Source organism: Struthio camelus, chromosome 8, assembly GCF_040807025.1.
Source record: "Struthio camelus isolate bStrCam1 chromosome 8, bStrCam1.hap1, whole genome shotgun sequence".
Taxonomy (NCBI): Eukaryota; Metazoa; Chordata; class Aves; order Struthioniformes; family Struthionidae; genus Struthio; species Struthio camelus.
In genome coordinates, this window is record NC_090949.1 from 28,779,593 (window position 1) to 29,356,308 (window position 576,716).

The 576,716-nt window shown below is 42.3% G+C and overlaps 1 protein-coding gene and 1 long non-coding RNA gene across 2 annotated transcripts; one reads left to right on the plus strand and one right to left on the minus strand.

Moving 5' to 3' along the window:
- The first annotated feature begins 2,816 nt into the window (after positions 1-2,816).
- On the plus strand, positions 2,817-121,882 carry LOC104143600 (uncharacterized). Its single transcript, XR_011142602.1, has 6 exons — positions 2,817-2,960; positions 114,928-115,169; positions 115,910-116,796; positions 117,439-117,525; positions 117,673-117,819; positions 118,652-121,882. It is a non-coding gene; the product is annotated as an uncharacterized lncRNA (long non-coding RNA).
- Positions 121,883-138,520: 16,638 nt separating this feature from the next.
- TRABD2B (TraB domain containing 2B) lies at positions 138,521-453,929 on the minus strand. The gene is made up of 7 exons (XM_068953076.1): positions 453,618-453,929; positions 452,119-452,679; positions 286,897-287,043; positions 261,246-261,420; positions 191,752-191,842; positions 165,642-165,911; positions 138,521-143,766 (listed from the first exon to the last, which is right to left on the minus strand). The coding sequence occupies exons 1-7, from the start codon at positions 453,723-453,725 to the stop codon at positions 143,544-143,546; spliced, it is 1,575 nt and encodes a 524-aa protein (XP_068809177.1). The 5' UTR covers positions 453,726-453,929; the 3' UTR covers positions 138,521-143,543.
- Positions 453,930-576,716: the final 122,787 nt, after the last annotated feature.

The window sequence follows — 576,716 nt, forward strand, 5'->3', positions numbered from 1 at the left end:
GGGTGTGAATTAGCATCACCCTTTTTTTCTGTTCTACCTTCTAGAAGTGATTATATTCTCAGAAAAGGCTTTTCCACTTCCGGGATGTCTTTTATCACCTGCAGTTTACATATAAGGAAAATAACACCAATCAGAGGAAGAACCAGAGGACAGTGTAAGTTAGGCAATTGGAAAGAAACTTTGCTGCTTTGTTAAAGTAATTGCTTTGTGCCTGCAAAGGTGGAGCAGGGTTGGAGACCATAATATTCTTTAATGAAGCATGGAAATATATGGTGAAGTGCTTGCTTTTCTGCAGCACCTGTGATCTATAGAGTGAATAAAAAAATCTTTGTTAGCCATTTAAAACCAACTCATTATTTGAAAGAAACTCCTCTTTGTTTTTAGTAAGTGAGATAAATGCTTTTCTTGTTCAGACACATGGTAGAAATGATTCTTAGCAATCTTTTTTCCCCCCTTTTTTTCTAAAAATAAGCTGTGACTCTCAAATCATCTGCCCCCAATTTACTCCTTTGTGACCCTAAGACCCTGATCTGTCAGATCTGTCCACATCTGTGCCCACCACTGAAGAATGTGGCAGATTCAACACAACATATGGCTAGAGCTGTGCATATGATATTCATGGGAAATGGAAGAAGCATCACCATTTCCTTCGTACCAAACACCTCCTTGAGCTATTTGTGCCCTACACTCACAGAGATTCCAGGATTTCGCTCTGCCGTGAATTACGGTCAGCAGCAATTGAAGTTTCAGTGCAACTGTTTGCAGATGCCTTTCTAGGGATTTCGTTAAGACATACATTAGTTGCTGAGCTTTTCTAGTAAATAAATGAGCTTATAAAATAAGGCATGCTTTCAAGCCCTAGCACCATACTGAGGATGTGGCAAGACATCTCTGATTAAAGAATTAATTTTACATGCTACTAAGTTTATCCTATTTCCCTCTAAATATCCACTTTCTCTTCTATGCTTCTTAGGGGAAGGGGTGGGAAATCTTAGAGACTTAAGCTTTTGCAAGGCTGTAGATCAGGCCAGGATTGAAAAACAATTTGCAGTGTTACATATCTTAAGCTCAGTATTACCTGACCTGTGACACCACCTCTGGTTTTCAGAGCTTGGGAACACAAAAATGCCAGATGGCTTTAGAAGCTGTAGGAGCTGCTCTGCTCCCCAGAGTTGTCCTGGTTTGGGGTGTCTGAATATAGTCAAAATTGGGCCACCTTTTCTTAGGCTAGCACTATTTGGGGTGAGATGCACGGGCACATTAGCACTTCTTCACACCTTCCCACCTCTCCTCTGAGCCCAGGTAATTGTGAGCAGGGTCATAGCCCACCACAGACGCAAGCCAAACCGCAGCTGAAACCTCAGCAAAAGGAGTTCACAGTAAGTCATTTCAGCTCGTTTGTCTCATTTGAAGGACATACATGTTGCTGTTTATTGTCATTCAGCTGACGTGTGCTAATCTCTTAAAAAGTGATAATCCAAATGTGTTTTTAAACTTGGGATGTAAGGAAGTTTTATACTAGTTTCCCATATTAGCAGAAGAAGAGCTGTCATGGTATAATATAACTATATGCACACTTGGGATTGTTACTGTTAGAGTGGTATAGGCTAAAACAAAATCATCTCTCTAATGGAAGTAGGTACACTGTTACAGATGTGCATAGCCTAAACTCTAGAAAATAAGGCCCAGGAGCCTGCAATTCTATAACCCCAGGGCAGAGAATTGTTTTGCACTTTACTTAGGTAAATTTGGTGTGATTCATGCTTCTCCGCTATTCTCCCTCTGGGAAAAAAAACCTTGTGTAGTTACAACAAATGCCTTAAAATAGAAGGGCATGACTTAACAATGTATTTTTTCAGCTTTTTTTTAGTAAATGAAGAGAAAGGTAGTGCTGCCGGGAGAAGTGGAATGAAACAATGTCAAACCATTTTTGAGTTTTGCAAGCTCTCTCTTGCCCAGGAAGAATGTAAATTGCTGCTTAATTGTTGACAAAACAGATGGTTTTGGTAGATTTTAGGTGGGAAGGAATCTGTGACTCTAACTCTCTTTGTCTCTCTTGGAATATAAAGAGCTTATGGACCCCATGTTTGTAGAGGTACAGAGGCATGCTCAGGGTTGGAGGGCCCTAAAGTGATGGTGTTTTACTGGTAAAGGCGGACTCCGCCTGTGAGATGGGTGATTTGTACCATTTAAATGCGGATGTAGGTGTGGGTCTGGCTTGGAAGAGTCAGGACGGCTGATGCCTGCCCAGACAGAGAAACCTGGGGGTCAGCCCCAAGGGGCACAGTTCAGCCCTGCAGTGAGGGCTGACAGCTGTGACCACGTGAAGTTTCCAAGGCTTGAGCTCTCCTAGGAAGGCTTTGGACTAACATTTTAAGGAAGACTGAGATCGGGCCTTTGGGTGCAGGCATACCCTGCCCCAGGGCTTGCCGGCTTTGTTTGCATGCTGCTGTCTGAACAAAGATAATGGGACTGATCCGAAGCCAATGTGGAGGCAATCGCAAGTCTTTCCTTTGTCTTCAGTGGGGTTTGGATCAGGCCCAAAGCTCATAAGCAGTTTTCCACCAACAGTTCCCGGCACTTATGTCAGTCACTGGCAAAAAGGGAAGGGATAAATCCAGCATCGGCTGTTTCAGATGCCAGGCACATTCTGGGTGTGTGAGCGTGTGTGTGTGTGTCACAGTGGTATATATACTCACAGAGTCTGTCCTGGTTCCTCCTAAATTACATGACAGCTTGCAAAGGGCAGGCTCCTACCGGTCTGCCTCCAGGACCGACCTCAAAAGATTTCTCTCTGAAAGGAGCCGGGAGGATCTACACAATGCGTGAGAAAGGCTTTTTCAGGAGCAGCTGTCCTAGCACGAGAGAGGGGAAGGAGTTAGGGCGGCTGCCGCGTATCTGGGCTGGAACGCGAGGTTGAGTGTTTCATCAGCATCTGAGAATGTAGGGCAGCAGGGAAGGTAAGTCCAGGCGAGATGCTTCTCCTCCCAGGGGGCTAACTTCACTCTTTACTGCCTGTTTGCTTTGTCTGCAAGGCACTGGAGCAGCTTTCGCTCCCGGGGAGGGTGGTCTGCGAGAGGGATCCAAGCTCACACAGGTCAACGGCAGTCTCTCGACTGCCGTCAGTCACCTCTGGACGGAGCCCTGCCTGTGTTCGAAACATGGGCGTTCGTTTACCGCCAGCGTTAGCCAGTCCCAGCTGTGTGAAGGGGGAAGACCCACGGTGGGGGGGGGGCGTGAGGAGGGAAAGGGGAAGGTATTTTTATTAGGAAAAAGGCAAGCAGAAGGAGACACCCCTTGTCTTTTTTTTTTTTTTGGCATGCAAGGGAAGCTTTTTTGTGGACTGGAGGTCAGAGGAGAAAGATTTTAGGCTGGATCTTTAATTGTGTGTGTGTGTGTGGTTTTTTTGTAAGCCTGTTGTTTGGATCTGCTCTCTTCCCGCACCGAGAGGGGAGCCCTCCTGCCCCCCCCCCCCACACCTCGGCCATGCTGGAGTGAGGTGGAAGCTCCTCTTTCACCTGCAGAATGGTTCTCAGAGCAAGGTGCCGGCGGCTGGGATTTCCTGATGCAAAATGCAGCAGGAAAGCTGGGCTCCCCAGGCCAAGGAATTAATGACACTGTTAGGGGGGAATTTGAGTTTCCACATCAGTACGAAAAGGAACTGGATACCCGAGGCAATAGACCAAAGTCAAGCTATAAAGTAATTACATTTCTCCCTGTGTTTCATGTGTTTGTTTAATTTTAGTGTTTAAAGGGAAAGGTTTCCTGAGAGCGCTGTGCCAGCAACTCTAAAAAATAATTGTGTGTCTTTCTTTAACATATATTCTGGCAGGAATATTCTGCCTATATTTTTGGCAGAGGCTTTTGCTTTATCATTAGTCTTTAGATGATGGTTTTAAGTCTGACCCGAGGTCAGCAGGAGAGCAGAAGCACCACTCCTAGACTGTCACCTCTTTCTCTCGCCCTTCATCTGCAGCACACAGGGACAGCCTGGTAGCCCTTGCCAGGATAATCCCAGTTCCTGTATGCAGGAGGCAAGAGGAGTTTGCACAGCGATCTTTTGGCATGACCGCCCTCCTGGTTGCATTACTGTCAGTTTGGACCCAAGCGTGTAAAGCTGCAGACCTTTAAAGCGAAACAGGCTTAGGAAGACGTCAGGCCAGCTCTTTGCTTTCTGCCCTGCTCTCTTTCCGGGTTTCACTCCCTCGTGGCGTGCTGCACCTGCAGCTGGCTCTGGGGAGCCGGGGATGCTCTGTCTGGGGACTGGTCCCACACATGAACAGAGTGAGCCACTCTGCTCTCTAGATGAGCTCCCGGGCAGCAGCAGCTGCCGGCACCACTGCGTTGCTGCTGCCCAGGGTCTGCAAGGTGCCAAAGGGGAGAGCAAGTGCTGAGAGATGCTCAGGGCCTTTTGCCCTCCTCTGCACGCTCGCAGGAGCCTGAACTGGAAATTGGTCCTGTAAAACCACCTGGCTTCCCCTTTTCTGCTGCCTGCCCATGACAAGAGGCTGGGTATGCCCCATCTGCAGCTCCAGCTCCGGGCCAGTCATCCAAAACGCAGTGCGGTCCTTGAAGGGAGGCTGAGGAGATTTTCTCCAAGATTTGCATGTTTTACTGGTGCTGCTCTCTGCAAACGCTGGTTTTCAATGGTCTGCATGAGGCTGTGGCAGTGCGAGCACAGCCCATGGACATGCGGACACCATGCCGGAGCCTCCCTGCTCCCGTTGAAGTGCCACATTGCCATGACACTTCTTCCTCCCTTGCCGTGCTGGAGCGGAGCCGGCCTGTGGCTGTGTCCTCCGTTTCTAAGATTTATTTACTCTTCTGCTAAATATTTTATTAATCCTGTCGCTCTGCCTTTTGGCAGAGCTTCTTTCCACTGCCTCTTTGCGCGGTTGTGACAACTGCTGCCTGATGCTGGGCTCAGGGTTGTCAGGTGAACCACGGGAGATCGCCGTTTGTCAGCTGTCAAAGAAACCTCAGCCCCGATAGAGGGAAGAAAATGCGTGGCTGACACAAGCCGTAGGTGGAGAACTGGGGCAGGTCACCTCTCCCAGTGTAATAATTAGAAGCATATTGTTTGCATAGCTTGGAAGGCGAGCCATTCCTCTTCTCGTATGCAAAACCGTGCATAAACTCTAGCACACTGTAAATATACTGACATGCTGTGTGTGTTAACTCACCATTCAAGGATTTGAGTAGCACGGGAAAGAGAAAAGGCCAATAAGTGGGCAAAATAAAAAGAAAGTGGCAGGAAGAGCTTATCCCTTAATGCAAAAGTCAGTCATTTTCTAGATTAAAGGTATCCTTTATTTGGTGTAACAAATATTTGGTGTAGCAAAGCAGGAGAAAACATATGCAGGGGTAGAATGGAAAGGAACTGTTGCAAAAGCACGTGATTGAGTGGAGTGACATGGAGAAATGGCACAGCTGTTGTCATGTTTGCTGAAATAGTGTCTGGCTCGCAGTTAATATTTGTAAAGTAAGTTGAAGATGTGAGTTACTGTGCGGAGCCCTGTGCAGACAGAGATCCAGCCCGCTCCTTATTTACAGTCATCTAAATCTTCAGCTCACAGAAAGGAGAGAGCGCTTTCATTTCACGGTGAATTCAGAATGGGTGGAAAGGTTTGTACCAGCATCTCTGGAGGAAATGGAAATCCTTTATTCGTGGAACTGCGTGGTTACTAGAAGGGCAAGTTTCTCTGGCAGTATTCTAGCGGTATTCTCTAACCTCGCTCCACAAAGCTGCCCCTTCTGGGCACCAGCTGTAGTGGTGGCTTTTTAGATTCGCTCTGACTGAAATTGCAGTGCTTTTGAAAGGTATTTGGGGATATGAGGAAAACGCTTAATCCATGTGATTGAAATAATTTGATAAGATTTAGAGCCAGTCACTTATCACAGCTAAGCCTGCACATAAACAGCTCTGTGGGACCTCTGTGCAGCAGGGATATATGCAAAAGTTCCTGTCAGGAATGCGAAGTGCTTATCTAAGCCAGATCTGCATTTGTGCAATGCAAAACTGACTGTAACTCATGCTTTTCTATAGAATTGCAGATCATCTCTAAGTGTTATTGAGATAATTGGGATATTCTGAGCCAGAGTGTACTGCTAAAGGTGTGTCTTCATATTTCTGAAGCAGCTGCATATATCATTGTTAGGCAGTTCTGGAAACAAAGAAATGTGCAAGGTTTCCACAGTGTTCAACATATGCGAGAACAGGAACGCGGTATTAGTTAACCTTCTGCCAGCGAAAGAAACTGGAGATGCGTTTGTCCTATCAGATGGCTTTGCTGCTGTATACTGGCTTCAACGGAAGCTCCTCAAAGCAGAAAGATGTGAATTTTACTATTCTCTATGCCCTGCTCCAAGTACTGTGCTTTTTTACAAAAGAAGAACTTTAGAGATTTTCAAATACTGTTTACCTGAAAAGTGAAAAGGAAAAGCTGGTTAAATTGCCTGCTTGGCCTTTGTCAGCTGGGTCTGTTATAAAGCATGTCCTAATGGCTTTGAGATATGACCACAGGGGCAGGTGAGGAAAGGCATAAGGTAAAGGAGAGAAGATCAGAGACTCGCACAGATATTTTAACGTTATTACAAGTGTGTCCCATTGAAAGTAAGTGGTGGGAGAGTGAAGGGGCTCAGCTGTCTGCTGTGTTATGCCCAAAGAGCTTAGGAAGTGAAACTGGGTGATAAAGTCGTTATGGCATATAGTTTTGGAGATTACTGAAAAATTCTAATATCTTCCAGAGTTATTTTGGATGTTAAACCTTATCCCGCAAGAACTTAAGCATTCAGTAATGTAAGAGTTGTCCTCACAAAGCTAGCATGTTTGAAATCATGGTTCCCTCCATGGGAAAGCCCACGGTACGATTGTTTTTGTGTGATTGTCCTGGTACAGAAATTGGCTTCACCAGCTCCCTGGGTTTGATATGAGTAGGTAAAGATGAAAGTTTTCTGAAGCAGTTGAGAAGATGCAGGAACATTTTAATGCCTGTCATATTTTAAGATGTGCAGTTCTCTTGGATCATGTTTTCAGTTGTGACTAATGCAAATAGACACAAAGCAGGTGTCTCATGCACTTACAAGCCTGTTTCCTTTGGAAGTTTTGGCAGCAGGGACTAAATTTAATACAAAGCCTAGATCTTTCTTGTTAGAAAAGTGCAGAATTAGAAAGAAAACCTGCTGCAATGAATCCCTAGTAGTAGTAATAGTGAAATAGTATCATTTCCTCTTATTGCTATCATATACCTAAAAAGAAACTTCCTTTCTGTTAATAAGCCTCTCCTCCTGCTCCTCTCCACCTCCAGTCAATTATCACTGCTTGGAATTTAAGATTATTTCTGATCTCTTGTCTAGACAGTGGGTTTTAATTTTCTGATATGCAAGTTTTCTGGCTCTTCTGCTTGCTGTTTTGCCTGCAAAACAAGTTGTGCACAAGTTGTGTTATGTTCATGGGGGAAGTGCTTTGAGTTTGCAGCTGAAGTCTCTGAGGCTGTAGCTGTGCTGCTGGCTGATGCTGCAGAGGATACAGGGGCGGTCTGTACCACATTAGATATAATATATTCTCAGATCACAGACCTTAGCAGTTGAGAGGGGACTGTTTCAGGGGGGTTGTGGCTGTTCTTGCCTCATAGGCGGAAATCCTTGCAGAACCGTCAGTATTGGCCTGCGTGAGTTGTGATTCCCAAGAGCTAAGAGGCTGTGACTGGAGCTCAGCTGTGAGCAGCCTCTACAGGGAGGAGAGGAGTGGATGTGCGTAGAAAAACTGCCCTGATGCAGAATTATAGTTGGTGAGTCAGACCTCAAAGTCTACCTAGCCTGGACCCAGTGGCCAGCAGCGGTCTTTAGCACATCTGAGCGAACAAGGTGAATACAGTGTGATCTCTCCTCTGAAGCATCTTCCCAGCAATTGCTTGTGATGTGATTTCCAGAGCCAGAGCTTATGCCTGAACCATAGTATTTACTGTCTTATTTACTGTCTGTAGATGGAGCTGTCCTCTCCAAATGTGTCGCATCATGTCTTGACCTCATTTATGCTCCTGGACTCTACAGCATCCTCAGGAAAGAGTACCACTAGTTTACCAAATGTTGCTGATACTCACGCATCCAGAGTTTTTCCAGGTTGGATTTTTTCCTCAAAGTCTTAGCCTCTGAGCTGTGCGATCCAATGGGAAGGATGGTTTTCAGTAACAGAAAATAGAATTTCTATTGCTCAAAGTTGTAAAGAACTGTAATTCTTAAAGGTTAAAAACAACTTAGCAACAGTATTGCTAAAATCACATGAGTATTTATGTTATTCACATGATTTTGTGCAGAACTGATTTCCAGTCAGAGGTTTTTTGGATAACAACAACATGAAAGTTTTGAGAGCAGACTTTGAATTTACTATTGCAGTTCACTAGACCTTTTGCATATAGTTAGTATATTCAGAATCATGCTATTTTGTAGTCTGACTGTTATCTCTGCCCTCTTGTTGCATCTTCTTGTCTTGTTTTCTAAGCCTGTCAGCTATTTCCACAAGATAGTAAAATGCTTTGCTGTTTGAAGTCCTGGCCTGGAAATACTGGAATTAAAGCTATATCCATCACCTTCATCCACTTCCCTGTATCTTTGTTTTATCTGTGCTCTTACTATATTATTTCCACACTACTTTGCCTCATTTTTTCCTCCTGCTTCCAACTTGCTTACTGATACCAAGTACCAAGTGTCCTCTTGGACCCAAACTCTCCCCAGACGTTGTTCCTGACCTCTCCCTGGTCCTTCACTCATTTCTCCTGCTTCCCAGTTGTGTTTTTGTGCTTTTCTCTTTGTGTGACTTGGGCAGTGAGGCACTATGGAGAACCTAGAGGCCGAAATGACAGAGACGGCTTGCTGGCTCTCTCTTCCTGGGCCCAGAGCCGCAGCCGTGTCCAGTAGCCAAGAAGGGAGTCATAGCAAGGAAAGTCCTGAGCAAGCCTGAGAAGCCCTAAAATGGAGCAAGATCAAGGCAGGCAGAATCTGTAGAGGTTTCTCTCTGAAAGGCTAATAAATCTTTAGTGGGATGTTTTCAAAGGCTTTTTACTTTGCCAAATTTGGATGTGAAAGGCACATCCCTGTTCCCAGGATGACACCAAATTTCCAGTCCCCTTTCCAGAGCATGGAGGCGTGAGACAGTCTCCAAAAAATAATTGTTAGAATTTGTTTTTATGTCGACTAAGCACTTTTCTCTAATCTTATTTTGGAAAACTGCCAGACTTTCCCCTCTCCCACCCTCCTCATAGTTTCCTAGAAAATTCTGCTGTAGGCAGACACCTGGTAAAGGGGAATTTTAGCCCAAATAGTTTAAATGTGATGAATGTAACCAAGAACAGGGACTTCTGATGGCAAATGTTAGGATATCTCTATTGAGTACTAACAGCCTTCTGGTACTCCTGTACTGTGCTGTGCAGCGTATTCCATTCAGTTTGGAAGCAAGACCTTGTGCTATAAAATTCATTACTTGTCATTTTGAGCAGAAGTAATGGGAGGTATAAAACCATTTTGTGGAATTCAAGGAGCATCAGTCCTGAGCGCAAATTGAAGAACATGGCAAGCACTCCCCAGTTTGTGCTTCAAGGTAACCCAGGCAGTGGACGTCTCCTTCTTGCAAATGCCATATAGTATTTTTCACTCTCTGCTGGAATACAACACTGCCCTAAGAAAAGCAGAATGAGGGCTGATGTTTTGAAAGGTGTCCAAGAGTAACAAAACTCAACTCTCCAGGGTTGAGTTTCGCCTCTTGTGTTTCTCAACCAGGGTGGTTGAATGTGTTACAGACCTATCAGAAATTTTGCTAGAAATGCACAAATATTAATCTACAGCCATTTCCTTTGCTTTCTTAAACATGAATGAGGATTTTTGTCTCTTTCTCCCCCTATAAATTGTTCATGGTCAGAGGGGGCATGTTCCGTGTCAAAGTCTTGACCGCCAGGATCAAACAAAAAACCCTTGTGAACTCAAAAGTGGAGACAAATAAATGACTATTACTTTTTTTTTTCTTTTGCCTGGAGTTAAACCTTTTCTCTGTCAACAATATTGACTTTGTTCACTTGGAAGGAAACAGAGAGAGAGCGAGGGAGATTTCTCTAGATGCTGCACAGAAAAAAACATTTTGGAAGGAGGAATGAAAAAAGACAGAGGTTACAGGAAATGGTAGACATTTTTTGTTGAATTAAACCATTAGGACTGACCCAAAAACCAACGGGAAAGAAAGGAAACAACTGGATACATTTAGGTCACAAGAACCAGCCAAACGGGGAGCTGAAACCAATTATCATAAATGAATGTTTCTCTTTTATTCATGACCACCATGTATGCTCCCATGATGCTCTTTGTCTTATTATAAAAACAGATGAAACTATTTCGTTTTGTTCTTATACTTATTAGCTAATGTAACTTTTGGGCAATTTATCAAACACTAACACATGTTGTGATTAATAAGCGCAGAGAATTAATCACTGCTGAAGCCCCTTAAAAACAGAGGGCGTCAGGTCCTTCTTAAATACATGTTTGGGCAGGATTATGTAACTTAAGCAGTGACATCTAGTTATGATGCATATTCATGCATTTTACACACTGAAAGATCCTTGAAACCATATGTTCAGGCGAGCTGTAATTAGTTGCTTACATTTCTACAGGGCTTTGCCACACAGTGGGCAAAATAAGGTCTGCTGCCCTAGACGTGCATGCTGGGGAGCAGGAGGCAGTGGAGAGAGCCCTTTCCCCAGCTGCCGTCAGGATCGGGGAGCACTATTTTGGATTTGAACCGTTGCTGCTGGACTTGAGAGGGGAGGAATTGCCATTGCTGTGGGCCAGGGAAGAGGGCTGGCTGCTCCTTTTGGACTCTTTATCGAGCCTGCTGCCCGCTTGAATCTACAGGGCATCCCAGGGAAGCAAAATGGCATTAAACCTGGCCATAGCAGCTCTAAGCTACTTGCCCACTTCCACCAACCTAGCACAGCCTCTAATGAGCCATAACTGGCTCTTAAGTGCCCCTAACCACTTCACTGAGGTTAAAATCGATTTCTAAATGGAGAAGAGGGAAGACGAAGGCAGCCAACATATGCTGCAGCCTTGCTGAGGTGAAGAGGAGCCACATCCGTAGGGGAGGATGCAGCTGAGGGCTGGAGCAGTTGGGCATGCCCCGTTTGTGGCTCCAGCTCCACTACTGGTACAGTCTGGGAGTGGTGAGGCAAAGATTCAGTGCTTTCCTTTAGGGTGGTCTGCCCCACAGGGAGAAGGCCTCGGTTTGAAATAGAGGGAGTTGGGAGAATATGTTCCAGCAGAGCAGTTTAGTGTTGTGTAAGGAAACGGCACAGGATTTAGGAGTGCTCTTTGCTATGGGTAGTTTTGTGTCTCTGTGACTGGGAGGGGTGGTGGGAGGTGGTCACCAAGGCACAAGCTTCTCCTGGATTGCGTAGAAGTGTCTCACAACAGAAGTTGAATGGTAGCTTTGAAAGGACTTGCTCTGGCCTGACTGAGGCGCACTGTTAGAAGTGTGATATGAAATACTTGAGAACATTTATACTTTGTTAAAAAAATACATATATACAAATAAGATGACCCTTGCAGGTTTTGAATTTGCATCCCAGCTCCAGGCAAGACCAAATCTTAGTATCTTCGAACATCACATGGAAAGGAAAGTCCATTGTTTGATTGCTGTAAAAATGAATAAATGTATCCTCGATTTTAAGCTTCAAAGTACAATAATGCAATTCGCTCAGGCTCCCCTTTAGCAGTTTGTTCCACTCAGCAAGCCACTTGCTGTGTCAACATCCAGTTGACTTCAGCAGGAACAAAGTATGTGTTTAAGTGCCTTTATTGACTAGGGAGGGACTTAAGCATGTGTTTAAATGCTTTCTAGAACTGAGGCACAAATGCTTGATTCTCAAAGCCCAGCAAAATAATGGAGCTGGTCTTTAGTCAAGCATAAATTCTAGGGCTCGCTACAGGGGTAACAGAGTGAAATTCTATAGTATGTGTCAGATCAGATTTTCATAATGATCCTAAAACCTCTGTATCTCTCTGTAGACTTCAATGAGATTTAGATCTTGCCCTTTAAAAAAAAGGGGGGGATGGGGAGAGAAAAGAAAAGCCATTATCCTCTCTGGTCAAGGCAACTGAATAAACTGTTGCTTGCTCATGAATAGCTGGGGAATGGAATTCATGCAAGTTTATGCAGCTAATTTGTCAACCGTTCAACAAAATATGCAAAAGGATGCTGCCAGGACTGTGTGTGTGGAAATACTCTGGCATTTAAAAAGGAAAAAACATCCCTAGACAACACCTGCTGGCATTTTCCACAAGGACAAGATATTTTGCTATGCCTCTCACATGTCTGCAAATTAACATTTTCCTTCCCAAACTAATCCTAGTGAAGAGTATTTATTTTTTAAAATAGACACATGTCACCAAAATGTTTTTGAAGTGTGTGTGTGTGTGTGTGTGTGTGTGTGTGTTAAGAACAAGTTGGCCCTATAGACTACATTTCTTCTGGGGAAGATAGACCACCTTCCTTTATTTCGAGTTTCCAAGTGAGATAGCCAGAAAAAGAAAATTAAAAGGCAGGCTTTTCGTTTTCGTGTTTCGGCAACCCTGATGTGGTTGCCGAGGCATTGCTTAGAAACACAAACATTACAGCACATATGGAAGTCTACTGTCGAGTGGAACTGAGTCCTAAAGCAACATGTTAAGTCGGAAAAATTTATGTTCATGCTAAAGCAGCAGTGTAGTAATCGGTTTCAATGGAGGTAAGAGGAATGTATCAGAGATGGAAATGGCTCACTCCCTTGGATGCAAGTATAGGAATTCAAACCTACAGTTTGGACTAACTGCATGAAAAGGAAGTTGTTTTTATCTGTGGGAGCAAATCAGGCGTGCGGCAATTGTGTTCCTCCATGTGTGTGTGTTTGTGTAGACAGAGCTGTATTTGGTGTGCCCACTTATGCACATTCAAAATGCCAGTTATTTACCCTTTGGTTGGATATAAATTAGGTTGTATAAATGAGCCTTGTTTGAGGCTTCCCTAGGATGTGGGAGGTGTAAGATCAAATCCCCACTTTGCCAAGGGTAGCCGTTCGGCTTACTTTAGAGGACTTGTCAGGGTGGCTCGTTTAGGTTCCCTTTGTAATCAGGAAAACTGAGACAAGTTTGTCCAGGCTGTGGTTCATCCTACCTGTTTTAGGATGGTCTGAATCATATCATGAAGGTGCCTTCTTTAACCAATTCAAGAGAGCCTGGAAAACTCACTTAGACAATATATGTCACCTTAAAGTGAATGAAGCCACATTAGATGGTTCCTCCCTTTGCATTCCCATTTGCCCAAAGCTCTTGGACATCTGGATCACACAGCTAGTTCAGTATCTAAATACCTGAAAAGAACCTGAAACACTTCTTGTTCCTTATAATTATGTGCATCAGTTTCCCATCTGTGAACTAGAACCTCCTTATCCAATAAGAAAAATGTTAGAATAGGTTTTAGAATATGCATAGATAGATGAATAGATAGATCTACTTGCCTTGAAAATGTGTCATCGCTTTTCTCTACCCCTAGAGAAGGCAACCCATCCAAGGCTGTCATGTTTTGGAGTCCTGGAGGAAAGTTTGTGGGCTGTGTTTATTAAAAATGAACAGCTCAACCTGTCCCTTCTCCCTACAGCCCCATGTCCCATTTCCCTGCCCTCAGTGGAGATAAATGCTTGCAATACCTGGGTTGGATGTACAGCGTAGCCTGAGTCTGGCTCTGGGCCAGCGTATGTCAATGTGTGTGCACCACGCACCATTACAAAATCAGCTGTGGCCAACTGGCCTGAGATAGCACCAATTTTATGCATGTTTAAAGGCCAGGAGATAATTAGAACCAACCCCAAAAATGCAGGAAATGTTTTCTTTCTTTAAGCCTGGTGTTCGAAGGGCCCGAGAAGGGAAAAAGCAGTTATGAATCAGTTCCCAAGCCGATGTCGAAGGCAGCTGACACCGCAGCCCTGGTGGGCCAGCCGCGTGGGACCGCGACGGGCACCGCCGCTGAAAGCTCTGCACAGCGGGGCGACGGGACAGCAACGCCATGGCAGAGGCAGCGGGGGCGTCTTGTGGTGGAGCGGGAGGTTTGGGGGACCTAGTGCACAAATTCTTTGAATCCTAGTTTTGTCAGCTCCACTGCTCAGAGGGTAGCTTGCTTTTTAAGTTGCTTATTGTTTCGGCCTACAGCTAATCCTCTAAGAAAGTCATTTCTGTTGCTTGTGGCTAATACCCTGTCCTGCATTGAGAGTTGTATCGCAGCAGAATTGCTGCTTAGTCAGTGGCTGTTTTTCAGCCAAAGAAACATCACGGGTTCTGCATTTTTATGTGTTTTTTTTTTTTTTTTGCATTTCTTAAATCCAGGGGAATATTTAAATGTCATTTTCGATGTACAATTCCTTGATTTTGCCCAATTGAAAAAGCCACCTATTTATTTGAAAAATATTTTTGGAAGCCTGAAGATAACCACGTCGCTCCCATGGTTTAAATGTTTTATATAAAACTTGTTATTACCATAGATCAATGGGATATGTACAGAATATGTTACAATGGGGCCTGTGTTAAGGATTTGTCAAGATTTCCATTATAAACCTCTATTTTCAAGGGTTTATAACTGAGTCATAAAAATTCATTCCAAGCTAAAACTTGGCAAACAAAATGTCAACCCAGGAGAGATTTTCTTTTACCAGATTTGCTTTAATGCTTTAAACTGATTTGTCTATTTTAAAATTATACGAGTGCCCTGGTTTATAGACTTTCTGTGTATACAGGGTGCGCGTGTGCATGTGTGCTAATATAACATGCATACCAGGGCAGAAACAATGTTAAAAGCACATTAGTGCAGCAAAGCAGAGTTCCAAAAAACCACACAAGATTAGAACTGGGGTTGGATTTGCAATTTGTGGAATTTTAAACACTGGGACACCAACTTTGGGCCAAGTCTTCAACTGCTGACTTCAGCTGGTTGGCGCTCATCTACACCAGCTGAGCTACTGCCCCTTCATGACACGATCAAATGCATGACATCTCAGGGCACCTGAAAAGGTGTCTATTGAAAATCAATGTGAATCTTGTCACTAAGGTCAGGGACGGCTAGAGTAGATTGAACATCATGTCAGGGTGCCTGGTATGGCAAGGAGGAGACGATTACCTGGTCTACCGTCTGGTGATGCTAGCTCCTGGCTCCCCTGACTGTCAAGGGGGAGAGGCTGGTGTGGCCATTAGGTGCCTGTATTAGATGATTAAAGTACAGCCCTCGTCTCTTCCCTGTGATTAAGGAGCCAGGATCCGGCATCACTGCATGGTAGGTGGTCTGAGTCGCACATCACTCTTTTGAACAGAGATGTCATCACTGACACCTACATCAGTATTAGGTGCCATGGTAGGTAGTTCGACTATTCCTCCCCCAGTGCTCTGGCTTGGGCTATGATAGACATGATCTGGCTCATCTCCCTCACAACTTGAAGGCTGCAGTTGCAGTAGTGCCTGAGGGAGAAGAGGAGACGCAGCTAGGCTTGGAAACAACCAGCCAGTCCAAGCTGCTGGACAGTCAGTGAAGAGGCAGAAGCACCTCAAAAGATGGTTCAGGGGTGGTCTAAGGCCATAAGTCTGGCCCTGGAAGAGCTATTCCATCCACTGACCATAGTGGGAGTCTCAGGTGACCGTGCTCCTTGCCTGTGTGTCCCAGCATTGGAGGAGGCTTTCTGTAGGGCTGAGCTTTAGGCAAAAGTGCCAAACTGTTTTCTTTGTCTCTGGAGGGAAATGCATGAGCCTGGGGAACCTTCCTCCTGAAATGCTAGAGCATGAGTTCCTTCCCCCAGTACGACTGGGACGCTTGTCCTCCCCAAGCACCTCTGAGCCCTGCTACGCTCTTCTCCAGCAGCTCCCTCTGGGCTGTTGCATGGAGATTGCTGCTGAGTCCCGCTTGCTCACAGGGTTCCTTAATTGAGGGCAGAAGTGTGTTCCCCTTTCTGCCATAAATCCAGCATACACACAAACACACTTGTAAGATATTTAGAAAGGCTCTACTCTGTGTATCTTAAATGTATGTGGTGGGGGGAGTAAAGAAAAGCAATAAAGAGCCTACATTATACCACATGTGTGAGCAAAGGGCTGTGGTTAACTCCCTTCAGATACATTTCAACCAGGGCCCCTTTGTAACAGCCCCCAGAAGACTACTGAAAGGTCGGCATCCATAGTTTTAAATAGGTCCATTTAAAAAATAAATTGTATTAGGGCATTTTCCTCTCCCCTCTGAAAACCAGAGTGACACAAATACCCGAGCATACCCGAGTGACACAAATAAAGCAAGTTGCAGCTGGCCGTGGCTTGCGTTGGATGTCCAGCGTTGCCCCGTGTGCCAGGGATGTGATCATGTGGCAGGTCTCTTATGGTTAAGACGCATGTGAGAGGGTGGCCACAGGTATCTCTGCCTGCCTAGCAACTGAGCTGCACCTGGGGAAAAGAAGGGTGATTTTGTGTTCAATGCACTGGATGCAACAACATCGGGTAGGTCAGTGAAAGTGTCTTGACTGGGTTGGGTGCAAGTAAAATCTTGATCTAAGTAGGGGAAAAATGGGATTACAAGCTCTTAGCTGTTTTTCCTTCCAGAATATCTTCACCTGCCTTATCTTCCCACTGGTAGGAGAGATAGCAAACCACTACTTTCTCTGCCCCTGGTAGAAATGAGGATGGCATGGGCCTTTACCTTTACTTAGGATGTGTTTATTTAGCATCCAGCAGCGCATATCTCTGCTCAGGGCCTGGAGACCGCTGCAGCCCTGTTAGAAACAATATCACTGCAAAGCATTCAGTTCTGAGCACACAGAAGATTAATGAGAATCAGATTGAGAATAAAGTGAGCTGACAATTGGGTTTTGATTTTCCAAAGTGCTTTTTGGATGAAAAATGGTTTCTCTCTCCTCCCCCCCGCTTTTTTTTAAGCTGGATGAAATTTTACACAAAGAATGACACTATTTATTTGCATTGGCACCTTTTCCAGATCAGCCCCCAAAACATTTTAAGTCTAGGATTGTCGATTTTTCACTTGTCAAAAAAACAAAACAAACCAGAGTAGAAGTGATGGGTTTGGCTTTCGCTGTGTGTGTTGTGAAAAGCAAATAAACAAAACAAATATTTTTTCTAAGTTTTTAATGGAAAATCTAGTTCCTATTTTTACCACAGTCACTAATTAAGAAAGCTAAAAGAAGGACGCTTCACCCAGTGACACACAGCATTTCCTTCTTTCCTTATAGTTAGTCGGACTGTTTATGAGCATGAGAAACGTACCTTAAACTGTCTTCATGTTGTTTTATTTTTACTGAATGCCAGAGAATTAAACCATTAGATCAGCAGAGGCGAGATCTCACTTTTCTGCTGAACTCAAATGAAGTCAGAAGTAAAACAGCTTCTCAGAGAACAATATATCCACAGTGGAGGGAGCCGGGTCACCTTTTGGGGAATTTAAATGAGTTCTTATTGAAGGGGAATAAATTTTTCACACATTCCTTTGCATTAAAGAGGGGTCAGAGACTAGCATCAAGGTGAGCCTAACCTCGGGAAAGATACAAAGGGGATTTCTGAGCTGCTGGCAGAAACGTCTCTCCAGTCTGCCAGGAGCCAAAATGCTACTGCTGGAAAAACAGCAGGCAGGGCTGAAATCTGGGTCCAATGAAGGACCAGCAAGAGGAGGCTGCAGAGCAGGGTCATGCAGGGGGAAAGATAAACAGCATCCCCTGATCAGCGTGGTCAAGCCCATTACAGAAACAAGGCTGATGATGGGCATGAATAGACGCAGTCAGACAGTAGGGACAGGACAGTTCCCCCCTCACAGGACCATGGCAGTATCCAATCCATGATGTAAAGATCTGGTACTCTTGACCATGATTTGTTATGGTTTAGAAAACTATATGAGCTTGGCAAGTTACCAAGTCCTCTGTGTCTCAGTTTTCCCACCTGTAAAATGGGCTGTCACCCAAGGGAAAGTGCTGTGGGGATTAGAAATGGGGGAGGAGAGAGAGAGACGGCAGCTTGGCTTATCTGAGAGCTAATTTTGATTAGTCTCAGTCAGAAACCGCAAATACTAATGCAGTGGATTTTTTTGAATATACTGGGCATTGCTAAACTAACAACAGAGAGCCGTCATTTGTATAGTGCTTTTCTGATCTGCGTTGTTCCTCAGAGGTGTTGCCAGATGTATTTAAGCAATGAACTTGCAGAAATGGACTTCACAAGTATGGCTTTACTCATGCTAGAGGACTGGGGAATGACAGTTCTGGGGTCTCTCTGCTCCCCTCTGAGAGTGAAGGACTGAATTGTGATTTTGTGGGTGCCTGGGAGCTGATGCACTGCTGTCCACTCCCAATGTTGGACCCATGGCGTAAGGGTGTCCCCGCTTTGCTCAGCCTGAACCCAGCTCGGTTTGACCTGCCGTACCTCCAGGCACTGTGGGGGGAAGCTCGTCCCCTTTCCAGCCGTGTTCCCTCATGGTTGAGGGGTGTTCACTTCCCTGCCCACGGTGCAGAGGACAAGGGGTGGCAGGGCCATGGGCAGGAGGAGGTTGGCAACCCTGCTGAGGCTCTGGGGGGTGCAAGTGGGAGATAATGCATAGCAAGGCCTCTCCAGGAACAGGCCAAAGTGCCTTTTGGGCCTGGATTCATTTTACATCTCGTTCCTAAAATAGATACCTAATTACCTCAGGCTCTTCCTAGCATTAATGAGGGACAGGCACCTCCAGAGGGCAATTCAGACCTGAGCTAGCCTCCACTGGCTAGCAGAGAGTCCTAATTCCGTTCCTAATTTAGACACCGAAGTGGAGAGCCTCACATTTGGTGTGAAGACTCTCAGTCTTGGGATAAGCACAAAAAAAATGTTAAATCTTGCACATATCCTGCTTTGCCAATAGCACACAGAAAGGTTGACTTTTCTGGAGCAGGCACCAGTACCATACAAAGGACCTATCCTCTCCCTGCCTTGTTTAACACATCTTCTAGGATAAGTTGGGGGGTCCGTGGAGGCGAGTGGTGCTGATCCGAATTCCCCATCCAAGGATCTGGTTCCTTTTCTATTATAACATTATTTAAAAAGGGTGTGGGGGAGCAGTGGGGAGACAAGGAAAATATTTGTATAAGAAAACTACACTTTAAAAGATAGCTTAAAACTGGGATTAATAAGTCTGCTTTTATGGAAGCATTTCTACATGTTGTAAAACATTTTTAAAAACATTGTAAAAACTACAGAGTTTCACATTAAATATGGCTGATTTTCTTTATAGAGCTGACCTGCTTCCCAGAGGTGATGTATACACACCATATGACACAGGGGTTGCTAGGGTAGGCAGTGTTTTTACATTGATTACTGTAGTAAATAATAATGTAAAACCATGTATAAATAGGGAGTTCAATCCAGAGCTGCCCCTGGGGTCTGCTGTTCTTTACACATGGCCCATTTTTCATCACTTGTGTGATTATTTTATTTTATTTTTTTGGAGGAGGAGGGAAAGGGGGAGGGAATGTGCTGGGCTCATTTTTTTCTTTCAGCTCAGAAGAACATCTCCTCGCGGGTCAGTTGTTGAGCAGAGGCCAAAATACTGGTTAATGCTACAGGGAAATTGTTTCCTCAGTAGTTCGCAGAGGTATAGAGGAAAATGACAAGAAGGAGCTGAGGTTTAGAAAGGTGGAAGAGAGGCATGATTGGAAGAAGCATGCTCTGTAGTTTAGAGATTGAGGGAGACGCACAAATGTTCTTTAAATATCCCAAAGGAGCAGAAAGAAAGCAAATAGGCTGTGCTGCCTGCCTGCTGCAGGTAGCTGGGGAAGTGGCGAACTTCAATTGTGGAAAGGCAGTTTCATATTTTTCAGAAAAACTTTTTAACTGTGAGGACAGTGAAGCACTAGAAGTGGGTGCAGGTACCGCACCTTGCAGAGTTGAGCCCCATCGCCCCAATAAGCTCATTGCCAAGAGGAGCTCTGGGCAGGCAGAATGATTTCAGTTCCCGTTTGATGCAAACACAATTAACTGCTCCCTAAAAATACACTCTGACTGTATCGCTGACCTGAGGCAGGGCTTGTCCCAGCTGGAGGGCAGTGAAGTGGAGACCAGGACTTTCCCGGCTGGTCTAATAGCCTCCGTCCCCCGTGAAATTATTGGCCAGTACTTAGCGCAATTTGTTTCATTTTGCAATTATTCTTCAGGGGAATTTTTATAAGCTCCTGTAATAAGTCACTTCTACTGGGTTCCGGAGAGGAAGTGAACTCCATTAGAGGCAGAAAAATTACCCTAGCCTCCCCTCTAGGTTTGTTCAGGGTCTCAACAAAGTGCTTTCCCTAGTCCCGTGTAAGTATATATTTATGTGTGTGTGTGTATGCATGTGGAGGAAGACTGTATGGAAGGCCATGTGTGTGTTTGTGTATGCTTATATAGTCCCCCATATTTTTTAATATATGTATATGTGTATATATGACTTCTACTGAACTTCAGGTGGAAGATTGTCAGGTTTTGGGGCTGAGGAGCACAAACTACGGCTGAGCTCCCTAATGTTGCTGCTGCCAAGATGTGCCTTGAGCAACCAATTGCTCATGCTTGTTGGCTTTCCTTAAAGGTCCCATGGAGGGGACTTCTGACACCTCTGTGAAGATGCCAGACCTGAGTTCTTGTAGCAGCAGAGGTTACAACCCTTTTTTGCTCTGTGGTGTGTTCATCACCAGCCTCCTGCTTCCCCAGTCCAGCCCTGGGTCTGTGGCCCTGTGCTGCCTTTCTAGCCCATCCACACGGGCGCATAACCCAGGTCTGGGCCACGTGGCTTCTCCTTCATGCAGAGCGGTGGGGGGCTGCAGTGCAGGTGCGCAGGTTTCCAAATCGACGGCCATGGCTGTGCTCCCGCTCCACGGGTTTGCCGTCCGCCCTCCAAGCGCTGTGTTGTGAGCTGACCTTCCTGGGGGAGGTTTTCGAACTGTGGGATCCCCATGGGACTGATGAGGGTCATCAGATTTCATAGACGGCCGTTCTCTCGGGCTTTTCAATACAGATAAAAATGTCAGCTGCAGTCAGCGCTGTGAGGATGTAACGCGGGCACAAACAATTCGCGTGCTGCAAACAATGCACTGCGCCATTTCCACATAAGCGAAAACAACACGTGTGCACACACGCAATAAACATGTCACCCTGTTTCCATACAGACACACAATGCGCTGCACACAGGCACACGCACACACAGAGGCACACACACGCTCTTCTTCCAGATTCCAATAGAGCTGCAATTTTTAACTATCTAAATTAAAAACAGATATGATCCTCCGGTGGGGAGCTGCCAGCAACTTTCCCCCTAACTTTTCTTTCTCAAATGCATTGGGGAAAAATATGCAGTCCTCCAGAGGGGCAAATGGTTTCTCAGCGTGCAGTAGGGTTGGGGATGGGGGTGGGAGGAAGGCGGGGGGACACGGGGAGGAGAGGGAAGGGGAACGCGCAGAGTTGCTTTCTAGTGACAGAGGAATCAGCAGCTTAAGTTAATAAAGTCGAGACCAAAGAGAACTATTTGGCGAGTGTGGAGGAAGTCAGGGATTAGAGAAAAAATAGGAGCCCAGCAGCAGGAAATAGCATGGCAGCGCAGCGTCGCTGGAGGGAGAGCGGAGGACAGGCGGGCGGCAGGAGAGCCGGCCGGTGCGGAGCCGCGCCGCGGGGTGCAAGCGCCGCAGGGGAGGCCCCCGCGGCTCTAAATCACAGCTCTGCTGAAAGCGAGCCATCTCTTATTCATCAAAACCTGTCTCGGGAGCCAAAACGTCTTCCTAAAACGATGCGACCTATTTTAGGAGCCAGTTTACCAATGGGGATGTCGTCTGTGTTTTGAGGCATGTTCAGCAGAAATTTAAAAAAGGAAAAAAAAAAAAAAACAAGAAAGAGAGAAAAAGGAGTACTTGGAGGCGTGAAGGGCGGTGGGACCCTGGCCCGAGAGAGGGACCGCAGGGCAGTGGGGATGCGGAGCAGCGATTTCCCGCAGCCCCGGAGCCGCCTGCCCGCGCGCGCAGCCCCATCCGGCCGCGTTCCCGGCCGGCGGGAGCCCTGGGCAGCCCCTTTGAGTGACAGCCCGGGGCCCCGTGCGCGTTGCCGCCTTGATGACTTTTTGCAACTGTCGAAGAAGCTTAGCAGATAAGCGCACAACAGTTTTTATTATTCTAAGAGGCAGAAGCCTCGTCTTAGCGAGCAGTAACAAATACGGACATTCACGACCAGGATTAGAACTAACTGCACTGGTGGGCAAGGGCCAAAGGCAGCGCTGAACTGCAGTGTAACCCAAAACCTCCACAGCTGTTTTCATTTTCCTCCCTTCAACACAGTCCCTGTGTGGTACTTCGGGGAGAATTATGAAAGTGGCGTGTAATTCAGAGAAGTAATGTCTTTTTTTCTCTCTCTCTCTCTCTCTCTCTCTCTCTCTCTTTTTCTTGGAGTAATGAAAATTGCTGTGGTAGATCATTTTTGATTCAAGGGAAATATCGAATGCTATTTTCTGCGTGTGAGTTAGATAACAATAGTTTGGACCCAGCGCTGTGTTTGAGAGGGCCCTGCTGCGTTTGCGGCCCGCCGTCCCTCGCTCCAGCCCCTGCGCGGGGGCGGGTGGGGAGCGGAGCAGCGTTTTCCCCCCAATGCTCTAAATCCTATTACCAAAAAAAAAAAAAAGGGAGAGAGGCGGATAGCTTAAAAATCCTGTGCCTCGTGCAAATGAAGATAGTGACTTTAGGCTTTCACGGCCTGAACTGGACTTGCAGGTTTGATTTCAGTACAAAGCCTGGTTTGTAAAAAGCCCGGCTCCAAAGAAGGACTCTACTGCCACGAATCCCTGCTGGTTCCTACAGGCATTTGGATGGGAATCATTTAAAAAGCGTGAGGCCACATCCTCTGCTGTATCCTAGTGATTTACACCAGCCCAGAGGATGGGCTGCCTACAGGAAGGACAGATTGTTTTATTTCTGTCGGACAAATCCTCTCCTGATCTAATACCTTCCACTTTGCAAGAGTTATGCCAGCAGGGAATGTGACCATCTCTGTCTTTTTGACAGAAGTGACAAAACTGTGGTCCCTCTAACCTGTGAAAATTGCTGGGACAGTTTTCCAGAATGTTATATATTTTCTCACTGAAATCTCTTAACTTTGCATATCCTAAAAATCTAAAAAAAAGTCTTCTGTTCAAGTGAACTAAAATATTTTGTTTCAAGCATTTTGAGGCCTCTTCTTTCCATTTTAATGATTTCTTAAAACCAGGTATAACTTAATTTTAAATTAAGGATATTTTAAGCCAGAAAAAAATGCATCTTATCTGTCAAAATATTTTACTTCAACATTGCCAAAGTTTTTATTTAAAAAGAAAATCAGTACAGGTATTGAAAAATTTCATTTTCAACTTATCCTAATCTTATCCTGGAAAAAATATCCAAGTTAATACAGTAGCATTAAAAAAAAAAAAGAAAGAAAAGGCTGCCACATTTTCCCCCTTGGAAATATTTTATCTCTAGTGAATATTAGGAATAAGTGCTGAAAAGTTAAATTTCTTGCCTGAAATTGTTAGGATTGTTCAAAAACCTTAGATAGCTGTTGCATCTTGTTATCAAACTCTGTTGATCTTTTCTTTAATGGGTTTCACATTATTTTCGTTCAACAAAAAAATAACTCTGTGAATGACTGGAAACACTTACATGTGTACCCTGACACATCTGCACATACCATAATAGACACATGAATTTAATGCTCAGTTGATTCAGTGCGGAGAGTGGAATTCAGTGTCAAGTCAATTAAAATATCCTGTTCCCACCCCTTTTTTTCCCTTAAGTATTTCTCAGACCCGCTGCATGGGAGGTACGCAGCGTGGAAGTTGTGGGAGTCCTCAGCGCGCTCCGCTCGTGACGTCATGTGTGTGGAACATAGCAGTAAATGTATTCTTTTTGCTGTGGTAACCCTCATAAAAATTACCTCAACTATGCTAATGAAATGAGGTTTTGATATAGCTCTGCCGCGCTGCGGAAAAGAGCAATAGCCAGGACTGATAAAGCGCTGACCGCACGTCCCGGGCTCTGTGCTGTCCAGCTCGCTGTGCTTGGCCGGGAGACGCAGCGGCGGAGTTTGCTGTGCGTGCCCGCGGCAGATGTCTCCGCTGGAAACCCCTCGTCGTTTCCTTGTGCGAATCTGGAAGGCTACTGTAGCTAAACAAGAAAAGCATTATACAACAAACTGTTATGAACAGCAGATAAATGCAGCATGGTAAAGATGGACGGTTAGGCAGCAGGGGTGTAGAAACCGCTGCTTTTCATCCTGGTGGGAGTTGTTTTGTTTTTCCCATATGCTTATCCTTGGGTCCTTTTCCAGCCATTTAGGGTTTTATACCTGCATTGCAGGGACTTTGGGACAAGGGCTATGCATCTTTTAGTGCTGAAAAACTGCATAGCGCCTTCCGGGGGCTGGTAGGCACTTGGGCAATGAGAATAATGTATAGTATACGCAAATTTTATTTTTCACCAATAATAAGGAGGCTTAAAGCCAGAGTTTCTAAGAAGGCAATATTGTCACTGCAGTTATTTTAAGATTAGTTTGGGTTTCATCTTAGCGGAGTGGCAGGTCCGAGTTCCTAAGCTGCTACAAGATCGCCTTCAAGTCAATGGATTCTTTTTCTACAGATTCATGTGGATTTCAGGTACAGAAATGTATGGTTAAAATTTTCATCCAGCCCACCACAAAAAACATGGGGCAAAGTCTGCATACATTTGCAAGGCAAATGTGTTGGATACTTGCATCATTTTTTTTTAACCAAGAGGATAAAAAGTTGCAATATCTTCTATTGTTTTAATATCTCTTACCATGTAGGCAACCTTTTCAGAACAAGCACTCTTTGTAAACTAAGTCCTTCAACATGTGAATGTTTACATCTGTCCTTCATTGCTTAATTTGAAACAGGAGGAGCTTAAACCTTCTAGATAAGCATGCGTGCAAGGCTTTGCAGAATCGGACGTGGTACTGCGCTATGCCAGTGCAGTGCTCCCAACGCACCCAGCCGTCTGGTTCATGTTTTGGGCCAGCCCTGAAGTATATTTTATACAGGACATTTTATTAACTGGCAAATTTTCCTCTGAATCCGCCCCCTCAAATTCTCAGGACTGTAAGGAAGGAATTTTTTGTGCGGTGGCCTGTTCCCTCCTCTCATTGCCCATTTTTTATGACTGAGGAAACCTTTTATTGTATGTGAAATAAAAGCTTGATGTGGTCTGCCATTTTTTAATTTGCCGTGGTATTAAGTACAGAATGTATCCACTTACACAAGGTAGGTCGTGGATTGTGGTCTGGGGCTGATCCAGGGACTGTTGTGAACTGCATACAGGGGCACAGGAGGGAAGGCACGAGCTTCTCCGAAGTCCAAACAGAGGATTCACTGGGGAGAGAACAAAAGTCATTTCAAATCCTGCAACAGATAGAAATTGATGGGGTGAAGGTGTGAGAGTGCTTACTCATAGCCTGTTGCAGGGTTATCATCCTTAGTGTTTTTTCTTTCCCAATGTCTTCTGTGGCTTTTAGTGCTGTAAGACTAACGTGTTTCTCCTGGGCTGAGGATGAGAAAGTTGCACTGGGTATAAACAAGCAGTGAAACCGCCAAGTCAAATTGTGTCGTTCCAGCTGAACAAAACGCGAAAACCAAACGAGCTGCAGCAGTAGGTGGGGAGAAAATGCCATGGGCGCCTGTAGAAGGAGGTGGAATAATGGGCCCATTGCTGCTAAAGAAGGATGCAGTTCCTCAGAGGGAGGAAGGCTAGGCTAGCAGTTACGATGTGTGTGTGGGGTATGCGAAGATGCGGGCTCATTTTGACGCAGTACTCTTGTGCCTCTGTGTCTCATTTCCTCATTTGCTAAATGTCATGGGCTTGTGGTACTGTGCTAACGAAGATCGGATGAAGGGGTCTGGAGAGTCAGCATGCTAGTGGGTCTGTCTCCATAAAATTCTATAAATAACATTTGGTGCTTGGAGTACAAAGATCTCTGCCTCCAGAAAGCAGGATAAAAGACATGAAAGCATTTGAAGTGCAAAATATTAAGGCCTTCGCTTGAACGATGTTCCTTACTACTGATCTGTTTTCATGAAGAAAACCCTTTCTGACCGTGGTTAGACAGTATTTGAGATGGTGCAATTGCCTTTTCTGGGAAAAGGAAAAGTTTTAATGAAGACAGTTTTGGGCTGTTTCTGCTACTGTTGTTGCTGGAGTCCGATTCTGCTTTCTGGAAGGACAAAGCAAAACTAAGCCTCAAAGACATATGAAAAGGAAAGAGAAAAGAATAGCAAAGCTAGAAAACACAGCTTCTGAAGGTGAGTCATGCTACGGCCTCTGTGCTGGAGAGAGACAGTGTCTCTGCAGCTGTATCACAGTCAGGCTATTTAAGGCATTACCTTCTGTTGCCTTTTTGGTCACAGGCTCACAGGAATACAGTTAGATAAATAAATAGAATAAGTAATGTAATCTTGACTGGCTACATCAGGTTTTTTTTTTTTATATAGCAGACCAGAGAGAGAGAAGAAGTACATTATAGAAGGAACAAGAAATGTGGGAGAGAAAGGGGCAGCAGAAATATGAATGGGGGCAACATCTGGCTTGGGGATGAAGCTGTTGGAGGAGGCAATATCCTATGGTCCTTCTCTCCAGGGTGGGTCTGGTCAGTGCTCAGGACAGGGGACTGGAGTGTGGGGGAGATGCAGTGGGATCTCAGGAGGTCTCAGGAAGTCATTTTTGCTCTGGCGAGTCTGCAAGGTCTGCCTCATATCACTGTTGAATTATGGGTTCTGCAAAGTGGAGGGCAGGCAAAGTAGACTATTACCTCTTTACATTGCCCACAATTTAATCCTGATTATCCTAACTGATTTTATTTTTATCTAGCTCTGCCTTTAGTTATTTATTCCAGAATAAGATAATCCCACCTGAAGGTTTATATTAACATAATTGCTCTAAAATAACTAGTCCTCAGTCATGACTTTTATTAAGCTCCTATGAATGAGTAATCTTGAAAACAGATATTCTGGCAATGACATTGAAAATTAAGTCTCAAAAAAAATCTCAGCAGTCTTTTCTGAGTAGCTAAAAATGGGTTTCGGGCAACACAGGCAGTTTCTACTTCTGCCCAAGGAAAGTGCTCCAAAACTTTCACCAAGACATTGAGATAAATAGAAAGTGCTGAGGCCATCTCCTTTTTGCTGGAATACTTTGAAGCAACAATCAGGTAAAGAAGATCAAGCGTTGATGGGAAATAATTAGAAGCTGTTACGCTGGCTGTGTACCTGTGCCCATGGATGCTGTGCTGTTCATGTCATTTCACTTTGGAAGGTCAGACTCACCAAAATAATTGCAAGCCAATCTCAGTGGCAATTATTACCGTAACAAAATATCAGGCCTGCAATTTTCTCCACGGAGGGAAAGAAAAAATACCATTCTGACTTTTCACTGGTAACAGCACTTAATGGCACACAGGCAGTTTTTGAGGCAGTTTCTCCCCAGTTCCAATGCATATTGAAATCAAGATAAAGAAAGATCACTGCAGTTTTCCTCCCTTTGCCTCCAGTGTGAGCTGAGATTGCCTGCCCTGTGTTGGGGCTTGCATCCTTCGAAAGCCTGAATTATTGAGGGTCTAATTGTACTTGGAGAAGATAAGGTCATGGAGGCCTAGCGGATGTGAAAGTTTGCCTGTGGTGAGAGCTGGAGTCGATAGCTGTAGGGAGAAGGAGTTGAAAGTGAGGTGGCTGCTCCTGCTTCAACCTACCTGCACAGAGGCCAGTCCTAAAATTGAAATGTTCTGGCCATTAATTTAGATGTGAACCTTGCTTATACTGTGAGAGGAAGGTCTAAATGTCTATCTATCTAACTATCCATCCTCCACATTCTTCTGGCCGCAGCTTGGACTTCCTCATGCCTGTGGAGATGCTCGTGATGGTAACGCCTACGTGCAGCCAGCCAGGCAATGTCCCATTCCCCGGTGCATCTGGGGCAGGGGCTAGCTCCCTCTATTAAGCATGGGGCTGGCTGAGATGGGGCTCTGTGGTGCAGCTGTAGCACAGATGATGGTTCACACCCCATCCCAGATACCCTGGTGCCCCATCCTGAGCATCTCACCAGCACAGGGTTGCAAGCAGTGGGTTCAGGACACGGGAACAGCCGCTTTGTCAACATGACTATTGTGTCACGTTACCCGCAGCATGGAGACAGTTATAAGAAGTTAAGCATTCACTCTGCACATGCAGGAGCTGTTTCTCAAACATAAATAGCACAGCCATTAACCGAGGCTTTTCCTTTTTTGTTGTTGTTACTTAAGGACAATTCACATTATGTACTCAATGTTTTTCAAATTAAACCATTATTTATACAAAGGTAGCCAAAAACGTAGCTGAAAAACCACCTCTGATTATTTTTGACCTCTCTAAGGCTAATAATCTGCTAAAATGTCTTTAAACCATCTTAAAGAAAACAGAAACACCACTGCTGACAACTCACATACCTACTTTTTAATGCACTGTTATTTTAAATGGCTGCGTTTATAAACCTCTAAAGACTGAGGTTTGTAATAGAAATGCTGACAGATCCTTAACACTCCATCCCATAGTAACAAAGTTTGGGAAAAGAATGGGGATGTGGGCACAACTGCCCATGTTACCATGCTGAGAATTTCCTTCCCGTCGTTGATTTCACCTGCGTAGCCAGATAACTGGTTTTCCTGTGAATTCCGGGTGAGCACCGAACCAAGATGGCAGGACCAAGACGTTATTACGGGGTGGCTGAGAAACTCTGCTCTGCCAGATCTTGCCAGATCAAACAAGGTCTTCGGAAAGGGGGAAACATACTGGTTTTTTTTCTTTAACATCTCTGTTGCAAAAACACAAGCCATGGAGTGAGTCAAAACAATAGGCGGGCAAGTTGAGGGGGGTCTGCACAAGATGGACTACATTCCCAGCTGGTGCAGATCAACTTCCATGGCCTTCTGCCAGCTTGTACAGTGGGAGGGACTGGCACAGAGAGTTTAGGGAAAGGTAATAAGCATGCAAAATTGCACCGTCTATGAGGGATGGATGGCTTTTTAGCCTCACTACCCACATGAGAAGTTCCTTATGAACATCCAGGTGGATTCTTTTTTTTTCCTTGCTATCTGGCCTGTAAAACTCCCTGAAGGGGAAGAAATGCTAAGTAAGATTTATGCCCTCAGAAGTCAACGTGATAATTTGTGCTGTGCAGTGGAGAGGGGATGTTGCCATATCATCATTAAATTAAGATGTGCAGGCCAGATGTGAAATCTTGATAATAAGCTTTATAGTGCCACGCAGCTTGGCTTTTGATTAGCCTCACAGACAGAGCAACCAGAGCTGTGTGCGCTGCAGTCAGCACAAAATGCTTCTGTGTCGTCAAGTCATTATCTCTTTCTGATTGCGAACATGTTTGATCTTTGCACTGTGTGATCTAGCCCTTGCTCATCATGGTCTCCCATAAAGAGCACCCATGTACTGTGGAAAGTCCAGGCTATTTAGAAACAAATAGGGTGTGTTTTTGTCTATTCCACCATGGTCAGGCTGTTTCCTAGGACATTCCCTGGAAAGGGTATTTTTTTGAAGGATTTTTTTGAAGAAGAAGAAGTGGTGTGATTCTGCCTCTTTTTCTTCTGTTACATTGACACGGGTACTCTGGTTTTCTATTGGCTTTACTGTGGGACTTTGTGTCATAAGAAATAAAGGCAGTGGCTCAGTAAATGCAGATGGGTAGCTTTACAACTAGTCTGCCATCCCGAGGCATCAGTAAGTCGCTCTCAGACTTCTTCATAGGATAGACCACGCTCAGGAAGGAGAACGAGGTAATTGCAGCATGACACCTTTTCCATTTAAAACCCCAGGATTGGAAGGGGGAAGGTTTTGTGGGTGAGCTGCTGCCCCTGTCCTGCAGCTCCTGGAGCATGACCACACCATGGCTCAGGTCGGGGGATGGTCCCACGCCGGCTGTGCCCTACAGCTTTGGTCCCTGGTGTTCTCTGTGTTGGGGTCTAAGCCGTGTCTGTGTCTCCACCACGGACCTTTTGCTTCAGTCCGGTGTAAGCAAGGGGGTGGCACAGATCAGGAGAGGCTAAATGTTTTGAGGGGGTTTTACACCTTCGAAGTTCATAGCCTCGGTTTTTCAGGGGAAGCATAAAGCAGCTCTGAAGGCAGGGCCCTTGGGCTTGTTTGTTTTGGACTTTACAATGAAGGGAGTGGTAAAAGATAATGAATTAACTGTGGGAGGGGGGAAGAAAAAGAAAGAAAGAAAGAAAGAGGGTTTGCACACTAGAAGAGCTCATTCAGATGTTAACTTGTGTCATTCTCCTACCTACGAGAAAAACCCGTCATTATCTGACCTGCTTATTAAACACTGGGCCAAATTGGATATAAATCTATGCATCAACGCTATTTGAATGGTAGTATTTCCTTTACGCTAACCGCTAACCGTTTAAACACTGAAGAGCAGGGAGCCGCTTTTAGCTTGTTTTCCTGCAGAACAGCGTTATGATCATGGTAGCTGCTGCCTTCTAATGCCAAGCTCGTAATTTTAAGGGTCCTGTTTATAATTTTGTTAAGTTTTCAGCAGTAACGCTGTATTTCTGATTATGTCTTTGGCTTTGCTTGCCACATTCAACCAGCTGGGATCACTGCATATGTGTGTGTAGTCAAATTTACTGTGAACCGATTAGGATTTTAAACAAAATGAAATAAACATGTAAATCTTAAAAAAACCGTCCTGGAGCTGAGGTTTACTTCTACAGAAAGAATACAGATGGAAAAAGTAATATAAAATTAAAGACATTCCTAATAGTAGATAATAGTAGACTTTTTTTTTTTTGCTGCTATTTTATTTTCAAAGAAAATAAATAGAAATTGCACTTTTTATATAAAAGTTCTTGTGTCTCTAAGGCAAATGTTCCGTGGTGGAAATATTTGTTTTAAATAATTATATCATAGTATACATATTTGAGTTATCCTGCAAGCAATTGAATATATTTAGACAGGCAGAGAAAGAGAGAAGCTTTTATGGATTTTTTTCATCTTTTTGGTACTAAAATTCACCAGCTAGAGTCTCAGTTGGCCAGGAGCAAAAGAACCCCATAGATTTCAGCAGACTGACGGGGATCTGATATGATCCAAACTATTTGATCTATTGATGAGAAAAGCTTTTCGTTTCACGCCAGTTTGTTTGCTTAGCAAAAATGAGTCTCTAAGAATGGCAGAGACCACCAGGAATAACGGAAATATCCTTAGAAATTCAAGTTCAGCTTTCTTTGGCTCTCTTGGGTGGCCTGCTAATGATTCTGATATGATGGCGGCTTTGACTTTTGGTAGGATAGCTTTATCGGGATGTTAATTATTTGTGTCTCTAGGTGCTTTGTAGAGGACAGGTCTTTTGCCTTGCAAAAACTTGAAATTCAAAGCTTGGGTTTATTCTGTTTCTGCAAAAGAACTCCTCAACTTTCAAATTTCTCACTAAAGGACATTTCTAAATCCTTTCCCCTCTAGTTGCCACTCCTTGGCTTTTTGAAAATGTTTTTTAAAATAAAAATAAAATATGCAGTTTTGATTTTATCTTTTTTAAATTGTTCTGTGTATAACATATGACCTAATGAGTATATATATTTAAAAAGTAGATGTAGAGTTTCTCCCAAAAGAAAAATCGGATGATTTTATTTAAAAAATACTGAAACTAAGGGTTTTAATTTTATCAAGACTTTTCCTTTTTTTTGTTTTCTCCAGAATAAAATTCCAGAAAAACCATGACAATTTAGCTTGCATAGAACAATCTTGTCCTATGAATATAGTAGTGTCAGTTTTGTCTTTGACCATGTTCTAACAAACACTGATAGATTTTTTTTTTCCTTACACAGCTTTCTCTCAGCCTTTTAAGGAAAATCCTGTTTTGCTGCTTAACTGGTATCACCAATTTCTTGCTTTTCCATGGTGCATTGGCACATGTCACCTGCTGAGAACCTGTCCCAGGTGCCTTCACCTGGACAGTCAGAAGCAGCGGCTGTTCAGCAGCGAAGGCAGGTGACTCCTGAGTACCCCAAACCCGTGTCCAGCAGCAGGCAGATACTCTCCTCCTAGAAATTCCTGTATGTGCAGATTAAGATATTCAGGAATTTGATAAGGGTTGAACCTTTTTTTCTTGGTATTGTCTGTTTGCTATGTCCTTCAGGGATCTCATCTTTTCTTTCCAAGACTGTGTCTTTCCAAAGCCAAGCCAATGTTTTCTGTTCTCCCTTGATAGTGGATTTTCCCCGATTCCCTCTTCATACATCTTCCTTCAGTTGTATTACATTTTTACAAATTTCTGTCTCACTTCTTCTCCCTACTTTTCCTGCCAGAACTCCCACTTGCATCAGTACCTTATGAAAGCCTACTGTATTCTTTGTAAAATATGTCTCTAGGGTCTTTTGAATGAGATCTTTTGGCCTAGAAATGCCAGCGATGGGCTCAGAAGATGGCTTTGGGCCTGGTCTGTTGCTTTTTCTTCTCATCTCCATGGAAACCTATTCCTTATTTATTCCCACCCAATAAAAGTGGAGTTGCCTTTATTAATAAGAAAGTATGACAGAGTTAGACAAAATTAGACTAGTCTTGGCAAATATTGAATAACACCTTCAAATTTCCTAGATTTTTTAGGATAGAAGAAAGGATTAAATTGCTTCATTTTCCACCATTTTCAGTGAGTTGCCCTTAAAAACACCTGTAAGAGAAGTGCAGAAAATGGATGTTAGACTTCATCCTGCTGAAAACAGACTTTTTATGAATTGCTTTTTACACATCCGTTAGAATGAATCTATGGATCACCAGCTTCTAGTCTGCCTCCTGCTATGTTATTGCCGTGTAGTATATTTTATAGGTAGTTTTGTTCAAAAGCTCAACAATTTTGACAAATATGTGTTATTAAATCATTTATCCTAGATTTGCATTTTTTGGTGAATTAAATTTTTTTCCAAAATTTTCTCACAATTTTTGATACAGATTTTTAATGTGAGCACATTAAAAACGGAGACTATACAATTACTCTTGCTATTTTAGTCTGATGGAAAATAGCTTTGTGTGTCAAATATGTGTGTGAATTCTCTCTGAATAATCTTGGATCTCCAATCCAGCCTTTGGTGGTTTTTATGCCTTTCTCATTTTCTTTAAAAAAATATTTTAACACCTGACACTTCTCGTGCTTATTCATTGAGACTGCAGTAATTTTTGAACTTTTTGATATGCTAGACTGAGGGAATTTCTCAAGTTTTGTTAGTGTTCAAGTCATTTCATCACCATATCTGTCCATCCGAAAAAGATTTTAGGTCCCTGCTGTAGCAGTCAGGGAGTTCAGGAAAGAGAAGGAAGTAAAAAACTGCGCATAGATCATTATTATTATCACTGTGGTATTGATCCAGCCTCATTTCCGTAATGTCCTTCTCACATATACTTTTTAAATAGACTATTTTTAATATGAACATTTATATGTTTAGGTACTCTTCAGTAACACTTGTAAAACAAAAATTTGTAATAGCATTATATGGAGGAAGGACCAGATTTTTTCTAGTGAAAATTAGCTCCCCCTTTCTTCAATCTCAGGTATAAATTTTGCTATCATGCAACAATTTGGGGGTAATTTAAAATAGTCTTATTCAAATAATTTTTTGGTTTTGTTTTATTTCCTTTCCTTTAATAATGTCTGTGCTTCTTTCTTCTGTGAGAACTGATTAAGCTACAGTGACTTTTTCATGTAAAATCAAATACAAGCTTTAATGAGATAAAATGACAAAACAAGTTTTAACAAGGGAGGGAATCTCTTAGGGAACTTGATCTCCTGAAATTTCTAGGTTAAGCTGATCTGGATACATTTATGTAAGTATCCATCCATCTCTCCAATGAGTCACATCCCCTGGGGAAGTCTCAAGAACTGTAGCGCATACTCCACAAGCCATTTTTGCTAGAACCTGAAGCCCAGTGATGCTAGTTTAGGATTTTGTTACAAACTCCGGTGCAGATGCACAGGTCAGCAGATGCTGACAAATGAATTAATTTAACCTCGGTCAATGTTATGGTTTTTCATGGGAATGGAGCAAATAGAGCTCTACTGGCTGCGTATGGATTCAGTGCAAGACGTGGGAGATGAGGTTATTATGTCTAAAATCAGCTTTAAGATTTTAGACTGTGGGTGATTCAGGGCCATGTAAATCAAAAGTGGGGGATTTCTTCCCCAAGCACTGTGTCTGTGATCTGTGAATGCCCTGGTTTTGCACTTTTCTATCATGGATTCCTTGTTTATCATGCATTCATCAGTTCTGCTCTAGGAGAGAGATTAAAAAATAAGACCTTCAGATCATAAGCATCAAAGGTTTATTTTATTGGAATAAGCCAAGTGTTGTTTCCTCTCTGGTTGTGTTGATCAACAATGTATTTGGAATTCTCCATTACATATTCAGTGTCTAATGGGCCAGTTGGCTCCAGCAGGACTAGAGTTGAAATTAAATACTTGAAGATTTTCCAGTGGAATATATTAGATACCTAAACAACAATTCAATAATAGTAATTTCATGCAGAGGTGAGCCATGTCAGTCATTTCAGAGCTAGGTCCAAGGGGATCGTTTATTTTCTTTTGTTATTTCTCTCCCTTTCTACTCCACCCCCATCCCAGATTAGTGTCCTTGCAGAACATAATCCTATGATAAACAACAGACCTAAATACATATAAATATATATGTTTTCACCCCTGGAGAGAGCAGAATGTCTACTCTCACATAAAGTTCTATTTCCTTTTTTCTCTCCCCAGTTATCCATTCAGATAAATGGATGTGAAAGAACTTAAAATGATTTTATTGTTCTGCAGGAAATACTGAGCATTGTGAAAAACACTCTCCTTGTAATAAAAGATAATGCTTTTCTCAGCCATTTGAGTTATAAGCATATGAAAATATTTATTGGTTATTTTGGCAAAATGGATGAGCCAGTGCAGAGAATATAAATTCCCACTTCTGGAAATTCAGACTCAGTCTTGCTTGGTGTCCATCAGATTCCTTATAGGTTTGATCCACATTTATTAAAAAGTTTATTAATAACAATGGCAGCAGGTAATAAAGATAGCAGAAGTGAGATCACGTCTGCTTTCCCAGTTACCTTGTAGCACTTTTAACCCAGTAGGATGCCATATCATGCTCTACGTCAGCACATAAGCAAATCAGATCCTCAGCAAAGGAAAACAGGTCCTGAAAATACCTATCATATTGTTTTACTTTGTACCTTGTGACCTTGCCTAGTACAAGACTCCTACGGCCTCCATCGTCTCATTCTCCGTTTCCCATTGTTCTTTTGCAATCTGAGATAGTGCGCGCAGCATGGGTTGATACTATGCACTGCATGACATAATTTAGGTTATTCAGCATCAGTTACACCATCTGGAGGGGGAATAGCTCCTTAATACCTCATCAAGGGAGGTCTCAGCTCTTCACATAAATTGGTTTTTCTTTAGTAAGGTCTACCAGTGGCCCGGCAAATGTCTAACAGTAAGCCGATAGCAGTGCTTCAGGTTAGCTTTCTGGGTTTAGGAAAATCCAGAAGCCCCGGAGAAGCGCTGCCCCCAGTGGTGACCATCTTCTTCCCCTGGGCTTCATGTTTTGACTGTGCTACTCCTACTCTGCTTGATAGAGCCAAAACCTTTGTTTCTCTTCCCACCCTCCTTGCAGAATTTATTTGACAGTCCTTGTGTCACTTCGTTTCATTAGAAGATTGGGATGGAAAGTTTATAAGACAGCAATAAAGGCAAACAGATTATTACTTTCAGGCAAAACAGAACTTTAAATGATTTAGGTGAGAAGGGATCCAGGCCCTGGCTCATGCATATCATGCAGATGCTAAAATCATTATCACCATGTAAAAATATATCTATAAGTTTCCACTTTTGCATTTCCTCGCTGCAGTGTACTATGGGCTGTGATGCCGTTTTCCACTAGGAAGCCTAGCAGCTGTTTCATCTCGCCCCACACTCCCTCCTTAGTCCTTTCCATAGGTTTTTCTGCTGACTTGCACACTGCACACCGAGTGTATGTAGGAGGCCAGGGCTGGCCTTTTTCTCCATGGGTCTGGAGTTCTTTATCATGCTGTCTAGGGTTCAGTTGTCCTCATTGGTATAAACCCCACTCATCTCTGTTCTCCTCTCCCTAACTTTGTAATAGTCTCTTAGCAGTGTTGCTTAACTAAATTAGAGAGACTTGCCCAGCATAAGCTATGTTACCTTCATCTGTTATGGCTGCTGTGGTGTGGAAATGGCACATGAGGAGGAGAGGGTTGTTGCTCTGCTGCCTGGAGAAGACACAGCTCAGGGACTTGGGTGACTGATGAAGCCTTGAATAACTGATTGGAAAATGATGATGTTTTCTACAATTAATCTTTTCTTAAGATAGTTTTTTTGGCGATGGGATCCTGGAAATGTTAAAAATATTCTCCTGCTTCTCTTTCGGCTTTCCTTTCATTCTATCTCTGTATTTTGCTTCTAAAAAAAGGGATAGGAGATGGGAGAGAAAGAAAAAGCCCTCTTAATTCTTTCGCATCCTCTAAATTTTTTCATGTTGTTTCACCACCAAATGAAAATTGGAGAGAAAAGAAAAACTACTAAAAGACTGTTAAAAGAAGGAAGGGCCATTCAGTGGACAAAAAGTTGGAATGGGGAATTCAAGCAATTGGAGAGTTTAGTAGTAATGCTGGAACATTGCATTCCAGATTGCAATGCTATCTTTCTAGCTCCTATGGTGGTACTACCTTACGGTAGCTGCCGTAGCATGGTGGCAGCATCGCCATAGCACTAGTATGAATACTACTGCAGTATTACCGTCACAGCACTGCAGTGTTACTGCAGCGTCACTGTAGCATTAATGCAGCACTACAGCCCTGACTGAGGGCCCCTGCTGCTCATGTGCACTTTTGTCCGACATAGGCAGTAAATCTCTGTAAAGCTCTCCCAGACAGTGGAGCCAGGCCATAGCGTAGGAAACACTGTGAAAAATGAATTGTCCTGGATAGCTGACAGCTATATGTTACTTATATCTAACTGCAGCCTCAGTCAGGTGTTTTAAGCTGCCCCTCTGTCCTTCGCTACATTTTAAACTGTAATAGGCACCATTGTCTCTTGTTTCTGTGGTATCTTTTGGCTCTGGTGTCACAGTGCTGGGTAGGAATCAAAAATTCCATGCACTGCAGCAAATGGCTTTACATTATCGGTAAGATCACTGGAAGTCATTGCTCCTGTTTTACTCATAAAGTAATATATGCTGTTTGCCTTGTAAGATGCTTGGATCAGGCACAAGCTGGTGGTGTCCCTGGGGAGCTGAACTGTTTTAGGACTACTTTGAATTAGAAAAGATGTCAGTACTTGAAAAAGCTTTGTGTTAAAAAAAAAAAAAAAAAAAAATATATATATATAGAGCTCATTGCCTTGGAAAATTATCATATTTTACTGCTTTCTAATGATTCCTACTACCATAGATTGTAAAAATCAAGATTAAGGAAAAGGCACGTATAGATAGTTTAGCTTTCTAAAGATAGAAATGATTACAGGGAAGGAATCCTTCTACCACAATTTTAAAGATGATTATAATTATCTGAGGAACCATCCATTTAAAAGTAGTTAGTTTATTACCTAATAGTATCATTAAAGAAAATGATCAGTCACACATCTGCTAAGTTGCTGGTGAAACATCTTGCTAAGGACAGATTTGTGATTTGCGCTCATGCAGGATGCTGCAGGGATATACTGATATGAAGACATGAAGAAAACCAGGAGTAGTATATTATTATACACATTTGTGAGAGAAATATGATGTGCTGCTTTGCCATGCCTAAAATGGTACCTTTGGAGTTACTAAAATCAGATCAGCTTTTATTTTTCATTTACCAATCCTGTATTTCATTGAACAGAAGCTTTCTGTTAAACTAAAACAGATGATGTTTTAAACTAATACTAATTGATTCCATTCCTAGAGTTCACAGTGGTAGCAAGTAAAACAGCTCCCTGACCCTGCTGGTAAATTCAGATTTCAGACTGTGCAGTGCATTTTGACTTCTCCTTTTCTTCTGCAACATCCGCACAACCAGTGTTGGCTCGTAGCATCACTCACTGAAACACAGTGCTCTCGAATGCGAAGCAAGTTGGAGCAGGCTCAGGGGGTGCAATTTAGGTCTCAGCCCTGCGGGGCAGTCCTTAGGTGAGTTACTTCATCATACATAGCTTGCATTCCCCCTCTGCACAGTAAGGACAAATACTCATCGCCTCACATACTGGTAGGATAAAATCCACTGCTGATTATAAGGGGCTACAATGAGGCCTATGTAAGGGTCAGCTCATACATCTCATTAATAACGGAGGTTCCCTGTTCTATAAGGAAAGAAATCATTTCTCCGTTTCTCTGCTTCTGGTAATGTACCCAGGGGTCAACTATCAAAGCAAACACTCAAATCCTCTTCAAAAGTACAAGATTCAGGGATGTTTACCTTTTCCCCTTTGGGTAAAAAAAAAATAAAATTATTTAAGCCAACCATGTCATAAAACTGCAGGCAACAATGCTAGGAACTTGGGTTAAACTCTAGTCGCAGGCCTTGCCCTGTCCCAGCCTTTCCTCAGGCCTCTCTTGCTCCTGCACGAGGGTTGTGTGAGTGATGGAGGAGATACTACTGCAGTGACCATTATGTTACTTATTGCTTCCACATTCTGTCATAATATAAAGATGGGAGTGGAGGAGGCCTGTCTTGGTTTTTGTTTGTCAGTTTGCTCAAGCTCTGTTTGCTCCTGGGTCCATCCACAAGCAAGATGAGCTCACAAGCACTGCAGCCCTGTGTTAATGTAGCTACACAGCTCCCAGACCACTAGTGACTAGACCAAACATCTCTCCTCCGTCTTCTGTGAAAGGATAGCGTCAATGCAGCTACAGGTGAAAAACTGGGATTGTCTTGCCATCCTTCTGTTTGTGCAGCATCCTCCTCTCCCACCTGCTTTCTGTTCTTTAGGGCAAAATCCAGTCCAACCAGGTTAGCCTTTTGGATGGAACCAGATTAATTTTAGGATGGAAAGGTTTTCTCATTGTATTACTGGCTGTCTTTGCAGTCACTCAAAGCATGAGAGGATAGTGAGTGTTGCTGGTGCTGGTGGACCCTGTGGCAGAGGACAGTGCGAAGCAGAACCTCAGCCGTCCACACGCTTTTGGGATGAGTCATCCCTAAAAGACAGTTAAATTCCCCACTAGCAGCCTTCTTAAAGTAGCTGTTCCACTGAGGGTAACAGCTTACCGGGGCTACATCATGGAGATCTTGGTGGTCTAGGGATAGACCTCCATGCTAGGTTTTTGGGAGTTGTGGCCTTTTTTAACATTTATAAGGGAATAGTCCCACCAACTGAGTCTTGAAGGAAGGGCTCTGAACCCACCCCAGGTCTTTTCACTCTGTTATGGTAGCTCCTGCTCTTCGAAGAAACGAGCCATGATGAAGGAGCAAATATGGGACTTCACACTGCAGAGACTTTGTGGAGTAAAGCAGTATCCACAAGGCACAGAAACAACGACTGCATGCTGAGAAACAGCCCCTGCACATGCTCAGCTGCTCTTTTTCTAAAGAATAAAATTGTGTGGGTTATAGGGAAGTGAAGAGAACGTCACAGAGAGAACTGTTCATCTGGAAACAGCAAGCACTGTATTTTGAAGGACAAGTCTGCTTAAAGAACAAAGTCGATTAAAAAAATATTCAAAGTAGCAATAAGTATTCAAAGTGAAGTCCAAAACCTAGTGAATAAAAGAAGGTCTGAGGCTATAAATTTTTACAGCCTGGCTATATGTCTATCTATCCAGTCACTTACAACTGTATTGGGTACGCTGGCCCCACATTTCAGTCTGTATGTCCTTGTAAGGGTTGATCTATTCAGCTTTCCAAAACAAGATTCTGTAATGGAAATGCTTACAGGTTATACTAGCTGTCTGTCTGTCTGTCTGTCTGCCCATGCATCCCTGCATCTATGTGTGTACATCCAACCTGGCAGGAACATGTGTGCCTTCTATTGCAAGCCATATGTGCTTGAAATTGTTGATATGTCCAGCTCTCCAAATACGGTTCCTTAATGGAAATGCTAACAGATTACTAAGAGCTCTGATGTCAAAACATGTGTCTCTGCGATTGTGCTATACAATTTGTTTTAGCTATGCAGATTGAAACAGTTAAATCCTTGAATCAAACACCATTGGCTCTTTGTAACAAATACAAAGCAGACCTGAACCAAGCAGATATGTTCAAAAAGCCTCATTTTTGATAGAGTGTTACAGGTGAATCCTCATATTATTCCTCACTCCAAAAAGGGGCAGAAATGTCTTTCCTTCATGTCCCCAACTTAGCTCCTCTTCCACACACACTTTTTAACTCTGTGTCATAACCTCAGGATCTACTCAAGTTGATTTATACATCAAGGACTGAAGGTTTCAATTAGAGATGTTCCATGAAGAACAGAATAAAAAAGCCTGGCCTTTATTTAAGACAGGTTCGAAAGAGAGGCATGAAAATGTAGGACTGAGATAAGAGCATCTGTTTTTGCACGTATTATGTCTGTGGTGATTTCCTCTACCCAAGAAGCACATTGGGGCATGAAGGCATTTTGTCCCTTAGACATGAAATGTGGCTCATCTTTGCTTGTGACAGTCCAGAAGGGGTTGCATTCTATTCATTTAATGTACCAAATGCCTTTTCCAGGGGAAATAAGTGGCTTCTGCTGAACTTTGGACTGCCTTGCACAGAGGACAGCATGACTGATTGCTCAGCACCAAGGTGTCTCTTTGAGAGCCGATTTTTTTCTGGCGCTTACTCAGGTCTTGCTGGTATCTTGGAAGGAAAAATAATGTATAACACAGTAGTTTGGAAAGTAGAAGAGCAGGATGGGTTAGTACAGCTTTTTGCTGGACCCACAGGAAATGATAACAGCACATGAGGCATCTGCACCTTGCTAAAGCCATGCCCAACTTTAGGAGCTGTCCTGTCCCCATAAAGCACAGAGCAGTGGGGGTGTGGGTGAGGCTTAGATGGGAATACCGGCGGGATATGGTGAGAAAGCAGAGGGGCGTGCTGTCAGGGCACAGAAGTGCCTGGATTCACGGTACCCAACATGAGCCCCATGACTCAGGCACCGCCTTCAGCAACGTGGCGGCCTCGGCTCTCTCTGCAGTGAAGGGAAGAGCCTTTTTGCTGGCTAGTGAGGGAACTTGGGGTGACTACAACCCCACGGGTCATGCCGACTGCTGGGGGGGGGGGCACAAACCCTACTAGAAGTGTTTTAATTACGTTATAATATTAAAGGCAATTAACTTCCCCTTTCTGCACGCACAGATTTTGTTGATGAGCCATTTCTACTTCTTTGATGTTTTCTTAGCCCTTGCTTTTCTTCTCTTTCCAGGATGGGGTGAGGATCAGGCCCATTGTAAAGTAAATAGGTCTGGCTAGAAAATCTCCAAATAGATCAAAACAGTCATCATCACTGGAAAGTTTTTAACATGAACGTGGAGCTGAGTTTTATAGCGTACATGTGCGCCTGAAGTATTTCTTCTGCAGAACATTCAAATAGAGGGTTCATTTCACTTTAAGATCATAAAAAATGGAGTCATTTAATAGGGCCCTTGGTTGAGTAATTACGAAGCAAAGGAAAAGCAGACAATCCACCCAGGGGGTGTGTGTGTGATTTTTCAGTGGTGTTAAATACTATTTGGATTATTCACTGAATAAACATTAAATAATGTAGTTTGGAAACCAGGTCCCATTAGGGGTTTAAATGTGTAGTCTGTCACTGGTAAAAGATTAAGATATTAGTATATTAATGTAATATCAAAAGCTGCAGATTCCTTCTGTGTGGCTTATGCACTTTCTGATCAAATACGTTCAAATAGTTTTTTTTTAATAAATTGCTGTTTCATGCTGTCATGAAATAGTGGATAGATATAGCCCAGTATTTTAATTTTTTTCTCCTGCTTAGCATGAAACTGTACAAAACAGAGCCTGTAGGTCTAATCCACCGTACTCTGAAATTGGAGGAACTCAGCACATCCAGACCCTCACCTTTGTATGGAAAGAGCCCATTGCACTTTGGCATTGGAAAACTCCCTTTGCTGGTTGCCCTCCCTCTTGCTGTGTCTCTGTCCTCTGTTCCCACTCCTTTCCCCGCAGTGCCACATAAACACTGCTTTATGCTTTTGACATTTCTGCTACATTTCATCTTAGCAGTTTCTTTGGAGAAGATACTTCTACAAGGCACACACAATGAGTAGATATGGCTTTTCAGAGTTTCAAAGGCTTTTGAGTCTGACTCAATAATATATCGAGGCAGAGTTTGGAAGGGAAGCTGAGAAGCCCTGGATGACACTTCAGAAGTTTCAGGACCTTTTTCACCTACAAACCATTTTGGAAAAGCGTCTTATATGAGTTCAATATGTGAGGCTATTTCTACCCCTGCACAGAAGTATATGGCATGTTGACTGTGTTTATGCCTTTGTAAGTGGAAAATACAGCTCACTTTTCTAGCAAACCCCACTATTTACAGTCTGGAGAGTTTGCACACGTTGATTTCTATTGACCAGAACTGCTGGCACTTTACCAAGTCCTAGATGTCTGCAATAGGCTCATCAGAAACGTGCTGCTAAAAAACTGAGCTTCCATTTTAAAAAAAATGCTTCTTTCTGTTTATTATTGTTGTGTTTATTCAGCTCACCTGAAATGGGCATTGCTGTCTGCTATTAAAACACCAATAGAAGATTCCTTTGTAGAAGAGTTCAGAAGCAGGAGCAGGTCAAGTTCTTTTTAAGTAATCATTTAATGATTTGACCGTGTTGGACTCCTACTAAAGTGACGGTGAGATTACTGCTGAGGAAGCGTTCTCTGTGGGTAGACTGATGGGCTTTCACGTACTCAGGAATAGAGCCAAAGCGAGTATTAATGGGATAAGTATAAAGGATCATGTGAGAAGAGAAAATATAAAGCTATGCTCGAAGAAGGGTCAAGACATTGATATTATTGGCAACTCTAAATGACTTATGATGGTGATGCTTTACGAAGACTGAGAGAAGGCACTGGGAATTATTCAGCTCTGTTTTTAGTAAAGATAGCTAAGAACAAAATGATGTGTCCATCACAGAAGCATTTCCTCATGAAATTGCTTTTATGTTCTAAATTGAGTCCATCCTACTGGCTTCTGAAGAAATACAAGCCTTAAAATAAAATGTATGTGTTTGTTTAAGCTATGTCAGTGGTGAATCTGTCTTGACAGTTCATGCAAGACAAAATGTGTGCTCTGAATTGCTGACAATCGAGCATTTTATTTTTGATAACCAGTCACTGTTTATTGTAATATACAGTAATGTTTTAAAAGGAATAAGAATGTTCCTGCTCTCTGGGTCAATTCCAAGTACTGCATTTTAGTAAATGAAGCAGGAACTCAAGTTGATGAAATTTGCAAACAAATCCCCATGGAACCCTAGCCTTTAAAAATTAGCTCTGAATTAGATATTACAAACAGTACTGAAAAATAGTCTCTGTAGCTATTGTCTCAAAAGTCCTTGGTGTAATAAAAATTTCACATTTTCTATAAATGAGGGAGAAAAAAAACAGAGATGCTGGAAAACACTTCAGTTCACCTAATTGGAAAATATAATTCAAATATTCATAATGATTCCTCTTAAAAAATGGACAAAAAGAACATTCTTGAATATTATTTTGGAAGCAAGCCAAAATATGCACTTGTTGTTACTATGGCAATAAGCAAAAAGCAGAGGAAAAACCACCAAGAGCAAAAAAACCCAGATTTGAAAGCAACTTGTCGTGTATGAATTATTTTTATGATCATAAACCCCTTGCAGCAACCAATTTGCTGAGTATAAGTGATCTAATTGAGGGCAATCATTGTCAGAGGGACCAAAAATATTCTAGGCCTCCATTTTCATATTAAAATGCCATGCCTTGGTTTAACATTTCCAAGTGGTTATTTTAGTCCTTTTTTAAAAAACAAAAGCCTGTTGAGGATAGGGTAACTCTGTTGACCAGTATATTATTGAACTTGTTTATCTCTGGGAAATGGGACCACCTGATCTCAATAGAGTTTTTCTTTTTTTGTTTTTTTCTCCCTCCCCATTCCCCTTAACCCCCCTTCTCTCCTCCCCCCCTCCCCCAATTGCTTGAAACATTTCACAATTAAAGCAGAAGAGGCTTGTTCTGCGGTTCTCACCTTTTGTCCTGAAAAGCCTGGAAACAGAGGGACACTTTCCCCGTTGAAGTCTGGTGTAATTTCCCCTTGAATGGGCTCTCATGATAAGAACAGGGGTCACTGGATGGGATGGTATGCAATAAAGCTTGTGATTGCATGGTTCTTCATCATCACAAAACAGCCCAACACTCTGCTTTATGATAGCACAATTGGTGCACACAATGGCTTGGGTAGAAAGCTAGAGAAACAGAGAGACGGGTATAGATACTAAGATGGAGATATCAGTCAAGCGATTGTCCCTCTTGGTGTGTTTCAAGTGCTGAAATGTACAAGTGGCTGAGAACAGGGTCCCCAAACATTACACTGAAAAGCAGTGAATGAGTAAAAAGAGATGGCAGGAGTGGATGAATCTTGCCTATAGAATGCACCTTTGTGGTCAAATGTATAAGATAATATATAGCAGCTGTGTTATAAGCCAGCAAAGGGAATTGAACTTACAAAGCACAAACTTTCAATAGCTTTCCTTGTGGGAACACCAAAAGTTTAAGAGGTGGAGGAGGGCTTACTGCTGGCTAACGCCCACGCTTAATAATAGTTGTCTTGCATGCTGTGGAACCTATCCATTGGGCCAGTTCCTAAAGTCCTTATTTACTGCCCCTAAGTGGGAGCTTTGATTGAATAAAGAAGGAGTAAAACATGGATAAAGACGCGGGAATTGGCTGTATTTGAAGTCAGTTATAGCAAGCCAGCATTTAGAGGGTCCAGTCCTGGAAGGGCTTGTGGTTTCCGTGGACTTAAACAGGAGTTGCAAAGGCTTAGTGTTAGAGGTGGCTTTAACAAATACTGACATTTTTTAAAGTTAATACAAAAAAAAGTGGAAACAGTTGCACCCATGTCTTTTCTTCCAAGGTGTTTATTAAAAACAAACCAAAGCACCAAAGAGCAGGGCTTCAGTTTTTCAAGAAAAATCTCTACCTTCCTCCTTTCCCACCCTCACCCCATCCAGTTACATAAACCAATGATAAATGATTTTTGATCAGCTCAGTCAATTTTGTATCTGTCCTGGCCCCAGTAATAATCAGGAATTGCCATCTGGTAATGTAGAATGAAAATCTTACACCATTTTTTGCAAATTTCTGTTCTAACCTTCCTGGGACTCTTCTGTAGGTGGTGAGGGTGGGAGTGAGGTCAAGGAAAGGGTCTGTTAGAAGAGGAGTTACAATAACTCCTGAAGGGAGTTAAAATACTCTGCCTTTGAGTCAAATAGTTAGATATTCAAAAGGGACCAGCTGCTTTTCAAGATAAACAATAGATGAGAAAAAACAGCAATGAAGCATACTGCTTTCACACCCAAGGTCATTGACAAAAAGAGCTTTTAAAGTAAGTATGGTATATTGGCTTTTGTTACCAGCAGATTTGATTGCAACAGACTTCTACAAAGATTAGCTGAAAACTCTTTTCAATTTCAGAAGCGAGCAGAGAGAGTCTGTGCTAGACTAATTTCAAGAGCAAAGACAAGGCCTTGCAGACAAGCATAGAATAACAAAATTGGTGCATCATATTAGCAGCTCTCCATAAAAAGGTGTTGCAAATATTTAAAGATCTCTCCTTTATGCGCAGACATCTGGTCATATACTGGTAAAGCCATCCTGTGTTCAACAATCTACCAACCTACCAATATCTGCTGTACCTCACAATATGTCTTCCAGCATGGTAGTAGTATCTGTAGCTCTTTTACTTGTCTGAAAATGGATACAGACTATACCAATCTACTTCTAGTTTTTAGTCCTCCTTTAAGGCCATTCCAAAATGTCTTGCCTGGTATATGAATTATGGGCTGCTGTTTCTGTTTGCTTGCTAACATGATTTTTGACTGAGTGAAAATTTCATGCATGCACAGAAATTGTTGAAGGTTGGTTAGTTTAAAGAGATTGATTTCTCATTCTATTCTGTTGGTACTGAGGTCCTTTGGCAGTTTTTCTCTCTTGTGGAGAGGAATTTCATAGTCTATTAGCTGGATGTTAAAGATCTGTGTCCTTCTTGAATATTTTTGTTCTGGTCAACGCTTCCTTGCCTAGCTAACTTTGAGATGGCAACATGTCATGCTGGAGAAAATGCTGCCTCAAGTAGAAAAGAGTGGTTCCAATAAGAAATCATCAGCAGAGTGCCTGAAGTGACTTCTTTTGGGGTGGTATATCTACAACAAACTAGCCATACATTCCGAAATCTGCAGGAGATTTCACAGTAGAAGAGGTTAATTCTGTTCTTTACCATGTCCATAGCAGGTATTTCTTATGGTACAACTAATAGTTTGCAGTTATAGTGTAGGTTTTGGAGGATCCTTCCCAGGTATCGACAGCTCTTACACCCTGCTGAGCTGGTTAAGAGCTCTCCATGTCCCTCCTCAAGTCACTGTGGGAACCTGGTGAAGTAAAGGGGATTAGAAAAGAAAGGGTTGTTAATGGGACCCTACTGCAGGTCCCTAATGGGGAAAAATGTACGTTCCCTGGGCAATGTCCTCCTGCAGAGATTGCAGAAATATGTGGAAGATGCTAGGAAAGGGAAGATTTCCCTGTTCCCAGCATGCCAGGAGCTTCCAGAAGAATAGACATCAGGTTGGGGGAGTGCACGCTCCTGGGTTTATCACGCTTGGGCTTCAGCTTTCTCTGGGATACTGGAGAGCATGGTGATAGACTTTTTAAAGAGATGATCATGTGATCTCTGCAAGGATATTTCTTACCAATTTATTGAACCTTTTTACTATATAATCATAAATGGCCATATTAATTGCAACCCACATTTAGTGTGTGTTTGGATGTAGGTTAATGTACGTACATATATGATGGATATGTACTATAGCCTTGTTTAATCTAGAATAGATATCCCAATCTGGAATTTGTTATGAGGGTGACTGTTATAAAACAGAAAGACAGATTACATCTCTACTCTGCCATTTTCTATGATTATGTGACTAAAATAAGGGAAATAAGGACTTGAATGTGCATCAGTTCCAGTATTCTTACTTTTTCAGAAGACATCAAACAAAGGGAAATCAGCTGTGACATTAAGATTTGTGAAACTTCCTCTTGGAAGTGGTTCTGGCTATCAATTCAAAGGCGGATTTTCAGGGAAAGGCATGCATTTATGTCGATTTCTTCGGCTTTCCTTCCTTTCCTTAGACTGACCATTGTCATTTTCCTGCTGTTTTGTAGCTAGAGAAGAAAAAAATATTAAATTTCCCAGCAAAAGGAAGAGTATCTTTTAATTGCAGTGAGGAAGGTTACAGAAAACACTTTTTTAGTTCAGGGAGAAGTTTTATGTGATATGATATAACTGATTTCCTAGTGTACATTTCACTGGGAAGCAGTCATTAGTTGCTATTTTTTCTGCAGTCACTATTGATTTAACTAGATTCCTGAAAACAAACTCAGGTAAAAAGAAGCAATAACTTTCCACATCACAGGTACTGTCTTAGGGGTTGAAAAACATTGAAGCCTGGAAAACTCGTCCCAACTCCAACACCAGCTTGTATTTTTGCCTTGTTCCATGCATTTATTCTCTGTGGTCCTGGTCCAAAGCTGACTCTCACAGCCCGGGTTGTGTTCACAGCATCTTGTGAAGTCAGAGCACATTATACTGATCCCTGTACCTCAGAGGGGTGTTGTCAAAGTGAATTTCTACCACTGCAACACTCTGAAAAAAAACAGTTGCAAAAATTTTACTTTCTAAGCCAGTCTGGGGTCAACCCAAGCCAGAAAAGCTTCATCTCTCCTCAAAATAGTGAAGGACTTTGGACCTAAATCTGAGTATGATTCAGTGGAGAAACTGCTAGTGGATATGAGTTACTGCTCATTTGTATTTTCTAGAGACAAGCCTGAACTGTAAAAGGTGTCTTCAGACTTCAAGTCTTTCAAAAAAGGAGAGCATTTAGATCCAACACAAATCATTATCTTATTATTCTCTAGTTTTCTATCATTTTTATCAAGGTGGAAATTAACCAAGACAGGAGAATTTTGATCTTGTGGCAGACAATCCTTATAACACAATATCAACCCAATAATATATATAATTAATGGTTGGATTCATTGCACAGTCTATGGCCATGCTGTGAAATAATTGAATATACACACACATACACAAAGATAAATTATATATTTTGTTTCATGTATCATTCATTTTGTACTCAAAATATATATCCAAACATAAATCTTAAGTAACACAAAAAGACACAAAAATAAGTTCTACAAAGATATTTCATTTCAATTGAGTCATCTATCCAAACAATTAGGATAAGCAAAGAAAGAAGTACTTTGACCTTTGTGGACTGAATGCAAGAGGAACCGTTGTTGGAGAAACCAACTAGAGTGGAAGATTTTGGGGGATGATATAAAATAAGAGCAGAGGAAGAAAATACGGAATAAACCAAATAAAAACATCTGTTTAGGAGAGCAGGGAGCTGCCAGCAAGACCACGCTGCTGGCCAGACATCATCTTAAATAGATTATTCAAACAAATATTAATTTGAGTTGCTAGGATGGAATATCTGGTTTAACTGTTAGAGAATACTCTATTAATGTGCAAATCAGTGATTAATAACAAATGTACTTCCACGGTACAAAATGTAAAATGAAGGAATGTTGTGCAAAACACTTGCATGGAGTGAGATTTACTTCCTCCAAAGGGTTTCAAAGCCAGCCTAGCGCTCACACAGACTGTGTGGTCACATTGGGTTTGCCTTGGTGCTGGCAACCTGTCTGAGGCTGGGCCATCAAAATAGCCATTTTAATTGGCTCAGTGCTTAGGAAATCCAATCTTCTGCCTTCTACCTTGTTAGGCCCTCAGAATATGACACTGGCAGGGAGATAAAGGGAGTTAGTGAAAAAAAAGCAGTGGGGGGAGATATATGCCTCATGATAGAAGACAAGCGTAAAGGATAAAAAAAGTGTCCCTTTCCATCTAAACTTTCAGGCACTGGCTTTTGAACATTGGTTTATGGCCAGAGGATGCAAAACTCTAGCTTAAACCAAGAGACAAGATCAGACTATCAGTAACATCAGGGACTACATTCAACCCTTGCTCTTTAGGAGCTGAAACACCTAGATAGCCTACTTGAAGAGCCTAAGGTCTCCCGGGAGATGATGGATAGAAGTGAGCATTATGAGGAGCTAATTGAGTGAAGTTTAAGCATCCCTGTTCATCTCAGTTTTGCCACAGAAAGCTTGGTATCTGGCTGCTGCTACCTCGCACAGCACTTCCAAGTGTGCCAGGGCATCTCTGCTAGGCACCCTTGTGCTGTGGCACGGCGGCAGTGCCAGCAAGTTGTCCACAAGAGTGGAACAATGTGACGCCATCGATGTGTCAAACCCATTCTGAGCCTGAAGCACCCAAATCCACCAAGTCCCTAAGTTAGTGGAACGTATGCATTTGCAAAATACCTCTTTAGACCTTTTAATTCTCCTCTGTAAACCTTAAAGAGGCTTCACATGGTGGGTGCAGCGCTGCTGTAAACCTGCTGCACTCTCAGTACTGGTGCAGGCAGGCGAGGGGAGCCTTCTTCCAGATGCTGGGAGTTAGTCAGCAGCTAGCTAATCAGAGGACCTTCTTGGTCTCCCAAAGCCCAAACAGCCCAGCAGTGGTAGGGTACACTTGTTTTCCACCAAAGGACTGATGTTGCTAGTCTTGCATCTGCTTTTGACTCCCCAAACCAAACAACCAGGTATCCTGGAGGAGCGGAAAACCTACCATTGGCCTGTTCTGACCTAGTCCTGAAACCTGAGTGGAAGGATCTAGCAGTAAGTCGCCAAGTCCTTCCCTAGCCTTGCAATATGGATCTTTCTCTCTTCCTCTCCAGCCATGAAACATTGTGTGTATTTTGTAAGGGAGGCAGATGATTGTCTTTTCAACTAAGCGGTGCCATCGAGCAGGCTGGTCAGCACTGAGTCAAGAAAACATGAAGTAGCACCCAAACAACCAGATCTGTGTGTGCAACAACAAAGAAAACCCTTTTTCCACACTGAGGACCACTTTCAAAGCAAAATCCTTCAACAGAGGCATTCAGTAGGAAAACAGCATTTTAGGTAATGGTCCTTAGAGGGGAATGTCCCTGGTACAAAGTTAAGCGTCCCCCCTGGGGTTTCCTTATGCTTCCAATTTTTCTTCATCCCCGGTAAAAGATCTGAGCAGCCTCATATTTGAGCTTAAAAGAAGGTAGCTGATGGAATAAGCTCAGGAGACACCATGTCATTTTTCTGTGTGATGTTTTAGCTGAAGAGTCTAGAAAAGATGTCTAAATATTTATTTCTTTTTCTTGTTTTTTTTTTTTTAAGCTAGAAAGAAGCCTCAATTGTATTTCAGTTCCTTTAATTATTTTGTCCAGTGATGAGATCAAAGGCCTAGGTCTCAAAAGGAATCCCTTCTGGGCCAAGCACTCCAACGTGGGTGCTCCAAGTTCATCAAAAATTACCATATTTAGTCATCTAATTTAGTCTGCTATTCAGAAATGCTTGCACCCACTGTTCCCTAAGCAGACATTGTAAGTCATCCCAAGATCATCAGACGACATGCTGAATGAGTACCAAGTATTTATAAGTCTTTCTTCTGAAGGTTTATTTTGGGTAGTTCCAGATAAGCTTGTGGGGTTGCTGTTTTCTGTTTTTCAATATCAAAAGATCCCCTTATTTCTTCTTTTTCTAATCAGGTCTTTGTAGGGGTGGGTATGAGTGAAGGATTGGAGGGAAGGCAGGGAAAACAACAATTTCCTTGACTCCCACCCCCACCTTCAGTTTTGAAAAACTGGAGAAGGCCCCAGTCTTTACGGTAGAATAAGTTGATAGTGCTCCACTCGCTAAGGTGGGTCATGCAGTACTCAGATAATCCTTTTATCTGGCTTGCTTTTCCATATTTCTTCTGCCCTTGTGTTTGTTATATTTTGTGAGCATGAATAAACTGAGCCTCTGAAGTGAAATCATGGAAAGATATTAACATTAGTAACATTCTAGGAAGCTGAGGCCCACAGCCTGCAAGCCAGTTTTCCCAATTTACAATGTGAGCCTTACAGGTGATAGGAGGGATCTGTTGTGTGGCTGACCATGGGGTTATGTACCAAACTTCAGGCTGCCACGCTTGAAAAGCTGGGTCTGTATGACTCAGGTTATTCAAAAAGTTGATAGCAGAGCCAAGATGCAAGAACCCTGATCTCCAGACTTCCATTCCTGAAAAGTAGGCTCTATATCTAGTGCCAAAATCACCAACTTCCCTCACAAAGAGCTTATCTCTTGAGTTGCACAGGTTATGAGGAGAGCCGCCCTAGAAAGGAAACCAAGGAGGTAAACTCCTCTTATTTGTGACTGAGTATTTTTGTCTTCTCCCCGTCCCAGTTCTCTTCCAAGTGGCCTGGGTATTTCCCATCTCCCTAGTCTTTCTGTGGCAATTGCTGGCCTCAGTAATTTGCGTTTCATATTTGTCTCTCCTGGGTTGCTGCAAGTTCTGCAGCCCATACTGCTCCTTCACCGCATATTTCACATCAGGCTCCTTCTGGAAACTGCATTTGTTTCATGATACTTCGGCATCGGCAATCAGCCCACAATCTAATGAATCCCTTACAGCACTTCTTTCCCTAAGAATCTGTCTATAGATCCATCACATTTGGTCCATAATTTAAGACTTGATTTAAAGAGGAGGGAGGAAGGCTCTGCTTACACTGATAACGCCCAATAGGGCTGAGGAATCTCTTTGCATATCCTCTGTGGGCTTGTGGAGGTGAGGTCAAAAAAATGATGAGCCTAACTGTAAAAAAGCTCTCCACCAGGGAAGCTATTTTGGCTGCAGGGAGAGGAATCCTTCATCGTTCCCCACCTGCAGAGTTAATGTTGCCCTTACACTTAGGTCACAAAGAGCAAGAGGGGAAATGCGGCTCCGTGAGCTCCGAACATCACACTTTGCTCAGCTTCCTTCTTGTGTGCCTCAGAAGCCTTCAGGGTATGGGTATGGTTACCAGCATCTGGAAGATGCTGATGTCGATCTGTGGTGGAGCGAGGAGCTGTCAGCACTCTGGAAGGTGTTGAGGGTGCAGGTCCTCCCTGCTTTAGGTCGTTGTGGTAACAGAGGTGCTACTGCCCTTGCAGCTCAGGGCAGCAAATCCTTTCCCAGAGGCATCCTCCAGAAGATCCAACTGCTGCTTCAATTCACAGTATGACATATTAATTGAAACCAACACAGTTTAGGTTACAGTACCAAGCAGTGAGCTCCGATGGTGTAAAAGCAAACAGGTCTCCTGTCCATCCACCTCTGCTGGAGGGACCACAGCTTCCAGGGGAGGCTGTGGAGGTACCAAAGCCTATGACCTGCTTTAGAAGAAAGGTAAGAAGTCTTGGCTTAGATCCAAGAGATGCAGTTTTTGCAGGTGCATTTACCTCACGGTTTCAGTAAGAACATACACGTAGTCACTGACTGTGGTCCATTCTGGAGGTGGCTTGTTAAACCATGCCAATTAAATGCTATCCTAGCACTTATTAGCTACTGCACACTGTAACAATTCCCGGGGAGCACTTCCTTCTGAGAGATCATCCCTGCTACTCTCTGTGCCATCTGCAAAAGATGTTCTTGAAGTATTGCCTCCAGTCTGGGATTTTGGAGACCTGCTGTGTCTGTGTGACTTTGGGAAACATTTCCATACTGCCATGCTCTACTAGCTCAGTGCTCAAGTTTCTTAGCTTTCGGATTTTAAAATGGCATAATTACTTCTCTCCTATTTGGCTCATCCTACATGTTCCTGCATCTGTATAGTTTGCAAGCTGTTCAGGTCAGGATCTGCTTCTTGCTAAGACAGTGGTGCTCTGAGTTTGCCTGGGGCATCTTAGATCTCCTGTGTAACTCTGGATGATGATAGACTGGGTTTTGAAATATTTCTTGACACTGGGAATCTGTGATAATCCAGCTTCTGCGCTAAGCAACTATTTCCGTTCTGTGTTCTCTTGAGTGCAACAGTAAATTAGAAGTCCTCTGAAGCAAGGACAATCTTTCAAATAAGCATCAGGAAAATATCCAGCATGTGGGCCTCTGATGGACATTCATAGCCGTAATCTTTCTTTACCACAGAATATAAAAACTCAATCTGTTTTTCTGGGATAACTGTCCCCAGGGTTCCCCATGGCCAAGCTAAGACCCCTCTCGTTTCACTTAACAATATGAGTGAAGTATGGTCATGTGCATGTGACTCTTTTGGGGTCACTGTGATTGAGTACTTGTGCTATAACATGTAAGTAATGCAAGGAGAGTGGCATCTTTCTAGTTGCTCTTTTTCACATGCCTAGAGTTGAGATCTGTTTCTCAATTTAAGGCAGTGCTGTGGCTTATGTTATTGCCATGCCATTGTCCTGAGCTGTAACTCATTCCTAAACTTCTCAAGAAGGTCCTGGGCTAGACTTCCACTTGTTGTGTGTTTCAACCATAGCTTGCACAATGGTGGCCAGATCTATGACTGAAGCCCCTCACCACAAAAATAAATGTTGTAACTAACACAAAAGAAAGAAATTGCACCAATGAGGTCAGGAGCATTTATTGTAACCTGCAACATCCAAAGTCTAGTTATGTGGAAATGTGCTCTGGTCAGGTACTGGTACCTTCTGAACCATAAGATTGTGTGAGTGCCTCTGGGGGGATTGTTACCTAGTTAAGGGATATTACTCTAGTGCTTATGACTATAGTAAGAGTTTGAACCTTCAGTGTCTTCCAGAAAATGTTATTTCTCCCTATTTGCTATTTATGAACAATAGCAACCTAAGATTTCATGTTAATATAAGTTTAAGTGTTGTGCTTAAATATTTGGGGATGTCTTTTACTCCCTTTGGTTGCATTCTTGAGGGACCTTTAATAATCTCTTCTCTCTGCCTTCCCCTTCTTTTTGTGCCATTATTATTATTTAAATGTATCACTTGTTCCAAGTAAATAAATTCCTCTCAAGGTCCTGAGCTGCAATTTTCTCATGTGAAGGGCAATGGGTTTCCACATTTCTCGCTCAAAGTGGGAGTACTCTAGTTCAAGTCTGTAACGCTATATGTTCATTTTCCTTCAGCACCCAGTGACCGAGACTTGTTGAAATTAATTGTGCTGCACAGATTTCATGTCACTGAAAAATGAAGGAGAAATATTCATCAGTTTATTAAAAATCCGGCAAATGTCAGAGTATTACCAGCCCTAATTAATATGTGTTTAAATTCTCTGCCCTGGGCCCTCCAGTCTTTTATTTTGTTTAAACTGAAGCTTGACATTTTCAGTCAGCGCATTATTGTCTAACAGCGGGAGAGTGAAAGCTATACCCCTTTCCTTAAACACACCAGGCTGTGGAATGTGCTCTGTCTCGCTCCCGTTCCCCTTCCATTTGTTATACACTGGACACGAGACTCTGACTCTGTTTGAGAGATCTCTTTCCTTTGGGTTAAAAGGAAAGAGTCAGATCTCAGACCCTCCCTGTAGCCTGGGCCCAAAAGCTGTATTTCAGGGATTCAGGAACAGTGACAGGTAAAATCTTTTAGTGTTGTCAGGAAGGAATTTCTTTTCCCTGCCGAAACACCAATAAGATGTATTGGTTGTTTTTACTAAACTTACCCCATAAATCATAACTAAAAAAACTGAACAAAATTCCCAGGGAATAGCAACCGATATTTCTGTCAATGAAAAAGGACACTGCTTAGTAGGAATATTTTTATGTCATCCACAAAATAATTTTCCTAGGAAGAATTTGACCGTCTCTAAAATTTTCCCAACCACATCATTGTGTAGTCCTCACCAAGTGCCTCTATTATCATTTGCTTTCTTCTTTACTTCAATACTTTCAAATCATCTCAAAGTCTTGAGTTTTTGGCCTCAGTTCTAGCATGAGTCCTTCCAGAGACAAGGATGCCACTAGAGCTTCTTCGCTGTTCCTCATGAACTATTTCTTTCCTTTCCTCTCCCTTCCTTTTTCACCCATGAGGCTGTGAGGGATGTGGGGAGTGGGATCTGATCCTCACCACGGGGCTCTGGCTGTAGAAATCTGTAAGTGTCATGAGCCAAGATAGCTCTTGAAAATAGCACATAATCTCCTAAGGGAAACAGGTGCATTAAACGTTACCTAGTATTCCTCTCACTAGACCAGTCTTCATTTTCATCAGTGGTTTCCTTTACTCTCAGTAATTTGTCCACCTTCTTTTTCCCACAGGGAAAAAGGCTCACACACGTAAGAGCTTCTGGGTCGTGGAGGCTGGGTCAGTATGAGCTGTGCAGAGGCTGGACGCCACAATCTGTCGTCAATATGCAGCTCTTATCATGGTTAATTCCAGCTGGAACAGGCCTGAGTGTACAATTGGTGTTGGGGAGAACTGAGTTATGAGACAGACACTGCCCAGAGGTGTTTGGCAGGGTTAATCCGTGGGACTTCATCCCTTCCAGTGATGAGGAAGAGGCCATTACAGGAGCTGGTACAAACCTGAGGCTGGCATCTATGGTCTATACAAACCATATATGCAGCCAGTATATGTTCCCCAACACGCCTTCTTTCTTGATAAACCTGTCAGCTTTCCTTTCTCATCTTTCCAAACTTCCGTTTTTGAGTTGAGGCAGCTCCAGCTCTCCTTTTTTGATACCAGACATGACGGTTTGTACCCTCCTGTAGCAAACTGTCCCCACAGCTCACCGTGTCCTGTGACATGCTGTTAGTTCACTTCTTTAAATGTCTCTCATGCCAGGTAAAAGCTTGCTAAAAAGTGCAATTTTCATTTAAATTAGCAGGCCTGATCATTTTCTCTCTATTGGCTAAGTCAAAGGAAAAACTGATAATGTAACTCATAACTTTCCATTCATCATTTTGAGATTCTCACTTTTGGAGTTGCTTTGGCAGTAGTTTGGTCCTGTCTGGTCAAACAGGCTGCTAGGATTACAGCTTGCTCTCCAGGCAGTGGTTGCATCTGCCTCCTAAGCTCCCTGCTGCAATACCACCTATCTTTAGTTTGGCAAGTGTCCTCTCCCTCCTCCCCTCCACCTTTGCACACTCAGCCCCTGGAGATCCTGCTTCCATGAACTGTGCTGTTCTCCATCCTTACCCCCAAACTTCTTGTTTTCCTTGGCCTCCGTCCCTGCACTGGGAAAGAAGAGCTCTCCACTGTTTCCAGTTAGCTAACATGGTACTTGTAACCCCCTGAAAGGTATTCAAGCTTCTTCCTCTCCCAAGATGGGAATCTTTGATCCAGGGCTATTGCACAGCCTCAAATATTCTCCGGCTCTGCTCTAACTGCCTGTAATCCATCTCTTTTTTGTCTAACCTGGTTCTAATGCAGTGAAATCTGATGCTTTCTCTGTCTATCTGCCTGTCCATCTCCCCATGCATCGCACCTGCATGGCTCCCATCAGTATAGGACTGAGCTCCCGCATGCTCTTAATGCATTTTCATCACAGATGGGGGCTTGAGCTACAGCCACATTAAAGGACTTGCTTAAGATGAAGCAAAAATGTCATGGTGGAGACTGATTTTCTGGGTCGTGGGCGAATCATATAACCACAAAACCACCCTTCCTGACACTCTGCTTATTATCACACAGATGAGCGTAGTTCATATCCGCTGCAGCCCCTCACTGCTCTTTCTAGCGCACTCCACCCCACATCAAGGACTCTGTAGTGTCAGGGGGTGGCAGCAAAAAGAAAAAGAAGTCTGGACCATGTAGCAAACAGGCAGTCTGGTGAGCAGTGCAGCTTAAGAAATTGTATTTCCTGCAGCTTTGTGACTTGTAGATGGATTAACTGTTGTTCGAGGTTGGGGTACTACGGGCTTTTTCTGTGTGGATCGTTATGGCTGGCAGTGTGCTAGTTCTGCTCACAGGAAGACTTTTTCTGTAAAAGTGATTCTAAGAGTCTCTTTACCCAGGTGCTTAGTTTCCTACTTATAGAAGATTAATATCCCTAAAACCTTTATCCCTCTATCCTGTTTGGTCCAAAAGTTATTCTGAGAGAGACTGGCAGGCAGAGACACAACACACACATGCATGCAGATGGTTTCCTTAGCAAATCCAGCTAAACACTATCGTTTTCACCCATTAATACCACTCTCTTTGGTTTCTATTTTTGTAAATCCCTCCCAAAATTCAAAAGCCAGTGCTTCTAACTTAATTCACTAGACTCAGTGCCTTCATGTTGAATTCACTCACCCGTACCGGCCAATGGAAGAATGCACAGAAAAAACAGAAGTTGCGTTCAGTCCAGATGATCAGCCCATGAGGCTGATGTCATTTCTAAATTTACCTGAACTAGCAACCTAGCTTGCCAGTTTTGCAATATTGCAGTTTCTCCTGAAACTTGGTATTTTGGGGGATCAGACAGGCTGAAAATCTGAAATGTTAGAATAGCAGTCAGCTAAAAGGTTCGCTGCCCGTTTAAAGTACTGGAGATAGTTCCTTTCTTGTACTCAAACATCCTTGCCGATTTCTCATTTCAGAGAAAAAAGAGTATTTTTCTTATGCTAATAGTCTCATCTACATAGTTTACTTGTACTCTGTGGTTCCTGGAAGCTACATACCTTATTATGTTTCCCTAGCAATGTGAAGTACTGAATCCAAAAAGCCCAGAATCCAAAATCCCTGAATTTTGGGGGTGCTTGAAATCCAGATATGAATTTATAATCTTATGCTCCTTTCTAGGGAAAAACCACAACAGCTAAAAGCTATCTTCACTATTAAAGTCATCTCTTCCCTTGGTTCTGCCTTTGCATGTTGCTTCCTCAGATTGCTTGCTCTTTGAGGGGGACAAGAAATCGGCTTCTGTATTTATCCAGTACTCAGCAAAATAAGGCTCCCATCCTAAAAACAACCTCCAGCCCATCCAAAAAGAGAAATGCAATTTAAATGTTTCTCTTCCCTAGAGGGCTTGACTCAGCTCTGAATTAGTTCATATTCTGACTCTGTCAGGGGAAACCTAGCTTGTTCCCTTCTCCCTGGTAATGTTGGTTCGGGTTGTTCCCCATCCTTCTCTCTTCTCTCCTGGATGAGGAATGACCACCTGCCACCCAGAGCTTGTGATCACCCAGACCTTACTTTCCCAGTTGCTCTGAAAGGGCCCCGTAAAACTAGCCAAGCGCTGCTTCTTTCACAGCCTCACAGAGGAACAAAAAAGAAAGCTGTGAGTATCCAGCTGTCAATCTCACCTTCTCTGGCGGCCTGGATAATAAGTGTCCTCAGGAGAGACAGTGTCCTTGTTTAGATTGATCGCTATGCTGAGTACCTAGTCAGGGCTTACAAGTAAACATCACCAATGGTTTCCCTGCAAAAAAAATATTGAGAAGCCCGCTTTACATTCCATCAAACAGCAGAGACAAACTCACCCCATGCTTAGCTGAGAGATGAGTCACTTCCACCTCTGCCTGGGACAGACAGAGAGTTTACTTAGCGTAGCCCTATTTGATGGTTTTCTGCTTTGTGAGTCATCAGCGCTTTCTTTTCAGATGGTCACCCATGGAGAGTGGCTTTGCTGACAAGAGGACTGATAGAGGAAAGACTACCCTTGCCATGAGAGACTGGCATTCTCCTCTGCCCCCTTGAAGCTGGGAAGCCCGAGCTAGAAAGCACTGTGCAATAATCTTGTCACACATCTGGTGGTAGATGCGGGATTTATGGAGGGATGGCAACTTGCTTATTTGAGTTAACCACGGTTTTCAGACATGTAATCCCTCTGTGCTGTGATTGGTCTCTCTCCAGCTCCATCTGGTTCTCCAGTATGCAGACCTGAATGGCACATGGGAATAGCCTGCAAACCAGATGCTTAACATTTACTTTTAGTGATGAATAAACTTTGTAACCATCTCATTATATAGTCGCCTGGCCTAATTAGTAACATTCAAACATGCATTAATCTGCAAAAATGCTTAGTGGCTCTGTGACTGCTCAGTAGAACTCTTGGAAGACATCTTTGGGGAGGGAGGACATTAGTGCAAACGGATGAATGGTTGGGTTTCATAGGGTCTAAGTCAGGCATTCCAGGAGTTTTCAATTAAATTGGTCCTCCTAAGTGATTTAGATGCAACTCTTTGCTGAGCTATGTTGTATTCCAAGTGGATACCCTTAAAAAATGAATTTGATTTTGGCCTTATGATTTAGGTCCTTCTTCCCAAAAGAATAGATCGTTGAACAATTTACATTCATCTACAGTGATGTTCATCCTTACCCCTGCTGCTTTCATCCTGCTGCTCTGAAGGTGTGAACAGGGACTGGTAGACTGAATTGTCAGATCTTTAGGCTCTTGGCTCTTTAGTCCCAAGCTCAGCAAGCCACCCAGTCCCTCACATCTAGTTCTCACTGCATAATATCCTGCATCTGTGAATGAAACCTGGGTCCTATGAGGAGCTCCATGTTGGCATATCCCTGAAGCCACCACAGAAAGACTTTTTCAGGGTAGGGTCCCTCTTGAATATCCTCAGACTGAAAGTTTCCCATGCTGTTGGATAAAAGATGAATGCACTGTTATCTTTTGCTGGAGGAAAGCCTACATTACAGTAGATCCGCAGTCGCACAATATACACAGCCAGAGTTATTCTGAGAGGTAGAGCAATAACTCTAATGCAAGACAGAAGACATAACAAGCAAGTGGAAATTTTTACATAAAAGAAAATATCTGAGACTACAACAGATATTAATGAACTGAGAAAACAGACAGATGTACATTAGGGATTTGACTGATACCTGGGAGCATATTTTATTTTATTTTGTTCATATTTTTACATCTGGCACTTTCACCATATTAATGATTTAAGGAATAATTATTGTAAGGTTGAGTTTCCTTTTAAAAACTTTCAATGTTCCATCCTAGAATTCATTCCAGATGCTGGTAACTAAAACTGAAGAAACATGCTTCAAAATGATAGTCTTCTCCAAGTCAGGATGACAGCAAAATATGTAAACGACCAATGGCTCTTCTAGCCGCTTGGTTCTTTATGAGCTATCTGATTCCCTTCCAGTTTGTTTAAAATTTTTACCATGCAGATGTTCCTTCGGGTGACCAATTTTTATAGTTTTGAAAAGATTATATCAGTTTTCCGTGGTATTGTGTTACTGTATTTCTTGGATTTTTTTATAGCACTTGAAAGGCTAATTTCTTAATCAGACATTACTAGAGGAATGTAGAAAGAAAGGTTAAAAAGCCAAACTGGCAATGAGAATTAAACACAGGTTCGTAATAATATGAAAGGAAAACAAAAAGCATCAACTCAAGGATGTTGTTATTGAATGAAAGTTGAGAAAACTGCTAGGAACATGCATTTTTTATTATTATCAAAGGTGTTAAAATATATACATAGCATATGTTTGGCACTGAATTGTTGTTACACAGTTCTGTAGTATTCAGCTGTCTTGGATAAAAACTATCACTTTGATACTGGAAAATTATTATGAAAATGTTAGTTTTGGGCCTAGTAGTAAAAAGCAAAGATTGTCTTGCATGCCAGTAAGGTTTCAGTGGAGGGTTTGCGCTGTTTCCAGAAACCATCTTTGGCAGCCATTGAATTTCACCTCCGTCAACATGTCTGCATAACATTTTGTCCTTCTTTATCCTTGTCAGGAGAGCTGATGCAGAGACAAGAGATTCAAGTTGGCTTCACACACTGAAATTTAGAGACAGATTTCAAACACCACTTTAGGATTATAAGTAGCAGCTGAAATAGGATTTAAGATATGCTGGTACAAACTTTTAGAAGTACTCAGGAAGAAAGCACAAAAAAGTCCCACTGTATGGTTATTCTATTTCATTTCAAGCTCACAATAACTGCTGTTATATTGACACTCTGTTTAGGCAGACGCAAGGCTTCGGTTCAGTCCAGTGGACTGCTACCAGGATTCCAAATAGCAACATGCAGACCAGATGGAGGTTTGTTTTCAGCTGTTCCCAGACTCCAGGTTTCTTCAGATCTAGGTCTTGAGCTGGGCTCCTCACCCCAACAGGTAGACTATATCCAAATTCTAATGAGTGCTACCTCATTTCCGGAGGCTTAAGATTCAAAATGCGCTGCATATTTCCAGTGGAGTAGTTTCCATTGAGTCATATCAGGTTCGTGGGAACCAAAAACCAAACCAGGACTGTGTTAGTTTATAATATTGTGTAAATGTAACATAACTTGACTTCTGAGAGTTTTCTTTGCCTTCTTCTGGAGCACTGGAAATTGGCCGTGGCTTAGAGGCAGGACGCTGAGCTGGTTGTGTTGGCACTCCAACTGGTGTTAACAATTTCTCTGGAGCCTAGTCAGGGAGTCCTGCTCACATCACTGGTGCTAAATCACCAGGTTTAGGGTCAGGCGTAAGTTTTTCATGAGAAGACACAAGCAGGGACCTGTTACCTCCTCTGTGTCTTCAGCTGCCGCATAGAGTACAGCTCACTGCTGTACTCTATGCTAGATCATTTGGGAATCAGCACCTAGCAAATGCCTTTGCTATTTTCAGGACCTAAGACATCTCATTGCCTGTAATCTTTCCTGCTCTCTTCCTGGTGTACTGTGTAATTTGTGGCTTTTGATCTTTTCAGCAGCTTGCTTTAAGCTTGTTACAAGCTTTTCGGAAATGTTTTGCAGCTTACTTTCTGTGTATGAAAGGGGAAATAAGAGCAGAAGTTCCATATATCCTACATTTCCATCATTGTTTGCAATTGCAGGGGACTTGGTTCCTTTTTGCTCCTGTGTCCTTAGGCAGAGATGTAGTTTGCAGTAGGAAATGAAACAGTGCGATAGAGAAACATTGCTCTTTGCAGTGCTGGGATCTCAGTGCCTGACACACCGCATGTGAAGAACCACGTGCCCATTCTGTTTGTTGGATTAGGCACGAGAACAAGTCCTCAGGCATGATAGCTTTCCTAAGCTGTTAGGAAGCAGCTCTAACAACTTATTTCTCTTCTCTGTTCTTCAAACACTTCTTAGTATTCAGTAGTCTCTATTACTTATTTGTTCATTGCCCAGAGATCTCTGCCTGCAGTCTCGTGCACAGGATTTTGGAACAGAGGTGCTGTTTGGGGCTGAGGAGCCACGAGATTTCTGAGGGAGCATTTGCCCACAGCTGAGCTGGTACTAGCCAAGGTTACTAAGTGCCTCATTTCCACTGCTATGAAGTCCATGCACACAAAACACTCAAAGCCAAACCACAGGTTGCAAATCAGTTTTTCTTCTAAAGATTGTCAACAACCCAAGCTAGTGTTTTCTTTTCAATGTATTTTGTTTTTCAAACTCTTGGGAAGCTGGCTATCTGGACTTGAGCTCTGTAGCGTCTGGAGCAAGAGCAGCTGCCTGACCTCCGACGCACATCCCTAAGGCTGCAGAGACCTGCGCGTGGTGCAAGAGTGATGTTGAGAAGGCCATAAGAGCTGAACATTATCCAGTCCAATTATGAATAAACTCAAACACTTTTGAGCCTTCAAGAACTTCCAGCAAGCTTGACCATAACTTAATCCACCTCTTTCCTCAGCTGTTCTTTCATTCATTTTCCTCCCCCTTGGTCTGAATTACTTTCTCGTACATTTTCCATGCCACATGTAGCCTTTTGCTAGATTTACCGGGAACTGGCATGCGTAGTATAAAAAAATATTATTAATGTTATTATCAAATATTAAGTAAAAGAAATAGACTGTAAAGAGCTAAAAACTTGAGGCCTCTGCCACTGGAGGAAGAGGGGGCTCTGAACAGACATCCTGTAGTCCTAGTCTTGTCCATGCTCTGCACTGCCTTGTGCCTGTATATCGGGAGGTCGGTGAGGGAAGAAGGCTGCAAGGAGGTGGTTTCTCTATCCTTTGCCGACTTTGAGGGGTGAATTTTATCTAGATTGATTAGGGAAAGATCTAATTCTCTGAACCAAAATGGTATTTCTAGTTGTCGGGACAACGTTTTAGACCTGGAGCTTCTGTTTGTTCTCTGCTATTAAGATTCCCATGCTTTTATGCTGGAACAGAAATGACCTTTTGCTGTGCTCATCTATATGGCAAGCATGCCATTCTCCAAAATAAGAGAAACAGAGACACTTCAGATTTCCTACACAACATCCGTTTAAGTGAGAAATGAAGAAACTGACTTAAGAAATCACAGTGGAGAAAAATATGGGTATTGATATAAATGTAAAGTATCTCGCAAGAAAAAAAAGGAAATTAGTGCAATTTTCTTAAAAATCCAAAATAATTTGTATTGAAAAGGTTATTAGGGTTGAGAAAATAAACATTTCCTGTTGTGGTTTCTGCAAAATATCTCCAGTGGCAGTTGGGTATTACCTTAGAGTCATCTGTAATTTGTGTTCTCTGGGGAAATATTTCTGTGATTACATGTAGGGCTGGAAGTTGCGCTAAGTATATCTCTCCTGGATCAATACACCCTGGAAATCTTTATCTTCATTAACTGTAGCCTTCGTGATTCCAGTGCTCTGAAAAATATGTCTAAAGTATCAAGCATATTCATTATAATGCAATAGAAAGTCATCTAATAAATTATCTGTCCTGTTATTGTTTCTATGACAAATATTGGATGTAGGAGAGATTTATTAGGTGGATGTATTTGTGAATTTATCTTAAAAATTATTTTTTTGGGAAACTGGGTCTATTCTTAACATCAAAACCCCACAAGGATTTAATTACAGCCCCATTAGTCAAACTAATTCTCAACATGACATAGGTTTCTATTACACAAACATATTTGACTTTCCAAACATGTTTGGAAGATTTGGCATTTTACTGAGAGATGCCTATTGATAAACATAACCGGGAGATATTACTGAAAATATATGCTGACTTCCACTGAAAGTATAAATTGCCTATATTACTGTTGCATGAAAAAAAACCATATTTTGTAATAACCTACTACTATAAAATAATTTCTACTAAAATAGATGCAGAATCTTGGAAGTGACCCTTCATTTACAGGGCAAAAAGATAAGACTGTTTAACTACCCACACACACTTCAAAAAAGACCAAAATTTTGAAGATATATATAGGAGTGAAAAAAAAAGTCCATGCTGCAGTATAGTTAAAGCAAAGTGGTAAGTGAAGTCCTGAACTGCAGGCAGCATTTTAGGCCTGGGATTTGGGACATCTGGGCTCTCCTCTTCTCTCTGTCACAGATTTCCATATGACCTTGGAAAATAGTCCAAGATCCCATTTGGACACCCTATGAAAGGTACCTTGCTTAGGTGTTTGGGGTTACGTCTTTCCAGGGGCTCTAGGGGAGCCAGGCTTGGTCTGAATCTCTCATCTCTCTCTTAACTTTGGAATAGCAGTGATCGTGATACCTAAACAGGGCAACTGCAGAAACAGTTGTGTCTTTTCATGCTCATCTGTAGAACAGGTGTAATAATATTTTCCAGGTGCTTCTTTCTGCTTGATTTTGGGCACAGAGGCTAAGGTAAGGTAAAGTCATAATATGGTTTTGGTCTTAGTTTTGCTTCTGTACAAATAATAACAATATTGCATACAGTTAGGAATGAGTGACTTTGTATTGTGAATGAGCCCTTTGCTGGAAGTCAGATCAGGCAGAAGTTAATAGGAATAATTACAATCACAGCTCTTCTCCATTCAGTCCTTGTCAAAAGGGGGGATTTCTGAATCTGAGCAGCATAAGTAATTGCCAGCAAGACCCCATCTAGGTGATGAACCTAGACCATATTGGTGGGCAACACCTAACTGCAGCCCCAGTCCCTAACCGGAAAGTCATCCCTTACTGGGGAAGCCCAGTGGGATCACCGAGAACGTATCTACAAGTCCAGCGAGCTTCCTAGGATGCTGTGCATCTTGGGTCAGGTAGAGGTGGCTGCTTAACATTGGGCACACGAACAATTCTCTCCCAGAGGAGAGGATGAGAGGATCAGTCCTGCATGGTCTTAGCGAAGGCTGGAGTCCCTCTGAAGCCAGCGAGTCAAGGACGGGAGTTTGCCCTTCCTGGTCTTTCAGCAGCAGACCTTCTTCAAGGTTGGCCACCCCTAGCTCTTTGCACATGCACACCACAGCAGAGGTGCTTGTCCCCTCCTGGGACAGATTCAGCTGTTTGTGTGACTGTGATCTGAGGAATGTTCTGGTTTAAAACAAACTGACCCTCTCAAAAAATTACTGCTTAAAAGCAAAATCAAAACGGGATCTCCTAGTGCCCCGCTAAAGTCCAGATATGGCTGCAGTACCTACCATGTCCTAAATTAGTTGAGTGTTAATGGCTACTTCATTAATAAATTATTCCATCATTTATGGAAATATACTCAGTATGCCATTGTAAAAATGGCAAAATGGGCAAAATCCCATGCAGGTAGATGCAATGAGAGGTACCAGCTAATGGTGGTTTGTATAATGTGGCTGAACATCACTGAGCCTAGTTTAGGTCTAGATATAGCTGATCCATCTTGGGGTCTATCCCACTGCTGTTTCCTTTGAATCTATTAGGTGTTTTCACACTGAGATTTTACAGTGACTGCTGATGTATCGTATCTCAGCTAATTCAGCAGACACCTTGGTACAATTAGTAAGAAGATATTCCCCTGTCACATCTAAAATGAAGCTTATTTTACAGCTTCTTGGCACGGAAAGTATTTTGTTAACCTCTTATTCCAGAAACACAGAGGTAGAATTCATCAGATTAACATTTTAGCTCTGCGGCTTCATCAGATGGCTTGTTGCTCTGTGTGTTTCCCCAAAAGACAGTTGTCCTGTTCTAACACCAGTGGATTAGCTCTCAAACACATCTATCAAATTTTAAGGGCAGCCTTGCTTTTACCAGGACCATAAATCATGAAAAATTGTTGCATCAGTTCTCATACACAAACGGAGACCATAGTAGCTAGTTAGCTACTGTCTGTTTAAATCATTCTATTTTAATTTTGGTAGGAACTACGCAGACGGAAGAAACAAATCTTACCCCCTGTTACTGGAGCACAGATTACGCCAATGGTGGGTGAAGGTGCCACATGTGATCCAGGGTTTGGTTCAGTCCTGCCTTAGTCACAAACTACTTGTGGAAGAGAATGGCTCTGAGCCAGCATATTTGGCTGGATGGTTTTAAATGAAAACTTAGTTAGTAAAAAACCTTTCTGCAACAATTCTCAGTGTTCAGTAGAAAATGCAGCCTGATCTTTCAAAAGTTTATCTGAAGATAATTTAAAAAGTCAGATATTTTTATCCAAAAATTATTTTCCTGTATCAAAAGCCCCAATCTCAACGTCTATTGAATTTTGTATTAAGTTTCATTTTTTTGTATTGATGCCAGTGGGAACAGGACTGACCTTTAAAAAACAAAAAATATAGGCTCAACTCATGCCTGGGCTGCAGCAAAACCTGTCGGTGAGCCTCCGGGTTGGAAAGTGTATGGGAAGCAAAATGAAAATGGGGAAGAAGTGTAGTCACTTTAGGAAGCTACAGGGATGAATAAAGTGATTGATTATGGCCTTAGCCCTTAACTGGACATAATAATTCCAGTTAACGCCCCCGGTCAGAGCGGAGAGATTAACCTCATCTCCTTCAGTAGGGCAAAGCACAGGGAGCACACTGAAAATACAACTATCACGAGTAGCCTGGGTAGATGAAACAAAGTAATGTGAAGACCTAATGGGCCATTTATGCCCAGCAAGTGGGGACTTGGTGTCTTTTTAGGCTTGATTCAAGGCAGAGAAGAGAGGCAGAAGAGTTTGGCTCTTGTTCTGGCAGGCATGATGAAAGTGAACGATGTTTCAAGCTCTACAGTTCTGTGTGAGAAACGAGAGGAAATTTCTCTGGAGATTTTGATGGAAAATGTTCTCTGCCTCATTCTTGCTTAAAGCGGAAAATGTTTCTAAAAATCAAACTTCAATAGAAAACAGGATTTTTGAAACTTTGAACTCTTCTGTTTTCCAGGAAGTTCTTCTGTTAATAGCCAATGTTATTAAAGAGGGCAGACGAGTCATGTAAACCCCAAGACATTTTGAACATGAACTAGCACAAAGGAAAAAGTAAACAAAGTGTGTAAGAATTGATAGAACTTCTTTTTTTATCTGCTGTCTAAATGGCAGTGATATGGAAAATATAAACCAGTATAAGCCACCGCTTCCAACCCAGAAATGGAGACTAAATTCTCTCTGTAGCCCACTGGCTGACACTTCTTTGCTGAGCTGTGCCAGTTTACACCAGCTAACCATTTGGCCCTAAATCTCATGTTAACACGCTGTTTGATTTTAATCTCTCCCTGCACTCTGTCAAACTTTCTAGCAGGGTTTCAGGAGACCACAGGGATGCATTTCAGATCTCAAAATCCAGGCAAAATTCCTATCATGTGGTTGCAGTGTGACTTAACGTAGAGTGTACTGGGAAGAAAATCACAGCTCAGTAAAGCTAATAAAAGTAAAAGTGTTTATCCTATTTCTTTGATTTCACCTGGCTTCAGCTCAGGGACTAAATTCATTCATGGCAAATGGATACAAGTCTCAGACTTGACTACAATTCATCATCCTAATTTCCTTTCTGAAGGGTTGTGAAATCTTCAATGAAAAGCCTCTGAAGAGCACTAAATGTCGTTACAGTTGCAGTCTTAGGGGCTACTGTTGTGTCCATAAGTTGTCAGTTCTTCATCTCAAGACTTGTAGAGGTTAAGGTGCTTCTGCAACATGAAAGAGGTCTTCACACCAACAACACTGGATGCTCTTAATGATAAAAGAAATACACTGATTTCAGGAAGAGAGTCAAGCATCTTTAAGACCACAGTCATTTTTCATTTTAATGGTCTTGATTCCTTCTTAGGGATTGATTTTTGAGGTTAAAATATTTTTTCGTCCTTTGCCAGATATTCATGCCATAAATGAGCGATTTCTTCATCAATGTTTTGTTTCCTGGGAATAATCTGCCTGCGTCTAAAGGTTGTCTAGTGACTTCCACCGATCTTTCAGTGTCCTACTTTTCCTCCTTATTGTTGCTGTCACGGACACTGTCAATGACATTGTCTTTTCCTGCCACAGCTCAGGGTCTTGAGAGCAGCACAGTTGTAAGTCTGTGTCTAAGACTGACCGGAGTATCCTAGAGTAAGAATGTTCCTTCCAAACTCCTTTAGAAATATCAATCAATGTTGCCATCTGGAGGACACACAGCTTTACAGTAGACCCTGTTTCCTTTTTATACAGCTGCTGTGATATCCCCATCATGAAAGCCCAACTCACCACAAACAGTTGTTACTCTGCTTTTCATGTCCCAGATTTTCTTCAGGTCTTTCTGCAACTGATTATATTTCTTGGTCTTTTTTTTTTTGCATGTTCCATGAAGCCTATCATTATTGAATTACTTTTATATTTGAGAAACTATTACCATTATTATTATTAAATAATAACAACCATATCTGATATCTCAATTTGATAGAAGAAAACAACCCAAACCTTGCATTTCTTTTAACAAAGATTTCTAGTGTCTTTGAGTAAGCATCCCCCCCCCCCACCCAAAGCAAGGACAGTGCAGCGCTGCTAACTCAAAGAAGACAGAGCTCTAACTCTCTTTCTGTAGGAAAGCCTAGCAGCAGGGTTGCTCATGAAACTGCAACATTGATATAGAGCACTGATGTAGGAAGGGTTTTTTTTTACTGATCAATTTAAAACATTCATACAAAACTTCCCTAAGGGTTGGATGTCACCTCCCTTCAGATACCTAAATATTAGATCTGTAGCATCACCTTGACCCCTATAACCGATACAGAGAGCATGGTGTCTCCACAGGCTAGTTCATCCCACTCTGCCTTAGAAAGGAATGAAGAGTTCTCCAGAGAAGTGAGCCTCTCTCCACTGGCTTTAGAGGGGGGGTCTAGGGGAGTCTTTTCGAATAGGTTCTTCATTTTTAAATGGGTAAAGTTGAATGACGTGAATCCATACGGATGCCACAGTTTAGTTAGAATATTAGGTATACTGAAACACTGGCATTGCTAATGTAGACCAAGGGAGGTGCTCCCTCTTTACAGATGAGGTAGTAAATCCTCTGTAGTGCAAAGATAATACTAACCATTATACTTCTAGACCATCTGTAATTAGTTTTGTAATGGTTTTATAAATAGCCTCAACTATGAAACAGGTAACGCTGGCACGTTTTGGTTCCTATGTTTGGTGTGGTAGCCCTCTTTTGTTTTCTGAAGCAGTATCTATGAGCTTCTCTAGATCACTGATTATTTGATTCAAGGCCACATGTGGTCATGAGGCACGAAACAGTGACGCAGGGCAGTTTCCCGCTAACACAGCTGGCAAGATGTCTAATGGGACCATCCACCTGCTGGGAAGTATGAAGTGGAAAAATTCCTCACTGGGTCACATCACCAGGCCCATCTAACCTGCTGTTTCTTTCCTCAAAGAGATAGGGGGTTTGTGCTCTCAGGGGTGTCCATTTCGGCCCCTTGGGTCCAAATTAATTAACCCTGGACAGCATTTTGAGGAAGCACCTTTTTATGAAGGACACTCAGCCTAAAGCACTGCAGGATACTCAAGTATCATTAGGTACAGATAATAGTGCTGGAAATGACCATCAGAGGTCATCTTTGTCCACCCGCTGCCCCAAGGATGGACCAGCTCTGCCTAAACATCTTGGACAGATGTTTGTTTAACCTGTTCTTAATGGCCCTTACTTTCAGAGATCCCACTGCCTTCCCAGATAGCCTATTCCAGGCTGTAGCAATCCTTTCTGTCTAAAGGAGCTGTCCTTTTCCCCTGATTTTTTATCCAAACTCCTCTCCTCCACTATGAGCCTAACACTTCTCATCTTATCCTTCACTGACATAAAGTTAGAAAATGTGGAGTCAAGAAAACAAAGCAGTGATTTTTCCTTACCATTTGAGGCAGAGAAATCAAACACAGTTGTCAATGTCAATTTGAGCAGCACAGATGGCCCCTCTTCAAACACCAGACAGTCCGGAAAGTGATTGCTGGTTCTCAGTGGAAACAACATCCCCAAGTTGTCGTATCCTGTGAGCTCCCTGGGATAATAGCTTCCAGCAACATACACCATCATGTGCATACTTTAGTGTGCCAGAGCTCCCGTGACCTGAGAGTAATAACTCGAGTAGACAGTGGCAGAGGATGGATATTGCAAGGTTCAGCGGGAGTGGTCCTTGTAAAAATTAATTGATTTTAGAACAGATTGCATCCCAGAAGATCTTGACAGTAGGATCCCAGGAGGAAATGGGAAACCATCTATTCTGTAACCTCCACAGCTTTTGTCAGCCTGCAAGCCAAGTTTCCTATTCCATAGGGTATTTATAAATTGTGTGCAGGGGCCTATATGGACTCATATAGAGACATATGGAGACCTTGTGTTCCCAGGCCCAGGCTCTCCTATACTCCTTGTAATTTAAAAGAATGTCTCTGTTCCTGACTGGCCTTTTAAGTTGTTCATGGAGTATTCCTTCAGTATTCTTATTTTAAAATTGGAATGCAAGTTCAGTACGGAGAATTTTGTAAGCAGAATGACATTAATTTCACAGAGCTGAAGAATGCATTGTAAAGGCAATAGCATTTCTTACTTTTGAAGTCATTTCAAGTGGTCTTGTAAACAATTTAGTTCTCTACTTGATGTAGTGGGGTTGAGTGCAGTCCTAATCAAGTGCTTCAGTTTCTACTTTTAACTATTAATAATCTTACCAGTAACATTAATTGACAAATGGTGTGAAGTCAGAGGCTTTGGTATGCTCAGATACTTTCAGCCGCATTGTCATATACCGTCGCTTGTATTGTAAATGTCAAAACATGCTGTAAGAGGTGTTTCCAATTGCTCTCCTGAGAGCACTGATGGAAACTGAGGCACAGTGCAATGGAGAGACTTGATTAATGGAACTCTTTGAGCCATGGGAGAGCCAAGAACGCCCAGGAACCCCACTGCTGGCTGCCAAATCCTGCATTAAATTTGACTGAATTTTTCATGCCACAAAGGGCATGAAGAGGGCCCTCATCTACCCCTCTAGCCAGGTAGATGTCTGGACAGACTGACACACATCACAATCACATTAACAAAACCCTTGCTGAACCTATTTCCTGCTGCCTTAGAAACTACAGTGTTTAAGGAAATCATTTTGATTGCAGCACTGTTTTCTTTTGTTTCCCTCCCCTCCAAATGGAACAACATTCCCCCCAGAATGAAATGGCCTGTCACTTTCTGAGCAGCACATTTGACTCTTCTGTGTGACATTGCCATTTCTGTCCTGTTGGCTGCTGTGCATCTGAGCATGATGAATGATTGGAACGCAAAGTAAAAAAAGGCTGAAATCAAAATGTTTCAGCTTTGTTGAAAAAACACATTCCAGCTGAGTCAAAGTGAGTTTTTCAAGGAAGTTTCCTAATGGGGAAATTGTAATTGTGAGCAGGGGGAATTGTAAGCGGCTCCAGGGATCTAGTAAAAATATTTGTTTTTGCAAAGGATCTTGCAGAAACCTTTTCCATAAATGACCTCCAACAGAGATGCACTAACCATTCCCTTCAACCCTATGAGGGCGAGAACATTTCTAGAAACTTTTGAGATGTGGGTGTATTTGGGAGCCTTGGGAGAGGAGTGTGCAGTTCTCACTAGGCTCTACCACAATATAGTATATTTGTCCTATTTCAGTGCAGAAAACACAGCTTTAACTTCCAGTGAATGAAGATTTGGTTTCCAGTCCTGTCTCATTTTCACCATATATTTTCCAAACACGTTTTTTCTTTTTTCATTAATGTTCACCTTTAACCTATTGATTTGCTATAAAAACAAGCCCTTTTATAAAGGAAAGGTAAAAGGAAATGAGGGAAAACATAAACGCATTGCAAAAGTAAGGATTTCCCAGAATAAACCCACATATAACACAAATACATGATGTAGCTTCTTTTATAGCACTGTAAAAAAGAAGGGAGGGAAAAAAAGTGAAAATACATTAGGGATTTTAAAGCCAAGCAAATCAATTAGTCATTACTGACATAAATTTCCCTTTCTTGGGGACGTTCAACCTTCTCATATCCCGTGGATGAACTCTAAAGCACCTGTAGTAGATTTGTTTTCAGTAAAGAGATTTAAACTACTGTAGGTGTTTTTCCAAGGAAAATACAATGTTGACAGAATAATGCGTGGAAGAGGAGGCTACTAAGGCAGCTGCTATAAATTGCTAGCGTTGTAATCCCTCTTGCAACACGCCTAACTTTACAGGATGTGCATTTGTTGATGCTCTACATATGGTTTGGAGTAGAAGTAATTCCCCCCCCAAACATGATGAAAACTAAGCATGCCCTACAATTGAAAAGGGAGGCTCCTCCCCTCCCTTTCTTCCCCTTTCCAAACTGAAACAATGATGCTCATTTTGAAAGGCATCGTCACATTTTCACAAGTGTCTAAGTAATCGCACGCTGGGCAGATGGTGGCGGCGCTGGCGTGGGTTAAGCTGTGACTGCCCCCAGCTGTCCATGCCAGCCGGCCGCAACGCAGCAGCGGGAGACGCGTTCGGGCTCCGGACTGGCCCTGTCTGCTTGTGCTGCCGATGGAGGTAGCATCCTTCTTCGAAGTTGCAAGTTTAGCAGCTCAACCTCAAACATGAAGAGGCACTTGCAGAACCCTTTGGTGTAGTCAAAGCTAATTCCTGTGATCAGGACTTCTTTCTTTGCTGGGGGTCGGGGGTGAGAATCGCTAACTGAAGCATTCCCAGCCCTTCCTCATGCTGCTCATTCCCACGTGCACCCCTGCTCCCAGCAGATGCACTTGAGAAACTTGCTTGTTGTAGCTGGATTAGTTTTCTGCTGGATCAGTTCCCTACTCTGCTTCATGGTGCAAGTAGCACCGTGGCTGGCTCAGCACTGGAGCCTGACCGCTGCTGCTCAGGAAATTGCTGCCCGCGTCTTCCTGGTATGCGATGGTTTTTGCACCCGTTGGGAGTCTTCTGTGCATGCTGATCCCAAGTGCACGAGTGGTCTGGATCCCTGAGCTGACAAAAACAGTCCTGAAGTGGAACTGCAAAACAGGCAGTGTGCAGGACTTTTGTGACAGGGCCCATTCCCGCAGGTGGGCTCGGAGCCTGCCTAAAGCACAAGCACCGGTGCTGGGAGAGCTGGAGTGGGAAGGCGAGGAGACGAGAGCCGTTTTCTCCTTTCCCAACCGTTCTCCTTTGCATTTCTCTTTAAGCTACTTTCTCTGGCTCCTTCTCAGCTATGCTGGTGTCAGCTCCAAGGATCGTTTCTCCTATGGCTTTTTATCGATCCCTACTCTCGCTCTTCCGGCACGAGCACCTGGACCGCGAGGTCGGGTAGCAAAGAGGGGCTGCGAGGTTCTTGTGAGCAGCCTGAGAGCAGCGCCCAGGCCAATGCAGCTCAGCACGAGGGGCTGGGGTGGCCCACGGGGGCAGCCAAATCGCAGTTGCAGAGGAAGCGAGCCTGCAGGGGCTTGGCAGTGACAATGCCCGGCACCCGGGGACCCAGCTGCGTGCCAGCCCTGCCGTGCTGCTACGAGCAGCGGGGCTCCAGAGGAGAAGAATGAGACCAGGGAGGGATAAATAAACTACCACTCGCATGAGGCATCACAAGGGTTTCACCATTTGGCAGAAGAATTCACATTTTTTTAGCCTGGCAACCTTTTTCTTTTTTTCCTCCCCCTAAACAAATAAATTTCCTATAGAAAAGAAGACACATTTCTCATACGCACACACACGGGCGCACGCACGCACAAACAATTCAGTTAATGGGAATCCCAATTGTCTGAGGAAAAACAATTTAGACGGAGAGTCTCTGGCTGGCTGCAAGTAAGTCCCTAAGGCGATGATCTTGTCCTCCCCAACATGAAAGGCGCTCAGAAAGAAAAGGGCTCCCCTTTTTGTTTCTTTTCAGAGGTGCTGATGGCACTGTAGATGCCTTCCTAGGGGATGTGGGATGCCAGCGGTGGGAGGGACAAAAAGCTGGCAGGACCTGGGCACAGGGATTAAAGACGCAGATCCTCTTCAGATGGACAAATAACGTGGGGCCGGGTTGCACGTGGCCACGGGGCTCCCACTCAGCACTGTTTGGCCCCAGGTTGGATATTTACCAGTTCACACTTGCTGTATGGGTCTGTGACCTTTTTTTGAAACTTTTTCTTTACGAGTTTATTTTGGCTGGGCTCAGGCATTCATAAAATTCCTCGCGAACTGGAGGTTTGAAGCATGGCTTGTAAAAGGAGGAGAGGGGAGGTGGGAGAATGGACCGAGGAGAAGAGTTTTCCATTACCCTGTCATAGCCTCCCGAACGCGCGTCTTACGCCTCTGAGTTCCTGCCCGAAATTGCGAGCTTCCGAAAAGAGGAGAGAGTGAAAAGGAGTGGGGAAAGGTAGGGGGAAAAGGCTTGCAATGCCCTTCCTTCCTTGTTCGGTGGGGCAGGATCAGTCCTGAGGCAGATAGGTCTTTCTCTCGTTTCCCTTGTCAGTCATCCTTCTGCAGCTTTTGGTCTTCGCAGCAGGTCAGCAGAGCTGGCGAATAGCTCGGCAAGCACAAGGCATCTGAAACAAATTAGATCTCTTATAGCCACCCAGAGACTGATGATGGATGGAGGTCTGTATTTACAGCAAAACTAATTGGCAACATACACAGACATCCAAAAAAGTATATTATTTTGCCAGACTTTGGAGTCACTAGGCCTTTTTTTTTTTTTATTGTAGAACATTATACAGCTAGAGATAAAAAAGAACAGTGAAAGTTTTAAATCTAATAAAAGCATTTGACTGCAGAGTAAAAATAACATACACAGAGAAGTTTGATTTGGAATCGAATTTTATTAATAGTCTTTTCTGTGCAAAATGTTTCCAATTAAAAAACAATTCTGAAGTGATGCATTAATAAACTGCTTTCCCCCCTCCTTTGGAGGGACTAAGACTTTTAAAGGCTGAGGTGGATAAAAAAGTCAGTGGATGTTATTAAAACATAATTTAATATAATCTAAATATAGTGCTTGCATACCACAGAGAGAAAGTCGGCTGTATAACTGAATTCGAAACAATGGTAGAATGTTGACTTTTCAAAGAGAAATATTATCAGATTGTGAGCTGCTGTTCAAAAGACGGGTCTTCTTTAAACACCGAGGCATGTAAGAAGCAATAAAGAGCAAAATCAGACAGGTTCCTCTGGACAACATGTGGCAGATTTAGATTTCTCAAAGGCACGATTGGATGTGAAATTGGGAACATGCGGTAGATGAGCAGCCTGTATCCTAACAACTTGTTTGTTTGATTTTTAGATGAACAGCATCTTTGCTGGAAAAAAGTAGAGTGAAGGCAGAACAGACACAGATGAAATGGATAGTGCAAATCTCATCTCCAAGAAGTTTTTGACGAAATTGTGTATTTCTGTCGATAGATCTTGTTTGGCAGGCACTGGCTACAGAGTGATGTAAGCTTGTGTAAAGCGTTTTCCTTGAGCTGAGAGCTTTGTTCCCTGATACACATACTTGCATGATAAATAGGTGAGCTCTAGAAAAGGTCAAATGCATGATTGGAAGGGAGGGGGCCTTCTGGTGCAGAGGGAGTTCTGATTTCTGCGACCACATATGCTTTTACCCCCTTGCCGATTTGTGTTTGGAAACGGGGACAAGCAGAGACTGACCAGGCCATCTGTGTTAATGTCTTTCATTGCTAAAAGTCCGATATCCTCTTTGCTTGCTTGAAAAAAGAAAAAAAAAGTCCTGTGCCCTGCCCCGAGCGCCAGCGAGGCCGAGCCCTCCGTCACAGGGAATCCCTCGGAAATCGGAACACAGCCAGGGAGCGCGTAGGAGGGACAGGACTGGGAAGTCCTGGCCTCGCACCCGGCGGCACCTTTGCAGAGCCGGACGAAAGGGCCAGTTGTCACCCAGCCCAGGCGCTGTGCCCCTCGTGGGGTGGGCAAAGGGCTGCCTGCAGACAGCCCTGTGTTTGCATGCACTCGAATGCCCCTTTACCCCAGCAGGACTGTGTGAAGGGATCTCATTGCAAATAAGAATTAGACCCGCGCTCTTCCTCCGAAGGATTATCCCTGATCACCCATTATTACTATTATTACTGTGTTTGCCGGGGTGGATGTTCTCATTCCAAGCTTTTTTTTTTTTTTTTTTTTTTGTGGCTGCATCTGGGAAGCCGTCCTTTGTGTAAACAGCTATCAGAGTGAGCAGGGGTATGTGATCCATTAGCTCTGCTGAAAACACAATCATTGTGTTATTCCAAGCTGATGAAAATGTCCTCTGTAGTTTTCTCTCACAATGTCCACATGCCAATCAGCGTTTGTCACCGATATAATTTTCTCGCATAAACACATCCGTTGTGCAACTTCTACTCTGGGTAAATAGATATAATTCCAAAACCAAATAACACACTTGGAGGGGAACTGAAGATTAGACATACAAGGAGTTGGAGGGGGAGCAGAAGGCAGAAAAGCTGCAACAAGAGATCAGCTTTAATTGGAAGATGGAAAAGGAGGAAGATGGAAAATTCTCAGGAACAGGCAACATGGCTGGTTTATTTCTTCGTTCTGCAAAAAAGCCTGGGAAGGCGAATATTTGGGACTTTTTTTTTTTATTTTAACATTTGTGAACTAGGACCACCATGAATTGCTGAAAGAAGGGTTGCTGTTGTTTATGGAATTGGAAAAACATTTTTTTCCCCAATTTAAAACAGAATAGACAATATACTGTAAGTGGGGACGTGCCATTTCCTCTTTTTCACCAGAAGGCCTGCTTAGACATACTAGATTTTTTTTCTCCTTCTTCAAAGCCTACATAACCTCTGGGTAATTATATCTTTGAATCCAGTACAGCATACTTATGTGCAAGAATGTTTTCCATCTCATATGTTTCCAGTGTGTTTCTGTGTGAGGAAATTTGTAAAATAAATCAGTCCCCAAACATGGCAGAGCACGGATATTTCATGTGCATACATACAGTATTTCTCTGTGGCTACATGCAATGCATATTTAGATATATACCATGTACCCTGTGTGCACACACTATACAAAAGTCATGTGTGTACAGCAGGTAGTATTATATGAATATAGGAAATAGTACATTCATTTAGAGAAGTATCTTATATGTGATCCTACAGGTGAATTATCCCAGAAGATAGGCTGGTGCTGAAGGGCAGAAAACAAAATATATGTGTGTGTCTATGTACCCACACGTTGATACACACTTGTCTTTCTGTCCGGGTCACAGCTCTCACAGAACAGAAATTAAAAAGGGATCCTACAAGGGACAGGATCTTTCCCCTGTCTCAAGGCAGGATAAAACCTATCAACTGTTTCCCAGACCATTTCACAGTGCCTAAAACATGCTCCTCTATCCATGTTTGTGCAAGCCCCGTTCCCCAAATACATGAATTTTCAATGCCACAGCACCTTAGGAAACTACTCGGGGAGCGATTTGTGAGGAGGTGAAGCGGGCGCCAGCCCTGCGCCTCCCTGTCACGCCGGCGGAGTGCAGGGAGTGGGCCCCACGCGCCGGAGACGCTTCTTGCCCCTTTCCGCTTGCACGCCAGTCTCTCCTGCTGCAGGAACGGTGCTGCCTGTGCACGGGCCGGCTGCTGAGCACCGGGCACGCAGGTTGTGCTGGGCGCTGCAGCCGGGCTCTGCACACCTTCCCGCGTGGGAGAGGGCTGCCAGCGCGGCTTCAGGGGAAGAAGGGCTAGATGAGGATGAAAGTGAGATTTTTGCAAAGCTCCTCCTTTCGCCGGGAAGCAGAAACATCCCTAAATGCCTCCTTACTGCCACATTTCCAAGCACGATTATTGTTCCTGACGGCACCAATATTGGCCGTCACCCTTATTGCCGTGAGCACCCACCACCCCAAATGCACCCATGTCTCCCCATCGCCAGCACCTGCCCGCGGCCCCTCTGCCCTTGGGGCTGCCCGTCTGCGCTGCGTGGGGGGCTTGTGTATCATGTCCCCAGGAAACGATCTGGTTTCAAATACAGGTTGTGGCTCACCCGACTTGCACTTTTTCCCCGTTTGAGGGTCCTGGCTAGGCAAGGGAAGAACTGAAATCTTAAACTGCTTTGTGCTTGTTTATTTTATGATCTTGTTGGGTGCAGTGTTTACTCAAATCCAGCAAGCATCTGGATTAGATAATTTGCTGAAATTAGTGGTACTTGATGGTTATCGGCCCTTGCGTGATTAAAACCCAGTTGTCACTGTCGTGCCTGGGTTGCAGCAGACCAAGGGCACTATCTGTGTGAATATTCACACTCAGGGCTCTCAGAAATAATAGTAACTTTCGAAGGTTAGCATCACCCGGGCTGCGATCAGTCTGCAAGCCCCCTTCACTGATTTTGGACTGTTTCTAGCAGAGATGGAGGTACAAAACCCTGCTGAAAAAATCCTTTCAGCCCCCAAATGACAGCGCCAGGGAGGGATAGGAGTGCAGGGGGCTGGGAGTGGTTTCCCCTTTCCCAGGTGGTTCAGCCGCTTCTCTCAGGTCTGTGCTTTGCTCCTCGTATTTACAACGGATATGGGCACAGCAGGAAAACGGAGAAACTTTGCTCACTTTCCACGCTTTTCTTTTTATTTCCTGTATCCAGGTAAAGGCAGGGAAGAAGTTGGACATGCCTTCCACCCTCCCCCATCCAAGCACAACTAATTGCATTTTAATTAAGAGCATCCATCCTCTCTCCTCCTCTTCCCACTGCCCTCCACTTCAGGGTTAGACCTTACTCATTTTAAGCTGGTTGTAGTTTTAAGGCTTGGTTATATGGTGTTCAAACCCTGTGGGAAGGGTCACAGCATCACTGTCTTACTGACCACATTTCTTGCATGGCTTCACGAGGCAGTTCAGCAAAATGCTGGGGCACGGCAGAGGTTTTGCTTGTGATTGAGGGAGGAAAAGGTTTAAGGACGGTAGTTCATCCACTCATGTCCAGTGGGAGTCAGGGAGTGAAACGCCCCACTAGATTTGCAGAACACTGTCAGATGTGCATTTACAACCCATGCAAGAGAGAGCTAGCACTGCTCCCACCCAGGGCTCTCATAGCCCAACCACCCTGCCAGGGCAGCTAGAAGCATCCTGAATGTAATATTGTATCTGGTGTAATATTTGGCAGCAGTAGAAGCTAAGTGAAAGAGCTTAGGAAATTTGATAATTATCAAGTTACCCTTTCTTGGATACGCCAGGTAGATAAATGACTGAAGAACAAATTATATATGCATTTTGAAAGGTAGGAGGGTATGTGCGTGTAAAAATATGTGCTATGTATAACAGGGTTTTGATGTGCACTTATACATACACAGTCTCCCAAGAATTACTGTTTCCAGACACACATGTATAGATAGGTAACTTTGATGTACAGTATACAAGAACATAAGACTGGCTCTATATGTGTTGTCTGCATTTGAAGAAGGGAGTTAGATTACTGTAATCCAAGCTGTAATAGAGTGGCTTTGCCAGTATAAAAGTAATATGCTATACTACTTTTAAAGATCAGCTGTTTTCGGTACTCTGTCATAGTTATAGTAAATGAGCTGGGCTGAAAAATAAAGGATCTGTTGTTTTGCTTTTTTTTATAAAATGTAATGAGCTCTCTTGAGAAAGGACTCCAAATAATAAATGATCTCTGTGGTTAAGTTCTGAAAGCTTGTTTTCCATGTGAGTACACAGCTGTGTTCATGTCAGGGATACGAGAAGCGCACACCACTTTCCAAATGCCCTCTTATGATACTGACAACAGCATTCATTTATGACTTACCACCCTTTTTCACATGCCAGTATTTCAGTCTGGTACTATATTTTGCCAATAGATAGAACCAGCAGGTAAAAAAATCATAAAGAGACTTTTTAATGTTGGTGGGAAACTTTCTGTCTCTCCTTCCTGCATAGTCCCAAGGAAATATTTGCATTGAGATGAATTTTGAGTTCATGGGGCTTTAGCGTGGATCCTGGAGGAATGTTTTTGAAATCCTTGTGTGCTGTGCACATCCTGTGCAAACCTACACGATCTTCCTATCTCCACTGGAATTATTCACTGGCTTTGTGATACAGCAGTGTGGATGTATAAGAGAGATAGTCAGCATTGCTGTCCCTTAGATGAGCAAAACAAGATTTTGAGGTGACTGAGAGCCACAAGACTCAATCCGTAAACTCAGGAGAGTTAGATCAAGGTAGATATTCAGGGTGACTTGGAAGCAGGAGGTCAGTGAAGACTATTCTTCATTATGGCACACAGCCAGGCTCGTCTGGCTGGTCTGGCTGGTCGCACAGCTTGCTCCCACAGCTTGCTCCCAACAGCATCTCCTGTGGCAGTGCCTGCTAGCTCTGCCCTATATAAGCGAGGTTATAGGTTACCCAGCCATCTTTACACAGGCACAGTGGCACTGATCTGATATGGTAGTACTGTGGTGGGGGATCTATGCTTGCAAACCTTGTACGGACCTGCAGGCCTGTCTCACCTTGGGCTAAGTCTTGTCAAAGCAGGACCTCAGCATCACTCATGCACCAAGGTAAACCCAGATGGTGCTAGGCTATCATCTAGGGTTGGGCATTATTTTTTGTCCCCTCATTTTCAAACCATTGTGCATTTATGAGCTATACCAGCTAATTTTCGGCAGCCGGCTGTGAGATCTCCTGAGCCCGTGGACCAAACAGCACTTTTACAGACACATCTCCCCCACCTGGGTCTTTCTCCATATATTCCTCTGTGGGATGCCCATAGCTGGATTAGTCCCGTGTCACTATGTCAATGCAAGCCAATGCAAAGGCCTGCAGTACCTGTGTACAGGAGAGTTGGCGTACAGGGCAGCCCTAGACTAGACTTTGCCTTTGTGTGTTCTCTGTAGGCTCCTGGACTAGGTAAATTATCAAATCATCACCTTCTAAACTTTTCCAATCAATACCCGCCCAAAGCTTGATTTCTGGGCCCTTTAGATCTGTAGGCAAATTCACTGCCTTGCACTAATGAGTACCGCGCTCCGAGTGAAAACTCTATCTGCACATCTTTAAATTAAACCAAACCACACACATACACACACAAAAATCATTTCAATCTACCCAGTGGGTTTTTGCCTTGCTGCATGTGCACAATTTTTCATTGATGTGGGATCCATGCAGCAGAAGAAACTCCTTAAATTTGCATCAGGACTAGTAATTTTTCCCTGTCGCCTGCAGCATGGGTTCAGATGATATGATCATGAAAAAAGGAATGATTTCCTGCCCTGTGGAATTTCATTTTATGAATGGAGCCATGTAATACAGCATAGTAGCTTTAAAAAACACCATAAAAGACATGGCAGGAGAAACCAAGTTATACACTACTCTACTGTACAGAAAACAAAGCTAACTTATATGGTTTGGCTTCCTTGTTTGCTCTTTCATTGTTCCTTGATGGTAACTCTAGCGTTATGATTTTCAGAAGCACATAGCATAGAATAGTTTATGATGTTTACTCAGCATATAGGACAATAGATGGAAAAGTGCCATAATTTGTGATGCTGACTGCAAAATAAACCTATCATCTTTCACACAGAGCACCATTCCTTTGGATAAACAGCGATGTTGTTGGTTGGCAGGAACAACTGTTGCCTCCCGGGTCCTTGTTGGAGCTGCACATCTTTGGGCCTCACGCCACTGGTGCTTGAACAGAGCTGCCTTTTGACTCCAGTGGGGCAGTGTTGGCACTGCACAAGCTCTTTGTCCTTATTTAGATAAAATAAAGATCCCTGAAAAGCTTCTCGGCACAAAAAACCTCATGTGGCGCTTCACAATAGCTGCCGACATGGGAAAGTTCCAGGGAGGCCCCCCAACCAACAGCTCAGATGTAAACATCTTGGGACTGAGGACAAGACATATACTGAGCCAGACCTATGTTTGGCCCATAACTCTCCTAGGCCTTACTGGACCCCCAGCTATCAGCATGCCCATGTTTGACTTAGTAGGACAAGAAATCTACTCATTCCCAGTTTGATTTATGATGCCATCTTTCATGTGTCAAGGTGGGTTGGAGTCCAAAGTGACTGACCAGCCTGGTGCTTTTCCCATGAGACTTTGGGTGAGGCCCTCTGTGAAGACTGGAGGCTGCAGTTAACAAACTGAACCATGAGTTTGTCAGAGAGGGAGTCCAGCAAATTTTGACGCACTGAAATTACAAAATCCTGGAAGATAAAGAGTGGGAAGGGACCCTGAGAAGGTAGCAATTTTTTCTCCTGATCCAGGGCCTGAACAGTTAGACCTAACCTATTCCTGGAACACAAATTTTGAACCTCTTCTTAAAACTCTCTAATGATGGAGATACCACAACCTCCCTAGCAACCTCCTTCAGCACTCCCCATCTTCACCTTGAACAGTTTTCCCTGTAATGTCTAATATAATGCTCTCTTGCTGTAGTTTAAGTGCAAGATTCCTTATCTTCTTCCCATAGGAGACAGAGAGCTCTTCGCAACCTTCCCCCTTGCTTCTCTCACTATTGTGTCTATGGACTATTAGACTGCGTCCTCGCTGCCTTGTCTAGGCTGAACAAACCCAATTCTTTTCAGTCATTCCTCTTGTGCATCGTGTTTTCTAGACTGTGGACCCATTTTTTGTTGCTGTTTTTCTACTCTGGATTCTAGATAGTCCATTCCTTTCTTAAAGACCTCACTTCCCCACGACTTGCATCCGTGGACTTGCTCAGCTCTGATCAAAAGTTAATTAGGGAGTCCTCTTCATGGTCTTCAGTTGGATCGGACCCAAAACCAACAAATCCCATGGCACTTTTTCCTAATGGCAGAAGACACACACAGTGGAGGCCTTCCCATACCAAGGAGTATGACAAGCTTAGCTTAGGTGTCTTGTATAAGACACTGGTTTACTGATTTCAGTCTGATGCTGAGTTTTTCTCTTTTAGATACTGCCCTCTTTGATACACTGCCCTTTGATTAGCCAGGAACAGTCAAATACAAGACAGGGAGAGACTGTGTGACTAATTACTTTGCTTATAGCCTTACTGAAACACAGTCCTTCTGTTTTGCTTTGCCACGTGTCATCCAGCTCATTAACAGTCATTTGCCAGGCTCCAGATAGACCTTTACAAAACCCCATTCACTATGTTCCTTTTGACATGGGTCTACTGCTATCCACCCTGGGAGTGGTTTTATAACTGGTGGCAGTACAAATAATACAACAGATCACCAGTCAAACTGTTTGTACAGACATGGCTGATATGGCAAGCATGGATTTATCAAATTTCTTGTCAATCCAGTCTAAATTTTAATCCTGATAGGGTAGTAAGTTTTTGTGGAGAGTGAAGCTGTGGTTGAGGTCTTTTATCTGCACTTTAGCATCAGCCCATGTGGAGTTCCCATAAACTATAGTTTAGTCAATACTAGTTAGGCAGTACTGTTGCACTAGGTGAGGGGAGAAATGCCGCTAAGCTAACAACTTTATAAATCCCATTCTGTGAAAAACAGACACTGTTTGCCCTTTCCGGGCTTCTATTTTATTATTGTTATTCAGTGAAAGGGCTTGTCTTTTCAGAGTAGGAACTTTCTAGCTGCGCTTCAGTAAAAAACAGTAATAATAATAACACCTCTGAAAAAATAACCAGGAAAGTTTCCACTAAGAGCATGTCATTATGTCAACTCTGTTCAGCGGTGAAGCATTGCATTCAGTAAATATATATTCGGGAGCTACTTTATGATCATTGACATTTGACATTGTTCTTACATCTCTCCCTATTAGCATGTTTCTATTTGGAGTGTACTTGACCTATTTCAGAAATATTCCTCATCTTTTCACATTATTTACTGAGAAGCAATAACCCTGGAAAGAACTACTGCGTTTTACAGGCTGCAAAGCTTCATGCAAACAAGAGGATCCTCTTGTGTTGCTTAAGTATCTCATCTGTGAAGGTAAATATATTCCTGGATTTAATTAGGAGTTGCAGTATTAATATTTATGCAGATAAAACTGATTGGGGCAGGAGGAGAAAGGAGAGGGAGTAATGATGTATTTCATATTGCTGAAACAAACTGACCTATTCATTCTTCGAGAGGGACACTGCAGCCAAATATCTGTGATCTCTTGCACGGAGAGACTATTCAACTCCTTACATGTAACAGAGGGTTATGGCCGGTTCTTTCAGAAGAATCTAAGTCAGTTGTCCAAAGACACCTGACCTGCACACAAAACTTCATTTTGCTTCATATTTGAATGCTATTTTTCATGTAAAGCTAAATCTGAACGCCACATGACAGGGTTTTGAAAATAGACCCTATAGGGAGTATGGAAAAGGGAATCTCAGATCCTGGAGCAGCAGGAGACTTGTCCTGTCCTGTCCTGTCTTAGCCTAGCCTAGCCTATTCTATTCTATCCTATCCTGCACTGGATATGATTTTTATGTTCTACAATATTTTTCAGGATTTCAATGTGGTTTTGAGTCATGAATTGAGATGAAAAGTCAAAATCTTCCATTATTTTGCGACTGATAATGAAAAACAAAGTTTCAGCCATAATACTCAGTTTTAGGATTTTGAAACCTCTTTTGTGAGTTTTGATATGTATTATTTTAAGTACTTCCTCAGTACAGTTTTCAGCCTCCTTTTCACCTCCAAAGTGTTCACCTGGAACATTTTCTTTATTTTCAAGTTCTTACACAGAGAAAAACTAATTCAGTCTGGATCAGCCATCAAAACTCAGAGACAGTTCAGGTCCTGCTGACCTTGTGCTTTCAAACCCAGAACAAGTAATAGGAGCATCCTGGCTCAGACCTGATCCCCATCCTGTTTTATTCTTATATGATGATGCTCAGTGTGGAACCATCCTTTAAGAGAGGAGACCTACTGGGTTTTGTTCTCTGTTTCTACCAAGAGCAAAATGTCTGTGTGAATGTGCAGATGAGAGGATTTGAGGTGTTTTGTTTTGTTTTGTTTTGTTTCGTTAATAATGACCATGTCACTGTGTGTTTTTGTAAGACATGATAGACTTAAACTGGAAAGGAGGAAACTCTACGCTGGTTTAGGGCACTGGGTTACCATATGGCTGCTCTAACCTGTTGGAGCCCCCACAAAGGCTGTCCCATGCTTGTCCCAGGAATTAGGCTGTAGGACCCTTTCAGTTTATTCCCCATCCCTGATTTAGCTATTGCTCTGGGCAAAGAGATGTAACCTGTCCCGCAACACCACTGTGAATAGCTGCTGGCCTGGGGTGAGCAGAAAACTAATGATCCCAGTGGATAGGAATCACTTCTTTGTCTTTTCTAGTACATAGTATAGGGAAGCATGAAATGAAACAAATTGGCAGGTTCAAGACAAGTAAAAGGAAGAAGAAATTGGTTTAGGATCTTGGGTAAAGAGGCTGAAGTTGGAGGCCTGCTAGGCTCTAGTGTTTGAACTGTGTAATGTTCTGAAAAGGAGGAAGGAAACCCTGTGAAAGCAAAGGAAGAAGAAGGGAAAGGCTCCAGCACTCAGAAGAAATATTTGTGCCATTTTGAACACAGAGGCAAAGAGCCAGGGTCTGTCCACATCAGACTACACAGGTACCAAAAGGCTGAGAGCAAAATTGGTGTATCCTTTTAAATGTGCTATGGGATCAGTCATCATTGTGTGAAAGAGCCATGTAGCTTTGCTTGTGTGGGGTGATTAAGGGTAGGAAATGGAGGTATTAGATGTTAATGCATGTATCCTGAGCTCACAGGAAGACAGGAACACAGTGGAACAGGAAACAAAGATGACAATCCAATTCCCCACAATTTCTGTCTGACTCTCCTATTGCACTTTCCTGCAAAGTCATCACCTGGGGCTGGGGACCCACAGCAGCACAGTCTGGCCCTTGACAGACAGATTGCAAGAGCACATGGCGTACCAGGGAGCAGCCACGCTGTGCTCAACCCCGGCAAGGTACCAGTGTGAGACATTGTAGCGTGGATGACAGACTTGCATAACTGGTCTGACCTCGCATGGAAATGGCGTTCAAATCTTGCTTTGAGTCCTAGGGGAACTATGGCATGCATTTTGTCCACCTGTGTACAACTTCAGTGGGCAAAAAGAGAACCGTCCCTGTAAGCTCTGGAGTGTTTGGCTGTTATGGTGGAGAGAAAAGGAAAAGACTGTGTCTGTTCTTCTACCCCTCAACCAAGCGTTCCCACCTGAGCAGATCCTAGCCTTAATTTTCAGTGTGTTATATCTCCCTTAAAACAATAATGTTCATTCAGACTGAGGGAACTGAGGCAACAGGCAGTTATAGTTTCCTTGGAAGGAATAGTCATGTTCACAAAGGCTACACTGGTCCTGGCTCTGACCTTGCACCTCCAGCATGAAGCAGGAGGAACTCCATTGCAAAAGATTTATACATAAAACAAGGGAGCTCAGCATCCAGCCTCCGTGAGTGGTGTCATTGTGAGCCTAAATACAAACAGGAACAGTTCAAAGGTGGCACCTCCCATATTCATATAATGTGTGATGGAGAGTCCCGGAGCATCAGAAGTTAGGGATCTCTTGAGAACACAAAGCTGTGTCAAAGGCAACAAGGAAATTGTGCTCTTTCTCACTCAAGGAGCAGTTCACCTCTTTGTTCTCCCTTTTGTATCCAGGCTGCACCTGGCCCTCTTTGATTTTAATTATCAGGTACACTTCTCTGGGTCAGCTTTGGGCCAGCCGTGTTAGAAAGTATCACTTTCCCTTCAGGCACAGCTTCAGCTCTTTGTTCTGCTCTCGTGGGGTAATTGGATGCTAATAAATTAGCTCTCTGGTTCACAATATTTAAAATGCTTCCAGTGACTGAAAAAAATTATGCTCTGTCTCTTTATTTCCTTTCCTTGGTTTACTATGTGCTTTTCTTCCTTTCTTCCTGTTAAGACCAATACTCTGTTACCTCCATTCTGGTGATCAGCCTTTGCTCATGCACAACTGAGTTATTTTGTCAGACATAGATGGAGGAAGAGAAAGATTCTTTAGGCCCAGCCCTTAGGTTCTTCTTTCTTTCCTCCTGGCTCAACGCTGCAAAGTCGCCTGCTTCCAGCACAGCGCCGTGAGTCTTCCCAAATCCAAGGTCCTATGCGGCAGATGTAGGAAGCTGGAAACAACAGAGCAGCTCTGTGCAAGCCTGAAAGTGGTCCCATACCACATGCCTGCTGAGTGATGTGATGTAGGGGTGCCCTTCCATCACATGGCAGGACATGGGGCAGGTTATACAGTGGTTGGCCCCCTCCTACCCTCTGACTTAACGGGTTGCAGCCACTAAGTTACAATAGAAGAGATCCTAATCTCTTCCTACCACTCTGCAAAATCTGATGTCAATGGAGTTACCTACCTCTGGCAGTGACTATGGCTGGGAGGAACTAAGTTGAGTCCATCCTTAAGAACATACCAAGCCAGGATGACCCAGATCTCAGAGGGGGCAGCCTTGAAATCACGGGAAAGGCAGAATCCGGCCATAAATAGAGAGCACCACAAAGAAACACAGTAAAAAAACAACTCCCCCCCCAAAAACAAAAAAACCCCTTAGCAACAACAGCAATAGTTGCAGTTATTCTACCAAATGACAGTAATTTGTGCTGACCACACTGTGGTCTGCCTATACCTTGCCAAATTGTTCCTGCTCCAGCCATTAATATCAGTTTATTTTGCACACAAAGAAAATATTTTTCATTTAAATCTCTCTATGCGCTTAGTGAGTCATTAATAAAGTCTCATAATATCTATGACCTGAAAAGAGCACTATGAGCTACTTTTTCTTAAGCAAGAACCATGATTTGCTGGTTGTCTGAAGAACCCATTTATCACTTCTTGTCCTTTCATATTTGTGGCCTCGTTCTTTGGAATAATAAGAAATTGGCTTGAGAAATGGGCATGAAATGTGGTTACGTTTAAAATTTGTTTGTTTTCATTGTTTTTCTTTAGCTTTGTTCTTGGAGCTTGTACAATAAAGGCAAATAATTTAAAGGACACAGAGGGATGGAGTCTGGTTTTATACAGTGTGTGGGAGGTTGACAGAAAAGCTATAGCCAAGTGAGAGGACCATGTTCAGTAAGGCTGAGGTGAACTAAAGTATTTAAAGACTCTGGAGGACTTCAAGTTGGAATAACTTCCATCTTCCTTTTCAGCTTGTAACTCACACCCAGGCTGAACTCACACCCAACTACTAGCATGGAAGTTACACCTCTTAAGTCATCGGCTGCAAAACTGGCTCAAACAGCCAAAGTGCGTGCAGGTTGGACAAATTCACCTGCTGAATCATGCAGCCAGAAAGCAACAAGGAAGAGACACTAAGCCTCTATGAATTACTGCTAACCACTCTCTCACGCTAATTGACACATTCCTAAAATTCCTATAAAGCTTCTTGGCAGTCTGAGCTCCATCTCTTTCTTCAGCTGTCGGTGAAGTGGAAGGTACACAGTGTTGTTGGAAAGACTTCTTTCTTGTAAACAAAGAGACACGGGTGTTCCAAGGGTTGCACAGGAGTAGCCTTATCCCAAGTTATATTTGCGAGTCCTGGGGGTGCTCCTCTGCTCCCCCCAGCTGATGCTTCCCAGCCCATTTGCTTTACTTCCACTGTGGCTGCTTCAACACGCATAAACTCCCCAAATTCCCTTAGGAAGATCCCAGGGAAGCATTAGTTTATCTCACCGAGACAGCGCAACTAGGAAGGCACAGGATTTCCTTCGCATTATAAAACTGGTGCCCTAAAACCCAGAGACTTCTCGGGTGGCCTCCCACTGAATCCATGCTATAGTAACTCTACAGCTGGCTGCTCCCAAGCAGCTTATTACCATGGATTCGGTACTGTTATGTACAAGGCTGGCATTTCACCCAGCTCGTCTCACCTGTAGGGCTGGTTAAAGGAACAGTGACATTTAGGAAGTGCAAGGAGTGTTCTTCATTCAGGGTATATAGTGCAAAACCTCTGGTCACTGCATAACCAGAAGAGAAGAAGGATTCGTCTGTCTCCTGTGGTTCTCAGCACACAGCGTGAATATCCTCAGGAGCTACTTTGAGAGGCCTTCAAAAGCCACCAGGGAAAGCTAGTCCATCATCAGGAGGCTTGGAATGAGTGTGCTGGCAATCTGCAGGCTCAAAACAGATCAGAAACTGCTTGTTTAGTGCTAGGTAGTTTGACTCCCTCTAGAGTCAGTGAAGAGGGAGTTAGATCCTAGAGAAAGATGAGAGAGATGCTGACTAAGCACTTAGTTCCTGTGGTAGAGTCATAGAGAAGAGCCGGGTGTCAGTCTCCTCTGCAATGCAAAGTACATCTCAAAATAGTGTCCTCTTAACCAGCTAGCTGAGCAGGGAGCTGCCAAATGGAGCATGCAGACGATGCTGATGTTAGGGTTGTACCCCACAGCCTGAGCTGTTTTCTGCCTTGTAGCCTCACCCATTACTTCTAGGAGGGACATCCCTCTCGAAAACACAGTCCAAAACCTGCTTCTGAAGGTAAATAGTGATTAAACCTCTGCTTTCCTTGGCCCGGCAGAGAATCCCTCTTTACTTTTAAAACATATCCAGAAAATAAGGAGGAATCATATCTCCATCCTCTGTTTTTATGCAGTATCTTTATGGAGTATTTTTATGCAGTGACGGCATTCGCCAAGGACAGGAAAGACGGCTGCTTGAGTGTCCAAAGGGACAGCTCAAGCTGTGCAGCAGGGGATTTGGAGCGTGGGAGGCGCTCGGAGAACCACTAAAGCTGCGATGGCTTTGGTGGAAAACCTGCATCTTTGTCCTAGGTCCCTCCAGGACGGCTCTTGGTGCCAGCAGCTGTGTCTTCACTTCTGTGCTTATGATGACTTGTTTCTTCCAGTATTTTCTCTGATTGTTTTTTGAACTCCTCTACACATTTGTGTCAGTGAGTTCTACAGCTTAGCAGCGTGCCTTGTGAAAAGCTCTTGCTGTTTGTTTTAAACCTGTTGCTTCATTGTTTCTTTGGCTGGTCCCTAATTCTTGTCATTTGAGAAATGGAGTTCAGCGTTCCCTGTCCACCTTCTCTGTGCAGCCTGAGGAATTTTACCCATGTAAGCATACAGGCACAAAACTATTACTAATAGTTTTAAATTGGTATTCTTCTTTCTTTTCCACCGCACGTGCTCCCCATACACACACGCACACTCATGCGCACACACACACACACACACACACACACACACACACACACAGATAGATTGACCCTTTTCAGTCATTACTAGTTTATTATTTTACAAATATAAATAATAATTATTTATTATTATTTATATTATTATTTATATATTATCTTATTATGAAAAGATATACTATTGGTAGGAGGCAATGAATTAGGAGAGGCTGGGGAGGATCTAAGGAAGTTTTAAAGAAATTGTTGATTAAGTGTTATCTAGATATACTGTATGGGATGCAAACTGATCATAACTTGTGCAATAAACTGAAAAATAAGGTGATATCAAGTGTCTTCCTTTAAAGCAATGGACAAATCAAAGCTGATGCATCTAATCAGTTTTTCCTAAACACATATTTCTCTTAGTGAAACAATTGCTATGACTACATTTTAGCTGAATGAGTTCAGTACTATTCTTTTTAAAAAGCATTGAGCTCAGCACAAGGCACTGCAAAGTTACTTGGTTTGTTTTTGCTTAATTGCAGTTTAGACGTATGGCTAATCATGCCTGAAACACGTAATTGTATCCCGGGCAAAATTCATACCATTATACCGGGAGAGTTCAAGTGTTTCCCCATTATTTTGAAATAATTTAAAACCAGGATTACACTGTATTATGTTTCATTTGGACCTTAAATGTCTGTGTGCATTTATATCAGCCGTCTGGCCGTCATGTGCATACTTACTGCATCAATGAGTAACAGTGAAAGAAGCTAGCATATTTGCTCTGGGAAAAAAAGGGGTCTTTTTCTGTATAAGAAGATAGCTAGGACACAACTTAACGTTTAACTGCTCCCTGCTCTGCTTAACGGAAAACAAATCCAGGCTGCTGAAATTGTATAATACAAAAATACATCACACTCTCTTAATATAATTCTCACTGTAAATTTTGAGTCAAAATGTAATATTTAGAGTAGCATGTTAGTGTAATATTTTTACTATATGTAAAAGTAGCTCATTTGCAACAATAGTAAATAAATAGCCACACTGTATCCAGAATCAGTTGCACATTTTTGTGAATAAATTGTACATACATAATTATCTGAGTGTATGAAATGGACATCTAAACACATAGACGTATTTCATACTGCCAGGCACTGCATGATGTGCATATACATATTTTATATATTCAGCACTATTACTGTGCCCGTAAGCCCACCCTTCTCTCCAGGTACATGGAGATAAAATTACATAATTATCTGTAATGTGATGCCACGGTAGAGGTGTGAATTTTTTGGTCTAATTAACTGTGGGGAGAATTATATGCGTGTATCTCTGTAACACACATGCGTTTATGGATGGTGCATATGGCAGATTTGTGTGCTGTACTTTGCCCACACACACACCTACGCTGGCCAGGACTCATGCCCCAGGTACATCAATATCTGTATAATATACATATCAGTGCATTATGAGCAGCTCATTGAGCTTAGCGCAGTACTCCTTCTGCTTCTTTTGTGCGGTTCATTATAGAAACATACTTGAGTTTGCTCAGTTGCTTATCCCAAAGGCCAACTTTTGATCTTCTCTTGGGAACCTGTTGCACCGCCTTGGTTTCTAGGTACCACAGCCAATGTGTTTGCCAACTCTTTTTCTCTTTCTCGCCCTTTCTATTATGCGTCCCCTTTTTTCTGCCACACAAAGGCTCTGTGCGGTGCTTGTGTGTGGTCCCCCCCGAGATGCGGGCCAGGCGAGGAGCTGGGCTTCGGTGAGGCGCTGCGCTGGAGGATCTGTGAACCCGTGCAATTAGCGGTTTAGATCTGGGACCCCACGTGTGGGAGCGGGGCCTGCGGTTGTGCCGGAGCGGCGGGGACGGCCGCCCTCCGGGCGAGTGCACCGACCCCTGGCAGAAGGGTCAGGCTGCACCGCAGACAGCCCCCGAGCTCAGGAAAAAATCCAGAGATCAGAGCTGCAATCTGCAGCCGCCCCCCCTGCCCCTTGCCGCCCTGCGCACAACACATGGATTCAGAAAGGGATCATTTGGAAAGCATTTGCAAACATATGGGTCGTTTTTAAGTCAAGCCTTCTTTAATTCACTGTGTTTCCTCAGTTTTGGGGCGAGGAGGAGTTTAATTGAGGTTTTAGGGGAGTTGCTTTGCTTTGTTTTGTTTGGGGGGGGGTATAGTGTCTCGCCGCAGAAAGCGCGGCTGGAAAAAAAAAGAGGAGGGCTGAGCAGTGAAATAAAGCACGCAGCAGAGCTACCCCGGCGCAGCTTGCCCCCGACTCATGTCCCCTACACAGAGATTAGAAGAACAAACACTCCGCTCTTCTTAATGACGGCATTACCAAGTATAATTAATTAGAAGGGTAGCAAAAGGAATCAGATCCCTGATGCTAATTACTTTCCTAAAAGGATAATGCGCTCTTGTGTTACCAGTCTCGATCTGAAAGAAATATATCTATTACTGCTACCGCAGCTAATAATCTGGTGGTAAAGTAAAATACACAAGGGACATACGTGCCTGTGTTTATTTATATGCGTATATGTATACATTCACATGTATATAATGACATATTTTATGTATACACTGTGTATACATATACACATGTATTATCGCTGTGTGTTTATATATGTACATTTAGAGTGTTTCTTTAGACATATATGTTGATAGACTGCCAGGCAGAAAGACAAATATTTATAACAACACTTCTCCGCAGTGCTTCTGCTAAATGATGGGAGCAATAAACAAAGACTCCCCCACCTCTGTCACTCTTGGCCTGTGCAGTTAGGTCTGGGATAGGAGCAGGGCTGCGTTTTCCTTTTTTTTGGATGGAGAAGTGATGGCCCATTAGACTAAGAAGAACTAATGACTGGATGGCATTGATTTGGAGAGGAATTTCTAGCTGCAGAAAATTGTCAGCACCCTTCAGCCAAAGATGTCTTTGAGCAGGCTGTCCGTATTTAGCTTAGGGAGCTCTGGTTATTGGGTAGGATTGCTAAATAAATGATGGGTTAGCAGTTAAAATACATGGACTTTGGATTTTCAGTAGAAAGTGTGTGGCAGAAGTTTGTTATTATCATTATTTTAAGAAGTTGAAATGGATGTATAATGCAGCCTGGGTAAAATCCAGCCTCTAAAACAACTTTAGGAAGTCCAAGGGAATCATCATATATGTGTACAGTGCAGGGGGATATGGCTGCTATTGCAAGTGCGTCTTTCTGTCTATTTATCTGCATTTTTCCTCCTGCTCTCTTGTGTATATGCATACACAGAAATATGATAGACCTGTGGATGTGCATGTATGCATGTGGGTGCAAATACACATGTGTGTCCCGCTGTGCACACTTTTACCCACTGTACATATCTGTGTATGTGCAATACCTGTGAACATACGTGTGTTTCAGCCTGTGAGCAAATTTGTGCCCCAGGGGCATGTCTGTGTGCATACATACTTGTATGTAGGTATACGTGTTCCCACGCATTTTGTCAGTCTGGGTGTATGTAGCTCTGTGTGTGAGTATACCGGCGTGTGCCATGTGCATGAACATGGACTTAACATGTGATTTTCAGTCATCTCCCAACCTTTCAGACAGCTTCCCAAAATATCTCTCTTTTCTCCCATCCACCCACCCAGATCCTCCCGTTTCCCCAGCCTGTGTGTGAATTTTCTACAGGACTCAAGGCCTCTGCCCAGTGCTCCTCAGCGAGCAGAAAGCAGTAAGTGCATTTTAATGTATTATTTATGAGTGGTGGGAAAGTCTAAGGGGGTTTTAATCTCTGCTTCTCCACTTCCTTCCCAGCTGAAAACCATTTCACCTCCCTTCCCAGATATTCAGCTCCAGTGTGCTCCCCCGCCCCACTCCCATCTGCGCCTTATTTGTACAAATGTTCCCGTGTCTTTAGAAATCATCTTCAAAAAAAAAAAAAGAAGAAAAAAAGAGGAAAAAAAAGAAAAGAAAACCCCTCGCCAAACCCATATTGTACTTAAACATTTGTGAAGATTTTGTTTCTCTCAATATGGAAGCGAGAGGGGGCTCTGGGAGGGGCCTTCTCCGAGAAATGTCTCATTCAGTCTTCTGAGCCCCCTCCTTGAAGTTTCTTTTCAAGGCTGTTGGAAAGTTGGGCAAACTGAAAAGCAAAACAATAATTAGAGATAATTGCTTGTGTCCAAACACAGGCATCAAAGCCTCAGGGGTCTCATTTGTGATGGGCCTTGGTGTGTGATCCAAAAAAAAAAAAGTAAAAAAAAAAAAAGTGACCTTTATTTTATTTATTGAGTGGGGGAACAGAGAGAAAGTGCCAGATGGAAGGACCTCAGAGCAATCTCCAACGGCTCAGCCCTGCCTGCTTGGGCGAACAGGCACTGAGGCCAGGATAAAAGGGATAGAAAGCAGGGTCAGGAGAGGTTGCATAATTACTAGGGTGGGGGTAGAAGGGGTGAAGGGGGAGATAAGGGTTTCACTGGCCATACCATGGGGATCTGTGCAGCCCCCCAGCTCTGAGCAGCTGGAGACATCCCTCGTACCCAGGGGGCTGAGTAGGAACCAGGGATGCTGCAGGATACCACCTTTGGGGGCCCATGTGGGGAAACTCAGGGGTCATGCATTTTAGGGTGCTCAGTCACCCCCTCTCCCTCCCTTTGATCTGGATCCCCTGTGTGGATCCAAGAGGAACCAAAAGGAACCAAGACCCAAGAGGCTCTACCCCGAATTCCTCCCCAGCAGGAAGCACCACCAGCATGAGCATAGCAGCTTCCGAGGTTACCCGCAGCATCGGCCATGCTAATTCCCTGACAGGTTGGCAGAAAGCATATCATTAAGGGGAACTGAGAAAAGAAGTAAAGGGAAAAGGCTGTAAAGAAGGATGTTGGAAAAAAATAACAGTGTAAGACACTGGGCTCCTAGGACTGGCTGGGAAGATGCCTTAACTCATTTGCAATTGATGCCAGATGGGGCTGGGTGAGGATGGTGGGGTCAGATTTAAGGGGATGGGACCTGTTTTGAGGGAGACCCCAGGAAGCCAAAGGAAAGGAGGCTGCTCAGTAGACGGAGTGGAGAAGGGAACCTGAAAGGGGGAACATCCCTGTAGGAGAGGGATAACAGGAGATGCTCCAGGGCAGGCTATTCTTTGGCTTTCAAAGGCTCTGTTTCTGCGACAGTGTATTCCTAAGGCTTCTCCTTGTTCCACCTTCCCTCAGTAATGGGCTTGTAATGGCCTAAACGATTTGTTGATTAGAGACAATAAATCTGTCTTTCCATGAGAGGTGCCCCTCACGAAGGTGGCAGTGGAGAAGGCTGCTGTCCTTTCTTCCTGGAGCAGGAAGGAAACTATGTATTTATTCAGGTTGTTGGGAGTTTGGCTGCAGAGATTAATGTCAGCATCTGCCCCCTAACATGTCTTTCCAGATAGGTGATACCAGGGCTTGAACGTAGCTGGAGATGGCAAGGACCAACTGCTCAGGTGGATTTGGTGGCTTCTTTGATGGTGAGGGTGGAAATGTGTGGGGAGGCTTTGCTCGGCTCCCTCCTCCAGGGAGAGGTTAAAAAAACCAAAAAACAGGAAACAACTGTGAATAGCTGCAAACAGCAGTGCTGCTCCCTGACAGAAGGGGTGTGGGAGGGGGAAGACTCGAAACATTTGGGACTAGCAAGCATCTCGCGGCGTTGTCTTATCCTGCAACACTTGTTCAGACAAAACTGCTGGGTATCAGGAAGATTTTGCGCATCTTGAGAGAGACGGTCAAGAGCTTATTGTCCTCCTGGCCCCCTCTGCAGGTGCAAGAGGGAACCTGGCTCTCGAGCCATCACTGCAGTTTCGGGGGTTGGCAAGCCCAAAGTTTGGCAAGCCCAAGGCTGGCAAGGTGCCCAAGATGAAGTGGTTTCCTGGAGGGTGGCGTTGCCCTAACCTGCCTGCCGTGTGTTAAGGCACTTTTAATTAGCGAACAATTCAGACGTTGATAATTAGCAAGTAATAAAGCTTCCAGACAGGTAGATACCCTGCTCCGTTGTGTCCTTATCTGGGTGCCCCGAGCATCTCTGCAGGACTGAAGGTTTCTCAGCGAGGGTTTTGCCCTGCCTGTCCGCCCTGGGAACACCTCGGTCCGGATTGCGGAGGAGGTTTCCCGGCTATGGGATGCTCTTTGCCGCTTGGCACACAGCTGTATCACTCTCCCTCTTCCTCCTCTGTTTCCCCTCCTCCCTTTTTTTTGAGGGAGGCTGTAGCAGCGAAAATCTCCCTCTTTCACGTGCCGACCTTTTCCACCGCATAGCCTCTAATTGTTATTCTCGTAATTTGCCATCTTGTTTGCTATTCCGTTTTAGCATCTCTTAGCCTTCCTTCCTATTTCTCTTTAGCGCTCCCTTCCTCTTTCTAATTTTTCTAACCTCCTTCCACCCATTCCTCCTCTCTCACTCCTGCTGCTCCTGGTGCTTGTACAGGAAAGAGATGTAAATTTGTTCACGGGCTGGATCTCGAAAGGTCTTTTACACAACCACGTTGGCTAATCCAAAATAATTTTGCAGATATGCCGAAAACCCTTTGCCCTGCGTCAAACAAAATCGGTAATTTTGCTTTTTTGATTGATTTCTTTTACTGCGACCAACGAGCGAGCGGCTTTGGATCGGGCTATCTCCAGCAGGAGAGGCTGTCGGCTGCGCTGTGCTTTTTATTTTGCTTTTGTTTTATTTTTATTTCATTTCAGTTTCTTTGCAGAGATCTGTTCGCAGCCACAGGCGCTTGCTCCTGCCGGTACCGAGCATGGGCAAAGGCCGGGGCTGCCGGCTCGCAGCCGCCGCCGCCGCCACCTGTCCGGGGCGACGACACGGGAGGCGGGGAGGGGCGTGAGACCCCCCCCCCCCGGCAGCCCCGGGGGGACCGGCTCGGCGGCCCCTTGCTTTCGCAGTGACATTTCTCCCGGTGAGCCGAGCCAGGCTCTGAAACAAAACCAGCGTGTTTGTGTCCCTCAGGGTGGGTTGTCTTTGATAGATGGCTTTGCAGGCTTTTTGTTTGGTCCTTCGTCCTATACTTTCCGTAATTAATTTGTAAATTAAGCACATACACATGTATAATTGTACCTGTATATATATGACATAGGTATAAATCATATTCCATGCTACAGTTCTGAAACATGCGATGCTTGTATACGTGGCATAATATACACTCATTTTATATAGAAGTTGAAATTGTTTTGCATACTATTTTAAATACTATAGAAATAATTTAGAAGTGCGTTTATGTATATCTTCAATTCAAATGTGTCCCTAAGTTATCTTTAGCACCTATGTTTATATACAAATTCTATTCTTAAATGTGACAATTTTATAATTTATAATTCTAATTCTATAATTGTCACATTTATATATGATATACATAATCACATATACCTTCAAATGAACTTACAGCTCATATATATAAACTCACACACGAATATATAGGCGGACTATCAAATAAACGGCCGTTTATTTGTGTGTCCGTACGTTCATCCCGGTAGAAATGAGCTCCCAATCTATAGATATGTATAGCTATATCTCAAAACGACCGTCGAGCTGTACATAAGCACTGCAATGACCGTTATAGATACACATACGCGCACGTCCTGAACTGATCCGTCCGTAGGCGTGAGCGTGCACAGCGCGCACACGCATGCACGCCCGCCGCTTGTTCGCCGACCTCCCGCCGGGAAACGCGCCTCCTCTTCCTCCCCTCCCTCCTCTTCCTCCTCCTCGCCCGCCCGGGCGGGCGGCGTGCCGGGACGCCGCGGAGAGCAGCGGCTCGGCGGCCGGCGCTCGGGCTCCGTCCCGCTCCCGCAGCTGCCCCCGCCGGGCGCCTTTGGCTCAGCTGCGGTCCGGGGTGGGGGGCAGTCGGCTGCTGGAAAAAACGCTTTATGCGGTGGAAACAGCGGTGTCCCCGTCCCTGGGGGCTCCTGCTCCCCGGTGCGCCATAGCCCGGTGTCTCTTCCCGGTCCCCGCTGCCGCCTCTCTCCGGGGCGTCCGGGCCGCCGCGAGGCACGAAGCGGCCCCGTCCATGCAGCGGCGCCGGCGGGGCGCGTCCGTGCCGGCCCGGGGCGAGTCTGGCCCGGCCCGGCCCGGCCCGACCCGACCCGACCCCCGACGGAGCCGCGCTCCCGTGCGACGCCGGGCGCTATCCCTTGGCCGTGCCGGGGGAAGGAGGAGGGGGGAAAAGTGAATACAGCGAAGCTTTAAGGATAAATATAGCCGGCGATGCATGTTAAGCAAACGTTATTTTAGGAAGGGGGGGGGGTCGGCTCTAGACACGGTTTTGCCTTGTGTTTACTACGCGGCGACTAGAAATGCGAGGGCACCCATATGCACCAGGACCCGGGGTTGCTTCGTGTTTCCCAAAGCCCCTCACGGAAATCAGGAAGTCATCAGAAATCCCCAGCTGGTGCTTTTCTCCATCTCCAAGGACTTAAACGTAGAGCCAGTGATTTGTGCTGAATTCAGATGCGTCAGTGTAAAATAGTGATGCTGAAAGTTTTCAGCAACTGAGAAGTTGCTGGAAGATGCTGAAGGCAATGCTCAGCTGCAATCAGAGCTGACACATATATATGTGGTGTTGGTTTATGTGAAGGTGTATTTAATGGTCTATATCACATATAAATGTGCCAATGTTGGCAGTTTCCTAGGGCAGCCAATTTACTCGGGGGGGGGGGGGGTGGCAAAGCAGCTAAACTTCTGCTGCTAAACAGGCTTCATGTGGAGCCCTGAGAAGTCAGGCTGCGTGCTGCAGGAGAAGAGGTGTGAAGGTCTGTCCTGGCTGGGGCCTGGGCTGCCTCCCACAGCCACAGAGCAAGTCCTGCCCTTTGGCTTCCTCCTTGTCCCATGGCTGCCCATGGCATGGCTGGTCTGCAGGTCTTGGGCTCATGCATTTCATTTTTGCCTGCCTACCACCAAGGCACCTGGTATCTCTGCTCTAGAGGCCCAGGCACTATCTAGGGCAGAGGAGAGCTGAGAGTCAGTTTTAGGTTTTGTTTTACACCGTTGCTGGGTAAAATTCAGAAGGTTTGAAGCAACAGCTGGGTGTCTTCTAGCCAAGCAACCTAGCCAGCAAGCCACATCATCTTCCCCGCTTTCTCTTGTGTGGCTTAGACATGTGCTGACAGGCTGTTCTAAATAGGACAAATGGTCCTGAAGCAGCTCTGCAGGGCAGTGTTCCCCTGCACAGTGCTGTGCCAATAATGCCTGCTGGTGTTGCTGTACTGAGTTGCTTCTGGGCTTCCTGGTTCTCGTAGATATTTTATGGTTGTCATCGAGAAGGTTTAGCACCCAGTTCTTGCTTATGTGCAAGTATAAGTAATATGTAGTGTAAAATATGTCATACAATGTGTAATATATATGTAACGAATGATGCATAATATAAAACATGTACTATATTCCATATGATATTGAATCTGTGGTAATGGGAGCCATACAGTAATGTGTGATATTGCAAGATATTAACATTGTGTTTGTACCTTGTAGGTAAAGCTCATGCTTTAAGTTATTACCTTGTTTGGTAATCTTGAGATTATTCGTATTCGCTTAACCTTTGCAACCAAATTATTCCACGCTGCAGCTACCCTAGGTCAGTATCTGTAAAAACTTTCAGGCACAATGTACCAGTTTTTTCTGGGACTCAGACAAGGAAAAGTGCAGTGTCTTGTCCTCGATTTGTATATATGTGTGTGTCATATATGTGTGTGTATATATGTGTAGTCACCATATATGCATATAGTGATAATTTCTTTGCAAAGCTGGAACATCTGAAGGATTGCAAGGTCTCTTTGCTAGGTATGTGCATGATTGTGAAATATACCCGAAGTCGGCCAGGTTAGAAGCCCAGAAAGGAAAGGCGTAACGTGGAGGTAAGCTGCAGCCTAGCCTGAGAAAGACAGGCTAGCTGGCTGCGCTTCTGGGCACGATATCCTTGCTAGTTAGGCAAAAAGCTGGCAGCTTCGTTTTCCAGTTCCCTTAGTGACCTAGCCCTCATGGAGCAGAAAGCTATGGGAGTTAAGCCAGAGAAGAGAAGAGCTAGCGTGACTTTTTGTGTTGCTGAAGTGACTGTGATCTGGAGCCAGGGATGCACATTATAATGGTATTTAGGAGCTCGGTTTTCTCTGCTGTAACAACTGAAGACATCAGGGGGAAAATGAGGTCAGGGCTGTAGGAAGAGAAAGAGAAAGAAAAGTCTATTAACTAAGAAAATGGATTGCTGCCTTAGAGAACTGTATTTTCTCCTGGTTTCTGCTACCGTGTTTCTTATGTGATACGGGAGAAGTCATTTAAAGTAAAATTTTCCAAGAGGGATAGCAATACTCAGCATGTGTGTGTCTGCATGTGCACGTCTGTCAGTCACAGACAAACACCCACGCAGTACCCACAGCCGTCAATAGGAAGCACATGTACATCCACAGAAAATGAGTTTGTGTTTTCGGGGGGGGGGGGAGATAGCAACATATGAGAGAAATGTAGAAAAATAGATGAATAAGCAGGCACACAAACACATAAACCACTCACAGCTTAAAAAAAATTGGGAATACAGTAATGGGGATCTTTAGCAAAGGCTGATCTATGCAAATCAACTGCAAAACCTATTAATGGAATATTAAGCTATAAAAATACATGCAGAGTAGAGTTTGTTCTCTGCATTAGTTACACAGTGTGATCTTTTGATTTCAAATACTGTAATTATTTGCTTGCTAAAGACCTCTTTTTATTCTTTGGCCATTGCTGAGGGGTTGAATTATGATCTCTGGATGTCAGAAGCTCACAGTTCTCTTCTGATCACTGGTAATATTACATGCTTTTAAAAAGGTATTATTTTATATTTTTTTCTGCCTTCTCTTCTACATTTAAAAAGAGATTTGCACCTTTTGTGGTTAGCTTGTACTGAAAATGACTCATACTCATCAGACTGGGCCTGTTAATTTAGTTGAATTGTTATTTTTGAAAGAAAAGAAAAAGTTTCTCTAAAGTACCATCAAGTGTATTTCTTCTCCCCTCCCTAGTGAAATGAGACACATTTGTTTCCCTGTGAAGTGTGTGCAAAATAATCAGAAACAAACCAGGGGCGGGGTGGGGGGGGAGAAGGGAGGGAACAAGATAGTTGTTCCAACCTTTGACTTTGACTTGTTCCTCTTACAAAGAACGTTTGCAAGGGGGCTTGTGCAGTGCTTTGACTGTAAGTTCACAAACTTTCAATTGTTTTCTGCTGTGTAGTGATCTCCTAAGGAGCTACAGGTCAGCATGTGCTATAAAGTGTTCTACGTGTAGCTGACTGATGGGCTCAGAAAGGATGATAAATGCACTCGTTGAATTGCTACATTCCAGTCGTACATTAGCTGGATACCTCCTTTAAAGGCTTAAAGAGCAGGCTCATAAAGCCTGATTTATCCTCCTAACTGTTGTCTCCTAAGGATGCTTCTGAGCATGTGGAGATCTCTTTGCCAAGCACAGAACATGGTCTCTGTCTGCTCCTAGTGTCTAGCACCATGTAGTGGAGTAACTCTGCTATCCTGACTTTGAGCTTGATAGAGAAACTATCCTACTGTATTAATTGCCTCTCATTTCCCCACGCCCTTTTTTTTAAGGGGGAAAATACCGAGGGCCATGTACCAGCCACCATGAAAGAATAATTACTTGCATTCAGCCTGGGGCCTGGGGGCACGGGTGCTATCTGGAGAGGCTCAAGGTTTTACTTTGTGAAGGAGGGGAGTCTCTGTTGAGGCAAGATGACTTGGTGGCCACATTATAATAACATCATTAATATGCCGACATGTTATGGCCTCACCTCAGGCCAAAATATGGCTTTAACCCTTTTACCATCAGTTTTTATGATGCAAGTTAGTGACCCGGTTGGAGAGTGGAGACCTAATATGATTCATGATTCGTGATTTGCTGATATGACTAAAGCAAATCACACACAAGACAATGCCACAACATCTCATTTTCAAGAGCAGAAGAATCCTAAAGATTATTTGCTCCTTCATCTAAATACATTGCTAATTGAATGGGGAAGGAGGACTAACTCTGGACTGCTTTTACCACTGCCTTTCAGAAACATGCCATTAGAAATATCAGACTCCTGGGAAATCAAGGTAGTTTATGATATGGTACTAACTTGTTTGTGATACTATAGCCTTCTTTGGCTCAGAGTCCTAAAGAACTTACAGAAACTGCCCCAGAATATTATTTCAGATTGTCAGGGTTTAGCCCTACGAAGCTCACACAGCACTCATTGAAACTGGAGCCCATTAAAATAATAAGTTACTCCAGGAGCTAGAGAAATCTGGTTTCCTAGGAATTTATGTCCTTTCCCTCATAACTGCTGCTATCGTAACAACTGCAATGTCCTGCGTGACCTTCCCACACCCTACCTGGCAACAAAGAGCATGTGCCACAGTAAGGCTAGACCTACAAGAACAGATGATATATAGGAAAAGGAGGGAAGCAATTTGGTTTTGTAACTCATCTTCTTTAGGAAACTGGGGCAAAAATAGACTACAATTGGAAGACTTTGATTTGTGCCCTATCTGTGAGAATGCATACAAATAACTGCTCTCAAATAAGGCTCCTCTTGTGTTTGATGTTTGTTACTCTCTCCTCTTCTTTTGACTTTCTATTCCTCTACATCTTCCTTACCTTATTATTTGAGTCCACCACTCAGCAGCATCACAGGACTCAGAAATCCATTGTACCTCTTGAATAACAAAAGGTTTACAGTGAAAACTCATAGTCTGCTCTAAGTCTGGAATTGTTCAGCTGAACCATTCTGGGCATATTCACAAGTATTTGGAAAGTGTGTTTTGGTTTTTTTTTAGTTGCCAAAGTTTCAGCAGAAATTCTGACTGAAAACTGAGTGAGCAAAATATTCTTAGACCACTTCCATTTCCCAGTTCCCTGGAGAGACAGTTATTTTTTTATTTTGAAAAGTTTTTGGAGAGTTTTCATAGAAGCTATAAATTTCCAAACAAAATGTGAAAAACAAAATTTTGACTATATTTTCCTTGTTTCTCTCCAATCATATTTGATCAGCTCAGGGATGATACATTATGTGAAAAAAATTCATGGCCATCTTAGAAAGGATGGATGAAATCATGCAAAGACTGGCTGCATTGAGTGCAAACTGGCAAACATTGGGCCGTGAGTGTGGGATGGATTTTTGAGTCTTCATAGGTTTAAAATTGACTTCTTCATTTTCATCTATTTATATGAACAATCCGTTCAATGTAAAAGGTAGGGAACAGAAAACTAGGAAGGACTAGAAAGAACTTCAGATCAGCAACTTCAGTAGGTCTTACCACCTAGGCTTTACCATCATGCTCCATGGTCCTCTCCACAAATCAAGTGTATCCTATGTTCAAGCAAATTAGGATTTTTCTTCCATTGCTTCACCTGGAAGAGTTTTAGGTGCTAGAATGGGTACCTGGAGGAACTGTGGACTCCCTGTCCTTGGAAACATTCATGGTGCAACTGGGCAAGGCTCTGAGCAACCTGATCTGACTTTGACGTTAATCCTGCTTGGAAGAAGGAGTTGAACTGGAAACCCCCAGGCGACCCTTCCACCTGGAATTATTCTGTGGCCCTGTCCTTGCTCCCTCGTGGTTACGAGGCTCACTTTGCTTGCTAAGCAGCGTGGCCTCAATCTACCTGGATCATTTCTTTTCTCTCGTAGTGTCCTCTAGCTTCAGTACCTTTCCCTTCCAACTCTGCACTGCTCTGATGCACTCAGAGATCTGGCTCAAACCTTTTTTAGGCCTTTGGCTTGCTAGGTGGAAGCAGGGTTGGATCCCTGTGCTGTAAGGGATATTTAGAAACATTCTGACTCACACCAGGGCAGAATGAAATGCCCAGACCTGCTGGAAACAGAGCACAAAACCCCACTCCACTCCAAGGGAGCAGGATGGAGCTGGGGTCAATTTTGACACTGGAAACATGGTCAAAAGTTGTCAGAAGAACTTCACTTTCCCATATCAGGGCTTTGTTCAACAGCATTCATCACTGCTACAGGCCTGCCAGTACCACAAAAATATCCTCAGAGGCTGGGACTTCTCCTAAAGCAGTGACACTGTCCCCAGCTTGGAGTTTGACTCCTGTCTCCCCCCCACGCTAGCAACTTTGCCACTGAGCCTTATCTGGTATTGAAGTGCCACCGGCCAACCTCTTAGGCTGTTGCTAATTCCAGGGAAATGCCCTGCACCTCCACCCTGACTGCTTAATCCGGGCCTCTGCAGGCTTATTTCCTAGATCACAGCTAAATAGTGTGGCTGCATTAAGCAGCAGCTACTTACACAGCTGTTAGCTGAGTGGAGCTGCAGGGAAGCCAATAACGTGTTAGTGAGATCTGGACTTCTGGGCTTTGCTGTTCATTTCTCTGGGAAGTGGGTTTTATTTCAGCATCTGAAGCATGGCTTCCCTCAATCTTTTCTTTCTTTGAGGGTATCACTACTGGCAAAAGTGCAGTCAGTAAATGCATCTTCCCAGCACCAGCAGCTCCCAGCTCTGCTTCAGAGTAAGCACCCCCTTGAAATGTACTGCACAGAGTGTGTGCAACACAGTTTGGGAAGTCTCTGGTTTAAACCCTCCTCAGGCTTCCAGCAGAGTCACAAGAAAGTGTCCTGCTGACTTCAGTGAAAGGATGGGACTAGTTCCCTAGAGATTTAGGGATTTTGCACTGTGGGTTCTCAGTGGGATTTGAAACAATGACTGAAATTAGAAAGCTCCTTGGAGCGAGCTGGTTCCACTCCCACCCATCCCAATTTTAGATTTTCCTCTATAATACATAATCACAGTCTATTTGAGCTCTACTGCCAAAGAGCCATGGATGGAAATAACCAAATAACCTTATGTACCTCCTGCACACTATAGCGTGCAAACAGCACAAATACCCCAAATCTTTTGTTCTTTGATTTTGATTGACTTCGAAGAAATGTTAAGAATAATAATGAGAAGCTGATGACATCGCAGCCTGAGGAATGCACCACTGCTAGAGAACAGATGGCGCAAAGACGTTTTTTTGGAAACTTTTTAAAAATGAACTTGGCACCTGGGCCCTTTTTAGGCAAATACTTTAACTTGGAGCAGTTGCAGCACTTGGTGGTTGGGATCCATTGGAAACCAGCTGCAGAGGAATGCAGTTCTAGCAAGATATGGACCACTGAGTGTGATTCGGATTTCTTTCTGCGCGATAAGTAATGCTTCTTCTTTCAGGTTTGAGAGCGCTCATCCCCTTACCTGTGTTATAATAGGAAGGAAATTAACATAATTCAGTTTCACAGGTGTAAAACTAGTGTGAGTTCATGGACAACTGACCAGGGTTTAAAACAAGCTTAAAAAAATGAAGAGAAAAAATGATCATTAGTTTGACTATCAGTTCAGCATTTTATCAAGGTCGATGGTTTTTCTTTCTTTTTGTTTTTTGTTTTTATTTTCAAGTGGAAGTTTAATCAATCTGTAGTAAATTTAATTCTACTGACGATACATTGGCTTTTCTTAGTTTTAATTCATCGTCTCCTTACAAATAGTCATAGCCTCTTAGATGGCTGCAGGTTGAAATGACTGATATCATTACAGTTATACTGAACCCAACTGTTTTGTGAAGAAAAGCATCATGTCTTGATCTGAAGACATTCAAAGAAAGAGTCCACCACATCCTTTGATCAACAGTTCCATGTTAAAAAAATCTGAGCTTTATTGCTTTTTTAAATTTGTCTGACATTTACTTCCAAGCACCAAATCTCACTGAGCATTTCTCAGCTAGATTAAAGAACCATTCTGTACCTGGTATTTTCTTTTTACAGCTGAACTTGGACATCCTACTGAAGTCACGTTTTAATCTTCTTTGTGGTAGACTAATCAGACTGAGCTACACAAGGCTCTTACTAGAAGGCATTTTTTTTTTAGAGCCTTCAGATCATATGGATTTCCATATGACTTGACATTAGTGGAGATTTATGCTAGCTTGGAATTTGGCTGTATATTTCAATTACTGTGAACATTTTGTGGCCTGGGGTGGAACGCATCTAAGAGCATGACAAATTATTTATAACGTGCCTATCTCTTGAACTTGGTTTAGCAATCAAATGAGCTAAAATTCAGCTGCATACAGAGGATCAGCAGCAAGCCCATGTCCCATTAAACTGTTTTCATGGGTTTATATTCTTCCTAAGTGCAATTGAGGCTATGGGAGCAAAGATAAACATTAACCGTTGAGACAGATGCTTAACTTATGCACCTCATTTTTATGGCCTCAGTGGCCTCAGAGCTGCACTGATTTACACCAGCTGAAGACTTTGGCCTGCAGTAAGCAAGACAAATTGATATGAGAGTCTGATCCTCAGCCGGTCACTTATATGAGAGCTTGAACGCAACCTCAGCGATTAGTAATATCTAATTAGAGCCTGAGTAAATACAGCAAGGGGATATAGTTGTACTAGAGCAAAGCTGAGGGAACTTTAGAGAAGCCTAATTGCTATAGGGCTTCTCAGGTGAATCTCATCCGTTATTGTGATTATTAGCGATAGTTAGTAGTTTTCCCCTAAAAACTGATACAGAGAGAGGGCTAAGTGAGAGCCAAGTGTTCAGCTGATGGAAATTGTTTGGATCCCATCCAAATGCTTTCCCTTGGTTATGGAAGCAATCCAGCAAGATCCTGAGTGGTAATAGGGCTTGGTGGCATGCAACGGTGCCCTTTGCAGTCCCAATTTTCCACCTTGTATACAGTTTCAAACAAACATTTGGATACATATAAATGCATGTAGGCTTGTATGTATACATGCATGCACAAATCATACCCATTCATGTACATACGTGTTGTTAATATGTACATTTAGATATCAGAATGTATACATTTACATTTTAAGCAGAGAGCTGTAGATAGGACTGATACTATGGGCAGGAATGTGTTTATGTTTGCTAATGTCTGATTGTGTACACCACCGTGATAAAGAGAATGTGAATATAAGCCTGTGCGTTTATGTATGCATGTGGGTACTGGTGTGAGAAAGAGCCACTGGGAAATAAATGATATGAAACGTCTGTACATTCCAGGGAAATGTTAGGATCCCTGAGGTTAAGGGATATGCACTAGTCATAAAAATAAACACACTGATGTAGCATGCCATTGATATGTGGATAAACTCACTAAGGAGGGGTAAGGTTTCAGCTTTCACGTCCTTCTGATGGTGAACTGGCTGCTTCGCTTGCCGCCTCTTTTGATAGTTCAAAGTAAAATGACATTTGAAATAAGAGGTTAAAGAGCAGGGGGAAACAGAGGTTTTCTGCTTGAACCAGGGGAAGTTTGATAAGCCAGTGTTCCAGAGATGCCAGTGATTTCAAAAGTCTCCACTTCCTTTTGATAAGGTTTTTAGAGGGCAATTCAGAGTGGGATCTGTTAGCCAGAGCTCTTAGCTGCTAAAATGTCAGATTAGAGATAGAGCTTTTTCCCCAGGACTAACAATTAGATACTGCAATGTATAGCCTATTATATTAAGCCCTTTACAAAATATTTGTGCCTCCACGTCTGTCTTGCCTTTAAAATTGCACTTAAGTTTGCAAGAAGAATGATTAGAAGTTTTTAATTAAGCAAATGAAAATAGCTGAGACCTGAGGAAGGGATCATGTGCTTTAAAACTTGATCTACTTTTTCCAATTATGTGAGTACTAATAAAAGATATTCCCGCCTTGCACACGTTGCCTTATTCATACCCCTTGACCGAGACAGCTACAACACCACTCCCTGAGCATGCAGTTCAGCACACAAGCACCCAGAAACGTAGAGGGTAGAAATTCTGTCCTGGCTCTATTGACTGTATAGGAAGGAAATTCAGCTCCTGGATAACTGCCTGCCATTTATTAAGTTTCCACTGATAAAAGGGTTTAACTGGGAATAGGCAGATGCTATAATCTTGTTCAGGTAAAAGCAATGTGTTTTGTTAGTGGTTATAATCACATTAATAGGAAGGGCTATAGATTGTTAAATATGGTGAATATGGAAAGGGGATTAAATCCATCTTACGGTGTATGTGAAACAAGCCTGTTACACGTTTACACTAGTTCACACTAATGTATATCAACTCAAACTGCCTCTAAGCCCACTGCAAGGAAATTTCAATGGAATAGGACTGACTCACATTTGATTTCAGGTCTAGAGATGATGTAAACACAACAGGTTCAAGCCATTTTCTTCTGTGAACTGATTCCTATAGTTCAACCCCATGCAAGTGGTGTGGGCAGAGCTCCCGAATCCCAGATCAACAGGGGGCAAACTCTGATCTTCTATTCAGCTGCACCGTGGCTTCAAAACTGCCTTTCCATCACTTACATCACTTAGAAACTTGGCAGCATCTGGGAACTGATTAATCCTAAGTCACAAAGCCAAATTGTATAGCTAAATCCAAAATCATTTGGACTTTTTCCCTTGATCCTGAGATGTGTTAGTGAGGGCTTGTGGTCATATATCCACTTAGCTCTGAATCCTGAGGATAGAGGCTACTTTTTAATGATAACTCTGCAAGTCTACGAGGTCTGGGGAAAGTAGAGGTAGAAACAGAATCATGAATGGCCCTCTGCTGCATTGCTGGTAGGAATTGTTGGGACCAGTGTCCCAATATTACTCCACAGACCAATGGAGGTGGACATTGTTGCCATTAGGTGTCTACCATATAACCTTTTGGGCATAACTCCAGGCACACAGGAGGGTTCGGACTGTAGAGCTCCCTTTACTAGTCAATCTTGTGGATAGAGTGAAAGAACAAATGTGTTGGAAGTCCCTTTTGCTGATCTACTTTTGGTCTCCAGAAAAAAAGGACAGAAGTGAGAATTTGACCAGAATATGATTAAGTTAATGAATTACTGGCTCAGGCAGGCCATAGGTTTGGGGTAGGAGCAAAACTGAGCTTTCTCGTGTTGTGAGACTGACTAATTCCAGGTAACTGTTTTGTCAGTGTAAAAAGGAGCTTACATTACTATATGCTTCTATGCTCTTTCCCCAGAGAGCAGCAGGCAATAACAGGGTTGCCAGAGCACCCGTGGATTGTGTGCAGGGACAGGGCAACTCTGGTGTGGCTATAAGGCTGTGAGAGTCAAACTTTTGTCTAAGGTGGTCTATCTTACACTCTCCGAAGGCAGTAGAGGATCAGATACACCAAGCCCTCCTCTGTTAAGTGGCTGGATATGTGACCATCAGGTGAACAAAAGTCAGGCACTCCCCATGATCTGATGGGACTGGAAGAGATCCCCAGCAGATGATCTGTCCTGCCTGACATGCATGCTGATTTCCAGCTCCTGCCTGGGTTCGTGCATGACACATGAGGACGCGCAACTCCGTTTTGGCCAGCTGGTGGCCACGTGCTGAAGGAGGGAGTGCAGGGCCTTCAGGAGAGCCAGCAGCAGGGAGAGGCTGCCGGAGCACTCCTCCAAGCCGTGGGTCCAGCCTTGGCCAAACCCAAGGAGCTTCCTTGAAAGGCGCATCAGGGAGCAGCAACAGGCCAATGCCTGTCATAATGTTTTGGTTGACTAGACCTGGACTGTGGGGCAGAATTTGAATACCCCTGGTATGAGGGAAAGAGCTGGTTGTGGGGGATGGAAAATGCATGTCTTTTGCAGCTCTGTCCCAAGTTTCCAGTGTTATGCAAGCAGGCAACTTCACAGCCCTTTGACTCAGTTTCCCCTTGCATAAAAACAACCTTACTAAACCATTGCATGCTCCAATAGTGGCTGAAAAACTTAACTGATCTGAATATGTGTGAAAGGGGAGAAACTGTAACCAGAAGATCCAAAATGCTATGAGGAAAGAGTCAATCAAATATGCAGGAACAAAAAATGCCACGCAGAAAATACCAAACTGGTCCTTGGCTAGTGTGAATTACCAAAGACATTAAGAGGACTATGCTGATTTACATCAGCTGAGAGTCTGACCCACCAATCAGATGTATGGACTACGTGGAGTAAGAGAGATGCAGCTTATATAAATATATCGTATACCCACATATATGCGTGAGAGTAGTGCATACACATGGATAGATAGCTTAAGATTACATAGTGGATAGAAACACATATGTAGCTAGGTAAAAATGCAAGACATGTTTCAGTAACAGACTATAATGTGGGACACTCAGGATCCCTGTTACGGGTGTGATGTACAACAAAACCCTGATTGCCATTCAGGTTTTTGCAATCACTGCTATCTTAACTCCAAACCTCGTTAAATCAACCTCGCCTGAACTGTGGTACAATGTTACAGTGCAGATCCTCCCGCTCCCCAATGGGAAGCTAACTTGGACTCAGGAGCCATCATTTAACCTTGGAGTCTCTGAATCAACAAGGCAGTTTCTGTAGAGACACCTGGCAGCATGCGCATTTTATGCTTTAACATGGCTGGTAAATCCTGAGTGGTTAAGTAAACTTAACCTTCATTTATGAAACTTGCAAACCAAAGGGTAAAATGTGCCTTGTGCAAGTAATTACGTAAAGGTCTTAGAGAGTGGAGTTATCACTTAAAGACACCGGGCATTGCTAATGAGTTGACTGAGAATTGATCTCTCTGTAATTTAGTTATTTATATGCAGTTCCTGTTTTCCATGCTCAGCTATAGGTCAAGCCCACTTTGAACTGCTCAGAGACCCCCAAGTTTGTCAAGCAAAGTCCCAAAGCCATGGCACAATGATATTTTAGAAAGGTAAATATTGTCCTGAGGGGCTTTAAAAAGGAGGCAAAGCTGTTTGCTTTCTAGCTGGTTCTTTAAACTGGACAACTGCTTCCTGTTACTAAGGGGTCTCTCAGTAACGTGACTCTACTTCTGTTAAATAGAAAAGAGATCCAGGAAAAATGTCAGTACCACCTTCCAGGTATTTTCATATCCCAGTGAGCTAGGTAGGAACAGCCTTGGGTTTCTGAACAGAAATATGTTATGCATTATTGTGCAAGAGGTGTAGTACGGGGTATAATGGATCCTGGGCTGGGGGAAGGAATGAAATAACTCAGGCTGTTAAACATTACCCTCAGGGCTAATTTTGTGCCTAATGGCTTTGAGTAATGTTCAGAAGCTAGTTTGCTGCCCCATATATTCATGTCTGGGCATGTATCCCACACATCATTAGTCACGTGTGTTAGTGCATGTTCGCAGGCTCAAGTATGGGCTTGCTAGTACTATGGCTGAGAGGCTCATGTGGATGGGCTTTTATACTTGTGAGGGCATCTCATGGGGAGGAATAGGCTATATTTCTCTCTCTAAAGTTACATTTTTCTTGATATAGCTGGCATCAGCCACTTATGTCACCCAGCATTTCTACAAATGTCACACTCACTCCAGAGTGGGGTGGCTATAAGCATGCACTCACGCTCTACCCCTTCCTGCAGCAGGTTGTACAGTCTGGGCAGACTGAGCACATGTGAATTTGAGCATCACTGGGCCCAGGTAGCCAGCATCACCCAGAAAACAGGCTGAGCTGAGGTTTTCGAGCCCACCGTAGCCAAGAACTGTGGGATGCTGCTCATGCCTAACTGTGGCTGTTCAGGAGCGAAGCTTCTGGACACCTATGGCTAAAGTAAAGCCAGCAGTGCAGAGGGAAAGCTTGGAAATTAGAGGGCTGAGCTTGTCTGAGCCAACTGACAACATAGACACCTTGTAGAGGGGCTTTCTTCCTGCTCTGGAATTTGAGTTACTGAAAATATCAACACTTGTGGGTGAGGAGCTGTTTGTAACTAGATGAGGATATGTAGGAGACTCTGGCTACGATGGTGCAAAACTTGCCTTATAAACAGCGATGACTTTCAAGAGCAAGACATTCCCAGAAGCAGGCTATTGCTGAAAATGGGGCTGAAATTACCCTCCTGTAACTCGCTTTCATAGCTGCTGTGTTGGTTTATGACTCGCTAGTGCAGGAGAACCCTTTCAAAACAGTCTTGCTCAGCTCTCAGCTTCATTTAACTTGGGTGTTTTTGAGGGGAGAATGACACATTTGGCTTGTAACCAAGTATTCTAGACAGAGCATTGTCCTTTCCCCTTCTCACGCCTCCTTAGGTGTGGATGAGAGAATTAAGGTCCTATGGGCAGATGAGTCTCCCAGCCCAGCAAATCAGTGCAATTTGTTCAGCTTCAGTGTCCCCAGCTGATGTGAAAGGACTGAAATCAGGTTATGACATGCTCATGTTCTCCTGTCCCTGCCGTTGTAATCCTACGTTTGCCGAACACTCCTGGGGCAGGAGAGGAAGGACACTATGAAAGTGGTATGTTGCTTTGCTATGTGGCTCACAGCTCAGCCCAAGGCAGCAGCAGGGGCGTCACACGGAGACTTCTTGTGGCTGACCAACCTTGTGGTAGAGCATCTCTCTTAGCTAGCTGTCATCTCCAAAGGCTCATTTTTGCCTTTGGAGGCAGGACTCAGGAAGGCCTAATCACAAACTGACTGTCTGCATTACCTTGGGTCCTCTCTAGATAGGGATTTGAGGGGCATGTATGGGTCATGTAAACATGGTCCTGTTGGAGAGAAGAGAAAGAGTTTCCTGAAGGTTGCTACAGGCCCAGAGCCAGGAGGAAGTCTGGAGAAGAGACTCAGGGAGGTATCTTTCTCCTGGTCCTTGGTAGCTGGAGCCTGGTCTGAAGGTCCATTTTAAGCCAGGCAAAGAGGGAGGTCTTCAAACATAAGGCAGTATCTCTTTGAGGAGATGTCACTGTTTGAACCTGGGCAAATCTCCTCTTCCCCTTTGCCTTTAGCAGGCTCCAGATATTTCCCCTAAATCTTCCCTCATGGATCCAAGCCCTTTTCTCCAACCCCAGCAGCATCCCTGGTTGCTTCTGCAAGAGCTTTGCACAGGCAGCTGGCCTGCAGGGAGGAAGGCAACCTTCGCCATCTAGTGAGCAACGCACACCATCACGAGCAGCTGTGGCTTAAGAAAGGGCTGAATCCCTGTCTCTGATGGAAAATTCTTTTTCTCACCTCTGGAAGAACATACTAAAATACCAAGCTGAAATCTACATAGTAATCACCTACCAACCATCAATAGTATCTTACTGACAAGCTTTTGTAGACAGCAAATTTATCTCAGCTAGCATTTAAGCATTTCACCTCCTGGGAGGACCACTGCTGCTAAAGCATGTATTTTCTCCCCGACTCTGCTTGGTACTGAAGTGAGAGCAATGGCAGCACCAAGGGACTGGGGAGACAGATCGGTGTTACATGGTGGCTTAGCTAAATGTGTAATGCGAAGTCAGCAGGTGGCTGGTGGCCATGTTAAGAACAAAAGTGAAGTTTCCTGTGATATACAATACATGCACACAAAAGAAGTGTATTTTTTGTTGATTTTTTTTTTTCCTGAGATGCCCATAAATGTGCAGGGTTCAAATTCCCTCTATCTCAGTTTAAGAAAGGTATGATGAATGAATACTTCTTTGGAGGATTCCTAAAGGTTAGCTGACATCTGCCAAGAGATGCTAATGAGCAAGAAGCAGGACAGGAGTGGAGGGTCTATTGTTAGACCCATTTCTGCCTTCCTATCTGATTTTCTACTGCCTGTGCCCTATTTTTAGTCTAGTTTCCAAAAGGAAATAAGGGGCTGTGTGATTGCTCTGACCACTTCTATCAGTCCCTGCCTCAACTCCCTGCCCCACTCAAACAGCCAGGTTTCAGCAGGTTTGTGTATGGAGATGTCTAGTGCACCCCTTTGTGCTTTATGAAAACAGACAGCCAGGGGAGAGGGAAGGCCTGGCTAAAGGGAAAGTTGTTGAGTGAGCCCTGCGCTTTATCAAGTCATGGGAAGCTACTTGGGAAGAGCATTCAGGAAATGGGTCTTCATAAATTCAGTTATGAAGTTACTTGTCATTATCATGACTCATTAGCGTATTACATTTAATATATAAAACATTTCATATAATGCCATGTTATTAACTATGTTGCCACAACATGTAACAAACCATGGTTAGGAACAAGACTCACATGTCAGGTGCTGTACAAACATGTAACCCACAGATGTTCCCTGCCTTTCCAAATGCTCTCAGGACCATTTAACTCCTGATCAGTCAGATTTAGCTGTGGTGGATGATTTATTCCAGGCTCTGCCTCACCTTCATGCCTGTGACCACTGGCTCCGGAGCAAAGCAGGCAGCCTGGTGTCTCTTCGAGCATCACAAATCATAGCCTCTGTGTTTGTTTCAGACTGTCAAATTCAGGAGCTGGGAGCTCTTTCAGAAGGCCAGGGTGGAAAATAGGGAGGGGATCCTCTTCACTTTCTTATTAAATCTGAAGGATGAATTAGTGTCTGACAAGGGCTAGATAAAAGCTTATTTCATTTGGGGGTGATTATACTGATCCACCTATCTGTCACTCAGTGTCTCTGAGACGCTTCAGAAAGAGCTGTTGCACAGCAGAAGTCATATTGGGCTTAATCCTCCAACTGCTATAAAACATCTTTTAAACGTGTCACTGTGACCCTTTCCTGCATCTATCCAGTGATGTTCAGGTATCAGGGGAGAAGTCAAGGGTTGAACTTTAGGAGACATGCCCAGAGCCAAGGGGCATTCCCAAACAGCATCAGTATTTGGTCTTATACAGAAGATATGAGTGGAAGATAAGAGGGCTCTGAGACACGTTTCTGCTGGGAAGGTGAGGTGCTGGGCATGTTACTTCCTCACACTACTAGCAAGGAGGAGGATGAAGGTGAGGATGATGTGGCGGAGGAACACCTACAGTCCCACGTTGCAATGATAACACTGCTTTGTAGCTCATCGGTGTTTCTCTTTCCAGGTCATTTGGGGAAATAATGGAGGTGGAAGAGCCTCATCACTCCTTGAAGGAAGGAATAAGCAGCTTGGCTATGATCAAAGAACATGTCCTCATTCAAACCTAGAGTCCCTGAGCCTCAAACCTGAGGTCAATCCTCTGCCTCCCAGCTTATAAATGGGGGGCCCATATATCCAGCTGAAGAATGCAGTGCTCTTTGGAGGGCAGCATGGCAGCTGGTTCCCCATGTGCCCTTCAAAGCAGAGGTATGTAATGTTTTGGAATGTAATGGATGCTATATTCAGTGTACACTATAGATGAGGACTCATACCCCATGATTTGGGTAATCTTAGGCCTGTTGTCCTGAGAGCCAGAAGAAAGCTCAGAAGGCATTGGGGATAGGGTGTCGGGGCTGGTATGGACTCAGCGTAACCCTCAGTGGGACATGATAGGCCTTGTCACACTTTGAAAGGATCCTTCTGGCACCCTTGAACTGTGGGTTGATGGACGGACCTCGTACCATGGCTGTCTCATGGCTGGCAGAAGTGACTGGGCCATATGAAGCTACTGGGAAGCCTAGCTCCAAGCCTGAAGGGGCTTCTGGAAACAACATCTCTGGATGATACAGGGACCTGCCCACCACCTCGACCCAGGGGAACTGCTGCTGTGAATTGTTCATGGAGTCTCCCACCCTGTAGTCTCCAGGTTATGGGTTATATGCCTCACATACCCCAGCTCAACGAAGATGTTAGCATTTCTGGCCCGTGGTACTGTGCTAGATTATTAATAAGGGGTTAAAATCCTGATCAATCTTGACTCAAAGGGAGAAATCCTGTTTCGCTCTTTCTTACTTTATCCCCAGCAGACTCAATCAGATGCCTATTTAAATATCTATTACTACCTATGTAATTACAGTACGTATTGCCTACTTAAATGCCTTCTGTCATCTGATTTATATGGTTGAGCTATTCATTCTTCCTTTTCCACCTGTTCTTTTGCATTCCAGAGAACCACTAAGGAGGCTGGGAGAAATGGCTGCAGACCACTGCAAAACAGCCCCATGTCTGCAAGTGACAAGTGGTTTTAATGTGCTCGGTGGCCTACATTCAAATCTGGGCTTAAAAAGCCCAGCTTCTCCTGAAGCCAAAGTTCAGTGTAATGGAAAACTTTGCTAAGGTGTGTTGACAAAGGAATCCTGTCCCTGCACCTTGGCTGGGACTCAAGAGGCACTGAAGTCCAGTGGGCAATGGCATAATCTCTAGCACAAAGAAGCAAGCTGGCTGGAAAGCTCCTTTTACAGTCCAAACGGATGTTTCCCCAGGCTCGTAAAATACACAGTTTAAGTAGTAGCTATGTTTCTAAGGCTGGTCCCACACCTGCAACAACCTTGTAAATGGTGCTGGGATATATGGCTTTAAGACGCCTTGTAAAAAGTAAGATCAACATAAGATTTACACAGTTTTATGGAATTGTTTTATAAGCTATTTTGACAATGAATCCTGCTATCAAAATCACCTCTGGTGCTAATCATGGAGGAGGCATTTAGCAAGAGCTAACAAAGATTATTTTAAACCCCTTTCCAAATTAGCTGTGGAGCTGAGCTGGTTAGCCCCTGAGATTGGGGGCACCACTCATGCTGCAGCGAGTACAGGATTGTGGGTTGGTGGGGCAGAGTTTTAAATTGTGGGGGTGGATGTTTGTTGGAATATTTCACCCTGCTCAGCCAGGGATGGGGACTGGGTAGGAAATAGAGAGGTGAAGCCAGAGATCTTCCTTGGCCTCAGGATGCCCCTGCTCAGGGGTTGGGAGACTTCTGCATCTGAGCCTACGCAGGCAAGGGGACCAGGAGGGGATACTGCGTGGCAAGCCAAGACCTCACAGCATGTCTCTGGGGTAAGTGGGAATCAGTGCTGGGGAGCAGGGGCAGTTTTCATAGCTGATTCTGGAATCAGTGGTTTCAACGTTTCTTGCCGAGCTGGGCCAAATAACTGCTAACTCCCTCTGGTGAAAAGAGCGAATGTATTATATGCATCACCTTAGATCAGGAAAGTTTCCTGTACAGGTGTACCTTGTCAGTCAAATTCCTGTATGCTTGCATCCTACTAGCTACAGGAGGCAGTGGCCACGGCTGACACTGAAGAGACAGTCACTAGCCTGAAGCACTTATAGCCAAAATAACTAAGACACGGCGAGTGGGGTCACGCTCACTGGGGTTGCAGAGCTGAAGGGTTGAACAGGGTCTCCTGGGGTCTAACCTGCTCCTCCTGCTTCAGTTGATAATGTCGGCGCTCTTAAAATCTCACGTCGATCCCATCTTCAAGTGTGTCCTAGCACCAGCAGAAGCTGTTCCATGTTGCATGTACTCATTGGTTAAACAGCCATGGGAAGGGTGGAGGCATTTCAAACCTTCAAATCTCTTTTCCTTAGTGCTGGGCTTGGCATGGTGTATCCCCCTGATTTGAGCAGAAGATTGCTCAAGAAAATGGGAGAGAGTCAGAGGGGGGGCATAAATAAGACTTTTTCAATCTGTTTCAGACAAACATACGGCCCAATCAAGATGTGGTCTCTTTCCTCAGATGTTTCTAGCTGAAATCATCCTAGAAGTGCTCCACAAAGAGGCAGGTAGGAGTCTGAAGAAGTACTCCTAGCAAAAATAAGAGGAAATTTTAACTCTGTCACATTTTTCGTGTGATCAGTAGTCTTTGTTTCGTTGTTTTTAAGGGACAGGATCCCTGATATGTCTACACCAGGTATCTCTGGGTCTTGCAGGAGGCCAACACAATGATTTCTGCTGTTTTATCACAAGACGTCCCCTCTCTGCCTGAGGCTGGTGGTTCATTGAGGAGCTCCTTGTGCAGCCTGGACTTAGCGAGTTTGAGACACTGGCCTAAAGGTGCAGTTTCAGGAGTGGCTTAGGTGAGTCAAAGTCTGTGCTGCTGAAGGGCTCTGATGCTACCTTTCCATTTCCTCGCTGTTGTGGAGGAGCCAGGGATACATGGAAGGGAGATGTGTGTGGAGAGACAAGATCACTCAGGACCTGTAGAAAGCCCAAATCAAGACTGTTCCCCTTGCAGTGCCACAGTCTTTGTCCCTCTCTGTGACACCAAATGCCAGACCCTGCTGAGGGGACATGTGTGGGCCAGGCTGACTGGCTGCCCCTGCCACAGGGGCCACAGGGAGTCGGTGGCTGTGGCAGAGGTGGCCCCGGCAGCACCATGAGTCCCACTGCCACTGCTGATGGTCGGTAGCGTTTCGTTCTCTCTTCATGATTGCTGGGAGCTGTGAGGGGAAAGCCAGCAAGGAGTTACTTGTAGATAGGAAACCAGTAACACCGGCAGTGGGAAGAGGTGGAGCTGGCCTCTTCCCAGGGAGGTGGGAAGCTTGGCCCTTCCTAGGCACAGCAAGATCTCGGTCCTACACTAGGGAGAGCCTCTGAAATTTCCAGGTGCAGGATGCAGCCTGGCCTGGCCCCAGCAGCCAGCAGCACTCCTGTATGAAGCTATAGGAAATAGGATTTTTCATTAACAGCTATCACAAGCCACAGAGCAACTAGAGCCTCACCACTCACTGCCCATGATTTAAGGCATCTTCCCAGCTGGTCCAGGCAACCCCTTGGTTTACCTCTTTCAAGAGACTCTTCTCTCATTTCCCTTGAAAATCCTGGTGCTGAGCCTGAATTCATGCACATCAGCCAAGAGCTCTGACTCTTCTCTGTGTCCATGTCCTTACTCTTCACGTTCCCTTTCAGATCTCAAGGAGAAGAAGTCAGGATCAAATTGAGATTTGCTTCAAGCTCTCAGAACACTCCCGCTTTCCTTATAATTTGACATGTGAGTAGGCCAACAGCTGTGCTGGGTCAGACCCAGATCCAACAGTCCCGAAAGGAGATCTCCTACAGAAGCCACAGGCAGATGCCTCACAGAAAGCAACAGCAAGGCAAGCACATCATGTTTTCCCCAAGCACTTTCCCAGAATGACTGTCTGCAGCACAGGGGATTTCCTGACACTGCTGCTGAGCAGCCCCTGGTGGAGCTCTGTTTTCTAGGTGTTTGTACAATCTTTCCTTGGACCCAGGGATACTTTCAGCACCCCAATAGCCTCTACATAAGGTGCTCCATGGGTCATTTCTGCCCAGAAAGAGCCACCTGCACCTCCTCGTCAAACCTGGCTCCTGGCAGCTTCATTCGGTGGCTCTAACTCTTGCATTGGAAGAGAGCCGACAGCTGCTCCCTGTCAGATTTCTCCCAGTGACTCAAGATTTTGCAAACCTCTGCCACATCCCCCAAGCTATTTCTTTTCCACATACTTAGAAATCCAAACTAAATGCAGAGGGATATAATAGCTCATGTCTGTATTTCCAGTTGCTCTGTGCTCTGAAGGTGCCAGAAGAGGACGGCTGTGGGCTGAGTTAGGTGTGCAGTTTGTGTTTTGGCCTCCTCTCCTAAATTTGGCCCAGTGTTCCTCGTCTTTATACTCAGGCAGTTCTTGGGTCTCTGCACGCCTGGGATATTGAACACGTGGCATAACTGTGCAGCACTTTTTTGCAGTATATGATTTGGCCACGAGATGTCTCTTTAAGCCGTATGCAACTCCAGGCTAGTAAACACAGGGCCCAAGCTGGATCAAAAGCCATACAGAAGCTCTCGGGGCAAACCATTTGGAGTATCCCTGGTGAACACCCCCTACTGCGGTTAACAGGATTGTTGAGCAAAGCAGTAAGTGTAAGTAGAGGTGATACTGTTTATCAGACCGGTAGGTATAGGTGGGAGGGGAAATAAAAACAGCTAAGCTTTCAAGCACACAATACCTTCTTCACTCCAAAAATACAAGCTGCCATTCTCAAACTAAATCTTAGCTGTGAACAATCACCCTGAGTCTAGCTTGATTTTTGTTAATTATTTCAATTTATGGGAAGAAAAGGCTGATTGATGCCTGTGGAGAAAAGAAAATGGTGTTAGCAAGGAGAGAAGGCAATTGATAAGATTGTTGACTCCTGTAGCAAAGAAAGAGAAAGAGAGGAGAAAAGAGAGAGAGATGATTACTGACTGTGAGATAATGAAAGGTTTACTGTTGCTAGTTTTAGGAAAATATATGTGCTGTAAAATCTAGTGAGTTTGTCAGTTCCAGTATCCAGCAGATTTGGAAATGTAAGCTTATCTTTTAAAGCTATTTCATAAGTATCCCATGGGGCTTTGGACCAGAAAGTCAGAGATGGAGTGATTATTTTGTGAAAAATCACTCCTATTGGCAACCGAGTGCATCAGGTGCACTGTAATACCACGTAACATTAAAATAATTTCCAGGAGATTGTCTCTAGTATCATGAATTGATAACAAGTTCCTAGCACGAAATTGACCCTGACAAAAAACTTGCCTACCGCTCTGAACGTTATGAAATGACCATTTTATGGCAGAGAAAGTGCTGGTGGTGATACCAGGACAAAACACTCATCATCCAGTCCCTCTCCTTAGCTGGTAACTGTCCCAACGCAGGACGAGAACCATTTCTGCAAATAAGTGGCAAAATGTTTGTTTGATCCGCTAGCTGGAGCCCTTTGTTGGGAGCTCACAATGTGTGGAAAAAAGAGAAGAAAAGATCTGGCTGTAATGCAGCTGGAATGAATGCTTTCCTTGCTTGCCGATCAGAGCAGATTATAGTTCACCTGCTGTGAACTAATCTCCCAGGGAGAGGGTCGGTTGTTTGGATAGTGTTGCTAATGGAAGGCAAAACCTTTCTGCACGTTCCCTCCTTCAGCGCTCCGTCTGTTTAGAAGATGAGTCAGTCCTGGGTTATTCATCAACTTAGTTAGGAGCTATCCACCCAAGTTCACAAGTACCTCTAAAGCGCTTTACAATTACAGGAAATTATGCTTAGGAGCTAATGTTAAAACACAGCTATCTTCTCACTTCTCAGGCATGAGAGGGAGAATGTCAGATTCGTGGCCGCATTATTTCGTTGTGCTAGAGAGACTACGTGGGTGGAATTTATTCCCTACCTGAGCGCTTTGCTTTGTGGATCTGAGCTCTTCTCTAATACTGAGGGGGATATTTTCCTGGGGGAGGCTGGGAAGGAAGTGAGTCAGTGCCTTGGGAAGCCTTTCTGGTGATTTCAGCTAGCTTTGAACCAGGCCCTTGGCTTGTGGCAGAAGGCAAAATCAGAGCCCTGCTGTGGGCACGTGGCCTTACAGCCCATCTGGCTGACTGCGGTGTACTGGGATGTGTCTCACGGGCAGCCCCATGCCGCCAGAGAGGACAGTGACAGTCCCTCTCTGGATCTGTGGCCCTGGCTGCTGTACTTCACCCCCTTCCTCCATGTTGCTTATCCTCAGCCCTGAGTGTCTCCTCACCTCGGAGGAGACAGATGAGGGGAAGATGGGTACCTGCTTGTTGGTCTACTCACATTCTGCTCATGCAGGACTGATGAGTACACAGGATTCAACGCAGAGACTCACAGTGTCCAGGGCAGGAGGCTCTCTCCATGCTCCTTCAGTCACTTCGATCCATCTCCAGTTCACCCTCTGAACTCCCCTTGAGGGCCAGATCCTCAGCTCCACCTTTGATTGGATTTGGGGCAGATTGAGCCCTGAAAGTTTACTGACATTTGAGAATCATGCTCTGCGGATCACCCGTCTGCAAGCAGGGAAGTAGCATTTGGTTGGTTTCTTATTTTTGTATCATTTGCTATGGGGGTTATGGATCAAAGTCAACAAATGCACACATGAATGTTAGTGACTCACATTTTTGTCTCAGAGACAGACCCTCTGTTTAGACAGTGATTTTTAACCACACTTTAACCCACATAGTCCTTAGGAAATGGCAATTTGAAATCCTCTGTATGTGCTGTGTAACTGCTTAGTGGATGATTTGGGCTACCAAATTTCCATGAGATACATTTAGTAAAGGAGTATTCATGATGACTTGCAAGAAAAAGTTAAAATGGCAAAAATATTAAAAAATAAAATTTGTGATACTTTCCTTTTTAGCTCTCTTGTTTCCTTCTGCTGCTGGACTATGAAACACCAGTGTTACTAGCCGAGAGCTCTTGCAGGGGTGATTTGCCAGGATCACATCCCCTGACCTTCGACTGCTCAGCAGAAATGCTCTAGATGCCTATCTAAAGCTAGGTCCACTCAAGTTAGTCCTGGTCTCACAGTCAAAATCAGGCTGAAAAATCACATGTCCAGATGTTTTTACTACTTCCCTGTACACTCTGACCTACTGAGATATATGAAGATATTTAGTCACAGACTTTTTTTTAATTAGGCAAGAAACCATCTCTAGAAAAACGAATGTTTCCCCCTGCCTTACAAAACCAGATTGTCAGTGGGATTTTGTTGTTGTTGTAGTTGTCTTTTCTTTCCAAATGACTGAGAGTTATTTTCAATTCAAAAACCTTTTCTCTGAGAAATTTATGACCGTGGGTAACAATCTGTTCTTTTAAGGATGAATGAAAGATGTATATTTTGCTCTTGTGCAGCCACTGAGTGAGCTCTTTATTTTGTTGCCTTCCTTTTAATCTACCTTACTCCTTGAGACACATATCTGCAATGGATGGTAGTTGTTTGGTCATTTGGGACCACTGGCCTTGTGATGAATGTGTTTCAGTGCTAACAAGATGTTTATGAATTTTATCTCCTGTAACTTCTCTCTCCTTAACTTTGTAACGGTTTCATAATTTACCTTTTGACTCAGTAGCTCAATTTTGTCTGTAAATCTCTTCTCCTGGTAGTGTAAGAAAACGTCTTCTGTAAATCATCCATATGTGGAGAGACAGTTGCAGTAATTTTTTCATTAAAGTTATTCATTACTTTCATGACACTGCAAGCCATGGATAAGATCCTGATCAACCACAGAGATCTGAAGGCAAAAAAAGGAGATAAAGTGGAGGAGTCACCTGCCTGCATAGCAAACAGGGAAACTGAGGCACAAGTGCCCCAGGCCCTACACTGCCTGTGATACAGCTGGAAATTTGCAATTATACCTATAATATCTTCTCTACCAGGCTGGTGCTTTAAATGTCAGCATGTTATTTCCCCTACAAAGTGATTAAGTTTTTAATGTCTGACACCTTTGTGAAATCCCTTTATGGTCCTTCAAACTGTCACACCATTTTAATGCTTGCTGTTCTCATGGTTGTCACAGGAACATGATGATGCTGAAATATCAGAATATGTAGCAAGTGTTTGATCTCACTCTGTCTGCACTGGGGTTTAGGGAAAAAATAGTAATTCCAGTAATGTTATACCATTCTTTGGGCCTCGTTCGGGTGTTGCTGTCATCAGAGTCACACATACACATGCCCCAAATCCTTTGCTGCTGTGGGTGCCTTATTAGTGCTTTTATGTTAATTCTGAGCTAATAATGATGAGATCTACTTCCTGTGGAAGTAGGACAAAACTAATCCTGAAAGCATAGACTTAAACAGGTGTCTTTGCATTGGCTTCATTAGGGCTTTATATCAAACCACTGGAGCACAATGTTAAAGTTAGGGCTTCTGCCCTGGTAAACAGTAATCATTGCTGGAATATAGCCACATAAACCCTCACACAACACTACAAGCTGTCCTTTTCAACAACAAAAAGCTTTAATTTCTTTAACTGTCTCTAGATGGCGCTATGGCAGTAGAAGTTTTGCAAGGAGAAATGTTAAGGAAGCAGGCCAGGAGCCAGGAGGCTGCTGGGTTCTGCCCTCTGCTAGGCTTTCCCGGGAAGATCTGGGCTGAAAGGGAAAGAAATTGTATCATTTTTCCAGTGCTCCAGAAGATATCAATCACAGCAAGTCAACTCCTTTTTTCTCAGGAGATAAAACTAGTTTTATGATCCAGAGGAGATTCATTTCTCACAGCATCTCCGCGTACATGCGGTGCCCTGCTTTGTAGGTGGGATTAATGTGCAGATGGATCACTTACGCCCTCATCATCCTTTCAGAATTTTCCAGGGACATTTCCCAACTAGGAAGGGTTCATTTTTGTATGCTTCCCATAGCACATCACGTTTTCAGGTTTTATAGTTTTGGTGATATCTTCAGTCAGGTGCTCCTCTATGACTTTCCCACTTAAACCATCAGAGTGTAGAGATATCCATGAGGCTGGAATTCCCCATCTTTAAAAATTGACTTCACTAGGGTCTCTGATAGAAAAAAAAAATCTTCTTCAGGACGAAAAGATTGGTGGTAATCATGTTAATGGAGTATTTAAAAGCCTAAGAGACACAATACTACAAGGGCTAACAATAAGAGGATGGCAGTGTAACAGGGAGTGTACAAATATCGGGGTGGCATTGCATTTTCAGTTTCCATATTGTTTTATGTGATTGCAGTATTGTTATTGTATCTATCTGAAAAACACTTGTGCTCTTGCCAGAGCAATGCTAATGTTCTGTGAGTTCAAGCTAGCTTTATTGTCTTGCTTTTCAAATGCTATTTGATTTTCAGTAGTTAGGCTCAAGGGATACTTCCCTCCACCACCACCAGATGAATTGTTTTCTTTCTTTCCTAATAACTAAAAAAAAGGCAGTCTTAATTTATGGCTGTTCATTTCAACATTAGATGTAGCAAGAAGTCAAAGCACACCTCTGTCTTTGGCAGACAAGTGGCTCTGTCATGGTGTATTTGTTGTCTTGGGCCAGTGGCATAAGGTGCTTAATGGCTTCAGGGGTCTGCACTGCAACAGCAGAGCTGGGCTTAGCTTCAGCGGATCCTGCAACCCTGTGATGGGCTTTGGGGTGCTGAACTCCAAGGTCTTCACACAGCCCAGTTTTAGGAATCTAACTGAAGTACATCCATCAGTGTCCTCCTGTAATTAATGGAGACAAGTAGGTACTTCCAGACAGTGGGTAAACGCATCCAGATTAAGTGCTTTAAGGCAAAGATGTCTTGACCTCCTCCTTCGGTTTAGATCCTCCCAGATTACTTCAACGCCTCCTCTCCTTTGCCTTTCACTGGGAGTTAGGGATCTGCATCCATCAGAGGAGACAAGCCTAAGTCAGGGAGGGTTATGTCCATAAATTTAATTACAGCTGAGCCATCAAGCTGCCTTGCAAACACAAATACTGGATACTGAAGTTGATGTGAAACCTTTGACTAGTGGAGTGACGATGAAGGAACATTTCTTTATAGGTAATATTAAGGAAAGATATGAACTTGCTTAAATTTAGGAATTTTCTTTTCATAAAGTACTTGATTTTAGATTTGAAAAGGCATTTTCTTTCCATAGTGAAACACATGAAATCTTGCAGCTTCTCTTTGCAGGTGTGTTACTTGAATTTCCTGAGGAGAATGTGGTTCTCCCGCCCCTGTTTCAGCAGTATTGCACTCCCAATGGTCATTTGTCCCTTCAGAGGAACAGCACTTCTGCTACAAAGTGGAGAGCAGAGAAGAACTAAGAAGACATCCCCCAAACAATTGCAAAGCATGAGCATAACGTGTGGAAGTGGATGACATTGTGGGGAGTGCACCTTGAGAGCCCCTGCTAGGTCCCCACCGCTGCCCCACTCTGGATCCTGCCACGTGTCACCCCCTGGAGCTGTGCTGCAATTGTCTCTGCAGTATCTCTTTGTGCACAAGAGCTAAGATTTGGGGGTACCTCAAGCTTTGTTCTCATGGCGTGTCCTAGAGCCCCTCAAATGCCCTGCTCTCTCCCCAATTTACATTCGTCCTCTGACTGCTCCTGCTCCTCAGCCTCTGGAGGCCATCACCCCAGGGCAAGTCTCAGGCCCAGTGAAGGCATCCGCTTATCTTCACCCTTTCTGCAGCCTCAGTATAGCCATATTCTCCATGCCTAAAGCGAAACGTGTTATCCTTTGCAGAGCCAGCCTGCTAGAGCCAGCCACCAGATCCTGGGCAACACAAGTGCCTGCGCAAAGCAATAATGTCGTCGCTCAGAGGTTGCAGTGTGACTTCAGCCTCAGGTCATCTGTGGCAATGCCATGGAAAACTGCCATGAGATTCACTCTTCTTTAGCTAATCTCTGGGGAGCTGACAAACTGTGCCTTAATTCTTCAAAACAAGAGGGCACATGAACCAAGTGTCACACAAAAATTAATTGCACCTTCTTACTAAGGGCATTTTGAAATTGTCTGCACATTGTGAGTATGCAGTAGCTTCAGGCAGCCAGCCACAATGGTGTTGTTATTATTACTATTAGATGACTGTAGTTCTATAAGACAATCTGTTCTTCACTTGCACCGAGCAATTACTATTGGGGATGTAAGTAAGTAAAATGTTATGACGATCAATACATTAGGGGGTATTTCCATTAAGGGATGAGTGAAACCAAAGGTGAAAATTATGCTTTGTACTAAAAATCCATTTAGCCATTAGATCACAGTATCAAGAGCATAAAAGAAGGGTTATTTTAGCTTTTAGCTGACCAGAAAATGCCAGTCCGAAGACAACAGGAGGCTCCCTTTCACAGTCTAAGAGCCCTTTCTTCCCTGGATGAAGGGAGCATTTTTGACTCTGGCCTCCTGCTGCTCGTATGTGTTTCATTCTTATTACTCTGAACTGAAATTCCTCTGTCAAAAGGTCGAAAGCAAATCTAATTGCACATGAGATAAATAAAGTTTGACTGTACATCAGTGCAGTATTTACCTGGAATAGTTTTGCAGCACTCACTTTGCTGCTTTTGCTTTAACTTAAAGCAATTTCGTTTTATCACCTAAGTTCTGTCCTTACACAAAGCACCATTTATAGGGAAAATTAGTATCATGCCCATTGCTTATAGCCAAAAGGTGTAAAAAACTTGCCACAGGCCATTGTGCAAATCACATGTGAGCCTCACCTGCTCCAACCCCAGCTCAAGACACAAGCAAGCAGGAAGGGAAAAGCTGAAATATGTTGTCTGACTCCTGCTGCATTCTGCACTATTATAGTGCAAGTGAAAAATATGAGTGGCACGTGTTAAAGGCTACAGACAGGGCAGAGCACTGGAGATTCAAGCTTATTAACTGGGCCGATCATCCATGGGCTTTGCTGTCCCCATCTGCCCCCACCACTCGCTTTCTCCCACAGCCTAGGATCCAAATTACCCAGCAGCCCCTGGTACAACACCTCTCTTGCTCTTGCGCCACAGCCCTGCACAGGAACAGTTCTTGATCTGCGTTTGAGCAGTACTTTGTGTCTAAAGAGCAGTACTTTGACTACCCTTGTGTCGGGGTTAGCCCTGAAGATTACTATGGTTTTGTGGTGGAGAACCAATTTTCTATTATTTTTGCAAAGGACTGTGGGATTGGGATGGCTCTTCACACAGCCTTCAGCTGTAGACCTAGCATGAATGCCTCTCCAAGTCACTCCCCCCATATCCCCCCGCCCCGCACAAATCTCAAAATGCATTTAGGTGAGGTACTTTGTCTACAGCACAGAGCTGCACAGTGTAACCCTTAATCTAGAAGTAGGGTGATTTAACCAAGGACTAATTAAAGGTCTTTTTGGATGGCAATACCTGACAGCAAGTATGGATCCAATGTAGAACTTCTAAGCAAATGTTCTTAGGGATGTTGAAATATTTCCCAATGCATTTTTGAAATTGTCCTGTTCCTGATGGCTGTGTTTCTTGTGTGAGGTTTTCTTCACTTGCTCACCTTGTAATAACAGCACTCGCTTCCTGGCTTATGAGTCTTCCCTTAAAAAATCTAAAAGCTGATTGGAGTCAGCATGAGGATTTCAACGGGGGCTAAGAAGAATCATGTCCTAATCTGCTTTCAAGCTCTCTTAGTTGCTAACACATTTCACAACATAAAGATATTTCACATTAAGTACTCAGTATACACTGGTACCACTCGTTCTTGATTTAAACCGTAACCATTTCTGCTAAGTGGATCCCACTTTCTGCTTTATTGCCTCCGGTGTCTGTGGGGTAAAAGAAGGGACCATCTATTGTTCACAGGGAGCTGGCTGACATGCAGAAGTGAATCAGCAGATCCCAGGACACCCATTGTCATGTGCTTGAGATACTTCCAGACTCAGCAGGAGAGACCCACCAGGACCGGAGGTCCTCTCCATATTCTATGGAGTTTGCTATCCATCACCTCAGGAGCTCATCCCATTTCATACATTCACAAGAGCGCTCCTTTTCCATGGCAGTGTCACCAGGACTAACTGGGTAATGACATTGCTGGGGTGTATTTTCCTTCCCCCGATATAGTTAAACAATCATTACTTTTCATTTCCGTAGTCTGGAACCACCACCACATCCCTCCACTGACTGTGATTTTGGCAGTCGAGAGACTTTTCATTTGTTTTTAAATACACCACCTCTTTTTTTTTTCCTTACCTCTCTTCCATCGCCATGTTCTTGATGCCAGCATCAGTGAGATAATTTAAGGGGAGCCATTCAATTCAGAGTGAGAGATAGAGAGCTGTTTGCAAGTGAAGCTTTCAATCGTCATTCATGGCAAGGGAAGTATTCCCATGTCAGTGAAACACAAAAGCTTGGGGTCTGGCAAACTGACGGTGTAGACCCAGCCAGGGAACTTTTTTTTAATAAAAATTCCTTCTCTCCTTCTTGCATCTATCAAGAAGACGATAATCAGGTTTTGCAGCAAAACTTTCCCATCCTTTCTTGTCAGAATTTTAGGTGAGGAAGCAGTGCCCTAGAGCATCTGTGGAACCTTCTGCTACAAAACTGTCTGAACAAGATGTAAGATTTTCAGCCCTCCAAGTCCAATCTGGATGATTTTTGGCACTCTTTCAGCCTGTCCCTACTGGAATCAGGGTCAGCAGATATCATGAAGCAGATTTGAGCTGAGTCTGGTCACACTTCACTTTCACCTGCCCTAGAAGAGGTCTAACCCACCTTGGCTTTGCAAAAGATCCAGCTTTTTAAAGGAATCTGTTACCAATGAATTTATTCATCCCCCATAGAAATTACCTTGCAGAGCTATTATCTATCCTTTGAGCCCACCAGCAAAGAACATAGTCCCTCCCAAAGCAAACACATTCCAGTGTGGATACCAGCAGATGAAACAGCAGACTTTATTGGCATGGAAGAGGTTATTGCTTGAGAAAAGATTGCAGGATTGGACCCCTAAAGAGTGAAATCAGAGTAAAAGAGGAGGCTGACAGGATGTTATTTGTATTCTGAGATTCCACTGTGTCCACTACCTGCTACATGGCCTGCTTATATTTTGCCCTTGCTTTTTTATTAAACAATCCATGTGTTTTCAGCTCAGAAATAGGTTTCTTTTGAAGTTTAAAAGCGGTTATGTCATAATCGAAACAGCTGTTCAAGAACCACTCAGGCAAGAAACGATTTGCGGTGCTACATTTTCAGTGTTCCCAGAGGAGAGGGAATCAGCTCGTGGGGATACTGGGAGACCGATGCTTATGTGTGCATGTGTGTGCATGTGCGCGTGTATGTGTGCATGCGTGCTCTGTCCCAGCACGGTGAAGAAATGCTGGCTGAAATGCTGCTTCAGAGTGTGGCTATGCATGGCTATGGACCTGTCTGTGTTCGAACACCAAGTGGAGTGGATGCCGCCTCTGTGCTGCCCCATGGCGAGGAGATAGACACCAGACCACAAATCTGCCGGAGTATCTTAGTGGCCTCTTTCAGGATGGGAAGAACTGGCCCATTTAATCATTTTATAGACCTTACAACACTCTTTCAAGATAAGCGCACGCACCTAAAACCTCTACAGTCATGCCTAAGGGAATTTAAGGGGTAATCTTGAGCCAAAATCTTTTGCTTATCCAATTAAGTGAAGTCACTTCTGCTTCTCCTTCGTATGCCCACCTTGCTGTTTTGCTCCCACTGCTGGGCCAGGCTCTTGCTGTACGGTGTTAGCTTTGCTGGGATCTGAACCACCCTAATGGCTGCAGCCCTCTTTATCTTTTAGCATTGGATCTTGCTCATGATCCCTGTTTTTTAAAACAAACCACAAGCTGATGACCTCTGGCATTTGGTGTGTGTGCCACAAGATGTGAATAACAGCATAAACGCATTCCTGTCAGCCTGCTTATGTCCATTTCTCATAATGTCTTGGAACAGCACTGAAGACCACACTGAATACGAAATTTCCATGATTAACCAATGGTTTCCAGTGCTGTGATTATGGTTTAACCAAAGATTATTACTTTGTGCAGACTAGTACTTTGGCATCATCATCATCAAATTATCACATTGCAATGACATTTTGCGCCACACAGCAACTGCCTTCAAGACATTTGCTAACAGATGAGTTAAGATCTTCACCAATCTAAAATATGGACGCATTACAACAGGTTTGATTTTGGTAGAGCCCCTTCATTAACAATCTCAATAGCAGGATTTATCAGCTCGGAAGGAAGATGTACCTAAAAGACCCTTCTTATAGAGGTCTGTACAAAAGCTAAGTGAGACCCAATTCCTGTCTTCAGTGAACACAACAAACAGATGGATGAAGCTGCTAGGAGGGAGGAGAAATGCAAGACAACAACAAAGCAATACTATCAACAGCATAATATTTTCATCTAGAATAGAAATACTATTTTTTTCCATTCATTGACATTTAAGCATTTCTTCTATTTATTAATGAAAAGAGAAGAGATATTATTGCTTTAGCACTACAAAAGACCAAATAAAAACAATTACAATTAGGTTGTTTCACGTAAGATTATTTCCTTTGTGCAAAGCCAAACTTTTGTTGTTTCTTCCATTCAGCCCCCTAAATATAAAAATGCAGTGTAAATGACTAAAAAGTGTATTTGAAACAAAAAGTCATTCCTATTCAAAGTTAAAAAATTAAACTTTTCTGTCCCATAATGGACCACTTCAAGTTCTTCTTCTTCTTTTTTTTTTTTTAAATGTAAAAATGTGCCAAGTTTAGGGGCATTCAATGGATGTGTCAGCATCACTCAGTCATGCAATTATTTCCACTGAAATATTTTGTCGGGAAGATGATGCTGGAATCTAATTGCAGGCCATCGTCAGTCTTACCACGTCCAGCTCTGGGCAGATGCTGCAGTTAAGTGTTTTAGGAGGGGATTGCAGCTCATTTTACGCCTGGTCCACTGCCTACTTTGCCCAGCAAGTTCTGCTATAACACATCCCAGCCACATTAGACATATTTTGCATGGTCACCCTGAACAGTGGAGCTGCGGGAACATGGATTATGAGTCAGCCATGGTTGTTTTTGTTTTTTTAATGATTTTGAAGTTGGCCAGCCTGCATAAGAGGCAAGCAGTGAAATGTCTTTGCAAACATTACACATAAATGTATTCACAGAAGCTGTCTGGGACAAAGCACAGCAGCACCCTTTAAAAGGCATGACAACAAGCCACATAACCTAGAGCTACTGGACTAAGGGATAAATCAGTCTGGGGGCCCCATTTAGGGAAAGGATGCTTGGGTGATCAGCTTTCAGGCAGCAAATGTTTGGTGAACTGAATTCCACCTTGGGTGTTTTTGAAAAAGGAAAATGAGGAAGCAGTGGACTGCATGCAGGAGCTTCACGCTCTTCAAAGCATTTCGTCCCTTGGGGCTAGAGATGCCCATAAGCATGCAATGCTTGAGTGAAAGTTGCAACAGGAACCAGTCCCAGGTTGAACCACTTGGCTGATATTACAAAGAAAGACCAGTCTAGAGCTGAACTGTCACGTCAGCCTTGTTTGAGGTAAGATTTTTAGGGCATTTCTTTGTTCCAGTCCTCCAGGTTATTCCTAAATTTGTTTTTGGGGGCGATTTTCACATATTCTGCTGTTATTGAAATGGCTTCTTTAAACACTAAATAAAAATGATGCCCTTTGGCACTTTGAATTCACTGTCTTTGCAGCAATTGGTGCCAAAAAGGGAGCCAGGGGAGTCCTTACAAAGCGCTATTAATTGAAATAAATGAGCCATGCTTCTGAGAACAGTGTTACATAGAGGAAGGGCTGCCTTTTCAGTCTTGCTCCTGTAGCTGTCCCCTGTGATTTCAGGCATGTCATAAAATCCACTGTCCACCTCATTTTCCTACTTTATTAAGATGGGGGCTGAGGTGTTTCCTCACCTGACACCTCTGAGTGTTGCGACGAAGTCAGTGTTTCAGAAGTGCTTGGAAGAACCAGAATTTTATTTTTAAAGCTGGAACAAGCTATCGCCTTTCCCAAAGTGTCATTTATGAGCATACTTTCATTAGCCCCTTAGTTTGTTGTCCTTTGTTATGAGTCTGGAAAAAAATACGTTGAAAATCATTTCACTAGGACCTTTGGGAGGAATCAAAATTCTTGCAGAGTGGGAGCTTTGGGAGAGCACAAATCTGCCGGGTCAGCTCCCTGAACCCACGAGACAGCAGTGGAAAACTCCCATTGGCTTTAGGCTAGATTTAAATGCTCTTAAACTTAAGACTTACATTCCCAACTCTTTCATTTGTATCTCTATGCTCAGAGACAAGGGGGAGGTGAGAAAGGCACATAGAGAAAAACATGGCTGCTCCCTTCCTCCTCCCTTCTTTCCAAGGATGATTTCCATCTATCCAACTTTCTTCCCAGATACAGTATCATTTGCTTCTGTGACTAATCTCTGGGCAGGAGAGAAAACTTATTTTGAAAGTTCAAGAGAAACATAAACCAGCACATTTGTGAGTGTTTTTCTCCTCTTCCCTGCCTCTGAATGACTTGAGTTTTATTATCTCGCTTGACCGCATGCTGAGATAGGTACTTTCCTTTCAAGCACAGCCTGTTGCTGGCAGCATGCTGCAGAGGCCCCAAACCTGGTACACATTTTTGTCTTCATGTTTCAGTCTTCCATCAGCACCATTGCTTTAGCGTTTTTGCCCCCGCTCCCTTAGAATAACTGTTTTTTTGGATAGTGACAGCCCTGGAAGGTTGAGGCCTCAAGGAAAAGGTAAGTAAGCATTATGAAAAGAAACCAGCCAGCTTCCAGATTTTTCCTGTCCCCATGTGTGTCGTGATCTCACTTCATGTGTCTTTTTACTGGCTGGCTCAGCCACAGGGAGGGACCCAGCTGTTGGCATGTCACCATCAAATCCACAGTGATGGGGAATCAAGCCCCGCCTCTGAGCCCCAGGCTGTGCCTTTGCACCAGGGACAACATGTCTCTACCCCGATTCTGTCCTCCCTCATGGACTCAGCAGTGGAAGACCGGACTCAAAGCTTGGCCATAAGCAAGGCCAAGAAAACATGTTTGGCTCTTCACGCACTGTCTGCATTTCCCTTAGAGGAAAAGGCAGCAGGTGGGATAGAGTCATTGTGTGGGTTGGATCCTGCCCTCAGGGCCATGCTTGGCCCATGCATAGCCAAAAAACATAACCAGCATTTTCCATAGGACATCTATACAACTGTAACTATTGTGATTGCTGCGCGCACATTATCTGAACTAACGTCTCTTCAAGAGGATACTTCTGGTTGAGGAGTGGTGTCATAGACTGTCCATTTTTGGTCTGGACTATTACTAAGAGAAAAACCAATCCCTGACAAATTCTTTGATGTGCTTGCTTCCTACAATTTGAATTAAGACAATTTGTTCAAGAAAGATTGGTAGGTTTGTGTTTCTGTCTTTTCCCCTTTTGAGAGTCTTTTCTGTCAATGCAAAATAGAGGATAATAATGCTTCCATTAAAAATGAGGTGAATGCTCAGGCTAACTTGAGTGGGTGGAAAGGACTTCACACAGGATGAAGCTGGGGACGAACCTGCCCTTGCCAAGATAAACAGCTGCAGAGATCTCTGGAAAGAAAAAGGACCCTACTGTAATGCTGTTCAAATAATTCAGCCTCATACGAGCTAGTTTGAGCTGGGTATCCATCATGTTATAATTAAAACCAATGGATTGCATATGAAGAAAGAAAAGGTGTATCATAAGTCATGCAAAAGGACTGAAGCTCTCCATAACTGCTATCGTTAGGACAATAAATAGATATTCCTTAGGACAATAAAGATATTGGGCCTGTGTAAATCAAAGCAGAAAGCTCCTACTTTCCTTCCTACATCTGTCTTTGATTTGCTTTGCCTCTATCTGCCTGTTGTTGATGTTTTCTCACATTATCTTGGTCTCTTTGTTCAAACTGTGTTTCATTCCAAGAAGCCAGGGAACTCCAGGTGTGAATGAGGGCTGTTAGCATGAACTCACTCTCTCTGCTATTATTGTTATCATTCCTCTGAAAATCAGCTCGATGGTGGCTTGGCTCTGTGTAATTTGCGCTGCTGTTTTAATCTTATCCATATTAAATATGAAGATGGAATAAAGTGAAGCACTTTAGATGATGGCTTGCATCCGAAGATGCAAACTAACCTAACGGAGCTCTGGCATGCTTCAGAGGAAGGTGTTTGAGTCTTTGCAGGGTTGAGGCCACCACACAGGTGAGTTGGGTGTTCAGGATTTGCTGCAAAGCCCACTGCAGCCAGTGGAAGGCCTTCTACTGCCTGTTAGCTTAAACTCCAACCAAACCTGCACGCAGAGTACAGTTTACCAGGTGTTAAACCTGTAGAGATGGTAGAACAGTTTCTTAGGTAAACTTGGCCTCCAGGCCAAATTATGTGGGCATAGGTTAATTAAAGGGTGCACCTGCTAGGGATTTGAGTCCTTACTCCTTTCTTACATCCACAAAAGTATGATGGGGAATGCAAGGACTCTTGTCTTGAGGTCTGTCCCATCATCCTGCAGTCCTGGCATTTGGCTCTCACATTGCAGTGATCTCGAGGCACTCAAGCACCGACACAACATGATTTGTGGCATAAGCAGTTTGTGTAGGTATAACATGTGTGATAGCTAGACACCTTTCTGGTCCAGGGTGCAGGTGGGGCTGGGACTGCACGTTTGCATTACTTCAGTTGCCTGCCCTTCCAAAACCCACAGCCTGAGACTCACTCAGTAAATGTACAGGGAGATACTGAAAGGCTCCAATTTCTAGTGAGAGAAACTGTCTGTGAAAAAAAGTTAATACAGAATTTATAATGCTCAATAAAATGTTGTAGTGTTTTACATTTTAAGACCCCAGTGAAATTAAGTAATCATATTCCCACCATCCAGCTATTTAGTAATCTAAACATGTACTATTTTTTTCCATTACTATTGTTTCCACTACTGGCAGCAGACTTGCGGGTGTCTGGTTATTTTTGTCTTTGGATATCCTCTGTGATTTTTGGAGTTCCTCTGGCTCCATCTGAATGTCCAGCTGGGCACTGATCTTTAAATATATTTTCAAGCAATATATTTACAGCCTAGCCCCTGGATGTGCTACTAAATCCTTTTGTGTGGCTGGGTTAGCTGGGCATGTCTTTGGGAATCTCCTTGAGGAGGTCTGGAGCTAGAGGCACGGACTGTCATACCTTTAAGGTAAACCCTGGCTTTCCCCCAGCTTGGTATGACATGTTCAGTCCCTGCACAAATCAGGTGCACTAGAAACACGACTACCTTGATTTAGTAGTGATTAAATTCACAGTCAATGATGTGCTTTCCTTCAGATGTGCTGCCTTTAAATCATTTGTCCGTAAGTCATATTGTAGCCTCATTTCTAAAACAATGATAGTTAAGTGATCAGGGCATATTGCAACTGCCCCTTGGCTAGCAATTTTTGAAACTGCTCACATGCGGCTAGAGGCCTCAAAGATAATGACTTCTAGGTGTTTCATGAGAAGAGGCAACAGGGAAGCTCTATTAGTACCTCTGCTCAAAGAGATCGATCATTAATAAACACTGGCAAATCTTCAGTGGGGTGGAGGGATAAACAAGTGTAAAAAGAAGCAACTTCATTAGTTTGGCTGCTCACAGCACAACACGCTTAAAAAAAAAAAAAACCCACGAAATGAGATGTTGTGGCAAAAGAAGAAGACACACAGGCACCCTGTGCTTGAGGTCTCTGCTAGAAAATGACCCCCCAACACGGGAAAAGCTCCTCTGAGAATTTTTTTCCTCCATTTATGCACTCCTCAGGAAGAGAGAACCATGAAAGCGCTGAATTTTAATCTAAGCCCAAATGAGTCAAAAGAATAAAAAAACAGTGGTAGTAGACTTCAGCACAGGGTGTCTCTGCAGAAGCTGGACATCTTAACCTGGGCCAAGGGTGAATGCAGGACAGCACTGCACACCTTGGCTCAGGGGCATCTGCCTGTGGCCCCCAGGCCCTTGGGGACCCCCAGACTAATTGTAAGGTGTCTGCAGCAGTTGGGTACATGGCAACTCAACCTAGGGGTCTGCACCCTGAGTGGGAAATTACAAGAAGTTCCCAAACTGGAAAGACTGGAAACCACTGAGCAGAATGAAATGTAGAGTCAAAGAACACACTGAGGCTTTAATTAGCTAAATAGTCTTTCCAAAGCATTCAGCATGAGAAGCACTTCTGGGTGGCACTCAAGCTATCTGGGAACCAATGCGTCCTGGAAAGCACTGGTTCCAAAAAGGAGGCAGGCTGTTGGAAGGCAACGCAGATACTAAGCTATTCTACAGGAAACCCAAACTTCTCTCATGAACTTTTCTCATCACGGCTTCCTCTCTTTCCAGTGCAAATCTATAAACAGGAGAATCTCAAGCTACAGTGAAAGGCAATTACAGCCTAGGAGTACAGATAGAGGTCAAGGGAAGGAGAAGCTTAAGCAAACGGCACCTCTGAGCCAATATCTTGCTGCGCTGACTGAAGGTTTATACAGTCTTCAGACTTGGGGCTGAACAGGACCCTTAAGAGCAAAAGGACTTGGCAGACTGGGGCTGGTCAGGCATAGCTGGTAATGCGTGACTGGCCAGGGCAGGGTGCATGGGGGTATGGCTAGGACCACAGTTGGACCACATGGACTTGTGGGGGATTCCCTGGACTGGCTGTGAGTCCTGAGATGTACATCGTAAGCAGCTTTGACATGCTGGATGGCATTTCACAAGCTGGGCTATTTTTACCTTGCAGAGAGGTTTCTCTCTGTGTTTCAGCACAAATTGCTTCCTGTCCTAGGGTTAGCTCATTTCAAACTAGCTCAAGTAGTTGTACCTTGCACTGCATTTCCTATGGTGGCTATTTCTAAAACAGCCTTGCTGGTGGAGGCCTCTCACAATAGTGCGTTAAAGAGCAAATGATTTAGCACATAATTGAGAAGCAAACAATGATCCCCTGATCAGCAAGAGGTCTGCAATGTCAGCTAGAAGGCAGGATTTGGATGTGAGAAAGAGCAATATGCCAAGAAAAACGAGTAAATTGCTGAGTCTCTGTATCTTGGTGCAGAGAGGTAGCTTCTGCTCCATCCCCAAGGGAGCCACAGTTCCAGGGTTATTTGCCAGCTGTGAAAGAGCAGCAGCAGCAACAACAACAGCAGCTCAATAGACACCAACTGTTTGCAGTGGAGAGAAGTACTTTCCATTGCCACTAGGAGTGAATGTAGACTCTTCAGCTGGGCTTTTCCACATGCGCTAGCTAGTTCGAGACGAAGGGCAGGTTTCTGCAGCAGCCTTTGTGGGCTCTGAGTGCCCCTTGCCCCAAATAAGACCTTACTCCATGCTTCCCAGGGGCAGTGTGTGAGGATTAACAGCACTGACAGTAACTAATGTAGCTGGTATAACTCCATGGCTTGCAATGTTTTACAACCGTGAATATCCAGGCAAATGGATTTAGTATTGAGGGAAGGGACTCATTAAAAGGAAAGAGCTCGGCTCTGCTTTCACTCAGGCTGACAAAGATCCGTTGACTCTGCAGAAAATATCTGCATCTTGCAGAGATTGTCAGAGCTTTTCCTTGCTTGTTCCTTGCTGCCCAGAAGTGTGTGGGGGGGGGAAGTTGAATCAATCTGTGGCACAGAGCAGGCTACTGAAACTGGGGCCTGATTCAACGCTGTTAAGCTTTGCCAGGCCAGCACTGCCACTGCCCGCAGCCCTGTGGAGCACATCTCTGCTGTTCATGCCTTCCGCCTGCCTCATCCCCTAGCTGTGGTCTCACCATCACCACTTCCGGCCCAGAGGCATTACCTTTACCATGCCATTATGCTGGTGACAACACCATGCCATTACCACTGCATTACCCTAGGCAGACTATGAACAAGAGGACATTAAGAGTGACATACCCAAACCTTTCTCTCAGCCTCAGTTTCATCCATAAATGTGAATTTTCCCCCCAGAGTTCAGGTTCATGTCCTTCAGGAGCCCTGCTCTGGCACCCCCACCTCTCCTCCTCCTCCCCCCCCCCCCAAAAAAAAATCTTTTGTCTTTTTTGTGCTTTCCCATTGAGCCTTTGAAATGTTAGAGACAAGCACAGCTTGTCCTTTATTTTATTTTTTTAAAGCTGGTCCTTTATTATCCATTTGGAGCGTTTCCCCACCAAAACATACAATAATGTTAACCAGGTAGCTTTTCTCAAGTGGTTAATACCAGAGACCGAATCTGCTCCTGCCTGACTCATTACACACCAGATGTAGCAGTTTCACACAAATAGAAAGGTACTTAAAGAGCTTCTCCAAATCACCACAAGAACGGACTTGACAAAACCACATCATTTTACAGGGAACCTTGTCCCAGACTATGCATTTCCCCATCAGATGTTAGTCTTGAGAGAGCTGTATGCATAAGCTCTGCAAACTGAATGCTCCCTTTTTCAATGACTCCCTGGCTTCTACTGCAAAGGAAAGAACCTAGACACACAACATTTTTGTGCTATGGATTTATAATAACATTTTATTAATATATTATGCTACAAAAATATTTTGACAAAATAATATTAGAAAGCATCTTTTTATTACACTCTTCAAAACAGTTCACAAAAGCAGGAGGCGGAACAGGAAAAATATATGAAATACATTTGAATTGAAAACTGACAAACATGCAATTTAAAATTCAGTGTGAGTATGAATCTGCAGGCTGGTTAATCATTCCTGCACAAGGAAAGTATTGACTATCTTTCAGAAAGATCTCACTGGCTTTAGCTAGATTAAGGTGCCTCGTGAAAAGCTAGCCACAGGAATGGTTGCTTTTGGGTTGGGACAACGCGTGTGCGCGCGCGCGTGCACACAGACACACAGACACACACACACGTCTATGAGCTCAAAAACTGAAGCCGAAATCTAAAGCTGAAATCTAGCACATTCTACAGAACATTGACAACATCAGAGATATGACTCAAGCCCGTATGTTTTTTGTATATAGCATAGAAATATCCTGTGGTACTAAGCAAAGCTTGGAATGAAAACATTCGTGCTGAGATAATCACTTTGGCACTTTGGTTTCTTTAATATAAATATATGATGGGAAATTCCTCCCTAATTGCGGTGTATGGTAATAACTGATTGGGTCATATCATTTGACTAATCAATGCACTGAACATAGATTAAGTTCTCTCTCTCTCAGCAATTGTGCATCCAATAACTTGGATAAATATACAACTCCGCACCTTGGGTGTTCCTAAATTACACTGGAGTTTGGTAGAATGGGAAGGGAAGTGCAGCAAAGCAGATTTTGACATCTGTATAAAGCATAGTTATCATAAATCACGCTCATCATTTATTTCCAGAACAGGTATTGAATTATTCAAGAGCCCAAGGGATTGCAGAGAAACTATACCAGTCATAAAATATAATATACCTTGTGTATACCTTGTGTATACCTTTTATACCTTGTGTGTATGCCTTGCTTACTAACTGGTTCTCCAAGTGGCAATGCATATTAATACAGCATCCCCAGTTAAACACAGGCAAGACAAGCATGATAACCATGAAAGAGGTGGAAGTTAGTTCTGCTGGTGGTGGTAAAGGATATTTATTCTATCATCAGGGCAATAGCTTGGCAGGTAATTAGTATTTATTTATAATGCTATAGTTACTTATAATGTAAATTGTATCAGTGTTAAGTTGTAGCTGAGGTTTCAATTGCAAGAATGAATCATATGAACATTAAGCTTTGGGTTTAAGCATATCAAAATCATATCTTTGAGTGATAGACATTGTGCAAATCTGTTCATTGTGTGTGTTTCCCACAGGTAAATAGTATCACCAGTGTTTGCAACTTTCATGTGGGATTTACTGGTCATGAATTTTTTTTTTTTTTTAAACTGTCCTGCAACTGGAAACTTGTGATTACATGAGAATCTTAGCTTTCCTTAGGAAGAAAGAAAACAGTCAGTTCCCAAACAGCTTTGAGTGTTTAGTGTCTTAAAAAAACTGCAGAAAAAACTGAAGTCCCATGAAGTTGGTAGCTCATTTTACTTTAAAAGCATGTGTCACATCTGATAGACACTCTTCAAATTCAAGGGGAATATAATCATGTCATTGACCTGATCCACTTTAATGAAGATGCATAGATCTCTGCTAACTAGTATTAATGCATTTGAATTAATACTGGTCTGCCATGGCTGATTAATAAATATTCCATTTTATCTATCACAGTGAGGTCTCATTCTCTGGTATTGCTATGTTTACATACCATGGATTGAAAAAAGTTACCCTAAGTCATGTTTTAGGGTAAGACAATAGAATAAAAGAAATATCTGGTAGGAAAACTGTGCTGAAGTCACTCATGCAGGGTTCCCGAACTATGATCTACGGGAAGCTAGTTAAGCTTGTATTGTAATTCCTTCCTCCTTTATGACTTTCACATAACAGTCATTGTTGTTAGTACGAATTGGCCTTTAAAAGCATCTGTGTGTGTGTGTGTGTGTGTGTGTGTGTGCACGTGCGCGTCTTCTCCTCTGACCTGGAGGAAGCTCAGGTGATCTAACTTTCAGTCAAGCATGTTGACTCGAAACTCTGGAGACACCTTGCATTGATACCTGGATGACAATATGAAGAACACTGGGCACCAGTGCAAGGGTAAATTCAGTGAGCTCCAGAGACATTTCATTCATTTCACAGGAATTACAGACAAAATGCCTGAGAGTGCCAAACAAACTACAAGATACAGTAAAGCATGCTGCGATATCCAAGCTACTGGGTATTTAATATAGCTGTCCAGTGGAGGAGTGACTCAGAAAAACTCATCTGTAGGGCAGAGGTCTGTACAAGAAATAGCTAAGGGAAGTTCTCTCATAGTCAGATTTGCAGTATAATTTCAGAATGATGAACTGAGTGACTATGCTGTGTGGTATAATGATAGCTGTGAGAACAGAGATATCTATGTGTTCCTTATATTCAAAAGAGTCCTACAAGCCTATGGAGAAAGACCGGGAAAGAGTAGAATTAAGTTGCAGTCTTAGTCCTATTGGTGGTTTTCCTCATGATTTTGAACAAATTGTTTCTATTTTCTGCTCTTTTCTCTCTCTCTGACCTTTATGTGGTCTTCTGTACTTAGAGTGTAAGTATTCCAACACCTTGAAATATTTCTGGGATGGTACCACAGATTCATTTCTAGATTCTATCAGATTATAATGAATAAAATTCAATGGGTTTTGGTTCATTGGCTGTTCACTTTTATTATGTAACTTATCATCACCCTCAAGATTTGCCTACCTTATTTCTAGTTCAATTTTTGTGAATAATACATTATAATTCTATTATAATTCAGTTCTGATCTCTGTCTTGAATAAAGCAGGAAAGCCAATCTTTTTCAAATGCATTAAGGTTGAATTTGAAGGTCTGTTAAGCCATTATATTCAAATGAAGGCATTTCTAGAGTAATAGCTCAAATAAAACTGAAATGAAAGTTCTCCAAATATGTTTCCAATATCCAGCCCAGTGCAATAAATATTATGCAAGGTGAATGGCTTCTGTCCAAAACTAACATCTCTAATCTTCTGCTAGCCAAAATACACAACACAAAAGTATGCACAGGACGTGCTTGAAGCTTGCATCTGGGGTAAAGCTCAAAGTGTTCCATTCAGCCTTATCAACTGTTGTGCTCGAAAATATAGGGGTAGCTTATAGCACTGTCTACTGTGCCCACTTAAACTGACCACAAAATGTACACATCCTTTTGCTAAAAAAAGAGCAAAGGCTGGAGGTCATGTGTGCAGTAAGTCAAAAAGACGTTATACGTCTTCTCCCTGACCTTTTTAAAGCAATAGGTTAAGATGCATAATGAAAAAGCTCAATATTTCATCATGATTTCAAATAAAACCACGTCTTTTATATTCTGATTATTTCCTAATCTATTTTCCTGCATTAATTGGTATGGTGACAGAACAAACTACAAATCCTAAACCTTGACTCACCACATTCAGGCTTGAAGATTACATGGAACCATCTCCAGTCCTGGAGACCAAGCTTTAGGGCTGGTGGAAAAGTGACATGAAGGCTTTCAGTCAGACTTTTATCACTATTATTGTAATTGTCATCTGAGCTTTTCTCATTAAAAAAAAAAAAGAGTTTGCATAGTAGTTTTCTGTTTTCTGAATCTTCTTTTCAACCAATATGTTTTCATCAAATATTTTGGATTTTTGTTTTGTAGATGACTTAGAAAAAAGAGATTATTTCAACTGAAAACTATTTTTCCATTTAAATGTCTTGTATCAAAAGTCGTTTTTCATCAAACATGACCTGATGGGGAAGAAAAATCAACATGATATATTAAACACAGTAGCTTCTAAGGTGGACATGGGGTTTTCCCACAGGTGTTCTTCATCTCAGTCATGAAAAGTAGCTGCTTGGAGAGGAAAAAAAAGTTTCAGTGAGTGTAAGCTGTGATAACTTTTCCATCTAAATCAATAAAGGTACCAAGGTCTACAAATGGAGGAACTTTCTGTATGCCTCCATGATATATGGCTTAACTCAATACTTGCTGTCTTGAACAGATTTTGGACCAGCCATAATTCAGCACTGAGGTACCAGCTCTAAGCATCATAATAGCAAGATGAAGATGAATTTCTAGATATTTTCTGCCCTCCAGGTTGCCTATCTGTATTAATATAACTGGTATCAAGAAGCTTTATAGATTAGCAGGATACTGCATTTTTATACCCAGACTGTAGGGTTATGTTTATATAAGATGAAGGAGAGAGAAGAATTACTCCCGTAGAATTATTACAGAATTTTTTATTAAGAGAAAGGTTTCTTAATTTGAGTTAGCTAATTAATCCCAAGGCAAAGAGGGAAATTGGTAATTTTCAGATAAGTTAAGTAGTTGAGTTAAACACAACTGGCGAACTCAGAGTGTTATCTTGACTAATGACTTACTAAGTCACATAAAAATAACTGAGATTTTAGGTTGTCGTAGCTAATTTGAGATAAGAATTCACCTATTTTTCTAATGGGATTAGGCCACAGAGAGGATCTGTTTTATTCAGTATAAGTTAGGCTAATTAGAATTAAAAAAAACAACCAAGAAATTCAGCAGAAATGTACTTATTGGACAGCTGCTGTGGAAAGTAATGGTTAAAGAAATGAACAAGCCATTCATAGGGTGTCAGTTCAGACACTTGCAGAGTTGTCAGTTAGAAAACAAATATAGAAAATATTAATTTATCTGTTTCACCATCACTACTGATTAATAGGGATGTTATTAACATATACAACAAGAAAAAAATAAGTTTACCAGTCGAATAAATACATTTTTTCTTTTTCTTTTTTTTTCTTTATATGAACATGTATATTTTACAAAACCCCATAGCACTATGGGAAATAAAGATCCTTCTACAAAAAGAAGATGTAAGTCAGTGTTACAATAAAGCTTTAGAGTTTCAAAATGTATCTGGACAAAGAGACAAAATCAGCTAGAAGGCACTACTGATTCACTGAGAAGGTTCAGTTTGTAAATGTTGTTGTCATAACCTCCAATTCTTTCATAAATTATCTTTCTTCTCTATTCCAAGGGATTGCACATAATACTAATGTGGTCAGGAAGGTTGCAGTAGATTCAGAAGAAAAATAGCTATCGCCACACAGAAAGAAGAAGTTATTGATGGCCATAAAATGCTGGTTGAAGTTGAGCTTGTAGGCTGAGGCTGGGATGGGTGATCTGAACGCGGTCTCTGATCCAGCCGGTTTGAAATCCAAACGGGAGGTTTGACTGTGATGTAACCATTGGTTATCCTGATATAGGAAGGCAATGTGGTGGTGCTAAAAAAAAAAAAAAACACAAGAGAAAGAAATTAAAGAAGAAATTCCTTCGTCTCTAGTTTGTGACCTGTCATCCTACATGGCAGTAACAACACCAATGACAAACGTTGTTTATTACTACTTGCATACATTAGACATAGAAGGTAGATCTCCAGGGGCTAGTAAGCGTGATGTTCTGGAAGTAAGGCCTGGTTCAGGAAGTCCTTCAGCTTCTGACTGCTGTAGACTATAACCAAAGGAGGAATCAGTCCTGAAATACTTAATCTCCTATCCTCTTTTCTTAAGCATCCACCACTGGCCAGCATCAGAGACTGGGATACACAGATCTTTGTGCTGATCCAGGATGACCTACTTTTTGTACTCTTAACTACATTCTTGCCACCTCAGAATTTGTCACATCTCTCAGAAAGAAGAGCAACTGCCTGTTCTTATTGAGGTCCTTGGCAAAGGGAACCTACTGAGCTTGCAAGAGCGATAGGAGGGAAGCCTTGGGTGCTGCCTCTGATGACTGGATACAGGTTTGGATAAGGACAGAATGCTAGAGGACCTGAATGGATCCCTAATCTAGCCTCTTGCAGTCTTCCTTGCCATGGACTAGATGTTCAGTCCTGGAGGGGGCCACAAAACATGCACTTCCCCTACTTAGAACCCACAGAGAATTTCCCAGGATCCCCTTACAAAACTCACAACCTTGAGTGCAGAAGACCAATCAATCAGCTTCATTTTTTTTTTCCTGCCTTTAAGATATTTTGAATCAAATCACAATGCCAAAAACGGAGTCAGTGTGAATGTTCCCTGGCTATGGCTTTGGCTTAATAGTGCCTATTGATTGAGGCTTGAGTTTGAATGTGCAGGTAGGAATTCATCCCAAGCCTCATGACACTGAAGGTCAAAAAGGTCCATTTACACTTGGTTTGGAAGTTTTAAGTTGTAATCTCCATTTCATAAAATGTTTCCATTGTACTCAGTATTGGATAATCAGTAATCCACCCATTGTCACAGAGCAGCTTAATTGAGCATGTAGCATGTGTAAGGTGGATTTTGGACTTAAAAGCAAGGCATTCTGCTTGAGGGCAAGGAGAAAAATGACAAGCTCCCCTGAAAGCAAAACATGACACTCAGATCTGTAGATTCCCTGTATTACTATTAAAAAAATTCTTCCATAAAGTGGATTTGAGGGCACTGAAAATTATCCTTACATCATTTTTTGTGGGTTAAGAAGCAATGCAGTCCAATAAATATTTAGTTACAGTATTTGAGATCCTGACCTTGGAGGAAAAGGCCTACATCGTGCATAATATCAGATAAAAGGAACAATACCTGGCTCCAGATTCGTGCACAGAAACAGAATTTAGCAGAACTGAATGCTTTTGTCTTTTTCTGTCTAAGCAATAAGAAAATGACATATGGCAGCTGGTAATATTTAAGGTCATAGCTTTTAGTTCAGATGCTACAAAAGCGTAGAGTCAATCATAAATTGTCACAGGCACAAAACATGTGAACAGAGTGGCGTCCATCCAGAAAAGGGTACTGGTAAACACCCATGCAGGTCAACATCATAACCAACAGACAATCATTGTGCAGTAACTTCACCTCAGATTTTGGGATAATTCATTTCACTTCTTCCCTCATCCTTTAGACTGTCACCACATCTTCTGGGTGGTACAGTTGTTCTGTAGTTAGAAGTGATCTTAAATAATGTGCAGTAAATTATAGTAAAAAGAAAAGGCGGTCTTTAGAACTAAAGGCATGGGAATTGCTTCATGGGAGCAGATAATCCATCTGACTAGTATTATGTCTTTGACAATGAGAAGTGGTGCATGTTCCAGGGAAATAAACTGCTGTAAATTGAGAAATCTGAAATCAAGTGATGCCAGAGAAAGTTCTTATCTAAATTCCTATAGTGAGGGCTTGGTTTCGATCTTTAACTGGTAATATAAGATATTGAGCTTTAGAGCTTCTGCTATTGCATCAAGACCTCTGCAGTCACATAATACAAAGAGTTGATCTTGGATAAGCTAAGGCTGCTATTTCAAATTTGTCCAGTTTTTTCGAGCGGTTAATTTAGTGCTGGCAGGAATAATACCAGATTAGTTACTGTCTAGTCAAGCTCCTGTAATATATGGAATATCAAGTATGAACTGCCTTCCCACAGCCAATACAAAGCCATTATTAAAGCATACCTCTGACAAAAACTAGGTACTACATGCTGTGAGTAATTCAATAGAAATGAAGCCATGTGTCCACTTTTGATCCAGATCTGATTTATCCTGTTGAGTGATATGGTAGTGCACAAATCTGGCAATAATGACGGTCATATCGCAACTTGTTTTTATCCTGCACCAGTTTTCCATATGTAAGTGTGGGTAGACGCTTATGTAGCTCTGTAATATTTACTAATGATTACAATTTTTTGCTAACTGCTTTAAAGGCCATGCCTTGCTATACAGATCCACATCTATAATACAGTTGTTACTTTCGAGGGCATATATTAATAAAAATATATCAAAACAATGATCAATAATTTTTATATTAAGTCTGAAACAGGGCTTTTCAAAGTACTCCATGGGAGTTAGGAGCCAAATAGCATGTCTGCAGTATTTGGGTGCTTGAGTCTCCTAAACTTCTGCATCAGAATCACAGAGATTAATAGCACTCAGCTGAGATAAGAGTCAAAGTCCAGTTTTCAGAAATGTTTTAGGCTCAGGTCTCAACTTACAACAACTGTGATTGGAAAAATTTCCTATAGAGCGCTAGGAGCTGATACTGCTAAAAGATAATTCAAAAGGAAGAGAAGATTCCTTCATTTACCAATTTATTTTCAAATGGGTTGGCTCCTCAATCTAGTTCATAATGCAACTGCTCAGTGTAGACACATCCAGTGCATATGGACCCAGGACCATAACACTGTCAACTGGTTTTGCCACTTGGTGCTATCAAACCACAGCCTGAGATTTTCAGAAGCCTGTATATCAGGGAGACAAACTCCTACATATCCAAAAGCTAGATTTTTAAATATATGGAGGTGCTTTAAGAAGTTACATACATAGGTGTTTTTGTGTTCTTGTGACCTCTATGTGAATATTTGCCACTTTACAGAACTACACAATCTAGCCCTAAATTAAAGTTTAAACTGCAAGGAGGGTCTGGTTTTCAATTTCAGTTTAAAAAAATGTTGCCAAAATGCCCTGTAGGTCTTGCAGTTTGGATGTATCCTGCTCCTGACTCATTCTATGGGCTTGGTCCTCCAGTGAAACTAAAATATCCACTGCACAGCAAACTGTCCTTTTTTGCACCTCCCGGAGGTATTGTGTGAGATGTTCAACAGGCGATGAAGTCTGGCTGGGGAATGCATAAAAGGAGCATGAGGCCATTCATCAGCCAGTTACCTCTAAGGGATTCCAAAAGCAGCCCTAAATCAACACTTTACATTTCTGTATGATGTGTTTCCACTTTCTAGTCAACTGCCAGGAGGATTTTGTTGCTTTGTATTGATTTTTTTCTCCCTTGGAAAAGACATTTTTTTGAAAAAGAAAACAATTTACTTAAATTCCAGGGTTTCCTATCGACAAAAATGAGAAATTCTGACCACTCTTCTCCTCAGTCTGTGAGGTTATTTTGTGTTTTCATCCCAAAACATTACAATTCTATAAATGCTTCTTTGTTAAGGTAAATATTGTTGGGGGGGGGAGGGTTGTTTGTTTTGAAAAAATCTTGAAGTGCTTTATGAGAGAAGAACAGTGTATTTCTATTAATGTACTCAAGGCATGCTAATAGCAAATCAATCATATTTTGTCCATATAATGAATTTTCTTAAACGTAACTCTTACTTCTAGCACTTTAGCCTACTGCCAAGGCAGTTAGAAATATCTGAAGAGAATGATCTCTTTTACCAAATGCTACAAATTCAGTGTAAAAACTTTGGTCCAAGTTTGTAGCTAGGCTTTTCCTGCAGTGAATGGGGAGAGAAACTTCTCCAGAAGGTGGTTCATCTCATTCCAGCATAGGTATCTAAGTTGGTACTTACTGTCTCTGGGTGTCTTTTCCTTCCTACTGATTACAGAGGGAGCCTAGATAGCCAGCTACATTACAGTCTGATCTTACAGGTGGCCCAGATGAGAGGAGAGGACGTCCCTAAACTACCTCCAAGTGTGATTGCATAGGGACATAGGATCTCGCTGACCCTCAGACTTTCCCTAAGCCTGAAAGCAGAAGCAGAGTCCCCTGAACTCAACCAGAAACTTTCCATTGTCCTTAGGAAAGTTTTGGTCATTCCTGAAATGTACACAAATAATAACAAAAATGAATCACAGATCTCAGGGATAACAATCTCAATTATTATCATGCCTCCTCTTGCCAGCCCAGGATATTTCATGTTTGAGTCTTTTGTGTCTGATAAAAATACCTTTTAAAAAAAAAATTCCACATAATTTGTGATGAACAGGCAACCACTGGCTCCAATGCCTATTCTTTGCTTCTGTGTATGGGATTGCTTTAAACATTTGGAAGACTTCACGTATCTTTTAGCCAAATGACCTGCAGTATCATATTCATGAGCTTGTACTTTTGATCAGATAATAGGGCAGTTTTTCAAATCAGTGCATTAGTCATACATTGTCTTACCATCATTAGAACTTGTAAAACTCTCCCAAAAAACAGGGCCCCAGGCACATGCTTTGTGAACAGACCCTACCAACTCCAACTACGTGATGCAATTCCTCTACCCTGGGGGCACACTGAAGTACCTTGATGAATAGGGAGCATTTTAAAATTGAAAAATAAAACAATCACACTTGCAGTCCTTTGGAGGAATGCTGTTCTGATTTAGCTTGTGAGGACTTTGCAAGGAGTTTGCAAATAATTTTTGCTGTGACTCAGTTTATCCTTATAAGCAGGGGCACATTTGACCACATGTGACACCATGGCAGAATCACAGAAGATAAAGCCAGGAGGGACTTTCCAGCCCATCTATCCCAAAGACAGGAACAAGATCTAAACCCTTGCTGACGTATAGGTCTAATCTGTTCTTCAAAAAACCTACAATAATAGCAATTCCAGAGTCTCTGCAGACATCTAGTCCAGCATTTTACCATCCTTGACATCCAGAATTACTGCCTAATGTTTCACCAAATCTCCCTTGCTACAGTATAAGTTCGTGACTTCTCCTGTCTCCATGGACAGGTTTATTCCTTTCCTCTTCTCAGCAGCCTTTCACATATTTTGAAGACTTAACCATGTTTCACTACTCAGTCTTCTCTCATTTAAACAAACAGTACCCTCAGCCTTCCTCCACGAGTCCTCATATTCGTGCCCTCCATCCTCTTTGCTCTGTTCTCCTGAGCCTTTCTAGCTGCTCCGTGTCTTCTCTGAACTGCTGCCCAAACCCGGAAGCAGTAGGTCTAGCTGAGATATTATCAGCCCTATACTTTGCACAGTCTCTATCCCTGCCTCTCTATTTGTAAAGCAAAAGAAATCATATGAAAAGTTCCGACTCCGATTAGGAGTCACGTATCTCACGCGCCACCCCTCTGTGATCTCTAGGAAGATTCACTACTTTTTGCCCCTAAGTCTTTATGCCCCCACCAACTTTTCTGAAGTTGATGGAAAATTGAACGTGCACTGAGGAAATGAATACTGGATGAATTATGGTGATATTTTTATGCATTTTTAATCTGCTGCCATGTTTCAGTCCCAATATGGTTACTGTTCAGGGTGGAGGAACTGTTTTTTAAAGTACAACTTAAAAAGTGTTTGGGGGATTTTTTTTGGATCAAAGGAGCTATATAAACACATGACAATTATTTCTAATAAATGTAAACAAGTGTGGACTCAGTCAGCCTTTCTTACAACAGCATCAGATGAAAGAAGCTTATCAGAACGATGTGCCAGCCCAGACTGAACCTTGAAAAAAGGCATTTTTCAGTTGAAAACCTAAAAAGCTAGTAAACTGGAACAAAATTTTTGAGTAAATACAATAATGGCTGTTTTGCATTTGTGATTTGATGTTAACCGCATGATGGTTGGGTTTTTTTAAATGATATTAAGCATATGCTTCCTGTTTCTTTTCAAACAAATTTTACCCTATTTTTTTCCTTTCATTTAATGAACAGATGTGAAAGTGGTTGATCACGTTATTTTTCTGGTGATCAGAAATAATGTCCTGCCAGTGAAGACAATTATTCTTGGAACTAACCAGACCTATTTATGTCACCAAGACTTATTAGTCAAAATTTGAAAAAAACATCTGCTTAAAGCACTGGGACCAACCAGTTGCAGTACTTAAACTAGCTGGTTGGCAAGAAGTCTGACCACACTTCTGAAAGGAAAGAATAGGTAATGAACCTAGAAGAAAAAAGTGAAAGTTGGAAGTAAAAGAGAAGCACACTAGAAAAAAAATCACACTAGAAATAAGTTACTAAGATTTAACAGTGAAGATCATTAGAGTAACTTCTTAAAGGGAATGTAGTGTCTCCATCTCCTGAAATTTTCAGATTAGGATCTGATGCTTCTAGAAGGGATTCTTTCATTCAACACAGGTTGTAATTCCTCAAGATTTGCATCTATCTTCTCCACTGCATTTCTTATGAACACTGTTCTTGAAGCCTGGGGGATCAATCCTGTAAGGTGCTGAATCTCCTAGTCCTAAATGAGCAGGACACTAAGCACTGCAAGCACGTGAGTGGTCCCAGTGAGGGTAGTATTCGCATACCTACAACTCAGCACATGCTAAAACCCTTTGTGGGATTAAGGCCAAGAGGCTCATGCTTTCACAAGGTTCAGTTCATTAAAAAAAAAAAAAAAAAAAAAATCCAACCTGGATCTGATTAAGGAATCCAGTTTTGGTCCAGAGGAGGCCACTATTCATTTGCAGTAGTATAGTAACTGCCTTTGCATGTCTGAATGAGTAAGCAATATTGCTCACTGGTTTCTGGCCAACAGAGAAGACAGGGGATGTGCCAAGTAAGAGCCTTATCTCTATTATTTTCTATTTGCCTCAAGGGTTTTGGGAGCCCAGATCTCTGGCCATTTTCCACACTGCAAGAATCCCCACTCTCTGCAAGCAGCACTGTGTCAGACCGACGGAGCCGCAGTTGCAGCCACGCTATCGATAGAGGGTTCACGCAACAACACTGGGAGCCTTTCAACAACCTGTCGCTGTTGATAAGAGCTTTCCTTTCTACAAGACGCAAATTGGAACGACATTCCCACCTGAAAGGAACTTCAAGCTCTGATCCAGCTTTATTTCAGTGTCCTGGCTGCTCCAGAGACTGACAGTAAGCAATTCCTTTCCTTGAAGAGGGCACTTGTGAGCCTCCAACCTATAGGCAGAAGCAAAGGGCAGGAGGTGTCTGCTGATAGCAGTCTATTTATTCCCTCAGCCCTGCTCTTTGTTACAGCCATGTCTGCCACAGCTGATCTCCAAAAGAAGGAAGAGGGTACCGAAGGAAATGAGGGAAGGGGAAGCACAGATTCCACCAGGAAAGCTGCGAACAAACGTGCCAGGACTCTGAGTTGTTCTGCCAACATGTGCTTCACCCGTGGCAGAGTGCGGGACCAGTGGCAGGGTACACCTTGGGAGCCAGGCCCCAAGGCAGGGAGCAGGACACTGCACAAAACAAAGGGGCGCTTGGAGGCAAAGGGAAGCAACGTGAGGCATCTTCACCTCCCAGACAGGCAGGACCATGGCTGTTAGAAGCTGCAGAAGGTGCCACCGATGAGAATCATGCACTGTCCTTTAGAAGCCCTTGGCATTAATAGGGTTCAGAGGGTGGGGTTAATTGTAGCTATGTCAGATTCAGGCATATAGTCTGAGCTATTCATCTGTGTTAGCTCTATAGTTTTTGAAGAATTAGATGTCTCCAGAGGACAACCCATCCCTCCCAACGGCATGTCTCCAAGGTAGGTGAGATGAGCTGTTTTCTGAAGATTGCTATCTCTGGAATTCAGGTCTCCTGAATCCTGGCCAAGTTCCTATCCCAATCAGGGCTTTGACTGGTAAGGATGGGTTAACGCAGTCTTTCCTAAACTGGGATGGGGCTGCAGGTTGGGGAAGAGGAAACTGCTGATTCTATAGCGCATAAAGCAGTGTCTGGCTGAGGTGCAGCTGCCCAACCTGGTCCTGGGGGCCCACCTGCAACAGTCCCCTGACACAGCGCAGCAGGGGCATAGGTCTGCAAAGCTGGGGCATGTCCCACACTTCACGGCTCAGCCCTAGGGACCTCTGGGGTTTGACAAGAAGGAGGAGATGGTGGTTCATGTGGCCAAGTAGCTCCAGGGAGGCCACACTGGTTAAGCGGGAGGCAGATCAACTTTGAAATGCAGATCAAACTCCTCTGGCTCAGTTTCAGATCCCTCTCCAGATGGGCAATGGGCTGGGGGCTCAGAGACTTGCTTCTCATCCCTGTCACCCACGGATGAACTGCTGAAACCTGGTTAAATCACTTTGCTTCTGTTTCTCCCCCCACTTTGATATAAGTCAAGACCTTAAAGTGTTACCGTGACACCACCAACATTAACTGAATGTGAAGCATTTCACAGACTCTCTCCGAGATTTGCAGCTCCCAGTTGCCCACACTACCTGGAAAATACCTTCATGATGACAAATTCAGCCCTGGAGCCAAGCAACCAAGAGAAGAGAGTTACATTTACTTGCAGTACAGCTGAACGCTACAGAGAAATCCTAAAATGCAGAGCACCCTTCAGGCCACTCATGAGACATGTTGCTAAAGCTATGTGTCTCTGTGACATGGGGCCAGAAGAGAGGATGGGGCTGGGACAAGAAGGGCCTAGGCATCCATCACAGAGGTGGTGAGGACTGCTGTGACAGAGACTAGGGGAAGAAGGAAAGGAGCTTTCTGCCGTAGCCTGTGCATCTCCTGGGCATGGGGATGGAGCAGTTGGAAGTGGGCTGTGGGGATAGCAGGTAGGCTGGGAACAGGTTAGAAGCATGTCCCGCACCGCCCAAGGCCCCTTTTCTGAACTGAACTTCTGCATGTGGGGAAACTTCTTGCACCTCACGGTCAGGTTGAGCTTCCTGCATCCCAAGAGGAGACTCTATAGGTTCCTGTTCAACCCTCTGTCCTGAAATATTCCAGAAAAATCCTGCAAGCATCTCACCCCGAAATCCTGCACCCACATAGGTGGCAGTGGCACAATATGGCCCACTTCTCCTTTTCAAACAATTGTAGAACGGTGTAAAAACACAGAACGCTGTAAAAACCAATAACCTTTGAAGCACACCCTCTGAGTAATTACCCCATTCCCATCTAATGACTTAAAGATGTTATATTCCTCTCTGATTTGGCAACAACAAAGATTTCAACCTTATTAAAACCAGCCTGTCAGGAAACTACATGTCATCCTTAAAAAAAAAAAAAAAAAGAGAGAGAAAAAAGAAATGAAATTCTTTAAAATCCCTGTGAACAATAATTCAAGATACTGTAGCTGAAGAACCATGATTTGTTGTAGAGTGTCTGGGTGGTCCTGAGGCAGGAGACGACAACATTAGCTCTTTCTTTTGCCCTTTTAAGCAGTGCTTTGATGATTCTCTAATATCCTAAGAATATCCCCCTGTGATTCTGTCCTGGGACGATGCAATCACAGAGCCGGGATAATGCATCCCAGTTTTACCCAGGGCCTCGCCCTTGCTAACAGGGGATACTTCAGAGCCCTTTGTTTCGCCAATTCTGCACAGATATCTGAGCCAGGGTGTCTTTAAGAGAGTCTAAATAGTGATGTGGACTCAAAAACATCCACAAATTCGCCCTCACTCTCTGCACACATCTGGTTGTGTACCTGATTTGTATGTGCAATTACTGCACTCATAATCACGGAAATAATACTTATTTCACTGGTCACTGGAGAGATAATGATTGTAGTTATTACAGCCAAAGTAAGGAGCAACATCAAGGGTGCACATACAGATTAAGCTTAGTATTGAAAAAAATCTCACCTGTGATTCCATCCTTCAAAATTTTGGGGCAACCTGCTGGTATACAAAATGTAAAGGAAAATGTAGTGGGTTTTTCACTTGATGGGGCCTGCAGTCAGGTGGTTTTGAACCAAATCCCAAGCATGAGCCAAATATATGCCTTTTGTCCACATTTTGCAAACTGGCTGCTCTCACTAAAACAGCCCCTGCCTAAACAATTCACATTTTTCAGGTGGTCAAAATCATAATCCACATTTTATGTCTTGGGCTCAACCTTTCAATTAATTAGAAACAGAGTGACGAGGTCTGCCCTCTCCTTTGCACGCTCAAGTGTTTGTTTGGTATTGTGTGGGCCCTATGGCTCAAATATTTTTTGCAGATGCACAGAACTAACCATGCATGTTTAGATGTGCTTGGGGAACACATACATTCATAGAGATGTATATATTTGACCCTGTCACTTTCTTGTTAAACACTGTAAAAGATATCGACTTTCCCCTCCAGATTTTAAAATGATTTAGAATAGCCAGTACTGGGGAAATACCTAAAACATCCTGTCAAAGTAGGTATTTTCTCCAAGACTGTTCTCTAAGACACACAATTATTTCTGCAAAGAAGTTGCCTGTGCAATGTATTAAGGAACAGAACGAACAATCAAAATATAAACTGGCTTAAGTGGATGTCCAATGTATTGCATTTTTCCATTTGATTTTAATTTTCTCTTTCCTTCTCCCTGTTCTTTTTCCATCTCTGTGTAGCAGTTTTTCTCTCCGCTTAGTCTGTATCACATTTTTCTCTCTAATTCATTGGGCTCACTTTCCTACTCACGGCTTGCATTTTTCCAGAGTCTCTCTTAATAAGAATAATTAAGGTTGGGTCAGATCTCTGAACCTGTTATTCAGAGCAGTATTGAATTCAAGTTTGTTCCACTGAACAAAAGCACTGGCTTCTTTTTCTTTCCAATACACTCACTCTTGAAATAAAGAAGGTTCATAGGGCGTATCTACCAGGCAGAAATGTGAAGAACATTAAATTGCTGGATTGCCCACAAGGCTTATGCTTCTTTCTGCTTCCTATAAAGCAACTATGGTAATACCAGCCACACATAAACTCCTTCTCTCCAAACACTTACAAAGCAAAGTACCCCTTGGAAACCTGGAGATGCCACTGCTGACTCACAAAAAGCCCCTTGATGGCCTGCGGGGCTAGAGAGGCTGCAAAAGCTTTCCCTACCGGGTGTCGCAACTGGGACCTTAAAGTGTGTCCATAGGACCAAGTCAAAGAATTTGCGAGCACAAGTTGCACCTTTCTCTCCCTGATAGGGCCGCAATGCATCCTAGACGTTTATAAGCTCTCAAGGAACAGACTTGGCTCCCTCGCTTTCCAGTTTAAGGGGCTCATATCACAGGTATAATGCTCACTTTGTTCAGTTAAGTTATTCAGGAATTGTAAAGAGGAGATGTGAGTGAAATCGGAATTTGGCCTGGCATTTTCATAATTGCAGGAACCCGGCTTTTATAGCATTAAAATCATATGAATTTAAATAAATCCCACTTGTCCTTTCTCCCAGTGAGCAACTGGACTTAGACCACAGCTGCCCTTTGGGGTCTGGCTGGGTTTCAGCATGCCATGCAGCCCATGTTGCTGGCAGTATTGGGGAATCAGATTTTCTTTCCTGTTTCATTCTGCAATGAATCCGCCTTCTACAATAAAACCACTACCACGGTATAACCGTGGTTGAACCCAGTGTTATAAACTGACTTTCCACCACAACAGTAATGTCATCTTCCTCTCCGTCATACTTTTTTTCACTTAGTTTCACAGGGCTGGAAACTCACTACTCAGAAGAAGAATAGCAGAAGCAGAAATAAACCGCAGTTCCCTTGACTGCTTTATCTACAAGATCACAGGGCCTTGAAAACAGCAGCGTTTCTCCATCTTGGTTTGCTGTTTCCCATCTTTAAGGAAAAAAAAAACCCAACAACAACAACAACAACAACAAAACACCAGGATGATGTTGCAGACTGTGAATAAAAATTAGACTTTCATATACCATGAGTGGAGCACCTGAACATTTGTGCTCCTTCCTGCTCATTCAAAACCTTTTTCTTTTCCTTTGGGCTAGCTTTGACGGTTTTGCTAGTGCATTTCTACAGAGTTTTAAAGAGATTTCTTTTTGTTTATGGTAACCCAAGTGCCTTCACTGGGAAATGAAGTCCCCTCTAAGGAAGAGAGTAATACCAACATTTGGCCATCTGAACAGTACTGTGGGCTCTACATGGTGGGCACAAAGTTTGGATTCTAAATGTGGAGCTGATGCACCCCCTCCCACGCTCGTTAGGGAAAACACGCTTGCTAAAGGAGAATCTCCTTTTGTATCAAGAACTGGGATTTAGGGGGAGCAGGTGCTTTACTCTGCACTTTTGCATTTAAGAAACCCAGCTCACCCAGGGCATAAGCCCACTCAGCACTTCTTTAAGTGTCTGGAACTGCAGCCAGCCTTGCAAGTTTAACACATGCCAAGCTCTCTTCACCCAGCCCAAACAGCTGGGTAAAAGTGCTACTGTGCATTGAATTTTCTTTGCCTTTTACACGAGATAACTTATTTTTCAGCTGAGTGAATGTGAAGAGCTTTGTAGAGCTGTGTTAAAGTGCATTTCAGATTTAGAAGAATTCCATGTACTTAAGGGTATTGACTACATTTTCCCTTCTTATCTGCTTGATAGGAGACAGAAATATGGCTTTCTTTTTTTGTCTGTGATAGAGAATATGCCATGAAGAGTCACAACTAAAGTCTCCAAGAAGCCAAACCTCAGAACATCTGGCTAGTGAAAGCCCTGGATATGGAAAATATAAATGTCAAGGCTCATATTTATAAATCGGAAGGGCCATCACGACATCTGCTAACAAGCTTTCTTCCAGAGCCCATTTGCTGTACATGGTTATTCACAGGCAACAATAAACATGTGCATGGATCACATGCACGGTCTGCCCTTCCTTTCAGTCGCTGAAGGAACACACACTCCAATAACACACAAATGCTCTGTTCTCACAACACAGAAATACAAGTGTTTGCGAACCTCACAGCAAAGCCTCTTGCACATCAGACCACAGTGGGATACACTGCTGGAACAGACTAAAAAGAGCCTGAGAAAAAGGCTTGCATTAACACACAAGGCAGTCAAACTCATTTAGTGTTAACTCTTTCTGTGGTATAAGTCACTTCCCTTTTTTTGCCTCTCTCAACAGGAGACAGTTTGTGCTACAAGTGCAATCCTGAACCCTGATTTTTATTATTGTGTGGCTATGGATGGGACTCTCAGGACATAAATAGGGTCTAATTGATTCACTTGTGGTAGCGTAATTTCAACATTCAAACAAGCTGTAGGTAGAATAAACTTACTTCTGCATTTATACCCTCAGGCAACTTTTCTCCAGCTTGGTGCCAACTGTAAGTACATTTCTGACCCTTGAGAAATAAAAAATGGAATCCAATGCATAAGCATAAAGGTTTTGCTAATGACTTCATTATTGTAGGCGTCTAGACCACAGTTTGCAGGGGCAAAGGTTAAACCTACACTGCATAAAGAGTAGCCTTGAATTTGCTATATTGACCATATTGGCAACAGGACTTCAAAAAAGTCATGGCAAATGCAGGCCTCAAACACTCCTGGCATTGGCCACACTCACACAGAATGCCCAACAGGCAGCCAAGTTGTCAAGAGGAGGAAGAGCAGCATGAGAAAGAGCATGGATTTTTTATGATGATCTTGAATTTAGCAATGAATAAATATGGCCAATGCTGCCTGTCTTGTCCGTGCTTGGCTGCATTTGTAGCCATGTGAAAAAGGCAGGAAAAGCAAAGAAAAAGAAATAACATGGATAGGAGTTACCTCCTAGTTAGAAAAGATAAAAGAATGATGCTTAGCTACGCAAACTGATCACAGAGTAAAGTACAATTCTTGCAGGATCAGAGCCTCTTGTGGGGTGAGCGCAGAGAGGTGGAGGTAGGGCCCATGATGGAGAGATCTGGGGATGATGATGGTGGATATCATGGAGGCTGATGGCTGGCTTGAGGTGGGATACCATTTTATTGCTTAGTTCAGGGCCCACACCAACTGCATGCAGCCAGAGCTAAACAGGGCAGGTAGAAAAAGTGTAGGAGAAAAGAAGAAAATTTAAGAAGAAAACAGGGAATCATAGAACAGAAAAGTTAACAGGTTGCTCAAGATCAAGAGAAGTCCTAGCACTGGGTGAGAAAATGAGACCACACTGGCTGAGAAACAGTAGAATAAAAGGGGATGTGCATCACTGAGGAAGGGCTAGTGAGGAGATTATCATAACTCAGCAGCTGCTCGTTCTTGAAATTGAATCCTAAGCAAACATTTTATTTGTGGGACATCAAACAGATCTTAAGTGGCTTAACAACGCTTGTCAATGACGGAGCTATGTTCAGCCTAAGTCAGAAATACACCAAAACTGTGCAGATATAAATATATAATATGGATTGCCTTTATTCAACACGTGCCAGTTGAAAAGTAGAAAACAAGAAAGGAAGAGCTCTCTCTTAGTAGGTTCCATAAAACATCTTGCATTGTATTTTCAATCCTAACCAGCATTGAGGAGGAAGGAGCAGAAAGTGTTCTTGGATATCCAGTGCTGAAAAATACCTCATTGCTCAAAAATCTTAGCCTTTCCGTGCTCCAGTTTTATTACTTGCACTCATTCAAAAGTATGGATTTAACATTGACGGTTGATTCAAATTTCATGAAATTCATTAAAATAAAATATCTAATGCGTTACCAATAAAGACTTTAGTTTCATGAAAAAAACTGAAATCTATGTACAAATCACCTATTTCAAAGAGACCTCTCAGTGTTCTTTATCGAAAATGATTTTTTTCATTTATAACTTTCACTAAAATAGAGTGTATGTACTGCTTCATAGTATAGTCTATACTGACAGTGAGACACTTAAATGATAGTGAAGATAAACAGGCAAGGCTTTTGCTTATATTTTTTGGAAGTTCATCAGCCTGTGTTTCTCTCATCACCTCTTAATTGCACATTATAGAGAATAAGGAAAATTCAACTGTGTAAAACCAACAGCATGAAGAAAACAAATATATCTTTTTGTGACTCTAGCAGGTGAAAGTAATGCTGCACAACTTTTCTGCCCCATCTGGAGAATAACAAATTAACTCTTTGGTTTTACAAGGTGAAGAAAGTTATCATTTACGGCTAGCTGACAGGGAGAGTCTATTAGCATGGACAGATTAGAGTTCTGGACACAAATGACAAGATTTCCCACTCCCTATTGCGATGCATGAGAGAATTCTGTGCTGAGCACATGTTTCACAGCTTTAATTAATACATTCTGTGCACTTTGACCAATCTGTTAATCCAAGAAGCCTCAATAAAAACCATCTAGGGACAGATGATATGTCATCACTGTATCATATGTTAGAGTCAGGAGATTTACCTTTTATTTATATTACACTGAGTTATACTGTGCTGTCACTTTATTTCCACTGGAGGGCTTGTGTACTTAGGGCTGTGCAAAGGGCAGGAGGAGAGAGGTGCCAACACTGGTGCTTGTTTAAAGGAGGCATCAAGCCATGTGCTCATCTTAAAGGGAGATGAAATTGAAACAGTAAGAAACTAAGAAGGGAAAAATGCAACATTCCCCAAGCTCAGGAGGAGCTGAGGTCCCTTTCATAGAAGCAAGGTTGAAAGTTTGAGAGAAGTTTGCAGTGTGAGGAGAGAGGAGAAGGACCAACTGACATACTCCTTCAGCACCCCAAACGTCTTCATATGACCACCTGTATAAGCATCTGAGCTCGTGGAAAACTGGGTAAGCTAAGAGCAGATTTTAGGCCAGTTCAACAGCTTCCTCAGAGTAACTGAGAGGGAGAATTTGTCTGTGAGATCTTTTGAGACCACTCTGCATGGCAGAAGGTTCTTGTATCTGGGTTGTCAATCTCTGAGATTTTTTCTGATGAGTAGATGTTTCTATTCCATGCCCTGGAGATTTGAGGCAATCACTGACGGGTACTGTGATCAAGAAAGCATCTTGAGAAGAAAATCCTGCCAGGAGAACAGTGAAGGAAACAGTAGACTCAAGTGCTTGGAGAAAAGCCAAGGGGCACACAATACAGTTAAGCCCCAAACAGCAATGAGACACAGAGACACACCATCTCTCTGTGATCCAGGTGATATAAACCCCAGAGGATTTCCCCATCATGAAAGGAATATCCAGGCCAGGCAGAGTCAAAAGCTTAGCTCACCAGCCCTGCAGCCAGGGCAACAGGAGAGGCCAAGAGAGGCATGTCTTACAAAAGAGGTGTGACAGGGGAAAGAAGGTATGACTTCAATGTAGCTATGCTCCTGCTGTTGCTGGCTACTGGAATGGTCTCTCTGGGAGACAGGCACACCATAACAAGCTAGAAAGATCTCGAAGCTACTTTCTAATTCTTGGCCTTTAGATAAGGTTAGCCGGGATACTGGGCACACACAATGGTGGCTACTTTCTCTGCTGAGTGGAGTAGTGAGAAATTCCCCCTCCCCTGTGTGCAGCGGTAGGTAGGCAGTCTTTGAGCAGTATCCTTAGGCGAGAGGCGGTAGAGTACTTTAAACAAACAAGGCCCCAGTGACGGAAACTTCAATCTCAAAGCTACCATATGGAGGGAAATCATCTGACCACAATTTACCTGTTAGACTTCAAAAGTGTCTAGGTCTCCTCTAAAGAAAAGCAGTCTTTTCTTTAATGAAGTTAAGTACTGTATTTCAGCACCGTGTGTTGTGAAAAGGAAGCAATTTGGATTCATTTACTGAAATTTACCTTTCAGATGCAGTTAAGTGAAATTAAAAGTTTGCCTGAGTTGACAGAGTTCTGTTTTTCATCACTACATTGTCTTGAAAGAAAGGTTAACGGGCCAAGTGCTTAAATTCCATCCAAACTGATAAGGTTCACTCTATATCAGCACACTTTGTGTAGTTTATTACACATTGTCTCCCTTCATCCATCACTGGCAAAACTTTTTTGCCTAAAACAACTGTTGTTTCTAAAAGAAATCGATATTTGTGATGTTATTGCATTCATCTGAGGTTGAATAGTCAGCACCAGACTATCAGAGAAATGCCACTTCCAATTACTAGAGGAATTCATTTCATTTTCCAATAATGGTAGGCTTTGCACCGCCAAACTTAAATCTGGGATAGGAATCTCTTTTTCCCTCTCTGATCACAATTCTTCTCCTTGAACCTCTTTTCGACGCAAGTAAAGCTTCTGTGTGCCCTTAGTGCCTTCCAGGTTTGTCCCTTATGCCCTCTTTAATTCTTCCTTCTCACCACTTCATTTCTCTCTTTCACATCCCACAGAGGCCAAAGGTCCTTCCAAACCTCACCCATCCTGAAATACCCTCGCAACTACCAACTCCCCTCCCTCTTTTCCCAAGGAGCTTTTCCCCTGTCCCCTGCCGTAGAGCCCTTGGGAGCTCCAATGCTCCCATTCCATTTGGGAGAGGTTCTCTATTGTTTTGGATTATTTTTGCTTGTACCCTTAAACTGCTTGCCCAACAGAACTAAGATGTGATACAGATTTGGCCTTCACTCACTACTCTGAAATGTCATGGATATGTCTCCACTCTTACAATTTACTTAACAGCTCATCATAAAACTCCAGCGAATGATCTGTAATTAATTACATATATTACAAGGGGAAGCTTAGCTAACACAGTGTCAACAGGAACAGTAACACACTGTATTCCAGGCTGCAGCCTTCCGGCGCAAGGATTTTGCCTGCTCTCCCTTCTGCCCCAGCTGGCTTTAACTACAGGAGCTAGCTAGTGTTTTAGTTTTGTCTAAGTCCAAATTCCTCCCAGAGAAAGACTGCAGGTCTGAACATTTCTGCAAAATCAAATAGTTAAAAAAATGTCAAACTACTTGAAATCTCCATTTCATTTTTGACAAATAATTTCAAACACAAACTGTAGCCAGGCAGGACGTCTTTATGTTGTTTAGATTTTGGAAGGAGGAGGCAGAAGGGAGAGGAAACCACACATTTCATCAGCATTTTTTACCTTTTTAATAGCCTTCACTGAACTGTTCAGTGTAGCTGTTTACCCAGGAGATTAGCAAATCTTAGCACTGTCAGAGACAGGGAGAAGACAGAGCGGAAGCCTTATCCTCCACAGCGGTACTAACCTTCAAATACACAAGTCTAAACACGGTCCACCCAGGGGTGCCAACTCAAATGCCTCAGCTGTTAAGACAGAACAAAAAGGAAAGGACAATCTCCAAGGCATAACTGAAAGTAAATACTAATAATGATGTGTGACATTAAATGATGACTCATTTTTCATGAGACCATTTCAGATTGTAGCTATAACCTCAGAGCAGACCAGAAAGACTGTGTGAGCTGAAGTCTTAGTGGAACCATTAATTATGGATTTCCTGGCTTTTATAGGTTGGAGTCAAACCTTTGATGTTCCTTTAAGATTGTTCTCCTGTGTTCATTTCCTTTGTTTCTGTGCTGGTAGCTTAAAAAAACACCCTAAGATTTCCATGGGACTGTATGAGATAGCCTGGTAATCCACAGTCCATAAAAGCCTTGCAATTCATGGCTCCGAAAGTCCTCTAATCTATGGTCAACAAAGCTTTGGAAAAGAGCTATATGAACCACAGTGATTTCACAGTTCAATGAGGTTCATACAAGAATCAATAATCTGGTTTAAATTCGCCTGGATTTGTCCTCCACCTGTATATTTCTCTTTGACTTTCCAGGTTGAAAGGCAGCTGAAACAGCTGAATTTTGAAGATCTTGCATGGAAACAATGATTTTTATACAGCTTACACCAAAAATAACCCCATAACAATGATCCAAATCCCTCTACACTTAATACTCCACTCAATCTCAAACATGGACTAGTCAAGGTGAAAGCAGGTGACTTAGGAAACTTCTATGAATTTGAAGAACCCTTTCAGAATACTGGGACATAGCCCAAAATAGTACAATATCCATACAACTCAGCTCATCCAGCCTGTCTTTCCATACTGAACATGAAGGTCTCCAATTTGAACACGTGCAAATGCACAGTGGATTTGCAGGATAAGCCAGAGTGTGAATTTGAAGTGCATTGCTTAGCATCTGAGAATGATGTGTATTTACAGTCCCACCGTTGCGTACCCGCACACAGTATTGTGGGGTAGGCAATACAACGCGCGTTCACACGCTTCTCTCCTCCACAGGTAACTTACTCCTTTGTCCATATCATTAGTCAGCCCAGTTGTATCTTCCCAAGACTGATCATGCAACAAAGTCTGGTGACACGCACAGATCTCTGCTCTATCCTTGCCTGTCAGAAAGGAACCGGTTAGCGAGTAAACACAGTTTATTGCCTTGCGCAAGGTCCAGCTTGCAATTAATGCTGATGAAACCCAACTGCCAAAAGCACAATATGCAGCAGCTGCTTTATGAAAATTGAGACCCCTTCCAATTTGTGGGGAAACCAGAGCTGGTTGTGAGTCTCTGATTTTAGCTGAACAGTTTGTAATTTCTGTTTTGTTTAGCTTCCAGGAAAACAGCAGAAGTTACTCCAGAATTGTAGAAGCACTAAAACCATCCGAAAGCACTAGGGCAGATGTCCCTTCTTCCAGCCTTTCCTCTTTTCTAGGGCTCTGATCTCCCACTAATATCTCCCTGGGATCTTTCAGCAAGGCAAGTGACATTCAGAGTCTGGTTCATCACTAGTTTGGGGGGAGTGGGAACTGATGCTTCCCCACTCCAATCTCCATTCTTATTAATGGAAGTAAAGGGATAAAAGGTTTTCAGATGAGATTCCAAAGGAGTACAGATGAAAAATAATTTAAATCTAACCTGGGAACTATGCTTTTAAAGACTTTTCCTAGGAACATTTCATATTGAAATAAAAACAAAAGCCCAGAACACTACACAAGTACCATCTCTTTGAGCTCCCAACCGCGTCGTTGCATTACCATATTGGACCCTACCTCCTCTCTGGATAGATAAGATGGGAGCAGGAGGAATGTGGCCAACTGCCAGGCTCCCATCAGATCGGACTACTTAAGAGCCTTACTTGCATTACAAATACTGTGAGCTCGGCCAGACACTCTGGTGAAATGCTGGGACATCACGGGACACCATAATTTGGAAGCCCCCAGGTGGGAGAGAAACAGAAAAGTCCCTCATCTCTGAGGCAGTGAACTATGTAGGATGAAACACCTTTTAACTCATGCTTTTAGGTCCTCTCTGGAGAGGATCCAATCATGGAACAACATTTTAGAAGAGAACAGATGAATCCAGAATCAGATCCTTCTTACCAAAGGTGGCATTAATTTCAGAAAAAGCCTTACTATATTAAGATTAATATGCACCATTGTAATAATCCTTCCATCAAATGCACACCATAAAAAAGAATACAATAAACTACAACCCCAATGAAGCAACAGCCTCTTGGGAGAAAAAAAAAAAAAAAAAGAAAGAAAATCCCAGAACACAAATAAATACAAGAGTTCTTTCCATAGCAAAGGGCAAAGCCTTTGAGACTCTCGGACTCATTTTACTTGCAAGGCATTTGCATGCTATGGAACTGGGAGTAAGAATAAAGCCCAAAGAGAAATAATATTTACATGCGTAGGTAAATAGCAAGTTCCCAATCGATTATTTTCTTTCTTTCACTTGTTAGTAGACCTATAAACACCTTGGCTGTTTATCCTCCCTTGCCCATGACTTTGCCTGGATAAATGCATTTAGAGTTTACTCGATTTTAGAGACTGATAATAAAATACACAGAAATCCTAGAGGGACACATCAACAGCACTGGTCAAACATGAAGTCCTAGATTCATCTTCTTACTCTAAAACTAAATGGAAGTTTTTAACCTCAGAACAAGATCTGAATTGCCATGAAAATGTGTCTATTCCTGTTCTCTGCACATAGAGGCCTAAATTAAGTACTTCATTTTGGGCAGGATAAATTTGGTCTTTGGCAAATAGATGTCATATTGCTGCTACCTAGCTGATGTAGAGAAGAAAAATGAACAAACAGAATGGTGAGTTAGAGGGATTTTGCAAAACAGCTCTAATTGATACATACTCTATAATGTGACCTAATCTAAGGGTATAAGGGACAATCATTTTACGGTGTAGGAAGAAGATTAACATTCAGGGAAATAGGAGCTCAGTACTTGGTGATATCAAAAGTTTTATCCATGACCTTAGCTTTAATCTGCCTACGCCTCAGCTTCCCAAGTGTAACATACAGTATTGAGTATTTCCCTTCTCCAGGGTGTACTCTGATTCTTACATGTGACATGCCCTAATCCTGCTATAGCAAGATATAGATCTAGTTAGAGAGACAGACAGACAGACAGAAAGATATATATACACACACACAAATGTTATACTCAGAATGCCTCAATTTGACTGCTGTTTTCAAGGCACTGTGGCTGTCTGAGATGTTAGAAAATGTCAACGTCAGAATACAGGTAGGAAGATACAAGTCAGATATACCAGAATCTGAAGAACTCACAGAAGTATTCTAAATGGTTGGAAAAACAGGCCTTTGGCCTGAGGACTGACAGTAAAGATCAGAAAATAATTTTTGGAAGAAAGAAGGCAAACACGGAATATTTTCCCTTAGCATTTTTTCCTGTTTTCACTCTGCCACCTCCCTTCGTCTATATATTTTAAATATTCTCAGCATTAGCTTTCTTCCTCTTTTCTGTTGAGTCAGATTTGTCTAACAGGCTTCCTCCTAGTTCTTCCTTATAATCCAAAAACATTACCTCACTCCCTGTCTCTCCCATTCAGCCTTGCTCCAGCTTTCCTCCTCGTCTAATTAACAAGAGCTGGGAGCTGTAAAGAGCAACTAGTCATGAGATAGCAGGAAGAGGAGGAGAGAAGCCATGAAAATTATGACTCACCTGTGTTCTATCCGAACCCAGAGGTCATTGAACTGCCTCTGGCGATGGTGTTTGTGCTGCTTCTTGTGCCATTTCTTCTGCCTGCCAAACTCTTCCAGCTGGCTGATGCTGTCTGGTAGCAGAAGGTGAGGAGACAGGCTGTCTTCTTCATCCATCTGCAGGGGCTTCAGGGAAGGAGATGTGAGTGGGACCTGCTCAGAAAACTGGACAGCAGGTAGGGCGGTTGCAGAAGACCCCTCTAAGGCTGGGCTTATCTTTGCTGTCCTTGAACTGCAAAATACAACATTGAAAGATTTGATGTAGAAATGATCCATTGTGCTAAGAAAAGGTGGAAATAGAGGACTATGCTATTTGATGGGTGTTCCAAGCTTCTAAGAAGGCATATAAGGAGAAAGGCTTTGAGGGCAGTGACCAAACAACAGGGATGTTTTTTAGCAAACTATCAAGTGGACACTAAACTGAAAAAGGGTGAAGAGGCAGATGATACACTATTGCCCTAAATGCCCTGGCATTTTAGTTATTTCTCACAGGTCTTACAGCCTGCTGGTTGTGGTTAAAATCACCTCACATTTTGGGCTGAACGTTAAAAGGTAAAATCGGGTTTATCTCCAAGGAAAACAGATTATCAGCTAATGAATACCTTAACTGAAGATGAACATAAATTAATGGGATAACACAAGTTTCCTTTTTTTGTTTTTTATCTTTGGCTATCTTCTGTGGAAAACACATAATCTTCTTGACTGTAACAATAATTATGCTTGTTCATCTGAGTTAGGACTAGTGATGGGGATGGTCAGAATGATGACAGAAGAATAGTCTAATAGGTAGGATGCTGAGATGATATGTTTGAGACTCAAACTCCAGTAGTTTTGATTAATGGAGAAGTGAGGCAAAAAAGGGGGTAAATGACCTGCTCAGGGCCATCTTGAAACAATATTTCCAGAGCTCTTCACTCCTTCTGTTTGAAATACTACTATCTTCTCTTGCATCTGACTGGAACTCTGCAGAAAAAGGCCTTTTATTATTTTCATCTTCTAGAGTTTCACTAATTTTGGAAAAAGGCAATACAAACTCTCTCATTTGATATGTGGCCTTGTCACCTTACATTTGTGTGCTGAGATACCCCAAACAAAAATCTAATAAAACAGTGCTGACACAAAGTGACCTTTTTTCCCTAACTTTAGGATAAATTCCTGTTTGGTGTGACTTTGAATCTTATCTTAATTGCAAGAGAGGAACTTTTTCTGTCTCTGGAATGGCCCAATGAGTTGTAGGTAGAGCAAATGAAAGAAAATTAATAGTCAATGTAAAGCTGTGGTCTGCAAAACTATTTCTATTACATGGATGCTATGACTTTTATGACAGAAACAATTAAAGCCACGTGAAAAGTTTTGCCTCCTGAGTGAAACCAGTAAGACATTTTAATGAAAAAGTAATAAAAAATCCTAAACTTCATTGGTGACAATGTACAAAATGTGCTGCAAGTGAAACCACATGTTTCATTTATGGAACATTTTGTTCTCTTCCAAAAAAAGTCACATCTACTATTAATGGCAGCTTTTTTTCTTTTTGATTTTTTTGAAGTCCATTACAATAGTACTCAAGATGGTCATCTCTGTTTCCACTGCCTGATGTTTTACCTAAGGGTTCTTCCAGTAGCTACTGAGTATTAACTTATTAACTGTCACTACCATGAGACTCACTGGCAAAAACTACTGAAACGTTGCCCTAGCCAACACTAATTCAGAGATCATAAGACAGATACGAAAAGCAAAGACACTTGTTTAAACTAATTCTAAAATTCTCCAAGGTTGCTTTCATTAAAAAAAGAAAAAAGAATATTTTTCCTCTTTGCCCAAGCATCCAGACAGTCAGTGAGTCAGTTGCTAACACACATACTCTTTCCATGCTTTATTTCATACCACAGAGACCTACTGGTTCTAGATATTTTTTCTTAGTAAGACTTTGCTCCATCATTCATGCTAAGGATGAGTTTCATCAGTGCAGGAGCTTTCTTTGAGAGATCCTGGAGCTCTCCAAAGCTTTCAACAGTTCTTTGCAGGCTATGGGAGACAGAGGACAACCCCTCCGCTTATGGCTGAAGCAAAGCCATCTCCAGGCTCATGTACATGGAAAGGCTCTTGTGGATTTTCGATGAACAGGTCCCTGAGGCCACAATGGACAGCTGTTAATTTTCAGTCAGCCACGCTGGTAGATCAGTGAATTATCAATATGCAAATGTGGCCATTTAGTGGCCTGGCAGATACCACAGTGCAACCTTGGTTATGAAGGTTTAGGGAGACAGGAAGAAACCAGATCAACCCCCTACAAACGCAATGTAGGTAACTGTAATGGCAGCAAAAAAACCCTGGCCTTATCGCCTTCTGCACTTATGTCAAAGCAAGGGGAATACAGGCTGGATGCTACTGCCCAAAGACAGCTTACAGTGGCACTACTGCAGGTACTTCCGCACTTCGCTGCACTGTGTGGTGTGATCTTGCCCACATCTTCCTGGAACCTGGCTGTCCATCTGCACATCAGAGAGAACAGCCCTACCCCAGCCACAAGGCTACGGTCAGCAGAAGCACGTTAGGAAGGTGAGAGTAAAGAGCTGATGCAAGAATCTGAGGTTGACATGCAGCGTGATGCTCCCAACTGAAAATGCGCTGTTGCAAGATTTCTGTTTCCACTGAAATTTCTTCTCCATCTTGCCAGAATTGGGCCTTATGTTCTGACCACTCAGCAGAGGTGTTGTCTCAGTAATTCCCGAGACACTGAAGGTAGGAGTAGCCCCCATTTCAGTCCACATCTGCCAGCTCAAGGCTGGGGCTGCCACTTGGTTCCTTGAATGCTCTCAGAGACATCTGAACACGTAATTTCCACCTTTTAACACCTATTTTTTTGTTACACATGTTTACCTTGCTCTGAACTCCTAGTAAACTGGAACCAGTAGAGAGGTGATTTTATGGGCTGAGATTTTAGAAACCACTTAAGAGGACTGGCAGCTCATTTCTTATTAAAATTAATGAGCTTGGGCATCAAAATCCCAGTGGTAGCTTTGAAAGCTTCTGGCTTAATTGTTTCCACTACCATCACATGAGCCACAGGTTGTAAACTCAATATTTCAGAACATTCTTTGGGAAGAGAATAAATAAACACTGAAGAAATGTTAAAATGCTGTAACCTAAAGAGGGCTATAAACTAACCACTTGCACTTTAGAGTCTGGCACATAGGGAATTGCTCCATTGTGGCAGCTGTATATTACATACATACGTATTTATTATTTTTTGTATATTACATGTGGTACAAACACCTGTAGATTCAGTATCTTTTCCTAAGAAATGGAAACATAATCATGCACACAGTGTCCAGGAAGAAGAAAAAGGCCTAAAAAATCAGATATCACAACAGTAACAAAAAAACAGTCATCGAGTTTTAGAAATATGAGTGATTTTTTTTTTAAATTGAGGTAATAAAATAGAGATCTCATTGCTTCCAAATTTGATTATCATCCTTCAGATATCTACCAGAAACAAAAATAAAACTTTTAATTCAACAAATTATGGATATTTAATTGCAATACATTGTAAGAATGTTTAGAGCCATTTTAATTCAAAGCACAATAGACTTCATATCAGAAATAGATATGCATTTGCATATCAATAACATCAACATCAATACCAATACTGCAACTTTCCCAAAGGGCATGAATTTATTCATATTCTGTCAAAAGACAAAAAGACCCCATCAGTAATAGGATACCTGGACAACAGATCTCTTCCTCATTCAATGGGGATTTACCATTAGATTCAGGCATCATTTCATGGATTCTTTTGCATCTTTCCTATAACCTCAGACGCAATGAACTGTGTTAGCATAGCTACACTGTATGAAACCACATGAATATAACATGCTTCTTTTGACTCCTCCATTACTATTGAGACAGGTTTTCAAGACCTGAAAAAGCAGGGGTAGTTTTCAGTTTGTCAGGCCACAATGACTTTTCTCAAGAAAAAGTGAGAAAGCACCACCCAAATGTCTTGGTCTACACAAAGATCTCAGAGACTTTTCATGAATAACTTGATACAACTCCAGGCTTAGAGGTTCCACCCACTTTTAAATCTATAATTCCCACATGGGATGGTCTTTCAGAAATTAAAACTATTTCAGGCCATTTGGTGGGTTTTCCTTATATCTGACCTTAATTTCCTTCCCTAGGATGCAGAGCTTGCAAAGCAAGTCCTCTGAAATCATAAAGTCCAAATAAGAAAACCTGGGAGTCTGAGCAAATTCCCTAGGTAGCTTTGTCCTGAAGTATAGAAAATAGTGATTTTTGCAGGAAAACTTTTATTCTTACTAATTCTTCAAAATGCTTAATCCACAGACAAAGGCCCCTGTGGTTTTGTCCCACTTCTGGTAGATTTGCCATTCTTTTCTAATTCTTTTCAAGAATTAAAAAGAACAAAACAAAACATGCAAGTGGTTTACGCTCCATTACACTATCTCAGTATTTGCTCTCTTCCTTACAGTCTCTTGTGTCTCTACATGTTGGCACTAACAACAGAAATTTGAATCATCATCACCAGGATTTGCTAGGCTTATAGAGTGGTTCTGGTCAGAAAAAATCAAATTAACAATATGAAGGCCTGTAATAGCTTCTTCTGGTAATTCCCAGGCTTTAAATTGCTTGGATTGCACTTTCAGTCAACCCCAAACCACCTGGGAATCCAGCTGTGTCTCTCCCTGCCACTGGGCAAGCATTGCTACCCCTTAGAGCAGGTATTCAATTTCTGCAGCTCAGTGGGCTGTATCTGCCCTGGGGCTCTGGCAATGGATGGAGATGATGTCCTCCACAGGGCGAATTAGTGGCCTCATGCGTTATTCCTGCTGTGAATGGCCTTCACAAAGAGCCTGTCTCTCTCCACTGGCCGAGGCAGACATCTCTAGTTGAGTGGCGTTAACAATACACCTTGCACTACACCTTATCCACACCAATAAGGATTTTCACATTTATAAATTACTTGACAATTGTCTTAGGAGAGCATCAGGCAAAGCAGACTTCAGCTAACACACAACTGCCCGCTGATTCTTCTGGATTATCAAGAATGATGTTTGGGGTGAGTTCCACTCCCTTGGAGCTCATCAACAAATCTCCTCCCCCTGGCTTCAACAGGGCCAGGAATTTGCCCTTGCTTTAGCCTGTAAGAGAGGAAATGACATCCAAAGACTTGCACAGAAATATCCCCTCTTAAAACCAACTCAGTTCAACTGCTGTTAAACAACAACAGGGAACCTGTTCCACAAGACAATGCTTTTTAAGCACTTTGCTGGCTGTACATGCCTTCCACACAACTAAGTCGTCAACCTCTTTTTCAGCTGCTTTGCGGTAGCATTTTTGTTCCCTCAGATATGTGCAGAATCTTTTAAAATGCAAGTTTGCCAATTTCTTATTTGCATCTTGTGTTTGTAGTTTGAGCAATGGAAAAGTTTTTTTCACAAGACTACCATGTTTTCCATGTGCTCCCAAATACAGCAGGAGGGCTGAGGATTTTCCTTCACTCCTTATTTTAATTTTCAAAGCTATCAGACAAGGAAAGATTTTGTTTCCTCAAGAGACAAGCTGTGGTGATAGCAAGGAATGCGCGATGCGGCAGCTTTATCCTTATGCCACAGTTCTTGGGAAGCTCCAGGATCACAGCCAGACACTAAGTTAAGAGCATTTTATTATAGATGGATTCTCATAAATTCCTATTGGGAGTCTTTGTCAAGGCAAGAATTCTTCAGTCCCTCACATGCATCCTTCCTCCCCTTGCCACAGGCCACAGAGACATCTGCTTCATGCCTTTTTTTCCCTTATGCAGCTCTCAGAGCGAATAGTCATGCATACCCACAAGATGGGCACCAGAATGTCCTGTCCCAAAAAAGTTTCATATTTTTTTCTGTTCCATGCTAGGGTGAAACTCAGAGTTTTAAAGCTCTTGGGAAAGCAACAAAACAAAGGGAGAACAGAAAACCAGGCAGAAATCCTAACCCACTGCAGCATAGCTTTTAGGGCCTCTCACTAGTGATGTAAAGGACAGATTTAGACCATGGTCTCTCACACATCAGGCAACCCCAGTAAATACCACTGTGATGTTCATCTCTTTCAAGTTGAAAGCATATATTTTTGCTGCAAAACAGAATAACTCCAAAGAAGAAATCAGAGGGCTGGATTCTTCCCATACGATTTCAGGTGTTCATTCAAGTTGCTTAAAAGGGAGTCACCCTATGTTCCCTCCAGAGTCAAAGAAAAAAGATCAAAACCCAGATTGGTGACTTAGCCTGCTTACTAGCACCTCAACTCTTTGAAGACACCCACCACTTTCCTTCAGTGACCGTTCACTCCTAGCTTATCTGAGCTGCTTCAGTAAGTGCTATAAAAATTACTGAGGATGAAGTTAGGCTCAAAAGACAGCAAAGGAGAATACTTTTGAAATCACTGGTTATTCACTCACCCAAGAAGTCCTGATCAGCTCTAATCAGCATATGAGCTTATTTTATTCAGGACTGTTTGCCACAGCTAGAGCATTCACTTTTTTTTAAACAGAATCTAGAAACAAAGTTGTTTTTCATTTTTGTACCGGAGTCTACTATGTCCCATGAGCAGCTAAATTAGATTAAGCAGCTAAATTAGATTAAGATCCACACAGAACTTCGAAGGTATCTTTGGACTCAATATCCATGTCAGAGCATTGCTTTGCGAAGAACCATTACCGTTCAAGAACTGTGATCTTGGTTTGAAAGGGAATTTCGTCCTCAAAATACATATTTATATGCAAACCCTCAACTCTGTGCACAGAGTAAGTGAAAAGCTTGTGAGGTAGAGATAGTCCCTTGGATGGTGATGTTTTCCTTCCCAGGCAGAGAAACTATAAAATGGAAGCTAGAAATGAGTAAAATAGTTTTGTTGTCTATACTATTTGATTAAAAATGGGCTGATCTGGGGCACAGGAGAACAAATGTAATTTTTTTACAATGTAAATGGTTGAATTTGCTGAAGAAAGACAGCTGAAAAATTTGTAACTCGCCATTCCCACGTTTTGAAATGAACGTTCATTTCAGAAAAGCCAAAATGTTTCATTTCAGTACTTTCTGAACAAAGCTTTTGATTTTATTTTGTTGACTCTTCTGTTTTCAAAGACTTAAACGCCACAAAGTGGCTTTTTTGTTTAGAAATTGATCTTAATTAAAATGAAAAACTCAACTAATAAATATGACAAAGAAAACAACAAAATTTAACCCCTGCCTCCAAAAATATCCCCAAAGTGCTCCATTTCAGTTTGTTCTGAACTTATTTCCCTTTCTCGACTTCTTGATTCAGCTCCTGAACTGAATAAGCCTTTGCTCATCCATGTTTAGTGATAGCTGTAGAAGCTGCACATTCCAGCCTCTGAAGACAGGCTGTGCCCACAGAGGGAAGGATGGGCTGAAGCTCCAGTCTTCACTCCACCTCCCACATTAATTAGCAAATAAGATGATTCTCTGTTCTTGTGGCACATAGGAGGGCTCAGAGCTTCTCCTCAGACTCCATTTCCCTAAGTCTTCACCTTCCTATTATCACCACACCAGTTTATTGCTAAGCTATTTTCCATCTGAATAGTTTGGTTTAGCCAAAATATTCATAATGCAGCTCCCTTTGTTGCCTCCTGAGGTTGTATTTACAGCTCCTTGGCTAGAATACCTATCCCACAGTTCAAAGCAGTCTATTTTCTGATCAAGCATGCTGGTGCAACATGAGAGCTATGTAGGTACCTTGGGACATCCATTTTTTTTCTGGAAACCTTCTCTCACAAAAGAGAGAAATGGCTTGACATTCAGGTTACCACTCTTGTATGTCATGGTGCCATTGAAAGGCATTGCCATATAATGCTGAGCTGAAACGTTTCATCATTTTCTAATAAATTTTTGAGTGCTTTGTAATAAATTTTCAGTATTTCTGCTTTTCATCTCTGATTTTGGACAGGAACAAATGTTGGAGTATCAGCATTTCCTCTAGAGTGGAAATTCTGACTTCTGCCCAGATTTGCCAATAATATACAGGTTTTCTGAAGAATCTGAAGTGGTGTGATTACCCCACAAAAGAAGATTTTAGGCTTTCCTTTTTACTATACTGGAATATTTTCAAGCTTTATTCTGTACATTCTTTTCTGTCGCTGCTTGAAAACGATTAGTAACAAGAGTAAATATCCTGCTCTTTCCCCTTAACATAACATTTTAATAGATACATATATTACTTTAATAAAGAAGAATGGTGGACTTACTGGGCAATGTGATCTCTGCTTCCTCTTTATAAAATCTCAGAGCTTTCTGTGTTAGTTCGAGGTGATGTCATATTAATTACACACAACGGAATTACTCAGGTGCTGGCAATTAATTTCCATCATTAAATAGATTTTGAAAAACATAAAATTCTTATCCAGTTTGGCCCAATCTGCAACAATGAGTTTCTTCTGGTCTGAGTCTAACTCCAGCGTTTCCAAAGTTTTAGTTTGGGATTAGGTTTTGGGCCAGTTCTGATTCTATAGCCTATTTACAGCAGTTTAGGACATGTATGAGAAACTAGAAAATGGTGACCAAATGCCATCAGCTCATCTCAGTAGTTAGAATCTCAGACTCTGGAGGATGGAAAGCAGGACAAGGCCTAAACAAATCATTTTTTTTTCTCCTACTTCCACTTGAAGTCGATGGAGCTCCTAATATCTCTGGCCGTCTCCAGCCATAACTGCCCTTTGGGAATCTGAGCTACCCAGCCATGTGTAAGGCAGGTTTGCTACTCAGCTGCACAGCTATTCTTTTGTCTCATACTACATTGTTCCCAAACCATTCCTGACTTCTGTTGAAGCCTAAAAAAGGAAGTGTGGATGAATTTGTTCCATCCCAGTAATTATCATCACTGAGACAGATTTCAAGATTAAGAAACAGACTGACAAAAAACCCAGGCTGCTCACTTTTGATTCCTCTGTGGAGTTACTGGTAGTACACAACTGTTGTCTGTATTTTACTAGTTTGCAATCCAAATCGAATTCTGCTCCCAGATTTTCTCCTTTGGGAATTGGCTTCTCTTCTCTGCTGGATCCTCTGGAGCGAGAATCATCTGCAAGACCTCACATTTTCCATCACGTCTTAAAAATAAACTCTCTACAGAGAAATCATGGTACCAAATGCGTGGCTCAAACATTTTCATTGACTTCAGACTTAAACTAGAGGCAGATTATTCAACATATGCCTGGTGTCGTTTCCTATACTTTCCTCTGATGTTTTGAAGCTGGGCCTATCAGAGATGAGATACTGGACGGATGACAGATCTGTACAAGCATGGCAACTTGTCTTCCTTAAGTACCTTGTTGAATCCAGACTCTTACATTTGCAAGACAACTGATAAGGTAGACACATAAGCACCTGCTATCTCTGGAAGAAGAGAGACATGGACCACTTAGAGCGAGTAGCAGGCAGAAGTGTGGAACCTAATAGCCATAAGAAGATTATGCTTGTAAAAGATCCTGACATCTCTGTTACACTGAACCCACTTTTCCTCTCTGTAGCTGACACTGTAAAACATTTGATCTGCTCAGTCACTAATGGCTGCTGAGCTAAAAAAAGGAACACGGGGCTGGTCTGCCATTTCCTAAAATACTACTATAGCCCATCTGCATCTTTGTTATCACAAGGCCTGAGTGTTTCCAAGAAAAGAACAATACATTTGTCAGAAATCCTGTTCAGATAATCCTTCAGCCTGTCGGTAGGTATTTTTGCCCTGTGGTAGTCTACAGATCCCTGGAAACATGTGATGAAGACAGGACCGTTCCTCCTCTGCACTCCACTTGCTTTAATGCTTAATGCTGTTTTTATCAAATCTAATGTTAAATAATTTCATGTCAGTTCTTGCTATATATTAACCTGACTTTCCACTATTAAGTCATAGTGATGAAACTGCTTGCATCAGCATCCTTTCTCCATTAAAATTCTTTGTTAACGAAGCATGCACATTGCTGGTGAAGTCTTAGGGAAGAAAAGAAATGTGTTTATTCTCCTTTTTGGTTGTTAACAGAAACCTATGAGACTGGATCTTGAAATACAGTTTAAATATCTGCAAAGCATCTGAGGTTACAAACAGAATTGAAAGGAGGACTGATTTTTGATGAACCTGGGACATATATCACTGGCTAATTACAAGTAATAGGGCTCCCGCTAAACTAAGAAAACTCTCACTGTAGCTTGCCCAGCTGCTGCAAAGGACTGCAGTGTTACAATGCAATGCCTCTTCTGGGCTGCAATATCTCATCTGACAGCACAATTTCGGTGGGAGAGGATCTCCCCAGCATGCTGACAGGGGTGCTCACATTGCAAAAGAGTAGGACCCTTACAGGCATTTGTAAATGCTTTCACCAGAAGATGAAAGCAGAAAAGAAATCTTGTTGTGAGACACCTCTGAGATGTAGACAGATGAGGTATTCAGAGCTCAGTACAACTTCATATGGGATGAAGAATAAAAACAGAAGTCACCTCATTTATTCTTAAGCAAAAATGTCTCTCCCTCATTGCAACATCTGTTGTTATTACTGCTACATTTAGGAACCCCAGAAATTAACTATGCACACGTTCAGCAAACATTGCCCTGACACTCTAAGGGTAACACAGGATAACACATGGATACAGTGAGAGGATCATGAGCATACACTGACATAGTATTCACCAGTACAACAGTGAGAGCCTCTGTAGCCCCCGCCTATGACATGTGCTGTAGATCAGGAGCTTTGCGGGGTGGTGACGGGCTGTCAACCCCCTCTATAGAATAACCAACACAGCTGAAAACATAGCAGGAAGAGGATGAGGGTCTGATGAAGGCACTGCTCCCTTCCTCTTGGGTCTAACTGGTTAGCACTCACCACTAGGAGTCATGGAGATCCACCTAAGTACCCTACCAACCTCTCCTGAAAAAAGGGCAAGAGAGTGGAGGTCTTGGGGGCAATTATGGTGCCTTTCGTCTTTACATGGAGGAGCAGGAGGGAATTTCCATTCAAGGCTGCCAGGTGGCTTTCTGCTGGCCCATCAGAGGGATTAGGCCAACTGACTTCACCAGCAGGACTCCAGGAGAGGTATCAACACCCTCAGGTGCTTTTTGTGTAATTTCTGCAGATTTAACCTGTCAAGGAAAATAATTATTTAGAATGGAGATTGGCAGTGGTTGAAACCTTCACTGGAGTTGCTTTGTGAAGATGAATAACAAACGGCTCTTGTCACAAGCTTGAATAAACTTATCTTCTACATAAACTGTTTACACATGCACACACACGACCAGTAAGCAAGTCCAGCTCTCTTCCTGTGAAGAGAACCCCATATGGTAATAAGTGAAACATCAAGAAAATGAAAACCACTTGCTTTGTTGTTCCCCAGAGCACATTATGTCATTTAGGAAGCCTCCTCCCTTTATTGTATATGCGTGTGTGTTTTCTTACTCTGTGTTTATTCATTTGCTTATTTGTCTGGAAATATTTTATCTAAGTGCCAGTTGTTTGAGAGGGTATCACAGCCTATCATTTCTAGCACTACCTAGTTGCTGAAAAGCATGTAATATCACTTAGAACAAGTCTAACAGATGCCAGAGACTCTCATCAAAACTATGCCTGGCATTTGGCTAGGGTTCCAGCAGTCACGTTAGCATCTTATCGCTCTGGATGCAAAGCTGGAACATTCTGAGCGCAACCTAGCTAGGACTTCTTCTGAGGTGGTGCTGCGGTTGTGTTCACATTAGAGGACAGTTAATACTCCCTTACTGGTAGTTTGCTTTTCATCTCAAAATCACTCTTCAATTCTCAGAATATCTTGCTATTTTGAAGTTACTGGGTTTTCTGTCTATATTATTAAAGTGAACGGTCTTCTCTGTCCATGGACAATGCACCCTTCTGACAACCTGATGGGATCAGGTTATCTCTGCAACACAGGCCCTGCAATGGAATATATGCTTCATTTTCAAAGAGTCTGGAGAAGCAAGGGTTCAACTTTTATGCTTGCAACTATCATTCAACTTTTGTCACTGCTTCTTAACACACTGAATACCACTTTTCACTGCTTCTCCCACAAGGGACTTCATCTTTCACAGTAATATTTAATAACCAAGGAATCCTCTCTATCTCAGACCACCTTCCACTTTAAGTGCTGAATTCACAGCATAGGTCAGGGATGCTGCCCTGGCCAAAAGGGCCCCAAAGGAACTCCAGTTTCTTGTATGCTCTCTGCACAGTAGGGCTGAATTTATGATGGTGTCAAACATAGAAAGCCTGTGACTTTTTTTTCTGCTGTTGCTGTCTGCCCTGCCAGCTCAGATCAGTTCTGTATAGGCAGCTGTCCGAGTGTAACTGCTAAATTGATAGGTAAAAGTAAAGCCAGAAACAGGAAAGCCAGTATAAATCTCCTACTTTCACTAGAAGAGGCTCCACACAGGAAACATCTGTACAAGAAAATTCTGAGAGGAACTGATGAGTCTCAGGCACTGAATATGAAACTCAATTTACACCCGTGTCATACTCTGCAGTGACAGAGATGTGTCTCAAGTATTATAGTCAGAGCAGCACAGTGCTGCCAGCTCTCCTTGTAACTCTCCCTACAGTGCTGAGTGTGCTTGATCAAATCCCAATAGCAGAAGGATTGCCAGTGGCTAAAGCTGTGAGAAACTAGGGTTAAACTAGCTGTGCTGTCATAGTTTTCTTTGGGAAGCTAAGAACCCCTTTATGCCCCAGTTTCCCATCCATATAATGGGAATAACTCCCCTTCTCACAGGAAAATAATGAGAAGAAATATAGTACAGATTAAGATATAGTGCTGAAGGGGGCCGTATGAGCACTATGGACAGATACGTTCGGGCCAGACTACCAAACTGCTTCCTCATGTTGAGATGTTACCCATGTCAGAAATGTTAACGAAAACAGCAGAATGACTCATCTGACTCACATCTCTCCAATGAGAATAAATGGCTGGAGCTGCCTCACCAGGCCCTTGGAGCCAGAGAAGTTTATTCTTAAAGGAGACACAGGGCACTCAAGCAATGCTCTTTTTAGCTTTTTTAGCTTCCTAAGAAAGTGATCACACTCTGCAAAAACATCTGACTGTCTGTCTGTTTCTCTTGAATCTGACAGCCAATTTTAACCAAATTCTCCAAATAGCACAGACATCAGTAACACTATATGCCCTTATTTGCATGAAAATAAGCAGGAAGGAGAAAGACTTTATGAGGAAAGGCTTAGCTCATCCCCTTCTTAGATACCACAGACTCCAATAAGGAGAAATCCCACAGGACCCTTAAACTTCATTAGGGCTGTTATTCACAGACGGGCCACAGATTTCTTGGAAAGAAAGGGAAGAGAAAGAGGGAGGCAGGTGGGACAGTGTACACCAATAATTAAAGAAGAAACTAAAATTAGGCTTCTGCTCAATGACATGATTTTAAAAAGCTCTGATTGTCTGTGGGTATCAATTGCTAGTCCTTTACTGTTTTCTGTGGGAATTACTCACCATTCAGCAATGATTACTATCAGTGTAAATGCCTAAATACATAGGAATTGCCTTAAATTCATAGTCCTATTGGTGAAAAACCAACCAACCAACCAACACCCCTGTCACACTGCTTTTTTTTCAAGACAATATCCTTTCTTCTTGAGGGGGATGTATCCAAAATTGCCTCAGGGATTTAAACTCTCAATACCTCCTACATATCACTGGAAGTTCCACTTCCCAATTTATTTGTCATCTAAAATATAATCTACATAGAAGCTTGATACACATGCACAATTCTCATTTAACATTAGCATGAAATCAGATGCCTCTGTGGGAAGAAAGAGATTTGCAATGACACAAATACATATGCAAGGTTTGATGTGGCAAAATGGTTTAAAAAAAACCTATCTGTGGATCTACTGCATCTACTGACTGTAGTTGAATGAGTGGATTGACCACTGCTCCTGGGGTAAGGTCTTCAGCCTCTGCGGTACTGGGGAGGAAGGAAGGAGGCACCCAGCAAAACTGTGTGTGTGCCCAAGATGAAGGCACCACAAGGTGCTTCAGATCTGAATCTGCCTGGATGGAAGAAGTAGAGGAAAAGCCATCCAATGACTAGACCAAACCACCGCCACTATTACCCTGATACTAAACAGCCTTGATTCTTAGCACTGCTGATTTCAGACATCAGCCTGATCTCTCTGAAGTTCATGCAGTGACGTCTGGATCTTCTTCATGCTGAAATTTGATGCCTCCGTGGGTGCTGCGAGTAATTCCTTGAGCAATGATTCAAAATGCCGCAAATGCAGGCAATGTTACAATCTAAACCCACTACAGCATCAGAGGTTTACTGATCTCCTTGCACAGAGAACCATGTGAGTATATTTCAGTTAGGAATGTTTTCTTTTGCCTTCAGAAATCAGGAGGAGACAATACCACAAAAGTATTTGAGATCCATGTGAACCTTGTTTAGCCAGTGTGGATTGGGATTTACATTCCAAGGGTATAACGAACACAGAAACGCAAAGATGTGGGCACACAATGCTATTAAGCTCTTGAAGATTATCCCAGTCTCACTGAATAACTTAGCCTTTTCTTAATGATGTTGGCTGTATATGAACTATAGCCTTTAGCAAAGCTCAATGCTAACAGGAACCAGCAATATCACAGAGGCTGACTGGCAGCCCAACGTAGTCCCTTGTGTTAGAGCTCTGGACGGACTGTATCATTTTTCCTCAATGGAAGGGGAAAGTGTTTATCTGGGAAGCGTTTTACATCAAGGACAATAAGGAACTATTTAGCTTTCCTCAAATAGGCTAGCATGCAACTTCCGAGCAGTCTCCAAGGAAAACTCTGCAACACTGGCCATGCCTTTCCAGCAGGGATTTCATGTAAAGTTGTTAATGCCCCACACCCTTCATCCTGATTTATTCCTGCTTCATCTTTGTTTCAAAGTGCTGCACTCATTTCAAACACAACATGGGGCTCATCTCTCTGAATATGCACTTTGATCGCTGGGGACTTCAGATTCATATCGGCTGTTCAAACATAAACAGGGATGTGCTGTCTCGGCAGAGGTATTTCTGTGACTAGCTTTATTTTTGCAAGAGCAATTTGGAAATGCGAAGCTGGGGTCAAATGACCAAATTCAAATCTAGTGGCCAGACAGGGCACTGGATATCGAAACTCAATTGCTGTAGATCAGCAGGAAAATCTTAGTATCCTTGACTTGACACATTCCCGGGGAGTGCATGGAGAGAGGATTCAGTGTTATCTTGCTATAGACAAGAGCACCAAATTAGGTCCTAATTCTTCCACAAACTGCCACCAGTGGAGAGTGACACACACATAGATTTCAGCTGGTGTGAAAGCAGCTCTGCAGAGAAGGACCTGGGTGTCCCGGAGGATGACAAGTTGACCATGAGCCAGCAGTGTGCCCTTGTGGCCACAAGAAGGCCAATGGGATCCTGGGGCGCATTAGGCAGAGTGTTGCCAGCAGGTCGAGGGAGGTGATCCTGCCCCTCTACTCAGCCCTGGGGAGGCCTCCCCTGGAGTACTGTGTCCAGTTCTGGGCTCCCCAGTACAAGAGAGACATGGCCCTACTGGAGAGAGTCCAGCGGAGGGCTACCAAGATGATGAGGGGACTGGAGCATCTCTCCTATGAAGAAAGACTATGAGAGCTGGGCCTGTTCAGCCTGGAGAAGAGAAGACTGGGAGGCGATCTGATCAATGTGTACAAGTATCTGAAGGGGGGGTGTCGAGAGGATGAGGCCAGTCTCTTCTCCGTGGTGCCCAGTGACAGGACAAGAGGCAATGGGCAGAAACTGAACCACAGGAAGTTCCATCTGAACATGAGGAAGAACTTCTTCACTGTGAGGGTGACAGAGCATTGGAACAGGTTGCCCAGAGAGGTAGTGGAGCCTCCTTCCCTGGAGATATTCAAAACCCGTCTGGATGTGATCCTGGGCAATCTGCTCTAGAGGACCCTGCTTGAGCAGGGAGGTTGGACTAGATGATCTCCAGAGGTCCCTTCCAACCTCAACCATTCTGTGTGATTCTGTGTGTGAATTCCCATACTGCAGAAGAGTGGGGTAATATCCAAATACTAGCCACTACATCAACATCCATCTCCTGTGGGACTAACTGTTTTCTCTCTAAAGTCAATGGGAGTTATGACTGTGCTGGGTGTAAATTTAGGATAATTCTCAGTGCTAATGAAAAATCCTGCTCTAGAGAGAGGCTACAGATGAGGCAGGCAGCCAGCCTGCCAGGTCCACAGCAGTGTTGATGGGGTAAATCATCCTGTTGTTTCCACAAACTGGAGTCTCAGGCGTCTGTCACAGTGGCAAAGATCTAATTTACACAAGCACAAAACTACGGCCCACGGGACTACTGATGTGAACATGAGATCAAGGCCAGGGCCCAAGTGGATAATTCAGTTTCTCTCAGATATCCCCCATGCCTCAACCTTTCTCTGTAAATTTGCATTTGTCAATTCTAAAATTAGATTACTGCAGCAAGGCATTTTTAGTCAGAAAATCGTCTTCATCCTGGACAACCTTCTATCATATCAATTGACAGCTACTATGTTCACATCTATATACAGCATTTGATCCTTTTTCCCTCCTCCATCCAGTTTCTATTTACAGGTCCATTTTTCATTCTCCCTGGAATGTAGAGCATTTGGGGAGTGTAGGTGGAAAGCCAAAGTCTTTCAACACCCATTAATAGAAATTTGTTTTAATAATTAGGTTTGTGGGAAGAAAAAAAAAAACAAAAGAGCTGATTCCGTGCTCTGAAAGCATGAATCACTGCCATGCACATGAGAAGACATGCCCTCGGAGACACTAGAGGCTACTTCAGATAGAATAAGTGACTGAGTTGCTTTTTTGGGAAGTCCTGACTCATCAAACATAGCAGTTTAATCCCCAGGAAATAGGAAGCATATTGGCATGATATTCACTTGAATGGAACATGAGCTCCAGAGAAGGGTGAACCTCCAAATGTTCTGGAGATCAGCTTAGCTTGTGGAAGGATTTTAAAACTTGAAAGCTTCTCTGAAGTATCTGAACTGGAGCTGGCAAAGTATTCCCAGCAGATGATCTAGTGGATGAATTAAACTCTTTACATACTTTACAGATTATATGGGAATTTACTTTGACTACTAATAAAAATGATTCAGTGATTATGACATGAAAATGTATTCTGGCTTCTAAGTTATTTATTGTGACAACTGCTTCAAGTATGAACCATTCTTAATTTCCTAGTCCTGTCACAAGAACTTAACTTTTTAGAGTACTTATTCCTACTCTTAGCATTCACTAGGAAGAACAGTTGAGATGAATAATTAACCATATACATACTTGATAATCTGACCCTTAACCATGGTTCTCCCAAAGAGACACAGATGCAGTCATTTCAGACCCAAAACTGGATCACGGCAAAAGGTCACTCGAATGCCCTTCATCCACTGCACTGTGAAGCCACCTGGCTTGGCTGAGATACCACATGTTGTTAAAAGTGAGACTTTAAGTGAGACTTTATTTTGCACTGCAGTGGACAAGAAATGGCACAAGATTTCTGTAAGGGTGACCCTCTACTTGTGGGGCTATTCAGAAAGGTTTCAAATAGCAAATTTCACAAATTGCTACAACTAAATCCACAAGGGCTCATTTGGCTATGCCACCAGTTGCACAATGTTATTTTGGAGAGCTTCTAACCCCATCTGGAATGTGAAGCATACCCCTATAAACACCCGATCACTCATGAAAGATGGAAAACACATTTGTCACTGTATTCCTATGCTGAAAATTGTATCCTAAACTTTCTTTTTTTAAGAACTCTTCTTGAAGGAATTTTGAATGAACGTGTCCAAAGGAAAAGAACTCACTGACTCTCTTTCTTCCTGTTCCTTTCTTAAGAATTCATATATTAGTTAAAGAGCTCCCTGCATGCAGAATTGCTTGCAATTACACTCATGTTGAATTATATAGTCCTACTGATTGCAATACAACTCACAGACCTTCTGGCTGAAGGTAAAGAAGTCAGCTCTGGAAGCGGAAAAGCTATCAGGCCTAACGTGTGAGGTCTCTTTGCCTGACAACATGAGTGAAGGTAAGGAAAGTCGCCACTGCACAGACAAAGTGACAGCAAACAGACTGCAAACTTCCTTAGATAAACGACAGTCTTTCAAACCGCACGATACCACTTGATACCTTTGTGCCCCTTGAGCTGTTACAAAGTGCAGCTGTACTTCAGCCCAGATTGATATCACTTGGGAAGGGGGCCATCAATCCACAGGACAAGTGCAGGCTGAATACACAAACAGAAAATTCACATAATCTCACTGTTTCAATATAATGCTGGAGAGAAGATGGGATAATTTTTCCACAGGGTTAAATGAGTCTAACAGCATAATCTAACTTGAATCCAGGGCCAAAGTCCTTCAAATAAGAGAGGAATTCATCTCATGAAATCATTAGTCATCTAAAACTAGCCAGCTGTCTATTGCAAGAGAGCTGGGCAGGCTTTTCCCATAACTTGGGTGTCTAAGAAACCCATGAACCCTCCTCTGTAAAAGCCACTCATTTTCCATTGCATACACCCAACTATGTGAACACACTCTCAGTTTCCAACTGATTCTCTCACGGCTCCTCACAACCAAGACAAGGGATTAAATCCATGATTCTACTGTTCAGTTCCTTTTCAACAACAATCTCATGACGATCTTGCTTTAGAAGATACTGGCACTGATGGAAACCTTCCTGTTGACTTCAGTACAGTTTGGCATAAGTTTATTTCTAGTAACAGGGGACCAGAATTTTAGCCTTATTAGTATAAGGCCTAATATGACCTTAAGGTGAGAAGATATGAATTAGAGATGCCTGGAAGCAGCAACAAGATGAAAAATCAACTTCCCCTGTGGAAACTGTGGCTATGAAATAATCAAAATAGCAATTAGCTCTGATCTTTTGAAGTTTCCAATGCTCTATAAATTGACTATTAGCAGTTTACAAAGTATGAGATCCAGATCTCCTACAACTGATGAACTGCTAAAATCTTAGAAAACTTAGGGCTGTCCTCAGGACAGTTCAATGAGCAAACTGCCCTTGAGCAAAAAGAACCAAGTCCAGGATCCCCAGTGGCCCCCTGTGAAAGTTCCCAAGGAACAGAATCATATGAAATATGCAACAAAAGATAAAATCTGATTATAGAGAAAAGTGAATCTCCCCTTGGAAAAACCATTCAAATAAAATTCCTGAGAAGTTCTCTTCTGCATTCTTTCATCAACACCATGAATCATCCTGGTCTTTCATGGAACTTCTTGTAGCAAGTTGCTAAATTCTACTCTTTCAGAATAACTTTGCTTCTCTACTATGTCTTGGAGCTTTTCTTTGTTTTCTTTCCCCCTAACAGTTACTTTGATCAGCTCAGACACTATGCTTTGTGGCTGAAAAATAATTACAGATACAAAGGCAACTCAATCACAAAGGAGGATATTTTCAAGGCACATGGGAATCCCTTGAAAACGTAATGTGCATATTTTCAAGACTAAATATTTTAAGCATTAAGTAATTATATTCTCCAGTGTTAGATGAGGCAGTAAATTTGCCAATGCATGCAGATGAACCCTATTTAATCCCTATACGCCTTTACTGCAAATTATACTGTCAGAGAAAACCCCTAAATTATGGGTTTGCTTCTCTTCTGAGGGCAAGGGAGATAGTGAAGGAAGCATGATTTCAGGCTCATATCAAATAAAAGATCTACAGGTTTAAAATAGGATTAGGAAGAACTGCAGCATCCCAACAGGAAAATTATTTCACCCACAGAAAAAATTGCATGCATTTTTTCCCTGTCTCAGAAGAGATGTGATCCAGGAAAGGCTAACATCTCACCAGCTCTTCTTTTGTCTCAATTATCTCAGTTGTTCTCAACGAAAGAGTCACATCTCATAATCTTTTTACGTTTCTCTTTTCTAAATAAAGTTTACAAATTCCCCTGCAATTCTAACTCTCCTCCAAGCAAGTCCCAAACATTAACAGCTAAGTAGTCCAGGAAGTATGAGAGTAGAGTAGTTGTGCCAGGCTGGCACCAGAAAGCCCAGTCGTTTGGGCACCCCAAAGAACACAGCAGCTGCTTGGTGACTCCTGAAGACTTTGATGGCATCCACACATTTCTGGGGTGGCATCTGTCAAATTAGCATTTTTACCAACTTTGAACTGAGGGAGAAAATTACATCAAACATTTTTTCCAACCAACTGTGCACACCACCTACTGAAGGTCATGGATGCTGATGGAGAAGAAATGCTCCATCACTCTGTGGACTGGATGTACTTTCATCCTATGGGGAACAAGAAAGCGTTTATGGAGGAGCAAAGAAACCTCCACTAAGAGACAATGCTGATGCAGGAGAGCAAGGGTCACTCCTGTAGGATGCTGCGTGAAAAGGAGAAGGAGCAAACTCTTTGCTTCAGAAAGAAGGATAAAACCAGCAGAGATGTATCGCTTTGACTGGGTCAGTAAGTTCAAACATAAGGAGCAAGAATAATTAATTCCTACAGTAGAGCTCTGAGAGTTTACAATAAACTCTTATATGGACAGAAATAAAAGCCTGCCCTGTATTCTCTCATTCTGCAAGAAATTTGCGCTGAGCATAATATCTGAAAGAGCAGTTTGATAGAAATGAGCACTACCATGTGTTTCTCTGGCCTAAAAAACTGCGTGCAGTACGTCAAGGCTTGGCGCACGGCAGAAGGTCAGAACCGATTCTGAGAACTCAGTAACAATAGAGTCATCGCTGGACACAGGTGCTTCCTGAATTGATCTTGCAATGCGGCTGTTTCCAATTAAGTCTTAAGCAGCTGTGGCCTTTTATCTACACAAATCATCAGAATCCATCTGAGGTGAAACTTTCTCCCATCTCTTCCTCTCTCCCCATCCCAAGCACAGAGCCTTGCTTTCTGAAGAAAGAGAGGGGCAGGGACAGCCAATTGGCAGAAGGAGGGGGAAAATATTACCTTTTTGTCTTAGGGCAAAGCAATGAGATACTGATCCAGCCATTCATTTTCCAGTGCCTTTGTTTGGAGACCACAAAGGCAGCCAGCAAAATAACAAGAAAATCTGAATGCTGCTGAAGGTTTCCAGGCAAACAGATTCAGGACACTTTCCCTCAGGCTACAAAATAAACAAATGAAGCCAACCTGAGGATAAGTTCTCAAGTGTTTATAGCATTGTTCTGTACTCTGAGTATGATAGGATTTATTTTACAGAAAGGCACCAAACTTTAAAGAAGACATTTTCACTAGCATGCTAGTGGATCTTAGAAAAAGCTTCAGATCAGCCCTAGGCCACCAGGCAGATCAACAGGAGTTAGGTGATTTTGGAAATTTAGCAGGTGAGAGCTCCCAAATAGCTCCACAGCAGCTATATGTAGTACATATGAATTCTTCCTCGATGGATCTTTGATTCTGGAGCCATTAAAACCTTATGAGTCACCCAACAGTTGGCCAAATTCCTTCTGATGTCCAAGCACCCAGGGCTTCCCAGCCACATATGGGGCACTCTGCTCTCACACTTCCTGAACTGTGAAGCTGGCTGTCCTGCTAAATGACTGGCAGTCATGCCACTGGGTAGCCAGCAAGGTCCAGGAGGTCCCCAGATCAGAGCATGACTGATGGGCTGCCCTGCTTTCCTCCTGCTCAGCTCACCAGACTCTCCAGGTTTCTCGATTCGCTTTCCTAGAAATCTACAAAATTTTCCAAATTTCCTCATTCACTGGCTGTTCCTTGCACTCCAGGATACCTGGCTCTCTGGGCTCTTCAGACTCCTTGCCTGGGTTCCTGCCCAGGTTTCTTAGCTAGCTGCCTGGATGACAAAGTACCCGGTCTGCAAAGAAACCTAGGCAGCCAGAAGACGGTCAGACGGCCTAAACCTCAGGAGACTGGAGAGCTGGAGAGCATCAGTATTTTGGTGCTTCCAGTGAAAGATCTGGAATTTCCACCCTTTCTTTTTAAAAGCTAAAGGCTTCAGCCTTCTCTCCTGATTTAAAATAAATTATCATTGCTTCCTTTCCCTCAAAAAAATAATCTCACTTTTTTGTTGCTGGATGAAAATTCCATGTCTTGGCCACCTCCTCTAGCCTGCCAGGGTCTCACTTTACTTTTCTCTGGCATCTTAAGAAAGGAAGAGCTTGGCTCAAAGCTGTGTTTGTCACTAGATGAGAGAAATCCAAGACTAGGCATTCTTTTTTGTCCATTTAATAAGGAGCCATTTCACAACCTGTGCTTAGCATTTTGGACAAAGCCAGCAGTCTTCTGGTTTCACCCAGGCAGTATAACTGACAGTATAAACAATTCTTCTTTGTCCTGTTTAACTCTTCTCAAATCTTTTCTGGTACAAAGGAACGGTACTGGTAGGGCTTTTTTGTTGTTTGGTTTTTGTTTTTTCTAAAAAGGTATTCTCTTGTCCTTTCTGAAATGGAAATGGCTGGCAGAGCCTAAGTGAAATGACACCAGGCTACCCTACGTATTTATGAAAATCCTGATACCACTGCTTCATAATTACTGACTAATAAATTTCAGACTACTAGTCATTTTAATCATAATAATAATCATGCTATTTCAGGAACAGAGATATTAAAGAAAAATAGCGTTTGCTCTTTTGCCAAGGCATCATTGCTAGTGGGTAGGATGCAGCATGAGTGTTTTGCTGAGGTTACATCCATCATTTCAAATGACGGAGCTTCTGACTTAACCTGGGAAAGATTGTCCTGCAACTTGGTGTCCAGAAATCATTGGTATTCAGCGAAAACCACCCTTAGTTTCACTATGTTATACCTCCAAGAGTTCCTACGTGCCACCTCAGGTTGTTCCTCCTGGCCCTTCTGAGCACATTCCATGCACAATAATCCTTTTCAGAATTCCCTTGGCCAAAACACAAGCATGCAGCTGCTTCAGTTTTTCCCAATCCTTGCACTTTCTCCATGTGTTGTCCACCCCCACTACTCTCTAAATTAGAGTCCAGCTGATCTTCCCTGAACACTGTCCAATTTTTCATTGTCAGTGCCAGAATGGAACGCAGTGAGCTTGACTCCCTTATACAACTTATCTGGAAGTAAATCAGAAATGTCTCTTTTCGGTTTAAGCAGAAGAGAGAAAGACCAGTTTTATCATGTATAGCTCCACAGGTATCAAGACAAAAACTATCTCTGTGATTCATAAGAATTTCTTCTTGGAAGTAGCTAGTAGCTCAAAATCCATTCTGAGTTTCTACTTTTTTATTCTAGGTATACACATTTAGTATACCCACTACCTCTAATGGGTTCTTTTTGGTGGCCCTTCTGTCTGCTTTCAGATGTTTTTATTTCATCTTTTAAAAAGGAAAGAGGAGGGCAAAAGAAGAAGTGTAGACCAAAAGGGAAGGCTCCTTAAACTGTTCTAATAACAACAACATAACCCCAGCATCACTCAACAACTAACCAGCCACCCTTTTGGAATATGCTGCCAATCTTCGTCCAAACTGTGCTTGATTAGACTGAATAAACGTGCCCTTTGCAGCTTGCCCAGAAATCATAAAATACAGGTTATTCCAAAATAAGAGAGAAATCATGGCTTTCAGCAGCTTCCTCTTTTCTAAGGGGAGCCGAGACCAAGCACTTCTGATGTCTACAGCCCTAGCAGTAGGACAATGAAAATACGATCTCTGAAGTGCCCGTCTGAGGGTCTCTTTTTTTTAAAGGTAGCAAGCTCTTTCCTGGGCATGCATTTAAATTATCTGTACTTAAACTTTCTAAAACCTTCTACTGTTTCTATGCCTTGATTAATGCTGTTTAGTGGCAATTTTGAATTTCTTCAGAATGTTATTTATTTTTCTTTCTATATTCTTGAAGATACTGATTGATACGTCATCTAAGACTGACTGATCTGTCCGGATCATCAGGCCATAGGAACACTTGCAAGGTTCATCAGCAAAGCAGCGAATCTTTATGGGAAACAACTACATGCCTTCTCTCAACTTGATCCAATATTAATGCACATTATGCTTACTATTCAGGACAGGTCCTACTGGAGTTAGGGTACTAGTCCAGACTAAGGGGTCAACCTGCCATACACAGTGATCTGGATCTGGGTACATAAGGTACCATCTGTAGGATAATTTGACAGATGACATATGCATTGTTCTAGGCAGCAATCCAAGCTCATTTGCCTTCAAGTACATCTTCCCTAGGGACAGACGATTTTAGGAATGACTGCATGAACAAGTGACACCATTGCAAGGGTGGGGGTGTAGATATAGAGAGGTGCCCCGCATTGCAAGTAGGTCAACATGAACGGGTAGCATCATTTCAGGTTTGCTGTTTCAGGTTACCACAGTCTATGATGATCTGTATAGACATAACCCAAGACCATTCACAACAAAGGCTATTTTTGGCCATCTCTCACAATACTGTAAATTTTTCACTTCTCAAGGACTTGAATGGCCAATAAATTAATAGTTTCACAAATTCCAGTTGAAACTTTTCACAGTAAGATGATACTTTTGACTAAATGAAAACTGCTGTGGAAAGCGTCTGTCTCCCTGAAAGGAAAGTTTGTCAGAAATCTAAGAAATGTACACCTCAGCTGTTTTGGTATTGTGTTCTGCTTTTTTCTACTGTGTTGCATTTTCAGCCACATGGGTACAAAGGCATTTTTTGTTAACATTAGCCAACATTTTCCAGCTCCAGCAAGTTACAGTGCTTGCTGCTCTTCCCTGTGCCATGCTGACTTCTCTCCCTCTGCCACAGGGATTTCTTTAACCTCATCTGGATATATGCTCTTCCTTGCTTCTGATGATAGTTTTTTCTTCCTCTTTCCCCCATTGTTATTTAAGATTGCACTTTTATTGCTCAACACACTCCAAGAAGCATTTAGGATAAAGTCTCTGTCAAAGATACTTATGTACAATTGAGCCCTATCATATTCTATATGAATCACTGAGGGCGTTTCACAAATAAGGTTAAATCAGCCAGATTTTCAAACTATATTAAACATAGCTCTTCCAGACATGGTCTACTAGTCCTGCAATTAATCCTCCATATTAAAACTCACCTCACATTCGGATCACGTCATATCTGCCCCACCAGGGACAGAAGCATTAAAACTCACCTCACATTCGTATCACGTCATATCTGCCCCACCAGGGACAGAAGCATGCTGCTGACACGCATGCCTAATGAGGATAGCAATCCTATGATGGAGCAATCTCAGCCAATTTTTATCTGCAGAATGCAGGGGAAAGGTTAACTTTGCACAAGCTAGATGGTCTCTCACCTATCCCTTTCTGTTTTATTTTCTACAATATTTTTAAACCTCAGGCAGACAGAGACCTCACCAAAATGGCCAAGAAAGGGAGAAGTCTTGGGGAAGGAGGAAGTCTGTTTTGTCACTTAGGACAATGTTGTGCCATATTTTAGTTAATGCTAAAGAAGATTGCCCAGGTCCTGGTAGTCAATCCTCTTGCCTGCTTTGCTTAATCAAATGGGTGGAGATGCTCAGGGAATATCCTATAGCTTTTTAGCTACCCAGCACATTTTCCAGAATATAAGATGCATCTGGTACCTACAATCTGGTCTTTCAGGTAAAACTAAAATCCTACTTGAGAAAGAGCAGCCTGGCATGGAGAAGCGTGAAGAACGAGGCTGGTGGCACTCTATTACCCTGTAACGCAGAGACAACTATAAACCTCCACAGAGAGGAAACAACCAAACAGCCATGAGAGAGGAAATGACTAGAACAAGATGTTCTTCGAAGACAGAAAGAGACTGTGGTGCTTCTGATCCGATACAGTTAAGCAGCTGTGACACGGATAATGTCCACACGTGCAGAAACGGCCAGTGAAGATCCATGTGTTTCCAAACACACTCTACAGATGCTTTACAGTGCACTTTTTATCTGGAACTTGGATGGGAAAGTGAGGTACCTCACGGCCTCTCCCTCCTCCTCTACTAATACAACATCTTGCTTAGTCACAGAAAGATGAAGAGAAAAAAGAAAAGGAGATAAGAAGTGGCTTAATAATATGTGGGGAGCTGCTTACTTTCCAATTGGTTGTCCAGGAGGGGTGTGCTCCACTTCAAATCCTGCTTGTCTCAGTACATCAATCACAGTGTTGTTACCCAGGAAGTGACCTAAAATACAGGTAGAAAATAGCGCTGTCAATCAAACTGCTCCTCTCACTCATTTGATTTCCTCCTTTTGGAACAACAGGCTTGGGAGACAAGGTTACCAGATCCTAGACTATCTCAAAAAGCAGGAAAGTCACATCATGCAGTTTGTTGAAGTTCAGATTCAACTACTCACAGCTTTGCCCACTGCAGCCTTTGGCAGTGGGCAAGAAAGTACCAGCACACAGCCTAATATGGGCTCCTTTCATCCCATATTTCCCTCCCTCCCATCATGTGGTCAAGGGACTGGATAGATAAAAGAAAGCCTAGATGGGTTTTTTTTTTTTTTAATAGCACTTGATTGTACAGGATTCTTCAAATTGCTAGGCTAGTCTTCCACCGCAGCAAATGAGCTTCTTACATGGATATTGGAATGACCCTGCAGCAGGGAAAAGATTACTAGGGCTTTGACTCATATATTGGAACAACTTACAGCCCCAGATGTCCACCCTGCCCATCATCATTCACAGACATCTGCTTATGAAGTAGCTCTGAAGCGGCTTTATGTGCACCTCAGTGCTTATCTACCTAAAACATCAGCTTACAAACGGCAGTGGTTCAGCAACTGCTTCATCAACCACTCAGCCACCTGCACAGCAAGGTCAGGAGGAGCTGGGATGGTAACCTTATCTCTTCCCAAATGTGAAGATTTAGTCCTGTAAATCAGGGCACTTTGCTAGAAGTGTAAAGGTCGCATTCCTATTCACAGAAGTAACAAAGAGCCCAATAAGTATTGTAGCATGTATGGGCCTTGAACGAGTTTACTTAAGGGAATCCTATACACTTGAGGTCTGAAGCAAATCCTGCTGGAGTCAATGAGAATCCTCAAGGGGCTTTGGATACAGACTCAATAAAGCAGTGTAATCCCTCCAAAGCTTTTAACTTATTGTCCGAGTCGCACATTGTTTTCAGGGTAAGTTAGAGACATAAAGTAAGAACACAGGAACTCCAATACTAGGTCAGATCAAGGGTCCACACGGCCCAGTAACCTGCCTCCAAGTGTGGCGCACAGTGAATGCTAAATGTATATAAACACATATATGAACGAAACTGGGAAAGGACAAAATGATCCCCCCCCACTACGTCCTCTTAGCCTCTAGCTCCGAACAGCTGGATGACCCCCATTTACATCCAGGTCATCATGTCTAACTGTCAGCTCTGAGTAGATCAGTTCACCGTGAATGTGCTTAATTCTCTGCCTCCATGTACTTTTTGCCTCTGTAGCATCTTATAGCAGAGAGTTTCACTGCACGCCATGTGTAAAAATATGTTCCTTTAATTTGCTTCAAACCTGCTGCTTGGAGAATGTATGCCTGAGAGAAGTGCAGTGAAAGTGCTTGCAAGAGATGCCCGTAACTGCCTGGCTTCACAGCAGAACCAAATGCCACACAATAGCAGTACCAAGTGCTTTTTGTAGAAAAAAACAAGGCCAGCAGGACATGACTGAGCCTCTCTCTATTCACACCATTACATAAGGAAGCCGGTGTTACTATGAGCAGAATCAACTCTGTGACACTTCACCCATACTGCACAAAGACAGTTTGAGGGTAATTCAGTCTCCGGTTTTCCCTAAGCCTGGGTCTTTTTGCTTACATTGCCAACAAGGGCGCTAATTCATATCAGTTGTGAGAATGATGTAGTTGTATGGCTTTTACTGTAACTTGCAAGCACTAGTAAGAGCTTTTAGCCAAAAGACATTTCTTTAAATGATTAAACGTACATTTGCAAGGCCCTAACGTTTTCCAGGATTCCTCTACTTCCTTTTAAGAAAAATCAAAATTTGATTTTCCCCTGACTAACTTGCTTATAACAAAAGCCAAAGGAGCAGAGAGCAGTCCCAAAAATGTGTTACACACACTCAGAGATTCAAGCAACGAGACATTTGTGAGTGATTAACTGGATTTGATCATATCCTGGTTTTTAATGTAGTGGCCAAGGCAAATAAAGGCCCTGATTCTGTCATTGGCAAAGTGACATCGTGGAGTCAAGGTCAAAGGTGTCAAGGTCAAAGGTGTTTCTGTGTCAATATTTCAATGGTCTAGGCTCTCTTAACTGGAGTCTTAAACGCCAAGAGATTTCTTAATGGAAATAATTGTCCTGAATCCAGCAAGTCTTTGACATCATGACAGTAAAAAAGAATCCAATTTTAAGTGCTTTAAACCCAGAAAAAAGTAACCAAGCAACAGCTCTGAATTCTCATCCACAAAATGAACAGACTGTCAGCAATGTCAGCATCTCAGCAGAGCCCTGAGAATCCCTCCCAAGTGATGGACGAAGACCAAAAGGTGATATCCTTCTGGCCTTCAAAGCCATTAACTTGTTGGCTTGGTGATCTTCTGCTGTGCATGACTGCAGAGCAAAATATGGACAGTCTAGTGTGTTTTCCATTCCTTTTCTGGATGCACAGAGAACTTTGTTTTCTACCTTACAGTAAACCCAAAACATCAAATCCAAAACATTTCAGAACTGGCATAGGTATATGTTAATGATACTAATATCTATCATGTGGACACCTGCCCAAAAAGAGATTTCTTGATATAGAGTCATTGGTTTCAAATGCACTTCCTTACTGACCTGGAACGGAGAAGAAACCACAAGTGTAAATGTGGCAAGATATGTGTTTTCACACGGTAAGCTATCCTGAGACGTTCAGTCCTCTGTCATACCATTCACTTGTTGTCCAAATATGTGGGACTTTGTGTTGAAATTGAACTGAAATTATGGGGGAAAGAAGGAAGTTCCTGCTGAGGTAAAATCCATCTGGGCAGGACAGAGAACGTTCCGAGGACCTTTTCTGAGACTACAGACTGAATTCCCATATCACAAATCGCCTTACCCTTTACTCCAAGCTCAAAGCTTGTTTCTTTAATTTTGCCTTTCCTAACATGAAGGAATAGCAGAATATCTCTTCCTATTTTTGCAAAGAGCCCCCACAACCCTGAATAAATGAAAATCTTCATTAAAAACACAGTATTAAACACGTGAATTACACGTGAATGTAAAACACAGCTTTTTCATTCTAGGTCCACAATTCAACAGGTATTACAGTGTTTTCAATGCCCCAGTTCAACCAAGAGAAACAAACAAAAAAATCAAACAAAAAGCAAAAAGAAAGAAACGACTTCAAGCTGACCCCAAATAATTCTCTATTCCACATACATAAAACAGCTTGGAGCTTTAAAAACTCAGGAAATTGCATTAGCAGGTCTTTGCAAAGCCTTACCTTCAGACTCAGCATAAAATTTTCCTATTTGCATTATCCCATAGACATCTGGTAAATTGCTGTCCTTCTCACCTTCAGCTTCTCCTGTGGCTATACTCTTTTTGCTCGATTGCAAGACTTTTATACCGACCGACTCTGTCTTTCTAATCGCCTTCTTCTTTCTAATCGCCTTCTCCAGTTTGTTTTTGTATCCATTTTTTATTTTACCTCACAGGAACATTCATGTGGCCAACTCATTATCTCATGGTGAATAATACAAGCAACCTGAAATCATGCTCTAGCTCTGTGATGGCAAACCTGAAAATATGCATGTCAAAACCAGCACGTGATGCTACTATCAACAGCCTCTCCAGCCCCTCCTGCCCAGTGCTGATGTCCTCCCAACACTTGTAGCTGCCCACACAGATGGAGGAGCAGCCAGCAGGAAAGATGGAGCAGAGCAGAGAGTGAAGAACATAAGAGCAGACATATTCGGTCTGACCAAAAGTCCAAATAGCCCAATATAAAGGTGACTGCCTAGGGAAAAATATAAAAACATGGTAAGCATATGTGATACTTCTCGCACGCTCTCACCTCACCACCCATGGCAGAAGAACAAATGAGCTGGATGTGGTACCAACTCATTCTCTGCTCTGTGGCTTTCTCTACCTTAAACATGTCCAGTCCTCTCCCGGGCCCACAGAAGCATGCAGCATTCAGTGCATCTTGTGGCACAGAGCCTCACAGGATCAGAGAGAGATAGCTGGAACAGGAAGGTTTGAGGAGAAAGGTGGCACTTAGGAGGTCCAGTGCAGGTAGGTAGAGTGAAACCTGAAAATGCTTGTGCCATTGCTGTAGTTCCAGGGTTAAAGAATTCCGGGGAGAAATGTCTTGGCCTGCCTTCTGCTGCTAAGGTCATTATAATTATTCTTTCCAGTTTTAAAGACCAATAAAATTTTCCATAAGAAAATTTCTCATATAGCATTACCCTACTTGGTCACATATAACATGAGATAAGCATTCATTCTTTAAATACTGACAACAAGGTAGCAGATAGCATGCAATGCTTTTGATAGCAGATTCCACGTAATGGAAACCAATTTAATAAGTATACTAAAAGACACTTAAGTTTAGTATGGATTAGATCTGTGAAAAACATCAAGTCCTTGCCTCTGGCTGCCCATATGAAAGGATGTGCAAACAAAACCTATAATAATTGTGAGTTTTTTTATAACATCAGTGAGTTTCGTTTACTGTCCTGCACAAAAATCAGTAACTGTGTACATGTAAAAATACATACATAAAAACACACACAAACACACGCACACATACATACATTCATATGCTTCTGCTAATAACTTTCTAAAGTTAGTTTCTAAGCTTCTCTGTCTGGAAATTGTCATTACAAAAGGGAAAAAATTGAAGAAAGTATAGCTATTGAAAAGTTTGTGTATCTAGAGACAGATCTGGTATATTAGAGAGACAGAAGAATGCTCTTGCTTCTGTGTCATTATTCCCTCTTCAGTCTGAACCCAGATAAACTATTACTGCAGTCTTAACCAAATTTACCTTGACAGCAGATGAAAACTGGATCCAAGAGGTCAGAATATTGATTGCCTTGGGAATTCCACGCAAGTATAGAAAGAGAAGAGAAAGCAGACAGAAAGATTTTCTAGATAAGGACTTAATGAGTAAGTCTGTACTTGGGCATGGATATGTGCTCTAAAGTCTCTAACAATTTAAGTTAAAAAAACATGTATTTCCTGCAAGCAAAATATAATACTAACGCATCAGTCCATTACACATTTGCACACAGAAAATTCATGATGACACATGGCAAACTGTACAGCATGAGTGTCCAGTGTACTCTTAAATAGAATGTTGGAATAAAATACCTAGTTAGCAGGTCTCAGTTTGCTACATATTTATATTTTAAATTACCTCTTAGTTACTGAATGCAGCTCAACAGAAAAGGCCTGAATGAAGTCCTTCTGTCCTTAAGGATACGCAGATACTCATGGGATTTGCTTGAGGATAAGACCCAATACTAAACACAGAACTGTTTCCGAGTTTGAATACAAATGCAATGAGCTGGCTGGTGTGGCTCACTGCACTCAGCAGAAATTCTGCATTAAATCTGATGGAGCCAAGACTTTCTTCCTTTAGCTCATGTCTTGTTTTTCTGAGACAGACAATCTATAGACTGGAGACACTGGAGAAAAACATTATACAGCATGGTTGCTAATATTAATCAAACATCGGTTGCTAATATTAATCAAACATCTTCCATCCTTTTTTTCTTTTTTTAATTGGGAATTGTGCTTTGGATACGCAAAGCAGATGCAGGTAATGCATTTCCTTATCTCCTCAAGGTTTCATTTTTCACTGAAAGAAACAAAAATATTATACCACTTTGGTTTTGTTTTCTTACTAAGAGCTGAAAAATACATGGTTTCCTTAAAGTGTGCACACACACACACACACACACACACACACACACATGCCAGACACAAATTGCTGAAGAAATACATTTTTTTCCTTTCTTGGTAAAATATCCTGAGGGAAAAGAAATGCACTTCTCAGCCAACTCTAACAGTCACAACCACGTATTTTCTAAATGACCGTGGAAACTAAAACTCTCCGTTACTATTTTAGACATCTTGGTGACCCTATCAATAGCATATCTAAGCATAAGATTGCATCTGTGAAAAGTTAAATGAACTTGTGTGTTCCTACACACAAAAATACAATCTTGTTTTGATGACAGAAGCAGGAGAAATGTTTCTAAGCAAATGCTGTGTGCTTTATCTGGGTCTAGAGATCTACTACAAATTACTTTGCCTCTTCACTTCACGATTCTTTGTTCCATGGCTTAGAAGGATAAAGGGGTACAAAGGAGCAGGAGATAATTCCCTCACAAAGGACCTCCATTGCCAGAGCCTTTGAAGTTGTGCTAAAAAAGCCTTGCTAGCCCATTAGCTGACACACAGCAGAAACCTGAACTGTTTCCATGCACACTACAAGCAGAGCTATTTTCTGCACAATTAGTCATAAAAAGGGCCAATGTAAACTGTGTCGGGAGGTCTCAATTCTTTACATTCTCCACACAGTGAATCAGACGTTATGTATAACGTTTTGTTGCCATTTAGACCTTGGGCTGCTTTGCAATCAGGAGTCGGCAGCCTCTATTCCTGTTTCTCTCTCTTGACGCTTATTTTCAAGGCTCTTGGCACCACCAGAGTGTTTATGGCAGTTAGACTTCACAAGAATCAAAGTAGGCAAAAATTTAAATGCCAAGAGCTGCATGTTCACAACAGGGGCAAATATTTACTCGTTTCTTTGCTCGTTGCCTCTAAATGTATGCTGTTTCTCTTACTCTGAGACAGGTCTAACCGGACATTTTGGAGGCTGAGTGATGAACACGTCAAGAAGAGGCTGGGGTAAGAAGCTGCAGTAAGAAGTCCAGGCAATAAATGTGATCTGGATTTGCTAATTTCTGCATTATAGCATTCCACTCTTACCCAGTGGTCTCAAGACAACTGCATAGATTTACTGAGGGAGCAAAGTGACATCCCGCACTACTATTTCCTGCTATGGCAGATGTCGCAGACATGTGATGAGGAACCAGTTTTGTAGATAAACCCTCCAAATTTCTCCTTCCATTCCGCTCCCCATCCAATATCACAGCTATCTCTGCATCAAACCATTCTTTACTAATGAATATCATCCTTTAACAACTGGAGTCCCTTTCTCTCTTTTTCTTATGGTGACTCATATTTAGAATGCTACTGCTCCAGAGGATTGTTTCTCTTTCTTCCTAAACCACTTTCTTTCCTAAAATCTCACTCTAGAACTGAGGATTGCTTTGAATCAGTATCTGACAAGAGATAAAAGTTGGATTTGAACAGAGATTCTGCTTTTGCAACTTGGACCTAGAGGTATCTAAAGGTTTTTCCTCCTTCTTGAATATCCTTCTGCAGTGAACTGTGTTCTAAGTGTAAAAAATGACACCAGGTAACAGATTAGATGGGTAGTATGCAATGTGCTGTGATGAGTAAGATGTTAGAATTGAATGAAAATGTTCATGTTAGGTTTTCCTGGAACATAAAGTTCATGTTGGTTGGGATCCAAGGGGGTGGTTCCGGGAAGAGCTTAGGGGACCCCAGTGTTCCCCTTCTCCTTGGGGTTAATATGCAACAGGTTGGCACATACACCATGCCAAGGGAGGGGGAACACAGCGTGTTCATCAGCCTCACAAAATGCATTCAAACTGGCCATCTTGAACACCCCCCAACAGATCACGTCCAACAAAAGTAGGTTCAAATCTAGAGCTGTAGGATGGGATTTCCAAAGAGAAAGTGGCTTAAAAAGGTATAGCAACAGAAAGGAGAGCTCTGGGGCAGCTCCTGGGCAGCAACAGCGCTCAAACAGAATGGATGTTGAAAGACAAGCTCACAAGCGCGTGAAGTGGCACCATGCAGAAACCAAGCAGCCTCAGAAACCAACCTGACCCCCGCTAAGCCTGTTGATACTATACCAAGGGTCTCCGACAGAAAGGAGAGTGCAAAATGGTCAGACTAAATTGGCAACTCTGTGCATCATCTTTTAGAAAAGTAACACGAGCTGTCACCCCAGGTTGCTGGCTTCAGCTATGCTGCAGGACACGGTTCTGCACTTTGAAATCTCAGCATTATGCAAAAAGCTGGGGAGGAGAGCTGGGGGTGCAGGGAACAAGCCTTCCTTCCTTCCTTCCCTATCTTGGCAGGAGTTTCTGAGCCTAAAGCATGCCTTAAAAAGCACTTCTGTACAAACTATGTGCAATGGTCTTGTAAAGCAGGCTTTCATCATAATCTCCTTACATCATGCCACCCCTTCTCCAAGGCAGATGGAGAAATCATTTTCCCTCTCTGGTTTGATGTTGTTATTCTCTGCAGTTGTGAGGAACTGACTCATAGCTGCTTTCGGACATAGTCACGGGAAGCAAAGCAATAAAACATAAAAGGCCAAAATGTGCAGCACTTTGAATGTCCAGCAATCCCTCCATGGCTCTCTCCTTCATTCTTTACTTGCATGTAATCCCCTCTCTAACCCTGTCACTGTGAGTAGTTACAGAATATCTCTGGAGAAGGGCCATACTGCAGCCGGGTGGAAACTAGAGTGACTATGGGCCAAAAGTTGAGGGGGCTATTCCAGACTGACACCAGGGTTGTAGAGCAGAGATTTTTTTTTCCTTGGGGTCTCTTTGAGAACTGCAGTGCAATACTACACTCAGAGCATCTCTTTATGAAGGATGGACAGACTTGCACAACCTCGTTCTCTTTTCTTGCTGCCCTTCAATGTAATAAAAACTTTGTTCAGTTCTTTCTTCATGTTTTTCCACTTCAGTTCTTCCTCTCTGCCTAGCCTCTTTGAGCAAGTTTTCTGCTGAGGAGATGGAGCTAATTTGGAGACACCCAAATGTCACATGCTGGAGGTCCTCCTCTGGAATTGGCTTAGAGTACAACCCATGGAGACCTCAACTGGCTCAGCATGAGATGGGACTGGAGTTTCTTCCCAGACCTAATTAATTTGGGACTGGTGCTGTACTGGCACAGCTTTCTGGTTGCAGACCCAAGCTGGTGTCTCTACACAGTGCTGTCACATGGGCTCACCCACTCAGTTCAATGATGTCTTGGAAGTCTTTGTATACTTTCCTGAATAGACTTGCCCTAAGTATATGCTGAAGAACCCAAAAGAATGCCTTTTTCCACATAAAGCTCAAACTTTCTTCAAGTCTAAACCAGCTGTTTCACAGAGATCAAGAAAAACAACACCAGCAAGAACAAAAATGAGGCCAGCTCCCAAGCGTCTTGTTTGGCCTCTGTGTCAGACCACAGCAACGCCGAGCACTCAAGACAGGATTCATCTCTGCTTTAGACATTTAAAAAATTTAGTGACTAGACTAAGTCTTGCTGTCATCACTGGAGAGGACAGGCACCTCCACAAAGCGATTCATTCCACCACCTCAGTGAAACTATCTGTTTTAGGAAGGACTCTCCCTCTGGGCAATTGTCTCTCCATTGACCAAGAAAGCTCAATTATTTTAGACTCAGCATCTATCAGACACAGCATGAGAGCCCAAAAAGATACCCTACCACTGCCCAGAACACTGCATGGTGTACCTCCATCCTTCTTCCCTATCCTTCCTTCTGCTGGCCCTATCCCCCACCTTTCTTCCTATGCCAGAGTTTGCAAGGGAGGCCTTGGGGAGCTGTGTTCATTCATGCTTGACAACGTGCTATGGTTGGTTGTGGAGTCTTTTTTGGCAATTTCACTCTCTAGCTTTTTTTACATAGCATTAGAGGAGTTTCCGACACAGACAAAGTCCAACAGAAGATGACCCTTTCAGTATATATTCTTTAGGAAATAACACACATCAAGGATTTAAGTTTAAAGGGCAGAGGGAGGTAGATGAGTAATTCACAATAGCTTCAGCCCTGTGTCTTTGAGATATGATGAGTTCAATCCCCTTCTGACAACAGTAAGCATGTTTAAATTGAAGGAAAAGGTCTTTTGATGGGTAAACACCAAAGCCTACGGATATGAAATGTTCATTTTCTAGAATGTATTTGCTGTGTTTGCTGGTATGAGCTGGCCAAGCTCTCAGGACAAGATATCTGTAAGAGGAAGAAAGCCATGTGGGCAGAAATGAAGCAAAAGTTTGCCTGTTATTTTGTCCTCAGGCTTTACTGTGTGTAAAAACTGCTTTTCACGGCTTGCTCAGTCCTAAGACATTGTACAGCAGATGGCTACTTGCATTTTTCCCTGTTATAGAACATTTTTAGATGGGATTTCTATTTTCTCTATTTTTTATTTTTTAAGGTGCACGTTCCTCTTTGGATCATGTGGTTTGGAACACCCCTTTCTATGCAAAGATGTAACATAAGGTGTGACTGGAGGTATGCGTCCTCTCTGGAGTCATGTGACAGGGGACATGGCTCTGCGTTCCCTCACATGACCATCTGCAATGTACTAGGCAATATACAAAATCCTGTGAACTTCACCCATCCCAGCAGTGCAGCAGGAGAAGAGATGAGTCTGATGAAAATCCAGAAAATAACGAGCATCTCCAAAAGTCCTCTCAGGGTACTTGAAACGTCTCTGGGGCTGGCTCAATCAGATATGACCATCAGAGCACCTTGGTGCAGACGGTCTGGCAGGAAGTGCACTGCCTTTTTTCCTGAGTGTCATCAACACCTCTGGAAATGAGGAAAACAATAAGGAAATGCAGTCTCTCTTTTTGCTCAAGATGCCCAATTACTGTGCTTGGTGACTGGCTGAAGTAGACAACATGCTCCCATACAAACCGAAGTTACCAACTCTTTTTAGGTAAGCCACTGACCAGCTCGCATGACAGCAACCACGCTAAAGTCCCAACAGCTGGCTTCAGGCAGGTAACCTCAGAACAAAGTGTTTCATAACCCATCGCAAATCCCCTGAGCCATCCTCAACTAGTCTGGAATGAATAAGGATTTGCTTGCCAAAGTCAGGCAGCAGTTGGGGTTGGGGGAGAGAAAACTTGTTTCCCTGTCTCCCTGCTCCAGGCTTGTTGTCTACAAAGAAGATAACTGTGAACATGTTACTAAAACGCCTGCAGTGATTAGATGAAGTTTGAGCTCAGAGCAGCTTCAACCCTTGGAAAAATTCCTCAGTCAGCAAAATGGCTTTTTGCATGCTGAATATCGCATCTAATTTGTGAAAACACTTCTGAGGCACAGCCCAGCAAGGACACAATCTTATAGGATCGGAACCTTTCTTAGGACCCAGCCAGTAGTAATAAATGTGGTGTTTCTGCCTTTCTTATGCAAAACCTCCTGGCAGGTGGTAAGGATGCACTCAGTATCCTTCTGAAAGAAATAAACAGTGGTAAGAACCCTAGTAAACCATCACAGACTCTGGTAATAAGAAGTTTTGTGACTTTCTGAACTGGACCATCTTATTTAATAGCATCTAATGGACCACTCCTTACTGAATTTGTTGAATCCCTCTTTGGCCTCAGTTATGAATTTGGCTTCCACAATATCCTGTGGCGATGAAATCTACCTTATACACTGTGTGAAACTCTGCATTTGTTTTGAACCTGCTGTCAGATCACTTCATTAGGTTTCCCCCGTTCTTACAGTCTGCACAGGAGCGGCCCCAAATAGAGTTAAATAATTTATAATCTAGCTCTAGTGTGAGATTAAAGCATGCCAGGGAAGTTGGTGGCATTGTCTACAGCTCTGTCAAACCTGTGGAATAGCCTAAAAAGACTTCAGCTAAGCTGTCATTTTCTGCTTGAGAACAACAATTTAAATCTCCTAACTGACAGGATATGGATCCTTGATTGATACTTCTGGTTTTGACTGCACAGTCAATTATTTTAGACTACGTTGGTTCCTTCCATCTTTTCCGGGAGCCCATTTTTAGTGGTTCATTTGGATTGCGGCAGGAACACCAAACTGTGGTGTCTCACAAGTGAAAAACACAGTGACATCACAGCACAAAAACACAGTTATTCCTTAGAAAAAGGCTGGCTTTCTAATGGTTATGGATAGAGGTTAAATGCTGTGTGAGAGCAGAAAGTACTGTATGCTTTCCATCCTGTTTCTCGAGCCAGTGCTCTGCTCGCATAGAAAACGGAGGCCATTTTATCAGACTTGAAAAAGGAAATTCTTCAAGAAAATCAAAAGCTAGACTCCTCAGTCAGAATCTTTTTAACTATAAGAGCTTCACATCGCTAAGACCATCGATGGTTCATGCTTTTCCTAGAAAAATCCAGCTGGCCACTGGATGTCACTGTTGTTGCAGAAAAAAACAAAAGGAAGTTCACAAATCGGGCTGCGAATAAGGTGGGGTGAAGTCATCCAAAACTGGAAATGGCCTTTTCTTTCAGTTAACCAACACAGTGCCGGTGGCTCTTCGAGGTTCCCCTGCCAGTGTGAACAGCTGGAGGCAACGCATGCTTAATAGAGTTGAGGTCTCCATCATCATCTGTGGGCAAATCCTTCACAGAGCACATGGACTCTGACTTGCCAGTGCCCAGAGGTGGGTGCTCCTTTCCTGCACACAACCTGCCTGCCAGCTTGGCCTCAGCCTTTCTCTTCCCACTCTGGCATGGACCCAAGGCACCTAAGGCACAACCCAACTGTGCAGTGCAGCACTCTGTGGACACAATTTTCAGGCTTGCCCTTACTCCTGGACTCAAAGCTGTTACATGTAGTTTTGGTATGTGCTTCTAGCTGCCTCTGCTTAAAGGGCATTTTAGCTCAGACACTGCTTTAATGCAGTTGCATGACTTTCAAGGCCAGAGCTAATATCTCCATAGAAAATAGCTTTGTGTTATGTAAATTATTTGCTTGCTCTGAATTTGTCCAGATATCTCTGGACTGCACTCAATCACACAGCAGAAATCTGCCCTAAAATATCATCTGGAGCCTTTTAATTGAGATAATGAATGACATCTTTCCACCATCATGGCAGGCCTTGCCTATGAAGGAAACGGTCTTTCTCAAGGGCTGCTTTGAGATTCTACAACAAGGCCCTACCCTCTGTGCGAGCAGGTGAAACAAGCTCACAAAAACCTTTCAAACTGGGGCTCCGGGTCAGGCCATGAGGCCTTGCAGGTTCAGATGGCACTGCTGTGATATTTCGGGAGTTAAGAGTTGGGACTCACTTCCCACCTTCCGCACCAAGTTCCAAGGCTTGCTGGTTTATTCATGCCTGCTCTAACACAGCTAAACAAAACCACAAAACAAGGGAGATCAAAACAAGACACTATTGCACACGCTTCTGTCCCTGAGGAGAGAACGAAGGAAAGAACATGCAACATGTATTAGATATGCTACTTAATATGGTGCTGAAAGACTCTTGGATGCATGTGGTGTGGGAGGGGAGCTAGAGTAGCTCCATCTGCAGATCTATCTCTTTTGAAGTGCAAAACCTGCCCAAGGCTACAGAATGAGAGAAAATTGGGCTGGAAAGTACCCATTTTGGTCCATCTACTTGTCATAAATCAGGATTAACTCTGCCTGGGCATGACGGATCAGATGAACTTTGACCCTGAGGGATGTTCGTATAAATAAGAAAAGGACCACCACGGACCACTTTCACCAGGATTTTTTTTTTAAGTATTAGGAGTTTCTTTAGCTCTCTCTTTCCTTCTTTCTTTAAAAGAAAAACAGAAGAAAGAAATACAGTGGGAAGGAAGGACACTCCTGTGGCTAAAAGTCCTGTGGTGGAAAGAGTGGAGGCTTCTAGCCAGCAACGGCAGAGACTCTACTAGGAGGCTCAGTAAATCTTCTCATCTGTAAATGTACCTATGTAGTGGGGAAAAAAAAAGCAGAAAACAATACTACAGTAATTGGAGATTCTCAGAGGTACAGGTGCTATCTGAATACACATAACGGTCACGCCCAAGCTCATATACCACCTATCTTGGATACCGCCTATCGCAACCTAACAGTGATGAGCTCTCTCCTGCAAATACTTCTATTCATTCTTTTTCATTCTTCTTCTTCATTCCATTCACTTCTATTCAGGTCCTATTTTGCGCAGGCAAACAGTCATACTAAGTCTTCCATATCCTCATGCACAAAGGATACCTTGTTCACAGAGGTTTGTGACATCAGGCTTATACTAATTTGGTTTATAAATTTAAATGAGCAAAAAACATGGAAAGCTGCATTCCTTAAGTACTAGTTAGTACATGCTATGCCTACGGAATATTTCTTTTGATTACTAATTTATTCCTAATTAAACCATCAAATATATATCTACATCCCATTCATTACTATTTATCGTTAAAAATTCTACCCATACAGATCTTTTCTCAGTCACGTGGCCATATATCCTGACTAATTTCAATCTAGTTCTTCTCTGTATAAGTGTATAAACATACAGATTTTCTATATACATACAAGTTTAGGGCAAGCAGAAATCTTTGATGTGAATCACCACTTCATCACTCTGGTTTTACACCAGTATAAACATGAGTTCTTTTCACTGTTATCTCCCATTGCCAAGCCACGAACATTGGGGAAAAGAAGCAACAATGAAGAAAAGCTCAATTTATCTGAAAACCTCTTTCATAATTTTGGTCCAGTCAATAGACTTCTATTGAAACCCAATGATCTTGCTAGTTTTCCTAGACATTGCTGTCCACTCTGGTGTGTGGTCACTTTCAATAGTTGAGCAAGTTATTACAGAAGTTTAGAAGCCTCAAAATATACCCAACAGATTTTGAAAAACATTGTGGTTATGTGAGTTCAAGCATACTTGAGGAATATGCTAAAATCCAAACGATCTAGTCCTTCGCCCCCTTTCTGTTACTAGACAAGTATGCGTATACACCCCCCTCCAACACATCACCAAGCCTGCATTCCAATTTGTAGCGCTGTTATTCATAGTATTCATTAAAGAGTAACAGCCCCTGTTTGAATATCACGAGGCAAAATTGTTCACACATGTGGACAAAACAGACACACCAAGGCTGCACCCTTATGGTTTCTGAGTGACAAGCTTAATAAGATTACGCTTGATCTTTCTCTTAATAAAGCTGGATGACATTCAAGCAAAGCCTGGATTTTGTTTTAATGGTACATTAAGAGAACCCAGAGTTTGGCACAGCTGGAGGCCTGAACCATCGAACAAAACTTGGCACTGCCAATACCCTTGTATGATCCCAACCTCCCAGACCGCATATAATGAATATTTATACCTATATATACATACACATATATATATTTAATGCCTATCATTAGCTGGTCAAGGTCAATGCTCTGGATAACAGAACTGGATGTAATACCAAGAATGATGATGATTCTTTTTTCTTTTATTATGAATCACACGAATTAAGCAACCCACAGTTTATAGAGTCTGCAACATGATGGACTGCTTTTAAACCACATATACCAAAAGGAAGGAGAACCACTCCAAGAAATAACAAAAGCAAAAGAGAACTGTCATCACCTTACTGTTTAAACCTGAACACAGCAGAATGAACACACAGACTCCTCCTTAACTTTAATAACACCAGCTGCCTCAGCTCACTTCAGGAGAACTACTCGTTTCCTTGAGATAAGTCAGTGCTCATGTGTCTTGTAGCATTATGGGTTAAAAGCTAAGTATGCTAGCTGAGTCACACTGATTTAAACCATCATTGCAATTGGCCCAAAGATTATAAAAGACAGAACAAAAAGAAAACACTTTGGAGAATGGAGAAGATGTAATATTGGAATTTTTGTTTGGAAAAAAGCTGACACCCCTCCCTCCCGTGAATTAAGACTTCACTGTTGAAAAAGGAAAGTTTCCCTAAGGACCTTATGGTCTCATCTTCCCTCTCCCTAGTCTGTAGCGACTGTTAAAGTAAAGCTACAGCTATGCCTTCATGTGTGTTCAGCCAACATGCCCGTGTATATGTAACAGTTCTACAGGTAATCGCATGAGTCTCAAGCGCCAACAGAAAGTCTGTGATGGAGCAGGGAATTGTACTAACATGTGGGGGGATTGTTCAGACTGCGTAATTCATTGGCCAAAAAATTCAGTTTTTGGGTTAACCAGAACTGTTCACAAATCACCTTTGCTGAGTAGGATGGACGAGGAATTTTAAAGTACTGAAACGCTGTCTTTTGCTGTTTCCAAAACAAGAAAATCATGGTCTTGTTTCAAAACATTTACAAATAATTTACTGAAATGTAATATATGCATATTTCATTTCAAAAAGAACATAAACATGAACATTAAATTAAACAATTAAACAGTTACAGCCTGAATTTTCTTTCAGCCTTTTTGTTTTGGTGAGAAAATGAAAACATTTTTCTTGAGCATTGACCCAATATAACTTTTCCTACAATCATCTGGTCCAGCCAACAAAACAAGACATAAATTATTCCCACTGCTCTAAACTGAACCCAGGTCTCTGTTAATGCAGATGAAATCCTAATCCTCAGTCTCTCTATTCTCCTTGAGGTGTACAAAGGCAGTACTGTAGTGCCTGAACATGACGGTGTGAACTTCCCCATCTGTTAAGGCCCCACTCACGGTGGAAGCTCTCCAGGCCTATTCCACACCTGATCAGGGACAAATGGACCAAGATGGTTGCTTGGCAGGGCTCAAAAATCTCTGTAAATAGTCTAATCCTCTTCCACTACAGTCAATAACAAGACTCCTCTTAAATTCAAGGGACCTTTACGCTATAGAAAAGTACATCAGAAAACTATACTTCTTTCTATATTTAACTCAAACCACTCAGATTTACTTCTAGGGCTGCATACATGTCTGGTCTAGCTCTTCAGTCTTGGCTACAAGACTTAAAGCCTCCCTTTGCATCCAATCTGATCAGAAGTCCACTGAAATTAATAGAAAAATGTGTAGACGGCATCTCCTACGCAACCTACGGTCCAAATTTTCAGCTAGTTTATGCATGACATAGGTCCAGAACACTGCGCCCAGGGATTCAGAGGTGAGCAGAAAGTGAATGGGAAGCAAAAAATCCTCCTTCCTAACCAGGAGTCCATGTCTTTAAGCAAAAGTACTACGACATTATGCATTCTTGAGGGAATTTGGCCTACCATTTATCTGTCTCTGCAGCTCCCTTCACTGGGTGAAAGTCAGACCATCCTTGACTGAAATAAGAAATTCACTGCCTGCCCCACTGGCAGTTTTGTGTCCAATACCAGCAGTATTTTTCCTCCCATTGAACTCCACCTATAAAGCTCTCACACTATATTTTGGCTGACTGTTCTGGGCTATTATATAAGCCTTTTGGCACTGGTGTGTCCCAGATTTCTCCCAATCTCCACAGTTTTTCTCACAGCCAAGTTTCTGCAGGAAACAAAACACTTTTCTTTGAGGCCAATTAGCTCAAGAACGTCAAAAGAAAAAAAAAATCAAAAGGTTTTGGGTCAGTGACAAGAGCAATAGAGAGGCCAAGAAAATGAAAGGGACTTGTTCTGAAAATGTTTTTTACTATGTCAGAGCCAATTCCCAATGGAGTGAAACAAGAAAAACATTCCTAGAGAGATTCAAGATATGTCGTGAATTCCCAAGGAACATTAAGAAGTCTCACTTTTCCTTCTGTCTCATTCCTTTCTCAGGTACATTGTAGGGGCTCCTGAAAGAGGGTGATAAGTCAAGACATCTTTACAGTGGTCCCAGGCATTCAAAGTATCAATGAACCAAGGTTTGGGAAATCTACACCTACAGCAGTGCTCCAAATTTTCTCTTATTAAAAAAAAAAAAAAAGGAATCAAAACTCTACTTGAAAATATTTTCTTTTTAGTTAAGATATGGGACTGCTTCTCCCAAGAAACAGCTACATGTTTTCTTCAACAACAGTGAGCAAAGCACCTGATCTGTGCCTCAGTTACCCCGTCTTTAAAGAAATATAACCAACTTTCCCTCCCACCAGTTTCCCAGAAAGAGGTATTTTTTCCATTACATGCTTATGTATTGATAAAAATAGTGATGACTGAATTCTGGAAAAACCTTTGAGATGCTGCAACCACACTGCCTTTCCTACCATCACCACAATGCTCATAATCAACTCTACCTCCAAGATAGGAGCACTGCAAGGTCAGCAGGTGCCTCCTTTCTCCTGTGCTTGTAGACTTCAGATCCACAGACTTGTAGATTTTAGAACCAAAGCTCACTTTTCAAAAAATTTAAAGTATTAATTAAAAGGATTTCTAAATATCAGCCTTAGAGGGCCCAAGGCTGCTATCAGGGAAAAACCATCATGGTTTGCCAGCTGAGCTTTATTTAATGATGGACTTTGCACTTCCTAATCTCTTGGGAAAATAAATGCCACATGCTATCACAATATACTGATCAAGGGACAGTCAGGCTTCTAGCAAATAATTCATAATGACATCTTTTGCGTTAGTTTTTATGATGCTCTTTGTAGGACAATGCCGCAAGTTGATCTTGAATGTTTCACCATAAGAACAAAGTATTCTTCCTGACATCTAGCTCTGTATTCATGGGTTCATTTTTTCTGATGATTAATTCTGAGTTCATGCAGAGTGTGTTCAAGATTACACGGATTCATATGCAGTTGACCATATCTGAGAGGATTATTTTAGTGTGCCCCAGTTTATGGCCCATGAAACATGATCCCTCTTGTCTCTCTCTTTCCCTTTTTCTCTCACTCTGCCTTAGTATTATACTAACGACCAGTAATGGGAACACATAATATCACCACGACAACAGAAAATAGTTATTTTTTTCCATGAAAAACTGCTCTCACTCAACGCCTTACAGTTGCTCTACTCTCATTACTAACACCCAAATAGGACTGATCAAATCATTTCTGTTAAAATGTTTTTAGGCAAAAGTGCTTTCCATTAAATTAACATTTCTATTTCAGTTTTGTCACAGACTGAAACACTTTTGGTTTTTCTAGTACATATTATTGCTCATAATAGTGATACTACATCTGAACAAGAACCCCATAGTGGAAACACCCTCACACTGACTGAAACCATTGCTTTAGGTTTGGTTGTATCTCTCTGAAGAGCTGTGAACAGAAATATCTGTATTAGTAGGTGTTTTCATCTGCACCCAAAGTATCTTTTATGATCTTGATGTCTGAAGTGGCATTTTAGAGTACCAAAAGAGACTAGGAAAAGGGGCATTCCTAATTTGCTCATCCTTGTTAGCCAAGAGGCCTAGTAGCTAGCCAAGTCATCCAGGATTGCAGTGGTACAGCTAAAGGCAGAGGAAACAGAATTCACAGGGGTTTCTTAATTCCTGTGAAAACTACAAATGCCTTGCTCTCGTACGATTTTATCTCATATTAACAAGCACATACTACAATCTCAGGGAGGGGCACAGCTGTGAAAGACAAGAGCTAGGGTCCATGGCCATGCATTGGAGATGCTCCTATCTGGGCACCTCCAGTAGTGCTTGTGGAAGCTCTGGCTCATAGGACAATCCTCCTCTGCCACTGTGGAGCCCCGGCAAGACACAAGCAAGCAAGCAGATATGTCCAGAAAAAAGAAAAAAAGAATAGATTGCCCTGCAAACCTGAAAAATCTTGAGGTTATTTTAAAAGGTGGATTTTGATGCTCATTTTCTACTCAGATCAATGTGACTTGGGTATCCAAATGCCTTGTGTATCTTTTAAAGGTCATTGTGTTGATCAGCAGCACGGTGTTGATGTTGGCATAAAGCAGGCAGATGGGCCAACTAATAGTTTTGACAGTGTACTGCCATCATTCCTGTCATGGTATCTTTATCCTGAGCCAATCGCCAGCTGGGCTGAACTGTGCTTGATGCATGAAGTGCAAAGGAGCTTTCAACTGAGAACACCCTGCTAGCAATTAATAGCTGTAAGTATTAAAAAAAAAAAAAGAACATAAATCATATATAGCAATAAAATTTCAAATGCAGCCCCTGAAGATCTCAGCAGTTTAGGAACAGGAATTAGGGTCCAATCCTGTGACCCTTACTTAACAAGGCTGAGCTAATTAGAAAGCCGTCCTATTGAAATAAGCAGGGCTTATTGCAGAAGTCTGTTCAATGTGTGGCCACACAATTTTTTTTTTTAATTATAATGATTTATACTGTGGTGGTTCCTTGAAGCCACAGTCCAACCAAATCTCCTGGTGCTGTACTAAAATAAACAAAACATGGAGTGTTCCTATTCCAGAGAACTCTGTTGCTGGTCAGTAACATAGTTACTTTGGAACCAACAAATAACCATTCTTCCAGGTTTGCAGGCAATCTACAATATACTTGTGTTTTCTTAAGCACTTAGACTAAATTCACACACCTCAATAGTTGAATGAGAACTTCTGCTGCAGGCAACCTTGACTGAACCAATAGGCAATATAACTTGTTCTTGAGAAAGGATCTGAACTACAACCTTAAATTTAAAATCCTTCTGGCACTGTACCATGCTAAGCTATGCTTCTTCATTATCATTTCTGCTCTGTCCAGAGTTGTTGAGATTTTCTCGTGGCATTATCATCCTTTCCCTCCGTGACACTGCAATTACATGTAGAAAGTAGAGGTTATATATACCATATTGTTTCAACAGAGAGAGCCTTTCACAACTCCGTGGCAATCTTCTACATAGTGTCAAGTGCACTGGGCTGGGTAGAATGTTATTTTTCTTTGACTGATGCTGTCAGCACATTATTTGAAGCCTACCTCCAAGTGCAAGAGACCAGGCAGAATGTTTGCATTGCACTTGTGTGTTACACTACACCCACGCTTGGGCACCCCTTTGCCCCATCACTCACTGATCCCACTTTCTGGTGACTTGACTGCCATTTGGATGAAGCCCAATTCCAGCCCTTTCTGAGCAGAAAATACAGACAGTTAAAGAAGGAAAGATAGCTGAAAACTGGGCTGAAATGTAAAAGAACTAAGAGAGATTCACGAGTAGCGTGTTTGTTGCTTCTTCCTTGAAAACAGTGCTTTCCTGTAAATACCATCCTTATGGGAAAGATCACATCCAATGATTTTTCCATTCATTATAGGAAGCTGCAATACACTCTCTACAGTATGCTTCTTTCACAAATGAAGACAGGAGTGAGATTATCTTTCAGTTAACTAATAAATACAACAGGCTGTTCAAAAGATCGTGAGTACAGAACTACTATGCTGTTGCAAAGTAGTCTCTTTTCCACTGTACTCTCTAAATACTGTTGTTATATATTCAGGGAATCTTTGTGCTTATCACAGGAGAGAGAACAGACCTTAGTCCTGACTAGCTGACAGCCTAGGACAGCAAGTAAGGAGGCGTATTCTGTGCATTTGGAATTGCAGGCAAAACATATCCCATCCAATTTTCCACGAAAGAATTTGGCCAGCACACCAGAGCAAAACAGTCTCCTTGCAAAACATGCTATTGAATGTAGTGACCGTGACCTGTGCCCAGTTCTCCTGAGTCCCAGTGAATAGTGCACCTCATTGTCCCCCAACGGTGCCTGGGGGGATGGCCAGCGCAGATTCATCAGGTAGAAAATTTATCCTGAAGTGGTAACAGCTTCCTGCCAGCACCTGCTTTTCTCTGTTGTGGCATTTTTCCATCCACAGCCTGTTCAGATTGACAGTGGTTAATGAATAGTATTATGGAGCAATTGTCAGCCCGCAGCACTGAGGTTGCATGTGGGCCACAGAGGTAAGATGGGAGGACAGGACTGCAACAACAGGGTTTGGTTTCACTGCCAGCGTGGAGCTCTTTTTCCATAACGTTGCTGTGCTGCATTCAGATTCATGCAAATACACATGTATTATACACAATAAGTATGTATATATTTGCCTGTGAAGGAAATACAATATTTATGCTTTATAAAATGAACAAGGAGAATGCAAAAACCAAGAATTCTGGGTGATTGCCCAGAAATTAGCTGTGTGTTGAAAAAAACACGAAACAAAAAAAAAAAATCTATGTTTCCTTCCAAGAAAAGCGTCTAAGTTTTCCAATCTCTTTATGACTGATGTCTAACCCACAGGAGACTAAAATCTGGGCTGGATAAGACTAGATCGGTAATACAACAGCGAAAAACTCTCCTTCCTGAACCAAGGAACAATACCGTAAGTGTCTGTACACAGAGGCAGATCTGTAGTTATATAACTTGTTCCCCTAAAATGTTATTTTAGCTTTAAATTTCTGATGAATCAACAAACATGAATGTGGATACTACTCTTCCAGATCAACATTGTATTTTTTTTCTTCTCAGAACTCGCATCTCTTTTCCTAACACCTGCTCATTGCTGCCTGTGAAATACAGTTCAGAAGTATTCAAGTACTGTGAAACATTCAAATCTTTTCTCTGGAATAGGTTCTCCTTAGTTCTGCCTTTTAAGTAAATTCCATTATATGTGATGTGGAAACAGGTGAATGAAAGATGCAGGAACTAAGGCATCTATAAGTCTCTAGCAGAGCAGGGTAGAATTCAGTGATCTCCAGAGGCTCGAGGTAGCTAAAGAATATGATAAATATAGATGTGCTCAAAAATATCTAGATTATACAAGTGTAACTACAATACATTTCTAACTGCCTCAATGCTATCTAATATCTAACCCTAAATGTCTCTACTATTAGGGCCATTTCTCCAGAAAGCTTAGGTCCTGCCTACCTCAACGGAAATACTCCTCAGGATCAACTAGATCCTTTTGTACCTTCAACACTGAGGCAAGGAATTACTGTGAGTCCACACAAAGTCATAGATCTGGTGGGGCATTAGAAATAGTCCTAAATTGCACAAGCTATCATTTCCCACTTTCAAAGTAAAGACACAAACCCAGAGACCGGGTGTGACACAAGCCTGATTTGTATCCCAGGAGCTCTGAGGAAACATAATCTGCTCCTCACGTCCCACTACCATTTTCAGACTTAATGATAAAGTCATCATGAAGTTGTTTTTCCCCCAGTAACCCAGGGCTGAAATAGCAGGTGTGCTGCAGTGTCTGCACAGAGACACGCTCTTGCTAACGGCTTGTTTATCTGCCTGCACTTGATTCAGGATGTTATTTCAAACACTCTTTCGCTCAGCACTACAAGCTCACCCAAACAGTTAACTTGCAACCTGCTGGCGTTATACGCTTTTACCTTCTTTCCCCAGCGCTTTGGATGGTCAGTGGCTTTGGAACTGTGGAGATAGACGGATTTGACCATGCTCTGTGGGGAGGTGACAGGGTGGTGTTTTGCAGTTAACCAGCTGACTTCACCTCACTTTCACCCAAGGTAGGATTTGTAGCTGGGTCTCCAGTGATGACATGGACTGCAGTTTCACCGATCGCTCCTTGCTGGGGCAATTCAGGCAGACACTGGTTGGGAGGGTTTGTCTCCAAGCTGTGAGGGGGGTGGGGGTTCTCACACGTGGAGAACATTACTATTTAGTGCCCTGCAGCCCTCCTTAACGCAGTCTCTGGGCATTACTGTGGCACTATTTTTACCACAGAGGAAGGAACTCTACCATCCTTATTTACCAGCAGGAATCCAGTATGTAGAGAAGCTAAAAACTTGCTCCAGGACCAACAAGTAGCCAGTAGCCAAGCAGAGGTATGAACCTAGGTCTCTTGAGACTGACAGTAACATCTCAGGCTCTCCCCAACCTCCAGAGTATGCTTTCCACAACAGAGTGGATACTCAGCTGAAGCACATGATAATGCAAGGTATGACCATTTTCACAGTTATGCTGGGGCCTCTCGTCTATGAGGATGTCATGACTCTCATTGTCCTGTGTTTAACCTTGTGCTAAGTAGATAATTTATGACCATACCAATTCCAAAAAACAAAAAGAAAAGCCAAAGTACTATATTTGAAGTGAAGTCTGGCTCTCTCACCACAAGGACTTTATGGCAAAGTCTGAAATGGTTTCCTGGGATGTAGCATATCTGGCATGAATCCCTGCCGGGCAAAACCTTGTCTTGTTTAATTAGCTCTCACAAATTTTCACCACCCTGCTTTCCCACCGAGGTCTGAACTGCAGTTCCTGCTGTCCGTACGCCATGGGGAGCGAGGCACGAAGTTTAAGGCCGCTGCTGGTGGCCTGGTTGTGAAAGCGCCTGATGGAAACTCATCTCATTAAGCTTTCGAAAGATGGATGCTCTGGCTTTGGAGCAGCTCAGAGTTCTCAGCTGGAGATTCTGCTGGCCTCTGGCTCTCTCTTTGTAATATTTCAGGTTTTGCCTGCTGGAAAATGACTTCTAAGAATGCTCTTGAGCGCCAGTGTTTGGAACCAGATCTGCTTCCAGCATTGCCAAATCCTGGGATATTTAGAGCTGATGTGCTGACTCAGATCACTCGAGACAAGCAAGTTAGTGAAAAGTTCAATCCAGCGGTAATTAGATCTGGTGGAATTAGACCTCTGTATGATTTATTCACTGTTTTGTAATCAGCATAAAGTGTTAATGTCATCCATTTGCTCCCAAATCTCTGCTTGGAAAAGAGCAAGGCTAGTCAAACCAAATGCCTCCAAACCTTAAAGAATCAGCCTCTTTTCTTTGGGAAGTGAATTGTTCCAGATTTCTGCAGAGATGCCTGGCACTTCAGCTGAATGCTCTCAATTAACATCTTTACTCCTATCAATTATTAATCACTTAAGTCACTTGACATTTTCCACAGTAGAGAGACTGAAATCTTTTATAGAGGGTAATGACAAAAGCCATTCAACAAGTTTCGGATAACATCTATTACCATGAAATATAAGCATTTTACGAACAAATTCACAAATTCTGGACAGTGCAGGTGATTCAGATAGTAAATGACAGGATCCAAATTATGACAAATTATTGGAGTTTCCTGGGGCTCACCCCTCCCCCATCCTCCTAGTTTCCTTCTGTGCGCCAGAGAATTTTCACCAATAGTTCCTGAAAAACACTTTCTTGTCTCCTGAGCCTTGTGGTCTCCACCGCATAGCTGCTTTGGGGCCCACGCTGTCACGTTTAAAACCCAGGGAGGATATGCTACAAAGCAAGAAAACTTATGGCTGTGGTAATCAGGAAAGCTCTCTGGCACACAGCAAAATACCAGGGAGCATGCTCCAACTTAGCCACAAGCATACAAGGAGCTGGAGACATCTTTCAAGAACTATCCGTGGATCAGGGAGTTCAGTTATTCTGCTTTGTTTCCTGCAATTCAATCAGAACAAGAGTTCTTCAAAAGACATCTTCTTTCACTGAAGTCTTCATAAGAAGGCAAAATTAACACTGAATGACAGTCCCTCTTGCTATTCCACAGGCTTGTCTACACCATTAAGTCAAAGATTTGCTACTTCTGAGCAGAGCTCTCATATTTCCTGAAATGAATCCTACATGTCATGCCACAGTATTTGAAATGCAAGCTTTTTTTTTTCTCCCCACACTATCCAGAATCAAGTTGGTATCTTTCCTTGCCCTTGCCTGTATTGTTAGATGTTTTTCTTGTCTTTTTTTTAATCTGTGTCCTGCACTTTCATAGAAAAAGAACGACTGCTAAAAAATCCATTAACATGGTTTGGCCAGAGTCCAAAATTTCAGCTACCAAGAATGTTAAATCCTCCATCTGTTTGCTAGTTAGATAATGTTACCTTTGAGCTTTCCTTTGGCTGCTAAAGACACTTTATCTGCCTTAAATGTTGCAGAAAATTACACTTTAGGTCAAAGCCTGTGTGCCATTAAATAAGGAAGAGGGGAGGAAAAGGTTCTTGCTATAAATTTCCACCTTTAGCCCCTCCCAGCTCTTGGTACATTCAGACACAGAGAAGTCCAGAGCTGAGTGTAATCATATTAATGACCTGGATAATTGATGGTGAATGACAGATATGTTGAGCTAGGCTCTAATCTACTCTTAAATATTTGCCTGACTTCTTAAAAATCAAGGGAATACCCTAAAGGGAAGGAAGTTCTTTCACATAGGAGAAGCTAAGCAGCTATGGTGTGCTGTAGCAAACACCTGGCTAAGAGATTGCTCCATGCCTCAGATGGGGAACCAACCCGGGCAGCAAGGCCCAGTACAGCCTTTAGTGCAGAGATTCCTGCTATAACATCTATCAGACACATCCAGGGAGAGGTGACTCCACTGCTTTCCAATGACGTGATCTCTGAGCAGGGCAGGCCAGCAGGTGACCTTGCACAGTTCCCTCTCCACCAATTATTTGCTCATTTTACGTTAAATGGGATGCACAATTGGTCACCCTCTCCCAAAAGAAAGTATCGGACGTGGAGCCTGCGCTATTGCCATCAGTGAGAGTTTTCCTAATGACTTCAACTACAAGCTCCTTTACTCATGTGTTTTCACCAGACAGAGCACAGGTTGCTTGCAAGTCACATCATAACTTTCCAGCAGTCTACCACATTTGGCTCCCATCTCCCCAGCTCAGCAGGTGCCTTGCAGATGAGTGTCAGAGATGAAAAACTACAGACACTCAAGCTTTCTCCTGAACTCTTTACGGAGAGGGCAGCCTCCTCTGAGAAAAGTTAACAAGGAAGCACTAAGCTTAACCACATAGGACACTCACAGCTACTTAGCAAGAAGGATTAAAACAAGGCCCCAAACCCATAGAAATTCTGGCATTACATTTAGCAGAGCAAATCCACATCTGCCTATACTTAGGTCTATTATCTACTCTCCAGGGCTGGACAGGATTGGTGAGAAGCAGCAACAAGCGATTGGTCAGAATACAAATCCTGACACGGGATTGGCCAAGACTGGAGACAACATGGTTTTGGTCAGCATGCAGATCCTTATGCCACATGGGCTGGGAGCACAGGTGTGAGCTGATACAGGTTGGTCTGGATGCAAATCCTCACCAGCTGACCCAGGCTAGGAGAATAATGAACATCTTCCTGGGCAGTGATCAGGGCAATCAGAGAAGCATGGATGGGGCTCTTAGTTTGAAATAGCAGGTACAGAACAGTCTGCTCTCACTTTGCAGCTGGGAGGAAGATTTCCTTCCAGCCCTGTTATGATAGAGTTTCCCCGCATCCAGCCAAGTTTCCTTAGCAGCAGCTTAGGGACTTAAGTTTTAGGGCTAGGAAGAGATTTCTAGGCACAGAGCCCCATCTGCAGCAAAGTCAAACTGAACTTGACAGCAACTGTGGGAGGTCAGGAGAGAAATGACTATGAAATAGATGGAGTTGTCACTTGTTAAGGAATAGAGAAGGCACTGATGTAAGCATGAAAGGCCCAGGAGGGGAGGACTGGAGAGATATGAAAAAGCTCATCCTTCAACTCTAAGTCGCAGGTTCAAATCGAGCCTTGCATAGAGAAGCCAGAATTCATTACCCTTTGCAGTAGCTTGCAACTGCATTAGGGAAAAGTCGCTGAACAGTTTCTAATGGAGAAACATCTACAGAAGAACAGTTGTGCAGGCAAGGTAACTATGCTGCTTGCCCAGTCTGCCTGGTTCCAGGTTAAATACAGGATTTCAGTTACTAGTGGCCCATTTGAGCACGTATCAAATGCATTAAAAGAAGAGCAAACAGAACGTTTACCTGGACTATGCAATTCTCTCCTCACTAATAGGCCAGCTTCATGTAAATGACCACGATTGGTCTTGTTCATTCCACAGAGAAACTAAGCATGGTTGCTACCATTGACCTAGGAAGTGTGAATGAACCGTTTGTTTGGAAACAGATGAAAGGAAGTGTGCAAATGAAGCTTGTCTCCATCACCACGACAGATTTACTTCTTCAAGTGGCCTCAAGTAGCTTTGGAAAGGAAATCTGGAGTGTTGTAACATTCATAAATATTTGAATGTTCTGTCTTACCTTGAAAACAGGCAGAAACCCTATCCCAAAGAAAGCACTCCCAGACTGAACAGTCATTTTGTTAAGCAGGCCGTGACCTGGGGAACTAGGTATTGGTGATGTTTAATCTATATCTATATCTATGCACATGCACAAATATACATAATAAAATGCAGTGGTTGTTCAAATGAAAATCTGGGAAGCGTTCAAAAACAAAGCTAAATCTATGCTTGGCTACTTAGATTCACAAATTAAGTTTTGTAAGGCTTAGAAGTGTATCAGAAATATTCTAGCATGTTAGTGCAGATAAATCACTACGTTTATGTACTTTTAGTTACCCCCAGAAAGTACAAATTCGTTATACTTCCTTATTTTCACTAGAGTGAACCAGAGTCCAGTGTTTTATGTGTTTTCTATCTTATCTCACACCAGACAGTTGCTGCAAATTCCTACCTTTTAGGCAGGCTGTCCATCCAGCTGCCACAGTAGAATTTGAGAAGAAACAAACAGGAAGTGCTTGTGGAGAGGAACGGTGAACAGATATTTTAGGACATATCACGTAACATGATCTTCAATTTAACATTTGCACTGTGATGTAGACCAACACAAAGCCCTTCTGCTTGCCTGGAGACAAAGTAATCCTGTACCCGCTGTGCTGTGCTGTTGTCAGCTCATGGAGAGAATCAAGGGGTTTTCTTCCTGAGACTCTGAAACATCTGAAAATACCTAATTCCAGACTGCCTGCATTTGGTATGCATGAGCTGCAGTTAAAACTGTCAAGGCTAAGTCACTCAGTGAATGGAAGATGCTAACTGCTTATTCCTTAACTGAAAAAATGTAATTTCGATCCACAGGAGACTTCCCCTTCCAGCTGGTTCTGAGTGCTGCGGTGCTCTCTCCACTGGGTGTAATTAGATTGCTATAACCTAAAAGGTCCTTCCAGTCCCATCATTCTAATGTCCCCAAGGTGGTAAACAGCATTAAAGCCTCATTCCTGTTGCCTCTGGGTCAACAAATATGCATGATTGCCAGTAAATCTTGAACGTTTTTTTCCTTGTGACTACAGAATGAGCCACAGTTAGATTACTGAAATGCACTGTAAAATCTAACATACTCTAGTGTAAGTAATTGTTTCAAAAGTGTATTAGCACTGGATCTGTGTTTTATCCTGCGTGGTATGGTATGGAGTGTAATGGAGCCTTGAACTTGTTCAGCGTTCATGCGAAGCTATAAGAATAATAAACATCAATAACAAAAAAAAGGGAAAATCATTCACTATATACCAACGGTTTCTTTTATTAGTAAAGATACTGTCTATTGACTATGTAGCTAAATGTGCATAAGTATTGATTCTTCTTTTTTCAGAGGTCCTAATAGGGATACTATGCCGAGCAGGTCGTGGGATATTACGGTGGGGAGGTGCATCCGATGAAGAAAACTCTCCAGAAACAGAAATTAGAAAAAGTCAATGCCTGAAGATACAATCCATGTTGGCTGCACTCTTTGGGACTACTAGCAGTCTGTTCTCTAGTCAAATCAAATGCTAATTCACTGTCTTACATGTTTCAGATGAAAACTTTAAGTTCTCTCCTCTGCATTTCTAACCTCAGCCTCATTTATAAACAATCCTGCTTGGGGAAGATCCTCAGATGGAGTAATTTGTCCTCCTTCCATTGCTTTAACTAGAGCCATAGCTTATAATGGAGATGAAGAAGGCTATCTTTGTTTCTTATTAGCTGAAGAGGAACATGAGATTTATGAATAATGTCATCAATGAAGACATACAGTAAATTTGATGTGAGATTAGAGAGAGTTGGTTCATTAACTAGATTTAGGGAGAAGGAAAACCAAAATGATTAATCAATAGAAGACAAAAAGGAAATCAGCATTTAGCCCAGGAAACACGTACACATCCTGAAAGCATATGTTCTCTCACTTAAGTAACGCTGCTAAACACTCACAAATTAATTGAACAAGTGAGAGATTCGGAAATAAATTAGGCACAGACTCAGAAATAGAGATTAAATTCAGACCTGAGAAAAGGAAATGCATTTAAGTTTCAGTTTTCTTGAGCTGCTAAACTACTTGATATTGCAAATACTCTCTACTTTCCAATGTCACTTACTCCCTTAGAGAGTGCAAGCAAGTAAACTGACTGGACACAGGGGAAAAAAACAAAAAGGCGTATTCAAATTAAAGTCAGTGTTTATATCAGTTTAGTTGACTGGTTCAATTATTCAGTTTGGAATAAATCCTAAGAAGAACTAGGATATGGGGTTAGGAGACTCACTGAGTAGAGAGTATCATTAGGAAAGAAGAAAGATCAGTGGTGGTCAATATGATATTACAGAAAATAGTCTTATAAAAAAAAATTCCATTCCTTTTCTTCATGAGATTATTCAACTTTGGTTGGTAAAACTGCATACATTTAATCTCCTTTGGATTCCTGCTGTAAGAGTTCTCTTATAGAACTAGCACTGTGCAATATTGATGGAGAACGTCTCAAGTATTTATAAAATTGACTAGCTGAAAGATTTAAAAAACAGTTGTAAATGGAGAATTATCTGTGATAGAAATTTTTTTCTAGCAAAGAATTTATAGGGATTGCTAATGAGCCCAACCTCAGTCAACATTTTCATCCATGATTCGCAATTTCTCAAAACACTGTCAGGAAAATCTGTGGGTGTGTGAGAGACCACCAGCATGGTAAATTATGAAGACATAGAGCAATCTGCATAGATTGGCTTCTTCAAGCAAGACAGACAGTTCTAGAGCCCAGCACCCAGAGGGACATCTGCCCACAAGGGACACAGGCTAGATAGAGCTCTGGGATGACAACTCTGGATGTCCCTCAGTGATCTCAGACCCAAATTCCCTGTGCACTGCCCTCCTGGGCTGGGCGTCCAGGGGCACAGCCGAAGACCTAGCGAGCTAGTTTGATACCTGTGAACACTGAGACTAAAATAGGACTACTCTGCACAGCTCCATAGACCACCAGGCAATGTTCTTAATTTTCTTTATTTTCCAGTGCAAGTAAAAACCATTGGAAGAGATGATCAAAGAGAAAATGAGAGTTACCCCCTCAACGTCCTTAAAAGAAGTCTAGCTACCATAAATACAGTTTAATGGAATTTGCATTATGCTTGCGCCAATAGCATTTGGTTGTATGAAAGGCAGTGGCAGGTAACAGCCTTGCCCTCCGAGAGGCATCAGCCTACTTCATTCTAGTGTTTTTTTGTGGCATCTGTTAGCCTTAGGGCCACGCTGACTCCACAGGGGACACCCATTGACTTTTATACGTTTCTTCCTTGTGGGCCAGGACAGGGGTGATTAAATGCATATTCCAAAAGAGATGATGAGATAAGCTCTATAATTGCTCTCCAAATATATCTCGTTTCTATGAGTTGGATTTTCTTTGGGCCTGAAGGCATTCAGCACCCATTAGAGTTGGTATTCTTCCCTCTTGCCAAGTCTTTCCATCCTCCCTACTTCATCCTCAAATCAGCCCAACCAGTGCAGCAACAGCCCTGGAATCAAAGACAGCAGGGAATCAGCCCCATTCCCATATATGAAGCTCTGTTAATATTCTGTACCGCTCCTGTCGATATCATTAGCTCTTTTTCTATTGTTTTAGTGGGAGGAGATCAGGTCTACATCATTTTCCCAGGGTAACAATACAGAAATGTTACTCTGCTAAAGAATGGCTTTGATTTGTCACAGAAAAGGCCTCACAAACTGACAGTTTTCATCTGATTTTCTCTGGGCATTGGGGGAAGGAACATATTTTCTCCTCCAAAAGCATTCAGCAAATTTGTACTCCAGTCAGCTAATTTTATTACTTCTCATAAATGTCTGTTCCTGTAATGCTCTCAAGGTATTTTCATAATTCTACCCTGGGAATTATAAATCAGCTTTCTCTTTGATAAAGTAACCTGCAGTATTTTATTTTATTTTTTATGTTATGAACAGCCGAAAATGTATGACATCCCATAAAATGTCTGGGTTAGGCCTTTGAATATTGCTTCTTTTAAGAAAACTTTTAGCACTGAAGCAGAGAAACACAATCCTAGGATTGGAGTCTATTAGGCAAAAAGAGGGAAGGAAATCCTAAAAGTCAATGTCTAGAGTGTCTTTAAAGTTGCCTTTCTGTATTCCAAAGGGATCTAACTACCATTTAATTACATTTTTGTTTAAGAAAAAGGAACCTGAATTATTTTATTTATTTATACTTATTTGCAGAAGTTTATGATGAAGTATATTAGGGAGGGGAGGGGGAGAGGAGAAAGGTGCTCCCCAAAGACAATGCATATTTAAGTAGTGAAGTATTTTACTTGAGAGCCTACAAATTGGCTTCACAGATTCAGATACAGAACCACAACTTCACTTACACAGCAACAACTGGATGCAGAGGAAAGGGTCCTCTGTGCTTAAACAAGCCAGGCTGCATTTGCATTTAGTCACCTCTCCAAATTACAGGTTGGGGAGCACTGCAGAGGTACTCAGCTAGTTTTCTGCTGTGCAGTTGTTATAGTAATTTGTTGGGAATTGTACAAGGCTAATTCTGGAAGAAGGTTTTTTTTTTGATCAATTTATACCAAATCCTGAATGAAGGCAATGAGTAATACATCTGTTTGTAAATAGGAGAGGCTACAGATGAGTAATACATCTGTTTGTAAATAGGAGAGGCTACAGTGCAGACACTGCCAGGATTTCTATTATTACATTTCAGGACATAAATGATACTCAGAGGATTTTAGATCTTAAAATCAACAAGCCATCTCCCCGCCCCCATCAGTCTAGACCAGATATAGACGATATCTCTGTGCTTAGAGAAAGAGCAGAAGGAACTCCTGTGCAGAGAATGTGCATTTCTCAGCCTATCCTGCTAGTTTCTCTGCTTCAGGGAACTCCTAAACCAGAGGTTACATCTCAATCATAATTTTAAAGAGACATTGGTGAACCTGTCTTTCGTGGATGTGTCAAAACTTTCTGAGTATCCACTCAAAACCAAGCAATCAACAGAGACCAGTTCACCTGCACCCTCATCCCTTGACACTGCTACCCCACAGCAGTGACATTTTGCAAGTGTGTGTATTATTCTTTCATTGAGGCTAGCATAAACAGCAGAAGAGATGCATATTCTTCAAGTTCCCTAAGACGACTCTTCTTTCTGTTAAGACTCTTGAAGTTTCACAGTATCAGGTCTAGCAATTGCTCCCTCTGTTTGCCACCTACATTTGGGGGTGGCAGTCAGATGTAATAAATGGCTTCTAAAGACATCATTCCAGCTCTCTAGTGCAGTCAAAGGGTGTTTCATCACCCACAGTCCCTTGCCTGTCCATCCCTAACAAACATACTGCAGACGCAGTTTATCAAATACAAATACTACATTTTAGCATTTCTGATCACTTCTGGCATCTTCATTAACCTTCTCTGTCAATCAACAATTCCTTTCGGTGGACTCCATCCATCCTTCTTCCTGGTAAGAGCTTCTCTTTCTCCCATCCTCCCCCTTACCTCCCTGTCATCTCTGAATGGTTTATTTACACAAGGAAATCAAGGAGAAGTTTTGGAAATTACAGATGAAGAGGTTCTAAGTCGGCAAATAAGTCTCTTCTCTTACTCTCCTTGGTTTCAGCCATTTTTCAACCACTGGCTTAAGAAAGGGCATCAGTTAAGTTTCTATCTGCCCTGCTTCCCCCAACCTTCTTCAGCTTTAAAGTGCCTCAGCTCAGGGAATTGTGTAAAGCAGCCCTTTCCCTCTGCATGGGAGGTACACAGTCCTGCCCTCAGCCTAGTCTGCAACATCTAGCTCCCCTGTAGGCCCTCTTGGCTCCTGTAGGTAGACATTACACCTCTGCTCAGGGGCTGCCTTCTTGTGCCACTTGTGGATGGTGATGTTTCTTATCAGAAAGTACAGGACCTACATTATTCAAAGGCTCACTACCTCATGGCAGTAATTACCTGTAAAAAAATGCCATAGATCCACTCAGACCTCCTTGGTTTAGCATCATTAAAGTGCACCATCGCTTTCAGTCCAGACTGCAAAGTAGAGTGATGTCTCTGGCATTGCACATAGTTGTCATGGGTCTGCACACTTGCAGCTGGAGCAAACAGCAGAAGCCTTCAGCACACAGCCAGAGCAAATGTCAAAGCCTGTCCTCAGGGGTTAGAGCAAATTACTGAAACCAGTAACTGTCTTGGATATACTGCCACCAATACAAGTGAGATCATTTCAAGCCTGCATGAAGTATCTGAAGCCCCCAGTTGAACTGTGGAACCAAGCATTTAGAAAGGCTTTGTAACCACGTAAATATGTTCTGTTAATGCATGCCACACTTTCAATAACACTCATCAGGCCAAACACAGCACTCTTGTTTCCGCGAAGTCAATCCGATTCCTCACATGTTTGGAGTTAGGCACAGCAGTAAGTGCTTCGCTGAATCAAGTCCTCATCAATTACTCTGAAAATCAGACAGCACAAAAGGTAGGCAAATAAAGAGACTTCCTATCCTTTCTTATTCTGAATTCCAAGCAGCACCTTGAGAATTATTGCTGACTATTGTGCTTTTGTATGAAGGATATGAATATTGCATGAAACCTCCGACTGGCCCTTTTAAAATATGGCTATGTTCTGGGAGGCTATTGTCAGAATGCCATATGTGCGGCGTCTGCCCTGCTTGTGCTTGCCTGTGCTTTGCAAATTCAAATACCTGGAGGTGCAGCTTCATTACTATATGCAGGGGACAAAGGAGGTAGAGGATGAGCACTTCCAGTCTGCAGTGAAGACAGATCAAACAGCTGCTCACCTCGGCTTTTTAGCCTGACTTCCCATGGAAACGAAGCTTCTCTGATCATATTCTCCCCCTGTATTTTTGTTAGTGGTATGTCAAGTAATATGGACACTTCAGCAAAGTTTAAAAGTGAAGTAGAAGCCTCAGTAACACTAAATATTGACCATTTTCACCAAAACAGGCATCTGGCAGAGAAGACAGAACTGGTTAGTTCTCTCACTGGAACTCCTGAAGTGAATAAGAGAATCTTTCCTCAGCCTCAGAGAATTCGGTACAGCTGGAAACAGATCTTCATTAATTGCTCTCTTCACAATAAAACTTGTTCTAGCTTATAGATTCCATTTGAAACCTGCTCAGAGACTTTGTCAAATGCTGATTTATTTAACCTACGGACCCTCATCACATTTTTCCTGTTTCCTACATTAGCCCCCCATAAAGCATATAAAAATAGCTGTAAAGCAATTATGAAGTGGCTGGCACATTCCTTGATGATACCCAAACACAGTGACCTCCGTACTCACTTGGGAATAGCTGCATGGACCATATTAAAAGAAGAGAAAAAATGTCCAATTTAGTAAAATGTTGGGACTAGAATGACTCTGTCTTCAAGTGAATCTTTGATCAGGAGATGATCAGAAAATGTCTGAAAGCCAAAGCACTTTTTCATGCTTTAACAATTCCCTTAGCACAGAAGAAAGATCTACAAAACGCAGAGTGACTACCTCAAGAACAAACTAGATAGGATCTATGTGGGATCAAGGATATCCTTATGCTAATTGAGTTCAGATATTAATTTGGAATAGAAAGCCACAGAAGATGTGAACTATAAACCTGAAAGGAAGAAGACAGTGGATTTCCTAGGCTTCTGCCTTGCTGGAGTGGTACAATTGTGGGTACAGAATATGGACATGACTGCTTGTCCAGAAAGGTTTGGGGAATAAGACTGCATCAAGAAATAGCCCTCTCTTCAGCAATCGATTTCTCACCCTGGATAAAAATGCCCCATAAGGCACTGAAGACTTGTGAAGGTCAGCTGCACCCATCCTACTCACACCACCTACTACAGGTCTAAATTAGAAAGCCAATCTCCCTCCAGTCAGCAGAAAAGAGAGGCTCCTTCATAAGGCAGTTCACACCATCTAAGTTAAAGTCATCCTCAGAGATACATATTCCTCTCCTCTGCCTAATAAAGCAGCCTAGGCCTCCTCCCAAGCCTCTGGACTAAAAGGGCAAATTTAGGATACAAGTACATTGGATTTTGAGGAAAGACCTAAGGATGCTCTCAACACCTCTGTTTGGAGACTTTCTGCTAGAGAATACAGATAATATGCCTGCACATGCCAGGCAGGTTAACAGAGCAGGTAGTTTGCTATCAGGTACTTAGTACCCAAGACACTTCACTTGGGAGGCACTGGTGTAGATGAGAAGCTTGTGGAGCTGGGAACACAACATGCGTTCCACTGCTCTCAAGGTTGCTTTTTAGGAGTGATGTAGGCATATCCTGTAAATCTAAATTAACCCTACAAGCCTAGGGAGTCAGAGTCCCAGATCCTGCTCAGGACTAGGAAGAACTTCGGAGCATTACCTCATTCTAAACCATCAAACCTGCCCCTTAAAACATTTGTTTAGATTTATGAGGCTCTGGTGGGTGAGAATTTGAAATAGATATTGCACTCTTCTCTCTGGTGCAAGAATGATTTATGTTGCCAGGCAGCTCTTTGGCACAAGGCCAGAAAAGATCTATCAGATGCGACTAATAAATGCTGTAAAACTGCAAGTAAACCAACTGCAATGTGAGTATCAGTTCTCTGAGCATGTGCGCCCCAATGGGGAACAACAGGTGCATAACATAACCTCAAGCAAGAAGAAAAACAAGAGGTGTGTGCAGAGGCAAACACACAAAGTTGTGTTCATCCTAATAAATCACCGTGACAACTACAATACCCATCAGGAAAAAAAGAGAAAAAGAGGGAGATAGGTGCGTGAAAAAATGCCATAGCATATTGAACAACAGAGCAACAGAATTGGAAGCAGCCGTGTTAATCCCTTGTGGACTATCTCACCATAATGGTTATTTATTCCTTACAAATGGGAATTCTAATCTGCTGATTTTGTGGTTGCATTTTTGTGGCTTAACATTCCACATGTCACAAGAAACATCGGCCTCTCCACCCTGCCTAAATCCTCTTCTGGTTAAATTGATCACATGTGTGGCACACAAATGAAATGGCTGCATGCAAACATCTCGTCTTTGATGGGCTGAATCCTGTCTGTCCTCAAAATAAATGGGAATTTGATAATCATATCTTCACTTTTGCGCAGTGACTTTCTTCCTAAAAAGCCACTGGAATCATTTTGTCCACCACAAACAAACAAACAAACAAACAAACAAACCCCCCTGATATACTAGATCCCAAAGCTGTTTAACCAAGTCTTCTCGTACCTAAGTAAAAAAACAAGGGAAGATTTGATTTAAGATTTGATTCAAGTCAGGGCAGTGCAAAATTGCCCAGAGTTACACAGCCAGGACAGCGCCCCAGCAATAGTGAGCCAGGAGCAAAATCTCCTTCAGTGAATCCACTAACTAAAATTAGGCAGATGGTTTCGTAGACTCCAAGATGACACAAACCAGGAGGTCAGCATCAGCCGAAACTTTCTAGCCAGTTATGATATTGAGCCACAAAACCCATTATCCTCACCAAGTCCTGCAGTGCCATGGATACTCCATGAAGGTTTCTCATACCACAAGTAGCCAGGCTTACCTCTGCATGGACTGAATGATGCTCTATGCCCTGAAAGGGACCCTTGCACGTAAACCATCCTTCTATGAAACTTGCTTGGCAGAGGAAGGCTCCCACATGACTTGCCCTTGGGGATGCAGAGCAAAGCTCACTGATGGCTTGCTGAAGGACAGCCAGCTTGCCCTCTGAGGATGAAAGACCCTGACAAGTGCAATAGCTGGCCCTACCTCCTCATGCCTTCTAGAGTATGAAAGAAATATCTCACTCTGCTGGTCTCAGGTTTAGCAAATTAGAATTATAAAAAAAACAGAGATTAATTAAAAAATAGTCTCCCAGAATCACAGAATATCCATTAACTGACTTCCCCAGATAGGCTGCTGGCATTTCTGATCTTTTCTGTGCAGTCCCGTGCTTTAAGCTGCCAGATGCACAGAGCTCTGAATCCAGAGCAAAGCTATAGCTCTGCACTTCAGCCAAGGCTGCGTTTCCTAGTGGACTCTGCTCTCAAGGGTATGAGTACACTGCATAAAAACTGGCCAAGAAGTTATCTTGAGCACTGCTCACCTGATAGTCTATGCACGGCTTGTGTTAGCTGGCTCCCTGCTCTGTTTTATACTGCTCCAAGTATGACATCTGGACATGGTTTTGGAGAGGTCCATGCTGGAAACTGCTCCCAGAAGGCAGCATGGATGATACTACACCCGGCTGGGCTCCTTCAGGCTTACGCTGCTCTCCAAGACTATCCCAGCAGGTGTTGCAGGAAGGCTATCTCTTAGACAACCACAAACCCAGCAAAACAGCAGCTCATCATCAGGTGACTGGCAGCCCTGAAAGGCATGCACCCATCCTGTAATCTTCATGCACTACATGCACAACCCCAGCATCCTAGACACCTGTTTCCTCAGTACGTGGCATCTCGTGTACCAGGATTCGCATAAACTCAAAGATCTGCCAAACCTCAGTGGAGATTCTGAGAAAATTGACACCAGATGCCCCCCCCCCCCCCCCCCCCCCCCAGGCAGCTAGTACAAGCTGATGAGATTGTTATCCTGCGACGTCTTACGGCTGGAGGCTCCATCAACATGCAACATTAAAGTATGTGTGGTGATAAGAAGAGGACGCCAAATAGCTAAATTGTAGCTTTCCCCTAACATACCAAATAACTAGACAAACTCAGGCTGAATTAGAAGGCAAACAGTGGATCAGATAATATAACAATTGTCCTATGCATTAAATTTGATCTTTTACTACAGCAGGATGTTAGCAATGAAAACAATACTTTAGCTACTCAACCTCATAAACCCACAAAAGAAAGTGTGTTCATCAGATCTTTCTTTGTCCTGTCATCTAGGGGAGGGTTTGTAGCAGGAGGCCATGTGAAAATGAGAGTAGAGATAAAGACAAGTACAAAGTAGGTTAAAACACTATCAAATTAATTGTCTGCATTCAGTTACATTAATGAGAGCATTTTCAACCCAGCTGGCATTCAGCTGCTAGATGAGGTGGAAAAAGATGGTGAACTAGAATCATAGTAATTTATTGATTAATTTCATAACATGCACTGAATCTGCCTAATTTGTTTACAGTTTTTTTTGAAGCAATATTTTTATCCTGGTAAATGCTGTCTCCTCAACTCCAAAACAGTTTGCAGAAGATGTCAGTTTTGACAACATTAATGAAAGGGAAAATTCAGTTTCAATCATTTGAAGTTTCTCCTTTCATTGTTAGAATCTGCATCATTTTCTTCTAATATCATTCATTTAATTACTCTTAATTTGACCGTCATGTTATATTGAAATATTAATGCCAGTATGCTTCCACGGATCATATTTTTGCATGCTGGCTAACCTGTTACCTTTAATACTTAGCAGTGTTTTGTCATTATCAAGTGGGAAATACAGTGGGGTTTCCACCTAGGATTACCTTTGGGCAGGTTGGAATTTTTGTTCCAAAACCTCTTAAATGTTGCCTTTTTGCCTCAACTTAGAGTACAAACACATTTCTCTGTCTGGAAGAGAAACCCTGCTCTTCAACATCCCATGTGTGTGGTAATGATAATGGCATTCATTTCCTCTGACTTTTAACCATTATCTTGGAAAGAGTTTAGAAAAGACCGAGGAGATTTCTCCTCCAGTGGAACAGGCACTACTGTTTCTCCTCCAGAATACAGGCCAAAGTTAATGGTTCCCTACAGTTTTAAGCTCCCTATCATAAAGCTACTTTAAAAGGTACAGCACATCTCCCCTGCAGGCAGCTTATATACAGAATAAGAACTTTGCAGCCTTTTAATTATTACTCTTATTCTACTATACCTCATTAATTCCTTGAATCTCAACCTGTGACTTTGGGTTATTCTACAAATGTATGTTCATATCCCAAAGCCAAGGCAGAAAGGAAATATTTCAGCCCTTTTGACAAGAGGAATAGTGAAGAGGTTAGCCTGACACCTGTGACCCACACAGGACCTGGTCCCGCATCTCCTGTTAACTCATCCAGCTCTCAGTGCAAATGCATCCCCTTCAGGCCATGTTTTCTGTATGTTGAGCACATGGGAACCCAGCACATGACACTTCGAGACTATGGTGAGTTATTCATATTGTATTTTTGCACCTAGTTAGATGCTTCTGTTTTCAAGTAAATCTCCTCAAATTCCCCAGTCAACAAAGAGAGTTCAACCAGAAGGCCGACCCACTAGATGGGTCCAGAGAGAGGGCAGTGAAGAACATGGATATGGAAGAACAAGGCTTTGCCTCTCCCTGAAACGGTTTCCCTTCATGTCCCCCTGATAGTTAAATTTAACATTTCTTATATCATACCGGTCATGAGGCCTCTTCAGCTTCAAGGCTCAGGAAAGTGCAGTGGCGATCTCAAAGCTGAGGGGCAGGATATAGTACATGAAGATGGGTAGCATTTATTTACTCTTAATTCAGACCAGGATGAATCACCCAACTATCCAAGCTTGAAAACCAAGCAAAAGAGTTTAACTACACCTTTATTTGCCATGACTTGCTTTCCCTTGCAAGCAGCCTGCAGTATTTCATGCAGTAGAGCTGACTTTAAATGCAATGAAAGGATTCATACATGAATAGGAAAGCTGCTGCCCCGATAGTCAGCAGATGGGTAATTTCCAGAGCAGCTCCAAGAAATCTTTGAATAGCAATGTTGCTTTCATGCTGCAAATGAATCAACTGCAATAGTTATACTTTGACATGTCCCCTGCTTTCTGCTGTTTATGTTGCTTCTCTTTTCACTATTTTATATCATTGCTGAGAAAAGAAATATCCCCAAAACAACCCACCCACTGTGAAAACGCACTGCTGGAATATGCCAGAGGAAAAGACCTGTAGAGAATATAGCAAAAGGAAAGACCAACCCACAAATGGACCATTTTAAGAGGTAAAATGGTGATAAAGCCTATTACCAGCCATTTTATATCATCATGAGATAAAAATTAGTAAGAGGCCTATGATTCAAAATGGGAATTGTGGGAAGGTGAATGAATCAACAGAGAGCAAATTATAAGACTGGGTTACAAATACAGATCAGGTACTTGCAGAGAGCAATTTAAAACAGGTACATTCAGCTATTTGCTAGATTGAAAGCTCAGCAAACAAGCTTCTCTGGATTATTATTCATTATTTTTCTGTGTGTATGTTTTTTTTTTAACTCAGATTTTATTCTTCACCCATTTAGCCTCCAACAACCAAGTAAGATAACCTTTTGTAAAAAGCTCCCTGTCAACACTCCTTTCAAAATTATTAAGAAGTCCAGTGCATGTATTGGATCCATGAGAAAAGAGTGAAACCAATGTACAGTCATTGTGGAGATCTGCAAGAGTGAACTGGGCATCACTTTACAAATCTGGGTTCAGACAGCTCACACTGCAGGACAGTCTGAGTAAGGACTAGATGATGGGAGGAATACGGTTAGCATGTGCAGTAATTAGAGAGAAGCTGCAGAAAAAGAAAATGAGCCTACAGCAAACAGCAAAGTTATACAAAATCAACCTTTAATCTGTAGCTGGCCTGAGAATGAATTTTCCAAGCATTTCTTATACAAAGACACATTTTTCTTTTTTAGTTCTAGACGCAGGTGTTACAGAGTAGGCCATTTTTGAGTAAAAGATTTTAAAGATATCCCCCTTCTCCCCTTGAAAACCTGAAGAATCTTCCCTGAGACCTTGCCTTAATGAGTTATTGGGCTTTTCACTTTTCTTTTTAGACAAGAGGAAGGAAAAAAAAAACCTCCAAATATTTAGGAGAATAGTTTTTGTTACACATTTGAAAAAAATACTGTATTGAAAAAAAAAGAAAAGTTACTTTCTTTTTTCCCTTCCTGACTTGTTATAGCTTCAAAACATCAGCTGATGTAAGACAAAAACTTCTCTGTAGCTTCCAGAGAAAGCTAAAGTTCTAAACCTATGGGCCACCGGATCCAGAAGAACAGAAGAAGGTAGAAACAGGTATCCTAGAGCAAGATAAAATATCTGCTCAGCAATTATCATTCCCATAACGGACTGCCTGGCAGATGAGTGATTTCTTTAAGCAAACCATGCACAAACACCAGTGACTGAAACACCTCACAGCAGATGTTCACAAGGCCTGAGAAAGTTGTTTTAAAACTGTTTCTTCCATAAAATTTCCAAGAACAACTCTATTTGATGTTAGACTGAAATCACTTGTTGCATACTCCACTGAAGACCATCTGGGTAGGTCAACCCAATCTGGGCCAATGGCTGCCAGAATGAAGCCAACAACATCAAGTTGGTTTTTTATGAGTAAGTAGTGTAATGTAAAATGTAACTGCTGCTGCGGAGGGCACCAACACCCGTGTCATGAAAAAATCACCCCCCTCCTTTTAGGGGGAGAAGAACCACCTTTCTGAAACAGTGTGCTTTGGGACAAGTCATGAGCCGAAAACAGCATGGCAGATCCAAAATGAAATCCAGAAAGTTTTCAACCCCCACACTCACTGAATTTCACCATGCTCTCATTTGTAATGGTAAGGAAGGAATGGAAGATTAAAAACAAGCAAGAACTCCATTAACACATGTAAATGTCAGTAAGCTAACGAGATTCCAAAAATACCTCACTCCTAGAAAGAAATTACCCAAATCAGGTCAATCTGAATAATAATGAGATGACATTTTCTCCACATGGGAGGCCACAGCTGAAGCACACGAAGCTGCTTACAGTCCTCTTGTCTGAATGACCACATCAACCTAATAAACTTCTGTTACATCAATATTGTTCCTGTCACAGTACTTAGCATAATTAATTCAGATGCAATCAGCATGGAGAGCAAAACACTCTCTGCAAGTGCCCCCCTCCCCCCATGCTGCAGGCATGCTGGCATTTTAAAAGTGGATTTAATCAAATGTTAATCAGGAGAGAGAAAGTTCAGGCAGGTGCAGCCACAAATAATCCAACAAGATTAAGGATGTCTCAGTGGCTGATTATCCTGCAGCACAGGAAATGCACAGCGTGAGGAGGATGACAATATGTTTCCATCTCCTCTTTTAACAGGGGTCATTGTAATTGCCAGTATATTTATTTTTCTGACTGGAAGTATTTGAAACGTTCTGCAACATGTGACCTATTGCCTCTCTTCTTGTCTCTGCAAAACAACCTGAAGTTGAAGAGACCCAGTCAGAACGAATTTGTATGAGTCTTTTTTCCTACAATAACCTATTACATTTATGTTATTTTTCCCTTCATTAATATTTAAGGTATGGCCACATCAAAAGTTTCCATGCAAGACTAGTGTTCCAGTGAACTCCTCAGCAAATATGTATATTGTAAAGAAAACCGTGACTCTAAAATCATACTGTCTTTCACGACACAGAAGCAGGACAAGAAGAAATTATAGACACAAAGAGGCATAATGACCTGGCTGATGACAAAACTGGGAAAAGAGGACAGACCTCTTCAGTGCTCTGTCCACGCCTTACCATTTGAAAATGCTGTTTCTAGTATAAATGGTATTTATTTTCTTTTAACTTTAACAACCATGTGAAAAGGTTCTCCCCCTTTATACATATGCATGTATGCTTTCACATATGTCTGATTCTCTTTCATGTAAAATTTCTCTGTGTTAAGTAAAAACGAAAACAACCTGTCTTGCAAGACATGTGTCAGGTAGAAACACCGTGCTATATCTTTAATACTCCTTCAGGTCCAACAGTTCTTAAAGCTTCAATGGTCCAAATATATTGCTATCTTTTATTTATTTTTTTAAAGGTTGGCAATAGGATGCAATAACAACAACTTGTGCATCATCACTACGTGGATGCATCAACAGATTGGCCTCTCTGGTGCTCACCTTAGCAACTTAGTGAAGTTTGGAGCATGGTCCAAGCTCAAAGTTGAAGGCTATCTCCAGCAGAGACATCTGGAAACCACTGGAGATGACCTTCGGTTTGAAGGTTTATTGACAGATGATGATCACCCCTTCAGCTCTGGTAGTTTTTATAGTCAGCTTTTCCTTAGAGCAGTGGTAATGGGCACAACAGCCTCAAGCAGACCTTCGATCTGCTTGTGAGCCCAGCTTTGGATATGCTCATCAAAACTGATAGCAGGGATGGGGGAATATGGGAGAGGGAAAAGCTATATTTTAATCTTGTGTCTATACTTTTTCTTTGATCTTGGTGAAAATATTTTGAAGGAGAAAAAAAGCAGCAACACAAGACAAATTATGTTTTTGCAGGAACTCCACGTAGGTGACCATGGTGGTTCCTTCTACAAATTGATTTCCTATAGCTTAGGGCTGGACCATGCTTAAATATTTCACTAATACAAATGCATTAGTGAGGAGAGGGGTACCTTTAAGTGTATTTATTCCAGTCCTTAAGCTAAGAAAAGTTACAGCATAGATACTGCCATACTTTTGCTGGCACCAAGGGAGGAGTTTTTAACAAGCCTGAGCTTCTACAGAGCATGGGCCTAAGTGGAACAGTACGTACGGAGACTGACCTCCAGGTTGCAGGGGACTGGAGGCAGCCTGTGGGTCCCTGCTAAATGTTTATCTGCTGCATGAACCAGGGCTTGGGGACCTTTTAGCTCCCAGACACTGTTAGGGCTGGTATATGTCACCAGCTTTACAGCCCGTTCCTTCAGCTTGTTATCAGTCCAAGAGGGAAATACCAAAGGAATAACTCTGAGTTGACTTGAGGCTGAGCAAGAAAGGCTCATTTAGCAAAAGTGCTGAGGGAGGGAGGGAGCAGGGCTAGTGGGGGTGCATAGACAAGTGTTTCCATTCAGATGCCAAAACACATGTGAACAGACAATTTATTTACATTAGTTATTTTCTGGAAGAAGAAATGGAAAGGGGGAGAAGCTGGCTCCACTGTGGATTCTCATGTTCTGTCTCAGCAGATGGGAGCTGGTGGGCCCCGCACTGTATCCCCTTGGCATCATGCCACTGCCTGCTGGCTTGGGGCCAATGAATCCCAAACAAAATATCATAACCACATGGAGCCTGACTTCTCCCAGGCTGCCTTGCCACTGGTCCACCCCATCCCATCTGCGTCCTTTCACTCGGAGTCTCATCACTGGCCACTTTGAGGCTGGGCAGGCTGCCTCTGGAGAACAACTACTACCTTCAGCTCAGGTGGAGCTAGCTACAGCTTGTACTGTCTGGTCCAGAGGTCCCAGGATGAACAGTTACCAGGCTTCATCCTGAAGGGGCTGTAAACGCACCTCTCCAAGACAATTACAAGTGGAGCAGACACGAAAGCAAGCACCGTGATTGTAGGCTGCAGCATACTTACTGAATGGGAAGTAACAGGTCTGAAAAGGTATCAGCAACCCCTCTGGCCACACAGCTAGCACCTGAATGACTACCTGCAAATGGCCCAAAACTCACACCTGGGCCTCAATTCCAGACACTTCCCTTCCAGCAGGATGACATCACACAGTACAACGTGGCCAGGGTGTTACAGCATGGAGTACTGATTATAACCATCAGGGATCACCTATTACATTAGGAGCTGGCTCCAGATATCAATTCCAACCTTCTTTCAGCTTGGGAGTGCTCAGGTTTGCAGGTCTGAGCTTAGGATTGTCTGCACTAACATAAGCAAGCTAAGTCACCAATCATCCTATGGGAGCCCACGCAAGTAGGATGTGCAAGATTCTTTCAAAGGGGAGGCAGAAAGTGCCTCTTCACACATGATCTAGACAAAAGCACAGTAGCTACATTTATTGGAAAACCTCCTTTAGTGAGCTCCTAGAACATTGCTTAGTGGACCCAAGACAGGTCCAGCCTGGAGGAACAAGTGGCACGTCAAAGACCGTGGGATTTTGTGAAACTCTCGTGTACTGCATTGCCTCTCCAAGGCTCGAGCTGTTCTGGGACATATCGCAGGATAGAGAAGCACTTTGTGCAGCTTCTCATGCAGAAGAGCCAATGGAACACTTTGGCTGACACTAAAGTGCCAAGAAACCAGGCTCATATTTAGATGCCAAAGGCTTCTCATAGGTCCAAAAGGATGAAAGTAGCTTTTGATGTACAACTGTGACCTGATTTTCTGTATGTGACATTGTAAAATGGAAGTTCAAGATGAAAGGTTGCTTTACAATTACATACTAGAACTGCTTATGCTAGTATCCTGGTAATGGAATACAAAATCTCTAACTGAACTTCTTCCCCAAAGTATAATTTGCCAGATTAAACCTATGGATAATTTTAATTTTAAGCAAATGACATTTCTGAGAGAAACTGATTGCCAGGATCTTTTTTACCGACACCTTGTTTTCAGTTTGCAAAAAAAATAAAACTCGTCAGACGAATTCAAATTTTTTGTTGTTTCATCAGGCCCTAAATTTAGTATGTGAAATAAATTTAGGGGTCAGTGTTCCCTGTCTGATCTTACAAACTGCTGAACTTAACCTCATAAAAAACAGGATCTCTGTTCCGAGGAGAGCTCCTTGTGAATTCTTAGAGCTACTGGGGACTGGACAGGTGAAGTAGTAATGAATATTTTTCTTCATGTATTTTTCTCCATGTTTTGCAACCTCAAAATACCTTAGGGTTCATAGTCTCCTTGAGTGGGGCAGTTAGTTCAGACATATACTGAACTTAGAGAGGCAGCTGACTGTAGTCAAAAGAACCAGAAAAAATTACATCAGAGAAAATGCCTAAAGAAGTCCTCTCATCCACAGTTGTGGTGAGCCCTGCAACTCTGTTGCCCATTGCTCTGGGGCAAATCCTGGCTCATCCCACACCAAGCTGCCCTACTTGATACAGCCACGACTGACCATGAAGAGTGTTCCACTGGGGTAGACAGCTGATGATCAGAGCCACCCTTAGTAACGACATCTTGTTTTACAACAGGATCTTCTCTACTGAGAAGTAAGGGCCCACAATAGACCACTATATGCATGCATGCGCGCACACACACACACACACGTGAAGAACCTGGTCCCTGGCAGCAACGCATGTCATAAATGCGAAACATTCACCACAGGGACCAGGCTGAGAAGGTCTTACACTTCTAACATCTCCCAGGACAGTTGGTCCCTAATAAGATCAGGATCAACCATGTTTGATTGCAGAAGTTCTCTCTTACTGCAACCTGTTCTTTAAAGAAACTACACAGGAGCTCAATTTAAGAAAAGTTTTAGGCACACATCTAAGTCCACCTTTATTCAGCATGGTCTGTGAGCACGTATTAAACTTTAAGCAATGTTTATGTCAAAATGAAGCCAAGCTGAAGGTAAGCACATGTTAAAATGCAACAGGTGTTGAGGAGAGTCAGCAAAGGGGAAAGGACATCTGCACTGGGAGTGCAACACGTTTCAAATTTTATAGTCCTTCCTGACCTCCAGACTAGCAGTACTTGCCTCTGATTCTAGCTACTCCTCTGCTACAGTTTATAAATGAATAATTGCTAGGAAAATAAAACTGCTGATTTTAAAAAAAAATTTTTTTTGCTACAGCTGCATCTATTACCCGAGCGTACAAACATTGCATTAACAAGATCACCTGATGCAGTTCTGGTTTTTATCACAGCAAACGCATTCCACATTTATAATCAGAATCATGACTCTTAATATGATTTGTGGGACTCTGTTAACTGTTTATGCTAAAAATAGTTTTTGTCTTTTAAATTTAGCAGCATCACAACATCCCACAAGATTGCTGATGCTGGAATCTTGACTGCATTCATGGCACTGCAGTTATTTGAAAGTTTAACAAAGGTTTGAGTTAGTGCTTCTTGATGTGCTGCAAGAGCCAGTCCAGGTTCTTCTTGCTCCCTCGGGGGTAAGTTGTGTTGTCAACTTGTCAACTTGTAGCTGTCTTCTGTGACAGGGTAAGGGTCTATCAGGCTTAGACCGAGGCCATCAGACAACAAATATTTTCTACCATAGCAACATAAGAGCAGAGGTACTGGATCACACTAGAGGTCCATATAACTCATCATCCTGTCACCCTGTGTCATCCTATGGACAACAGAGATGTCTAGCAAGGAGTACAAAAAAATAGGACAGCTGTACAGGGATCCTTTCCCAGGATACTCTCCCAGCCTCGAGCCTTTTGCAGCTCAAGGGCTTCCTGAGCCAGGTGGTACCTCTGGATTCAGTGATCCTCTGAACATATATTTCCAACCCAATAGAAGCCACAGGCTGAGTTTAACCTGACAGCCTCGGGGTGAAAAATTGCACTTGTCAGTAATACCAATCTGGTACTAGGGCATCAGGGAAGGGTAGGTGTATCTTAACAACTTATATTAACATATACACGTAAAGATATATACATCTTAACAATATCTTAGCAGTATATATTTGGGGGGTATAAAACATTGACTGTGTGCAGCAGGAATGATGCTCAAAGTTAAGGCCATAACCTGTACTTCAGAACACCCACAATCAGTTCCTACATCTGCCACAGACTTTCTCTCTTGCTCTGGGCACATTAGTTAAGTCCCTTAACTGTCAACTAGGAAGAATTATGCTGTCTTGGTCCCACCTGTACGGTCCTTGAGATGTACCAATTCTGAGCCCAGATTCAAACTAACTTCAGGTATTTAACTGTAGCACTTCACTTAGGCTCCATTGTAGTCAATGGAGACAAGCTTAAGACATCTATCTTAAGAGAGCTGTAGCACTCTCTGGAAAGGTCTGCTTCTTACCCCTGAGAAATACCTGAGAAATCCTATAGTGTCCAAACACCTAATAAGAATTACCTTGTCAAGTACCTCAAGGCAGGCACTGTGAGCCCAGGTCTTAGCTTTTAAAACAATGGGCTAGACAGAATACTTCTAATAATAGCACTAAACAACAGTTCATCCCATGTGCTGAACTGCAGAAAAAGTAACTGTAACTCAAATATGCATTCATGGCAATGCTTGAGCATAGCAGATGTGAAATCCAAAGGCCAAATGCACCTGGACGCAGAGCACTAGTCTTTCTACCATCACGCTCTGACCTACATAGTTTCTTTCCCACTGATACTCTCATCCAGCTCTCACTCTGTGTATAGGTTACAGCCCACAACTTCCACATCTACAACAGAGAGCTAACATGTAGCTATTGCTGAAAGTCAGCATTGCAGCATAAGGGGACGTGTCCAGGATGTTAATCTTGGCAAACTGAGACATCACTCCATCTCAGACCTGGATTTGGGACTTACTTGGGGAAGCTATGTAATGAGCAGAGCACGGGGGTGATTTGTTCCTGACAGTGATATGAGGCATTTTAACTAGTAACAGTTTTATGCAGCCTGGAGACTTGTTAAGGTGCATCACTCTCATTCCTAGAACTGAGCTATACTAAACATACCTGGGACGTCTGTGCATGACTCACAGTGGCTAGTTCTGTGCCACACTGGAAGATGTGCAGTCTTGACTGGAGACTGATGGAAAAAAGAGTTCGCACGTTCTCGCAGGTTCTTAATGTGATGAGGAAATAGCAAGAAATACAGTACTCTACTTAAAGCCTTTACCTGTTAGCTGAATCCATGCAGAAATACAGCTCTGTGTTTGAATCTTTTGGTTTTTTTTTTTTTTTTAGTGTTTAAGATATTTTATGCGCCATAGGAGCACTGAACTAAGAGGTGACCAGATGTTTATCTCAGACAGGAGCAAACCAGGAATGACACCATTAAGTGTCACACTAGTGACTATAGGATGCATCTGGCAGAAGACATCTGAATCACATCATCCACCTCTTTTACTAAGAGGTGAATATTCATTCCTCTAGTCAGCATAAATCCATGTTGCTGTGGCAATAGCTCAATTACTTTCTGTAAAGACCGTGAGTAAGGAACAGATTTACTTTATGGTCTCTGCCCTGCTGTTCATCACCAGCATAGCTTGTTTATCTTCCAATATATGCTTTGCTACAGCCATAAACTTGACTTCAGCAACAAGCATCTGAAGCACTACTTCGATTGGGAATCATAAGCAGGCATGGCAAACAGCAGCCATTTGGCTCAAGTCCCAGTACTATTTCATTCGAGCAGCTCTGATCTTTGGTGGCCACTTAGAGTTGTATTTTATTTATTTAGTGCTGCTAAACCTCATCTTTATTTGTTCATGTAAATTGCCGGAGTGGCCCTGTACTTGGAAGGGAAACACATTTTCTTCCCTAACAAAGAAACAGATGATCTCATTGGCAAATGAGACACATACGGTATTGTGTTTACTTTAGAATAAGTTCACTTATGAATCAAGCCGCTTGACTTATCAAGCATTTCCCCCCTTTTCTATTACGGAAAAATCCCTGTCAATGAGAAAAGGATGTCCCTTCTTTGCCTTCTCACACCATTCTACATTCCTCTGCAGTAGGCTCGCTAGGTTGTTGCCGTGGACACATGGCATTTAAGTATGCTAACGGGTCACACACTTAAGAGGTCTGATGCAGCCATATGCATGCTGAAATCAATAGGAGTCAGTTTCTCCTAATGAAGGCATGAACTTACAAGACAGTCTGTCCCTTTTTGCTCAATAAAGATATAAAAGGTTTTTAAAGTCAGGCTTACACTGAAATCCAGCCAGGTTTTCAAAAGTGCTGTCTGAGGGCTCAGCAGTTTTGAAAGACTAGTCCTGGTTACTGAACACTTCTGTTACTGAACTTCCACTTGACTGAAGAGATGAATTATCTGAAGATTTTGGGTACCTGAAAATCTAGCCCTTGAATCAGCATATATGAATCCTAAAGAGAGCAATGCCATCCAATTAAATTGGCCACGATAGGTAATACGCAATAAGCTGCTAGGCAATGACAACTCTGGAATGGTTCTTCTTGAGGACACTCTGTTCTGGAGCATCTGTCCTTCTGCAGGAAATAATCCATACGCAAAGCAAGCATTCTCTTCCCTGTTTTAACTCAAGAGTCAGGAATAGACAAAAGCTTCTGCTGCCCACCTCCCAAATGAATCTTACAACCATGACACAATTAGCTATTTGCAAAGAAAAAAGAGAAAGGCCTCACCACATAAAATACTGATCCTACCAGAATTTTTTTTCCTATAGAAACTGTCCCTTGTATTACTGCAAAAAGTCACCAAGAATCGGCATTCTGGCATGAACAACTGTTCCATCATGAGGTCTCATCCAGTGCTTCCTGAGAGATTCTAGCCTACCACTGGAAAATGGACAACTGCCCACCAACCACTCCCAGACCTGTGGAAGGCAGCGCGTACTCTTCCAACCATTTAACTCTACAACTTTTCCTAGCCACTATATTCAATATTCAGATAATGTTTTCAGTCTGCAGTGCATAGTGTGAATTTCCAAGCCCTCTCTCCTCAGGTTTCTCTTTTTGCAGCTGATACTCCTCTGACTTGCAAAGAATTAAGAATAAGTCAGCTGAATGACAAAGTAGAAGAAAAGAAAGACCCATCACTAGTTTATGCATTGAACAGCTGATTTTCCAAAATGCATGAATACAGTTACATAGGGAATTGTTTCAAAAATAATTCTCTGCATACAGAAGGCATGTGACCGCAAATGATCCTCTCCTAATTCACGTCCTGTTGCTATGATACTCCACATAACCTCTGCTCTTAGCTGTTATTAATTAGTAGGACAGTTTTCAGCGTGGGGACTGCTGCCATGAGTGTTACCACAGCTATGAGCTAACACATTTGTGGACTCGTAGTTAAATGAATTGCACATGCTACCTGGTAGTCCAGGGCTTTTTACTTCCCCACCCCACTGGAACAGACTTTCTGGCAACTGTAGACCTGTCCATAAATCCATGTGAAATCAGATCATATGGTGGATTACAGAAAAACAGCCATTTGTAAGAGTTTGTGCAGTTGCATACATGCTGTTATTTGTATCTAAGTGTTGTTTCACTCGTGTATCTGGGATATCCCAAGCATAAAAAAGTCTGTGAGCACACAGGAATTTTGTGTTTATTTGCAAGGCGGATGACCGTAGCCACACAAAACCTCCTAGAAGCTGGGACAGAACTCATAGCTGCCTAAAGCACAGGCCAAAAGCATTCAAATGCACAGCACGAGCCAGCTCCACAGAAGGCAGTGAAAATATTCCTGGGGATCTAAGCAAACCCTAACAGAAAATCTCCCTTTGCAGCTGTTGCTCTACAACATGGAGGAGTATCTCAAAAATCTTCCTAGCAGGCAGAGCTGCAATTCATCCTGCTGTCCTTTATTACACTGCAGTAGTCATGAGAAAACTTAAAGAGCAAAACTCCCTACTCTTCTGCAGATGAGTTATTGTGCAGTCTTAGAGTCAGGGCTCATAACGTTCTTTATATACATCCGCCTCAGCTTAAACCTATTTCTGGGGTTATCTGAGCGTTGCAGGGAGGAGCAGTGTGAAAACTGCTATGAGATATGGCTGGGCGCATGGGCATAAAGATTTCCTTACCATGGTATGACAACCAATTGTATTAAAAGTGCGTATCAGCCTAAGTCAAAGCTAATTAAAGCCAACCGCCAAATCTCCTCATCCACACAGTTCACCGACAAAAAGTCAAAACAGCAATCAGCTGGGGGAAAACTCTCTACTGCCCTATTTCAGTTCTATGCTCCAAAAATCCTGACCGATCTTCCACTGGGGGAAAAAAAAACCATGGAATAAGAAATTCCTACAACATCTGAACTGAATATATAGCTATTGGCAGCTTTGGGTTTTGTGTTTCACCCTGAGCTTTAACTAGCAGGAGACAGCAAATTCATGAGCTTTTTCCGAAAAAACCCAAGAGAGTAGGGAGCCTGCCTGACAGAGTTATATCTCTGGCGAGGAGCAGCGCTGATAATCACTTTCACTGGAGATGCTGTAAAGTGGCTCATAATTCATCCCTTTTGCACAATAAATGCAGGGCGATTAAATCCAGGTCTCCTCGATACTCTGCACAGAACTCTGGGACAATCCATCATTGCCTGTTTGTGCACAACAGTGCAGAATTAACAAAGAAAAAGCAGATGTGCTTGGTTACACTGTCTCATCACGTTTTCCCACAGTTAACAATGATCCAAGGCTATAACTAGGTAGCATTTAACATAGCCCCTTCCCTTTTAAGACTAAAGCATTATTCTCCTGTTTTCATTTCCCTTTCTAACCTGGCAGGAAGAGGTTTTCAGCACAACAGGGTTTGTAATCCCAAGGAAGACAGCTTCGTTAATAATGCTAGAGCAGCCCCCACGGCTGAAGAGGGCTTCTTCCAAGTACTACTCTGCCTGCCTCCTGGTGAGATTCAATTAAGCACCTCTTCCTTGTTTCAGCCAAATTTTGGCAAACATTCTTTATTTCATTATCTGGAATTAACCAAAGCAGGTGAAGAGCTGACAGCCTGCAGTATCCTAAACACTGAAGCTGAGTTGAAAGTGTCAACAAAATGTAAGTTGTTTCCTTATCAGTGGAACCAGCAAAGTGGATTTATGTCTGGAGAGCGGGTTCCTTTTCTGATATCTGATAACGAGAAGTGAGTGTGAGTTCACACTGTGGCATTTCCTTGAATGGGAACGTTAATAGAACCTTTCTTCTCTGCAGAGCCACCTCTTTCCAAATAGAAACATAACCACTTGAAACTTCCATCTTCCATTAAATTTGATGGAAATCAGCCTATGGATTCAAATGTTTCTTGTGGGGACTGATAGAAGTCTTATCCTATTACTGAACTAGGCTAGTCCACATCATGAAAAACTGTGTGCAGTTTCCTCCCTTACTCTACCTTGCCACCAAATTTCAGAGTTTTCAGCTCACTGTGGTGACATTCTTCAGCTTTTCATCACCAGCCTCCTATGAGGCAGGCCAGACCACTGCAGTACCTTCATGCAAGGAAGCTCTGAATAAGAAGCTACAACCAGGTTGACAGGACTCAGTAAACTCTGAGGATGACAAGAAGTTATGGGAAACTCAGAGTATTCCTGCTTGCAAGCATTTTGAAAAAAATAGTTTATATGAACGAATTTCAGCCTATGGCTTGTTTGCAAGCGGCCAGCTTTGTGCTATTTATCATTCTTGGGATACAATTAGTCATCTGTGTCACATGTTGGTTCCTGATACAGTGACTAAGATTAAAAAGAAAAAAAAAACAAAAGAATAAAAAAATAAACAGAGGATAACAACTAATGAGCAATGAAAACACATCCACAAGCCACCACCTTTGTTTAAAAAAACATATACCAAAGAACAGAGAAAGCTTTCCTCAAAATTGGCATAACCACACTCTTTTTTGGAGGTGGCAATTAGCAAAAAATACTTTCTCTGCTTCTTACACAAGAGTCAACTTTCAAGACCTGTTTCCATCCCTAACCGTAAAAACAAACAAAAAAACTCCCAAACTTACAGATCATTTGGGAAAGGCACATTTGTTTAATTAAATATTCTAGAGAAGAACTGATTAAAGAAATAATCGAAACCATTTGGTGCCTTCAAGTTGTGCAATATTTATACTACAAGAATATGGCAATTTCATTTTGTTTCCTAAGAACAGGAGGCTTATGGGATCCTACTGTCCCTTTGTGCATACGCTTTTGTTTTTATGGTCTCCCCTGAAATATTCTGAACCTACGGGCAAATTTCAAATCTATTAGACAGAAGAGCAGCTGTCTCCAAGACAGTCCTTTCCTACACATTTTATGAAAATAGATAGCTGGATGGAGATTCACTGATCTCCCTTGTGGAAGGAAAAGTTGCAGGGTCAGCCTTATTAGGAACAGCAGAGACCCATAAAGATAATATGAATGCCTTAATTATCAGAAAGGCTTCAATTACAGTCTAAACCTCATGAGACTGCTGGGAATCCAAGCAAATTACCCAAAACCACAGGAAACAAAGGTATACTAATGTCACTGCTCATGGAAAGTGTAAATGGTTGAGGATCAGAGCTTTATGTCCAAATGGTTCCACATGGACAGACCTTTAGGCATTTAATTCCCACAGCCTGTGATCTCACTTACTCTGCCTCTAACACAACTGAACCCCTACTTGGGGGTCCTTCTTGGAGCTTTTCAGTGCTCAGTGTCGACAGTATTCATGTCGACCTCCTAACGCCGGGCAACCTCAGCTGACCTAGACAGAAGTTCACAATTCCCATGGGATGTTTACCACTGCTTATTTTACAGGATTTAGAAAAGCCTTTTGGTAAACTGAGCTTTAAGAAAAAAAGTGTGCAAGGCAAGACAGGGGGCCTTCTGGCAGGAGGGATGGAAAGCACTCAAGCCACATCCAAGCTCTGATGGGCCACAGGTAAGAAAACCGAACATACACTAGTAACACCAGTTCTTTTACTATTTTACTATTTAACTTTGTCATTATTTAAGTTTTTACCATGTTATTTACCATACCCACATGTAACACTGAAGGGCTTTGAAAAAAGCCTTCTTCCCATGACCATGTTACCCATGTTTTGAAGACCACTGTTAAATGCAAGCTATTAGCATCCATATAAGAACAGGATGAAATACTAGAAGATCAGATTCATCAATCTAATGGTCTGTTTTGCCCTTAACATTTTGAGGTTATATCTTCCTTTTTTCTTTTCATTGATTGAAACAACCATTTAAATACTTATAACCATCTATAACGTCAATAACATTAATTTTTTCTCTCATAAAAGAACCCAGTGAGCGTAGAAGCATGAAAGTAAGGAAATTGATCCTGGATTCCGCTAAAATATCAAGGGGAAATCTACCAAATGTCAGTCTGCTTAAGCTGAATGTATTTGTTTAAAACATTCTGGTTACCAGCAGACTGAGGGGGCAATTTTTAGGGTAGAAGTTTTGTAAATATTTTAAGTGCAGTTTTAATTGACCCAGTTTGACATTCAAAGCACTTTTTAAACTCTTGATATTGTTAGCCATTTAAGATAAGTGGCAATAAATACAGATTAATTGTAACACATGAAGTGAAATCCTCGAGCTGTGGTGGGCCTCTGAAAAGGCCCTTTGTATGCTGAGGAGGTGCAAGATCATGTGTTAGGGTTAGGTTAACAGAATATCCCGTCAAGCTCAGTGAGGTTTTTGGTAGCTCACGCTGTGACCAACTGCAAAGACAACAAACTTTGGGCAAAGGCAAGCAGTGTGATTGGCAGTTATTAAGAAAAACAAAAATGCTAGAAGGAAGGACTCCCCTTTGACACAAGCCCTGCACAGCGCAGAAGTAAAAGACAGGCCAACACTAGAGCTTTTATTGTGCGGGAGATGATTGGACTCCGTAAATGTAAATTTAGAAAGACTACCTCTAAGATGCTGGAGTTTATGGGAGATGCTGAACAAATATTAGCGACTTAGTGAGTGGCTGCATAGGGGCACACTGTCTGGTGACTCTCTTCACAGTACTGGAGGGGGGAAAAAAAAAAAAAAGAGATAAGTTGTATCAGAAGGGTGCAATGGCCTCCAGATCTGAATCGCTTCTCATGCATAGCAATTACTCCTTCAGCTTGATTGTTTCTATAATTGAACAGTAAAAATCAGACATATGGCATGTCAATAAATTTTTTGGTTTTGAATGCCTCCTCCCTTGCAAACAAAAGGGATAACCAGCCTTGATGAAAAGAAATAAGATCCTATTCTCTCTTCAGTGCTTTTATTGTCTGTACATAGCTCAAGCCAGATCAGGCTTATGAATGACTGCACTTGCGCCAAAGGTAGTTTTCTTTCCCTATAGACGACAGGTGAAGAAAGATGGAAAAGCTTTACACTTCTGCATGTCTGAGTCCATCTGTTCTATGCAATCATAAAGACAGAAAGAACTTAAATCCTCTTGCCTTTTTATTTCTACAATCACAGCTTTTCCATAGAAAAGCAAAGAGAAAAAAGAATCCCCAAGATCTTCTGTGTGAAATACCACTTTCAAAAAATCCCGGAATGCTCCAAAACAGCTTTGAATAACAGACTGAATCAGCTGGCAAGAGTCTGCTCTGCACACTTGGGCTAACAGGAGATCTGAAAGGGGAACAAAAGAGTTGTCCAACGTTGGCCTTCAACTGAAGCACAGAAGCATGCTCTAGTAAGTGCAAAGGGGGAATTAGACCTCTCCCTCCCCCACAACAAAAAGTCTGGCCCTGGACTGAGCTTTCAAGAGCTGGTGGTAGAGGACTTTCCTGTAGGAACTTCGTTGCCCCAGCATCCACGCCAAGGTGTTTTCTAAGGCATGATGGAGACACTCCTAGGTCAGTCTTCTGCTTGCAAGTTTTTCTTTTACCTCATGAGGCTTTTCCATTGGCAGCAATGCAAAGCATTGCTTGGAGAGCTCTTAATATGCCGAGCAACTTGCTCGAGGTCAGGCAGAGGTAAGGACAAAGCCACTCTGAATTCTTGACTCCTGCTCTCAGGGTCCAATTAATCCCACCCATCTAGAAGTCAGGCATCTGTTAGAGACCAGTAGTCCAGAGTTCCTCTACAGTCAGAGGAAAGACGTCTCCAGAGAGCAATTCCTCCCATCTTTAAATCTCCATCTGAGATAACTGGGAGGAATTGTCCTCTGAGGATTCTCTCCTAAAAGAAGCCTGATGCTCTTGCACAGAAGTTAAACTGAACTTTCAGATATCTACAGGTCAACAGGGAGGACTCCACACTAACAGTTTTCACTGTTACCAAGATGCTAAATACATAAATTTCCAGGAATCTCAAGGGAAAAAGAAATTTAAGAACTAACTGGTTTGGCTTTCCTCACCCCCCTCCTCCCACCCCATATTCTACTCTGTAAAGGTTTCAATTACTGTCCTCATCACCATGTTTTCTGAGCATCTTCCCCAACTTCTAAGTGACAGTATCATCTCCTTTTCTGATTAGCTAGTGTCACAAAACAACTTTCCTTCTAGTCACGCTTTACTCCTTTGTTTCTTCAATTGGGTTCCTGATAACCTGTGAGCCATTTCAGCTTTTAAGGGGAATGACCTTCATACAGGAGGAGCGTTCTCGAATTCTGCATGCAGAAACGATGCCCCAGCTGCCTACAGGACTCTTAACAGTATCTAGTGCTCTTTTCACCCCCGTGTTATGTAAGAAGAATATTTTTGGGCATGGTTGATGGCACACTTGGCCAATTAGCAGTAGCTAGGCTGTATAGTTGAGTGCCCACCACTTACTAGCTTTGGAGAGAGCCTCGAAGCCATACCTAGGTCACATTTACAAATCTGCTACCTGATATTGCTCTGGCCTTGAGAACGAGCAGCTCATTACAGAGCAGCCCAGAGACAACATGTGGCTCCTGAGATACTCTAGATATTTATTTACACTGAACATCATTCTTCAGTTCATCAAACCACAACTGTGACTGATGTAAGCATTATACACCACATCCTCCTGCATGCAGAGGAACCAACAAAATGTACGGAGATGTGTTTCATCTCCTTCTCCCACAAGGATTTTCTGAGATCTAATAAAAGTTCAGCTCATGCTGTGTTCTTTCAGTGGATGAGCACTATGAATTTCTTCTTCTATCCGACCACTTATATTCATGAAGCATGCAAGAACTTACTCTCTTTGAGACTTTAGCCATCTGTCAAGTTTGGTTATAATCAGCCAGGAGACTAAGAATTTACAAGGGGGAAAGACATGTGTGCACACACCTATATATACACACTCACAAACTCCATGATTGCTTAAGCCTCATTTCCTTAGGAAACCAGATTAAAAATAGCATTGATGTCAATAATGAAGTCTTTATTTCTTTGGCAGATTTCTGTTACTTTTAAACCAATCCTCCCAGTGAGAGGCACTACAGAATTTTCAACTGGAACCAGACCAGATTGCTAAGTGATAAGAACCTCACGGCAGTGTCACTATACCTCAAACACCTCAAGGAAAAACGCAAAGTGAATGGGAATTCTGTATAAATACTGAGAACTGGTGCTGAATTTCATAAAGCATTAACTCAGTGGTGGCATTTGATTTTTCTCTCCAATTCCCTTCAATATATAAATACAATTTTTAAAAGTTTATAAACCTCAGCATTTAAGCATTTGGTAGGTCTTAATGAATGTCTTTTGAAAAACTGGAAGAGTTCCAAGTTAGGTTCATCCAGCTTTTCACTAATTCATCTGCCTTCTCTTTCCTACTGCCTGCCTGGAAGGTCGATGTGGGGCAGAGAGCTTGGTGGTACTAAAAAACACATTTTGCCTTTTTACAGTTTGCAGGTCATCAGCAATCTGAGCCTCAGGGACTACCTTCAAGCCAGGGATCTTCAAGCTTCCAGTGGCCACAGCTCTAGAGCTCCCACTAAAGGCAGTACTCCAGTGCCAGGATGCCAGTATTTTCTATTTTTGCTGAGAACTTCAATTTTTTCAAGTTTTGTTATGAATTTTTAAAATCCAATTTGAAACAGCAACATTTTCCACAGATTAGAGTTGCTTCTCTCTCCATCAGTCTAGTCTAAACTTAGTGTTTAATAAGGCCTATGGCATAGAGAAGAAAGGGAGCCAAGATTCAGGCATGAATCCGAACTTCTTCCAATTTTAGATGGCAGCTCAGCTATTGGACTTGGGCTTGAGCCCAGTTTTAGCTGCCACCAGAGCAATTTCATCCATCAGACTTCTGCTGCTTTCTATAGGCCTCTATAAAATAGCTGAACAGTGGTGGAGTTTGTGTTTTGAATGTCTACGAGAGGTGAATAACTGAAGTTTACAACATCTCTTCTTGCTGGCTGGAGCTCTAATTATTTCCCTTCTGCTTCTCTAAGTAATTCTGTCTTCACTTTACATTTCTGATTCTTAAATATTTTCTTTGGGCAGAGGTACACTGTGCACACGTTTTCTTTTCCATGACATGTCTCTTCTGATCTCACAGAGAAAATAACAATGGAACATGGATTTAATAGGCTTATAAAGAGAAAGAGGGTATTGATGTTTTCCAATAATGTGAAAGTAATGGCCTAGATTAAAGAACTGGACGGACAAATAAAAATTGTCTCATCCAGGTGCATACACCAGTCACCTTGAAGCCAGTTGCATAACTGCCATTAATTCGGCAAGAATAGGATCTGATCCCAAATCCATAAATCCTTTCTCAGCGTTTGCTCTGATGGTATTCCTGGCATAATCACGACCAAGAAATACTACAACTCCCACAAGAACGCCTGATTTAATGAGCTTTCCACTCTCAATTTCCATACCAGCACAATTTCTCAAGGAACTCATGCAATTTACAGCCAGGTTTTCTGAGACCTTCCCTTTCATATCTACTTTTGCAAATCAACTAACTCCAGCCAGTAGTTGTGCCCTGTCTTTACAATCCACCAAGGAGATCACTGTTTCCTCTCCACACACAGTCCTCCTATGGCCTCTCATCCCCAAACTGGTGAGACACAGTATGAACCAGCAAGAGCCATGCAACAGGATCAGCACAGACTAGTTTCCCGTTCTGTTTAATACCCTTTGCAGCTCCAATAGTCAGTGAGCTCAGAGGGGAGCTCAGGGGGATATGGATGTGGTGGTGTAGGACACCTTGGGACTCCCTGCTCCTCTCCTGGAGATAAATACCCGGGCAGGAGAGGCAGCAGATAGGAACACAACCCATTTCAGCCACATCAATTTGTGTTCCTGTGAAGAAGTAGTAAAGGAGTCATGCTAACACACCGGGCTCTGAATCTGAGCAGAGTTGAGTGGTGAGCACAGATTTCCTCCTGCTCTTCTGCTACGGGAAAATAGCACACAGCAGGGTGCCTGGAAGTACATTTAGGTGTGGTAATATCTTTAACCACTGCAGGTAGCACACAAATTTGCCCCAGCCGAGACCCGACCCTTGGATGTTTTGCAATCTGTATCCTGTTTGTCTTTTCATACTAACATCCCACAGAAACTTCAGCATTAGATGAGCGCAACGCTAGTCTTGGGGTTCTCCATGTAACTCTGTTAAAATCTTGCTAATAGTGCTGTGAGAGCTGGTTGGGAATTTTCTCATGAGATAGTTTTGCACAGGAAAACTATGAAGTGTCTAGCAAGCACATATTAATTTCAACACCCTTGTGATGAAATCTAGTAAGAGTTATATGGGACCTCTGCCTAATTTCCTGAGAGCTTGCAGGGTGGCCTCAAGGATCCACAGAAAGGTCTTGCATCTGCTGGAGGGAAGAGCATTTCATTCCATGTTTAAGCCCATTCCTCTTCAACAGAGTGCTTAAGCCTGGGTGTAAATCTCTCATGATTATTTGCAGTTCTGAAAAGAGAAAATCTCCTGAATTATGTCTACATTTTTAAATCTCAAATGTCGAAGAGAAATACAGCAAGGGTATAGCCAAAATCTTTATATTATAGGACAGAAGGGGCCAATATAGCTTTCTTTTCTTTGAGAACAGGCAGGCAGAATTAGACTTACACAGTAGAACTTGGCAGATATAATAATAAATATGATATGAAAATGTCAGGCACCCAGACAAACTGACATTAATGCATGCATTTCTTTAAACCAAAAATCCTACTGTGTATATGCAACTCTTCCCATTTATCATGGGAAGAATTACACCAGAGACAGTCAATGCGTACACTGTGGTTTGCAAGGTCTATTTTATTTGTTCTTATCATTTACTTAAATACCTTCAACTCCTAAACACATCAGCTTAGATTTTGGGCTGTAACCTACTTCAGTAGTACAACGATCAAAGCAGCAGTGAGAAGTGGCCAGCCAGGACCCCCCTACTGAGCAGGAGGAATTTTCCACTGGACCAGAGGGAGGTCAGAGCTTGCCCCACCTTTGCTCAAACAGTTAAATTTGGTGACACCCTAGGGGAAAAAGCAACCAGGTGCAAGCCCAGCTCCATGAAGCTTTCCCTAGATAGGCCACCTATATACCTGGCATGGCGGGTACAAGTGAGAGCAGCCTTGAGACAGGTCTCATCACAGTTGGCCTTCACCGCTGCATATGCTACAATGCATATCTATGATTAATATCTGTTCGTACAACAAGAGCTCCTCCCAAATCAGAATTGTAAGAATCAAGCTTTACAATGGCAGTGTCCCTTTCACAATAAGGTAGTCCATTTGGGTTTATTTTGGCCTCTCTAACTGAAGGTTTTCTCTCTGTGCTGATTTAAGCTTCAAGTGAAAAGAAAATATTCAGAGGCTTCCAAATCTGCATGTGATAGAAGATCAACGTATATAAAAAAGTTCCGCCTATTTTTTAAAAGGCTACAGGCTGGATTTACACTTGGAACGAACTATTCCCCAGTGGAGCAACTCCTGATTTCCAGCAGAGTGTCTGAAAAGAGAATCAGGCCCTGCCTTTTTATTAAGGACTTTTAAATGAATCAATTACATGGTTTCACTCAAAACTAGCACACAAGCATATTTTTAAAAGCAAAGTGATACTTTGCCTTAAAAATAATAGTAAAAATAGTCCATACACAAAAACAGGCCAATCTCACTATAAGCATCTGGATGCCCAAATAAACACGAGCAAAGGGAATTTTAGCATCTGCAAACTGTTAATTCACCCTTTTATTCTCTTTTGTAGGCTCGCCAAGTTCAATCTCCTGGTGGCCAATTTCTTGCTCCATTGAGACAACCCGTTGATGAACTGAGCTAGTGATGTCAGTAGCACCACTAATCAGTGTTGGACCAGGACGTCTGACCCTGGGGATAGAGTCTCTTTATATTCCAGTCTGCGAGTGCTTTTTTTCCCTTCTTTTTTTTTTTTTTTTCTTTTACGTTCTACAGAGGTTCTGAGAAGAAGAATGAAGAGCTCTAGTATTCTAGAAAAAGAAGGACCAGACTTCGGATGTGAGGCTGAAATGCCAGTGACACAACAGTGGGTGCAACTCCATGCCCAATTTGCTCAGAATATTGTGTCAGTTGTGAGTGCAAAACACCTATTTGCATATTCAATATCTTTAAATCCCCAGTCCTCTGTGTGCATTCAGATGGTGGCCTCAAGGCATTTCCCTTTTGAAATTCACTTCCAAATAACATATGTGAACTTGAGTGCCAGATCTGGTGGCAGGTGCTAATGACTTTCACAAAGGCTCTCTGGATTTCACTTGTTTATGTTTAAACTGAATACAGTATCCATCACTTCCTTTCCTTTCCCAAACTATTGAGCAGAGCTATGGTTTCTCATCACAAAAAATTCCCACCTCCCCCACCCCTGAAGTCCAACAGCCATCACGTTTCATCTCGGTTGCGATGGTCTTTTTGGCAAGTGGATTCAAGATGGCTACAACATCCGGCTGCTCTTCCCAGGCTCCCTCTAGTTTATGGAGAGAAATAAGTACATCTCAGAGGTGATACAGACCACAGGAGACCTGACTCACCCTTGGAGACACGTGTCACTCTCCACTCACTCTAGAAGGTGCAGGGTGAGCATGCTCCTACTTTTGGTACCTCCAGTACCTAAAATGAGGTGGGACAAAATCATCCCTTGAAATCCTCTGTCGTGAGCAGCAGGACAAGAGAGAGTCGGAGCTGAGGATCAGGGAGCTTTATATTCTCCCTGTGCTCTGACACCAGCCCCACACTGTAGACAAAGTACATGACTGTTTCCCCAGTGGCAACACAGCCACAAAGACTGTGACCTGCTTTAGGGTGGCGTTATGAAGAACCACCAGATAGCATTTGCAAAGGATGCTGGACGTGACAAGTAACATTATTGTAACAGTTAAATTATGATGATCAGAGTTATTATCGATGCTGCTGCCAGTCTAACACAGTAGAATGGGGAAGGAATTCACCTTTTCTGAATATATAAAGAGAATGAAAATCTATTTCATGTGTTCTTACTGTGCAATGAATTCCCCTGCAATTATGGGAGTATGCAGACACCTACAACAGAGCCTGGCTCTTTTTTCTTACAGAATATCTCAGAAATTTAAACCAAATCTGTCAGTATTTATGTACCTAATCTCAGCCACCTAAGTCTACAGTTAGATAGCTAAATAAAGGAGGCTTGATCTTCCAAAGCAGTAAGTACCATTAATGCTCACTGACTTCATTATGAGTTGTGGCTACCTGTCCGTTCTGGAAATCCCATGCTCTTCCACCAGCCAAGGACAACAGCCTAGGTTTTCTCCTGTCCCTCAAATGCAGAGGGCCCACTAGACCTTGTAGGGTGGGAAAAAGCATGCTTTTTTCCACTAAAGGACTCTAATCCATGGACAGCTTGAGTCCCTCTCTTATTCTGAGCGCTTCTGTAGTACTTGCATTTCAAGTCTTCTCCCAGCACTGAAACGATATTCTCCTTTATTTTTTTTTTTTTTTTAATAACCAAACCCAGTGTCTTAAAGCCTACTGATTTGGCTGCTAATAAGCATCATGAACTGGAGCAGCATCTGAACTGCTGAGGTAATAAATTCAGCTCTCAGTCACAAAACTGACAGCTCTCATAAAAGACAGAAAGAAAGAAATGCAAGTAAGTAAAACATCCTAAGGAAATTATTGTTCAAATTAACTGCAGACATAAATTTATCCATCTGTTATCATAAGTGTTACTTGAAAATTATTTGCCCATAAAAATGAAATAAACCAGAGAGATTTTTTTCTTAAACATTGACTTCATGTGTATAGTCTTAGTTGCCAAAATATTAACTCTCTTTAACAGCCCATGTGCTCTTGGCTGCTTCTCTGTTTCTTGACTGTAAATGGACCTTTATAAATTGCCTGTACACCAGGTCTGAGGCACTTCACTATTTTAGTGTACCTATAATTTCTAGCAATCCAGGATGGACTTTCAAACAAGTAAATTCCCCCAACTCCCAATTCTGCTACAAAGTTTCCTCCTTTACCACTTTTATTCATTCAAAGTAGAGGATTATCATGTCTATTACCTGAAAAAAACATCTGACTTCACAAACAACAAATGCTGTTTAATTCCTCAAGTATAGTTTACTGTGAACATAGGTTTGGTGAGATTTTTGAATTCAATCAGAATAGGGTAAACCCTGGCAGAAAAAAACAAAGAAAGGTACAGACGCGGGTAAAGAGCTATGTCCCACTTTACCTGAATCCTATATTTTTTTGGGAGAGGAGAAGAAACAGAAAACGAAAACAATAAATGGTCATTTTCACATCTATGTGTTTTATAAGGGAACAGATTGAAAGTCTGAAGTGCTCCAGTGCATTCATAGGGTAATGCCATGGAGCATAGGGTCTGGAATCTATTTAAAAGTCTACTTTTTAAAGACATCTGAAAACTGAAAAGCTCACTTTAGAAATGTGTAGATTTTTTATTTTAATACTTGTGATGGGAACAAAACCTTTCAACAGAATAACAACCTTCACTTAGTGGATCTAAAAACTGTTTTTATCTCAGCTTACTCAGACACTCAAGTGAGCTTTCCCTTTAGTGCTTCTGCCTCCCTGGGATTTGTCTGCTCGATGTTTCATAGCCTCATTCACAGTTACAGACCAGATACATTGACTGAACTACCTCTCCCATGATGCATCACGATGCTTTTGCTGCTCAGCCAAGCAAAGCTGAACAGCATATATGAGAACAGTTTAACTGGGAAACCCAATTTATAGAGAACAGCATCCAAACCCTTTGGGGTTTTGATGGAAGTAAGAGTTTCTGCAGAACACAGACTTTCTTTTTCACACATAAACAGAAAAATTCTGTTTCCCCCACTGCCCAACCATCTATCAGCAGAAAGATTTCAATCAGCCCTAACTATAAGTGAGGCAGGATGAAAAAGAGTGGAAATACTACACACAGATTATTTAATGACCAGAGCACAAATACAGAGAGATGTACAGGCAACTATATTCATGGCCTGCTATATGCCAATCAACCCGACAGATCTGACTGCCACAACTCCACTGGGAAATAACTATTCCTCAAAAAAAACAGTAGTGCCTTTTCCAGGGTGAACCTAGCTGCACCCAACTGAGTGGCATTTTGCACCAAACTCCCCGTGATTTCTACTTGTTACGTATTTCTTTGGGCTTGATCCTTTTCTATCCGAAACCAGTGGGAATATTTCCATTGAGTGACCTGATCCACCAGACCTGGTGAGATCAGGGTTCAGGCTCTAACCTCACACAAAGGTTATTTGGATTTGATGGGAGAAGTCTCCCCCTCTCCCTCCACCTGCCCTCCAGACCAACCGCTTGCTATCATCCAGCCAGACAGGGATTCATTCTGTGCCTGAGGAGCTATGGTTTTTCTGATGGTAAAGGAAATTCATTACCATTTGGATAGAGCCTTACACTATACCATGTTTTAACCCAACAGGAATTTCTGCCAGTCCAAACCCGCAACGCTTCCTGACCAAACTTTTTGCTGACAGACACTAGAATCTTCCAGCACTAACCGCAAGCTCAGTAGTGCTGAGTTTCTGCACTAATAGACAGCCAGGATAATATCATCTTGTTTTACAGCTGAGGCCAGGCATGGCTTTCATCCTGTAAACCACTGCTTTTGGTCGCAATGACCCCTGTGTGTTTTTTTTTCCCGTTCTAAACAACAGTATCTATTCCCGGTGGAGTCTATAAAACGACTTGCTGCCGTGGTCATTGACAAGGATTCAATGAATTGAACCAGACTGCAATTTGCAAAGACATCTGCATCGTGTCTCCTGGCTTAGTCAAGCTCCTTATACCAATCCAATGTTATGCAACACTGAACTATCCACCCATGGCATCAGGATCCTAAACTGGGCTCAGAATGGTGCCCTGACAAAGCCACAGACTTTCAGTTGCTACATGGAGTAGTGTAACAACATGAATTCAGCCTCCTTCAAGGCTTACTATCCACTTGTCCTTTAGCAGACAGACTCTGTGAAAGGAGATCATTGTCCCTTCTTCCTGGTGCTCAGCGTGACCAAAATCTCAAGCTGACCGATGCACCTCAGTGGTGAGCATATTCCAGTTTCCTGGGGTTTCTGAGTCACGACCCTACAGGGTTTGGCTCCAATAGCACTTTGATTCAGCAACTGCAACACAACTGTTAAAGCCAGATAAACCTAATAATGCTGCTTTCATTCTAGCAAAGAGTTAAGTTATTGACTGCAAAAACCGGGAACAGAGTTACAAAAGAGAAATAATCTAACAACGAGAAAGCAGTTTCAGATTATACCAGCTAACACATTCTTGCTCTGGTGTGCAGTTTTCCCCTTGCGGAAGCCAAGGCAGGGAGTGGGCAGCGCACTGCCTCTGGAGTGTCACTGTCCAAGTGGGACCTTGTCCCCGAGCCCTTACGCTCCCGTCACACCGGCGAGTTATAGGGTGTCTCTGAGTTCAAACACATGGGGTGCAGGGCTTGGGAACCCCCTTACAGCCAGGAGCTTGCCCCAGTTCGTAAGAATGCATTTGCTGAGGCTTTCCCAGCGTGCCTTTCCTCATACCAAGTTTACAGCCTATTTAGGAAGCTTCCTTTAGCACAGTTTTATCGATTCTTCCCTTCCCTGAAACTATGATTGAGACTGAGTTGGTTTCCCAGTTTCATAACACTTCAGGGAGCGCGCATCATTGGAAGCATTATTTTTCATTATTTTTGATAGCCTCAAAATAAATGGTTTAATACAGAGATCAAGCTTAGCATAAGAACAAGACTGATGAGTTTCTCAGCTTTTGTGGTACTTTATCCAGAAGATTTTTTTCAAATTATTTCCCCTCTAGCATATGTCAGTTTTAAATATGTAGCATCTCAAATAAAATTAAATATTTTTTGCACTAGTCTGAGACCAACGCACTGCTACTACAGACTTTAAACAGGCCTGTCCTAATCAAAGGTGCATTTCTTAAACTTTGTACTTCAGAAGTCATGAGAGTATGTGAAAAGCTTAACTTTCATCAAGAACACCCTTCACTCAGTAAAAACAAACAAACAAAACCTCAAGGACTCACATTTTTTGAAAAAAGTTTAAAATCATGACCCATGTACACACCAAGCAAATCTTACAATCCAAGAGCTAAATACAAGAAATAGCAAATATATTTAAAAAACATTTTTTTTTACTCTACACCTACAATTATGCTTCAGGAAAAAAACTGCATTTAAATGATAAAAGAAAAAACTCACTTGCACTTAAGCCACATAAAAGTTTTGGCACTGAAAAATTAAAAGTTTTCTCAGTACATATTACATGAAGAAAAAATAGTGCAGAGAACAGAGGAGAAATTAATTGCATTTAAAGGGGGGGATGGCCTGCATGGCCAGCCCCCTGATGGGCTGCTTTAGTGAGAAAAGCCAAGGGGATACTGGAATAAAGCACCCAAAGTCAAACAAAAGCTCTTTTCAGCATCTTCCCCCACCCCAATTTTCACGAAGTCCTGCTACACGGGCCTGCTCTCTCTTCTTACATTCAGTCCCGAAGGGAAAAAAAAATCCAGTCAAAGGCTGTTTTCAACATAGCCAGAAATGGACAATAAAGGATAAAACAGGACCTGCTCTTTACGAGTCAGTCTTTTTACAAGTGAAATTGTTTGGATAAGTTTCAGGTGGTTGTTCTTGGTTGTGAGTAGGCGAAACAAAAGCCCAAACCTTCCACAGTTTAGACATGACTTTCTAAGGAAAGAAACGTGTACGTAGTACATGTTTATTTAATTTCACTCCTGCTATTAGCATATACAAATAGCCCTAGTGGATTGGATCCATAATCTGTCTAGTCCAAGATCCTGTCTCAAGCAGTGGCCTGTGATGGATGTCCAGGGAAGCGTGCAAGAAGCAAGGCAAGTACATAATGATTTCCAGTCTCTCCTCCCAGGCTCCACTAATTACTGCTTTAGGGACTTCCTAAACTGGAGACTACATCAAAGCCATGATGTTTGATGATCTCGGATGGACCTAGCTACATGGGTTAGACAAGCTGTTTTTTAAACCCATCAGTTTCAGCCTCTATGAATCCCTATCCAATTTGAACCACTATGATATATCTTCCTACTGTAAAAACAGTTAAATAAAACTCCTCATCCAGAAATATCAGGCAAGCTTCAGATTAAATAGGCTTGGGAAAATTCAGTCTGGATACACTCAAAAAATAAATACATCAGAATGCTTCTATCTATGCTAAACCCCGCAGTCTTTAATCAAAATTCCCACTGAAGTGAGTAGTGAAAGGCGAGTTGTTGCCAGAGTTCATTGCTAGAGTCATGGGATGAGAAGTAAAGTTCTGTCAAAAATGAGAAATTGCCAAAGAGAGGGAGTATGAAGAGCAAGAGAAGCGGATCAATTCTCAGCATGACAGTCACAGACTGGCTTCAGGTTAAGGGAACTTGAAGAATCACTTAAGTTAGCGCTCAAGGATTCTGCTGAACAGGGGCCTTAACAGTTATTATTTATCTTCTTATTGCAGATAAATGTGAATTCTACTGAGAGGAAAAAAAAAAGAAAAATAGTAGCACATACTGTTGCAGACTTATAGAAATACTACAGACATCTTCTGCAGACTCGCAGAGAAAATTAAAACACATGAATGGACACATTAGATTTTTACTTCACAATTCAAAAAGCTAGTATCTAGCCATGTGCATACCTCATGTCATTGGGGAAGTCCAAAACCAGCTGTTCTGTACAGGTACACCACCAAAGTAGCTAAGGCAGACATTAAGAAAGTATAATTACAGCAGCCTCAAAAGGTTTCAGACCCCAGGTTTCAGACCCCAGGCCAGCCTCAGCAATGCACAAGTGTTTAGTCCATAGGAAGGTTTGTATTCCTACAGCCTTTCTGCCAGCAGTACCCAAACTTGCAAATTTAAAGGCAGTTTGAGCATGTCCTGCCTCCCACAGTCGCAAATGTGACTGTTGCATGGACACATCCTTGGAAGCTAAGAGGTTGGGGTGGCGAAGGGAACATACATAATAGTATGAGAAATAATAAAAGCTTCTTGTTTTACAATTTGTCAGAGAGCAAAGAACAGCAGCCCATTCCCAGCTTGGCTGGACTCAGATCCATCTCTTATCCCAACTCACTATGCTTTAGAAGTAGCTTTAGACAGACAAAAGGAGAAAACGCTTTTTGTTTCAAAGGCAGGCCCCCGAAACAATACTTTCTGCAGGACCAGAGGTAAAACCTTGAAGTGTTCAACCCATTTTACTTCAAATCATAACATTCAAATAAGACAGAGTATTTCATGCCATACCTGCTCCAAAGGCAAAAAAGAAACTCTTGTCTGCATTCTCCCTTAAAAGCGCCATCACTCTCTTCCCCATCCTCTCGTTCCTCTTGTAGATGAGCTCCTGTCTGAAGTAGCTGTCGATCTCCTGAGCCGTCACCTGCTCGTGGGGAGGGAGCGTCGTGTTGATGAAATTAGGGACCTGCAATGGAGAAAGTGACCATCTTTCAGGCACAGAAACCAGGCACTACTAAAGCTAATGGGCACAAAACAAGGGCATGTGAGAATGGTTAAATATTCCCCAAAATTGGAGTTTTTAATCTAACCTTATTTGAACCATCTGAACATCACTAGCCTATCAAAAACCATCAGAGGATAAGAGCTCGTGAGACTGCTGGGAACTCTACCAGCCACTTCCCTCCCTCCTCTTTGTTTGTTTGTTTGTTAAACTGGGACCCTTCCTAGTCCATGAAGGACACCGCAAAAGGAGAAGGACACTGAAAAGGAGAAGGACAAAATTTTACCAAATAGAACTGAGTTCATTTTGACTTTTGGCTAGAACAGGAAGTTAATCTTTTCTCTGTTTCTTCAGCAGACTGAGTTCAAGCGCTACACCGGATAAGTTGCTAAAAACTTTGCTCTCTATCTTTGTTCAGCATCGTTCATTGGCTAATTAGCACCAAACTAGGTCCTGGAATCCATTCACAGCCAAAGTCACCATAAATTTGAGTAAGAACTGCAAGATTTGGCTTGTATGTGCTGTTTTTAAATAATCCAAACACTTAAAAAAACCAGGAAAAGTTAGTGAGTCCAGATACAGGAAGATGTAAACAGAATAAAACTTCTAATCTTTCTCGCAGCTTTAGATGCTATTAGATCTCACCAGGGAAGACCATGCGCAACTACACATAAATCCTTAGAATAGTTCTGATATTTCCTAGGATAGGAAGGAAATTTTGTAAGAATAGCTCCTCTATTCACTCCTTTTGTGGGGAGAGGCATTCGTAAGCACAGGAGAGAGGTGAAAACCCTAAGGCTTATTCTAGTGAGGGGAGCAGACCTACGAATGAGGCAAGAACAAAGCTATAAGGGGCAGACAAGCCACAAGTCTCTGAATATTAAGATAGGCAACTTGTTTTGACATGATGAGAGTTTAAGGCCTACCATGAGAATACAGTAGCCTAAGGGACCTGCAGTGAGAAATGCTGTAGGTGGGGAATGTTTGATGACTGTTTACAGGACCCAAGCACCTTCCTGTGATTTGCTTTGCCTAACCACTGGAAGGCAGCTTAAAGTTGCAAAAGACAGATTCAGACTTCCAAGTCCCAGGGTACACGTAAAGCTGCCAGATTTCCAGTGTTAATCTGAGTCAGTGGTAATGGTATCGCATGCACAGCCCATAAGGGGAACATCCTTCACTCAGTGTGCTGAAATACTTGATGCAAAGACTCTATTACCTTTTTTTATTCACTCTCTGGTTTTCTACTATACCAAATTCCTGTACTCCTTTTCTGAATCCTACCTTTAGTCTTCAATTTTTCAGTCCACACCTTACCCTCCCGCTTAGTCAATAACAGCAACTTTAACACTCTACTTAACATGATTTTGTCACAAACAATTTTGTCTCCTCCCATCATCTTTACTCATATTGCCTCTCTCAAAGCTTTCAGTAAGTCTTAGATAGGTAAAGAACTAATTTTCATTTTCTCAGCAGCTCTCACTGAAATTTTCTCTTTGCAGCCTCAGCTATATCTCTTCTAATATATGAGAGACAGAGATTTCTCATCATGTATTCAGAAGGAAAGGCTAGGCCTTGCTCTGGATTCACATCAAAGACTGCACCCAGTTACTCCAGCTAGAAATGGGCACCAAATTTCATGAGCTGGAGAATCATAGCTGGCTGGTATTAAAGCTGCTGGCTACAGAAACCTCCCTGCTTTAATTGCTCTAGCCTATTGGGCCACACAGACCACATGGACCTTTGAGTCTCTGAACATGATGACTTCCCAACCCGCTTTGCCAAAGCACCAGACTTCTCACAGCGAGCCTCTCCTTAATGAATCCATTGTATTACCCTGAGTCATTCCTTCCTCTGGGCTTTCCAGGATTGTTTGGCTTCTCCATTATATCTTGTAAACTCCTCAGAGCAAGCAAGCACTTTACACCTTGTTCTCAGTTTAGCCTTTTGCCAGCACTCAGCAAATAATAACAGTCCCATTAAGCCAGACCAACTGGAGACACTAGTTTCCTGTTAGTAGAGAAGAAAGCTGCCTCACTGTCTGACAAGAACATGCATTTGTCTCAGAGGGAGGCAGGAACAGCTTGCTGGATTTGGAAAGGTAAAAAACTGCTGCTAGCTACGATAGCAAAGGATGTAGCAGCTTTAATTTCTAGTGAAAGGCAGAGGGAGATTTTTATCCAAGGGATAAATTTTGAGGAATGAGTAGCCATTTTCCACTTGCAATAACCTCTGTAAAGTAAAGCTGTGAATCAATCGGTTCTACATAGGTAACACAAGCCTTTGTATTTCCTTTGGACTGAGATCCTGGGTTAATAGGTAGCCGGATGATGTAGCTGAACCAGGAATCCAGGGACCTTTGGGACAATGAAAGGGAAGATGAAATTTTTTGAGAAGATCTGATGGTACAACACCCACAAAAGGGAAGTCTCTTCTGTCCTGCTTCTGGCTGAAGGGAAGTGAAGGCTGGGCACTGGTGGGGGACTGGTCTTGAATCACCTGTGATGCTTCTGGGGAAACAGGTGCTGCATTGCCCACAAGGACAACGTGCTCTTATCCGAGGCAGAAGTAGCAATGTTGGACAATGGAATGACTTCTTGCAGCCCACTCCAACCAGGTGAAAGCTCTAACACTGGAGATTTAAATAGCCCAGAGATATAAGTTTGTCCAGACCTTAAGCAAGAGTCTTTGCCAAGAAGGCACACACTTTGCTTCAGCTCGTGCAACTCCATCAACTTATGACCCTATGTCCACACTCAATCCACAGTGTGTTCCCAGCTTGTTCCCCTTCCTCATCTAACTTAAAATGTAGTCCACAAAATGGAGTCATTTCCTTCCTTTGTTTTCCTTTACTTTCTTTCCCCTCTGTGGGAATGAGTTTGCTAAGAGCAGAGAGAAAAATTTCAAACCAGGGACTGCGTTTTGTCAGCATTTCTCAGGCATGTCCAAAAAACAAGAGGAGAGAAGTAATCACCTCTAGAGACACATCATCATCTACAGATCCCTCTGCACCTTGTACGTTCTTGTGTTTCTAATGACTGCGCCATCACAGGCAAAGACGACAGTGCGTATGCATGTTTGTGTGTGTGCGGCAGAGACAGAAGATAAATGACTGGAATAAGTATAGCTGTACACAGTAGTGCAACCACACTCTGAGCTACGACATCAGCCCCATTAATCACCTCTGCTCTTCCCTGTATCTCAGCTCCTTTCCACAGTGCGTGACATACACCATGCCTGACTTCCAGGAGGCAGCTGCTCCTGTTGATTTAAGAAACCTTTTGGATTCTTAACCACCAGACAGGGATCAGAAAGTCAAGAAACAGTCACAAGCAATTAGGAAGCTGTTAACTGCAGCCAGGATTTAAGGTGGGTTTTTTTGGTATGTTCTCTTTTGGGAGAAAAGGAAATCTGTTGATTGAAAGGGATGGGCTGAAGAACACACCAAAAGGTACAACTTCCTTCTTCTATTTCATCAAAGATTTTTGTCTCAATTCAGTATAAAAATTCATAATTTTAATATTTAAAGATAGTTATTTGCCATTTCTATACTGACAGTGAAAGGATGAGACATTCAGTGTGTCAACGTGTGAGGGACTGACCACCGCAGAGATAACAACTGACTACTGCTACCAGTATTCAAATGGTTCTGTAAAGAGACAGATGACGGAAATACTGAAATATTGAAATACTGAATATATGAAATATGCCAATTTCTAATTTTGCTGCTCATCTAGAAAAGCAGCAGTTAGATGAGCAGAAATACACAGTGCTATTCATCTTCTGGGGTGTGCTTACTTTGCAGTGGATACACCTGACAAAAAGATAAATACATTCAATTTGTCCAGTCTCTGCAAACCATTCACCTTTCCGAGAATTCAACCAACTGCATCGATGTATATCTCACACTATACATATTTCCCACGAAAACTCAACAATATGTTTCATTCAGAGGCATTCAGAAGAAAAAATATTTTGTTTTACTGAATTGGACTTTTCTTTTTAAAGCAGTCCAACAAAACGCCATCGTATTCCCCTTTACCTTTGGCTATGGCTCTCCTATGGACAATAGAGACTGACCCCAAACTCAATCTTTAGGCGTCAGCCTTGGTTTTATGATGTACGTCCTGCATTATGATGTACGTCAAGCTTTTAAGGCAGAGAAGAGAAGAGAATATGGGAAAAGAAAAGGAGTAAAGTCCCAGTCTTGCAGAAATTACCCCCACACACATACTGCCTTTAATTTTACTTGAGTCAGTATCCCTGATGGAATATATGTGTGGCTAAAGCTCTGCACATACATATGAGTTCACAGTGCTGTGGAACACAGACCATAATTCTTCACCTTTGAAGTCAGTGGGAGCTTTAGGCAGAAGAAAGAGGAAGGATTGTGCAGTGGTTATGATACTACCCTGAAAAAATGGTTCCGCTCCCATGGGTGATACAAATCTCCTGCATGATCACAAGCTTGTCATTTGGGTTTAGACCTTCAAAGGAAATTCAGCACTTAACCTCCACTAAATATCTCTGAAGCATTTGGCTTTATTCCTCCTGTCTCTCAAAAGCCCATCTGTAAAATGGGGACAGCAAGACTTCCCTACTTGAGAACAGATGTTGCTTGCAAGGCACTGGCTGAAACTAGATAGAGATGACAGGACCCAAAGAAAGATCCAAAGTCAGAGATGATGCCTAGCAGTAACCGCTCTTCCCGTAAATATTCTATGGAAGGACGCTGTGATTCTGCCCATTAGCGTAAGAGCTAACAATATACTTTAGCTTAGAAAACTGCAACAGCCATATCTCAAAACCTGTGCAGGGCTGTCAATTCTGTCTACAGAGACAGATAGGAGGAAAAAAAAAAAGAGAAGGAACATAAATTGGTGCAGTCTTTTATCAGTGTTAGCTTGATTAAAAAAAAAAAAAAGCAAATAGTTAGGGCTTACTGCCAAAGTTCAGCTGCAACTTCATAAACATGGAACTATATTTGAAGATTTTTTTTATTTACTTTTTTTAATATTGAGAGAAGTCTTCTGGACAGAGGCACAATGGAAGAGAGTTGCCAATATCTCTCTGAAAATAATTTTTTGGGACACGTCTAAGTACTGCTGGCTTTGGTTAACATTGTTTACCTGCTTTGGATCCACTGGCTGCAGTGGATCAATACTCCCAAACCACTGGTAACATTTTTAGCCTTATTTTGTCCAGGGATGCTAGCCTATTTCTGGAATATCCTTTCAAATTGTACAGTTATATCAGGGAAAAACCAGTACCACCAATACTGAACACTGGAACTGAAACCAGCACAGCAAAGCTAGACAGCAGAAGTGGAAAGCGATCTTATGTGGTGTGGTTACTGGGATGAGATTGCCTGGCTGCAGGCAGAGATGATCTTTACTCATAGTTACATTTGCAGGTGGAAAAGAGGAAGCCGAGATACAGAAACGGGAAGCCAATCCCACTGCCATGGAAGATACTGTCGTCTCAGCAACCCCATTTTGAAACAAAATGATTCTAAATATATAGACAGTGTTCTTAACAGTGATATTCCCTCATAGCCCTTCAGTCACACCACTGGACTGAGATTTCCCATTTCGTGGTTAGGCACGTGGTATCTCAGACAACAAAGCCCACAATGAAGGTTAAGGTTGATTTCCTGAAGCCACACAGTCTCTAAAATCTTCCTTTTGTAAAGTCTTTCCAGGTATCATCTTGCTCTGTCTTAATCAACCCTCTCCAATTGTAAAAAACTTCTCTTCATATATCTCCCAGTAAGCAGAAAACCAATAGGTTTCCAACCTTGCATTCAGCATTCAAACTCTAACTGCTGTCAGCAAATACAGTATCATGACTAGTTTTTGCAGGGGAATCTCTTCATCATAGGAATCTACTTCTATGCCTTATGTGGCCCTCTCTTCCCAGAGAGTTCACAAGGTAAACAGAGAAAAAGCAGCGGACACATTCACAGTTACAAAGCAAGTTTATGGCAAAGCAGAGAACTGGCGATCAGCTTCCTGAGCTCCAGTCCAGCAGCTAAATACAAAACCCATCTATCTTTCACTGACAGGACAGCTCAGCAGAACAACCCTGCCTCCACACTAATACTTCTTATCCCTGGTTGTTAGCAAGGAGTTGGTCGCAGATCACACTGACTACATTAATTTCTTTTTTAAATGATAAAGATTCAGTTCTCTTTAGTAATCTTCTAGTTTATGAGCTTTACATGGGCAGAAGCCAGAAGACAAGTAAAGGCTCACACTTTGAAAGATTTTCTCTGCATCCACACAGGTCAGCAACTTTTATACGGTCTGTAACAACAGTGATGATGATAATCTCTAGAGCTGACGGCGCGGCTTACGTCGGCTTCCAAAGAGCCAGGGCAGCATCCTCAAACCTGCCAGCTCTTCTGAGAAATGAACAGCCCTAAATCTACACCAACGCTTTCTGGGTCAGAGGCTGAGATCTGAGCCCTAGTTATCACTCATTTCTGAAGGGAGGATACCCTCCTGTTAACCAGTCTCAACAGGGCATGTGTGTCTTTTTTTTTTTTTTTTTTTACCGAAGTGCTACAAAATACATGACTCTGGCCTTGGAAGGCACCTGTTTCCTCCTGATTTATGGACCTTTCTGACATCTGGCAGAGCAATATCCAGTTTCTACAGCCTCTAACTTGAAGAACTCAAACAGTGCAAAGTAAAGGGGCTGCAAGAGCAAGCCTGTCCAAGAGGAGAGCGCAGCTGCTGAAGGGACGAACACTGCTGCTGACTCCGCTGGTTTTCCTTCTGCGCTCCAGAGTTTTCTCCTGATGAAGACCTTCATTGGCTAAGGAGGGAGGTGTCTGGTTAATCTGGTTTGGCCCAAAGTTGTCAGCTGCCAAGAAAATTAGCTTCCAGCTTGTTATGCAAAATGGAAACGAGGAAGGAGCTCTGCAAAACTGTGCGCAGCTCAGGGCATGTTCCAATTAACCCGCCCTTTAAAACCCACTTCTTATGACAATTTTTTTCTTTTAAGCACCAACATTTAAAGTAGTATATTAGAAGCCTGAGTGATCTGTAAAGGAAGCCTCTGAATTTTAGGATAAGTCAGTCCCATCCCTCACTTGCCTTTCCTAAGGCAAACACCTATCCAAGGTGAGACTTGATGCTGGAAAGAGCGTCACATGTCACCTGTCATTGAGGAGGGACCATATATATCCTGCCTCTTAACCCCTGGAGGCATGATACTGGAGATCAGTAAAACTGATTCAAACTGACAATCCCTGTTTATACCTACTTTACAGAGCTAGAAATGACCATGCAATTGGCTGAGCAACAGAATAGTAGAGGGAACTGGAAGGTGAGCAAGGAAAAAGGGAGTACATTACATTATGGGCACATCCAGCGCATTTTGAGGACAGGCTAGGTATGCCAAATCGGTGGATTTTTGTCCTGCTAAAATGGTTTGTTAGAAGCATACCCTGACACCAAACACAGATATAGAATCAGACCGATTAGAAGTCACAGAACACTGAAACATATTCCCAGGCTGCGCTCATCAAATTTTGCTCCTGCTCCATTGCGGGAAGCAGAGCAGCTCTCAAGGGAGAGCTCTCACCACAGCCAGGGCCTCAATGTTTTGAGAGCACACCAAAAAATAATTGCATCTCTCCCATCCGCGTTTGCCCACCCACTCGCCTGCCACGCTGCGCTGCCATAACTATCCCCACTCCAGGGAGCACTTCAGGAAGTGCTGCTAGGGTTTGGACTAACTCAGCATTTCCACTGCTGGAATGGATTTTCCATCATGTCCCTTGGCTTAGTGAGAGTCTACAGTGTCCCAAATCTCTGAAAGCAGGAAATGACACTGAAAAACAGCAAGGTAAAGGGTCAGCTGCCTTTTCCTCAGTAAAAAGCCTGGTCTTGTGAACCAGGGGCTGAACAGAGGGAGGGTGTCAAAACCCATGAATTTTATGGCTGATTCTGCAAACTTGGGCACATCGCTTCAGTTTTGAGCATTTCTGCTTCAGTTAGGCACACTGAGTTCTCTCTGAGCTAAAGGCCAACGAATACTTTCATGGGGCCAAAAGAATGTGTTGCATTGATAAAGGCCTGAGTTTTCATTCTCCGAGTGGGTGTTCAGACTTCCAGGGCTGATGTTCAGGTCTGGCTGCCTCTCACACTTGCATGTCACATCACCTGTGCAACTGTTGAGCTCGGGCTATTGGAGACAGCTGGTGCTGTGCCAGAGACCAGCCCTGAAGTTGGCTCCGCTCTTTCCCTGCACGCTGTTTCCTTTGCCTGCCATCTCAGAAAAGCAGCACAAGGCTGGAGCAGCTGCGAGTGGGGGACGCAGCCCTGACAGGATATCTATACCCTTCTTCCCAGGGCACAACAGTGGCAGAAAGAGGAGCAAAGGAGAAAATATCTCCCCTCATAAAACCCATCTTGCAGGGCCGAGGGAAGCATCAAAAATTTAAAGATGTCTGGATGAGGCTGGAGGGAAAAAGGGAGAAAAAGGAGAGAAGAGGAAGAGAGAAAAAAGAGGGAGTTCAAAGAATAATGTCCAAGAGCACAAGGAAAGTCAGTATAAGAGCAAATGTATGTCTTGGGACCACTTCTGGGCTGCCAGGTGTAGCTGGGAGCTAATCCTTGCCCATAGCCCTCTTGTATCATTGCTTACAGTTCCTATATGCTGCAAGTCACACCAGCAAGCTTGCTGTGATTGATCTACCCAATTTAAAGCTAGCTAGGGCATCTCAGCAACTTGAGTGCACAGAGATCTTCAAAACTCAGCTGCAATTAGCTAGTTCAGCTCTATGAGCCACCAGAGCATCTAAGTGTATCAATGGAGGAGAATTACAAATGGGAGAAGACCTAAAAGGAAAAGGCTGAAGGCTAGTGATTTCCCTTCTCCAAGGCTAGTACAGGATGCTTTTAAAAATACAGCAGATAAAACAAAAGCTATAGGCACCACTGCCTGCCTGACTAAACTTGTCACCAGGCAGGGACAGCTGGCAGCTCCCATGGGCACCGCGAAGCACATGTCCCTGCACCTTCAGCCTTGGCTGCACGCACTCAACCACCCTTGCCACCAGCCCCCAAGGCCCTACTGTTGAGTGCTCTTCTCCCATATAACATCCAGCCCAACTACAGTCACATGCCGTGCCTGCTTTTATGTTCTCCTCCTACACATTTAGGCTGAAGGAAAACATTCTTAAAAAATGGGAGAGAGAAAAGCCACAAGGATGGACTGTGCATCTCTCAAATAGCTTGGGGGAGGAGTGAGAGGGGGTGATTCTTTTAATAGCGATAAAAGTCTTTCAACAAATCCCTGAGAAGTCATGACCTCCATGTATGTTTTCTATTTGTTTTTCCACAACAGTTAAATAGTTGCTTTCTAAGCAACCACCACCAGCCTTCCCTTCCCCCCAGGCCTCCTTCCCCACCCCAGCCCTGCTCCCCTTGGTAGCGATGCCAAAATATGCAGCCGGCCTCTCTATCTGAATGAATGTTTTGATTAAAGAAGTCTTAACAAAACACAGTCAGAACAATGATCATGGCCCCCTTTCTGCAAGCTTCACCCAACTATGCAGTGTATATTTAGGAGCAGATTACAGGGACCTGTTCATTAATTGAATAAGGATGACAAGCCTGCCAGGTATGCAAATCGAGGTGTGGGTTTCAGTGCGGAGGGCAGATTTTAAATACCTAATGATACTGCTGCCCCATTAAAAACCCTTTAACATTATTTTTTTTTGAGGCCAGTTTTCACAAGCCTGCAAACATATGGAAAAGTTCAGGTTTTTCTATTTCACTTCCAAATGCTTTGTTTCCTTCAACAAAGAAGAACATTTTTTGTTCTGACACTAAAACCTTCACCTATTATATTGTCATGACACCCAAGTAAAGATACTGATCAAAGGGCAAAGCAGGGCAATAAAGTGAAAAACCTGTGGCCAGAAGGTTTGGGTTTGAGGGTGGGTTTACTGACGTTTTCCAGCTCTTTTTCCAAAGGTATTTTTCATTTTGTCTTCTGCTAAACAGTGGGAGAACATTTGGGCAGTAGGCAGGTACAAATTCAGGTTTGGTTTCTATTGGATATATGTTGTTCAGGGCTCTCCAATGAGTTTTTTCACTTCCCCATTTGGTAAGATGTTAGAGAAAGCCTGTTAAGGCTTATGTTTAGGCTTATGTTTATGTTACGGTTACAACACGATTTTTAACCCAAGGGAAGTGTGATCCAAAAGATATAGTTTGCAAAACACCAGCAAAATCCCATGCAATTCAGCAAGGAGCAAAAAAGCCGGCTAAAAAGAAGTGTTCATTAAGAATGCAACAGCAGTTGAATTGGATATGAGACCTCCAGAGTGGACACCACGACACAGTGATGTACTGAGAAACAGCGTTGCCCTCCTGGCTGGTCCAAGTGAAATCCCAGGCTTACCCCAATCCAGCTAGCCCCAGCCACATAGGCATCTGCCACAAACTGGACAATGACTTCAAAACTAGTTTTAATTTTTTTTAAGGTGAGATTTTTTTTTTTTTGAGAGGCCTAGAATAGAGAATAACGATGCAGAACATCTCCAAAAGAGCTTTTCAAAATGGAACAGATGCCAGCCAGGAGAAAAATAAGGAATAACTCAGATGAAATCAGTAAAGCAGCGACTGAATCACGCTTAGTTACCCTTGAAGTCAATTTATTTGCACTTAAGTGGTGGAACTGTGTTGACTTTGGGTTTATTAGCAGTCATTTATCCTAGAGGAGAAAGCAGAAGCTGCAGGTTTGAAGTCACCATCAGGTGGCACAATTGGCTTACACTGGAGAACCTGACATCCAACCTGACAATCCACAATAATAGTGGCACAACAATTCTTGGTCAGACAAGAAGGACATAAAAACATAGTCTTTCTGGATAACGTCTGAATTCAAATCCTGCCCATCAGTCAGGATAATCAATTTGCAACCCCTTCCTTTCCTCCTTTTTTCTTCTCTCTTTCATAATGCGGTGACAAAAAACATCCTTTGGATAAAACAAAGGGCAAAACAGCATCTTGTACATTCAAGCCACAGCATATTGTTAAAAAGCTAACAGGACTATCATTTGTCTTGAATAAGTCTTTCCAAGGAACACCTCATAACCTAGTTCTTTAAAAAGAGGGGACAGTGTAAAGGCTTTACTACAACCATACAACAACGTACTGAAAGCAGCATGCTACTACTTGGAATTCCAACTGTTTTTTTCCTTAATCATTTTCATACCCTTTTATAGTTAATTCCTATACTACTAAATACAGGTAGTCAACAATCCTTTAACATAAATCAGCCCTCTTCTGTAGCTGAAAGGGTTTCTTTTCTAATAACACAACAATATTTGCCTTTAAGTTTCTTGTTTCCATTTTTGCTCCTTCTCCCATCACTTTCTTCATGGGCACAGGAAAGAGGAAGGAAGGAATTTCTAAATTAAGAACTCTAAATTCAAACATGCTATGAAAATTTTAAAGCAGAAATCTATTTACAAGAACTGTAGCATGAAAAAATTTGAGAATGTTTATTTTGAATGATATGGAGCAAACAAACAAAAACCCCTCTAGAGTCTTTCAACCAGCACTATCATCAAGAAACAGGCCTAACTTTCACAATCTGGATCTGTAACCAATTTTCTGAAACACGTAAGCCAAAACATAATATTGTTCCAATCTAGAATCCGGTTCTGACATGATATGAAAATTACACTCAAAGTTTTGGCTCTACTTCTGTTTGTCTACTTCCAAATGCTCATGATATACCAAAATTGTGATTTAGTTGCAAGCAGAAAGAAAATACAATCCTATCATGGCAGATGAGCAGTTCTTCTAAACTACTGGAAGGTGACATGTCTCCAGCAGTATCCCTCTCTACAGCCCAAAGAGAGGAAGGTAGGACACTTCCTCTGCTCATTTTCAGGGGCGCCAGCGGCTCTGAACAAATACACTAGATACAGCTCCGCCAAACACACAGGCAACGTTGGGACTGCCATTAATTTCAGTAGCAACAAATGCTTATGGAAACATTACTCCTTGCCTAGACCCAGAACAAGAAACTCTTGGGACCAGCTCATTTGGCACCCAGGACAACCTCGCACTTGTTTGGCTAGAAAACTTATAATCACTCTCACTGGAAGGATGAGAGGCTGTGCCAACTCATCTGCACTTTATTACACTTGAAAATGATAAGATGTTTCTAAAGCATTACATTACAATAGCTGTGCCTTCATTTTATGGATTTATCTTCCTTTGCCCTAGATAAAACTCCATTCCTTGGACAAATTAAGTCTGCTCATCATTCAACACTCTGCCTAATGGTCTCAGCTGTGTGTTTCTGCATTCACTGAAACTGGGGCATTCCACAGATAGTTTTCATTGATTTGAGAAGTAAGCCAGAAGTTCAACTGTATTCTATCCAAAATAAGAAAGGGTCAAATTAATGATGTAATTATATTTATCAGGACCCTTAAAGGACTGGTTTGAATGCAGGACAACAACATTTTTAAAGGAGTACATAACACAACCCGGCAATTTATAAGCAGCAAAGGTATCAAAGGTATTTCTCCTCAATCTTGCCTGTGAGGGGAAAGGATGGGAGGAGGAGTAGACGAGTTTTCCAAGTTAACAGCTGGCTGCGCCGCTGGTGTTGGCAACAGGGCTTTGGTTTCTATGACCATGGGACCCTGTTTGAACATCAACAGCTGATGGGGAGCGACGGGATCCACCTTACCAAGCGGGGCACGCGCGTCTTTGCCAACAGATTGGCCAGCCTGGTAAGGAGGGCTTTAAACTAGGCAAGATGGGGGAAGGGGAGTGGTATAGTGGCAGGGGAGTCAGTAAAACACCACTCAAGTCAGGATGCCTCCAGCGGGTGCATACAGCCAGGGGAGACAGCATGCAACATGGCTATGAAGGATCCTCTTCCACCTCTCCTGGGAAGCCTGCGTGCTTGACTGGCTCTCTGAAATGCCTGTATACCAATGCACGCAGCATGGGGAATAAACAGGAAGGGTTAGAGATCTGTGTGTGGTCGCAGGGCCGTGATCTCATTGCAGTGACAGAGACATGGTGGGATAGTTCACATGACTGGGATGCTGTCATGGATGGCTATGTGCTTTTTAGGAAAGACAGGCCAGGAAGGCGAGGTGGTGGAGTTGCTCTTTATGTGAGCGAGCAGCTAAAATGTATGGAGCTCTGCCTCGGGGTGGATGAAGAGCAAGTTGAGAGCCTATGGGTAAGGATTAAAGGGCAAGGTAACATGGGTGACACTGTTGTGGGGGTCTACTACAGGCCACCTGACCAGGAGGAAGTCATCGATGAGGCCTTCTACAGACAGCTGGAAGTAGCCTCACGATCACAGGCCCTGGTTCTCATGGGAGACTTCAACCACCCTGACATCTGCGGGGAAGACAACACAGCTAGGCACAAACAGTCAAAGAGGTTCCTGCAAAACATTGATGATAATTTCTTGACTCGGGTGGTGGAGACGCCAACGAGGAGAGGTGCAATGCTAGACCTTGTACTAACAAACAAAGAAGGTCTAGTTGGAGATGTGAAGGTTGGAGGCAGCCTTGGCTGCAGTGACCATGAGATGGTGGAGTTCAGGATCCTCCGAGGAGGCAGCAGGGCAATGAGTAGGATTGCAACCCTGGACTTCAGGAGAGCTAACTTTGGCCTCTTCAGGGACTTACTTAGGGGAATCTCCTGGGGTAGGGCCCTAGAAGGAAGAGGGGTCCAAGAGAGCTGGTTAATATTCAAGCATCGCTTCCTCCAGGCTCAAGATCAGTGCATCCCTCTGAGGAAGAAGTCCAGCAAAGCGGGCAGGAGACCTGCATGGATGAGCAAGGAACTCCTGGCCAAACTCCAGCAGAAGAAGGAAGTGTACAGAATTTGGAAAGGGGAAAGGCCACTTGGGAGGAATACAGGGACGTTGTCAGAGTGTGCAGGGATGCGACAAGGAAGGCTAAGGCCCAGATGGAATTAAATCTGGCAAGGGATGTCAAGGACAACAAGAAGGGGTTCTTCAAATACATCAATAGCAAAAGGAAGACTAGGGAAAACGTGGGCCCGCTGCTGAATGGGGCGGGTGCCCTGGTGACAAAGGATACAGAGAAGGCAGAGTTGCTGAATGCTGCCTTTGCTTCCGTCTTCACTGCTAAGGCCAGTCCTCAGGAATTCCAGACCTTGGAGACAAGAGAGGAAGGCTGGAGAAAGGAAGACTCTCCCTTGGTGGAGGAGGATCAGGTAAGAGATCTTTTGTCTAAACTTGACATCCATAAATCCACGGGCCCTGATGGGATGCACCCACGAGTGCTGAGGGAGCTGGCGGATGTTATCGCTAGGCCACTCTCCATCCTCTTTGAAAGGTCCTAGAGATCAGGAGAGGTGCCTGAGGACTGGAAGAAAGCCAATGTCACGCCAGTCTTCAAAAAGGGCAAGAGGGAGGAGCCAGGAAACTACAGGCCTGTCAGCCTCACCTCCATCCCTGGAAAGGTGATGGAACAGCTCCTGCTGGAGGTCATCACTAAGCATCTGGAGGACAAGAAGGTGATCAGGAGTAGTCAGCATGGATTCACCAAAGGGAAATCATGCTTGACCAATCTGATAGCCTTCTATGATGGAATGACTGGCTGGGTAGATGAGGGCAGAGCAGTGGATGTTGTCTTTCAGCAAGCCTTCAGCAAGGCTTTTGACACTGTCTCCCATCACATCCTCCTAGGTAAGCTCAGGAAGTGTGGGCTAGACGAGTGGACGGTGAGGTGGCTTGAGAACTGGCTGGATGGCCGAGCTCAGAGGGTTGTGGTGAATGGCGCAGAGTCAAGTTGGAGGCCTGTGGCTAGGGGTGTCCCCCAGGGGTCAGTCCCGGGTCCAGTCTTGTTCAATATATTCATCAATGACCTGGAGGAAGGGACAGAGTGCACCCTCAGCAAGTTTGCTGATGATACTAAACTGGGGGGAGAGGCTAACACACCAGAAGACTGTGCTGCCATTCAGAGGGACCTGGACAGGCTGGAGAGGTGGGCGGAGAGGAACCTCATGAAGTTCAACAAAGGCAAGTGCAAGGTCCTGCACCTAGGCAGGAATAATCCCAGGCACCAGTACAGGCTGGGGGTTGACCTGCTGGAAAGTAGCTCTGCCAAGAAGGACCTGGGAGTCCGGGTGGACAATAAGTTGACCATGAGCCAGTAATGCGCCCTTGTGGCCAAGAAGGCAAATGGAATCCTGGGGTGCATTAGGCAGAGTGTTGCCAGCAGGTCGAGGGAGGTGATCCTGCCCCTCTACTCAGCCCTGGGGAGGCCTCCCCTGGAGTACTGTGTCCAGTTCTGGGCTCCCCAGTACAAGAGAGACATGGCACTCCTGGAGAGAGTCCAGCGGAGGGCTACCAAGATGATGAGGGGACTGGAGCATCTCTCCTATGAAGAAAGACTATGAGAGCTGGGCCTGTTCAGCCTGGAGAAGAGAAGATTGAGAGGGGATCTCATCAACGTGTACAAGTATCTGAAGGGGGAGTGTCAAGAGGATGAGGCCAGCCTCTTCTCCGTGGTGCCCAGCAACAGGACAAGAGGCAATGGGCAGAAACTGAACCACAGGAAGTTCCGTCTGAACCTGAGGAAAAACTTCTTCACTGTGAGGGTGACAGAGCATTGGAACAGGTTGCCCAGAGAGGTAGTGGAGCCTCCTTCCCTGGAGATATCCAAAACCCATCTGGATGTGATCCTGGGAAATATGCTCTAGGTGACCCTGCTTGAGCAGGGAGGTTGGACTAGATGATCTCCAGAGGTCCCTTCCAACCTAAACGATTCTGTGATCACGCAGTGACATACTAAAAACTTTTCTTCTTCAGTTTAGGGAGGCTGACTATGTTGATATGGTATCAGCTTATGAATCTCAACTGTCAGGCTATCAGGACCATCTTTTCAAAAGGCAATGCCCACTACGAAAACGCTGTATTTCAACATGAACGTGTGGTATTTTGAACCACAGAGGTAACTCAGGATTGCCCCGATGTCATTGTACAAAGTTATGCAAAAAGCTCAATTGTTTTTGATGGGCGCAGTTTTAAGGAAGAGGCACACTGAGCCCTCCACACCCAAAGTGGGGGTGAGGTAAGCAAGTTTGCAGGCTACGGTGACTGACAGGCAACTTCATTGTTTAGACTGCTCATCTCCAGCCAGGATGAAGCCAGACCTTGCTTCTCCCCTGGCAGTAAGGTGTAGTCATAGTCAGGGGCACATGAAGCCTGTAACTGGGTTATTCACTGGCCTGAATTTCTTCATTTTAGTACCCAGATGATGGCCAGGCCTACCGACTCTCATACAAAGCCTACTGAAGACATGTAAAAATTCTCAATTATTTCAGTGGGCTTTCAACATGGCCTAAAGCACACACAAAGCATAAAGGCACCCTAGATGACAGGCGCTTCTTAAGTCGCAGGTATGGCTCCTTGCCAGAATACAGAAGTTAAAGCTGCTGATCTAAATTGACATTTCTTCACTTCTAGAAATCTTTTTTCAAAAGGACAGAAAGAAACTGTGACTTCTGGGGGGGGGGGGGACAGGAGGAGGAGGAAAGTCTGAAGAAAAAGCAGCACACACCTACCCCGTCTTTAACTTCAAAATATTTTCTTTTCAGTGTCATTTTGACTCTCTTCCCAGAAAATCCAACATAAGTCTCTTGACTGAAAGAGCCACAGGAGAATCAAGTGTTTGCAGAAGGCTGTAAAGGCAGGAGAGATGTTTCCTACTCTGCTTTTGGGTCACAGTCTAACTGAATAAACTCAACTCCTTTAAAGTTTTATTAAGTTTAAATAAGGATTTATACGTGTGGAAAAATGGTGCTTGGAAACAAAATTCAGAGAGGAAAAAAGAAAGGAATGAGGAATGCAATATAACCACAGGAAAGCAGAGGTGTTTCCCCCCTTTCACTGTTCTTAATTAAAAAAGGAAAAAAAACCTGCAACTGGGAAGGATTTTTAGTGTTCCAGTGTCATCAGTTCTTCTTACTCTGGGATAGGAAAACAGGATGGATTTGGGGGCTCGCTCACATCCCTCCACTTTGGAGTAAGCCTGGTTCCCCAGACCCTGTGGGACGCAAGGGCAGAAAAGCTCCCTGGGGTGGGCTACAGAGCTGGCACTGGGCTCACACAGTCACTGCTGCCCTCTGCGAAGGCCTTCCCCTTCCCAGGGAGCAGGCGCTGTTCTGACCCACACACCCAGCCTCAGCACTTTGGTTTAGGCAATGCCTTTTCCTGTGCTTTTCCTCTCCAGCACCTGCTTCTTCTGCTACTGCTGCACCAAGACTGCATATCACCTTGTCGGAGGCCCAATGGGGACACTGCCCTTACCTCCTGGTGGCCACAAGAGTCAACAAGATTAACACCAAGAAACTGCATCACCTTCCCAAACTCAAACACACCTACAGTCAACAGCGTTGGTATTTCTACTTCTGTCCCTTCTTTCTGTTCTGACAAACTTTGCTATAAATCCATGTCAGCATCTTGTAGACCACTATTAAAGATGCTCGGTTTCCAAAAATTCATGCTACAGGAATTTAGGAAGTTACTGCACCTAGACAGACTTATCCCTTTACTGTCCCCATGAGCGTTAAGACTTTCTCAGCACATATTTCTAAGGTAAGTGTATGAAAGTGACTTAAAGCAATGGCTGCGAGGCAACTGATGGACAGGCTCACCTTTATTCTGTAGCTCCCACTAACCTCAAGGGAGAACAAGGATTAGTAACCTTAAACAGCCCCCAAAATGAATCTTCAAAGATTGCAAGCCATAGATTCCTGCCAGTCTGCCTGACCTTGTGGTACAGAGCTGAATTCCTTGCCTCCATCATTCATGTAAGCCTCCAGTACTACAAAAAAATCCCTCCATTTCTTATCTTTTGTTTCTATGTGACATTTCAACGTTGCATTAATGGTACAAGAGCTATGAGGACTGCTCAGGCTCCAGAAATGCTGGTTTAGCTGTCAGATGTTATAAAGGAACAGGCCTGCCTTCTAAAAAACACTTTGAGACCTTGCTTCCCATGACTGGCATGGGTATTTACCCCAAAGTTAAGTGATGGCATAGCTAACTTGGTATGTTTTATAGTTTCTCTGCACCTGTACTATCTTTTTTTTTTTTTGGCATCTGATGAGGCCTGCAATAAACTCTCATGACACCATGAATCTCTCTGCTTAGATTTAATGTTTCTAGAGAAGGATACTTTTGTACATACGTACTACATATGTAACACTTAATTCAGACTAATTTAATTTGCTAACCAAATGGCAAAGAGTCTCTATGGCAGAGACCTCATGTTAGCAAAAACAATCACAAACAATAAAAAAACCAAAACACATACAGCATGAACTTTGGAATTACCACCACTGGCAAAAATTAATCTGAATGGGGAATTTCTTTACATTTTAATTTTCTATTTTATTTTGCTTGTAATTAAAAATAAATGATGTAAAGCTGGTTTATAAAAACACTAGCAAACAAAAAACCTCTTTACCCAAATTAAAAGCAACAACCCATGAGAGAGAAACGCTCCGCTATGTTTAGAGTTCTGTAGGGACTAGTATACATACAGGGATTTTAATTTTCCACGGCCTGTAAGTGTTATAATCTCTATCAACTGTGTACACTCTGGGATCATGACTAACACTATTTCTGGAACTCCAACTGGCTGTTGGTTTCTTTCTTCTTTCTTTCACACTGTTTTTAAATTCAGATTTGCTCCAAGAATTTACAGGGATAAAAGTTTTTACAGCCTTATGTTCCTCTCAAGTCTAAAACACAGGTCTGTTACAGGACTTTCTATCAACAAATCACAGATGTCTACAAATCAATGTAATCAATGTGAATGGTCAAAACTTGTCTGAGGGACAAAGGCTTTATTGCTCTAGTAATTACATTTTTTTAATAGAGATTAAAAGATGACAGGACATTCAGACACCTGGACTGTCTTCACAATTTTACTACTAGACTAGTAGTACCAGTAGTCCTTTCTTTTCATCCATGGCCAACGCATCACCTTGTACGAGTTCCTTCTCCGAAATCATTATGCCCCTCTCATGCGCTGTGCTTGCACGCTACAGGAATAGTTACAACAGATGTCTTCTCCAGGGTCTTCGGACATCTTGAGCTTTCCAGCTTTTCCACCTCTCACATCACCTCTTTAAAGAAACAGGCTTACCTGAACTACTTTCTCCCTTTACTTTTCAGTGTACCGCTTTCCAGATATAGCGGTTCTGGCAGCTTTCAGTGCTCCACAAACTTCTGTTTTAGTACTGCCATGTTAGTTACCCGTTAAGTCCCATTTAGTCACACTAAACAATGCTTCAATCTCTAAGACTTGATTCACTGGGACAACTAGGAAATTTTATTTTATGCATTGTGAGTCATTCTTTCTCTGCTACCTGAAAACTATAGCTGCATAGCTATAATCAGATAGGGAGAAAGAAGAGGCACATTGCCATTTGTCCAGAGTTTAATAACCTCCAGTTGTTCAAGCTGTTGTCTTTCTACCCCCATCAAGTGGCCTGTTAGTTCTGTGACAGATGCCATGAAAAAGCTACAGTGGACTTGTTTTGTATTTCTTTGTAGACTTTCTCAGAGAGCCATACAGAACCTTTAGAAAAACATCCATGTCTCAGGGCAGGGCTGGGAGACTTCGCTACCTCACGTTTAGGTTGGTGCTGCAGTTATTTCTTAGAGGAAACTGTAAGGATAAGTGACCCACAGAGCCCTGTGCAACTCAGGATAACAAGGGGGAAGATGGCTAAGATGTCTCAGAGACCTCTACCTAGATTGACAGACTTGGCTTACCTCAAGAGAACTGAGAAAGGGTCACACAGTTTTCCTTGATTTGCATACACTAATGGCTAACTGGTATCATGATTTAATAGACTTTCATTGACAACATATAAAACAACAAAACAACAGTGTTGAGAGCGCAGCCAACAGAGGCAGTGAACAGACGCAGCAGTTTGTGCAGCAGTGTCTGGGCTCTGCCTGGGCCTTTTGTGGGCCTTGTTGGAAGTTGTGGAGACTTTCTGGGGACCCCCGAGGAACTAGACGGTGCTTGCTGCTAGCAGGAAGGGAGAGCTGGGCAAGGACTCCTGCAGGGGACCTTGACTTAACTTCTCCTGGGAAGTTCTAGCTAGGTGGGGCTGCTGCTAACGAGCTCTCTGGGCTGCCCTGGTCAGAGGGAGTTGGGGCTTTTGTTTCAAGTGGCTCCTGATTGGGTGGGTCAAGCACCCTTGTGAGTCACTGCTAGGCAGAGGCCTATATAAGAGCCAGGCCTAGAGCGCAGCTCCCAGAGCGCAGCCAACAGAGGCAGCAGTTTGCGCAGAAGGGCGCCAGAAGGCAAAGAAGGCACCTCTCCATTTTGCACAGTGGTGTGTCCTTCCCCGGGGCATGGTCATGACACGCCGCAGAGCATGTTCCCCAGTGGCTGCGGGAGGTGCTGCATTGGCTGTGTCTGAGGCCTCAACCCAGACAGACCCTCAGACAGCAGATGCAGCTCTGCAGGTGTCAGGCTGCGGGGAGTGCCTGGGGCTTCTCCGCAAGGCCTGGGCTGACAGTCAGCTTTCCTGTGAGAGGTGTGCTGTGGTTGACCAGTTGTGTCACCAGATAAAGGAGTTACGGGAGGAGGTTAGTAGGCTGCGTAGCATCCGAGAGGATGAGCAGGAGATGGACAGGGCGTTCTCGGAGACTGTTCAGCTCCGGGAGTCCCCTGCCCCCACTGCAGCGGAGTTGTCAGAGGGCTCAGCACCGTGTGTAAAGGTGCATCATAACGCTGTTGAAGAGGGCTGGAAGCTGGTGACCTCTCGTAGAAGGAGAAAGGCTATTGCTCCTCCTCAAGACTTACTCTTGAAGAAAAAGTTTAGCGCCCTCCAAGCCGAGGAGGAGCTGGGCATGGCTCCAAGGGAGGCAACTGGCCTGGCAGACCCTGTGCCGTGCAGGAACCCCCGGAAGAAACAGCGAGTGATTGTTGTGGGTGACTTCCTGCTGCAGGGGACAGAGGCACCTATCTGCCGAACTGATCTCTTGTCCAGAGAGGTTTGCTGCCTGCCAGGGGCTCGAATAACAGATGTCGTGAAAAGACTGCCAAGGCTTGTCCACGCATCGGACTACTACCCTCTGCTGATTTTCCATGTGGGTGCTAACGACACGAAAGGCAAACTGGAAACCATCAAACAGGACTTCAGAGCTCTGGGAATGGTAGTGAAGGGTCTAGGAGCCCAGGTTGTTTTCTCCTCAATCTTGCCTGTGAGGGGAAAGGACGGGAGGAGGAGTTGACGAGTTTTCCAAGTTAACAGCTGGCTGCGCCGCTGGTGTTGGCAACAGGGCTTTGGTTTCTATGACCATGGGACCCTGTTTGAACATCAACAGCTGATGGGGAGCGACGGGATCCACCTTACCAAGCGGGGCACGCGCGTCTTTGCCAACAGATTGGCCAGCCTGGTAAGGAGGGCTTTAAACTAGGCAAGATGGGGGAAGGGGAGTGGTATAGTGGCAGGGGAGTCAGTAAAACACCACTCAAGTCAGGATGCCTCCAGCGGGTGCATACAGCCAGGGGAGACAGCATGCAACATGGCTATGAAGGATCCTCTTCCACCTCTCCTGGGAAGCCTGCGTGCTTGACTGGCTCTCTGAAATGCCTGTATACCAATGCACGCAGCATGGGGAATAAACAGGAAGGGTTAGAGATCTGTGTGTGGTCGCAGGGCCGTGATCTCATTGCAGTGACAGAGACATGGTGGGATAGTTCACATGACTGGGATGCTGTCATGGATGGCTATGTGCTTTTTAGGAAAGACAGGCCAGGAAGGCGAGGTGGTGGAGTTGCTCTTTATGTGAGCGAGCAGCTAAAATGTATGGAGCTCTGCCTCGGGGTGGATGAAGAGCAAGTTGAGAGCCTATGGGTAAGGATTAAAGGGCAAGGTAACATGGGTGACACTGTTGTGGGGGTCTACTACAGGCCACCTGACCAGGAGGAAGTCATCGATGAGGCCTTCTACAGACAGCTGGAAGTAGCCTCACGATCACAGGCCCTGGTTCTCATGGGAGACTTCAACCACCCTGACATCTGCGGGGAAGACAACACAGCTAGGCACAAACAGTCAAAGAGGTTCCTGCAAAACATTGATGATAATTTCTTGACTCGGGTGGTGGAGACGCCAACGAGGAGAGGTGCAATGCTAGACCTTGTACTAACAAACAAAGAAGGTCTAGTTGGAGATGTGAAGGTTGGAGGCAGCCTTGGCTGCAGTGACCATGAGATGGTGGAGTTCAGGATCCTCCGAGGAGGCAGCAGGGCAATGAGTAGGATTGCAACCCTGGACTTCAGGAGAGCTAACTTTGGCCTCTTCAGGGACTTACTTAGGGGAATCTCCTGGGGTAGGGCCCTAGAAGGAAGAGGGGTCCAAGAGAGCTGGTTAATATTCAAGCATCGCTTCCTCCAGGCTCAAGATCAGTGCATCCCTCTGAGGAAGAAGTCCAGCAAAGCGGGCAGGAGACCTGCATGGATGAGCAAGGAACTCCTGGCCAAACTCCAGCAGAAGAAGGAAGTGTACAGAATTTGGAAAGGGGAAAGGCCACTTGGGAGGAATACAGGGACGTTGTCAGAGTGTGCAGGGATGCGACAAGGAAGGCTAAGGCCCAGATGGAATTAAATCTGGCAAGGGATGTCAAGGACAACAAGAAGGGGTTCTTCAAATACATCAATAGCAAAAGGAAGACTAGGGAAAACGTGGGCCCGCTGCTGAATGGGGCGGGTGCCCTGGTGACAAAGGATACAGAGAAGGCAGAGTTGCTGAATGCTGCCTTTGCTTCCGTCTTCACTGCTAAGGCCAGTCCTCAGGAATTCCAGACCTTGGAGACAAGAGAGGAAGGCTGGAGAAAGGAAGACTCTCCCTTGGTGGAGGAGGATCAGGTAAGAGATCTTTTGTCTAAACTTGACATCCATAAATCCACGGGCCCTGATGGGATGCACCCACGAGTGCTGAGGGAGCTGGCGGATGTTATCGCTAGGCCACTCTCCATCCTCTTTGAAAGGTCCTAGAGATCAGGAGAGGTGCCTGAGGACTGGAAGAAAGCCAATGTCACGCCAGTCTTCAAAAAGGGCAAGAGGGAGGAGCCAGGAAACTACAGGCCTGTCAGCCTCACCTCCATCCCTGGAAAGGTGATGGAACAGCTCCTGCTGGAGGTCATCACTAAGCATCTGGAGGACAAGAAGGTGATCAGGAGTAGTCAGCATGGATTCACCAAAGGGAAATCATGCTTGACCAATCTGATAGCCTTCTATGATGGAATGACTGGCTGGGTAGATGAGGGCAGAGCAGTGGATGTTGTCTACCTGGACTTCTGCAAGGCTTTTGACACTGTCTCCCATCACATCCTCCTAGGTAAGCTCAGGAAGTGTGGGCTAGACGAGTGGACGGTGAGGTGGCTTGAGAACTGGCTGGATGGCCGAGCTCAGAGGGTTGTGGTGAATGGCGCAGAGTCAAGTTGGAGGCCTGTGGCTAGGGGTGTCCCCCAGGGGTCAGTCCCGGGTCCAGTCTTGTTCAATATATTCATCAATGACCTGGAGGAAGGGACAGAGTGCACCCTCAGCAAGTTTGCTGATGATACTAAACTGGGGGGAGAGGCTAACACACCAGAAGACTGTGCTGCCATTCAGAGGGACCTGGACAGGCTGGAGAGGTGGGCGGAGAGGAACCTCATGAAGTTCAACAAAGGCAAGTGCAAGGTCCTGCACCTAGGCAGGAATAATCCCAGGCACCAGTACAGGCTGGGGGTTGACCTGCTGGAAAGTAGCTCTGCCAAGAAGGACCTGGGAGTCCGGGTGGACAACAAGTTGACCATGAGCCAGCAGTGTGCCCTTGTGGCCAAGAAGGCAAATGGAATCCTGGGGTGCATTAGGCAGAGTGTTGCCAGCAGGTCGAGGGAGGTGATCCTGCCCCTCTACTCAGCCCTGGGGAGGCCTCCCCTGGAGTACTGTGTCCAGTTCTGGGCTCCCCAGTACAAGAGAGACATGGCACTCCTGGAGAGAGTCCAGCGGAGGGCTACCAAGATGATGAGGGGACTGGAGCATCTCTCCTATGAAGGAAGGCTGAGAGAGCTGGGCCTGTTCAGCCTGGAGAAGAGAAGATTGAGAGGGGATCTCATCAACGTGTACAAGTATCTGAAGGGGGAGTGTCAAGAGGATGAGGCCAGCCTCTTCTCCGTGGTGCCCAGCAACAGGACAAGAGGCAATGGGCAGAAACTGAACCACAGGAAGTTCCATCTGAACCTGAGAAAAAACTTCTTCACTGTGAGGGTGACAGAGCATTGGAACAGGTTGCCCAGAGAGGTAGTGGAGTCTCCTTCCCTGGAGATATCCAAAACCCGTCTGGATGTGATCCTGGGCAATATGCTCTAGGTGACCCTGCTTGAGCAGGGAGGTTGGACTAAATGATCTCCAGAGGTCCCTTCCAACCTCAACGATTCTGTGATTCTGTAACTTATTTGCCAGTTTATATGGGATCACTCCAATAAGTCAGTGTACCCGAGACAGAAACTTGGGAATATTTGTCAAAAAAAAAAAGGTAGAAAATGACATTTGAAAACTAAGTTTCCATAGAATAAGCAGGAAAGAAGAAATAGGAACCTACACATTAAATGAGAAGCTCAGTTTGCCATGAACTATCAGACAAGTCTAGAGGGCAGATATCAGCTCTATTGAGAGTCTTTAATCGCATTGGATAACTAAGATAAACAGAGACTGAAGGGCTGCCCTAGACGCATACAAATTTATTGAATTATGACATGTTTGAGAAGTTATTTACTTTGTGGAATATTTATATAAGGCTCACTTCCTCTTCAAATATAAGCTCAAGTAGTACAAAGTTTTTAGCTTTTTCTTCCCCTCCCCCCCACCAAACAAGGGGACTACATTCAACAGCCACACAAACATCCATAATTAGCTTTCTTCAGGCATGTTCCTTGGAAAGTTTTCTAGTTATTCACTTCCCCAGAGCCAAAGCAATGCCAAGGAAAAGCCCCTCGCCACGTATGTCTCATTCGTCTAGTGAAAGAATGAAAGCACAGGGCACCAAGAGGGAGAAGAGGAGACAGGGTATAAAGCGATGATCCCACAACTGGATTATTAGTCTTTGCTCTGCTATAGGCACCTGATAGGCCTTAGACCAGGCTCTTTGTACCTCACTTCACCAGCTGAATTAATCTCTTGTCATACAGTATCTACAAGATGCAGCACTGAGTGGTACTACGTACGTGACTACCTAACAAAAACAGATGCCAAGCGTTTTAATGAACACAGCTCATTAGATTAGGGATTTGGCAAGAGGACGTTTCTCAGCTTGGCAAGGTAGAGTACTGTAACTACTACAACAGCTGATTCATCCTCAGATTGGTTGGCCCATCCACACTTTTGCTTACCTGAGAAGTGTCATGATTGAATATGACAGCATTCAGGTCTCCACAGTTATAATGCTTGATGAGATCTTCAGTGGTATATGGGGCCTGCAAACTACCTGCTCGGAGACTTTCATGTTGGAGTAAAGTTTGGTTTAGAGCAAACAGCACCTGTAGAAATACAAACAGCAAAAACAGGCATGAGTTAGAAATCACAGGAGCAAAGCCTGAAAGGCCAAACTTTGAGAAACCTTCATGGAGTCCCACCTGAGGTCCTTTGACTTCTCCTGGCCAACAGTAACAAGGAGTGATCTTTAGCCATTCCCAACTGGGAGGGGGGTCAGATGCAAGGCCATCTGCTAGCAGAAGACCTTTCTAGAAGGCCTTTGATATTCCTCACTACAAATTGCTTTAATAACACGTATTTTGCTGGGAGATCACGGTGGCAAAGTGGTCTGAGGACTTCTAGCCAAGTTGTCTGCACAGGTAGCCTAAAAGAGGCACACTGGAATAAAAGCCCCCAAATTAGGAAACAGACAGCAGAAATTCCCTATCAGCTAGTTTAAATTCAAAGTCCAAACCGAGTTGGAAGTTTCTGGATAAAAAAAAAAAAAAAAAATCAAAACCTTTCAAACATCTGAAGTTACACTTAAAGAAATATTGGGACTTTCTGCATGCTAATAATAGCAGAAACTTTAAGAATCAAAGCTTGTTAGCCTCCCTCCCGGGCTTTACCCTTCCACTCAGCCTTTGGCAAAATGAATAGAGGTACTGATTCATCACACTGTTGCAACAGACTAATTGAGTGTCCTCATCCAAATCTGAAAATATGAAATGTACTCTTTTACAGAGAAAATAGAAGCACACTTTACTATCTACATTGCATAGCCAAAGAAAAACTGTCCATATAGACAATATTTTTCCTTGCGTTACATAAAAGGCTACTAAATTCCATAAGCATTATCACATTTTTATATATTTGTGACAGACTGTGGGGGTGATTTATACTGATCGCTCAACCACCGAGACTGAGCTTTCCATGTTCAGCTTTCCAAGAATTTTCCAAGGAAATTTGATAAAAAGTAGATGAGCAATCAGAAGTACAGCAGTTAAGACAGTGAGTTCATCACAAATTATAGAAATATGTGAATGCACATTTCCTGGAAGAAACTGCTCTGTGGCAACTGTGAACACAGATTTCTGAAAAGTTATTTTGATGTGTCATCTTGAAGATTTTTTCACCAAAAAAAAACCCCCATCACTCCTGCATCCCTCAACCTCATATTTCACCACATTCTCAGCTTCTCTCCTTTATCACAATGCACTCTTAATCTCAGTCAATAACAATCATCTCAAAATCTGGATAAAATAACCCATGCTGAGCTCCAACTGGCCCAGCCAGGCTGCAGGCTGTGACACAGTCATATCCTTACCCATATACTTAACTTTAAGCAACTGAACCCACTTTAAGCAGTGAACCCAAGAGGGGTTTAAAATTAATGATGTACATATGTCTTTGCAACCTGGAAGCTTTTATTTGTTTATTAATATGGTTACCATTGAAGTGTATCTGAAGGAATGGAAACAGTCAATTGGTCTTACTTCTGCAAAAGCCTCATGCACATAACAAGCTTGATCTGAAAAGGTTTTTGAAGTAATAATAAAAGGAATAATTATCTCCAGTACATTAACAGCCTCTTAATACAAAGTTGTTACATGCTAAATGGCATACAAATTCTGGTTGAGGAAAAGCAAATATTGTTTTTAATTTACTTCTGAAAACACAAAAAGCGGCTTTCAACTGAACCTGTTATACCTCACGTCTGCAATTGGTTCCCTCTTAAGATCCAAGCCTAAAAGATTTCCTTGTCCAGATCTAAGGTTCCCTTCAGGCTTTCCTCACAGAGGGATCAAGCTTTCCCAGTCCCCAAACTTTCCAGTCTAAAGATAAGCATCTTCCCAATTTTTTTTTTTTGGTTACAAAAAAACTAAAATTTGCAAAAAACCACAGTTTAAAGATTTCATAACCTTTGAAAGGACCTGAGCCTCCCTCACTGACCCTCAAAAGGCTATAGCGTTTTGAAATGGTTCACTCCAGGATTTCCTGAGGATTCTAAACATTTTGACTAATAAAAATAAAAGCTTAGAAAAATGTTGACAGGAAAAGTGAGAGCAGAGGTTTTCCCAAAATGCTGTTAGTAAAATCCTCATTGTTGGTTTTTTTAAACAAAGGATGTTGCTGGATACGCACCCCGCCCCAAATCCTGAAGATGGTGTGCTTTATGGTAAACTATTTAGGACGACCTAAACAAATACTTACTTTATTCCCTATGCTATCTTGTACTCTGGCTTCCTGAGGAAACAAGTCTCATGCAGTTATGCTCTGGGTCTGTCTCGTCCCAATAAATTTGGAACCTATTAGCTGATGTCAGTCAGATTTGCAGAGGGATAGAGGTCTTAAAGATAATTGCCTATATGTTCTTGAAGATAAGTGCCCAGTTGCAGAAGAGGCCACAGGATGAGCTCACTTCTTATGAGAAACCAAAGAATCCCCATGAGACAGAATGAGTTAATCAGTTTACAAAGGAAATGAGAGCCCAATGCATTGGATATCACACTTCAGTACCTGTTTTTATGGCAGGACATTTATGTTTTCTTTGCACCTGTGCAGCAAAATGACCCAAAAACACTGCCTGCCAGCTGAACTGCGTATGGCACTCTGCTAACGCTGCAGGGGAGCTAGTCTCTGGATTGAAACTAGTACTCAAAAAGCCACTTGAAAGGTTTTACTTTAGGATGGAAGTTAAAATAAGAAACTCATACAAACACTTGAACACACTAAAACAGAACTTCAACGACTTCAAGCAGGACTTCCCCAGATATTTGTTTATTAAGAGCCATAAACATTATTCTTTCTGATCACGCAGCTCAAACCAGGCTTGGACAAGTAAGGTCTTGCAGCCATCACTTGCTCATTTGTTGGATTTGTAGACCATTTCCTTTAGGGTCGGGTTAGATCTATCTTAACATCTGAATGTGTTTTTCCTTACTGTCTGGGTAAGGCCACAAAAACAATGCCATTTTCTTTTTCTCGCTATCTTATTATCAGTGGCCCCATGACCTCCAGCCTAAATCTCCGAGTTAAATCTCCCAGAGGTGCCCAAGATTACTGAACAACTGATGACTTCAAAACAAACATACTTAGAGCCACTGTCTGTACACAGTCCCACCTAATAAACATAGCAGACAGTATTTGTCCTGGGAAGCAATGGTAAATTATGATGCTGTCTCCAGTAAAGTGCATTTTAATTCACATAAATTATGAACCCTGTATACATGCACTTTGAAAGCTTCTTTGTGCTGCAGTCCCTGGCCCTGGTTTGCAATAGATGAGGCACTGGAAGGCAGTGACTTAACCAAGCGGTGCTGTCCTCCTGTGGAAAGCAGCAACCTAACAGTGTTTTTCCTGCAGTGTTTGGTGACACCAGTTCAGCTCTTATGGAAGATAAGACAGTATACACCACCAACTCGCCAAGCCCACATAGCACCGTGAACCACTGGGCCAGACTTTTTTGCAGCACCAGCACCACTGCGCAAACTATTACTATTGCAAGGACCAAGCCATTTCTGCTACAGGAGGGCAGGAGAGGAAGTAGTAAAGTGGGGACCACTGCTATTGCACTACAGTTGAAAGATCCTCAGGAGGGGAAAAAAAGCTATGGGAATCCCAACTCTTATTTCTTGGTGAACATCTCTATTTGCACCAACTGCTCTTGCCTTCACCTAACAATATCTGTGTTGCTGCCCTGCTTTTTCCTGTGCCCAAGATCCTGAAGGTGAAGGAGCACTTCGGTTGCAGCTGAATCTGCAGAGATGAGCCTGATCCACCCACATGCAGGCTCACTGTGAGTTCTGCAGAACTCCACAAGGGAGCAAATAAGCATAATTCAGAGCCTACCTAGCCAACAACTTCATCCATTACCTTAACACACGAGCAATATTTTTCCCCTCCTGGATTACAGAGGCAGAAGTCAAATACTAATGGAAAGTATGGATTGCAAAAAAAGTCCCTCTTGCACACAAATCAACTTGCACATTTAAACCATTTACTTTCAACTTCAAAAGGCTATTAAAGAACAACCACCCAAACTCCTTATATAAAAACAAACTGATAAAACCTAAATTGGGACTCGAGGTTTCAAAGGGAACTGGCATTGTATAAGAGTGTTGATGTATACACAACAGGATCGGCAATTGTGCAATTTGCTTTGGAACAATTTGAACTTTGTTTTCGCAAACCCATGGGAGTACCTGGAGGTGGGGAGAAGCTGTTTGGTTTTATGTGATATTTTAATGAGATTTGCTTCTGAGGCAAGTAAACTCTGTCCACAGAAACAGATCTAAGAAAACACTGCCACCTTTCCAAACCAGGAAAGGAAATAAATATACACATACCTGAACTGGGCTCAGGAACACTTGAGGGCTTCCACTAAAAATCCTATTGTTCATCATATTTTGTTTGGGGAGCAAAGCAAATGGCTAGATAAAATTCCACCTGTTTCAAGGAACTCTCCCAAACCTTCATAAATGTGTTTTATTGTGCCACAAGCCTGCAGCTTCAGACTAGAAGTTCTAAGACTGTTGTCGAAAGCACAGTGACATGTTAGCGACATGCGCACGACAGCTACAGAAGAGAAATCATAGCCCTTGTGCAGGAAAGATTTCTCCTTGCCTGTCTTGCACGTATTCGACTCTAGCTGAGAAGAGGGGGGGGAAAAACACACCAGAAAACAAAAGTCAAGTTATCCTTTGTCAAATACAATATCATGCCTGGTTCCTGTCAACTGTTCATAACTTTTCTCCTGAACAGCATCAAGGAGGAAATAAAATGTTCACTTTTCTAAAAGATGCTATTCTGTGTATGGATTCTTTACCATGATCATCACTGTATGTTGGCTCAAAGATGCACAAGACAGTTAAACTTCTCCAGCTCTACATTTTTACTGCTTTTGCATGGGAGAAGAAATTGACCTTGGTCAACTACCTTGTGTTACATCCTTACAAGCAAGATGCTCATGTACTTTGTCAGAAATTCATTTCTTTTGTTACTACATTTTTGGAGTTCCCCAGCTTCTGACAACAGCTCGACTCTTCCTGTCACCTTGTCTAGGAGGCAGCACTAAGGATTTCAAACTCACTGGTGAGGTTGCCAGGGCCAGCTCTTCAATTAGTCTTACTACAGTCCAAAAAAGCATCATAATGGAAAAACAGCTTCACGAATGCTTAGGACAGCATTCACAAGACGATCTCTAAATAAGACAAGGCAGTTTGATTACCAGATAAAATGTTCTAGTGCTCCCTAACATTCTTACGTTTTACTAAATGTTACTAATGTTTACATTTTATATTTTACTACAACAATAGAAAACAATTTCAGGAGTTACACACAAGAGAAGAAACAAAATTTCGGATAAGCTGAAAAAACGCATCTGCGTTCTGGTGTGCTTACTATAAAGGAGACCTGAGAACGTAAAGAAACCCTGAGAAAACTCACAGGCCAAATTTTGGTGCTCAGATTAATTTTACTGGTATGCCATGGGGGAGAAATGACTTTCCGTTTCTAAGCTTACCAAGGCTGAACTATAAATACTGCATTCACATGACCACAATAGCTGGAGATATGACACCTACAACAACACTGCAAAAGCTAGTTCTTCAGTTTTATACTAAAATTTCATCTCTCAGACAAGGGCTATTGTTTTCTTTTGTTCTGGACACGTGCCACCACAATGCAGACACTATATAAGCATTACTGGAAGTTTCTGACTATCTCCGGTGAGCGTCCAAATTGCCGTTCAAGAGCAGGAATGCCCACTCCCTCAGTTCAAAACAAACTGCAACATAAATATTTTGAGGTATATCATTCTTCAGGAGTTCTTATTTTGTTGCAGTTGTTCTCTACACTCAAACGGAAAACCAAAAATACATTTTTAGGTCAAAATAATGGCCTAGAAAAAACAGAAAAAAAAGAAAAAGTCCAAGTCCCTGATTTTCCAGATTAATGGAAAGCAATAAAGGCTCTTGCCCAAATCTGTTCAGTTCCATTGGTTTCCAGAAGACAGGTTTCCCCTTTCCTTCAATCTCTTGTGCTGTTACTAGGAATTAGTGAGCTGCGAAACTCACCTAATGAGGTCAGCATCAGGAAATAGCTCCAAAAAAACAGGTCCCCAAGGAACTACGAAAAGATTCCCCCAGTGTCCTAAAGAAATCCTGGAGGCATCGGGACATTGTGCAGCCAGGGCCACGGGAGGAAAGCATCCGACTTTGTTGTTGTTGTTTCTATAAAGGGACAGCTAAGGAAAGTGAAACTATTAACTCATCCACTGGAATTTCTGCTCACAAAACCATGCCCCCTGTTAAAGCTCCTCATAAAAGCCTTTCGGCTAGTTGGTTCCATATGTTCCCCAAACCCACAGTTATTGCTTCTGAAAGGCAGGAGTAGTTAACAGTCTGCGGCTTGGCACTGACCAGGGAGACCCAAGGACCTTGCTTACTCCCCCCTCCCCCTCTAAAACTGCCAATTAACCAGTTCAATAAAGAAGTCTGAATCTGACCAAGGCGCTCAGAGAACTCCCCCTAACCACAACATATCTTCCTGGCTTAGTCACAACTATGATACACAGACATGGCCTGGGGCGAAGCATGCATGCCAATAGCATGCAGCCCTAGCACTAAATGGGTTTTCTTGATGCTGGGAAAACTACAAGACTAGGGCTCAACCTTCAGTCTTTGCTCACCCAAAGCTCTTACTAAAGTTTAAGAAGATTTCCAAGAGCTTGAAGAGTACAGGCTCTAACACCCTAACCTTTCTCTTTATGCGAGGTCCCATGATGAACTTAAATGTTTTTTAAAAAAAAGTGTTTTCTGGTATTCTAACTCTTTGTTTCATTGAATCAAGGCTTTCAAAACAGAAACAATTCCTAGACAAGAAACACTGCAATGCACACAACTAAACCCCCATTCCCTAGCTCTAAGTCTTCAGCATACCATTGCCTTGGCCAGAGCAGAACTCTCCTGGATGACAGCAGCTCTCCTCTGACCATTTCCCTGGCAGACCATACTATACTACTGCTTTCACAGAAAGTTACTGGCTTCAGCAGGGGCTAGGACAGACACATCATTATGTCTATCTAGCACTGACTGTATTGTTGGCCACTTGAGCAAAGTGGAGAAGGATTTACTTCAGAGTTTTCAACTAAAATGTTCAGAACAAAGAACGCCCGAAGGAACCCCTTTGCTTGAGGGTTTTGGCGAGTTATCTCAATAAAACAGGTGAGCTAAATAGAGGTTTTAGACTTAGATACTCAAGTCTTCCATTGCACAAGGCCATGAAGCAAAACCATACTCTAAAATTTCCGTTTTGAAAGTATTTTAGAAACACATTATATCACTCCCAATTCTTAAGCACTATAAACACTGCACTTTAAAAAGGTCAAAATATCTGAAAATAAGGCTTTAAATATGTAAACTGAAGTCAGCAGCAGTTTTATAATAGACATTAATGGAAGATGGATAAGACCTGTAACCTTTTCTTCTAAGGGTAGTGAACTGGGTTACTTTCTAAAGGTACTTAGAGCCCCATGTCCACAGTAATTTAGAAGAAAAGTGGGGCAGGGGGACCTGATAATGAATTTTCATCTTTTCGTCCCTTTTTTGTGAGCTACCACACTCACCATACCATCTGCACGGTGCATTACAGACATCAAACCAGTAATTGTACAAATGAAAAGCAAACGTGGCCAATGTGTGTGATTCCAAAGCAACTGCATTGCCATAGGAAAAAGTGATCCGAGAAACATTCACTTCAGTGCCTACCACTCCCTGGTTATACCCACCTCCCATGTTTGAAGTCAAATCGGCTTCCATAGGAGCAGATATTGTCCCCCTCTATGGAAGGACGCATGCGACTACCTTGCCCAGCAAAAGAACATTCTTTCAAGCCAGGGAAGAAAAAAAGCTATTAACCTAGAACATCTAAACGTCTGTCCCTTGAGCATAAAACATACTTAATACAGAACAAAACATATGTTTATGTACACAGGGTAATGTAGTCTCTCTTCATCATGGGGTCACCTTCTGCGTGCTCCAGGGACCTTTATTAGTGCCTGAAGCACACTAAGTCAGCTCACTTTTTCCTCAGTCAGTGGTAGGAGACAGCAGTAAACGTGTAGGATTACCCTTGAATCGGCTAATACCCAAACTCAAGCTTAAGTAAATAAGTTCAGAAAAAATAGGAGAAAGGATTTGCAACTTGATCAAAACCGAAACACTAAGGGATAGAATTACTTCTGTTAAACTTGCAGTCTAAATGTATGGCTTTTGTGGATTTTGCATGTGGGATTTACTTGCATCCAGTGTACGCCCAATTTCTTAAATATGGCCTTTTTCAGCTAAGCCTTTTTCATCAGACAAGTGATTAAAAATACACTTACCCCTGAAGCCTCTAGTTTTGAGGTCTATGTTTAAGAAAGCTACTGAATGAGGACCCAATCCTGCGAACATGAGTAGCTTTATTCCCTGGGTTGTACTTAGTTCAGTGGCTTAGTTTTGGTGACCAAACCTATCCAAAACGTTAAATTGTGGCAATGAAGGAGGTATATTCTGAGCAGTCTCATTCCACAAGTGTTTTCTTACTTTCAAGACAGTTTGCAGTAACAAACACATTGCCTAGCATTGAAGAGTTGCAGATCCAAACACTACCGGGTAGACTTTGAGACTGCAGAGTTAGATCTTGTAAACAGAAAGTAAACGGTAAAACAAATTCAGGCTTCTGACGTGACACCTCATTTTCAAGGGAGACAGTGGAGTTTTTCCCATTTACAGCTGAACTGAGAGCAGTTCAGAAGAACAAAACTTCTCACTGAAAATCATCTAAATTATGACATTAAAATGCCAACTCTGTTAAATTCCTAGATCACAAAGCACTAGTTACAAAAATTGATACCCAAACCTGCCAGTAACAAAAAAATCCCATATTATTTGGGACTGATTATTACTAATCAAGTCAGACACAACCAAGTAAATTGTCCCCCCTCCCCCCCGCCCTTTTCTTCTCTCTCTCTCCACCCTCTATATCAACCTGTGGAAGTAACAATTTTTCCAGGGTTGAAGTTGCTGGCAAATGGGGTTGATTTTAATCAGACTTGCTCAGTTTCCAAATAAAACTATCAGAAAGCTTGTTAAGAGGACAAAAGGTGGGGGCCCTCAGCTGATGCAAACGGGCCCAACTCCACAAAGCAAAAGGCAAGGCATCAAGTGACGTCCAAGGACAGATTACAATGACACATCCAGGCCATAGGAAATATGAAGAATAGCTTTGTTCAGACAGTGTAGAGGAAGGCAGAGCTGTTTTCACCTAGGCCAAGTGGGCAGAGGTCTAGCGTGACAAAACAGATGTGGTCATACTGCCTGTTTGGTGACGGTCTGGCTCCTGCAAGCCCCTCGGTCCTGGGTCTGCCCTGTCCTTGCCATCTGGCTTGGCCTCCTACAAAGAAGGTTTTCTACTGTCCTCAGGCAGGCTAGGCTCAGTTACTCCCTGTCCTGTGGGTATCTCACCACTTATTAGCGAACCCCTATACTCCATTTATTTAAGAATTGCCAGCTGCATGATCTATGCATACCCATGGTCACACCAATTAACAGGCTCAGCTGGCTACTTCATTCAGCAATTGCATTCCCCAAATTGATGCCTGGCAGGACGCCTGAGACCCCAAGGGCAGTGCCCACGATCACTTTCCTCCATCTTAAATGGGCACATTGTCCCCATTTTCAGGATCACCAGTTTCAAAGGAGGCACATGAAATCCTTCCCAAGAAACTGAAACCACATTTGCACTCTTGAATCACAAGTAAAATTGTTACCGGGCCTATCTGGGGTTTCATTTCTACTTTGTCACAACTGTAACAGAAGGAATGTGGGAACATGCCTGGGGCGGAGCATACAAATTGGCTTGTGCCCTAATGACAAATGAGCTATAATGAAAGGAGCACCCTCAAGGAGAAGAACAAAGCTCTTGGTGATTTGGGGAGCTCCTAGCTTTAGGCACCCAGCCTGAAACAGTTTAAAAAAAAAAGTTTAAAGATACACTAAGCATCCACCCATTGAAAATCCAACCTATCCTGACTGTATTTGATTTTGGATTTTATTCATATTACAGCTTAGTTTTAAACTGCTTCTTTTTAATTACCAGCTGAAACTACATAATAAAATGGGCTAGCCCCACAGGCATGTTTTTCTTTCTATTATATTACAGTGCAGCAGCAGATTAACTCCTTCAACCATCCCAGCTTAACACCTTGCAATGCCAGCCCAGCCCCTCTCCCAGATCGCTTTCCCAGCAGGGCTGGAGGGGACACAAATCTGCTCCTGAATTTCCAGTTCCCAACCCAGGATATCAACCTGAGCAGGTGCCAATTTCAGTGCATGTTAACGTGCTGGACTGTAAGTCACTGCTGCTCAGGAATGGATACACTTTCCAGCAAGCCAGACAGAGCAATAGCCTCTGGCCAAGGACAAACTGTTTGGGGCAACAACTGTCTCAGCTTCCTAAGTCTTCCCCTCCACCTGACTGAGGCAGCCGCTGTAGGAAAGGGAACACTTCCTCAGCCTGAAGGTGATTGCATCCTCATGAGGTCAGCTGGGGGGGGGGGGGCGGGGAGAAAAGTCAAGGTTTGGAACAATATGAGAAACCTTCAAGAGGAAGCAGGGAGCTGAACCAGTGAGGGAAAAGTTTGCTTTTTTTTTTTTTTTAAGCTTAGTATTATCTCAAGTTTGACTGTATTTTATTACAGAAAATGATCTTGCTGGCAATACATGGTGGAAAAACCACGGGGTACCCTGCATCTGTTAGTAAATCCAGGGCTTGATTCTGCAAACTGCTCACTTCAGGTCTTCGTTTAGAAAAACCATTTCAGTAACCAGTATGGCTCATGGGATTCCACCTGTGCTAGGAGCTGTTTTACCAGGCACAGTAATTCCCAAGGGGCCTCACCAGCACCAAGCAGCAGGACAACCCTCTCTCTTCTGCCTTGTTCCTAGAAATTCATGGTTACATCCTTGGGATAAGTTTCAGGGTTATAGTCCAGACCTTCTAAAGTACATAATTTGGGGAGTACTGGCAGTCACTTCTTGCTTTACCTAGCAGCTCACGGAGAGGAGGCCAATATGAGTGCATTATCACACCAGCAACTCCTGCAAAAGGCTCGTTTTTCTTAAAACTACCAGGGAAAAGGCCTGACCTAGCACAAACTGAATGGCTTTTGTGAATAAACAGGGGTCTTGTCAACACATTGCCCCGGCCCAAGTGCCATTAGGCCCAGAAAGAAGGTTCCATCCTTTTCCTCTTACAGTCAGCAGCAGAGTTTCTGGGTGCAGAATCAGACCATGAATAGACAGACAATGCTGTAAGCCACCTCTCTTTAGCAAAATGCCAGAGCAAAGGAGGCCTGTCAGGAAACCAATTAGGCAGTGATATTATAGTCGTGGGTAACAATAGTAGGCTACAAAAATCCTACAGATAACTGCTCATTTTATCAAAGACTGGGAAAGGGCACCAAAGGTGATCAATCATAATTCACTGGGAAGACAAGCAGGCGCTTTTCAGGAGGGCTCAGTGTGCAAGGCTAGAGTTACACTGCTGCACTTTTCAAAGGGGCTTTCTGGGATCCTTCTGCAGGGCAACTGTTAGCTCTGGCTAGCCAGGGAAGACAGACTAGAAGGTATACTCTTTTAAAACATTTTCACTTATTCATACACCATGGCCAATGCACAGATGTTTAATGTGGAGCTGCAACCCTCATTAGAAATCCTACAGCCAGCCTGCATTGCACTGGAGGAGCAGCAACCAGGACAAACCTCATCCTTAAGTTCTGGCATTCAAGGGAATAGGTATAAAAAGCTACAGATACAGCCAGGAACGTAACAAGAAACCAATGCAGCTGCCTCCACTTCAGCTGCTTTTCTGAGGGAGATGCAGCAAAGGGCAAATGCAGAGTCAGAGATGCCCGAGACAAAAATTGCTGTTTCCAAACTCGGAGGCAGACAGGGAAGCTTCCCACAAAGGCAAGATCGCACAGAGAGATGAGGAGGAAGCATCAAACTGATATCCTGCCCCTATGGACTGGGGAGAGCTGTGGCTCCAGTACTCACTGTATAGTGTTACAGCTCTGTTACAGTCTATAGGACTTTTGCCTAGAAGGAGCAAGTTACATACAATTATTCAATATTCATTTTGTCGAGAAGGTGACCTACCCATCAAATCACAGCAGCTCAAATTTCTAATATCATCTACTTACAGCCAAGCACTTGCTTTGAAAGTACATAGAGACCAAGAATAATTACTTACTATTCAGTATTTATATCAATTATTCAGCAAATAAATTCAGTTAACAAATAGCTTCAGTAAAACCACAACCTATTCACAGTCAAGATGCCAAGATAGAAGAAATTTATAAAACTTCTTCTAACAAACTACTCCATTGGCTTTCAGGGTCAGAACTGTAAATTCTGACACGTCATTTGCCCCTCTGTGTTACGTGCCCTCAATGTAATTCTGTTGTTTCTGAATACAGGAGGGTTTCTTTCAAGAAAGAACTACATTGTTGTTATCATTGGGACTTGGAGACCACATTAGTTGAACCTTTTTATATCTAGGCTAAACAGCCTCCAGTTGGGTCAGAGAAAGCCTACGAAACCAACTACCTAAGAGAACATGGTCTTAAATAATAAAGTCTTTGAGATATTTGCTTTCCTAACTAGAGCCAAAAAATCAGATTCTTACTATAAAATATTTACATCAACTGACAAAATCTGAGGAAATACTTCATTCAAATAACACCTGTTGCTTTCTTTTGACTAGAAAGGATCTAAAAGACTACTTATTTCAAAGGTTATAATACCTTTGAAAAAGGATTAATTCCCATATAAATAATAAATCTATGAAAATTAATGCTGCTTTTGGGCACCACTCTTAGTCTGTAAACATAAACAGCAGAAAAAATACCTTGAAAAAAGATAAGCTTCTGAGTCATCTTCTACCTTCTTAGCCACACATCCCAATTCCTCCTGCTCCTCTCCTTCCCCCAAAGGAGGCCTACAAAACCCTTTTTTCCCTCCCCACTTCCTCCTTGCCCAATGAACACTGACACCTCTAAATACACACACATGTGGCAGCAAATTGGCACATACTGCCATTCCCGGAAGCACTCACTACATCTTCAGCCACTTGTTTTTTCTACAGCTGTACTTCTCAGGAAAGGTTCCCCAACATCCTACAGCCGTTGCCAGCATTGTGCATAGAGAGGCAGCTCAGAGATGCCCCAAAAGCTCTAAAACGCAGCCAGCTCTCTGTTCTTGCACTGGAACAACACTGTATTGGTTTCCACAATCAGGGCTGCAATTCTGGCACTCAGATGGCTTTGACCCACTCTCCCACCTGGGTCAGTATGGAAGGGGCCCTACAAGGGACCCCAAAGGGGCCAAGGTGGGGTACTACAGGGAGTATAAAGGATTGAGCACCTCCGTATTTGATTTAACTGCTTAAGCCTGACTGTGAGGAGCTGTATAGCCAGAGTCTCACCTGGTGTGATTTAGCACCATTAATGATGCTAACAGAGTCATACTGATTTCCACCTGTTGAAATCCTAGCTTGCACTGCCCTGAAGGAGGAGAACCGGACGATGCAAGGGGTAGGTAATGACCTCTTCCACAAGCCTGTGGGGAATCAGCTCATTTTGAAGCTAACATCTGTTCAGCATTTCTTCCCTGATCCTTTTTACCTTCCCTAAAGCAGGTAAGAAAGGAGGAGGCTGAGATGGCTTTACAGACTAAGTCCTTGGTCTCTAAAACGTTAGCCAGTTCAGCTTGCTGCAGCCATGCTCTGATAATTCACTTCAGTAAGGAATTTTGCCCCGTGTTTATATTTTGGACTTATGTGTGCCATTTAATTGTTCCTCAAAATTTGAGAGATATAGCTATCAAATTTTAAGCCACTTAGTTTGGATTACAATTGCTTAGGGCTACCCATAAGTGAGTTGCAGGTCTGGAATTATTCATTAAATGACTCTAAACCATAAATACATCTGAGGAAAATGTCAGACTGTTAATATATGGGGGGAAAGTGAATACATTGCAACAGAAGTTACCCAGGAAACATTCTTTACTGAGTTCTGGCAACCAAAAGTTACTGGAGTCTAAGCATTGGGATACAAACATTACTGAGACAAATACTTTATGCAGTTTTGTTTAAACTGCAAATTCTAACTCCTTTTTACTGATTTGGTGACCTCTCCCCTTTGCTTTTAGGGACCTAACTTGCATTTTAGTTTGTCTATTTTCATCGCACTTTGCTTTGGGAACAAATGACTGAGAGAAAAAATTCTGCCCTTTCTATGCTAATAGAAATCAAAAAGGGATTAACTAAAAAGCAATAAAGTCTTCCCTCTAACTGCTGGCTCTAAATTTCCATATTAGGGTCTACCCACGCTAATTTGAAACGCAGCAATGCTGGTTTTATCCAAAACTGTCAACTGAAATAAACTAGTTGGGTTCCTTGCAGGCTGAAAAGCAAGGATCTTTTCTGCTTTTACAATATTCCAGAAAAAAATACATGCCCTTTCCAGAATTTTCCATGGGTATATTGCAAACTCAAAGAGGGAGTAAAACTAGTATGATATTTTTCAAATTCTCATCATGGGAATGATTTGTACACAGGAACATCAAAGTGAAGTCAAGTCCTGCACACAGAACTGAAGTTTGGTGGACGAGTGTATGAGTCAGTTACGTGCAAAGATCACAGACCTAAGCCACTAAAAAAAAGCCTTGGGAAGTGCGAAAGGATTCCTAGTGCTAGAAGCTCATTCTCGAAATGGGAGATCTGTAGAATCTCTTTCAAGTGCAATGGGAGTTGCTCAAGAAAAGCAATCTAAACAGTCTTCTCTTTGACTTGTCATAAGAGTGTTGGGAATAGCAGACCAGAGTCCCTGTGGCATCACATGAAGTCTTGCTGCAGCCCAAGCCATCCTAAGGCACTTTTGACAATCTCCTCTGTAAAAATTCAGACACTCTGAGGCCTAAAAGTTTCCAGGTAATACTCCAAGCCACCAATTCAGGATTAACGCTAGTGCTCTTACCTCAGTCTTACTGCATGGCCAACACCAAGAAAGCAATTCCCAAATTGCACCTGCAGACACTCAGAAAGAGTCCTGCTGTTTACCTGCTGTCCTGGGCACAGTTTGGCCCTTTGTATTCACAAGTAAATGCAACTAGATGAACGTGTCAATTCAAAGGCTGGCGGAAACAATTAAGATTGTAGGAAGCTACATTCATCCTTCCACCTATAATGTTTAATTAATCGTGGCTTATAGGGATCTAAACAGAGCAACAAGGCCTTGCCTTCATGTTCCACTCAAGCACCTGATTTATATCCCTACTAGTCAAGGGAGGATGGAAGACTGCCCAGTAGCTGCTGACTGCTTTTCTCCTATTCTCCCTCTCCCTCTCCCTCTGGGAGACAAATATAGGCCAGAACATTCCTGCTCTGTTCAGGATCCTATGAAACCTTACTTCATGTTGACATAAGCAATAGGCCCCAGGACTGTATAACAGATCACTGACAGAAGGGTACAAGATAGAGATTCCAAATTTGACTGGCCACACACAGGCAGGCACAAGAATAGGAATATTACTGGCTCTCAGAGCCTGCATACCTGTAACAGAGACTCAGTAACTAACAGGCACACATGGATACAGCACTTCTGCTGGTCAACCCTTTTTTCTGTTGTGAATTCTGGTAGGTTCAGTGGCCGATGTTGCTTGTGGTTTTTATGGGTCTTATATCAGATTTTTCCTTAATAGGCTTCAATAGTTGGATTTAGTTCTAAATGCAGGAAAAATCCAGGGACAACAGAACAGCTATAGTCTATAGCTATCTACTGTCGATATAATTACTATTAAAAAAAATGATAAAGGAGGGACTGCCAGAACCAACCCATACGGGGTGGGATTGGCAGTGCGAACGTGCAACACTGAATTTGAGCATTTCTGCTCAAAGAAGTTAAAACTTAAGTACTCATCTGTCTATCAGAGGTCCTATGACCCAAAGGAGAGTCTCACTGAGAAATGCTTTTTTTGGGAGTAGATGTTTGGAAGTCTAGTTCCCCCCTCCTGAAGCTCCAGGTGACACGCTGACGCCCACGTTTCATATCAGCCCTGCAATGGGAATGGATATGTTACCATATGCTAAGCTTTTCTCCATCCATGGGAGGCAAGGCAAAGATAAATAAGGAGGCTTGAGTCAACATAAGGGTTAATTTAAGAATTGAACTCGCTTAAAATAAAAGTTGTCACCAACCAAAAAGAACAAGTAGCCATTGAAGAGAAAACTGTTGAAATTTATGGGCCCCATTCTAGAGACATAAAATGGGAGTCAATCATCATTTGAAGTTTATTTTTTTAATAAGAGCTCCTCAAACATTCCCTCCACTTTTCATTGCCAGAAACTTAAGCTTCTGACTGTTAAAAAGTTAAAAATTAGGGGTTTCCTAAGTGGGACCAGAATGCATGGTTGCTCTGTATGACCCCAGCTACTCAAACAGCTACTGCTAATTCCCAGTGGGAGCATCAATGGCTTGTGAAATAGACTCCTTTCTTTTCTTGTACAAATTATTCCTTTATATTTTTGAACTTCTGAACCTCTGGGCTTAATAACAACTCCACAAGAAAGAAGGAAAATGATTGAGTGTTTTTAAACAACACGCATCTTTTTTGATTATCATTCCAGGCTATGGCACTTTCAGTGTAGCTAAGCCTTAGTCATAGGCACTCTGCAAAATCATTTAGAAATAGGGGAAGGAGAGGGAAGGGAAGGACATCTTCTGCTGCACAGGAACCGTGGTCATTGGACATTCTGAAAGCTTCCCAAACATATACTTTTTTTATTTTCCTCCCACTCCCTAAAGTATAAGCACTTACGATGCATTTGAGTTCTAAGTAGAAACTGAACACTGCCCACCCTCATGTGTTTCAGCCTCGCAGTCTGCAGATGAACTGTGACGCATCAGAATGTGGGCCATAAAAAACTGCAAAATGAAGCAAGACGAAAACTTAAAAACCCACCCACTCACACATGCAAGAAAGAAAGAAGCAAATCAGGGGGAAATAATAGGAACAAACAGTCTTTAGCCTCATTTTTTTCAGTGGTAAATGGAAATCAAAATGACATTGCTGTAACAGATGACAGGGTTTATTTATTTTTTCTAAAATGATCTACAGTTGTTGGATTTTTCCCCCCCAAAGACGCTTGTATGGCCTTCAATTAAAAAAGGCTAACATTAGTGTAGCCAGTAGAAAATGGTACATCCAGGCTCAGGAATAGCCTAGCTTCCTCCAACAGTCTATCTATAACAAGTATTAAAGCCCTAATTATTACATTCTAGATCCTTTACTGTACAGTACTATTTCTTTATTGGTTAACACCATGCTAATTCATAATAATAGTAATAATAGATTCATAATAATAAGCTTGGTAAGATCCTTAGCCAGGGAAAAATCCTGTACCCTCTCAAATCAATGGTAAAGCTCAATCCAATCCTTTTAAAGATGCAGGATTAGACCTTAAAAGAAGATTATGATAAACCTTAAACTCAAAAGACCTTTATAAGTATCTGGTCCATATAATCCAGCAGCACATAGTATTTCCTTTAAGTGGATCAAGTCAGAAATGTTGCCGCTTACACTTAGTAAAGCCTACCTCTCAGGGACACCTCTCTCTTGACTGCCAGTAAAGAGAAACATAAGCTGATTCACTGCAGCAGCTTTACATCAGTAAAATTCATCTCAGATCAGTATCGGCTTGGCTGAAATAAAGCCATGCTACAGCAGAACTCAGCATCCTTAAGGTTTTCCAGCATTTCCCTTCACATTAGTTATGCTGTATATTTACAGCAGGTAGTTTTTCAGGTTCACACTGCTATAATCCAGCAGTAACTCTTTCAAATTGATGGATTTGCACCAAGCTACACCACTCCATCAATTACACTGTGCAAGTGAGAGTCTCCTGCCTTCTCTGCCTACACATTAAAAAAATTGACTGAAGGAACAAATTGAGAAGGAGCAATTCTAACACAGTTTAGTATGGGTGATGGGAGATATTTCCTTCAGAGAGCTATGTTTCTTCAGACATCTTTCCTTTCTCCTTAATCTGGGTTCTTAAATGCAGCTTCAGAAATCCCGGAGGTCAGGCTAAACCCCTACTAAATTTGCCTCATTAATCGTAGTCCAGCGTGGCTGGAAGGCATAGAAGCTGCAGGACTGTAGGGGCAGCCACCTCCAGCCACTGCCCCAACCACTGACATTGAATTTGAAGCCCATTCATCACATGTTTCTGGTCAGAACTAACCCTAAATGAGTCATTCCAACTTTGTTCTAAAATATTTATTGCTTCTGAGTTAGTATATTAAGAGAAGAAGGGCAAACAAACCCTAAATCCAAAAGAAGAAACACCGCTCTCCCATAGTAGCAAGAAGGAGACAAGAGACTGAAAATGGCTGGTAACATAACCCTCAGCAGCTACGTACTGCTTCACCTCGTTGGCAGCAAGCCATCCAATTCCGTTTTTAATGGCTTCTTGGTATGATTTGAGAAATTCACCCTCCTGCAAGTGCATCCCATGGAGTTCTCCACTCCACTAACATCCCTGTAAAAGGCTTAAAAGGAGTGTGCTGGGCAACTCCCTTTCTGTCTTTTCATATATATATGGAGGGTATAGTAGAATTAAATACAGGATTGTCCTCATTTCCACTGGAAGATATTTATCCTGCAGGCTGTACAAAGTTATTAGCACAAGCTGTCAAAAATGGGATGCAAACTACAAGCTTCATCGATTATAAAAGGTTTAGAGGAGAAAAAAAAAGAAAAGATGAAGCACTCCTGTGTTTATTTTGATTTTTTTCCTTGCTGAAGTAAGTAAGTGGGTTATTTTCACCATATTTCTTCATCCTTGAATATAAAGTGTATTCAGACATTGGAATCTCTGAAGAGATGAGAATGCAACAGTTTTGCAGCCCCCTCATTCCAAGCTACTGAATGTATGGCCTATTCTAACAACAGGAGATTGACAGGATGTAGGTCTCCAGATGATTACAAGTTCTCAAAAAAAAAAAAAAAAAAAAGGTTGGCTAGGCAGAGATGACGTGAAGGGAAGGCTGAGCCACAGCCCAAACCCTTGGGGAATCCACACAGGACTTCATCTAGAGATAGAAATCTGGAGGAACAAGGTTTTCCTCCACCCTGCTCTTCACAGAGCAATGTGTTCTGTCTTCACAGTTGGGGTTGCATTTGATACTATGGACAGGCAGGCTGCTAGCAGGTGGCACGTTTTGTGTAGGTACCCTACGCTTAGTAATACAACCAGATCCCGACATACAACAGAGCTCAGACTTGCGCCAGGGAGCCCAGAGCTGAGGGACAGCAATGGTCAAGGCCACGTGAACCCCAGCAGACTACAGGACACTCAACACCAAGGATATACAGACTAAATTTACCCTTAGCTAGTGAAAACTAAATACCTCAGCTCAGCCAGGCATACAGCTTTTTTGCTCTTCTAGTCCTTACTCGCATGACAGCTCTGCCAATGTATTTTAGTATTCTCTTGCAATGGAACTAGAAAGAAAGAAAGAATGTACCTAGTGGTAAAGATTTAGAAGATGTGGGTTAACTTTCCTGATGTGTGGTTTGGATAAATCCCTTTTTTGTAACAGGAACGCTGAGATGCAATGAGCTTCCTTCTTGTGAAGGGGAGACAGGAAGAAGAAGATGAATCATTCAGTATAACCTCATAAACCATTGTCTCAGAGGAATGTATTGACATGGAATTGGGAAGAACCAGTCACAGGCAGGAACTGTCTTCAGTTAGCGTGGTATTTTCTGTCATGGCATAGCTGCTTTTCAGACTAAAGCTTTAGACTCTGCAAAATAATTGGTCAGCAAATGACAATTTTCTCATTTCTTCTTAATAGTCAGGCAGAGCATCTTTAACACCAACTTTTCTACTTTCAAGCTGAATGAGAAAACTTCCTTTAGCAAATATTTGAATCACTTTTCCTCCTCATGTCTCGTTAAAACAATAAAGAAGTCATAGCCATCGTTTCTCAATCAGTAACAGTAAGGAAAGAACATTAAGCAAGAAAATCCAAATATAGAAAAACACAACAAAAATGGTTTGTTTCTTATTATATAAATTGTTCTCTCAAATTGAGTGGGCAAGAATCCACAGAAATGAGCCAGAGGAATAGGAAACTTTTGCAATTTGGTCCAATTTCTACTAAAGTATATGGCATACCTAAGATTGATTTCTATGGATCTTGGATCAGGCCCACACAGAGAGAACTCAGCATTTTCCAGGATAGAACAGAAGCTCTACAAAACCACCTTTCCTTAGTTCATACCAGGTTTTGATTTCAGAGACGTGACTGAGAAGGTTTTAAACAATGTTGAAATTCCCGTCCTGAAGTCCAAAAGGCAAAAATGAAAAGGGGTTCAAACAATTCCAAGTGAAAGAGCCAGCAAAGTTGCTGAATAAGCCGTCTATGTGCCTCTCTTGTGCAGTCCAGCTCAGATTTGTATGTAAGATTTGTATGTAAGAGTTATCCATAAAATCAAATTCTATTTGCTGTAGCTCTGCTGAAGTCCAAGGGTCATGCTTGCAACAGAAAGCTGGGATCCTTCATTTATTTTCAATATTGCCTTCTCTCTAGGGTTTCCTTCCCCTAGACTTTGTCTTTCTCTCTCACTCTTTTTTCCAGCTCCCTTTGGGCAACTAATACAAACTTCATTTTTGTAACCCTTATGTGGTTGATTCAAGGTCACCTCCTGCCTTCTGAGGCCTCATTCATGGAGCTCTCTTGTTCTTTCAGATCTCGCATCTGTGCAAGTATTTATTTCTCCTCTTCTGTGCTGGCTTTCTGGGTTATGACTGAATGTGTCTAGAGATTCACCCACAGATTGTCTGTAACACTGATTTCAGTCACGTAGGGAGCATTTTTCAGGAGCGTTCAAAGCTTGGCCTCACAGGGAGCTGAAGCCATTGAGAGTTTGGTTGGAAAGGAAGCTGTTGGATTAGACCATCACAGAGAGCTTTCGGAGAGCCTACTCCACTCGTCCTGTTTCTCAGTTCTGAGATGCTCTCATATAAAAGACGCTATCAAAAAAAAAAAAAAAACCCAGCTGGATTGTCACTACCACTGCTATAAAGGCATAAAGATATAACTTTGAAGGCAGCTTCCAAAAAGCTTGTTAACTGCATTGTACTGCTGCTTTCCTACTTTCAAACTCAACCTCATGGAAGCCTTCACTCTCAGGTTTTCAAGCACCACAAGACACCTCCAAAGTCCTTAGTTTCAATTTATATCATTGCCTTAACCTTGGCTGTTATTAGAGTCAGCGTGTCTGGCTATGAAAAGCCAGTATTAAACAATACATCACTGGCTGCTTGCTAAAGCCTCCTTCCCTCCCCTTTACCTCCCATCCTTTCAAAGTGCTTTTCTACTTGACCTTATCGTAACAAAGCACGGCCAACAGAGTGCACTCTGTCATGCAGCACAGGGAGACCAGCTCCAGCGTGCCATACAAGCAGGGGTTTTCCTGACTTCCTGACATTTTTGATCTGATGGATTTTGTAGTGGTCTTGTAAATGGGAATTAGTCATGCCTGGAGGGTAAAGGTTGTCAGACCTCATGCTGAAGTGCACATGTATTCCTGAAAGGAAAACTAACAAAAGCAGAGTCTGTGCCAGGCTGGGAGAGGAAGAAGATATCAACGAACTGACAGAAAACAGCTTCTGTGGCTTTCCAGCCCAGCAAGGACCAGACGGCTGGGCTACGAGGGAAAAAAAAAAAAAAAAGAAAAGAAAAAAAGAAGAAAAAAAAACTAGAAAGGCTCTACTCGATGTACTGAATAGCATCAAGGAAAGAAATTTTGCTTTGGCTATGGCAATCACATATTAGCTAATCATACCGGATGCTTTACTAACAAGGAAGGATTTAAAAGAGTGGTAAGACTTGATTAGCTCAGACAGTCTGGATAATATAATTATATGGCCTTGCAATAATGCTGTTGACATAAAATATGTTGATAGATAAATAAGCGTGCTCATGAAAATACAACTAACAAGGAAGCAATAGACTTAGCTGGTGCAAGTCATCCTAGCTCAACTAACAACAGCCAAAAGAGTTAATGATAACATTTTTCTAGAGCTTCCCCCACTCACAGGCCAACTGTACAGCCTTTGCTCAGGTAAGTAAATCCTACTCAAGCGAGCTGCATTAATTTGCCTCATTTACAGTGAAACTGTGTGAATAGGGATTCTGGTTACATGAATGATGGAAGAAGAGTCAGGGGAAGCTGTTAACAGTGAAAGTCTAAATTGACTAAATTGGCAAGTAGTGTGACCAAACAGGAATGGATGAGTAGCATGGTGGGGACCTGATGTAAAACTATATGCATTTCAGGAGTTTATTTTGGTGTAGTGCTAGGCTGGTCCCGTGGATTACAAGCCAAATGAATCCACAACAAGAACCAAAGTGCAGTAGGGGTAAGACTAAGGGATTCACTTCAAAAGTGAGTTCCTCATCCAAATAAAGTAGTGATGTGGGCACCTCAAAATTGATTTTCATGTTGATACTAGCTTAAATCTCCCTATAGTTTACAATCTAGTATAGTTTTGGGGAGGGATGAGGTAGGAAGGAGCCTCACGCACTGAAAATGCAAACCACAGTTGAAGTTCCTGCAGTGTAACAAGTTAACATGTGCCTGATAAAGTGTAAATAGCTGTCCATGTGCCAATGCTTAGCCTGCCACAATTACACAGGAAGGTAACGTGACTCAAACATCATTTAAGTGTGCCTGTACAGTCTGTTAGTGTAGCTCTGCAGACAGGCAGCAACTTACTAAGTTCCCACAGGTCCCATATACCTGAACTCCTAGATGTTACTTTTGGGTGGGTTGCCAGTGCTGAAGGGAAAGATTAATAATATGCGAGATCCTGACCCCGCAATAAACACTCAACAATACTTCTTACTATGAGGTCTTATTTAAATCTATACTGTTTTATCTACTGAGCCACTGCGATTGTTGAGTGCCCTCTAAGTGAGAAGATGAAGTCTGTCATGAGAGAAGATTTAAGGAGGTTTTCCCGATGGATGCACATTATTCTAGGTCACTCATGGACAGCAAGCTAGAGAAACTGCTAAAACTGCAGGACTTCTCAACTCTGAGAACTCCTCAAACATTCAGGGAGGGCTGCAATGCTCTCCCTGCATAAATGGTGTAACAGAATCACAGTGCTGACCTCCATCTCCAGGGGAATGTTAACAGAGCATGAGCTCCTATCTGGTAAAAAAACAGAACAAAACAAACACTGCAGAAGCTCAGGCTGTCAGGCACTGTTTGCCTATGGCAGTTACATGACCTTCATTATCAGTGTTTCTGAGACATGTTGTTCAGTGCCCCAGCTGGTACTCCTTGGGAAGACTTCAGGGGCTTCGTTGGTTGGTTCCCTGTGCATTAAAGATATTAACCGTATGAACGAGCTCACTGCAACATGCAAACTCCAGCTGTCCCATCCACCTTTCTAGTGACAATATTAGGGATGAAAAAAATAGTCTGGGGTCCTTTCTTACAGAAGCATCCGGTCATTCTAGGTTTGTAACCTCAACTGTAGCTAAATTCAAGGTGTCGATCAAGAAAGTGGACCAGAACCTGAGCACTCATTGGAGGCCTACAGAAGGTGCGCTGCAGATGCAGAGAGGGGGACACAAGGCATGTGCACTCTGTCTGCACTCTTCTGCGCTGCGTGGACACAAGTCAATGCCGGCACAGAAGCCAGAAGTGCAGAGTTGACCTGCAGACAGTTCCCTGGGAATGTTACCAGAACACATCAGGTCTCTCTGCACCTATTTATTATGACATGCTTTAATCCATTTACCCAGAATCACGTAGGAAGTCTACGGCAGACCATAATTCCTTCATAAGAGAACTGGCAAATCTTTCTTTTCATTGTATAGCAAACTACATCCCTGCTGTATCTGATTATTAGCTTAATGTGGATTTTCCTTGTGTAGGAGTATCTATCAGATGGTTCAGAGTGCAACTTCACTGCAAGAGATGCTGCATGTCATCTGCAGAATTGAAGGATGGGGCCAGCCCTGGATAGAAACAATTTTCAAAGAGGGGGCAATGCTATGCTATGCAGGGACTTGATGCTTCTGTGATAACAGTAGGGTATTCAGCTCTCTGAGGTTGCTTTGAACTCCTTCCCAGTCATGAACCACCCAGAGAGCTGTCAGAAAAAAGACACTGTGTCCTGAGAGAAATCCCAGTCCTCTGACACTTGCTTTTATGCTGATATGAGCTCCAAAAGTTGAAAGAACAAACTTTTCCATTCCCAGGTGTGAAAAAATGGAAAACATCACCATTTCTGATGGCAGCAAAAGGGGCAAATTTAAAATAGTCTCTTGAGAACTCTAACAGAGATCTGCCCTGAAGAAGTAGCATTTCAGTATTTTGTGGAGTATTACTTTTACTCTGGAAAAAGTTCAGCCTAATCCAAGGTCAGATCCCACAGGAAGATCACAACACACTGAACCAAGGAGAACACGGTGTGCATGCGACAGCCAGAATCAGAATAATAAGCAGCTGTTATCTGTCATCCAAGAAAGCACCAAACTGCATCTCTGAGATGTCACATCCCCTTTCACTCATCTGAACTGTTCCAGACCTCAGTACTGACAGGCTTCCTTGAACCATGCAATAATCCTAAGCAGAGAGATCCTACACACAAGAAGGCCCACCTGTGCCTATAAACCATATGGAGGCAAAGTTGCTCATGCGTATCAGTGGTGACAGTCAAAAGTAGAAGCAAGGCCTTGAATGGCACAAGTATTCCTGCTTCAGTCACAAAGACATTGTTTCTCTGCATTTTATTTTATTTCTATGTATACTTTTATTTTAATAGTCTTTTTTTTAAGACCGTAGGCTAAGATGGCCTTGCTTCCCCTCGGGGCTCACTAAAAGCCAAACTGCACCCGACTTGCCAGTGTAACTTAAAAAGTTAACCAGTGGTTAGGGACAAGCCACCTCATTCTTTCCAGCCCTGGAATCTTAGTGCATATGAATTTTGGACACTGCTGCAAAAGTGGCACATTACAAATTAGCAACAGTTTGGTTTATTAGTCCCTGAGTGGATTTATTTATGGCACAAAAAATATTGCTATAGGTTCCTTGAGACTGGGAATGTGATGTCACTGAAATTAAAAGGGATTTCATGTGAAAGGCTGTGCCAAAAAGGACTTACTGCTATTGTGCTTTCAACATGTGGTATTGTTTTACCATATACTTCTTCAGCTTGATGCCTTCACACCTTACAAAGATCTCCTGTTGCAGCAGCTGATCCTGGATTCTACCGAGGTTACAACTACAGGCATTGAGGGAGCCAATTGTAACAAGGACCTGCTCTCTTCAGCACTCCTTCTATTTCTCCAGGGAACAGGCAAGAAGGGGCTTAAGACTCTTAGCCAAAAATATGGTGGAATCACTTTTGCTTCACCCGGTTCTTTCTGGAGTCAAAAAGAGTGGACTTCTTCCCATGTCATGTGAACGTTTCCAAATAACACCCTCCACCTTTTAATGTGGAGGCCAGAAGTGACATCACATGTCTACGAGCCCTTTTGGGCTGAACCTCTATCCCATGGAGGTCTCTGATGGTGGGAAACTGGGCTCAGTCCCCCTGATGGAAGAGACTGGCTTCGAGAGAATTCCCAAAGATAAGAGAAAGAGGAGATAAGCCGATGACAGGGGATATAGTCAACAGCACTAAGTATATTTCTATCAGGAGGTACTCTTCAAGGCATCAGTTGAGGAAAACGTATTTAAGGTCTGTGGACATGTCATGAAAAGGTCTCTGTTGAGAAGCAACTGTATAACTATATTTTTCCCTTTCTTCTCTACAGAATAGGCGAATAAGCACAGCAAACAGGTCTGCAGGGCATTTCAGGGTCTGCCAAGGGCTCTCTATAGGTGTGAGGTACTGTCCTATATTGGAATCATCACCAACCATGTTTTTCACTTGACATCACCCTCCTTATAGTGATATCAGCTGTAATTAATTGCTATTTAGATGACCAAGGATGTAGGACTTCAGGTACTTCTGATTATTCAGAGACAATAGAGTCATATAGGTTTGTTAATGGCGAGGGTGATGGGAGGAGATTTGCCAGGGATCTAGTGATCTAAGCTCAAGTAAGTCATTCCCTCTCGTTAGCACAATGAAAAAAAATTACTTCTGGGGAAACTTTTACAACTGGGGAAGCTGAGGCACACAACTCTGCGTATGCACGCCTGCTTCTTGTATCACCTTGCTGTCTCAACACTGAAATGTAGTTTCCCTGTGTTTTCCTAACGAGCTAAGAACCAGATTCTGATTACCATTTAGCTGCTTGCTAAAACGAGCACTTCTGATATCAAAGAATCAGACTATGGTCTTTCACCCTCATAACATATTTGCCCAGTAAGCAGAATTAGTTCTGGACAGAATTAGGAGCTCATAAGGCAGAGTGGCCTCAAAGTACAATTCTTGATGACTGCAGAAAGAGGAAGAAGGAGCAAAGGAGCTTTATTCCCCCTTCATCCCTACACTACCACTCAGCATCGTGTTATAGATATAACTCTTTTCCACCAGCTAGATCAGGCTCATGCATGCCCAGAAATAAATACAGCAATACATCAACCTTTGGTAGCTGGTGGAATTTTATTATGTACCTTCTTTTCACAGAATTGGCAAAGAATGACCTGTGAACTCAGCATGTTCATGTCTGGGATAGAAAGTAACTGCTGCAAGATTCACATTTAACACAACTTACTTTAATGTCTTTCTTCTGAGCTGCTAGCATAAAAGGTTGCACTCATTAGCAAGACACTACCAGTTATCCTAGCTGTGGTTTGGCCCTTCAGCAAGGCAGGTGTCACTTCCCCATTTGATAGGAGGAAAAACTGCTGCACAGCTGAGTTAAGTGAGTTTTCCAAGGCCACACACCGAGCAAACAGCTGCGCCAGGAGTAGAAATCAGGCGTCTTGAACGCCTGACCACAAACACAATCCACTGAGACCACAGTTGCCTGACACAGCCAATGCCCACTCTTATGGAGCGTAATAGAATAAGTAAGAAAAGCTCTGTCTGGTTTTAGTTTTGGCTGGCCTCACTGGACCAGCTCCCAGCTCTTGGGGGAGGCTGCTCTGCCATTGTGCCGGTGGGACTGGCCTGCAGAGGACATCCTTGCTGTATGCTGGGGATGGCAGGAAGGCTCACAGCTTCCTTACCCACTGTTGAGCTATAGAAGAAGTAAAGGAAAAATGACTCAGCAGCAAAATGGACTGCATTATCTGTCCCAGGGCTTGTGCTGCATAGCAAGACTTGGTTTATCGCCGAGGACAGACTGCAGAAACATGATCTTTATCTCCATCACAAGATGCTTCTCATAAGCCCAAACTGCAGCAAAGTTCACACAACTTGTTACTTGCAGGCAGATGCCCAACCCTCCATCAATCAACTCATGATAATAAAGGTCCTCTAAGCATTTAGAGACCACCAGCAGTAGTCAGAGTCAGAGGCCTGGGACGGCAGAAGACAAGGCTTAACTGAAATCCTGGGCTATGTTTTCATCCCTTTTGCACTTGAGTCAATTGGAAGCAGTGAATCCAATGGAGTTACCTCAGCACAGGTCCTCACCATCAGTCTCTTTTCATTTTGAAACAACTTTTGGCATTATTTAATACATCTGTTTCTAGTACCCAAGGCCAAGATGCTGACTAATAAATTGCTTATTTTAATTACTACCTAGCATGTGCTATCACCACAAGGAGGAAAAAAAAATGAAAACAACAAAATCAAGGACAATGCATTGGAAGAGAAAACAAAACTCACTCTGACAAAACAATTTATGTGGCATTCCTCCCACCCTGTGTTTGTGTTTCTTTTCTTTCCTAAGGGCTATAAAATTTAGCATACTAGGAACTGTGGGTTGCTTTATGGGCCATGAGGTGGCTTCAAAGGGTACGGTACTTCTTTCTGATGGCTACTTAACTGGCTACCCAAACTAGTTTGGCAAAAGCAATTTTTTCACCTCTTTCTTCCCAGAACACGTGCAGGTCAGAGGCGGCAACCCTAATTCCTCTGAAAATTTATGCCTGAATACACAGCTCTCTTGTTCAGAGAAATACAAAAATAAAGCCTTGCAACCTTCAGCACCTGTCAAGCAACATCAGCTCTTGACCCTTTCTACATTATTTTGAACCAACACTCTCTGCCTCTCCTTCACCTCCAGCTTTTTCCTTGCACCAGAATTTGGAAGCTGGCCTCTTTTCATTCTAGCTTTCCATCAGCTGAAAATAAGAAACTTCTAATATGAGAACCCACAGTATCCTCTCTTTTGTCTCACTGAAGTGGGCAGATCCACATGCCCTGAAAAAATCAGAGTTCTCTCATAACCAGAGAAATGGCGCGTTACTGGAATGTGCCTTCAGCCAACCTGTTTCTGAACCTTTCTTCCACTCACATAACCCCTTCCAGCATGTCATGATTAAGAACCCCTTTCATCCTGTCATGATTAAGACCTGACCTACACAACTCAGTGCAGTCTGCTTGCTGTCCCAGTCACCAAAGTATTGTGGAGCCAGACTGTCTTAGAGGAGCCTATCTGTCTCTTCAATTTAGCTCTTCATCTCTTTTGTGGCGAAAAAAGGATGGGGCGTGACAGACCATTTCTCCCAAATATAGTGTTTTCTGGTTTTGTAAATAGCCATGGGGATCAAACAGATTTGAATTGTGATTCTCACCCCATGCATGTTGGTTTTTAAGTTTTTAAAATCTATTCACCTTTTTATCCGCAGATGTCAGTATCCTTTTATTGTTTGTTCTCCCTGTGAAGTGCAAGGAAGCAGCATTTCTATTCAGTTGGAGACTGAGCATGAAGCTTGTCTTCATTCCAAATTGAGAACAAAAAAGGCATGTTTTCAAAATTTCTCCTGGAGCAAAACTTGGAAAGAAACCCAAACAAACACCAAACTAACAATACATTTTGAACCTGCTGAAGCATCTCAATTCAGTAATAGCAAAATTGTTTCTCTTCCCTTTAATAGACTAACAATACTCAATTCTAATTCTAGAGCATAATAGATCAAGATATTTCATGTCAAAATGAACAAATTAAAGCAATAAAGCTAAACAATATCAAAGCATTAGTGAAATGAAATATGAAGCTATTCACTTGCCATCAAAACCGATATAAGCCAGTGAATCATACCCAATGTCAATGAATGGGCCTTTATTTTTAAGAAAAACTGTTCAGTCAAAAAATAATTTGATCCACTCTCAGTATTTCTCGGTTTCCACTGGTGTTGACCTGTTTGTATGTTAATGGAATAATGCTAACATTTATCTTCTTTGTTATTGCCTAACTGCATAAATGGTTTACAAGCATGACAAGTTTTGTTGGAAGAGGTATCTTTTACGCAACAGTGGTTAATAGTTGGAAAAAATAAGCAAGCTCTTGGGAACCCAAGCTCTTCCTTGGGGATCACTCCTCCTTCCATCCAAGACTCACAAAATTAAGGCCAAAAGTGATTATTAGGTCATTTGATTAGATCTCCTGTCAGATAATTAAACCTGAAATAACTTAAATATCAAATACTTCAAGCTCTTAGATTGCGGTGTTTCAACTTTGTTTTGAGGCCAATGCCCCATGACAAGGAAGATGTTTCTTTCAGAGAGGCATCAGGGTTGAATATTAAAATCATATCAGCTGTGAAATTCCTCAAGACATTGGGATCCACCCTGCGTTTGGTGACTTGTTTCCATGTGGGTAATCACATCCACTGTCAGAAACAGTGTTCTCACTTCTTGAGTACCTATGCTACAAGTAGGTCCTCATAGAGCAGTAGGGAAGGAAGAGTATTATTTTTACAGTAAACCAAATCTCTCTACCCAGCTTAGCCTGTCTTAATGAGCTCAACTGTGGTAATGAACATTAATTGCCTGAAAACGTGGCATTTTAGATGGAAAGACAAACTAAAAATAGCTTATGAACAGGCACAAAGTCTGCCAGGTGTTTATCTTTCATTTTCTTCTCAGTTTCAAGATCTCTTCATGTATTTATTTTCTTGGTCAGTGGTTGGGTCAAGTCTCTTTGCCCCGTGACTTTGCTTGAAACAAGAAAAAAATTGAGAAGTGAGTCAAGCAGGTCCAGGTCTTTTCTCTTTTAACCAACACACTACTTTGAAAGTCTCAAAGAAAACCATAAGTCTGTTGGATTGGAAGCAAATAGAAGCAAAGTAATTAATATACTCTTTAAAATGTATTAATGTTAAAAATACTGAAAGGTATCAATAAATATACTAATAAAGCTAGGATTGTTAACACCTCCTGCAAAATCAAAATACTTCCTGCCACATGAAAGGCAAAACCAGAAGGAACCAGATGTATTATATATTACAGACAGGTATAAACAGTGAGGGCATGGATTAAACATCCAGCTACTGAGCCCCCCTCTTGAAGTCTTTCCCAAAAGTTCTAGCTAGTCCTAGATGACATTCAGATACCCAAATAAGGCCAGTCACCAGCGCACAGGCTGGACTCAACATAAAGGGTAGTTTCTTCTACAGAGTAGAACTCAGATAACCCTGCAGTAATAATATCCTATAGGATATCCTCTCTGTGCCTAATCCATATGGATTATGAATTACTTCCTTGGATTGGGAGACAGAATTAGTTGTATATTAAGAAGTAGCACACACGCTTTATGCTCCAATCCTTGCTATTTCAACCAAGATGAGGGCTACCTTATATGAAGTGCCTGGATACTTATACGGGGTGAGGCTCGTCACAGCGCAGTGCGTCAACAGCGTTGCTCATTATCTACAGCGCTAGGGAGTTTTACCTCTCCTCCCAGCCATGAGCTCCACTAAAGAGCAGACTGGGTAATTGAGCTGAGCAGTTGTATTGAGTTCAGTGGGTCTACAAGGATGATGGAAGAATGACAGAATCAATCATCAAACAGATAAAATTCCCATTGGTAGCATAAAAATGTCAGGACTATATCATACTGTAAATGTCACTCTTTCTGCCAACTTATTTTTATTTGCGTTGTTTCTAATATACATATTCTTTTCTAAAAATGTCAGCAAGAAATGCCAGTTAGTTTCTGACAATGATGACAAAGAGAAGATACATGGGAAGCTAAGTACGAGAGTTTCCCAGAAAATCATTGGGGATTTTTTAATGGAAAATATTGAACTTCTGTTGAAAATTTTCTAATCCTTTGGCCACCCTCCAAAATCTCTTGGAATGAACAATATTAGGCTCAGCCAATGGGCTTTCAATACAGATTCAAATTCTCACAGAAAGCAGACACTGTGTAAAAACAGAAAACCCCACCCCAACAACTTACCCTGTCAAGAACTCAGCTGTCCACCAAAAAAGTTATGATAGCATGTTTTAATGAGCTGCATTGAATATGTCACCAGTGTTGACACTAGAGTCAATGAACTCACACCACCATTAAAGCATTTAGCACAGAGAACACTGGGGATCTTTTCTAATCTATAATTTAGCCTAGCATTCTGCTGCTGAGGATTTTCCAGGGAATGCTGTAACTATTACTGTTTTGCTCTTATGTTGCTGATTTTTTGTTTTAATATAGATATTCTGAAGTGTGTGATATTCTTTGTTCTTTAAGAAGTGTCCCACCAACTGTTTAATGTGGTTATAAATTTTCATTAAGGATTTTCCTGCTTTTATAAGCAAAGATATGAGATCAGCACTTCAGAGAATAAAAGGAAGCTTTATAAATAGCTGGATCATCTCCAGTCATTGCGAAGTATGAACTATGAAGCTTCTAGTATTTCCTACATTTGATAATTAAAGATAGAGGTAAAAGATATTTACACAGCTTTTGAAAATTAACTTTATTTTTATTTCAAGTTTTTATCATTTTCTGACAAAAATTGAGCATGTTTCCAACCACTTTTTCAAACTGCAAAGCCTGATTTTCTACTTGTATTGATGACAAATGAGTGCATCATTAGCCATCTCACTGCAGCTACCCTGGATTTACACCACAACAAGTGAGATAAGACTTCAGCTATGGTATTTGCACTGCTATATTGTTTTCACATAGCCAGAAGTTAATGTTATATCAAGTCCTACGATGGTGCATATGTTGTATGATGTTTGTGGCATGTGATATGCCAACATAAAAAGAGTTTACATAAATTGAATATTGCTAGTCGTATTTATGGAAATCCCAATTTTGAAGGCAAATTCTTCAAGACACAGCTTCTCCCACAGGTATACTATGAAACTTAGTAGAAAAAGCCTCTAACCTGTATTTACAAAGTACTAGATCTCTAAGATCTTAATAATTTATGTTTTCCTTTTCCATTAGGGCAGAGAGTAGACAGTAATATGGCCTAAATATTGGGTAGGCAGAAGTAAAGTCAGAACAAGCCTTTCACGGTCTCAGAAATCCCATATAATTCATCCTTACGAGTTTTTGCATGATCTAATGAGCCATTCTGGAAGCAACCTCTTGCAAGATATAATCCAATGTGTGAATTTATCTCAGCCCCTATGAGGAAAACGACTGCTTCTAGATTTGACCCAAGCATGGAAGTGAAAGCCAGCAGACATGGATCACACTTGAAAACTCTCTCTCTCAAAATTCCCAGTGTTTTTTTGAAAGTTCGTCATTTCTTTGGAGCCAGACACACAGTTCCATCCCGCTAAATCTCAATAGCACCTTCTAAAGTACAACAGCTCTTAGGAAAAGCATACTTTGCTAGGCCCACTTTATTTTAGGGGCTCAACCTGGCAAAAGAATGCCCAAGTTTCCTAAAGTGAAGTGGAAGAAATACACACAAACACTGCTACACTGCTGGCTGTAAATGGAAGCTTCCAACATATGGAATTACTACAGAGGTTCAGGTTTCTCTTTTCTCCCTCCATGCTGTGCAGAGTTGACCTCATGTGAAACCTCAAAAGAGCTGCACTTCCAACTGAGGAGAGGTAACTCTGACAGGAGGGAGAGCTTAAATTCCTCCTCCTGGTAAAGCTGTGTTGTCCACACCTGCCGATGAACTGGAGGCATGTAGTGATGCCATATTCCCTTGGCTTGTGTGCCTGCCAGGCTTTGACACAACCTTTCTCCACGACCAGCTCTTCATCAAAGATGTCTTACATTCAGTTGAAATCAAAGGATCTGAACAGATGTCTCTAAACATATTATCTCATCCTTGCAACGATGGCAAATAGAAGCAGTGTCCTCTAACACATTTTGTACAGCATCCGTAACGCTAGTGCTACATAGGGAAATCAAAAGAAATGGAGTAGGATGTTATGTATGCTGAGTGCTCGGAGAATATTTTAAGCTCCCTTAGCCTCTGTAATGAAAACCACACCGTCTGAAAGTGAAACACTGCTGACTGTTAACTGTAGGTCTGTTGGAAATAAAGCAAGGGACACAGGCAAAGGGAATTTCACGTAAATCTAATTTCTTCTGTGTCAAACAGTGCTACTGTACTTCCTTCCATGTGTAAGGACGCCCCATGAAATGTGGATGAATGTTATTACAGTCTGCAATAAGCAAAGTTCAAAGGGGGGAAAATTTGGTTCAGATTTGGATTCGGCAGTTCAGATGTTTCTTCACACTTTCTTCAAATGACCCAGACTTCTGAAAAATAATCTCCAGCTTTGACTTGCCAATCTTATATAAAAACTTTTATATGAATCAGATTGCAATGCAAAGTAGCTGGGATTTAAGTAGATTTTTATAAATTTTGCTTTTTCAGCAGAACTCAACTGGACAATTTTGAGGGTAAGATACTGACTGGGATGAAACAGAGCTATGTCACAGTTCCTGGTTCTATCAGTGACTCCTGACATGACTTTGGGCAAGTTATTTCTTCTTGTTGTGCTTCCACCCCCTTTCTGTAAAACAAAGAGCCCACCTTTTTCTGCACCCTTTCCTCCCATTAACTAGATAGGGAGGAGCAGCCTCTACTGTTTAAGAGAGTAGCAGCAACCACAGCGGGAGCATGGGTTTGGAAGCTCTGATCTCTGCTGGGACCTCTTAGTGCTATTGGGATAGACATCAAACAACAGAAGCAGCCTAAGATCAACCTCTCTCATCATATTTTCACTCCATTTCTGACCAGGTCCTAGGAGTACAGAGATAAGAGGAGAGGAAAGCTAATGTTAACTATGCTTAACCGAACACCCAACATAAATTCGAAATGGACTTTTACTTCCTGAAAGGCAGGTTTTTCTGATTTTTTTTTTCTGCCTTAACAGAGAATGTTTGAATTAATCTATGGCACTCTACAATGAAATAGAAAAGCAGTAGATAGAGCAGACTCAGTCACACAGGCCAACACACTACTACACGCACTACTGAAGCAGTGAGATGAACACTACAACGAGGTACTGGTGACGGTGATAAATTCACTCAGACTGAGAGGATGGGCTCATCTTCCCATGACATACAGACTGATATTATAATCACCTTTCATGTCTCTTGAAATTGGCAGCATTTAGGGGAATCATGAACTGACCAAAATAAGAAGGTGCTGATTCAAAGAGATAGCCTCTTGAGGACCCTACAGTCCTCACAGTCCACACCCCTACAGTCCCATCAGGACTATTTCATTGATTTTGAATCCAAGGGCTAACGGAAGGCATTCTCTCCCAGACAACAAGGCTGCTCCCACACCCCAAGGCTCCAGATGCCTTGTCCTACTCATCTGGTCTCCTCCCCAGGTGCCCGGTGGCAAAATCCAAACAAACACCCTGAGAAGCCCATTAATAAAAGTCAACACCAAACACTGACGCACCTCCTAGAGGTTCCTTCCTCTTTATGTTCCTGCCGGTTTTCCAGACTCTTTCCCCAGCAGAGTTCTAGCATTAAAAGGAAAATACTAGCTGGTATGTCTCCTCATGAAGAAGAAACTGCCAACACCATCTCCCTCAGCAACCGTGGCTGTAATGAGAGGAGGTTATTAAAGTCAGCTTTCCTTCCTTCCATGCCTTGCTTTGAGACCCATGATCCCAAGAGTCCCTTTGACTACGGCTCCCTGGAGTAGCAGTCCTCTGCTCTCCTTACGCCATGAAGCCCTCACCTTGAATGCTGGATCTAATCAGTGCACTGAGTTCCCTCCAGGGATCATTACTTTTCTTTCAGTTACTATTTGCTATGACACACGGGTAGAATAAAGACCCCCAACACATATATAGATCTGTTCAGTCTTGAAGGGACTTGAAGGTCCCAGTTCAGTCTTGAAGGGACCAACATATCCTGTTACAAAGTCCCAGACTAAATTCACTCCTAACAAAAAGTCATCTCCCTTTGGACGGGTAAAGTCTACCTTTTGAAATGTCCACATGTTGTCTCAGCAACTCCCCTTTATGGCTGTTTACATTGGATAAAAAGTGGAACACAAAGCAACATTCAGACTAAAGAAAAATGCTCAGAAGTAGTAAAGTATTGCGTTATCTATTTTTTTTTAAACTGGATAAATTGAGCTTGCTTTGCATTATTGCTGGCTGTCTCAGTCCAGCTCTGAAAGTGAGAGAGAAAGAGAAAGGGAATCTTTAAAGGCAACTCTCAGGAGGACACTAATATTTTTAATAGTTTGTGGGTTATGAAACAAATCTGTGTTAGCAGTATTATATATCTCAGCCCGAACCACTAGGGTGTTTCCAGGCTCTTTAATGAAACTAAAGTACTAATACAGCATTGCCAAGAAAGTAGATTTATTCACAAAGAGATGTTTGCTAACAGAAATGAAAACGTAGGCATGTGTTGGACTGTAGCATACTAATGCACAATCTTGTCACTCACATTGTGCCTTATCACACCAGCTTAACTCCGTTGTCACTACTGTATACAGGTCTCACCTTCTTCCCCTTTTCCTGCCATCTGAGCTTGCCTTTTCTCTAACTTTCAGAACCCACAACACAGCAATGCGTCAATACAGCCCAAAAGCTGTGCTAACAGCAAAACTTGATCTATAGCTGAGGAGAGCTGAACATAAAAAGAAAAAACATACACAAACACTAGGGAGATTTTTTTCATTTTACAGTGTGAAATAGGACCCAAACTAATCAATGGAGCTCAGTGGGAGTGCATAATTATTAATAGGCCCTACATGGGGCCTCAGAAAATATGCAGTTCTCTTGGAAGTTTAAAAGGTCAGTGTGAATAACTAAAACATACTTTTCTTGGTAGTTATTATGCAGTAAAAAAAAAATTCATACGGAAATCAGTCTAGGAAAAAAAAAATTCTCATGTTCTAACGGGGTGGTTTAAGAGTTGTTCTTATGTCTTCCATGTATCTTTACTGGCAGGTTAATGGACCATGTTTTATTCTCTTCCTTACTTCCTAAAGTTCATAAAGTCCAGTCCTTTTCTCTGTTTGTTATTACAGAACTTCACTGCATGCTGCCAGGCTAAGAGAGGGAATGAAAAATTATATGCTGCTTGGAAAAAGCACAGCACTGGAGGGCAAGGCCAGAAGAAAATCTTTACATGGTGCTATTCGTTCACCTTGTTTACTAATAATACAGCAACATGAGAGGCCTTGCTATTTGCATGCTATTCTTTAGACTGATTTCTGACAGCTTCTAAAACAGAGAACATGAAGGGCACCATTAAAGGCTCACACTTTCTAAAGAAGCTCTACACTATGGAAAGGCTTTGAAATATCCTTCAGTGAAAAACACTGAGCAAACCCCGAGTCCTACTTGTAAGAACCCAGCTGTGCTTAATGCTGAAATCAAAGAAGTTAGCTCTTGCTGACCTGGATTCAGGCTCAGTGACTCAGTGGGTTTCCCCTGGTCCTGCAGTAGAAGAGGGGCCTCAGCTGGAGAGCAAGGAGAATGGATAGACACCATTCAGAGAACCACAGTCAGAGGGGAGAGAAACCTTGGGAAGTGGGGGAGAGAGAGCAGAAGTTGACAGCGCTCCTGGGATAACAATCAGGCACACAGGATGAGCAGTATGAGAAAGCCTCCCTCCCTGTAAACACAGCCGTTTTTCTAGCTTGGCTTTGCAAGAGCAGCGCAGTAACAGGGGGAGAAGAACAGTGAAGATCTAAAGCAGATGGCACTGCTGGGCACCAAGAGTTGCTAGGGAGACACTGCCCCCTTGTCAGAGCTTCATGGGGAAAGATCAACCACTGAATAACATGTGGAGCAGCTGCCAGAGGCTTTGATTAGGCTTCAACTGCTGCAAGCAGATGAGGTGAGATGCATGATGACATGTAAGAGGAGATTCCCACACTCAAGGGATTAAACATGCAGCATGGTAGTGACTATGGCAAAAGATCCTCATGGAAGTAATAGCTGCCTGGCATGAAGCAGAGTCTAGGCAGGACACTGCATGGAGCCAAGCCAACACTGCAAAATATTCTCCAAGACTATGTAGTCTAGGTAAAAATCACCTCTGGGAGAAAGACTGGCGCGTATCTTACTTATATGGAATGGAGGCCCAGGTCTGGTCTTCAGGACAGAGGTAATTTTCTCCTTCTCTTCTCAACTGAGTTACCTTCAGGCATCCCCACACCTTTTTCTGGATTGAATTCCCACATCCATTTGAGTGAATTTGTTTTATAAGCAAAAAAGGTTCAGTACAAGTGAATTTTGAATTTGTATGGATTTCAAACAGCAGTGGAAACTGTACTGGTCTGAAGGGATTCTAGATGACTTCGTGTAAGAAGGAGAAAATGGGCTTATTCTCTCATTATACCAGGGAACAGAAGCTGAGCTGTGTGATGCGCCAGACAGCTGCCACTACACATGGACATGAAGCATGTGCACAACTGAACACAATGCAATGGTAGAGCACAGTGCCACAGGGCGTTGTGAAGGCTGAGAGAATAAATGACTCAAAGAATCGCTAGACTTTAAGGAAAAGGCCATCAAGCAATATCTAATACAAATAGGGCCCCCATCTGAGGAAGCTGGTAAGCTTGCATAGAGGTAGGTGGGGATACGGATGGATGTCTGCATATTTGTTCAAAATATGTGCCATGACCATTATCAGTTGGCATCTGAGCTAGCCAGATCCTTGGGCAGACCTAGAGAGGACAGTCTTTTTCTTGTTTTTATGGTCTCATGTGCCACATTAGGCAGTGTCAGTGAAGCGCATACAGTAAAGGCTTTGACTTGGTACAGAAATACCCATGAACCGATCAGGTTTCAATCTTAACATTTTTCTCAAGAGTGAAGTCATTTTACTCTTGTGCTCTCTACCCAGGCATGTGCAGCATCTGGTTAATATATTTCTGGGTAGCTCCTAACTCTCAAAATGCTCCATCCTTTCCATATTGCAAAAAGCACAAAAGGCACACTTTCCAACACTTTCTTGGGTACCTGTTCCAGAAACTTATAGATTTGGTTAGGAATATTTTCCAAGGAGCCAGCCTACATTTTCCCATGCTTAATTTAGTTATTGGAACGTCTGCCATTTATACGTGTTCTCCTTGGCTCCTGCACAGGTCAACTACTATAAATCAGCCCAGTATCACTGACTTTAACGGAGCTACAGTAACTTACAACAGCTGAATATCTGGTTTATGAATGCAGTTCCCAGAGCTTCATGTCAAATACAGCCCAAGGCTGGAGCATTTAAACAAAATGAAGAGGTTATGAAAGGTACATACGCATCTTCCAGTTCAATATTGTTGGTCCTAGATACTTACTAGGTGATGAAGGGATAAATAAACAGACCCCAGGCATGATGATGTCAGGCTTTGTTTTTGCCAGGGATATTTTCTCTGTAAAAAAGAGTGCACAAGAAACAAATGAAGAAACAGGTGAGAGTGAATGTTTGGCTGCCAAAGTTGGCCGTAGATAAAACATGATGAAGACATTAACCCTGTGGACTGAAATGTGAATGAAAGCATACCTGGAGAGGGAAAGGAAATCACTGTGGTCATTGAGAGCCCTGCCTAAGTATCTGATGGCAGCTAATGAAGAGGTGCACAAGGAAATACACGTCTGAAGCCACATCATGCATGATCCTTAAAGGCTTGATCCCATCTGGTGAGGCAAGGAATGTACTTCTCAAATTCAGTGTACTCTTCTCTTCCAATTTGGTCTAGAAGCAGAGCTTCATGAAAGTCAGGTTGCAAATAGCTACATTACAGCAGCTTCAAATTCTTCCATTCGAAACCTTTTTTCCAGCAACAACAAAAAGTAAAAAGAAAAAAATCTTCCCACTGCAATAGAAAACTGCATGCAGAATGTCTCAGCCTGATGGTAGGGTTTGGTTTTGCTTGGGGGCTGATTTTGAGACACTGGAAACAAGAGTGTTTTTGATTTCCTGAAATGAAATAATTCTGCCCAAACTAAAACACAGCCAGATTTGGGGAGTTCTGTTTGGGAAGGAAGCAGCCATCATACTTGTTGCATCTTTTTACCTTTGCTACAGTCAGAAATCTGAAGGACAAGGCAAGGTCACAGCTACAGGCTCAGGATGAGGTAGCCCAAGGCACAGCCCTGTGGTTACACCAGTGAAAAACAGATATGAAAAAAACATATATTCCTGCCATCAACACATTGCCATCATTTGTTTATTCTGGTACCCAACAGTTCAGGAGCAAAGAAAGGAAAAATGACAGTATTCCTTATTGGAATCAAATAGAAACAAAATCAGCTGTTTCTTTCCCATTAAAGTAATGTCATCAGTGACTTCACTTCCTAACTTACTATTTCTGTCATTGTCCTAATAGCTGGAGAGCATTTGGCAAACTTTGCTTTCAGATTTCCCAGAAAAGAAAATGCCAGAGCTACTTCGGCAAATGTAACCACAAACATTCTCATATGTTTTAATAAGGCTATGAATAAAAGGTTCTTTTCTAAATCAGATGAATTTACTTTAAAAGGCAACTGGGAGTCTAATTTACAGTTACCTATTTTCAGACATCAAGCAAAACTCCTAAAATAATCTTCTGGTTATTATTTATAGTCTCCTCCTTCCCTTTGCTTTTTCTTTCTTGTTTTTAAAAAGGTCCTTAATGATGGTGAAGAACTTGGATTACTTATTGACAGATCAAGCATAAGTAATGTGAACATAGAAGAAGATTGTCTCTGTATTTAAGCTACTGGTGAAGGAATGAGGTTTCTATGTGGCTTGGGCACATTGTATAGGGCTACATTTTCTGGAAGGTTTTCCAAACTGCAATGGTGCACTTTTGGAGTCACCAAACTGACTGACAGCTCAGCTCCACCGTGGGCACAGCAGGACTAGCCAGGAGACGCGTGGCTGCAGTGCAGGTGGGAGGGCAGGGGCGCTGTGAGTGGGAGCACGTCTTCTCCTGGGGTGCCATTCTGATCAATAACTAACACTGAATTTCTCTGTCCACTCCCCATATCATAAACATTGCAATTCCCAGGATATAAAAAAGTTTCTTCCCTGGATACACTTGAATAATTTTTATGCATTATTTTTGTAAAGGGGACGATAAATTATAAAGGTTGATTTATTTATTACATTAAGTAGCAGCCGGTTATTTTCCTCAGAGTAGCTGCTGTGCTGAAAACACCAACGCAGCCAGAAGAAAGGTACACATCTTTAGAAGGCAGCAGAGTACCAGCAGGTCATTTTCCAGTGCTATTTCAGTCTCCTAATGGCTATATAAGAGAGGAAGACTCAAGTCATCTGCTTTCCTATTTTACGCAAGGTGACTAAGAAAGTCTTATTTGGTTTGAATAGATTTCAAAAGTGTGCATATATATGTGTGTGTGTGTGTGTGTGTATATATATATATATGTATATATGAATAAGCCTCTTTCATAAGAAAAGACTTCATGAATATTTCATGGTTTTCCCCTTGGGTTTGTAAGTATCTGGTTTGCATGCTTTTGCTAAGTACAATTTACTGCCATCTGGGCTCACGAATGGAAGATTTTCGCTGGGTTCTGCTGTTTTCATCAGCAGGCACAGTATAAAAAATATTATGATGCAAACAGCTACATCATCCTCCCTGATGATATCAGAGTCATCCGCGGATCTTGCTGTAGCAGCAAGGTGATGAAATGACCTCCCTAAATTGTGCAGCTCCATTAGCTACAATTCAGTGCTGCCTGGTGGTTCTTTCCTTTCCTGATTGGTTTTTAAAGAATGTTTTCTTTACCCCTGGAGCCTGCAAGATGCTGTTCAAAGGGAAAGAACAGTTCTGAGTGACCTGTGGAATTTATCTCTCATCACATCCCACCACTTTCCACATATTTTTTTTAAATGCATAAGTTTGGGTAGACAGGCCAGTTTGCTGTCACATCTCCCCCTTGCAACTGCTGACACTCAGACATTCTGGCATAATTTAGGGTTTGATTTATAGACCGCAATTAGGCTAAAAATAGGTATTTTAGAAAATACAAAGGAAATCTATGATCAGCCAAAATTGAAAGCAAAAATAGGGACAGAGAAATGATTGCTTTATCCCACTTGCTAGACATGAACTCATTTGCATTTTAATCTCTGTGAAACTGCAGAGGGATCTCACTATTCCTGCAAGGGGGTTTTCCAGGCTCTTCCTCCTGAACCGCTAATCAAGCTGGCCATATTTCAGCTGAAACGTTCATGCACTTCTGTTACGTTTCTGCTCATCACTGGCCACACTAGAAACAATGTAAATTCTAACCATTTCATTCAAAATTCTGGAAAAAATTTGGTGAGTTTGAGGGAACTTTGTTTTGAGTTTGTTAAAATCTAGGTCTGGTGAAACACTGATGAGACCATCCCAATAAGTTTTGCAGGGACAGCTGTGAAATGAGAATTCAGCGACACTGAACAGTCAGCAAAAGAAATGTTGTGACCAAGTGATACAGCCAATCCTGCAGGAATACAAATCCAAACTGAAAGCTGAGATAGGATCACTCCAATTTCCACAGGCTCATCTATCCTATTCCATTCTCTGTCTGAACTACACAGATCACTCTGCTCTCTCCCAGTTCAGAACATCATACATGAACAAAAAAGGCAATTTTGTGCAATCAGTGTCCGTTTGATTTTGAGGGAGCAGATGAATGTAACGTAACAACCTTCTTGGGCTAATTTAGAACACTTTCCAGCAAAGCAACAATGAGTACAAGAACAATCTCATGTAATTCAGCTGATGGGCTGAACACACTCCACCTGTGTAACTGCTTGGCAAAGGCAAGGCTGAAACACGAAAGGATTTCAATGTGTAAATGTGTAAACCTCTGAAATGAGGTTGGGTTTAAGTAGCCAGGCAAAATCCTTCCATATAATAAGAGGGCATGAGAAAGGTTATGCCTACTTTACAGAGCAGATTCCAATACACGGATCCCTTTTCTTGGCCACCAAAGATGCAGAACCCTGTGCAGTTTGGTGTTTATTTATACGAAAATAGCCTTCATTTTTGTTCCATGCCTTAGGGCTGTGCAAATGATGATAGGAGAGGCATGTTTCCAGCAGTGATAAGCAGTAGACAAGGGGCAATATTCTGTCCAGCATTTGTTATTATACCCCTCCCAGTTTAAAAAGAGCTAATTAACATTAGCAAGACATTAAAGAATTAACACTATTAGTATTTATGACCAGTGTCAATCATTCACTCTCTCCTGAAGCACGTAGCAGGGTGAACAAGTAATGCTGTGCTCGAGGGATTAATGGTACATGACTGAAGTGATGATTGCTGCGGGCTGTTTGACGGTGAAACATATTTGCCCTCAGCCAAGCAAGAGGAAGTAATGAACTGAAATAAAGAAATGGGAAATGGGAGTGGGATAGGAGGAGAAAACATCCTAACAAGCTGCCAGGGGAAGTGCTGGTTCACCGCTTGGGTCATTTCAAATTGGACTGGATAATGTATTGGAAAGTATCCTAGTTTATGGGAGGTCGTGCACTGAATCGGAGGGATGAAGGGATGAAGCTGGTACATTTCTGCCTCTTTGACTTGGTGTCTTCCATGACCCGCTTTACAAATTAGCTCATGGTTCAAAACAAGCCTAGGCTTATCTTCCAGCTGGAGCACAGGGTAATTTCTGGAGTAGATAATGAATAAGCTCACCATCCACAGTTGGTCTTAAGCTCCCTGGGTAACCTACTCCTCCTTCCCTTAGCTGCAGCATTTCATAGTCTTCCAGAGTGGTTCAGATTAACCCCTTTTAATCTGTGTTTGTCAAGGACTGACAGCAGCAGCAGCAGCAGCAGCAGCAGCAGCAGGCTAGCCGGCAGCTTTAATCTAAAGAAAGTTAACTTCCAGCTGATGAGTAGTAGCATCTTTGAATGTGTTCTCAATCACTTGTGTTCATGTGAACAACCTTGAGGTAACATAAAAGACGTACCCAGGGCTTCTCTGCAGGCCCGGCTGCCTTTAAGATTTTTCTCTCCAAACTGTTCAACCTGTTGTTTGGGTCATCAATACCTAAATAAGAGCTGGAACCCCAAAGGGAGCTAGTGCAGATATAAATGGTGTCATGAGCCTTGCAGAAATGTAATTCCTTGGGCAGATATTCAGGGATCAACATATTTTCTACTTGGAGATCAACTGGCAATCAGAAAAAAGTTGGGGGTCTGCTACTTTATATCCTTTTTCCTCCACAAAGAACAAGGAGATCACATCCAGGCAAGGTAAGGCCTCCCCAACCTCCATATGCAACAAGAACTCATTTATTTCTATGCTGGTAGAGGGAACGCTTCTGAATGGTGATGATTTGGGAATGAAACTCTGCCAGTTTGTTACATTACATGTCCTTTTCAAACAGGAGGGATACTGCTTTCACATCTAACAGGCATCATTAAAAAGCAATCATTTCAAACAGGACTCATTTTATTTATCACTAAAGGAAAAGGAATGGGAAAAAGCAAGAGATAATCATCACTCAATCCTGCCCTGCTGAAAAGTGAAGGCCTGCGTCCCATAAGCAAGACCACCCATCTCAAAAGCTTTTTTTAAGACTTATACTTGGCTAGTGTTTTAAGAAACACAGTCATTGCCATGCCTTCAACACAAACTCAGGCCTATGTATGGTCCTGTGAATCTGATATCCTGTCTCCAAGAATAACCAAAATCAGATGCTTCTGCATAACAGATAATGATATAATAGTACCTCTATTGAGAGTGTTCTGTCCTACCTGTAGGCAGTTAAGATTTGGCTTATTTCCTGGACAATGAGAGTCTATACCACTAAAGAATGTTTACGCAATGTCACTTAAGTGAGGAGAGCTACGTGAATGTCTAAACTTTCCTTGGATTTTCCTATGTTCCCAAAATATACCTTTGACAGTACAATCTTGTGAAGGTCGTCTGGAAATGCCAAAGCCACCAGCAATATCCACATTTCTGGCAATGTTTCCTTGCAATTTTGGCAGGATTGGGAAGCCTGGAGGTCTGCAAAATGGTGAGTTTTTTGGGGGGAGAAAATCTTACCTAATGCAGGAACTGATCGTTATGTATGTGAACGTGATATGTGAATTGTATTTCTGCTCATGTAAAAGGGGTAAGTTAATGTGATACCAGGGAAAAACACCTTAATGTAAGAGTGTAAAGATAATTTGTTCATGATCATTTAGGAATTTCCATCCAATCTGTGTTTGCAGAGCGAGCAGCTGTAGTAGTGTAAGCATTGTAAGTCTAGGTACAAGGAATGAAAAGAGATCTCCCTGTTCAGCCCATTTCTAGTGCTTCTCTGTCACCTTTGCTGCCATGAGGCTGGGTCTCTGAGTCCCATGAGCCCTAAGGTATTTATAATGTGCACATACTTGACAGTTACACTCCCAGGTAGCAGCACAGGAGTGCCTAGCGGTGACCATCAGGAGCTTCTCAAGGCGTTCAGCAATGTCTCATTGATTTCCATTTGTAGAACTAGAGGATCAAAGACTGGAATCAATTTTCTACTTGTTGTGTGAACCTACTCAGTGAACCAAGGAACTTCTTTTTATCAAAGAGGTAACAACAAACAAATCAGGTATCCCAAGGACAGGGTCAACCTTGACCATGAGATTGAAAAAGTTGCCCTTAGCATTATTCTCATAAAAGCTCCAGTCCTGCCTTGTACATTGAATTAACTCTGAAATAAGTCACCCACTTCACCATAGAGATTCCCAGTGTAAAGGTGAAAGCAAACTGTCAAACAGGAGGCTGACGTTGAGGTCTGGACTGCTGTAGACAGGCTGAAAACTGTAACAGTAGCAGGGTACTAAATTCAGTAACTTAGTCTAACCTATTCAAATACTATTTTCTCTGCCCAAATAACTGATCCTTAATGAAACTATTTATGTAAGGAAATTAAATGAAAAAGGAATGTTAGTCACCTGGGTGACTAACACGGCTGTAATGTGTCTGGGAGAAGCGAGACTCATAAATTGTATACAACATACTGAATGGAGGTCTTTAGCCTGTATAATTAAGTGGTAACTAGTTTCATATTAAGGATATTACATATACACACAGGCACAAACAAAATGCCGTATTCTCCATTTCCTGTGTATAAATCTCTGTGTACAGCAAAGGTGAAGAACATAGGGTTAGATGAGGGAATTATGATATCAAAGGAAAAGGTTTGTTACTGAAAAGTGACCCATGATTTTGCACCTTCGGCTTTCAGAGCTAGAAGTAAGAGGTGGACATGATTGCAGAGGCACCTGCGACTGCAGCTGTAATTATAGCTTGAGCTTTCAGAAACTAAGGGTAAAACAGGATGCTCAGCATCTCCTCCAAAAAAACATATACATATATACATATACATATATATATATATATATCAGTTGCCCAAAGCTAAAAAGTAGAGACTGTCATTTTAACGGAAAGGGTAGAGTTCAAGGCCAAATTATGATCCCTTTCAAGAACTTGTGGCCAAAGACACAGTAATTGCAGAATGAGAGAAGGCAAAGAGCCACTGACAGTTAAGTCACATTTTATGCTGACCTGGCTGCTACAGCCAGAGTTCAAGATACACATGGCTGGCCTGGGAAACACATATTCAGCCATTTTCCCTATAGTATAGAAGGTAAATCTGCAGATCATAGTAGCTCAGACACCCAGATAAGCCTGCCTGTATATTGCAGAGCTTTGGAGTGGCTCTACTGGAGTACACAAAGTTATCTCTACTTCAGACTGGAATACCCACATAATACATAAACCTACACAGAAAATTGCTGAGTTCATCTACGCTGCCAGTTAGGAGTGGTTCTGAATTATGGATAGATGCCCCAAGCTTGGCTCTACATAAACACAATATGGATACACTAGATTAGCTATCCAGGCCCCACCAACATTCATCAAAAAGCAAACACACCCTCAATGTGCCTAAAATATATGGACTATACATGTTTCCTTTTCACAGGCTACTGAGGAACTCCTTTCAATTACCTTAAACCCTAAACAGCTGAAGTCAGATGAGATATAATCCCTCTTCTTCCTAGCTTTAAGCCTAAATTACAGCAAGACTTCCAGGCATCTCTGGGACCCAAAATACTGAGAACATAGGACTTTCACCCTTTACATTCAGCAGCCTGCTCTTCACCCTGCAGAGCAGTCACAGCTATCGTTAATCTCAAAGCGGATAAACCCTCACTTAGTAGCCAGTCATCAGCTTGCAAATTATCACTCCATGTGTTACACCCAGCAGCGCAGAGCACACGAGGAAAGACATCTGTTGCGCTAAAAAGTTTATAATGTGGCATTGCATCCAAAAGGCTAAGCTGCCCTGCTGATGCACCATGTCCCTGGGCGAGATGCGACTTTGGCCAGGGCAACACAGCTCAGCTCGCTCGCAAAGGAGCACCTGCCTGCAGCTCCTTGCTGGGAGCACCTAACAAAGCCCAGCTGCTGTGGGTCTGCCCTTCCTCAGCACCAACTGGCTGCTGCTTCTGGCTGCATAAAAGCAGGAGAGAAGGACAGGGTAAGTGGAGATAGATACAAGGCTGCACCAGTCCATTCACTCTCTTCAGTGTCTTGTGGGCAAATGGATCTAATGCTTAACTATCATGAGTGATTTATTAAAATATAAAGTCAGATTAAATGGGTATTTTGAGCTGAGTGGCTGAGAGACTTTGAAAGGGGAAGGTGATTCATGCTATTTATCCAGCTGAGGGAAAAGTCACAATGGAATGAACCCACAGTGCTGATTTTTCTGGATCAAAAATAATACATTTCTAAGAAAACAACGAGATTAGCAGCCAGCAGATCTATTGATCAGGGGGAATGCTTGTTTCATAAAGCCACACTGCCCAAAGCAATTTCTAAACACAGCAGAGGAGACTACTTAAGAGTGTATGTTTTCTCTGAGGCAATTCTGCTTTAACTCACATACCGAATAGAGTCTACAGCGGTTTCAAACTTGCTTAGATGGAACAGAAGTTCTATTGGCTTCTCGAGCAAATAACAATCACTGCGGTCAAAAACCTGACAACATTCATGCATAAAATGTGGTTCCTATCAATCATTGTACAATTTCTCTTTAATTGTATAAGCAACTTTAATTTCCCTTTAATTGTATAAGCAACATCATATCCAGGAACTAGATGAAGGTCTCCTTTCTTCCTACCTTAAAAAGGAAAATCTATGGGAATCAAAAATGGGAAAAGTAACAGTAAGCAACATTTGATATGCTCTGGTCTGTCCTCCAGTTATTTTGTTTTCTGTGATACTTATTAGTGTGGGCAAAATGTGCATCATCTGACATGTGAAAAGGACAGTTTCTTAGCTTCTCTATGTGACAAGATTAGATTGTGGTACTGGCAGGACACGTGTTGATATACAGTCAGCAGGACTTGAGGAGTTGTGTAGAGAAAGAAACAAGAGAACGGAGTTGTGCAGAAAAAAGGAACAAGAGAAAGAAATACTTTTTTTCATCTTAACTGCATGTAGGAAAGCTTGTTAAATAAGCAGAAAAAGAGAAAGAGAAAAAAAAGCTCTCAATGCAGTACCATTTCAGCATTGAATATCTGACCTTGGGTCCATGGTGGGAATGATCCTGTGGAGATAAGAAATACAAGGATCAAAAGAGTTAACGTCTTGGTGGTTCTTAAGCCAGGTGTCCCTTATTCTCCTGCCTCTTCCCCTTCCTGCCTGCCCCTTGGCCTCCTGCTGTGCCAGGACAGAAGCACTGAGCAAAAAAGAACTGCATCTTCTAAACCTCTTCCCAGAAAAGACAAAAAAAAAAAAGGATATATCTGTAAAAGGTTCCCTTTGATATTATTGAAGGTCAGGGCTTTGACAGAGTCAGGATCAGGTTGCCAAAGCAGAATGGTAATTTTGGAGTGGTTAGATTCAGAGGTTGTTTCTGGTGATTTTGATATACTTACTCATGGGATTAGGAATCCAGAAAAAAAGGACAGCAAAAGGGTGAACCAGCTCACCTGCAATGTTTGAAAAAGTCCTGGTGTACAGGGCTCAGAGGTGCCTTTCAGCACAGCTATGAGCAAGGATGGTGGATGCAGTGCATCACTGTAGGAGCAGCAGCAGAAGGCAGTAATTCAGACAGCGCACTGTTCTTTCAATTTGTTAGTGGAAACAAGTGGAAATAAAAAGAGCATTTTGGTTCAACTTAGGCTAGACTTTATTGCTGGCTTCTGGAGGATATTTGGAGGGGGCAAGGTGCTCAATAAAATCAAAATAAGTAAAATTTCCATTTGAGTCAAACTACGCTTTTTGCTCAAGCCTAAAATGAAGTAGTCCACTTCAGTTTTCTCTTTCCTGATTTGCTTAAATTAAAACTTTTCCTAATTTCCATTTGGAAACAAAAACTGGGAGGATTTTGTCTTGAAATAGCTGAAACAAGCATTTCTTTCCCTCTCTCTTTTTTCATACTCATTTCTATTGAACAACCCGTTTGCTTAGCTTGGCATCAGTTTCTGAACGTTTGAGGTCAACTGATAGAAATATACCATTTTGAGGTAAGGGAGGTAATTTAGCTTTAGAAGCTCACCTGGAAGTCAAAGTGCTTCCTCTGATGCATTCCTGTATTGCAGGTAGCATCGCTGCTCAGCTCTAACAGGTATGCTCACCTCTTTGCCTGGCTGATCCATTTTTCCAGCATGGTTAAAACAAGCCGGTTCCCATATTAATGGTACTTAAAGTGACAGGATAAACAACATGTCCAAACCCCTTTTAATATTCAGCCTGGTTTTATAGCTCATTTATATCTTTGACAGGAGACAGAGTTCAGTTCAGGACCAGGGCACACGCACTTCCGGCTCTATACCAAGCTCTTCTAACCACCTCATCAGCATACCCTTAGACTGGCTTAAACCAGGAGTAAATTTCTATTCCTCCTCTCTGGCCAGTGAATGAATGAAGGTAGCCAAGCTCCACCTTTGTTTCTGGCCCACCGATCCCCACTTTCAACGCTCCCCCAAGCATGAAGGCCAGCAAACAGCAATTTTGTGTGCCTGGTGTGAAAGGCGCCTTGTGTGAATACAGTTGGAAAAGCAGGTTGCTGGCTCCTTGCATGGTACAAAATTCACGGCACAATCAAACCCACAGAGAGTAACCAGCAAATCGCTCAAACTATTTTTATATGAGACACTCTAGCCAGCCTTCTTTTCATATCCTTTACGAGGTGCCTTCAGCCCTAGCCATAGTAAAACTCCGAGTTATGGAAATCATAAGAAAGAAATTATGTATGGAAAAATCATTACGTTATAAATTGGTTCCACTGTTCAAAACATGTAGGATATGGAGCATATAAAACTCAGATGGTGTTGCAGACTTTGATACAAGGTTCATTATTACACTGTGACACAAGTGAAATATGTGCTAACATACTGCCAGCTAATTTGCCTTTATTTACAATGCAGATCCATCACTGGGCAACTTCATAAATTTGATCTACCTGGGTGATTTCTCTGATTGAATGTGGCAGCACAGGAACACACATATGGAGAAGTGTAGATCTTAGACTTTAAGGACTATGCAGTTCTGACTGTGTCCCCTCATCCTCATTCTAACATCGTAATAGTATTAATCTCCCTCCTTTCTCCTAATCTTTTATACTTTATCCTCCTATTAGACTATTCAAATTCCAGGTTAATCATATATACATGTTGTTTGTGTTGTGTTTATTAAAGACTTAACTGAGGTAAGGAGCAGGTGCCCCTAGTTTGGAGGAGCAAGAATGTTTTTGTCAAAATGTTCTTTTTTGGAAAATATCACTTTGTTAAAATTGAAAATTTCCATGGAACTGCATCAGTTTTCATTAAACTTTCATCATAAAAGATGCTGAAGCCAGCAAGAGAATTCCAGCAGCCACAGGCCAATATCCCCTGGCAAAAGAGAAATCTAGGGAGCCCTGCTTAATTGTAGTGGCTAAGCAGGATGCTTCCCTGGGAAAAAAAGGAAAAACAAGGGATTAAGCTTAGTCGCTGTTGTGAATTATACTGCTAAGTAGGGGAACAATCGGGGAAGATGAAAAACGGATAGAACTGACACAAGGTATCAACCAGATGTGCAATTTTCTTTTGAAAAAAATCTTGTTTTAATTAAATGGTTTAAAAATTATAGTCATTGTGAGAATACTTCTTCACTGGAAAAATTCAGGGAAACTTTTTCTTAAGATTGAAATGTTCTGTTTCCATATTTTAAACTGAGAAGTTCAGTTTCTTGCTGCAAAATTACACTCTTTAAAATAGACTCTACTTTCTATTAAAAATATAAGGGCTTGAAATCTGAATGAAGTGCTTTGAATATATTAAAAATGTTTTGAATGACCCAAAACAATTCTGCTTTTTTGTTCCAGTGTGGAACAAAATTTCTTTTACTGCTTCCCAAAACCTCAACAAATTGGAAAAGCCATTTGCCATGCAGTTCTACTCTAACAAGAACGTCAAGAGGGCTCTTTCATTAATGTCTAGATGGCATCCAAATTGAAGAAGTGGTGTCAAAATGTAAAGTATTACGAATCTCTTCAAATTTTCCCTTCAGTTTTGCAGAATTAAGGAGCTTAGTTCACAGTCTGGGCCCACCACGTCAAATGTTGCCGTCCTCAGGGAGTGTTCCAGTTAAGATAACCTTGGACAATCACTCAAATTTCTCTCTGCCTACCAAAGCCAATCTTTGGCTGGTGGCTAATTTTGAATATATTGAATTTTTTCAGTTCTCAAGTTACAATATTCCATACTCCACATTCCTAGATTTCACAGATGAGAGTTTGGTCTCTTGCTTGTGAGAGTCCTTTTTTTTTTTTTTTTTTTTTGAGGCGTGCTGACAGATTGGAAGGCTTTACATCTTACTGTGCATATCTTCTTTCACATCTTTCACCATCCTTTAAAATGAAATTGCATAATGAGTGAGAGGGAGGGGTGGAAGCAGTGCAGGGAGACTGAGATTGAGGAAATCCTGCTAGCCTTAGATGACACTTGGGTTATGGATTAAACAATGGACGTGTATGTGAAATGATTTTCCCTCAGTCACTGAGGTCCTATAGTGAAGGACTGACAAAACTATTACTTGTAGTCTGTAAATCTGTGGGGACAATCTTTTAAGATCCTCAGGCTCATGTGGGCTAACAGGCCTCCATGTCCAAAAAAAAAAAAAAAAAGCAGCTGAAGATATGTGGGATTAGAGTTTGGGGTTTTTTGATCACTAGGGGACTTGAGGCCCCAGTTATACTTAAAAGCCCTTTGGATGCTTGGCTACTCTGAAGGTAAAAATAAAGCAGCCATTTATCCATATTGCTAAAACTATCAGTGAAGGATTTGCCTAGAGAAAGGTGCTTCTCGCCTCCTCCGCTCATCCGTTCACTGTCTTGCTCACCACAGCCAGAAGGCTCGAAGCTGGCCAGTCTCGCTCATGAGGTCCAGCGCCCAGCTTGCCTGGATTTGGCATTTGATGAGGCACTCATTGCTGGTTTGTCCTTACAGACCTCCTTTGTACCTACTGAGGACAACCTGCCAGGCAAAATAGTTCCCTTGTTATTCTGAATTAGTGCTTGGCACAGTCTGACCTTGGGCCCCATCGGTACTGCACCGCTCCCAAATCCGTCCCGGTACCTTGCTGCTGCTGTCAAGAATCCTGGAGACATTTTTCACACAGTACGTTTCACACAGTGGGCAACTCTCTGGAAAGAGCGAATCAATTTACCGCAGTTCACTGTCCAGGCATGCCTGTGACGGCACCCTGCAGACCCTGCTCACAGCCCCGCTCTCTCAACAGGGAGCGCGCAATACAGCTTTCTCATCACACCCAGCACCTCTCTGCTCTGCCCCTCCAGCTCATCAACACAGAGGAGGATTCACCAGCCACAGGTGACCACCTCGTTTGCAGGCTGATCATTGACTTCAGCGGATTTCCAGACATGAAGCACTTCTTTTGCATCACAACCGGAGCAAACAAAGGTCTAACATGCTGTCACTGGTCTCTAATTCCTCCTTTTCGTGTTTGTTTTAGAACAGTAAAAGTCTAGCAAGTTTTGTAGCAAGCATATGGCCCTGAATTCATATGATTCTCCTGTATTAACTTAGCTTTTACAGCACCAATTAAATTATAATTTTTTTTTAAATAAGGAAATTGCATCTTTAACGGAAATTAATCTCCCAGTCCCCCTCAATAAACCTTTTGAAGCTCTCTATGACTATGACAGAGGTAGGTATTTTTAGAAGGACCGTGTAGTAATTTTCTCTGTAGCGTTCAATAATTTACAGTATCATAGCTGAAGGTAAAGATTTCCCTTAAGTATAATTTGGCATTAATCGGGCTTTCACAGGCACACTCATTGCAGACGGGGCACCAGCCTAGAACATAGCTTTACCCTAAGGATCGCTGGGGAGCTGCAGAGCTGAATAATAAAGCCTTATGCAAATTCACAGAGAAGTAAATCCCGGACAAACCCCCCAATATAAGACACAGCAAACTCTAGCCACAGGCCAGCATCTCTCAGAGACCCTGGGGAGACATGTGCTAGCAACGAGGAACCACACACTCACCCCCAAGCTCACATCATCACGGGATACTAACTAAAAGCATCCATTCCAGTATGGAAACATGCGGAGGAACTGGTTCATAATCTAACAAGTGCAATCAGGGTATAACAATTCAAAATGATTTGTGGTACTTAAATCTAGGAGGTCCTTTAACGATGCCCCCTTGACCCTTTCCTCTTTTCCCGCATTATTAACGGATGATATTCTGCAGTAACATCTAGAGGTCTTAGACACTGCAAGGCGATGCACTGCCCTGTGGTAAGAACAAAAGTGTATACAGGAAATACAGGCAAGGCAAGGTTGAAGAGGTCTGGTTTCCAGACTGTCCCTAAAATGCCTGCGCCATCCAAGACCAAGTAAGCTTCTTTAAAGAATGCCTCTCTGTCAGGTGAATGCTCCTCTGTTCTTTAATGTGAAGTTATCTGAAGCAGAACGCTACAGTGAAAAGCCTCAGTCACACTGAAAGTAGTAACTATTTTTTTTATCTAGGCATTATGTCATTGCAGCTCTTTCGGAAAAGCTGAATTCAGTATAGTTTCACACTATCAATGCATCAAATCAGAGGTTTTTTCTGTGTGTCAGTTCTTGGCTATGGTATCGGGAGTTTCCTTCTTGAATTTTAAAGACATCATATGTTTATAAGTAAAAAAATGAATTTTACAGAGCACAAGTCTGACAAAGTGAGTGAAAGTGAGTCAGTCTCAAAATACCCCTTGTTAAAGAATCCACTGATGTCACTGTAGAGAGAGGAGGCTAAAGCTGGTGTAATGTTCTTACCACCTGATCTGCTCTTCCCACATATTGTGTTAACAGTTCTGTTTGCAATGGTAGTTATCACCAAAAATTGCCAGAACACTGAGTTGTGTGGGAAATGTCAACATCTTGGAATCTGTGTTCCCATGAACCACAATTTCTCAAGAATAGCAGTTCTGGAAATTTCTTCCTTACAAATGTGTATAGAATTACAGGCTGTTACAACACACGATAAAGTACTACTAACGAAGAAATGCAGAAAAATTATATAGCAAATAATTAAAAAATGAAATATATAACTTTTTTTTAAGAACCAAAGGTTGCAATTGTTCTGAAATTCAAATTTCCCGACAGGTTGTTCCCCTCATGAGAAATTTTGTCCAAATGGGCACGACATGGAGGAAAAGACTTGGTTTTACCCAAACAAAAAAGCAGATAAACATGAAAAAATACTTAACATTTGGCTCTGTTAAAGCTGCTGGGAGACATGCTATTGTTCACTACGGACAAACATAAAAATGTAGAGCTGTGATCCTGTGATACCAGCTGCATTGCACCCATTAATATGGAGCCCTTCTCAAACCACACATATGTCAGACAGCATCTTAAATCGGCCAATATCCTTCTGCTTTCGTTTTACACGTGTATAACCTAAAAATGATTATGCTGGGGTTTAAACTAATGACTTCTGGGCCCAGACCTTGGATGGCGATTGGCAAGCCTCCAGCCAGAAAAACGGCAATAGAGGACTTATAAAACTGTGACAATCAGCGCATGCCTAGTGGAAATTCTTCTACCTTTCCTGTCCCCATCTGCTCAGGATCTCATCACAGAGACTGTCATTATAATAACTTTATTATGGACCTTCTGAGGAAAGCTAGGTCCCAGCACGGGTTTTGCTAAAGCAGACAGGAAATGCTTTTGCTCCTCGCTGGAGTAAAGCCCTTTATAATTAATGCTGGGCAAATAAAGCGTTCATCTACAAATACTTTTAATTAGAGATTGGCTAAAGCTAACCCCCCATGACCACATTGGCCAGGGGGATTAGATGCATGCCAGGTTTTGCCGATCGGTAAATAAGAGACCTTTTAGTAGCCTCAACTCCTGTGCTGTGGGACCTCTTTCAGTGCCCATTGCACGTCATTGTGCTTCTCAAGCCGGCTCTCCAAGCTCAATAGAGGATCAATATTTGTCTGGGCTTTCTAAGCAAAAAACCTCCTCAACACAGGCAGCATCTGTGTTTGAACAGGTACTTGCTAACACATAGCAGACTTTCACCAAAGAGATCTTGAGTCTCACAGGTCAAAACAGAATGAGGGTCACTGAGCACCATAAGTTATTTCTGTGTTTGCCTAGTGGGATGTTCAGAGCACGGCTACCAGAAAGGATGTATTTGAAAGGTACTTACTGCTCTCAAGACAGAATATACTTTTTAAAAACACAGCACACTGCTAGAAGAGAAAGAAAATTCCAGTGATCTGTATTAGTGTCTTCCACTCCTGTAAATTAGATCTGCCTGATGTCTCTAGTCTTCTGATAATATTTAGAATATCCAAGTGTCAGGTTTACTATCGGCGTGTCTGATAACATGCTATCAGATCTCCGACAGGCAGAAGGGACTCTCCCTTCGGACTGCGTGGGAAGGCAGCCAACACCACATAACCGCAGTGGTAGCTTGTGCTCAGAGAGAACAGAAAAAGTGCACAGGGGAGAGGGAGCAAATCTAAATAGTTTTGGTTCCTGCTCTAATTGGATTGTGTGAGCCCCAAAAAATGTGTGTGTTGCGATGTTTTATCTCTATTATGGAAAATAAATGTGCATGTTCTCACTCTGAGTTAGCTAACTTCACGGTAACCAGAAACCAATTTGTTCTCAGATCCAACAGCTCATTTCAGGTAAAATTCCAAGGAAGAGCAGCGACTAGACAATATTCACGTGAACTAGCACACTGTAGTAACGTCTCTGGGAAAATCCAATCTTTGCCTTTGCCAAGTCATGGCACAGGTACAAACCACCCTGTCCTTGCTAGAATTTATCTGTGACTAATATACAAAACTTTCTCCCAAGGAGGAGAGTGGTGTCCCCACGTGATGCTTACTTCCAGGTGACCAAACGCAGGTCTCCACAGGTCACCTGCATGCGAGACATGGGCAGAACAGAGGATGCGCTGCTCCTCATGAGCCTGAAAGCCAAGGCAGCATGTTGCCTTTGTGACCGTGGCATTTGGTCTGCTGCAGCAGGTGGGCTTCCTTGCCGTCCACAGGGCAGCCTGGCACACGGGAAGCCGGTGTTGCGGCAGACAGGGCTGCAGCTGGGAGACCTCTCCAGCCACCCATGCTGCAGGCTGGCCGAGGCTCACTGGGGCTTCTGGCAGAGCCTAGGAGCTCTCTCCCTGTGTGGACCAGCAAGAACTGTGGCAGGCAGGCACCACGCTATGGAGGAGGTTAAACCAACCTCTGATGTTCGGCGCTGGGTTACTTTTTCTCCTGGCATCAGAGGCTGGCAGAATCGTGCGGCCCCAGTGGGCCTTCTGGAAGAGGCACTGGAGGCCGGAAGTTGACCTCCCCCGTCAGGGACCAGTCAGTCACGGTGCTCACAAACTGGAAAGCATCCTTTCTTCTCTCTCGTAGGGATGCTGTTTTGATGCTATTACACCCTCTCCTGCTTTTCATATTCTGACCCACAAAGCTGCCTTCTAATCCAGACAAAGCCGTTCTTTAGGAAGGGAAACTCCAGACCACACCTTTATCTGGTTGTATTGTCTCTGATCTCTGTCTGACAGCTGCATTGCCAAGTATAAATCAACACCTAGCTTTATTAGATTCTCTTCTTGCCTCTGCTTCCCATGGTCTGATGAAGATTTGAACTGCAGGCAAGCTGAGAGCTCTCTACCACTATAAAACACTAGGGCCCCAGTGCTGGATGCTGAGCAAGGGGGCACACAGAGTAATAATGCTCACAGTTACTTTTAGAGATGGAGAAACTGAGGCACAGGATGTCAAAGTGACTCTCCTATGCCCAGCCAGCAAGAGAACCCAGTTCTGTCGAATCTTAGGCCCAGCTCTGTCCTCTAGATAATGCTGTCCCAAGCCTCTTGATATTTGACTGTGTGCCCTTTTGTTAATTTGTATTTTGTTAGTCTCTTCCTAAAAAAAAAAAAAGACAACTCTTTTGAATATAAGAAGTGACTTTTCCAGCACAAACACCTTTTCTTTCCCTGGAGGTCTATTTATTGAAGCCATAAAACTGCTTTGGATTGAAACTTGGCAAAGGGAAGCGGGATGTTAGAAGAGGAATGCTCTCTGAGCAGAGCACAGCTTAGAGCGCACTGCACCAGAGAGGCAATCTTGCCTACTGGATACATTTCTGGCCCAGAACTCCAAAAATCTCGGTTTTTTTATTCCCAGTTCCCTCGTGGACTTTGTGCATATTACTAGACCTCTCTTTTCCCCTTCCACATATTCATTCTCTGTTGGCGGCTCAACTACAGTCACTGGAGGGCAGGAGTGGTCTCTAAGGGTGTGCTCACGTTTTCTCTTCCAGCTGCAGCTGCTCCAGCAGCAGAGGTATCCACTCTCAGATCCACAGCCACACTGCTGGGGATGACCGGACCAGCTAGCTCAGCTGTGTCGTACAGCACTCCCTAGCCCATTCCTCTCCAAACGTGCAGAGCTAGCAAACACCTGCTCTTTGAAAGAAGTTAAAGACAACACAGCTTGCGTGGGCCGAGGTGAATTCAGATGACCACTTGGGCATGAGAGCACACAGAGGGGTTCTAGCTTCAAAGTTGGCCCTCCTGTCAGAGAGGGATCGTACTAGAGACCTCCAGAGATGCCTTCCAAAATAAACTATTCTGTGATGCTAACGGGATTTCCACCTTCGCCTTATGCATGGAACATCTCCAGCTGGCCTGGCTGCAGCCCGAGTAAGGCTCAAACTCAAGTCTTTGCTGTGTTTGTAGCTGACAAACAGCTCTCTCCTCCCATAATTACATGCTTCATAGGGACAAGTTGCTCCAAGGGAAGTCTGTCCTGAAATAACTTCTGTTCTGTCACCATTCTCACCTGAATTCCTGCTGTCTCCTACATCCAGCTGGAGGCAGGTCCAGCTCTAGCAGAAGCCAGATTTGTTGCTAACGATGCCCTAGAAACTAAAGCCAAAATTACTCAATAGATCCTCAGTTGGCCTCTGATCAGAAGACATTTGATGGCAGCACATCAAATACACCCACGTGCAGTATAGCTGTCTGGACAGACATCCCCTCAACCTCCACAATGAACCAAATGGAACTCCAGTGAAGGAGTTTGGAAATGGTGTTGGCTACGGGTATCTTGTGGGATGGAAAGATTCTCAGAGATGCAGAATATGCCAGCCTTTCATCAGATACCCCATCATAGTTCCCAAGAAATTTCTGCAAGCCAGGAAGTCCAGCAGACAGTGCAGGGGAGCCTGAAATGTCACTCCCACCCCACTCCTCAACACTGAGGTTGGATCTACCCCGGGTCTAAGCTTTGCAGGATTTGGCTCTTCATTTCGAAATGCCCTAAAACAACCTCATAAGTGAAGGAGGCAGCCATGGATATTGCTTCCTCCAGGGATGGCTTCAAGGCTGCCTCCAAGCCAGCAGTCAGATTTGGGATTTTAAGAGACGACCACCCAGTGCTGAAGTAAAGAGCCGGATAAAGTAGCCGGGTTTCTTGAGGTCTCTGTGCTCTTCTCTCTTTTAGCAGTAAGTCTTTTAATTTTTATTCAAATATGTAAACTATCCCCTGATGAAGAAAGGCAACAGACAAATTTTCATATGGGAAGAGCTCCACTCCAAAGTCATTCTGTCCCTTAATTTATGACATACTCTCCAGATACTTTATTAATATGGCTATTATTAGTTTAGAAAAAGTCTTTTTATACTCCTAGTCCAATAAAATAATTGAGCTTTGGCCCCCTCAGGCCTGTTGGTTAACGAAAGGGAACACTGCCCATTTGGATTACCTAAACCCAGCAAAAACCCTTTGATTTAATACCACAGGACTGAAACTCCCAACCACTGCTCTGCTGCCCTGGGTTACAGTGTCATCAGTGTTCCCTGCTGGAGGGATCAGGGGCTTAATGGGATTTAGGGTGGAAAATCCAAGCTAAGCCTGAGGTGTCTGCAACACAGGACTTCACAGAGGGAGGGGAAGAAAGCCAGATTTGTTCTTTCCGTCCTTTCTCATGTGAGCCCTTCCTCATTTCTCTTGCCTGGTGCAGTGGGAGGTGTGGAGAAACACAGAAAATCCCATGGCATGAGTGGGTCTCACTGAAGGCAGTTTTCATGAGGATAGTCCCTGGAGTATAACCCTCAAGAAGTTCATGTGGCAGTACTGACTCATTAAGAGGAATGGCAGGGAAACTAACACCAAACTTTTATTACAGCGCTATTATTATTCTAATTGCACAATTATTTTTCATATATGCATATACAGTAACATTAACTGCAATAACAATTATGAAAATATAATTAGTCTGTTTGCTAGAGAAAGGAGGAGCCTGGATTCAATGACGGAGAGATGACAGTCTGCCAGTCCTGTATTCCCACAGTCTTAGCCCTAAGGGGTACTGAAGATAAACCATTTCCCTTTGAAAGCAATGGAAAAGGAAGATGCAGTCACCAGCAAGGGGAACTGAGCACCATAAAGGATTAGGCCTACATGGCTTACTCAGTGCCACACACTAGCTAGTTTAGAACTATCCTGAATATTCTTTAAGATCAGTCAGTATTCCTATGAAGGATCCCACTATGCTAACTGCAGGCAAGATATGGGATGACTAAATGGTCTCTACTGCAGAGATGTATTGATTAAGGACAAAGCACTACAAAAAGATGCGGCAAAGGCATACAGAGAGGAATCCTGAGGTGATGCTAGAGTAGATTTTTCGTGTTGGAAACAAGTGATGGTAAGGCTGCTTAGCTGCCTTCACATCATACACCATGGGGCCAAAGCCACAGCAAACGAGGTAAGATTTGGGACACTGAGAATTGCTGAGTTGCCACTTCCCAACTGCTGACTCGTGACTTGAGGAATTGCTAAGACACAACTTTGTAAACTGCTGAGTCGTCACTTCAAAAATGGATGGGTCATAATGTCATGATTCAGCAAGCCCCCCTTTCGTGACCCAGCAAGCAGGTTGCAAGGGCCAAGCTGTTCCCCTCAAACCTTGCCACCCAATACCTCTCACTACTGCCTCTCCAATGTGCATGTTCCCTGCTTGCAAGCCCTAAGGTCAGATGTGGAACACAGCTTTACCAAGGAGAGAGAAAAACAAACATTTCAGAAAACAAAATAAATACAGACACTAACTAGACCTGCCTAGCTGCTTTTGCGTAGCGCATCCTAGGACGTGGTATCACTGTGCCAACGGGGCAGAAGGAGAAAGGAAGGAAAAAAGGTGTTAACCCTTCATACTCTATCATTTTGTTTATTAGAACAACTGAAATCATTCCATTTACACAGGAGTGAAATTTGCAGGGTAGCCTTTTACTACTAAATATTCTTGCTGGGCCTTGTAGAAAGAGCAAACCTTGCTCAGAGCACACCTAGCATTCATTTTTCCCCTAAAGTGCTGGCTTCAGCATTCATCCAAAGGCAAAATCTGACTGTATTTTTACAGCTCCGCAAATACACAGGGGTGCTTGTATTAAAGCCACACAAGTTCACAGGCTTAATCTCAGACAAACCTCCCTTATCAAACAGATGCTTAAGATGTCAGGCATCCTTCCCAAAGACACAGCATAGAGGTCTGAGTGTTAAAGTACTGAAACTTTTAGACCTCTGCTGGCGACTTTCAAAAATCAGTGGTTGCCACAGATTGCAGAATCCCATTCCAGTCTCTATCTGTTAATGACAGGCACCAAAGTTAGGGCCAGATTCCTCACAGGGGCAATGGAGTGCTTTTAGATTTTTCCCTTTGAAGAGGGTTTGACCCATTGACTATATAGACTGACTCTTTTGGAGAAAAAGTCTCCAGTCTGCATTCTTTATCAAATATGCAGTTAATTTGAACTGCCAGGGGATTACTGTCTTGTACATTTAAAATTAATAAATAAATCCAAGGAGCAGGTATCTTCTTGAGAAAGCACATTTTAAACCATCAGGCTGGATGATTATCATTGCCCCTCTGGCAACAATGACTTTCTGAGTTTACCTTCTCATCTGAAGAGAATGGGGTTGTTTGGACTCCCTCGGACATGCTCTGTCTTAATCCTGGCCCTGCTTGCAGGGAATGGATATAACACAACCCTCCTGCTTCAAGACGTCACATGTCTACAGGGATCAGGAAGGATTTTCTGCCCCCATACATATACACACAATCAGCTAGATGTAGTTTTGCTCTACACTTGGTGTGGAAGCACCAGAGGCTGTAACAGTGGAAGAGGTGAGCCTGAGCAGCCTAGATCAGTGCTGCAGGCTGGGTACAGAGAATTGATGCCTAACTGGTATGCATTGCTTAAGTGTTCAGATATACTCACCTCCTCCTATCCTGTCCTAGCCAAACTGGCTGGGATGGTAGAAAATGGTCTGTTAGGATTATTGAGATGTGTATTGCCTAACCAGTCTTCTGCTGTTGTGGGAATCATTCCCCAAAGCCTCACTGTGGTGTCTGCCTGCAGCTCATAGTTCAGTTTCCTGGGATCTGTGAAACAGAGATATCTTTATCCAAGCCAGGGAAGGATCAGCCCCTCTTTCCAGTTACACCTAAAGCGTTCTTGACAGATGCATGTCTAATTTCTCCTGAAAAAATCTTCCATGGTGGAAGCTCTACAGCTTTGCCTGATCTTTCCCCTCTCTCTTGCTAGAAAGTGTTGCCAAGATCAAACCTGACTCTCATTTGCTGTACCTTAAGCCTATTGCTTCATATCATGTGCCAAGTGGCAATAACTTGCCTCCTTTCTTTTTTTGCAGGGACTTCTTCCACATTTGAAAATGGCTAAACTCATTAAGATGTTTATCTGGGTGAAACACTCCAGGAGGGGATTGCTGTCTTCTTGCTGTTCTGCGCTTCTCTCCCCAGTTCAAGGCATGACCTGGAGGCTTGAAGTAGCTCATCTGTTCACCCCATCTCCACATCTCCAGCTCCCCTCCAAGTGCATTGTTCCTGACCTGAAACATTTCTTGGTTCTCTCAAATTCCCATCTTCTTTTGCACTTTGCTCCCTGGCCAGACCTGTGCTGCAGTATTACAGGAATAGTGAGATGAGCTGCCAAGAGCAGTAACAAGGGACTCATATAAACTTTCCCCCTCAGCCAGGAATAATACCCTAGGACTAGGGGTCTGCTTGATTTGCAGACAGGAGGAGGGAAGGAATGGAGAATCTATTCGCTTGTTTTGCTATTTAAACAAAAACGTGTTCTCCTAGCTATATCCAAGCGTTGCTTGGCAAGCACAGGAACACTAACCATCTTTGTTAGAAATGCTGACATCATGATCCTGAAAGACACTCCTGAGTATGTGAAGTGTACAAGACAGGGAACTGGAAATGTAAATGTTTGTGTGTTTGTGTGTGTGTGTGTGTGTGTGTGTGTGTGTGTGTGTGTGTGTGTGTGTGTGTGTTAAAAGATGCCCTCTGGGAACTTTTGTGAAGACACAAGCACAAGTTTGGATTCCCCCCCCATTTCCTCTAGAGAATAGCTCAAGGTGAAAGGGGAGGTTCAGCAGCATCCAGAGAGGAAAGGAAATTCATGCCTCTCTCCCAGTCTTCCTTACCAAAAACACCTCGACTTTTCCATCTTGTCTTCCCTGTTGTCTGTGTTCAAGTCTCTCCTTTGCTTCTCTCCCCCCGACATGCACCTCCAAGATGGAGCACTGCTAAGGCTCTGTTCCAGCTGGAACGATGCTGATCTGAGCTCCGTGGTTTCTCAACCAGCCAGAAGCCAGGTCCAAGAGGACTTAGGGCTTTCCTCTAAGCCATTACTGAAGTGTGAATATTACCACCCAGAAGCTCTTAGTTCCATTTTTGCTTCTGGAGGCTTGTTAGGCCTGTAACCTTCACTCCTCAGGGAAGCAATGGCTTCACACCAGCACAGCAGCTGGCTGCCACATTAAGTTCAGGTTCCTTGTACCCTCTCCCCAGAGCAGAAGACTGACAGCACCAGCAACCTGCTGAGGCAGCGTAATGTGTGAATGTTTCATGGTGGTCATGAGAGCAGGGAATCTGCAAAATCATTATGATTCTACAGAGGGAGACATGTGGAAAAAGAGAACCATATAAATATATACAAATAAATATATATGCACTCAAATTCAAACTCTCAAGTGTCCTAGAGTCTCGGCTTTCCTTTAAAGAGTTTTATTTCATCCATAAAATTCCCTGCAAGCTTGTGTTCTTGTAGAGTCATAATATGGACTGTCAAGTCCTTTGTACAGATTAAGGGAAGAATATCAACTAATATCATCTGAGGGCAGTTATTACAGGTAGGCAGACTCTCATGAGTCCATTTGGCTTTACTGAAGAGGAGTAGCCAAGTGGAATGTCTGTTGTTGCAACACTTCTGACCATGTGACAATCCATCAGGACATGAAGCTGACAGAAGAAGAGGCATGTTTCTTTCCTTGCAACAAACGCAAGTCAATGACACTGTGCCATCCCTGAGGGAAGCATCCATATAACAAGCTTTAGCAGTTTCAACTAGAGATCTCCATTCATTGAGCAAAAGAAGGGAAAGACCACTAGGCTTTATATTAGATGGGGAAACTGAGGCAGAAATTTGCACAAAGCTTCATGGAAAGAAGCACATGTACAAGCAGTGTGGAGACGGTGTTTTTTGGCTTCACAGTCTAGGAAATGTAGCACTGGGACAGACACTGAATCATTCGTCTGCAACATATGCAAACCCCCCCGGTTGCTTTCACTAAAATAGCTTTTTTTGTGAGTCAGAAAGCTAGTCTTGGCTTTTATGCATATGACTGGAGTAAGGCCACCAGGCTTTTACTCCTGGCCCTGCCACAGATTTCCTGTGTAACTTACTCTTGTTATAACTGCCAGTTCAGCCAAGGAAGAAAAGCAATCAATGCCAATCATGTAGGCTTAGTTTCATGAGCGGGAGAAACAAAGTGGTAAGTACAATTCTCTGTCGTGGAAAAGCCTCCTAAAAGTCTGTTCTTCGTCACAGGAGGATTTGGCCTGGCAAGGTTGTTACCTTGCTTCTAGCAGTTGCCAGTTCCAGATGCTATGGGAGAAGGTGTCATAGGCTCAATCTGCTATGAATGGAGTGATTTCTTCCTGACGTCAACTGTTGCACAGCTTATGCCCTGGGGCATGGGAAGTGATGGCCCTTGTGATTTTTTCACTAGTGTAACTGCAGATGGTGTTTGCCTTGCTGAAAAATAATTGACCACAAAATGAGAGATGTGTTGAAAGCCAAAGGTGAGCATGGCTAAAACATGTCAAATACAATTACCTGGGACAAAAAAGCTCTATTGTTACAAGAAGAAAAGGTGAGCTGCTTACAAAAGTGATAGAGGGTGGTTTTCCACTATCTATCTATCTCTATTCTTTCCTTTGGGTTTCACTGGTTTCAAGTGGTGTAATTTGACTAGCAGCTGCTGGGAAAGCCAACCCTCAATATTCAGAGACATGTCAGGATGGAGTTGTCTAAAATTTTTAGCACCAGGAGTGGTTTGACCACTCTGTTGCAGATGTAGTCTTCAGTTCAGGAAAGTCTCACAACTCCTGTCTGCCTAAAAGTGGCTAGAAGCGCCTGCGCTGAACATTTACCACTAGTCCCTATGTGACGGCTGGGTAGGGTCTGACCCCATTCGTACGGACTAACAGCATAACAAAGGCAACATCCATTTCTGAGTGGGAGCTCTAGATGGTTCATTTCATTGGGGGCATAAAGGATTACCCGCACTGTGGGTATGAGATAGGCCCACGGTTAGAGAAGATGCATAACAGAGTGTCTGTCCTTTGTGGCAAACAGCTTCAGAATAATGCCCTGACGTACAGTAACAAAGCAGAAAAACCATTACACCCATTGGATACAGACTGTCCATTTCTCCTTAACTAATTCTGAAGGTAATGAATACTGAAAGAGGGAAAAGGAGTGCTTCAGGAGTTGACCAAGAAAATAAAGGAATTAAGGGGGGAAAAAAACTGAGACGGGAAAACACTCTCCATGCAAACTTCAGAGGGTTATATAATAAACTATCTAAGCCAAATTCAGCCTTGGCGGGTTCACTGCCATCGAGGATTTATAGGGCCCAGCAGCAACCAACAGCATAAAATTCATCCCAAATGCTGCAAAATACCTTCTGTTATTCCCTTTGAGTTCCCTTATCTGTCACTTTATCATTTCCCCTGCTCATAGAGGAATATGGTTGCCACTCAAATCCATCAGCCATGTGGTGAAGGTACCTGGGCTTTGTGTGCACGGTGGCATTTTTTTTATGTAGTAGTGTCGTGGAGGGACTCTATTTCTGTTTCTTCAGCTATACGAACCATACTCAGAATCAAATGCTCCATCAAAATCCTGAATTCACTTCGAATCATTAGGAAATTTCTTTCCTGGCCTTGTTAGTGGTGGCCTTGTTTCAACCCAAAACCCAGTTTTTCAACTGAAATAAAGACAACACATAGGCAACTTCAGCATTGTGGGGAGCATTCCTCAGCAAATACCTTTTTTTTTTTTTTCCTATCTTGCTTTCATTTCAAACATGTCTTTCTCCTTCCTTTGCACTTCACACAGGAGAAGCTCACAGGCTCTGCAGAGACACAGCACTCTGGAAACCACTGAGGCTCTTCTGGTTACCAAATAACAATAAAAATAATAATAAAATTAAAAAAAAAAAACTTGGAATGGATGTGGCTAGCCAGCCGTTGAAACCTGACGTTGTGCTTGTCTGAATCATTATAGGAAAAAGACCCCCAGCTGCAGATCACACTAAACAGCTCTATACCCACCCTGCCTTTCTCCAATATCCTTGTCCCACACCACCCATTCACATAACATGAGCAGCAGATCATTAGCTCGCGAGCTGTTTGTTTTCACTAGGGTTTTCCTTTGCTTGTAAAAGTCTAGCCCACAGTGTTAAGAGGTTCTCTGCAGTGTTGTGGTTACTTCCCTGATGGCAGTCTGTGAACGGAGCAATGATTTTCCAGCACGCATGCACACACATGCACATGCAGACCATCAGCATGCTCAGTGCCTGGTTGTAGATATTTCCCATATATCTCGGCTGTAGATGATGTTCATACACCACCAGTTCCAAGCAGAAAGAAAAGTCTGTCTGATGCAGTAAGAATGCACTGGGTACACACATGCACTGTTCAAACCCCAAGGGCCACCCCAGTGACTCAGTACCTGGAGGGGTAAATCTGCTACAAACAGCTATGTCCCCAGCCAAAATAACAAACACAAGCACCTTCTCTTGTGGAACAGTAACTACTCAATTCCAGTTAAATTACAAACAAGCGCAATTACGGAGAGCTGAAAGCACTCAGAGGTCAGGAGATGAAGGTCACTTGAATTTCCAGCCTAAAGGCTCAGCTTAGTGAAGCTCTGAACATCCTCAGCTCCTGAAAGGCTCAAGGCACAACTAAATCCTACTTAGGAGGAATAAAGGCCACAGAAGGAGGCCTGAGAAGACTTAAGTACTGTAGACTTCCCTAGCTTTAACTCTTATTACTAAGAACAGCAAAGCATTGATCTTGCCACAGCGATGAGACTCATCTTGAGACTTGCTGCAGTCTCCACTAGCATGCAAGAGACCCTCTCAGCACCTTGCTCTGCTCTAGGCCAGGCAAACCTCTATCAAGCACGGCGTGCATCTTCCCACAGAAGGGCCTGTAGCTCCCACGGTGGACCTTTCTCAGGCACAGCACTCCGTGCCCACTCTTGGCCATTTCATTATGATGGCTTGGTAGAGTGGGATAAAGACTATAGCGGCAGCCTCTTCCTCTTTACCCAAAACTGCTTTCGTTACAGTCCTTCTCCTGGCCAAGGATCTTGCAAGTCCCTCTGAATTATAAAAAAGACATATTTCAGCAGACAGTAAGTGAAAGTGAATCAGATCTGGAGAGGTAAATGCATTCTTCGAGAGTGTAATAAAACATACATTGACTAGGGATTTAGTTTATAAGTGGGGAACCACTGTGCCTTGCATTGGAAGTCTTGTGAACGCTTACTACAGCCTATAGGGCATTGCTCATAAACCTCAGTTGTTCTCAATAAAGTGTGTGTGTGTGTGTGGGTGTGTGTGGGTGTGTGTGTGTGGGTGTGTGTGTAACCATATAAATAATCATATGCATAAATGTATACGGAATGTAGGTTTCATAGTTAAATGTAGTCTTAGAAGTGCTTATAACAATAGGTTGAAACAGATGGTGGTGTAATCCCACAGGAGAGCATAACGCAATAATGCAGAACTTCTGGCAGAAGGAGCTCAGTTCTAAGAGAAGGATAAATCTCTTATATTTAGGCATGATGCCTAGGCATTAACTTCCCTTTGTTAAGTGAATAGCTTAAGTAATATATATTTTGTGAGGTAATCTCGTTTCCTCTCACAAACCTAGATCTAGTGCTGTTATTATCATTACAGTCTCCTGGGCCACCTTTTCCAGAATATTGTCCCCTCTGTCACTCAGAGGCTCTGGACCTGGTGGTGGCCTCCATGCACCTCTGAACGCCTGTAAACTTTGTACTGTTTGGCCTCCCAGAGGCTGAAGGCATCCTTTCCAACTTTACTATGTTTTTGTCTTCATCTTGCTATTCCTGTTTAGGACATGTGAGGACAAATTCAGGCCCCTTTCCACCCAACCTACTCTTCTCTCTTCAGCTCGTGGAGTATCTCAGGATCGTTTCCTTCTGCATCAAGACAGGCAGTCATAGCTTCAGCTTATTTATGCATCTCCTTTGATCACCTGGATCAGTGGAATGACTCAAGCTTGCACCATCTGAGCTGGAATGAGGGTGCATAGTGTATTTTTCCCAGATAATACAGCTGGCTTCCACTTTACAGTCTCTGAGCTATTCAGAGGTACATGAATTTTATTAAAATCTATTTTATGTCAACTTCTATCCAAATCTACTCAATGAATACTGTCATTCTGAGGAAAAATTACAAGTAAAACATCCTAAGGAGTTTTCACAAATGCAGTCTCTTGATCTAAGCCTTTATATAACTTCCAGTAAATAAGAAACTATTTTATGACTCTATGTCTACTTTCTAGAAATCTGAGAAACTGTGAATATGGCATATTTTGTACTTATTATTTAAGTCATCTTTATTTAAATTACTAACACTTAAATAAAAGAAATAAATTTAAAATATTCACTAAAGTGTTGTTTGAATGGAAAAAATAATTTAAAACATTTTGCTACAAAGGTTTAAGAACAAATTATTACACATTTTCATTTCTCAAACTGACATATCTTAATAACATGTCGAGTTTTCAAAATACTCTGCAGTTCTTTTTGTCTTAAGTCAAGGAAAATATTTCGTTTGTATTAAAACTATTTTTGGTTAATTTCACTCAGGATACAAAAAAAGTTTTTTCCTCTTGAGTTCACCCAAAAGTATTTGATTTTCAGTGCTGCTAGCAATTCAAACAATAAGTTATTTGCCTTAGCTCCAGTTAATCCGAGTCATGGGAAGCAGTATTAAAAAGACCAAATTCTAGTTCTAGATTCAGGACTGAAACCAATTTTCTCCAAAACTTAAAAGACTGCAGTGTAAAAACTATTACATATCATAAATACAGAGAACTTAGAGGGAAGAAAAATGCTGTCTCTGAAAGCAAGCACCATAACTGCCACCACTTCAGTTTCTGCTGCTAACTAGATAGTAGCTCAGAGAATCTCATTATCTGTTTAACAGTCAACAAGCCTAAAATAAAATTTAAGAAAAAGTACCTTTTTATTTTACCTTCTTGTGCACATCTGTGGCCAGGTTCCGGGATCAGTCGCATGGCCTTGAAGATTTTCATTGCTAATACTAACCATACCAAGTGCTGGTGGTTCACAAAATACCATGAGACATAGTACAATGAAGACACTGCATATATATTCAAGCTGCTAAATCTATTCCCCCTCCTTCCCCAAGTTATTCTATTAGGCTTATTAGGCTATAACATAATTGACAAAGTAATAATAAAACATGTAACAAGATCTGGACAATGTTTCAGATAAACTGCCATGTTTTCTAGTGATGCTGTACATTTGAATACCCTAACCAGGACGATGGCCAAGGGGATCACCAGTATGTGGCAATACTGCAGTCTCACCACGCTCATTTTCTAAGGAGTACAATGTCATTTTACTGGGTTTTAGTGATCCCTTGCTCTGCCTTACACGGAACTCTGTAAACTGCTATTTGCTGCAGCCAGTGCTGCAGTGTGTGCTCAGGAAGGTTTCACACCTGATTCTTCCACCCCAGCTACCGGGAGGTATGTGAGCACTGGTGAAGTCTAGAAACACATGTGCCCTAATAGACTGTCTGTGGCCCTGTTCAACAGCCACAAAGCCGCTGAATTTCACATAGTGTTATTTGCAAACATGGAAAAAGGTTCTCCTGCCAGCATTCCTAGTGCTCCCTATAAAGCAGGCCTGACTTTCAGGTACAGTGCTGTAGCCTTCTGACAATAATCAACGCCTCCACCACAGTGCAAGAGAGCGCTCATGTAAACATGAATCAGGCCCACAGACTTTCCTGAACTGAACTGAGAACTTCATCCTGTCCTTCCAGACATGGGGATCTTCGTAACTTCCCTCACGTCAACAAATTGTGCTTGGACTTATTCCAGTCCTGCAGAACTGAATACGAGCCTTAGCTCGTTCTTTGCTGCTTAAAACATCTAAACCCATTGTAATTCCTCAACTAAAATTAATGGTATGTTTCCAGGTCTTAAATCCTTGGAACTTTCATACCTCCCCACACCTTCTCCCAGTGCTATATTCTAATACGTAACAAACTAAATACACCTCCCCAGAAAGAAACTGGAGATAGGGAAGTTCACAGTGTGCTCAAACTCCAGGGTCCCTTCATTTTCCCTGATAAGTTTCACAGATTTGAAATGTTGTGTACATCAGTAATTCTTGAAGACTGCTATAAACATGGAAGTTATTTTCTGGCACTTGAGTAGAAGGGATCACACTGCCTGTCTGCACAGGCTCCTGGTGTCACTCGTCTCCCTCAGGGCATCCCACAGCCACTGAGGACGCCTGCTCCACGCCAAGTCTCCACCCAGTGTCCTGAGGGCTAGCAGAAATAAGGCTGGTGAGTTATATGGTTGGTGAACTGACACCAACTAAGGACCTGAACCTTCGCTTTGAATTTTATTATAACTGCATATTGGAAGTATAAAGTGCTTTAAAAGAAAATTAAGGATTATAGGTTGAGCTTTGTAAGGGGCTAGTACATATGCCATAATCAATTTCATACCATGTAGTCATCTAAATGGCATCTTTTCTCAGACAACCTAGTAAAATTTAATAAGCCCTCTGTCTTCAGTCTGTCTTTGAACGCAAGTGCAATTCATAATGGCTATTTACACGCCAGGTTTTGTTTAGGACCTTGACATCTGCTTGCTCAAAAATAGCTTTGGCACAGACTTCCTCAACAGCAAATCTACTTACACTTAAGAAAACATGTTGTTTGTTGTTATGGTGCATTACAAGTATAATTCAGAAATATTCACAGTGAAAAAAGAATGATTTAATTCTGGTTTTCTGGCATCTGGTCTCTGTTTTGATTTTTGTTTGTTTGTTTTGTTTGTTTACCACATCAATTTTCTAAGCAGGTTTATCTTGATAGAAAACCATACATACATATACACACACAGAGTATGCACATGACAGACACAGAAAATACTTCATAAACATAGAATATTTTTTCAGAAGATGCTTCAATTTTTTTCCTTTAACCTCTGCACAAAAAGCACACATCGGCAAACAAAAGTTGGCATCAAGGAGTAAAACAAGAAAGGCCAGAGAAACTGCTGTAATTTTCTTTTCATATTTATGCTTTAATAGATTTCAGAGCCTCATAATTTCTAGGCAGTCTGAAATGGCCATTTGACAGATTTTCACCCTGATGAAAAAGTCATATACTTCAGAGAAAAAACACAAAACAAAACACAAAACAAATAGCCTTCTCCTCATGCCACAAAGTGCCCTTGAAGAATGCAAAATAAGGCCTGTATACACTGTAACAAATCGACACCCACCTACAGCTTTCTCTGGCTACAGGCTTGTTAGGTAGGGAGAAAAACCTGGGCAGGAGCTTGGATCCTCTGCTCTTAAAAGCATTAATTCCCTGATTCTCTGTGGCTCAGATATGGGTGTCTGTAGTGGTGTTTACATACCACATCCGTGCTCATATAGGTGCAAAGTCACGACCTGATTCATATCAGACACAAAGCAATAGCGCGCTCCAGGTAATTTCAATGGCAGGTAGTGGCCTCTGCGGTGTGTTAATTCCCACGCTTCAAGTCATGCGTGAACTTACGTGCTTGGTGGGTGCATGCAAAATGCCATCTTATATATATGTGATGCAGTCAAAAGCATTTGCAGAACGATCCATCATCTATTTTGATTGACGGTGTTTTCTAATATTTCTAATATCATTTACAGTAGACACCAGCAGGTGGACTTTAAAGTTTGTGCTATGAGAGAAGGATGTTCCTGGGATTAGTACTACTTCACTCTTCCTCTCTACTGCAATGGCACCATCCTTACTTTACAGATAGAAATGCAGAAGCCCAAGAAGTGAAAAGACCCTCCCAGGGCCAGGGCCAGATAGGGGGTCATGAAAAGAACAGGGAGAAATGCTAGGCCTCCTGTGTCCCTGTCCCATGCATTAGGCTACACTGCCTTGTTACCAGACAGTGAAACCTCGTAACAGGATAAATAACTCTAACGAGGTCATAGCTGGAGATGTGTTCCGCCTCAGAGCCTGAGAGTTGAGATTTACAAGCTCCGAGACTTTTAGGCTAGAACTCAGCTTCTTCCTGCCCAAGGTAGGATCATCTCTACAGAAACCGTAAGTGATGCCAGCCCTCTTAGATAGTTTCACTCTGGATCGACGTCCATTTCTACTACAGTGAACTGCTGACAGCCTATCTGGTGACTTAAATGACTTCCTGGGAGCGTAACCCTCCCCTATCTGGCCTTCTTTCCCTCTCCCCATACTCTACACTCTCTTGGCAGAATGGATCAGGACTGAGAGGCACAGAGACACTCCAAGGCACAGCTGACTATTAAGCACTTCAGCCATGGCCAGCACTAGGAGCCCTGCCTGGCACCTGTGCCTTCTGAAATGCCCTTGGATAAGTACAGAAGGAGAGTGCCCAGCTCCTGCCAAACGAGCTGCAATGATTTCTTTGGACCTCAGGGAGGTATTTTGCACTGATCCTGACTGTGCCACATCTGCAGTCTGGATTAAGAGAGGCTTTTATTTTCCAGAGCTGTCAATCCGGTATTTTTCCATGCTCAATAAATTCACTTCTTCTATAAACAAAAAAATAACAAAGAAAGAAGATGATGAACTACAAGATGATTTAGCCCTGAAATTTCTGGCTGCTTTTTCCTTTCTTCGTGAGGGATCAAGACATACTGTTATAGCTTCATTCAGCAAGGTCTTATGGAAATCTCATTTTGATACTAAAATGATGTTTCCAAACGTATGTTTTGCTCATTGAAGAATTCACTCTCATTTATCTCTCCGATTGGACAGAAAATGAATAGTAAATTATTCCAGCCCAGAAAACAAATAGCCACTGACAAAAAATAAAAGGACCACATTGCCACATGCTTTTCACTTATCTGCCTAAACATTTCAAAATATCTCATTATGTAAAATATGTCTGGCTTAACTTTGGATGGGGGCCTACTATGGCTGTGTCTCTGTGGTGATAGCAATGAGAGAAGGCAGCCAGAACTGCACAGGATCAAGACTTGCTTCTTTTCTAATAACTTTCCCTGAATAGGTATGGGTTTCTCCTGCCATAAGACTTGTTAACACGGTGGCATTAAATGACCCATTCTGTTTTTCAAGTGTTGGTATAAAGCTGGAATTGTCTTTTCTTTGGATGAAACTGGTAACCAAGGATTCAGATAATTATCCAGGAAGAACTTCACAACTCCATTAGAAAGAAAGCTGACATAAGCAGTGCCAACAGGGGGCTAAGAAAGAACCAGGACAAGCTTTTTCAGGCTTTTGGCAAAACAAATAGATATACAGTAGGTGGTGGTTTCTGCTTTTTGCTTTGTAAAAATATTTTCAGCAAGCACGGAGGACACTCTTCATGAAGGTGCACTGCCTGACACACCCTGAGAGGTTATATGATGGCAGTGCAGATGAATGTAGAAGAGAAATTAGGACAAGAGATTTGTCATGGAGACTGGCAAGTCCCATGGACGCTAACTTTCAATGACATAGTTTTTAAGGAAATTCCATATTGGATATCGTAAGATCACAGAAATACTAGTTGGAAGTGATCTCTAGAAGTCTTTAGTCTAGCCTCCGATTCATAGCAATTGCCGACACTGGGTCAGGTCAGCCAAAGCTTTGTCTAGCCAAGTCTTGAAAGCCTGCAAGGACAGAGATACCATGATATCTTGGGTAATTAGGAGTGCTTCCAGTGCTGCTTCGCCCTCCTAGAGAAAAACTTTTCCTTATGTCCAACTTAAACCTCCCAAGCTATAATTTGTTATTGGTCATTGCTCACTGTTATATCATCTGGCATTCCAAGGAAGAGTTTGTCATCAACATTTTTGTAACTGTCCTTAGAATAGTTGTAGGAGGCTATTAGATGACCACTTCACCTCCGCTTCACACGACTAGAACAGTATAGGTCACTCACCTCTCCCCAAAAGACACATGCTGTAGGCCGCTGACCACCCTGGCTGCAATTGTAGACAGCTCAGAGGAGCACCTAAGTGTAACGGCCCTTGGGTGGAGCTTGGCATGGCCACTCTGATCTTCTCTTCAATGCCTTTTCAACCTAGTTAATTTCATGTCCCAGGTACCTTCCTATAGCAATGGGCACCACTGCTTAATGAATGACAAGTTATGTGGAAAAGGCAATTCTCTTTGTTATTTTTCAATCCAATTTTGCTTTCCCTGAATGCTCCTAGGCCCTTGAGCTACAAGTGAGGAGACAGAGCACCCCTTTACTGACCCTCACCCTCACTGTATATATATCATTGTGTCTTATCATGGCTTTCCTTGCTCATCTAAGTACCAGTAAAATAAATATTATTTAAGGCAAAGATCTGAAACACTGTTTTTGTTTCTCTTTTTTTTTAATTCTCTACATCCTTTAGATATTAGGCAGAGCCAGAGGGTTATTCATGACCAAAGAGAACGTGCCACCCCCTAACACTGGGCTGACTCACAGGCTCAGCACTGACTCAGAGGGAAAAAACCCACCTCACATCCCTCACCAGCAGTTTCTCTGGCACCATGGATTCTCCTTGGCAATATCCCACACAAAGACTGATCATGCCTGAACCTGATGAGCGGGTGAGATAAGGCAAGCACACAGACCAGGCAGTGATGAGTGTAGGCCATGAGAAGTTACACATGCTTACAAAATCAACACAAATGATTTCAAAGAAGAAAGGGTAGCAGAAAATGCATCATTCTTTAGGAATAACACAAATAAATGTCTATCACAAACACAAGTCAAGGTTCCTCTTTAAAGGTGCATAACAACTTCATTTACGATTGAAATCTCTATTTTTTACTTCTCTCTTAAGAGGTGGAACAGAACAGGGAGTGAGGAGAAAGCAATGACAGGTCCTGGTCTGGGCTCTCCTACTGATTCACAGAGCAAACCTTGGCAAGCCACTTAACCTCTGTTTCTCCTATTACTAGCTTCCTATTTAGTCTCCGTGCTCTTTAGAGGACATGTCTTACTATGGACTTCTATTGTCTCCACTACAGTGAGCCCTGATCTCATTTCAGAGCTTGATAGTCCTGCTAATCAAAGTAATTCTCAGGATGGCAGCATTTTCACACTATTCGTAAATGCTGAAGATTTGTCCATGTCCAATCCTCCTTCTTATGCAAATAGGACGAATTGCTTTTTGGAAGAAAACAGAAAACACTGAATTCATTATTATTTTCTGTTACGCTTGTGATTATTCAAATTAAAGTTCTGGTTTTGATTCTCAACGATATTCCCAGTGACCTTCAAGTGCCAAGTAATTCAGCCGAGTTTTTATGTATTAAGAATACCCAAATTAGCTGCATAATAATCAAAAGAGGTGGGATTTATCCGATTTTGATTATCTGATAGATGCATAATCTCACCAGTTAAGCTCCTTTTACAGCCAATCCAAAGAGGTGGGAGCATCCAAAGTCAGCCAGAGATGGCAGTCTGAGATAGCTGAGCTGAATTGCCCTCTGAATGTGTCTGTTTTCATCCTTGACAACAAAGTGAATCTAAATGATGAGAGAGCAAATTCTGAGATTGTTAACATAGGGTGGGATCACCACATCAGTTTGATTCAAAGCCTAGTGAAATAAATGAGGAAATTCCTGTCAAACTCTGGGAATCAGGTTCCACCCTGCAGTAGGATTATTAACTAGTACATGAAACTGTCTCTGGGTCTACTCCAAAGCCCACTGGAGTCAACAGTCTCACTAACTGACACTATCAGGCACTGCTTTAGGGCTTTACTGGCATATCAATAGCACACAAGTGTAGTATCTTTTACACTAAATATGTCTATTTTTGTTTGTTCCAAGCTCAAGTCAGTGAAGAAAACAACTTTACCCTTTGGATGCATTTGGAAAATGCATCCGAAGTCCTGTAGCCTGAGCAGAGGCCATCTCTTTTTTCTCTTCTCTTTTACCAAATAACTAGTACTAGCTCTGTGGAATGGAACTTATTTGCTTAAAAATAAATGAACTATTCCTACTACCTTTTCTTGTGAAAAAAAAATGCTTAAAAGTAATTCCAGACAGTTTGAATTTTAATAATGATGGAAAGGCACTGAGAAACGAAGATCGTTTCTGCTAAATTGTTATACAGGAAATGTGATTTATTGCTTTACCATCCTTTTTTGTTTTAATATAACAGGGGTTTTCTTAGGGAGACATCTTTTTCTTTTCATCAACAGCTAATAAAGAGAAAACCACTGTGTTTAATGTGGTGTAGAACTGTTTGGTTTAAACAGTAGATTTTCTTCCTAGTTCTACATTCAGAAAAATTTTATTGGGAAACTAAATGACAGTAGCTAAATGAGTGAGTTACAGAAGTCACAACTGAGCTGAAGATGAGATGATTGTTTTTCCTATTGGCTAAAACCAAACATATAATGTTGCTTTTGTTACACTGTTACAAGCCCCCATGTTTATCTTACACATGGTCCCACATTCAGAAACAAATGCGCTTTCGTAACTTAAGTAATTACGGCCTGTCAGCTGAGCAGCCATAGCAGGCTGCATGCATGTTCTTCAAACAACTGCGAAAGCCGGGTGTGTTGCTTTAACACCATTCCTGGTGCTTAAACCTTCCTGGTGGTAACATGGCTACCACCGCGCAGCTTACTGGTGGTTACTGGATCCTTTTTAGTTGCGTAACCCCGGTGTATGTTCTGCTGGGCTCCTCCAAAACAGCAGGCCCTCAGGATCAGCGTGTGTCTTTAGGCCATGCCTGAGCTGAGAGTTAGGACTGAATTTGAGGTGTTTGTGAAACGCAGGTCTGGCAGCTCTACGAAACTCTGCAGATGAGCTCAGTGCTGTGTCCCTTTGCCTTCTTTTCCTACCCCATTTACTTCCTGGCCCATCAACCCTAAACCTAAGCTAGCCATTTCCCTGCTCTGAAGACCTCAAGCCCCAGAGTCCTGCAGCAGTAACCCCCTTCCCACTGCTCTCTGGTCCTTGTACACTTGGTTTCTCTCTCTGCTGTTCACGCCTGGAGCCTGGGAGCCCCCTCCTGGAGCAGCCCCCCCCTGCCATGGCACAAGGCATGTGATGGGGGTGAAGAGCACCATGCCGACACCTCTGGTCAGTCTGCTGCGTCCAGAGACAAGGACAAGCTCGTACGGTTCCTCCTGCTCAAAGATGATCTCAGCTGAGCTTTGCTACCCATGGGCTCTGTGTCCCATGCAGTGAAAAGCTGGCCCAGCAGCCCTCACCGTGCTACAGGAATACAGTGTTTTTCATGGAGATGGCTCATTAGATATTCCAGTATCTCTCACTCCTTCATGTCAGTATGACCTGCCTATCAAGGCCTTCATGATACATCTCATTCAAAATTACCTCTAACTTTCCACCAGTCAAATGAACTTGTCATGTACAGCAACATAATTTTCCATGCTCCTCCCGCTCACCAGGAGACAGCGAGGGTGGTGGTGAAGGAGAGCTGACCAAAAATCTGAGCTTCTGGATCACCAGTCACTCACACACACTCTTCCTCACCATATTCAACAGTAAAATGTGCAATAAAAATTGCCACCTCTCCCACACAGAGGGTGGTGTGGAAATTTCATGGTTGTTACTGTTTGACCAAAAGTGCTCTCAGTGAGCCTGACTGAGTGCCAAATGAAGTCAATGGAAAGCCTCCCATAGACTTCAGTAGGCTCTGGATGAGACGCTATATTCATAGACTATTATTATTATAATTGATTTATATGAATGCCATGTGTGCTAAAACAATATAAAAGAGCAGAGCATTCAAAAAAAAAAAATCTTAATTCCATCTTTTCCGAGTAACATGTCACAAATTTCTTGTAATCTGAAAAACTGCTGGCGGCTCCAGATGTATGCTCACTCCCTCTTTCTCTCTCTCCCTCTCCTTCTCTCTGTATCTCCCTTGTGTCAGTCTCACTCTGCACAGTATTTGGGGTGCAACTAGAGGGAAATTAATGAATTATTCACCATCCATCTCTGCAAATGTATGTTTTTTTGCTTTACTTCCCATTTCTCTTAGTGTTCTTTTTTTCCTGAATCACTGGAATAATTTAATAAAGACAGCAAAGAAGCCAGATGTTTCTGTTGTAAAGACAAGCTCAGTACCTGTAAGTCATGAAGGGGGCTTAATAAATATGAAGTGCCTATTCTTTAAAATGTTCCAGAGTTTTGCATTCAATTCAATTTTCATTTCAAAATCCACCAGAGCTCTTGAAAGACTTTGTTACTTTTCAACATCATAATGTTCATATCAAAGCAGGAACCCATCAACATTCAGTAACAAAGCTACTAATCCCATCCTTTTCTTCCAAGATTGTTCTTCCCATGTAATTTCATAGCATCAGGATGTCCTGCCACAGCTTAAGAAAGTAAGCCAAAAATTCCATGGTATATAGCTCTTTCTAAGTATGCTTTACCCCTGCTTGCCAGTTACAGAAAGATCAATTGATTTCTAGCCATTAACAAATAAAATAAAATTAAAAAAGAGAAACCAGAAACAACATACAATTCTAAAAAGAGTCACCTTTTTAGGGATCTCTAAGAACCTTGCCAGAGCAGCATATTCACAGAAGAGCAAAAACACACGGAACTTTGCTGTAAGATGAATAAATAGCAGCTTCAAGACAAGTATTGCTGAACAGCTTGAACCTTTCCCTGCATTGCTGGCCAACCTGCAGACACCATGAATACTTTGCTGTCTGCACTGCTTTGGATGTGTATCACCCAACTAAAGAATCCAATTGCTGCTTTCAAATCAAGTGGTGCTTCCTAGCACAAATATCTACATTTTCACTGCATGCATCTTATCATACACATCCTTATATGTAGGATGAAAGTTAATGAAGGCTAGAAGCCCTCTACAACATACAAGGTGTCTTCACACACCTGTGCATTATATAAGTATTACAAGTCAGCTTCAAATACATTACTGTCAAGGAAGACACCACCAGCGACAGACTGGGTTGGTTCTAGACATGTACAGACCCAGAAACGGAGCAGTAATGGGTACGATGCTATTGCAAATGGTCTGTCATTGAAAACAAGGCTGATCCAATATCACCAGCCTCACAAAATTCCTGAACAACAGCTCCAACTCTACCTTAATCGATAAGACATCATTAGTGGATGTTATCCAACTTACAGACACCGGTTCCTCTATCCCCCTGCAGTAGGCAATCATGGGTCCTCTTGCTTAGCTGAGAGCAATTCCTTCCTGCACTAATAAAAGCTTTGGCTGAGACCTCCAGGGCTCTGTGAGGACATCCTGTTTCTACCGATCATCTCCCATTTGGTATCAAAGTTTCCACTTCCAGTTGTCTCATGACTCCTTCCTCACCACTGGCTACATTTTTGAAGAAATTCATTCATTTATTCTTTCTTGCTGTCTCTTATACATCATCATTCTCTGTTAGAATCTGCCTTATAACTCTCCTTTGCCTAAAATAAAAGTGGCCAGAGTTTTGGCTTCTGGGACACCAAGATGACTACAGTCACAAAGTTCACTTTCCTGTTCTTTTTCTGTATATACTCATCATCCTCTCGGCAGATACTAAGATGGAAGATCTTTGGGGCAAGGCCTGCAGATAAGCTTTTCCATTTACACATGCTTATATGAATTTGTGATTGAAGCTACTACAACATAAATCTGAATTTGCCATTCATTATTATCTTACCCAATAGATTTATGTTGTCTCATCTGAAAACAGAGTCAGCATCAGATGATTCAACAACTAATCACAAATTAATAAATAATGGAGGCGTGTGCTAACAGTTTATAAATTAACCTGTGGCATGGCCTATAGTCCTATAAATTGTCCACTGAGCAGTTATGAGGAGAACTATTGTACTTATGAAACAATTTTTTTTTGCAAAGAATAATTTGACCAGCTTAAGATAACAGTTACATCCAGGCATTTATTACATCAAACGTACCCATTTAAAAAGCAGACATCCAAAACCACTTCATAATTTGTAATATGGCAGAGAGGAGTTGGTGGTTATCAATCCAACCAAAATAATTTCTTGTAGCAAAAGAAGGAATTTATTAAACAGCAGAACTTGGAGAGCGCTTATGCATAGATAACATAGATTAGTTTCCTATTTCCTAAATACACAAAAGTGAAAAAATATTATCATATACTAAAAAAAGTCAATCTTACATAGTGAGCTTCAAAAAATGAAGTATCTGTTTTTTAAAGACATGTGCTGGATTTTTGAGGATTCTGTTAAACTTAAACTGTCAACTCTAATGCATGATTCATGATTACGGACAAGACAAGCTTTAAAAGACCACTGCCTACCTGTTAATTTCAGTATATTCTTTAACTCTTTCTGATGGAAAAAAAAAACTTTAAGATTAAGCATACTGTGATAATTTTAAGTGGATCTGCACAATAGAAAAAGATGTTTATTGCTTGGCTGAGAAGCCTACCATTGTTGCCTTAGAAAGGAAAAACATGAGAGGTAAAGCAAAAGGCAGTAAGAACATACTACCAGAGAGTGATAAGTACCTCATATTTTAACTTGATTGGCTCTGAAGGATGACTGAACACAGAGGTAAAAATAAGAGGGGAACTGCTGGAAAGAGAGTAAAATGAAACTGAATGAGATATAATAGATTTTTTTTTTGGTAGAGTGGATCTAAAAAAACAATGCATGGGCCATAAAACAAATATGCAGAAAATGTGCAAATTCTGTAAGAAGCAGAACTAGTAAAAATGTTTCCAATATTCATACGCTGCAGGTTTGGGGGTTTCTTTTAAGTAGGCATTATCAGTTCTAAGAAATCAGGGTAAGTATTTCTGCTGCAAAAATGTTTCTTTAATCAGTTCTAGGAATTCTTAAAAAACTATTTTTTGAAGAAACTCTGCTAGGAAGGAAGAAAAGAGGCCATTTAATAGCCCTGTACTATTAGTTTTTCAGGGAACTATCCACCTGCACTCCTAGACTGTCATAAAATCTTATGAGAAACTGTGTCATGAATTTTAAGGCAGATCTAAGTGTCAAAATGGAGGACGGATTCTATCAAAGCGAATACATGCTTAGGATCTGAAGAGTGTTCATTATTTGATTACTAATCCAAATTTTTCCTGTAAATGTTAACCACAAAGTTGCCCTACCCCCACACTGGCTTTAGTGAAACAACAAGTAAAATAAGACAGCACTCATGGGCAATAAGAGTGGACAAACCTAGCTCCGAGACTGCATACCCTAGGCAGGGATTACTTTGAATTTTTCATTTGTGTAACAGCTAGGACATTTGGATCTCAGTCCATGACCGGCTCAGCTCTTTGTTAAAACAAGAAACTAATAACAGTGATGTACGCAGTAATGATTTGAATCAGTGGCTTGTGAGCTTGGAAACACAACCTCAGATTTCAGAATTACTGGTGATGCCAGTTACTACTGGGTGTAATTTCTACATCAGTCCAAACAGCAAGTGTAGTAATGGCACACCCTCTTCTCTCAAACACATACGGTCCTTTAGACCTTTGCCTTTGTGGAAGCCCATGGGAGTTTTTTCCCTTAGCTGACTGAGAACTGGATCAGGCCTCAATTTAGCAAGGGAAATACTTTGAGTACAAAAAAATACATTTGGGAAGAATTGTGAGTTATTTTCTTAAAGAAGAAAATGCTGCAGTGCCACAGGACAGGAAATAATGTGCTCATGAGTGGTTTCCTTCTCCAAAGCAGCTTACAGACTACAGCTGAGACAAAATGGTATAGTAGCATTGGAGTGGAGTTTCCCCAGATCCCTCAGATGGGTTTTCACAGCACTAAATAGAGTTGTGGCTGCAGGTAAAGATGGTCTTTCGAGAACTGTCCATGGAAGGTGGAAGAATTCAGTACTTTCCTTCACAGGTTGGAGTTGTTTTTCTCAATGGGATGTGCTACTTGCTTTCTCCTTTGACAAGTGATAAGTCTGCTTTTCAGTAGGCTATTTGATATATTTTCATTTTCTGTGGTTTCCTCATAGAAACCAGTGATGGATAGCCCCACACCAGAAGGCCGTTTCAGCAGCCTATGTAGTTGTTGCCATACAGAAAGAAGGCCACTTGGCCCATGAAGTCAAACACAGCGTTGAAGATTGATCTGTTCTGGAATTCCTGTTTGATGCACTGACCATTAAGTTATGCAAACATGTTAATTTGCAACACAGAGTAAAGCAACTGCCTCCTGCCTTTCCAGGAATGTTTAATTTGGGGCCCAGCAGGGAGAAAGCATTCTGTTAACATGAACATTTTGTTCGTTTTAGCAACTGGGAATGTAAACTACAATGGAAAAAGTAGTGAATGAATATTGAGAAGGAAGCTCAAGGTTAAAATTTGTGTCCTACAATAAATCAAAATGTGCCTAAGGGGTTAGCAACACAGGCACATGGACTTTGAAGGGAAGAATTATTTTCTTCTTTTGCAAAAGCCTGAAATGCAGCAGGAGAATTATTTATGGTCAATAGAGCCTTAAGCCCAGATCTCCAAAGTAAACAGGAGTTTATGTAACCAAATAGGAATTAGGCACCTAAGCATCTTGGAGGATCTGGGCCTCTACTCCAAACCCTCTATGGCATTGTACCTATTAGTATTTTCTGTATAAACCCAGTCAGAAAACAACACCTGTGCAGAAGATGTGATGATGCAACTAAAGAGTGGATAAAAGGAGGCACAAACACTTGGGCCTGACCTCAGATTGCTGAGTGGTGGAGAAAGGGAATGTGGGAATCTCCAGAGGTCACGTGGTAAGTCCATGGCAGAGCCTGAAAAAGCTCCTAGATCTCCTGAATGTTGTAGCATCATTTTCCCTGTATTCATTCCTCTCTCTGGGTCAGTCTTCAGCACTCTGTCTAGTTATAAAGGTCTTGCCCCTAAAACTAGCAGACTTATCTCATGATTGGAGCTCTCGTCCATGCATCTGGTTTGAGCCATAGTGTGGGAAAGTGGCAGAGGGAACACAGCAGGAGGAGGTACACTGGTGTCCACATCACAGCAGAGCTTCCAGGACATCCATAGTACCTTTAGCTTTCAGTGAAGACAACCTGATCGAGCTAACGCAGCAGTGGCATGTCAGCTTCCTAGAATGGGTATACCCACGCTGCCAGCTAACCACTGGTGCAACCTACTTCTGCAAGCAGAACTATCCATCATCCCTGATGTACACCTTTGAGCTTGGACAAAGAGCTCCCTTCACCCCAGCTCTGCAGGCTCTGGAGCAGAAAAGCCAGAATAAACATGATGCCCCAACACTGCATTTGTTCATTCAGTCATGGATGGACCACGAAGAGCATATCTGAGGACACTGCAGTCACATCATGAATGCCCAGCACCCAGTTCAGATACCCAGTGCTGCAGAAACATGGGCAGAAAGAATGGCGGCCGTGGAGTTTGATGTTATCACATAGCTCTGCAACAAAAACTGTTGGGCATCTTTCCTGAATAGTGCTTGGCATCCTGGTCACCTTTCCCATCATATCCGGACTTCTTGCTTTATTAGGAGTGATGATAACTACTAGGCTGTTATCTGGGGCAGCTGCAAGAAGGCGCTGCACAGCTAGTGAGTCACAACACTGCCACTCACTCGGGTACAAATCCCGTGGCCACGTATCAGTGAGACTACGAATTCCACATGCCTGTATACACCTCTCTTGCCAAAAATATCTTTCTCTCCCTTCTCTTGTCTCCTTTTAAAGGGGGTTGACAAGTTGGTTTTAGTTAAACTTTATAAATCATTTTCTTACTTCTTTTCTATGTGTTTGAACACAGAAATAAAGTAACGTGAAGGGCAGGAAATTCTTCTGGTTTACGTCTTCAGAGTTCAGCTAGATGTGCAAATTGGGTGAAAAGGAACTTAATCACAGTGGTTTTGAGGTTTTCAGACTATGGGGAACAGACTAAACTGCTTCCTGACCCTGATTTATATTAAGCGTTGAATCTAATGGCTAAAAATACCTCTCTGCTGATATCCATGAACCGCCCCTGCAGTTACACCAACAATCAATCTGGCCCCTTCTCTTTTCCTCTCCTGTCTCCAACTGTTTTTATTGTGTCAGCACAGTAACAAAAAAAATCTTTCTTTAATAAACGAAACTAACTCCCTGTTATTACATGATAACCAACCAGAGGATGTTATCAAAATATAGCAACAAGTGCTAGCAGCAGGCACACCATCTCTAGCCCTGCATTTGAGACTGTCAAACACCTTTCCTCTGAGGTTACAATGAGCATGAAACTTCTTTTCAACCTGTGTCCCCATCTCACATCGGTATGTCTAAAAATAAACATGTTGCAGCCTGACAAGTAATTATCTCATTCGCACACAGCACTGCTCTCATAAGGCAGAGGCATGAGGCCAAGGCAAGGGGATCCATTTTCCTGTTGTTTCACAGCAGAGAGAAAAGGGAGTAGTCAAAAAGAGGGGTATGCCAAGCTACGCCAAACTTTTGTGGTAATTCTTAGCTCTCTGCGTGCACACAGTATGAGTTAAAACAACTCTTTGTCATCTTCTTTCACTGTTGGAAGAGCAGCATTGCACTGAGGCTCAGCTAGCCCCTAAATTGTATTCTGATTACGAGCTGTCCCCACTCATCTTGAACTATCAGCATTTCAAGGTACCTAGGGATCCGCTCATGATGACGAAAACATTAGGTTTGCGAGTTAAATAATCCCCTTTGGCTGCCGGTTCTTTTCTAAGCAGCTCAGACCAAACCTACTGACGGACACTCAGGTGTTTACTTTTTACAGAGCACCATTCAGGTTACAAGAGTTAGCGCAGCAACAGTAGAGCAGAATAAAGAAGTAGTCTCCCACAAACAGGCCTTTGCTGCTTGACACTGATTTCTATCTGGAGTGGAGTTTGGTTCAAGCTTAATGAGTTATGTTAATTTTCCAACGCATTGTTTTGGCTGATAAATCATAGCTTCATGCACCATTAGCATGCAATGACTGGAATATTTAATCAAAGGCTGGCTTTTTGTGTCGTTTAACCTTTGAGAAACCAGATTTATTTGCTGGAACAGTTTTGAACCATTACACATGCTTATCAGGAAAAATCTTCATCTTATAACAACTGTTGAAATATTTAAAGTCCTTATAGTCAAACAAGGTTTGGGGAAAATAAGTGGCTCGCTTAGCTTGGCAAAGGCAAAAGGATTGGGGACATTATTTGAAAAGACTGCAAGAAAATCAAAGAAAAAGAAAAACAAACAGTTCTACCTTTTTGATCAATTACAATAAATGCTCATTTGTTTTAGGTTTGGACCCCTGAGTAAAATCAAGACCTTGTTGTTCTAGATGCTGCAAAACATAGCCCTAGGTTTGAAGAAACCGAATTTTACTATTTTTTGTTTTAGGGTTATGAACTTAGGATGCTTCTCTGACCGCAGCCTTCTCTCCATCCCAGAGTCACCCTCTGTCTACACTTTGGATCCTGAGGTCTGCACTATAAGGCTGCCTCCACTGTGCCAGGAGCCCTCTAGATGGAGCACGTTTTGGTGTCTGAGGAGAACCCCAGTCCTCGGCTGAGCAACTGGGATGAATCAGAGGTGGACGGGTCGAGTTGCTCCACAGCACGGTCCATCAGTTGGGATCTCAAACTCTGCTCTTCCTGAGAACAGCCATTGTAGCAGACAGAGCATATTCTCATGCCATCTTTAATTCACCATGTTGGCAGCCTTACAGCAGCTGGAAAGAAGGCCCTCTGCACTTGAACATACTGTCCTCTAGTATCTATTTACACTTGGAAAAAATATCTCACTTGTCTCTGCCTCATGTTCTCATAAGCCTGAAGAAAAACTGTTTGGAAATGGTTTGTCAACAAAAGTATAGAGCTATCAAAGGCTAAAAATTAAAAACACCTCCTACAGAAGGGTAAATCAAAGGTATGTAAAACTGAATACAAATCTGAATTTAAAGAGGGTTTCATACTCTGTCCTGATTACAGTTTGTGCTCCTGGACAGGAATGAAGTCTCATGTTTCCAGAGAAGTGGGTGCTTTTGTGCTCCTTGAAATGCTTGGCCGAACAGCAGCGCAGAGCTGTAAAAACAGGTTTACTTTAATGCACTTTATGGGTCTGATTGCTAACAGAAAAGGCCCGAGGGTTGTGTGAGCCTGTGCTTGTGTACTTCTGCACTAAGGTTTTATACGCGTGAACTCCCACGCTGCTCGTGTAAACGGCATATGTGGCCACGTGAATCACTTGCCATGCCCCAAGCAAACTTCTATTTAGGCACAGCTACAGCCACTGAAGTGTCAGCGCAGCGATCATCAACACCTGGGTGCTAGCGAATCTCTATGTTCAAAAACACAGGCATGGGCTGAGCTTAGCACCAGCACTAGGCTGGTTGCCAGGGACCTAGAACCACAAAGGCAAGGATATTCATGAACAGAACATACAGGTGCAACTCAAGAAATACATGACCATGAAGAAGTATGCTTCTACTTGACATTTCCCTTTATCTTTTCTTCCCCCAATTGCCGAACAGTCACTTTTCTCCAGTTTTTCATGTCTTTAAACCTATGACCAGGACTCCAGATGTGAACAATACTCCTAAACTTTTGGGGTTTCCAAATCCATGCACAAATCCAATCTGGATACAATTAAGTCAGATCTTCTGCTGTGAGTTCGGAAAAAAAAGGCAGTGCTCAGCTTTCTGATGACAGCAGCATGTTAATTTGGACCTGATTTCTCTGCTTCAGTCCACTTTGCTTATGAACGTTTGCCTTCCAAGGTAGATGCATAGAAAGTTCTTCCAGAATGAAGAAAATGAGACAAATCCCACTTGAAATAGCAGAAATCACAATATCAAAGCCTATATCTTCAGCTAATAGCTGCATGTAGCAGCTTGCAAAATGTGTCACTAAAGGGCTGTCATCTCCAGCAGATCTGCCCAGATTAGCAGTGTCCCACATGATGTGGTAGATCTGCATTGGTCTCTGAATTACTGCATCTGGCTCCAGAGACAGATAGTCAAAAGCTAGCATCCCCTTATGTTTTCTTGGTACTTCACATCAACATTTCTATGCTTAGCACAGTAAACAGACTCATTTTAAAAGAATGGCACTTGGAGCACAGAGGAGGAATAAAAATACAATGAATTTAATTTTTTTCCATGGTGACAGTTCTCCAGCTCACCCAAGCTGAGCTTTCTGGAACGCTAAGTACTTTCCACCAGAGTGGTTCCTGTTGGATTAGAAGATGGGAATGTCTTCTCCCATTCAAGGGAAAAGGAATGCAAATAGTTTGTTAAAGGCTTCCAGTTCCTAGAGGGCAGGCATGCTGATAGGCTTTCCAGACCTTGGCATAGTCTACTTACATTTTCCCTGGAAAATGTTTCCACCCTGACAATATCTCCTGTTGTTGAACCTTTGTAATAGGGTTTGATTAGGACCCAAAAGCCACCTACAGACTAAGAGATCTCTGACTTGTGCTCTATGCTCAAAGAGCAGCGGACATCCACACACATCCAAGCATGTCATCTCTAGATAGTTTCTGATTGTAGAGTCCAGGCATTCTTCTCTAAATATTTTTTCTTCCCCTCTTGAATACTGGCTTTTGCAGATAATGGCTAATCATCACCTTTTCGTTTCTGATCCATTGGTTCTGTCTCCCGGATTCATTTGCACGGATACCACAGGCAGAAGCTAGACAGAAAATGGCTGGTTCTACGGCCTCACATGTAAGAGACTCAATGCAATAGGCAAAATGAGGTTCACATCCTTTTATTGAATCTGGGATTCTACCTCTTTACAGGTTTTCACAACATTTTTATTGGGAAGGTTCCTCAGGTCTAGGACAGAAGTTTTGTTCACAGTCACTTGCTCTGAGTACTTAGACGTACTTGTGCTCTAAAGAAATTCAGCCCAAAACATCAAACCACAGACCTGGAAACAATTTTAAATATATTATCACAAACATTGTTAATCACACCCACTCTCTTATAGTATGGCCTGTAAAACAAGAATACAGAGTGAAGAGGACTTCCTGCTTCCCACATACTGGCAGCAGCAAATCTATTTCCTGTGTTACAGAGCTATACATTTTACTGGGAAGGGATGCTCTCTAGTGGTTAGAGTATGAGACTGGAAAAATGAGATCTTAAAAACTTCACTTCCTGTCTCTCACACCAGTAGGTCATCATACTGCCCTGTGCCTTGGTTTCCCTACGTATCTGTGGCTGGCAGTAATCCCTCTTCTACATGGGGAAGACTCAGCTGATGTCTGCAAAATGTTTGGAGGGGATGTTCTAGGTCAAAGCCAAGCATTATTGTCAAGATGTAATGGGTCAGAGTGAAAGAACAGTTATTGGGAAAAGTGAAAACTGGTACAAAGAAACAGAGAAGGATCTTACATGCCCTTCCCAGACCTTCCCCGCTTTTTATTTTAAGTCACAGAAACTGCTCTTTAACTTGATTGCTCCTTATCTGTATCTAGGGCATCACAGATTTTTATATAATTAAAATTTCTTTGACAATTGCCAAGGATTTACAATGTGAAATGTTTCAATTTTTCTTATATTATGTCTTGGCATCAAAGAATCTGCACTCATTTCCTAAGTATAGGATAAAGATGATTTCTAGTGGGAGACAAATGAATCAAGACCTTGACACCCCCGTTTTTTTCTTTCTCTCTCTCTTTCTCTTTTCCTCTTTCTTAATACATCTGGTTATTATTGAACAGAGGCTTTCATGTTTTAATGATAAATTGTCTTCTCCCGCTGTAACAATGTCCCCAGACGGCTTGTCTTGGCTGAAATGTCTTCTAAGAGCATCTGCTTTTGATCTATAGAGGTTTTAAATCTTTGGATCTAATCTCTAGCCTGACTGACTTGAAAGCTGATTTCCACAAAAGCAGAGTGTGAAACTTGTAGAAATCCTTTAGCAGAATCATGTGAAATTATTTAGAAGATTGTATTGACAATACTTAATATGTCCTCATGACTGTTTTCTGCATTTACATACAGTCACACACACACACACACACACACACACACACACACACACACACACAAATATAAAAAAAGAGGCATAAGAAACGGATTTCTTTTAACAAATGCCTCATTGGTATTTCCACGTAATCTGCATATGCTGTGGCTTAATACTCTAATAAAGAAGGACTAGAAGCTTTCCAGAGCACAATATTTATGCCATGTATATCAATTAAGATAATTGCCAATTATACTGATACGTCAATTAAAGTCAAGTGACTTTTAAAAGAGTTATGCCTGCTATTAATTTAGTTATGTGCATAAACTGTAAGTGTATTTATAAGGGTTGAACTTAAATTTCTCAATACTGTTCACGTCCAGTACACCCAGTATAATTACTATGTTCAGTTTTAGTCTTTCTGATCCATTTAAGGCTGTAGCTCACTTAGGACTATAAAGACAAAATTCAGAGAAGATAGATAAAATTCAGCAGAGCACTAACCCGGTGGCATAATGTTAGTATATTATCTGCCTTCATTTGAAGCATGTAGAGCACACTTTGATTTCACCCCAGCACAAATTAATACAGAAACTAGCCAGTATCGCATGAGACTTCTGTGGCTAAGAAGAAACCATTGTGGTCAAATGAAAGAGAACCTTGTAATGCTGCAATATATACATCTGCGCATTCGTGTGTGTGTGTGTGTGTGTGTGTGTGTGTGTGTGTGTGTGTGTGTGTGTGTGTATGATGATAAATGCATGACCCTATATAGTATATTGTAACACATTAACAACAGTGACAGATAGACCCTAAAAGTTTGAGAATTCTTGTTTTGCTGGGATTAAACTGAACTTAGGATCAATTCAGGAGAGTCTGAACAGAACACCTCTTCTCCATGAACTTTTTGGTTTGAATATAATGGAACCCAGATCCCAGTCTCCCTGGCTAGAGGTCTGCAAACCCAAATCATAACCACTGATGAGGTTTTGCTAAACCAAAGCACCCCCTGTTTTCTCATAACAGAGACGGGATAAAACGAGCACCTTTATTCAATCTTTTACTCCGTTGCACCTTAGCAGCGGTGCTGAAATGGAACCAAAGGAAGATATATCTCTATTACCTCCAATTTGTTTTTTTTTTCCAAAGCAAGAATCTAGCTAGTTAGCTTTGAAAACCCCAGAATGCAGCCCCTCCCAGGCTATCCAAAGACTTTTCCAAAGTTCATGGCTGCAAATGAATTTTCAGAGGCTCCACCAAAACTTCTAACTATTTATGTGGCTAATTGGGCCAGAAACATGACGGAAACAACCATTTCATAACCCTTCAGCACTGCTGCTTCTATCCAAACCCAAACTCCAAAGCAAGGATGGGATGTGAGAAGCAATCAAAAATATCACTGAAAAAACAAAAATTCATGTTAGTAGTAGGACACAGTGTGGCTTTGGGTTTGGCCCAGGAATGAGGAAATATTCTGGGTAAGGGCAGTAATTTTCTCAGATTCATTTGCTCATTTCTCATTAACAAGGCATTTTGATACTCTGCGATCCAATACCTAACAATGGTTTCCGACTGTCTGAAGTAATATTGATTGAATTATTTCTAGGATGCTATAAAACTGTTCCAACAGAATAAATACGGGGGCTGGACAAGAAGTGTTAATCTGATCCAAAAGGCTCAATTCCTCTAGGAAATGAACATTATGTGGCTCTATCACATCATTTTTTAGCTCTTGCATGATCATTATCAAATTATAGGAAGTTACCTGGGCCTCAGTGTTAACTTAGTCAAGACTGAAGTGTCTGGTATTAAATGAATAGTTTATGAGGCACTAACCAAACTGAACCATTATCTGCAAGTTCTTCTGTTGTTGCAGTTGTTGCTTTGACCCAGCAAATGTCTTGAGCTAATTGGGGAGCCAAAGCTCAATTCAAGATCCCCTCCCCAGATGCGCTTCCTAGTATTTTTGCTATAGACTGCTTCTTTGGGGTTTGCTTTGTAGGGTGATGAAGGTCCTACTGTGAAGAAATTCCAGCCACCATACAGCAATGGCAATGCACTTTAGTTTTCCTGAGCTAGGTTCTGGCAGAGACCGTAAGAACTGTTACTTCTTGTTGCTTTGCTCCAGCCAACCCTAATCAAAGGTGAGATTCACCTGCACGTGACCCTAAACTTCCTCTAAATCCAAGTTTGGGCCCCTAGTAAGTTGTCAGTTTAACTGCTTTGCTGTGGATGCCACTACTTTTATCTCATTGTGAATCTCTGTGTCACTTACGATACCATGTAAAACATATCTGCTAGTGTGGGCAGAACACTTCTCCTAAATATTATAGCACATAAGAGGCCTAAGTGGCTGAAATTGCTCCAGTGACAGACAGCACACACAGAGATAAAGAATGAGCAGAAAGGATGCAAGGAGACTCCCTGGAAGACAGAGACAACAGAGGATGAGAAACCTGGTGTTTCTCCTGAACAACCTATTGCAAGGAAATGCCCAGAAAACCTGTTCCTGACATCATGGAGGAGGAGCCCAGTGCTTTCCTTATTCTGACAGATGAGTTTAGGAACATCTCCAGCACTTCCACCATATGGACTGGTCAACCAGAGCGTGAATCCAAGGCCACATAGTGCAAGAGGTCTATTGCTGCAGTAACAGGTCAGCATGTGGGTACCCATCACTTCAGCACGGAAGAGAGAAGCCGAGCAGCTGGCCATGACTAGCAGTATACTTAGCCCCTCTGTGCTGCAGTATCACTCTGCAGATTTGCTAACTCTCCTGTTGACTGCAGTTACGCATTGGAACTGCTAATATACAGTGATTTTGCCTTAAGCTTAAAAGCACAAGAGGTTAAACAGATTTTGATATAAGAGCCTACAAGGAACACTCTATTTAAAAAGCCTATGCATCACTGGCTACAACTGAAAGGATGATGAGTGGTCGGAAGAGATGAAAGGTGGTTCAGATATGGGTATGATGACAACAGTAAAGGGAAATTAAATACACTGCAGGGAAATAGAAGTCATAATCATCTTGGGTTTGCAGCTCATGAACAGTGAAAAGCTTATGGGATGAAACAGCAGGTAGAAGTGCCCTGAGACTCAAGTTTTAAGGCCTTAAGAGTTTAAATTTGACATTCAAGCCTTTTAAAGTTTTATGAGGGCATCCAATAATTCCTCTCGCTCAGCCCTCCCCCCCACCTGATGTGCTGGTTGTTTGATTTACACACTTTCCTGAACATACAATGAATTCCAAGGAAAGCATGCAGAAATCATTGTAGGTCTGCAATTAAATAGCCTCCAGGCAGCTTAACCACTCTACTAATGAACGTCCAACCTCAAAGGAAAGGGTCACCACACCTTTGACTGCTGAAAACAGATACAGCCCTGCCAAAGACTACTGGATTAAGGACAATTTTTATCCAGAGCAGTGTAATATTCCCATTCCCAAAATGTACTCTTTGCTGGATGCAGGCAGGAAAATCTTCCTAAATCACACAGGGCTAATTTATACACTTGAATATCCCCCCATGAAAATTATTAGCCTGGACAACACACCCTCTTTCAGCAAAGACTCCAGAGGAGAGAACTGCAGCTACAGCATTTCCACCATCACCCACCACCAATTTCTCTGCCATGCAAGCAACAAGAGCTACTCACCAAAAGACACTTAAAAGTACAAAATGATGATGACTTAACTGACCATGTCAGATTAACCAACAGTACAACAGATCCTATACTTAAATATCTTTGTACCAATGTTATATATATTATTATACTAACTGCTTTTCTAACGAGAGTATACTAATTATACTGAAATTGTTCATGATTATGTTAATTACCTAGCTATGCACTGATATCACTTCTATGAGATACAAATCTCTTTTTCCAGTCTTAAATAAAAGCCATGTTTCTTTAAGAATTACTGAAAACAATGAATGCCCTTTCTTTCCTTTTCCCCACCTTATTAATCATTTCCTCTATTGCAACTTCAGAAAACACAAACGGTCAATGTTTTCACTTATGGCTTTACGCTTGTGTGTGGACAAACATTTCGACAATGTCTGGTAGTGTACCACCTTGGTGGGTCACAGAATGCAAGTTTCTGTGAACTCTGGAGGATGGACTCATGTTCACAGAAGACAATCTGGTCTTCATGGGAGGGCTGCCATGCCTCAAACTAGGAATCTAAACTTGTTAATGTTGTACTTGAAGAGCAACAAGGCATTATGGAAAAGAGAAGTTGTCTATGTCAAGATCCCACTCATTCAGCAAAAATCAAGAGAAGTTTGCTTTGTTCCTGATGTGAAAAAGGATAGTTCAGCACTAGTACGGCTGATGTCGATGCATGGGAAGAAGTGCAGCAAATCTTGCCCATTATGGACTACTAGCACTTGGGGCTAGGGAGACAAAGTCCAGCTCTGGAAAGCGACAAGGAAGAAACATTTTGTAATAGATTTGTTTCTGAAAAATGGGCATGTTTGAAATACTACCTACGGATTATCAGATAGAAAGTGAGGTGAAGTACATGTTGGAGAACAGGGTTCCACAGACGCATCAACCTACAGTCAACTGTTGAAGTTTTCAGATACATCCCAGCATAAAACCTTGCCTGCTTTTAACAAACTGTACTGGAATTTTTCTGTGCAAGTGTTTGCCCAGACAACCTGAGCTCTAACCTCTCACTCAATGGTCTTCGTAGCCTGATTTACTATCTCCTATCTGACCAGGCTCCGGCTTTTTCTGAGGGTTTACCTGCCTGAGTGGCTCCCCAGTAACTTTTAAACCCCCTAAACCATTTTCCACCAAAATGATCGGGGAGAGTAAGGCCACAAACTTCTACATGTTTCACAAAGAGAAATAACCAAAAAAAAAGAGAAAAAATACGCTAATATTCCACTAAAGGAATGGCACACCTGCAGCACAAACTCAACCCTCACCCTTAGTGTCTCCACTGAGAATCCAGCCAAAAATAACTTCCGGAATAAATTTGGTCACACTGGGTCACACCTTCAGAGAACGACAACAGCTTGATATAGAACAAAAGTGATAAGGATTCCACTCAGCATCTAAAAACTCAGTCCTGTATAGCTGCGTATAGACAGACCAGGCCCAGGGAAGAAATCTTAACAACCTGCAATAGCCATACAGCTCCCAGTGTCAGGCCTGACTCTGCACGATCCATTGAAGCTACACTTTTTTGCAGCTCTACACTACCTCGTCACAGCTCCAGGCATTCAGGCCGTTCCCATAAGCCCATTTCTGACAGCTCAGCTGCCTAACAGGCTTGCTGCACCCATGAGACCCCGGGTTTGCCTTCCAGTGTCAACACTCCCTTAAAGTGCCCATGAGCCCAAGCGCTTCAAGCACGCAAACTGGGAGAATGTCAACAAACAATAAGGGCCCTGCTTCTGCTCTTCAAATTGTGAGCCAACTTTGCCTTTGATGCTATACACAAAATTTCCCTGTTCTTGTTTTTCTAATCCCTGCACATCTGATTGCAACATATGGCTAGTTTCAGAAATATTTCCTTTTCTATTCTATTCACGTCACAGCTTTCTGGAGCCACAGAATGCTCCAACCTAGCAAATGACAATCGAGAAGTGGTGACATGCCCTCTGCATTTAAAAACAAAACATAACAGCAGAAGCAGAAACTCAGCTTCTCTCACACACAAATTTCCATCACTTCATGCCGAATGGCTGCTGTATTGTTTTATTCTGGTTTTGATGATCTCCTTTTCACTCGTGATCTGGCCAAGATATAGACAGACAGATACTGGGAGCATCTGAAAGAGATTACGACAGTCTGTTGCTCTATGAGATCCTTCAGATAACTGACAAACAGGGCGGAGGAAAGGGGCTGAAAAGATACACCACTCATCAATAATTTGAAAACTCACAGGGGTGCATATTTAAACCAAATGATGTTAAAATTTGGTATTCACTCCCGAATTGACCTATCCCTAAAACTCCTGAACAACAAGTTCAAAGCTAAACTCCTATCCCAACTATTACCATCATTTCCCAAATCTCATATTGTGCCTTTCACCAGTAGATCTCAAAACACTTTTTCAAAAAAAGTCAGTATCATTTTTCCCATTGCAGAGGAGAGGTGACTTGCCCAAGGCCACCAAAGAACATCAGTGGAAGAACTGCAAACACAACTCAGGTCTCTTGAGGCTAAATGTGACCTGGGACATCTCACATATTGAGAATGAGATTCTCCAACCAGTTGCTGCCTCCCACAAGACCATAAGCACATATATGTCAAGTGCATCCTCCCTCTTTCTCCTCAGACCTTTCCCAGGTTGGTCTATCACCTGCCTTCCACCTTCAGTCGCAACAGAGGCCCCAGCACATCCCAGAAGTTTGCCGGCTGAGAACGGCTTAGTCTGATTTATGTTTTCCAGTATCCTGACCTCATCTACCAGCATCTTCCTGACCTGGTATATAAAAATGTGGGTTCCAGAGCTGGGTCATATCCTGCCCCCACTAGTGAACAGTTTGAGAAAGGGGACTATGATACCATCTTCACCTACTTGTCGTATCAAGTAGGCGCATCATGTGTACTTTCTAACACAACCTTCAGAGTCCTGCAAACACAACCAGGATAGGACTGGAGGAAGTATCTTATAGACATGCACACATATTACACCTCAAAGAGATCAAAGGTGACAGCAAAGGAAGCTCTGCAGGACCTTATTCCTGTAGGACAAACTGCATACTTGAGGCAACTTTATTTCTAACTGAGACAAATTGCAAGCACAGAATGGAATACTCTTCCAGTTAGAAACCAACATGATTCCATCCGCCTTAATCATACATTTCATTTTCCTCAAAACAAGAGGTAAAACACAGTTCTATGGGCCTAGGGATCATTCAGAGAAAGAGAACGTTAATCCCATATAGTTAACTGGAAAATAAAGAAGTCTTCCTGTAGAACTAAAAAAAAAAATTTGAAAAAATCTCAGTACAATCATTGTTTGGGTGCGTTGCGTTCCCTTTTTCCTCCAGAGGCCAAATTCCCTGCTTAAATCTTCCACAAAGCAGATGGCGGTTGTTTCATGAGACTCTGGCCAGCATGCCTGAGGAGAGGTTTCTGTAGCTGGGAGCTCGACCCACAGAGGTTAACCAAACTACAGCTCCAAAGGGAATATTATATGAATGTACCCAAAATGAAACATTACCCTTTTTTTCCTGAAATATCCTTCTTTTCAGGACTTTTAGAGACAAACATAAACCTCTTTTTCCCCCTTGCAGAAAACAGGCACTTTTCACAAGAAAAAGCAACCAAACCCATGTTTAGCTTTGCCATTTTTGAGGCTGCTCTGCCCTCCGCATCCCGCTGGCCCTGGGAGAGAGGGAAGTACCCCTGCGCCGGGCCCAGGCTTGACGTCGCGCGCTGCCTCCACAAGAGCAGCCACAGCTATGCTGGCCTGGGCCCAGGCGGGGGAAGCCGAAGCTGCTGCTCGTCTCAGCTTCCCGTCCCGCTCTGCCCGCATGCACGGGGTGAGGAATGCAGCAGCTCTGTGCACTCTTAGTCTGGGTTGCCCACATTAGTTTGGCACATAACGTGGGCAGCATACTTACATATGACTCTTTTTCTTTTCTATAGAATTCGAGAAAAAATATAGAAATTTTTATTTAGCAGAGCAGCAAGTTTTAATATTGTAGGAGCTTTATTTTTCTTACTCCCGTAATTTTCCCCTGCTGCAGAGGCAGATGAGGGGAAAGGAAGGGCAAAGGTTACATTTTGAATTGCAGCGAGATCTTTCCAGATTCCAACAGTCCATATATTCCACTGGCATCCTGAAAATAAGACAGTGTGCAGAGGTTTACCTTGCACAAAAGATTTGCTGAAGTTTCTCAGGTGGGGATAAAAAGTGATTTTTCAATTGTCCTTGTCTTTTTTTCTCTGTAGGCTGGATTAGGAAACCCTTACTCATTTCTCAATAACTTTATTGGGACCTCTTCAGAGATAAAACACTGCATGATTGACAGAAGCATATAATCATGAAGCTTCTGTTCATAAAATATTGAGAAAGAAACAAACAGCAATTCACAGAGAAATGTATTGGAATAATTTCACCCTAAAATCTTGGAATCTCTTTTCTCCAGGTGATATTGTCTGTGTTTTTGTTTTCTGTTTGGACAGCACCACATCCAGGGATTTTCCAGATTCAATTCCAGGGAAGGAGATGTAATTGGTGAAGATCAGATTCAGAGGAATTTTTGGAAATGTCAATGATTTCTTGCCAGAATCTTTTAAAAGATTTTGTGATTTTTTTTGCTTGCTTTTCTATCAGATGGAATTTCTCACTTTTTCTTCCCACTTTCTTTTCCTTGTCACCCAAAAATTACAAATTTTTTCTAACATTTTCCTTAAAATGACTTTCTCTCTCCCTGCAAGAAATAATAATGGTCTTCATTTTTTTTCTAGCAGCAGTAGCAAGGACTACCCATATTAAATTTTCAAGTTTCAAATATCACCTGGCTTTATTGAAATATGAAAAACTTTTTTCAATAGGATAAATCTTTACTGATTTTAGATGTACAACAGCAGGTCAGATGATTGAAAGCCAAATACAGAAATTTGCTGGCTTTAAGATCTTGTTGCTCAGACAAGGCATAGGAGTAGTAGTCTTACACCATTAGAAATTCAATAAACTACTTCCTCTAATTTTTGGGGGCCTTTTATGCAATCAGCCCAGAACATTGCATTATAGAAGATCAATTTCATAAGCGTCACTGTAATCATTCCTTTCACTTGGAATACTTCCTATTTGGATATGCAGGCTGAGTTTCATTTCAGTTAACTGTTGCCACCTAGAAGCTAGGTCTCATAGCTAAGGGGGACATTTACATTCTTCCCAGGGAAAAAGACAGACCTTGCCAGAAATGATTTGGGCAAGAGACGGTCTCAGACACCTATCTTAGGATGAAGAAAACACCATGAGGAGGCATGTATTTTTCTCCATTTACTACAGAAGAAAGAAAAAATGAGGAACTGTGACTCAAGAGGCCCCACTTTCCAATAACTGAAGTTAAGAGGAATCTAAAGTGCCACTGTCACTCCTACTAAAGTCACTGGAAAGTCCCTAGGGAGAGACAACTGGAGAAGTGGTAAACTGGAGAAGTGGTAAAATTCTTATCCTTGGAGATTTTCAGAGCTTGACTGGGCAAGGCCCTGAGCAACCTGACCAGACTTTGAAGTCGGCCCTGCTTGGAGCAGTACGTGGGACTAGAGATCTGCCAAGCTCCTTTCCAACCTAAATTATTCTATGCATTTATGAAAGAAGCTTTAAAGGAGCTGACGTTACAGAGAGATGTGCACAAAGTGCCCCATCAAAACATTCTGCAAACCACATAAAACAGGAATCATTACAGAATTCGCAGAAGAACATACAAATTGCCAGATTCAGACCTTCCAGCTAGTCAATCAAATTCAATATCCTCTTCCTGTAGTGGCCAATGGCAGATGCTTCAGAGAGAAGTGTGTGGAGTCTCATAATAAATGCCTGCAGAATAACACAAGCAAAAGAGAAATTCCTTCCTAATCCCAGGCATCTAGTAATGGTTTGATGCCCTGAAGCATATGGGCTATTATCCTCATTAGATTTACACCTATGCAGCGCCACTTGGGATGTTCTCATTGCCCAAGCCAAAGACATGTTTTCTTGGAACATAGTTGAGGTGATGCAGAGCTTGCTCAGGCGGCCTTTGCTACTCAAGCTAAGCTACTGCATGCCAATAAAATCTTCACACCACACCATCTTGCATTAGGCAATATATATTTATACAGCCTGTGTGGTAACAGTAAGTTTTTTTTTTTTAAAGGCAGAAGTATGTAATAAATGACATCCCTTCAAACACACACAGACTTCGCATTTCAGCACCTCCTGCCTTACAGTCCTCCTACAACCTCAGCTCCTATGTTTTGTTATGAAATTTATGGGTTTATGCATACCAAAATTGTGTGTGTGTGGACTGCTACCACCAGGGTGGTCTTGGAGAAAAGAAGCAAATAAGATGCTCAAATTTGATTACAGGATACAATAAAAGTCAAGACTTCTTCCAGCTCATTCTCATACAGTCCCTTGGAAGAAAAAGAAAAAAGTCTTTCCTTTTTTTTCCCCCTTTTTTCTATAAAGGAACTGCTTTCTCCCCACCCAACAGAGCTGGCAGTGATAGCCAATTTTCCTCTGTTTGAACCTTTGAGTACGTACTTCAGAACCTCACGTGGTGAAAACTAACCCCAGAATACCCAGGAGACAGCTGAAAAACCCATTTCAAGGGCAATGCTTTGATTTCTTCACATACACAAAATTTGACTTCTTTTTTTTTTTTTCAGTCAGGGAAAATCTCCAGTCTCCGAGTGAAGGGAAAACTGCAGCGATTACTCCTGCCTTTAGATGGCTGGATAAATATTTACCCTATAAGACCATATATTAAGGAATGAGCTTTTTCTTTTTTTTTTTCCTCCCCAAAATACTGTTTCACTGTCTTGGCAGCTGTGAATGGTCCTGGTGTCTCTCCCCGTGTGGGCGGCCATGTTGCTGATGCATCATCTTGCCTTTGCTGGAAATGGATGAGAGACCAACACCATTAAAATCAGTGGCAGAATTCCCAGGTGTTGCTTCACCCTGCTCTACATCTCATGCTGTCATTTATGCTAGAGCAAAATACGGACAGAATGGTTAAAATATGCCATTTGTATGAAATGAGAGCTTTCTGAATCCACCTTGCCCTTTTTTTTTCCACAGGCATAAATGAATAATCAAGGGTCAGGTGATGATGACTCAAACTGAGCTCAATTTCGTTGTGTAGGACCTAACACACAGGAAGGACTTCGCAGACCAGCTACCACCGGAAAGCAAAGCCAGCCTGTCACCTTCCTTCCTCCACATCCACTTCACAGTCAGTCTTGGCAATGTAGCTCTCCATGCGAAACAAGTATGGGTATGCAGAAAAGAGTAATCCAAAGCTGTTATTTAGAAGATTCTCTAATCCACTTCATCCCTGGAGGAGTGGGCTTTTAATACCTCCTTGCACAGGGAGGGCCAGATTGTCAGAATTTCACTGATGCTTTAAAGTATTTTACCTCACAAGAAGCCCCAAAGAAACCAATGAGTAAGAAATTCATCATCTGGTCCAAGGAGAACAAAAGCAAAAAGAATGGAACTGCCAAATCACGTTGGTTAGCTTCCCCCAAGATTTTTCCCAACCCCAAGACAAGTCCTCCGTTGTGATGAAACTCTTATATGATAGTATTGTCTGCCTGCTGCTGAAATAAATAGTGGGACACACGGAATGTATATTAAAAAAAAATGCAAAGTAGTGAAATAAACAGTTTCCTTTGCTTTGTTGGAGAGTTTGCTGTATGAAAAAAATCAAAAATATATACTTATTGGTGACAGCTTGAACTAATTTAGATAAAAATATAAACTTTTGAAAAGTAAAATCCAAAAAAGAAATAAAAATTTTCAAGGAAAAAATATACACTAGATGTTATTTCTGCAAGCTTTTGAAAAGAAAATATAAGTTTAATTGAGATTTTATACAATTAGCTTTGTGGTATTTACCTCAAGTGGATAAAAAAAGGCGGCATTTCTATAAGAAATTCCCTGACACTAGTGGATATAATATCATATATACATTTTCAGAGAGTTCATTCCTACAATAGTCTTTACTTACAAGGACTATCGTAGGTGGATAATATATTATGAATCATGAAAAAAATAGGAAGAAATAACAAACGGTTTTATCAAAGAAGCATTACTGCAATGCTGAAGCAGTGCCAACAATAGCATTTGCTGATGACGAAATTATTCTTTCTATTACAAGAGAAGTTCATACATTGCCCATGAAAAAGTAAATTCCTCCATATCTGGACTATTTATCCTGGGAATTAAACAATGTTTTCCTGTACCATAAGCTTTATTTAGAAAGTATTATGGATTTCAGCATAGCCCATCTCTTTTGCATTCGCTCAAGCAGCAATGATGTTGGTCGACAGTATGACTCGTACTAAGGTTATGGGACTGACACAAAGGGAATTTTACCTAAGCTCTGTCTTTCAGAGTTATCTTTTCTCCAGTATACTTTGCATTCTTGCATTAAGCAGAAAAGCTATAAGCACTGTGTTTGCGACCTGGAGTATTTTTCCTTTTTTGGCCAGTAAACTTTCTGCAATATGTGTTGTCCTTAGCACAACATTTTTTGCTCATTAAGGCAATCTGAGTTTTCTCGAAGTGAATTTTCCTTCTCTTCTTGCTTTCCCCCTAGCTTAATTCATCAAAAGAGGAGAAAAAGAAACAACTTTGGTTCACCATTAAGTGCTATAGGTTTCCAGTAAGAATATAGTATAGCTACTATGCTCAGTAAGAGGGAGTGAGAGAGAGAGACGACAGAGCTATCCAGTTCCTTCCAAGCACAACAAACGTGACGTTGAGAAATGCGGTTGGAATAACTCTGGACAAGCCTTGCCTCTGCTCGGCAGCCGGCTCCCAATACTTTCTGGATAATGAACACAGCATTAGATTAAAAGATAAGGCAGGAAATTTCCCATCCCTTTCATCTGAACTCTTCCCTCTGATGGCTAAGCCATCATTTTGACCTCTAGACCAAACACCAGATCCAAAAAAAAATTAACTGAAAGACAGATAGAGATTGGGCTCATCTTGAAAAAGGTCAATCACCCTCGACGTGCTGGGGACACGTCTTCAAAACCAAAGAATCTAAAACAGGAATAAATTTTTTGTTGATCCATCATTTCAGTTAGAAACTGTTATGACACTGGGACAGACAGTGAGAGAAATTGCTCTGAGAATAGCAAAAGCTTTGCAGAAGCCAATTAACCTGCACTTTGTTAGACCAAAAGAGATTTTATTCCTATAATCTAATCATATGAAAGTTAAGTTTCAACCCTCTGCATCTTGCCTGGTGCAAGTTCTCAACAAGTTCTGTACTAGTGAATGTAGAGAAGGTGATGTATTTACTTAGGGACACGTCTTCATTTGGTATCAGCATCCTTTAATGCAGTATCAGGCTTCTCCCTGCATTCTTTGGCCCAGACATGGTATTTAAAACTAAAATAAAATTATTAGGTGGCTACAGTTATACCACAGAATTGGTTTTCAGAAAAGACATCTAAAGCTCTATGCGCCATAATGCAGGGAACACAGAAAAGCTTTATAGGCCCTTCCCTGCCCCACAGGAGCTGAGGATCTCTGAGCGTCCCTGCATCTGTCAAGTGTGATGTTTATTTCCTCCATGGAACAAGCTATCTTTATGAAATGAAATGACTGCCCTTCATATATTAAAATAACACCTCCTTAGGAGAGGGTTCCATGGACGTTGCCTATAGCCCACTTCATAAAGGGAACATTTACACTGCAGAAAACTTAAAAGTAAGCTCAGGATTGGAGCAAGACCAATTGGGAAGCACGGGACCAGGACATTTTGTCTTTGATACAAAATTAAGTACCAAGCAAAGGCTGGGTTTTGGCTGTTTATTGTTGGGGATTTTTTTAAACAACTTCCCCATGTTTCAAAGTCTCTTTGCTAGAAACAAAGAAAGCTTAAATGTGGATTTTTAATAGTACTGTTAAATTTAATAGACATTCAGTGCAGCTTTGCACTGAAATTGTTTAATGGTAATATACATGGCTGGCTTCATACGCTGGTGCTTTTACTTCATGCTACACTATGTAAACCTTCTCCTGGAAACACAACTACTTTTGTATCCAGGAAGCAGGGCTTTGAAGCATAATATGTAAAAGTGAGTGGGATTTCAACACACGATACTTAAATGCCATTCTTCATCCCATATGGACAATGTATTTTTTTGTCAGCACAATGTGGTTTGCAGAGAAAATAAGAAGAAAACGTCTTTAGATATTAGTCAGCTAGTAAAAGTCTGAACTTTGGAACACTGCATTAGGTAATCAGTTGTATAAAACGAAAGCATTTGGGTGCCCTTCTAAAACCTTCAGAGTATATCATAAATTTTTTCACCAACACATTCACAGTGAAACACCTATTTTTTCATATATCCCTTCTATCACTTGCTTCTTCAATTTGGCGTCCTGTCACCAGATACTCCTTTTGTCATAGGCAGCAGGTAACTGATGCTACCAACTCATAAGCTACCTAGATTAGTTTGCTCACCCATTCTCCATTTGACTCCTTTTTTAAAACACTTACAAAATTTGTGTTAGAAGTGTATTTGAGGGGTTTCACACTAGGATGCAAGAAACTTCAGCTTAATTCTTGGCATTGCCAAATAACTCCTCAGCAACCTAAGCAATCTAACTTCAAACTTGAATCTAACTTTGAAGTTAGCCCTGATTTGAGTGGAGGACCGGACTACAAGACCTCCAGAGGTGTTGTCCAACCTAAATTGTTCTATGATTTTACGATTAATGAACTCTAGCATGTCTATGGGTACAATGAGGGTTACATTTCCCTGCTCTCATGAATGTTGCTGAGGAGAAATCAGTGAGTGACTGAGAGAAGTTCATTCTCTATGAAGATGGAAGCCATATAAACAGATGGAGATGAATCTGAAATACAAATGTTGCAGAATTTTACAGCCAGACCCAAAATATCTCACTCTTTCCTTCCTGATTTTCACTAGGAGTGTAACTGAAACCTCAAAACCACATAGCTTTTGCTGAAATACTTTGGCCCTCGGTGAAGCAACAAAACCTGAAAATCTCATGAGCAGAAAATGTTGGAAGTAAATGGTGAGAAGCTATGTCAAACCTGTGGTACAAAGAGGGCCCAGCATTCAGAAAGCACAGAGCACATACCCTCTGAGTAGCTGGACCTTTTAAGGTAGTCTCAAAATGTAACATAAAAGCATCAATCAATTCTGAAAATGCTTGACTGTGACAAAAAAAAGTTCATCAAAATTCTCCCATCAACTTTTGCAGACACAAGGAACTTCGATATAGCTGGGCTCAGCTCTGATTCCTGATATTTTTCTTTGCAGCTTTTGTGTAATGCTAAGATGGAAGTGATGAGCACTACAAATAAAAAACACAGAACAGAATTTTGAATTTCTTCAGTGCAACAATGCATGTATCAGCAAAGAGCACTTTCTCATGGTACTGATCTATTCAAGATCTATTACCCACTGCATAGCACGTAATCCCTTCACATTACCATGGCCTTCATCTTTAGTGAAAAACTGAGGATTGACAGATTCTTCCACAGCTAGGCAAAGAACGCATAAAGTTGAGCTAAAGAATCACAGTTCCCTAAGTTGAAGCAGCTTAACTCAATAGGTTACTTACACACATAGACAGAACGAAAACCCAAGCGATAACATGACGAGTACTGCTAGGTGGTAAAACTCCTTATGTCTCGCATTAATCATCTATTTGTGAAGCGTCTTCTTGATGTGATGAGAGCTTTGCGTTCTAAGTATGCATACTGCTGGGATTACCCATACTATTTCAAAAATATTTATTATTAAATAACTCCTAAGACTGACAGCATCATGACAGCATACACTTTTCCTGCACTTCCATTGAGCAACAAGACAAACACTTAGCCATGGAAAGTCACTCTTTCGTTCATTACTAAATGGGGCAGTCATTTTAGAAATTTTAATTTTCCCTTCTTATATATGGAGATATTTTTAAAAGTACATGTTTGGTAAAGCGCATATATGAACTTAAATATATCTTGTCCCATCCAGGATAGGATATGACTCAGTATCCAAAACTACCCCAAATTGTTCATAGCAAAGGACAATCTTGGTTTTACATTAAACGAAAAGCAAATCTCAGGGAATAAGAACTCAGAAAAACATGAAATCCCAGTCAGAATTAGCAGGACGTCTTCACTCTTGAGGTTGTACGGTTCTGTTGGAATGGTAAGTTTTCCAAAGAGCATAAACAGTCTGTTCTACTGTCAAGCGAAATTCCCCCGTGGTTTGGCATCCCACCTCCTTCATTAAGCATGTTCCTTCTAGATCTCTATATTATCAAGTACCTTCCTGCCTTCTCTGCAAGGCCCTTTCCCCTCCTTAAGAAAAGGAGAGTGTAATTCATTTCAGGAGTGCATTCCTCCCGTGCACACACTGCAAACAGAATGGATTCCACATAGGAGGAGTAGGCCAAGCTCTGTCATCTCCAGACCACATGGAAACTCTCCACTCACTCATTTTGGTATTTAGAAAACAATTGCATGACTGCTGCAAAGACCTCTTGATTTGTACCACATTTTATCTCTGGCTTTCAAAGGATGTATATCTTCAGCTTCCTTTTGAAAAAGTAATAAAAATATATTCCTCAAAGCAATATCTTAGCTAATTTTTTGAAGGGTAGAGAGATTAAAAGCTGTATTTCAGAGAGCTCTGATCACCTCTGGGCTCCAACAAATGCAAGGCAAGCTCAGGCAAAGAGTTCTTGCCGGTACTAGCATCTCATGAGAGAGTCATGACTTCACCTGGAGTGCAGGAGATACTTTGCTATTGCTATCATATGGAAGCATTCAGGTGCTGTAACAATAACCACCAGCAGCACACTGTTACATCAGCACACAAATGGAAAGACAGGTTTCTAATTCTTGATACTTACTTTAAGAGACAGGTTTCTAATTCTTGATACTTACTTTAAGAGATACAATGAACTGTGTCTTCACTGTGAGCTTGCAAAATTCCATTACCTACCTGCTTTCCATCCATTCCACTGAAATCATATAAATGCTTATTTCTATCTACCTATACTTTAATCTCTCTTATTGCTATAGGATCATTTATGGGCAATCAATACAAGCTTAGGCTAAGAGTTTATAAGGTACTTTAATATTCCTGGTAGGAAATGTGAAAAACAGAACTATGATGCTGCAGCTTGCAGAGAACATTTAAGTTGAGAGAGCACGGAATGTGCAGACTCATAAATCAGGACTTCAGAGTTCATGAGCTCCCAGAAATTCCAAACCCAAGGGCAGGACGAAAAGAAAGAAAATATATCTCCTAAAAGGGGCTTTCAGGAAAATTCACTTTGTCAGAACATAACCTCTACCATGGATTCTGACCAAGCCAAAACAGCCCACTCCTAGCACTTGGGAAACATATAGATCTTGAACTATTCCCCATCCCTCTTCTCAGCTCTCACAATAAATGGTGCTCATTCCCACTTCCACTTTGCCCATGATGCCAGCATGCGTTGCTCTCACGTTTTCCTTCACGTGTAAGGTTAAGTCAAGGACCACCTTGCCTTGAATACAACGTAGCCTATTTTTTTGCCTAGAAACTTCTGCGTTCCCATGCCTAAAAAAATTAACCAATTCCCTTGTGATGCCAGTCTTGCACCTAGATTTCCACCTGTTTCCGCCTACTGCACAGAATATATCACTCTCCTTCCTCTAATTCAGTGTTGGAAATTCAATTTCTTTCTGAAATCCCTCACAGCCAGTTTGGCAAGGGGAATCAAAGCTAGATTTCACAGGCTGACCACATGCATTCAAGGGTTTCAAAGCTCAGCTTCCTTCTCTCAGAAGAAACATTTTAACTCTCTCTCAAGAACGCTGGAGAAAGCCAGGGGTATCTGACATATTTTGGCTTGCTGTAACTAATACTTCATGGTCTGATGATAAACATAATAGGCCATAAGCTGGGTATTGTGCCGAACTTGTGTCTAAGACATTAATTGTTGAGAGCTGGAACTGAAATCAGATGGCCCTCTTTAGATTGACATAACCCAGTGGATTGTTCTTCACACCTGAGTGGCAAATAAATCAGTGTCGACCTGAGAGCATGTGACATTGTAATGCTTATTATAGTACTGGAGCAAATAGATTGGAAAAAAAATATGCATACATATGCGCACACAAACATTTACATAAATACATGGAAATTATTCAGGCTCTGTGTTGCTGCAGCCACTAAGCTTTTACATCAGGGTCTATTTTGAAGCTCTTTAAAAGGAAACATTTTGTCTCAGCTTTAATGTGACTGAGCAATTGCACTTTCCTTGTGTGCCAGCTAACTTTTCCTTTCTCAGAACGTCTCCCTGATCTAAGAGTGTTTCCAAACCCTAGTGTACAACCCAGAAGCTTTGCTAACACAACAGGAGCAATATCATCCCGTCAAATGTCAAAGCCTTTACATGAGCTCTTCAGCAGGGCAACTAAGGAAATTAGTACTGGCTGAAGCCAACTGGTCTGTGCATAGTTTGAGGATGAAGGAAGCACAAGTTAAAGGACTGAAAGGGAGCTGGGACAGAGAGAATTATTGCTGAAAAGAACTTTTAGTAGAAACAGAATTGCCACAACAGACTTTAGTATTAAAAAAGGCACCATTAAGTGGAATGCACTTTTGAAAGCAAAAAAACTTGGGCAATTAAGATGGTTGTATTTGTTCAAATGGTGTGTGGGAGGAGGTATCATTTGATTGACATTAATTGCTTCTATTTGGGCTATGTGTACTTAATTTCAGCCAGGCACCAATACGGACATACAATCCATGGACTAAGCAGAGGACAGTGGCTCTTTTGTAGCACTCGTAGTGCATTTGGAGCTGAACGACAGTCCTTGAGAAGCAAGGAGCTGGACTGCACAGAAATCCCAGTGGGAGCTTAACATCACAGGTGGAAATATTGTCCCCTAGAAGGTCACCACCTGCTCCAATTGCTGTGTTTAAATGTTTCAAGGCTTTTACAATAATACACAACTGTCTTCTCAGCTCTCACTGCCATGGTGCTTACTCCTACCCTAGGATGTTGATCATCTGAAGATCCATCTGAGCCTATTTGGGTTATTCACCACCTTAGCAAATATCTCCCAGTCAAAGATTCAAGAAGATGGTAAGTAGCAAGCTTCTCTTCCAGCTGTTCTTGACTCCCTACCCTCACTAACCATATATCCGCTAACACCAGACGGCCATTCAAGCAGCATTTCTCACAGCTGCAGCACAAAGTCCAAATTCACATCTCAGAAATCACTTGGAGCACTCTGCTACCATGAGAAGAAATAAGTTCCTATCTTTTCCTCCTCCCCTGATAATATGGTTCAGAATTTTCCTAATGGCAAAAACACCCTCTGTCCACATACCACAACACCTATGAGAAAATCTAACAGTGGGAGAAGATCAGCTACAAGACTTTAGACAAGCAGCTTAGATATAATGTCTCATTTTTAGATAACTAAAATTAGATGAGATAAATCAGTCTCTCACCTTTTTCCCATCCAAACAATAGAGATATTAGCACTTCCCTATGAGTATATTCTGATGAAAACATTGTGAAACGCTTAGATGCGTTGCCACAGTGAGACATGAAAGGATCTTACGAGATGAACTTCAGGGAACATCTCCGTAATTGCCGGAGTTGAAGAAAGAGCTTAACAAAGATACCCAACAGCTCATTCCAAGACAGGTGAATAGCGGATAATTTTTCTAAACTCACTGCCGACAGTAATGGAAAATATTGCTTTTCGCTGACTTGAAATATCCCTTTTTACCTTACAATTTCCTTAGTTTTAGTCAAGAAAAAGTTTTGCTTTAGGATGCTCAAACTCAAGTGTTTCACTTCATCTCTCAGAGTATTTCCATCCCCTCAAAAAACCCTTTTAAAGACAAGTAGGTAGAATATACACAACATTCGGACAAATGTCAAAATGAATCCTTATGTTGAAATAAGAAATCAAAATGTTTCTATTTGAAAAAATTAAAATGGAATCTCTTGATAGGACTAGAGTGTGCAAGAGGAGGGCAGGGATGAAATTACTTGGCACAAATTTCCAAATACTCTCAATTAACTCAGAACGGCTTTTCCTAGGAAATAATCCATTTGCCCCCACACATCTGACCTCTATTAGGGGGGCAGAGAGACTTCAGGCCTGATACTGCTCCTTGGAGGGCTAGGGGAGAGGAGAGGGGGAGAGCTCTGCGCTGGACGTATCTTCCCTCATGAGAGAGCCTCTGTCATGGAGACAGTTTTAACGGCCTGTCCCATAACATTTACAGACAATCATAAAAAGGGGAAGTATAATTCTTGCAATTACACTTGAGGAGCTGTTTTAATGAATATTAAACAGCTTTAAACATCAAAGTATTGACTGAAGTGGAAACATAATATCTTTACTAACAGCCCTTTCCCCCTGCTAAAAGAAGGTGCAATGAGGAAGGGAGAGCAAGGGTTTTATCAGGAATGTCAGGAACAATTTATATGAGCTCGGTGACCTGTACTTTGAACTAGGCTCTCCACCTACAGTCAGTAACATCCTATAAAAAGATACGCCATTATCTCCTTTGCTGCAGCCAGCCATCCTGACAGGAAAAGCTGGCTGCCTGCAATGCCTGAGGAAACACTTGGACAATTAAAGGCAGACAAAGGTCCTCCTCTTCTTTTTTTTTTTTTTTTTTTTTTCTCTTTTTTCCCCTCTTATGTACTGCACTGTTTGATGCACAGGATTTTTTCAGAGCATCTCAGGAATGGCAATTTTGACCTTTTGAAAAGGCCAGGCCTGAAAATTAGCTCTAGCTACAAAAACTATCAGGAGGAAAACTGAAAAGGACCATCTGCACTGATGCATGCAGCTACTTAACTGAAGTATTTAGAGTCAAAAGATGCAATGGTCAATCAGCAGAGCCATACTTCACCTGAGTTCCCGAATCACAGATAATATCTCAAACACGCTTCCAGTAAGTGTGCACTGGCACGAGGGCTGTCTAAAAAACACAAATCCCTATGTGTCTGAGGCAGAATTCAGCAGAGCAGTTAAGGCTAAACAAGCTGCACCACGATGGGCTTGCAGTGCTCACGCACCCATTCCGCACACACCATCTTCAGTGCGGCAGGAGGATGCTTGGAGAAACATTGCCCTTGCTTGCATCTGAGCCACCCTGAAAGCCACCCCTTCCCTCAGCTCTCCAAAGTACACAGTATGTCCCATGACTCCTGGCCATACGAAGAAGTGAGGATCCTACAGGAAAGCCGGCCACTCATATCTCTAACCCTGATCTAAGCCATGTGCAAAATTGCAATCAGTGAAAGGGTCATTAGTTCAGCTGGCAATACATCACGATCACAGCTAGCTCATGACACACCCCTGTGAGAGCAAGAGTCCTTCTGTACGTGATTACCATTTATCTATAGCACATGATAAAAAGTTACAGTAACACAGAGAGGCTAGAACTGAGACCAGGATAGGAACTGTAAAAAGATCTTATCATCGATAGCGGGTTTTGCATAAGGAACAGTTTTAGATGAGAAAATATCAATATGAGAATGTTTCTCAGAAGTATGCTGATATTGGCAAAATTTTAGGAAAGGAAAATTCAAAATCTCTGGTTTCATCAAAGCGAAAGCAGTTTATTTCAACTACTTTGTAGATAAAAGAGTACAATAGCGCAATACGTGAATCAATATTAAATGATTTGACTTCACTGAAATGGGCCCAGTAAGTTCACTTTCAAATTTCCTGAGCACATTCTTCCAACTTTGTTTCAGTGTAAATTTAGACGTTTCAATTTTCATTCTGGTTTGTGAGGAAAAGAGAGGCTCTGCAGTACTCCCAAGTGGGAGAGCCGTCTCACTCCTTCACAAGCTTGATTTGTAACGTCCATAAGTAAGTGAGACCAATGGCAGGAAGCAGATCAAAGCAATTCACCTACCAGCAGTCTAATCTTTCCTCCCAGGACAGCCCCTGACCACTAGAAGATTACATCTCTCCAGTGAATGATGGCAAACTACAAATGAAGAAAATGTGCCAGGTGAGCTGAGCTCCAGCAAGTAACCAGCTTACGTTTCTCTGCGAACTGATGTTGCGAGCTATGGCCTGGATGCTCTGCACTGAACACACTCAAACTGAAATCTCTTTGCCTATAATAAATGTATGTTTGGCTCAAGAAGAAAATTATTCAGCATACATGACAGAAGAACATAAATAACCAAACTGGAAACAGCTTCTCTAGCTTCTCATTCAGGCTATCTCTGAGCTATAAATATTCTGTCATTGCCTATTTAATTTCTAGTACTCAAGAAAATGCAAATATAAGAGACAAATGGTGATGAATGCTGAAGTCAAGGATATCTTCTGACACTGGGAGACAGCACTGGCTCTCCCTGAGGGTCAGGGTCTGAGGCATGCCAATAGCCATCTATATGTCCTAGCAGCGTCAGCCTTCAAAATGCCATAATAGTACCAAATGCCACAATCACCTACAAGGGATAAATGAATCCAACTGATCTACTCAGTCATTGCATTGCTCATTTGAAAGGGCAGATATCAGAAGCCCAAATGTTAGGGTAACATTTATAAATAACCTCATCAATTAATTTGGTAAGAAAAAAAGTAAGCAGGATAGCCCTTACTCACAATAGCAGCCAAGTTTAGGTTTCCCCTTGAACTCAGCACATGCTTAAATACTACAGTGAATCAAGATAATCTCACACAACCTGACAGCTCCCAACAAGAGCGCACACCTGGAGAAAAGAAAGACTAAGGTTATTTGCCCCAAATGACAGCAGCTGGGGTTCACTGGGGAATCCCACCCTGTCCTCCTCCCCCTAGGCCACTGCTCCAGCCACCAGGATATACTTCCTTGTGGCAGAGGATGCTGTGCAAGACCTGCGGTGCTTTGCTGCACCCACAGCAATGGCCCAGCTCCCTCCTGCCTGCCTACCAGGTGAACCGTTCTGTTTGCGCTATGCTGTCTTTTGCTTTCGGTCAAGGGACCAGCGAAGCTGATTCCTTAATCAAATTATGAAAGGAAAGATCAAATAAATTCAAATGAGAAGTGCTGGGGACATTTCACAACGACTCTTTAAGCTAAAAGCTTCCTGTTAGCATTTCTCCCTGGGAAATATTTCACTAGTATTTATCATGCCATTTCTTTCCTGTCAGGTACCTTCTGCTGTGTATTTAGGCCACACAAAACAACTTAATATGTTAAACAGAAACTCAGGACTCTACTGGCAGCCTGCAGAGATTGTGTTCCATTTCTCACACCAGCCACACAAGCCTAAACCCAGTGTAACACACTGAAAGTTTACTGCACAGCAAATACTCATTAACGGTGCACAGCGCTGATGAACTCCCTCTTTACCGCAACACCTGGCTGCTTGCACGGTAGCTGCAGGGGAATGTCAGGCAGTACAGTTAGAGATTCATTCCAGCACTGATCTATCTATCCTTAGGGGACAAAGCTGCTAATTATTGAACAAATAATCAGACTCTGCTCTTTTGTGTGCCTGTGCATCAAAATACAATACAATTCTTCAGGCGCATTGCAAACAACTCCCCACATACACCTCCAAGAAGACACCTGCATGAAGGGACGGTAACTGCATGAAGAACCTCCCTGCATGGCTTCAGATATATGGGCACCCAGAGATAAACCCTCCGCATACAGACTCAACTCCCTGCCAGCATCTTATTTCCCAGGACTGAGCCTTGGCTTGTCCTGTGACGGGGACGTGCCTGGTGCACTGTAGCAAGACATGGATGAGGGCCCAGCTGTCCCTGAAGAGGGAGACTTTTAGTTGGCTTTATCTGAGTGGTGATCACCCAGAGCTGGAGCAGGGACCTCCATCCCCCTCCTGATCCCAAATCTGGTGGGAAAGAGGCTGAGAAATGTAAGTGCATGAGAGCCACAAGAGCTCAAGATGCTTGGAAGCCTCTCACTTGGTGGATGGATTATGTCAGGCCTGACTGCCTTAGGCAGATGATCTGGGCCAAACAGCAGCCTCAGGACTGATGTACATAGAAGGATCGAGCTGCTCGGAGCTGCTGTGCAGTCCCTTGGAAGGACTTATCCCACCACGGTGGTCCCCACTGTGCTGCAGAAGCAGGACCGGGTACCCTGCGCTGCACTGCAATGTGCAGTGCTGGGAACTCTAAACCCCACTTTTCTTCAACCTCAGAGACAGCACTCCAGCTGGCCAACACTAGAAACCCCACGGAGGTCAAAGGACCTCAGGAAATTTAGGGAAAAATGTTCTGCTCGGACCCCACACGCTCCATCTTCCCCCTAGATTAAATCAATCTGCCTCAGCTTCCAGCCAAATCAAGATATGGGCTCATCTTGCTAAATATAGCTCTCAAGTAATTTCCTGCATATAGGGAGAGAGTCACTTGGCAAATGCTAGATAATGTGTAACAAAAACACCGGGCAGTGGCAGACGCCTGTGGCTGCCCATAAACCATTAGCGGCAAGGTCAGCAGCCTCCGACCCTGATTATGTAACCCCGTGCATTACCATTCCTCAGTTTATTTTCTCTTCCTCTCATGAGAACGGTAGAAATTTTAGGAACAGGGAAAGGGTATCCAACATGATCTGCCTGCCACTTCTCAGCAATCTTCTTAATCCTACTCCTTTCTTTAATGCTACTCTTTTCCCAAGCCCCCCCCTCAAAAGAGAGATGGAGATGTCCCTTGAACTTAGAAAGTATCACCTTAAAGTATCATTTTAAAGACTTAATATAACGTCTTTATACCGCATGCCATTCCCCAGTAACTTCTTCCATATGCTTTACTATTGTTTGAATCTAATATGTCTGCCTTATTTCTATCTAGCTTCTGAGGTTTTTAGCCTATTCTCTTATTTTTGAACACCTTGCCAATGTGTGTCACCTGTCCTTCAGGAATTTCTAAGTCACAGAATCACAGAATGGCCAAAGTTGGAAAGGACCTCCGGAGGTCATCTGGTCCAACCCCCCTGCTCAAGCAGGGTCATCTGGAGCACACTGCCCAGGATCGCGTCCAGGCAGGTTTTGAATATCTCCAGGGAAGGAGACTCCACAACCTCTCTGGGCAACCTGTTCCAGTGCTCTGTCACCCAAGTCCTATTGAGAATTTGAAGATAAAAGCAAAAAAAAGAAGTAGAGTCACCATCCATCTAGTTAACTGTTCCACCTTCAATAGTGACTAAAAGGGAAAGAGTAACGAGTCATACAGAAAATGGTTGTTTTCCATGGTATATTCCCCCATGTCTGCAAATTATCACTTTAAGGCCTGCCTGAACTGCAGGTTGCATCAGGACTAGGAGCTACTCCTTGACTTACCTTCCCTGAACATGTCTACTCCCCTTTCAAATCCATCTGTACTCTTGGCCTCCACAATATCCTGTAGCAATGAGTTATTTAATTATGAGATATGTGCCAGTTTTGCAGTCCCTTCTCACTAGGTGAGATTAACATCTTTTAAGCATTCCTCTTGGAGACTGTCTATCACCTCATTATCCCAGACAACTGCTTCCAAAGCAATAATGTTTGTCTGTGGTCCAGCGGCCCCTGATCAGAACAATGTTGCGCCCGAGGATATCCTGAGAGCCAGACACCTTAAAAGCATCACCCCGGGATACTGCATCACAGCAGCAGTCAGCCTAGTCCCCTATTTATGCCTGACATTACGTGATGATAGCAGTTCCAGAGAAAGCAAGCTAATAGCAAGCAGTTTGAGTATCCATCTCATAGGAAAAGAGTATTAACCCTGACTAGTCAGAGGGGAATTTATGCAATGAAGCAGAACTTGTTATCCATGGAAATATCATAGGTTTTTGGATTTTGTGTGTGTGTGTGTGTGTGTGTGTGTGTGTGTGTGTGTGTGTATGGATTTTTTTTTTAATTCCTACTAAGTTCCTGGTCTCAGATACACCTTGAAGCAATGAGTTCCCCTTTTTAATTATGTACCCTGTATTTCCTTTTACTAATATTTCTTTCATCACCTTTCTATTTTTATCAAATGTCCTCTTGTCCTTGAATTATGAGGCAGAGCAAATACAAATTTCTGATCTCTAAACTATGTATTTTCTTATGTTTACTCATTCCAGTTCTTACAACTCACCCCAGGAGGTCAGCAGCCATTTCTATTCTGCAGCTTTGCCCTGGGCTCTTTCAACAATAATTTCCAGATTCATTTCCTGATGACTGTTTCTTTTAGCCCACATTTCTTACGCTGGCTCCCACACAGTTTTAGTCCTACCTCCACTACACTGCAGGTTTGCCACCTGCAGCTCCGCTCATCTCTGTGATTGGTAACACTTCAAACAGAGTTGCACTATTCCTTGCTCTTTGCTCTGCCTCTTCTTGTAGCTATTAATGGATCTCTCTTCCATTCACAATGCAGATATTCATACGAATATTAGACACAGGACCAGAAGGGATCCAGTGATGCAGCTCAGCATAAATGAACACTTACTGACTTCCACCATGGGCAAGACAGATTTTGTTCTATGTATGGGTTCACCTTTTTTTCTGATTTATCATTATAACCACCAAGGGACTGGGTTTAACTCTGGCTTAATTCAGTCAAATTAATCAAACTGAACTCTATCAACTGAAATTGTATCCAATTGTATCAAACTGAATCTCCATTCTTCATCAAGGTCACTGATTTACTGCACTATGAACTGTTACGCCTCAACAGTGATGGATGATTTTCAGGAAACACTGGAAGGTGGTTTGGAATAAACATTCACATCTTCAGTTGCTTATTTCAGCCTAAGCATTTCTACTGAGATTTGGGTCACATCTAGCCATATGAAACAACTACACTTGATACAGTTTCCAGCTGGAGACATAATTCATTCCAGGCCAATGACAGGTCAACTTCATCCTAGCATTCACGTGTTCAGATGGATTCAGATTTTCAGAGAGGTTCATGGGACCCTGATGAACCTCATCTGAGATTCACATTTGCAAGAGAGTATTTCCCTGCCGCAGTGCACTTAAAAAAAAATTTATTAAATAGTGACATGGAGATTTGACTGTCTCCTATCTTCCTGACCAAGCAAATTTTTCTTTTCTTACAGCTGTTTTGGCTGCTACTGTCTAATTTTGGATCAGGTAGCCCTCGTTGTATACAATAACCTCCTTTCCAGTTGAAGCAAATCACACTTATGTTGCTCCCACCAAGTGTCAAAATAAAGTGCAGGGAAATCGGTGCTTGTGCTTTTCAAAGTCCACATTTTTCTCATTAATTTCACAGAAGTTGAGTAGCTAACTCCCCTGCCAGCTTTAAAAAAATCACATCCCACTTATCTTAGCTATCTAGCAATCTTGTGATCATTAAATTACACCTGGCACAAGCGGAGACCCAGAGGAGCCAGTCAATGTGTTTTCACTGAAAAATATTTCAATGAAAAGGCGTGTTTGTCATCATTTTATGAATTGTCAAAATGTTACTGCAATAATTAAAATCATTAATGAGAAACAAAAGAATTAGTTAATTTTCTAAATAATGCTCATGTTTTCATTTTTTAAAAATCAAATCATTTTACAAGACATACTAATAAAATACACCTTTTAAACTGAAAAGATAAAATGAAAATAAAAAAAATTCCCTAATTTAAGTGGTAACACTTTGGAGTAAATAAAAATGAGACAATATTCCCACAATACATGAATAAATTACCATATTTGGTCATCTGTATTCCGGCAGTCAAAGATGGCATCAGATTTTGCCATTTTCAAGATTAAGTATAAAAATTCAACCTTCAGCTTCACTTCACTCTGATCACTTCTTCACATGTACATGATTTATTTTTCACATACAATTTTCAAGTGCTATATAGCAGCTAAGGCCTTCCCCCACAAAAGAGGACAACAGTGCCAGAGGTTTTACCCTTCCACAGATTGTGATATTATATTAAGGTATTTTGAGGTTGTAATACCTCAAATACGTAATGCATAACTCTCAGCAAAATTCTACATTAAGACCAGGCTGTATGCCATTTTTCCCATGAGATAATCAGCTCTGTATACCTAGTGTCCCCATCCTGCCTTGGTGAGTTATGTTGCATTAATGCACTACTATGCTTTTTGCACGTAGCTGCAATGCCTGAGTTATCTAGGTAAAAACACACCCTGCTATGCCAGTGAAGACACAACAAAAGGTACTGTCATATTACTTCTAGGGTAAGAAATTAGAAAGGGACTAAGAAGACTGAGTTTGCAACCCCGCCCTTAAAAACTTGGAACAAGTTCAGGTACTACAAAGTTGGGGCCAGACAAACTTTCCTTCAATATTTCAGTAAACAAAATTCCCAGGCCAAGTCCCTGATTTCAAATAAATGAAAGAAAAATCTTTCCTCTCAACGTTTTGGTAGAACATTGTTTTTCAAAGAACACTGTGTTTCAATGAATGGCAAAACCATGTTTCAGTAAACGTGGAGAGATTCATCTTCAGATACACAGCCCTGACAACAGCCAGCACTTGGCTTGAAATTACTTTATATACTCTTCCTGTATAGAGGGATTTAGGGTTTTGACAGTACTAATGCAAGTCCAGGAGGTCTGAGGAGGACACGAAGACCACCTGAAGTGGAAAAGGACTCTGGAAAGGCATTGCTGAACAGTGCTGGGGTACTGTAAAACTTTCTCCCCATAGGAATTCAACAGCCATTACATATCATGCTTTTCTAATGAATTCCTTTTCATTGCTTAAGTCAACATGAAGTTATCAGGCACTGTTGTCCATCTCCAGTAGCATTATGAACCTCTCCTTTTCAAGCACTCAATAGGCTTGCTCTTCAGGAACTTCTAATACAGATATGGAGTGTTTAGCAGTTTGAGAAAAGAGATTGCAAGACACAACAGCAAAAGAAACCTGGGCAAAGTAAGGCAATGGCTGCAAATTAAATGGAGACAACAAAGTCACAAAGGCGGGGTAGGTGGATGGTCTTTCTCACACAGAATGTCCCAAGAGAGTTTGTGTATTTGGGGGCTGGTCCTCCGGGGTCCCTTTAGGATGCTTAAAAAAACTGCCTGATCTGTAGAACTATTGGTCTAACTCTCCCAATGCACAGATTACGTGACAGCCTGTCGATCTAGGCTGAATGACTGGCAGAGACCCATCGGAGGCAGCAGAAGTTAATTATGTCTCTGCTTACACACAGCCTTTCTGAGCCAAGCTAAATTTTTATAACCCCAAACTGTTCTGTTTCAAATTCTAAACTCACACTTTCACATCCCCTCCAGTAGAAAATATGTGAATTAAATACATGTGTAACACACAGAGACACACACACACACTCAGAACACCTTAGGAGACCCTGGTAGTTAGCAGGGTTTGGGGTTGTTGTTTTTATTTGTTTGTTTGTTTTGGGGGGGAGGGAGTGTTTTTTAAATGAGTGAGTAAAGGGACTTAATGCCATGGGTTCTGTGTTGTAAAAGACGTTACCATTGCCGAAAGCTCTGTGGGAAAGGAAGAAATTACTGCCCTTACAAAAAAAAAAAGGAAAGCTGAGGTCAAATCAATGTGAGGACTCTTCTGATCTCCAAGAGTTAAGTGAGATTGCAATTATCCAATCGCAGTTCTCCAGGGCCTCATCCTGAGCGACTGCCTTTACTCATGCTTCACTTTATCTAACCATTACTTTGCATTTGTTCTTATTAGCTGCTTGTGGTTAACCCCAGGACAAAGGCGTGGGGATCTACCTGGTAACAGCTACCCTGAAAGAAGTTCATTCTTCGGGCTCTTTTTTCATAAATAGGCAAATATTTGAATACTTATCCAAAAACACAGGTACAATCTCACAGCACAGCTTACAGGAAACATCCTTCACATGGGAGTTTCAGCACTTGCTGTTTCTAGAGGTGCCAGAAATACTAGGGGCGGAGGGAGCGCTTTTCTAATAGTATTTGGAATATTTCTCACATCATTTGGAATGTAGCTAGGAGAATAATTTATAATGAATCATTTTATTTTAATTAATGTTCCTGTTTACTTTTTGGGTGACTAACACATACTCTCAACTGCCTTCCGTGTACTTACTTAAAATTTTTTCTTTAGTAATTAGGGCCAGAAATAATGAGGGAAGAGGCTTGCTTACAAGCAGTTTGTTGAGCCCATTTTATCTTTGAGAGTTGAGATTTTTCGGTCGCAGCCACATGACTCATACTGTGACTGTGTACCTTGATGAGATGACTGTCACATTCTGGCTCTAACTGCAAGACCAACAGGTGTAATTTCACATCTGAAACTGGTTATCCATAAACATTTTGCAACTGTCACAAACTTTGCTACTTTAATGAAAAACCTTGCTGGTAACCACAGCAAATCCAAAAGGAGTTCACATAGTCAGGGGACTCTGTGCCCATATGTAACAAAAGGGCTCATACTTTTTGCAGCCTCAGAAAAGCAATGCGTGAAAAAAATAAAAAATAAACATTTTCTTGTAAATGTGGTTTATTTTGCTGCCTGTGTTTATGAAGGAGGCAGTTTCACACCGAGAAAGAAGGATCTATGAACATACCTGGCAAATTCTTCCTTCATGAAACTCAGAGAAGACCAGTGAATTAAATATGTTGAAATACCTTTCCCATATCTATGCAATATGAGGATAAACCCTTTATGGGTGAGGGGTTCAAGGCCCCTAATTACTAGCTGTTTTCCTTTAAGAACAGCTCTGTTCATCAGTTTTCATCAGAGTCCTTAGCTCTGTTTTCTGTTTCAAGAGAACAGACTCAGCCCTGTCGCAGCCTTCTGAATGTTTCACCAGGGTGGTGATAGCCTTTGTGCTGTTTTCTCAGAGGAGCACCAGGATACTTGAACCATATGTCATCACTGGAAGCCCACATGAGTTGCAGGACTTCCTCTCTGTGTTAAGTGGAAGATAGATTCTTTAGCAAAGTCTTTTAACCGCCTGAATGTAACTCAGCCACTCTGAATTTCTTCTAAACGCCTTCCATCTGCTTTCTCTTTGACCCTAGCAGGCTTTCAAGGTAGGTATATTCTTCAATTTGTTTGATTATTTCATCCACACAGAGATAACTTGCTGCTCTGGGTTTATTCAGCCTGCTCTTCATTGCTGGTACAAGCTGAGTACCCACTTTTCTGGGTTTCATGAATCTGACTATTTTTTATCCACCTTATTATCTGTGTTCAACAGAAGGTGATGTGCAGTGCCGATCCTGTCTATTTAAAGCTGATTCCCAGAAGGTGGTATTTAAGCCAGCTACTAAGAACAATTCAGAGATGCCACAATTTGCCAGAAGGTAGTAATTTCTGAGCCTGCATGCACTGTAGGAGAGGAATAATTTTTTTTTTCTATAGTAATGTAGGAATTGCCAGATATCACAACAGTGGTCTCTAAATTCACAGGCAGTGATGAGTATCAGCTGCTTGAGAGGAAAAAGTAAGGATTTTCCTAGCATTCAGTTAAGAGAGTCTATGAACTGAACCAAAACTATGATTCTCCAACAGTCTTCTGACTGCCATTTCCCAAACCCAGATTAGAAACATGATGCTCTAAAAGCTGAGAGATGCTTCAGTCTACCAGAAAGAAGGATTTCCCCTCTCCTCCTCCATAAAAATTTTAAAAGCAAAGTTCGACGCCTTGATCTCATCCTTCAAATCCTACCCCTAGACTGTGGATTTAAAGGTTTTGCATAAAGTAAGACATTTTATTTCTGTTCAAGCTCCCTGCAGGCTTCCCATATGCAACAAATCCATCCCTCTTTTCCACACAGCCTTCACGGTAGTCCTACCTACGGCAGTTTGCTATGCTGTGCGTTCAGCTCAATTTCTCATGTTTCAACCCACCAAATGAGATCTGCCAGCCACTATAAATGGAAAAAAATGCTAGAATCCTTAGATCTCAACCCATATACCTTAATTTTTTTAATTCAGGAGGAAAACTGGATGGGAGCTTGACATCATAATGAGTCTACTGTGTGAAAGAGGTTCTCAAAACAGATAAAAAGGCATCTAGGGAAAACAGGTGAGAAAACAACAGGGAGGAAAAAAGATCTCATGATCAAGAGATGCAGCACCTAATAGAAAGATTCCTTTCAGGCTCATATTCAAGAGAGATGCAGCATAGTTATAACAGATGAAGGATGATCACAAAAGACTTGATTTGCCCAGGGGTGTTTATGGGCAGTTTTTATTTGTAAGCATCTGAGGAGAGGAACTAGCCAAAAAAGAAGGGGCCCCAAAGATAACCACAGCCAAAGATTATAACTAAACAACATAGGAATCAGAAACCCAGCCCAGCAAGTGAGACTAAAAAAAAATAGCAGCCTTTTAAGCATATTTTTTTCCCCTTGCCACAAGATTCAGGCTAATCTAATGAGTTAGAAAAACATGGCTTATTGCAACCTAAGTAATTTTTATTTCTTTATATACTATAAGATGTAAACTAACCTTGCTAGATAAATATGGTTTCACTGCATTCTGAGTAATAACCTCTGTTTTCCTATGGTCGTAGATGTTTTTGTGACGCCTTTACCACTCTGAGAGCCTGACGGGTTTCACATCACCTAAAATCCTCTTGGTCACTCCCTTTTGGTGACCACTTGGATTTTAAAGCATATGCTAGGGGTGGCATGAAAAATCCTCAATGCACTGCAGTGGAAAAACAATTTGTAACAACATTTCCTGAAGCAATAGGTTCCAACCCATTGAACTGTATTTATCATATGCTTGAAAGACTCCAGGAACAATAGAAAGTCATGCATGGATGCCTCTGTGCAAATGCAAGTTAAGTAAAAATAGATCCGTCTGACCACCATTCAGCTGCACTTGAGAGGCGGTTTGAAGAAGGCATTTCAGCTTTTCTGCATACCTAAGCAATCCTCAATGTTTATAAGTTTGCATCTAGGAAAGCGCAGCTCTCATCCTATGGAAAGACAGCGGAAAACATTCAGAGTAAATTCTCAGCTCATTTCATTGGGGCTTACAGGCACTTACATCAGCTGAGGATGTTCTTCTAACTACTCAGACCAGAAGGCTGAAGTCTGCATGGAGAAGATGTGCACATGAAAATACAGACATATTGCAGCAGCATATGCCAAGTGAGCAAACATCTCCACCCACCTACCTCCCACATCTGTGCAAGTGTCTGGAATGGCTGGTTAGGTTTCCCTTGCTGAAGCAATTTCACAAGTGCCTAAGCGTCATATATATTTTCCATACACAGACCTGGGTGTGTGTGTTTGTTTTCTGCAAGTCTGTTCCTAGAAGGGTCATTCTGTTGACTTCCAAAGCTCTTATTTTGTTGTTATTTGCAAGACAGCAACTCAAGCAAGTTTCCTGAAACTAAAATCGTCTATAAGAGAGAGAATCAGCCAGTGTGCACACAGCCAACTAATCGCTAATGTTTACAAACACCTAGCATCTCCGGTCAGATAGTTTTGTTTTGCAAATATTTCCCTTAGAGGTCACAGCTTAAAGAGGTCAGAGCTTCTGTTTGGTTAGGACGAGTCTTTAGGATTACCTTTAGCTTAGGATGAGCATTTTGGTTTGGAAAGTGAATTAAAAACATGAAGGTAGGGACTCATGGAAGGATTCACTACTGGCCTAACTACTCTCCTGGAAATTACAGATAAAATTGCAAGGACTGTTAAAAGGTTTATTTTTAAACAATGTCAAGTACTTCAGTAAGTTTTTCTGTTTGGTTGGTTGAGGTTTTTTTTTTTACATAGTTGAGCATACAGAAGCAACGGCGAGGCGAGGGACCCAACAATTGCCCAAAAGAGGGTTATAGGAAAGATGGAGTCAATTTCTCCTCAGAGGTACACAGAAAAATGACAAAAGGCAATGGACACAAGCAGCAGGGAAATTCCATCTGGATTTTATGAAAAAAACCTTCATGAAGAGTGGTCAAGCACTGAAACAGGGACCCACAGAAGCTGTCAAATCTGTCCTTGAAAATTTTCAAAACTCAGCTGAATCAGGCCCTGAGCAACCTGATCTGACTTTGAAGTTAGCTTAGATTCGAGTAAGAAGGCTGTGAAGACCTCCCTGAGTACTTCTCCAACCCAACCCACGATTAGACAGAAAACTAGTAATATTAGCATTAACTCCTAGGAGTTAGAATTAAGTTCAGTGTGACAAAATGGTGTCTTGTACACTTTTTTTTTTTAATAGTTTCATCCTACAATTTCTTTGTACCTCCCTCCAACCTTTCTGGGTGGATGTGGTCTTACTTCAGCAGCAGAAGTAGGGGAGGGACAACAAACAAGAAAACATGCAACTGTACTTCAACTTATTAGAAACCTGGACATATGCCTTAAAAATAATATTCATGTGTATTTCAGCACATTTTTGCCAGTGAGAGTTTTCACTTAAACTGTTTTGATATTTAAAAGTAAATATAACGAGACTTGGATAACTTATTCCTATAAGGATCCTCTAGTTCCATATACCATGGTCAAATACAGGTCATATTGCTAGTACCAAAGGTTTTTCCATCTGATGTCCATTCAGAGGATTCCAGGAAATAAGCTCCTGTGCATATATGTTCGTGCCATAATTTATACCAGTTAGCATCTGTGCCTGGAGTCTTGACAGTAGGACTAGCTGAAATGTTTTTAATCAAAATATGTTTGATGAAAAGTGGGTTTTTGGCAAAAATTAATGTTCCATGGGATTAAAAGAAATCATTTGCATCAAAATTGTCCACTCTGTCAGAAAGGAACCCAAACCAGAACATTCATTGTAAAGAAAAAAAAGCGGGATGGAGGGGGGGAGGAGATAGAACGGATGTCTTCAACATAAAATATGTATTGCAATGCATAACATATCCAATATATGCAATATGTACCTATATTTATTTCTTACTATTTAAATAAAACTCTTTCTATGAGCAAGACTATTTTTATTTCAGTTTTCAGGGGGGACGGACTAAAAAATAGGTATTTTGGACCAGTTCTCTTTAAAGGAAAGGCAGAGAGGGGAGATACATAGGAAGAATAAAGACCTCTTTTTTTCAGAGGTGACCTTCTAGGTAAGAACTGAAGCTTGTTATACTGCTGCCAATGAGTTGCTTGATCTATGAATAACGAATGAGAGAACATGAATGTCTAAGGCTGCCTGGTGAGTTAGCACCTCTGGACAGTTTGAATTCCCCATAAATATAAAGATTAAGGCAGTTTTTGAAGGAAAGTGCAGTAACATTTACTTACATGTGCTTAAATGAATGGAGGAGCCAAAGAACCCCTGGACTCAGAAACATAGAAATCTCCTGGTTCATCACATGCAGCCTCTCGCAGTCAACGTGTAACAACATTTATTCAGAAAGGTCCACCAGCTTTGACTCCACATAGCTCTGTGCACCACAAGCCACAGAACACTTCCACATAATCTATAACAACTTAAAATCTTTAATTTGAAAAACCATAAGCCACAAAAATATACAATGCACTACAGGCAAAAAGAAGAAACCTTAAATCCCTGCAAGAACAGGTAATTTGTTAGTGAAAACTCCTACTAGTCTGAGAAAGTCTACGCTACTTTGGAAACACACACAAAAATAGAAGGAAAAGAATGGCTTCTTACAGTCTAACTCGGGGAAATTTTTCTCCTGACTCTAAATCAAACGGTCCATTTTACCTTGAGTGCACAAGCCTCCAGGCATCTGAGCATTTTTATAACATGAAAGGGAGCAATGGCATCATTTCTTATCTCCAGAAATTCAATGGGAACAGAGGAAAACCAAAAAACAGCAAGAAAACAAAGAGAGGGAACCAATCCTCCCCACTGCAAGCAGCCAGTACAACCAGTGACCATTAGACCAGATGTGTACAAGGGCAGGTACTCCTAGCCTACAGTCCTGTCTCCAAGAGCAGCTGGTAGCTGATGCTCATGAAAATGAGACTCACATGGACTGGCCTACCCACCCATTTTGGTAGAGACTGAAGGAAGCTCCCATCTCTGCAATGAGCCGTCTAGCACCTCTGCCTGATTTTGCAGTTTCTCAGGTAGTTACTACAATGAGAAATGAATACATAATCAGACTAGTTTCTGAAAGAGAAAGAAGAAAGGTGTGGGAACCTAAAAGCCTAAGGAGTTTTTACTTGTCTTCATGTAGGTTCTTGCTTCTCTGTTGAAAATGGAAGAGAAAAAAAGTGGGTGTAATCTCTGTTGCTAAGGGCAAAGTCATGTACAGTCAAGGTGGATAAATGTTGAAAGGTTTGGTTTCGATAAGCGCTCAGCAGTTCGGGTGCTTATCTATATCTCAGTCAGCTTATCTGGAGCACTTCGATCAGCAGCACTGAGCCAGGAATTGTGCCACAGTGTGATCCTTGGGCTTCTCCCAGAAAGTTCCCAGCACCGAGTCTCACCATCTCAGCCAAGTCGAGCATGTGCAGAGATGAGACATCCTGATGGCAATCCAAGTCTCTTGCTTCCTTGTCCCTCTCTGGACCAAGGTGAAGGTTCCTCTTGTTTGAGAATAAGAATTGTATATAATTTGGAGAGTGAAGGGGATTTTCATCAAATCCAAGAATGGATTCTGTTCAGGTTTGGGCAGGAGATTCAGAAATGTTCAGATTTTTATCTAATTGATTTGCATGCCCCTGTTTATAAGGAGATTCCAGACGTGGAACTACAGACTGTTTATTATTGCTTGCACAACTGTCATTTTCAAACAGCTTAAATTCCACTCAACTTCCTGGGGGGGAAATTCACCTCCCATACCATTAGTTGTTTAAAACTTAGGCGCCTAGTCTAAATTCGCTGGCTAGCCTCCATCCCCAGCCAGTGGAGAGAGGCTGGCACCTCCAGAGAGCGATTCATCCCATGTATCTCAGACACCTATCTTGAGCTGAGATGAATCACCCACCAGAAGAGCCTGTCTCTCCCCAGCAACTGTGGAGAGAAGCTGGATGACTTCCTAAGACTAGCTCCATTGTCTGGAGCCCCAGACAACTGCCCTGCTGCACTCCCCAAAGCCCGTATATACTACTGCACACAATTTCCCAACAAGCCAAAGCAAGAATGAAATGGCTGAGTGCTTGATCACAAAGATATGTAGGTGCCTAACTCCAAAGGGAAAGTAGGGTCCTTAAGCAGGAATAAGAGGCTTAAATCAACTTCTGGATTTGGGCTTAAGAGACTTTCCCCAAGCCTTCACACTAATTTGAAACAATTTTTACACTCATGCTCATGATTCTCCCCTGGCTGTGGTCCCCTTTGAAGATTCTTTCTCATGAACCCTTACTAAAAACCATCCCTATAACTCCTGGATAAGCAGGAAAAAAATTATAAAGACAGAAATAGAAATTAACATAAAGGAAAGTCCCCAGTAGCATTCACAAAGCATCCTGCTGCACATTTTTGCCAACACAAAGGCCCTGAATCCTCTACTGAGCCAAGTGCTCATGTTTGCTTTCCATCTGCTGCCCCTCAGTCCCTGAGTTTTACCTAGTGACCTCAGGCAAAAAACCATCCTGCCCTCTACATCAAGCTCTTCCAGTGCTCCTACCAATCACATCATGTTTAACTTAGCACAGTAGCCCATAAGAGCTGCTGGATTTATTCTTATGTTCCTTGCTGAGAATGAAACATTTTTATTGACATGGAAAGATTGTGCCATGTATATAATTGCTGCATACAAGATGGAAACCACAAGCAATAAAATACTCCATGGGTGATGACTCGTGTTTATAGTAAACAGGAACGATGCTGCCAGATGTCAGCAGCACCAAATCATGTGTTGCTTATCCCAGGTCTCCAGAAGAAGGAAATAAAAATACCCATGACGGGGTTTTATTTCTGGCGAGGGTATGACTGCTGGGTTGATTGCATCTTTAAAGCTCTGGGTAAGCAGCAGACACAGGAACTTATCTTTGTTTCAAGAATCCTTGTACGCTATAGTGGGAAAATGGCTTTAATACTGTTTTGCAAATCCCAAAATTTAGAAATACCATGTTCCTTTGTCTAGATCTGCTAGTGTGTTGAGCTGGCATTAAAGCCCAGGGGAGCAGCTGAATGAAGAACATTTGTTCCATACGCCACACCTCCGCCCCAGGCCACAAAGCAGCTCCTAAAAACCCACACTTTGAGACTCTGGTGAAAGACCAAATGTCACAACTGCAACATGCCAGGAGAAGGAAGTAGATGAAATCAAAGGCATTTCTGTTGTCCTCGGAACCAGGGTGTATCCTCCTTCTAGTGAGGTCTTTCAAATCAAGACTGCAGTCTTTCCAAATACTCTGCTATAGTTTGAAAAGAAGCCACGAGCTTATTTTCCCAAATAAGCTTTTCCAGTTATGCAGAAGGCTAGACTAGAGAGCTCCTTACGGATTAAAATCTATGAATCTGTGCAACTCTAGCCACTCACTTAGGGCCCACAGGATGGATTTAGGACTACGCTCCTTAAGAGTCTAGCCATTCTGAAGTGTTCCCTTTAGGATGCCTTAAAAGTTCTTACTGGAAAGAAGTGCTAGGAATCAGTGTGAAAAATGAGAATTTTTTGAAAGAAGACTTAGGCTTTCCACTACAAAATTGAAACAGCCAGTATCATTAGTCATTTCTGGCTGTCTTGCCTTCAACTGCCTAACCTTGGGCATCCAATTTTCAGTCTCTTTGTCCTGGTTTGCCAACCTTTGCATGCCTCATATGAGAATGAATCTCAAATCCTACTTTTCAGATTGCAGTGTCAATCTATGACTTGAAATTGCCTCAGCATTTGTCTAGATGGGATTCTTCCAGCAGATGTGGGCTTGTGCTTCCTTTTGCTCCAAGTTGGCTAGAACGGTGCCAGCTCCAAAACAAATGCTAGCTGTAAGTATATAGCTGAGTGTACCATGCTGACAGCCATCACGCATTGTTTCAAGCTCAGAATGGAGCTAATATGCCTACACAATCTCTGTTCAGTATGAACACAGGCAACGCTTGCATTTGTCCAGCAAAGGGACAAAGTGAGCTTGCCTGCATCTAGACATAGCCTAGTGATGCCAAATATCTCAGCAGGCAGTGGAAATTAAAACATGAAATTCTCTCAGGACCAAATGCTGTTTGCCTGAAATGAACAGTGTCCAATTAAACCAGGTGGATTTGATCCTTAATGTGAGTGTCAGAGATGGTTGTACTCGGAAATCTGGCAATTAAGGAAAGACAGACATATGGCAAATATACCAGAAATGAGATAACTGTTCACCATTTTAAAAATATACTGATAGCCCATTGCCTGCAAAATCTATGCCTGTCCATCACAGGGTTCAAACTGTCCTCTGAGCCTTTCCTGTCAATTCACATAACTCCTGGTAATGGTCTCTTGGCAGCTTCACCCTGAAAACTAATAAGCAGGCAAATTATACAGTCTTGGACTTATTTCAGAAATACAAGTACCTGATCTCATTCAATAATGCATGACGCTAACAGTCCATTTTGCAGATGTGATTATCCTGGTAATGATGTATTGTGGAGACCAGAATCTGGTGTATGACCTCATCCTTATCTGCAGCTGCAAAGCACCACTGAATTCAAGGTTTAGGCTGCAAGTGGCCTCAGTTCAAACATGTCCAGCACTGAGACACTCAGCCTTAAATCCCCCATAAGACCAGACGTGACCTGCTGTCTGAGTCAAATTCTCACCTAGTGTAAGTAAGCAGGGAAAACAAATTTCCAAATTGCATTTTTTTAATTTATTTTTCCTATCCAAAGCATTGAAACTAAAATAGTTCCAAATTTACTAGTCCCAGCAGAATGGCATGTTTCATTCAGACATTCCGTACATTGTTGTCCATATGAAAATAATGTTATCCTGACAAATCTAAGTGTTTTATTTAGACTGAAAACACTGAATGCTTTCAATGTCAACTTTGCTAACTCAAAACTCTACAGAAATTTTCATTTCACTGTATCTTCCTTCTCCTTGGCAAATACTTTGATTTTCTGCTCCTATTACGAAAGGAAAGTTATTTAGAAATACTGATATTCCCTGTGAAAGGAAAATTCCAGTTGTCAAGCAGTGCAGCATGAAGCACCCATCGTTAGCCAAAATTGTCTGGTGAGCAGGACACAGCATATTAAAAAAGTCATGACCCCCATCAGAGACTTACACCCAATAAAAACCTCTGTTCTGCTGTTTTTTCTTCCACTCATGATCGGGCTTGTATCCATTACACAACTCTCTGCCCGCATTTGTTCCTACTGCATGACCCCTGGGTGCCCCAAGTAAATACTCCAAGTCACGTGGTCTAAACCTCTAGTTTACTTCAGAGAAGCAATCGCTGTTTTCCTGCTACTTCCTACCGAGCCTGGAAACTGTTGTTTATTTTCCATTAGTTCACAATGTCCAGAGAAAAAATATGTCCTTCCAGTTGCTTCTTTGCTCAGGTCTGAGGAGCACCTGCTATGCATCAGAAAAGGTTCCCATGTCACTGGCAGCCTTTCTCCATTTGCAAATAGTTCTCGCTCGTAAACAAACACCCTGGTCTTGGAGTCATACAGCAAGAAAATGTTTTTTTTTTCTCTAGACAGTATTTGCCTTGTATTCCACTTACCTTCACTGACTGTCCTGTCTAACCGCAACTTTGATACAACAGTCTTTTTCTCCACATGTCTGTGGTTTAAGGGTGATGCTTTAAAACATTCATGAGCTCCAAGTTGGTTACAGCAAAACCTCAGTTACCCCAAATCTCAAATACCTGTAGCTCTCTGCTACTCGAAAGGGATTTGTGTTCCTTCAAGTTCTGCTAACAACTTTGAGCATTCCCTCAATTAGCCCAAACCTTGGCAGAACAACATATTTATTGGTCCCAATTAATATAGCTGAAGTTCACAGAAATGGCAGCATCAGAGTTTACCTCTAATAAAGGAACATTTCTCCTTGAAAAGGAGCTGCCTGTATTTTTCCACTTCTGAGGAAATTCTCCATGCCATCAGCTGTTCTCATTCAGCTGCTCTCATCCTGTGTTTGCTTGTCTGAGGTCCCCCTAGGAAGCCACCCTCTAGCTTCTAACACCTGCAAAATCTGGATAAGCATCATACATGCAAATTTGAAAGCAGGGATGTTATTAACCATTCAGATAAGTCCCCAAGGGAAGAGGTGGATAAGCCATCTTTTCTCCTCATTAAAATCAAGACTGGCCATCTCTCCGGAAAATATGCTTCAGCCAATCATTAAGGGTTTCTCCACTGGAATAATGAACTATCATTCACGGTGATCTGTGTTAAAAGGGGACTGGACTTGCTGACACAGTAGTTCTTCCAAGCTGCAAACTCTGAATGAAGGAACCTTCCCATACACACTCAAAGACCTATAATCTGATCTCCTCACACCTCCAAATATCCCTGCCCAGGCAAAAAAATGCCACCCTTAGTGGTAAAAACTTTCCTGCAAGTTCCAGCTGATTAAGATCTTGTTCACCTGCACACCCATCACTTCCTTTTAGCACTAGCTAATTAATACAGCCCTGAACATTGGTCAGTGCCACAGCAAGTGCTGCCTCCTAAATCTTTTTGTTTATCTTGACTTCTTTAACTACCCATCTTTCTCTACCTAACTACAGATTTTATGCCTGCTCATCCATATATAAATGCTTCCTTTCTTTTCCTTTTTTTTCTATTGAGACAAATGTGTACATATATCTTGAGCCAAAACAGTCCAATTTTGTCTTCCAGCTGTTCTGCACAAGACATTTACTCAAGGGTAACTGCTATGATAATGCAAGAGACAACTGCTGTAGTGCTTTGCTTTGTCTGCTTTAGTCAACTGCAATAAGATTTCCATACCCCCTCCCCAATCTATAATGGGATGCTTATTGTTCATGATGGCAAAGATAAATTGCCTGGGCACACAGGGTTCTCCTGGGGGCTCTTCTGAAGATAAAAATTCAAATCCTTACCTAAAATACAATTAAATGAACAACAGCACTCTCTGGCTGTATTTTCAGGGCACAGCACGCACCAAGGATGCTGCTGCATCAGTGGCTCTGGTTCAAGTTCTCAGAGGCGGCTCAGTCCCAGGTATGTCTCTGCAGGCAGCCTGGACAGGATTATGTCATGGGTCAAAACGACATGTCACAGATGAGCCACTTTCTCCCTTGCACATGAGCTGCTCTGCCTGGAAATCTAGTTGTGTCATTCCTAACTAGCAATAGCGTAAGCCAAGAAGGAGGCAATGTGGACAACAGGGGCACTGGTCGCAGAGGTGAGCATGCACTTGGAACCACAGAGATAGCCTGGATATGCCCCATGTGATCATCTGAGACAGAAATAACTCTTGATTTTGAGCATCAAAATGTCTGGCTTTGAGGAGAAGTCAGAGATGACTCCTTTGGGAAGATGCCCCTAATTTAAGTGTTGTAGCTTAAAATGTCTGTCCCCTAAAGCCAGACTGTCAATCAAAGGATCTTATATTTCTGTCCTCTTGCCAGCTCCCCTAGGAGAATCCATCTTTCCATGGGAAGTCTGTCTGCTCAAGGCGTCTTGCAAACAAGGCAGTGGCCTGTTCTGCCTGTCACTCATAACCAGAGGGGAAGCCCAGAGTGACTGGTGAGGCTTATGTCAATAATCACAGGCAGAATGTCCTCTCTGTTTTCCTTTAGTACAATAAACTATGCTTCCCCCCTTCCTTCATCTCTTTCCTCTGCATTCAGACTTACACTCCACAGGGATGGACCTCTGCTCCTTCTCACCCCCTGCAATCCCTCCCCCATGTTCCTGTCTCTACTCCTGAGGAAGCGCCTCTTGCATACAAGGGTAGTATGTAAATAATTTTGACTAATTTTGGACAGGTAGACAATAGTAGTATGAACTTCCAGCAATATCCTGGTGAGTCCCAGCAAAGTACCCCTGAGACAACTGAAAGAGAGGATGCTGTGAGCCCTGCTTATAGACCTCAAGGCCAGCTAAAGAACTAGGGTAAGACATTATCCCAGTATTCCTCATTTCACATCTGCAAAGAGAACTGATAGTAAAAAGGGACTGAAATTATTCTTAGACTAGAAACAAGGAATTGCAGAGTGGTGAAAAAAAGTTTGTATTTTGGATAAGGATGTATGAAAGGCATGAGAGCCCTCAAACTCAAATTTGAGCCACAGCTTTTACAACCAGTCTCCTCTTTAAATGAATTAAATCAAGGCTCATAACCTACACAGTTCAAACACGTGTGACTGTTTGTTTCTTTGCATTATCTTTGCATCTATATTTGTGCTTATATAGGTATACCCTACATTTTATCCAGTAGGGTCAATAGAGAGAACATATCTGTAACAGAAAGCTAAGTTTTAGGAGAACATCTCTGGAGAAAAACAAGCATACTACATCCTTCTTGTGCCTCAAATGGCTAACAAAGCAATAGCATTTACAATTAATAGCAACTCAGCCCTACAAAGGTGTTCATCTTCTGAAGATGCAAGCAGCCTGCTTGTCAGGAAAGCGTATTTGAACCCTCAGCTGGGGTGAATGACTCATCAAGAGGAAGTATAAGAATGAATGGCTGGCATTTCCTTTGGTTTGGAAGTGGTCTGGGAATCAGATTCAGCTGGGGGAAGGGAGTGAGAGCTTGCAGGAGTTGCTTTAGACATCTCTGTATGAATGCTGGCTGGGAATGGGTTTTGGGGTTATCCAGTTTCTTTGCTTCTCTAACTTTAATTTCTAGATATGCAGGTTCCCCCCCACACACCTCTTTATTCAGCTTTCTTTCCTTATTTGTTCTATTTTGCTTGTTCTGTTCCATCTGTTGCACAAAAATTTCTGAGCTAGCTTTTTACTCTGAGTATGAATCTGTGTAATTGATAAATTATATAAGGAAGGTATGAAGGGCTAATGAGAGGAAACTAGCTTGTAGGTTCCCAAGAGAGTATTGAGGAAAAGCTTTCTTAGGCTCTAAATGGGATTATTTGTGTAGATGAGGCAACAGGACTCTGTAGAACTAGAACAGTAAATTTAGGGCAGGAATCAAGACCCTGTTTTGGGGGGGAGGGGAAGGGGGCTAAAGTTATCCTCATACTCTCAAGGGCGTGTAGGAATTTGCTCCAAGAAGCTGTCTGAGCTGTCCCTGGCTGTTCTTTCCTCCCTGTGCTGCACTTTGTCTGTTTGACTTGAAAGCAAGGTACAAAGCTCCCTTCTCACTGGGCCATAATGATAAGCTCCTTGGATGAAAGGTGGAGGGAAATCTATAGCAGGTGAAGCTCTGCAAGGCTGCTGTTTATCTTGATTTCAAACCAAACGGAACATGTTTTTGATTTTGTTTTTTAACAAACAAGTAGCTTGTTATAATGTGCAATAAACAGTGATGTCTGGGGCTTTCCTTGTCAAGGTGACCTTGTTGGTGTAGTTTTTCTGCTCTTGGAGTACAACACTGCCTCTTGCATACAGAAGCAAGTCTTGGCTCTCCAGGATGTTCTGCATGTCCTTCTAAAAGGAAGATATGGGATGGAAAAGGGATTTGATCAAAAGGGTCCTGAGTTTCTTTACACAGACATCTCTAGATTTTCCTTCTCCTCAACATGTTCATCATGTTCAGGTTCCTGTCACCCCTGCAAGAAAGCAAACTTAAATCAGGATAATAGTCCCCAGGCTTTTGAGCTGTCAACACCCAGATGAGGGTGTAGGCAGTTAGGCTGTGAACAGGAGATGCCTGCAATTATAGCTAGCTACATCACAGCTGGCTAAAGGCAACCTCAATCAGACTGTGATTCTTTCCCCCCAGCTGCAGCCTTGTCCAACCACCACGGCCTCCTGGGATGTAACCTTGTGGTAGCCCTGTGAAATAGGGCCCAACTTGCCTGCTGTGTAACTAGTGGTGCTATCACACACAGCAAAATGCTCTTGAGGCATGGCTGGATGCAGAGCTTGGCTGATGGAGCTGCAATCTAATACCTTAGTGCTGCTGGAAGCAAAGGGCTTGCTTCCCACTGTAAACCTGTGGATGCTGTTTAAATTGGTGGCCTTAAAGCTGGAGCGCCCTGCTAGTGACCTGAGTTAAGCTGCCCTAGAGTTTTTATGAACTTTTATTCATGATACAGACCTTATACCTTTTATACAATCAGAAGTCTTCTGTCTCCTGAACCAAACCATATTCTGTTACTGACTTCAAATGTCAGACAACTTGAGATCAGACAGGATTAAGGAACTGAAGTTTGCACCTTCTTGTCTGGTGTCTGTCTTAAAGGATTTTTAAGTGAGCTAGTGAGGCTGTAACAAGAACAGACCTTTTTAAAAAAGAACTGGATCTGGAGCTCTTTTCAAATTTCAGCTAAGTAATGAGCACAGAAATAACATAGTTCTCCAAAGCCAGAAAATTTAATGTTATCTTGAAATACCAAACATGGTGTTGGACAATGACTATATAACATTAACTCAGAAGAGCATTTTACCAGTACATATCAAATTAAAGCAACACAAAAAACAGCTACAGAAAGTGGAACATATATAAAGCTTAAAGAAGAAAATTAGACTTTTAGTTAGGATGCCCAAAATTTGCACTTGCTCTCTGTAGTACAACCTTATGCCCACTGGATGCTTTATAACCCTCTACAGTGAGAAGTAAAAGGAGATACTTCGATTTGTAACACAGTATCTGGAACTAAAATCTCAAACAACAGCCCTTGCCATTTATACTACTGCATCTTTTAAAAATTCAAGGTTCTCAAAGTATTTTAATGTTACTAACTAACACCACGTGCATCAACATAAAGAGTAGCACAACTCCCCTCTGATGTAGGCAGTATAATTCCCACCAGACAGGTGAGTAAACAAAGTCACAAAGAATTAAGTGTTAGGGTCCGAAAGGAAGTCTGTGGCTGAGCTGGGAACAGAACTTGTCCCTTGATAAAATCCTCTTCCTTAACTGCACAGTAATCTTTCCCTGACCTACACATGCAACACTAGATCACAACTGGGATATTTTTTTCCTATCCAAAACAGGAAGGTTTTCCTTTTTTTCTCTTCTCCTCCCACACCTACTTCCCATGATGGCAGGCTGAGTCCCTTCCTTCACCAGCCAGAACTGTACTGCGGCACACGGTTACAGCCTAACAAGGTAAAAAGAAAAACAGAGCTCAACCGGACCAAGGTAACAAGGCCCATTTGTGGCACACAGCAGCTGGATTTCCTCACTCAGAACAATATTTCACCCACTGGTTTGCAGAGCACCGACTGTGCCAGTGCACTGATGGTTTCAGGCTGTTCTTTGCTGCAACAGCATCAGGAACCTTAGTTTTCCATAACGGTGTAGCTCTCCAGTGCTAGCATGTGAGGAAAAAAATCCAAATACCTCGATGTTCCTCGTGTGGAAACACCTTCCAGGCTTTCTGCAACTGCAGGAACAACAGTAGCGTGAGGTTGCCCCCCAGCTTAGGAGTGATAGCCCCTTTCAGGTGCTCCAGCTTCATTTCTGGGAAATGGAGGAAGCTTCTGTGACACAATGCCACATGAGAGGCTAAAGGCCTTTGATCACTGTTGAAGTTCTTAGCCAATCTCTATTTCTCCTGTATATTACCCAGAGAACAAGCACCATCCTATTATTTTTGGCACTTGTGGCGCATTGTTGTGATCCACACAGCGCATTTCAGAATTTTTTTGTTTCTTTCCCACCCCTCTGCCCTCTACCAAAATCTGATGCAAGGGATGAAACAGTCTATCTTAAAATGCCTGGAAATCTCAAGCACACTATCAAAGAAGGGGAAGAACCAGTCACACTTACCCGGCAAGAGGACAGCTTTTCAGTATAAAGCTGTCCCTGGGCCTCTCTGGAGATCACTTGCCTCCTCTGAGCCTTTCCCAACCAGAGGCAGTATAGTCCTGACAATCTAAAGCAGAGGACTGGCCGCCATGGTCAGTCTAATGGCTAGTGGAAGAGGGAAGGACAGAGACTTTTAGCCCACCAGCAAATCCATGCCTGCATCCAGCTGTACTATACAAGCCGACTTTTAAGCTGAGAAAGTCACCGTTGGCAGATATGGGGTAGTAGACTTACAGGGATAAGTGATCTGATCCGTTATGACAAACCTTTATGTTTTTTGGCAAATCTTGTGAAAAGACTTTTTGGGAAAAAAAAAAAGTAATAAATGTGGGTATTAAAAAACAAACCCTAGTAAATTGAACCTAAGAGCAATTCTCAGCTACGAAGCTCATTCATCCCTTAGATTACTGGGAGATTTAAGAAACTGAAACAGTTGTTATCACTTGGTCTGTGGGATTTTGTTGGCTTGTGCAGGCTGATTGCTATATTTAAGCTAGAGCCGCTGTGTCAGACTCCCTGTGGGCCAAGAACAATATCTTCCAATTATTGGCATCCTAAATGTATCTTTTTTGAGGGAATCTCCACCAGCTTCAAAGAGAGAAGAGGAATGGTAAGAGCTTGGCAAATCTGTCAGGCATTGCACTGCTGAGGCACTTAGGTGGAAGCGATTTGCAGCTGCGGTCTATTTGGCCAGTGATCTCTCCCATAGGAGCACCTAGCTTTCTTAGCATTCTCAATACTATCCATAACAACTCAGTGTTCCTCAGCAAGCAGACAAACTGAATTTGAGGGAGATGAAGTGACTTGCCCTCGGTCAGCCAGCACATCAAGGACAGGGATGATCCGCTGAACCCAGGGCTGCGAGCCAATCCACTGAGAACCAACCCAAGGCTCTACCGAGTAGACCACAGAGCCTCCATCCAGGACAGTGCTACAGTTCGACAAAGTAAGGTTGAACTTGTTTTAAAACTAGGATCTTTGAAAAACCTAAGATGTTGGCAGTGAAATCAAACTTACATGGGAGATGGGCAACTCACTTCCATTCTGCATTGAATCTTGATTCAGTAGCAGCTAATTTTTATAAGGTTTGAGAAACACTTTTTATTCTCAACATGGATTGCACTAAATCTTTTTTTACTGGAGCTGTTCTGATCTTAGCTCATTCTGAGGAGCAGCCTGTTCACATTCCCCATACGTTTATTAAGCTTCATTGATGGATTCAGTTTCCTGGACGCAGCAACATTCTGAGTCATCTTAGAGGATAATCAGTAGATCTTTTAACTATAACTCACAAATTTTTTGCTAACTCTCACCCCCTTGGAAATGTTTTTTCTAAACTGGGGTACTATCCCTAATGCTTGCAGAAATTATCTGCGACAGCAAAACAGCTTATAACATTGTCTTGTTTTAAAAGCCAGCCTCTAATAACTGGCTTACTGAACAGGTTTCTTAAAACAATCGCTTCTCCTCATTGCTTAACAGCTGGTAGTGACCTTTCTTCTTAATGCAGAAACATGAAGCACCAAAATACTTCAGAAAACAAACATGAGCCTCAAGCCCATTGTCGTAATGTTCAGCAGCTCTTGAAATGGATCTCAGAAAATGAAGCCAAGCCAAATACTGGGCTCCCCATCCTGGGCACTCTTTTAAATTGCACAGAACAAAAGCCTTTAATTGATATTTGACTCTAAAAGTCTACTAAGAGCAACAATAAATTAGGCAAATAAACCTGTTGCTCAGGATCAAATAAACTCTGAGAGTGCCTAACTGGGAACATGACTGGCAGTTAATCTTCCAACAATCAGTAGAAAATAGGCCACTGAAATACCCTGAAGAATACTCTGAAGAAGCTTTCTTTAGCTTCTTTTCTTCTGCCATTTTTCTTAGCAGAATCTGTTACTGAGCCTCATTTGCTTATGCTATGAGGTCAGTCCAGCTCTGCTCCTCATACTGAGTTACCTCTGCGGTGGAGTCATGAACTGAACTCCCAGTTTGCCTCCAGCAAGAGGTTTTGGGATGAACTGTCTGCCCCCTTGTAAACACCCAGCACTGCAAGACTCCCAGCTGTGCTCACACACCAAAGGAGGAAAACAACAAACTGGATATATAGCTGCTTTTGTAGATCTGTTTTTCTTGTTTCCCTCAGCATGAGTGTTTCTGTGTATATATATATATGTAACCAAGCTCTAGCTGTTATTAACTGATTTATTAACTTCATGCCATACAAAGCTAAAACTTGGCAAAGCAAAGCCTATCATACTTAGGAATCCAAACAGCAGGCTGCTGAAAGAACCTGTGCATGTGAAGCAACCCATCTATCCCTCATAGGCTATTTCTTAAATAAATGTGTGTGAGTGTGCATGTGCATATATATTTATTTTTATATATATATATATATATGGGTGGCTGTGACTCCAAAGTCAATCTAGTATTTTCTATCCTTTCACGTGCTAATCCGTAGCCAACCTCAAACTTCTATTCATGTATCTGTGATAACTCAATCTCTTAAAAGTAGACTCTGTCAGCGTAGATGCAATGCTATGCCCTGCCTCTGTATCATGCACGGCCTATATACTATTATGGAGTACAGTTATTCAGTGACCCTATACAGCATTGAGGTGTTCTCATTCATAGGCCTCTGGCCTAAGAGGTTGCCAAGGAGAAGTGATCTCAGAACAGCCATACTCCTCATCCTATATAACATGCAAGCACTATTCAGGCATATGCAAAAAATACTTGTCATTCACAATTGGTCTTTCTGTTCCTTTTTAGAAATGGCTCACTAATCAGATTAGATGTGTTCCTACTGTGACTGGTTACCAATTACACACTGCTAATAACAGGAGAAATTAAACATTTCCTGAATGAGCTCCAGAAATGAAAACTTTTCACCTAAAAATAGCTCATATGAGCCACAGAAATCTGATTTGCTTTCCTTTTCAGATCTTGAACAGGGAGGAAAAGGTGCTGAAATCCTCAATAAATATTCTTCTCAACCAGCAGTTCAGTGAGAAGACCCTTCTAGGGATATCTAAATACTAGTATGGGCAGATGAGTTGTGATCAAATACAAGCTGGCCTCATCCTGTGCTTAAAGTGCTTGAAAAAGGAAGAAACCACCTTAATTCCCCCCCTCCCAAGAGTTAATGTTAATATCTGAATGTTATAGACCAGGATTATGCTTTCTTAATGTTTATAATCACAGTGATGTCCCGGTCACCCTGAGCCTTGCTCCTAGTGCTTGTGCAGTACTTCCCAAGGCATTGCTTCTCTGGTCCCAACAGGGCAGGGTCAGAGACAGGAATCTCAAACCTCATGCTTTTAGCTATAAAATGCTCATAGGCAAGAAATATTTCGGTGTCTCTGCCATACAGTTGTTACTAAAAACTACTAATTTGGCCAAATAGAGTAAAGCTCCTACATGTCTACATATAGTACATTTTCCCCTTCAGGAATTAAAAAAGAGAGTCTTAGGAGGCTGCAGAGGACATGAATTTGGGAGGCTACGATTCACAAGAGGACCAGTTTCCAAGCTTCACACCCTTGATGCCTTTTCTGGAATACAGCAACTTCTTGCTGTATTTAGATGTTAGTTTCAACACATCAGCTTGCAGTGGTTGCACATCACTGTCATCTTTCACTGTTGATCACTATTTAACAGCAGGGATTAAAAAGAAAAGGCAGAGAGATACCTGCTTCCAGAGAAACACAGAGACGGGGAGGAAAGTATCTCTCTCCTTCCTACATGTGCACATTCCTAACTTATTCAGAATAACAAACTACTCACAAATCTCCCCTTTCTAACTACTACTATGGGTACAATGGTATTACCTATATTTCTCCATGTCTAATAGAGGAGTTCAAAAACGCAGAAAAACCTCATTCCAGAAGCTGCATATAGTTTCTGCATATATGAAGCAAAGCTTAACCCATATCTCCTTTTCTCCTCATAATAACACTCTGTCTTGGATTTATATTTGGGTAACCCAGTGCTGTAGGCTACATGTGTGAAAATATACGAGGACTTGAGAAGAGACACAGAAATTTGTGGCATTACAAGCTACTTCCCCACAGCATGAGATGGTCAAAGCAAGGCTAAGAACATGCAATCCATAAAGAGAACGTACGATCCCGTGTCTTGAAAAGGATAGCTAGTACAGTTCTCTGCCCACTTCAAAGAGAAGTATCTTCTCTACTTCACAATCGCTATCCTTTCCACCTCAGGGACTCCAGGTCAAGCAAACAATGGATCTCAAAGCAATGGCAATCAAAAGTAAAGCAATAAAGAAAATTGAGCCTTCATTAGATGATAATAGTTTCTTGTTTGCTCTACCAACACATCTCTTCATGATATGCCCTGCTGGGACCGGACATGTCACAGGCCAGCTAGTCAAGTACAAAGAAGACCTACGCAGAGCTCTGTGGTGTTGGCTATTCTGTATTTCAGGCCTGCACTGAGCATGAAGCAGACTGAATTAGAGCATCCCTGCAGGAGCTCTAAGCAATGCCAGGTCCCTCACAAGATCCCAGCCAGCTGCAGAATATGGGAAAAATGAAAACATCACTCCTTTTACTCAATTAACCTATAAATGACATGAGTTTGCCCTCTTCCGCTCTTTTGCCTTGCAGAGCACAAGCTGTCTCTGTCTATCTGCACAAGCAGGCCATTGTCGGCAAGAGCCTTCTGTTCTCCATGCGGATATGGAGCCTTCTGGTAGCTGAGAGGGTTGGTTGTTCCTTACTTGCATAAATGAGGTGGAACCAACGCCTCATTGCATTGTTTCTCTATTTCAGATCAAGCATCCATGCAAACCAGCAGTTTGTCTTCATCGTTAGTTCAATTTCAGCTAGAACAGAATATTCAAAACCTGAAATGATTCATGAGTTCATAACCTTCTCCTTTTAACTTCCTTCACGTTTATAAAACAGAAGGGGGTGGATGATTTTTTTTTTCTTTTTAGTTGTCATCCATTCCTCCTTATCCCTTTAGGATGACAGGATGCTGTCTCTTCTTTCAGCAGAAGGGGGCAATCAAGAAGCATCTGAGGTCACTAGGTTTCTCCACCAGTCACACTGTATCATACAGTCTCCATTTTAGGATGTCCTTGTGTTCTGCCTGTTGGTCATCTCCAGCTTTAAGCCAAAGAACATGCAAACACATACAGGAGCTTTTAAGGTCCTTCTCCAACTTCTCTCTTTAAAGGTGTTGATATCTTCTGGTTTTTGGAGGGCTAACTGACTAAGAAGGTCAGCCCAGGTGCACACTGAAATGCAAGCAGGGTTTATGGCTTTGTTTTGCTTTCCAAGCCTGGACACCTCTCCCTGAATGACTAAATGGAATAATCCTGTCTCAATTTTGAGAGCACTGGCCAGGTGATAGGAGAGCCATGAGCCCATTTCAGGAGGGTGTTAGTCTTTTCCTCCCCTCTGCAAACTACAAACCAAAATGCTTTGAAAAAACTTCTGTTCACTGCTGGCTTCTGAGGAATATACCCAGCTACACCTCCGCCTCTTGTATCTCCTCTTCCAATGACCAGGGAAGCCCTGCACATGGTGGGAGATAGGGTTCAGGGGCCCAAAACAGCAGACAGTCTGCAGAACGCTGCCTCCCTTCATGGGAGAGGCTGTGTTCAGGGTGCTTATCTAGGCTGTGACTTTCCTCCCGCGAGCCAAACGCATCATAAGTCTTTTCTTAATGCTGCCAACAGCTCAAGAGAAAGCAGAACTATACTGAGACAGAAGGAAAATAACCCAGAAGACAAATCTGACCTAGTCTCTGATGGACTAGAGAACCGGTACTCACTGTCCCAAGTCCCAGGTTAAAACCCTAACCAATACACCAGCCTTTCCTTCTGGCTTGCCTGCTTTTCAGCTAGCTGGAAAGAAGGGGATTTTTGTCCCACACAGCTCCAAGAAGCCCCTCGGAGCCCTCCCTCGCTCCACCTTTCCTGTGCGTAGCCAGTGTACTCAACCCTTGCAGGTCGGCTCCTGAATTTGGCCCTTTATGAATAGATCACTATGCTGGCTGCTCCGAGACACACACAGCCAGTCGTATGTGGGGGAGAATCGTAAGCAAGGGTAGGAATGCCTGTTTGGCAGGCTTTCTCAGCTTCTGAGTGTCTACAGACTTCTCTTTTTTTTGTCTCTGCCACCTAATTTTTAATCTGGATTTTGATCTTCTCTGCTAGAGTAAATTAGGAGACTCACTCCAGACTGACATCAAGTGGGCATGTGCACACTTCAGTGCATTGCTGTCTAACTATCTGGACATCTTGCAGCAGGTGGGAGTCAGGACAGGTGACAGGACATCTTTACTTGCCTCCTTATCCCCTCTTGGATCAGCTGGGGCCCCCATTTGGTGTCTATTTAGTCAGCAGTCAGCTGAGAGAAGACAGGTTGATAGTGAAGAAAAGAAACCACTAACTAGCCCTGCTACTTACGTACAATCTTCATGCTCTCACCCACTCTTTCCATATATAATATATCTTGCTACTGCAATTAAAACACATTACTTAAGGAGACGATAATATTTCACATTGAAGAGCAAAATGGAAAGCTGTGTTTTTCATTTACATGCGTTAAACACTCAAGGGACAGCCGGAATGGCATTTACAATTAGACTACCCATTAGGATGCATTAGATGACATTAACCCAAGACCTCTCCGGTCCACCGCAAAGCAGTCAGGCTGCAAAGCAGTTTTAAAAGCAACCTACAGCTTTAAAGTGACACTCACGTTGAGTGCAAACATCGAGACGGATTTTTTCTCTCTTCGTAACATGGCACACGATCAATGTTGCTGCTCCCAGACTACAGGGGCTTGGTGCTTCTTTCAAAGCCTTCATAAGGGCAAAATCAAACGCTGCAATAACCCTTTCACTACTGCACAAGTATTCCAGAAATGCTACAGAAAATGCACCAACAAGCACAGCCAGACAAGGGTGTGACTGATCAGATACTCTTCCCAAATGATGTTTATTCATCTTTCCCATGTGTGGTTGGTAAGACTGTAAATTGTCCATCTTGTTGGTTAAAAAAAAGTAAAAAAATTGAGGGATCAAGCCACTGAAGAGCAACAGTAGCGCTACTGCTTTTCTAAAATATACCATGCATACTTATCTGGGCTGTGATTTTCCTCCTGGGATACAACTTCATGAGTCACCGAAGACTGAGACCATAAAACACCATTCAAATATTAAGAGTGGGATAGATAGCTTGAAATGAATTTAAACGCTAGAACTCCTGCAACTCTGAGCATCTCTCAAAATTTCCTTAGGATAATAACTCAACTATTAAAAAAATAGTGGCGGTATGTGAGAAAAATGTGAATAGAAATCTACAGGGACTAAGAACACATTTAAAAATACCAATGTTTTTCCAAACGTCCCCTTAGTTATGAGATGATTCTTGTCAATGGGAGATCATGAGTGTTTAAGGGAGAAGAATCATTCACAACCAGATGCACTACTGAAAAGCATTTGAAGTTCCAGAGATTCTACCCAATCTCACTTGCATCAAACTACCTGATCCTCTTGAAATCACTGGCAAGCTCCTGTTTGTAAAGCTGCAGAAAATCAGTCATAGCTTTTCACAAAAATGCTGAGTTGTCCATGTCAAGAAAATTATAGAAAGTCAGGCTATGGGCAGGAGGGGGAGAGGGTTAGAAAAAGAGAGTATTGTTTATGGAACATGAAAAGCTCCAGCGACACAATATATGGAATTCTGAGGGAAACAGGCCCTCCTTTCTTTCTCTACAATTCAAATAATTCCAATGGCAGACTGGATATTCCCCAAAATGAGTTAGAAAAGCACAAGGCTGTCAAAGCAATTTAGAAAGGGAAAGTTGAAGTAAACATGGTCACTTTCTTTTTTTTTAAGCCTTAACGCTTAGAAGACCTTACATAGTTACCCTACATACTGTTTGCTTTTCATACAATAAAAATAAGTATTAGGTGGACTTCCAGCTCGACACAAGGAGACTACATGGGCATTTGGAGAAAATGGGTGGAACTACCCAAAGATACAGTCTCAGCTCAAGCTACTCAACATGCATACCTTGCTCTAATTTTTTTAGGCTGTCTGTGGATTTGATCAATGCAAAAAATCCTTATGAAGTTCCTCTACTGACTTGGAGTTGTCTTCTTCTAGAATGACACTCTCATACTCCCCCAAGACGCTCTAAAGATCAAAAAGGCAGACATTTCTTATTGTTCTCATGTTTAGATGTTCATGAAGGTGGGGATTAGCCATTAGAGTAAAACACCTTCCGTAACTCTGTCCTCCTTGTTACTGTTTTGCCTCCTTACTCCAGCTGAGAGTAGGAACTAAGTCCAGAACATGAGGGACTCCTTCGATCTTTGTACTAATTTCTCTTCAGGCTTGTGAAAAGCACATGAAAGACTTTTGTTTTGCTCAGTTACGGAAAAATCGTTTCCAGCATTTTGCAGGAGTCAGTTTGTACACAGAAAAGGAGAGGTAACAGAAATGGCAAATAGTTCCATGAAAATTTCCATTTCCCTACCTGTACTTTTGATTTAAAATATATGTAATCATTATTTGGAAAATTTGAATAATTGCATGTAAAGAAGTAAGATCAAAGAAATCATAAGGCCTCTCCTCAACCAGCTCTAGAGCAATTATACTCAGGTAAAGTTGTCAGTTACATACTTTTTTCCGAAGGGATTCTGATCTTGAAAGTGCTGTTTTCGTGGACAAGTTTCTATCAAACAGAAGCTGCACACTTTGCAAATTCAGGGACAGAGGAGATTAAACATCTTGCTCACCTTACATTTGAAAGACTATAGCCTGGTGAGCAATCTTACCAGGACTAACTTGTTTGTTATCCACATTAATGGATGACCCGAAACTTAAAGTCAGTCGTGGTTTCTCTTGCAGCAAGTTGACTGTTTAATTCACTCTTGACTTGTATATTTGAAAGGAAACAGGCTTGGGTTTTTCTTCTTTTTTGACATCGACTAGTGTGGCTTTTTACTGAGAAGCTAAGAATCACACTAACAGATTGCATTCACGCAGTCTGAGCTGTTTGCATCACCTCCATAGGATGGAGAGAGTGGGAGGACAAATTAGAGTGTAGGAGTCTAGGAATTAACCAAAAAATTTTAGCTTTACATAGAAAGTTCCCTTTGACAGTTCTAATTACACTCAAGCAGACAACATGCTGGTGTTGTCTCAAGGTTGTTTTTTTTTTTTAATTCTCCTTTAAGATAGATTTGCTTACTTGTTTTCATCAAAACAGAACTTAAACACTCCTAGCTTTTAATTAGCAGGTTGGCAGTCTCTATCATAAGTCTTTCACGAATGACTTCGGTTGTGAAGGTTTAATATAAATCAATCTGACATGATTGCAGTGCGCTCTGTAGAGCTCCTGACAGCCACGAGGTGTCTCTACAAACTGTCCCAGAAAGGGTGTGAGTCTTAGTTAACAAACAAGACAAAACTGAAATTCAATCTCTGCAAAAGCCTGTTTGTTTGTCTGTAGCTGTAAAAGTTTTCTTTAATGAATGACTCCTGATAGAAAAAGACCATGATCTTGAATACCACGACAGCTCTATCCAAAAAAGTGAGCATACTACCAACAGAGAAAAAATATTTACAGATTCAAATGATAAAATAGCATTGAATTTACAGATTCAATGATAAAAGAAGGGACTACATCTGGAAGCAGTGAAGGAAAACCTTAAATACGCTAGGAAAAAGTTTCAACAGTGGAAGTCACTTAGACAAAGGAATACGTTGCTAGTTGAGAATGCATGAGACAACACTAGAAAGAGATGCTTTAGAAATGAATTTTGAATTTTATCACAACACTACTATTTGGCTTTGTCATCAAGAGTATTAAAACACATGCTGACCATTAGAATTTGAAAACTCATAATCCTAAACCTACATCTGCATTTGGGCAGCAACAAAACATATAGCAAATGCTTTATGCAAAGAGTAAGTAAGTGATCAGGAGCCAGAATACTGTTGAAATAAAGGGGACTGAACACATATCTGGGAAACGTCATTGTCCCAATAGTCACCATGTCCAAGGAATTAGCCAACATGGAGTTTTATTGACTCTTTTAAACCTTATTCTGCACTTCACCAGTCAAATAAAGCTATGCATAAATGAAATAGCATGGGGAACAAATACATAAATTGCTTAAAAACTAAGCAGCAAATGCAAACAAACTCTGCAAGCAGAAGGCAAAACTTCCAACTCAAAAGCTGAACCAAGCACACAGGCAGCTAATACATTTGAGGATAGGAAGATGACAATTTTTGCAAGCAAAGACAAAGAAGATGGACTGAAAGCGTGAACCATCACCACATCTTCAATCTCTCTCTTCAAAGAAAAGGATAAGCTGATTGTGCGCGGTCAAAGAGTAAAGATAGGACACCTCGGTCATCAGAGCTACAAAGAACAAAGTCCTGGAGCTGCAAGAGATGTAAGATCTGTTTCTAAACTAGGGCCTATGTGGCTTCCATATATGTGCTTTTTATTTCCAAAATTGACTTCTAGTTAATACAACCTAGGACAGCCTCCCTGACCAGATGTTGAGGTGAAACCATCATTTCCTGCCCTTCATTCTGAGAAAACACTACCAAGAACAATGGCTGTTCACAGTATGTGGCAGTACTAAATGTGAGCAGAGACAAAGTGATTCATTGATGACCTGGAGGAAGGGACAGAGTGCACTCTCAGCAAGTTTGCTGATGATACTAAACTGGGGGGAGAGGCTAACACACCAGAAGACTGTGCTGCCATTCAGAGGGACCTGGACAGGCTGGAGAGGTGGGCGGAGAGGAACCTCATGAAGTTCAACAAAGGCAAGTGCAAGGTCCTGCACCTAGGCAGGAATAATCCCAGGCACCAGTACAGGCTGGGGGTTGACCTGCTGGAAAGCAGCTCTGCCGAGAAGGACCTGGGAGTCCGGGTGGACAATAAGTTGACCATGAGCCAGTAATGCGCCCTTGTGGCCAAGAAGGCAAATGGAATCCTGGGGTGCATTAGGCAGAGTGTTGCCAGCAGGTCGAGGGAGGTGATCCTGCCCCTCTACTCAGCCCTGGGGAGGCCTCACCTGGAGTACTGTGTCCAGTTCTGGGCTCCCCAGTACAAGAGAGACATGGCACTCCTGGAGAGAGTCCAGCGGAGGGCTACCAAGATGATGAGGGGACTGGAGCATCTCTCCTATGAAGGAAGGCTGAGAGAGCTGGGCCTGTTCAGCCTGGAGAAGAGAAGACTGGGAGGCGATCTGATCAATGTGTACAAGTATCTGAAGGGAGGGTGTCGAGAGGATGAGGCCAGTCTCTTCTCCGTGGTGCCCAGTGACAGGACAAGAGGCAATGGGCAGAAACTGAACCACAGGAAGTTCCGTCTGAACCTGAGGAAGAACTTCTTCACTGTGAGGGTGACAGAGCATTGGAACAGGTTGCCCAGAGAGGTAGTGGAGTCTCCTTCCCTGGAGATATTCAAAACCTGCCTGGACAGGATCCTAGGCAATGTGCTCCAGATGACCCTGCTTGAGCAGGGGGATTGGACCAGATGACCTCCAGAGGTCCCTTCCAACTTTGGCCATTCTGTGATTCTGTGATCTGACCCACTGGGAATCAAATGAAAAATATGTATTAAACCTCATATGGGCAAGACCAAATCTTAAGCTGTGAAGCACTGTAACTCTACTGACATCTATAAAGGACGTACCCTATAGAGACAAAGTCACCCCATCTCAAATGACCTGCTAGTTAGGTATCCCAGGATTGTCTTAGCTCCCATTAAGGAAGCATGCAAGGACCTTCTCCTCTATTAGCATACACCTCCAAAACTACTGTAAGACTTCCACCTCTCTGCTGCTTTCCAGAGCTGGGCAGAGAGCAACAGCTGTATCCCAGAAAAAATGTTGAGAATTCAGTCTTTTCTATCTTTAATCTGTTGTTATGAACTAACAACACAAAAATGTTCATTTGGGTCAGTCAACAGACTGTTGTTTTGCTGATGAGACTCTTGGGTTTTTCTAGCTTCACTTTAAGTTTGAAATGGATACGTCTGAAGGAACTTTTTTTCAGCTAATTACATGAGCACTGTTTCTGTTTAAAAAAGACATTTTCCAAAAATAAATAGCTCTAATATCTAGCTCATCTTGCATGCAGAGAACCGAAACACACAGGGCCTTATCTGGATTGTCTCTGAAGCCCCAGTTATTAAGACAGCTAGCTTGCAAGCACACCCCTTGATAAGGCTGGAATACTTGGCTCTGGCTACTGCTCTTCCAGAGCCACATACATTTACCAAGAAAGACTTTGATTCATCCCGCTACATTTGCAGACACTTCAAGTATAGCTTTCCTGGACTCAGTGAATTGTCATTGATTGCCCATTCTGTAGGCCACATCCCGCTGCTGCTGCAGCAGCCTTCCACCTTTTCTATTGCATCCTAGTACCCGTGGCAGAGCAGCCACAGAAGGTGAGAGGAGTCTGCCGTAACTGCTCCTGTTTTCCATTCCCTCTACCTCACAGCATTGCCCTTGTCTCACTGCTCAACCTGGGGCTGTAGCAAGAGTCCTTGCAGCTCTGCCTACTGCCTTGCAGTAGACTCCAGTCTCAATGGTCATATCTTGCAGTGGATTAAGTGGAAGCACTGCTGGATGAGCAGATACCAGCACTGTGTAAGACACAGGTAGCAGAGCCCAGAGGGAACCACAGAGCCTTAGCAGGACTCACTGGCTGCTCCAAACTCTATCCAGTCTCTCTGTACTGCTGAAGACTCCCAGGAAAGGGCTAAATTTGGAGCAAACAGGACTAAGGGACTGGTTTGACTTTTTTGGCTTTATGCTGTCTAGAACTAGCCTGGTCTTATCTTCCAGGGTTGGAAATGGCTTATATGTGTTTACAGAGCTCTCCCTTTGTCTCTACATTGGGGTTCAAACCTGATAACAGCCAACTCAAGATATAAAAAAGTGACAACAGACGGATAAACTGAACCATTGCTGGCTGTTCCTTTACAGCCGATGACCTGAGGTGAGTGGTAACCAATGGCACCTTCTCCATTTGGACAAGCTTGAGGTAACCTGAGATAGCTTAAATCACCTCCTTCACTTTAATTCTCTGTATCTTCCATTTGGATAACCGCCTCCTCTTCACAGACTCTTCACAGATGCCAAGACTTACACTACAAACACAGGGACAACTTTACTCTCCCCTTGTGGACTAGGGATCCTGTTCAGGGATGCTTGCAAAACTGATAGGTGAATCCAGTTAGCCTGGAGGCAGATAAGCCCTTGTGAAGAGGAGAACTAGACAAACAAGACCAAGGACACGCTCTTCCATTGATTCCAAATGTGGCGGGGAATTCAAAGGGCTGCAGAAAAGAGGAAAGGCACGTTTGCTGAAATAAAAACAGCATTTTTCCTGTTTTGATAAGCACGATGGATGATAAAAGGTCTTGGAAGGCACTTACTCTATTTCATACTGGAGTGCTGCTAAAGCCAGCATGGCAAGAGACTATGACCCTGTAAACATGTGTTGTGTATTAGATTCTGATCTGGCAGCTTGCCTTAATTTTGTTTCTTTAAGGCTCCAGTGAGTTCCAAATACACTTCCATGTTTGTGTTTCAGTAAATGAGTGAGAGGCAGAATGCTTGAAGGACAGGGACCCTGGAGTGCATTGGACTATAAATTAGCGGGGGAAAAAAATGCCTTCATTAGTGTTGGCACATCAGACAGAGGATGACAAAAATATCAGTAAATACTTTTTCTGTCCCTTCTCTGCCTTTTTCTTTTCCCAGTGTGCATGGGACAGCTGCTGATAACTGGAAAAATTTTAGTCTCCTCTCTTATTTTAATTATCAACATGGACAAAAGTGATAAAGGAACAACCTCTGCAGACATTCAACCCTCTTCTTTGCTACTCCCAAATACCCACCAAAAAAGCACCCCACAGAGCGTCCTCTCAATAGCAATGAGTCTGGGTGCTTGCAGGTGCAGACGAAGAAAATTCTTGCAAGAGGCATTTCTGACTCCTTAAGATTGAGAGTTCCAGTTCATATAAACAAATATAGTTACAAGAAGCAAAGTTGATATGGATTTATGCATGGAACGATTAGATGGAACAGGCAATTTGATAATTGATGGAGCTGACAGTCTATTTCTAATAGTGCACAAGTGTGTGCAGACTGAATGGTTTAATATACATATTGATCCAAAACCAGTATTATTTTAACCCATTTAATACCTAATCATTCAGATAAAGGAAATAGACTCTTTTTTTTTCTCTTGGGAATTAATCTTGACTTCCCAAAGTCTGATTATTCTGAAATAAATCCTTTACACATAGCGTTCTTGCAGGCAACAAACCCACAGATGTCTTGCACACAGTATTTTTTTTTTAATCATTTACACAATGAACTTCTGATTAGTTTCTAGGAATGGGTTACTACTCTTAAGCCTCACAGCATAAATGTAGCAGTTTTTCTCTCAAACCTCTCTCCGTTCCAAGGAACCACGTATTTTGTTGCATAGATTTGCTGAATTTCTAAAGAGATCCTCTTTGCTGATATGGAGCTTCTTTTTCTGTTGGTTTCCAAGCAAGCCACATAACTGCTTCTGCAAGCCCAGCTGGGGAAACTGAAGATGCTCTGTAAAAGTCCTGAGCAAAGCACTGTCCTGCCTGGCAGGAGCTGATAATAGTTCATTGGGCATGAAGATACTGTGTCATTTGGAAGTGCACAGGAATTAGCTGCACAATGTTTTTTCAGTCAGGAGCAGCTTAAGAAATGAAGCCTTGATGCTTCAAAATTTCACCCCTCTTTTGGGCAGGAAACAGGCACCCGACACATCTATTTTATGGCCTCACACCCTAGACCATTCAGAAGGATCCTAAACGGTTGGCCCCAAGGTAACTACCTAGGGAATTAAGATTTGGTCAGTCTTTCCATACCCATGCTCCACCCCTTTCCTTTAATGAGGCAATCAAAGGCTGGACCAAGTTGCCCTCTTTCTTGGCCCTATATCCTCCATAAAGGCACTGAGAGAATGGAAGGGGCTATACAGAAGCATATTGTCTCCAGTCATATCCAAGCTGTAGACAACTACCTGATACCTAATGAATGACTTCCGTTCTCCAACGGCAGGTATAACAAAAGCTATATGAAATCAGATTAAAGGTGTTTCAGGCTCAGTATTCTGTCTAACCAGTAGCCAAAAGCAGATGCTCCTCTCTCTCCTCCATTAAATACACTGTAGATAGGGCACAAAGCTGCCATTCTGGTGGCAATTCACAGCAGGACAACTTGCTACAACCAGTCAGACATAAATGACGCACTGCTGTGCGCTGCCTCCTACCCGCAACCCAGATGCAGCTGCCTTTGAAGAAAGGTGCAATGTCCTGTGTGTGGATGTACATAAGGAAGAAAGTCTTTTAAAGCATGTGAGAATGAAAGCTGTCATCAAAATGTCCTGAGCAATTATGGGTTGAAGGTTGAACTATTATTACTACATGCCCTTCCATTCCCCTCCCCTCCAGGGTGGGAAGAAGTGGGGGGAGAATTATTCATTTGTATTCAAGCACTTCATTAATGTTTATAAGAGAATCCAAACACGCAAGCAAAACAAGGACGAAACACTCACGCCAGACGTGTGATGCGATAAATGTCACTGGAGCAAATATTTAGATCTGTTTACAGAGAGGCCTATTAAGTCCTTTTTGAAAAGCTGTGCAGTGTTGTGGCTTGGTCTCTGCCTAGCAGCTCCAGCGTAAACAAATGGAAGATGGCTAAGTCTCTCTCTCTCATTTTGTTATGACATCTGGAAACCTAAGGCGGTCGGGAGAAGCCAACTGGCTGCCCTACTGCAATGTCTAGCAAGATGCATGCTTGCTGCATGATGGCAGGACATGCAAAGTAGAGCAGCTGAGCTCTACAGCCTGTGCCAAAATCAGTGGATTTTCAACATAGCAACTCCTTAACAAAAATTGTTGCAACAGAAGTGTCCTCGGTTCATTGCTAACGATGCAATCGTAGGTGTTCTGCCATTTGTAAAGAGTATTTGTGTTTGAGAAAAATCAGCTTCATTTGGGACTAAAATGGAGTATAAAGATGGGGAGTGGAGATGTGTCCCATAATTCCTTCCTTGAACAGTGGAGGAGTTCTGTTTCTGTCTAGTTTTATATTCTGATACCAACTGGACATAGCAATCAGCCTGGACTTCTGTAGATGACTCATTCACCTCACCATTTCATTGACTCTAGGTCCTCCACATACAGATATTTCTTTTCCTAAGACAATTAAAGAAGATTAAAGGGTTAAGAGAAATTTATAGATGGATAAATCACAATCTTAGCCCAAAGTGGATTAATACATTTAGGCTGTTTCAGCTTCTGAGGTCAGAAGTGACAGTACTGATGTCTGGAGGCCTCATTTCAGTACCTTCCTCCAAAGTGCTTCCTCATGCCTCAGCTTCCTAGATGTTATGTAAGGCCTATAGATATAAAACTGTCCTACAGACATATTAATTCCCGGATCCTGCAGAAGCAGGCTTTTCTAGGTCTTATCTGAATGCCCAGTTTGCTTCTTTTCTGTTCTGAAGGACTGGTGCTCAGACGGTACAGATGAACAGGACTCTGTGTAGTGATTTACAGGAATGCTGTCTGAACCACAGTAGAATCAAACTATTTTCCATTTGAAATTCTCCTTCTGATTTATTTCTCCTTTCTTGATTGCATCAAGAACTCACCGTGAAACCAAAAGTAACCCCGTTCAGCCTGCTTGTTAAGCGTATCTAAATTGCAAATAAATCAGAAGAACACTGACTAACATCATGAATTATTTGGCTACACAAAACTCCTTTCTGCATAAACCAGTGGGAAAGACAGTGTGGGCAGTTTCCAGGACCATAACGACACGGCGTTGGTAGTTCTTGAGTTCCTGGACTCCAAGGACTGCACTACTTGCTTTAGGAGCTTCACCCCAGAGAACAGAGGCATACCTTGACCGTCCACTGCAATGCAAGGGAGAGCTCTAAGGCAGCTGCAGACAAATGCATCTGGATATTGGTGGCAGTCCAGTTCTACTGGGCTAGCTTATTTCCCTGGCTGGAATACAGCACGGACATACCCTAACAATAATATTCAGAAACACGAGCACTACTAGTATACACTGGTGTTACCAGAACTGGAAGAGAAACTATTTCAGCTAGTAATAATAGCAGAAGCCAATGAAACACTGAGAACTAGTTCTTGCAGGCATGGCTTACCCTGAAGTAACCACAGGGTCTCCCCGAGAGCATATCATCTCAGTCTTCAATCACCTTGGCTTTCGGGACCATAGTTTTTACTGTCACTTTTCTGCTCCTTGCTGCTGCTGATATAGGTCTTTGTTTTTTCCACATGCTTCCACCAGCTCATGAACTATTGTCAAAACTTGGAAGCACTAAGCTGTTGCGTAGAAAGCTTAGGTACAATCTGCACTGCTGCTGGCTGTCTTCAGCGATCTATTTGTGCCAAGTCTTTTGAGGATTCTCCCCTTGGTATCTTCAAAGCTATACTCTCAGGTCTAAGAGATTACAGTAAAACACACCCTTTCCCTCCTTGACTGGTAGGGATGATGCATTACTAGACCTGACAGTTGCTAAGCCTGTTTATTCCTCTTAGAAACTTTAAGAAGGCTATGGTACTTGGTGTGTTGGAAGAAGGGGAAAATGCATGCGACTACAGAACTCGACAGGCAAATAAATATTAGTCATCCCTAATGTACAACAGGAATCAATCTTTTCAGACTCAAACTTCCAAAAGGAAAATTCTTCCTGGTTGATTTTTACTTTTTAAAGTTAGACTCCTTGACTAATACTTGCAGAAAATGCATGGCAACTTAGCGGCTTGCTCTCAAATAAGTTTCTTTAGCGGTGCCACATTCAGCTGTACTTTATACTCTTGGTGTATTTTTCTACCCTTAATGCTTTAGACTCAAGTTACTAATGCCAGGCCTTGAAAATGTGTCAGTAGCATGCTGAACCTCCACAGGAAACAGAGAGGAATCTCTTCCCCTATTTTTGTTTAGCTACCTCCTGCTTCTCCGCTTTAGAGTGAACTCTTGGAGTTATTTACATTATATGACCTTGAGATAAATGGCATTTGGCAGGCTGCTGGATTAATTTGTGTTTCAAATCAAACGCTCTCAGTTTCTCCCACTAACAATGGGAATAATTCCTGAATGCCTTTTTTGGGGTATTTCTTCCCATCTCATTGCCTGCCATGGAGTTCTTTTGTAACTACATCATGGTTGGCGAACTTTAGCTTGACTTGCTTGTTAGATGCAAGTACCAAGTGGTGTGTGTGGTTTCTTTCTGTGGTTTTCTGTGTGGGTGGGTGGGTGTGGGGTGTGTGTGTGTGTGTGTGTGTGTGTGTGTGTGTGTGTGTGCGCGCGTGTGCGTGTGTGTGTATTTTTTCTTTGTCCCAGAGTGTCTGCACTGCTGGTATTAGAGCTATGATTGTTCTATAAAAAGCTAAAATCCCTTGAATGATCTGCCAGAGGCTTTATCTCTGAACAATCTTTGTCTGTACTTGCTTTGCTGTTAACCAATTTTGACTCTACTCCATAATAGCTAGGGTTGCTTTGCTTTAACTGATATATATCAAAGAGAACTGCTAAAATTAACTGCTCGTGAACTGTGTCCAGGATGTTAGATTAACTCATCTAGAATACTTCAGTGAACAAACTGATTTACGATGTGTTATGACATTGTTACTTGATGTGTTGCACAACAACTCAATTTTAAAAAATGAAGAGCACTCCATTAATAAGAGATAAATCTTTCCAGTGTAATTCAAATGAATCTGCAACAGCCTTAGAGAGAGCATGATAAGGGATCTTGTGTGGGTTTTGGTGATTGTGTTTTGCATTCCTACAGGTATCTTCCACTGGGATCGCTTTGTCAGTAATGACAAAATCCATCCTTGGCCAAAATATGACAGTTTTGGGGAGATTTTAGCTCTCTGTACTACCCAAGACACAAAGGCATACTAGAAGTGATTCTGGACAACACATACTTTCAGGAGGTTTGAGAGTGTACATCAAGCACTAAATTTAGTGCCCAACCATGTTTTCTTTAAACTTCACAGTCATAAATTGCTGAAGTCTCTACATGCTAAGTCCCTTGCATGCTTGTCCAATCATAATTAACAGACAGTGAGTGCTCAAAGCAGTCAGTTTATATTTCAGAAAAAAACACCTTTATGCATTAAGATATAAATAGAGTATTTTTTTAAGTCAGCACTATTCCATTACTGCAACATGAACCAGCATAAATGCTGGCTTTAAATTACTAAGTTTCTAGAGTGTGTTTCAGAGGTATATATGGAGGCTTAGGTCTCTCTGGATACCCAGCTTCACCAAAAATGCCTTTGAAAGCGAGCTTGAATTATACACTGTACATTATGTCTCATTTCACAGCCAAGCCACTTGAGTTAATAAAGAAAATCCTCCCTGGCCTCACACAATTAGCTCGGTAAAGAGCTAGTCAGTGCAAGTCTGCATACAGCCATAAGCCAATATATAACGTCGAATAATGCTGCATGCCTGTGAATGCTTGCTGCCTCAACCCTCTAGATTTCATCTCTCCATGAGAAGACCTGGGTTATTTCAGAATGGTATAACCTGTTTTTTTGGCCTGATACTCATAGTCTTAAGGAAAAAAATAAAAACAAAACAAACCCCACTTCCCTGATGTTCTGCAAAGAGAAAGGAGAAATGCCAAATGAATGAACTTAAGTTTGCTTGAAGACGGACTGACTGTAGGGGATGGATGAATAAAGACTACTACCTCCTACGACTTAATTGTTTGCAGAAAGCAACATTCCCTAAGACTTTTTGGGGTGGATAGGATGTGTCTCTTCAAGTCTATGTTGTCAGACAGCCTATGATATTACTCTCCTCATAGGGCTCGTGTTCCTAGTAGCAGCCGTGGAGGAAGACCACTTGAACATCAACCATCCCTGAAAACTGGGAATAATGGTCCCATAATAATGGAGATCCTGTAAACAGATAGTGTTTAAATCCATTACAGGCCGCAAGTGACTCAGATAACACAGGGAGGTCAGAGACCTTCTTGCATACGTTAGATGGATTTCTAAAGCAGAAGCATTGATACATAGCTCCAACTTAGAGCCCTCCAGGCAGATATCTCAAAGTATAGTTACTCCTATTTTACAGATGGGAAAACTGAGGCCAAAATGGGGAACAGCACTTATCCAAGACTGCTGAGTGGCAGACCTAAGAGTAGAACCAATTCTGCTGAGACCTGTACTTTGCCTGCAGCAACATGTTACATGCCCACAAGCCTACCAGACAGCCCCATTAGAGACCAGCTTTAACAGTTTTAAACCATGAATAACTGCTACTTTACAGTCCCCGAAAAGGATGACCGGCTGCAGTCTCAAACCTGCTGCACGCCACGGCAGAGAACAATACCAAATTCCTGGGTACCATCGGTGCCCAGGTAACTAAGCGCAGACTGAACACTGACACTGCCACCAAGGACAAGTGAGGAAACGGAGTCCTCTTACCCATTCAAACCACTGCTCTTTTCTCAGTATGTGTACAAGTATTACCAGTGGCAATGGACTTAATTTTGCAAGAATCCTTTATCGAGTTCAATTCCCAAAGGTCCCACAAAGACTCACCACTGCAAGGGATGTTTTATTTCTGCTTGACTGATAGCTGTCTAGAGACAGAAAGAGTTTATCTCAAGAGTTCCTCCTCCAGACTCCTAAGTCATTACTTGAAGGTCAAAATGAAAAGCCTGTTTTTATCCAAAATTATACTTTCATGGGGTTAAGTGAGTTCCCTGTTCACATGAACACTGACCAAAACTTGAAACAGGGGTTTCATTTCATAGCCAAGAACTCTTGGGAGTTCATTCTTGCAGTGTTCTACCAATACAGCATCCCAGCTGTCTGAAGCCCAGCTCATATTAGAATTGCTTTGGCCATAACTTGGTACTAGAAACCTGATTTGGTTTGATTCTATGTCTTAATAAGCCATTTCCTTCAACAAGCAAATAATGAGATTTTTCAAGGATATCTTTTCTATCCCTTTTTCCTGTGCTGTTCAGGAAGGAAAGTCAATACAAACAAGAAAGACTTTCTGTATAATTAACTCTTATAAAAACAATAATTTTTGAGACTCTCTAGCATACTTACCCCTCTCCTCCTCCTGTGATATCCCCAAAATAAAGAATTAACTGAGACTGAAAACAACCTACAAGTTAGCATCCCAGTTGGCTCCTAACGTTCTTTCTTTGTCTTGGCCAGCTCTTCATGTGATATATGCTTAAGGTCTTTTGCAATTAACAGTGCTGTGATGATTTTGCTAGTGCCATAGAGGCAATGAGCTGCACCGGGATATATCCCACGACATTTCACTTCTGGAATAATATTAATCTTGATGATGATTTCTAAAATTGTAAATCAATCATGCCAGAAATACAAAGACCTTCAAAGACCTTTGGGCATGCTTTTCAAATCACCCTTTCGCCCTCTTACAATCTGCTGACTCTGCAAACTCTATACTGTAAGCATTGTGTCTTGCATTTAAATAAATATTCTCTATCACTATTATGCTGTCACCTGTAATAGGAAAAGCCTGCAAGAAATCAAAAGAAGGCAAAATTCGTGTGATGGCAGAAAGTGTACAGAGAATAATCAGTCTTCATTGTGATTGTTAACAAAAGCAAGGGAGCCTAATGGCAACTTTGGATTTAATACAGTCTCTAAAATATTGAGGGGGTACTGTCAAGGCACAGAATCTCCTACTTTAAAGAAATATTTTCCCTGTGTTCCTCGTAAGTTGACTTTTATTAAAATGGAAAGAGGTTTGAAAATAACTTGAAGGTTTCTGTTTCCTTCTTCTCATTTCTTGGCTCAGGCAATGAGCCTGACGAATTTCACTTTCTGCTCTGTGCAGGCAGCTCCTTCTGTTTTCTGTACTGGGGATATTTTTGTCTCCCAATGGGTGCCCCAATACAAGAGTTAGGGCAGAAGAAGCCAGTTTTATGGAACCCAGGGAAAATCTAAAACATTTAGTCTTACTCCCTTAATTGTGTTGTTATAGCTAACATTTTGGCTATGGCTGAATTGCTAGCTCTTTTGAACAGTGTTAAGCAGCCTGAATCAGCAGGCGATGGACTCTGTGAATTTGCAGGGAAATCCAGATATGAAGAACCTGTGGACTGGAACTCACTGGAAGGGCTTCATAACTTTCATGTTAACTGAGCCTAGGAAAAGAAGAAAACAGAACACTTTTTTTCCCCTTCTTTTTAACATCCTTTCTCTATTTGCCAAAAGGAGTTTCTGGGAATGGTCCAGCGTTACCCCTGGCTCCAAGGGACATTCTGGAATGAGTACAACATACAGGATTCGGTTAATACCCAATGGTCATTCACATCTGACACCACAATCCACAGGTATGAGCTACAATCCTGATCTTGAAGAAGTCAATAAAACTCCATTTTGACATCTGCAAGACTCTTCACACCTCAGTGCTGTTGCAGTGCCTGAACTGAGGTAATCACCAGCGATCCACTGATAATAAATCTAATTATAATATTTCAGGGATGATGATTTCTTCAGGCATAACTGGCCTACAGGAGTCTATATATGACGAGAAATGGAGTGTCTAGGCCTATGTTAAATGATCCTCAGAATGGAAAATCTAGGGTCTTTGATCTTATTCAAACTAAAAATACTTTTGTTAATGAGCCTCCTCAAGTCATACAACATTCATCCCAAAATGCTGAACACATGGCTTTAATTTACACTTTTTAGCAACTTTCATTTATATTGTGCTAGAAGTCCTGAAATGACTTGCAGCAGAAGCTCTAAAAACTGGAAACCCAAATGGTAAGGACTGCTGTTAGAATAACTAGTGAAAAAAGCAGCAGTCATTTATGCTAATTCCTGCTTGAGCTTCTGACATGGGTATCAATCATGTCACTTTTAATTCTGTATGGATTTAAATGACAACGAGATCCAATATATACAATAACAGTGACACAAAGCAGTTGACATATGCTTGGGTGCCAGAGAAAGCAAATCCACAGAAGAGAATGAGATGCCATGACTACTCCTTGCTGTGATGGGTGCAACCAGTCATGTGTTTCAGTTGCATGTCTGTTCCCAGCGTGCAGAGAGCGTATCTTGTTTCAATTCCAGTTTAAAAACTTGGACAGTTAGCTCAAACGGTGGTATCTGCAGTTTTAAGCTCCACAGTCACCAGTTTAATTCCTGGTGTATCAAGCAAGCTGGAAACCACAATGCTTTCTGGGTTACAGAAAGAACATTAAGTCCACAAGTTTTTGCAGTGTTAAGAAAAATGTCTTGGAGACTTCAACCCATAAAGGATTTGAAAGGTTCAAGAAAGGTACGGAAGTTTTGCGATCGCTCTGCTGTGCTTTCTGCGGATTTTAAGTCTAAAAGCACCTAGGATCTGAATTGCTTATCGATTTGAAAGGAGGATTGGGAGAAAGTGTGTGGGCACTAGGCAGATATGTCTTCCATGCAAAATAAAGTCCTTCTAATGCTTGCTATTGGAAATTAGAAAATGAAGTGCCCAAAACACTGGTCTGTATTGAAAATCTCAGGCTTTGTGCACATTTAAAAGGTGCGTGCTCTGGGAAGACTTCTTAAAATCCCATCCAAGCAAGTGGCGATCTCATTAATAGGACCAAAAGATGAAAGAAATCACACCAATTTCATGTGGCTCGAGCAATAACGTTATGATTTCTGCTCTGGCTTTTTACCTATCTCATCAACTCCTAATGAAAGTGAAGAGATTAACAAGGATTTGGAGCAGAAGGCCTCGCACAGAGGAAATCTGTTCTTTTACAGCACACCCCTCTGAAGTTCCCAAATACGCTCTGCCAGGAGCCCTGCTGCCGATCTCTGTCTCCACAGGAGTGCAAGGTGAATGAGTGCCCTTGCTTAAGATCACTCCTGGCCTTTTCAGTACAGGAACCCCTGACTAGCCTGAACGATGTGGGCTGGCTTTATAACGTGGATTGCTACTCACTGGGGAGCTGAGGGGAGGCTGTTAAAGGCTTTCTGAGGACTGTAGGTTGCACTGTACTTGAAGTTGAGGTTTTTAAGGTCAATGGTTCGTTCTGTTTATAAGCAGAGCTCGCTGGGGGCAGGATCCTGACTGCTGTTGCAAGAGCATCAGAAAGCAACAGCAGCCACCAGAGAAAGAGAAAATCATTTAGTAAAGAGGGGCATATTTTACACTTACCGGGTCAACAGTTCAGAGGTGGTGGCCAACTGCTTCAGGGGAGATCCCACTGGCATTTGAAAGCAACGTAAGAGCCTGGATACAGGGATGGATTTGGCCTGTCGCTCTGTGCCTGGCAGCTGGTCCCTCTTCCAATTGCCCTCCCCCAGAGCAAAGCTCGGGGCGTATCTCCAGGGAGCGCATTCAACTGAACACATCTGACAGCACTGCGCCTTCAGCAGCAGCTTGCTGGAGGGCTGCTGCACCTCAGGCATCGCAGCAGAGCCAGGGTGCCCTGTCAGGGTCAGGCCAGCTTTCACTGGGCTGGCGCTGGACCAGCACCCCGGAGCCAAGGGGATGGTGCGCTGAGCGGGCCAGAGCTCAATTCATCCCTCGCCAAATGTGCAGTCAAAATATGGCACAGCTCTGCTGCCATTTGACTTCTATGCTGGCAACGCTCAGCGGCCTCAGTCACCATAGGGACTACACTGAGGGCAGTGTTCACCATGGTTTTGTGGGGGGGGTGTTCCTTGCAAAGCCTGCCTTACAAAGATGCAATTCCTGCCTGAAAGAGACCCCAAGCAGCACCTCCAATTTTGCAACCAGATCAGCTAACACAGACCTTCTCAGCTCTGCTCCTGGGAGGCAGATAGAATTGTCTTGGGCTTGGATCTTACCAAGGGATGCGTGAAGGATTAGAGGGAAAGGAAGGGCTCGTTCCTAACTTGTTCTATATACACTTCTTGCAGTTATATAAACAGTAAATACTGTAGATGAATAGCCAGCTGCCCCTCGAGCCATCATTAATTGACTAGCTTTTTTCTTAATAGGCCTCAAATGCCAGGGTGGGTGTAGCTTTCACAGGAGCTACACATAACTGGCTGTAAATAAATAGCAACATATACAGTTAGCTACAGCTATAAAATGTCAGCTGCTGATCCTTTCAGGTGTTACTGTGACTACTGTAATTTTAATACCTGCATAGTTTCACCCTCAACAGTTCTGGTTGGTAAAGATGTAAAGCAGCTCCATTAGTATTCAGAGTTAATGGAATGATTTCTACTTCTGCTGTATGCATTTCTACCCCAATGTTAATTTTACTGGGGGAATTTTTTTACCCTAGGGTGGGGGGAACAGTTTAATTAAATACAGCAAGCTGAAAACTACATGCATGCATATATAATCAAACCTTTTACCAACATTTCAGTAAACAATATTCAGTAATCAAAACAGAATATATTAAACTATTCTTGATGACTCTTGCCCTTTTGACGAAGCCTGAATTTTTTTGCAAGCAAAAACTGATGAAATTTCTATTAGGCAAAAACACCTTTCCACAAAGAAAAAAATGCCATTCAAGAATACTCCCTCAAATAAACCGCATAGACTGTTAAAAGTCAACTAGCTCAGAAACTGAGCCCTTTAATCTGGTTTGGAAAACCTTAAGTCAGGATCTTTTATTAATATAAACAGGGAAATTTTCCTTTAAGTCAGTTACACCAGTTCTGTCAGCTCGGAGGATCTCAGCTTTGTGACTACAGAAAATGTTTAATTTTTTAAGGGGGTAAGGAAGATGGAACAGCAAGTCCACAAGCCATGGCCCTGCCTATATATTAGTATGTCATGCTGTTTTGCCATTGAAGGTCCAGCTTCAAGACTGCAGACCTGTCAGTGACCAAACTCGATGGACCACCCATTGGCCTTTTATTAAACAGCACTTGTTCCTCCTCTAATCCTATCACTAGAGTAATCAAAGCTGCCATGTCCCAGGGTTTGACGGAACAGCAGGACCTGGGAAATGAAGACTGATTTTGTTAACAAAGTCATTTCTGCCCCTTGAATGCTATCTCATTGGTAGAAAGTAGGGAGACAAGGTTTATTTGTGCAGAGAATGAGGCGGCAAAGAAATGAAAGGGGAAGAATGCTGAAGTGTGAAGTTTAATCTGGCACGGTCTAGGTTTCTTTCTTTGAGGCAGTCTCTGATCCAATCAACGCCAGTTTGATATTTAACATCTCCCCCTGCAGTTTGAAGTGATACAGGCCAGAGAATATTCAGATTCACAACACAGAAAACCCAGACCAGAGTAGGAAAATAAAGGGTTTTTTTTTTTTGCTCCCCTTTAGTCTAACGACTTTTCTGATAGACATTTCAGGATAATGTTGGCTCCTTACAAAAAATTCCCCCTGTAGACCTCAGGGTTAAAGGCATCTGGCACGAGCTGAATGCAGATTCTCCCTGACGAGAGCGAGCTAGTGATGGGATGGGAAAGAAGTTTCCTTCCTGACTCTGAGGAAGGGATATCAACATGTTCTCAGTCTCTGTTTGTGAGTCCTGCAGAGAGACAGGCCTGAGCAGTAAAAGAAAAGATACCGGGACGGAATGCCTACCACGCACCGCCCCAAGGTAGGGTGGTCTAGACACACACTAGAGGAGTGAGATCTTTGCCTTACTGACCTTACTGGCTCTAAGTGGCACTAAGATATTATTCTCAGGCATTTACCACCACAATGAAGACCTGGGATCCCAGTGCTAGCCCTCTCCAAAGGGGAGGAGTGATCGGAGCAGACACAGCCAGGGCCAGATCCAAGCGCCTGGAGGAGCTACCTGCAAAGTCCTCCTTGCTCAAATGACAGCGCTTGCCACTCTGGGGAAAGTTTCTTCTAACCACAGGCCTGTGCGAGGGTCCTAAACAGGAGGGGGAAGCCTGACCCTCTCCTACCCTCACCTTCGTACGGGGGGACGCATCCATGCAGCCCTGCCAGGCTGGCATGGCTGCGTCCCCCATGCACCCAGCCCTGCACTGGCTCTGCCCAGGGTCCCCACCAGGGAGGGCCTGAACTCCACCTACCTCTCCGCTAGCTCAGTCCACAGCCTGCTCTATTTTGCAGTTTCGAGGTCAATCTCTAAATAAACATCTATATTGCCAGGTGGGAAAGTTCTGTCTGTTTCCTCTTCTTAGTGTATCTTTTCTGGTTTTGTCTTCAATGAAAACCCTGAAACTACTTGAAGAAAAAGAGATGTGAAGTCTGGATCTGACCTAAGTCTGATCTGAACTCCCCCCGCTGCAGGGGAGAGTTCACTCAGCCTGTTGCTGCAATTTAGAAGCTTTTACCATCAACTATATAATACCCAGGGTCTGCTCCTGGCTTTTGTGTCACCAACGTTTGCTGGAGTCGCTAGAACAAGGATGCTCTAAGAGGTTTTTTTTAGAGAAGTAGCCGGTCACTGGGAAAGCAGGGTAATATGAGTGATGCAGGTTTGGGGAATCAGCACAAAAATACTTTGCAGAAATTCCAGGGCGAGCAGAGTGTCAGACTACAAAGTTTCTTGGCTTACAATAGAAAACAATGCGCTACACTCTACCTGCAAGAGCTAGCTCTCCAGGAAGCAGCCAATTATATGAGCCACCTTAATCTTTTCATCCGGCTAAGACAATCAACATTTCAAAGCGACGCACAGAACGTTTCAAAGAACGTTCTTGGTCAAAAATTCAAGTGTATCCGCTTTCTTTCAGGACAGATCAAAACCAAGTACCACACCGGGACCACTCCTAGATTTCTTCCTCCTCATGGTATCAGATTAACCGATTTGGTGCATGTAGTCAGATTAAATATTTGCAGTAGCACAAAGATGCCTTTGAGGAGAAGAGCAAAAAGGCATTTTATTTTTTTTTAATTTGTTATAGGCAAAAATACTGGACATCAGGGACAAGGGAATAAAAGCACTGACACGATTCAGTAAGACACAGTTTTAAAATGTGAACGCTAAATGTTGAAATTACAAGCAGTGTTCCTGTAAGAATAATGCTGAAAACAGGTAAAAACTGCTGATGCCCTTAGCAGATTTGGAATTGTAATTTATCACAGATGTTCTCATCAAACTGTGTAAATATCCTACAAGACAAAAAGCTGCTCAATTTCTTATTTCCATTTTAGTGTGTTTTAATTATGTGTTGCTTAAGGAAGGCTCTAAAACCTGGAATTAGGAGGTGAAACCTAGCAATAGTAATCCACTCCACTAAATTAGCACAGTAATACACCAAGCAGTAGGACTGCCAGACGGTGTGATAACATTACAAATTACTATTGTTAAACAACTAGCCAGGTGTCAGGATGCATGAAATCTAGAGGAAGCAAGAAAATAAATATCTGGTTTGTTTCATTTAATTTTGTCGCATGTTGTTTTGATGGCCTTGTTCCCAGAAACTGCTTCAGACTAGGAAAAATCTTCCTGAACGCTGATCTATTTTAGTAGTAATGTCAATTCTCTGTAATAATGTTATGTATTTTTTTTAATCAACTCAAACTTTTTGCATAAATATTCAAACTTTATGCCATTTACTTACCGGTAGCAGTAATACTTCTGCTGCTCTTTTTTTAGTTTACTATTGTAGCAAAATGAGGGGGAAGTTGTTTATTCTATTTAAAATTTAGTGAATAAGAGGAAAACAGAATCATGGTAAGACATGCATGTTTTGTACTCTATCCCCTTTCCTTTCCTCCTTTCTCTCCAAAAAAGAAAAAAAGTGTAATAAGATTCACATTTAAAAGGCTTCCAAGTGGTAGAATTTAAACCAAGTGCTTTCATGTGCTTGATTCTAACTGCTCGTTTTGACCCAATACAGCCAAATGCTATTGAAAAACTATTAGGCATCTTGAATGGTTAATTATTTTTATTTCACCTTAAAGAAGGGTTTCAACAGAGAGGATAGGCAGTTAAACCTTTTAAAGAGAACAACGTAAAATCATTTCCTTGTTTTGTGTGCATGTTAATGCAAATGTCTAGAAGATCTTTCTTTTATTTTTACTATTTTTGTTAAAAAACAAAAAAATCCCTCCAGACGTATATGCAACCATTTTTCTCATGTGAAGTCAGTGTGCAGAGTTAGAATTATAGTTGTGAACATCAAGTGAACCAAATGTTAGCGAAAGCTAGACTCTTAAAGCAGTTCCCATTCAGGACTGAAGGAGTTGAAAACATTCTAAAGACAATTTAATCACACCAAAGATCAGTCCTACAATCCCTATTCACACATCACCAAGAAATTTTTTGCTCAAACTAGGACAGGAAGATAAAATTGGAAATAGCTGGATCTAAAACCAACGATGAAAAGGAGGTTAAAAATGAAGTATCATAGCAGTAACTGGCACCATCTTAAATTTCCCCTGGATTATTTGTTTTCTTCCACACACATTCATTTCCTGAATTTCTGGTAAATCTGATTTCATATAAACAGTTTCACAAAGCAAAGTCAATAGCTGTGACTGTGTTCCTGATTAATCCACTGAAATGAAATAGATCTCTTGGCTTAGTGTATTTAGTTGTTTAAAGCTAAATCCACTGAAAGACGTTCTGGCGTCCAGTTACACCAGTAACTTTTGTTTCTTACTCTACATCCTTTGCTTTTTCTGAACTTTACCTGTTCTAAAAGGAAAAAAATTCAGTTAGATTGGGCACATCATTTCTCCAAGCACATGACAGCAATGTGAGCCACGTCAAAGTAACTACTAAAAAGAAAACCAAGAGTTTGCATGTACTTAAATCTATTTGGACGAAGTTAAATTTCTTTTTTCAGTGTTCATGGTTTACTTTCTTCCTGACAAGTACCATAGAGCTGCTTTATTTAAAAAAAACAAAAAGAAAACCCTTTTCATGCAGCTCTTTGGTAAGACATAGAGGTCGGAAGTTTCCCTCACAGCTGACAAGCCAGTGGACGCACAGTCACACCCTGGACTCCCCACGCTCCGCCACGCACATTTGCCTCTCAAATAGATCATACACTTGATAAACGTGTAGACGTCTTTGCGCACATCACACTTTTTTTGCACATAGCATGGATCACCCTGAGGGAGAACAGGCAGCCTGACAGAAGACCACTGAAGCCTGCAAGAGGGCCACCCCCTTCCACAGCAACAGGCTTCGAGATCCCCCAGGTAACTGAAAAAAAATCCGAGGAGAGCTGCCCCCACCTCCTGGGATACAGCAAGAGGCCCAGGAACCTCCTTACCTGGGAGAAGTTGAGCCCGTTCAGCGGGTGACACTGCTCCTCCACCCTCTCCACCGCACCCGTTGTCTTCTTCATCCTCTCAGCCTCCTGGGCGAGGTAGAGATCAAGCACCGGCACCCCTCTGGAGCGGATGTCGGTCTCCGTCAAGGAGTTCACCATAAGCATCACCCAAACAGGCCTCTTGCGCTCCCAGTTCCCAGCAATGGCGTTGAAGAGGTAGTCGGCGTAGAGTCCTTTGCCCCGCTGGTCCGGGGTCATCCAGTGGGGCAGCATCAGCTTGATGTAGTCCAGGTGGCGCTTGAGGCGGCGGTAGAGCTCCCGGGGCAGCACGTCCTGCAGGTTCTCCCCATGGGGCAACATCTGGCAGCTGGCCAGGCCCGAGATGGTATAGGGGTCGGTAAGGTCCAGCTCGAAGTAGACACTGGAGCTGGCGTGAAAGGCAGCCTTGGAGTTGTCGGGAATGAAGTCCCACACCCGCGTGTATGGCACGTGGATGGTGCCAAAGAGATAAGCAGGGGGGTCACGGCGGATGGTCCAGAGGAAGGAGTTGAGCTCTCCTTGCTGTGGAGAGAGGAAGGGCTGGTCAGTGGTGGAGAGGCAGAGGGGCAGCCCTCGCTGCCCTGGCGCAAAGTGAGGGCAGGAGGCAGCCACACACAGCAAGCAGCTCACAGTATGCGGATGCCTGTCGCACAGGTTGCCCGCAGGGAAGGGGTGCGAGGGGATCCTCTCCCCCATCTCCCCAGGCAAACCCCAGCCAAACTCTTGAGCAAGCAAAGCCACAGACAGCAAATGTGTGAAGGGACTCCAGTATAGCAGGAGTCACGTAGTGACCCCCTCTCTAAGTATATACACACACACGTTCCCTTAACGCACATAGCACAGCCTCGGCATAGACGCCCCATACACCAGAACGGCCTTATCTCTCTGTATATATCTCTCTGTGTACAGCAGTTTAACTGCACAGAGAAGCCCTCTTTATGCAGCGCGTGCGTGTGTATATACACACAAAGCAGCCAACCTCCACGGAGGAGAGCCGGCATGCGGGCATGCATGCATGCAGGCGCGGCGCGGGGGGCACAAGCACGCCCTGGCACAGGGCTCCCCAACCCGGCCGCAACCCCGCTTCTGGCGGGCCAGCGCCGCCGGGGGCACCGCCACACCTGCGGGGCCACGCGTGTCCGCGGCGGCCGCGTGGGCGCCCCGTGCGAGGCTGGGCGCGCGCACGCACACACAACCACCCACCCACCCACACCCACCGGCCGGGTGGGGGGGGGTCCCTCCCGCTGCGCCGCTCTCCTCCCCCCCCCAACCTCGCCCCGCGGCGGCCCCGCTCCCGCGCGCCCCCCCCCCCCCGGCCGCGTCCCGGCGTGGGGCGCCCGGCGGCGGCTCGCCGCTCCCGGGGAGCGCCGCGACGAGCCGGGCATCCCCGTCGGGGCTGCCCCGTGCGGCCGCGCCCCCGCTGGCGGCGCGGGCCCCTGGGCCGGCCCGGCCCGGCTCACCGAGCGGGGCAGGTCGCACTGCCCCGTGTCCATCTGCTCCCGCCGGGCCGCGGCGTCGGGCAGGAACCCCCCGAAGACGAAGCAGATCAGCGTCAGGTTGAGTTGCATCCCGCTTCCTCTCTCTCTCCTCTCTCTCTTTCCCAGATGAGCCTTTTTGGATTTCTAGGATCTTTTTTTTTTTTTTCCCTCCCCCTCCTCCTGCTCTTCCCCCTTTTTTTTGGCTTTTTTTTTTTTTTTATTATTCAAACAAACTTTGCCAGTCCCATCTGCATCTGACAAGTGCAAAGGGAAGGACTGGCTGCCCCCTCCCTCCCATGCGCTCCCCCCTCCCGCCCTTTTCCACCCCCACCCCCTCTGGCTCAGGGTTTGTCAGAGGCTCTGGATGCTTTGGGAGGACGGTTCCCGGGCTGCAGCTCATCGCCAGCCTCCGCCATGCTTTTATTTTGCAGATCGGAGAAGCCACTTCGGAGCTCCCACCCGCCCCGCCGGTTTGGAAGGAGGTGGGGGGGGGGCGGGTTGGTGAAACGGAGTCGCAAAAAAAAAAAAAATTTTTTTTTTTTACATGATTCCGAAGGGTTGGGAAGAGCCGCTGCTGACAGAGGGTCTCGCCAGGCAGCCGGGAAGGCAGGCGCTGCTCCGCGGGGCGGCGGCACACAGCCGCGCCGCGGCGGCCAAACTCCGGCTCCGGCGGAAAGTTTCGCGCAGCCTCCCCGGCCCGCCAGCGCCTCGCTGCCGCCGCCGCCGCCCGGGGCCGCCGCCAGGGGGCGCCCGCTCCCCAGCGCAGCCGCGCCGCCGCCGCCGCCGCCGCCTCGCCCGCCGCCCCTCAGCCGCCCAACGGTCGCCTCGCCGCGCCGCCCAACGGTCGCCGCGAGCGCGCGCGCACCTGTGCGGCGCGCACCTCAGTTGAAACCGTCACGATCGGAAGTTTCACGCTGCCCCGCTGCACTCCCTGTCCCCCCAAAATGTCACAGATTCACTCAAAAGTGTTATGTCCCGGGGAGGGGTTGATCTCCTGTTGGTTAGGCTGCTGTCGCTAATGAGGCTGGGCCTACCTGGTGTCAGCCATTAACAAGAGCGATCCCTGGCCTCGTGGCTGGCTTCTGAGGGGATGAAGCTGAAGCAGCCCCGCTGGTCTTTAACGCGGAGGAGTGAGGCAAAATCTTTCAAAGACGCCACTCTCCCCTCTGAAAATAAGGCTGAGGGCAGCGGCACCTGTCTGAGTGCCAAAGGGGACCTGCAGGCCTAGGAAGCCAGGCAGGTCGGCACAGCTGCTCACAGCAGGACCGTGTCCTAAGTGGGGCCGGTGGCACTGGAAGCTGCTCTCCCTCTGCACCTCAGGTCACCTGCCTTGGCCCGGCCGCTCCTGGGGAGCAGCACAGAGAGCAGCAGGGCAACCCACTTCTCTCCCCAGGATTAAAGGAGACCATATCTGTATGTTTTCACAACATTTGCATGTGTGTTTTTCCTGCTTGTGCTCTTGGATTTCCTGCTTCCACTTGGACTGAAAAGTCTTCAAAAGGAAGCACGTTCCTCTGATGAGCTGGCTTTTTGCAGACAGGAACATTTAAATATTCAAGAACACTGAGGCTCTGGACATTCCTTTGGATCTTGTTAAATCAGGCGTTTGAGTCCAGCAACCTACAACTCGAGCCTTTTCCTGAATGCCTGGCTCTGTTTAACGTATGTGGTTTTGGAGGTGAGGACAGGGTTTACAATGGCTGTCGCCATGGCTTGCTGGAGCCCCCACCTCTGAATCCATGCTGGGAAGGCATGGGAAGTGGGACTCAGGATGAAATCTGTTCTCTCTGCAAGCAAGCCGAGGCCAGCTGTGTTCATGCGTCCAAGGATCTCTGTGACCCAGCCTGCAGAGTGCAATGCATGTAGCAGACCAGATCTGGATCCCAACCTTCCCGCTCACTGCACAATGGCAAACACTTTCCAAAATTGGGAAGTTCCTCTCTGTACTAAAAAGAATCAAAGTTACCAAGTTGTCTTAAAGAAAAAATTTAATTATTAGTCTAAGGCTGGGTCCTTGCTCTGGCAAAACTCAGAGTAAAGTCAACAAGGATTTTGCAAAGGGATGGTGGTGCAATCAGGTCTAGCTGACTATAAGCATGGTTTCCGAAAAGCCCTATGAGAACTGAGACTGATATCACTTGCGATGGTTACTGATAAACAAATGTAACTACGCGAGCTACTTGAAGGGACTTTCAAACCGACTTGCACGCTATGCTTGGATTCCTTTCCTGGCCTCCAGAAGAAAGAGAGCATTCTCCTAACAACAGCATCAGGATCAATGACTTCTTTTTAAAGTGGGCAAATGAGGGACTCTCGTACTTCTCTCCAAAGTCTTTCGAACAGGTAAAAAGCATGCAAAGGAGCAAGGAAGGGGGGATGGATTTTCCTTGTAAAAGTCCTAGTTCCTGTAAAGAAGCACATTTAATTTCTAGGTGCTACCCTGATGGATAAGGTTAAGACAAGGGAAAGAGTTGGAGAGACAAGGGAAAGAGTTGGAGAGACAGAAAGAAGCAGAAGGTTTTTTTGCCCACAAGGTATCCCTTCACTGCTGGAAAGGAGCTTACAGGGAGACCATTGACATATGTGCACACCGGATGCTGTGGCCTGGACTCACCCCTTTGTCTATGCTGCTGGGATGCGATATGGCAGTAGCTAGGTGTGCCCTACTTAGTAGGCAGTGAACTCTCATGTTTCCTCCTAACTCCGTCCCACCCCTTAGGGCATGCAACATCTAGGCCCTCAGCTTGTCTCCCCAGCATTGCTGGTGTGACAATACAACCCCACAGGCACAGGGAGGGCAGGGCCAGGCTCTGTGTGCCCATGCAGTTTATCTCACGAGCAGACCCTTTCTCCCAAATGTGCCTCAGAGCTCACCAGAGCAGAGCTCAGAGCCCGTAGCCAGACATGTTTGTGTGTGCCGGATATTGGGCAGCCACTGTGTGTGACTGAGCTCCTACCTGAAATGAAATCTGGAGAGGAAGGGGTTGTAGAATTCTTGTCCAAGCAGATGTGGTATCATGAGGGCTAATTCTGGTCACAGCACAGTATCCTGTTGTTTTTCTCGAGAAAGCTGTCATTAAGCCCTTTATATGCTACAGAGACTCGATGCTCTCTTGATGCTGTAGCATGGGGGACTGCTGCATTTGTTCACAGCTGTATATGTGGCTGGTGAGTGCCATTTTTAATGTAATATTGCTGTGTTTGTCCTGCTGAGTGGCTTTGACTCGGTCCATCCTCTTTCCCCCGCTTTCCCAAATCTTTTGCAAAGTAGTGTCAGAACAGAGGGGCCTTGTCAGAAGCTACAAACTTTGTAGATAGTAGGAAGATTGCCTGACATGACCCAATATCTCAAGCACTGGAAAACACATCTGAGAGGTCTCTAAGAGGACAGGAGGCCCTGTTTGGTCATGGGTGTTGTGTTGTGAGGTCGAGTGATTACCCCTAACAATAGCGTATGTATGAAAGCACCCAGGGCAGGAATAAACGAACATCTTTGGCACTGTGCATGTCTTCCATTAGCCAAAAGTCAGGTGTGTGTGTGTGGGGGGGTATATTGCATGTTTTACAGCCGTTTCCCTGAACTGAGCCCTGATGTTGCAAGAACCTCCTAGCTGTGAAAATACAGCCTCGCCTTGATTTATGCCATTTGTGGGTAAGATGACTAAGAGAAAAAAAAAAAAAAAAAGGCAGAACAGGAACAGAAATCCCAGTGGGAGCGAGATGTGGGTGTGTACCAGTTTCATGGGACAGTCAGGTTGTGGAAACTCCAGCCAAAGTTCCAGGCGGTAGAAAAAGGAGACCACAAACCACATGATATCTATCACAGTGTTCCACCTAAGACTCAAAAGCATGCCACAAACTTTTATGAAGGCTCTCGGTAACAGCAAGGGAAATTAATTCTTTTGTGTAATTGTAACATTTTTTTCTCCTTCAGATGAGTTCCATATGTCCTTGTGATTTTTTTCCTTTAAACATAGCAGTTTAAAATGAAACTTAGGTAACGTTTAGCTTGCTTCTAAAGCAAATATTTACAAAACATTAAATAATGGTTCTGATCTTTGGAAAATGTATATTGCTCCCTACCTGCTACTGTTTTGTTCCTAGCTGGAGAAATAGAGATGCTTTGTAATAAACCCCAAGGCTGTAAATGCAGGATAACAATGTGATTAGCAGTAATCAGATGGGAAATTCTGACTATTAAAAACTATGCAGAGATAAGAGGAATAAACTGAAAAGGAAGGTTTAAATTTCAATAAATCTAATGAGGGAACAGACTTCTGATCTTACACAAGTAGCAATGTTTTTTGGGGAGCATAATAGTGTTAGCTGATATTTATGTCATGTATTATCTTCAAAGAGCTCTACTAAGTAAATACTAATCATTTTACCAACCACTTAAAGGCAACCACTTCAGGGGTGTGGCAGCAACTTAACAAGTCAGTTGTATTGAGACAGGAAGTGAAGACAGGCAGATTCAGTAAGCAGTCGATGTGGGTACAAAAATATTTGTGGAGGCTTTAACAGCATTATTAATCAGGCAAACAGTACCCCATGGAATAGCAGGCAGATTTCTTTGTTAATGAGAAACTGGCACTGGAACTTGTAATTACAGTGAGTTTTGAACAGGTAGAAGGGGAAAATAGTTGATCTTAAAGGAAACAGCTTGTGAGGGATCAGAATTTGCAAGGGGGGAAATGTAGCACTTTTTTATCCGAATGTTCCTTAAAGGGCTAGCTACCCTTTTATCTCTTCCTTTCTTCTCACCTTCCTACCAGGAAAAATATTATATTGTTGGCCTGTGCCCTATCAGTAATTCTCTGTCTCTGCCATGGTGTACTTCGTTTTGAAGACTTTTAAGGCACCCAGCGGATTTCAGTCTCTGCATTTCTTTGCTTCTCCTATAACAGTGGACTCTGGCTGACGCACTGGCTCTGCCAAAAGCTGGCCTATTTTAAAACTGGAAGAGTTAGAATGCAACATTTCCTTCCTCCCTTTCCCATGAATGAAGCTGAAGGTGTCTTCTGCTCCCCGCAGAGATGGCAGACAAGAACCACTCCTTTTGTACTCTGCAGATCACAGAATAATTTTGATTTGGAGAGACCTCCGGAAATCTCTGGTCCCACCCAGAGCAGGGTTGACATCAGTGTCAGATGAGGTTGCTCAGGTGCAAATAAGATACTAATTAGATTTCTCTGCTTTCCTGTGCACATGTACCGTTATATGGAGCTGTTCTGGACTCAGAAAGTATCAATCACGCCTAAAGCAGTTGCGCTACTAGCCATCATGCCATGACCTGTTATCCGCCATGACACCTGTGCTGTGATGTGTCTAGCAAATACAGATTTTTCGTACAACAGATTGATTTTGGCTCTAGCAATTGTGTTCTCATATAACATCATTGTTCAGTTGTGTAATTCATGATTCAAAACAAGCAGTTGTCAGCAGAATAAATATCTACTCACTTAGGGCTGTCACACTGAAATTGTTATCACAACTCTCTTAACATATTTTACATCTTTTTTTGCATGCATTGCAATCAGTATGATGTAGCCATTGTAATCAGTCTTATTTTTCCTTGCCTGCTTGTGCTCATGTGTCCAATTCAGTGTAATTTGTCTCTGTTTCAGGGACAACCAATCTGATTCTACCTTCTACCTTCTAAGGACTAGGTATGGATTTTGCAGCCCAACGAGCCTTAATAGCTTGCATTACACTTTGCGAAATCTCACCTTGTGCTGTGGCCTCTGCAATGACAGACCACATCCTGCCTGAGACTAGGCGTGTAAATATGCTGAAGAAAACCTTTCCTAGTGTCAGACTCTGGTATGCATTCTCCATCTATAAAGTTTAGTCTGAGTATGTGTGTGTATATAATGTTACATATGCACACACCTAGGAGGGTGTATGTATCTGTGTGTTGGGTGTTTATGTGTATGGTATGTGTTTATATATTTATATACATATTTTTATATATATACATATACATGCATATATATATATATATCAAATGTGTATCTCTGTATATACAAAATGATTGGATAGGAGAGTGCTGTTAATGCTCCATTATATGTTTTTCAACTCTTGTACTCATTTTCTCAAAGATATTCTGGAATTGTGCCCATGAAGGGAGAAGAAGCCTGTCGTTCTGTCCTGTCCTAATGTAGGTATGGTAGATCCTGTCTCCCTGAGATCTACTGCTTGCTACTTAAGCCCTTACTTTCTATTCCATCTATTCAATCCCTAGAATACATTAAATCAGAAAGACTGGGAAAAAACATCTGAAAGTAACTCATAAACCCAGACTGGAGTAATCTCCCTGCTGCATAGCAAAAGCTTTAACTGTTGCTTTAGCACAACTGGATGTTCTTTTCAAGGCCTTATAAGCAAAGAGATGTCTTCCTATTCAGCATAGTTCAGTGTGCAGTTCCAGTAGCTTCAGTTAAATTCATAAAACAGTTCAAACCTCTTTCATGTTTGGACAGTGTTTGGGAATTCAGCTGCTCCAGAGTCCTTTCAATGTTCCACTCTTTATTGTCATTCATTGTCACTCATATTGTCCCTGGTTTCTAGATTGCCATCAGTTTCTATACCCTTGATATCATTCCCTGTTCTTTAGTGTTTGTTAATGAGAAGCCTAAACAGAATTTCATCTGTAAGATGAGCCTTTATTACAAAACAGATAAATTAGCTCTCCAAGATCAATTTTCTGAAAAAGGAATCTATGCATGACTGCCGTTCTCCTAATCTGGAGTAGAATATTCCAAGGAAATGCAATAACTTGGCGCATGTTTCTGAAATAGCTGGTTTACCGAGAACAGTCAGGGTTTTTGAACAGACAGAGTGCATACACAAAATGTGCCAATATTTTGGTGATCTGCTTTAAAAACGGCTACTTTTTGATTTTGGAGATGGTGGAATATGATTTACATTTGTTGCGTGTATGCGGGCCTGCTCCTCATTAAACTTATGGTCCTTTTTTCCAGTAACCACTTCAGTGCTGTGAATCAACATAACTGGATCGGAAAAATACCATCTGTTGATTGGATAAACAAAAGTCTTGTTAGCCAGAAGTTTTATAGATCACAAAGTCTCACCAAGTCCATTTTTATGTTAATGAATTCCACCATGGGATATTTTCTGATGTCACATGACAAAACTACCCTAAATAAATAGCAGCTGAAATGTTTCCCATTATTTATCTTGGTGTTTTGTGAGTTTAACAATAGAAATTGGCCAGGATCTGGACTTCCCTGATCTCAGAGCACCACTATCTTTGTTAGCTTCATGAATCTTAAACGAGTAAGTTTAGAAGGGATCTCAACTGGCCTGACCAGAGTTGGGTCAGATGGACCTCTGCCACCCCAAAGAGATGTCCATCTTGCTTCGGGATGGGGGCTGTAGCTAGAGCTCAGTAACAGACAGAGACTTCATTTCATCTAGCCTGTGCCCAAATTATTCTTTTGCATAATACTCCTAGATAGTACCATGATCTGAGATGTCTCATCTGCCACCTGTGCATGGGAAGACCCCCTTAGTCCTCTGAACGTCAGCCATTTCTTTCCCTGCTGATCGAGTCTGTTACTAAATATCTGCCATGGTGGAGATTTAACGTATTAGCAAACACAGCTCAGGTCCTTCCTCCATCTCCGATTCCCATTTTCCTGGGCAGAAGGTTGGGCCTATAGGGTGAATTCTAAGAAAGTTTTTCCAGTAATAGTCATTTTCTCCTCCTGGGCTATGGAGTTGCCCAGAGATGATCTAGTTGATCTCCCCATGAAGGTGATGGACACTTCAGCTGCCAAGTTTTGTTAGGAAGCCTTCAAGACTTCAAAGAAGGGACATTCAGACTCCCTGCTGTTTCAAATCAGGCACAGGCAGTGCTTTCAAGAGTACAATCAAATCCAAGATCTATCCTGAGTGAGACTACGGAAAATACTGTACAAAATTACCCATTGACATAGAAGAGAGCGATATTGTCTGGCTACCTCTTGCATGGCCACCAGATGCCTGTTTCGACCTGGTCATCTGCAGACCATGTTTTAATAATAGTCCAGAGCAAACTGTATTCTTGTTCCTCTGGACCTGCGTGGAAATACTTGATCAGACCTTCCGAGTTATCCTAAGCCCATTACAAACAGTGAATGACCAATTTGCCTAAGAAGTTAGAAAATGAGAGAGGAGATCACTAGCCTAAGGAGGAAGACTGCTATGAAAAGAGCTTTAAGCAGAACTCCTAGTTGTAATGAGAGTCTCTTGAGTTTTGGAGGTAATGCCAGCATTGCAGTGATGCTCTCATGGGGTGAACACAGGATGGTGCTCTTTAGGTGTAAGTCACAGACTGTGGCAGATGTTTCCTGATAAATGGGCTACTAGGGCTGTAGTAGTCAGTATGTGTTGCCATCTCCATACATAGCTATCTAGAGCGCGTGCTGCAAGAGAAATTTGACTGCCTTCCCTATGAGAAAATCTTGTGGTGGATATTAGAAGGGAATCTTACCCCTCTCTGTGCTGGATCCCTTGTCCTGTCACACAGGAAGAAACGGCAGGGAGTTTTTTCAGTGTCTATGTATGTCTTGTAACTCTGCCACTTCTCTGTCCAAATTACCAAACTTAATTTTCCCCTGTTTTCAGGAAGCTTCAGTAGAGGACAGGGACATATGTTTGTGTTGTACACCTACACACATAGTGTGGCAAAATAGACTCTTGTTGGTTTCTTTCTTCCCCCTGGAAATAACTTCTCCTGGTTTGACTAAAATATGTAAATTTGCTTAATCGTGAGAAAGAAGCTTTAACATTTCAGGTTATAATAATCTTCCTTTCCTCCTGGATAACTCAAAGTGGCTTATATTTGAGACGTGACTGTGCATACTTGGATCTGTAATACTTAGGCTGCACTTTGAAGCTACTTGTGCCCTGAAATCGCACTGTGTATTCCATTGCAACTTGTAGGGAAGAGTTAATCAAATAAAACATGATGCTATGCTATGCTAAAGCACATCACAACTTATGTACCTCTTCTTACATATCTTCTGAGTGATTACTGCAGGACTGTCAAGCTCTTTTTTTGATTCTCAGAGGCAAATTTACAATAGCCCAAAGTGCTTGAGAGAAAGTAAACCTTTCTCGCCATTGCAGTCTATAAAATGCCTTCTCTGCAGAGTTCTGGACTTTGGGGTATCAAATGTCAATTATGAACTGGCTCTGTCACCTTTTATCTGTATGTTAATAGGATCCTAGTATAAGTCCAACTCAGAAGGTATGATTCTCAAACTTTTTTCAGTGCAATAATTCTTCAACACATTTTCAGCAAAAAAGGAGAAAATATTTTCTTTGTTTTGAAAGTTTGTTTACAGTGTATGGTTGTTTCCAATTTGTGCCTAAGCGCTTTCACTCTACCTGCATGGCAAAAGTTGACAAGAAGAATGAGCTCTCCTCACTTTTTCTGAAACCAGACCTGCTTTCATACGGAAGCATATCTTGCAGGCAATGTAAAATCTAAACTGTGCTTTCAGAGCGCATCCTTTTATTTAATCTCTACCTTTAAATGCCCAGCCCTGGCTGACAGCCCTCTGATGATAACTATCGTATAAGCACTAAATGAAATGACTGATTATATATGTATTTTTGTCAAAAACAGAGAACAATAGCTACAGTAAACCCAGAAGTTTGCAGAGTAAAGCAAAAAAGAGACTGTCTTTTCAGAAGCAAAAAGTTATGACTATTTGAATCTTAGTGGGATGATGTGCTTTGAGAACATCAGTCATGCTTTTTGTTGTTGTTGCTAACTTACACGTACACTCAGAAACTGCCTTTCATGGATGAAAAATGTCTTGCTTATTCACAAGCCCCGTAGAAATAAACATTATTTTAAATACATGTATTGCTGGCAGTGAGGATTTTATTTTTCATGTCATGTGCCAAGCTTTCATTAGCCAAAGTGTGAAAAATCCCATTTGCTATGTTTTGAAGAGTTCATGCTGAAAGCATTTAAAGAGTAATTCACTGATCTTTCAGTCACTGGAGAAAGGATCACCCTGGGAGCTGGCCAACCACATGGGATTCAGGGGATACGTTTTAATTCTCAGCTTTGTAACCCACCCTTTACTTGACTTTGGGCAAATTGCTTCATCTGTCTGCACCTCGGATCCCCAATGACAAGGATCAGGCTTTCAATTCATAAATTCGTTCAGTTGAGTAAACTTGATATATTTCAGACACTAATGTAATTTTAGCCACGTGTTCAGACTTTTCAAGCTTGCCTAACATCTAGATAAATGGATGCAAGTCTGGGTCTGAAAATAGGTTTTGGAAAAGCTCCAGAGCACAAACGGGGTGAATCCTTGATTTCACTATAACCAGCACACAAAACGAAGCATTCTTTTCTGTGCGCTTGGGTCTCTTCACGCTAGAGTTCAGGCCCTGGTCACTTCATCACAAGCCTACCTCATCTTGGGGCTGATTGAGGGAGATAAGACCACTGCAGCGTCCTGTCTAAATGAAGTCACTGTGGAGGCGAGGCAGTAAAGGATCATGGAATACGTAGAGCTGGCGTGGGAATGGCTTTTGCTTAGTGGATTTAACTCCATGAAGCCATATAGATGTACCTGTGAATATATGTCGAACATGAGTTTGAGGTCCTGTTCTCACCTGTGCTAGTGAATTTTCTCTACTGTCTGTATTCCCCCGTGTACAATAAGAAGAACATAAGGGCCTACATGAGTAAGATCAAACCCTCTGCTTATTCAGATGGAAAGTATTGCTTAAGTCCCTAGGGTTGCATGAACTCAACCCAGGAGTGTAGAAACAGTGTTGCCAAGTTCTGGACAGAATTTACAGAACAAATCTGTCACCATTGTAATTCATTGGAAATGAGGCCTAAGTTTATCATCTGAATTATAGCCTTATATCGATTTTTTAAGTGTCCTTTTTGGCTTCTTTTTGTGTTCCTTCTCTGCCCTCATTGAGATGCCCAATGAAAGACTTAAATACATTTTCACCATCTTGTGAGGCACCAACAGTAAAGCAAGTGAAATATTATTCTAAGTAGTAAATTTATAGCACGCAATAACAAATCCATGAGAATTTATATGGCCTTTTGCCAAAGAAACCAAGCATTTGAATCTATACGCTGATAAATATTCACGTCTATTCCGATGTTTAAGGAGCTGTGGGAAATCCTTTTTTTTCTGTGAAAAGACAAAAAAGTACCCCAAATCACCTATCACCCTCTTTTTAAAGCACAGTCTGAAAGTCATCAGAAGGTTAAAGCTTTATAAAGACTTTCTAATTTCTTATATCTCTTTGTCCCCCTGTGATACCTAAGGGGATGAAGGCATGAAGGAATGCACTACACCATTGAAAAGGCTAGCTTCTCGTTATTTGTGCATGGGCACAGTCTTACTTGAGACACAGTGTCAGTCCGCCCCCTGAGATATGGACTACAGGCTTCATCAGATCCTCTCCTGAAGGTGCCAGAGCCAGCAGGGAATATGGTAAGATCTTCCCTTAGAACTGAGGCAACATATTTCAGCTTTCCTCAAACCAAACTGCACCTAGTTTTCTGAAGACCCTATTTATTTTCCGTTAACATGTCAAGAATTGTCAACTTGCTGTCTTTTCCTTCAGTAACTCCCCAGAAAACACAATATATTATCCTTCCAGTAAACTGCATGTTAACTGGCTAACCACTCTACTGGATTTCTTTAACTCCTCCCATTCTCCTTGGTTGTCTCTTTTGTGCCTTGATCATATTTATAAGATGATAAATGAGATACCGTTATCAAACTCGGCCCAGGGCCCATTGTGATTTTCTCCTCTAGTCTGGACTCGTGTGTCCTGAGAAATCTCTTGAGACTGGCTTACTACCACAATATCTCTTTTTCCCTTGTATCTCCCAGGCAGATCAGATCTCCATGGCTCAGTGGCTGAAGGGATCCTACCAGATTTCCAGACTAGCATTTGCCAGGCTGCTTAATACCAGAGCACAGTTCTGGATCATGTCTCTTGCTGAGTTTGCTTTAATATTTTTGGCAAACCTTGCCATTTCTTCACCAGTCCTCATTTGGCTATGCATGTGGAAGTCTTCAGATGTGTCTGCAGTCGGATGCTAGCCATGTTTTCAATCAACACGATTCAATTTTAAATTATAGCTGTAAGAGCTTTTCAGGCTGTGCTGACAAGCCTGGTCCTAAAAAAAACCCCAAGCCCCAAACCAGTGCGCTTTGGGGAGAGAGAAGGGAGGGAAAGTGACATCCATTCTGGGAAGGAAGAAGCAAGAATAACAAGACCTGGCACCCTGGCCTGTGTTTGCTCAAATGATGCATCTCCATGTGCTTTGTGTCCTTTGGTAATGCTGCCCTTTCTGTGCCACGTCGTGGATTGTCAGATGAGGAAGCTTGGCCCAAAATAAACGCCAGGCTGCTTTTCATCTCAGGGATTTGTTTGTGCCAAGTGAACAAAGTGACTTCTTTGTGGCTGTTTGCATTTGTCGTTCCAAGTTGTCTGAGCACTAGGTTATAAATACACAGCACGGATTGATAGCCTCAATATGTCCAGTCGGACAAGCTTTGCATGCTGGCAAGAAAAGGATTTTGGCTTGCCTTAATTATTTTTGTTTTAATACTTTTCAGAATGTTTTATATAAATCAAAGATACTATAAATACAACTGGGGGGGTGTTTTTTTCCCTCTCTTTCACCTATTTGGTAGACTGGATTTCTGACCAATAATTGAAGGTGAATTTTTCCACTTCATATTTGCATTATTAAGTCGTGCATGTAAAGGGCTGTTATCAAGTTAGACATGTAATTTAATGTCATTGACATTTTTAAATTGTTTTTAATACAAAAATACAATAAAGTCGGAATTCTATCAGGTTACCTCTTTTTAGAGGAGATATGAGATGGGAGAGGAATGTAAGAGGCTGAGTTGTTCTGTGCTGTGCCTAAGAGTGCTAATGATAAGCGAAGACTCTACAGTCCTGGTCCCATGACAGAAAGAAGGTCTATTAATCAGTGGTGACTCTAAGCAGTCTAGGCTAAATCCTGAGTCTGTGTGGACTGTTTGCCAAATTCTGATTACTTCATCAGGGAACATTCAACCTACTAGTCTTGATTTTTTTCTGCACCCCTAGCTCCCACCACTGAAAAACAATGCTGGTGAAAAATGACTCTTTGGGAATTTAATTTGTTTGGAAAACGTTTTATTTTTGTATCCAAATCTTCCAGTCTATGTAGGGTTTTCCTTTTGCTTTTAGCAAAGGCTGTTTTTCACTAATTTTCTCACCCAAAATTCTTAATAAGAAACTGAATGCTTTTACCAAAAATGGGTATCTTTTCCTTCCCCGTCACCCCTTCTCCATATACAACATCCTCCATACCCCCAAAGACAAGCTGATTGAGAGAAAGCACATTTCTTTTCAGAATTTCCCATGGATATGATTTTGTTGTGGTTATGTCTGTTCTGCCTCTGTTCTGTCTGGGGCTGAAAGAAAATTTTTCGAAAATTTTATCAGCCAGTGCATCTCTACAGACCAAGTGAGGTCCTAAACATCTCATTATTCATTTATACAATGAACCAGTAACTATAATCTTGCTCACTGACTTATTTGTATTGTGTATACTGAAATAGGCAGGCATGGTGATTTGAAAGCTGGATCCCTGGCCAAGGATCTCACCACTTAAGACACATTTCAGGAATTATGTGCTTGTTGGATGCAGCGGCATGTTGTGCATTCTGTGTGTATATACCTATATTTATATATAAGAAAATATATATACCTGTGTGCAGAAGTGAAAGATGATGGGATAAGCTTTTTGTGCCTGTTTTTAGCTTTGTCTTGAAACAAGCTTCAGCCTGGGAACAGTAGCCAACCTGAACAGGGGGCAAATGGACCCAGGTCAGTTTTACACGGTGAATAATCAGTTTCCCTTTCTGGTTCTGGTGCAAAAAGAGAATATAGTGTCCTGAACATGCATGACAGCAAGGAAAAAAAAAATATATATATATATGAATTAGCCAGCTCCAGTCTTCTCTAGACATTTTAATATAGAGTGAAATAGCCTTCACAGATTCTAGTCCACGTGTAAAAAACTTAAACGGACATAGATCTATGTCCCTTTGTAAATCCAGTCTGCAGCAGTAGGCTTCGTACTTGTATTTATTCCTCTGTGTGTAAGTTAGGAGGCGTATAATATAAATTGAAGCCTAATTTTTTCTTTGAAGCTATTAACACCCACCCACAAGCAACAGGAAACAGACTACAACTTTAATTAGTACCAACACATTCAAAATTCACCCTATATTTGCCTTCAAGTGCAGCAAAGCAGCTTCAAAGCTAAAAGCTTCTTCACTTTCTAAGTAATAATGAGGTATTAATGAGGCAATTAGGGGCTTGTAAACATGGTGTCAAAGAGATATGAACTAATCACCAGCAACAGGAAAAAGACAGATCCCTCTGACTTCAGTGCTCTGTGCCCTCCCTTGCCCCCTGAGGCATTCTGTGCTTGTAAACTAATCCACAAAAATGTTCTAGATTAATTCAAAACACTATCCTCCTTTTAATTCCCTGACTGTCTTCAGGCTTATTTCTGAATAGATGCTCTGTGTGAAGGCTTTTAAATATGCACTTTTGTTATTGCAATAAAACGCAGATTGAAGTTCTCTTATACTAAGCTGTCAATTTATATTTGGCTCCCTTCTTAGATACATATGAAATATTTCTAAATCATTTGTTAAGATATTTATTCTAGTTTATTTCCTTTTAGGCTGTTTAATTTAAAAAATAAAGCATGTAATTTAATTAGAACTGACAAACACAACTTTTTTTCTTGAATGTAAAATATTACTGTTGAAAATGAAGGATTAAATCCACCAGTTAAATCCTGGAGTGATGCAGATAGGGCTGGGGCAAACATTTCTCCTCACAGATTCGTTAGCTGGAGTGTTGGACTAGAATTCAGAAGATCATGGTTCTGATCATGCTAATTTGTTGTGTGATCTTATGAGAGCTGCTTTTATGGTTGCATTTTCCTTGTAGCAATAACGGTCAGATCTGTTCTAGCTACTGCCTCAAATCAACTTGTCACGGTGCTCACTACAGCTACGGCACAAGTTATAGTGGGCTTGTCCACAGTAAGATATTAAAAGTAGTCCCACCTTCATGATGGGTTTGCATTTTGAAGTTGTTCCTATTGGAACATATGATCCCAAAGAACTTTTGCTTTTTTAAAGAAAAGTGTTAAAAAAAAAAAGTCTCAGATATTCACAGGACTCCAGGAGCTGAAGCTTTAGGAAAAGCATAGACTGAAATAACCTTCTGATCTGAGAGAGCAGCAAACATAACATTGCAGCATTCCAGATATGTAAGCTTCAGGTCTTGATGTGACTGTTGAAGTTCTGCTCTTGTAATGCCCCTTGTCTTGGAGTTATCTCCATAGATGCTATTCCTAGTACCCAAAGTACTACTGATTTTAGGGAGGATTTTTGAGTATGGCCACTTGTCTCCTGGAGATTAGGGTGAAACTCCATGTCCTTTCTCCTTTCTCTGATTTCATTACAGTCAGTGTTCTAGGGGTGAAAAGTGAGTTCACTAAACCAACTTATTGTGAAAAAATATTTTGAAACATAACACCCTGTGGTTTGATCCTGCATTGTCACAGGTATATGTTGGAAATCACTTGATTGAAGTCAGTAACATATGAGTTAAGCTCTCAGAAGTGAAAACAGAACTGAGACCCTAACAGTTTTTCCTACATCAGGAATTTGATCTAATCCACAGGAAAACTGTACATGGATTCAGCAGTCCAGGACTTTGCCTAGTAGTTTGCAGCTGCTTATAACGCTGGAATTGCCACTTGACAGACCAGTAAAAATGGTCTCCAAACACTTTTGGCAAGAATTCTTATGCTTCTCATAGAGCATAGAGATAGTGAATCATGTTGGCAAATGTGAAAGCCAGTAGTGATCTCTCCAGAAATTCAGCTTATTGTTTGTATTTTCAGCAAGTGTTTTATTCTGGATATTAAATCTCTGTCATAGGAGCTGATAATGCGTGAGGTTTATGCATTGCAATAGCAATTCCTGAGAGTTCAATTCCACAACAAATGGCTAGTGTGACCTCCCGCAGAGGTTTGCTAACAGAACTTACTCCAGCATCGCCCTCATCTTAGCTCATTTCACTTGTAACTGAATTAGAAAACTTCAGTCTTTACTAAAACCTCTGTACAGTGAAGAATCAGTTATGCCCTGGGGTCTTGTGCATTCAAGTAGTTTTACTCCTCTCAATGTTAACACTTGAAACCTCTAGCCTGTATTTGGACGTGGCTGATTCTTTTTTCTGGACATAACATCTTGTTATAGCAAAGCAAAGGAGCTCTTGGGCATCCTGTTGTGTTTGTGCTGGCAGACTTTGTGGAAGGTACTATCCATTCCATGTTGCATATAAATTTGCAAACCACAGGCGCACACGCTTCTGGCTTTCACCCAGAGGTTTGTGTCTGGGAGCTCTTAATCATGTGAAGATTTTGATATGTGGCTTGTAGGGCCAGGCGGGTTGACACATAGGTGAAGATTTCACTTTCTCTGATTAAACAAACACACATAGGATATTCCTACATGTCAAGACCTTTCTAGTGTCTCTTTCCCGTGCAGAAGAGCTGATATCTCAGGTCATGTTAGGAAGAGACCACAGTTACAGGCATCAGCTGCAACACACCTGTATGTGCCTTTGTCTTCTGAGCAGACAAGTGCCTGAAGCATCTGAACTCTTACTGGGAGTTTAGAGGATTTTAGGACTGATGACCCTAAACGCAGCTGGTCAATAAATCACAGGTCAGACCCACAGGGTCCCAAACTGGGGGGGGAGCCCTGACGTCCTGCTGTGAGTGCATGAAGCAGAGGCGTAGGTGTGGGAGAGGGGGCTGCCAGAGCATCACCCTTTCCATGTGTGAGACGCAACAGACCTGCCTTGTTAGCTCAGAGCTGTCCAGTGCTTAGGACATTACCTTTCCTTCACCCCTTTCCTTCCTCTTCCCCTGTGTTAATCCTACCTAACTCTCTGCTCTTTCCATCTGGGTGGGGATCTTAAAGACCCCTACAGTTCTGCAATGCCTCTCCTGTTTGTGTGTAATAATACAGGATCGCTGGACCGTTAACACCTTCTCTGAGCACAGCATGTTGGAGTTGCAACACTTTCCGGCCTGGGCTCCTTTGCCAAAGGGTATTGTGTGTGCATACTCTACTCCTCTTTTAAAATCCCAAGCAGGGTTTTCTTTTCTCTTTTCCTTGCAGTTTGTGTGTGTGTTTGTCATTGGTATCCATGGGGCTTTTCCCCTTGTGGTTCCTTTTGAGAAATAACTGAGCCTGGGGTTGTTTTTGTTTGCTGTTATGCTTCCCTCCTCCCTCCCACCATACTGTCGTTTCTGGGAGGCTGGTGACCGAGAAGGAGAAGCTGAGTGAATCCGCAAGGTGTTAGGGAAATGTGGATCCCTTCACACCGAGGTCATTATTTCAAATGGCACTCAGGTTAGTGATGTCTGGGCTATCTGAGAACTGGTAGCTGGATTCCCATCACAAAAATATAATGAATGCAGTTTACTAGGGACTGGTGACTGACTTAGATGCTCTGGGGTATAATAAGGTAAGCCCCCACCAAAACCTTTTCCAAGCTTGAGGCATTCCCAGTATCTCTGTCATGTACACATCTTCTGAGATCTAGCAAGGGACACATTCAGATCGCAGCTGTGCCTCCTGGGTTTTCCCAGAGCTGACTTTAGAAACTCTGAAGGCCAAGGTGCAAATGCTTTGAGGAAACAGCCTGAGACAAGTAGAGGAAAGGATGTTTCAGCTAGTTTTCCCCAAGAACAGTTTCACGCAATCTCACATAGGTATTTTAATCATATTAACAAAGCTGAATAGGATCTCTGATGTTATGGGAATGGGAACTCAAAGAGATACAGGCAAAAAGGGCACGTAAGGCTATTCTGAAATCCAGAGAAGCAGTGAGAAGAAAGCATGCTGAGGAGGATGGTATTTCTACGACAGCAGAGATGTCCGCTACCTCCCTTCATGCTAATCCCCTGCCAGTCAATCACAGTAAAATCAGGGGAGGAGGAACTTTAGGTTGTCAAGGACGTGTGTCTTCTGGTTAGAGAGAGTTCACAGCTTTGTTTTTAAGTAGCTGGGGACATCCTTTTAAAAATCAAAATTTGACCACATGCCTGTAGGTTTCCAAGGCAAAATCCTGCTCCATCAGAGCTCAGAATCTTCCTCTTCACTCTGGCAGATGCAGGATCACCTGCCTCCTCCCCTACGTAAGGAAGGTAATTTAAGTCACCAGTTGAGATAGGCCGAAAGCATCTGTAATGTAACAGTAGCAAGAGGGAGCAGTTGCCATGAAGTCTTGTAACCTACACTGCAGACTAGTGGAGCTGAAGTGCCCAGAAAGAGATTTAAGATTTAAAATTTTGCTATTGGTCTCAAGAGCAATACAACACAGTCAAAAGACTGAGTCAACTCAATCTTCTGCTGAAAGGCTGCAAAAACCATCTTTCCTGATGCACAGAAATGGCAATTCCCAGCAGAGTGAATCTGCCAATACATGTGAGGCCAGTAGCCCTCTAACTAACCTGGGGACTCCCCCAAATCCCACACATTGCCATTTGAGCTGCAAACCTGCAGCACTGTTTGGCCGTGAAATTAGCAATGAATAAAAGTGTAGTACCCCATCATGAATCTTCTTTCCTTCTTGCCCTCTAGGATCTCTTCGTATGGCAGAATGGTCATCTGAAGCTCCAGTGAGAGACATGACCAGGCTGTTCTCTCTAGCATCAAAATTAAGAGCTTTCTTCCCTCTCTGAAAAAGGTTCTTGGAATGGCTGTAGCTAAACTCTTCAAGTGTTCTGTGCTGCAGCTCCCTGGTGTGGAAATGGGTTAATAGTCTGTTTAGCTGTTCTCTTTAGACTACAAGAAGTTTTGTGTATGTATATGCTGCTAGAGATGTGTCAGAGCGTTTCCTGGAATGAGGTACTGATTAGCCAGGACCTCTTGAGAACTCATAATGATAATCAATATAATGGTTGTAATAGCTATGATAACAGAGTCAAGAATGGCAACAAAAAGCTTCAGATTACATTGTCCTTTGATTTTGAGGCTTTAAAAGGGGAGCAGAAAAAAATGATTTGGGGACATAATAAGGAACACCCTCCCTTTTATAGATTTCCTCCTGGGAAAAATATTTTATTGAGAGAGGGTATGTTAGCAAAAGCAAGACATAAATATTTCACTTATTAGAGCACAGGCTGTTTCTTTTCTCGTTGGCTCTGTTGCCAAGGCTGGCCTCAGAAATTTGCGGTGTCCATTTCTGTACTGTGTGCTGGGGGAATCAGAGGGCACAGACAAACAGGCCATGGGATTGAGAGCCAATCAAAAAAAAAAAAAAAGGAGGAAAAAAAGCCCTTTTAACAGTGATTATCTTACTCATAAAATGTGATATTTGCATGGCAGCTGCCAAGTGCCTGTTTTTGTCATCATAAATGAGGCTTTGGAGCAAAGACGTGGAAAGCCCAGTGTGGATTGAATTGGGCAAGTGGACCAGGTCACAGGACCTGACTTGACAGCAAAACCAATCACTCTGCGAGGACAGAACACATAACGCCACCTTCCCTATATGTGCTACCCTGTCTGAATTCTCTGCTCTCTAATACAGCTTAGGTTGAGCATACTCTCCCTCACTAGGGGAGCTAATAAGATGTCGTTCCTCTCTGCCTGCCTGTTTCACAGAACGTGGAGGAATGTAGCATCACTGAGCTGTCCATTTCCATCGTGCTTTCTTGAACCAGACAATGCTTCAGAAAGATGATGAACAGGCAAACAGAGATGCTCGGACAGCTAGAACTCACGTAAAAACTAAAATCATTGGCAGATTTCCCTCCCACTAATTTTTGACCCCGTGTAGATGGCTGGCATGTGGCAGAGAGCTCTGTAGTTTGACTGCATGTGCAGCTGTGTGAAAATGCATGTCCATTCCTCTGTTCTGATCCCATCTCCACTTGATTCCATCTGATGTTTCACATCTCATAGAGCACAGCAGTATATTGTCAGTATCCTCACTCAATGCTCCTTGTAGTTTTATAGACCTTTACCATATCTGTCTTCTTTTCCATCTTCAAGCATCTTAGCCCTTTTAATTGTTTCTCACACAGAAGTTCTCCAGCCTTTCTCTTCCATACCTATTCCAGTTTTACTATGTCCTTTGATGTTCAGTGAAAAGTTGGATCAAAACTGCCCGTTGTCCTGAGCCAAGGATAGTTTGGCTTGTAACGTCACTTAGATCAATCTAGGGTTTGTTCCATGCTCAAGTTCTTGCTGGTGAGCTGAAAAGGGGCAAGAAAAGGTGATCCAGAACCAGATATCTCTGGTTCCTGCACTGTTCTGTCAAGTTAGCTCTCCAGCTGCAGCGTTGGAAGGAGAGCAGGTTCAATTGAATTAAAGTGGAGAAAGTTTGTCAGTGAGTTGGCAGATGAACTTCTGCTTTATGCCATGGAAACAGATATAGTAGTAGAAATCGTTGCCAGTCTGTCTGTGTATTCTCTCTCACTCTGTTTGCCAGAAAGAAGATACCGCAAAAGCCACCTTTGTTCTTGCCTAGTGATTGCATTGTGAACTGCTTAACCGCATATTTACACCCTGATCTCTGAATACTTTTCAAACTGAGTATCTCTGTGGGTGCAAATAGTTCAGAGGTGATTTTCTTTTAACCTCTGGAAACTACTTTCAGAAAGCTTTTCTGAAATGCTGCTTTTTGTAACCTTTTTTCTTCCCACCCAGGGAATTCAATGTGGGCCAAGGGTATCTGCTAGGAGGTTGTAAGGGGTTCTGTTCCAAAGCTGCGCATGTGTTTGTAGGGAATGCATGACTAGCTTTGACCACACTGAAGGAAAATGCACTGTGCAAAACTTAAGCCATTGCAAGGCAAGCTGTGAAACCGCAAAAACATTGTGCTGTCAAGAAAAAACAGTTCTTTCAGTCTTCCAAGGTGAAATCCTAGCCGTATAGTTGGTGGCAATTTTCCCAGATTGCAACAGGCCAGGTTTCACCTACAGTTGTTAAGGATGGCCAGGGCTGTAACGGGCTAGACAGAGTTAACTCTGATGTCACTCAGGCAGTGGAATTTTTCCCAGTATTTTCTGTATGTGGGTTCAGGAACTCACTATTGAATTAGAATGTGTTTAGGAGGAGCACTGGTAATTGCAGAAACAAATCCCAGGGGTTGCTATTTAATCTACAAGCTCAGTTTTGTTTCAATTAGCTGTAAAGTTGGCAATGAGCACAAATGGGGAACCGTGAAATGAAAGCTCCTCCAGTGAAAACTGTGTCCACAAGCTCTTCAAATCACTGGCTCTCATTAGAGAGGCAAGGGAGGACAGAATATAAAACCACAAGCGGTGAGATCCAATTATGATCTCGTATGCTTTCTCCTTTGTTCTTCCGCCATCTGGAAGTAACTGTCTTAAGTTCTAGAAAAGGGGCATCTTCTAGACCTAGTTGTGCAATCTCCCTGCAGTGATGTAGTCCATCTGGATTTAGGAGAGCATGAAGTGCTAAGATCTCATTTACAAGGGACAGAGGTGCTGTCCCATTTCTTTGCCTAAGACTTCTGTGCCCGCTCAGACATAAAGACAGATCTTACTGTTTCCATGTGTAGAATCAACTTCAAAACAGAACGAAAACCAGATAATATTCTGTCTATGAGTCCTTTAAAGAACTGAGTCTGACCTCAGGTTGTTTGAAGCTGTAGGATCTGCAGGCTTTTCCCCAGTGGCATTTCCTTGCTGAGCCAAATCGAACGTTTAATGACAATGAAAACTTATCACCCAGTTCCCCTGCTTGTAACTTCCTCTGGGCTGTCACATGCTGCTTGTCTCTAACCTCTACGTAGTAGAGCCTGGCAGACAGACAGTACAGTCAGGCTGAGCCCAGAGCTCTGTGTTTGGAAGCGGCAGTCCTTGCTTTGGTCCAGCTTCCAAGAAGTATCTTTGCTTTGCAAATAGAGGGGACACCCTGCTCACTACAACGAGCCCTGACCTTAGGTTTCGTTAAACCTGGAACTTTTTGAGTCCAGTAGGATTTGAGTAAGTACTTACTGAAAGCTGAAAACGTAGCTCCTCTGGCAGCTTTCACCTGACTTTGTTTCAAAAAAAGGTTATGTTTTCCGGTCTATTTATATCAAGCAGGCAGTCATTCAAGTAAGGCTAAGTTCACTCCCAATATTTTCTGAGTTTGCACATAGAGATTTTCATCAGTGCTTCTTAAAGGATGCTTTGCAGATGAGGAAAAAAGGAGGACACAGAAGTGAAGTGAATTGTCTGAGATAACACAGCGAGCGTATGTCGGAGCTAGAATCATGATTCCTGACTCCTGCGAAGTGCCTTGTCCACTAGACAACGCTCTCTGTTACTGCTGCTGGAGATGATGATAGTGTTTTTGTCAGGCAACTCAAAAAGAACAATTACTCTATTCAGCTTTATACAGCAGTTGATATATATTCAAAACAGAGCCAAGGTCTGACTCTTAATTCCTTGTTCCCAGCCCACTGGATATTGCTGCCTTATGAAGATACTTTTATTAATTTCCCTAACAGGAAAGACAATAAAACCATCTTAATCATCACAGATGTTGCTGTTACAGTTTCTAGAGCTACCTCCATCATATTATCTTTCATTTACCTCCAGCCAGATCCTGATGGAGACCATAGAAGTCTTGTGGCATGGGTTGGACCAGAGACCACCAAAGGTGCCTTCCAGCCTAAATTAATCTATGATTTTACAGTCTACAGGTCATCAAATCAGCCTCTGTGAGCAGTCTTGTGCCAGAAAATATTTATTTAGGAGTACAAAACTCTACAGGACCAAGGTTTATCTTCCAGCAGTGTGACTGCCAGCAACTTGGATAGAAAAAGTTCACGGTAATGGCTTTCTGAAAGTGTTTCCAGGATCCTTTGCAGTCATAAGCACCTTTTTTCTTATTCCATTTGCAGGCCATTTACCCAGTGCAAAAGTGGTAGGGTGAGCTCATCTCATTCCCACACCAAGTTTTCAGAATGAGAAAGCTGTGTGTTACCTCATGTTCTTGTGGCTTTGACCGAAGCAGCAATCTCTGGCAGATGTTCATTCAGTGATCACTGGGTACAGGCTCACTAAAAAATGTGGTTTGGGATGGATTTAACATGTGGTAACTCAGATATAGCAATAAAGCTTTGAGGACAAAGAACAAGTGGCAGGAGTTGATGAACTCTTAAAAAATATTACATTTTCTATGTACCCTCAGCTAATAATGAAGGTAATGCTGAGAAAGAAAAATAAATAAAGCATTCCTAGCGGTTCCTTTCAATTGATTCCACAGTATCTTATCTTTAGCAGTACATTAAAAACATCCTAGTCTCTAACACTCTCCTTGCTGCATTCCTGTGTAGGAACACTGTGATACCCGGCCTATTTTACAAATGAAACGCTGAAGGGTTGTGGGACTGCCTTAGGGTCACAGAGGGAGCCAGTGTTAGAACACGGAACTAAACAAAGGTCTCCTAAATCTAGAAACTGTCTTAACCCCTTTTTCCTTTCTACCTTTCCTTTCCTTTCTTAGGCATACAGAGCAAATTTTAGCTTAATGCTGAGATAGAGCTATACACCTCAGACACTGCAAAAAGTGGAGCAGAGGAGGCGTTTCAGGAAGGTCCTTCTCTGCTCATTCAACCTCGTTGACACCAGAGGCTTTTGGAAGTCAAGAGTGGATCACCCTTGGCCTTACTCCATAAGCAGTCTTATTGGTCAAGGGGACTATTGAAGTCAAAAGGCTCTGGAGAGTGAGCCACAGGATCAGAATCTGGCCCAAGAAAAAAGAAAAAGAGTATCAGCACTTGTCAAGGAAACTCTTCTGAATGCTTCTAGCAATTTAAGGAAAGACTTAGAGAAATGCCAGCAAAACATTTCACTGGTTTCCATTAAATAGCTATCACAGATCCTGCTTGCAAGCAGATCCATTTCTTAATATATAAAGCGATTTAGCCACAGCCATTATATATTTGAAAAAAAAAAATCTGTACGTTCAGGAGCACTTGAGCAAAGCAATAAATTCTCTTTTGGACCATTAAAATTTTTGTTAGGCAACATCATATTGTGAACACCACCTTGTCTTCCGACAGTGGATTAGTCCCCCAAGCCCTCCTATGCTCTTCAGGTCACTAATGAGCTATTCAGCCCTCAGTAAATAAACTGTGTGGCAGTCTTCACCCAGGAACCTCCATGCTGCTTTCAAACACGTAAATACCTCTATTCCCATCTTATAGCTGTGATAACACAGGTCAAGCTGGAAATAGGATTCTAGTTTCATTAATCTAATTGGACAACAAAGTGGATTAAAGGATTAAACTAATAAATGGAGATAACAGACTTTTCAGCTGCTTAGGACTTGGGAAGAAAGTTTATTCTAACATGGCTTAACTCTGTAAACCACATTTTTGCTGCTGTGCACCCCTCTGAGCTGGTGGTTCTTTGACATCCTGCAATGCCATCTCGGGATAACTCTGCTAATTCCCATGCCAAAATATTAGCTGCCATCCTTTACCCTCTCCAAGTTCCTGGGTCTGAGCCAAGAACCTATCAATGTAATAGAAGCACAATTAGATGGTGGAAGCCTGATTACAGTTTGTTGCTGTCTTATCCAACCCTCCCACTGGTCGTTTCTCAGCAGACTCATTGCAGAGCACTAGGCTGTTCTCCTGCCAGTTCATCAGTCAATGACATTAATAAATGGTTGTAAAGATAAGCCCCATCTTATCCCAGAGGCCTGCAGGTAATGGAAAAGATCCCTGTAAAAAGGCAGAGATGCAAGAGGTGGTCTCTGCTTGGGGCTTTGTTGGTAAAGCAAAGGTAGGCAAGATCTCACTGGGAAGCAGCATGCTCCAGAAGAGTTAGGAGCAGTGAATGAGGCAATATTGTGTAATCTCAGCTAAATCTCTCCATCTCTGATTCTTCTCTAACCCTGTGCATCTGTCTTCCCCGGTACCTGCATCCAATAAGAAAAGAGTGTCACAAAACACACATCTCCACATTTTCCATCTCAGATGTCTGGTGCAGCAGAAAGGAGGATCTGGAGGAGACCCAGGCATCTCTTTACTCTGCCATATACTTTCAGTGCCATCGGTGGACATGGCTTTGACATAATCTGATCAAAGTTACTGACATGCCACCACATTCACACAGGATTTCAAGGTCTTTGTCCTTCAGATGGACTTCTCTTGTGTTGAAACTTCTGAGGTGCTCCCAGGCTAAGGGTAATGGGGTCCTTGGATTACACAAACGTCATCAGGTAGTTCCCCTCTAAAACAGGACTGTGCTTGCCTTTACTGATGACTGAGGTAAAAAGAGTAAATAATGTTGCTTGAAAACCTAGCTTTCCACCACAAGCTTCTTGGAGTATAGATGGTCTCTTTATGGAACACAATCTGCAGTATTTTAGGCATACAAACCCCTCCTCCTCCTGCCCCTCAGATCTGTGCTGGATAAAATTAATTTCATCTCCCACATTGGCCCCTCTCTCCTGTTTCCACCATAGCAGTGCAGGAGTTCCCTGGCTTACAAGTGGCCTTTTCTGACTGAATCTTCATCCTTGTGCTTGAGGGTCAGCTTTTTGGCCCATGGAGCAATTTCATCTGAGCTCCTGGAACATAAAAGGTGTCTTGTAGTATTCTCCCTTCCTGCATATTCAGCCATTGGGATTGGGAAGATGAGAGGAAAGATGGTGTCCCTGCACCACAGCTGTATATTAATGCTGCTCTCATGTCAGGCAGGTGGCCAGCCTGCTCCTAACTGTCTGATCTTACAAGCTAAACAGTCTTGGATCTGTCTCATTTTTGAGTGGGCCCAGATAGTGAAGATACCAGCCAGGGTATCATGTCTCTATGTCATTCCACAGGCGTAGAGTAAGACTTAATTTAGTCCTATTGTCATCACAGAGCTGACAGACTAGGAATAGCTGAGCTTCCTCTGAGTCCATAAAGGAAATATTCTCTCAGGCAAGGCCAATTTCAAGTAAAACATTTCTAAACCAGCCCCTTAAGAAAAGTCAGTAGTCAAAGGCAGAACCTCCCCCAGCCCTCCACAAGATCAGGGAGATCTAGGCAGAGACAGTAGAAAGGCGTTTCCTCCCAGCTGGCAGAACTACCACCACAAATTTCCTTTCCGCTCCTGAAGCAAAGTTGAGAACAGGAGCCAGAATATGGCAGATGTGAACTCTCTCTCTAGGGGCCTTGGCAGAAAAGGCATGCTGCTTTGTCAAATTATCAGAATTTGTGGTGAAAATGACCTATTAAACCTCTTTGCTCTTCCCACTGTCGTCACCCTGCGTTCTTCCTTTCAGTAGATCAGTTAATGCTTTGTCAAAAGGCAAAAACACAGTCTTGACATAAAAAGCTGCTGTTTACAATTGACGGAAAGCTTACATTAGGCTGGGCCACCTGAACCCCCTCACCCAACATAAACAGAATCTATCAACACTGCTTAAGCCATTAACCCTGACAACTGAGGCTTTCCAGGGAAAGCCCTTATCAAAAGGGGGCTGCAAATGAAACCCAAGGATAAAAATCCTCATTGCCCCAAATATACTCAAAAACTTCCAGGAGAAGATGCGGATGAGTCTTGTTAGGCTCACTCTAATCCTTTTGACAAGCCAGGGGTTCCTACAGATTGGTACACAAATCCTTCAGGAATTTGAATCTTCAGCTTCCTCTGCTCTTCATTGTGATGGCAGTTACTATTTTTCAAAGATCATTATCTGATCAACGTGGAATAGGAATGTTTGGAGTTGAGTGTCTGAGTCATTAGTAGAGTGAGGCTCTTCCATACCCAGTGAAGTGTGTTCAGAGAAAGCTCCCCCTGAGAACCACAAGGTTTGCGACCCCTCTCTTCTATGTGCCTACACACCAATAATTTCATGGAGACAACTTGAGAAAGGGCTATCTGAGGGAACCCATGTGGAGAATGTCTCCTCAATTTCTTCTCTCTAATGAGTCTTTGAATCAAAAGGTGAGGTGAAGGGAAGTAGCCTGTTAAGAAAGAGCTCTGTTTTTTCCAAATATAATTGAAGTCCTCTTACCTCAAACATTTGGCCCTTCTTTTTAAGAGGAAAGACTTCTGGAGAACAGCATTTTCCCGCATAATGCTGACTTTCCATCTCCAAATTGAGGCTGTGGAAAAAACATGAAAATTGGAGACAACAAATACAGAGTAATAGGAACTTTCTCAATTTTGTGACAAGGTTTAACTGGATCTAAATAGAGTTTCCCAAGGATTCCAAAGACAAGGTGTTTTCGCAGTCCAAGTGCAGAAATCTTTCTCCTCTTCATTCCTTCAATTGTATTGAGAAAGGAACAAAAGTGAGTGGTAAATAAAGGGAAACACTAAGTCGTATAGCAAATATTACAATCAGTTGTTTAGATGTAGCATTGCTTTATGAGCTAAAAGTATGTATCACTTGTTTTCCCAAAGGAAGTCTAGCACACATCTACCTCCACCTGCTGGAAGAAGATAAAAAATGTTAAAGATTATGATTTGTAAATTCCAAACTGAAGATCTTATATGCATTTTATGAAGCTTGAGGGGGAAAGAAAAGATACCTTTTTATAGTTAAGGAAAACCATACCAAGGCCACGCTTTCTAGATCTTGCTAGCCTTTGGTACGTGGTAATAGTTAAATGTTTAGCATTGTAGGGAGGATGGTGACTTGTTTCTTTATGCAGCACATTTTTGACTGACTTTTCTCTAAGTTAGATAGATATTTAAGGAACAGTATTGGCCTCACTGGACAGTAGTGGAAATCCAGTAGAACTTAGCTCAAGGCAGAACTTGGGCATTGCTATGTGAACTGTGAAAGGCATCTCAGCCCTTTTCTCTTTGCAGATGCTAAATTCACAGACATTCAGGGACAGAAATGTTCTCATTTTAATGCTTTTTACTGCTGACTGCAAAAATGTAATATATGTAAATCACAAGAAGCGTAATCTTCTTTTTGATCTAGGCCTGAAAACCCCAAAATTTACCATTTGTAGTTTTAAAGACGGTTGGAGTTTTTTGTGCATTTTTTTAACCTTTGCAATGTTTGTAACAAATATCAAACTGATCATGAGGAGGGATTCTTCATGACAGTATATTAGCCTAGGCTTTGGAAGATTGGTTTTGAATCCATATTTATTTCATCACTGATTTCTACTGTGTTGGTTATAGACTTTTTCTGAGATGAGTGACTCTTTTTTAGCAGAAACATCTTTTTCTCTCAAATGTTCCACAGGAATTTGAGCTTAAAATTCAGAAAGGCAAAACGAACTATACAGATGATGACTGAAATGATCTAAAAAGAGATTTGATACTGCTTCCCCCAGATTAGGATTTTACAACTCCAAGAATATCTTTTCAACCTTCTGGATCTGTTGTGAGCCAGGCAAGAAAGGCAGACAGACTGCAATATCTAAAGTGGTAAGGGTGAATATCCCTGGATTCTTCAGCTGTATTTCTTTTATCTTGACAATAACCCTGTGTTGTTAACCCCAGCAAAAAGAAAATACAGACCCCTAGAGAGAAGGGGAACAGGCTGGCGATGTAACAGTGCTGCCAAGTATCATGTTCAAATCTTATCTCTGCCCTCCGCGGCCAGACTTTTCCATATGCATTACCAGTGGAATGCTACATTTTTGCACAGAGCATCCATGGGTCGTTGACATCTTCTTTCCTCATCCCAGGAGGAAACATGGAAAAAACAGAAACCTGACAGATCCTTCTAAATCTAAGGACTCTCCCACCAGATGGCTGATCCACAAAGCCCAGTATCCTACCACAGACACTGAGCAATTCAGAAGGTGTGACAATGGAATGCCAATATTTTATTGCTGCCACACCGTGCACTGCTACTTTTTTTCCAAACATTTAAATGTTGCATCTATCAAAGTTGCAGCCTATTAGCTTAGGTAACTTTGAGTATCTGTTTGAAACTGAGGCTCAAAAAGTAGCGGAGAGAAAGTGTACGCACTTTTTTGATTATTACTTTTTTTCAAGTCTCCAGAGAATCTTCCACAAACCAAAGTATGTTTTCTATTATGATTTACATCAGCAAGCTGATCTTGAGGACTTCTGTCTGTGTATGCTTCTGTTACTGGTGTTGTGTGTGTGTGTGTTTGTGCGTGCGTGCGTGTGTGTATGTGTGTGTGTGTGTGTGTGTGTTTCTGTGTGTGTGTCTATCATGGCCCCTGTTTCCTCTGGAGAAAGGAGACAGTAAAATCAACTTGAAAATTTATACGCACAGTGTCAGGAGCCCAGTTCATTCATCTGAAGACACTCCTGCTGTGTTGGGTAAAGTGCCCAGAAATATTCAGAGCTGTGTTAACCGCAGTTCTCTGCTTCCATGTTGTGTCTGATACCCTTTTTGGAATCTGTGATTCCTTTGCTCTATGAAGCTGACTCGGAATTTACAGTTACTTGGTACCAGCATCAATTTCCTGTCCCTTTGGGTAGCTGTAATGGATGGAGTGGCCACAGAAAGTTCAGCAGGACAAGTAGAGAGAGTTAGTGAGCTCAATGCAGCAGTATCAAATGTCAGCTGGTGGCTGCTCAGATGCAAATGCTGGAGTCTGACAGATGCATGACCCATGGGTTGCAATGCGTTGTTAAAGAAATGAAATCTAACCAAGTTATTCATACTTTACTGTGTTGTGACATATTGCCACGGGCAGCCTCACACTGGGTCTACCCTAATCACTTGCCAGCCTAAGTTAAGAATGTGATTTCACTTTTAATGATACTTCTAGACTAGAAGTACATAGAAAACATACTTTCTAGACTAAAAAACTTCTTTAAGGGAGTGGCCAACTTTCCCAACCGTGTCTGCCTCACAGCAAAATCTTCATGTAGCCAAAAGCCACTAGAGTCAAAGTAGATCCCTCAGAAAATGGGGTTGCTTTTCAGCAAGAGACAATGGCTCCCTGCAGAGTTTCACTGGGCAGCATCCTGAAGTAACCCATCTTTTTCAGACTCAGCTGTCCCTGCTGGCTCATTTCCTGCCATAGCTAGGAATTTGAATTACCCAGCAGCTCTCACAGCTGCCTTGGACTGCTTACACCCTAGAGGTATCTTGAGTCATAGGATACCATCCTTGTCCCGAGACAGACTGTTCAGAAAGCTTTCACTCCATTTTGTGGGAAGTGGTTTATTTCATTCAGGGTAGAAGTTATAAGGCATGTTGATGCTGAAGGGGGTTTACCAGGATGCTAATACTGATTATAACTACAACAGAAATGTTTTCCAGGGTAAGCTAAGCAAATAACAAAAACGAAAGCTGCTACTTTGGCCGCCATTGAAGCGTTGGGGTTGCCAACATCTACCACATAGCTCATGTCATTCTGTCTGCTTTCAGCACTTCTAAGGGATTATCTGTGCTGGTGAATGCAGAATGTAATGCAGAAGCCAGAGATGCTGGAAGAGAAGGGGCACATGCTGCGAGGAGACCAGAGCTACCAAGACACAAGCCTGGTGAGAAGAAAGTGTGCAGTCCCAGCTCAGGCAGCCAGATAGCATCTGGCAAGCTTATAACAAGCTGTACTGTACCACATGACCTCCCTGGTTCAAGTCTTGGAGGTGTTGCGCTGTGACCAGATTCTCTGCCTAAGGGTCCCCAAAGGCACCCACTTAACCGAGTAAAAAGGATGCCATGTACTTCACTGTGGTCTCTGAGTAAAATGGGTGTACTCTTGAAATGAGTTGTGTGTTAGTTTGAATTGTTTCCTCATCAAGAGGACAACAGAGATGATTTTGCGGGTTTCGGTTTGGGGCTCTTTGAGGAAGAAGGAGGGCTGTTGTGAATTCTTTTACCATACTTTAATAAGCCAACTTTCTCAACTGACTTCCTGAAGGGATGAGATTTTTTATCTTCTTCTGAATAGGTATGGCTTCCTCTCCATTCAAAAACAACAGATATAGGTCAGCCAAGTCTTTCTCCTGGTTTCCATGGGGCATTGCCAATTGTTTATGTGCCTGTGGGCCAACTGCTGTCCCTGGAACTACTTGGCCTGGATCTCCCCTCTGTGTTCCCAGTGCTTGCATGTGGAACAGTGTTGCCCCCAAATGCTAGTGTGGATAGAACTTAAATGCGTGTGATATACATGCTTAGTCAGCAGTCAGACCTCAGGGCTGAGGTCCTACAGTTCATAATCTTCTGGACAGCTGAAGGCCAATCTGCCTGCCAGTCACTTGCCATAGAACTGCAAGAAAAAGAGGCTGGAATATACAAACCAGGACCTGCTGAAAAGCAGAGGTGTTCTGGCTGAGCTAGAAGAATGCAGACTATCAAAGTTGGGGAATTTTCTTAATTTGCTGGAGATTTCTGTGTTGCCCAGCAGATTGCTGCATTTCATAGACTCCAAACCAAAAGCCACAATCTCATCCCTTTGCTGAAGTTCAAATAATGCATAGTTCTTGCCACTCAAGAGATTCTACCAAACCGGTTTTCAGGAGTTCAACCACAAGATCCTGCTTTCCATACTCTTCCCACTTGGCGTGCATTACTTTCTTGCCTGTGCTACTGAACACATAGGCAGCCTGTGGGGGTTATAACAAAGTGACCAAATGAAGTAAGGGTTCTTTTGTTGCTGTGGGATGTGCAGAAAAGAACCACCTCCAGAGAGCTCTAAACAACAAGCAAATCAGCCCATCCTAGCTGCACAGGAAAAGGAAAGTGATTCAGAGTGGTATGCTAAAAAATCCCTCCCAGTAGGTTGCAGATTGTTATTTATTTCACAGAGAGCTTGCACAGGGGGAATCCTGTCATAGGAATGCTACCATTTCAACATAAAGATTCCATCCACATTGTTATTTTTCTTTGCATTACTAGAGCTCTCAGAAGCCCGTGTCCTGAAGTAGGACTAACTCTGCTGGTTCTGTATCATAAAGGTGGTATACATAAAGGTGGTCTCTGCTCAAAAGAGTGAGATGAGAGACAATGGCAGATGCAGCTAATGAAATAACTTTTCATTGTTTTCTTCGTATAATAGGCAGTGGTCTCACTCCATCGGCCTGGTAGCAAAGCTTTTATAGGCATTACAGAGTTGAAGGAAAGCAACAAGTCACCTCTGTGGCTGTTTTATGGGGATGCCCTGCCTAGCTTGAGGGCAACACACAAAAAAGAAAAAGTCTGTAGCTGGTGGGTGGTAAAGACAAAGACCTGAGCCAGGAATCAGGAGCAGGGTACAGATGGGATCTCAAAAGCCAAAAAGCTATATTTAAAGTAGCAAGAAAGAGGAGGGCACTAGGGGTACACAAAGAGAAGGGCTACATGGTTAAAAAGAATGGGCTAAGAAAATGGTTGTATCTGTCCTGCTGCTGCCCATGAAGCTGGTAGTTCTCTTTCACTCCAGGACAAGTTTGGAGGTTGAATTGCAAGCACTGGTTTTCCTGCTGTCTTTTTGTGCCACAAAACTATAAATGAGTTTCACTGTTCACCTAAGTGTCTTCCCTCCAGCACCCACAACCCATATTCCATTTAGTAAACTTTTCTAAAGGTTACCATGGCAGTTTGCCTCCAGATCCCTTTCTGGGTCTCATAATAAATGAGAAAGACTATGAACACATCGTAACATTTTCAGGCTCACCCAAGATCAGAAAGAGTCTCTGGGAATGAAATCCTGAAACAAAGGGAAAAGCAACATTTTATCACTCTTGGCAAAGAGACTTACAATTGTACAATAGCCTGTTTTGTTTTGGTTGTTTTTTTTTCTCTATCTTTCCCCAAAGTGTCAGTGTGATAAAGAGGAGAGCAAGAGACAGGGAAAATGTCTATTATGTCACAAACACATCTGCTGGAGATGTAGAAAACCTTCTGGAGCAGATGGTCTTGAAAACTTCTCACTGCATTTTGTATAAACCTCAAAGTCGTTAGCTGCTCTACAGCATTTGCCCTTTCCATACAAAATATAAAACATATTTTTAAATTAATGAAAATGCCTTTCTATCCCACACTTAAAGCCTGACCAGCCCTCCTATAATGTGTGATAAAATGTACATATGAGCCCTCATTCAGGCTCTGCTACATTATGCAGATATAAAAGAGACATTTGGAGCAATGCTGATGAATGCCTTTGTAGATAGTCTTCAAGAGTCATGTCTAGACTTGAAGAATGAGCACAGTGCACTTCTGACTCTGTCTGAACAATTGCAACATTTCATGGAGTCTCTCTCCCCTGTACAAGGGGACAGGAAGACAGTCAGCAAGGATCCTTTCTCCTTCTGTAGATCTGCACAAGATTTTAGATCAGAGATTGTTCAGGAAGAGGTGTCCATCAGAAGAGGGAGGGAAGCATTTGAAAGCTGTTAGGAACTGACTCTTCCACCCACTTTTCAGCTTTCCAGCTCTATGCCTTGCAATTAAATTATTTCAATAGGTACTTTCTCTTTTTCTTACTGTTCCTGCACAGCTTCAGATGATGAGGAAGAAGCTAAGCTGAGTCATTGATAGCCAGTGGAAAACATTGTATGACCATCAGTATCTGTAGAGGCCATAAGGTATAAAAATTTGTGAATGTTCCTTGCAGAATAGTCAGGACTTCCAAGGAATCTGCATTATCGATCCTTCCAGACCTGCACACACTTATCTATATCAAGTATTAGACAAGCCTTGAAATACCGTAAAGAAATAGCTTTTTCTTGAGAGGAAACTTTGTCCTCATGTGAAGAACAAAGATAAAGCATGCCACATTGGCAATCCTTGTACAGTTTAAGAATTCAAATTCAATAGAAGATAAATGCATCAGTGCTTCTGAAAAACATCACTAGACTGAGAGAGAAAGGGATCTTTTTAGAGTGCAGTTCATCCCATCCTTAGAAAGACATCCGAAATAGGCCGGGGAAGTCACAGCTAAAGGTGCTCATTTCTCTTTCTTTTTCTATGGAAAAAGTGTAGTTGGTATCTTGTGCTGTATGTTGTTGCCATGTACAGCTGAGAGAGGCAGATCCTGTTCTTGGTGTTCTTTATCACCTTTAAGCATTTAAACACCTCTACAATCAGTCTGATGCAATTTTTAGGTAAGGAGAGCAAGAGGCATATTTTGACAATCTGAGAGCTGAGCAATGAGAATCTCTGCTTCAGTCCTCTACAAAAATTAGATTTGATAGATATTCATCAAAAAGGAATACAGTTTATAAGTGAAGATTTGCACACCCTAATCTAAGCCAGCCACATCCTAATTCTGTAGTAGATGTAGCTTCCTGGCCTTGGAATCAAAGTGCTTGCTCCACCATAATTAGGGACAACTGAGAAGAGTGGTTGGGTTTGGTGGTCTGTGCACCAGTCAAAGCATTCTGTCCTTGTTTTCCTGTTCCCTGCAGAGGTCTGGATGATCATCAACAGGACTAAGGTGTCTAAATGTCACCTGAGCTTTTCCACTTGTACCAAGCTTTTAAAATAAATAGATTCATACCATTTAAACCAGCTAGCATTCTGGCCCACACGGTTGATAAGCAAAATATTCTCTTACTTTCTCTTTCTCCCATACTGTATTTACTAATATCTTTCCTGTGATCAATTTCCAATTGTGCTTAAACTGGACAAGGAAGAGCTGTGGACAAAAGATCTGCTTAAGTTATGCCCCATACTAGAAAGGCTGGGTTATCCTTTGCAAGTAGCAGCAGGGAAGGAAGGGCCAGGAAACGGCTGTTAGGTTCCTGCTAGCTGAGAGTAGGGATTGTTCTCTCCGACTCCTTAGCTCCAGTCTGCTGGAGTAATTCTGCAGAGAAATGTCTTATTCCAGAAGCTGTTTGTGCATTTAATGAGAGGCAACCACAGTCCCAGTAGCCAGGGCTGTCTTTCTTAAGGTGATACCCTGGCTAGTTTCCCACGGTAGTTCAGTAGCTTGCCTATTTCTTTTCTAAATTTACAAGCAGTCTCCTGTTACACAGTGGGGCCAGCTTCTGGGATATCAAGTGTTTTTTCAGGTTTTGTGTTACAGTGGGCTGGAAGCTTTTATTCACTGGGCCATACATGTAAGTAGTGCATGTTCTAATGACCGTGTCTCCAGCGGTTCTTTCTGCCCTAACTCATTGTTCAGCTTTGCATCTTCTATGCCCCTGTTTCTACTGCAAGCTGCCATCCGTAAAAAACTCAAGGTATAAACATAGTTCACAGGACTACAGATTAGTGACTGGTCCAGGAAGACAAAGGGATTCTGATTCTAAAAAGTTCAGGACTGCTCTTGTGTGTTAGTATCTGTCTAACTACTCGGTTGAATTAAACAAAACATCTGAAAATAATCAGTCCCCCCCTCTAAACGTCACTGTTTCACAAAAGAAGATGCTGACTTACCAAAGAGTATAATATATACACATGTGTTTTATCTCTGCAAGATGTTTTCAAGAGGTTGAATAAGCCAGTCTATGTGCTGACGTGAACTGTAAGCAGAAGATCAGCTTGAAATATTAGGCCAATAATACGGATAATATACATCCAGTTGCACTGCAATCCATCTCACAAGGTGACTCGGGTCATGGTTTTGCCAACTGAAGTTAAAGTGCACCATCTGGGATAATCCCACATTTCACATGTTCTTGTTTTGTTTTCTCAGTGCTTTGGAGTTCTTTTGTAACCCCAAACTTTGACAAAGCAGCAATACCTTCTTTGAGAGGAAGACATTAATTGAGCTTTATCCCAGTTTGGTCACCCCAGCACTGTCTTAGGGTCAAGAACGACTGCAGAAAGAATTCCCTAGAGCTCTATCTCTACAAGGGCGGCAGAGATTTCTCTCCCATGAGGGTCAACTGGCTATCACACTGTGTAGTTTGTATTTACCAATTCATTGTTTAGAAGAAGACAGTTTATTTCAAAGGCCAATTCATTTAAGACATGTAAAAGTTCTGTTCGCAGATACTATTATCCGGTCTTATCATCCTGCTTTCATTCTGTGACAATCACATGGGGTGGATCCTGTCCCCCCACACTATTCTAATTCTAGTTTTCAAGAAAGATCAGATAAATCAGCATAGACTGGACTTTATCCTTGGGAACTGTTGAAGATAAGGCTAATTGTGCGTTACATTCTTTTTTTCACATGAGTTCAGGACAGCAAGCCTGTGAAATAGTTCATGATCTGGCATCTACGTTCAGTATATCTGTGGTACAGAGAAAAATGAAGTGTTATACCCATGACCTCTAACATGGTAGATAATTCAGATAAAACCTGTAGTGAGCACAAAAATCTCATTTGTCATAATTCTGGCACTGACTCCATAGCAGCAGAGAGGCTGATGGGTAGAACATGAACACATTTAAAATCTAATAAATTGTAACAAGGAAATAGTTGAGTCATGTGTAATTCCCTTCCTTTACCCTCCTCCCCCCACCCCTAAACTGTCAGGAACATTCTTTACTTCTTAAGCATATCTTGTTAACGTGATATTCTGGAACCAGCTGTGGAACGGACTTTTAGTTTGACCAGAAAAGCAATGGGTTTTGTAGCATCTTTCCCATGGGTTACTATTACTCAAGATTTCAAGCTGCTCTTGTTTTCTAGTAAAGGTCACTGCAGAACTGGACAAGGTGTTTTTTGGCAAAACTGTAGGCAATTTGCAGCCACTTAACAGTCCTTGGTCTGTAATCAGCACTGAGTTGATTGAACTAAAGGTGTGATTATTTTTTAATGGATTTAGTGAAAAGCTTGTGTGGACTGCCTTAAATGAATGAATTTCTGGCAGTACCAGCTTAAGAGGGTTAGGAGGTTTAAAATCAACAAAAATAAGTTTTCATTTAACTCAGTGCCCACTATATGTGATTTTCTGCTCATTTAGTAAGACAGTTTAAGAACTCACATTCAAGCGATATCTTTGTGGACAGTTTCCTTTAAGAGCTAGGAGGTAGCAGTAGCCTTTGGACAATGCTACAGAACTCACAAAACTGTTTTGGTTTTGCTGTCCCCACGATGGAGACGTTGAGAAAAGGTAAGATGTTTTTACCATCTAAGATTTGTGCCTAGAATGTTTTGGGACACATACAGCCAGACCAGCTCCTGGGGAGGTCTCTCTGAAGTAATTCAACAAGCTGCTCCAGCTTCTTATTTGGAACTTTTCCTGGACTATTTGTCCACAGAAAGGTTTGATAGTCCAATTAAGACAGGGTCACCTTTCTGCTTGAACTATATCATCTGTTCTTTAGGAAGCATCTTTAGAGAAGCCAGACCCTTCCTGTATTGAAATTGTTGTATTTCGATGTTTTACACTAATAAGCTGGGAAGCAAAACAATCTTTACACCTCCCCAGGTATCACTGGCAAGTGCAGCTGGAACTTCATGTAAAAATAGTGAATTTGAAGGAGTTTCCTAACTCACTTTTGGAAGCCCAGGTGAAGCTACGAGTTGAGTCTTACCAGATTTTTAATATAGGGGGGTAAAAACTAACCACGGGTGTCAACTGTATTACTGCAGGACCAGGAGACCTTTTTCAGCCTCAGGTCTTCATTACAATATGCATCATATAGACAGACTGACCAGAGAGTCTGATCAGCCACTTCTTTTCAGATATCTTGGTAATAAGAGACGTGCCTGAGTAAACCGAACACAAGTATAATAAGAAATTAGATCTATGCAAAGTCACAGGGAAGGTCAGTTACAAAAGTAAGGTTATGACCATAAGTCACCAAATTCCCACCTCAATGGTGCAGGTCCTAGGATAGCCCCCCTCGTTCCCAGTCTGTATGAAATATTCTACATCTTTTGTGACCTGCTGTAGGCAGATAGGCAAAGGAATGAACACAATGAGGATTCCTATGTATTAAAATTGAGCTAAGATAAAAATATGTAGGAGTTTGTGTGTTATTTATATGTGTCAGCACTAGTGTCATCCACTCATTGACAGGGAAAGGAACTTTACCATTTGGATTCAGTAATATTTGTGAGTCCTTTATGGGTATGAAGCAGCCATCAATGCCCTTGTCAAAGTTAGAATAAATGAAAATGTAATAGCTAATACTTGCGTTGGCTCAAAGAGGGTCCAGCTCCGTGACATTTTATAGCAGATGCTACTGAAGCCCCATCTCTGACTGGCAATGGTTAAAGAGGGAGGAAGGAGAGCCCTAAGCCAGCACATCCCCCTGTTCCTCATAAACTGAATGGTACTGCGACGACAGCAAAACGTTAGCATGGCCTGAGTGATTCTTTCCCTTGCAGACTCTTTCAGCAGAAGTTTGAGATCAGAGGTCACATTTTGGCTAAGGGACACAGATGGATCCCTCCTCCGTGAATTTGTCCAGTGACTTCCTGAATCCATCTGTGTTTAGGTCAGTTCCCTTCAGATCCAGTCTTGGCTTTTGTCCTGTCCCCTGAAGGCAGGAGATGTGTTTTCTCATGCTGTACTGTGCTCTTCTGCAGGGATGCAAAACTTCATTTTCCAGAACTGCAAAAGCAGTATTAGCCTTAGAAGGAAAAACATTTTTAAAAAGGGACGAGGAAGAGTGAGAAACTAAAACTGGAGAAGCAATGAGATGATTTAGCAACCAGCAGCTTTTTCCTATTTGATATCCCAAAATTTTAGGAGTAGATGAAAACCACAGCATGCAGGTGATCAAATGGAGTATTTTGCCTCCTAAATCAGAGCAGGGGAGAGGGACTAGCTGGCATTTGTCACGCCCGCCAATTTGGTTCAAGTGGAATTTGAACCACACTGCTGGAGATATTAGACAATTTTCTTTCATCTGGTTGTGGGTTGTGTCACATGGCCACCATATGTGTTGTTCCCCAGCATGCACACACACACCTCTCACTCTACACAGCTGTCAAAACAAACATCAGCTGCCTTTTTTCAATCCAGGAGAGTTTCAGCTCTGGAAGCAGTGGAGACCTGAGGCTTTTCTAAAAGGATTTCACATCACAGATTATCTTTAATCCAATTCATCTCTGACTGATATAGTTTTTGGAAGCCTGTGGCCCATCTGCAGAGTTTGCTAGCTGTGCTGAGATCGCTTTCTCTGCTGGGCTATAATAACAAGAAAAATCCTGTAATGATCTTCCTCAACCATTCAAAGGCTTTGTTGTGGTTGTGAACAAGTCTGAATTTATGGCGAGAGTATTAAATTGTATACAAGGAGTAGGTTTTACTTGACCTCTTGAAGGCTTGCATATTAAACTGAGCTCGTTTCAGTTCTTCCATAAGTGAATGACAGAAAAATATATTTTCTCCTTTTAAAGTAATGCTTAGCCTTTGGATTGCACCAAAGATCAGAAAGACCAAGGCAAAATGTTCTGTTCCAATGCAAAAAAATAGAGACCTTTCTAATCTCTCAGGACAGAAGGGTCTGACACAAACTGCTTGTCTTAATTCTCTAGGAAAAGAACCAGTGACACAGTATAGCATTGAGAGAAGGGCTGCAATGCTAGAGGATGCTGTTCTGAGTCCTTGGGGCATAAAATGCAACTTTTTTTCTTTTTTTTTTTTTTTTTTGTTTGAGCTACCTCACAAAGAAACCTGAGCTACAAAGTAAAAATACTCTGGTTGGAAGTTTACAGTCATGTTGTAGTGAAGGCACAGAGAGTAGCAAGGGCTAATGAAGAGGTAAGATATTTTGGGATGAAACAAAAACATTCTGTGCTTTAGTGCAGTTGCCACAGCAGATCTGTTTCTGATCCTAGAATACGGACTGAGTTTACGGGGAGGATTTCTTGTGGAGTTTTTTTCATTCCTTACCGTTGTTTCCAGACTGGGTACAGGATTCCTCCTACCTGCAGTCAGCCTGTGAGCAAAACCACAGCTGTTGCAGGAGTGCCTGGGGGGAAGGGAGATTTAAGCAGTGCCAATATATGACACATTCCTCTGTGCCAGAAACCCCACCTCCTGGTTTCCAGCAGGGTATTCAGGGAGGAGGTGTGGAACAGACAGGAGACTTTGTCCTGAGGTGCTACAGTCTCTTTCAGGTCCTCTAAAGGCCAGAATTTTCCTTACGCTTATTCCCCTGTTGCCGTTTAATAGTCCTTATTCTCTCCTTAGCCAAAGTCCTCGTGAAAACACGCATACTTCCAATTGTTTCTTGTTCCTTCCCAGCCAGGTTTTCCTACCATCCTTATTAACACAAAATTTGAGAGACTTCTGGTGGTACAGATGACTTGCATCTGTTTTACTGTTCCTTCCCTTCAACTTCTCATGGGGGTAAATTATCTGAGAGCAGTGGATTGCTTGTTTTGATGGAGTTTATCCTACAAATGATGCATGCAATTTGGGGTGGGGGAGAGGAGGTGTATATGTATGTGCTGATCTGAGTTTCTCTAGAGGAAGCCCTCAATCTAGAAACAACGCAAACTGCTGACCTCTGAGATACGGTGTGAAATTGATGAATTTCCTCAAAACTTGGAAGGGATGAGGAATAACTAGTCCTGTGAAGGTTTTTTTTTTTTTTTTTGGCAACAGAGTTGAACTCATGCTGTTGGATTTTGTATTACTACTGCTATTTGTCTAAAAGTGAAGCTCACAACCCTCAGACAAACTCTAGCCTGTGTTGTGCAAGGCGCTGTACAGAATCATCACAAGAAGAGATAGCTGTGGCCAAGTGGGCTGGAAAAATGATAGTGACACCTACTGCTTATTAGTTAGTTGTATTTTGACTTCAGAAATTTTCCTGAGAGCCATGATTGTAGTTCTACTTAAATTTTATTTTTCATTAGAATGACATAAGGTTAAAATGGGTAAAACCAGATTCTATTTTCAAAGGAAAATATCTTTTGAAAAGTTGTTCTGCTACAGAAGAACACAATTATTGGAACATTTTAACAATCACGAGGTAAGAAGAGAACGGTCACACAGATTGAATTGTTTATTACAGAACAGTGCTAACAAATTAAGAGTACAATTTCTAACAGTCACAACGTTTAGATTGCAAGGGAGACTCATTTTCTCGGTGCAGGATTATGCATCCCTCTATTTATGATCTCAGGGACTCTGGGAGCCTTACACAGAGTAAAAGGAGTTTTCCTATTAGAGTAAATCACAGGCAAGGTAGGCAATTACCTCTATACAGGTGGAGCAGAAGCTCAGAGACATTAAAGGTGAGACATCTGAAAGTGCTCAAACAATGCCCCCTTTGAAAAAGTCTTTGACACCATCAGAGTTAGGACAAATAACATACCCTTTGAAGACAACCCTTAAAAAGCTTTTCAAAATCTGTCAGTAATTTGAACCTCTTCTGCCCTATCTCAGACCACAAAATCCCCCATTTCCACTCTGGCAGTGTCAGCAATGTGAGAGCTACTTTCTCTACCCTGTTCACACAGCCGTGACCCACAGCGCTTACAGTTGGTGTGCAATTGCTGCTCTGTAATGAGCCCAGTAAGCGCTTTTCTAGAAAGAGATTTAAGTTTCTGGTTGGGGAGAAAGGCTGCTGTGTCAAGATAAGCCAAACTAGTAGCTGCCTAAACAAGGCCCAGAAGGCGTCCTGAGCTTTCTTCAGTTCGTTTCCTGTCATCAGAATATGGTTTGTCAAAGAAAGTGGATTCACAGCACAGACCGGGAGATATCTCATCCCTTTGAATGCAGTGCACGGTGGGAGAATCCAGCATGAAGGCTGAAGGATGGCTAGGCTGGGCCTTGCTGACACAGGGGTTGCTGGCTGGCAGATGTTCAGAACCAACATCGTTGGCTTTCTCGTGATTATCCCTTCATTCCAGGGATATCTTTGAGCCAGAACAGCAGGAAAAACCTTCTTTGCCCACCTCCCTGCCTCCCGCAACCCCATCCATGGAGGGCTCCATATTCTTTGGCTTAAAGTGGTGTGTGTGTGTGTGTATCTGTGTGTCTGTGTCTGTGTTGGTGCTAACAGATACATCGGGAAAGGAACCTCCTGTTAAGTTAAAATGCAACCAAAAGAGAGTTTCCCTCCAAGATCACATACGTTTTTCTTAAGATAAGACTTTAGAGGGATAATATCATTCCCTTCAAAAAGATTTTTCAGCTCCCATGACACCTGAAGCAAACAAATGTCTTGTGGCCCCAGCACTGATAGATGCAACATTAAAAGCAATTTGATACCCTTTCCACCGCTGAAAGGTAAGAGTCTTCTCACGTGCTGTACCAGGGGACTCGTGATGAGGGAGTTTTGTTCTTCCAGCCCTAGGATTCAGTCTGCTCTTTTCCATTAGTTTAACTCTGCTGATGTGAAGGGAGTTGCAGCACTGAGAATATGAAGAGAATGAAGCCTTCTATTGTGACAAGACCTTGCAGAATGAGAGTTGAAAAATGTTTGCTGAAAAGATTTGCAAATATCCTTTGGACACAGAGAAATCGCTTCCGTGTCAGCCTTTTGCTCCTATTCTCCTTATTGAATAATGTTACCTCCCGCCATCCATTTATCTCATGTCTTCATCTCAATCTCTCAGCCACTCCATGTTTACGAGCTTGATGTGTTGCTCCTTGGTGGGAGGAGCGTGTCTAGTATCCAGCCTCAGCTCAGACCACTGCATTTATAGATGCAGCCCTATGCCAATTTATCTATTTCCTTCCATGTCTGATGTGCCTGAAAATGAATCTCTTTTCCTAAAGTATTGCTCATATACATTACTCCCTAGACTCCCCTTGTTCCAGTCACCAGGAGGATTTCTTTCCTGCTTCCCTGAACTTTCTATACTTCCAGTCTCTGTGACCTTTTTTTATTGCTTATCCAGACCCAAAGGAAATGCACTGTATGATCTGTACCCTCAGACAACCCCTACAACACTCCCTTCATTGGAGAGTCTATTTAAAACACCATTCCTTGAAGAAACAATACCTCTCTGAAAAGGTATGTTGCATGTTTAGTTAAAATGTAACTTCTTGCTACGTGAAACCACAGAAGCTAAAAGTTTATATGGGGTCAAAAAATTAGGCAAGTTCATGGAAGAAAAATCCACCAAGTCCTTATAAACGTAAGGAAGATGTCTTTGGTTCCAGAATTCCCTGAATTTATGAAGTCTGATGAAATGTTCTAGAGAAGCATCACTATATCCTTACCTTGTTCCTAGCCCTTGAAGTTCTCTGCTCTTGGCTGCTCTGGGAGAAAGCATGCACAGGCAGATTGATGTTAGGTCTGATTGGCTCCAGATGTTGTGTCCGCCTACAGTTTCCTTTGCATAGCCCTGCCCGAATTCATCTCTTCACTCTCTTTGCCCTACTGTCTTTCAATCTCCTTTACCACTCTGTTGCAAGAACCTTCTTCCCTACAGCCTCTTTCCAGCTTTCTCCTTTCCATCTCACTCAGAGATTTCTCCCCCACACCACATTTAATAGCTGAGGGAGAAAACAATTACTTACCATGTAAATCTGCAAAACCTCTTAAGGTTCAAGACAATTTACATAACAGAGGCCATGCACCTTAAAACAATATCAGTCCCTCCAGGGGAGCTCTCAGAGGAAATTACTCATTTTGTGGTTCCATCAGTTTGCCCAGTATTTCACATTTCAATCCAATTTGCTAACGTCTTCTTTGAAAATGCTGATGAAAATCTCTTGGAGTTCAGTTTAAGGTTTCTGGATTGAAGTCCAGGCAGGTGACTTTTACTCTCAGTCTGTTTTGCTACTTCTTTTTCCCCTGGAGCTGTATTCCTTCTTCCCCACCAGCCAGTTGTGCAACATAGGCTAGAGTTATTTACAGTCTCCCTTTGCACTGACTCACTCTGTGGCTGGACTCAGACCTCAGGTGCAGGACACTACTTGCTATTTGCCATGAGAAGCCTACTGTTCATTACAGTTCCAATGTCTCTGAGCGAGGACTGACAAAATCACTGCATTGTTCTCCCTCTGGGATCCCTAAGGATAATGTTTTGGGGAGGAGTGACAGAAGATATCTTCTATTAGTGAGCAAAGCAACTTAAATAAAAGAGCCTTGGAAGTTTCTGCTTAAAACTCAAACCCAAGCTTGCTTTGTTTTTTCCTTTATTTTGGAGGCAATTAAGCATTTCAATAACTTTTTAAGTTTCTTTCTGTCCACGGTACTGGGAGGTGGAGGGAGAGAGAAGTACATCAGTTAAATAGACACCTGAGCCTTTTTAATTCTCCTTTATTTCTTTTTGATTTCCTTTTTTGCCTAACCGGGGACGGAAGCTTTCATACAACACAATCCTTAAGCAGTGATGAGGTCCATATTACATACTTTGGACTGTAAGCTCTTTGAAGCTGAATTTCTCCTCTTTTTTCTCAGTGTACAGCCCTGGACCCAACTCATATGTAACTGGAGCTCACAGGTTTTCTCAGTGCAGATAATACATGTATGCTTGTTGATTTATACTCATTCCTTCAAACTTTTCAAAGTTCAGGGGTGCAAAGGGGGATACTGACAGAAGCACTCTAAGTAGCACCAGTCACTCCCTGAAAATGTCCAAGGAGCCATGGTAGACATCCAGGACTGAAGATAGATGGGAATTAGCAGGCACTGGTCTGACACTGCAGCTCTTCTCATGTTCATCTTGCCGAGTGTTGTCTCCCTGATTCTTCTGTGAGACTCCAAGCTTCAAACTCATTTTACTGGAGGGGAGATGTGGGTACAGGACATTTTGATTGTACAGCCTATTTCAACTTGATGACTCTTTTTTTTTCCTTCTGCTTTTCCTAGAAAACCAGTTTGTGGAAAACATATTTTCATCTGACACCAGTTCAAACGTAATTTAATTTTAGTTTTGTTAAGACTGACCTCATCCCATGCTCGTCCAGCACTAGTTGCTGATTTAAAGCCTCATTATCCTGAACACATTAATTCATGATATGCACCAAAGGCATCCCTTAGCTTAGAGCAGTAACCTCATTAATGGCAGGAAAAGCCAGAGAAGAGGCTTCCAGGGAGCCATTTTCAAAACAGAAGTTTGCCTAAAACTCATTATCTGCTTAATGTCTTTTTTGTCTGTCTGTCTCCTGAGTTTGAAAACATAGCCCTGAATGTAGGTCTTTATGTGATCCTTTTGATATGTACAGGTGACCTGTGAGCTCACCTCTTGCAAATGAAGGGGTCTCTGTACCTGCAGACCTCCCAGAACTGTTCAGTTGGTAAGCAAGCTAGTCAAAGGGAAAGCACTCGACCCTACCCAGTGCAGCTGTTATTTCCAGGCTCTGGTTCAGTGGTGGAGCTTTGTAGACAATGGGGAGGATGACTTGGCAGAAGAGGCCTACAGCCCAACTGCAGAGATGGGAGAAGGACATATCTTTGTTTCTTGCACTGATTGAGCCAACTGCTCAACTGCTAGAGAGGAGATGCATGTGTGAGGTGAGGGGAATGCAAAGGGTTGGCACTGGTTTGAAGTCAGTGGCTGTGGTCTGCTGTGCTGGTTGGGAAGAAAAGGGTGTGCTGAGGATGGGTGAATCAGAAAAGCAACCTTACATGCTTTCACCTTCCACCTTTGCTCAAAGGTGTACAACTGAGCAAAAGTATGAGAACTGATCAGGGCCAAAGCAGAAAGAGTGGAAACAGGGAAGAAGGTGGGAAAAGGATGATTCATCTCTTTTAGGGATGTCTTAGTTTAATGGTTACCAATGTGGAGTCTCTGCAGGGATTTAAATGTAGAGAGGTCCCTTGAGCCATAAATCCAAGTTCTGCATGGCTGTAAGGCATCCCTGGGCATTCAGAGAGCGTGCTGCAGGAAGGGGGGATGTCCGTGTCCTAGCACTTACTTCCTATCTGGGTACCTAAGCTTAGCTTATAAGACAAGGATGTAGTGATAGTTCCCTACTGCTGTCTGACTAGTATTCCTGTGCTGCTTCCTCTTGTCCTAAGCCAACCCTCTAAGCAAAAAAAGGGGGAGCTATTGGAGGGGAGAAGGAGGGACTGAGCCTGAATGGAAAAGAAATCAAGGAAGCCAAATGAGAAACAGAGAGTTCTGGAAATTCAGCCAAGTTCCAGAGAAGTCCCTGGCAGAAGGTTTGGAACTGGCTCTATTGGAAGAGTCTGAACCTGCTGAAGTTGAAGAGTCTGAAAAAATCGTCCAGAATTTCTTGGTGCAGAGAAAGATGGCAAAAAGGAAAGATGCATCACTGAGTGATTACATAAACAAAGAGCTTTCAAATTACTGTGGCCTCAGCTGCACTTCCAGACCCCAAGGAGGGATGAGGGCCTTCGTATGCTTGGAGTTTGTGCAACAGGGAAAGTGTGTGCCCTGCAGATCCATGATCTAGAGTCTTAACTTTCATATGAGGGCAGAGGAAATCTCAGCCTGATGTCAGGAAGGACTCCCCCACCAGTGGGAGCTGAACACTCCTGACAGAGCCAAGGGTACGGGACAGGGACCGCTAAAAAAGTCTTGAAATTGAATCCTAAGAACTTTTGTTCATCAGCCATAGAAAAAATATGTCTGTTGGAAGGCTCTGCATTTAATTGCAGAGGAAACCTGATCAGAGCAGAAGGGAGATTCCCAGCCTCTGGCTAAGTTGTTGACTTTACTCCGTGGTTTCTATCAACTGTTCGCTTTTCAGAAAGTTCCTTTCAGGCGCATCTTTCCTGAAAGATTAAATGCCTCTGTGCAGATTACAGTGCAGGGATTAATTGCCCCCTGAGGCAGAATAACTGATCTTTGAGACCATGTGCACAGGATACAAATCACATATAAAGCAGGAAGCAGAGAGAGTTTGCTGCACAAGACAGTTAGGAAACATATTATTTAAGGATAATCTAATCTCTTACTTAAGAAGAAGAAACAGGGAGGAATTCAGAGCAAAGTCTGTCCTAGGTAATGAGAAATGCAATGAGAAATATTCAGTCTTAGAAAGGCACCCAAATTCCAGTTGCTGCAGGAATCTGCGGTTTAAACCAACTCTGCTAAAGCTGATGAAAAACCTGAGAAGGTTGCATCCTCCATGCTGCAAGAAGCTAAGAGACATTTGAAAGATGGGAGACAAGGAGGAGTCTTGAAAATAAGAGAGAGTTGAACTGAAAAATTCACAGAAGCATGCAGATTTCAAACCCAGGGAGAGCTGGAGGGCCTAATGAGGATACTAGTTTGGACAGTTACCGGGAGAGAGGAACTACCTTAATATTTTGATCATAATCTAGTTTCTGAGGCTGGTGTTCCTGCCCTCCCTTTCCCATATCTGTTTAGGTTTACTCAGAGCTACTTTGTAGATCATATCTGTTTAACTAGCTACATCCATGTTTGTATAGCAATAAATTTTTATGCAGTCTGTACTTAATATTTCATTCTTAGTAAATACTTCAGATATCCTCTATCATAGGGTGTATCAGGCTGGTTTTGGTGTGGAACTGTTTGAGCTCCTGTTTTACCCTGTCAGACATGGAAATGAGCTTAAAAATGGCTCTGCCCATATGACAGAGATCCACAGGCTGCAAGATGGGAGTGGATGTGTTAGATGGTATCTAGAGTTCACTCATGGATTAAATAAACTGTTGTGATAATATACCAGGGCTTGTGGTTATGACAGACAGCAGACTTCTCACACGATAGTGAGTCACCCAGTGGGTTTGTCTTCTTCCCACTCATTACCTCTTGCTTATTGCTGGGGGGGGGGGGGGTGGGTGAAGAGTGTAATGGGTTTCTTGGAGTGTGATTTTTACAAAGGCCACTGAAACACTTCCTCTGGAGATGATTTGAGACAATTGGGGCTGAAGAGGGGAAGATATGTCCTGTCTGAACCTTTTTGGTGAAAAATGCAGGGTCAGTGACACCAGACTTTTCAAATGAATTTCATTTCTGTCAAATTCTTTGTTCTAGAGGGGGAAAAAAATGGAAGTCAAAATGTTTCCTTTTGATGTTTTCCAAATGAAGTGCTTGAATTTAACCATATGAAGATACTTTTACATGTCACAGATTATCTTTTGTTTCTTTTTTTAATTCTTGAAATGGAAGAGAAAATATTTTAGCTGATTTTTTTCCCATTTTATCTGATACTTGAGAAAGAAATTTCAGTTCAAGCCAACATTTTTTTACTATTTAATTTGGAAGCAGCAGGAAATTGAAAAATCCATCATTCCAGCAGTTCAGATTAGAATTCAAATTTTATATTTCTCCTGGAGCTCCCATTCCTCATCCCCGGAGTCACCAGCCCTCTGCAGAGTTATCAAGGAGGACAGAGTAAGCACCTGGCCAATGCACTGAAAAATGAGTGTCTGGTGCCCTCTATGGGTCTATCCAAAATGATGGGCCTGATTCTGGCCCTGGTATTAGCTTCAGGCCTGAAAACGAGATTTAGGAGGATGTGAAATGAGTGGATTCCACCTCTGACCAAGACAATTTCGTTGAATAGCTTTCAAATTTTTCTTTCTGAAACCAAATTTGAAGCTGAGCTTTGAAAATGTGTCTATTGCACTAGAAATAGGAGCCAGATTTTTGGGAAGAAAAGAGCTGAAATTTTAAAAAATGAAAAATATTGATTGTCTCTTAATCAGATGGCATGAACAAACTTCAGTTATTTGCAACACTTTCCTGCTCTGTCTCTAAATAAAGTCCCATGACTACTACCAGCTGCCACATTGCTCCTATGGAAGATGTGTCACAGCATGGGCTATGTCAGCCACTGAGATTCCTCTGGAATACAAAGGAAAGAAATTTGTCCAGCTTTCCCCATGCATTTGCTGCCTTCATATCCTCCTCAGCGTACGAAATGTGATGGGTCATCCCAGGGAAACAAAGAAGCAGAGTCTTGCTCAGGACCTCTCCCTTAAACTAGACCTGTACTGCAGCTAAAGGTGCAAAATCAAAATTTCTACATACGTGATCTGGCTTAAATTTTTTGGACAGCCTCTGCCTAGACCATGGGTCGGCCTTTCTTATTTAGCAATTGGAGTCTATTTGTTTGTGTCTAAGCTGGCTGCAATGTGGATGGCCCCCAAGAGATGCTTGAACCTGACACTTAAAGAACAATCCTCATTTTCCTTGAAATGCTCAAGGCGGAGGGAGCGGAGAAGTAGGATTTGCAGAGGGACTCCTTTCCTGTCCTGCTGGCTTTCCCTCATGCAATCTAAACTCACTCCTCCTAGGCTTCTTTGCAAACTAATTGACAAAGGTGCCAGAAATAACATGGAACGCTGGCTAGGATGCGAGCAATTTTTAGTACTGAGACTTCCTGCGCAGTGCTGATAAAATAAACTCTGCTTACCTTTCCCTGCTTTCCTACACTGATGTGGCTTATTACAAAGTTCATCTCTCCCACCTCTTCTTTCTCATTTATTTCCTCCAGTGACTATGAATTTGTCAAGGGAAACTGGATTGACAAACTTGAAAACTGAAGGTCTCTGTGCTCCAATCTGGCAAAGCCCAGATTAGGAGCAAGTCTAAAATCTCTCTCAGCTCATGAGTTGTGCTGAGAAAAAAGTCTCTTGAGGAGGGGGTCTAAGATCTATGTGTCTAACTGATATCCAGCCTCTCTCAGGGTCAGTGGGGCAAGCAGATTATGTCAAAATGTGGGTTATGACAAGACAGCAAGCAGGATGCCAAGTGAGGAGCATGGTTCTGAACTCCAGCCAGAGGGAGCAGAGACAAGATAGCAACAGTGGTGAGATCAACGCCCCTGGAAGACAGGGGGATTCCACAGTGCCTGCTGGATAGTTGTATCATCACCCCTTGGAGAAAGAAGGGGGTGACGCAAACATAAAAGAGCTTGGGAACAGGCTGAACAAAACAGTGAGGGGCTTCACTGCAGCTCCAGGCCTCCGTGAGTTGGTGCAAGCAGCTCCTACAGCAGAAAGGCCTTTTAGGCACAATTCAATACCTGCGGCTGCCACCCAGGGTGTTGTCCTTCCCCGAGGAAAGGACCCTGTGCAGTATGGTTGAGGTCAGGAGACTAACCCTGCACTTTTCTGCCGAGCTTTTCTTTGAACAAACTTGCCCTTGTCTGGAATTTGCCTCCCAGGTTTCTGGGCTGCTTTGAGAAGAGAGAGCTGTGATGTCAGCAAGTCTGCTCTCTCTGAAACAGCACATGGAAATGGGAAGCCACTAATGAAAAGATACAGCCAGGTAATGGAAAATGATGCAAATACCCTGCCCTTTCACTTTAGATGTCTCTGAGTAAAGTTTTACTGCTTCAGCCAAGCACAAGCTGTGATTCTGCGTGCTGCACCCTCCCTCTCAGAGCAGAGTGATCCAAATCCCCAGGCTCTTGATGGCCTCTAAGCTCTGTTAGCATGTGGCAATATCATTGCATTTCTGCAGCCTCGGTCCGTCTCCATGTTGCCAGAAGCAGCGTCCCATCGTGCTGTGCTTTGCCAGCACCGTTCCTGAATAGAAGAGATTGTATATTCACCTAGAATTTAGGGTTTTTTTCTTTGACAGAAAGCAGAAGAGGTGCATATAAGTCAAACTTACAGGGCCTGATTGATTTGAAAAGAGAGGAAAGGGAAAAAAATTTTTGGGTGCGGTTTGCCTTATAAAGTATGTCTTTCCCTGCTGGTAAGGTATGTATATGCATTTCCCTCCAATTCAAAGCAAGCTCTGTTCATCTCTTAAGCTCCTGTGTTGCCAGGATGGGCACTTTATGAGGGAGCAATCCTTTCTCCGAGTGAGAGCAAGGAAGAGTGAGGTTGCAGTGTGCAGCTGACCAGAGACATTTTCCTGCCACAGGTTATTGGGTCAGATGATGTGGCTTACTGCTAGCTTTCTTCATGAATGCAGAGACCTTAATGCCAGAAAGGGCTTGCAAATGGTTTAATCAGATCTCTTGTGTGTCACTAGCTGATGGATCCCACGTTGTGCTGAGCAGAATCATTTGAGAATTCACTGCTTTCCTTGGTAGTTTGTCCTAAAATTAATCATCCTCCCAGCCCAAAATGTGTCTTTTATTTCTCAGTTTCTGGCTATGCCTTTCAGGCACAGACCGTAGCTATGCCTTTCTCTGCTGGCTCAAAAAGTCCTTTCACCTGTGATATTTTTACTGGGTGGAGGTATTTTCATCTATTCTAATCAACTCACCTCTGTCCTTTTTGATAACCAAACAAGCTCTGAGTCTATTGTTAAGAAGTGTTTTCTCTAGCCCTTTAGTTCTTTTTTTTTCCCTGACACATTTCAGCATCTATTTTAATTATATGCGCAAGAAGTGCTGCTGGTGTTGTACCAAGACTGCACAGAGAGAACCATCTGCCTACATGGCTCTCTATTCATTTGTTGATCTATTCAAGGAAAAGTCATATATTCAGTTCCTTATCCATTTCAGCCTCTCTAGATGAAGTAAAATATTTTCTCTAGAGTCACTGCCCTGCAGGACGTGATCCTATCCTACAGTGCTTATTTCTTCTTCTTGAATGTACAGATGCATGTTCAGCTTTACTGGAAAATGTGCCTGAACTAGCCCAATTTAGAAAGGTATCAAGACTGTTTTGTGTGACAGCCACATCCTTGTTGATTCTTGTCAGGCTGTCTGGCCTTATGTCATCCACAAGGTTGTCAGGGATAATTTCATATTTGCTTCTCAGTCTTTGATGAAAAGCGCTGAAGATCACTGAATTCTGTTCTGGTCTCTGCAGAGGGCAAAAAACTCCATATTTAGTACTGATGAAATCAGTATGAAATGAAATCAGCTTTGCCTATCAAACTCTGTTTTCCATAAAACTTACTTGACTGGCATTAGTTATATTTTCAGCCGTTCATACTTTCTTTGTCTTTCACCTGAATCATCTATCGACTTTTCCGTTATTTTACCTGTGCTTGTTTTAAACTCACTGGATTAAACTGTGCCAGACAGTATTTACCCTGTGTTAGTCCTCTTGAATTTCCCAGCTTTTGAGGACATGCGAATAGTCTATTGACATTTGGCTAACGGTTTGGGAGCTCACACATGCACATGCATCAGACTATCTAAAGTGAAACCTCCTTCTCCAAGTTGCTATCTTCCTTTATAACTACTCCGAATCCAGAACTAAACAATCTGTTGAATATTTCTGCTTTTTCTGAATCATCTCCTGTTAGCAATGTTATTTTCTCCTGTTAGGTAATTGACAATTGTAATTGTTAGCATTTCTGTTATTACATTCTTACTTAAACACTCATCTTTGGCTTCTGTTCTGCCAACAGTAACTTTCCTGGTATCTTTTGCTTCCTTTAGCAGTTACATGCTGGTTCATAGCTTCTAACTGATATTTAATGCTATCTGCACCTTCTTAAAAAAATACCTTCATGTAACTTTTTTATTACTAACTGTTATCTTTGCTTCTGAGTTGGGCTTTTAGCCAAAGCTGTCCTTGTTACTTGATTGGGAAATTAGGCTTATTAAAATATAAATAAATAAAGAAGAGGAGGTGGTTAATAATGCAAAAGTTGGCTGAAATAGTGATCCACTTTAAAAATAAATCCTATTCCAAGAAAAATATGTGAAGTTAAGTCAGAAAGACCCAGTCTCAAAAACTGTGTTAGGAGAACATGCAAACGTACAGAGATAAGAAGTTAATACGCATCCTAAGATATTTAGGGAATAGCTTAATAAATGTAAGCTTTGTGTGGGCGGTACTGAAAGAACAGAAGAGAGCAACACAGTCCACCTTCAAGGTCAGAAAAAAACATGTAAATTTTCCAGTTGTTTTTCTAGCACTCACTGGTTTCCATTCTTAGTAAATCAGTTGAATAAATATCAGGATAAAACAGAATTTACTATAGTAAATACCTCATAATTTCATCAATCAAACAGCCTATGCTTAAGCACCAATTACATGATGGTTAATTACCTCCTCCATTGGGTTCTGCGACCAGGGTCATATCCCATGTGCTGTGTTACGTGCATAATTCAACATAGAGTTGATGCTCTTGACAGTGCTAAAACTAGATACGTTCTCCAAGCTGTAGCTTAGGAATTTGAAACTCATGATTTCCATGAAAGGGGCATAGGAAAATTACCTGTCCCATATGCTGTTTCAGAAAGTTGGGAGAAAGCAGCTTTTATTGGGAATTTAGAACAAAAAGTCTGTTCTGGGGCTGTCTTAGCTGAAGTACAACTTTTTGTTTCCCTAGAATTTTTTTTTAATCATGAAAATAAGCAATGAGAGTTTAGAAAAAGCTAATCTTGCCTGGCAAATCTAGTTGCCTTTTTTTTTTTTTTTTTTAAACAGGAGCACTTACATTTTAGGGAAATATAATGACAGTGTCTTGCAGTGAAACCTACCTAACTGGTTAGTGCAAAGTTGGCTTGGAGAGGAGTACCGTTGCTGGGTTGAAAATGCCGTCTAAGAGAATAAAGAAAACAGCTTTAAGCTGCGTGGAGGTTTTTGGTGGGTCTCTGAAGAAATCAGTATAGATCTAGGTCTTATCTTACACAGCTGATTTTAAACAGAAAAAAAAATCCTGAAGAACATTACATGTCTTTGATCATGAAATCTACTGATGATCCTTAGCTGGGAGATGGGATGATGGCTGATGAAGACAGAGATGAGTCACAAAAAAGGGAAGATAACCCAAGAGGGAGAGAAAACAAGCAAGTAGGCATGGAGAAAATAAATTTGAAACCAATCTGTTTATTTGGAAAAGGAAGCCTATACAGTAGCAAGACTGAAGGAAACGTAGGGATGTTTCTGGAGAGATCATTCTGGCACATAACATGATTTAATGGGATGCAAAAGAAATAAGATGAGACTAAGGTTTTAAGGCTGCATGTGCAAAACACATCATCTTACAGAGCAAGGAAGTAATAGTTCCTCTGTTGTAGCTGTACCTGGCATGTGGGACCAAACACTTAATTCCTAGTATTGACAAATTGGAGACAGTTCAGAGAGGAGCAAGAAAAAAAATTAAGATTAAAGGAGCTAACTTTGTTTTTTTACATGACTAATAGCTTGTGCTGAGTCCAGCGCAGTTACTGTGCGTTCACATCAGAGTGGGTGAGACCAGAATCTGGAGCCCTCCTCTCGGTATGAGTCTTTCCTTTCTGTTGTTCCATGCGCGTAGGACATTTGTAGGCCCATTTCTGCTGTTCCTACTGCCCTGGGCCAGTGTTTCAGAGAAGGAAAATCCAGTGCATTTCCCTTTGTCAGCAGTGCTATAAAAACCTCCACAAAACCAGCCACCCATTGGGGAAAATAGTCACCCCCATGCGCATATCAACAGTATATCCACAGCAGCTCTAGGACACATCAGTCATCCCTGAATGTTCAAATCAACTTACAAAGGAGCACATGTAATTGATTTGACCCTTGTCCTCACATACCTGCAAGTCCTGTTGGACCTGCTCTGTAGGGGCAATTGCATGTGAGTTTTTGAACCTCCTAAAACTAGTAGGATGCGATTCCTGATTGCCAACCAGCCACAGTTAGGAACCAATTAAAAGCAGTAACATTTCACCAGAGCCACAATGTTTTGCACCTGCTGAAGAGGTACTTTCTGTGCTTTTACTACAAGAGTCATGACAATGAAATAACTCATTCAAGGAGCAAAGTGGTACTCAGAGTGCAGAAGGACAGTAGCTCTCAAAGCTGCAGGAGCACAAAGTGCTTGAGAATATATCAGAGGATTAATAGAATATGGGCAACAAAGGCTATTGCATAGGAAAGCTTCTTGATAGCATGATGTATGCAGGGAATGGCTGTTTTTTGAAATAAAGGGATCAGGAGTAAATGCTAACATTAAAATTGCATGATAAGGATCCTGAGTTAGCAAGATAGGTTAATGGGTCTGTTCCATTTACTTCTGTGAGTCATGTCATGCCTTGGCAGATGATAGTGCTGGCCCCAGCACTGAATCTGCAGCTCTCTTAAAATGGATGGCAGTTTGTACTCTACTGACTGTCTATGAGTGTAAGGGCTTGAGAGGGTGGAGGACTGCAGCAACAAAGAATCTCCTCTCTGCATGACATTTTATAAGTACTGGATGGACGTATGGATAAGAAACAAGTCTGAGTTTCATAATCCCGCAAGGTAGCAGAAGTTGCAGATTTTTGACTTTCTTATGCCTGCTTTCTGTTGCCACTCTTCATATTGCACAGTATCAGTAAAGGACTCTTCTTAACCCGGGACAACTCAGGATGTCTTCTTTCTCAGCCAAGACTTCAGCAGCCAGCATCATGCCCCATGGCTAATGGTTTGCCTTAAGCAGAGGTGGATAGCATTTCTTCAGTCTTTCAGCTCTTTACCCTGTCAGACACTGCCATCCGAAGTGGCTTTGAACTTGCTGTTAACTGACACGTGCCCCAGATTCTCTGAAGAGCGTGGGAGGATTTGGCAATACTCCGAGATCTCACTTGTGGAGATCTCATCATACCCATCTATACCAGCCAAGACTCGGAGGCAGTGCGTGAAGAATTGACTAGAAGGCTTGCCATGACAGCTATAAATTGTCCTGTCTTTTCAGGCATACAAAAGAGCAATGACAACTCTGTTGTAGACATTTGCTTTTGTGCAAAGTCAGATGCCGCCTTCGTTCCAGACACACTGTATTAATCTGCCCAGGGCTACCATGGCTTGTGCTCATCAGTCATGCCTCTCCAAGGCAGCACAGTGCCAGAGTAGCAGAGCTCTTCTACAGGTTTCAGTACTGCATTGACAACTGCCTTTATATGGTTGCCACCAAGGCAAGATTGTTCTTTCCAGCTGGCATTTGGGTCTACCTAAGATACTAGTAGTGATCAGAATATTTTCAAGCATGTATGCAACTAACAAATTGTTATTAGAAAACAGTAGATTGCAAGCCAGCAGCTCTGTGACATTTGCCATAGAGAGCCTTGTAAGAATGGTCATAATGGATCAGACCACAGTTTCATCAAACTCAGGATCCTATTTCCGTTCATGACTAAGAATAGAGAGCTAGCAAAGGGTATGAGAACAGGGTGAGTGCATACTACAGTTCTCCCTAATATTCTCCTGTCCTCTAGCTGTTTTCATCTTGACCTTCCCGAAGCAGGGTACCAGCAGGTGATAACCTCAATGGATTTATCTTCCAGGAACTTGTTCACTCTCTTGGTTAGCTCATGCAGATTCCTAGTGTCCACAATGCTTTGTAGCAAGGAGTTTCACAGATCATCTGTCTGGCACATGAATGAACACTTTTTTTTCCCCTTCTTTATCTTGGCTCTTATTAATTTCATTTATTGTCCTCAACTATTTGTTTGTAGTGTTGTATTCCACTGGGTAGCAAGTCAGGTTCACATACCAGTGACATATACTTGCAGAAATCCACTCTGAGGTATCATTGTCTACTTCCCAGCTCACCTACCTAATAGAAAAGCTTGCTGACTTGATACTTTCCAGATGAAATTTGCCAACTATAATAGTTCTGCAAGAAAATTATGAAGCACTGTTGTAGTTACCATGATCATAAAGTAGAAGGGTACCTAATTCTCAGGTGTCATGCCAATATCAAGAGGTATTTAGATACTCTATTTGGCAAAGTTTAACATTCTCCTGCAACTTATGTGTCTTACAGACTGCCAGCCACAGCAAACTGAGTGAATGTAAATGGGAAAAGTGATTTGGGGAAGCTGATTGATGATGCAGCTGCTCAGGAAGGCTAGGAAACCTGCTATCTGAGATCTATGCAAGCACCATTCTTGAACTAATTTCCTTGAAATTTTCTGTTAAAACCACCCCGCAGCATTTTCCTAGCCTATTTCCGTGCTGTCATTATGGCAGGGCTTGAAATATTCAAAGATGGACAGTGAAGCACAGTCAAGAACTATACAATGAATTGGCCACAGTGAAAAATGCTTGAATAGTCATTGACTGCACTCAGCTGTACATTGTGAACACTGAAAAAAATCCAGATAATCCACGAGTAGAAAAATGTAGAGGATTTTTGTTTCTCCTGTTCTCCGTAGAATTGTTCTTTGGTCTTAAAGCAGTAGATTCCCTATAGAGTCCCAGTTATGACCTGTCCTTCTGCTCTTGCACTATAGCTTGGCCTGGGAAGTGATTTGATTTGAAAGCAGGAAGAAGAAAGCCACAGAAATGAGAGATGGTCAGTAACAAAGAGTGTTTTGCCTCTGAGGGACAGGTATGAAGGCAGATCTTAAGATATTCATATTACCTTCTTGGCTGATTCTCTCTGGAATGTGCATGCCATGATTCTGCATGTAATAAAGCTTATGTGTTCCTCCGGGTTACTCTCAAGCCCCAGAAAGACAACTGCATAGGGCATTGTCAATTTTTTTTGCATAATCTTGAGATCACTTTGTAAGTAAGTCTTTAAAATAAGCAAGTGCAAGTGAATGAGGTAATTTGTGCATATTGTGCTAAATATTTCCTTGATTGCAGCTTTCGTAGCAGAAGATGGGAGTTTTAAGTACTGTGCTATTTTCAGAAGAAAATTTTCACTAGCAGTTTCCTGAATCAATTTCTTGACTTATCTTTAAAGGGACAGAGAGCACCACATCTTCACCTTAGTTGTGCAGTCTCTGGTGAATTTTTGTCAGGCTGTATCAGCTGATGATCTATTATGTACTCTTTTATGTATCAAAAAATTATATCCTTGAATGAATAGGTCAATTTAGAAACAGATATTTGTCAAGAAGGAAACTTCACATGAACTTTTGTTCCATAGCCTGTATAGAGATGATATATTGGTTCATTCAATAAGGTTTCACAAATAGTTCAAAGAGGTACAATACAATACAAGTAATAGGACAACTAACATTTATCTCCAAAATCTATCAAATGACAATGAAGATATGCCTATATGGAGGTCATATAAGCATAGATTGTTTTAGTCTAGTTAAACATGACTATTGATGCAGTCTAGTTGTAAGCTATGGAGCTCAAAGTACGTCCAAGGTACGAAAGCTGCCTTCTTGACTTACACAATCCTAATGTAGTTGTTAACTGTGTGTGCACATGTGGAAGCATATGGGAATCTTTATCTTCTTACCCTGTACTTTTATATTTCTCTTCCCTGTATGTTCTAGAAAGAAATAGTTCATTTAATGAAAGTCATCGTCTTCTTCATAGGCAGAATCCTCATGGTTTTCTCAGATGTCATCTTCAGTCCTGAGTTTCTGATTTGTTCACTCTGCTGGTTTGTTCCTAGCAGTGCAATATTTGAAATTTGAGCTGTGCTTTGATAAGCCATATGATGTTACTTCTATTCCCTGATTAAAGGAGTATATAATTCTCAAGATTTGATTTCTGGAGTGCATAATGCATTTAAAATTCACTTGTAGGATCAAAGTCTTAGCTGGTATAAGTTGATGAGGCTATGTTATCTTAAATATATCATAGACAGCCAGGATATACCAGATAAATACAGCACTGTCAACTAAAATAACAATATTTCTATGAGTTTTAGGCCTTCTTTTAATCCATAACATTAGCCCAACATTTTGCTATGATTTTTTCAAAGCCATATGGGTCTCATTTTCTTCTCGTATGTATTGCTTACATACAGATCCAACACCACTGAATTCAGTGGAGCTATTTTTTGATTTTAGCAGGTGTCAAGTCACCGTCTAGCAAAGCACTTAAGCACGTGCTTAACTTGAAAGCAGGCATGTGCTAATACAGCTTCTAATTTTGACCCTGAAAATGTTCACTGTCTGCTTGAATGCTTACTATCATAAATATGGGAATCAGGAAAATATTTTGTTTCAGCCACTCAAGAAATCAAATAATTGCTTTGAAATGTTTGCCATTGGTCCATAATGAAAACTATTTTTTTTCACAAAACTGTAGTAATATTTAGGGTTGATTGAAATTGTTTTATTCAGATTTTTTCTAATTCTCTTTGGTAAGAAGGAAGTTAAATGAATCAGGCCAATTTTTGGAACAGCATATTTTACTACTGTGATATTTTTGAAATGACATTTCAGTTTGAAATTTATTGAATCTTATTGTTTTTTAAATTGTGTTTCTCTCCCTCCCTGGCAAAGTAATTTACTGCATGGTACCAGAAATTACAGATCATCATGGGAAGATTTAAACTGTGCTGGGTAACGGAATACCGCATACCAGAGCATATTACTGTTAGAGGTCTACTCTGAGCGTCTCCAGAAAATTCAGCAATGATGTCCAGCCAAAAACCACATTTTGGTGGGATTTATAAATTATCCATGCAAATTGTGACTTCCTTTTAATTAATTCAAGAGATTCCTATGTGCAGGGTGCAGGCTACAGGCATTTGGTGGCTGGATCTCCATGTACCATATAGCAATACTTCTATGTCATTTTCGTTCAAATACAAAATATATTAGTTGCATTAGTAAAATGCATAAAGCTCAATTGTATTCCAGTGTAAGATTCATAACTGAGTTGCACTTTCCAGACATACCAGGCAGAAGATCTATTAACTAAAAAAAAATTTTCACCTTTTCTTTTCCCTTATCATTGAAGGGAAAAAAATCCTAAAAAAATCTCTTTTCAATATGCTTAAAATTTAATGATTAATGATTTCATAGCTTTTTCTCTTTTACTTGTGGAGTTACTCTGTGGATAAAGATAAGATGGTTTCTTCAAGTTTTTCATCCTTTGTGGGGGAAGCTTGGATCCGAGCTAGTAATACTGGCCTTTTGTTCCTCAAAGGTTTTCCATGAAGGTCAGTTTTTTCAACTGTCTCTCTCTACTGACAGGTTGTTTTGTTCTGTTGTTTGTTCTTTGTTGATTTGTTCCAGGGTCTTTCTCATCCAGATAGTCATACTGCATACATCTTAGCTTGTTGCCAGATTCAGGCCCAGAAGGAACTGTTGAAGAAAGCCAGACAAGTCGTAGAAGCTACTTTGCTCAAGTGCCGTAGTCCATATATACTGGGGGACATTTGTACCAGTAGTTTTATGATCACATCAACTGGGAGCATAGGTTCCCCAAATCTTTCATCTATTTTGGCTTAAGCTGCCTTATCTCTTGAGCTTTTAGAAACATCTTTTCTTTGTGAAGGCTATTTAGCAGAGAGCTCAAGGGTCTGTCTTTCAAACTGTTCATTAGCACCAGTAGATCTGGTTTGCATATGCAAATCCTGATTGTGCAGAAATGCAAGGTTTTCTACATGTGAAAATAGGTAAAAGAATACTAACGTGTCTCTGGAAATCTTTCTTTCAGTCGGTCTCATGCCAGCTACTGTACTTCACTGAGCAATATTTCATGTGGTTCTGATTGTCCAACAGAAAAGCTTAGGCTGAGTCCATTAAGCTGGACAATGTAAAAATGCCTGTTCAAGGTTTGGATAAAAGTGTCACAAGCATGTTCAGTCCCTAGTTCATCATCAGAAACTTCTTATCACTGATCTGCCAGTTTATAGTCCTGAATATAAACTTGTAGAGAAAGCAAAACGAAGGCCTCTACTGTGGAAGATATTTAATGCCCTCAAATCATGACCATCTCTCAGGGTTCATCCTGAATTCTATGAGAGAGGAAGGTTCCTAGCATCCCGTAGTGTTTTAATGTGGGATGAAGCCTGAAGAAGTAGGACAATTCACATTGCTCAAACACAGGCACCAAATTTAGGGAGCTTGTTTATATAGGTGCTATCTTTAGTAAGTGAAGACAGAGGAGTTCAAGAGAGCAATTATTTAAGTATTTAATATCAGCTTGCCAGAGCTCTCTCTCTCCTTGGAAGTGTAAGAAGTAAGACCATAGAGTTGTTACATTAAAGTTTGTCCTTTGCTAATGGGAATATGCCCTGCACTTAAAAAGGCTCCTCAAAATTATGTAAAACCTTTCTGCTTTACTGTGGCAACTGTATTGTGGAGCTTGTAAAAGATGATTTGCTAACTGGACGAAAATGGAGGTTACAATCCTGTTGCCATTCTGTAGGAATCAGACCTGACGTGTTCTTGTCAGTCCTTGAAACAGGACCTCCCGATACAGTACTGACCCCTCCGCTCCACAGGCTAAGGAGCTATCGTAGGGTGATGGTGGGCACAGGGGCAGCTGCAAGCATTGTTATGACTTGTTTCTCAGTTTCTGTGGACATAGCTGTGCCTGTCTGGCCTTAGAAATCTTCATTTACTGTGGCAATTCAGAACACTGGAAATGGGAAAGGTATGAATATTGTGATCCCCTGGTTCATGTGCAGTCCCAAGGCAGGATGGACTGTGGTCTTCCTGTCCTTGCTGTATAAACATCTAAAACCAGACATACCCCTGCCTCCAATTCTTACACCATAAATGAGAAAACACAAGGAATATTTCATGTGTGGCTTGATGCTGCTAGCACCTTTGCGGCCTTCTGGTTGGTCTCTGCAACCCTTGACTTGTTGGCAAGCCTGTGGTGTTTGCTCTTTGCCATTGGCCTCCCCCCAAAAAGGCAAGAAGGCATCTCCATGTGCTGAGTATTAACCCAGGACCCTGACCTGAGGAAAGCACATCCCATTTGTGCAGTTCAGCATAACAGGAAAACATCTGTCCATCTTGTAATGAGTGATAAGGTGATTTGTGAGACTATTTACCTCAGGTGGATTCAATTTTTGATCTTGGAAGGAACCCAAGCCAGAGAAAGTTGTTTGCATACTGTGCTGTCCAGTCTGTAAAGCATAGATAGAGCAACTGGCTGCTGGAAAGATACCGTCTCCTGGATGCTTTCTGGAGCTGCTTTGAGACTCCCAGCTACTCCCCCGCCTCCTCTCATCACTAACAATAACCAGATCCCTCTCTTTGCCTACAGTATCTAAAAGAAGAGACCTCTACTAAACTGAACATTTCCCATCTTTTAGGCAGATATGGAAGTTTCTGTTGTTTCAACTTTGTCTTGATTCATCTGTGTAATTTTTATTTCACGTTATGATTTTTTTTAATCTGCAAAACCTTCCCTTAATTCTGTAATAATTCTCTGTTTTGAGGGAAGCCGTACGGAAAAAGCGAGTCAGAGTAAAACCAGTTCCAAACCCAGCCTCAAACACGGCAATCAGACAAGAATGAAGTGCTGCCATATATTGCTGATGGCCAGGAGACCTTACAGGTGAAATTTTCAGGTGTGCTTGTTCCCTGCTTTGGCCTGACTTAGCTTCTATGGAAGCCAATGTTAGTTTTATCACTGACTTTATGCCAGCAGAGTTAGGCAACTCTGTACAGTAACGCAGGCTCATAATACCAAAATATGAGTTTCTGGGCTGCAGTTTGAAGCCCTTGTGTTCTCTCAAGTCCTGATCCAAATGTTCTCAAAGAGGAACAGGAAGACGAGGGAAAAAGGAATTGTGATGTTGCTGGGGATGGCCAAGTATCTCCTATGGAGGAGGCACGCTCTATATGCTGTGGGCTCATTGTGAAGGGCTACAGGGAAAGGAGAAAGCAGGAAAAAATATGGCTGAGATTGTATATATTTTGAAGTCTTCTAACCAGGAAGGAATTCTTAAAACAGAAACCTGTAACCCTTGGCAGCTTAATCTAGAGACAGGTTTCATTCAAACACTTTGTGTCCAGACTTGCCATAGTGAATTGAGATAAGTGAAAGATGAATACAGAATGCAACATACATGGTTTTAGAAATTTTAAATGCCAAGATGCTTACGCAAGGCCCCAGACTGTGATTTGGGCAAGTAAGGAGACAAACTATGTAAAAGGGAAAGCACCCAAGTGAGGATGTGTCTCTAAAGGCAAACAAGATAACCCCCGCCAAATACACAGAAGCATGGGAATGGTGAAGAGGGAGAATTCAGAATTTAACAGTAACTGAGGATCATCCTATATTTTCATCTCTTTCTGTCTCAAGTGCATCATGTTAGGCTCCACAGGTGTCTTTGAGTGGAGCAATGGGGTGCTCAACTAATATAGAAGAAGATTTGGTGCAGTATATAGCCCTGGTGTACTGAGTGCTAACTGCATGTGATCTCCTATATGCTGAGGCCTTCCATTCCCTGTTGCGAATTTGAACCTCTCTCCTAAACATACCAGGTTCATGTGCCATAGCTCTCCAGTGTGATCATGATCTGGAGTCTTGATATTCTTATGTATCATAAGCTATTTAGCATTGTAATCCTTTCTCAGGGTTAGACACTAAGAAGAGTTTGCTTTTTTAAGCACAGAAAGCTAATGTTTCTAAGAGGAGGAGGAGACTTACTGCAAACTGGGAATTGACCCTATCTCTTTAGAGCAGGAACCGTCTGTGTCACCTGTTTGGAAAGCACCTAGCGCAACAGGATCTCGGTCCTTTACTGGGACCACAGTGAGTCAGTAACGTTAACAGTTGTATTCAGGGTATCTAGGTAACATGTTTTTTAGTCCTACCCAACTGTATTTGAAATTGTAATCATAATTGCTCTTTTCCAAATTTGTGTTGACAGCTTTTAATTAGAGCAGATTTTCCTAGTAAATCCAAATCATGTTGTTAATTGGTTTTCAATGCCAGAGCTTTGGACTGTGGCTGTCATGCTTCCTTGATATGAGTGAGAGAGAGATCGGTTTTGTCTCATTGGCTGCAGATGACAGAATTTCCTAGAAAGAATTCAGATTTGCTGACCTGAAAGGAAAAAACAAACGCCAAAAACCTACCATCTTCAGATAGTGTCAGCTACGTTCCCTATCGTGCTCCTTTCTGAAAGTTACGACTCCTGCCTCATCCACAGAAAAGCAATACAGCAAAACCCACTGACAAAGGTTGAATTCTCCTTTGCAGCCTCAAGGTCTTGGGCTGCTCTGAGGGTCCGGATTAATTGGTGGCATAGTTTTGTCCCATCAAAGCTAGGATCAATCCACTTCCACCACTAGATTGGATGTCTCAGCATCACACTCCATAGCATGATGCAGGCTTGAACTTTGGGGGCTTATGCATGGAGGCTTGTGGGGAAAGACTATGCTATTGCTGTCTCTAATGCAAGTATAATTTCTTGCCCATAGGTCAGTGGCTTTCAGCCTGTGATTTCTGTCCTTCAAGCAGACTTGTGTAAATGGGGCACAGTCAAGTCATACTGTGCTACACTGGATCTCGCATGTGAAGTTTCTAAACTTTCTTCATCCTCACAAGAAAATTGTTCAGGGTATGCAAACAGAAAAAGTTTGAAAGCTCCTGTCCTGATACAAAGGAAACAATGCATATCTCTGTCCCCATTTCTACCAACCCAGAACAACACTTTTTCTACTGCAATAATAATTTAAGTTATATTTGATCATGACAATGCTTTAACCTCAGTAATAGGTCAAAATCAGTGACTATTTTAAAATTGCATTGTTAATTATAGTGAGATACTGTGGTGCCACTAAGACATGTTTACCAAAAGTCTTTTTTTTTCTCCTTTTTTTTTTAACGCAGAAGAAAAGGGAAGTCCTGTTTACAAGTCTCTGTTTACAATAGGGAAGTAGAAAGCAAGGTTAGAAGAAAAACATCTGAGAATCATCTCAAATGCAGGTTCAGTTATCATCCCATCAAAGGATTTCAAAACTCTTTTAAACTACTGGCGATTACCCCAGCATTTCCCTTTGCTGTAGGCATTATTAAGCCCTTGAGAAACTAAGGCGCAGGCAGAATGTGGATGACTTTTCACTCAAGGTTATTCCGTGAATCGTAAACAGGGATAAGAGATTATTCTATAGGTAGTATGTGCTTTGGAGAAGCATTTGGCTACCATAGTAATGCAGGTGGAGCAGAGAGCAGGACGTTTGTGAACTTCATCATGAGAAAGGATCCCAGCATAATGGGACATTAGGCAACACAAAACAAATTCCTGATCCAACAGCAAAAATAAGAAATACTGAATCCTCAAGTTGTCTTACATTAACATCATGTTGTTCCCTTTCATGTGTCCACTTCTTGTATCATTCATTCTGATCTGTCTGAGTTCATAATATGTATTTTTTTTAAATGTATCTCTCTTCCAAACATGACTGAGCATATCTGTGCAGTGGTACCATGAGTTACAATGGGGAAACGCCAGTGTCATTGCGGCACTGAGAGAAGTTCAGGTGAAATTCTCAAAAAGTTGGCTTTGCTTTCAGATCATTAACATCAGTCCTACTAATTTCTGAAACTAGGCAACCGGGAAGTAAAGCACCTCAGCTTCTCATGTCTTGGAAATTTGTTTGGCATTTATTTTTTATCAGAAAGATGGGAAAATATTTGTTTCTGCCCAGATCTTCTGTAAAAATTGCAGAGGTAAAAGCAGCAGTGCCAGCATTGAAACATCTTCAAAGCTGAAAAGTTTATTTGATGTTAAAAACAAAAACAACCTCTGAAATTAGCCACTGCTTTTTAATAAAGACATTTCCAAAAATGCCTTCTTTTTTGCAAGTATTTAAAGAAAAGCCAATATTTATAATGAAAAATGACAACAAGTTCTCAACAAAATTAGAAGCCATTTTTGATATCTGGGGAATAAGAGTTTTTGCAAGGTTAATGGAAGATCATGTGGCCGCTGGATGTGGAGGAATAGATGTTGACTATACAGGGTCCTGATCATGCAATGTTTTCATCATAAGAGAGTCACTGATCACGTTAGATGAAGGGTGAATATCCCATTGCACTAGCATAATTCCTCCTGACACACAAAGAATTAATTACTTTGTTGATTATGTGTCAGCAATTAACATCTTCAATGCAGAAAGTGATTACAAGTGCATCCTATCTAACAAAAGTGCCTTTTCAAAAAAAAATCTATTTTTAAAAAGGGCTTCACATTTCAAGTTAAGCATGTAACCTGCATTTCAAAAAGAGTCAGTGACACACAGAAAAAACATGCTTTATGATCCCTCTCCTGTATGTTCATTGTCCACACCTGCTCTGTGAATCACACAAGTGATTCAGCGGTCAAGAGCAGCAGCACAAATCCAATGTGTAATGTTGTCTGTTCACCTGCAGATAAGAGAATATTGTGTATTTATTTCTGGAGGTATCAACCTGCTAAAGAAATGGCTTTTCCACAGCACTTGCTGACACCACTGAATGGTGAAGGCTGAGAACTGCCCACATCATGTGGAGGGTGAAGTGAGTTGTCCCAGAATAATTCTTGGGCTGCCCTCAGGCATGTTGTGAAAGGGAATGATTCTCGATTTTCCTCCAGATGGGCTGCTCACCCATTCTTCTAACTGACAGCTCAACTTGAAAGAGTTCCCCCACAGGAAATTATTAAACTGATAATCATTCTTGTGGTTTATGCATCAATGTAAAAATGCTTAATTTCAAAAAGAAAAAAATGCTGTGGTAATTTTCATAATAACTTTTTCCTCCTCTTAAATAAACTTGGGAAGGATCCCAATGAAGGTGGTTGACTTCACTGTATAGTTAAAGAACAAATCTCTTTCAGCATAACAGATTTGTGAACATTGTCTAACTATGTATTCAGGCAATTGAAGAACTGTGCATCACAGCAGTCAAAGACCTGGACGGCTGCTTTAGAATAAAGCCCAGCTCAGCCAAAATGTGTATTAGAGTACAATGCAGAAAGCTTTATGCCCTGGCTTTGCCAATGTCAAACACAGCTGTGTCATTTTGTTGAAATCTCCCTGGAACCAAAATTATCTCACCTCATCAGAAGACTGTACGTGGTTTCTGCTTTCCCAGGCTCTTTCCAGGCGAAAAGGAGAACAGCAAGGTCAATCGTCTGAAGAACTGGGAACCCAAGAGGGGAGGAGATGGGGAAATGATTGGTAATGTGTTTGATTGTATTTAAAATGTGGCAGTGGCAGAGACCAGGAGCAGGACCCTCTGCAACAGAGGGAAAAGATGGTCCTTTCACCAAGCAAGTTTTCTTAAAAAAAAGTTGATTCCAAGTTAGACCTCTTCAATCTAAGAAATGAGCTGCGCAGCTCCCAGGAATTTGCCTGAAAGACTCCCATCTACCTCTGCGTTGTGGCCAGGTAAGAGAGAGCAAATGTCTTTTCTTATCAGTCAGTATCTCACACACACTCCTACTATGGTGAGAACACTTAGGTTTGATGGTGTGAGAATAGTGCCTGGACCAAAGGTGCCTAGGACAGTGCGGCACGTATAAACCCCACACCGCCACATGCCCACCACAATCCCAGACCCAAGGGTGCTGCCCTGCTCTCCACCAGCAGGTAAGGGACTTCCTGTTACACAAGGAGGTCCTCATGTGCCGCACACCTGCCATATCTGGTTGCCCCATGCTTTCCTCCTGACCAGGACTCTGAGGATGTTGGGCTCCCAGCTTTTCTGCCCTGATTACATGCTGAGATTACTGGAATGTGCTCCTCTTCTTGACAGTCATTGTTCTGGCATGAAAATTCCTGAAAATGTAACACATCCGTCCCAGTTCAGATCAGGGCTTTGTACATCCTTGTTTTATCCCATTCTCCCGTATCTTTGTGTCATTGTTCCCCATTATGTCCATTTCCAGGGCTTTGCTTGACATTCTGCTTCCCTCTCCTTCTCCTTCTCCTTCCCATGACTGTTTTTGTCTTTTCTTTCTGTTTTGGAGTGAACTGGTTCTGGGACTGAGACCAGGATGGTTCAGAGATGGGACAGCTAAAAGGATGTTTAACAATATTAGGCTGGCAGGTAAGACAATCACAGACACACTTAAAACCACTAGCTTGACCAACAAGTTTTCAGAAGCTTCCCATGGCCTCATTTTCACTATTTTTCCTATTGGTTCTCCTTTTTCCTCATCAATCTGCAAAAATAGAGCTCTGCTCATTTATGTCTGAACTGTTCCCTAACAATTTGGGAGTAGATTGGATTTACTGCTCAGGAGTAAAAATCTTAGACTGGACACGATGTGCAACTCATGGACTCTGGACATGTCTGCATGTGGTCTTTGGGCTTTAATATTGATCTTTGCTTTCCTTTTTCACCTCTTGATCTGTAGTCCTTGCAGAGGCTGGCACAGAGCTGGCACCAAGAAGCCACTGACAGAAGTGATCTCCTACTTTCACCAAATTGTGGATGTGATACCACAGCAATGTAGTAAGCATTGTTAAGGAGAGCTAGTTGACATGGGAATTGGAGAAGAGGGTTACCATGGTAATAAAATGTGCTGGCAGCAGTTTATGAGTCCTGCAGGGGCTGATTGAATCATCATTTGGCCATTAATAATAAAAGGCAGGAGCACAAATGTCCTGCTGTCAGCCCTGTCCTTTTGAGCACTGACTTCTAAGGAAAGGTTGAACTTTCCTTAGAAAAGTTCACCTTGAGTTTGGTGACTTGACTTTCTAGTAATATGTTAACTTATTTGTGTTTTATCTAAGGATAAAGCATTCATGGGTAGAAAGTTCATGCGTACCTTTTTTGTGTGTTGGTTTGCTCAGCTGGGGTTCAAGTTTCCTCCTTTGATTAAGGAAGGAGATGTTTAAGATGTGCCAGTGTCTGGCATGTGTTAGTCCTGACCATGGGAATAGGCACTTGAACCACAAGGAGGTAGAGCTAGACAGGCACATCTGCATCATAAGAATGCTCTGAAGAGATTCCAAGACTGAATGGCAGGACGTAGATTCTGTTTAAAGGTTAGAGGCTTGAAAACACACAGAACCCTGCAGCAAAGTCTTCTAAATGTCACCTTGTGAATGCCCAGCATTGAGGTAGATACCATAAAACATCAAAACAGAGAAGTAAATACTATCAAGATGAGTATGGAGCCATTGCTGTGCTCAGTTGGTTAACATTTAGCAATCCACAGCTCTCTTCAACCTTAGAAGTCTTTTGCAATGTTAGGAATCATTTGTTGCTCCTGATGTCTTTCTTTGCTTTATCTGGCAAAACTGAGTTCTTGAAAAATTGTGTAGGTTCAGAATCTGGGCTGTAGTTCACGGAGCTAGTTTACAAACTTCTGATACATAACTTTATTGGGGTTTTGGTTTTTTTCAAACAGAAGGAAAAGTGTTGCCAGGTAAATGACTAATGTTTATCTTGCTGTGACAATTTCAGGAATGTTCCAACTCCTGTCTTCCTTTTCTGTATTTTCAGTAGCTTAGTCAAAAGATGACTTGAAGAGGTGGAGTCTGAGATAAAAGAGAACATAAATCAGATAAAGAAAGATATGCAGGGGCCTTTCGTTAACTGTTCAAATTCTGTAATATGTTTAACTCCAGGAAGTATTTTGATGGGTAAGCCTTAGATCATACTCAGAACCACTCATTTTGCCTGAATCCAGTGCTGAAAAGGGGAATTATCCGTTCTAAAACTTTATCCTCATCATCTGACTTGCATTTTAAGAAGCAATTCATCTTTTTCTTATTTTACCTCCAATAAAGGTCTTAGCTTTTTGTAGTTTAAGGGGCTGGATAGAGATGACTCAAAAAAAATCAGTAAGCTCTTTTTCTTACTTTCCTTTAGTAAGGAGATTTTCTTAACATCTAGCTTATCAATTAAAACTCCACTCCAGCAGAACGTGGTAGGGCTCTGCCATCTTTGTCTTTTAAGATGGGTTTCCTAAGGAAGCGAGATGCATGCCTTTACATGCTCCATATGTCTATTTCTCTCTACCCCTCTCCCCTATGTTAAAATCTGCTGATTTATTTTAACTGCAAGTATAACAGAGGAGTGCAGTTGCCCAAAATATCAAGCTGCTAAAATTATCATGGAAATCATGGGCTGGGTAATTTGAGACAATTTACAGCACTAGCTTACCCTTGTTAGACAACAAATAAATTAGCCTTAGCCACTTATCTGTGGGAAACTAAGTTTCACTAGTTCTGCTACTCCTAGGAATACTTACTTATTTCCTTTATGTCCAATGATCATATTTTGATATCCTGCGTATATTTAAAAGTGAACTGTACCTGTTCAATCCACAGAGACCAGGGGAGCTAAGATCTCTTCTAGAGCACAATCTACCCAAATTCCTCTGTCTTATTTATGGTGAAGGGTGGTTCTTCTTCATTTTTGGCCCTGTCAAATACCTTGCTCCAAGACGGGTATTCAATGCCTTCTCAATAAAGGCAGAGGAATTACTGATGTTGTATTTGACTATTTGGCTTTTTGGTCTTAGGAAGGCTACAGAAACTTAGACTCATATTGCTCAAGTATTTGAACTGAATTCCAGTTTTTAAAAGGAAGTTCTGTCAGGCTTGTTTTGGAAAGACGCTGAAAGTGGCTTTCAGATACTTAATTCAAGACCAGCAACATCCTGGGTGTCTCCTGTCATGTAAAGCACTGAACTGATGCAGGATCTCCCTGCTTACTGAAAGAAATTTAGAGAAGGGATTTTGTCCAGAAAAATGTTATGACAGAGTGAAGCAGACAAATCTTCTTAGACCCTATGTAACATTATGCTGATTCAGGCGTTGCCTGTGTTCTTGCAGCTGGTGTAACACCAGGTTAAACCTGGCAAATCGTATTGCACGCCCATGCACCAGTGAGCTTGTATTTGTTCTCCATTAGAGATGGAGATGATGTTTCAATGATGTTTCGGGGAAATCTAGCAGTGGGTACAGAGACTGGTGGAATCACGCTCTTATTACCTTTGCTTTTTGTCAGCTACATCTGTATTTCTAAAAGCCTTCACTCCAGGGAGTGACTCCTACCCTACGTAGAGAGAAGTGGTTTGCACCCACAAAGTTCAAAGCTAGGCTTCTCCAAAGTGAGTGGACGTTCTCCATGATTCATCATTTGCTTCGTCTCTTCCGAGCCCCATGTGGCATTCCTGCAGCCTTGAGATATGGGAGAATTTATTTGCATGTTTATTTCAGGTACATTTGCATGGAAAAATCTGCAGACTGTCATAGCCTATAAAAGTGGTCATGTTTTTGCAATAGGGATAGGTTTCACATTTAGGGGCATGCTATGAGGGATATGTTTCACTGAGATAGTGTTCAGGGAGCCAGACATATTCCTACTTTCTTCTTAGTGGCAGGCAATTGCTGGAAACAACTGCCTCCAGAAATTCACTAAGATTTCTTCGAGGGAATTTGCTAGTTCACCACCAAAGAAAACCCAAGGGAAAACATCATTTGGTATAGACCATTGTGGAACTAGGATCTGAGAATAAACTCAGGAGCTCAGTCATCTGCACATTTGAATGTGTAGATGTTCTTACTGCTGTTATTTTCAAAACAGATCTGTTCTCTGCTGTGGAAACTGCTGTTCCCACTAGCAGTGGGAATTGACTCTGGGCTTGCTGCTCCTGTTCACAGCAGGGCTGTCTCATAAGTGCAATGAGGGGAATTTTAAATGACCTTCTGCAGGATTATTCAGCTAATTGTTATTACAGAGGATAGCTGGGTGACTTAGGTCCTCTCAGCAGAGAGCAATGTAGAATTTCACTCTGCTAGGTAAGTCAAACACTCATGGTGAGGGTCTACAGTGATGTGGGCATTTTTTTTTTGTTCTCCTGTGGAGTCCTGTGACCTGCAGGAGATTTATAACTGCTGCAGAGAAATAGGTGCCAGAATGACCATGGTAGATGTGTAAATTCCATTCTTCTCCAAGAGGCTGCAGAAAACGGTAAGAAATAGATTTCCTGCAAAAATGTGGGGGATGTACATCTGGGACTTTTAGTGAGATCAGGGCAAAACATTCCCTGGGACCTGAACCCAAATCAGAAGCCATAATGGAGAAGTATTAGCCAACTGCCTCTAGACTCTAACCTTGAACTGAGGTGGTTATTGAATCCGCAGTGCCCTGGGTCACAAAGGAATTGTACAGGGAGGATCTTGAACGTAACCACGTTGTTGTCATTCACAGCTGCAATACAAGGATTTCTGCCTGAAATTTAGCCTCCTTCACAATGACTCACTGCCCCTACCCAGTATTAGAGGAGAGATTGATCCCTGCAGTAGAATTCCCTTTTGATTCAATGCATACTGGAAAGACTATTATAAAGTTAGGGCTTGAAACTAGTGGAAATTGGACATTAGGAGTCTCACATCCAGCATGACTCAATTGTAGACTCCTTTGTAGTTTCACACAGTTCAGAACTGGTCCCCCAGTCCAAGTCATGTCATAACATAAGAGATAAAGATGACTCAAATTGTCCCTGTCTTTTATTTTGGGGTGGGGAGGTAGAGTGGGGGGATGGCTGAAAAAACATACCCTGCTATCTCAAATAGCAATATGAACTGCATGAAGGCTTACTGAGCTCTGACGCTATACATTAAAGCCAGTATAAACTTTGCAGAAGAATTCCAGCCTCATGGGAAGTATTATGTACAAGGATGTTTGAGAACTATGGCTAAAGGGTTTAGTTTGATGTCTTAATTGGGACCTGATGCACAGCTGCCATAGGGTTTCTTCACTCCCTAATCTTCATTTCTTTTGCTTGGCAGACACCCTGCAGAAAAGCAAGCCTTCAAAAGTTGAAGAAATGTGTTCTAGGTGAAGGTCTAGCAGGTTATATCCTAGAGACCTCTGCAGGATGTGCACAGTTAAACAGACTTTCCAACTGAATTATTAGCGGGGTAAAGTCAGGCAGTTTTCTTTGGATGAGGTATGGATTTCTGTCCTTCTCCCAGTCTGCAGGCCCAGGCCAAGAACACTTGGATTTTTTTTTTATTCTCCTACAGAGTCCTGTGACCTGCAGGAGATTTATAACTGCTGCAGAAAAATAGGTTCCAGAAAGACTGTGGTATATTGGGAAATTCCATTCCACTGAGAGGAATCCAGTTCCAGGAGATGATCAGAGCTGGTCTAGGACTTAGAAGAGAGCTCAGTCAACTTGAATGCCACCTTCTTTCCTTTCTTTCCTTTCTTCTTTTTTTCTGTTTTTTTTTTTTCCTTTTTTTCCAGAAAGCTTAGGAACCAATTTTCAGGATTCCTTATGTCCAAGTGGTGATGATACAGGAAGGAATATAGAGGACTCTCTGTTTTTTGCCCACAGTGAAAAATTCTTTGAATCATGAAACTTTGCATCTTCCCTCAAAATGCTTGCCCTTGCCAGCATCATCACTGAGCATGGCACCACCTGGATGATAAATATGGACCATGGAAATTCACCTGTTCCACAGTCACTGTGTCTTATTGCCATAGCAAGCAGAAAGCAAAGCAAAAAGTTTAGAGGAAAGATTCTCTGCCTATAAGCTAGACTTATCCTAGAGAGAGTCTCTTTCTACAAACTTGATATCTGGCTGATCTAAAATGCTGGTTTAGGGCTGTTTTAAAAGTTGTTTTCCTCACATTTTGTATGTCTAATTTCCCCAGAAACATTCTTCTGCCTTGACTATGTTAGGTTTGCCACTGTCTGGGATCATATTTTTCCCATTTGATTAATGGCCTGGTCTCCTCCTAGCTCCTCAGTGTCAAAAAGGAGATCAGAAAGCTTGGGCATACATTGCATCTCCTCCAGTACTATAGGCTCCATGTCCCCTGGAGTTGTTTACTTCAGTGGAGAGATAGTGATATTTGCTTTTGCCTTTCCTGCTGCAAAACTGGCCACCCCAGAGTCAGTTTCTTGTCCAAACCAACCAGACTGCTTCATGAAATCCTGGAAATCTGGGCCAGAAAATGCCAGCTGGCTCAACCAGCTGGGTTTTTCTCTACATCTAATTTGCTTTTCTATACCATATTTACAGGAATGTGTCCTCATGCAGCTCTCTATTGACTGGCCTCCTGTTATACTAGGAAAAATAAATTTAACAGAATACACTGTAATGGACTGAATTTTGTTTTAATTTATTCTTTTAATAAAGTTGCAGATGAAGATTTGAGAAAACAATGGCGAAACGTGTCCAAAATGTCAAATAGTGGAGCAGAATGAGATGCTGAGATCCAGCTGTGAAATTCCATAATGGATCTCCCTTCAAAGATCAGCCAGAGAGAAGCTGTGCTGTGCTACTTGCAGCTCCACAAGTTAACTCTACATTGAAAGCTGGCACAAAGAGAAAAAATGTCCCTTTTTCTTGCACTTCTACCATTTTCCCAGCAGGGACCAGTGGCCAGTAGCCAGGTTTCAAAGAGACCTGTGATTGATGGGTGAATATGTAATAGGGAAAATATCTTGCTGCTTCCTCATGTCTAATTCCCACTGCTTTTGCAGGCTGTATCCCAAAGTACTGCTGGGAATGAACAAGTGAGTTTCCTTTCTTGGACATCCTCATGCTTATAAGACGGACAGTTCAATGTGAATTCAATTCATGCTCATTAAGTGATGATTTGTCATTTGTATGCAAAGGTACATAAGCGGAGCTTCCCGACTTACCAGAATTAATGAAGACTCATTGCTAATAGGGGAAAATAGGGTGTAGTGATCAGATCCACTGTGAGTGGAGATCAATATAAAACATATACATATATCCTAATGCCACGGTGAGTGGGTCTTCTTTAATGTTGTGGCTAACTCCACAGTGAGGTTACTGACTAACTTCCTCATCTCAGAATGCTCTGTGTATATTTACATTGTCTCTGCCAGTAGTAGAAATTGATAGAGCAAAGAATTTATTTTTATTTGTGTGCACTTTCAAGAGAGGATGGCATCAGAATGCGTGAGTGTAATCTCTGAATGACTGAATAAATGGTGAAAGGAGGAACCCTGAAGTACAGGCATCACCCAAATGAAAATTTTCTTGCTATTCCTCAGAATAGTTTGTTGGGTATTTTTGGAGGGCATTTCTTTAGTTGGTTCTCTCTTGCTGAAAGGAATAACTTTTTGATGAGCTCCCCTCAATTCGTTACATCGTCCATTACTCAAAAGGAAATAGCAAGACCCTATGAATAAATGCAAAAAATATACCAGTGGCAGGAAGAACCTACTAGGGGTTTTTCCCACATTCTGATTTCACTGTTTCTGCAGTGAATATTTGGCCGTGCGATTTTTTTAACCTTCAGATTCATTGAGTGCCACTGATTAGTTGTAAGGCAAAAACCTTCAGATGCCTAAATAGTGTTCTGCAGATGTTATCCATTGTAGGTGATGCTGTCTAGAGGTTAACTACTAAATAATAAAAAAAACAAACCTCAGAGAGAGTAAGAGAGCTCTTGGGAGTGGTAATGCAGTACAGAGCCTTTCACCCTGAGGTCAGCAGGTCAAACCCAGATCAGGAGTGATCAGGAGTGACCAGCAGTTATTATTAAATGTCTGCTTTGAGATTTGCAGAGAGGTTTTGCAGTGTTGCTTTCATTAGTGCTACTAGAAGGCTGTTTATGCACCTATACTGCAAGACTTGCAGATCTGTGTCATTCTTCCAAGACACCACGGGGATGAGTATTTTATAAATGTTCAGAAAGGTGGACTTATTTACAGTAAAAAAATCACCAGAGCTGTCATCATTTGCCCTTTTGTGGGCCAACTCAGTAGAAAGATCAAGGATGCAATTAACTACAATTAAGGACTTTATTCTCTTACCTCTAGATGTGGCCTCTGGAGTCAAATTCAGAGCACTAATAGCTTCCACCACAAAGCTAAGACATTCTTCCTGGATATTTAAGTAAAGATGTTTATCACTGAGAACTGTCCAAGAATCTTAAATCAGTACAAAGAATTCTTCATGCAGATCGAAAGAGCAAATGCAGTAAATGGATTAAAAGAGAAAGCAAGAATTAGCAATAAAAAAAAAAAACTGAGAAAGTAAGACTGTAAGACCTCGGTCTCTGTAGGACTGCTAGGGTCAGTTCTAACACACACACTCTTACCTTCCACAAGAAACATAGCTGCAGGCAGAACATTAGACATGTGGAAGGAGTACTCTGTGAAGTCAAAGAAAGTCTAAGCTTCTTTTCCTCTGCCATAAATCATAGTGTGTGGGGTTTTTTTTCCAAAGCAAAGTGAAAGACTGATTTTTGCCCAGTGTAGGGCTGCATATATTAGCTTCTGATTTCCAAGGGAATGGCACCATTTCTGAATTACGTGGCATGCATTATGTTGTCAGTTTCAACAAATACAGTAATGTGTAACCTACTCTATCCTGTAACCCCATTCTCCTCTCTGATGTACCATCCCTTCTGACTGATTGCTGCTGTGGCAAGTAGTTTCTCCTAACCAGCTTTCCTTCTCTCTTTTCAGCTGAAATTAGAGATTGTGAGAGATATTAATTTCTCCAAGGAGACAAATGAATAAAATACTCCTGGCACAGATTTAGGACACCAAATGCTTTAGCTGAGGAAATCAAAAAAAAATATCCACACCACACAAAGCAGTACTATATAGAGGTACGCAGGATAACACTGTCATTCTAATGAGCGGTGTAACTGGACCAGTCTAATAAATCAATCTAGAATCTAAGCACTGATATCAACTTTGCATCACCGTAAAATCTGGCTTTGGGGACAGTGCATTCTTCATTACGTAGGGTAAACAACCCAGAAGGATAAGGGAGAAATGAGTCTGGAAGAAAAAAAAATAAAAAGGAACAAGTGTATAGTGAAGGATGTGAGTTTTAGGAGGAAAAGGGAGTAGAACTGGAAGAACACAGAGTACATGCTAACCCCTGGCTTTATTCAGCCTTGAAGAGGGGTGTCTTTTGGTCTTTCTGCCGTAAAACCAATGGTACCAGTATGCCACGCTGCACAGTGTATTCCTTCTTTGATAATGTCCCTGTACAAGCACAGAACTATAGGAATATTGGTGACTTTATAACAGCTTAAACACTGGTGTTTGTGAGCACTTCATGTAGCACATGCCTTTCACAAATATTGAGCACAAACTTTCATCAGTTATAACAGGAGAACAATGACGGAATTACTTTCTGAAGTAATGTTCACTGGAAAGTAAATGGAAACCATCTTTCTCCATCTCAAGGTTTAATGTAATTCCCTTGGAGTCAGTGGTGCTCTAACATAGGGGCCTTGAGTCTATGCCTAAACTATCTGCCTTTATTAATTATTATCATCTATCACCTCTATAAAGGTAGTCTTCACAGGCAAACTTTTTGTGTTGGGTACAGAATGATATGATTAATGGTAAATTCCAGCCCAAGTAGTGGTACCCTCCTGAACTAATTCCATCCATTTCCCCTCACTCTGCAAAAACTTCACTTTAAGCCAAGCTTCCCTATTGCCTGTAGTTTGTAAAAGGCAGCGATCTGAAACATTTAGAGACTTACAGGCTGTTTGATTCTGAATTGGCTTTCTCTTTATCCACATCAGTTGGGAGCTGGCTGTGCCACAGAAACGGTGTAAAAATAATTACTTGAAAGTAATCTCTTTTCCTAGCTGCTCTGAAATGAATCAGAATTCTTAAGATCTATTTTGTTCTCCAGGTAGTGAATCAGTCTCTGCATCACAAAATCTGGCAGAACGAAGTGGATATGTTCTTACGCCCAGTTTTGCTGCTTCATTCTCAGATGGTTTTGTTTGCCTTCCCTCCTTCTACTGCTGAATGGCCAATTGTTTAGCTTTTAAATAGTGGATTTAAAGAAACACGACAAAGCAGGAACAAGATTACGAAGTCACAGAGGTGTGGGGAATCGACCCCATTTGAACATAAAGGAAATGTGAGAGCAGAATAGATGTGATCTGTGCTCTGGTGTGATGACACTGCCCTATGAACTGTCTGACACAAGGTTGCCCAGGAGATCTCTGTTGTAGCTGGTTTCACTTCCTGGCTCTTGGGTGCCAGTGCTATGAAGGTATATTTCTTAATTTGTGTTACATAACTTCTAGGTTCCCTGCTTTTTGATGGAGGGCTCTTGTAACCTCCTGTAAATGAGGGAAACAAAATCTTTGTGAGACCTGCTTCTCTGTGGCTGTTTTCTGTCACAGGTGTTTTGTGCTTAGAACTGGATTTTCACAGTGCAACAAGAGTTATGTTTGGTTGTTGTGTTTTTTCTTCTTTTTTTTTTTTCTTTTTCCCTGTGAGGCTTGCAAACACAGCGAGGAATGTTTAAATACCCCTTAGCAGGAAAATCTGATCCACTTGAGTGAAAATCCCATGAAAACATGTCTTTTTACACAAAGGTGGGGACAAGGGTAACCCTTAATTTGTATCTCATCTGAACTGAGAATTACATGTTAAGTGATGACTAGTTGCTGTGGTGACTTTCTCCCCAGTAGTAAATTCTCCCATAACTACCCATTTGATTAAAGTTTCATCAAGGAGAAAAGTTCAGGTTAGAAGAACCACAAGATTAGAAGAAACTGAACTCATATTTTCCTTTGAAGTTTGATGAGATTCTCAGAAAGAAGCCCCTCTAAGCCTGACGTGAAGATGTCATTAGCGAGATGAAAATTAGGAGGAGTGCTACAACAAAATTACATTGCATAGGGATAGACTATGATGCTGCCATGTGTGCTCAAAGGCTTGCACCGTATCCTAGGACCCTTTAAAAGGGAAGATAGTCAATTAAATGAAAGTTACTGCAGTTATTCCAGTTATGCACTATTCTTCCAACTCTAAGTACATTAATCTTGCTTCAGAAGGGGGTTAGAGAAATTAATTCTAGATATAATGTAACAGAGGAGATCTTGTGCTGTAGATGAGGGCAGGGTGACCTCAAGAATTCCTTTCCTCACCAGATAAACACACTTCTTATGTGAAAGAAACTAAATTTTGGGTGTATCACAAACATACAAATGTCAACCAACCCCCCAGCTTCTCAAATTGGGCTCTGAGGAGTATTTTGTGATTTAAAAACAACAGAACTTGTTTCTCAATTACAGACTTTGAGAGAGCATATCTGCTTGTTATAGATTTTTCTGGGCAACTCCAAGATCTCTACAACTTGTGTCATTTAATTTCAATTCATTTATAGATATGGCTCACTCATACTAGGTGCATTTCAAGACTGCAAACTAACTCTCTCACTGATATTGCTGTCCTTTTCAAAACTTATTAATCATTTAAATGACTTTCTTGGCCTTAGACTTGAGTGGGCAATATTATATCCTTACCTGGCCTCAGCTCTGTTCATTCTCACTGCAAAGTAATATACACATCCTCTCCTTTATGAGGAAACTATCTGAAATGGTCCTCTTCATATCTTGTGTTATCAGCTCTCCATCCTTCTCCCTTCTCCCCATATCTTTTCATGCTTTACCTCTGCGTTATTGTTTCTCTCTTCTACAGTGATGTTAAGGGAAGCTGGTCAAGGAGCAGGATTTTTCCAGCTTGTAAGAAATTCCATTCTTTCTCCCCTCCCCCCAAATATTTGGCTGAACTGGACTAAGACCAATTTTTCTTCTTAATTCCTAATATATCAGAAGTTCCCTAGACCCAGGGAAATTATCATCTTCGTTTCACAGCAAACGGCAGCAGCACTACACACAGGAATATCATTTTACAGAGCAGCTTCTTTGGGGCTTTCTTGGTCTGCTCTCTGAAGGAGGGACCCATCAACAGAATGGCTACAGCCAAGGATCTGCATGTCTAAAATCTCTAGCCTCAGCAGAGACCCTCAGGAATCTGGGCAGATTTCCATTGGAAGCTTGCCTTGGGTTCAATAAAATTTCATTAAACCCCGCAGTGCCAAATGTAGTATTTAGGGCTCAGTGAAAAACATTTCACTGGCTCTCTTAGTCTTCCCAGTGCAGGATCTCTAGCTCATGTTTTCTATTTCTACTGTGTCCTTCCCCACCATAGCAAACTTAGCTATTGCAAGCAACAGCTGTAAATAGAAGGACAGCAAAACTAGTAGCCAAAGGCCATTACTGCCAAATAACTGTGAAAAATGTGTAGCTCAAACAGGTCTTGCCATAGTTGTCTGCTCTCTGTTGTGGACTTCTCTGTACTGCTTTTTCTAGGATATATCAACCTGTGCCAGTTTTCCTTTTGCTACATTTAATGCTGTAAGGGGTTATGGAATATTCTATCTTTAAAATATGGCTACTACTTTGGGAGCTCCCATGACAATCCCTATTTTTGTCAGCAATCTTGTTTGAATCAAAGGAGGCACACATATTAATAGCAGAAATTAAGTTACAGAAACCTGGAAATGATCTGAGAAAGAGCAATGAAGATGATCTGAATCTAGAAAACATCATTTGTAATGGGGAGTTAAAGGGTTGGCTCTTCTCTGAAATCTTTTCCTAAAGTAGATGACTTGATCCATGGGCTATCTAAACTTTCTCCTTGATAAAATACAAGGGATAACCATTTTATTCTACAAAAAAAAAATACTTGGTAAATCCAATGGAAGCTGAAGCTGGTCAAATTCAGCTTAAAAATAAAATGCAGAACTTTGATTCTGGAGATAACTGACAGTTGGAATAAAGTAGCTGAAAACATTGAGAATTTTCTCTGATTTGCAATCTGAATGTCAGGATTTGTTATCATGAAAAGACTGTCTACAGCTCAGATAAAAAGTGTAAGCCCAATGCAAGAACTCTTGAGTGATACAGGGGGTTTTGGCTGGTGCTACGTAGAAGAGGCAGACTAGAACAGTCTCTTCTAAATTAAACATTTTAAACTCTATAAAATATTTGGAGCACCCATGTTATGCAAGCTATTTCATGCTTATATATCCCAAAACTCTAGGGAAATTCAATCTTAACATTTCCTTACCTATTTACTTACAGAAACACCATGATTACACCAAGAGCAGTAAGCAGAAAAAAAATAATAGAGGGTACAATGCACAAAATAAGCTGTAAATCATTTCCTTTTGCGTTTAACTGCATAAAAGTAGTGAATCATTTTATTTTTACCAGTAGATTTTTTAAAAATGTACTTAAAATATTTCTCCTTAGATTTGTGGCTGCACAGCTGCAGCTGAAACCAGCAATCAGTAAAGCCCCTTGTTTTTATTGGAGCTGAAGTGGCTTGTTGAAAATGGATTGGATTACGGGGATCAATCAGCAGCAGGTCGCGGATGCAGAGGGAACTCTGCCAATGTAGCGGGCTGCCAGGAGCAGCAAAAATCCTTGGGCTAGTGGCAGCTCCTAATGTACTGGAAAATCCATTGTTTTACAAAGAGCTTTGGAGATAGGAAATGGATCGAGTTGCAGAAGAGTGCAAAAATAACAATAATTCTCCCCCCAAGTTCTTTTTGTTCTTTTACATGGCTGAAAGGAAAATAAACTCCTTCGAGGCTCTGCCCCAATGTATATCCAGCCAGATGCAAAAGATGATCAGAAATAGGACAGATGCTAAAACATCTCTGCCCTGAGTCATAATTTAGGAAATAGAACATTTTTAAATTTCAATAGCAGTCAACTCAGTATGATTTAGTCCTGTGTATGGTTTAGTCCTGTGCAGTTCTGGGTTCTCCCAGAATGGTGATGTTTGCTATTGCTTTCCATTAAATTGCTAAGTTGAATACTCTTGTCATTGTTCTGGAAATGGTCGGTTCTCTAAGTATTAAGCCCTGGTTAATGTCAGGATGAGCTTACACTAATTTTTGTCCCCAGTTAAACAGTAGATTCATTACACAACTTGCTGAGAATATTACTAAATAAACTAAGAATAGATTAATGAATAGCTTTATCTACTTTCTACTCATTCAGACTTTAGTGATGATTCTGTTCTTGTCATTTATGATGGTCTTCTGATTAGCCCCTTAATTCAGTTGGAACTGTCTCATAGCCATTTGATGTCTGAAACCTCTTCCAGAATAGACTACAGATGGCAAAGAGGAGGTCATGAATCCTACCTGTCCTTGCTGACATAGGAATTAGAGTTTCTGGATGAGAGACAGGCATTTGCACATCTACACTCATACATATTTGGGAATATCGACCTCCAGCTGGGTGCGAGCTTTGCTGAATAGAACAGTAGTTCACAATTCCAAGAAATGTTTGCAGTATGCAGCTAGCTCTCTTGAACTCTAATCTTATGGCAAGGGAACACAGATGTTTTTCTCAGACATTACCATTATTAAAAACAGGTAGCTCTGCTAGAAGCACAGAGATGGAATGGATCTATCTGATGACAACATGTATTCCTTTGTCAGTGGCAGAATACGGTTCCCAGAAGACCATGTGTCAGATATGAAACTGATACTATACTTGAACGTAGCCAAACGTCTGGCATGAAAGGGTTAGAAAATCCACTTCATGAGCAAAGTTTATAACAATAATAAAAGTTCTCCAAACTTGGGAGCCTAATGAAAATCCACGTAACAGTCCAAGAAAAGCAGAACAGTGGAAAAAGTGAGGCATTTGAATATTCTCCCTCTTTCTGTGTTGGTCTCTGGTAGCCTTAGTGGGACTAACTCTTAGACATTGAAGATCTGCAGTTTGGAGGACTATTTTCCTCACTTGCATGCAAGAGACCAGATTTTACACTGTAGAGTCAGATAGAGAACAGACAGTTTCAAAGATTTTTTCATTCTGATTTAAAATGTTGAAATCTCTGCAAAAGAATTTGGAGGAGGAGGAGTTTTTCAGAACACCTCAAATTATTTCATTCTGAGAAAATCAACATGTCTGATTTCAATGCTGACTCAAAACCTCATGGGATATGGTGGAATGTGGGATTTAAAAAATGCCAAACAACATCATACTTTGAAAGGTAAATATGTTTTTTTCTCAGACTTGAAGGCTTCTGAGTATATCCCTCTTTTTTATTTATTTATTTGTTTTTTGATTCTAGAGTAAAGCAGAAGCAAAGTGGAAGACAATTTTTCCTTATTTTTCCACCATTCTTCTCTACTGCTTGTTATCCTATATCTGTTAGATGATTTGGGGAAGGAACATCTATTTCTAGTTGCTCAGTAGTATGCCTGAAATATTTTTTAACATTTCTAGACAGTGCAATAATATAATGAAGTCCAGGGATCCTGGGATCTAAGGTTTAAGGTGGAGGGGGTTTGGCTGTGTTTCATACAATGTCACTTTTCCAAGGTTGTGATGCCAGCGTCTCTCCTGACACATACAATATACACAAATAGGCAAGAGGACTAAGTTTGTGTATATGTTCTGTTGCCTGTTAAGCTGAAGATACACAGAAAACAGCTCTCTTCTAAAATATTGCAGTAATGCTGTGAGGAATAAGGGCATATAAGGGAGCTGTATCCCTTTGTGGAGGACTGTGTCTCAGAATATATTTCACTTGAGCTGCTCTCATCCCAAATGCTTGGGGGCATCTTCTGGAAGGAAGCACACTCCCCAACAGTGGAGTACCTCATGTGCCCTTCTACCACAGCTAGTGCACAAATTGTGAATTTCTTCCCTCTGCCAAGACTGACAGTTGCCTTTAATTCCCTTAGTTCTGTTAGAGCATTCGTAGTACGCTGTGTCCATCACAGGTTGTCAGGGAAGATAGCAGGACCTCCAATGCTAAAGCACAGATCTCTGCTGCTTGAGCTGACAAAAGCACTACATTTTTATCCTCTAGGTAGACTATAGGAAAAGGAGTCAGAAATAAAAAGCACATTATGTTTTAGACTCTGAGTGAGCCATCTGTGTAAGTGTGTATATGTAAAGTACCAAACCCTGTTTACACCTGCTGATGCAAAAGCATCATATACCTATATCCCACTTAGAGACCTGTAACTGGTGCATGAGGATTTCATCAGATAATATTTACTTTGCTTTTCAGGCCAAAACAGCTGAACAGCAGAGTGTTTTAGCCATCCTTCTGCAAGAGTCGGTGAACATGTAAAATACCTACACATACTACTTTAATTTTGCAAACAAAGCCCACTTTATGTTGAAAGATTTGATTCATGCAGCAATGCTTTGAATGGAAACATAGCTTGCCTATGTGTGGTAGGACAAACAGCATTTTAAGTGACTCTTCAGTGGCTCCCATGACATCTTCTTAAACAATCAGAGGCACAATAAACCAGTGATTTAGATGAAGAAGCTTCTTGCTGGAGAAACAGATCAATAGCATTTAATGAAAAAAGTCACTCATTTTTACTCCAGAGCAAACACTGATGATGTGAGTGGAAACTGGATGGGTCCTGGATTTGACTCCCAAGCATCTTACACGTTCACGTGCAAGACATTATTCATCTTTGCTCTGACAAGGATCTTCCTTTCTCCATTCCCCCCATCTCTCCGAGGAATCAGGTTTGGCTAGCAGGCATCTACCTAATTTTAATTTCATATTTATCTTGCTGCAAAGCAAGACTCAGCTTTGTTTACCATGGCCAATTGATAAAACATGTTTGCCGGTGCCTTTTCCAAAGAATAAACATGGATTTCATAATGGTGGGGGCTTCATATGGTAATTGAGGGCTTATCCCCCCTTCTCCACATCTTTCCCTAGTCAATTGAAGCTTCTAAGCTTTCAAAGAGAGGGAAAATGAATCAACAGGATGCCTAGGCCTCTTTGGAATACTCTGCACTCAGTTCTCTTGCAATTTGTCTTGCCAGCTCTCCAGAGCTTTTTATGCTTTCCCCTTTATCTGCACTTGCTTTGGGGATTTTCTGGAGCCATTTGTTAAGCCACATCACCTGGAGATATGCGGCACCCTTGTTAAGCCAGAAGAACGTAAATCCTTCCTGCTCTTGCCTGCATAGCAATGTTCTTTGTAGCTACTTTGAAGGGTAAAACAGCAACAACACAAAGTGTGAATGGCATCAGTTGGCTGCCTGTGCCAGCCCTGCCTTGTGCATCTGCACAGTCACATTTAGGGAGACTCCGCCAGGTCCTGAGGCTTCTCCATGCCACCTCCCATGTTCTCCCCACCAATAGTACCACCACTCACTTCGGGGGCTCACAACAGGATCGCCTTCTTCTCACAGCAAACCTTCATGCCAAATGGTAGGACGTCTTTGTGACTCAAAGGACACGATGCTGCACATCTTTCTTGCACCATTTTCTAGAGAGGGAAACAGCCTTTGCTGTTTATCTCTTGGGATTTAACATATGTGCCACCTACCTAGCTGTGTTTGTAGAAACTCAGAGAAGGCAGATTTGGCTGCTAAATCTCCCTAGAAGCCATGAACAAACACAGTGAGAATCTGCACATTGCTCCAGATCTGGGTGATATTTCACACCTGAGATCTGTGGGGAACTGAGAGCCCCTGTGTCCTTAGCGGAATACACAAAGGGCTGGAAAATAAGCAAAGCAGATTGTCTGTGTCTGCCCTGCAAGATAGAAAGAGAGCCTAAGAGGGGTGGTAAGCATGCTGAGCTGTCATCTGCATGCTTTCCAGTACACTGCAGAGTGGCAGTCTGGGTGCAGTGTGGGCTTAAAGCATCTACAGCCACATGAAGGCTGCTGGGTCAGGGCTGTCTCCTTTGAGTTCTAAGGTGCTAAGCGTGCTCAGATCTTCTCTGGAGAGCTCTACAAGTTCAGGCTGCAACCTGAAGTCGTGGCTGGCAAGAGTTGATTTAGGCCTTTGTTTGGACACTGTAGCTGCACCTTATGTCATATGTCACGTTGGTGGTGTAGAAAAGTTCTAAAGCTGCTGCGTTCATCAGGGCTACCCTGGAAATTTTTCAGATTCAGAGAAAACTGAGATCCCCACTGTCTACTTGTGACCTTGGGAGTGCAGTCGTAGACAGTACAGACAGATCATGGCTGGGAAGGCCAGTGCAGAAAGCTAGAGTGGGAGCCAGAGCTGAAAAATAGAAGCTGCAGAATGGCATTGTGGCACAGAAGAGTTGTGAGAACAAAGGACTTGGAGGTCAGTAATAAAAAGTGCCCAGATCTCCTTCATTAGCAAGATGTTTGTAGCCAGACATCAGCCTGCAGCTAAGCAGAATTTGATCAATTGCCTCTATTTCATGGCATGAAAATCAAGCTAGAGGCAGGGAGAAGACATAAAAGTAGATCTGGTAAAAGGCTTAGTCCTTTTGTCAGGGCTTTTTGCTTGAGAACTAGAAGCACTGAATTAATAAGGAAACACTGCTAAGTGTTGGGATGATCAGATAGGAGCTGAGAACCCAAACAGCTTGATTAGTGGTTCTACCCTGAAGTCAGCATCTCCAGTGGGAATGACAAGGCTTTGGCTGCAGTTCCCTACAACTGATCTTTGCTGATGCTTTTTTACTCAACAGCTAAGGGACCTTTGAGGTTCCAGGGTTTTACATTTTAAGATGTATGTTTTAACTGCTCATTCGTATAAAGCACAAGCCTGGCTGGAAAGAAAAACATTGCAATCTATTATTTGTCTTGTTAATTGATTCAGACGGCTAGCAGAGAACTTGTGTATGGGGAGAACCAATCTAAATCACTTTTATGAGCAGAGATAGTTGGTAGGGGATTTTGTTTTTACTGTACAGGAGTTGAATATTTGGTATCAGGCTTCCTAAATGGACGTAATCTCAAGATTATAGTTCTCTGTGGAGCCATTGGGGTCACTTTGTAATTACCCCAGCTTTCCACACTTTGGGTGATGAGAAGGACATGCATGGGAACAGCATTCCTTTACTTATTTCAGTATAGGAGGGACCTTTCCAGAAATGGAGGAGGTGCCACTTTACACAAACTGTGTGAGTGAAAAGGACCAGAACATGCACATCCATGCATTTTTAGAAGCCTGGGTAATCATACATGGGAACAGTATAGATGCACCCTGAAACTATTTTTCTTGTGCGTATATCACTGTGCTGTAGCTGGATTCAGTACAACTTCCTTCATTTTAAACCATTGCTGTTAAGCCATGGACAGGAGAGCTAGAGCTAACGGGAAAATTTTAGCTGGCTGTGATCAGCTGGCCTCAAAATTCATGCCCAAAAGCAACATCTAGAAATCCACTTTGCAATCCAACTTTTTTATTTCTGTAACTTGGAAACTCTACTGCATCCTGAATTAGGCTTTAGGGAAAAAAAAAGCAGAAAAACAAAAAACAAACTTGAAATGGCAGAGCAGAAATCAAAGCAGTGTTTGGATCATGGTTTCCACTACAACAGGCAAATAACTATTAGCAAGCCACAGAAGTTCAATGTACAGGGGAAGTAAGGAGGGGATAAATACACCACCAGTTAAACTGTAAGTGCATATGGAGTAGATTTAAGGATCCAGCTTCTCTGGTACCTAAATGCTCAGGCTTGTTTTCGTTTTTCTTTTCTTGGGTCCCGTGATGTCTGTGGATGTGAGAAGCAGCCAAGGATGTTGCTAGCTGCAGTGCCTGTTTTTAGAATCACTTTCACATAGACCAAAATATACCAAGGAAAAGGTCTAAACAAACTTGCCGTTTCCAGAAGGAGGGAGACTCCTGTTTGATGTTTAACTGCAGCTATCCATATTTTGCTAGCAGTGGGTATGGGCATCATACAACTGAGCTATCTAGGTGTTTAATGGGATGAGGAAAATACACAGAAACAGAGGGTAGAGAGTGATCCATTAGACTGCTTCTGCCCCATATCATTCACTTGGCTGCACATGGAGCACTTCTTGAGGAAAAATATCTTCAAAAAAGGCTTAAGCACATTAGCAAAGAAGTTCAGCACAGACTATTAAGCGTGATTTGTCCAGAGGCAATTTGCTTAAGAAGACCCTGAACTGCTGCTAACTGAGCATTTGAAGGGTAGAGGGAAAATTATTCTGTAGTTGCATTTTTCTGTTTTCTTGCCCACTGGCTGCTATGAAAGGCAGGGTAGTGGGCCAAAAGATCTCTTTTGGTGAGTCAGTGTAGCTGCTCATGTGCTCTGAGCTTTTCCTTTGTACTTGGTCAGTGTACTCTTTCCTGGCAGACTTAGGAGTTAGATCTTCTTAGGGAGGCAGAATAAGTGAGTATGTTGCTGCTTGTTTAATGTGTCATTCATGTCAGGAAGAAGAAAAAAATTCTCATTTCATTTCATGGTAATATTTTCTAAGCAAAACATATCTGTTGTTGATTCTAAATACTTTTAAATTAAATTTATCTCAGTTGAATATTAGAAAAATAAAGAAAAATTTGATCTCTGACATGAATTAAATGTTGCCCATTATGATCCTTTTCAACAAAATTAAAAAAGTAGCTAGCATTCTCCCCTCCCCATGTGCATATGTAATATTTATATAGTGCATGCAATACATACTAAGCATATTTATATAAGTTTATCTGTGAATATATATTAAAATAAATTACAGGTTAAAAATAAATATATTTACACAGTTAGCTAAATCAAAATATTAACTGCATGGTTTAGCCCTATATAAAGAGTACCTTCCTAATAGATAGGCCTTAGACTTTGCAATTGTATGTAACTGCATGGCTTTCTTTGGTTTTACACTGCAGGGGTTTTTATACTTCTGATGGGTGAGCTGTATTTCTGGAGTATTTTTATTTTCTGGTTTTTATGCTTATCAGTGACTCAGAAGCTTGTGCAACTGTAGGATTGCTGAAAAATGAAAGTCACTGTTGCTGGAATGTAACCTCTTCATCCAAATTAAGATGACTCTTTCAGGGACCTCACCCTAGAAGCAGGCAGTACTCAGTTTCCCCCAGGAGTCTGAGCCAGAGGAGAAAAACCATAGGAGATGGAGGCTATCCTGCAAGTCTTTAGAGGGGTTGCCCTCAAGACGGTGCGTAAATATTCCCATTGAGTTGTGGAGGATAGCTCTGTGGAAGGCTATTAAACACACTGGTTAAAATGCAACTTTTGGTCCAGTAAGTTTGTAAATCACAAACTGGGAGGCTATGCCAGAGGAAGGACTGTTCCATACTTGCCCTATTGCACTCTTCCCTAAATATCTAATACCAACTGCTGCCAGATTCATCTTGTGCTAGATGGACCTTTTCTTTAATGTGGTATGGTCATCCTTATGTTCTATGATCTATGAAAAATATGATTACAAGTGATGTAGCACAATTACTAAACAGTTCTTGGACTGGCAATGCGGTCAGTAATTTTTAGAGCAAAATTTTTATGGAACCTTTTGAGTTTTGTTCTGTTTTGGAAGAAAATTAGTCCCCAGGTCAGTCTATGAGGTCACTCAATCACTCAGCACTTTGATGCAGATAGCCGTCTAGAACACATTGCGAAAAGCACTAGCAGAAAGCTGGCTATTCCTTCATGTTTCACACCTCCTTAATTACCCACCTGTGTTCCTTTTATTATCAAAACTTGAATGGGATTGCTCATAAAATAGAGGCTGAAAGGAAATTGCTGGCTTGCTCAGATTGCATCAGCAGTATAAAATGGAATCATTTAATATCTGAACTCTCTGCTCCTTTCATTTTCATTTTCTTTTGTTCCTTCCATACCACTGTGAATCCTTCCCAGCCAACACCTAGGAAACACTGAGCAACAAATGCCCATTAGGAAGAGGGAGTTGTAATTTTAACCCGCTTGTACACTATTTTGTAATATATCAAATCCAGTTTTTCCCAATCTAAAACCTAGATTTCACAAAAATCACTATTTCATCCCAATGAGTTGCTGAAAAAGTAGTGGCAGGTTTCCTGAGCTGTAAGGAAATGCTCATGTATCTATTTCTAGTCAAGTTCTGTAAGGGGTATTGGAACAAAGTAACTGCTTGGATTAGGAGGTACATAGAGCATCCAGTTTGTCCTGGTGATGTGCGGTTTCATTATTATCAGTTTATTCCTAGAAACAGAGCAGTGTGTGAGAGGTAAGTTAGAGTTTTTAATCAGTATTTATTAGTGTATCTGTTACCTGCGTGGGTGAATGCATGGCATCCAATGCTGTTTGGCATGTTTGGCATTACAAAGCCCAGTCCAGTTTTACAGTCTAAGTATATGTGAATGAAATGATAGATATTTTCCCATAGTACCTGTTTCGCCCATTTGGGGGGAGTTGTATATTTGTCTGCCCTGAGCTCCAGGATTTACTTTATATTGCTTTCACTCATGGTGTTTTCCATTTACGTATATCTGGAACTGGCTTTGTCTAGTCCGGCCTTTTGCTATCTCTCCTAATGGCAAGACAAGGAGACAAGCTCTGGAGAACTTGTTTCATAGTCTGTCTTAGTTTAAAACAGATTGTACCATGAGCATCATTTCCAATGGCATCTTATAAATTTGTGTTTCAAGGGCTGCACTCTAATGTAGATTCTTCAATGGCTAAGAAACGTGGAAGTAGCCAGGCAGTCCTCCAGTGAGGACCTTAATAAGGTCATTTTCCTCTACCTGGTGACCTTTATCAAGAAGTAGACAAGAACATAATTTTTTATTCTTCCACATCTGTTCTGATTTTGACTGGAAGAAGCCAACAGTCTTAATATTATCATTGGGAAGTACTGACAGACAGGTACACAGACACAAACAGGGCAGGCGCACAAGTTTCATTTTCTTGGAAAATCATAAAGTAAACCCTCTGACATTTCCTTTACGCAGCTCCCCTTCTGAAGGGTGTTAGCTTGGAAGGGCAATCAATGATACCATCCTGATATCTAATCTAAGTCTTCAAAAATATGATATCGTAATTTTGTGATACCTGTGTGGTAGCTGTACCCTTGACACACCTTACCCAGACCCTTTGTCATGCCATTTCCCTTCTTCATACCAGAATGTTGCTCTCATTCTCATTTTTCCCAGGAGTTACTGGTCCTACTTTTTACATTTCTTCCACCTTGCAGGCCATACATGGTTCTCTGTATGCTGAAGGAAGAAGCAGAAAACACTAGAGCTGTACAAAATATCTTTTTATTTTTCTTACTTTCTTTTCTTTCTTACTTTCCACTGCTAAAGGAAGTGCAGCAGAAACAGCTGCATGATCTCACCCATCTCTGTCTGTGACAGAGTAGCAACAGCTACCTTTAGAGGATGGTCATTGTTCACAAACCTGGCTCTGGATCTTAAATCAGAGTCAGTTTCAATGCCAAATAGCTCCTCTTGTGATGGCTTCTCCAACAATGGGGCTTTGAAAAAATTTCCCCCAGAGGGGTAGGAAATGGAGGGAATTGTTCTTCACCCCCCCTCCCCCCCAAAGCAAACAAACAATGCTTTGCTGGCACAGTTAAGTGATGAGCTTGGAGCTAGTCTTTGGCAGTGACCTCAGAGTTTTGCCTGATTTGCTCTTTGCTCCTATTCTTCTCACCTAGCCCCCTGTCTGGGACATCTCTGCCTCCAGCAATAAGCCAGGCAGGGGATGGTAGAGGAGGAAGAGGAAACTGAAGGATAGAAGATGGCACAGAGAAGGATTATTCAGGCTGTACCTGACTAGTTAAAAACACTATGTTCTTATTTGGGGTTCACTGTCATGAGGCAACTGGCCTGAGGTGAAAACCTAGTGGAGATGAGGTTGTTGTGTGAACATGTGTGAGTAGGCCACAATAAAGGTTACGAGGATTAGCCAGCATTTACCTCTCACCACATACTTTTACAACTGCCACTCCATGTTCACTGGCTTTGTCATGTTACTTCCCAAATACCCGCAAACTGAAAAAAATATATACTTCTTCCCTGAGTGAGAAAAAGCGTCCATGGCTTTAAGAAAGCATTTTTGTAGCAGAAATCCTTGCAATTCTGCCCTTTGCTATTACTTTTGCTATGGATGAAGATAATGCTTTTCCTTCTCGATTGATGACCTTGCAAAATCAATTGAGATGCAACTTAACCTCGGAAAACATTGATTATTTCCCAACATGGTGATGTGAGTGTCAAATTACATCTGTCTTCGTGGCAGCAGGTCCAAAAGAGATTTGCTCTCCTTTCAGGTATGGGCACAATGAGGCAAAAGTCAGAGCTCTGGGTCTGCAAATTGCAAAGGACAGAGCTCTGGAAGTGGAGTGCGGAGATTAGAATCTGACTCTGTACACGTTTTGGCAGGATTGTGTCATTTTATCCATGCAGGTCTAAGGAAAAAAACCACAAAGGGGACATGCAGCAACAGAAAGAACTGTTTTCCCTTTCAGATTCTTCCTGTGCTATTCTTCTTGTCCGTGTTAACCACCCACTTTCATGAAATAAAAATGATGGAAGCAGATAAGAAGCAAATTCAATTAAGGCTGATTCTTTTTCCCCTTAAAGAGAAATCCAGGAAGCTCTCTGCAGCCTTGTTTCTCTCTTTGAAGTATTAACTTACCATTCTCCTCCCATTAAAATATAATGGGCTAGCAGTGGGTGTGCTGGGATTTGACAACCAGCGGGGAACTGCACCTAATCCTACATGATCACCTGATCCGTTTTGACTTATTTTCACAAGTCACTGACCTCATCTTCACCATTCACAACAGAAGAGGGGGAGGACCAGAGAATTACAGTGGAGGGCTTAGCCCAAATCTACCAGTCCCTGTATAGGTGTCACAGAGGAGGTTTCAAACACAGCCAAGTAAACAAATGCCAGCAGGGCTGCCTGCAGACCCTCCATGAGAAGGAGAGTGGGAGGGAGGATTTTATCAGGTGTCTGGGCATATTTGATCACACAGTGCTCTGGATGCTGCCTTTATCTTCTGAACGTAGTGGGTTGTGCTGACTCACCAGTCACTTACTGGAGTGGAAACAGCTTATAGGTCATGACAACAAACAAACAAGGAAGAGAGCCAAGGGACAGAAGACATCTGCTCTAACACCGTGGGCTGTATCTCTTGTCACTGGGCTATGTGCACAGTGTCTTGGGTCTGGCCATGTCAGCCCTGGAGGTAACAGAGCTTTAACAGAGCTACCATGAAGCTTGAAGGGGGAGCAGGAGAGAAGGATGTAGAGGGGAGAGAAGGATACAGAGGGGAGATGGGCTTTATGCTTTCACAAATGACTGTAGCTTCCTTAGGAGTCAGAGTGCCATTATTGCCTCTAAAAGCTTCCTGTTTCCCAAACATAGTGTCTCATGTTTTCTCTGCATCCAGCTGATTATTTTTGCATGAGCAATATTTGAGCACTGATTCTCCTTTGGTTTCAGCCTTCTCTTTCTTCACTAGTGCAAAGGAAAGAGGAATTGGGGTTGTCAAACCATGCAGAGATGTACTCTGTTCATCTCTTTTCTGCTCAAGGAACTTGGCATGGCACAAATAACTGTATCACAGTACTCACAAAGGGGAATCCTATAAGCACCTCCAGCAGAAAGGAAGGCTGCTCCTTCTCTTTACTTGCTCTGTGGAGGGCAATGTGTTTTGCAGCCCCATCTAGGGGAAACAATCTCAAATACTACACAGAAGATAATCTGTACAGGAACACATCTGCTTCGCTGCTCCTGACCCTCTGGCTGCACTATCACATCATCAAGACACTTATTCTGGCGTGCTTCAAAAGGCTCAGACTGGACCGGGGCTGAAGTTTTTCCCTGAGAGGGTACCAAGTAAGAAAGAGGAGTGTATGAGAATTTTTGGAGCAATGGCTGTTTTCCCTATTCCCTCTGCCTCTGCTTTTGCTTAATTCTTTTAGACTAGCCCTAGCTGTTTGGGAACATTTTGTCCAACTAAAAAGGAATTAAATCATCTGAGCTGTAGATTAATAACTGCAGTTGTTCCAGTCACCAGTTACTACTTGTTAACAGATGGCAAAAGGAAGGGCAGGGGCAGGTAATTGCAGGCATTTGGCATACCTGGGCTTTTCCCGGGCCTGTTTCTTCGCTATTCCTTTCTTTCTTTGTCCAGTCAAAAACAAGACTGCTGCTCACTCAACACAACCTCAATTTTATGGTTATGAAAACAGTGGCAGGCAGAAGGTTTCCAAGAAGAGCAAAGTCGCGTGCATGCCTGTCTCCTGTGTCAGATAATCTGTAGTGATTTTGGCTTCTGACAGTTGCTGCCTGTAGTTGCAGAGATCAAAGTCCATGGAGAAATTGTACCTAAAAACACAAGACTGACTGCTAAGTAACACCAACACCTCATGAAATTCAAAGTAAAATGTTTGGATTCTTCACTTTTTGCAGTACTTTTCATTTGAAAGTTGAACCAAGAAAATCAGAAAACAAAACACAATGTATACTTTGTGCTGGTCAAAAATGTAACTGAGTGGGGGAACAGAAAAATCCAATGGGCTCTAGGTAGCATGGTTAAGGCACACCATTCTCTCGGGCTAGCCATAAAGAAGGTGTGACTAGCATATATATTAGGCTGTGTCTGGCTCTCCCGCAGGAAGGACCTGGTATCTCACACAGCTCTGCCGACAGGGTACAGCTTTTCATAGCAATCCAGAGCAAGGCACAAATTTGTATGTCTCCAGATACCACAAGTCATTGGAATGACTCTTTCACAGGAGCCTTTTGGCTCCATATGTGCGTTATATTGTTGCTGCTCACCTCACTATTCAGAATGTAGCAGGCAACATCCTCTTTACCTTTTTTTTTAATCCAAAGCTGAGATAAACTCAAATCCAATCACAGTGATCCACAGTGCCACAGTGAACTTAGGCATATCAGCAGCCAGAACTGAGCTAAAAAAAGGAGATCTAAACACCCTTTCTGACTGGCAGACTGATCTTTTTTACTTTTATCCCTTTTGGTGGTTTTGAAGAATCACTTCCTACCTATAGGTTGTCCCTTGGCTGTTTATTAATTTTGTTTTCTCCCTGTATAGGTGGGCAGAGGGTTATAAATGGTACACGTGACCATGACATTTCATAACAAGTTTCTACCAAGTAACCCTTTATGCTACAGTCTTTCAAACTTTCAGAAATTATGAATTTTTACACAAATATTGGTGCATTTCCTAATACCTTCATCTAACATGACAGGATGAATAACAGGGAATTGAAATCAGCAAGGAAGTAAATCTTTTACCGACTCAAACCAGTCAATTTTTTGGCTGAGTTCTCATCCAGCTACAGAGAAAGTCTTGCTCTGTTTTGCTTTCTTTTGAGTCCTACAGAGGCTTGGAAATAGGAGTGTGTAGGGTTCAGTTCTGAGTTTGAAAGAAATAACAATTTGTATCAGTTTTCGCTGTGGGTTTGGGTTTGATTCATTGCTGTGAAGTATATTTGCAAACAGATTAAAACTGCTCTAACAGCTCTGGCCACAAGGAAACTAAGGCAAACCCAGAGGACATGCAGGTCAGGACAAGTGAAGGTGTACTGTTGCTATTAGTTGCACTTTTCTAGTAACTAAATGCTCACACAGACCAAAGTCCTGCTGTTTCAGGCAGGGCAGAAGCAGGTAGTAAGAAATTACCCTGGCCGGAAAAATCCACCACTCTGTAGACACCAAGCTGATAAAAGGTAAGAAAGAAGAAGCAATATCTTCTTCACAAGTGGGCAACCAAGGCATAGAGAGATGAAGGGACTTGGCAAAGACTGTACAGGAAGACTGTAGCAGAGCTGGGAAGTGAACCAAAATGCTGAGAGCCCATTGCTGTAACCACAAGGCTGTTCTTCCTGTCTCACCCTCAGATTTTTGTTGGTTGGCTTGTATGGTACCAGTTTAGATCTCAATAAAATAAGATAGAATGGTGACTGAAGTGGCTGGTGTGCAGAGAGTGGAGAAAGAAAGCCCGTTTATTTTTCTTTCTGCTACTTTATCTCACTTCAATGGGAGCAGTTGAAAATGTCGAGGATAAATGAAAACAACTGTTGGGCATCAGTCCAAGTGGCTAACAAAGAACCCCGAACTCTTTTAAGTCTTACAACTAAAAGGTGCTGGCATAAAAAGAATAGCATTTTTCTTTGTAGAAATCTTTTGTTGAACTCTACAGTTCTGAAAAAGACTTCTTGCCTTCTGCTCCTTTACTTTCCCCTCACTTACTTAAAAAAAAATTGTATGCTATATTAGATGTTTCCCGAGAAGCACTGCATTAAGTCATCCACATCTGACATCAGTCTAAGGTCCTGCCCTAAATGACAGTTATTAAAAAGCCAGAGTGAGCGGTCCTACCCACTCCCACCTCCAAAATCACGTTACTCTGGAGTTAGGGTCAAATAGGAGGCAGGTAACTATTTCCATCCTCAGCTGGTCAGAGGACTTCCTGCTGTTTACAGGTCTGCAGTGCATCCTTAAGCACCTGTCCTGCCCCGGTAGGTGCCTCACTAGATACGGGCAGGCAGATGGGTTCGGTATGAAGCTTCTCATTATAGCATGTGCAAATCCTATGGAAAATGGTGAGGAAAATAAGAAGCCAAGAGAAAAGGTTAGACTTTGAAAGGAAATCACCAATGCAGTAAAGCAGAACATAAAATCAGAATAGATTTAGTAACTGAGTAAAGAGTCTGACCAAGGTAGCTTGAACTGTGGAGGAGATTTGCTCAGTGAGAAAGGTTGTGCTTTCCGCACCACTGAGAGAATATCTATGCAAGGGCAGAAGCGTGCATAGAAAATTTGGCCTTTGAGGCTTTGATACCTACAGTGGTGAGATTTTACAAACAAGGAGGCAGCTGTGAATTGTATCTTGGTCTGCATGGCAAGGCTGAAGATGTGTTTGTGAGTTCAGTATTGTGTGAGAAAGACAGCCTTTGGTTAGTACCACTACCCTGTGGTTAGTATTAGTAGGGGTAGGAAAATAGCCTTATTATTAGGATGGGCCAGAGCCTCTTATTAAAGACTCTGGGTTCACTTGTTTATAATATAGTTGAACTTTGGTTTGAAATCTAACAATTTGGATGCCAACGTTGACCTTATTTTATTAAAAGAAAAAAATTCTGCCGACTGTTTCCCAAAATGTGACTGGAGGGGAAAAATACATTTTTTTTGCTCATGTAAAAACCATAAACATTCATCTCAAAAAAAATCTGAAACGCATATAACTTGGGGGCAGTTTTTTGAAGCTGGCAAATTGTGGCCTTTGAATACTTCTGCCATCTCCTCCTTCCCCCCCAGAACTTCCCCCCTTGTAGTTACAGCATGGTGAAACAAATGGCAAACTTGACATTTGCAATTCCTCTCTTGCTCTGAATTTCTGGTAGAGGTCGAGGAATGAGGAAAATGGTGATCTCTGGAAAGAATGGGAAGAAGAGATGATTTACAGCACCTCATTCTTGTACAGCTTAGAATAGGACCTATAATACCTGAGTCTTCCCATTCCTCAGTTGATAGCAGGGACCTCAGGCCTCAGGGACAAAACGTTTGTTATTAAGATGCTTCACTGAGATGACAACTTACTTCCGGAGCTGGCTGATTTTGCCTTTGTTCAGATGGCTGAAGTCTGTCTACTGAATCTTCAAGTCTAATCCATGTGATGTAGTCTCTGCGTTTCATTTATTTTTCAATAATGATGCCAAATGCCCCTGAAAACCTTGATTCAGCCTCTTTTTATGACAGGCTTTACTGTCTTAGATGATTATATGCACCATCTTTCTCCCAGCCCCATTCTCTAGTTCATTATTTAATGCACAGAAAAGTCCCACCCTGCAGACTGAAATAACTTATTTTCTGGAGACATCCACCTCTGCTGCCAACAGAGTCCTCAACTGACAAAGTCAAAATACCCTCCAAAGCTACAAATTTGTCACCTACGCAGGGCTAGGCACCACTTGTCTGAGAGGGGAGACTTAATGAAGGAGAAAACAAAGCCTAAAAATGTACATGAGGTCAGAGATTCAGAATGGGAATTCTAGAATAAGGGAACTTGGACCACAACCATTATTCCCCAGGAGGGTCCAGGAAACCAGTATATACCACCCGTAAAGGAGATATCGCTTGTCTTCTCTGCCGTCTTCAAAATGCCTGTTTTGGCCATGCTGATACAGAAGTCTTGTAAAACTGTGGAGGTGTGAATGTGAGAAGGGGCTGAGGACAGTGCAGCCGGAAGCATGACCTGCAGTTCTGGAGGAGGCAACCTTGGTATATCTGTCTGCTGAAGTCTCACTGCCTCTATAGTGGAGCAAATGTTTGGAGTTTTTTAAGGAAGATAATGAATGTTGTTATGAGAACTCAAGCTGTAGTCTCTGCTACCATGTTCTGACCTGATTCAGGGCAAATCCTCAAATTAGGTTATCATAAGAACTTACTTAGATGAGTCCTGGCTTTGCAAAGCATTGGTTTATGGAAGTTCTCAGCTTTCACAGTCTTACTGGAGGTCAAGGTGGTTTGAACATAGCCAGTGAGGCAGGATGCACTATGGGCTGAAAATTTGGATCATAGGCCTTTTATATTTCTCAGACTTAGAAGAAATATGGATCTTAATATGTATGTGCATCCATTCCCTATTCCATCAAGTGATGGTGACACCAGCCAAACTAACTCCTCACTAGTAAGCTGTGAAAATAAACCTATTATCATTATTTACAAAATGCTTGGATTCACTTGTGATAAATGACATAGAAGAGGCCACAAGGAAATGAGTAATCCCAACTTCAGAGCAGACTTTGAGTAGTGTGCTGAAAAGACACGACCTAGGACCACATGTTGAGCATAGATATAAAAGTAAAATATTCAGCATCTGCTTATTAAGTTAGTACTGTTTGCAGGCTGCTAAATGAAGCAAAGATGTTACCAAAACCAAAACAACACAAAAGTAATAAACAATGATTATCGCTCAGCTCCTGCAAATTCCTTAGCTGCAAGAATTTCCTTCTTCAAAGCTTCTGGGCTGCTATATGTCTAAGCAGGATGTATATAATGGAGTTAGTAAGCCAACAGGGTAAGCAAACAGGCCCAAATGAGAATTTACATGATAATAGTATCAGAGTAGTAAAATCCACCCATCCAGTAGCATCTCTTCCTGCTCCCTTCTGTGTTCAGACCGAGGGTATCTCATCACTTCATTGTTCTGAGTGAATCTTTCCACTCTGCTGTGCAGGAAGAAGGGTAAAACAAGAAGCAAAATCAACCGATCTGATTTTCCCTTCAGACTTCTCAGACTGGAGTAATTCCACCAAAGTGAAATGAATTTAAAAAAACAGTACGTGAAATCAGAATTAGTCTCTAAAACATTTATTTAGAAATCTCTGAGAGTGACAAAAGGGAAAATCTGGGGACATGCTGAAAACATTGCCACAGGTACATTCAGCAGTTATTAAAAAGAATTCACTTCCATGCAAATTGTATTTCATCAGCTAATTAAGAAGGTATTTATCCTCTGCTTTGATTAATATCTTGTATCTTCCTTCCTAAATACTTAATCATGGAATGAAATCATCATAGAGATATTGCCCTGAAGTTAGCATTGGCATTTTATAGCTCAACAAATCTCGTGTGTGTGTGTGTGTGTGTGTGTGTGTGTGTGTGTGTGTGTGTGTGTGTGTTCGTGTGTATTTTAATAGCAGTAATTATAAACTCCTCTGCCAACTTATAGAGCTGCTTTACATTTCTGGCTTGCTGCCAGGCTTTTTTTTTCCCCAGCGCCTGATGAATAGCAACTGTTGTGTACGCTAGATCTGTGCTCCATTTAAGCAATATCCCCAAAGAAATCAGTCTTCTTAGCAGTTAAGCACAACTTTGTTAGGCAATGCCTGGGGCAATTGACAAAACCCATTCGTTAACTAAAAACTGTAATCAGTGGTTTATGTATCAGCAGTGTATACTTTTGGTAAGCCCACATTATAATAGATGGAAAATCGGTTATTTCCTGAGCATCAACAACCAATTTTCCACCAGTTAGGCTAGAGATGTATATCCCAGAGGTATGTGTGGAACAGAATTAATTGGTATCAGCTTAAGCATGGGAAAGATACCAGCGAAACATGTGCTAGATTTTCGAAACGAACTTAATCAGCCATGCTAGAATATTGTAATTGCAACCTGTAATTCAAGCAGAAGTTGCAAATGTTGCTATCCTATTAATGCTACATTGATAAGAATAGTTAATCAGTGGAAGAAAGTACCCAGGAAGTGGTGCAGTCTCTGTCATTTGGAATGTCTCAGTGCCCAATGGCCCACCATGCTAAGAGAGGTGTTACAATTCCACTAGGAGTTATGGGCTTGAGGCATGTGCTACTGAAAACCTGTGCCAAGCAGGAGACCAGATGGAGCATAATAATCCCATCTAGGCTTAAAAATAAATCTGTGAATTCAGGAGATTAAGCTTTACTTCCATAAGCAAGCCTTACTCCTGTCTGTAATCAGCAGGCAACATTCAGTCTGTTCTGCCAGAGGAGCATCACCCATGTGAACGCTGCATTTCCATTTGTTTTGGAGATATTCCTCACCCGGAATCCTTGGTTCAGCTAAACTAATCCATTAAAATAAATAAAAACAAACACCAGAAGGATGTAGATAATCAGTTATTTCTGAAATGTTCTTATCTCTTCTAGAGTTTCTCACTGGGAAATAATGTTACTGTACAGACATTTTTTTTGGTTCTTTCTGTCAAATATATGGCTGGAGTGTCCTACAAATGGTAAACTGCAAGCCCGCAATCATAAGCCTAATTGGAACAATTCACTCACTTCAGTGGTCCTGGGGCTTTTTGGTTTGAAGTTTCCCTTTTGATGCGAGAGCTGCAAAATCAGATCCCAGATGCAAGCGATTACACATGTCATCAGCTGATGGCACAGAAAGGTCGCAGGACCCAGATTTCAAACCTTTAAGTGTGGGGGCGAAATCTCACTGAATTAACAGTTCTCTTCTCTATTTCTCTTCTTAGCATGATAAATTGTTAGAACATTATTAAGTCAACCCTTTGTTAAAAAGCATGACAAATCCCTAACTAAGTGAATGAGCAATGCCATTTGACTGACTGACCTGTGGATCTTGCTATTATAAAGGGAATGATTGCAATTCCTTGTGACGTCTTTCCCTGAAAAGATGGATTAGTAGGCAGGCATATGCTAGAGCTGTAAGTTACAGCTTATCTCAGAAAGTTTTAATTTTATGCCTTTGCATGCCTAAGAAGTCATTTTTAAAGGCAGCTTTAGTCTTTACGAGTCCCTATGGATTTCTACATAAATTCTTAGCTGCAAGGACAGTCCAGGCTGTTAGACGGAGTTTAGACTGGACAAGAGGAGTTGCAACTTGGATTCTGTTCCAGAGAGTGTCACTGACTCTGGCCATGTCACTAAAAGTTCTCCAGGCTCTGTTTTCAAATAAAACAAGGATAATAAGATCTGAAGTCTTTAAACGTTTTGTGAACATGTAGAAAGAGGTTGGGTGAATGGCATCCCTGGGAAGTAGGAAGAAGTGTTTCAGATCAGTTCTGAGTTATGGGATTCCCTGTGTTCGCATCTTTGTCTTTCCACTAGACTTGTCTTTAGATGACACTGTAAAGGACTCAAAGTCCTGATAGGGTTGATGTGAGGCTTGATGCAAGGAAACTTTGGGAGCTGCTCTCTGATCAGTCTTTGTCCATGCCAGCTCCTTCTTCTCACAGCTCAGTCTGTGGTCTCCTCTTGTCAATAGGTCCCATGTCTTTTATGGTGACTGAACATTTAAGAAGTTCATGCCTCTAATTCTGTGCCCATTAATGCCTTTTCTGATCAATATAATCAGGTTCCCTTTAATTCCTATTATACAAGAATCAATTCTTATTACACAGAAACAATCTGAACAACCAGAAGTTCAGATCCTTGTCCAGGACAGATTGGCGCTATCCAAACTCTTTGATCTGCCGAACTGAGAAGAAGAAATAATGAGAGTAAGACAAAAAATAAAAATTCTTGGGTTTTGTTTGGGGATGGAAATAGTGACAGGTAACTAGGATAAGTCCACCACCTCCCAGTCCTGGAGCAAGAGAGTACTTCAGAGATTTTAAAGGGGTTTTTTTGATTTGTTTAGGAATCTTTTCAGATAGATTGATTTCAGTTCTTATATGATCTGATCTGCTTCACACAGTCAGTTCCCTCATTAAGCCTTGGAGATGAATGCTGCTGGGAATATCAGAAATAACTTAGGATATGACAAACCATGGTTGTTTGGTATTCCTTTTATGATGTCAGAAATGACATAGAAATACCAAGGATGAAAAGACATGGATGTTCATGCACATGATTAGAAGGGCTGAAGCAGAATCTGCATGTGTGCACGGAATATATCTGCAAACCAGGCTGTGATTTACTGCTAGGCTTAAAAATGCTTTAAAGACTTCTAAGCACAGGAAGAAATATACTGTTAGTAAAGCTTCTGTGTTATCAGCCCAGCTAAATAATGATGTGCAATGTGTCATGTGTAAAGAATATGTTAATGCTTGAATAAATATTTTCCTAATGTCTGCTTGGTTGATATCTCCTTGGCATATAACCAGCAGATAGTAAATAACACTCACGTTTCTGTTTACTTAAGGTCTATTTTCTCTCATGTCTTTTACATTGGCAATAATTTTGGGGGCTATAGGGGAGGAAAAGGCAGAGAGAACTGGAGCCTTATAAAATGTTTGTTTTTCTTACAGATTTCAAGAGAAATAAACTGTTTATGCTTTAGTGTTTCACTGCCATGGAAATGGTAGATGATTTTGTGTGACCGTCAAAGTGTTTAATGCGTAGCCAAGCAGTAGCATTGTGGAGCGGGGAGGGAGAAAAATAAGAAACTGAAGGAACACAATGGAAAAAGCAAATGAATCCACTTTACCTTGTAGCTCCTGGCAAGTTATTTTTCCTTGCTTATGGGCATAACTTAATGCTGGTTACTCCCCTTGACTTCAAATTGCATTCATTTTAATCATCTGTTTTGACAACCTCTTTCCCCCTCAGGCTCATCTCTAATTGAATTTGTCATGCAATCCTCACCTCCCCTGAATTTGTTTGTATGGGAGGAAGGCTGGGAGGCAGCTGGACCCAGATTGGTTTCTGCAGTGTTGCCTTCAGAAATCAGCCCATTCCAGTCCAACCTTTGCACCTGAGAGGCTTGGCATTAGGTGTGGTATCCCCCAAATGCAGCCGTTATACTTCCAGACCTAATCTAATACCTTCACATAGCACCCAGTAGACTTCCATTTTAGATTCCTACCAGCTCCTGCTCCATTGTGTCCCTGTGTTCCAGGGTGGATGTGATCTCAAAGACCTATTTGTTCTGAGATGAAATTTCTCCCTGAACTCCCAAAAATGCAGTTCCCCAGCCAAATTCTGTCCTTTTTGACATCCTAGTACATCAAGGGATGTCAGCAGGGTGCACAGAGTGGACCACACAGGCCTCCAAGCAAGAACGCAAAACTGAAATACATTAGAAACACAGACCTCATGCATCAGGTATTTGGGTATGGCAGAGTATGGCATGTGAGCCTTAGTGAAGCCAAGCCGTGATTTGTACTAGTGGTCAAGATGGAGCTTAAGAATAATATTTCCTAATTTTTCTCACTCCAAAAGTCCTCGAGCCTGTCAGTCTCGAATGCTGTGCTTTTATTCTTAACAATGGAAAAGAAAATTAAAAAAAAAAAAAAAACAACCTGAAGGCAAGTTCCCGTGCATGTACACATTTTCTGTATTGGCTACCTTTTTTGCTCCAATTTCACACTATGTCTAGTAAACTGAAACCTTCCTTGTACCCTAAATAAAGGTGTTTTTTTTTTTTTTGACATTTCTACTGCTGAATTCAGCTGAGCACTTCCATTTTTCAAGCTCAAGCTGATAGTATTAGGAACTAATATTTGGGGGGATTAACATGAGAACGCTCATCGTGTTCCTTGGTATAAGTGGAACCACTGCATTGTCTTCATCTACTCAAAACCGCTGTGTTAACAAGTCCCTGCAGCAAAAGTGTTCATGGTAACTAGATATCAAATGTCACATGTGTAACACACTACCATGTTATCTCATCTAGTCAAACACTAAAGATAGATAGTGTTATGGAAGTATACATGTGCTTCAGACAAAGTCTGTGATCAACTCTATTACAGCCTTTATATCTGACTGCAGCATAAACAAAAATTTGACAGACTTATACCATCTACATTTTAAAGATAACCTGTAGGAAAACTTGCATTATAAAACCAAAAGTGTTGCATGTATAAAGTTAGAACATTTCCCAGCAGAATCTGCAAAATTTCATGCCTCTCTCTGCAAGGTACTTAAGTACAAAAGAAATACTTGCTAGTATTTTCACTGAATGCTAGTTAAGTATTGTTTTGCTTTCTGGTAGAGCCAGGCACCTTCGAAAGCTTGTTTCTAAAAATCGGTGAAGTCTATTTGCTCCATTGTTTTCAACAGATTCTTTTCTTTGAACAGCAAAGCTCTTCCTCCCACCTTCAGCTCCTCCTCAAAAACACCTCCTTTTTTCTTTGTATTACCAGGCTAGAGAGGAAATACTTCTAACCATCCAAAATCATGTCATTTCACTGACAAATCAGAAAATTTAATGGAGGGCTAAAGTGGTTAGTTTTCCTAGAGCAATGGAATTTGGAGTGGATGAAATCAAACAACTTATGGTACTACCATTGTAAAGTGCATAAATAACTTCAGATAGTAGATTCTAGATAGTAGATATAGTATTTTCTTTCTCACTCTTATAAGCAGATGGTGTGAGGGCTTGGCAAATAAAGGATATAATGTTAGAGGGGCAGGGGGTGGGAAATGAAGATTAGTTTCCCTTTCTTCTATCTTCACCATCCAGGGAGAGGTTAATTTTGGCTGTGTTCAGTCTTATTTCACTGAAGGGAGAACACTAAAAAGCTTGCTTCTTGTAAAAGCCCTTTGCCAAATGAAATGGAAAGAAGAAACAAAAATAATTATAAAGATTGAATTTGAATTAGGGGGCTAACAATTTTAATATCCACTTTAGAGTTCAGCTCTATTCCCTTTGGCATCTTTATTTGCCAACTCATTAGAAGAGATTTTCTCAATATTTTGCTCTAATTTAAACGGGCTGACACTGTTTCTCCCTAAAAGGAAGTGGCAAGAGGAAAGTCTGTCAGAATTAGCTTGGTATTTTCTTTTGTTGCTTTTTATGTTTAAAAACTTTATTGATTTTTTTTTTAAATCCCACAAATAAAGTCAATAACGTAGGCATGAGTCCCTTGGCAAAAATAGAGTAGAAATCACACTTTTAGGCATATGTCATGGTCTGCAGCCTCAGAAAGCTGTGTGGGGTCCAGGTTTGACAGATCAATGTTGTATACGTTTTTTGCAGGCTGGCAATAGCCCTTTTTATTTAGGATAAACTTGAATATTGAGGAGGCAGAAATACTTGGGCATAGCCAAGTTACACCACAGAAAAGCATGGCTGAATGATAATATACATACAGAGTGGTGCAAAACAGTTGAAGCCCATGGGGTCCCATGGGTGTAACTGGCAGTGAAATCCCATAGAAAGCCAGATAGCCTTGGTCTGAAGGCCTGGCCTCATTCTCCTCAACTTCTTGGCCACTTGCAGGAAACTCCGGGTGAGGGTTATGGTCTCACTTTTGCAGTAGGTCAATTGAGAGGACTGTAAGTCCCTGATGGCCTCAAAATCTACTAGAGTAAATTAGGTCTGGTTCTTATGGCTCTAGTTACTGGCTGGTCTGCAAATTAAGTCCAGAAGCTTCCAGAGTGGTGTAAGCAGTAGAAGTCTCCTAGCTTATCTGGCCTAGAAAGGTATTTACTCAGAGAGTAAACGTATTTATGCACCACAGCCCCCAGCTCCAGAGCCAGGACACACTTGTATCCAGGTTAAAACCAAATAGGATTTCCCCGGAGATGAGCAATTCTGACTGGGACATGCAGAGGAGCAGGGAGGGTCTCCAGTGCATGTTGAGCATCATTCTAAATCCCACATTGGTGAAATAGCTACATTATCCCCAAAGTCACTCTGTCTGTTCCTTGTCACTTTTAATTCATCCGCTTCACTAATGCTGATTCATGTGCCTGAGCAGAGCCTGGCTGAAATCACTGCTCTGCATTAGCAGACTATTAGAGCCTAATGATCTAGTTTAAAGTCCATGAAAACCAATATAAAGATTCCCGTGGGCTTGCTGGAGTTTTGCAGTGACTTCTAAATGTATGGCCCACTTTTTCCTCCGCAGCAAGCTCATGCGGTAAAGCAGCACGGTGGAGCTGGTTTGGAAATTGCAATTAGGAAAGACTAACATTAGCTCACTTTAGTCAGAGACCAAGGTTATTGTCAAAATCACTGTTACAAAGCTCACCAACTGATTCCTGTCAAGGCAAGCTAAGTTGTTAACCTTAGGTTCCCTGCTCCCTCCCCTCCTCCTCCCCCCCAATACATGGAGTTTTATGCTGTTATGTAAAACAGTAGTTGAATAAACATCCTCTATGTGTAAAAGAAGAGCAGTGCCTGTCATGAGAAGGAAGCCATGAATTTGCTCCTTACAAAGTTAGGCTTGCTCTCAAAAATGTGTATGTATCATCTGGCAAATCACAGCCCCAACAGACCCTAGTAGAAAGCAAGCAAAACTAAGCATTTCTCTCTAGAACAGACACGAGGTGGTGCTCTTACGTATGCAAGTTGTGGATATATGGCTGAGGAGCCATGCCTGCAATTTCCTGCACAGCTTGGAATGACAACATGGCCTGGGAGCAATAAGCAACGCAGGAGAAAGAGCATCATTTCAGAAATTCTTTATGTACTCAGAACTGCGCATGTGGAGTTGGACTTAAGGCAGTGCACACACTGTGGGATATGAAGAAGTGATTCAGAGCAAATGGACCCTAATTAGTGCAAAGTGACCCTTAACAATTATTTCTAGCATGAAGAAATACTCAGCATCAGTGATCAAAACCTATCACTTAATCCCATGGCATTTTTCTCTGTGAGATGCATTTGCTTTGAGGTTTCATTTTTTCCTCTCTTTCCTCAGAGAAAGGGTAAGCTATACCTCTAATACACACTTAAAGCTGGAATTCTTCTCTCACCTCTCAATTTGCATGGCCAGCACTGGCTTTTCCCCTCCTGTGATTTGCAGATATGGCCCAGAGAAGTTTTCCAACAGGAGGGAAAGCAGGATCCTAGTTCTAGTTGAAATGACATGTTCAGAAGAACCGGCTGAAGATCAGTAAACAGCGCTAGGATATTCAACATATCTTGCTCAGTGATCATGTGGGATTCTTCTGGCCCCCAAAGTCCATAATCTAGTGACCCTGGGTGAGTGGTTCGCAGAGAAGGGGAGATCCTGCAGTGGAGGTCACAGATTGGCCACCACAGTAGCCCCAGGGGAATTGCTTCTGGCCTTTGTGTCTTTCCTTTTCCACCTTCATAATACACTGAGCTAACAGGCCCAGGGGACTAGAATGTATGGGGAGGGACTGACAATTCAGTTGTCTCTCCCTTTCTGTCTCTGCTGGAAAACGGGAAGACAAGGAAGACTAGAGTCACTGTCTAAAGCAAATTAGCCACAGCTACAAAGGGGTGGAGAAGAAGAGATATTTCTGTCAGGATGTTGGCAGAATAAAGGGTATTAAGAGCAGGCCTTCATGGCATCTGGAGTGCAGAGGCTTCTGGAAAGTGGACTCAGGCAAGGAATGCAGTGAGGTTCACCAGCTGGTCGAGGCAGACAGGGGGGCCTTGACTGGAGGTCGGATAGACAGTTTGGGGTGGAGGGAATTAGCTGGAGAAGAGTGGAGCTGATTTTGGAAGAGGGGATGGGCAGAAGGAAGCTAATGCTCATTATGAATCCATATACTCCAGGGACTCCATGGTCAAATGGCAAGACAGATATTTGGAGAGGGTCAGGGAGTAGAGCTGGGTGGTGCGGGAAGTGCTGTGAGCTACTGCGAAAGTGAGAAGAGTGTCTGACTCCATCACAAAATTTTTAAGTGCTTCTATGCTGGTTCTAGCTAACCTGTGCACTGACAGTCCGATCAAAAATGGCATATTCTTTCCTATCCTGCATCACTAGGGCTGATTAATGAAACAGATGTGTCCTCTCAGATACATCCTCATCCATTTGCTCTTCCCCTCAGTTGCTGGTGTGCTTAGGCTCACATCTCCTTTCAGGCTGTAATTCTGTGGAGCAGGGACGGTTTTTCAGTGCACAAAGACTCACATGGCAGATCTGGGTTGAGCCCCAGGCCCTACTCCAATGCAAGAGTGCAACAGTCTGAAGAAAGCAGGAGATCTGCAACTCTGTGTCCTGCCACTTGGTTCTCTGAGGTCCCTGATAAGGTGCAAACTCTGGAGTTTGTTTTGCAGTTGGGACACAGACTCAGCTCAAGGAGTTAGATGTTGTTTCAGGTATATGAGAGCTGAGCTTGCACTGAATGTGTTCTCTCACAAGAGGCATTAAGCAACTTCTCTTTTTATCCATCTGCCCTATTTCCATGAGATGTAGGAACATAATATGCATGAGATTTCTCCCATGTGTCTAATTTTGTTGAAATTGGCCCATGTGCTCAGAAGTTGTAATGGGTTGGGTGGAATAACAGAAAAAGAAGGACAGACAGTATGGATTCATTAAAAATTCAGCTTCAAAATAATTGTAATTGCGCAGCCCCTTGCTACTATAAGAACTGGGGTTTCTGTTAGCAAATTAAATCCACTCCCAGATGAGATGCACCGCAGATGAGAGTCAGCCACAGCTCTGCTCACTCTTTCTTGAAAGCTTTATGGATATTGCTCTTTTCATTTCCCTTGCTGACAGGACCTCAAACGACAAGGGCTGCAATTGCAGAAGACGCTGCAAGAGCCCGCTGACAGGTGATTAACAGCTCCTGGATGCTGTGAGCCTGACCACACTTCTGACCACGGGAGCAGTTAAACAAATTATCAGCAGAACGGTTTTGTGGTTAACTAACCCTTTTATCTAAACAAGTCTGCTAATGACGTTCCCAGACCTGGCACCTTTGTACACTTGTGAGCCAGGCACTCTGTGCTAAGGTATGTTTTTCTCATATTTAACGGACTCCTTTAAAACACAACAACATCAAAGACCCAGCCCCTAGATGAAAATGGAAAGCATAAAGAAATCTAGATTCAGTAACATGCACAGCAAAATCTGAGGAAAGGAATGCCCTTCAATAGGCAAGTACTTTGGGAAGTCTTTCAGCACAGTGAGGAAGCTGGTAATTTTCTGCCCTGATTTATTGCAGAGCAATCTTTAGCTAGAGCTTTCTATCAGAGCCAATAGTCTTCCCTCCACCCCAGCCAGGGCTTGAGACAACTAGGTAAACCCCTAACATCTCAGAAGACAGAAGAGTGACGGTCCAGGAAGTTGGCTGAGACCCTAGAAGTGGGCAGCAATTGAGCAAACACTTCCCCTTGATACCTGCCCAAAGCCTTCATTGTTGGAACTGATTAAAGGGGCAAAGGGACAGGAGGGTCACACTGTAGGTCGGGAGGGAGAGGAGTCACCAGTCTTCACTGTCAGGCAATGACTATACTGGGAGAGGGGTCCAGTTAAACCCCTTCAGAGTCATAGGGAGCTTTGTAGAGAGTGCAGAGCGCTTCACAGTAAGTCTCGAAACAGGACTTGATTGCAAATGAAAGTTGCTGCTCTGGTAGGAAAAGGAGCCAGGTAAAGATGGGAGGTGGTGTGTGTAAGCTTGTACTGCTGAAAATTATTTAGTTCGGAAGCCAAAATTCTTCTCCAAGCTGGCTGAGCTATGGCAGCCTTGAGGGAGATATCGCTGAGATGTTCTTAGCTCCATGTGTTGGGTGTTTGTCTGCCATATGCCAAATGATTAATGTCATGTAGGGTTGTTCTATCACCTCACCTTCCTCTCACACATGAGAGATTCCTTATATCTGAAAACATGTCACTGAGTGGCTCCAACACTGCTTTAGAGCAGTACAAAGACAGACTCCTGTCCACCTTGGATGCCTCCCTGGTTTATCTTACTGGCTCAAAGTCATATTTGATCACCAAAGCTAAGGATGAAAGAGAGTTGTGGAAATGCCTCCTTCTGTGCACTATGGGGTGGTGTATCTAATCATCTAGGTGTCATCTTTGTGACTTTGCAGAGGCTCTGTGTTCTTGGCACCTTGGTGTCTGTGACTGACAGTTTAGTCTCCTCAGAAAAGACCTGTTTACAACTCATCTCAATCTTTGCGCTTTGTTTAGAGATGTTTGGGTGAAACTGAACATATGAAGATAGAAAACATAGGAAGTTCCTTCTGGCTTTAAACTTTTAGTTATGGGTGTGTCATGACATTTTGGGAGATCCCTGTTTTAGAGCTGGTCCCTAGGAAGCTGTAGTTGTCCAAGATATAGAAGCAGCTCTTACCCTAGCTCGTCTGAAAATCTAAAAAGCATACAATAAAGACATTGAAGTCAGGAATTCCCAGATTCCAGCTTATGCTTCCTGACTTATCTTTTTCTAAGACCCGTGGGGGAAGAGGACTATTGCTCCAGAGGTCATCAGATCATGTCATGAGGGCAGAGTGAGGAAATGGTAGGAGCCATCCTGATTAACTATAGTTTAAGGAGACAGGAGTTATTAGAAGAGATGGTGTGACGCGCCACTAGAGGGGCGTCCGGGATTCTTTCGTATTCTGGGATCAGTTGCACTGAACTCGAGAGATCATTCTTTGTCAAATGTAAGAATTTATTAGATCTAAGCGGTTCTACACATATGACGGACACTGGACAATACTAAACCATTAACAGCAGACAATCTACAAGTGTAACAAAGCTAAGAAGCATAGTAAAGAATCAAAAACACACACATATCAGAGCTCTATGGTTAATCCACAGAAGCACAGTACAATGACTGCTCTCGGATGCACGGTATAATGACCGCTCTCGCCCTTTCCTTGTCCTTATGGGCCACCCCTCCGGTATAGTTTTCCCCGGATTGTTCTCACCACGCTCGAGCTGCGCCAAGAGGATTCAGGTTCTCTCTGGCAGTCGGCATCAGGGGCGTCCCCGCTGATGGGAGGGGTTGTCGGGTCCGCAGGCCAGCTGACGGTGAGTCCGAGTCCACACAGAGGTATGTGGCTTACTTCCTTTTATCCTTCCCGGGCTTAGTTCATTAATCAGTGCCAGACCATAGCTGGACAATGGAACAGATGGTCTTAGGTGATAACAGTGTGGATGCTGACAGGATGGTCAACAGGATGCTTACCAGTACATTCAACAGCTATCAGTGCGCATGTTTAACAGTTGCACGTTTAACAGCTATCAGTGTGCGCAGTCAGCAGCTATCAGTACGCACATTCAACAGCTATCAGTACGAAATTCCAAGGTATCTGGATGCTTACACTGTGAGTCTGCGGTGTCACTTCTCCTTTGCTGACTAGGTTTGCTCTGCACTCATGAGGCTACGGCAACCCCACAGTGTGGTGGCTCTGGCCGTGGTGCACCCGGGGTTCCTAAACTCTTGGGGACCACCCCAGAGCAAACCCCTCTTCTATGGGCTGCACCATCCTGAGTCCCACGCTTGCCTGTGTGGCGCCTATCAGATGGAAGGTTGTAATAACCCATGTAGGTTGTCCTCTGCCATTGTCGCCTCTCCTCTTTTGTCCTTGCTTTTCCTTTGTTACCTTATCATGACAGTCAATTCAATAGCTCTCCAAAGAATAAAAGCAGTTTCACACCCTTAGACAGTAAATTGTGTAACTGAGAGAAGAGTCATTAAGTGCAATTATTGGTGAGAGGTTTTCATCTCCAGTAACTCATTTTGGTGTGCACAGTGAGAACAGAAAGCGAGCACTTGCCATATTTAAGCAGGTAGAGTTTGCAATGAAAAGCATTATGCAAACCTGTCTTTTTTCCTTACAGCTGACAGAAGCAGGTGACTGTGCAAAGTCCAAGCCTGAAGTGCTTTTTCACTTCCAAGGCTTCAGAATACAGCACCTTCTTTTTCTCCTTGATGCATGAATGAGAAGTTAGGTCTGCTCACAGGCTGGCTTTGCCTTTGCTTACTTAACCTTGTGGAAAATGTTGGCTATATATGGCTTCAGAATGGGGAGGGAGGTAGAAAGTAAAGTTGATTATCATACTCAGGCTCTTCTGAACTTCTTCTGCCATGCCATGGCCTGCCATTTCCACTTCAGAGAATGAGTTTTATGCCTTCAAAGAAGGCAAATAATGCAATTTTGAAATCATACAGTGGCTTATGCAATTTATATACATGTCAAATAGCTCTTTATTTGAACAACAGCCATTAATGTTGCTCTAAGTAGCTTTTTTGTTCTGAAAAAGGGGTGAAGACTAAGAAGACTCATCTTGGGGAGAAGCTGCAAGTAACTTCTGTTGCTTTACCTCAGACTGGCTGATCCTCCCTCAAGAGTGAAGTCTGGAAGAAGCTGAAACAGATGCAATGCCTTCTCTGCTGGAAAGGACACATCAGAAGTTTTTTCTGATATAACTAAGTCAAATATTGACGTAGGGAGTAAGTGCAGGATCTGTTTCTTTAGATTTTTGAAAGGCAAAAGAGAGCTTATTCTCTTGCTGGTATGAAAAATGAACAATATTTACTAGTGTCCTTCTCCATCTTCTTACTCTAGCTGTCTTCTAAACTTCCTTCTGTCTGCCAGTCTTTCCTTCCATCGAGGAAGTGAAGTCTGTGCCCAGAAAATGCAAGAAATCAAACAGAGCAGAAGTGGGGAATACTAGCAAACTAACTCCTGCCATGCAACTGAGATGAGTCCTTCCAGATCTGATGGATGGTTATGAGTTTCCTGGGATGGGCTGGAGTCAGTGAAGTCCTTGCACACCTGCCCACTTTTTGGATGCTTTCTGCCCATCACAGAATTCAAACTCCAGGGCTGGGGACTTAGTCTTCCTCTACACTGCAAGAGGAGAGATGGGCACTGCAGAAGGACCACCCCAAATTCTACATCTGAGTACCCTCTTTCTACCAGTAAGGAGTACTAAACACAGGAAGTATTTAACTTCCTGCCCTACTCCAAAACTCCATGATGGGATATATGGGGTTCAGGATCTCCTCATGAGAAGAGACATTCATTTCTGTCCTCCAGCAAATCTCAGCTGCACTCCTTCTTTTTAATTTTAAAAGAAAACACCTGGAGGACAAGTCAACTTCTCACCCAAGAGGTTCTTCAGGAGACCTTCAGGCTTGCCATGGACACTTTCCTCTTCTGCTGAAGCTTTGCAGAAAGGAATCTAGGACTGATGGGACCAAAGGGCAAAAGAGAAGCATTGTTGTGCTGTAGCAAAACTGCAGGTGTTCAGAAAACTGCCAAGTCAAAAGAGGGGCCTACTAAGTTCTAGGCATCTACAGGTTTAGGTGCCTGTAGAGTTTCGGTCTGTTTTAACTTCTTCCATCCTTTTTTTCCTTCCCTTTATAATTGGTTGTAAGTCTCTTAGCTAGAAGATGAGTGAGGCTCCAGCTTATAATATGAAGAAGCCACTAGCAGGGGGAACAGAGGGGTTGTCTTCTGTCATATGGTTTATGCCACTGTCATGAAATCATTAAACCATAACTGGAAAGGGAAGAAGAAACTTTTAAAACAAATTTGTCACTCCTTCCACAGAATAATACTAATGACAATTGAAAATAAGAGGGAAGAGAAATCCCTATCTCCTCAGGAAGAAGTCCAGCAAACTTCTAACCAAGAGAAAGGACTTTGCCAGGCCTAATTTTTAATAAAATGTGTATGTGATTGTGGGACTCAGTGGATCTCAGTAGGATTCAGCTACCTAATTGTAGGTCTCAAGTGCCACCAGATATCTTTCTGGCTTCCAGCTGCCCCTTAGATAAGCATGTGTCTCCTCTAGGTCTTTGTGATGTCTGCCTGCCACATGAAGATGCTTTGGATACCATGGGACATCTGAAACTTCTAATCACCTGAATTATTCAAAATCACTCTGATGCTTTGTCCTCTTATCAAGGATCAACATAGCCAAAAAACTGCAGTATATCTCTCTGTTAAAAGTGCTCACTCCTTGTGCTGCATGCATGAACTCTGGTCAGGGCGGTTAACGGTGACCTCCATATTCGTGAAAGAGGCCAAGTCCATTCACCTGCAGGATTCACTAAGAAGGACACTGCTAGAGGACAAAGGAGATTTTTTAGAAAGAGAGAGAAATTTAAAGAGGGTCGTTGGTTACCAAAATGAAAGCTTGGCCAACCTGAGAGCTCCATTACAGCAACAGGAACCTCTCATTTTGCCACCGTAAAATTGAATGATTGCTTTCTCTAAGAAAAAGCCAAAGCAAACGTCCACCAATGTCTGGTGGTGTGCTTTTTTTTGGTTTAAGGGTGGGTTTTTAAATACGTTTAAAGCAAGAATAACGTGCAAATGAATATGTAATAGGCTCACTTTCTGAATAAGGCTTTTAAAAGCAAGAAATCAAGTCAAAAAGTGTAAGAAATAGAGTTTTCCTGCCCGCTAATAAGTTGTTACTACTTCTCTTTTTACTATGATGTCAGAGCCTCGGGTGAGCCCTGCCAAGAAAAATCTACATGTCTATATGTGTCTATACAACTGTTAGAACAAATTTCTTGGATGTTGCTTGTTTTTGCAGAGAGATTTGTCAGCAAAAACTCTGTGTGTTATTAAGGACCATGAACAAACAGCATTTCTGGATGAAATGTGTTGCTTTTAAATCAGCCATATAAAGATGAGGTCACTTGCAGGTGAGCCTATCAGTCAGAACTGCACAGAGTGGACTTTTTTCCCAGTGGCCACAAGGAGAAATTAGGGGAAGGAAGAAGAGAATTGTTTTTTTTGTTTTGTTTTGTTTTGTTTTGGTTTTTTTGTGAAACCAAATCAGAAAGTTGTGGGGATTTTGATGAGACAAGGAAAAGAAAATCAGTCAATTTGGGCCATATGAAAATGTTTTATTCAGACCAAAATGCAACACTTCATTTCACTTTCAGGTTATTTAACTTTTTTGTTTAACAGATTTTTTTTAATGGTTTAGGTTTTTTCTTCAGGTCCAGTTTTAAGCTAAGCTGCCTGGAAATGAAAATGTAGCAAATCTTGCTTTAAAAAATAAGAGAAAAGAAATGAGAGGTCAAAAAAAAGAAATTCCAAAATCATCAGGGGAAGTGTGGGAAGGCAGAACAACCCGTTGTGTCACATTGGAAATGTATGTTTTGCACACAGAAGTTGGCCCTAGTTCCCCTCATGGTTGGATTTTTTTCCTTTTAGACAGAAGACTGCCAAATATGGCCCTACCAGAAGAGCCTTTCAACCACACGACACCTTGCATGGTTGAAATACCCCTACAAGGTGGTCGAACCACCAAGCAGGGCCAGAAAAGCTGGAGACCGCCTTTTTGGGTTGCTGCGGAGTGAGAAGTTGGCATATTTGGAATAAAGCTCATCAAAGGTCATCCATCTGTGCCTCTGGTCAGGGCAGGGAGAAATATGCGATTCAGAGACACAATTTTGTTCAGGAAGGGCTAAAGACAAAAAAATCTCTCTGCAAGGCAATCTTCCTTTGCAGGGAGGAGTTTGGATTCTTTTACTAAATGTCATTGTGTGAACTGTGATTTCATCTTTCCATCCAAGTGAGTGTTAAAGCAAATGAGGGTACGTTTTCCTATCCTGAGGAGAGAAATCCTACAAAACAGGTTTGTTGATGTAAGACTCAAAAAGAAGTCTCATGAAAGCAGAAGCTAATTACAGAAGTTTTCAGGGAATGATCTCAGAACTAGCAGAGGAAACATAAAACTTGAAAAATATATAGACACAGAGGAAAAAAAATCTATATGATCAGTTCATAATTGTCTGTGGGAGAGATAGCACTGTTTAGCAACTAAATTTTTCCCAAACTTTCAAAAGCTAAGCCTCCTTCAAAAAAACAAGCAAAAAACCAAACAAACTCCCATCCTCTTCCCTCTTGATAATTCAAATCAGCAAAGGCACACACAGTGACATGTGAAGCCCTTTGAGGTGGGCTTTCTTCTCTGCTTTGAGTGGTGAAATCCATAACAAGCAAGCCCTGAGGTCTGAGTTAGCACCCAGGGAAATAGATGAGACAAGGAGCAGTTCGGAATTAATGTTTCAGGCTCTCTGCAAACTCAAGGTGCTGTTGCTACATAATTACTGCTACATATGTTATAAGTTTTGCCTATTGCATATACTATAGTAAATAGTATTTGTACTCTGTAGGAAAGATATAAGTAAATATGCAATGTGCCTAGCATTATAGGTTATGCCGCCCTTTTTCAAGAATATCTTTATAAAGTTAATAGCTAGGGCCTTATGCACTTCACTTTGGATATATTTAGACAGCTACGTATTTTTGAGGATCTGAGAGTTATTCTGAGTCTCTAAAGGAGAGCTGAGAGGCCCTTTTGTTTTCACCCATTCCTCCCACTTGCCTGCACCCAGGCATCATACCCCTGTATTTTGGGAAACACTTAATTATACTGTTTAAGTCAGGAACTTGTGTTTCAGATCCAGCACTGCTCTTGATTCCCTTGTCACCTGGGGCACATCACTCCTCAGTGTGGGCTGTGTGACCGCGAAGGTCCATGCTCATGTGCTTTCCAGAGGATACTAGGGTCATGGCCCCTTCCCTGTTACTCCACTCACACACCAAACCAACCAGACATTTTTCTGGTATGCTGGGTCCTTAAGTTAGAAGCTCTTGCCTTGCAATGCCAATGCAGAAAGTACAGGAACGGCAGCAGGGGCGCTTGCCAACCTTACAGAATATGGGCTCGTCTATATTGCATGCTCAATCCCGTCTTTCCCACAGGAAGACCATGGGTATCACTTCCTGCACAGTGTTCTCCATGTGACCACTCTGTCCAGTAAGCCGCAGCCCTAGGATCGTATGTATTTATGCATCTCAAGGAAGCAGGGCCCCAGCTACCCAAAGAAAGCTTGACTGCAGGAGATTAAGCTCTTTGTACAAGTCAGTGGCCAGTTTGTTTTCCCAGCTCTAGGAATTCTCTTCCTCTCTGCAGTCCTCACACCCCTGAAGCCTTTACTGAATATTCCTTTTTGGCCTTTGACAATCTTGGTTTCAGATTCTTTTTGCCAGCTAAGAAATCCTTTCCACTCTTCTGGGCAGGCTGACAGACATAACATCTCCTTCTTTTCAAAACAGTCCAGATGCTGGAGCAATGAGCTAGGAGCTGTGTTTATCTTCACTCAAGTTGCAGAGCTATCACTCTTTCAGCTCTTTCTGAAATAAAAGATTATTATCTATCCTTCATCTCTGTCCGGATTATGTTAAAGTTTCTTCTGCATTTGTTGGGATCATGTCTGGATGTGTAAGAGAGCCTTATCATGAAGAGTGACTTCTATAAAATGGATTGGTGGCAAAGAAATAAAAAAATGCTGAGAAAGAATCCTTATAGACCTTGAGTCAGCAGTGCTGCCTTTGTGGGTGACCTGATCAGAGCTAGCTACTGTGTGTCTCCTTTTGCAGCTGCGAAGAGCTTTTTGTTTTTGACATTCTGAGTAGGTCCAAGGAGCTTGAGAGGCCTGGTAGATACTTGCATGCAATTGTATGTGAAGCTTTTCGTAGGAGTCTCAATGCTTTAAGCAAAATATTTAGCACCAGGGGCAGGATACCAGAAGCACTTTGTTTCTACTTACTGTAAATGATCATAAATTCTGCTCCTACTTTATTGTGGTGGTTGTAGTTCTTGGAAGAGTAGAAGAGGTGGGGAACCAGTTCCCAGTCAGTTTTGTGAAGTACAAGGTTGCTTGTATTGGTACCAAGTCCAAAGTGCAATATTTCAACTGTGAATGAGTGGCCATTTTCCCAGATTCCCACAAAGTCATTAAACACAGTGTAAAAGGTCACCTATAGCATAACCAAAAAATCAGTACAGTCTTCTGCAGAATTAGAGCAGATTGTCAAGGTAGTTCAAGGAGGTAAATAGACACTTCCAACTGCAAAGCTTTGAAGGTGGCCATCAGTTGTGAAAACAGGCCCTATAAAGCATTCTCCAGTTAGTTAGATCTCTTTTACAGTTCGCTGTGACTTCTCCAGATAGGTCTCATAAAAGCAGCAGCCAAGAGCCAAGAGCTCTTCCATCCCTAGGGAACTCATCTCACACGGAACTTTCCTTTGGAGAAATCTTCCCTTAAAGCAAGATCCAATCTTGGACCAGTTCCCAGTGCTCTTCCAAAACTGAGAAAACGGAGTGACTCTCTCACTTATTTTTTTGAATATTTTCATGGCAAAGTCCCATCTAATACAATACGGATAATGCCCAGAGGATACACATATGTTATTTTAAAACTCTCTGTAGAAGTAACAGAGAATTGTATTGTCACCTATGCTTATTGAATTGTTCTGCAGAATTCAATAGCTGTAATACGATTTTTCTGTTATACTATACAACTCCACAGAAACTAGTGGGGAAATCATTAGTTTCCAGCCAGCTCTGGTATAAGGTGAGAGCCTACCATTGGCAATGGCTGGAGGTGTTTTACCTGCAAAAACAATGCTCCTGCAGGAAAAGACCTCCAAACAAAACTGAGGAGATATGTCATCAGCCAGAAGAGACACTGCTAAGCATTGGGTTGAGCATAGCATTTCAGCTGACAGTTGATGTTATAGTGCTCTTCTGAACTTCATTAGCAGAGGGTCTCCCTTGGTGCCGCAAGAGGTCTAAGCCTGCTGCCTCAGCAGAGCGCTTCACTTCCAGTGGCATGGGAAGGAAAAGCTGGGATTGGGACTCAGCTCCTTGTTTCTCTCTTAGCAATACAAAGCATTACCACTGGAGCAATGCAGGTCACCATTTGTTCACAAAGAGTTTGTTTTTCTCAGGAAGTGCTCAGTCAAAGATGGAAAATAAACTTCTTTCTTTGATTTTGCTTTTAACCTCTGCTACATAGACAACTCGTTAAGGAGCTGCCACAAGAGGCACTTCCAAGCTGAAGCAAATATATTGGTTCATCTGTGATATACAAAAGGCTCATGCTGCCCATTTCATGTCTGCTTGGGGCAACAACAGAGATGGAAGTCGAGAGTGGATGCAGGGTTGAACTTTTCACAGTCCTGGGTGTGTTTGGGTAAAGGGTTTGGCTCAGTTTATTGTGCCAAAATACAACCAGGCCATGAATCTGAATTTTCCCAAAGTTCAAATATAGCAGATTCAGACTTCTCAGCCCCTTGTTTATTTGACATGTTGTGACATTTACACTCACACACAGGGACTCATTTAAACTATCCAATTTAAATCCTCCTACAGCCACAAACACATAAAATTTGAATGCTTTTTTTCAGACATTTTGGCTGAAATGAAACTTTTTTACAGTAATAAATAACAGAATAATTATTTTTACTTCCTACACAGGAACTCAAATGTTTGATTGATTTTGCTCTTTTTGGCAGAGCTGATAGGTCTGAAATAGTTTTCCCTGGCATCTCCGCTAATAACAGTTCCCATTAACCCTGGAGAGTCCTGATGACCTAAACTCAACTTCAGGATATTTGATTTTTCCTTCTCTCTCCCACCGATATGGGAAAGCCAGAGGAAATGTAACACAGCGTGGTAGTCATTACTGTCCAGCTTTTCTTCTTTCTGTCCCTTACATGTGTTCAACAGCTTAAGGTAACTTTAAAACTGTCTTTCCATGACTTGTCCTTGTTTTCCACTTGACAATTGTTTTTGGTGGGATCTGAGGATTTTTGATATTTGCCTAGAATTTCCTAATCCTTGAGGAAAAGCAGAGAGCTACTGTGCAGTGCTCAAAAGAAATCAACTGTCATACCCATTTTACACTTGAAAATCCCAACAAATTCTAATGCAGTCAGCTCAGCGCTTCCCAGAAGCACTGGACTGGCTGTACCCACACTCTACAGTAGGTTGGCCAGTGTGCAGTAAGCCATGTGCATCCCAAAGATGTTGGTTTTAAGGGCCTGTAACAAACAGCTGTATGGCTTGACACTTCCCAGAAACCTCAGGTTGAGAGTGTGTGTGCAGCACACACTGTCTGCACACATACTTCTGTCTGGGAAATGCCAGGTTCCACTCACCACTGGCAAATGCTTATGTTTAATGAGAACTACTGTGCTGACAGATCTTTGGCTGCTTTGATTACATGTGAACAGTAAAGACATTATTGTTCTCACTAGTGTGACTAGACCCACATGTTTGCCTGCCCTGGCTTGTTCCAAGACACTCAGGTTTTGGTGGTCTATGTGGCATACATTTGTCTCATCATTCATCTGAGCTGATGCAACTACCACCAAGCAAACCCAGCCCATACCCAGTTTAATCTTTCAGGGTCTGATGAGTTTTATTGTTCACACCCATACCCACAGAGTTATGGCAATCTCTTTTAACTATCTGGGTCTATTTTTACATAGGAGGAGAAAATAGAGGAATAAATTTGTATCTATTTAATGTCATTTATCTATTAGTTTAACCATTTGTGAATAAAGGGACAGAGGGGTGGAGTACAAAACTGAAGGCTTTTCCCATCAAACACCTTTGTGATGATACCAGCTTTGAACCACAGAAACCAAGAGGGAGCAGCAATATTGGGCAATTTTTCCCAAGCTGGAAGTTGTGAACTCGTAGGGAATTTAACCACTGAAATAAGGTCTGAACCTTCAAACTAGGTCAGACAGCCTCGTTGTAGAACTGGAAGTGGAATTTCTAAGCTAAAAAAGTTTGGTGAACACTGGCCAGATGGATACATCATAAAGTGGTTCACCCAGGCTTTATTTCTGATAGGGAGACTGAACTGAGCTACACATTGTACCTCCTTTCCTTTCTGATCTATTTCGGTTCCTCACAAGAGGAAAGACTACAATATAAGCCCAAATGATGTTAACCACTAGAGCATGCACCTAATACAGAGGTGCTACTAATGATCTCAACCCAGCTAAAACCTTAAATGCCATGTGCACCCCTGTAGGCTCTGCAGTATTCATTCATAAGACACAAATCCTCTTGCTCTTTCAGTAGTCATCAGAGAATGCACCTAGGAGGAGGAGACATGGAAAACTACATGTAATTAGTAAAGCTACTCATGGAACTGCTTGTTTAATATCCAGTTATGGAGGATCTTGGAGGAATCAGTTTTTAGGCAATGAAATATTCAGAAACAGTGTATGGGCTGGTTGGGATTGATTGTTGTCTGGGAGAGTGGAGTCTCTTTGAGCCTGACCTCATTGTAACTGTTCATCTCATGCTCAGTGAGTGCTCTTAGCTTTTGCACTGGTGGAGGGCAAGGAGGAATACTTACAGCAATGAGTTTAGGATTTTCTAATCACTGATCAGTGATTCTCTGATCACTGTAGGTAGACTAAAATGCTGAGATATTGCTTGGAATATGTTTGATATCTTTACATTAGCTATGGGGGACTCTTGGATCTGTTTGACCATCATTCTACCAGCAAATTGTTCCAGTTTGTCTGATCTGGTATAGTTAAGAAACGAAGGATTTTCTTTCATTGAAGACTACCCCACTTCCAGTTGCAGTGAAATGTACAGCAGAGTAAGTATTTACCTAAGCTATTGTTTCACCAAAGGCTATGTTTTCCCAGCTCTCATACTATCAGCCAACACAGTCCTTTCCTTAGCCTTTTGAGTTTGAACTGTTTGGGAAACTGTGGACACCTTTCACTTGCCTTCCCAAGTCCTCTAGAAAAGTCATGTGAAATGAAGTAAAAACAGGCAAACGTTCCCTGATGCAAATCAACGTTGTAGATGGAGATCCTTGCAAAGAAGACAAAGGTACAAGGAAGTCTGGAAAATAAATTCACTCACAGTGATGACTTTAGCTTTCTCTGAACATAGATATGTTGACAAAATAAACTGCTGAGACTTTAATGCTGTATTGATTCTGAGGGGACCGAAAACTTTTCACCATAGGGGTCTTCCCTAAAAAGAGGGAAGAGACAGTTCCATGAATGCGGGGACATCAATGGGATGGTAGGCATCTCAATCTCTCCATAGGTCTAGCACATCTGTATATATCTACAGATTACGTGTTATCTTGAGTTAGTGAGGCACAAAAATGTATTTCCAGCTTTTGGCTTGTTAGCAATCCTATTAGCTTCAACAGAAATCTTTGTGTCCTTATGTTTAGTCATCTGCAATTCATTTCACTGAGGTAGGGCCTAAACAAACAGTTGGAAGAGAGGGTTCTTCGCTGAAAACAGGGCCTGAGCCTGGCCAGAAGAAGACCTAGTGTTAACTACTAGCTGCCTTGGAGGCTTTCTTTGCCTTTGGATTTTGGACATGAATCCAATCCTAAGTGTTTTGCCAAAGATCCTAATTAGCTTTACATACTTATTTAAGGTACCTAATTAAGAGCATAGTCATCTCAGAGTCCTTCAGAGAGCAGGGGAGAGAGAGCAGAATTTCCACAAGCAGTTCAGGTCTTAGGTGGGCTCAGACACCTTTCAACATACCAGTCTGTCTTCACTAACCACACAGACCCCAGGGCAACACTTAACTTTAGGTACTGTCTGAGTCTAGGCCAATGTCTCTGCCTATCAGTCATGGGGAGAGTATCACTGGTATACCCAGTGGTGGCTGTGAGGACGAGTATGTTGTTGGAGATGTTCAGAAGTGGAGGGCTGAAGAAGCATAGATGATAGAGTGGCTATTACATATGAGTAAGAGATTTTGTGTGTGTGTGTATGTGTGTGCATAATCTTATTCAACTTATGTAGGCAGGATCTAGCATCTGAAAATCATTTTCTCTGAGGATCATAATTGTAAAACTTAACCAAATAAATATTGAAAGACATTATATAAAACTCCCACGCAGAGCCTTGCAACCTGAAACATAAAATATACATATAGCAGATTCTGCTCACCGCAAAACTATGCCAGGAGTATAAGAGTATCTTTTTATATAAATTGGCTTACATCCCATTCCAGGGTCAGAGACGTAATGTCCCAATAAACATTCATGGATCGCTTGGAAATCACAGGCATCTATGAGCTGTCTTGCCTACCCTCCCTTTTTCAGCTGAACATTTAGTGCTGAGTCGATATAGCCACTCACTCCTCCCTCATCGTTCTTGTCTTTTTAATTCCATCAAGTAATTATTACGGTGCAGTTTCACCAACTAAATCATTTTAAAATAGTTAAGCCTCTTTTGGGGCTTTTAAAACAGCTGGCTGTAGGACTGACTCAAAGTCTAATCTGTATTTCTCTTGAGAGGATACATTTTTTCTGCCTCCCACTTTCTTGATGACTGTAGGACCAAATAAATATAATACTCTCAAATACTGTAGCTGCTTTCTTGGGTTCCTTCTCACAGAGGGAGATGCTATGCTGAGAAAACAGCTATGAGAAAACTATACATTTAGTGTTGTACATTCAGAGCCTTGTCAAGCTGGTCAAAGCATGAATTCCCGTAGGCACTGAGTCTCTCTGAAGCAGTATGCAGCATAAAGCACCCACCATCTAAATGCTCATGCAATGTGACGCAGACTGGCAGGGGCCTGGCAGTGCCCAGAACTTGGCTTCAGTCTTTCCTGGTTTGCAAGTTGGTTTGAATTGCTGTTGTGCACAAACTAGTGACCAGTGGGAGGGCAACAGCTACATCTAGTTGTCCAGCCCTCTCATGGTGGTGATTTGTTGCTTTGCAAACGCCACAATGCAAGGGTCACAGCGCAAAGGCTGGGCATTAGACAGCAGTCACATAGTCTTTAGACGTGTTATTTCCAGAGTAGAGGGACATCTTTCCACATTACAAATATATCACTGCATAGCTGTCAAGTTTCTCCCACTCTCATCTCCCATGAATGCAGAAACCTAAGAGCTCTTCATTGATGTATCTCCAATATGTGGAGATTGCCATTTACCATTGAGATAACTAGGTCTAAGGACAAAGCTGCTGCTATAAAACATAGCTTTAGAGTCTTCTTCAGTCTAATGCCTATGCTCTAACTTTGCTCATCACAGATGGTTAGACAATAAAAATGTTATTTTCATTCTGAGTTATTTCTGTGGATTATGGACACATGCCTAGGTGCCTTCGTGCCACAGTAACACGAGCAAATAGCAACAATAACTCTTCTCAGCAATGAAGGAGAATGGGAGCATATGTGAATGGAGGACCAAAGACAAAACTCAAATGCCAGAGAGCTCCAAGAACAGATGATAATTAATTCATTCCACTGTTTGTCTACAGTAGAGTTCATCAACATGTACATGGAGGGAGATATGTGTCCAGACTGCTACTATGGAAATGATCCACCTGTGTGAATACAGACTTGCACTCACATAAGATCATGGT

Bases quoted from the DNA above. Each gene is read 5' to 3' on its own strand.
- TRABD2B (XM_068953076.1), bottom strand. From the start codon at position 453,725: ATGCAACTCAACCTGACGCTGATCTGCTTCGTCTTCGGGGGGTTCCTG. The intron at 287,044-452,118 runs GTAAGGAGGTTC...GTATTTCTACAG, and splicing joins ACGGGCTCAACTTCTCCCAG to GTGCTGTTTGCTCTAAACCA. The intron at 143,767-165,641 runs GTGAGTCATAAT...TTTTTTTTTTAG, and splicing joins TGGGTTCGGATAGAACACAG to CACCACCACATTGCCTTCCT.